General features: G+C 43.6%; 2 protein-coding genes across 4 annotated transcripts; both read right to left on the bottom strand.

Annotated features, from left to right (window-relative positions):
- Window positions 1–61118: 61118 nt before the first annotated feature.
- SNTN (sentan, cilia apical structure protein) lies at window positions 61119–92878 on the bottom strand. 2 transcript variants are annotated; one of them, XM_056528285.1, is made up of 5 exons: window positions 92761–92878; window positions 71510–71574; window positions 66099–66139; window positions 63258–63397; window positions 61119–62209 (listed from the first exon to the last, which is right to left on the bottom strand). In XM_056528285.1, the coding sequence occupies exons 2-5, from the start codon at window positions 71518–71520 to the stop codon at window positions 62051–62053; spliced, it is 351 nt and encodes a 116-aa protein (XP_056384260.1). In that variant the 5' UTR covers window positions 71521–71574; window positions 92761–92878; the 3' UTR covers window positions 61119–62050. The 2 variants fall into 2 exon arrangements, with proteins under 2 accessions (XP_056384260.1, XP_056384259.1); XM_056528284.1 differs by lacking the exon at window positions 92761–92878 and having other exon boundaries at window positions 71510–71610.
- An 11109-nt stretch (window positions 92879–103987) lies between these two features.
- Window positions 103988–426187, bottom strand: SYNPR (synaptoporin). 2 transcript variants are annotated; one of them, XM_056524521.1, is made up of 6 exons: window positions 426019–426187; window positions 425853–425918; window positions 202824–202948; window positions 176010–176208; window positions 124396–124587; window positions 103988–106382 (listed from the first exon to the last, which is right to left on the bottom strand). In XM_056524521.1, exons 1-6 carry the CDS (start codon window positions 426034–426036, stop codon window positions 106074–106076), a joined length of 909 nt encoding a protein of 302 aa, XP_056380496.1. In that variant the 5' UTR covers window positions 426037–426187; the 3' UTR covers window positions 103988–106073. The 2 variants fall into 2 exon arrangements, with proteins under 2 accessions (XP_056380496.1, XP_056380497.1); XM_056524522.1 differs by lacking the exons at window positions 425853–425918; window positions 426019–426187 and adding an exon at window positions 240143–240540.
- Window positions 426188–576716: the final 150529 nt, after the last annotated feature.

Genomic DNA, 576716 nt, shown 5'->3' with positions numbered 1-576716 from the left:
TGCTTCAAAAACTGTGAGGTAAAAATACTCATGACACCCCTGAATGAATTCCTTAGGGGGTCTAGTTTTCAAAATGGGGTCATTTTTGGGGATTTTCATCATTTTAATCATAATGAGCTTTTACAAACTTGGGTTAATGCATGATAAGATGCAATTCAAAATTGTAAACAATGTTAATAAAGTTTGAAGTCTTATAAAGTCTTCACATTTTTTTTATTTTTTTTTAAACTGATGCCAAAATAAAGTAAATAAATGGTAATATGTATCTGAAAAAAAATCCTATAGTGTATAGATACTTTCATGATATATAACAGTTGAAAGTAGCCAAAAACATAAATTTTTTCAAATTTCTCACAAATATTGAAATTTTTTCGCTAATTTATAAAAATGTTATCAATTTTTATTTTACATGTAAATAAAGTACAGTATGTCAGAAAAAAACTATTTGGGAATTGCAAACAGGCTGTTGAGCAAAGGGGTTAAAAATATATTTAACAATAAAAAACTTGATTTAAACAATAGGCATTTTCTGATGACAAGTTCCCTTGAACAACTGAAGTGGTAAAATATGTACAGTTTTAGCTTATTTCATGCTCAACTGAGTCATATTGGCTAACATTATAAAATCCTTCTACGTGGCACTCTGCTTTGCAATCTCATTACATATGTGCAGATTACCACCCTTGTCCTAGATACACAGTGTATGGTTCCGGTCATGCTTGGGGTCCTTTCTAATTAAAATCCAACCCAAAACCCAAAAGCTGTGTTTTAAAATAAGATCTCAAATATGCTGACACCATTATAAGGCAGACAAAGCCTGTCAGATTATGCCTGATATTACATAATGGTATGAATAGAGACATTATATTGTGCCTGGAGCCCAAAGTGTCAACAGAAAACCAGATTTGCATGCATTCATACAAATTTAGGATGAAAAATGAGATTTTCAGCTCTGTATACTCCACAGAGAACCATTTTGTGGCTTATAGACTACATTTTATTCTCAGTAGTGTTTTGGTATAGCAGTGTTTATATCTGTAGCCCGGCAAACATACTTACTTTCCGATTGATTCTTACCCTGGTCAGTGTTTTCACTGTTCAAGATTTCATCTTAGAGCTTGTTGTTGCTGGCCTGTTATTTCAGATATCTTCTCAGGATAAGCTGTCCTGTGTGTACATGAGTAGTAGCACTTTGTCTGGCAAATATATCACTTGTATATGGCATTTTTAAAGTGTACCTGTCGTCAACAAATACTTTTTATATAATGTAATACCATTATATAATACCATTATATGTATATTTGTAATATACATTGATTAAAAAACATGTATGTTTTTGTCCCTGCAGCTATTGTCTATGTGTTTCTATGAGGAGTCAAAATACAGGAAGCGATGGTGGACAAGTAGGGATCTGTACACTGAGGACAAGTAGGACTCTGTACACTGAGGACAAGCAGGGCTCTGTGCACTGAGGACAAGCAGGGCTCTGTACACTGAGGACAAGCAGGGATCTATACACTGAGGACAAGAAGGGTTCTGTGCACTGAGGACAAGCAGGGCTCTGTACACTGAGGACAAGCAGGGATCTGTACACTGAGGACAAGCAGGGATCTGTACACTGAGGACAAGCATGGCTCTGTGCACTGAGGACAAGCATGGCTCTGTGCAGTGAGGCTTTATGACATTCTAAGGACTCACACATCAGGATGATTGACAAGCCAGGAGCCTGCACAGAGCCCTGCTTGCCCTGCCCTCACTTCCTGTATTTGGACTCATCATAGAGACACACATGCAATAGCGGCAGGGACAGCATTTTTTTCACCAAAAAATATACACATTTTACAAATATACATATGATGTTATTATCTACATTATATAAAAAGTTTTTGTTGACGACAGGTACACTTTAACAGTTTCTCCTCTTTTGGCTCCATCTCAAATTTCCAATTGTTCCTGGGCTAGTAGGTGTAGCCTAGCCATTATGATGGCTCCCATATACTGAACACATAGAAGAGGGATCCTGCTCTTCTGTGTCTCCATACATACCTTAAGAAGAAGCAGCAGCAGCATGGAGGGCATTATAGAGCAGTAGTGAACAATCTTTAAATTATGCCCCATGGTGAAATCTATGACCTACAGTTAGTTTATGTAGCTTCTTTGCAGTCTCAACCTTGCTCTATCTCTCTGCCCCTGTTCACTGAGCTCTCTCCCTATCACAAATCACTCAGTGAGCTGCTAGTCTGTCTTGTAAACACAGAATGCTGTTAGACTGCTTTTTCAGAGAGAATTAAAGTTTAGAAGGGATGAAGGGGAATAAGAGACCCTTTTCTTTGATAAGATACACTTATTGACAAATAAAAATTATGTACCCAGATAGAAATTTTGGATTGCTGCAAAACTTTGCATACTGCAGTGTCTTAGGCAGATATGTAATTGACTACAGGTATGGTCTGATTACATACAGGGTCTTGCCACAAGATGGCGTAAATATGCTTCTACGCTATAATGTTCAATTTTGTACTTCTTGGTAATTTTCAAATGTATATTTCTTGGTGAGAGATTGTTGACTGCATGATTGGACAGAGAGCAGGATGATTATTTCAACAAATGGCATACATCTAGGCCATCCTGACCAAGCTGTTAAGAGGTGTTGAGAGTAGTGGTTATTTGAGGTAGAACACAGACACACAATGAACAGGCTCCACCAACAGGCAAGAGCATTTCACACATTACCAGGATGCATCGTCCTAAGGAAGAGTTGCTTCTAATTTTTACTGTTTGACAAGTATTTATTACAAGTAATGTTGAAATGATACAATTCAAGTTGGAGGATGCAGCCTCCAGGGAAGGGCTGTAATAGATACATTACTATATCAGCAACTTGTTTTTGTGAAGTGGAGACAGATGGAGTTCAATCATAACGTAGGTATAACATTGAAAGACAATTTCCACTAAATAAACGTTAAAAGATAAACAGATAACAAAGGGGTATATGGGGGAAGGAAACAGAAGAGAGTAGAAGACCACCTCTTTGCTGCTTACTTAATAATGATGTTAATAATATTAATAAAATAATAATAATAATAAAAATATAATCATTACAGTCATCATCATTATATTTATATAGTGCCAGCAGATTCCACATTACTTTACAATACAGAGTACACAAACAGGAACCCACCGATCCACAAGTTTTATCACAGATCCATCATACGAAGGATCTGAACAGCCCCCAACTCACCATTTTGATTTATGTATACTGGGTTCTGTCTGGGCTCTGTCTATGTGATTGCAATAGAGCTGTATAACTCACTTTTCTTCTAATGAAGTGATGAAAACCTGACTGAACCTCCAAATAGAATGACAAATGCTAATTTGAACATAGTTTTAGGGGGTATCCAAGGATTTTTTTTTTCATTGACCATGCTACAGGGGCTGTAAAGTTAGTGTAGCTTAGAATGTATATTCTGTACCTGTGTTTAATAGTGGTGTCAGCAGAGAGCACTGTGGTCAGACAGAAAAAAGCAACTCAAGTTCCTCTGTAGCATATAGCAGCTGATAAGTACTGGAAGGATACCAATTTTTTTTTAAAAAGAAGTAACTTACATATCTGTTTAACTTTCCAGAGCCAGTTGATATGAAAAAAATTGTCTTCCAATTGAGTACCCTTTTAACAGCATACAAAATTACTGTTGTCTCAGGTTTTCCCAGGTTGCAGTGCAGCCCGAGACATTACATCACTAGTCAGGTATTGAGAGGGAGCTTGTCTTTGCTTCAATGAGTGGAGCAACCACTGGGTGGGAGGGAGATCATTCTGCAGTGAATTGCAGTTTTGCAACAGCTAGAAGCACCCTGGTCAGAAAACACTGGTCTATTGCATTGAAGTGAGCACTGGTGTGTTTCAGTGGGTGGGGTGGCTGATGTGTGGGAGAGAGAAAAATGACCTCACACTTACAAACAAGGAATTATGGGACTTGCAGTTCAAAGGAGGGAACTCCAACAGGAAATAGCACAGATCCTTCCTAAGCATGTCCATTACTGTCTGGTAGTTAAGTACTAAAATCACCTTATGGTATCTGTACACATGGCTGCCATACATGGGGCTCTGCTTGCATAAGTACATTTCCTACTGGCTCTACATAGCTACAGTATAGATACCTTACAAATAAAATATTGGTAAATAAACCTTTGCCATCTAAGGTACAGTGCATGAAATCTTGCAATGTTTAATCTTACTCCATCTTTAATGTCAGTTTATGGATATTGTTGCATTAAATACAATACTTAGAAATTGTTAACTGCACACAGAAGGTGAAAGTTAGGAAATAGAGTATTTATATTCTTAGACTTTCCATGTCAGTCGTCATCTGAGTCAGGATCGTTCACAAAGGAAAACTCAACCGCCACAGCAAAGTTTCCAACAAACGACATGAACTCCTTAAAGTCGACTGTACTTTTGTCTCTGCTTTCCAAATTGCTGAGGATTTCTTTAAAGTTGGTATTACCTTCTAAACACTGCAAGAAATATAGAGTCAAATGAGATAGTGTTGAGCGACATAGGCCATATTCAAATTCGCGATATTTCGCGAATATATGGACGAATATTCGTCATATATTCGCTAAATTCGCATATTCGTAATATTCGCATTTTATTTTCGCATACGCGAAAATTTTCATATGCGAAAGTTAACATTTACAAAAATTAGCATAAGCGGAAATTTGCATATGCGAAAATTCGTACGCCAGTCTCACACAGTAGTATTAGAGCCTTCTTAACACCACACAAGCTGGAAGCAGAGAGGGGTGATCACTGTGATGTGCACTATGAAAAAAAACAACGAATATTCGTAATTACAAATATATAGTGCTATATTCGCGAGCAACACTACAGATAAAACAGTGTCTTGATAAAAGGAATTATAATATACAGTAAGTGCTATATTATCGACAATGTCAGACTAATTTATTTTGAGCCCACCAGAATAGTTCTGGAAGACCACTCTCTGCCTATACAGAATAGATTATTGTCTATTTTGTTGTTATATTTGTTGTTTCCATTGTACCCACAGGACATGTCATCAATCATCAGTAATGTTTAGGTTCCTTGTGAAAAAAAACCATAAGGTAAAGGCCCTAGTGGCAAGTGACTAATTCCAAGGTCACCTTCAAGTGAAGATGTCTTCTGGTTAAAAGACCTTTGGGGCTCATTATTGTGTTAGAGAATGGACGGACTGATACTGTAGTGGGCAATTTCAACTATGTTTAAACAATAATATATGTTATTCAACCCCCAAAAATATTAGTTTGGATTATAGATAACGCTTTGGAACCCCTCTGTATGTCATGGATGCCTTTCATAAAAGCCCCATGCTGTATAGACATGTCATGATGATAAAATGGACACAAGAAATGTGCCAGTAAGGTCAACAGCAGGAAACTAGCAGTGACTGACAGCCGAGCTCCTTCTGTAACAGAGAAGAGCAGAGAAACCTCCACTCCTGGCCTTTAAACCCCCTATATGCTGTGGACAGTAGCGGCTGCGGCATTCAAGTGGTTAGAAAGAGAGAACTAAGGGGTTAATAATCCCCAAATTTTATTGACATGTTACTAAAACTTTATGGGGAAGATAAAAAGAAATGCAAAAAGCAATTACAGAATTGCTATGGTACCAATAGAAAACCTATTTTGTCCTCAAAAAGTAGAAGCCCCTACAGTAGAAGTCTACATTGATGGAACAATAAAAAAGCTATACAACACAAAAACAAATGATTTCTTTTAGGTACTGATACTGAGCAAAAACACACACACACACACACACACACATATATACATATACATTATTGTTATAATCCTACTTGTACTGACTCATGGAACAAGGTTAACACATAATTTATGACCCCACGATGAATGCCACCAAATTTAAAACTGCTGTGTTTTTTTCATTTCCTCAGAAAGAGTTCGTAAAAGTTAAGAATTAACGTATATGTACCCCAAAATGATTAGAAAAATACAACTTAACCTGCAAAAAACAAGACCTAGTACAGTTAGGCTGATGAAAAAATAAAAAGTTATGTCTCCATGCACTGATACAATAAAAGAGCACACAGTCAGATCTTCCGGTCCAGGCTGTGCTCCTGTTCTGCCGTAGTAGGACATCATCAGAAGTTGGCAAACAGGAGTGCAGCCGGGACCAGAAGATCTGACAGCCAGAGCAGTGAGGGGACCGAGGGAGGTAAGTATTTACTCTATTATTGTTTTAATGCAGCAAACAAAGTTTTACATTTTACTGGAAAAAGTTTTAAGGCCTACATACGTCATACATCTGGTGCTTAAAGGTGATGTGCAGCATAAACATTTTTTGGCTTCCTGTGCTCGGCCTTCAAAAACAAATATAACAAACTTTAACTCACCTTCCTGCGTTTCCCCTTTGCTCTGGTATTAGGTCTCATTCCTCCGGTGCTGCCGGTCTATGGGCTTGAAACGTCACAAAGCCGTCAGCGTATTGCTGGCCGCATCAATGTCCAGCCTCAGCCGGTGATAGGCTGAGCAAACTGTCATGTAAAAGAGCTCTGGCTGGGCTCCTTTACATGACAGTTCGCTCAGCCTATCACAGGCCAAGGCAGGACATCGCTGCGGCTGGCGATATGCTGACTGCTCCGTGACATTCCAAGCCCATAGACCTGCAGCACAAGTAGAATGGGACCCGATACCAGAGCAATGGGGGAACGCAGGAAGGTGAGTTAAAGTTTGTTTGATTTGTTATTGCAGCCCGGGCACAGAGATACAAAAAATGTTTATGCTGCATCAGTGGCGTACCAAGGGGGGGGGGCGGCCCACTCACAAGGGGGGTGCCAGGGGCGGACTGACCCGCCTCCACCACTGCTGAGGTCCGGGACACTCGTCCCAGGTCCCCAGCAGACAGCGGTGCCTTCTCCTGTAAGCGCGATACATGCACATACAGGAGAAGGCGTCCCATCTGTGTGAGCCGCATCTGCAGCTTACACAGAGGAGACGTGACCTCCGCCCCCACGCAGCACGCAGTACAGGCACCGATGACGTCACCTATCGGCGCCTGTACTGTAAAGGGGAGAAGATGCGGGCCCTGCAGCTGAGGAGATGGCTGCGTGGGATATCAGGTGAGCATCCTTTTTTTTTTTTTCCCTGCCTATACCTATAGGGAAGGGGGAGGGGTGCTCTGCATATACCTATGGGAATGGGAGGGAGAGGAAGGAGTGCTCTGCACATACCTATGGGAAAGGGAGGGAGAGGGGGGGTGCTCTGCACATACCTATGGGAAAGGGAGGGAGAGGGGGTGCTCTGCACATACCTATGGGAAAGGGAGGGAGTGGGGGGGGGGTGCTCTGCACATACCTATGGGAAAGGGAGGGAGAGGGGGGGTGCTCTGCACATACCTATGGGAAAGGGAGGGAGGGTGCTCTGCATATACCTATGGGAAAGGGAGGGAGGGGGGTGCTCTGCATATACCTATGGGAAAGAGCGGGAGAGGGGGGTGCTCTTCACATACCTATGGGAAAGGGAGGGAGAGGGGGGGTTCTCTGCACATACCTATGGGAAAGGGAGGGAGAGGGGGAGTGCTCTGCACATACCTATGGGAAAGGGAGGGAGGGGGGTGCTCTGCATATACCTATGGGAAAGGGAGGGAGAGGGGGGGTGCTCTGCATATACCTATGGGAAAGGGAGGGAGGGGGGTGCTCTGCATATACCTATGGGAAATGGAGGGAGAGGGGGTGCTCTGCATATTCCTATGGGAAAGGGAGGGAGAGGGGGGAGTGCTCTGCACATACCTATGGGAAAGGGAGGGAGAGAGGGGTGCTCTGCACATACCTATGGGAAAGGGAGGGAGAGGGGGGTGCTCTGCACATACCTATGGGAAAGGGAGGGAGAGGGGGGGGGTGCTCTGCACATACCTATGGGAAAGGGAGGGGGGGTGCTCTGCATATACCTGTGGGAAAGGGAGGGAGAGGAGGGGGGGGGTGCTCTACACATTCCTATGGGAAAGAGAGGGAGAGGGGGGGTTCTCTGCACATACCTATGGGAAAGGGAGGGAAAGGGGGGGTGCTCTGCACATACCTATGGGAAAGGGAGGGAGAGGGGGTGCTCTGCATATACCTATGGGAAAGAGGGGATGTAACTCTGTATAATCTAACTATGGGAAAGAGGGGGGTGTAGCGTAGCGTAGCTCTGCATATACCTATGGGAAAGAGACGGGGGGGGGGGGGTGTAACTCTGCATATACCTATGGGAAAGAGGGGTGGTGTAACTCTGCATATACCTATGGGAAAGAGGGGTGGTGTAACTCTGCATATACCTATGGGAAAGAGGGGGTTACCTGGCTACCTACCTACCTGCCCTTTTACTGTGCAGGACACCAAGGAGGACATTATTACAGTTTGTGGGCCTATAGATGGGAAGATTGTGTAGAGGAGGGGAGGGCACTGAAAAAATGCAGAGTCTGACATGTTTTTCCTGCAGATGTTAAGAGATCCACATGGCGGTCTTATCTGGATGGAGAAGAAAAGGAAAGAGGACGCCGCTGATCAGAAAAGACGTAATTGTGACTCCCAAAATGTAACTGTTATCACTTATATGGTATACACATCCTGCGTACAGCTGATATCTACCGCCATATGGTCCTGTATATAATCACTTATATTGTATACAGATTCTTTATAGTATACTGGTCTGTATATAGTGGTTTTACTCAGTACAGTATGGCGGTATTATCCAGTTATTGTGTGGTGGTATATATTTACTCCTTGTACGCCAGTATTATTGGTCATGGAAATTTACCTACGTTAAAGTTTTTCTTACATATATAAATTTTTGTTTATTGTGTGTGGGATTTGGGTGGAATAGGAGCGTGGCAGAAGATTGACAAGCTGCAGAGCCTAGCATGGGCCCTTGCCTTTTTTTTGGTCCGGGGGCCCCGAGTGTTTTCAGTCCGCCCCTGTATCTCCTGTATCTCCTTTAAGAGGTTAAGATGGCATATATATTCAGGTAAAATAGCACATCTTTTAAAATAAATGTATAGCATATAAACTAATACAACATTATAATGTGCCATGAAAAAGTATTTAGCCACTTAAACAGCACATAAACATTTCTAGATTTTACCTGATTTAAAAAAAAAAATTATAAGCCTGTATGCTCTTAAAGTTTTAGTTTTATATTAACACAAAGAAATTGTCTTTGTAATCCAGCATATAATATCATTTAGCCTGCACTGTACAAATTAGCAATTTGATTAACCCCTTAAAGACCACGGACGTAAATGTACGTCCTGGTTTGGCGGGACTTCCTGTACCAAGACATACATTTACGTCCTGTGTATGACCGCGAGCATCGAAATGGAGCTCGCGTCATACAGAGCAGGTTCCGGCTGCTAGTAGCGCCGGGGACCAGCCGGAAATGGCCGACATTCGCTATAGCGTGGATGTCCGCCATTAACCCCTCAGATGCTGTGATCAATACAGATCACGGCATCTGCGACAGTGCGGTACTTTGAATGGATGATCGGATCACCCGCAGTGCTGCCACGGCGATCCGATCATCCAGCATGGCGGCTGGAGCTCCCCTCACCTGGCTTCGGACATCTCCCAGGGTCTTCTCTGGTCTGAGATCGAGCAGACCAGAGCAGAAAATCACCGATAATACTGATCAGTGCTGTGTCCTATACATAGCACTGAACAGTATTACCAATCAAAGGATTGCTATAGATAGTCCCCTATGGGGACATAAAAAGTGTAAAATAAAAGTTGAAAAATTGTAAAAATAAAAAGTAAAAAAAAAGTGAAAAATCCCCTCCCCCAATAAAAATAAAAATTGTCAGTTTTTCCCATTTTACCCCCAAAAAGCCAAATTTTTTAAATAAACATATTTGGTATCGCCACGTGTATAAATGTCCGTACCTGCAAAATATAATGTCAATTATCCCGTACGGTGAATGGCGTAAACGTAAAAGATTCAAAAAGTCCAAAAATTCTGCTTTTTTGTCACATTTTATTAAAAAAATGAATGAAAAATGATCAAAAAGTTTTATAGATGCAAATGTGGTATCGATAAAAAGTACAGATGACGGCACAAAAAATTAGCACTCATACCGCCCTATACATGGATAAATGAAAAAGTTATAGGTGGTCAAAATAGGGAGATTTTGTACAAAAAGTTTTAGATTTTTTTTAAGCGGTACAAAAATATAAAAGAACCTAGCCATGGGTATCATTTTAATCGTATTGACCCACAGAATAAAGAACACATGTAATTTTTACCGTAAAGTGTATAGTGTGAAAACAAAACCCTCCAAAATGCACAAAATTGTGGTTTTTATTTAAATTTCCTACCTAAAATTTTTTGGGGGGTTCGCCGTACATTTTATGGTAAAATGAGAGGTTTCATTACAAAGTACAATTGGTCACGCAAAAAACAAGCCCTTATATGGGTCTGTAGATGGAAATATAAAGGAGTTATGGATTTTAGAAGGCGAGGATGAAAAAACGAAAACCCAAAAATAAAATTGGCCTTGTCCTTAAGGTGAAAATGGGCTTGGTTCTTAAGGGGTTAATATTGTTTGCATCATTATATATTATAGAATTATAGAATTTGTCAATGATTGATTTAATTTACTCATGCCCTAGTGCCTGATTATTTGTTTTGTTTATCTAAATAAATGAGTTTGATACTAGAATAAATTCATATTGCAGCCTCTTTATAGCTGTTATGAATAATAAATAGAAATTAGGGATTAATAATACAGAAGATAAATGATTGTGCTAATTACTAGATAAATGAGAGTATATGTAAAAAAAAAAAAAGAAACGACATACTGAACATGCTGAAAACAACACAATTTCTGAAATAAAAATATGTCTCTTAAGTTAGTTCTGTCTGGTCTCCTATAGGATGGCAGCAAAAAATAGAAGGGGAGATCTTGAGCTCAGCGGTGAATACAATCATTTAACTGAGTCTGTTTTTACATGTAAAAAGCTATAAAGTAAAAACTGCTGTCAGGACTGAAGAAAGCCTTTGAGTCCTGCTTCACCGCCAAGATAGAGAAGGTCTGTGAGCCATGCTTCTCCACCCACATAGAGAAAGCCTGTGAGTCCTGCTCCCACCTCCCTACATAGAGAAAGCCTGTGAGTCCTGCTCCCCCCTCCCCACATAGAGAAAGCCTGTGAGTCCTGCTCCCACCTCCCTACATAGAGAAAGCATGTGTGTCCTGCTCCCCCCTCCCTACATAAAGAAAGCCTGTGAGTCCTGCTTCTCAGCCCACTTAGGGAATGTCTGTGAGTCCTGCACCCCCCCCCCCCCCCAACATAAAGAAGCCCTGTGAGTCATGCTTCTCCTACCAACATGAGAAATCTATGTATATTATATAAATTAACAATCTTACAGGGTGCAGAGTTGGCATCTCTTTCCTTAAAAGTTGTCTGAGCTCCTTTTTTTCCAGGCAGTATGGGTCACCACCTTTGCCGGCATATTTATAAAATACCTTTATCAAGGAAACAATTGCTTTCTCAGATCGAGTTTGAGCTCCAAACTTTGGTACTCTGCAAGACAAAAGTGAGTCCACATGAATGCCGTAGTAAAAATGTATGTCATAGCAACAGGGGTGAATGCATTTAATTTAAATACATATATATATCTTTGTGGTCAGGACTATGTGATGTGACTGTCGTATCTTAAATACCCTAGAAGAGAATAGAAGGAAATAGATGAATGAACATTAAAGAAAAAGGGAGGTGGGCGAGAATGAAGAAAAACTTGACATAGTAGCCCACCTAACAATGAAGCTTTTATCCTCAATCCGCCCCTCCCACAAATACAGGCTAACAAGTTGGCCTTAAAGGGGTACTCCGCTGCTCATAGTTTGGAACAAAATGTCCCGAATGCTTAGAACCGGAGCCAGGAACTCGTGACACCACAGCTGTCATGCCCCCTCCCATAGACTTGCATTGAGGGGGTGGGGCGGGACATCATGAGGAGGCGAGGCTATGATGTCACGAGCTCCCGGCGCCTGCTCTAAGCATTAAGAACATTTTGTTCCAAATGCTGAGCAGCGGAGTACCCCTTTAATACTTGTGGTCAGGGCTACATGATGTGACCATTGTATCTTAAATACCTACCCTACAATTAACACTATTCCTGTAAACGACCATTTTGTAGGTACCCCAACATTCCTTACGCACATCTACTGAGCATCTACCTCACGACTATAACACCTGCATCTAACATACATTATACCGTGATAGTGCACCCTGACGACCCAATTGACTGCTCTAAAAGATCAATGCAGTACCATGTGCAATGACCCCGTCTGACCATAGTGAAAGTTTGAGAGGCCAAAACCCAATTGTGCTAGTAGGTGCCAGGATGGACTCAATAGACAAAGAAACCCGTTGGCCCTAATCCAACAAACCTAGACATGTCAGTAACAATAACTGGCCTGATTGCTGTGAAACAAGCCCAAAGGTAAAAGACCAATTCAAGTGAAAAATAACTGATGTTGTTGCCAACCTGAAATATGTGCCAGGTCTAACAAAGAAGCGACATCCCCAATCATAACCATCTACCCTGACAAATATACACGAACAGCAGTGTCCTCGCCAATGTGAATAATGACCTTAATGTAGTTGTGACAGGTCTTGCCAAACCAAACTACCGATACCTTACTTATGACCCTCAGATCCAACAAGTATCCATAACTAAAAAACGTTGTTGCCAACTGGAAGCCGTGTCAAGTTGCAACCATGATTGACCTGCAGATGTGACAGGCCTAGCCCAGAACAAAGCAACATATCCAGCAATCATGATCCCCAATAAACATATAATTACTAATATCATGTTCAACCTAAAGCCTTGTCGGGTGGTAACCATGATTGACCTGTAGACGTGACCGGCCTAGCCGAGAACAAAACGACATATCCTGCAATCATGACCATGATACGCAACAAATATATAACTAATAATATCGTGGTCAACCTGAAGTCGTGACAGGTTGTAATCATGATTAACTTGTGGACGTGACATAACAGAAGTCTGAACAGAAAACCAGCTATATCCCTGATTGCACAAATAGTAGATAACGTGCTGACCCACTGAATTAGGTGCTAAAATGTATGTCCAGACTAAATACTATAGTGTGTGTCCAGAATAAAAAAAACGCCACAAACATATGCACAGAAAAACACTAACCTATTCCCCAGACAGTGATGTATGCCCGGGATAAATGTTATACGTTTGTGTGCCGATTAACAGGACACCATGAGACACATGCACAGTGTCAACAATATGAATCTACCGTATGAACACAATTATAAGGTATGTACAGAAAAACATAATGAAATGTATGTACCCTGTAAGATGAACATGTACTGCGTATGAGTGTAATAAACGTATGCACATCTAACTCTCTAACACGTATGCGGAGCATGACAATATGAACATGTGCCGAGCATAACCCCATAACCGTATACGCAAAACAAAACTCCATGACCTTATGCAGAGAACTGCTATAAGACCATATGCATAGAACACATTACATGAGCGTATGCACAAAACAAACTATGCACTGATCCAACTATACAAGTGTTTGCGGAACGTATTATATAAGCGTAAGCACAGACAACTGTATGAGCGTATACCCAAACTATGTAAACGTATGCCTGGAACAACTATATGAGTGTGCGCACGAACAAACTATGAGCATATGCCCAGAACCAACTATATGAACTTACACACTAAACAAAGTATATGAGCAAAGGCCCAGAGACAAAACTATAAGAGTGTATGCACAGAACAAACTTATATGAGAATATACAGAACGAACTATGAGCGTATACATGGACAAACAAAAGCGTATGCCTAGAGCAAACTATATGAGCACATGCAAACCAATCTATATGAGCCAATGCCCAGAACAAGCTATATGAGCATATGCAAAACAAACTACTAGTGTATGCACCAAACAAACGATATGATTGCATGCACCAAACAAACTATATAACTAGTTCATGTAAGAAGTAGCACGGCACTGCGGTATTGGTGGAAACTAACGTGTTGGATATGCCTCGGTGTAGCTAGGTGCTGCTGGTGGTGCTCTGACACAATTAGATTTTCATATGATATTTCAAGAGAAGAGAAAGAAATCGGCAACTCACCATTTCAGCTGGTATGTTCTTCTTTATTGAAGCATACTCACATAAATATAACAAAGGGAGAGGGTGGTGGGGGGATAGTGATATGCGACCGAGCTCCTGTTTCGTACACTAAGTGTGCTTCCTCCGGCCATGTCCATTCCTATCTGTGCTCCATATAAATACACAGGTGAGTGCAATGTTCATCCAATCACGTCCTCGGACTACAGTCATGTGTTCGACTGACGTGAATAGTGAGAAGGTGTGTTCTAGCTAAAAACAAGCTGATAGTTCAGTCCTATCATTTAACCCTATGTTGCTTTTGCGTGCTTCTTTAGTATCTATAGAGTTTCTGCACGCAATCGTTTTTGGTCGGTGCGCTCAAATTTACTTGATTTTATTCGCTCCAAACCCAAAAACCGCAGGACTTCTGCATTATTACCATGCGCTTCTTTTACGTGGGCTTGAAGACGTGATGTGCCTGGTCTCCCAGTACGTATTGCATATATATGTTCTCTAATACGTATCTGGAGTTGGCGTTTTGTCTGCCCTTTGTAAAAGAAGTCGCAGGGACATAGGATAGCATAAATGAAATTTTTGGTGCGACAGGTAATAAGGTCCTGTATTGTGTGTTGTACGGGTCCCAATCTTATATATTTAGTTTCATGGCTATATTTGCATTGATTGCAGTTTTTACATTTATAATTACCTTTTGGTGTGATTTCATTTAGCCATGTATTATTTTCTGATGGTTTTCTACTGTTTGTTCTGCCTTTATTAATGGTATCTCCTATGGTGATGTTTCTTTTATATGTTATACGAGGTTTATGTTTAGCTATCGCTTTCAGATCTTCATCTGCCTCGATCAGAAACCAATTTTTTCTGATTGCTCTTTCCACTGTGGAGTTCATTGGTGAGTTTTGGAATGCAAATGTGAATCTTTCCCTTGTTACTACTTCTTTGTTTTGTGTTTTTTTATCTTTTAATAACTCTGCTCTATTTAAATTATCTGCTTTCTCCCTACCTTTTTTAATGATATATTCTGGGTAGGCGCGCTGTCTGAACCTATTTTCCAATTCCTCTGCTTTCTTTTTAAAAGTGGTCTCATCACTATTATTACGTTTTAATCTGACAAATTGTCCATAGGGGATGTTGTGTTTGACGCTATGCTTATGTGAGCTGTTAAAGTGTAACAGTGTATTCTTAGCTACAGGTTTTCTATAGCTTTCTGTGACTATAGTTCCTTCCTTATTTATAAGTTTCAAATCTAGGAATTCTAAGCAATTTCCTCCATAGAGGCTGGTGAATTGCATGTTCACTGTGTTGTTATTTAAATAAGCAACAAATTGATTAAACTCTGTTTCTGTCCCTTGCCATGTAATTATGATGTCGTCCACGTATCTGTGGTATGATTTGATATGATGGAGAAACGGATTATCGTTACTGTACACATATGTGTTTTCAAAGATTCCCAGAAACAAGTTGGCATAAGTACAGGAGACCGGGGTGCCCATCGGGGTCCCGGTCTCCTGCTTATACCACTGTTCCCCTGATAGAAATGTGTTGTTATTAAGAATAAGACCCTCACCAAACTTAAATCATTCTTACACAAATATGTAAGCAAAAATGATCGGAGCACCCATTTAACTCTGGTCGGGTCATTAAAGTAAATGAAGTCACGGGCTGATCCGGCCGAGGTACGGAAGCGCCCGGTTTGCCCCTCCCCCTGCCGGATCCGGCACCCATATGTACAAAACGTGTTGTGAATGCACCCTTAGTGCCTCAGGGGACTTTTTGGAGGAATCATTAGATTCCTCATATAGATCAATAGAGTTCTATTGAACTCCATTGATCTGTGTGCTCTGCGCTCCATTGATAGAGCCTAGTCCAGCAAGGCTCTATCAATGACAGAGCCACGGACAGCAGGGAAGCAGAGGTAAGCCCTCCGGCTACCCAGCGGCACCTTAGACTCCGTTCCCTGGTAAGGTCCAAGTCATCTGCCACACAGGCCCAGCGGATCCACATCCATCGGGGTTCCTGTCTTCAGAAACTTGAGTGTTACAGTTATATTTTAATAGGTCGTACAATTAAGCACGCAGTGATACCAAATATGTAAATTTTTATTTTGTTTACATGTTTTTTTATAAAAATAGGGGCGATTGAACTTTTAATATGGAAGGGGTTAATGTGTGTCTTTTAAACTTTTATTAAAACATTGTTTTTCACTTTATTAGTGCCTTAGGAGACTTTTGGGAGGAATCATTAGATTCCTCATACAGATCAACAGAGTTCTATTGAACTCCATTGATCTGTGTTTTGCGCTCCATTGATAGAGCCTAGTCCAGTCAGGCTCTATCAATGACAGAGCCACGGACAGCAGGGAAGCAGAGGTAGGCCCTCCGGCTACCTCTATAGTGCATTCCCCCCCCCCCCCCCCCCTGTGATCACGCTGCCCGGTGCCTGGAACTGCATGTCCCGGGCATCAGGGGATAGGAATTCAACATCCCTGAAAAGATCAATTAAGAAAAAACTTTGAATTGATACAGTATCATCTAATGAAATATCACAATACTTGACTGAACACATTTTTTCTTACACCCCTAATGAAAACATGAGAGTGTAATACTAAAAAGGCAACATAACCATTCCATGTGGCCAGAACAAACTATATGAGCATATGGCCAGAACAAACTATATGAAAGTATGGCCTGAATAAACTGTATGAGCGTATGTACAGGACAAACTATATGAGTTAGAGATGAGCACATTTTTTGAAAAATTCGATTTGGACGGATTCACCGAATTTTCCGAAAAAATTTGGTTTGGTACTAATTCATTTGCGGTGAATCACTATTAAAAATGGCTATTTCTGGCCTACAGAGAGCCTCAATAAGGGTGTAGAACACTTTGCCTTTTTGTAACAAGCATAGTGTGTGTGCTGGGTTAGTGAAATAATACTGTGACATGCAGATCAGAGGCTTCACTATTCGAATCACTGTTGCACAATCTCTGTCACAATGACAGAGCCTGGAGGTGGCATCAGTATGAGGAGACCATATAGTGGCTAAATGACACAGCGAGGAGGTGGCGGCAGCATGAGGAGACCATATAGTGGCTGAATGCCACAGCATGGAGGTGGCGGCAGCATAAGGAGACATATAGAAACTGAATGACACAGCCTGGAGGAGGCGGGAGCATGAGGAGACTAAATAGTGGCTGAATGACACAGCATGGAGGTGGTGGCAGCATGTAGAGAACATATAGTGGCTGAATGACACAGCCTGGAGGTGGCGGCAGCATGAGGAAACCATATAGTGACTGAATGACACAGCGTGCCGGTGGCAGCACCATGAGGAGACCATATAGTGGCTGAATGGCCCAGCCTGGAGTTGGCTGCAGCATATAGTGGCTGAATGACCCTGCCTGGAGTTTGCAGCAGGACAAGGAGACCATATAGTGGTTGAATGACACAACCTGAGGTGGTGGAAGCATGAGGAGACCACATAGAGGCTAAATGACACAGCCAAGAGTTGGCGGCAGCATATAGTGACTGAATGACACAGCGTGGAGGTGGCAGCAGCATGAGGAGACCATATAGTGCCTGACTGACACAGCATGAAGGTGGTGGCAGCATGAGGAGACCATATGGTGGCAAATGAGACAGCCTGGAGGTGGCAGCAGCATCAGGAGTCCTGAAAGTGACCCGGTGACAGAGTAGTGCGGTGGGTGGCAATACCAGTACCCGGTGACAAAGGTGGGTGAAAAAAGGAGAACATGGCATCAGGTGTGTGGCATCAGGCGGGTGGCAGGATCAGAATAGAAGCTGAGGCAGGTAGAAGAAAACAGTCTCTTTTGTAAAAGTGCACAAGTAAGTTTTGAGGATACACATTACATAAAACTTAACTTTTAATAATATGTTTAGGAGTAAATATATGTACCCAACATTTTTTTTTAAGAAAAAAAAAAGGAAAGGTGTGCAAAAAACACACTGTGCTACCTACACAACCAAGTATTGATGTGATGTAAAGACCTCTAAAAGGGAGAAGGAAACAACATACGGTCCATGGTAACCGTTGGGGGTAAAAACTTCCCCTGTAAGGCCCTACTCTCGCATTATTAATTCCCTTCTTCGCAAGTGTTACTTCGCGGCCCCACACAGGAACCTCTCTTTATTTCCACCTACAAACACTGCCATTTCACAGGGATTTTTGGTGGAAATAGGGATTTAATACAAGTAACACTTTCCTCCAAAAAGGTGGAAGGGAACAACGTATTGTCCATTGTAGCAGGTGGGGGTAAAAACTTTCCCTGTAAGGCCTTACTCTTGCCCTATTCATTCCCTTCTTGGCAAGTGTCACTCAGCCTAAAAAGGGCAGCCCCACACAGGAAACTCTCTCTACCTAAAAACCCTGGGAAATGGCAGTGTTTGTAGGGGGAAATAGGGAGAGGTTCCTGTGTGAGGCCACCCTTTTTAGGGCGAGTAACACTTGCAAATAAGAAAATTAATAATGCGAGATTAGGGCCTTACATGGGAAGTTTTTACCCCCACCAGTTACAATGGACCATACGTTGTTCCCTTCCACCTTTTAGAAGTCTCTGCATCACATCAATACTTGGTGGTGTAGGTGGCACATGGTGTTTTTTGCGCACCATTCCTTTTGTTTGATTTAAAAAAAAAATTTATACATTGATTTTATCCTAAGAAAAGTTAAGATTTAGCTAATGCATATCCTCAATACTTACTTGTGGTCTGATGGGGAGCAATGTCTGTAACTGGGGAGCAGCAAATTAAACATGATCAACTATTTGTCGGATTTGATTCGCTCATTCCTTATGTGAGTGTATGTACAGAACAAACTAAATGAGTGTGTGCACAGAATGAACTAGAAGAACGTATGTACAGAACAAACTAAATGAGCGTATGTACAGAACAAACTATGTGAGCGTATGTAGAGAACAAACTATGTGAGCGTATGTACAGAACAATCTATATGAGTGTATGTACAGAACAAACTATGTGAGCGTATCTACAGAACAAACTATGTGAGCATATGTAAAGGACAAACTATACGAGGGTGTCCACAGAACAAACTATGTGAGCGTATGTATGGGGCAAACTATATGAGCATTTGCACAGAACAGCTATATGAGCGTATGTATGGAACAAACTATATAAGTGACTACCCAAAACAACCTGTAAATGCATATGCCCAGAACAACTAAATAAGCAAATGCATAGAACAAACTATTATGGACATTTAGCAACGGGTTTAGTCAGGTTTTCTTTACTATAATTGTCGCAAAATTGTCTCAACTGCGACTACTCGATTTTTCGTGCGACATTTTGACTGGAAAGCGAGAAAAGCAAGTTTTCCTAAAATTTACTATGTAGTAATAATTTTAAAATGGACTAAGGGTAGTCAGGTATTTATTAACTGCGACAGTCGCAACTGCGCAAAAAAAAGTCGCAACAGCGTTAAAAATTGACTAAATTTACTCCAGCTCAAACATGGAGCAGAAAAAGCTACTACCAAAGTAAAAAAGGAAAAATTGCTTACGTGAAAGAAAATTATCAACAGGCTGAAACCAGTTGATAAATACGTCGCACATAAGCAAAAAAAAAGTAAGGAAAAAATTACTAAAAAAAAGAATTCATTGATAAATGTCCCTCCTTATGAGCATATGCATGCAACAAACTACAGTATATGAGTGCATGCATACAAAAACTATGAAAGCATATGCACAGAACAAACTATATAAGCGAATGCACAAAATAAACTATATATGCAAGTGCACAGAGCAACTATATGACCGTCTGCACAGAAGTATATAACCGTATGCACAGGACAAACTTTAAGAGGGTGAGCACTGAACAAGCTATATGAGCTTGTGCACAATACAGAAAATATTATCATATGTACAGAGCAAACTATATGACCGTATGCACAATTTAAATTATAATAACTTGAACACGGGATAACCGAAATAAAAGTATGTGCAGAATGCATGACATGTGTGCCGTGTAACCGATATGAATGTATGCAAATGATATGTCAGAAAGCACGGTATGAAATATGTGAAGGAGGACTGAGCTATACTGACTGATTCCGGCTACCACTACTCAAAACCTGAACCGAACTTAACCCTTACTGGGCCGGGTCCTGTAGCCGTACTCATGCAGAAGGGCAGCAAGAATGGGCACAGCCGGAACCACCTCAGCTATGCCGCTGTGGTACAGCAACACAACACCGCTGCGAGCTGACACATGCTCCCATGCACCCCGTACCTCCATCATGCTGGTGACAACCTATTAAGGCAGACTAGAGACCCCACACTAGCAGCCTGAACAAGATAGTCCCCAACTGCCTATCACTTAACTCCTGGGTCCTGCCCCACTGCGGATAGAGCATGCACCCTTACCTGGTAGCAGACTGCCAGGCTTCTGAACTCACCGCCGCTGTGGGCAGAGGCAGTGGCACCTACCTACTCCCCTGAATACAGGAAGTCATCAGTGCCGACCGTGACAATTACAGCCTTCATACAGGCTCAACTAAGAAGCTCCGGCAGAGTGACCTACCACTGTAGTTCCGCAATTGGCATATCGGTGGAGCATCAGACTGCTATAGCCCCACCCCCCAAGCACCTCGCCAAAATACACTACGGACGCCCCCCGCACAGGCCATGACTTGGCTAGGGAAAAGGGGGGGACGCATACTCAACAGCACACATAGAACTCAGCCCATACTTACCTGTCCTCTACTTTACCTGACCCCAGCTGAAGCAGGAGCAACCATGGCCAGTACAGAACATAAACGACTGGCCCTGCGGCACAAAGTTTTCAGCACTCTCCTATAGCACGTTTGTGCTCTACACCACAGAACCTAAAACATACGTTACCCCCGTGACCGATGAGCTGCCGAGCATGCAGCGTGAGGCAGCTGGTGGGTTACATGGGATGGAGAGACCGTGCCACCTGTTCTGGTCTCCGAAGCAGCGAGGCACCTCTAGATTTAGCGGCCCGTCGGAGCTCCACAAAGTGGCAGGAAATGCAAAATGCCGCCAAAACGCATGACATGCCCTGTAATTCGATGTAGTGGCTCACCTAACAATGAGGCTTTCATACCCAATCCGTCCCTACAACAAATACAGGGCTGACATGTTAGCCTTAACTCCTTATTTACATCACGCGTCCTATGAGGTCGGTCCCGGCGGCCATCAACGGCCGGGACCCGCAGCTAATGCCGGACATCACCAATAGCGGCGATGCCCACTAATAACCCTTCAGACGCGGCGATCAAAGTTAACTGCTGCTTCTGAAGTGGAACTGAAAGCATCCCGGCAGCTCAGTCAGGCTGTTCGGGACTGCCGAGATGATAACATTGCAAAAAAAAAAAGTATTAATAAATGTGATTTAACCCCTTCCCTAATAAAAGTCAGAATCACCCCCCTTTTCCCATAAAAAAACTATGTAAATAAAAATAAATATAAACATATGTGGTATCGCCACGTGCGTAAATGTCCAAACCATAAAAATATATCGTTAATTAAACCGCACAATCAATACCGTGCACATAAATAAATTCTAAATTCAAAAATAGCGTATTTTTGGTCACTTTTTATACCATTAAAAAATTTATAAAAAGCAATTAAAAAGTCAGAGCAAAGCAAAAATGGTACTGATTAAAACCTCATATCACGGCGCAAAAGAAATGAGCCCTAATACATCCCCATATTCAGAAAAATAAAAAAGTTATAGGGGTCAGAAGAGGACATTGTTACGCCGAGCGCTCCGGGTCCCCGCTCCTCCCCGGAGCGCTCGCTTCTCTCTCGCTACCGCAGCGCTCCGGGCAGCTCCACTGACCCGGTGCGCTGCGATACCGTCTCCAGCCGGGATGCGATTCGCGATGCGGGTAGCGCCCGCTCGCGATGCGCACCCCGGCTCCCGTACCTGACTCGCTCTCCGTCTGTCCTGTCCCGGCGCGCGCGGCCCCGCTCCCTAGGGCGCGCGCGCGCCGGGTCTCTGCGATTTAAAGGGCCACTGCGCCGCTGATTGGCGCAGTGGTTCCAATTAGTGTGTTCACCTGTGCACTCCCTATTTATACTTCACTTCCCCTTCACTCCCTCGCCGGATCTTGTTGCCATTGTGCCAGTGAAAGCGTTTCCTTGTGTGTTCCTAGCCTGTGTTCCAGACCTCCTGCCGTTGCCCCCGACTACGATCCTTGCTGCCTGCCCCGACCTTCTGCTACGTCCGACCTTGCTTCTGTCTACTCCCTTGTACCGCGCCTATCTTCAGCAGTCAGAGAGGTTGAGCCGTTGCTAGTGGATACGACCTGGTCACTACCGCCGCAGCAAGACCATCCCGCTTTGCGGCGGGCTCTGGTGAAAACCAGTAGTGACTTAGAACCGATCCACTAGCACGGTCCACGCCAATCCCTCTCTGGCACAGAGGATCCACTACCTGCCAGCCGGCATCGTGACAGTAGATCCGGCCATGGATCCCGCTGAAGTTCCTCTGCCAGTTGTCGCCGACCTCACCACGGTGGTCGCCCAGCAGTCACAACAGATAGCGCAACAAGGCCAACAGCTGTCTCAACTGACCGTGATGCTACAGCAGCTACTACCACAGCTTCAGCAATCATCTCCTCCGCCAGCTCCTGCACCTCCTCCGCAGCGAGTGGCCGCTTCTGGTCTACGACTATCCTTGCCGGATAAATTTGATGGGGACTCTAAATTCTGCCGTGGCTTTCTTTCCCAATGTTCCCTGCACTTGGAGATGATGTCGGACCAGTTTCCTACTGAAAGGTCTAAGGTGGCTTTCGTAGTCAGCCTTCTGTCTGGAAAAGCTCTGTCATGGGCCACACCGCTCTGGGACCGCAATGACCCCGTCACTGCCTCTATACACTCCTTCTTCTCGGAAATTCGAAGTGTCTTTGAGGAACCTGCCCGAGCCTCTTCTGCTGAGACTGCCCTGTTGAACCTGGTCCAGGGTAATTCTTCCGTTGGCGAGTACGCCGTACAATTCCGTACTCTTGCTTCAGAATTATCCTGGAATAATGAGGCCCTCTGTGCGACCTTTAAAAAAGGCCTATCCAGCAACATTAAAGATGTTCTGGCCGCACGAGAAATCCCTGCTAACCTACATGAACTCATCCATCTTGCCACTCGCATTGACATGCGTTTTTCCGAAAGGCGTCAGGAGCTCCGCCAGGATATGGACTTTGTTCGCACAAGGCGTTTTTTCTCCCCGGCTCCTCTCTCCTCTGGTCCCCTGCAATCCGTTCCTGTGCCTCCCGCCGTGGAGGCTATGCAGGTCGACCGGTCTCGCCTGACACCTCAAGAGAGGACACGACGCCGCATGGAGAATCTCTGCCTGTACTGTGCCAGTACCGAACACTTCCTGAAGGATTGTCCTATCCGTCCTCCCCGCCTGGAAAGACGTACGCTGACTCCGCACAAAGGTGAGACAGTCCTTGATGTCTACTCTGCTTCTCCACGTCTTACTGTGCCTGTGCGGATATCTGCCTCTGCCTTATCCTTCTCTACTATGGCCTTCTTGGATTCCGGATCTGCAGGAAATTTTATTTTGGCCTCTCTCGTCAACAGGTTCAACATCCCAGTGACCAGTCTCGCCAGACCCCTCTACATCAATTGTGTAAACAATGAAAGATTGGACTGTACCATACGTTTCCGCACGGAGCCCCTTCTAATGTGCATCGGACCTCATCACGAGAAGATTGAATTTTTGGTCCTCCCCAATTGCACTTCCGAAATCCTCCTTGGACTACCCTGGCTTCAACTCCATTCCCCAACCCTGGATTGGTCCACTGGGGAGATCAAGAGTTGGGGGCCCTCTTGTTTCAAGGACTGCCTAAAGCCGGTTCCCAGTACCCCTTGCCGTGACTCTGTGGTTCCCCCTGTAACCGGTCTCCCTAAGGCCTATATGGACTTTGCGGATGTTTTTTGCAAAAAACAAGCTGAGACTCTACTTCCTCACAGGCCTTATGATTGTCCTATTGACCTCCTCCCGGGCACTACTCCACCCCGGGGCAGAATCTATCCTCTGTCCGCCCCAGAGACTCTTGCTATGTCGGAGTACATCCAGGAAAATTTAAAAAAAGGCTTTATCCGTAAATCCTCCTCTCCTGCCGGAGCCGGATTTTTCTTTGTGTCCAAAAAAGATGGCTCTCTACGTCCTTGCATTGACTACCGCGGTCTTAATAAAATCACGGTAAAGAACCGCTACCCCCTACCCCTCATCTCTGAACTCTTTGATCGCCTCCAAGGTGCCCACATCTTTACTAAACTGGACTTAAGAGGTGCTTATAATCTCATTCGCATCAGAGAGGGGGATGAATGGAAAACGGCATTTAACACTAGAGATGGACACTTTGAGTATCTGGTCATGCCCTTTGGCCTGTGCAACGCCCCTGCCGTCTTCCAAGACTTTGTTAATGAAATTTTTCGTGATCTCTTATACTCCTGTGTTGTTGTATATCTGGACGATATCCTGATTTTTTCTGCCAATCTAGAAGAACACCGCCAGCATGTCCGTATGGTTCTTCAGAGACTTCGTGACAATCAACTTTATGCCAAGATAGAGAAATGTCTGTTTGAATGCCAATCTCTTCCTTTCCTAGGATACTTGGTCTCTGGCCAGGGACTACAAATGGATCCAGACAAACTCTCTGCCGTCTTAGATTGGCCACGCCCCTCCGGACTCCGTGCTATCCAACGTTTTTTGGGGTTCGCCAATTATTACAGGCAATTTATTCCACATTTTTCTACCGTTGTGGCCCCTATCGTGGCTTTAACCAAAAAAAATGCCAATCCCAAGTCTTGGTCTCCTCAAGCGGAAGACGCCTTTAAACGGCTCAAGTCTGCCTTTTCTTCGGCTCCCGTGCTCTCCAGACCTGACCCTTCTAAACCCTTCCTATTGGAGGTTGATGCCTCCTCTGTAGGAGCTGGAGCGGTCCTTCTACAAAAAAATTCTTCCGGGCATGCTGTTACTTGTGGTTTTTTTTCTAGGACCTTCTCTCCGGCGGAGAGAAACTACTCCATCGGGGATCGAGAGCTTCTAGCCATTAAATTAGCACTTGAGGAATGGAGGCATCTGCTGGAGGGATCAAGATTTCCAGTTATTATTTACACCGATCACAAGAACCTCTCCTATCTCCAGTCTGCCCAACGGCTGAATCCTCGCCAGGCCAGGTGGTCTCTGTTCTTTGCCCGATTTAATTTTGAAATTCACTTTCGGCCTGCCGATAAGAACATTAGGGCCGATGCTCTCTCTCGTTCCTCGGATGCCTCGGAAGTTGAACTCTCTCCGCAACACATCATTCCTCCTGACTGCCTGATTTCCACTTCTCCAGCCTCCATCAGGCAAACTCCTCCAGGAAAGACCTTCGTCTCTCCATGCCAACGCCTCGGAATCCTCAAATGGGGTCACTCCTCCCATCTCGCAGGTCATGTAGGCATCAAGAAATCTGTGCAACTCATCTCTCGCTTCTATTGGTGGCCGACTCTGGAGACGGATGTCGTGGACTTTGTGCGAGCCTGCACTGTCTGTGCCCGGGATAAGACTCCTCGCCAGAAGCCCGCTGGTTTTCTTCATCCTCTGCCTGTCCCCGAACAGCCTTGGTCTCTGATTGGTATGGATTTTATTACAGACCTACCCCCATCCCGTGGCAACACTGTTGTTTGGGTGGTCGTTGATCGATTCTCCAAGATGGCACATTTCATCCCTCTTCCTGGTCTTCCTTCAGCGCCTCAGTTGGCTAAACAATTTTTTGTACACATTTTTCGTCTTCACGGGTTGCCCACACAGATAGTCTCGGATAGAGGCGTCCAATTCGTGTCAAAATTCTGGAGGGCTCTCTGTAAACAACTCAAGATTAAATTAAACTTTTCTTCTGCATATCATCCTCAATCCAATGGACAAGTGGAAAGAATTAACCAGGTCTTGGGTGATTATTTACGACATTTTGTTTCCTCCCGCCAGGATGATTGGGCAGATCTTCTACCATGGGCCGAATTCTCGTATAACTTTAGAGTCTCTGAATCTTCCTCCAAATCCCCATTTTTCGTGGTGTACGGCCGTCACCCTCTTCCCCCCCTCCCTACTCCCTTGCCCTCTGGTTTGCCCGCTGTAGATGAAGTGACTCGTGATCTTTCCATCATATGGAAAGAGACCCAAGATTCTCTTTTACAGGCTTCATCTCGCATGAAAAAGTTTGCCGATAAGAAAAGAAGAGCTCCCCCCATTTTTGCTCCCGGAGACAAGGTATGGCTCTCCGCTAAATATGTCCGCTTTCGTGTCCCCAGTTACAAACTGGGTCCACGCTATCTTGGTCCTTTCAAAGTCTTGTGCCAAATTAATCCTGTCTCTTACAAACTTCTTCTTCCTCCTTCTCTCCGTATTCCTAATGCCTTTCATGTCTCTCTTCTTAAACCACTCATCATCAACCGTTTCTCTCCCAAGTTAGTTTCTCCCACTCCTGTCTCCGGTTCTTCTGACGTCTTCTCGGTGAAAGAGATACTGGCCTCCAAGACGATCAGAGGAAAAAAGTTCTTTTTGGTGGATTGGGAGGGCTGTGGACCTGAAGAGAGATCCTGGGAACCTGAGGACAACATCCTAGACAAAAGTCTGCTCCTCAGGTTCTCAGGCTCTAAGAAGAGGGGGAGACCCAAGGGGGGGGGTACTGTTACGCCGAGCGCTCCGGGTCCCCGCTCCTCCCCGGAGCGCTCGCTTCTCTCTCGCTACCGCAGCGCTCCGGGCAGCTCCACTGACCCGGTGCGCTGCGATACCGTCTCCAGCCGGGATGCGATTCGCGATGCGGGTAGCGCCCGCTCGCGATGCGCACCCCGGCTCCCGTACCTGACTCGCTCTCCGTCTGTCCTGTCCCGGCGCGCGCGGCCCCGCTCCCTAGGGCGCGCGCGCGCCGGGTCTCTGCGATTTAAAGGGCCACTGCACCGCTGATTGGCGCAGTGGTTCCAATTAGTGTGTTCACCTGTGCACTCCCTATTTATACTTCACTTCCCCTTCACTCCCTCGCCGGATCTTGTTGCCATTGTGCCAGTGAAAGCGTTTCCTTGTGTGTTCCTAGCCTGTGTTCCAGACCTCCTGCCGTTGCCCCCGACTACGATCCTTGCTGCCTGCCCCGACCTTCTGCTACGTCCGACCTTGCTTCTGTCTACTCCCTTGTACCGCGCCTATCTTCAGCAGTCAGAGAGGTTGAGCCGTTGCTAGTGGATACGACCTGGTCACTACCGCCGCAGCAAGACCATCCCGCTTTGCGGCGGGCTCTGGTGAAAACCAGTAGTGACTTAGAACCGATCCACTAGCACGGTCCACGCCAATCCCTCTCTGGCACAGAGGATCCACTACCTGCCAGCCGGCATCGTGACAGACATTTTTAAACGTATACATTTTCCTACATGTAGTTATGATTTTTTCCAGAAGTACGACAAAATAAAACTTATATAAGTAGGGTATCATTTTAATTGTATAGATCTACAGAATAATTATAAGGGGTCGTTTTCACTGGAAAATTCACTGCGTAGAAACAGAAACCCCTCAAAAATTTACAAAATGGCATTTTTTCTTCTATTTTGACGCACAATGATTTTTTTTCCATTTCGCCGTGGATTTTTGAGTTAAATGACTAATGTCACTGCAAAGTAGAATTGGTGGCACAAAAAATAAGCCATAATATGGATTTTTAGGTGGAAAAGTGAAAGGGTTATGATTTTTAAAAGGTAAGGAGGAAAAAACAAAAATGCAAAAACTGAAAAACGGTGAGACCTTAAGGGGTTTATATATATATATATATATATATATATATATATATATATATATATATTGCTCAAATCTTGCAGCAACGTGTGGGAACTGAGTTCCTGCACTTTTTACACAGCTGGAACACTGTTCCCATTAGCAGGAGTACTGCAGGACCAATCCTTATGTGGAAGAGTTCCCACACTTTTTTTTCCAGGACTTGACCCCTGTGTGTGTGTGTATATATATATATATATATATATATATATATATATATTGTAACTTTGTATTTCTCCCTAAGGCAGGTCCTAGCTGTTTGGCTTGTGTAATAAGGCATAAATTATCTATCTATCTATCTATATCTATATATATATATATATATATATATATATATATATATATATATATATATATATATATATTTATATAGTGCCTACAGATTCCGCAGCGCTTACAATTATTGTGTGCAAACAGTACCAGACTAAAAAAAGTATCAGACATAAAATTACACAATAACTATTCAAACAAGAGGTGTGGGGATATGTTGGGGATATGTTGGGGATATGTTGGGGATATGTTGAGGATATGTTGAGGATATGTTGGGGATATGTTGAGGATATGTAGGGGATATGTTGGGGATATGTTGAGGATATGTTGGGGATATGTTGAGGCCAATTAGAGACTGTTATAGGCCTATCTGAAGAGATGTGTTTTTAGGCCACGTTTGAAACTATGGATGTTGTTGTTGAGTCTAAGGGATTGAGGGATAGTATTTCAGAGAACCGATGCAGCACGAGTGAAGTCTTGGAGACGGGAGTTAGAAGTTCGGATTATAGAAGATGTTAGTGTGAGGGCATTAGCAGATCGGAGACAGCGAGCCTGCTGCCCGGGAGTTATGGTAGTACCACATACCGAGATGGAAATGTCAGGGTTAGGTACAGTATCAGTTGATGGAGAAAAGACAAGAATTTATTTCTGTTTTAGAAAGATTTAGTTTCCGATATAAAGAGGACATGATGTCTGAGACGGCAGAGAGACAGTCACTGGTATTCTGTAGGAGTGCAGGGGTGATGTTGGCAGAGGAGGTATAAAGTTGGGTGTCATCAGTGTAGAGGTGGTACTGGAAACCAAATCTACTGATTGTTTTTCCAATGGGGGATGTGTAGAGTGAAAAGAGTAGAGGACCCAGGACCGATCCCTTGGGAACCCCGACAGCAAGGGGAAGAGGAGAAGAAGTAGAGCCAGAAAATGAGACGCTAAAGAAGCGGCCATAGAGATAGGAGGAAAACCAGGCAAGAGCAGAGTCCTTGAGACCGATGGAGCAGAGACTACTGAGGAGGAGTTGGTGATCCACAGTGTCAAAAGCCGCAGACAGGTCCAAGAGAATCAGTAAAGAGAAATTGCTATTTGATTTGGCCGTATGTAGCAAATCCAAAAGACAGCGGCACTCCAGCAAGATGAAAAAGGTGAAGTTTATTGCATACAAACGTGAGGCAACATTTCGGCTAGCTTACCCAGCCATTCTCAAGCATCAAATGACAGGCTATAGTGGGTATAATATGGTCACACAGTACCAATTAATCAATTACATGATACAGTGCATAATTAGTACGAAATATGACATTTTAAAGTGTAAATGTAAACACATATAAGGAATGCATACATATAAAAAATACCACCACAGGATGCATCATATATGCATTCAAAAGAATCATAAAAGTGCATAGTGCATAAAAGGTGTATGAACATTATGAGTGATAATTAACAATTAATGTACATCAACGGAGGGGCGGAGAAATATCAGGGCCACTCACCAGACTGTACATATGGTGTATAACCCGAGGACACCAGCATCCATTAGTTCTGGGCCGGAGCTCCCAAAATCGGAAGTGACATAACCTGTTGGCATTTATGTGGTATAGAGATGCATATTGAGCCACCACGGAATGTAAACAAAAGGTACTAACATATGGTGGCAGAATGAGACAGTCTGAAGCTGGCATCAGCATGAGGAGAACATATGGGGGCAGAATGAGACAGCCAGGAGCTGGCATCAACATGAGGAGAACATACAGTGGCAGAATGAGACAGCCTGGAGATGGCATCAGCATGAGGAGAACATATGGTGGCAGAATGAGACAGCCTGGAGGTGGAATCACCATGATAACATATGGTGGCAAAATGAGACAGCCTGCAGGTGGCATCAGCATGACGAGAACATATGGTGGCAGAATGAGACAGCCTGGAGGTGGCATCAGTATTAGAACATATGGTGGCAGAATGAGACAGCCTGGAGGTGAAATCAGCATGAGGAGAATATATGGTGGCAGAATGAGACAGCCTGGAGGTGGCATCAGCATGAGGTGAACATATAGTGGCTGATTGAGATGGCCTGGAGGTGGCATCAGCATGAGAACATATGGTGGCAGAATGAGACAGTCTGGAGGTAGCATCAGCATTAGAACATATGGTGGCAGAATGAGACAGCCTGGAGGTAGAATCAGCATGAGGAGAATATATTGTGGCAGAATGAGACAGCCTGGAGGTGGCATCAGCATGAGAAGAACATATGGTGGCAGAATAAGATAGCCTGTAGCTGGCATCATCCTGAAGAGAACATATGGTGGCAGAATGAGACAGCCTGGAGGTGGCATCAGCAGCATCAGGAGTCCTGATTACCAGTACCCGGTGACGAAGGTGGGTGAAAGAAGGAGAACTTGACATCAAGTGTGTGGCATCAGGCAGTTGGCAGGATCAGAATAGTAGCTGAGGCAGGTAGGCAGAAGAAAATGGTCTCTAAGTATTGAGGATATGCATTACATAAAACTTAACTTTTAATAATATAGGATAAAATATATGTACCCACATTTTTATTTTTTTATTTTGGGGTTGTGCGCTGCCCTGCCTTTCGGAGTTCCGCTCGCAGCGTCCGGAAGTTCATTACTCCGAACGCTGTGTGTGGGCTTCCGTGTTCGCGGCCGCCCCCTCGTGACGTCACGCCCGCCCCCTCAACCAAAGTCTATGGGAAGGGGGCGTGACAGCGCACAACCCCTTTAACAAAAGGAAATGTGTGCAAAAAACATCATTTGCCACCTACACCACCAAGTATTGATGTGATGCAAAAACCTCTAAAAGGTGGAAGGGAACAACGTATGTCCATTGTAACTGGTGGGGGTAAAAACTTTCCTTCTTGGCAAGTGTTACTCACCCTAAAATGGACGGCCCCACACAGCAACCGCTCACTATTTCCACCTACAAACACTGCCCTTTTTAAGGTGAGTAACACTTGCCAAGAAGGGAATTAATAGTGCGGGAGTAGGGCCTTACAGGAGAAGTTTTTACTCCCACCTGTTACAATGAACCATATGTTGTTCCTTTCCACCTTTTAGAGGTCTTTATATCACATCAATAACTGGTGGTGTAGGTGGCACAAGGTGTTTTTTTGCAAACCTTTTCATCTCTTAGATATAAAAAAATTTTTGGGGTCCATCTATTTTATCCTAGGAAAAGTTACGTTTTAGCTAATGCATATTCAATACTTACTTGAAGTCTGATGGGGAGGAATTTCTGTTACTGGGGAGCAGCACCTTAAATATGTTTTGCACTATCCATATTTGTGAAGTGTTGGTGTGGCACCATGGTCAATCTACTCTGATGCATCAGGCATTGGTGGGTGGAAATCCTGGCTGATCCATGCCTGATTAATCTTCACCACATTAAGTCTACCTCCATTTTTGGTGGACAGACGAGTTCTCCTTGGGGTTACTATGGCCCCTGCTGCACTAAACACCCGCTCTGATGGCACACTACTGGATGGGAAGGACAGCTTTTCCAGGGCAGACTCTGCTAGTTGCGGCCACAAATCAAGTTTGGCTGCACAGAAGTCCAGTGGATCTTCAAAGGGTCTGTGTTGGCAGGGTCATGCTGGGTCTGCTGGTTCAGGTCCTGCTCCAGGTGTACCTGCTGCTGATGAGTTGCTTCACTATGCGGGTGAAGAAAGGTACTCATCAGCGACTGTAGACTAAGGCTGCTGTTGATGGAGCTGGTACTGCTCCTGCCACCCCACCCCTCCCCAGCAGTCATGGAAGTGGAAGGTGAGCGCAGAGGCACCCCGACTAGGACCTGCGAGAGGATGAACAATGGCACAGATAGGCATTGGCCAACTGACTATGTAGGATGTCTCTGTAGTAGGTCAGTTTGTCCTCCCTCTCAGTAGCTGTATAAAAGAGGGTCCAAAAAGGTGGAGAGCCAGAAGTCATCCCGCTGCTGAATGGTGACAATTCGGCAGTCACTACGCAAGCAAGTGAGCATGCATCGTGCCATTTGTGCAAGTGACTCGGAGGGACTACCTGCCTCCATCTCCACTGCATACTGCCATGGTGTGTCTGACTCCACTGTCTCGTCTTCCTCATCACCCTGTTGTTCCTCTGGCTGCTCCTGCTCCTCCTCTCCTGTCAGATGACTATAAAAACCACCCAATTTGCTAATTCTAAACTGTGCTCCACTGTCCTCCTCCTCCTACTGCTCTTCCAGTTCAGCCCACACAGGGCTCATGTGGCCTTTAGACGTAGGCACTACGTCTCCAGTGCCCTGACTGGCCATCGTTTCCAACATGTGTTGTAGGAATTTAAGCAGTGGAATTACGTTGTTCATCCCGTAATCCTGGCGACTGACTAATAGTGTGGCTTCCTCAGGCATGGCTCAAGCTTCCTTGATGCAGCGCAGACAAGATGTTCTTCCCGTTGGCGGTCACCATGGTTCCCATTTCCAGTTTTCCTGGAGTAAGCCATGATTCAATTTCTTGATGAGTACATTTCAGCAGTTCCTCCCCTGTTTGACTCCATTAGCCAAGGCAAACCATGTGAAAAACAGCGTGACACCGCCGTGTGCTGGAGGGGCACTGAGACTTGTCCGTGCAGTGGAGGCTGAGAAGGCGGAGTCGCACACTGTCACAGGACCAACAGCTTGAGAGCGTGGTGGCAAAAGCTGCATGACCTGTCCAAGTTAGTGTTGTGGCTGTGCAGGAACCTCATTCACCCAGTGGGCCATAAAGGACAAGTATTGTTTCTGACCGTAGTAACAGCTCCACATGTCGGCGCTGCTGTGCACTTTGGTACACACCGACAGGCTCAAGGACTGGCCCACTTTCTGTTCAGCAAAATTGTTTAGGGCTGGTACTGCCTTTTTTTGCAAATAAATGACGGCTTGGGACTCTCCACCTCGGCTCGGCACAAGCAATCAGTTCTCTGAAAGGTGCAGAGTCCACCACTTGAAAAGGGAGGGACTGCAGCACCAGCAACTTATACAGGAGCACATTCAGCTTCTGCGCAGTTGGATGAGTGGGCGCATACTGTTGTCTCTTGGATATTACTTCACTGATGGATTGCTGGTGGAATTACTGACTTGAAGTAGGAGGAGCAGGAGCATCTAGAGCAACAGAAGATGGGTATGAGAGACAGCTCCCTTCGGCTGAGGTGGTGGAGCCTTGGCTGGCTGAAACAGGGAGCGGTATGCTACTGGGTGATGCAGCAGGCTGGACCACCACATCTGAGCCACGGTTCTCCCAGGCCGCTTTATAGTGACGCTGCATATGTTGACGCAGGGCTGTTGTGTCAACATTGGGACCCTGGCCACGCTTCACCTTCTGCCGACGCATTTTGTATGTGGCCAGGTTAACATCCTCCGGATGCTTGATGAAAAACTGCCACACTGCCGAGTAGCTGATTTCCCGTCCAACAGTCCACACTGATTGACTGCTACTGCCACCGACTCCAGGAACCTCTGTTGCACTACCTCCCAGGTACGGTAGGCTGCTGTGAAGCAGGTGGTCTACCCCGGGCACGTTTGGCTCCAGACTTCCCACTTCCGCCACCATGCTGACTGCCAACCATCCTACCACCTTGCTGGCTCAGTTGCTGCCTCACTGGCAACCTGCAACCCTCTTCTCCTGATGATGAAGCCCCTTCTGCACTCGGCTCCCAAGTGCGATCGGCTTCATCATCATCGAGTTGTGCACGTCACTGATGTCCTCCTCAGGTTCCTCAACAGTGTCTGCTTCAGGAGCTTTAACGCTTGCAACACCACTTCCTATGCCACTCTCCTCATCACTACTTGGCCACCTAGCGGAGGAAGAGGCGGATGTCTCCTCCACTTCTTGGCTGGGCAGTAGCTGCTGACTTTCCTCTATTAGATTATCCTCACTAAATAGTGGAGCTGAAACCACAGCATACAACACTTCTATGGGGGAAGGAACAGCATAGGACAGAGACAATGGGAGGACAGGGACTGCTCCCGGGCCATACCAACTGAGGGTTGTGTCAGAGGAACCCACAGACTGTTGACTGGGGGTGTCAGATGTCACTTATGATGAAGTGGATGACCGTGTTAACCAATGGATGACGGTAGATGGGTTGCTGTTCGAGACACGACCGCTAGCTCAGACCTCTCGCTGTGACTCCTGCTTCCACTCACTCCTAGTCTGCTGTGACCTCTGCCTGATGAATTTAGGCCTCTGCCACTCCTCTGTGCATGTCCTGGCACTTCTCTGTCTGACATACTTATACACAAGCTGAGTGCGTATATGTTACACTTATGAGAGGAGGACAATACGCTCCACTAACCTTAAAATTGTATTAGACTACAGAAACAAGTGTGTAGTTTTGGCTGGCCTTTCACAGTAACTAGGCCCAAATTAGTTTAACAGGAAAAAAATAAAGAACACCACGTAGGTGTACGTACAGTTCACACTGATGAAAAGAGGACTATGTGCTACACTACGCTTAAAACTGTATTAGTACTTCAAAGTAAAAAAAAAGAAAAAAAGAGAGACAAGATGCGCAGCTATGTTCCGTTACTCAAAAAACAATTAAATCAAGAGCAATGAATAGGGTTATGCTAACCTTTTGATGTTGTACTAAGAGCACAACATCTGATAAAGCATCTTGCTCAACTAGGTAGGCAGGAACCTTCCTCCCTCCTCCCACTATATGTGTGCTTAGGCAGACTGGAGTGAACTGGGAGCAGGCTGTGAGTCGAACATAATGCCGCTGTAATTGCCCACTGGCCCCTTGTATTACCCATACGGCACAGCTCTCCATCGAGGACCTTATGACTACGGGTGAAGCGCCTGAAGGAGTACATTTTCCTACCTACTTCCGTGGGATTATTCCAAGCACAGTAACTAGACCCAAATTAGTTTTACAGGGAAAAAAAAACGTACACCACCTATGTACGCACTGTCAAGCTGTTTTTCTGTGCAACGCACATTCTGCTCTATCTCCCCCTGCAACGAAACACTCTCTCTGAAATTAAGAGCTGCAATGCCTGGCTGCAAGATGGCTGCCGATTATATAGGGCTGTGACATCACAGGGTGGCTGGCTGCATGCTGCATGTGATTCAGGGTCATCCCACCTTGCTTCCTTCCCAGAGTTCCTTGCCCCTTGTCCTCTCTTGTGGATCCGCCATTTTAGATGCTCTGGAGCCTGGATCACACAAAATTGAGTTTAATGAAGCAATCGAATCGTGGCGATATTTGGATTTGTTGCAAAGCAAATTTTTCCTGATATTCGTAATGAATTAGGATTTGTCAGATTCGATTCACTCATCCCTAGGAACTTTGTGCAGCTTACCCTCAAAACTGTGTTTTTACTTTCCTCTGCCTCGCTCTCTGTGCTCTCAAGTGGGACTGGGTTAAAGGTGTATTCCGGGAAAAAACTTTTTTTATTTTATTTATATCAACTGGTTACAGAAAGTTGAACAGATTTGTAAATTACTTCTATTAAAAATTCTTAATCCTTCCAATTATCAGCTGCTGAAGTTGAGTTGTTCTTTTCTGTCTGGCAACAGTGCTCTCTGCTGGCATCTCTGCTTGTCTCAGGAACTGCACAGAGTAGAAGAGGTTTGCTATGGGGATTTTGCTTTTACTCTGGACAGTTCCCGAGACAGGTGTCATCAGAGAGTACTTAGACAGAAAAGAACAACTCAACTTCAGCAGCTCATAAGTACTGAAAGGATTAAGATTTTTTAATAGAAGTAATTTAACTTTCTGGAGGCAGAAACTTTATATATAAAGTTTTTTTTTCCTGGATTACCCCTTTAAGGTAATGTCCAAGACCATGTTCATAGCAGTAGCAGGTATTGCCTCAAGCTTTCCTGGATCTTTGATCACAGGGAGATAGGCTAGTACACTGCTTTCTTCTCCACACTTTACTCTAGACTACTGCTAACTTCCTGTTCCTCTCATAAGAGAGGCTGGCTCAGAGCAAGCTTATCCCTTTCCGCTGGAAGGTTGCTTTCTATATCTAGAGGTATAAAGGACACAAGGGGTATCCCAGTATGTGCCAAATGGTAAAGAAATTCATAGGTAGAAAAATATAGATATTGATAGATGTATAACATATTTATGTTATATGAATACATAACATGGTTTTTCATAAAATAAAAAGATACATTTCCCATTTTGAGAAAAAAAGGAATTTAAATTATATTACAGCATCCCACAAAGTTGGAATCCTTCCAGCAATGCAGTAGTTAATGGCATAAAATGTTGAGTAATGGATGCTTACATCTGGTGCACTTCTCCCTGTAGTGATTCCATAAAAACTCTAATTTTAAGAGCAATCTGCTGTAACCTGTAAGCACTGATCATTATAGTCCACATTAACCCCTGTGACCGCTCATTAATGCATTATTGGACATGGGGATACTCCTGAAAATATGTTGGGCTGATAGATCCATACAATACAAATAAAACTTTTTTTTGAGTGCTTTAATGTCCCTACATTTTAGCACTAGTATTATAGTTGACCTTGGTTCAAGATAGGCTAAGGGTATAATAACCAACTAAACACAAAAGAATCCTAGGGAAAAATCCTAGTCAAAAAACACTATTCAATAAAGACCCACTCTTAAAGCTTTTATTAGGAACAGTTAAACAAAAAAATATAAATGTGACCTGCAAAATTGTTTAAGAACGCAATGTACCTGTGTGTATGCACTATAGAAAGCTGCAGCCATATAATAGTGGATACGACCCCAAAAATCATGGTTACGACCCTATAATATCAATATGATAATATCAATATGTATTACAGTGTCATCAGAAGGCCATTGCCTCTATGTCCTCCTGATGACACTATTATACAGAAAATATGATGAGGGGGACATGGTGATATTTTAATAGTTTCCCTGAGTGCATCTAGCGGAGTACTGCAGACTCTGTTTATCACAAACTGAGTGTTAGAATTTGGTGGTTGTATCCCCTATTAAATAGCTACAGCTTTGTATCGTATATACACAAACAAGGACACATTTATATTTTATCTCTTTTTTTAAAGGTCCTAATAGAAGCTAAATTATAAGGCTTTTTGTGTTTAGTTGGCTCTATTTATCATTAACTACCTTTTGGTCTTAATCTGTGCACCTGGAGTCTACAGAGCCAATACTTGAGCCTCTTATTAGCCAATTGGGTTATACAACCAACAAAATGATGGCCACAATGAAATAACCACAGTTGGTTCACTTAACCAATGTTCACAATCAAAAAGAACCAATCGTGTAAAATCACAATATTTATTGAACAGATATAAAAAAGACATTAAAAATACATAAAAAATTGAATGAACGTTAAAATATGGGCACGTAGGTGACAAAAACAGAAGACTGGAGCTGGTGAAGGAGGTACAGCAATACATGGAATACGGGACAAAGGTAAATATAATGGAATTAAATTGTCTCTCTGAATAATCAAGGTATGTTGGGGTGAGCTGGTAGGTGGTATCGTGCATGGCAGGCAGTGCCTTATTCTTTAGCAGTTTTTTCTGTTTTAGTCCAGCCTTAATTGTATAGGAATTATCTTTATATGTTTTGACTATCTCTCTGTCTATGTTTGTGGATTGTACCTCTTTGTCATATACTTTACCCTGTAGTTGATTATTCAGAGAGACAATTCCATTCCCTTATATTTACCTTTGTCCCGTATTCCATGTATTGCTGTACCTCCTTCACCAGCTCCAGTCTTCTGTTTTTGTCCCCTATGTGCCCATATTTTCACGTTCTTTCTATTTTAATGTATGTCTTTTTTATATCTATTCAATAAATATTGTGGTTTTTCACAATTGTTTTCTTTTTATTGTGAGCATTAGCCAATAGGCTTCCAGCTCTCTCATTTACAGAATAACATACAGAATAATAATTTCTTTGCACTGTCTAGTAGAGGATTTAAAGGGGTACTCCGGTGAAAGCCTTTTTTCTTTTAAATCAACTGGTGGCAGAAAGTTAAACATATTTGTAAATTACTTCTATTAAAAAATCTTAATCCTTCCAGTACTTATTAGCTGCTGAATGCTACAGAGGAAATTCCTTTCTTTTTGGAACACTGATGACATCACCAGCACAGTGCTCTCTGCTGACATCTCTGTCCATTTTAGCAACCATGCATAGCAGATGTATGAGAAGGGCAGCATGGTGGCTCAGTGGTTAGCACCTCTGCCTTGCAGTGCTGGGGACTTGGGTTCAAATCCCACTAAGGACAACAATAAATAAAGTGTTATTATTATTATAATAACGTCAGCAGAGAGAACTGTGGTCGTGATGTCATCAGAGAGCATTCCAAAAAGAAAATAATTTCCTCTGTAGTATTCAGCAGCTAATAAGTACAGGAAGGATTAAGATTTTCTAATAGAAGTAATTTACAAATATGTTTAACTTTCTGCCACCAGTTGATTTAAAATAAAAAAGGTTTTCACCGGAGTACCCCTTTAACTCCTTAAGGACCAAGGGCGTACAGGTACGCCTTTGCTCCCTGGTACTTAAGGACCAAGGGCATACCTGTATGCCCATGGGAATTTCGGTCCCCACCGCGCCGGGCGGGGAGCGGGCAGGGGTGACTGCTGATATCTATCAGCAGGAACCCCGCGCAAATGCCCAGGGGGGTCATTAGACCCCCCCATGTCGGCGATCGGCGCAAATCGCAAGTGAATTCACACTTGCGATTTGCGCCGACTCCGGGTCATACGGTGACCCGGTGACCCGGAATAGAAGGGGGATCGCGGGTGTCCTAGACACCCACGATCCCCCTGTAGCGATAGGAGTGAGGTGGCAGGGTTGCCACCCCTCCTATCTCTGCTATTGGTGGTCTAGACGCGACCACCAATAGCAGATCGGGGGCGGAGGGGTTTACTTTCGGTTTCCCCGTCCTGCCCTCCCACAATAGGCGGGGCAGGACGGGGAAACCGACAGGGACCGGCGCCGAAGATCCACTTACCCATCGGCGATGGCAGCGGTCGACGATCAGCGGCGGCAGCGGGCGACGATCAGCGGAAGAAGAGGACCGCGACACAGCTCCCTGGATCCAACGGAAGCCGATGAGTTACTTAGCAACATCTGGAGGGCTACAGTCTGAGACTACTATAGTGGTCTCTAAACTGTAACCCTCCAGATGTTGCAAAACTACAACTCCCAGCATGCCCAGAGAGCTGTTTAGGCTTGCTGGGAGTTGCAGTTTTGCAACAGCTGGAGGTCTACAGTTTGAGACCACTGCAAAGTGATCTCTATACTGCGCACCTCCAGATCTTGCAAAACTACAACTCCCAGCATGCCCAGACAGCAGTTTGCTGTCTGGGCATGCTGGTAGTTGTAGTTTTGCAACATCTGGAGGTCCACAGTTTGGAGACCACTGTGCAGTGGTCTCTAAACTATAGCTCTCCAAATGTTGAAAAAATGCAACTCCCAGCAAGCCTAAACAGCAAACAGCTGTCTCTGCATGCTGGGAGTTGTAGTTGCGATCCCTCCAGCTGTTGCATAACTACATCTCCCAGCATGCCTTTCGGCGATCAGTACATGCTGGGAGTTGAAGTTTTGCAACAGCTGGAGGCACACTGGTTGGAAAATACTGAGTTAGGTAACAGAACCTAACTGAAGGTTTTCCAACCAGTGTGCCTCCAGCTGTTGCAAAAGTACAACTCCCAGCATGCACGGTCTGTCAGTACATGCTGGGAGTTGTAGTGTTGAAACAGCTGGAGGTTTGCCCCCCCATGTGAACGTACAGGGTACATTCACACTGGCGGGCTTACAGTAAGTTTTCTGCTTCAAGTATGAGCTGTGGCAAATTTTTCACCGCAGCGCAAACTCCTAGCGGTAAATTCACTGTAAACCCGCCAGTATGAATGTACCCTAAAAACACTACACTACACTACCACATAATAAAGAGTAAAACACTACATATACACCCCCTTACACTGTCCCCCTAATAAAAAATAAAAAACGTATTGTACGGCAGTGTTTCCAAAACAGAGCCTCCAGCTGTTGCAAAACAACAACTCCCAGCATTTCCGGACAGCCACTAACTGTCCAGGCATGCTGGGAGTTTAGCAACAGCTGGAGGCACCCTGTTTGGGAATCACTGGCGTAGAATACCCCTATGTCCACCCCTGTGCAATCCCTAATTTAGTCCTCAAATGCGCATGGCGCTCTCTCACTTCAGAGCCCTGTCGTATTTCAAGGAAACAGTTTAGTTCCACATATGGGGTATCTCCGTACTCAGGAGAAATTGCACTACTAATTTTGGGGTCTTTTTCTCCTTTTACCCCTTATGAAAAAGAAAAGTTGGGGTCTACACCAGCCTGTTAGTGTAAAAAAATAAATTTTTTTTTACACTAACATGCTGGTGTTATCCTTTACTTTTTATTTTCACGGGAGGTAAAAGGAAAAAAAGACCCCCAAAATTTGTAACGCAATTTCTCCTGAGTACGGAGATACCCCATATGTGGGCGTAAAATGCTCTGCGGACGCACAACAAGGCTCAGGAGTGAGAGAGCACCATGTACATTTGAGGCCTAAATTGGTGATTTGAACAGGGGTGGCTGATTTTACAGCGGTTCTGACATAAACCCCAAAAAATAAATACCCACATGTGACCCCATTTTGGAAATGACACCCCTCACGGAACGTAACAAGGGGTATAGTGAGCCTTAACACCCCACAGGTGTTTGACGAATTTTCATTAAAGTTGGATGGGAAAATGAAAAAAAAAAAAATTTTCACTAAAATGCTGGTGTCACCCTAAATTTTTCATTTTCACAAGGGAAAATAAAAAAAAGCCCTCCAAAATTTGTAACCCCATTTCTTCTGAGTAAGAGCATACCCCATATGTGGATGTAAAGTGCTCTATGGGTGCACTACAATGCTCAGAAGAGAAGGAGCGCCATTGGGATTTTGAAGAGAAAATTTGTCCGGAATTGAAGGCCACTTGTGTTTACAAAGCCCCCATGGTACCAGAACAATGGACCCCCCACATATGTGACCCCATTTTGTAAACTACACCCCTCATGTAATGTAATAAGGGGTACAGTGAGCATTTACGCCCCACAGGTGTCTGACAGATTTTTGGAACAGTGATCCGTGAAAATGAAAAATTTAATTTTCCATTTGCACAGCCCACTGTTCCAAAGATCTGTCAAACGTCAGTGGGGTGTAAATGCTCACTGCACCATTTATTAAATTCTGTGAGGGGTGTAGTTTCCAAAATGGAGTCACATGTGGGGGAGTCCACTGTTCTGGCACCACGGGGGGCTTTGTAAATGCACATGGCCCCTAACTACCATTCCAAACGAATTCTCTTTCCAAAAGCTCAATGGTGCTCCTCCTCTTCTGAGCATTGTAGTTCGCCCGTAGTGCACTTCAGGTCCACTTATGGGGTACCTCCATACTCAGAAGAGATGGGGTTACAAATTTTGGGGGGTATTTTCTGCTATTAATCCTTGCAAAAATGTGAAATTTGGGGGGAAACACACATTTTAGTGAAAAAAATATATATTTTTTTACATATGCAAAAGTCGTGAAACCCGTGTGGGGTATTAAGGCTCACTTAGTTCCTTGTTACGTTCCTCAAGGGGTCTAGTTTCCAAAATTGTATGCCATGTGGGTATTTTTTGCTGTTGTGGCACCATAGGGGCTTCCTAAATGCGACATGCCCCCCGAGCAAAATTTGCTCTCAAAAAGTCAAATATCACTCCTTCTCTTCGGAGCATTGTAGTTCGCCCGTAATGCACTTCATGACAACTTATGGGTGCCTCCATACTCAGAAGAGATGGGGTTACAAATTTTGGGGGGTATTTTCTGCTATTAACCCTTGCAAAAATGTGAAATTTGGGGGGAAACACACATTTTAGTGAAAAAAAAAATATTTTTTTTACATATGCAAAAGTCGTGAAACACCTGTGGGGTATTAAGGCTCACTTTATTCCTTGTTACGTTCCCCAAGGGGTTTAGTTAACAAAATGGTATGCCATGTGGGTTATTTTTGCTGTTCTGGCACCATAGGGGCTTCCTAAATGCAACATGCCCCCCAAAAACCATTTCTGAAAAACATACTCTCCAAAATCCCCTTGTCGCTCCTTCGCTTCTGCGCCCTCTACTGCGCCCGCCGAACACTTTACATAGACATATGAGGTATGTGCTTACTCGAGAGAAATTGGGCTACAAATATAAGTATACATTTTCTCCTTTTACCCCTTGTAAAAATTCAAAAATTGGGTTTACAAGAACATGCCAGTGTAAATAATAAAGATTGTGAATTTTCTCCTTCACTTTGCTGCTATTCCTGTGAAACACCTAAAGAGTTAAAACACTTACTGATTGTCATTTTGAATACTTTGGGGGTGTAGTTTTTATAATGGGGTAATTTGTGGGGTATTTCTAATGGGAAGACCCTTCAAATCCACTTCAAACCTGAACTGGTCTCTGAAAAAAAGCGAGGTTCAAAATTTTGTGAAAAATTGGAAAATTGCTGCTGAACTTTGAAGCCCTCTGGTGTCTTCCAAAAGTAAAAACTCATCAATTTTATGATGAAAACATAAAGTAGACATATTGGAAATGTGAATAAAAAAATATATATTTTGAATATCCATTTTCCTTACAAGCAGAAAGCTTCAAAGTTAGAAAAATGCTAAATTTTCAAATTTTTCATCAAATTTTGGGATTTTTCACCAAGAAAGGATGCAAGTTACCATAAAATTTTACCACTATGTTAAAGTAGAATATGTCACGAAAAAACAATCTCGGAATCAGATTGATAACTAAAAGCATTCCAGAGTTATTAATGTTTAAAGTGACAGTGGTCAGATGTGCAAAAAACGCTCTCGTCCTAAGGTGTAAAATGGCCTGGTCCTTAAGGGGTTAAGGGCCAATATCTGGCTAACAACCAGGACATTTGATATATGCCCTAAAAATAACACTAGAGCTACATTGTGGCTTGGAACTGCATACAATTTGCAATGCAACTTCAATTATTTATTTTCAGTATGGCCAATTACCAATAGTATGGGCAATACCAATAAGCTGCTAGCCAACAGAGTGCACTATTCTTAACCAAAGGTATGCAACCTTGTAAAAGCCTTATCTGTTTTCATATAGAGTACTCCACCCATCCTAAAAGTGAGGCATTTCTGTAAGAACCTATAGGGTTAAAAGGTTCTGACAGGTTCTTTATTGTTTTTTTGTTGCTGGGTTACACCTCGACTGTCTGACTGGTCAGCTGACCTTGATTGGAGCACCTGTTCTGGCTCCATATAAGCTGGCAGTGCTTGCTATAGAGCTCAGTTTGTACTGTTACGCCTAGCGCTCCGGGTCCCCGCTCCTCCCCGGAGCGCGTACGGCGTCTCTCTCTCCGCAGCGCCCCGGTCGGTCCCGCTGACCGGGAGCGCTGCACTGTCATGGCCGTCGGGGATGCGATTCGCACAGCGGGACGCGCCCGCTCGCGAATCGCATCCCAGGTCACTTACCCGTTCCCGTCCCCTGCTGTCATGTGCTGGCGCGCGCGGCTCCGCTCTCTAGGGCGCGCGCGCGCCAGCTCCCTGAGACTTAAAGGGCCAGTGCACCAATGATTGGTGCCTGGCCCAATTAGCTTAATTGGCTTCCATCTGCTCCCTGCCTTTATCTGACCTCCTCCCATGCACTCCCTTGCCGGATCTTGTTGCCTTGTGCCAGTGAAAGCGTTTTGTGTGTCCAATAGCCTGTGTACCAGTACTTCTGCTATCCACCCTGACTACGAACCTTGCCGCCTGCCCACGACCTTCTGCTACGTCCGACCTTGCTTCTGTCTACTCCCTTGTACCGCGCCTATCTTCAGCAGCCAGAGAGGTTGAGCCGTTGCTAGTGGATACGACCTGGTCACTACCGCCGCAGCAAGTCCATCCCGCTTTGCGGCGGGCTCTGGTGAAAACCAGTAGTGACTTAGAACCGGTCCACTAGCACGGTCCACGCCAATCCCTCTCTGGCACAGAGGATCCACCTCCTGCCAGCCGGCATTGTGACAGTAGATCCGGCCATGGATCCCGCTGAAGTTCCTCTGCCTGTTGTCGCCGACCTCCCCACACTGGTCGCCCAGCAAGCCCGACAGATTGCCCAACAAGATCACCAGCTGTCGTACTTGACCACCATGACTCAGCAACTCCAGTCGCAGCTACAGCAGATTCAGTCTCAGCTACAGCAGCAGCAACCATCTCCTCCGCCAGCTCCTGCACCTCTTCCGCAGCGAGTGGCCACTCCTAGCCTCCGCCTGTCCTTGCCGGACAAATTTAATGGGGACTCTAAGTTTTGCCGTGGCTTTCTTTCGCAATGTTCCCTGCATTTGGAGATGATGTCGGATCAGTTTCCTACTGAAAGGTCTAAGGTGGCTTTCGTAGTCAGCCTTCTGTCTGGAAAAGCCCTGTCATGGGCCACACCGCTCTGGGACCGCAATGACCCCGTCACTGCCTCTGTACACTCCTTCTTCTCGGAAATTCGAAGTGTCTTTGAGGAACCTGCCCGAGCCTCTTCTGCTGAGACTGCCCTGTTGAACCTGGTCCAGGGTAATTCTTCCGTTGGCGAGTACGCCATACAATTCCGTACTCTTGCTTCTGAACTTTCCTGGAATAATGAGGCCCTCTGCGCGACCTTTAAAAAAGGCCTATTCAGCAACATTAAAGATGTTCTGGCCGCACGAGATACTCCTACCAACCTGCATGAACTCATTCATCTAGCCACTCGCATTGACATGCGTTTTTCTGAGAGGCATCAAGAGCTCCGCCAGGAAAAAGACTTAGATCTCTGGACACCTCTCCCACAGTCTCCATTGCAATCTGCGCCTAGGCCTCCCGCCGAGGAGGCCATGCAAGTGGATCGGTCTCGCCTGACCCTGGAAGAGAGGAATCGCCGTAAGGAAGAGAATCTTTGTCTGTACTGTGCCAGTACCGAACATTTTTTGGTGGATTGCCCCATCCGTCCTCCACGTCTGGGAAACGCACGCTCGCACCCAGCTCTCGTGGGTGTGGCGTCTCTTGATGCTAAGTCGGCTTCTCCACGTCTCACGGTGCCTGTACGGATTTCTTCTTCAGCCAGCTCTTCCCTCTCAGCCGTGGCCTGCCTGGACTCTGGTGCCTCTGGGAATTTTATTCGGGAGTCCTTGGTGAATAAATTCCGCATCCCGGTGACCCGTCTTGTCAAGCCACTCCACATTTCCGCGGTCAACGGAGCCAGGTTGGATTGCACCGTGCGTTTCCGCACGAAGCCCCTCCTAATGTGCATCGGACCTCATCATGAGAAAATTGAGTTTTTGGTCCTCCCCAATTGCACTTCTGAAGTTCTCCTTGGACTACCCTGGCTTCTACACCATTCCCCAACCCTGGATTGGTCCACAGGGGAGATCAAGAGCTGGGGTACCTCTTGCTTCAAGGACTGCCTTAAACCGGTTACCAGTACTCCCTGCCGTGACCCTGTGGTTCCTCCTGTATCCGGTCTCCCTAAGGTCGTTATGGACTCTGCCCGCCTTAAGAAGTGCCTCTCCCCCCCTCCCAGTCCAGTCAGGCAAGCCTCGGTGCCTCCTCATGGCCCTCGTCCTGGTGTCACACTGCCCCGTGCCAGGCCTCGCCCTCTGCCCTCCCTCCCCATTCCCACTCCTGCTGTACTGCCTGCCGTTGAGGAATCCCTCCATCCTTTCCCGGTGTCCTCATCCCAGGGGAGGCAGTTACCGGACAAAGAGAAGGGGAGACCTAAGGGGGGGGGGGTACTGTTACGCCTAGCGCTCCGGGTCCCCGCTCCTCCCCGGAGCGCGTACGGCGTCTCTCTCTCCGCAGCGCCCCGGTCGGTCCCGCTGACCGGGAGCGCTGCACTGTCATGGCCGTCGGGGATGCGATTCGCACAGCGGGACGCGCCCGCTCGCGAATCGCATCCCAGGTCACTTACCCGTTCCCGTCCCCTGCTGTCATGTGCTGGCGCGCGCGGCTCCGCTCTCTAGGGCGCGCGCGCGCCAGCTCCCTGAGACTTAAAGGGCCAGTGCACCAATGATTGGTGCCTGGCCCAATTAGCTTAATTGGCTTCCATCTGCTCCCTGCCTTTATCTGACCTCCTCCCATGCACTCCCTTGCCGGATCTTGTTGCCTTGTGCCAGTGAAAGCGTTTTGTGTGTCCAATAGCCTGTGTACCAGTACTTCTGCTATCCACCCTGACTACGAACCTTGCCGCCTGCCCACGACCTTCTGCTACGTCCGACCTTGCTTCTGTCTACTCCCTTGTACCGCGCCTATCTTCAGCAGCCAGAGAGGTTGAGCCGTTGCTAGTGGATACGACCTGGTCACTACCGCCGCAGCAAGTCCATCCCGCTTTGCGGCGGGCTCTGGTGAAAACCAGTAGTGACTTAGAACCGGTCCACTAGCACGGTCCACGCCAATCCCTCTCTGGCACAGAGGATCCACCTCCTGCCAGCCGGCATCGTGACATGTACTCTAGCTAGCTGTGTTCTGTATTTGTAATATCTGGCTTCTTCAACTTGTGGCTCCTCTCTCTGACTATTCTCTCTGGTATTAGCGATTTTGTACTGTGACATCTCCTGGCTTCAGATGCGAATAGTTGACATTGGACTTGTTGTGTGAGTGTTTTGTCTTTCTTTGTTAGTCTGTCTTTTCCTACTGTCCCCAGACCTAAGTCTGTGTTACTGTAGTTTATTTTGACAATTACGCCCCTTAGGTATATAGGAAGGGACTGTCTTCATGGTTACGGACCTGTTGTTTAGGGCAGGGATGTAAGTAGGCAGGGACAGGGGAGCGGGCGAGAATAGAGTGCACTTCTTCCCTGCCCATACGTGACAGTTTCAGTAGATGTTCACCTGTATATTTTTCACCCATATAACCTCTGACATATAACTTTGGGCCTTGTCTGCATCCTCCTGGAAACTAGTATTTTAAAGGGATACTGCATTTATAAACAATTTTTTTCAAGTCAATGGGTGTCGAAAGTTAAACAGATTTGTCCATGTCAGGAACTGGACAGTTCCTGACATGGGCAGAGGTGTCAGCAGAGAGCACTGTGGTCAAACAGAAAAGAACTCTGGAGCATACAGGAGTTTAACTTTTTGGAGCCAGTTGATTTGAAAAAATTGTTTTCCACCAGAGTACCCCTTTAACTTGCCCTTGTATCAGTTAGTAGGGCCCTTTTTAGTCATATGTTATCAACATGGTCACCGTGTAGCCATAGCTAATAGGGTTTGGCTGTTTTAAATGCTTCCGGTAAACTGGTCAGTAGTTATTCTGTATGTCCTCTTCAGCTACCTGTATTTCTGCTTCATCACCCTTCAGGATGGTGGTATTCAGAAGTTTATTTCATGCAGTTTTTGTCCACGCCAGGAAGGGTGCCTACTTAGCCTGTTTTTTCATACTATAAAAACTGTTCTCTCAGTCTCTGCTGTGGGTGTTCTACAGGCTGTTTATGATAGTATTATATGGCTATATGTGGCAGTATAATTGATCGAAGTGCCAAGGTCAAAGTATTCCAAGGGTGAGGTGGTTGATTTCACAAGAATTTAGTTTTACTCTTGCCTCTTGGGTTCTTTTTGGAAAGTAAAAGGTGAAACAATGATGCAATATTATTATAGTTCTTAACAATTCTCTGATTAAACAGATGTCACTTACAGGTGTCTTGTCACTCACTTGAGACTAATTTAGCAATTTACAGTATTTGAAAAACACACAAAAAACAAGCAAACAAACAAACAAAAAAAAACCATTATATTCTTGCATAGCTAGACTCAAGACCTGACCAAGATCCAAGACATTTCTACAGTATGTCTGTACTTACTTGGAGAGCATTAGTGAAGAAGCTGTGCTGGACAAGAACTACACAGCCAACCCCAAAATCATAGCAATAAGCTTGGAAAAGATTACCACCTACAAGCGTTATTGAAAAAAAAAAAATCCTAATGTCCATAATAAGCTTACAATAATGTTGGGATTTTAGCTGCTATTATGGAAGGTGGTAGATAAGTCATGAAGGGAAAAACCTTTTTATTATATATATGTATATATATATATATATATATATATATATATATATATATATATATATATACATAGTAGCAAATAGGCAGCAGCAACTCCATAAAGTGCAAAAAGTGGATTTTATTCACACAACGTGAGGCAACATTTCGGTTTGCTCACCAAACCATTTTCAAGCTTGAAAATGGTTTGGTGAGCAAACCGAAACGTCGCAAAATCCACTTTTTGCACTTTATGGAGTTGCTGCTGCCTATTTGCCACTATTTTATGGATCCCTGAACCTGGGCTCTACGCTGACGGCACCCGTGCACTTTATATTGGGGATGTGCTGCTCTCCTTCTGCATATATATATATATATATATATATATATATATATATATATATATAAACTTATTATTAAAATAGATGCCATTACTCCTTATGGATAAAAACATGATGTTCTGGTTGCCTTCTTCTACCAATGGTGATTCCCATTCTATATACATCTAATAGATCCAATTGTTTTCACCAATAGTTATTCTGTGCAGCACATAGAACCAACCACAATGCAGTCAAGAAGAAGGATTGAGGTGTCCTATCATTCCATAAGATGAGAATAGACAAGACAGGGAGAAGTCTGGTCTAATGAAATGAATTATTCAGGTACATAGCATAAGGATCGGACAGATTATGTAGTAAAATTTTCTAGGCTTTTCTACCAGGCTATAAAGTTGCGACAGCTTTGGTTTTCTTGGGTGTTTATTGAAGTGAAATGCAATGCGGATCATCTCAAAGCCATTTGTAAATTGTAATATAAGGAAAGGGGATTATACTCAGTGACATGAGTGCACAGAAGCTCTGTACTTACCTGTTGTAAGCGACCTTCTCTATGTTACTGCTTTCCCTGAATTATTGATAACCTGACAGGAAACATGAAAGGCCTTGACGCTTTATACTTGTAAGCTACCTCCTGTATATCTATCTATCTAAAGAAAAAATTACAGTACTACTTAGCCAGTCCAATGCATGTGGTGCCAGCGCCAAACAACCAGATCACGGACCAAGTAGATAATAAAAAAACAATGTGCAGCACGCCAGATCCAAAATAAAGTGCAGATTTATTGGCTCATGTCACAGCAATGGCAACATTTCAGCTTCTCAATGAAGCCTTTATTAAGCATTAGTTGATAATGGCTTTATTGAGAAGCTGAAATGTTGCCATTGATGTGACATGAGCCAATAAATCTGCACTTTATTTTGGATCTGGCGTGCTGCACCATTATTTTTTCATTGGCTATCTATCTATCTATCAATATTTTTTTTAAATCTCTCTTCCACACATCAGTTGACACCTATGTGTTTCATAATTGATCACTTTACCTTTTGTATTTCACAACATTATGAATATACATGTCCTGCAGCTCAGTGGTGACATCTGTAATAAATTCAATAAATTCCAAAAAGTCAACTTCTCCATCTCCATCCAGATCCAGCATCATTAGTGCATCATCCTGAAAGAAAAAAATGCTGCAAATATATCGTAAAGTGTCACATGATAAAAAATACATGAAGATTTCCTGATCGCTGCTCACAGCAATATTACATGGTAAGCATCTCATATCTGCTTCATATAAACCATTTGGGGATAAGCCACTGTTTGTCAAGATCTGTAAAGATATGTATTGAGATTTATTGTTATCAAAGAAGCAGGTGTAGGATAGGCCAAAAAGGTCATGGAGGCCCTTCTGTTCTGGATGGTAAAATCTAGCATCATAATGGGAGTCCAGTTAAAGGGGTATTCCAGGAAAAAACTTTTTTTTTTTTTTAGATCAACTGGCTCCAGAAAGTTAAACAGATTTGTAAATTATTTCTATTAAAAAAATCTTAATCCTTCTAATGATTATTGTTACGCCGAGCGCTCCGGGTCCCCGCTCCTCCCCGGAGCGCTCGCTTCTCTCTCGCTACCGCAGCGCTCCGGGCAGCTCCACTGACCCGGTGCGCTGCGATACCGTCTCCAGCCGGGATGCGATTCGCGATGCGGGTAGCGCCCGCTCGCGATGCGCACCCCGGCTCCCGTACCTGACTCGCTCTCCGTCTGTCCTGTCCCGGCGTGCGCGGCCCCGCTCCCTAGGGCGCGCGCGCGCCGGGTCTCTGCGATTTAAAGGGCCACTGCGCCGCTGATTGTGGTTCCAATTAGTGTGTTCACCTGTGCACTCCCTATTAATACTTCACTTCCCCTTCACTCCCTCGCCGGATCTTGTTGCCATTGTGCCAGTGAAAGCGTTTCCTTGTGTGTTCCCAGCCTGTGTTCCAGACCTCCTGCCGTTGCCCCCGACTACGATCCTTGCTGCCTGCCCCGACCTTCTGCTACGTCCGACCTTGCTTCTGTCTACTCCCTTGTACCGCGCCTATCTTCAGCAGTCAGAGAGGTTGAGCCGTTGCTAGTGGATACGACCTGGTCACTACCGCCGCAGCAAGACCATCCCGCTTTGCGGCGGGCTCTGGTGAAAACCAGTAGTGACTTAGAACCGATCCACTAGCACGGTCCACGCCAATCCCTCTCTGGCACAGAGGATCCACTACCTGCCAGCCGGCATCGTGACAGTAGATCCGGCCATGGATCCCGCTGAAGTTCCTCTGCCAGTTGTCGCCGACCTCACCACGGTGGTCGCCCAGCAGTCACAACAGATAGCGCAACAAGGCCAACAGCTGTCTCAACTGACCGTGATGCTACAGCAGCTACTACCACAGCTTCAGCAATCATCTCCTCCGCCAGCTCCTGCACCTCCTCCGCAGCGAGTGGCCGCTTCTGGTCTACGACTATCCTTGCCGGATAAATTTGATGGGGACTCTAAATTCTGCCGTGGCTTTCTTTCCCAATGTTCCCTGCACTTGGAGATGATGTCGGACCAGTTTCCTACTGAAAGGTCTAAGGTGGCTTTTGTAGTCAGCCTTCTGTCTGGAAAAGCTCTGTCATGGGCCACACCGCTCTGGGACCGCAATGACCCCGTCACTGCCTCTATACACTCCTTCTTCTCGGAAATTCGAAGTGTCTTTGAGGAACCTGCCCGAGCCTCTTCTGCTGAGACTGCCCTGTTGAACCTGGTCCAGGGTAATTTTTCCGTTGGCGAGTACGCCGTACAATTCCGTACTCTTGCTTCAGAATTATCCTGGAATAATGAGGCCCTCTGCGCGACCTTTAAAAAAGGCCTATCCAGCAACATTAAAGATGTTCTGGCCGCACGAGAAATCCCTGCTAACCTACATGAACTCATCCATCTTGCCACTCGCATTGACATGCGTTTTTCCGAAAGGCGTCAGGAGCTCCGCCAGGATATGGACTTTGTTCGCACAAGGCGTTTTTTCTCCCCGGCTCCTCTCTCCTCTGGTCCCCTGCAATCCGTTCCTGTGCCTCCCGCCGTGGAGGCTATGCAGGTCGACCGGTCTCGCCTGACACCTCAAGAGAGGACACGACGCCGCATGGAGAATCTCTGCCTGTACTGTGCCAGTACCGAACACTTCCTGAAGGATTGTCCTATCCGTCCTCCCCGCCTGGAAAGACGTACGCTGACTCCGCACAAAGGTGAGACAGTCCTTGATGTCTACTCTGCTTCTCCACATCTTACTGTGCCTGTGCGGATATCTGCCTCTGCCTTATCCTTCTCTACTATGGCCTTCTTGGATTCCGGATCTGCAGGAAATTTTATTTTGGCCTCTCTCGTCAACAGGTTCAACATCCCAGTGACCAGTCTCGCCAGACCCCTCTACATCAATTGTGTAAACAATGAAAGATTGGACTGTACCATACGTTTCCGCACGGAGCCCCTTCTAATGTGCATCGGACCTCATCACGAGAAGATTGAATTTTTGGTCCTCCCCAATTGCACTTCCGAAATCCTCCTTGGACTACCCTGGCTTCAACTCCATTCCCCAACCCTGGATTGGTCCACTGGGGAGATCAAGAGTTGGGGGCCCTCTTGTTTCAAGGACTGCCTAAAGCCGGTTCCCAGTACCCCTTGCCGTGACTCTGTGGTTCCCCCTGTAACCGGTCTCCCTAAGGCCTATATGGACTTTGCGGATGTTTTTTGCAAAAAACAAGCTGAGACTCTACCTCCTCACAGGCCTTATGATTGTCCTATTGACCTCCTCCCGGGCACTACTCCACCCCGGGGCAGAATCTATCCTCTGTCCGCCCCAGAGACTCTTGCTATGTCGGAGTACATCCAGGAAAATTTAAAAAAAGGCTTTATCCGTAAATCCTCCTCTCCTGCCGGAGCCGGATTTTTCTTTGTGTCCAAAAGAGATGGCTCTCTACGTCCTTGCATTGACTACCGCGGTCTTAATAAAATCACGGTAAAGAACCGCTACCCCCTACCCCTCATCTCTGAACTCTTTGATCGCCTCCAAGGTGCCCACATCTTTACTAAACTGGACTTAAGAGGTGCTTATAATCTCATCCGCATCAGAGAGGGGGATGAATGGAAAACGGCATTTAACACTAGAGATGGACACTTTGAGTATCTGGTCATGCCCTTTGGCCTGTGCAACGCCCCTGCCGTCTTCCAAGACTTTGTTAATGAAATTTTTCGTGATCTCTTATACTCCTGTGTTGTTGTATATCTGGACGATATCCTGATTTTTTCTGCCAATCTAGAAGAACACCGCCAGCATGTCCGTATGGTTCTTCAGAGACTTCGTGACAATCAACTTTATGCCAAGATAGAGAAATGTCTGTTTGAATGCCAATCTCTTCCTTTCCTAGGATACTTGGTCTCTGGCCAGGGACTACAAATGGATCCAGACAAACTCTCTGCCGTCTTAGATTGGCCACGCCCCTCCGGACTCCGTGCTATCCAACGTTTTTTGGGGTTCGCCAATTATTACAGGCAATTTATTCCACATTTTTCTACCGTTGTGGCCCCTATCGTGGCTTTATCCAAAAAAAATGCCAATCCCAAGTCTTGGCCTCCTCAAGCGGAAGACGCCTTTAAACGGCTCAAGTCTGCCTTTTCTTCGGCTCCCGTGCTCTCCAGACCTGACCCTTCTAAACCCTTCCTATTGGAGGTTGATGCCTCCTCTGTAGGAGCTGGAGCGGTCCTTCTACAAAAAAATTCTTCCGGGCATGCTGTTACTTGTGGTTTTTTTTCTAGGACCTTCTCTCCGGCGGAGAGAAACTACTCCATCGGGGATCGAGAGCTTCTAGCCATTAAATTAGCACTTGAGGAATGGAGGCATCTGCTGGAGGGATCAAGATTTCCAGTTATTATTTACACCGATCACAAGAACCTCTCCTATCTCCAGTCTGCCCAACGGCTGAATCCTCGCCAGGCCAGGTGGTCTCTGTTCTTTGCCCGATTTAATTTTGAAATTCACTTTCGGCCTGCCGATAAGAACATTAGGGCCGATGCTCTCTCTCGTTCCTCGGATGCCTCGGAAGTTGAACTCTCTCCGCAACACATCATTCCTCCTGACTGCCTGATTTCCACTTCTCCAGCCTCCATCAGGCAAACTCCTCCAGGAAAGACCTTCGTCTCTCCACGCCAACGCCTCGGAATCCTCAAATGGGGTCACTCCTCCCATCTCGCAGGTCATGCAGGCATCAAGAAATCTGTGCAACTCATCTCTCGCTTCTATTGGTGGCCGACTCTGGAGACGGATGTCGTGGACTTTGTGCGAGCCTGCACTGTCTGTGCCCGGGATAAGACTCCTCGCCAGAAGCCCGCTGGTTTTCTTCATCCTCTGCCTGTCCCCGAACAGCCTTGGTCTCTGATTGGTATGGATTTTATTACAGACCTACCCCCATCCCGTGGCAACACTGTTGTTTGGGTGGTCGTTGATCGATTCTCCAAGATGGCACATTTCATCCCTCTTCCTGGTCTTCCTTCAGCGCCTCAGCTGGCTAAACAATTTTTTGTACACATTTTTCGTCTTCACGGGTTGCCCACACAGATAGTCTCGGATAGAGGCGTCCAATTCGTGTCAAAATTCTGGAAAGAATTAACCAGGTCTTGGGTGATTATTTACGACATTTTGTTTCCTCCCGCCAGGATGATTGGGCAGATCTTCTACCATGGGCCGAATTCTCGTATAACTTTAGAGTCTCTGAATCTTCCTCCAAATCCCCATTTTTCGTGGTGTACGGCCGTCACCCTCTTCCCCCCCTCCCTACTCCCTTGCCCTCTGGTTTGCCCGCTGTAGATGAAGTGACTCGTGATCTTTCCATCATATGGAAAGAGACCCAAGATTCTCTTTTACAGGCTTCATCTCGCATGAAAAAGTTTGCCGATAAGAAAAGAAGAGCTCCCCCCATTTTTGCTCCCGGAGACAAGGTATGGCTCTCCGCTAAATATGTCCGCTTTCGTGTCCCCAGTTACAAACTGGGTCCACGCTATCTTGGTCCTTTCAAAGTCTTGTGCCAAATTAATCCTGTCTCTTACAAACTTCTTCTTCCTCCTTCTCTCCGTATTCCTAATGCCTTTCATGTCTCTCTTCTTAAACCACTCATCATCAACCGTTTCTCTCCCAAGTTAGTTTCTCCCACTCCTGTCTCCGGTTCTTCTGACGTCTTCTCGGTGAAAGAGATACTGGCCTCCAAGACGATCAGAGGAAAAAAGTTCTTTTTGGTGGATTGGGAGGGCTGTGGACCTGAAGAGAGATCCTGGGAACCTGAGGACAACATCCTAGACAAAAGTCTGCTCCTCAGGTTCTCAGGCTCTAAGAAGAGGGGGAGACCCAAGGGGGGGGGTACTGTTACGCCGAGCGCTCCGGGTCCCCGCTCCTCCCCGCTTCTCTCTCGCTACCGCAGCGCTCCGGGCAGCTCCACTGACCCGGTGCGCTGCGATACCGTCTCCAGCCGGGATGCGATTCGCGATGCGGGTAGCGCCCGCTCGCGATGCGCACCCCGGCTCCCGTACCTGACTCGCTCTCCGTCTGTCCTGTCCCGGCGCGCGCGGCCCCGCTCCCTAGGGCGCGCGCGCGCCGGGTCTCTGCGATTTAAAGGGCCACTGCGCCGCTGATTGGCGCAGTGGTTCCAATTAGTGTGTTCACCTGTGCACTCCCTATTTATACTTCACTTCCCCTTCACTCCCTCGCCGGATCTTGTTGCCATTGTGCCAGTGAAAGCGTTTCCTTGTGTGTTCCCAGCCTGTGTTCCAGACCTCCTGCCGTTGCCCCCGACTACGATCCTTGCTGCCTGCCCCGACCTTCTGCTACGTCCGACCTTGCTTCTGTCTACTCCCTTGTACCGCGCCTATCTTCAGCAGTCAGAGAGGTTGAGCCGTTGCTAGTGGATACGACCTGGTCACTACCGCCGCAGCAAGACCATCCCGCTTTGCGGCGGGCTCTGGTGAAAACCAGTAGTGACTTAGAACCGATCCACTAGCACGGTCCACGCCAATCCCTCTCTGGCACAGAGGATCCACTACCTGCCAGCCGGCATCGTGACAATTATCAGCTGCTGAAATTGAGTTGCTCTTTTTTTGTCTGGCAACTGTGCTCTCTGCTGACATCTCTGCTTGTCTCGGGAACTGCACAGAGTAGAAGAGGTTTGCTATGGGGATTTGCTACTACTCTGGACAATTCCTGAGACAGTAGACGTAGCACGTAGACAGAAAAGAACAACTTAACTTCAACAGATCATAAGTACTGAAAGGATTAAGATTTTTAATAGAAGTAATTTACAAATCTGTTTAACTTTCTGGAGCCAGTTGATATATAAAAAAGTTTTTTTTCCTGGATAACCCCTTTAAATCTTTATATGGGATTTTCTCTATTTTTTTTTACATCAATGTACATCAAGGATAATTGTAGGATTCAACACAACTATAGCCATTGCAGCCACAACAGCAGCAATGGGGTCTGGAAGTTGTGGTGACACACTCAGGTGCAAGAACTGGAGCTAGACATCAAATTAAGTGCCGTTTACTGCATACCTTTATTTCATCAATACATCAGCCTGGGTGTTTTCTCCTCTCGCAGGATTTGAGTTTTTTTTAATGGGTTGATGAAAAAAAGGCTATGTAGTAAATTACTATTTTTTTTTGTTGGGCCATTTTTGAATTATGCTTTGGAGAGCACTAACCAGGTGCAGTAGAGTAGAACTGGGGGATAGTGCTGTTATCTGCATGGATATGTAGCTAGAACTCCTGTAGCTCAAGTAGGGTGTCTGATATATGTCTGTTTCTTCACTTGCATGTACTTAGTTGGTTGGGGCCCATCTCATCTTGCTATGTGACCCTATGAATTTTTGTTACACCCCTATTTCAGGGTCTTATGATACCAGTCGTTTTCTGCTCAACCTTACTAAGAAATGTTCATTCATCCATGACATTCTGCTGCCTTGTATTTCTTAAGAGTCACTCTATATCCAATATCACAAGTCAATGGGGTGCAGCGATTGTAGGAGACTGAGATGTCATTTGGCATTGAATATACCACACCATGTACAGCAGCCTCTATATAAGAACTTGGGTTGAAAAATTAAATTAAGTTAAGAGTTAAGGCATAATGTTACATAATAATAATAGTGATGGTGCTGGATGAACTTAGAATCCTGAAAATTGCTAGAACAATCCAAAGATTCTTTGGGCCAACTATTCCTAATATACTATTTGACAGGAATTATCTCTAACACTGGACAATACATTTAGGCACATATCAAGCTAAGCATGGTCAGGAGCATTTGGTTCTTTAGTTTCCTACTTCTGGTTTAACCCCATTGTATCTACTTCTATTGTTCATCATTATCCATAGTGCAAACCAAAGAAGTCATTGCATTTGCATCATCAAACCTTTCTTAAAATTGTATCTACTATTAGAAAAGCTTATATTAGTGAGCCATGTGTCATACCTTCTGTTAGAGCCCCTGACTCATATAATACACTATCATACAGTGTAAAGAAATTGCCATACAGTATGGGGCCACTGCCAAATAACAGGACCATATTTTGGCTAAATATGACAAAGGGTTTCCAAAATAACCATGGTATAGCAACCTAGCAATCTATTAACAATGCTATGCAATATCTAAATAATACTACAATACAAATAATAGTAAGATTTGGGATAGTCACAAATGTTACATTTAGCATGCTATGTGTAATGTCCCCATCAGTATGGGTAGCTAATACCGCATAGGTCATCCCCTATTAAGGCTGGACATAAGGGAGTCTATTTCTATTTAATACTCTGTATATTGTTACTAATACCGATGCTGCCATGAAGGGCCTGGATACAAAATGATACTCAGAGTTTTAGAAAAATTTCACATGGAAATTTGTGGACGCCAAGCATTGGAATATTGGCAATGAGAGCCCTTGAACAATAGCACAGAGTTGACCTTAAACAACTTACCCTGTAGCAGCATGGCAGTTCACTGGACAGCAATCTTGATAATTCATATCTGTTCAGTTTTAAGTTATCTCCCTCCTTAGCGGAGTATTTGTGAAAGACCCCCAGGAGGTTGTAGACTGCAGTTTCCACAATGGCCATGTTTCAATCCCTGTTCATCTCACTTTGCTCAGGAATGATCTAGTCTGATGTATGATCCGTTCTTCTACCATCACTGGCTCCTTTTGTTCTCTTGGTGTTTTGGAAGGAGGTCACTGGGTAAAACTGTTCATAATTAATGAAGACCTGACACTCCTAGTGCAAAGAGTCATGTAAAACACTTTGATGCAGGTTTCACGTTCCTCTAGTCTATGGCCTCCTACCATAATTGTTAAAGGGAACCTGCCATTTATGGGTATGAAACACTGACAGGCATCCGTATCACAGCGATCTACAATTCACTCTGGATGACTTTGTTGTTTTAGAGTTATTATAGATGTAACTTTGGCTTGGAATGAGGCACCCATTCATCAGAGTGGTCCACTGGCCCTGACTCATAGATCAGTCTCTACTTGCATATACCTAGAGATCTGTCAATCAGAGCTGGCAGACCAACATGATGACAGACCACCATTTCAATTCGAAGTTACAATTATGATTACTCTGAAACAGCACATAGTCGATTGTAAATTGTTGTAATAATGGAGCCTGTGCAGGTTCCCTGTATCCTGGCCTAATTCACCAACCTAAGTTTCTGAGAACAGCATACCATATACCATACCATATTGACAGGCAAAGTGTGTTTGTACAGTGGGGCAAACTAAATGTGTGCATTAGTAGCCTAGAGGTTAACCCTTCAGTGTGAAAAGTATGCAGGCTCTTCATGCTTGACAATTTCAACAAATGCTTACAATAATTGGCAGGACTCATTCCAAGGCAGGTTTAACATGGTCAGTTATTATTCTGAAAGGCCACCATGTAATATTCAATTTCCCTTGCAGTATCCTTTGCAGGGAAAATGTACAGCTGGCCGCATTAGGTGTTATCACTGGGTGTTTTAGAAGCTCATCTTGGAGCCAGGTTCTTTCCCAAAAGGGGTTGTCATAGTGAGACACCCTCAAGCTTTAGCTATTGCTAAGTTTGCTGGTTTCTGATCAAAATAGTATTCAGAATTTTTAGACCATAAGATATTTTACCAAAACGAAGGGCTGAACTCATGAAGAGTTGGCCGTGCATGGTATGGCTATCATATATGACCAAATTCCTACTAATTACTTTAATGATATCCTAAATGTATTGGTACACTGCAGTCATGAAGTTATTGGAGGAGATTTATCAAAACCTGTCCAGAGGAAAAGTTGCTGAGTTGCCCATAGTAACCAATCAGATCGCTTCTTTCATTTTTAACAAGGCCTCTGAAAAATGAAAGAAGTGATCTGATTGGTTGCTATGGGCAACTCTGCAACTTTTCCTCTGGACAGGTTTTGATAAATCTCCCCCATTGACTTTATACATAAATTTTTGTAGACATAATTTTTTTCAATATGGTCCTGTGCGGTTTTTCTTTTACTCTATCCTCTATTGGATTTAGTTCAAAACTAAGGAATGACATGGACTTGCTGTTAAAGTAATGTATATCTATTTTTTTGAACTCTTTACTCCTTTTTTATTTTGACTCTTTTTACTCTTTAGAGCCAGATACTGAAACGTGTTTTTTTTCTAACCTCTATTTTCTTATTATTGAACAAAACTATAATTTTCATACATTATTGTGGAAACTGCTATCTTGCCTGAACTGTTTTTGATAACATTTAGAGATATGCTCTACTACAGCCTCATGTACATGGGCCCAATATTCTGAAGCAGATCTTATTCACTAGAATGCGAGTGTCTTCTAGGCATGCTCTGTGACCTGTGCAGAGGTAATTAAACTGGGAGGAGAAGATTGAGCTCCATGAGGGACATTTATCAATGTTTGCTTATGTATTTCTTTTTTTTAGTAATTTTTTCCTTACTTTTCTTTTGCTTATGTGTGACTTATTTATCAACTGGTTTCAGCCTGTTGATAATTTTCTTTCACGTAAGCATTTTTTCCTTTTTTACTTTGGTAGTAGCTTTTTCTGCTCCATGTTTGAGCTGGAGTAAATTTAGTCAATTTTTAACGCTGTTGCGACAATTTTTTGCGCAGTTGCGACTGTCGCAGTTAATAAATACCTGACTACCCGTATTCCATTTTAAAATTATTACTACATAGTTAATTTTTGGAAAACTTGCTTTTCTCGCTTTCCAGTCAAAATGTCGCACGAAAAATCGTGTAGTCGCAGTTGCGACAATTTTGCGACCATTATAGTAAAGAAAACCTGACTAAACCCGTTGATAAATGTCCATATATGTGTTTACTATTGTGAAAATCTTGTTAAATTTATATGATAGGGTGATAATAAGGAGGACACTGTTGGAAAGCGATTAATATTAGGCCTAATAGCCAGACTGCAAGATTTCAGGATCATTTTATAATATAGAGATTACAGTTGAAATTTAGAAAAACATCACCAAAAATGTCTAATATGAAAATGTAATTTAAACAATAGGTTCCCTTTAAGTCTCTTTCAGAATTGCAAATAATACATTTTCACTATTATAGTCCTATAGTATCTGGATGCTTTTCAGAGCATTATAATATTATAAATTCATCCTGCAGTATAGTAAACGATTTACTTTTATTGGCCCCATTGTTCAATATTTTATGCCAAACCACCACCACCATCACACGGACCTCCTAAAATGAAACCTTCATATAATAAACTATTATGACAGTTATAAGTAAAGTAGTTTCATCCTTGATTTAATGTATATAGACAAAAGAAGAAGCCAAAGCATTAGACGTCACAGGGTAGCTCAGCCTAATATACAGGTAATAAAGCATATACAGATTTCCTAATTCTTCACAGAGAGTAAAACGAAAACAAAAAATAAAAACTATAGTACAATAGATATAAAAAAAACTGAATTTTTTTTTTGTCTAGTAAGGTGCTTTATTAAAGTCTATGGAAAAGTGTCAGTTTCAAAAATATTAGAATTACTGGAATGACACTTTCCCATATACTTTACTGAAACACATTATTAGACAAAAAAGTCTGCTTTTTATATCTACTGTACTGCATTTTTTTCCATTTTACACTCTGTGAACGTAGCCTTATGTTATGTTTGTATATTATTTTGGGTCAGTATTTTTGTACAGTTTTTTTTTTAGCAAAACCAAGAGTGATGCCAGCACAGGAAAAAGTGGAAGTCTTTCCTTTATAATTTTTTTCTTTGTTGGTTTCACTCTTGGTTTTGGTTCAAAATACTGAGCAAAATACTAGGACATATGAACCTAGCCTTCAATGAAAACATAAAGGGGGAGATTTATCAAAACTTGTCCAGAGGAAAAGTTGACCAGTTGCCCATAGCAACCAATCGGCTCACTTCTCTCATTTTTTTGAGGCCTCTGCAAAACGAAAGAAGCGATCTGATTGGTTGTTACGGGCAACTGGGCAACTTTTCCTTTGCACAGGTTTTGATAAATCTTCCCCAAAAACTTCAATAAAATAGGTATAAAATCTAATAATGTGTTCTACTCAACATTAAAATTACAGCAGTTTTTATGCAATGTGTACAAATGACAGACACTTTTCCATGGACTTTATTATAACACATTAGATTTAAAAATAACTGCTCCTTTTCATACCTGTCTTATACCTTTTTCATTATTATACAATGTGTGAACTTAGCCTAATACTGATGTCCTGTCTTTAGCATAAGCCCTTAAAGGGGTTATTTAGGATTCGAAAAACAGAGCTAATGTCTTCTTCTGTCCTCAGATTGTGTGTGGTATTACAGCGCAGTTCTGTTAAAGGGGTACTCTGGCAAAAACATCTTATCCCCTATTCAAAGGATATCCAAGATGTATAACTGCAGCACCCCATGGAACTTTGTCCCGTGCTGGATAACTGGCAACTACAGCCATCACGCCCCCTCCATTTATGTCTATGGAAGGAAGTGTGATAGCTACGTCCCTCCCTGTGCTGGTGGGAGGTAATTATTTGTGGTGGGAGGGGGCGTGTCCCTCCCTGGTTGTTGTGGGAGGTGATTGGTGCATCTGCTCTTGCAGCCTTATCCATGAGTCATCTCTTGTCCATGACTCATGGACAAGCCAGATGCTGCTGCAGGACTGGTTAGTGTCCCAGTAGGTATGGGCACTCCTAGTGGTGGGATTTTCAGGAGCCATTTTCTTGATTAAATTTTCAAGTTCTTTAAACAACCATATTACAAAAGGTCACAACATATAAAACGTCTTTTGGATTTGACAGTGCACATTTAAGTAAAAAACTTACATATGGAAATAGTTATGCCCGATATACCTTCATAACACTATATTTGGACATTAAGGGATGGAAAAGAATATGGGGTAGGGGACTTTGAGACTGAGGTGGTGTAGCCATGATGAGTTGTTGCCTCAAGTTTTCAGTTTTATTTGGTATGTTTTGTTTGTCGGATTTCAATAAAAAGGTCAGACATGAGAGTCACACTGAGCAGTAGAATCATGACATCTTCAAAATCCATTTGTCCTTTGCTATCTTCTTCTAAATCTTTCACAAGCTCTTTGTACTTTGGTTTTGTTTCTTGACCCTATTATAAAAACAGATATAATGAATTGCCGTTATTTTATCTAAAGTATGATGTTTATCTGAAGTAAGTTGTTTTGATAAAAATGAAAGTAATTTAAAAAAAAAAATCTAGTCAAATAATGTGAATAATGATTGCAGCAAGAGATGACTGTGTTGATCTTGTAAAAGAAAGTGACCTGCGTACTAATTGTGTTAACAAGGATCATTCCTAGGGTACAGAGTATTTATGGAAGTAAGTGTGTAAAGAAGGACACGACAGATGGGTGATATTTCTTATTACAAGAAGAATTCCCATAAGAAGATACCATTATAATAAGTAGTATGATGTAGGTGAAGGCCCCATTACATATGGGGGAGAGTTATCAAAACCTGTCCAGAAGAAAAGTTGCCCATAGCAACCTATCAGATCGCTTCTTTCATTTTTCAGAGGCCTTTTCAATAATGAAAGAAGTGATATGACTGGTTGCTATGGGCAACTCAGCAACTTTTCCTCTGGAGAGGTTTTGATAAATCTCCCCCCATGGTGTATTGTGACCCAGGAGCATTTAGGGATGATAGCAAATCCCCCAGCACTTGCTTGATTGCTGTGTTTAGTGTTTTATTCACAGGGACATTATAAGAACCTGTCACATTGAAAATGAAGTCTATTCAGGAGGTATCATTTTATTAATCAGGAGGCGCTAAGAGGATTGATATATTGTTTTTTTGTGAAATAATTCAGTACAATTTGACACTTATTCAAGTAAAACACTGCTCATTCTGTGCTAAGTGGTCAAAAGGGAGGTCCTAGTCAGTGATTGACAGCTATGTGTGTATAAGTGTGCATATAGAGGGCTGTCAATCACTGAATAGGACCACCCACATGACAACGTAGCCCACAATAAGCACAGCTTTACATGAAGAAATTACAAGTTATCTTACATCTTTCCCCATAACACTATATATCATTATGATCAGCTCCTCCTGCTCTATAACATGATGTCTGTAGATTAGACAGTATTTTCTATGTGACAGATTCCCTTTAATTACTCCAATACTCCCCTAATTACCTGTGTAAAGTTCTTGAACTGTGTAAGCAACAAATCTTTCACTTCAGCCTTGCTAATTTTCCCATCATTGTCTGCATATGAATTATACACAAGGACGGCGGTGGCAATGGCTTTCTCTAGTTCAGTGCCTTTCCCCAGAGCTAGACAGAAGATAATAGGAGACAATGTGAAACTATTTTCAGCTTCATGCCACAGAATTGTTTTTTTTTTTTACAAAATCTGTCAGTCAAGTTTTATTAATTGTACAGCAGAATTTAGTCACCATGCAAAGAACTCATGTCTCTAAACTCAATGTGCTGTGCATTAAATCATCACAATTTGTACAAGAAAATATTTTATTTGTTGAAAGGTTAAAAGGTAACTTACTTTTTTTTAACCTTTTGCACAAGGACAATAGACAAAAGGGTATTATACTTTTGCAATTGTTTATGTCTCTTACTGCTTCACTATATATAATAAAAAACATGAAGCTACTTTGTGAACAGTTATGCTTAGTCCATGTTCACACTGCATAAAATGTGTGGAATGTCCATCCGGAAAACACGGGCAGACATTCCGCACATTTGCACGATCCGGCAGGGGCTAGGACTGGTTGGAAATATGCCGTCTCATAGATGGCGATGCATTTCCGAGCAACATCTGCAAAAATAACAGGCAAGTCTATTCTTTTTGCGGATGCCGGAATCAGGATTTCTGTGGAAATTCCACCATGTGAACAGTGCAGCAGAATCCCATTGAAACCAATGTCTATGCAAAATGTTCCTGTCCACATTCTGCCATGTGAACATACCCTCAAAGAAAATCTATCACAAGTTTTGCGGTAGAAAAACTGGTGACTGCTCTAAATATCCACCGGAAAGAGGAGAGCACACATACCATTGTTCTCGATCATACAGTTTGCATGACTAAAAACGCAGTGTTTTAATGTCCAGGCTGCAATTGCTGAACAGTCAGGGAGGCGGGCTCTTCTCCAGGCTCCCTGTTACAGATACTAAGAACTACAAGCCCAACCATTTCCCGAAGGTTTCTTTATCTACTATTTATCATTTACCGGTATTTGATGACCATTTTCTATAGATCAAAGTGCCATATTCTCTAAATGGGGTACCAGGTTGGGTGTAAAGGATGTGAGAGACCAGATCCTGGATGGGTGGCAGAAAGTTGGATCTGCTCTGGTTAATGAACAGTGATGTGAAACCTATTTTATACTGATGCCAAATGGTACTTTGGCTTTAACATTGCTACTTCGGACCTCCACCCGAACAGGATCTTACATTGCCCTAAATGTAGAGTTCCTTGCACAGATTTTTGGCACAGTATCTGGGACTGCATTTCTTCTCAGTCTTTTTAGAATGACATTATCTCTTACACTTTTTTGCGACTTTATGGTTACACACAAAGTACTAAACACCCTTACCTAAGCAACTTTCAGTTTTCACTTTGTAGTGGTCACATATATATGAAGTGTGAATGTCGCACTTTTAAAAAGTCTCAAAAAAAGTTGCAACTGCAACATTTCGAAGAGGAGAGAAGCAAACATACAAAATGCTGTTCTTAAGTGATATATTGTTTTTTGTTTATGTGCGTCATATTTATCAACCCCTCCTTGATAGTATGATAAATATGTCACACATAAGCAAAACCAAAGCAAAAAAAAATAAAAAATAAATGACGTCTATACTCACTTTCCAAAGACAACAATGATAAATGTCCTCAATACTGTTTTTTTTGCATCATTTTACGGTTACTGTTCTATGGCATTCTTTAGGGGGCTTCGCCATTCGCACTGTTTGCTATGGTGCTTATTTTATGAAACATTGGAAAATGCTGTTTCAGTGTGAATCAAAAAAGTTATATAAAAAAACGAAGGTATTGTACAGTGCAATGCATATAAATTCTATATATCGTATTAGACATAGCATCTGTCACAATTCGGCTGGCTGGAGGTGGATCCTCTGTGCCAGAGAGGGATTGGCGTGGACCGTGTTGGTGGACCGGTTCTAAGTTGCTACTGGTATTCACCAGAGCCCGCCGCAAAGCGGGATGGTCTTGCAGCGGTGGTAGCAACCAGGTCGTATCCCCCAGCAACGGCTCAACCTCTCTGACTGCTGAAGATAGGCACGGTACAAGGGAGTAGACAAGAGCAAGGTCGGACGTAGCAGAAGGTCAGGGCAGGCAGCAAGGATCGTAGTCAGGGGCAACGGCCGGAGGTCTGGAACACAGGCTAGGAACACACAAGGAAACGCTTTCACTGGCACAATGGCAACAAGATCCGGCAAGGGAGTGCAGGGGGAGTGATGTATAAATAGGGAGTGCACAGGTGAACACACTAATTAAACCTACTGCGTCAATCAGTGGCGCAGTGGCCCTTTAAATTGCAGAGACCCGGCGCGCGCGCGCCGGGACAAGACCGACGGGGAGCGAGTCAGGTATGGGAGCCGGGATGCGCATCGCAAGCGGGCGCCTCCCGCATCGCGAATCGCATCCCGGCTGAGAGAGACATTGCAGCGCACCCGGTCAGCAGGTCTGACCGGGGCGCTGCAAATGCGAGGAAGTTGCGAGCGCTCCGGGGAGGAGCGGGGACCCGGAGCGCTCAGCGTAACAGCATCATGGAAACACCCAGGAATAGGTTTTGCACTGGAGCCTGAAAAACTATTTTTTTACCTCTAGAAATGTAATGTTAGCAGAATTCTGAATGCAGCTTTGGTTGTGATTGGAGAACACTTTCATACATATATCAATGGACACATGCCTCACTATCGAAGTTTGACCAACATCACTGCAGCACAGAAATTAACCTGGTTGACATTAGACATATGGCATAAAAAGTGGTAGACTTACCTTTAATAGAGGTAAGTTGCTTGGAGATTGGAATTGCATTGCTACAGTAATATACAAAAGATATTTACAAAAGTTAATAAGCGTTAAAAACCACGATGCATAGAGCTTTATGTGGGCTGGTTTAATTAAGGGAGTCCTCCAGTTTTAAAGTCTCAATACCTATAGTCCTCACATATCCCCATGGTTTAAAGAGGCACTGTCATTGTTAAAAACTTTTCATATATTGCAGGACTTATTATAATATGACATTTCACAATATACACCTGTTAAAAAAAATTTGAATTTTCACCTGAAATTCAAGCTCAAAATAGCCACCGCTAGGGGTCTTTTAGCCAGACAGACTAGTCTAGATTTTACAGCATACTGGATACCGGCCGTAAAGTATACCGGTATCCAGTATAGGAGATTTCTATTGTGTATGCAAAATTACCGATAAAGGATGTGTGGACATGCTGGGAGCTGTAGTTTTACAACAGCTGGAGGCAACACTGCTCTAACAGTTATTTACAAACATTGCAGCTTCAGTTGTCACTAAACTACATCTCCCAGCATGTTGAAATAGTCAAAGCTTTCTCGGACTCCTGAATGACAAAGAAGTTGATCAGACATTCAGGAGTCTGTGAAAGATGAATGACACACATAGTGACAGCTATGCTGATTAGCATCCAGCTTTACTAGGAAAAGATAAAACAGATAGAACATGTATTCATAAAAATGCTGTACTTTTATCTAAAAAATCCTTGCACTAATTTTATAAAGATCTATTCTTATATTTATACATTTTATCCAGTTATGAATTCACCATAATGTCTTCTGATTACTGCAGGCAACCTCCAAGGATCTTCCTCTGACACATGACACAGCATAAAACCAGAGAGGAAAGGGTTACAGAGTAGAGAGAACTGATTGGCTGACTGCACAGGCTTGCTCCTGTGAGGGAGACAGACTGACACGCCCCCTCCAGCCTGCACAATGAAAAAGTTACTCACCAGCAGATAAATGCTCATATCTCTGGATATATAGGTCCGAGACACATAAAAATTGTATGCACATGATCAGGATTGGGTCCTGAGTAACATTTCATGTTTTTTCTTTTTTTTTTTCACTATGACAGGTACGCATTAAAGTGAATATCCATGCTGCCAGAAAAGACATGACTGTATACTGTTCAACTATTAAGTTCTATGTATAAAAGTATGCAGTAAACTTCTAAGCTCCACCTAGTGGTGGCTGCAGGCAGTCAACATTTTTTCAATATATTCTGTGTCTTTGGAAATCACATTTAGACTTATTTTGTTACCCAGGTATTTTCTTAGGATCTTTGATGATGTGCATGGTAAGAGAATGTCATGTGACCTCCTGCTGAGCTTGAGCATTGTTTTGTACATGCCAATGGTTCACAATTTTATAGGGACTCTGTGACACCATATTACACCAGTTTCATTTGAACACTCTGTAGCCAAATTCATTATGAGCACTATATGGCACTATTATTATGCCCATTTGGCACCATTAGTTCTAGATTTTTTTTTTTGCACTGTTTTAAAGGCAACAATCTCAATAGTTTATATGTGTAAAAAGACAAAACAAATTGGACAAAATAGATGATGAAAGTATGCTTTCCATAGATTTTCAGCTAAATCTCTGTATTCACTTTGAAAAGAGACAAGTTATTAAGGGGCTGTACAGAAAATATGTTTGTCTTTTTCCAGGCACCACTGTACAGATGTGACACTGTTTTTGTCATGACAGACTGGGGGACAGGGAGAGTGAGCCCTAACTGACCCTAAAAAGACTCTCCCGGCCTACTTGCCCATCCTTCCTAAACGACGGATTGACAACTGGGCGCCAGTCCCTTCCTGGCTAAAGTGCAGTGGCGTAAAAACACATAATATACATAGTCGATCACAGAAACAGAAAACTACTAGAAAAAAACGATATACCAAACAGGATACAAATACTAACAGGGCAGAATATAAACAGGCAAACTGATAAGGAAACATAAGACACTGTTCAACACTGGGACACCGAACAAACAAACTGGACACCCCACTCCTCAAAAGGAGGAGCCATTAATAATAAAGCCAAATAGGCTACTGGCCAGCGGACGCACTCCACCATGTGGACAAAATGCTGACCCAGTAGGAAACGGAAATATAATACATAAAACACTAGACTAGAAACAGATGAGTCTGAATAGACTCCAGAATACCAAACAGGAATATAACATACAGAGCACAGGGTACAAGCAAGACTCAGTGTGAACACAGACAGAGCAGAAAGAACAAACATATTCCTAAAACCGAGAAATGTTACACAGACTAAAATACAAGGAGCATACTATATAACCATGGTTAAAAACCCAGATAAAATGACAAGATAAATACAAGGTAAATGCTCAAGCAGGCATAGTCATAATTTTGCACAGCCATAGTGGCATTAAACTAACAGACATTATAGTATTGCACTGAATAACCAGCAACCGAATGCAGGAGAACTCTGGTTAAATAACCCGAGTTCTCATTCATTCAGAGCATTAACTATTTCCTATCCAGGTAGAATAGCAAACTGCTCTGAACAAACTAGTGTGTGAATACACACCTAAACAGAAAAATACAAAAACAAATAAACTGACATTTTTGGAATAAATAACTAAAAACACTGATTATGTACAACCCTGAAGGGGTTATTCAGAAATAGAAAAACAGAACTAATTTCTTCCAAAAGAGCACCACACATGTCCTCAGCTTGTGTATGGTATTACAACTTGGTTCCATTCATTTTAATGGAACTGAGCTGCAATACCACACACAACCTAGAACAGGGGTACTGTTAGCAGAAGATATCCACCACTCTATTTTTCTAATCCTGGATAAACCCTTCATTATAGCATTGCTCCTAAACATTCATATAATTATTTACATACATGTCCCATAATGAAAAATCTCTTAAATTTTTCCTATTTTTCCCTTCCCACTGTACATTGTAATCCTGATCCTGACAGCCCATTTAATCCTGTTGAATACATCTTTACAATGGAAGATGTGTATTTTTAGATTCTAGTTTATGATTCCATTGCAAACATGACAGATTTTATACCAAGAAATAGTTGAAAACAGATACATAGTTTGCAATGTACTGCATTGTATTTCCTGAACATTCCAGCCAGTTAATTAGGTTGGGTTCACACTATGTTTAATGAATACTTTGTTACTTTTGAAAAGGGTAAAAACACACATGATAATGGATTCTAAATACAGATTCTGCTGTATGTGGTAAAGCAGAATCTGTTACCCCTGGAATTACACTATAAAGAAAATGCATTGCAACATGTACTTTTTTCTGGTTGTATACAATAGCATAGTGGACTCAGAGCTGGAAGAAGTCTTCATGGTGGTCTTCATCAGATAAAGAAGAAAGGAAAAATGGACAACTCTAAGAAGACATCACCTGTGAGCAACTGGATGTAACTGCACTGTAACCTCTTATATGGTCTGCAGAGCATGTGTAGATCTAGGATCACTACTATATGGGCACAGTATGGAAGGATATTAGTCTGTGTATAGTGGCACTTATTTAGTATTAATATAGTGATATTATCCAGTCACTATATGGTAGTAATGATAGTGATCAAAGTGTGGTGGAAATATTTGCCCCATATATGGTGATGTTATTGGTGATATTAGTCTCTTTAACCTCTTAAGGATGTACGCCCTTGTCCTGCTCCCCTTCTATGACGCGCGCTCAGGTCATAGCGGGGTGGTCCCAGCGGCTGCCGCCAGGAACGTTGGCTAATGCCGGACATCACCAAAGCATTAACTCCTTAGACGCCGCAATCAAGTTTGATCACAGCATCTAAAATGTTAAAAAACACTTCCTGGCTGCTCAGTGGTGCTGATCGGGACCACCAAGGTGAAACCGCGGTGTCCCAATCAGCTGAGAAGATGGTGGGAGGGCCCCCACCTGCCTCCTCGCTGTCTGATTGGTAATCCAAAGCTCTAGTCAAAAATGGCAGTCTGGAGCAATGGAGCACCGAGCACTGAATATTGCATGTAATAGTCCCCTATAAGAACTATAAAATAGTGTATAAAAAGTAAAAAAAAAAAAGTTTTCCCATAAAATTATGTAAACAAAAATAAACATAAACATATGTGGTGTCACTGCGCACATAAATGTCCGAAATATAAATACATAATGCTGCTTTAACCACAAGCTCAATGGCGTAATCGTAAAAAAATACCAAAGTCCAGAATTGCATATTTTTGGTCACTTTGTATACTCTAAAAAAAAATGTATTAAAGTCCCATCAAAACAAAAATGGTACCAATAAAAAGTACAGATCATAATAGTCAAAACTACAGATCATTCCTTATACCCCGTATACGGAAAAATAAAGTTATAGGTGTCAGAAGAGGACAATTTTAAACATGCACATTTTTGGACCAAAAGTTATCTTAATCTAATCTAATGGTCGTACAGAATAAAGATAAGCCATCATTTTTATCTAAAAGTGGACTGTGTAGAATCAGAAGCCCCCAAAATTTACAAAATTGTGTTTTTGTTAAATTTTGCCCTACAAATCGCCATACATTTTGTGGTGAAATGATTGATGTCATAACAAAGTAAAATTGATGGTGCAAAAAACAAGCCTTCATTTGGGTCTGTAGGTGCAAAATTGAAAGTGGTATGATTTTTAAAAGGGGAGGAGGAAAAACAAAATAGCAAAAACGAAAAATGGCCTGGTCCTCAAGGGGTTAAAGTGGTGTTATTGGTGATATTAGCAGGATGGTATTTAGTCTCAGCAGTAGTAATATGTCGTCCGGGGGGGGGGGGAGGTAAGACTTATTTCAGAACCAGGGCCGCCCTGATACTACCGTATTGTACCTTTTGCATCGAAAATGTACTGTGCTATACTGTACTATGTACTATATGCTTGTGTTCCTTTGCTCATATGTATTTCTAATAATGACACAAGAATAACATTCAGGATTGTAGGAAAGCTGGGTGACAACTCACATGGCTACAATTATAACTCCCTCTCAGGGAGTCCTTTTTCTGGTAGCACAGTACAACTAGCCAAATGTACCACTCTGGAATCTAGAAAGCTGAGGGACCATCCTGCCAAATCTGTGATTGTAGCTAAATTGGTTGCCACCCAGCTTTCTCAGAACCTAATAGAATTTTAAAATAGCTCAAAAATCTTTTTACCAACAAATTATAGATTTGTTTAGATAGTGGTATGGTTTCTTGTGCTCATCCCCTGGGACACATGCCCTAACTCTCTGGTTATTGGCAATTAAACAATTATAAATTAAGCAAGCCCCATCAGCTCCTGTACATAATACATACATAAGGAATTTCCACCCTATAGAGAGTTAGCGCCACACTATCAGTATTAACCCTTACATTACCTTTTTGGCATTTTCAGCGCAGGACGATGTTCTGCTCTAGGATTTGAAGCAGATTGTTCCAAACACTAATGGAAAAAAAAATTCATAAGTGATTCTTCGATGTGCAGAGTTTTGATTCTTTTTTCAATAGCATTTTGTTGACTTGGTAACTTTGCTAAGCAACTGCTGCACCAAACACCATTGACCAGGCAGAGTGTACACAGCACATTAATTCTATTTTCAATGCATGTCCAGGGTTTACTTACGGTAGTTTACTTAGCTAGGTTTATAAAGAAAAGCTAACAATATAGTTACACAATCCGTGTGCTCAGTGCTGGCCAGAGAATGTTATGCAACAAAACACATCAATACATGTATTCTGTGCACAATGTTATCTGATGGGTGAATAGAGGGGAACTCCTGTGGATTTTTTTTTTTTTAAATTAACTAGTGCCAGAAAGTTAAACCGATTTGTTAATTACTTTTATATAAAAACCTTAATCCTTCCAGTACTTATCAGCTGCTGTATGCTCCACACGAAGTTGTATTTCTTTCTGCAGTTATTTTCTGTCTGACCACAGTGCTCTCTGCTGACACCTCTGTCCATGTCAGAAACTATCCAGAGTACGAGCAAATCTCCATAGCAAACCTCCTGGACAGTTCCTTATACGGACAAAGGTGTCAGCAGAGAGCACTGTGTTCAGACAGAAAAGAACTCCAGAAATAAATACAACTTCATCTGTAGTATACAGCAGCTGATAAGTACTGGAAGGATTAAGATTTTTAAATAGAAGTAATTTAAAATCTGTTTAACTTTCTGAAATCAGTTGATTTGAAAAAAAAAAAAAAAGTGTTTTCCAATAGAGTACCCCCTTAATGTTTAGTTAATTAAGAGATAAAGACTACCACTATTCCATTAAAAGGGTACTCCGGTGGAAAACTTTATTTATTTATTTTTTAAATCAACTGGTGCCAGAAAGTTAAACAGATTTGTAATTTACTTCTATTAAAAAATCTTAATCCTTCCAGTACTTATTAGCTGCTGAATACTACAGAGGAAATTATTTTCTTTTTGGAACACAGAGCTCTCTTCTAAAATCATGAACACAGTGCTCTCTGCTGACATCTCTGTCCATTTAAAGAACTGTCCAGAGTAGGTGAAAAAAAAAGAAAATAATTACTCTGTAGCATACAGCAGCTTATAAGTACTGGAAGGTTTAAGATTTTTTAATAGAAGTAATTTGCTAATCTGTTTAACTTTCTTGAGCCAGTTGATTTAAAAAAATCAAAAATAAAAAATTTCCACCAGAGTACCCCTTTAAGCTGAAGGCATAGCTTCCAAATCGAAAGCATTGACTTAAATTGGCACTGTCAGATCCCAAAACTTTTTATATGTTGTTACTGGTGAAAATTTAAGACCTTTTGTAATATGGTTGTTGAATTTTTTTTTTAATATTTAATAAAGAAAAAAGCTCCTGAAAATCCCACCACTAGAGGTCCCCATACCTACTGGGGCACTATACTGCCAACCTAATGTGGGGGGGGGGGGGGGGAACTGCAACCTAATGTGGGGGAACTACAGCTTAATGTGGGGGAACTATAACTTAATGTGGGGGAACTATACTGCCGACCTAATGTGGGGGAATTACAGCATCAGGCTTGTCCATGAGTCATAGACAAGAGGTAACTCATAGGCAAGACTGCATGAGCATACACATCAATCACCTCCCACCAAGGGGCGGATCCAGAGTCTAGTCTCGGGAGAGGCACTATTAGAGTATCAGGCACTGGTCGACATGCCCCTCCCATAGACTTGCATTGAGGGGGTGTGGTGTGATGTCACAAGGGGCATGGCTATGATATCACAACCCCCGCAGCCTGCACCCAGGGTTTGGAACAAAATGTTCAGAACGCTGGGGCAGTGGAGCACCCCTTTAAGTATGCAGCATAGTGCCCCCACACTAGGTAGGCAGCATAGTTTCCAGTTCCCCCAAACTAGGTAGACAGCATAGTTCCCCCACATTAGGTTGGCAGTATGTTCCCCCACATTAGGTTGTAGTTCCCCCCACATTAGGTTGTAGTTCCCCCCACATTAGGTTGGCAGTATAGTCCTCCTACATTAGTTTGGCAGTATAGTTCCCCCACATTAGTTTGTAGTTCCCCCACATTAGGTTGGCAGTATAGTTCCCGCACATTAAGTTATAGTTCCCTCACATTAAGCTGTAGTTCTCCCCCATTAGGTTGGCAGTATGTTCCCACACAATTAGGTTGTAGCCCCCCCCCCACATTAGGTTGGCAGTATAGTCCTCCTACATTAGGTTGGCAGTATAGTTCCCCCACATTTAGTTTGCAGTATAGTTCCCCCACATTAGGTTGTAGTTCCCCCACATTAAATTGGCAGTATAGTTGTGAGTATAGTTGTGATGCCCGCGGTGTAGCAGGTTGCAGAAAATAATTTCCAGCGTAATAATCAAATATACCAATTGTCACAGAATGGGAAGGTGCTATAGAAGTTTTTACCATTTAAAATTACAGTTCCCAGTATGACCTAAGTAGTGGTAAGGGTATGCTGGGAGTTGTTGTTTCACCCATGAAAACTGCAAAACTTACAAGTGACTACAGCTTTGATGGGACATAGTGAGGAGAATACACAATGATATCAGTGACTACAGGTGACAGCTTCGATAGTGCATACCGCTGTGACTTTGTCAGCTAAATCTTCTCTGCAGAAAATGACACCCAGATGGCTCCTTAATTTGTCAGCGGATTCTGATCCTCTATATGAAAACAATAATTATTATAATACTGCTAAACACCGTATCCTCTGAATACCCACACTGCAGCCTCTGAATATAATACTACCACACACAGCGCTCTCTGAATATAATACTATCACACACTGTACCCTCTGAATATAATACTATCACACTCTGTACCCTCTGAATATAATACTATCACACACTGTGCCCTCTGAATATAATACTGTCACACACTGTACCCTCTGAATATAATACTATCACACAAAGCGCTCACTGAATATAATACTACCACACACAGCACTCTCTGAATATAATACTATCACACACTGTACCCTCTGAATATAATACTACCACACACTGCGCTCTCTAAATATAATACTACCACACACTGCGCTCCATGAATATAATACTACCACACACTGCGCTCTCTAAATACAATAATACCACTCACTGTGCTCTATGAGTATAAAACTACCACACACTGCGCTCTCTGAATATAATACTACCACACACAGCGCTCTCTGAATATAATACTATCACACACTGTAGCCTCTGAATATAATACTACCACGCACTGCGCTCTATTAATAGAAAACTACCACACACTGCACTCTCTGAACATAATACTACCACACACTGTACCCTCTAAATGTAATACTACCACACACTGTACCCTCTGAATATAATACTACCAAACACTGCGCCCTCTGAATATAATACTACCACACACTGTGCTCTCTGAATATAATACTACCACACACTGCGCTCTCTGAACATAATACTACCACACACTGTACCCCCTAAATGTAATACTACCACACACTGTACCCTCTGAATATAATACTACCAAACACTGCACCCTCTGAATATAATACTACCACACACTGCGGTCTCTGAATATAATACTGCCACATACTGCGTTCTCTGAATATAATACTTCCACACACTGTACCATCTGAATATAACCTTGACGTGCAGTGCACCCTCTGAATAGTGTTGAGCGGCATAGGCCATATTCGAATTTGCGAATATTCGCGAATATATGGACGAATATTCCTCATATTCGCGAATATTCGCATATTCGTAATATTCTCGTTGTATTTTCGCATATCTGAATAGTCGCCTGTGCGTAAATGCGCATATGCGAACATTCGCATATGCGAAAATTAGCATATGCAAATTTTCGTATATGCGAAAATTCACACACCGGCCTCACACAGTAGTATTAGAGCCTTCTTTACACCACACAAGCTGGAAGCAGAGAGGGATGATCACTGTGATGTGTACTGTGAAAAAATAAAAAAAAATAAAAAAACGAATATTCGTAATTACGAATATATAGCGCTATATACGCGAATATTCACGAATTCGCGAATATGCGATATTCGCGAATAAAATTCGAATTACGAATATTCACGAGCAACACTACCTCTGAATACAATACTTTAATGTATTGTGGCCCATAAAAATCGTACCAACCCGGAAATTCCTTTATAATATACACCATACTTCTAAAATGCTAAACACTCTGTGCCTTCACATATAGTAATAATGCCCTATCCTGTGCCCCCACATATAATTTTGGCCCCTCCTGCACCCCCCCCACATATTAACAATGTCCGTCCTGTTCCCCCCACATAATAAAAATGCCCTCTGTCCTGTGCCCCTCACATATAATGCCCCCTATGCTGTGCCACTCACGTATAATGCCCTCTGTCCTGTGCCCCTCACCTATAATGCCCCCTGTGCTGTGCCCCTTACATATAATGCCCCCTGTGCTTTGTCCCTTACATATAATGCCCCCGTCATGCTCCCCTAACATTTAATGCCCCCTGTGCTGTGTCCCTCATATAATGCTCTCATCATGTGCCCCTCACATATACTGCCCCCTGTCCTGTGCTCCTCACATATAATGCCCCCTGTCCTGCCCCACAGGGGGCATCATATGTGAGGGGCACAAGACAGAAGCATTATATCTGAAGGGCACATGATGATGATGATGATGGGGGCATTATATGTGAGGGGCATAGCACAGGGGGCATTATATGTGAAGAGCACAAGACAGGGGACCCCCTGTCATGTGCTTTTCACATATAATGCCCCCCTGTCATGGGCACCTCACATCAAATTTATCCTTTTAGTGCCCCCTAAGTTTTTTAATTGCCCCCTGAGCCCAGTGCCATATAGATGTGCCAAACAGTAAAAAAAAAATACATACACTTATACTACATTCCCGCGCTGAGCAGCTCTCTTCTTCTTACTTTCACAGACTGTGCAGACAGGTGAGCGGCGAGCCGCAGTGACGGGATGTTCAGGTGCTGGCACGATAGTGTGACGTCATTGCGCCGGCCTGCCGTTGATCGCCGATCACGTTCCAGCGGCGAGAAAGGTAAATTAATGAGCGAATGGTGTTAGAGTTCGGGGGGCAGAAATCTGGGGGGGGGGGGGGGGAAATTGTCCCGTGTCCCCCCCCTGGATCCGCCACTGCTCCCACCACCACAAGGAGGGACAGGCCCCCTTCCCCTGAGAGGATTTCTAACACTGAGAGCTAATAAAAAAAGGTTATTTTTTTATAATAAATGTAGGTGATAGAGGCATAAAAATTAGATGTACATGGTCAGGATTAGTAACATATGTATATATATTTTTTTTGTGGGATCTGACAGGTACGCTTTAACCCCTTAAGGACCAAGCCCATTTTCACCTTAAGGACCAGAGCATTTTTGCACATCTGACCACTGTCACTTTAAGCATTGATAACTCTGGGACGCTTTTACTTATGAATTTGATTCCGAGATTGTTTCTTCGTGATATATTCTACTTTATGTTAGTGGTAAATTTTCGTCAATACTTGCACCATTTCTTGGGGCAAAATTCCGAAACTTCATGAAATATTAAAAAATTTTGCTTTTTTTTTTTAACCTTGAAGCTCTCTGCTTGTAAGGAAAATAGACCTACCAAATAAATTATATATTGATTAACATATACAATATGTCTACTCTATGGCTGCATCATAAAGTTGACATGTCTTTACTTTTGGAAGACACCAGAGGGCTTCAAAGTTCAGCAGCAATTTTCAAGTTTTTCACAACATTTTCAAAATCAGAATTTTTCAGGGACCAGTTCAGTTTTGAAGTGGTTTTGAAGGGCCTTTATATTAGAAATACCCCATAAATTACCCCATTATAAAAACTGCACCCCTCAAAGTATTTAAAATGACGTTCAGAAATTGGATTAACCCTTTAGGTGTTTCACAGGAATATCAGTAAAGTGAAGTTGAAAATTCAAAATCTTAATTTTTCACACTCGCATGTTCTTGTAGACCCAGTTTTAGAATTTTTACAAGGTGTAAAAGGAGAGAAATCCCCCCAAAATTTAGAACCAAATTTCTCTCGAGTAAAGGGAATACCTAATATGTGGATGTTAAGTGCTCTGTGGGTGCACTAGAGAGCTCAGAAGGGAAATAGCGACAATGGGATTTTGGAGAGTGAGTTTTTCTGAAATGGTTTTTGGGGGGCATGTTACATTTGGGAAGCCCCTATGGTGCCAGTACAGCAAAAAAAAAAAAACACACATGGCATACTATTTTGGAAACTACACCCCACAAGGAACGTAACAAGGGGTACAGTGAGCCTTAACACCCCACATGTGTTTGGCGACATTTCGTTAAAGTCGGATGTGGAAATTAATTTTTTTTCCCACTAAAATGCAGGTTTTCCCCCAAATTTAAAATTTTTACAAGGGGTAATAGGAGAAAATGCCCCTCAAAATTTGTATGCCCATGGTCCTTAAGGGGTTGAGGAGGTCTTATAGTGCAGAATGTACAACCCCTAGCAAAAAAAAAAAAAAAAAAAAATTAAATAAAAATTTAGCACATTTAGAGGATGTTCTCCCAACTTTTTTACTTGGTAGCAAATACAAAAATCAGATATGACACAAAACAGTGTTTAATAGCTGAAAATCACGGCTTCATTAAACGTACCTAGCACAAATGAAAAGTGGTTATTTGGATTAATGGCATACATTTTTTCAAGTAGAGAAAACACTTTTAGGCAGATTGCAAGGATATTACCTATTTGTAGAAATGCTTATTCTTGGTCACTGGTTTGTTTGCTGACCGGAGCTTTAGGGGAGCCATTTAAATCATCATTATCAGCCTAAAGCAGTGGCTGCAGAACTTCAACTCCCAGCATGCCTGGACAGCCGTTGGCTAAGGGGATAAGATGTCTAATTGTGGGGGGTCCAGCTGTTCACCCCCCCGCGATCTCTGGGCTGGCACCCCGACATTCTGAATATTGATGTTCAGAATGCCAACATTGGGCTTTTGTGATGTCACATCATGCCCCCTCCTTTCATGTCTATGGGACGAGGTGTGATGACTGTGGAGCAGAAGTACACAGCCGTCACGCCCCCTCCCATAAACATGAATGGAGGGGGCGTGATGGCTGTGGTCACCTGTCATCCTTCTCGGAGTGGTGTTCGCGCCGTGCAGCGGATTACTGGGGTGCCGTGCCGGAGATCACAGGGGGGGGGTCCCATCGGCAGGACATCTTATTCCTATCATTTGGATTGGGGATAAGATGTCTAGGGGTGGAGTACCCCTTTAAAGACAAACATACAAAGGATAGAGGGGCAAGGAATGGAGTGTTCATCCTTTTCTTCATTGATATCCAATCTGTCTGTAAGAGTCCGCTCTGAGCATCCCCTTCCTGTTTATTACCAGGTGTTTCCACAAAGTGTCTTTAAAACACTTCAGGGACACATTCTGGGCTTTACTTAGCATTAAACCATAAAACCTCTCAAGCAGGTAACTTGTTACAATGACTCTATGCATTTTTGGACTGAGGGGGTAATGTTTCTTCTTGAGAAGAGTGCCAAATGGGTGTGTTGATTCTTATTGGCCATGCAATGCTCCATTTAGGAAAAACATATGTAAAGTGGCTCCAGAGGGAAGACAGCTTGATCTCTGGTGCCAAAATATAGGATAAAACCGGTCCATGTAAAGCCCCCTCAAAAAACAAGGATGCACTGCCTCCGTATGGAGAAAAAAGGGTTTAGTCTCCAGGGGAGACAATTCTTCTTTACCATGAGAACTGTGAATATATGGAAGAGTCTACCTCAGGAACTGGTCACAACAAAAACAGTTCAGGGATTCAAAACAGGGTTAGATACATTCCTAAAACAAAACAACATTAATGCATATGCAGAAACCTAGCATCCCCTCCCATACCCCTCCACCCCATTGGTTGAACTTGATGGACATACCATATTTATCGGGGTATACCACGCACCGGCCTATAACATGCACCCTCATTTTACCAAGGATATTTGGGTAAAAAAAGTTTTTTACCCAAATATCCTTGGTAAAATGAGGGTGTGTGTGTGTGCATGTGTATATCCCGATACACTGTCTCTGACCCCACAGAAGCCCAAAGGAAAGGCAGGGGAGAGAGTCCGATGCTGCCCGCTTCTCTCCCCCTGCCTTTTCTGGGGTCTAGAGCCCTGCTGCCGCCGCTTCTCTCCCCCTGGCTATCGGCGCCGCTGCCCCTTTGCCTCCCCCATCCCCAGTTTTATAATTACCTGTTGCCGGGGTCGGGTCCGTGTTGCTTCTGGCCTCCGGTGTGGCGTCCCCTGCGTTGCTATGCGCTGCGAGACACAATGACGAGTGACATCTTCAATGTGACGTCACTAGTCATTCCGCCGTGCCATGCAGCGCATAGCAATGACGCAGGGGACGCCACACCAGAGGCCAGAAGCAGCGCGGACCCGACCCCAGCAACAGGTAATTTAACCCCTTAAGGACCGGAGGTTTTTCCGTTTTTGCATTTTCGTTTTTTGCTCTTTGCCTTTAAAAAATCATAACTCTTTCAAATTTACACCTAAAAATCCATATGATGGCTTATTTTTTGCGCCACCAATTCTACTTTGTAATGACGTCAGTCATTTTGCCCAAAAATCTATGGTGAAGCGGGAAAAAAAATCATTGTGCGACAAAATTTAAAAAAAACCGCTGTTTTGTAACTTTTGGGGGCTTCCGTTTCTACGTAGTACATTTTTCGGTAAAAATGACACCTGATATGTATTCTGTAGGTCCATACGATTAAAATGATACCCTACTTATATAGGTTTGATTTTGTCGGACTTCTGGAAAAAATCATAACTACATGCAGGAAAATTAATACGTTTAAAATTGTCATCTTCTGACCCCTATAACTTTTTTATTTTTCAGTGTATGGGGCGGTATGAGGGCTCATTTTTTGCGCCGTGATCTGAAGTTTTTAACGGTACCATTTTTGCATTGATAGGACTTATTGATCGCTTTTTATTCATTTTTTCATGATATAAAAAGTGACCAAAAATGCACTATTTTGGACTTTGGAATTTTTTTGCGCGCACGCCATTGACCGTGCGGTTTAATTAACGATATATTTTTATAATTCGGACATTTCCGCACGCGGCGATACCATTTATGTTTATTTTTATTTTTATTTACACTGTGTTTTTTCTTTTATGGGAAAAGGGGGGTGATTCAAACTTTTAATAGGGAAGGGGTTAAATGATGTTTATTCACTTTTTTTTTGCACTTTTTTTTTGCAGTGTTAAAGGTCCCATAGGGACCTATAACACTGCACACACTGATCTTTTACATTGATCACTGGTTTCTCATAAGAAACCAGTGATCGATGATTCTGCCGCATGACTGCTCATGCCTGGATCTCAGGCACTGAGCAGTCATTCGGCGATCGGACAGCGAGGAGGCAGGTAGGGGCCCTCCCGCTGTCCTGTCAGCTGTTCGGGATGCCGCGATTTCACCGCGGCTATCCCGAACAGCCCACTGAGCTAGCCGGCATGCTTTCGGTTTCACTTTAGACGCGGCGTTCAACTTTGAACGCCGCGTCTAAAGGGTTAATAGCGCGCGGCACAGCGATCAATGCCGCGCGCTATTAGCCACGGGTCCCGGCCGTTGTTAGAGGCCGGGCCCGAACCGCTATGACGCGGGGCCACGCCGTGGCCCCGCGTTATAGATCGGGAGTGGACACATGACATTCCAGTACGTCATGTGTCCTTAAGGGGTTAAAATCGGGAATGGGGGAGGCAACGGGCCAGCGGTGCCGGCAGTCTCTGGACCCCAGGAAAGGCAGGGGCAGAGAAGCCGGCAGCGACGGCAGGTCTCTGCACCTGCTAAAGCCGCTGCATTCATTGATTTAAATCATTGAACTGCAGCGGCTTATCGGCGTATAACACGCAGATAGACTTTAGAATAAAAATTTTACTGAGGACATATACCCGCAGTGATGTCTATGTGATGTCATACAGCTCTCTTTAAAACAAAACTAGAGAAACAAAAACATAGCCGGATATCCACAATTTTTATTTTGATCAGCATAATTTCAACAGGTTGTTAGTATACATTTTGATCACAAAGTACAAACCCACTCGCCACGTCAAGGCCACCTAGTCAGAGTGGATCCCTAACCTAACACTGGCGTAGCGACGGGTGGCAACCACTGCCTCAGCGACACCAAACCCACAGGGGGAATCACCCAGGAGACTGCATATGGGTTTGTGGTAGCTTTATCTGGTAGTCACTTCGTGACGCCAGGGCACCGTTATCCTATACACGGTCCGAGGTAAAGGAACACAACGACGTCAGGTTACAGATAACTGTCTTTACTTAGCTGGGTGCAGATTGTATTAGGCCGCATTCATACCACATTTTTGCAATACAGTTCCCGTATACGTTTTTGAAATTTGAAAACCGCATGGAACTGTATTGAAAACCGTATGCATTGACTCTCCATTGAAAACCATATGCCAAACGATGAATCCTGTTGCATCCGTTTTGCATCTTGTATGGTTTTGTCAATTTTTTTTTTCGTACCCAAAACCGTAGCCTACCATGGTTTTTGGTCCAGGTGAAAAAACGTATTGAAACCGTATACGTTTTTTTTAAACATAGGAGTCAATGGAAACCGTAGAGAACTGTATGTGCGTACGGTTCTATCCAGTTTGCACCACACGGTTTTTGACTTTGCACAGTTTTTTTCTTGGAATTTCAATCAAACAAGTGAAACTTTATTCATAATAGAGTCAAAAGTAAAAAACCCATGTTTTTTTCTTAAAAAACTGATGCAACTGGACATAACTTTTCAAACCGTATACGTTTTTTAATCGTATATGGGTTGAAATTTGTACACACGTTTCGATACAGTTTAGTACGGTTTTGAGGAATCCGTTTTCCATCAAAAACCTGATACGGGAACTGTATTGCAAAAACGTGGTGTGAATGCAACTTTACACGGTAAGTCTGGTGTAGAGTGAGAGGATTCAGCGTAACCCCTTTGAAGCCCTGTTGCCTTGCTGAGACTTGCGGTGCTTTCACCTGTGGTGTCCCGGTACAGGACTTTGTCCTGTCCCTTGTGTTAAGTCCCCTCAGCTAGAGCTCCTCTATTTCCACAGGGCTCTCCTGTAGGGCTTATTCCTTGGTCGCCTCATAGAATTGTATTTACATGTCTATTATTTAATGTATAGGTAAAATAAATGCTACGTGCTTTGCTGCAGGCTGTACCTGAAAGAGTTAAGACAGAACCCGAAAAGCACGCCAAAATGTCCCGTGCTGGTCTGCGTCCTGCCCCTGGTTGTGGACATCGTGTAGCTGTTCCTATGCCAAAGTGGAACTGTTATCTTTTGCTTGTGTTTGCCAGGGGACAGGAAGTCAGAGCTGCACCAATGATGTCCTTCCGGCTGGTGGCCACCTTGTGGGAGCCCCATATAAAAGAAGCCATGCGGCCAGACCTCTACAGTCTCGAGATGGCAGCAAGGTGTACAGAGATGGCGGAGCCCACCACAACATGTGAGGAGAGCAGTAAGATGGCGCCGGAGCAGAGGAAAGTTGCGCGGCCACAGCACAACTTTTCCAAGACCTTGCCGACCACTTGCATCAGTGGTCCCTTGGGGCCGAGAAGGCCTAAAACCTACCCTCATTACCAGAGGACGATGAGTGGCCAGCTGCCTCGAAAGGGGCATCACCCGGGACATCAGGAACGGCATCACCGGTGAGACTGTCCCCTCACCACTGGACATGGGGATCCTTGGCCGAAATTCCTACTGAAGAATCAGATGTGAGTACTCCGGCTGAAGCCGCTTTTTCTTCTTCATCCAGCCCAGAGAGAGGTCCCCTTGTCCCAAGTAACGCCAGCCAGCGCACGCCCACGATCACCCCCTCTCCCGAAATGGGTGTTCGGCGATGAGCCTGCGTTGATACAGTATATGTGGGACCACGTCCTTCCCCTGCCGGGGAAGTCCCATCCACCGGTACCCACAGCTGAGGCAGAAAGGGCCAGCAGGGAGGCTGAAATCTCTGACGTTATCGAAAAATTAAAGGCCCAGAATAGGGAGAGATATGGCCCGAAACACCTCCCTTATGAAGTCCAGGCAGAGCAGCAGAGGGACACAAAAAAATTAGAAGCTCTGTATATCCGCATGCTGGACTACCGATGAGAGGGGGAGGCACCCTTGGAGCGCCAACATGCCACAGTGGTCAAGTTCGACAAGGCCAGAGGTTTTGGTACCCTCCTGGACTGCCGACACGAAGGGACCATATTGGTCAATAGAAGGGCGTTCAGCGATAGTGTTGAGCGGCATAGGCCATATTCGAATTCGCGAATATTCGCGAATATATGGACGAATATTCGTCATATATTCTCGAATATTCGCATATTCGTTATATTCTCTTTTTATTTTCGCGTATGCGAAAATACGCGCATACGAAAATTCACATATGTGAAAATTCGCATATGCGAAAATTAGCATATGCTAATTTTCGCATATGCGAATTTTCGCGCGCCAGTCTCACACTGTAGTATTACAGCCTTCTTTACACCACACAAGCTGGAAGCAGAGAGGGGTGATCACTGTGATGTGTACTGTGAAGAAAAAAAAAAACAAAAAAAAACGAATATTCGTAATTACGAATATATAGCGCTATATTCGCGAAATTCGCGAATTCGCGAATATGCGATATTCGCGAATAATATTCGAATTGCGAATATTCGCGAGCAACACTATTCAGCGAGACTACCTGCCCAAAAGTTACCACTACCTGGAGCAAGGGGAGATTGTAGAGTACAACCCAGTCAAGATTCTTTGGGGTGATTGGGCTGCAGCAGTAACAAGACCTAAAGATTCAACGTAGATACCCTTCACATACAATTGGGATGCAGATCCCCACGTAATCCGGCCGATGAGGCTGCTTAAAACAGCCTGTGAAGAGGAAACGTACCGGGCACCCATCATGGATCCTAAGTATATGCCAAGGTCTCATTCTTCAGCATCATCTGTAACAGAAAATGTGCCCAGGCCTACTCCCCCTGAGGAGGTGAGGCCTAAGCAATGGGCACCAACATATGTGCCTAGGCCTACTCCCCCTGAGGAGGTGTGGCCTAACCAACAGGCACCGACTGAAGTGCTGCGGCCTACTCCACCCAAGGAGGTGAGGCCAGACCGACCGGCACCAACTGTAGTACCAGTGGCCCTGCTGCTGCTATTAATATTGTGATGAGCGTGAACCCATCTGTGGCACAGTCCCGACTCACATATGTCTCCTGGGACACTGCCATAAATCCCATGAGGGAATCCCAACCTCGTGCTCCTCGCTACATGTCTCAGAGCCGGAAGTACGCTGATAGGCGAGGTTGGGAGTCAAGAAAATTCTCATTCTAAAGTATTTTGCTTGCCATTAACTGTGTGGTACACCAGTACCTTTACTTTGTTCCAGTTTTGTAACCAGTTCAAGATGAAGTGCCTGGCAGGACTATGCCAAGAAGTTCACCTGTTCGGCAATGTAACCACCTTCCTAAGCTTGTGCCCGGCCCCTGGCCGAGAGACTCCTTGCCTGAGGAGATCCTAGTATGTTCAAACAGCCATGTTTATTTAAGACTTTTTAACATAGGAGGACTGTAGAGCCTGACGTGACTGTTTATATAAATTATCTCATGGTAATATATATTTTTTTTGGTGCCCGAAATGTTGCACCCACACAAGCAGGCAAATGTTGCCTGAATACATCAAGTGTTGTGCTGCTATCATGTAGCCCTTGTGTTCCAATCAAATGTCCAGGTGTTATAGTGATTACTTAAAGGTGCCCTCCCAGCTCCTCTGGGAGTAACAATAAATGCCACCCTTCGCTAGCGCCTTAACAGAAAAAAATATCAATCAGATATCAAGACTGACTCCATTCATAAAACTCAGTACACATAGGACAGTACATAAGCTCCATTAGTGTACATTCATAAAGTTCAGTACACATAACTTATAAAATATGTCTCACAAACAAAAATTGAGTCTTAGGGACTGTAACAATGTTCTATATCAGTCCGTACCACTGTTATGCGCTAATGTCATGCACTAATCTGTTCTTTTGTCTTTACATGTTCAGGATGCTCTTCCAGGCCAGAAGGTATACCTTAAGCTAACTGAACAATACAGCAGTATGTAGAAACATCACCGTCATTATACATACTTCACAGTCAGAGATTATATATTCAAAAGTCTGTCAGTCAAATGTCAAAGGTCAGATAGAAATCAAATGTCAGATGTCAGCTAATTTCATGCATAGTAAGTGAATGCGTAACCCCATAAAATAAAAATAAACTAGAAATACTTATCCTGTTCATCCTGTTCTGGAAAGCAGGACTAAAGTGATCTTTGAATCAACTCCCAACAATCCAGTTCATGTATCAGTTTCAGAGCGTGTAAGGACACAACCTAAGTGCACAGAGATCTATATCTGTTCTTCATACCAGCCTGAACGTGGACATTTGTAGTAATGCTGAGGACTGTATCCGGCCCTATGGCCATTCCGTCCCTCTACCTTGGGGGACCTACGTCGAGGACGACTTATCTTAAGTAAGGGGGCTTATGGTGTCCCGGTACAGGACTTTGTCCTGTCCCTTGTGTTAAGTCCCCTCAGGTAGAGCTGCTCCATCTCCACAGGGCTCTCCTGTAGGGCTTGCCCGATTACTCACCTCAGATAAATGTATTTACATGTCTATTATTTAATGTATAGGTGAAATAAATGTATAGGACCTTCCCAGGTCATGTGTTCTACATTTGTGAATGTACATATATTTAAGGACCTTCCTGGGTCATGTGATGTACCCAGAGTTCACTGGGTTCAGGACCTACAGGTTTGCTGGCCAATGAGCTTAGTCCATCCCCCTATTATATAAAGGGCTGTAGTCTGTAAATTCTCTCTCTTGAAACCTGGACACTAAAGAAGCACATTCAGCACATCTAAATTCATCGCATCTGGGCCAAAGCCTAAAGGATCAGCAGCCACTAAAACTGTGAGTTATAAAGCTCAACCTACAAATCCTGTGTGACTACTATTCCACTCAAATTTTATAATTAGTAGCACAGTGGCCTGCATAAAGCTCATTACTACCAGTCCCAGCAAAGCCTGTGAGGAGCCTGCATCCCGGTTACCTCAGGAAAAACTGTATAATTGCAAAGACTGTTGCATAAAAGTTCGAGTAAAAGTTTCCAGTTATCTCATAAATTCTGCTGTGGACATTCCGTTTATTATCCCTGCCGTTTGTGGGCCAGTTGGCTGCAGGACCTCCCATATTAAGCAAACTTCACCCTGGCATCACGACAAGTAAGGGTTAATACCACCAGACCCTGTAATATCATTGCAACACCCCAGACACCACACACCAAATGAATTGATACTGACTTGAAAGACGGGTAGACTGATCCTGGTAGCTAGGGTTCTGTCAAGGTATTGTAGCCTCCTCCGCCAGGGCATGAACTTCCACCGTGCGGATCATCCTTGCAGAATGACCAGATTGAATACTTTTGATCTGGGCCTTCCCTTGAGGCTTCTACACACAACACACCTTAACCACACTGTAGCTCAGGCTAAACTGCACAAGGGGAAATCCTCCCCCTCTACACTATGTGGGCTAGACTTCCACTTGGCAGGCAGGGTTACATGGGGGGTTTACTACTTCTCTGCTTAAGGGTACAGTAACACACTTAACATACATCAGAATAACAATAAGATAATTACAAAAATATATTAATTTCTCAATAAAGTGCAAAATATATTTAATGCCCCAATCAGTCTCTGCCCAAAGCAGTCCGAAGCCACAGGACAGCCATTGGTGCTAGGACACCCCAGGTTTCCTCCTAGCATTCTCCCAGCCCTCTGTGGCGGCCATTGTTGCTGTGATGCTTTGTCTGTGGGGTGGTGTGGCCCAGAGCTGGGGGCTTGGTCGGGGAGCAGTGGGGCTGCCTGGCCACTGGGTCATTCCCCCTGTGGGCTTGGTGCCGCGGTGGCAGTGGTCAGCTCTATGCCAGTGGTAGTTTAAGGACCCACTCTGACTAGGTGGTCTTGACGTGGTGAGTGGGCTTGTACTTTTTGATCAAAATGTATACTAACAACCTGTTAGTTTTTGAAATTATGCTGAGAAGCAAGTAGATCAAAATTCAAATGGTGGATATGCTGCTATGTTTCTCTATTTTTGTTATACAGCTCTCTTTGTTCAGATATATTCAATGGGCAGGGTTTAGTGGTAGGGGCGTGGCCTTCCATAACATGAGACTGTAAATTACTATAAGAAACTGATGTAGTGGAAATTAATGCTCATAGCTGCCTATATTTTAGCTTAAAGGGGTACTTTGGAGGAAACTTTTTTTTTTTTTTTAAATCCACTGGTGCCAGAAAGTTAAACAGATTTCTATTACTATTACTTCTATTAAAAAATTGTTAATCCTCCCAGTACTTATTAGCTGCTGAATACTACAGAGGAAATTATTTTCTTTTTGGAACACAGAGCTCTCTGCTGAAATCATGACCACAGTGCTCTCTACTGGGATCCCTGTCCATTTTAAGAACTGTCCAGAGTAGGAGAAAATCCCCATAGCAAACATATGCGGCTCTGATCCGTTTCTAAAATGGACAGAGATGTCTGTAGTATTCAGCAGCTAATAAGTACTGGAAGGATTAAGATTTTTTAATAGAAGTCATTTACAAATCTGTTTAACTTTCTGGCACCAGTTGATTTCAAAAAAAGTTTACCACCGGAGTACCCCTTTAATGGTCTATTCACACAGATTTTATGTGCAGGATTTTCTACTGCAGATCTCAATATAAACCGAATGACTGAACACAGCTTGAAATCCTGCGCATCAAATCTGCGCAGAATACTGTATGTGTGAATAGACCCTAAAGGAGAAGTGTCATGTACAAAAACCCATCCCCTTTCTGCAGGATAGGAAATACGTTTTAGATTGTGGGGGATCTGACCAATGGGGCCCCCGCAATCTTCTGTATGGGGCCCTGGCTCTGCACGGAAACAGAGCATTTCGACCCTGCACAAAGCAGCGGTCGAGAGTCCCCATCCATATATCTCGATGGGAGAGCCGGAGAGAGCCGAACGGCTCTCCCATAGAGATATATGGAGGAGGCATGTCGGGCGCCGCTTTGTGCGAGGGTCGATACGCCCTGTTTACACTATCTATGTATTGGACTGTTTTTGATCATTTCCCTTTCTGTGTTATTCTGTTCCTCTGGACATGTATGAATAAATGAACAACTGGAGTATGGATGATTATACCCAAATACACGTGTCTATAATACCGTAGACCAAAATTGTTCCTTCACGTGTCTGACAGCAGAATGAGTATGATCCATTGTCTGTTGCCATGGTAAACCTACTGAATTTTCAACATGTTGACAAATAAAAAAAAAAAACTTTGAAAGTTACTTGACCCATCATTTAGAGCAGTGGTCTCAAACTGTGGCCCTCCAGATGTTGCAAAATTTCAACTCCCAGCATGCCTGGACAGCTGTTGTCTGTCCGGGCATACTGGGAGTTGAAGTTTTGCAACATCTGGAGGGCCACAGTTTGAGACCACTGCTTTAGACTATGAAGTAGAATAAAGCTTCACTGTCACTGAGGCCTCGGAGGGTCATGTCATACTTACATCACTGGCGGTGTGAGGATTCATTAACTTCTATGGGTCCGAATATTCTAAAATGATCTGTGTATTAGAGAACCATACTTTGTAGTCTTTCCAATTACAAATTGCCTTTCCTTCCTTTTACCAGGGAGCCCATTTGAGCTGCACACAGATGGCTGGAGGATGAAATGCGTTCCTACTGAAGCTGACTGACCCCGGTGGGTATTAATGAATTGGGAGGTTCACCTTCCCCACATTGTCTCCCTTTATTGTCAGAACATCTTTAATTTGCCATCTGACAGCGTCATTACTCAGATAATTGAGAAGTATTACATGAAGTTTAAACTGTATATTTCCCTTCTGTGCTCCAGCCAAATGCGAAATTACATAGTATCCCGGTGACAAGGCAAACCCATAAGTATTACTGGTGTCCATCAATGCGAAGACCTTAATTATTGGTGATGCAAACGATTGTTATTTTCACATAATCACTCATGTGACAGCACTACATACATTTGTTTCCACCGGTTAAAAATATTTTCTACATCTGTTCCACATTCAGCATGTAGAACGCCCAGGATGCAATTTTCTGGTGATGTGGACACCATCAATGTTAATTGGCTGGTATCACCCATGAAGGGCTATTGTAAAAGGGTTTCAGCTTATTTTTCAGATAGCTTACTGCAAGTTTTTCAAGTTCTCAAAATCTCATATAACTGCACCCGAATCTGAATATATATATTTTTTGGTTCTTTTTTGCGTGGGTGTAAGAAATGTATCCAGTCACACTCTAGTGTTGATCTTTAGGCCCAATTTTCACTTTATTCCTTTTGTTCGGATGGCACATCGGGCCTGGATGCTAGGTGGTGCATTCACCATTTACGCTACCATCTCTGACTTACGTGGGCTGTTGCCAGTGAAGTGAAAAAATTGTAACTCATAGCCAAATGTGACCTAAGCTCCTAAGAGGTGAAGTGAAAAAAACAGTAGCCGAATATGAACGGAGCTTGTGTGCTCAGCGCTTTAAACCCTTTTGAATGCTGATCGCTTGAATTAGGGTTAGGGGTTAGGATTAGGGGTTCGTATTAGGATTAGAGGTTTGGATTAGAGTTAGGGGTTAGGCTTAAGGGTTAGGATAAAGGTTAGGATTAGGTGTTTGGGTTAGGATTACAGGTTAGGATTAGGGTTGGGGGTTAGGATTAGGTTTAGGGTTAGGAGTTAGGATTAGGATTAGAGGTTTGGATTAGAGTTAGGGGTTAGGATTAAGGGTTAGGATAAAGATTAGGATTAGGTGTTTGGGTTAGGATTAGGGTTTAGGATTAAGGGTTAGGATTAGGTGTTAGGGTTAGGATTAGGGGTTAGGGTTAGGATTAGAGTTGGGGGTTAGGGTTAGGATTAAGGGTTAGGATTAGGGGTTAGGATTATGGATAGGGATTAGGGTTAGGGGTTAGGATTAGGGTTGGGGGTTAGGGAGTAAGAGGGAGCTGGCTGTAAAGCAGAAAAGTGCGGAGGGTCACATTCTGCTACAGGGAAACAGTTTTCTTCATTATACCAGCTGGGGAACAACCCCTCATTGAAGCCTTATTTGCATAACAACAAAAAGACATATATTGGAGTTGGAAAATATTGAGATAAAAAGAGATGTGCCTGGAATTCCGATGACTAGATATTGCTCAGAATCATGGGCTTATATAGACCCCTGTTTTACTGCTGACAGGTCTGCTTTACAGGTAAGAGATATTTAAGATATAGTTTGACAAAACTCTGCTTTTATACATGGATAGCAAGATGTGCCAAGCAAAAACAAGCATACATTATGTTAGACCTAAACCTATTTAAATCTGGTCAGCCATTCATAAAATGTATGATATTTTACACAGCACTTCTTTGAAAAATGTTTTCAGTTCAGCATAATAGATCTTAGCCCAATTTGCGTAATAGAAGAAGAGTTGTGTTGTAGATTCCAAAATCCCAACTTGCTTTGGACTGGCCCATTAGAATACCAGAGCATCTTCCAATTAGCTGAAGCTGATGCTATAATGGGCACAAAGGGTGAAGCAGAAGACTTTTTAACCAGTATTTGGATTAAACCACAAATAACCTATTAGACCATATTGATGTACATATGGACTTGGTACATATTTTGTATAGAAAGGAATTTCACCTCTGTTGGACCTTATGCTATGCAATAGCTCTTGTGTTTTATGAATTATGGAAGCCCCAGCTCACAGAACTTCAACATTGTTATCTTGTGGCAAGTATCTAGGTCGAGTCAGAATATAACTATATAACACTAACAGTGTTCAGTGACTTGACATCTTTCTGGCTTCACCTCCTTTAACTCTTTATTAAAATGGTCAGGACATGATTCAGTGTCTGGATCTTGATCTGTTTCAATATATGGTCAAATTGGAAGATTGAGATTTAGATCTTCACCAACTGCTAGCTTATCCATCCATCATTGATCTACCGAGGAAGCTCTAGCACTGTGTGGAAGGGCACATCAATAGCAAAAGGCTAGGACTATTAAACTGGAATGAGAAACACTATTAAGGGATGACCCCCCCCCCCATAGAAAAAAGGGTTGTCTTTCTATCTCTTTTTGTGTGAAGTAGGGGGGGGGGGGGGGGGTGTTGCAATTATATTTTTTTCTACCTTTTCTAAGATTTTTCAGTCAAATCTCCCTTCCCAAGTAGCCTGGATTACCAAACTACTCCAAAGTCAGTAGAACCATAATATTTCTTCTCATCTTCTCAATGTTTACCTGACTATACTAAAAATAGTCCGGGCATCTCTTGCAGGCCACTTACTTCTTATTTTTGCAGTACTTCATCTCTAGTTCCTCATTATTAAGTTCATGTCAAAGTAAATTAACCAATTATACTTTAAGGCTTTGAAAAGGGCTAAAGAGTTCCATGCCTGCTATCATACACCTACAGGTAGATATGGAGGTGTAAATAACAAAAACGGAATGGCTCGATTATCACTAAATGCCGCTAACTAGACTGAGCAGTCCAATCTAAAACCTATACCCGAGGTGTAAAAAAGAAGACAATATGTGACAAGTGTTTTAGCTCAAAGACTATAAATATTATGGGGGAGATTTATCAAAACCCGGCCAGAACAAAGGCTGCCCAGTGGCCCATAGCAACCAATCAGATTGCCTCTTTCATTTTTAACAAGGCCTCTGAAAAATGAAAGCAGCAATCTGATTGGTTGCTATGGGCAACTTTTCCTCTGGACAGGGTTTGATAAATCTCCCCCTATGACTCTGAAAGTGTATCAAAATATTACATTAATTATTGTTACATAGAATAATATATACACAGGTGGATCACAGAGCCCTTGTGATGCCACCTCCCAAAAAAAAAAAAAAAAAAAAATTATATATATATATATATATATATATATATATATATAAAATGAAAGACCACAATAAAAACACAATATTGCCACCAATAAATAAAATCTTATAAGATACCACTAGAAACATTGTCTTTAGGCATGCATGTTAGGCATGCAATTCCCAGTCGTAAGTCATCATACTTATGCCACTTTTTCTGGGGCTGAGGGATCCAAGCGCGCGCTTGGCATCCCACAAGGACGCCAGTCCAACGCGGTCAGTGAAGATTCAACATATCTCCTCCTAAGTTATACTGAAAGCGTGAGCCGGGCCAGTCACGCTGCAAGCACCTTATTCCATGCACTGCAAGCATTCCACTATGGGAGTCTGGATTCCCCGCTAGGTGAGAGGTGCGCTTCATCAGTCTTATTATTCCATCACAGTTACCTATGAGAGATGATCCTCTGGCGGTGAGTTGTATATACGCTATATACTGTATACAACATAAGTGACTTTACAAGCTAAACTTAGCTGTTATATCGCTCTGGATGTTATTATTTTCCTCTCTTGGGTTAACTACTGTTCTGGATTTCAGTATCTATGTCTGACTGTATCCATTGACATATATAGACATCCGTCAGGAGGTTTTAATGTGCACTTAAAGGAGTAGTCCAGTGGTGACTCAGTGGTGAACAACTTATCCCTTATCTTAAGGATAGGGGATAAGTTGCAGATCGCGGGGGGTCCGACTGCTGGGGCCCCCTGTGATCTCCTGCACGGAGCCCCGACAGCCCGCGGGAAGGGGGTGTGTTGACCTCTGCATGAAGCGGCGGCCGACACGCCCCCTTAATGCAACTCTATGGCAGAGCCGAAGCGCTGCCTTCGGTAATCTCCGGCTCTGCCATTGAGATGTATTGAGGGGGCGTGTTGGCCGCCGCTTCGTGCGGGGGTCAACACCCGCAATCTGGCCGGAGAGTCGGGGCCCTGTACAGAGAGATCGCAGGGGGAACCGCGATTTCAAACTTATCCCCTATCCTTAGGATAGGGGATACGTTTTTCACCACTGGACCACCCCCTTTAAGCTTGGAATTGCAATATTAATAGATTTCTCAGTTGTGTCTACATAAGAAGAACAACTTATTGGAATTACTATTGGATCTAATATGGAATACTATCCATTTATCAGTGGATCGCCTAACATGCATGCCTAAAGACAATATTTGTACTGGTATCTTATAAGATTTTATTTACTGGTGGCAATATTGTGTTTTTTTTGTGGTCTTTTATTTTATATATTTTTATATATATATATTTTTTTTTATTTTATTTTATGAGGTGGTATCACAATAAATTTAATATTTTGATCCACTTTCAGAGTCCCAATATTGATAGTCTTTGAGCTCCAACACTCTTTCTAGATATGGAAGTGGTAAATAATATGCAAAGAACTGGTTAACCCGGGGATCTTCCTATGCTCGATAATGCCAACTGCACTTGAGCCTCATTTACATATTAACAAAAGGCTTATAGTTTGGCACTGGAAAGGACTATAGAAATAAAAAAAGGAAACAAATTTGGGGGAGATTTATCAAAACCTGTGCAGAAGAAACGTTGACCAGTTGCCCAAAGCAACCAATCAGATTGCTTCTGTCATTTTTAAAAGGGCCTCTCAAAATGAAAGAAACAAGCTGATTGGTTTCAATGGGCAACTGGTCAACATTTACTGTACACAGACTTTGATAAATCTACCCCAAAGTTTCCACGGTAGTAAACACTCATTACTGTCTCATGCAAACCTCATAGAACAGTCCACTTACTGAGTTCTGGGGACAAGCAGTGGATCAACAATAAACTGAAGCTCATGATAACATTGAGAGGATTCGGCACATCCAGTGCGTATAACATAAGTCTTTATTAGCGATCCATGAAAACATGGCAGATATAAGGGCAGTAAAAAATGTATGAGAAATGGCAACACATTTTGGTCACTCTTGTCCTTCTTCACGGCATAAACACAGAATATATATATATATATATATATATATATATATGTGGTGTCCCGGTACCGTATTGCATACCGAACCTACTGAAGAGGCCCTCAAAGTCAGAGTAACTACGTTCAGGTAGGGTTCCTTAGGTGGGACAGCCCCTAGTCACCTCTCCTCAAGTCTAATTCTCTAATGATAATACATGCATATATTTAATAACATTTTAGGATAATGTTTAATACTCACCTTGTTTGGCGTCGCAGGACCTTCGGTCATGTGACCATGCTAATAACCTCTATGGTATGTTGGAGGACCTTTGGAGGTCCTTGGGTCATGTGTTACCCACAAGTCTTTTTGATGGTGATTGACATCAGTATGAACCAATTAGCACTAGTCCAGCCCCTGCCCATATAAGGGAGCTGCGTCCAATTATCGCTCTCTTGGGTTGCTGCTCTCGTGGAAGCCGGACTAACAGGATGGTTCTGCGCAACTTTCAAAGACATGCTAGGCCTAAAAATCCTGCCGGCCTCAGCTGAACCTAAACCGGGAGTTCAAATCTAAATCCCTGCTAATGCTAGCGTGACTACTGGACTTCAACTAAACCCCTAAATCCAGAGGAACAGCGCACAATACTAAAAGACTCTAAATACTAAAGTCCCAACCTTTGTCAATCACCAAGGAAAGCAGTTGTTATGCTTAGAGACTGTTCTGTTATTTAAGCTTGCAGAAATTCTTCAGTAAAAGTTAATCCTGTTGTGGACAATCCATTATTATATATCTCCCTATTGCTCTTGGGAAGGGTGGTGGTAGGACAAGCGTTACTGAGGAGACCTCATGCTGGCGTCACGAATTGCAAGGGTTAACAAACACCCTTTTATTACGACACAGCTACACTCCCCATACACTACATCCCCCAGGCTATCACATATACCGTATATATATATATATATATATATATATATATATATATATATGTAGAGAGAGAGAGAGAGAGAGAGAAAGATCCTATGTGTGTGCTTCTATATTGATAGAGAGATTTACCCCCCTCCCCCCACAAACAATACTGTATATTACTTATTTATTTCCGTTCCTGTATTATTTTTTCATGCATCAGTTTGCTGCCCTCATCTCCTCTATCAGCACGATTCCATTTCATTTTCTTTCTTTGGCTCTTCTTGTCTGCCATCTTTCTGTGCAACACACTTGGTTTACTATATTCAGTAGTTTGGAGTATATATATATATATATATATATATATATATATATATATATATATATATATTGTGACACTGGGGCAAGGGAGGGATGTATTTCCCTAGCTAACCCTGGAGAAATCTCCACCTGTGGCCTAATTAATGAGGTAGCAGAAAGGGGAAGTGTGTTTAACCCCTTAAGGACGCAAGGTTTTTCAGTTTTTGCACTTTCGTTTTTTCCTCCTTACCTTTTAAAAATCATAACCCTTTCAATTTTCCACCTAAAATCCATATTATGGCTTATTTCTTGCATCACCAATTCTACTTTGCAGTGATATTAGTCATTTTACCCAAAAATTCACGGTGAAACAGGAAAAAAAAAATCATTGTGCGACAAAATCAAAGAAAAAACACCATTTTGTAATTTTGGGGGCTTCCGTTTCTATGCAGTGCATATTTATGTAAAAATTACACCTTGTCATTATTCTGTAGGTCCATACGGTTACAATGATACCCTACTTATATAGGTTGGATATTGCCGTACTTCGGAAAAAAATCATAACTACATGCAGGAAAATTTATACGTTTAAAAATGTCCTGTTTTGACCCCTATAACTTTTTTATTTTTCCACGTACAGGGCGTTATGAGGACTCATTTTTTGCGCCGTTATCGGAAGTTTTTATCGGTACCATTTTTGTTTTGATCAGACTTATTGATCACTTTATATAAATTTTTTAATGGTATAAAAAGTGACCAAAAATACACTTTTTTGTACTTTGGAATTTTTTTTACGTGTACGCCATTGACCGTGCGGTTTAATTAACAATATATTTTTATAGTTCGGACATTTACGCACACGGCGATACCACATATGTTTATTTTTATTTACACTGTTTTATTAGATATGTAGATAGATAGGTAGATAGATATGAGATAGATAAATAGATATGAGATAGATAGATAGATAGGAGATAGATAGATAGGAGATAGATAGATAGCTAGATAGATATGAGATAGATAGATTGATATGAGATAGATAGATTGATATGAGATAGATAGATAATAGATAGGAGATGGATAGATATGAGATAGATAGATAGATAGCTAGATAGATATGAGATAGATTGATATGAGATAGATAGATAGATAGGAGATAGATAGATATGAGATAGATAGATAGATATGAGATAGATAGATAGATAGATATGAGATAGATAGATTGACAGTAGATAGATAGATAGGAGATAGACAGATTGATTTGAGAGAGATAGATAGGAGATAGACAGATTGATTTGAGATAGATAGATTGATATGAGATAGATAAATAGATAGATGATAGATAGATATGAGATCGATAGATAGATGATATATAGATATGAGATAGATAAATAGATATGAGAGATAGATAGGAGATAGAAAGACAGATAGATCAGTGTTCCCCAACCAGGGTGCCTCCAGCTGTTGTAAAACTACAACTCCCAGTATGCCCACAAAGCCAAATACATGCTGGGAGTTGTAGTTTTACTATATTTAGAGGCCTCTGCTGGGAAACACTGATAAGAGTTCCCCTTTACCTCTCACTGTCTCCTGACCCCCCTCCTCCTCCCCCACCCCAAAGTTACTTACCATGAAGGGCAGCATCAGGGTGGGCAGGGGGGTCTGGAGGCATTGGGTGGGTGTCCGGGCCTGTGGTGGAGGGCAGTAAGCTGATCCTGGCCTGCAGGAAATACAGAGGAGTGAGAGGGGGAGGAGCTTATCTCTTCCCAGCCCCTGCACAGTGTAATGGCTGCAGACTGAATGATGCTGAGACCGGAGCATTCTCAGCACTGACAGGCAGCCCGCGCGGCCTGCAGAGAATGGTGTCCTGCAGAGAATGGTGTCCCCGGCGGGTCAGGGGACAGTGCAGCCGGGGCTGACAGCTCCCGCTCATCCCGCTCATCACTAATATAGTATCGGGAGGGGCAGCAATCTCTGGCCCCCCCCCCCCGTTGCCCCCCCCCCCTGGATCCGCCACTGACTGTCATAGACAGAGTCCTGAGTGAAGGAGATGTGATGTCTGGACCAGACATGGACCGTTGCCAGGAAGGTCGAACCACTGGACCAGATGTTGTTGTTGCAGACCCAGGAGCTCTTGACGTTTCTGCTAGTGAGTGGAGAGATGGTGGTGAAGTGAAAGAGAAGTCTGCCGGAGAGCAGAGATACAGTCCAGAGAGACTGTCTGGGGACTACCCATAGGCCCAAGGGACCAAGATCCTTGCAAAGGGGACAACAACCCCTAAAGGAGGAGAAGAGATGGAACAAGTTGGCTTGAAGGAAGAGACAGGCCAAGGACAGGTGACTGTTAGAATCCTTGCAAAGGGGACGACAACCCCTAAAGGAGGAGAAGGGTTGGAACAAGTTGGCTTGAAAGAGCAGGAAGCAAAGCTTCAGCTGCAAAAAAATGAGTTTGCGGCTCAGCAGGATGAACTGTCCCGCTCTCAGGATCTTGTGACCAACAAGGAGAGTGAATTAGAGAGTCTGGTCAAGCAGGTCTCATTCAAGGATGAAGAAGTGAATGTTCTGTGTGAGGCATATCTGGCTCTACAAAGTGATCACAAGGCTAGGTTGGTAGCTATGGAAAAGCTGGAGAAGGAGAAAGTAGTAATGCCTCATAATGTTCAGAGCCTGGAGATGCAGAACGAAACGCACATTAAGTCTCATGCAGCTACCTTGAATTCACTGGGAATGCAGCCCTCTTAACAAGAGGCTCAGCTAAAAGTCTATGAGAAGAAATTGCCCAAGATGGCGTAGCTGAATAAGGACAATGAGCAGATGAGAGAACAACTGCTGTCCCTGGAGAATACTGTCAAAAACTTGACAGAATTGCTGGAAAGTGAGAAGGTGAACTCTGCTAAGCTCAAGAGTGAGCAGCAGAAACATTTAAAGCTACTGGAGACTGAGATGCTTTCTCTAAAAGTAACAGAGTCTGAGCAATGGACTCAAGAAATGGTAGAGTCTGAAAACCATGAGAGGAAGCCATATGAGAAGTCCTCTGAAGCTGAGACTGAAGTGAAACCCTATGAAAGGTCCTCTGAAGCTGCAGAGATATGGACATTGGATAGTGAAAATGCTGAGGCAGAGAAGTTCTCTGAGGCAGAAGCTAAACAAGAGATAACTACAGAAGTCCTTCAAATGGGTGATATAGGCTTGGTTGGCCACCAGCAAAGTTTGGGTGATGGCCGTACCGGTGAAAGAGGAAGAAAACAAAGGCCTGGAGCATCTACCTTGTCCGCACCTAGTGTCCAGAGCACTGCACAGACCAAAGTGAAGACCCTAGCGTTGCAAAGGTGTGACATGAATAGAGCCTTTTACAAGGAATCTGTCAAAGGTGACCAAAAGTCTTGTGCATGGTGGCTGATGAAAGTACGAATGAAAGGAGGGTGCACCAATGAAGTGGTGCATATAAAATCTGTCGAATAAGTAAGCCAAGGGCCTCAAAACCTGTTGGACGAAGTTGTTCAAGGAAAAGGAAAGGCAGTTGGACTCTACCTTTTGAATACAAGTGCTCCTTCCTGGTGGTCTTAGCAGGGGGGGGGGGGGGATATGTGACACTGTGGCAACCTCCACCTGTGGCCTAATTAATAAGGTAGCAGAAAGGGGAAGTGTGTTTGAACGGAAGTCAGACAGTGTAGTCTGGGCTCTCCCCAGAAGACAGCAAGGTGGCTGTAGGGAGAGGCAGGGGTCCTGGTGAGGAACACACAGCCCGAACTGTGAGTGGCCCCAACAGTGAAGTGTGGACGAGACACACCACAAGAGGTTGCAAATGCTGTGTGTGAACAGTGAGTAGAAGGTTGCAGGAGGCATAAGTTTTAAATGGCCGGGAAAAGCCCACCAGTGGATAGTCAGGGCATGCTGGATTGTTTCGTTAGTGACTAGATGGTCTAGGGTTTTGTTTCTTCCTGTCTTATTTTTTTATTTATCCTGCAACCTGTCTAATAAATCTGGTGAGGGGCTGGACTTGCATAAAGTACTATTGTTTGCCTGCTGATTGAAGTGGAAACGTGTCCTGTGGCGGTGTCAAGGACAATCCCAGAGCTATCCCCAGGGAGAAATCCTTACAATATATATATATTACAATATATATATATATATATATATATATATATACATACTGTATATTTATATTTTATGCGCCGTGAGCAAGGACAGAACTCTCCAAAACACCTTTGTGTGCATTTTTATTGCATGTTTTCAGTGTTAATAAAGAATTCATCTTAGGCTCTTTTCACACTATTAGTATTCATCCGTTATTAAACATCAGTTTTCTGTGTAAAAGCGCATGTATAATAACAGATCAAATAACGGGTGCTAGCGGCTGAATAATGTCCATCAAAATAACGGGCATATTCATCCGTTAAGAACCATTATAACATCCATCTTGTACAGCCGATTTAACACCTCTGCCTACAGACTCCCACAGATGGGACTACTACCATCATGGAATAGACTTGTTTCCATGATGGGAGTAGTAATTCCCCAGCTGCTGGAGTCTGCAGCTGGGGAGGCTACATTAGTGTTTGTACTACTACCCCCATCATGGAACAGCGTCTGTTTCATGTTGGGGGTTGCAGTACAGGGGCTGAGGGAATGATCGCACCGGGTCTCATTTCTGAGACCCCATGCGATCAGAAATTATTAAGCAGGGGAGCTGCGATGTATCGTGTGTTTTTACTTTCAATTTTAAATCCCCCGCGGGCTATATATCTTGCCCCCCCCCCCAGCGCTTTAAATATACATATGGCCACTGCTGCCACCTACAATGTTAATTTTAAAAACCCAGCGGAAAGCCCTGAATGGCTCCTCGGTACCGGCCATTCAGGGCTTTCCGCTGGGTTTTTAAAATTAACATTGTAGGTGGCAGCGGGGGCCATATGTATATTTAAAGAGCTGGGGAGGGGGGGGCAGAGATATAGCGCTGCAGGGGTGGCAGACATATAGCCTATACATCTAGCCCCCCAGCACATTTATAATATGCCCCCCGCAGGGCATTAATAAAGATATGACCCCCACTGGTGCATTTATAAATATATTCCCCCCCCCCCCGCCGGCGCATTTATAATATGCCCCGAGGCAGAATAGATTCCTATTGAAGTGGACAGTAGCAATATGTGTGCCTTATTCTGCATCAAGGTAGGCAATAGAAAATAGTCTCCAGATAGCCGGCGCAAGCCGTGTGTAGAAATAACTTGAAGGTAGATTTGCAAATGGTCCAAAGTATCTTTTATTGGCCTCGTCAGATGTGTTTCGAGGTGTATCACCTCTTTATCAATGACCACGGCATAAATACATAAAAGTATCACACACAGTATATATAGACTAAAAGATGGGTGCCAAAAATCGGCCGCCGGTGTGTATAAACCAAGTGTCATAAGCCTGCGCTATGGCAGCGCTGCTTACTGATGTGTCATTCATTCATAAAAATGCAAAACATAAAATACAATCTAATCTCTCTAAAATCCTAATTTCTGAGTTTTTTTTTGTACAAAAATGCACAGCTCCTTATTTTATGATGTTGTTGAGAGCTTTGATAAAAGAACTTTAATAAAAAAGGTAAATGCACGTGGCTTGTTTCACTTTTGTATGTATGTGTGTTTTCTGTTCATGTCGGTGATACTACAGCAAGGGTTCGTGTATCACTGATATGTGTGTCTCCCAGATTGCAGGGACAGCAGTGCTCTAAAGGTTGTATCCAGTGCTGCTGAAATGATATACCGTATATACTCGAGTATAGGCCGAGTTTTTCAGCACGATTTTTCGTGCTGAAAACACCCCCCTCGGCTTATACTCGAGTGAACTCCCCCACCCGCAGTGGTCTTCAACCTGCGGACCTCCAGAGGTTTCAAAACTACAACTCCCAGCAAGCCCGGGCAGCCATCGGCTGTCCGGGCTTGCTGGGAGTTGTAGTTTTGAAACCTCCGGAGGTCCGCAGGTTGAAGACCACTGCGGCCTTCAACATCATCCAGCCCCCTCTCACCCCCTTTAGTTCTGAGTACTCACCTCCGCTCGGCGCTGGTCCGGTCCTGCAGGACTGTCCGGTGAGGAGGTGGTCCGGTGGGATACTGGTTCCGGGCTGCTATCTTCACCGGGGAGGCCTCTTCTAAGCGCTTCGGGCCCGGCCTCAGAATAGTCACGTTGCCGTGACAACGACGCAGAGGTGCGTTCATTGCCAACGTACTTCTGCGTCATTGTCAAGGCAACGCCTCTATTCTGGGCCGGAAGCGCGGAGAAGAGGCGCCCCCGGTGAAGATAGCAGCCCGGACCACCTCCCCACCGGACCACCTCCTCTCCGGACAGCCCTGCAGGACCGGACCAGCGCCGAGCAGAGGTGAGTACTCAGAACTAAAGGGGGTGAGAGGGGGCTGGATGATGTTGAAGGCCGCAGTGGCTGCCCGGGCTTGCTGGGAGTTGTAGTTTTGAAACCTCTGGAGGTCCGCAGGTTGAAGACCACTGAGGGCGAATGATGAGAAGAGGATGATGAAGGGGGGTGGGGATGATGAAGGGGGGGGTGTGGGATGATAAGGGGATGATGAAGGGGGATGTGTGGGATGATAAGGGGATGATGAAGGGAGGATGTGCGGGATGATAAGGGGATGATGAAGGGGGGATGTGTGGGATGATGACAAGGGGATGATGAAGGGGGGATGTGTGGGATGATAAGGGGATGATGAAGGGGGGATGTGTGGGATGATGACAAGGGGATGATGAAGGGGGGATGTGTGGGATGATAAGGGGATGATGAAGGGGGGATGTGTGGGATGATAAGGGGATGATGAAGGGGGGGATGTGTGGGATGATGACAAGGGGATAATGATGAGGATGTTAATGACGGGTCTGGATGATGACAGGGGGGGATGAGGTATTTCCCACCCTAGGCTTATACTCGAGTCAATAACTTTTCCTGGGATTTTGGGTTGAAATTAGGGGTCTCGGCTTATACTCGGGTCGGCTTATACTCGAGTATATACGGTATATGCGTTTTTGTTCGTATCAGTGGTTTTATTGCATGGATTGGTTTTTGATGTGTGCATCTCCCAGAATATGGGGACTGCAGTGCTGCCAAATATTATATAGTGAGAATTTTGTCTGTATTATCGGAAGCTGCCAGAGGTTATATTATGCAGATTCCTGGTTGAGTTGTCAGAAGGGTATGTACATTGTCAGTAATGGTGTTATTAGGGGATGTGCACATAGGTGACAGGAGAATGCTATGGTCGATGGTATGATTATGCTAGCAATCTGATTCTGTACATGTTTATGGGAATGTATACTTTTAATAGTATATATTCTTTGTACAATAAGTTGCGAAAGTGTATGTATATTTCTTGTATCTTCGCAATGATACAATTATTTCTGATTTGAAGTCACATTAGGAATAATTAAAAAATAATGATAGTTTGAACAGATGAACTATTTTATATTTCATATACTGAAAAATTGATTGCTGTATGTGGCAGCATATCTGAAAAAATATCTGAAAAAAATAAACATATTTTTTATACAAAAAACTCAGAAATGAGGATTTTAGAGAGATTATATTGCATTTTATGTTTTACATTTTTATGAATGAATCACACGTCAGTAAGCAGCGCTGTCATAGCGCAGGCTTATGACACTTCGTTTATACACACATGCGGCCGATTTTTGGTGCCCATCTTTTAGTCTATATATACTGTGTGTGATACTTGTATGTACTTATGCCGTGGTCATTGATAAAGAGGTGATACACCTTGAAACGTGTCTGACGAGGCCAATAAAAGATACTTTGGAACATTTACAAATCTACCTTCAGGTTTTTTCTACACGCGGCTTGCGCCGGCTATCTGGAGACTTTTTTTCTGTTGCCTACACTGAGAATTACACAGATCGAGTGTGAAGTGCATCCACTCGAGAAAAAAACGGACGGCTGCATCGCAGTCCCCACTATGACAAGAGGCTTATAGGGTTGCTGTGTGCCAAACACAACCCAAGAAGGTGAGCAGCTACTTTATTACGCTCACCTTGCACATTGCAAGTGCTCAAAATATACTGCTCAATGGGAAGCTCTGTCTTTAGTTTTTTCCCACTCACAGTCTAATTTATTCTGCATCAAGGAATGTACAAAGGATGGTGGAGGCCCTGGGGCATGTGTCCTGTGTGTCTTTCCTATGAATGAAAACTCAATCAAATAGCAATATGAATAAACTTAAAAAAAAATTAATCATTATTTGCATTTTATGCAACAACTTTATTTGAGCCAAAATGCAATTACAATAAAGATTGTCCACTTAGATCCATACATTGTTTACATAATATGTGTATAGTAATAACTAACTATATCATTTGTGCTTGTAGTCTGCCAAGAGTACAGCCAAAAGTACAATAAATCAATGCACTAGGTAGTAGATTACAGTGACTAGTGACTCTTGGTAAATGTTAAAAACTATTTCTTTCAATCTGTCCTTATCGCCTAAAATTCATGAATATAGGTAAATGTATTAGAAAATAACAAAAACCTGATATACAGGCCATCTACAACTGGCGATCATTTAGCAATAGACAATATTAAAAATGGTATTGTTAATCAGACACATCAACATCCAATTCTGAGATTCAGCAGGAGCAATATATTGTATCAATTACAGTAAAACATACACACAAGGTTTATTCAGCATACTAATCAGTGATCAAAGGTGAAATATATTCAAGGTCCAAAGGGCGTAGTACATAACAGGGTAGTAGGACATAAAAGTGTTGGTTGAGTGCATAAAAATATGGTAGTGTGCTAGGAAGGATACAACACTATTTACTGTCATGTTATATAAATTGTTCATGCAATTTTGCTTCTTTCTAATGCTCAATTTGCTTTGTGGAGAGAGATCTGGCAAAGTGATATAGACTCATAATGGTGAAAAGGGAACTACATCAAGGAGTAAAAGACCTAGATCCCAACGCATTTCATAATATCAACCCTTCGTCAGGTGCCAAGACATTCACAGAGACTCGTACAACCCTGCAATCCTTGTGTCTATTATTGAAGTTGACATGCTGCTAGATACAGTACAAGTGCCCTTACTACCCAAGAACAAGTGAGCATTGTTGTGATGGCCTATCAGCAGTCATGTACAAAGAGAATATTGCTATTTTTGCAAGATAAGTGGCTTAAATCATTGCTAGGCTTTTTCTTCCTCTCACCAAAGTTGTGCTCTGGTCAAGGAAGTAGCTTGTTGGCATGCTACCTAGCACCAAGCTATTTATCTGTGTTTGCTTCAACCATAATATCGGTGGACATTTATTTATTAGGAAGTGGTAACCTCACTAAGGTCCTTCCTGCCATTATATTCATGGAACCTCAGATTTCTAATATGAACATTAGGTGTCTTTCATTTCAAGCTATTGCTTTAGTCTACACAATCTATGACTCCACAGTATGTACATGACAGATTCACTGAGCTAGCACAACCTATGTATATAAGTAGATTCCCTGTAGAGTGAACTATACCTTAGATTGTAAACATTTACCACAGTAATTTGGTCCTCACCTCATGCTCACACACACTAAGAAGGTCACAACTACTATATGCTCTGTGAAAGATGTCTGTTCAAGCTACTGGTATATTGGTAACAGTACAAGACGTCACTTTTTTCCCTAACATATCATATGAAGAAGACAAAAAAATATCTTATGGCAATGTTGAGATCATTATTATGGGCCTCACATGCATACACTTAGTTGGTGTTTACCGTGATCGAAAGATGTAGTCCTTTTTATGTATAGATCTCAAGATCATTGTTCTTAGAGACAATAGGTTCGTTGGGACACATTTGAAGCCTTGTATGATAATGGGACCCAAATACAACAAAGGCTTTTTTTGCACAGTTACCATAACACATGGCTACAGTACAGCATATATACCTCATGTCACTCTAAGTTATATTGCAAGAATGTGTTCAAACCATAGGATCATGCCCAAAACTATGCAGGAAACGGAAAATTTACAGCAAACGCACATCTGTCAAGAAAGATGTAGCATGCAGGATTTGGGTTGAACAATACTGTTCTTTGCACAGTGAAATTTGTAATTTTTGCCACATAATAAAACATCTAGGTTTACAAAATTTGCTTACAGATATACACACAAACACAGTAATTTTATACACCAGAGATTTTCACCAGTTCCTAAATGTATCAGAATAGCACGATCCACCATCTGCATTTGCTTCAACTCCAGTTTCTCTCTTGTATCATTCCTACTGAAAGGATATCTTCTCAAGCTGTCTGTGATCATTGGGGTGGAACATGTTTTTCTCTATTTCTATTAAATCTGATTGGCAAAAGACGTTGGGCCTGTTTGATTGAATCGAGCCTGGTTATAGTTTTGCTGGCCAAGTCCAACTGGTTGTCCGAAGTTAGGTTGTTGTCCAAATCCTGCTTGTTGTTGGTTGTATGGTGGAGTTGGTCCATAGGTATCTTGGTTATATCCACCTTGGTTTAATGATTGACTACCAGACTGTTTTTCTATTGCCTCTTGAGGATACCTTTGTCCTCCTGAAGCATGCCAGCCTGTCTCTTTGAAGACGAACCAGATATTTCCAGCCCACAGAATAAAATTTAGAAATCCGAAAACCTAGAAGCAAAATCAGAAAATGGTGTCAGTTAAAGTAATTCTAAACAATGAAAATTAATGTAAAGTAGTATTTCAGTATTTACTTTCTGAGATGTCAGAGCAGGACCCGCCTGCTCAGCCAATCACAGGCCGAGATGGCACACCGCAGTAGACAGGTCTTGCTCTGATCTTGTCTCAGTAGCAGGAAGACAAGATGAACAGCAGGGGACCAGAAGGAATCCTTTTTACTTTAGTCCCAGCAATATACATATATACATGTGGAGTGGATATAAAAAAGTCTACACACCCCTCTTAAAGTGTAAGCTTCTTGTGATGTAAAAAAATTAGACAAAGTGTTAACTTGCATTGAGAGCTTTTGTTTGGACTTGTTGCTTTGGTTACGCCTGTCTGCTGAGACTGGTCAGCTGACCTTGATTGAACACCTGGTCTGGACCTATTTAAGCTGGCAGTCTACTCCCAGTCTTTGCCTGCTAAAGAGCTCAGTTTGTATTCCTTGCTAGCTTTCTGCGGTTTCTGTATATCTGGCATTTTGACTTTTGGCTTGTCTTCTTGACTTCTCTCTGGTATTAGCAATTTTGTACTCTGACTAACTCCTGGATTTTGTTGCGGATAGGGAACATTGACTTTGTGGGATTGTGTTAGTTTTGCTTTGTTAGTCTGTGTGTACCCTACTGTTCCCTGACCTGAGTCTGTATTATTGTATTTTATTATTTTGACAGTTGACTCCCCTCACTTGTCTAGGGAGGAACTGACATTGTGGTTATGGACCCGTTGCCTAGGGCGGGTACGTAAGTAGGCAGGGATTGGGGAGTGGGCGAGAATAGTGTGCACTCCTTCCCTGCCCAGTAGTGACACAAAGATAAATTGTCTAAACATTTTTCACCTTTAATAGGACCCATTAAATGATCAATTCTATTGTACAACAGTGGGAAATTCTTTTTAGAATTAATAAATTACAGTTAGACTCATGTTAAATACAAGTCATTACCCAGCTGCCATCATTTAAAGTGCCTGGAAATAATTACAAATAAAATTCAGCTGTTTTCGTAGGATTTTCCTGACATTTTCTTAGTTATATCTCAGAGCAAAAGTATAATCCACAAAGAGCTTTCAAAGCATCAGAGAGATCCCATTGTTGGAAGATATCAGTGAGGAGAAGGGTACAAAAGAATGTCCAAAGCATCAGATGTATATGGACACAGTGAAGACAGTCATCATCAGGTGGAGAAAATATGGCACAACAGAGACATTTCCAAGAATTGGACGTCTCTCCCAATTTAATTAAAAAATGAGAATAAAGCTTGTCAGGGAGGTTTACAAGAGGCTCGCTGCAAAATTAAACAAACTGCAGGATTTCCTGGCAAGTACTGGCTGTGTGTTACACACGACAACAATCTTCCGTATTCGGCAGAGCAAGAGTCAAGCAGCAGAAGAAAAGACCTTTATAAGGTAGGAAACAATTTTTAAAAGGCAGGGAGGGGGTAAGGGATAGATTAGCAATAGGTAGGGACAGAAAAAAAAATTCAGATGGTGGGAGCTACTCTTTAAGTTCCCTAAAAGCATGTGGGAAAATTTGTTATGGTCTGATGTCTCTGGACAAGCAAGAACAGTTGTAGACAATTGTAGAAAAAGTTTGGAGAACCAAAAGATGAAAGAGTTAATTTTCTGTAGGTAGATCAGCACTTGGTATGAGCTGCTGGGTAAAGTGAGAACACAGAGCTAGTGCTGAGGGAGTCATGTTTCATGCCCTTGAAGGGGTACTCCGCCCCTAGACATCTTATCCCCTATCTAAAGGATAGAGGATAACATGTCTGATCGCGGGGGGTCCTGCCGCTGGTGAACCGCACGATATCTCCTGCTGCACCCCAGTACATCAGCATCCTGGAGCTATGTTTGCTCCGTGGCTGATGACGGGCGATAAAGGGGGCAGGACGTCATGGCCCGCCCGCTCGTGACATCACGCCCCACCTCCTCAATGCAAGTCTATGGGAGGGGACATGTTGGTTGTTACGCCCCCCTCCCATAGGCTTGCATTGATGTCACAAGGGGGTGGGGCAATGACATCACGATACCCTGTTCCCTGTATCACCCGTCTTCAGCCATGGAGCAAACATAGCTCCAGGCTGCTGATGTACCGGGGTGCAGCAGGAGATATCGCGGGTGTCCCCAGCGGCGAAACCCCCGCGATCAGACATCTTATCCCCTATCCTTTGGATAGGGGATAAGATGTCTAGGGGCGGAGTACCCCTTTAAGTCTCTTAGGAGATGGGTTATGTATTTATGCATGCTTCTCTCAGGTTACCAACTTAGAGAAGGTCTTCTTTTGGTAGTCTTCATTTGGGATTTTAATATACACATTAGAAATGTAATATTAAACTGATGTAACAGTTGAAAGTATCATAAGGAATATGGCTGGATGATATATAAGCTTGGCTGAAATGTAGTGGTTCCATACAGTGTATTCCAAAAGTTTTTAGACCTTTTTCATTTTGTCATATTTTGTTAAGTTTTAAAGGACAACTGCAGCGGAATTACACTTATCTCCTATCCACAGGATAAGGGATAAGTGTTTGATCGCGGGGGTCCGACCGCTGGGACCCCCCTCGATCTCCCTAACGGGGCGCCGGCATTAGCGCCCACGGTAACTTAGCGTTGACCTAGAGGTCGACGGTGACGCCCCGTCTCCTCCCCGTCCCCATACAGTTCTATGGGGAATGCGGGGAGGCACGAATGCTGCCTCCCCGCCTCTGCCATAGAGATGTGTGGAGGAGGCGTGGCGGCCGCAATGTCATGCTGCGGCTGGCACGTCCCCTGCACGGGAGAGCCGCGGCCCCGTACAGGAGATCGCCGGGGGTCCCAGAAAGGCGCAAAAAAGGCGCAAATAAACCCTGCTTGCGCCTTTTTTGCACCTTTTTCTAGACACAAAAAACTGTCTAAAGACAATAATTAATATCGGCCCTTGTCCGGTCTCTCCAGAGAGAGATGGCTTCAAGTCAAGGCTCTGGCATGGACATTCACATATTTGTCCATAAGTCACTCCTGTGTTGTCTTGGCTCTGTGCTTAGGGTCATTGACTTGTTGGAAGGTAATTTTTCAGCCCAGTCAGAGGTTCAGAGTGCTCTTGATCAGGTCTTTCTTGGTAACATAGTAACATAGTTCATAAGGTTGAAAAAAGACCAGAGTCCATCAAGTACAACCTACATCCCTAATGAGTCCCTACTGAGTTTAGCTGATCCAGAGGAAGGCAAAAAAAACCTCATACTAGAGGTAAAAATTCCTTCCCTACTCCAAATATGGCAGTCAGAATAAATCCCTAGATCAACGTTCTGTCCCTATAAATTTAGTATACATAACCAGCAATTACTCTCCAAAAATGCATCCAGACCCCTTTTGAACTCTTTTACAAAGTTCACCATGACCACCTCCTCTAGCAGAGAGTTCCATAGTCTCACTGCTCTTGCAGTAAAGAAGATTTATCATGGATAAAAACTTATCCCCTATCCAAAGGTCATTAGGGGAGATTTCTCAAAACCTGTCCAAGGGAAAAGTTGCTCAGTTGCCCATAGCAACCAATCAGATGGCTTCTTTAATATTTGAAAAGGACTCTGAAAAATGAAAGGAGTGATCTCTGGATGAGGTTTTAATTAAAAATATCTCTATAATTTCTTCTATTCAGCAAGGGCTAAACTGGCAATTGGGCACATCGGCATTCCGCCCTTTTCTCTAGCTGTTCCACCCCCTTCTTTGGTCACTCTCCTCTTCTCTGGACGCTCTCTGGAGCGGTCCAAGTCCAATCAGATGGGCAGGGACACTGCCACTTTAACAGCAGGCACAGTGGCTGCTGGGAGCAGACGCCCCACACAGACACGCAAGACTGCTACTACCCCCTGATGTGTTCCTGCCTGAAACTGCCGGCATGGTATGAATGGAAGTAAGTGCTGCCTCCGATTCCACTACATCGCCTACAGGCTGTGGCGCTGATCTCCATCTTCATGGCAGTCGCAGGTCAGGAGAATAATTGGACTGGGTTGAGACCGAGGATAGAGGGGGAAGGGTGTATGTATGTATGTATGATTTGTATAAGTAAGAAAGAGGTGTATGATGTGTGTGTGATAGATGTGTGAATGTATGACAGGTGCATGTATTTATGATAAATGTGTGTGTTATAGATGTGTGTATATGTATGATAGATGTGTGTATGACAGATGTATGTATGTATGATAGATATGTGTAGGATAAGTGTGTGTGTTTGATAGATCTATCTATCTATCTATCTATCTATCTATCTATCAGACATGTATCTATCATACATACACACATCTATCATACATACACACATCTACCATACACGCATCTATCATACATGGATAGGGGAGGATGTGTGTCTTTATAGATGAAAGATATGTGCATGTATGATAGATGTGTGTATGATAAGTGTGGTGTATGTATGATAGATGTGTGTATGATAAATATGTATATCTATAATAGATGTTTGTATAATACATGTGTGTATGTATGATAGATGTGTGTATGACAGATGTGTATAGGTATGATAGGTGTGTTTGATAGATGTGTGTGTATGTATGATAGATGTGTGTATGGAAGGTGTGTGTATGTGTGCTAGATGTGTTTATGTATGACAGATGTGTGTATTTATGATAGATGTGTGTGTACGTATGATAGATATGTGTATGTATGATAGATGTGTGTATTTATAACTATCATACATACATCTATCATACACGTATCTATCATACATACACACATCTATCATACACGCATCTATCATTCATACACACATTTATCATACATACACACATCTATTATACATACACCAGTCATATACACATCATACATACATACATACATTTATGACAGAGGGGTCTGGAGGAAGACAGTGATGGGGGGATTTAGCCTGATTGAGAAGTGTGTAGCAGGGGCACACTATCTGGCAGTGTTATATTAATTATTTTCTTCATACAGAGTATGAGCAACAACGTCTGAGCATCAGACTCTGCAGAGGAAGAAGTAGATGGAAGAAGTCCTGGTGCTTGGATCTACAGAGAAGATGTCACTTAGGTCACTGATATAATTGTGTATTCTGTCTGACTGCCCCATCACTGCTGTAGTATTAAATTGTGCAGTGATGATGGGTGAAACTGTGCCCCAATCTGAGGCCATCCAGCTATTACAAACTTACAACTCCCATAATGCCTGAGGCTCTCCAGGCATGACGGTAGTTGTAGCTTTATAACAACTGGAGAGCCAAATGAGTTGAGTTGATCAGTGGGGGTCCCAGCAGTCAGACCCCCACCAAAAAATGGCTGCTAATGCTAAAATGTGTGGGCCTATTTTTGGTCCCAGTCCTGCCCTGTATTCAGCTTTCTCTCAAACCTAACCAGTCCTCCTTTCCTGGCAACTGAAAAACACCCCCTCCACCACAGCAAGATGCCCCCACCATGCTTCACTGTAGGGATGGTATTGGTAAGGTGAAGGGCAAAAAGTTTGATCATAGTTTCATCAGACCAGAGAATCTTTTTTTTACAGTCAGAGAGTCCTTTACATGCTTTTAGATGGCCTTTCATGTGACTTTTGCTGAGGATAGGCTTCTTTCTGGCCACTCTGCCATAAAGTCCAGATTGTAGAGTGCTACATTGATGGCTGACCTTCACAAAGTTTCTTCCATCTCTACTCAGAATCTTTGAAGTTCAGTCACAGTGACCATTGGGTTCTTGGTTAACTTTCTTACCAAGGTAATTTTCCTCTGATTACTTAGTTTGGTGTCCCGGCCAGCTCTAGAAAAAGTCCTTGTCAGTCTAAACTTTTTGCATTTAAAGGAAAACTGTCATAAGTGTCCCCACACTAACCTGTTGGTACAGGCAGGTAGTACAGGTGACACTTATGATAATCATACGTACCTGTCCCTGATCCGTGCTCCCATTGTTCTGCCATTTTCCTCCATTTCTGCGACAGGCTTGGGTCATGGGCAAAGCTTCTTGATGTCACCACTGCTGCTTCTATGCTGAGCCCTACTGCGAGCAGGCTTTGGGAAACAGCAGCGATGACATCCGGAAGCTCTGCCCATGCCCCAATCCTTCCGCTGGAATGGAAGGAACAGAGGAAGATAACAGGAGCACGGATCGGGGACAGGTACGTATGGTTATCATCAGTGTCACCCACACTACCTGCTTGTTCCAACAGGTTAGAGTGGTGACACTAATGACAGTTTTCACTTAAGAATTTTGAAGGCTCTTGGGAACATTCAGTACAGCAGAAATGCTTTTGTAGCCTTCTCCAGATCTATGCCTCCACCCAATCCTGTCTCTGAGCTCTACAGGCCGTTTTTTCAACCTCATGGCCGGATTTTTGCTCTGATTTGCATTGTCAGCTATGAGATCTTTTATAGACAGGGCAGTGTCTTTCCTAATTATGTCTAATCATCTGAATGTTCCACAGGTGACTCCAATCAAGGTGTAGAAACATCTCAGAGATGATTAAGAGAAATGGGAGGCTTCTTTCTAGAGGAAAATTTGAAGTATCATAGCAAAGGATCTGGATACTTATGTCCATTTTAAATTTTTGTTTTCCATTTCTAATACATTTTCAAAGAATTCTAAAATTCTATTTTCCCATCGTGGGGTATTGAGTGGAGAATCATGGAGATCACAGGTCTAAAAACTTTCTAAATGCAATGTATAACTGATAAGGATAAGGCTTGTCTATGGTAACCTCAGCTGAGCTGTGATCTGAGCAGAAGGTATATGAGCCAAGTAAAATGATCATACCAATCTATCAATTACATTTAGGCTCTGTGTCATTTACTCATCCAAGCTGCCTGCATTTTCTTTCCATTTTGCTACATAAAAATAACTGGTCATTGAGTTCTAGGGCTTTTGACTTGATAAAGTATATCTAGCTAGACCCATACATAAGGAATAACATGTGATTAGTTCTTTTCCTGCCTATAGGACATGGTGAAATACAAAGTGTATGAGATAATGGCTTTCTGACTCATAATGCTTCTTCTATTATTCTTCCTCGACTTCTACAACCTGAATTGAGCTAATACAAAATGGACTGGGCCCCAGATAATAAACTAATTCTTGTTTTTCTGCAGATGGGAAAAGGTTAGAGAAAGACCATTATTTCATGATGTAATAGAATTAGGTTGGCAAAGGCATGGCACATGAAACCATAAACTATTCTATAGGGTAAGTTCTACAGTATACTATAGTGCAGTCCTATACTAATGACCCTTTAATAAAAGAACCTGCAGATGTACATTATGGATCATTACTTGGTGCTGCCATTTTTGCTCCCACTGCCCTAGACCGTTTTATCTCCGCAAGATATTGCCCCAATAAAATACAGCATTTATCAGCTTTGTGGCATCCCACGGAGACTATGTGCAGTGTCACCTTTCAAGTTAAAATTGAATTTGGTGATAAATGAAGATGTGAGTGACTTCCTCATATATTATTCATCTCCCTGGTACATCTGTCACACGTGTGGCATTTATATTCAAATTATTGAGTGTCACAAGGAAATGTAATCTTAAATGCTTTGTAGATTAAATTTCAAGACTGTGTGTGTTCTGGGGGGATTGTAATTAGGTAACCTTGACACCGTGTGATTTATTGTGCTCTCCTCTCCTTGCTGGTCAGGAGAACTTCCCTATTGTTGGTTAAAATACTGAATACAATTGACTACTGTTTTTTTTACCCCATGAAAGTTCTTAGATACAGTTACCTAGAACTAAAGTGAAACATTGCCTTCCTGGGGTTTGAGCCTCTAAAATATGACCTGTGGCTTCTTCCAAAACATTGTGTTCTAGTAATTCCTGCACTTTCCTTTTTCCTCTTTTAGCCCTCTCCCAGGTTTTTAGTAATGGGTTGTCTCCAAACTGTCGCCCACCAGACGTTGCAAATTTACAACTCCTAGCATACATTTGGGAGGTGTAGTTTTGCAACATCTGGAGGTCCACAGTTTGGAGACAACTGGTTTAATCTAATAATGGCTACTCAGTTGACTATTTACTGTTACCACCACTCAGTTCTCAATGGAAAGAGTGCTTTGGTGCACACATCTGTTGATATCAAAACAGTGGTGATCCCCTCCTTTATGGCTTATAGACATTGCTGTATTCTATGGACTGTCAAGTTAGGGCTGCCACCTGGACGGTATTTTACCGGCACAGCTGGTATTTTGACCACCCTGCCAGTATTTTTACATATAAAATACAGCCAATGCAATGGCCAGTATTTATCCAACCAATCCTCCAATGCTTGGAATGTTGCACCATATACTATACCGGTATTTCCCAACCAGAGCGCCTCCAGCTGTTGCAAAACGACAGCCCCCAGCATGCCCGGACAGCCAAAGGCTGTCCAGGCATGCTGGGAGTTGTAGTTTTGCAACAGCTAAAGGCACCCCTGGTTGGGAAACATTGACTTATACAATATATACTACTATATAGTCCAACATGCTGGGAGTTGTAGTTTTCGTGCCGGGCAGCTCTTGAGCCACAGGCTGTATCAGGGCATGCTAGGGAGTTGTAGTTAGTAACTAACTGCGACTCCCGAATTAAAAAAAATAAATAAATAGCAATCAAAAAGCCAGATCAAAACTAAAATGGTTAAAACTATTTAACCAAACTATTAAAAACTACAGATCGGGGAACAAAAAAATGAGCCCTCATACAGGCCGATATAAGGAGAAATAAAAAAGTTGTAGGGGTCAGAACAGGGCAAAACTTTCCCCCCATATGTGTATCCTGTGATGTCACGCATATATAATTAATATACATATAATTAACCTCTTAAGGACCCAGGACGTATGGGTACGTCCTGGGTCCCGATCCTGCGATATAACGCGGGGTCACACGGTGACCCCGCATCATATCGCGGCGGGCCCGGCGCCATAGTGAAGCCGGGACCCGCCTCTAATAGCGCGCGGTATTGATCGCTCAACGCTCAAAGCTGAGCCGAGCGGCTAAAAACGAAAGTAAAATGTGCCGGTTAGCTCAGGGAGCTGTTCGGGATCGCCGCGGTATAATCGCGGCATCCCGAACAGCTGTAGCACAGGAGGAGGTCTTCTTACCTTCTCCTGTGCTGTCCGATCGCCGAATGAATGCTTCAAGCCTGAGATCCAGGCTTGAGCATTCAATCGCCGAAAACACTGATTGATCCATTCCTATGGAGATGGATCAATCAGTGTAAAAGATCAGTTAATGCAATGTTATAGCCCCTTATGGGAGCTATAATATTGCATAAGAAAAGTGTAAAAAAATCATTAACCCTTTCAATTATCCCTTCCCCTAATAAAAGTTTGAATCACCCGGCATTTCCAAAAATAAAAAAAACATTATGTAAATAATAATAAAAATAAACATATGTGGTATCGCCGCATGCGGAAATGTCCGAATTATAAAAATATACGGCTTTTTAAACCGCTCGTTCAATGGCGTACGCGCAAAAAAATTCCAAAGTCCAAAATAGCGCATTTTTGATCACTTTTTATACCACAAAAAAGTGAATAAAAAGTGATCAAAAAGTCTGATCAGAACAAAATTGGTACCGCTAAAAACTTGACGGCGCAAAAAATGAGTCCTCAAAGCGCCCTGAACACAGAAAAATAAAAAAGTTATAGGGGTCAAAAGATGACCATTTTAAACGTATAAATTTTCCTGCATGTATTCATGATTTTTTTCGGAAGTGATACAAATTCAAACGTATACAAGTAGGGTATCATTTTAACCGTATGGACCTACAGAATAAAGATAAGGTATCATGTTTGACAAAAAATGTACTGCGTAAAAACAGAAGCCCCCAAAACTTACAAAATAGTGTTTTTTCATCAATTTTGTCGCACATTGATTTTTTTTCCATTTCACCGTAGATTTTTGGGTAAAATGACTAATGTCATTACAAAGTAGAATTAGTGATGCAAAAATTAAGCCATTATATATAATTTTAGGTGAAAATTTTTAAGAGTTATGATTTTTTAAAGTTAAGGAGGAAAAATTGAAAATGAAAAAACGGAAAAAGCCCGGGTCCTTAAGGGGTTAATTATGCAAATTAGCATGGCTGGTATTTTTTTTTTCAAGAGAGGGGGCAACCCTATGTCAAGTTGACAGTCATCAAAGCTCAGTTCACACTGTGAGAAAAGTGCTTAGGTGCACGCCTCTCTACTGGCAACCAACCAATGCTGACCATCCACTTGACAGCCCATAGACCATCAAGTTGGAGATCACCACAGTTTCAGATCAGTGAGTAAGCACAGAGGACACTATAGACCAATGGTAAAGCACAGAGGAAACACTAATTCAGTGATTATGAACTCTATGATCAGTGCATGTACTTACAAACTCTAAAGATCAGATCAACCAAACAGGATATAAATATAGAACACTATTTACACTGGACACAGATAACTAACAAACAGATTAGGTCCAGATCACAAGACTGGGAAACGGATGAGTCTCAGCATAGACTCCTGGAAAAAACAGAAATACAAACTCAATCCCCCCAGAAAACCTCCAGTAACACAGGAATGTCTTGATTCTAAAACTCAATCTCCCAGAGTACATCATGGAGCATGGAGATATGGATGACTTGTATAAAAACTCAGAAAACGGATACAAGAAAACACACAGTATGAACATCTACTTAGCAGAAAGGACATACTAATCCTAAAAACCGACTAATCAAACACAGATAAAAATCTACTATGAGCATGCTATATAACCATGGCTAAAAACCCAGAACATCTCAGAAATAAATACAAAGTGCATGCTAAGGCAGAAATAGTAGCATTAAGCACAAACAGACAAGGAGTGTTGCACTAACAATTTCATAGCAGCATGTCAATCACCAGCCCAGAACCTAGACTGAGCTAGAGATATCTATACACACCCGCACAGCCATTGGATGAAAGGATAAAAGCTTTAACTATTCCCTAACCAGGAAACATCAAACTGTTCAGACACAACCTAAAGCCAATGGCCGTGTCTGAACATAACCAAGGCAGACATTACAACTGATCAATGGTATGCTATGGCATAGCATTGATCAGTGTCTGCAATCAATGTACTGCATGTTATAGTCCCCTATGGGGGTTATAACGTTGCAAAAAAAAGTATTAAAAAAAGTTCATAAATGTGACTTAACCCCTTCCCTAATAAAAGTTTGGATAACCCCCCTTTTCCAATAAAAAAAATTATGTAAATAAAAATAAATATAAACATATGTGGTGTCCCCGCGTGCATAAATGTCAAAAATATAAAAATATATCAGTAATTAAACTGTACGGTGAATGGCGTACACGTAAAAAAAAAAATTAAAGTCCAAAATAGCATATTTTTGGTCACTTTTTATACCATAAAAAAAGCAATCAAAAAGTCTGATCAAAACAAAAATGGTACCAAGAAAAAAAAACTTCAGATCCCGGTGCAAAAAATGAGCCATCATACAGCCCTGTATGCGGAAAAAGAAAAAAGTTATAGGGGTCAGAAGAGGAAATTTTTAAACGTATTAATTTTCATGCATGTAGTATGATTTTTTTCAGAAGTAAAACAAAATCAAACCTGTATAAGTAGGGTATATTTTTAATCTTGAGGAATTACAGAATAAAGACAAGGTGTCATTGCTACAAAAAAAATGCACTGTGTAGAAATGGAAGCCCCAAAAGTTACAAAATGGTGTTTGTTTGTTTTTTTCAATTTTGTCCCACATATATTTGAAGCCCACATTTATCATTGTAGGTGTAAGTGAAGCATTTTTTTTACATCTTTTTTTTTGTGTGCTGGTAATGTGTAGGAGAACCAAATTTATTAAATGTTCACAGAACATTTGATACATTTTGTGCAGGTCACATTTTCTCAAATTTCTCTCTTCACATACACTAAAAAGCTACGCCAGGTCTGGGATGGTGTAGTTTTAGAGACTTTTCAGTGGCTTTGCGCCTTTTTTACGCCTTTTTACAGAGAGGCGCAGTTCATAAATCCCTTCTATACCATGTGTATTGCCAAAATCAGTGGATTGCAACTCTAAATCAGTGGATTGCAACTCAAAATCAGCAGAAATGTGTAGGTGCAAAAAAGGCGCAAATAAACCCTGCTGGCGCCTTTTTGTGCCTTTTGTCACAAAAAACTGTCTAAAGACAATGATAAATGTCGGCCAAATATATTTTTTGGTTTTGCCGTAGATTTTTGGGTAAAATGACTGATGTCATTACAAAGTATACCGTAATTGATGGCGCAAAGAACAAGCCATCATATGGGTCCGTAGGTGCAAAATTGAAAGGGTTATGATTTTTAAAAGGTAAGAAGGAAAAAACTGAAGTGCAAAACTGGAAAAACGCTCAGTCCTGAAAGGGTTAATAGGGTAAAAGTTATATATAAGAAGAAAGCTAGCAGAGTTGCTGAAGCATTGGCTAGACATGGATGCTAACAGCTAAAGGTCATGGAAGATGCCAAAGGTGCTCTCTAAAGAGGGTGTATCCCTGCACACTTTCACAGTTTAGGCACTTATTGGACATTGTTGGTGTATGTAGAAACATAGTCAAAACTGGGAACGCCCAGACCTAACATTCAGAAAGTATCTCAGTAGTATTGCACATTGATGGATTTTATAATGAATATAAAAGAACTAGAGCTAAAGAAAGGTTGTAAGGAATGAATAGAACAGATACTGATACATAAATAAAGGCAGCAAAAGGAAGACCTCAGCTTGTCTAATGCAGAGACAAGAGCCACAGCTGAACACGTTGGCCATCATATTATATATAAGACATTTTTTTTTACTAAAAGGACCAGGCTACTGCCATGTCATCCTATGGGAGAATACGTAAATGCTATTCGCTATACATATTGTATATATCAAATATAGCAAATGCATCCTTAGCGTAAATTATAACAAAATTACAGGTCACTAAGAAGGTCAAATCTTTGTATTATGATGTGCTGCAGCAGCTGTGGTGTATATGATAATGCTCTGCAGCAGTTGAGGGGTCTTATGGTGCTACAGCTTCTGAGGTGTGTATTAGGCAAAGCTTCCAAAGTTTTTGGAATGCTGCCACTGCAGTTTTTGAGCCAAAGCCAGAAGTGTATTCAGAAGGAATAGGACATATAAAGGAAGGACTTACACTTCTCCTCCCTTAGGCTGGAATTCCACTTGGTTTTTTCACCAGTGTTTTTTTCCCTGAAAACGTGCAATTTCCTGTGTTTTTTTCTGGCGTTTTTGCATTTAAGTTGAAATTGCATTTTTGGCCCCTTTGGTGTTTTTTTTCAAAATGTGTTGGGTACCAAAAAAAAAAAAAATTAAGGATACAGTAGGGATGGGCAAAAATTTATTGAAGGAAATTTTTATTTTTTATAAGGAACTTTTAAATAATTTTTAATGAAATGTGTATGTGTGTTTCGCTTTTTTTTCTCTATTTTTTCCTACATTTTTTAGGTAGTACTACTACTCCCAGCATGGAACAGACTGTTCCATGATGGGAGTAGTAGTACCTGTACTAAGAGACATATCACCCTGGGTGTCAGTTCTGACACCCGATGCAATCGTCCATTATATAGCAGAGATGCGGAGTGGCTCTATACAGCACTCGCATATCTCTTCTCTGTACTCTGGCCAGTGATGTGAATAGAAATTCACATCACTCATTCATATTTTTCGCCCAGAGTGGGGATTGGCCGGATGGTTGCAGCCAATCACAGCTCTCAGCGGGAAATATGAATGAGTGATGTTCTTTCTATTCATTTCACTGGCCGGCCGGAGTATGGTGCAGAGATGCAGAGCGCAGGAGAATACCGCTCCACATCTCTGCAATAGAAAGGACAATCATCAGGAGTGATGCCCACTGTGATCTGTCCTTAACTGCAGGTACTACTACTCCCATCATGGAGCACGCTCTGCTTCTGACACCTGTTTAGATCTGTCTATTAATGCAGGTACTACAGCGCTCAGCATTGAGCAGAGTGCGCTTCTTGTTGGGAGCAGTAGTACCTGCAGTTAAGGAAAGATCATAGCGGATGTCACTCCTGACACCTGCTGTGATACTCCTGTATAATGTATAGATGCAGCCGGCCGCTCTTCTATGGTCCCCTGCCCTGATGTATATATACACCTATTCATATTTCCCACAAAGAGTTGTGATTGGCTGGAACCATCTGGCCAATCGCAGCTCTCTGCGGGAAATATGAATAGGTGTATATATACCTCAGTGCAGGGGATCAAAGAAGAGCGTCCGACCGCATCTATACATTATACAGAAGAATTGCAACAGACCCGTGGCGATCTGTTAATTAGTACAGGTGCTACTACTCCCATCATGGAACAGTGTGTTTCATGCTGGGAATAGTAGTACCACCTAAAAAATAAAGAAAAATAATTTGAAAAACACACACACACTACATTTTTATTATTGTCGGCTATACTTTTAGTGCCCTGCCCGCCCACATAAATTGATCTTCATTTATTTATATCTTAAAAATTTATAAAAATTTGGGTATAAAAAAGAAAAATTTTGTTAAATACAATTTTTTCCATCACTACTGTATCTTTAAAAAAAATTCTTAACGGAACCCTACGAAGTTTTATTAAAAAAGGTTTTTGGGATCGCTAAAGTCCAAAAGAGAATACAAACCGCCTGAAAAAAGCCAAAGTTAAAACCCACATGGCGTTTTTTCACTCCCATAGACTTCAATGGGAGAAAAACACCAGAATTTCAGGGGAAAAAAACGCCATAGGCTCAACGTGCTGCGATTTTGCAAAACCGCCAAGGAGCTGATAAATGCTAAAAAAGAGTGAAAAAACACCAAAAGGATAAAAAAAAAAGCTGCCAAACTGAAAAACGCCAAGTGGAAAAATAATTTTGCGATTTCTCATTGATTTACAGCTAACATCTGGCTGCAGCGTTTTTTTGGCTGAAAAAACGCCATGCGGCAGAATTGGCGTTTTTCTTGCCGTTTTTTTTTCCCCAAAAAAACAAGTGGAATTCCAGCCTTATGGATCCACTTCTGACCTTGGCTCAAAAACTGAAGTGGCAGTTTTCTGAAAACTGTCAAAAAAAAAGCCAAGTGGAAACTTAGCCCTAAAGGGGTACTCTGGCCCTGAGACAAGGGGATAAGATGTCTCACCACGGGGGTCCCGCCGCTTGGGACCCCCGCAATCTTGTTTTCACCACCCACCTGTTTGAGCTGCACGCCGCGGTGCCAGCTCACAAACAGCCAGGTGGCGACCACTACTACTCCGGCCCCGTGGTCGCCACCCGGCTGTTTGTGAGCTGGCACCGCGACGTGCAGCTCAAACAGGTGGGTGGTGAAAACAAGATTGCGGGGGTCCTCAGCAGCGGGACCCCGCGGTGAGACATCTTATCCCCTATCCTTTGGATAGGGGATAAGATGTCTCAGGGCCGGAGTACCCCTTTAAGATGTTATTCGGCATCCGAGGTGTCTGTTGTGATGTTCTTAAGCAGCTAAGGTTTTACCGTTGATGATATATTATGATGGCCTGCAGCCTCTGTGGCGTGTATTATGATGTTCTATAGCCGGTGAGGTCTGTATTATGTGTATTATATTATGGTGTGTATTATGATGTTCTGCAACAGCTGAGGTGTGTATCATAATGTTCTACAGCAGCTGTGGTTTGTATTTTGAAGTTCTGCAACAGCGTAGGTGTGGACCAAGATGTTCTGCAGTATCTGATGCAGTGTTTCCCAACCAGGGAGCCTCCAGCTGTTGCAAAACTACAACTCCCAGCATGCCCGGACAGCCAAAGGCTGTCCGGGCATGCGGGGAGTTGTAGTTTTGCAACAGCTGGGGGCATCCTGGTTGGAAAATACTGATCTGATGAGTATATTATGATGTTTTGCAGCATCCGAGGTGTGTATTATTTTGTTCAGCAGCAGCTGAGATGTCTAATGATGTTCTGCAGCAGCTGAGGTGTGTATGTTCTGCATCAACAGCAGCTGATGTGTATATCATAGTGTTTTGCAATAGCCAATGTGTATATCATGATGTCCGTAGTATCTGAGGTTGGTTTTATTTTGTTAGCCAAACTAACTAAGTAATAGTACCATGGGCCACTATAACATACTCTCACCAAAAACAATGAGGCCAAATATGGAAAAAATTCATATACTTTATTGAAAGAACAATAAAAACTTATGTAAAAAAATTACATAACAATAATGGACGCGTTTTCGCTTGCCGCTTCGTCAGGGGGCGACACGCCCCCTGACGAAGCGGCAAGCGAAAACGCGTTCGGGGTAGGTGAGCTGTCCCAGGATAGGGTGCATGACCAAAATTTGTTTGCTTTTTCCATTCTTTGTTTACCCTGCCCTTCCTTTCTTTGTATTCGATTCTTGTTTCTCATAGTCTCATTTCTTATACATGTTATGTATTTGCATATTGACATATTCCATATGGTACGCCACCATTTTGAATGAGACCTTTTGTATTTTGTACATTCTGTTTAGTCGTACGGGACATTCTCATCATTCTTTTGCAGTGTGTGTTGCATGACCACCGATCCATTATTGTTATGTAATTTTTTAACATAAGTTTTTATTGTTCTTTCAATAAAGTATATGAATTTTTTCCATATTTGGCCTCATTGTTTTTGTTGGTTTTATTTTGTTATGCAGCAACTAAAGAGTCAGTCTGAGGTGTGTATTATAAGGCTCGGCAGCAGCTGGGGTACAAAACATATTATATACACTGTAAAATAAAGAGAAGGGGAACACTGAATGCCAGTAAATCAATATTTGGAACCACTGTATGACAGACCGATTCTGTAAAAATGGACAAGTAGAATATATGTAGTGCCATTTATCTCTGTATAATCACTAGGTAGTTTTAATGTTTATACCAAAATTATTACTAGACAGGTCAATGGGAAATTTCCTTTGACATGCATTGTGTGAATATTGTAACATATATTTTCTTTGTCAGTTTTGTTGGATGTGTAGTATAGTAATATATTCCTCAGTTCCGATTTTTTTTCCTGGTACCAAATTTACAAACATCTCATTATTTTATTTGACCTTAAAGGGGTATTCCAGGCTCCAGAAACTGGCTCCAGAAAGTTAAAGAGATTTGTAAATTACTTCTATTAAAAAATCTTAATCCTTTCAGTACTTATGAGCTTCTGAAGTTAAGGTTGTTTTTTTCTGTCTAAATCCGCTCTTATGACACCTGTCTTGGGAAACACCCAGTTTAGAAGCAAATCCCCATAGCAAACCTCTTCTAAACTGGGCGTTTCCCGAGACAGGTGTCATCAGAGAGGATTTAGACAGAACTCCAGAAGCTCATGAGTACTGAAAGGATTAAGATTTTTTAATAGAAGTAATTTACAAATCTGTTTAACTTTCTGGAGCCAGTTGATATATATAAAAAAGTTTTTTCCTGGAATATCCCTTTAAAATTTCTAGAATGTGTATGCACAGGTCCCAATGTCTCTCAGAGCATGTCTGCATTGTTGGGTTTTAAAGGGGTGCTCCGGTGGAAAACTTTTTTTTTTAATTAACTGGTGCCAGAAAGTTAAACAGATTTGTAAATTATTTCTATTAAAAAATATTTCAGTACTTTCAGTACTTTTTAGCAGCTGTATGCTACAGAGGAAATTCTTTATTTTTATAAAAAAAAAATTGTGTTGTCCACAGTGCTCTCTGCTGACACCTGAGGCCTGCATCAGGAACTGTCCAGAGCTGGAGAAAATCCCCATAGTAAACCTATGCTACTCTGGACAGTGGTGTCAGCAGAGAGCACTGTGGACAACACAAAAAAGAAATTCAAAAAGTAAAGGATTTCCTCTGTAGCATACAGCTGCTAAAAAGTACTAAAAGGATTAAGATTTTTTAATAGAAGTAATTTACAAATCTGTTTACCTTTCTGGTACCAGTTCATAAAAAAAAAAAAATAATAATAATAATAATTCCACCGGAGTATCCCTTTAAGAAACAAAGCCGGCAGCATCCTTCCCAGCCCTCATGTCATGTGAAACCAACTTACCACTGATGTATTCAGACTTGACATGACAGGACTGCGCAGCGCCATACACTTGTTGGAAGGCTGTTTACAAGCAGATATCAGTAACAGAACCTCATCGGGGTCTGTCGCCACCTTAACATCTGAGAGTCCTTTAGCCCAGGCAGATGAGCTGACCAGCCACATGAATGAGAACACCACAGTAACAATGAAATCCTGGGGAGAACAAAGGTAAAAAAAAAACATATTGAGGGCAAAGTATTCCATAGAATTACATGCAATCCTGTAAAGTACTACAGATAAAACATTGTCATTTTGCAATGATTTGCAGCAAGTGATAAGATCACGTACGGATGGTACATAGATGTAGCTGAGCTGGATTTGCAATTCATTTTGTGAATAGTTCTTGCACGTTGACACAAAAGCACAATAATGGAGCAGAAAAAGGATCTGTGCACATTAGTGATGAGCGGCATTGGCCATATTCGAATTCGCGATATTTCGCGAATATATAGACGAATATTCGTCCTATATTCGCGAATTTCGTGTATTCGTTATATTCGCATATGTGAATATTTGCATATTCGCGCATTCGAGGAAGAAAACAGTGAGGCGGTGGGCAACTTTACTATTGGTTGCTAGGGATGTTGTTGATAACCTCTGACAAGTGTATTTGCATCATTCTAATTGGCCCACAAGGGAAAAGAAGGAATATGCGAATATTAACATATGCAAATATTCGCATATGCGAATATTCAAATATGCAAATATGCGCATATGCGGAAAAACTAATATTCGCAATTTCGAATATATAGCGAATATATTCGCAATATTCACGAATTCGCGAATTTGCAATATTCGCGATAAAAATTTGAACTGCGAATATTCGTGCCTAACACTATGCACCATAACTTGCAGGTACCAGCTATATTATACAGCCAACACCCCAGTCCAATAGTTTGGTTAGGAGGTAACACCGATCCTTGACTTGCCAGTGACCCATCCAGTGACCGGACCGTTTCAACTCTACTTAGAAGTCTTTCCCAAGCAATCGTGGACTGTTGGTCAGGTCTTTGGGAACTTAGCACCAGTGTGCCTCCAGATGTTGCAAAACTACAACCCCGAGCATGTCAGGACAGCCTTTGACTGTCCGGGCATACTTGGAGTTGTAGTTTTGCAACATTGTTCTAAGGACTATTATACGTCCCCACACTGTGCCTCTTTTTTCCTTGTTTAGATGTCAGGGTCAATGCAGACTGTGGCATCTAAGTGATCAGACAGATGGAGGGAGCTGCCTCTCTCACCCTATTGTGCACTATCATGCCCCCAGATCTGCCTACTGTACATGCCTATAAGGTCCTGCCAGATGAATTTATATTCCCAATAAAATTGTCCAAAAAAATAATCAGGAGTGCTGTTTTTTTTTTGTTCATCCCATCTCTCAAAATCTATTGTGTGTATGTATGTATGTTCCAGCATTACTTCCAAGCAGCTAAAGATATTTCGATAAAACTTGGTACACATGTTGTTTATATGTCAACTACAAACATAGGATAGATAAATTAACGCTGACCCACCCCCATTTGCAAGGGTAGGGGTTTTTGTTTAAAGTCTACCTGTTGTGAACAAAAAGTTTTTATATAATGTAGATAATACCATTATATGTATATTTGTAATATACATTGGTTAAAAAATGTGTATATTTTTGTCCCTACAGCTATTGCATGTGTGTCTCTATGAGGAGTCCAAATACAGGAAGTAAGGGTGGACAAGCAGGGCTCTATGCACTGAGGACAAGCAGGGCTCTGTACACTGAGACTCTATGACATGTTCCCGGCTCACAGAGCAGGCTGATTGACAAGCCAGGAGCCTGCACAGAGCCATACTTGTCCTGCCCTCACTTCCTATATTTGGACTTCTCATAGAGACACACAGGCAATAGCTGCAGGGACAGCATTTTTTTACCCAAAAATATATACATTTTTAATCAATGTATATTACAAGCAGTGGCGTTGCGACCCGGGTGCGGGGGGGTGCGGCCCGCACCGGGTGACACCAACCTAATGGGGGTGACACAAGACGCTCCGCAGCACCCACACCCCCTCCCCAGCTACACTGACACCCCCCTATGTGCCCGACCGGCCTCCCATCCGTCAGCACCCCCCCCTGTGCTGTGTGTGCGGTGCGCCCCTCCGTTAGCAAGCCCCCCCCCCCCTTTCAGTGCGCCCGTCCGTCATCACGCCCCCCCCCCTCACCTTCACCAGTACTGTGCCCGGCCTCCGCTCCCACGTCTGCGCCGGCCTGACGTCACACCGCATGGCCGCGCAGGGGGACGTCAGTTACGTCACTCGCATTGCGCCCGGTGAGAAGGATCGCTGCGCTGGATGGGTGAGTGTGTGTGTCTGTCTCTATCTATGTTTGTGTGTGTGACTCTGTGTGTGTGTGTGTGACTCTGTGTATTTGTGTGACTCTGTGTGTGACTGTGTGTTTGTGTGACTCTGTGTGACTGTGTGACTCTGTGTGTCTGTCTGTGAGGGAGTGTGTGTCTCTCTGACTGTGTGTGTTTGTGTGTGTGTCTCTCTGTGTTGTATGTGTTTTTTTTGTGTGTGTGTGTGTGGGGAGACTTTGACGCATTGTGGGGAACCTGCGGCCTAATGTGGGGAGTCTATGCTACCTAATGTGGGGAGTCTATGCTACCTAATGTGCGGAGTCTATGCTACCTAATGTGGGGAGTCTATGCTAGCTAATGTGGGAAATCTGTGCTACCGAATGTGGGGAAACTGCTACCTAACGTGGGGAATCTGTGCTACCTAATGTGGGGAAATTGCTACCTAATGTGGGGTAACTGGTACCTACTTAATGTGGGGAAACTGGTACCAAATGTGGGGAATCTATGCTGCCTAATGTGGGGAAAAGATGCTACCTAATGTGGGGAAACTGCTACCTACCTAATGTGGGGGAACTGCTGCCTACCTAATGCTCCCCCCCCCCTGGCAGTAGCACCCTCATCATCCGCCAGCAACTACCCCCCCCCAGCAGCAGCACCTCCATCAGCAGATCCTGATGGTGGATGATGGCGGTGCTCCTGCCAGGAGGATGATCCTGCCGATGGATGATGGGGGTGATACTGCCAGGGGGGATGGCCAGTAGCACCCTCATCATCCTTCAGCAACACCCCCCCCCCCAGTAGTAGCACCCCGATCATCCACTAGCAACACCACCAATACCCCCCTCCCGTGGTAATAGCATCAGCTAATGGATGTTGAGGGGTGTTACTGCGGTTGTGGTATTATATTCAGAGGGTGCACTGTATGGCAACGTTATATTCAGAGGGCGCAGTTTGTGGTAGTATTATATTCAGAGGGCACAGTGGGTGGTAGTATTATATTCAGAGGGTGCAGTTTGTGGTAGTATTATTAGAGATGAGCGAACTTACAGTAAATTTGATTCGTCACGAACTTCTCGGCTCAGCAGTTGATGACTTATCCTGCGTAAATTAGTTCAGCCTTCAGGTGCTCCGGTGGGCTGGAAAAGGTGGATACATTCATAGGAAAGATTCTCCTAGGACAATATCCACCTTTTCCAGCCCACGGGAGCACCTGAAAGCTGAACTAATTTATGCAGGAAAAGCCATCAACTGCAGAGCCGAGAAGTTTGTGACGAGTTGAATTTACTGTAGTTTGCTCATCTCTAAGTATTATATTCAGAGGGCGCAGTGGGTGGTAGTAATATATTCAGAGTGTACAGTATGTGTTGGTATTTTATTCAGAGGGTACAGTATGTGATAGTATTATATTCAGGGGTACAGTATGTGGCAGATTTATATTCAGAGGGTACAGTATGTGATGGTATTATATTCAGGGGTACAGTATGCGGCAGATTTATATTCAGAGGGTACAATATGTGTTGGTATTATATTCAGAATGTACAGTGTGTGGTATTATTATATTCAGTGGGTACGGTGTATGGAAGGTTTATAATCAAAGAGTATAGTGTATAGTAGTATTATATTTAGAGGATACAGTGTCTGGCAGGTTTATAATAATAATTGTTTTCATATAGAGGATGAGAATGCGCTGACATAGTGAGGAGACGTCTGGGCGTCACATTCTACAGACAGAAGATTTAGCTGGACCAGGCGGTATGTACCATCTGAATTAGATAAGTGAAGACTATAGAGAAGACGTCACCTGTAGTCACTGATATCATTGTGTATTCTCCTCACTATAGAGAAGACGTCACCTGTAATCACTGATATCATTGTGTATTCTCCTCACTATAGAGAAGACGTCACCTGTAGTCACTGATATCATTGTGTATTCTCCTCACTATAGAGAAGACGTCACCTGTAGTCACTGATATCATTGTACATTCTCCTCACTATAGAGAAGACGTCACCTGTAGTCACTGATATCATTGTACATTCTCCTCACTATGTCCTATCAGAGCTGTAGTCGCTTGTCAGTTCTACAGTTATGGTAAGTGAAACTACAACTCCCAGCATAACCTCACCACTGCTCACAGGGGTACTCTACTGGAAAAATTTTTTTTAATCAACTGGTGCTACAAAGTTAAACAGATTTGTAAATTACTTCTATTTAAAAATCTTAATCCTTCCAGTACTTATTAGCTGCTGTATAAGCGATTCACAGGAAGTTATTTTCTTTTTTAATTTCTTTTCTGTCTGACCACAGTGCTCTGTGCTGACACCTCTGTCCATGTCAAGAACTGTCCATAGTAGGAGCAAATCCCCATAGCAAACCTATCCTGCTCTGGACAGTTCCTGACATGGACAGAGGTGTCAGCAAATAGCACTGTGGTCAGATTGGAAAGAACTACACAACTTCCTGTGGAGCATACACCAGCTTATAAGTACTGTAAGTATTAAGATTTTAAATAGAAGTAATTTAAAAATCTGTTTAACTTTCTGGCACCAGTTGATATAAAAGTAAATGTTTTCCAGTGGAGTACCCCTTTAAGTAATTGTGGGAGCTGTATATTTAAATGGTGAAAACTTCTTTAACACTTTCCCATTCTGTGGCAACTGGTATATCTGATTATTATACTGGAATTTCTCACAATGCGCTACAACAGTGGTGTCTGTCACAACAGGCTAAAAACTTATTGGGGGCAGGGGGGAGGTATGGGGGTGACACCATTTTCTACCGCACCGGGTGACACCAACCCTAGCAACGCCACTGATTACAAGTATACATATGATGGTATTATCTACATTATATCAAATGTTTTTGTTGGCGACAGGTACACTTTAACCCCTTAACGATGCAGGACGTATATTTATGTCCTGCGCCGGCTCCCGCGATATGAAGCGGGATCGCGCCGCGATCCCGCATCATATCGCGTCGGTCCCGGCGCTCATCAACGGCCGGGACCCGCGGCTAATACCACACATCGCCGATCGCGGCGATGTGCGGTATTAACCCTTTAGAAGTGGCGGTCAAAGCTGACCGCCGCTTCTAAAGTGAAAGTGAAAGTGACCCGGCTGCTCAGTCGGGCTGTTCGGGACCGCCGCGGTGAAATCCCGAACAGCTGACCGGACACCGGGAGGGCCCTTACCTGCCTCCTCGGTGTCCGATCGGCGAATGACTGCTCCGTGCCTGAGATCCAGGCAGGAGCAGTCAAGCGCCGATAACACTGATCACAGGCGTGTTAATACACGCCTGTGATCTGTGTAAAAGATCAGTGTGTGCAGTGTTATAGGTCCCTATGGGACTTGCTGTCAAACATATTCTTAAAGTGGTACTCGGGTGGAAATTTTTTTTTTAATCAACTGATACCAGAAAGTTAAACAGATTTGTAAATGACTTCTATTTAATAATCTTAATCTTTCCAGTACTTATCAGCTGCTGTATGCTCCAGAGGAAGTTCTTTTCTTTTTTAATTTTGTTTCTGTCTGACCACAGTGCTCTCTGCTAACACCTCTGTCCGTGTCAGGAACTGTCCAGAGCAGGAGCAAATCCCCATAACAAACCTCTTCTGCTCTGGACAGTTCCTGATACTGACAGAGGTGTCAGCAGAGAGCACTGTGGTCAGACAGAAAATAAGTAAAAAAATTATACAACTTCCTGTGGTGCAAACAGTACCTGATAAGTACTGGAAGGATTAAGATTTTTAAATAGAGGTCATTTACAAATCTGTTTAACTTTCTGGCACCTGTTGATTTAAAAAAATATATATAAAATAGTTTTTCCCCCGGAGTACCCCTTTAACTTATAGTAAAACAGAAAAATCCAACAGCACACCGTGGAAAACCTCATATTAGAAAAAAGGAGGTGCATATATATTTCAGTAATCCCATAAACTGGCTATCACAATATATCAAAAACAAGTCCAACAAAATCTTCTAGTGGAAAATGCATATTAGGTCTTTGTCAAGCATTTTTTATTCATATGAGCTCCTAAACCTAAGAAGCACTTCCTATTTCTAATATGAGATTCCTGTATAGTGTGTGAGACAGTAACAGGAATAGTGGCTATATTTGGCTATATTTCCCCAAGGTACCTGTCATATGTAGCTACCAGGTTTCAGGAAGTACATATCTCATCCATTAAAAGCTTGGTGAGATATGGAAAATCCAAGCTAGTGTGAAATCCCTTCAAGACCCTAACTGCAAAAAAAAATGTTTTGGGGCTGGTATTTTTGGGCCGGCTGGAATTAACCACTTAGGGAACAAAGGCGTACAGGTATGCCCGGGCTCCCTGGTACTTAAGGACCAAGGGCGTACCTGTACACCCTTGGGAATTCCGTTCCCTGCCGCTCACCGGACGGGGACTGGACAGGGATGCCTGCTGAAATCATTCAGCAGGCACTCCATGCAAACCGCTGGGGGGTCCTGAGACCCTCCCTTGTCGGCCGATCGCCGATCAATTCAGACCGGCAATCTGCGGTGATTCCGGGTCATAAGGATCTCTGGTGACCCGGAAAATAAGGAGGATCGGGGTTGTCCAAGAGACCCATGATCACCCTGAAGTGATAGGAGTGAGGTGGCAGGGGTGCCACTCCTCCTATCCCTGCTACTAGTTGGTCAGAAGCGACCGACCAATAGCAGGTCGGGGGCGTTTTTTTTTTTTTTAAAGTTCAGTTCCTGGCTCTGCCCACCCACTGTAGTCCGGGCAGAGCAGGGGAACCGTGATGTTACTGGTGCTGGAGGTCACTTACCGGCGGCGATCGACGTGAACTGGCTCCAAAAAGATTTGTAAATTACTTCTATGGAAAAAAAAAAATCTTAATTCTTCCAGTACTTATCAGTTGCTGTATACTACAGAGGAAGTTGAGTTGTTCTTTTCAGTCTGACCACAGTGCTCTCTGCTGAAACCTCTGTCCGTGTCAGGAACTGTCCAGAGTAATAGTAATTAATATCGAAATCTGTTTAACTTTCTGACACCAGTTGATCTTAAAAAAAAAAAAAAAAAAAAGTCCACTGGAGTACCTCTTTAAGGCAGCTGGTTAATGGGCTTTCAAGTAAAGTGTAACTTGAACAAACCTAAACCTCTCTGAGGTTTGAAGCCACAAAAGGGACATTTGACTTGTGTGAGTAACACATTTTGATGACTATTTTGGTGGGTGGCTGGTAGTAAAACATCTGTATAGAGACGGCAAATTTTGTACGTTAGTGCTTGGACAAGCAGGATTTACTTTATATTTTATGCCTGAAAATAAATGCTTTATTTTTGTTTGCTGAAAAATAAAAACAAGAGAAGCCCTGTTGAAACTGCCATTATTTGCCTGGCTTTATGGAGTTAATCTCCCACAAACCCTATACTTGGCTACCACCAACAAAAGCTCTGAACAGACACTGAACCAGCATAGGATATTTGGAGTTCTTTCAGCTCTGAAGACTGAAGAATTATGAATGGAGTACAGTACAAGCTTGGAGAACACTGCCATAGAGTAATAAAAGTGTAAGAAGTGCCAGCTCCATGCACCAACAAACTGTACCATCCGAACACATGATAAGCAACTTGTTGTAATGATGTTATGTGAAGCCTCTGGCACTTCACAAGCTTCAATGATGAATGGCTTCTGCTGTCCTCCTGTTGTGAGTGATATTCATATAGAAATCATTATCCATGCTCAAGGGTCTACCAGTTACCTTCTTGACACAGCTGGGGAGCAGTGGATAGACAGAGCATTGATATTCTTAGTATAATCCGAACTGATATTATTATAAGAATAAGTAAAAACACAACACCCTGCTCTGAATGCATGAAGCATATAATTACCTGGAACTGAAATAAATTGACATAAGTATTAATGTATTTCCCATTGCCTATATAACTTCAACATAATTCACAAGACTGTACAGAAATCCAAATGAGACCCTTTCTCCAATAGATAAGTCAACATATGAATTGTTATGTTTCTATATAGAATAACCTACTAATAAGTAAAATAAGGGCCCATGTATAACATATTTTTTTGGTGTATGTCACTGGTACTCGTTGGGAGAGCAGCCAAAAGGTATATCAACTTATACCGCAGCTTACCTACTGCAGTCCCATTGACTTTAATGACCCAACATAGTCTACTAGTTACAATGTTCAGTCTATTTACAGAACGTATCATTAAAGTCAATGATCGCTCAGCGAGTAGGCTGCAGTATAAGTCGGAATATCATCTTTTTACCGATATCCTGATATATACTGGTGGCATACCCCACAAACGTGATGTGAATGTACCCTAGCTTTGTCGATACCTTGTACTACTTATTTTGTACTGATCCTGAGTTACAGCATGTATTATACTACAGAGCTACATTATAATATTACAGGATTCTGAAATCTCCTAGCGTTCCTTGCCTGTTTAATGTCTACGCAGCTTGTTCTGGTGATTTCTTTATGGGGAAGCTAAGTATAACCTTTACATAAGGTACTCAAAGGTAATCTCATGTCGTAGAAATGTAATACCTCTCTGCATTAGAGTAGCTCAGATACAGTCGTGGGCAAAATTGTTGGTACCCTACCGTCACCAAAAAAAAAAAAATGCTCCCTGAAACTGAAAAAAGACATAATAAATAAAAATGTAATTCAATTTAACTGATGAAAATAAAACATTGCTTTTGAATTGTGGTTCAACAATAATGTGATAAGATGTCCTCAAAGTCCCATACAATACTATGAGAGAGGAGAGGACTTCCAGTACATCTCCTGATTGTTTTACTTTCGGGCTGCAGAGATTTCCCGGGAGTTTAACCCCTTAAGGACCAGGCCATTTTATACCTTAAGGACCGGAGCGTTTTTTGCAATTCTGACCACTGTCACTTTAAACATTAATAACTCTGGAATGCTTTTAGTTATCATTCTGATTCCGAGATTGTTTTTTCGTGACATATTCTACTTTAACTTAGTGGTAAAATTTTATGGTAACTTGCATCCTTTCTTGGTGAAAAATCCCAAAATTTGATGAAAAAAATGAAAATTTAGCATTTTTCTAACTTTGAAGCTCTCTGCTTGTAAGGAAAATGGATATTCAAAATATATATTTTTTGGGTTCACATATACAATATGTCTACTTTATGTTTGCATCATAAAATTTATGAGTTTTTACTTTTGGAAGACACCAGAGGGCTTCAAAGTTCAGTAGCAATTTTGAAATTTTTCACAAAATTTTCAAACTCACTATTTTTCAGGGACCAGTTCAGTTTTGAAGTGGATTTGAAGGGTCTTCATATTAGAAATACCCCATAAAAGACCCCATTATAAAAACTACACCCCCTAAAGTATTCAAAAAAACATTCAGTAAGTGTATTAACCCTTTAGGTGTTTCACAGGAATAGCAGCAAAGTGAAGGAGAAAATTCAAAATCTTCATTTTTTACACTCGCATGTTCTTGTAGACCCAATTTTTGAATTTTTGCAAGGGGTAAAAAGGAGAAAATTTTTACTTGTATTTGAAACCCAATTTCTCTCGAGTAAGCACATACCTCATATGTCTATGTTAATTGTTCGGCGGGCGCAGTAGAGGGCTCAGAAGGGAAGGAGCGACAAATGGTTTTTGGGGGGCATGCCGCATTTAGGAAGCCCCTACGGTGCCAGGACAGCAAAAAAAAACACATGGCATACCATTTTGGAAACTAGACCCCTCAGGGAACGTAACAAGGGGTAAAGTGAACCTTAATACCCTACAGGTGATTCACGACTTTTGCATATGTAAAAAAAATATATATTTTTTTTACCTAAAATGCTTGGTTTCCCAAAAATTTTACATTTTTTAAAAGGGTAATAGCAGAAAATACCCCCCAAAATTTGAAGCCCAATTTCTCCCGATACAGAAAACACCTCGCATGGGGGTGAAAAGTGCTCTGCTGGTGCACTACAGGTCTCAGAAGAGAAGGAGTCACATTTGGCTTTTTGAAAGCAAATTTTGCTCTGGGGGCATGCCGCATTTAGGAAGCCCCTATGGTGCCAGAACAGCAAAAAAACAAACACATGGCATACCATTTTGGAAACTAGACCCCTCGGGGAACGTAACAAGGGGTAACGTGAACCTTAATGCCCTACAGGTGTTTCACGACTTTTGCATATGTAAAAAAAAAGATTTTTTTTTTACCTAAAATGCTTGTTTTCCCAAAATGTTTACATTTTTAAAAAGGGTAATAGGGGAAAATACCCCCCAAAATTTGAAGCCCAATTTCTCCCGATTCAGAAAACACCCCATATGGGGGTGAAAAGTGCTCTGCTGGCGCACTACAGGTCTCAGAAGAGAAGGAGTAACATTTGGCTTTTTGAAAGCAAATTTTGCTCTGGGGGCATGCCGCATTTAGGAAGCCCCTATGGTGCCAGAACAGCAAAAAAAAAACACATGGCATACCATTTTGGAAACTAGACCCCTCGGGGAACGTAACAAGGGGTAATTTGAACCTTAATACATTACAGGTGTTTCACGACTTTTGCATATGTAAAAAAATATATATTTTTTTTACCTAAAATGCTTGTTTTCCCAAAAATTTTACATTTTTTAAAAGGGTAATAGCAGAAAATACCCCCCAAAATTTGAAGCCCAATTTCTCCCGAGTACGGCGATACCCCATATGTGGCCCTAAACTGTTGCCTTGAAATACGACAGGGCTCCAAAATGAGAGCGCCATGCGCATTTGAGGCCTAAATTAGGGACTTGCATAGGGGTGGACATAGGGGTATTCTACGCCAGTGATTCCCAAACAGGGTGCCTCCAGCTGTTGTAAAACTCCCAGCATGCCTGGACAGTCAACGGCTATCTGGCAATACTGGGAGTAGTTGTTTTGCAACAGCTGGAGGCTCCGTTTTGGAAACAGTGGCGTACCAGACGTTTTTCATTTTTATTGGGGAGGGGGGTTGTATAGGGGTATGTGTATATGTAGTGTTTTTTTACTTTTTATTTTATTTTGTGTTAGTGTAGTGTAGTGTTTTTAGGGTACAGTCGCACGGGCGGGGGTTCACAGTAGTTTCTCGCTGGCAATTTGAGCTGCAGCAGAAAGTTTGCGGCAGCTCAAATTTGCAGCCAGATACTTACTGTAATCCTCCGCCCATGTGAGTGTACCCTGTACATTCACATTGGGGGGGGGGGGGGGAATCCAGCTGCTGCAAAACTACAACTCCCAGCATGTACGGTCTATCAGTGCATGCTGGGAGTTGTAGTTTTGCAACCGCTGGAGGCTCCATTTTGGAAACAGTGGCGTACCAGGCGTTTTTCATTTTTATTGGGGAGGGGAGGGGGGCTGTGTAGGGGTATGTGTATATGTGGTGTTTTTTACTTTTTATTTTATTGTGTGTTAGTGTAGTGTTTTTAGGGTACAGTCACACGGGCGGGGGGGTTCACAGTAGTTTCTCGCTGGCAGTTTGAGCTGCGGCAGGAATTTTGCCGCACCTCAAACTTGCAGCCGGATACTTACTGTAATCCTCCGCCCATGTGAGTGTACCCTGTACATTCACATTGGGGGGGGGGGGGGGGGGGGAGCATCCAGCTGTTGCAAAACTACAACTCCCAGCATGTACGGTCTATCAGTGCATGCTGGGAGTTGTAGTTTTGCAACAGCTGGAGGCACACTGGTTGTGAAACACCGAGTTTGGTAACAAACTCAGTGTTTTGCAACCAGTGTGCCTTCAGCTGTTGCAAAAGCTACAACCCCCAGCATGTACGGACAGCGGAAGGGCATGCTGGGTGTTGTAGTTATGCAACAGCTGGAGGCATACTACATTGGCTGGGGATGCTGGGGATTGTAGTTATGCAACAGCTGGAGACACACTGGTTTGCTACTTAACTCAGTGTGCCTTCAGCTGTTGCAAAACTACAACTCTCAGCAGTCACCGACAGCCAACGGGCATGCTGGGAGTTGTAGTTATGCAACCACCAGATGCACCACTACAACTCCCAGCATGCACTTTAGCTGATTGTGCAAGCTGGGAGTTGTAGTTACACAACAGCTGAAGGTACACTTTTCCATAGAAAGAATGTGCCTCCAGCTGTTGCAAAACTACAAGTCCCAGCATGCCCATAAGGGCATGCTGGGAGTTGTGGTGGTCTGTCTCCTGCTGTTGCATAACTACAGCTCCCAGCATGCCCTTTTTGCATGCTGGGAGCTGTTGCTAAGCAACGGCAGGAGGCTGTCACTCACCTCCAACGATCCAGCCGCACAGGTCAGTCCCTCGTCGTCTCCGCCGCCGCCGCTGCTCCTGGGGCCCCGATCCCAACAGGGGCGCCGGGGATCGGGGTCCCCAGCACCCGGGGTCGTCTTCCCGCACCCGCTCACGTCCTCCGGAAGAGGGGCGGAGCGGGTTGTGGGAGTGACACCCGCAGCAGGCGCCCTGATTGGTCGGCCGGTAATCCGGCCGACGAATCAGGGCGATCGTGAGGTGGCACCAGTGCCACCTCACCCCTGCTGGCTCTGGCTGATCGGGGCCGTCTCTGACGGCCCCGATCAGCCAATAATTCCGGGTCATCGGGTCACTGGAGACCCGATTGACCCGGAATCCGCCGCAGATCGCTGGACTGAATTGTCCAGCGATCTGTGGCCATCGCCGACATGGGGGGTCATAATGACCCCCCTGGGCGATATGCCCCGATGCCTGCTGAACGATTTCAGCAGGCATCGGGGACCGGCTCCGCTCCAGATGGTTGCGGGGGGCCGGTAAAACACATGACGTTCTCATACGTCATGTGTCCTTAAGGACTCGGAAATGGAGACGTATGAGAACGTCATGTGTCCTTAAGGGGTTAAAACATCTTGCTGCCAGATGAACGTTATTGCACAATATGATTTAAATGGGCACTCTCATTAAAACAATTTGTTGCTATTGCACTCCTTATGGTAAATAAAAATATTTCTAATGTACTTTGTTTAAAAAAAAAATGAAGTTTTCCATTTTTTATTTATGTTTTAAAAAGCTGCCACTTGTTGTCTCCCTGCTTTTCCAGAGCACATTTCCCCCAACTCTTGCACAGACTTTGGACTCCTGCTGTCAGTCCAAAATCAGGAAATGCAGTCTGGAGTGCTGAGGGGTGGGGGTGGGGAGTGTGCAGCCTTATCCAATCATAGCTCATCTCACACACTGAACTGCTATGGGCTTTGTGTAACAGAGTGAGGGAGGAAGTTATCCCCTGTGTGGCTTCACATGATGCCACGCCTGCTGGGGAACACCCCTTCCCAGTCTGTGAATCTGACTGAGACTGAGCAGAAAATACAGAGCAATATCAAGGTAGAAAACTAACAAATAATAAAAATAAATGCAGGGGGTGGTTTCTCATGATGGTAGCAGTGAACTGGAAGGATTAAAAAAATGTAACAAGGTCATGAGAGGTACTCTTTAACTGTCTGGAAGGCAAGTGCAGAGAATAATTAGGCCAGGGGCAGGGAGAGGTTGTGAGGCAGGTGAGATAAAATTTATTGTGGGCTGAGAGAGGGAGGAGAAAAGACATCAGTGCAGGGGCAGTATGCGTGCCACCTAGCTTTCTCAGTTTTCTGAAGAGCATTGCTTTCCCTCTTCCACAAGGTTTAGGTAGGAAGACCAGGTTGCAAGGTTACCTAATATTTACAAGGTTACTCAACTTTTTCATTTAGCTTATTTATTTATTCTATATATATACTTTATTATGTTTTTGTAAAGATGATCGTATCCTTTATATTACAGTGAATTGACATTCCTAAACCCGCTAAACCATTAAAGCTATCAGATACTGAAGTTGTCTCCTCAGATTCTGTATCATTTCATCAGCCTGATAAAACCAATTAAATATTTATCCATGTAGACAGGTATTCGCTGTAGTTCACCCTGCTAACAGATTATTTAATTACTGTGCCAGGCGTTCTACAACCCACTGACATCAGACTGAAATCAGACCCTGCGGTGTGTGGCGTGAGAATGCAGGTGATAAAGTCTGCTCCACTTTAGTTTACCTCCTTTATAGACTCAACACCTTTTTCCTATATGACCTTTCCCTTAGGACCGGTCCGCAATGATAATTGTTAACCTTTAAAAACAAATAACACAACATATTTTTTATTTTGTATTTTTAATGTATTTTTTATCTTTACTAACCAGTTTATGCACAGCAAATAGTGCATTCTAAATTTGAGAAGATAATGCAAAATAAAAATGTCACTATATATACACACATTACTGTCTGAATTGTGATTTGTGATAAGTTGTTTCATGTTGTTCAATAATTTCATATGCCTGTTTCTGTGTGTCAAACAATATTTCTGCTCCTATAGATCCCACATGACCTGTCACCTAGTCTTTACAGTCTCCAGAGCTGGTTATATAGGGGTTGTCCTTGGATATACATTTTTTAACCCCTTAAAGGGGTATTCCCACCCTAGACATCCAAAGGATAGGGGATAAGATGTCTGATCGCGTGGGTTCCGCCGCTGGGGACCCCGCAATGTTGCATGCGGCACCCACCTGTTTCTTGTCCGGAAGCGCTGGAGGGTCTCGGTCGCGACCACAGGACAAGAAGTCCGTGACGTCAGGACTCTGCCCCTGTGTGACGTCACGCCCCATAACCTCAATGCAAGTCTATGGGAGGGGGCCGTCACACCCCCTCCCATAGACTTGCATTGAGGTGACGGGGCGTGCCGTCACACGGGGGCAGAGTCCTGATGTCACGTACTTCCGTCACCGTGGTCGCGACCGAGACCCTCCAGCGCTTCCGGACAAGAAACAGGTGGGTGCCGCATGCAACATTGCGGGGGTCCCCAGTGGCGGGACCCCCATGATCAGATATCTTATCCCATATCCTTTGGATAGGGGATAAGATGTCTAGGGTGGGAGTACCCCTTTAAGGACTTAGGCCTTTTGAACCTCAAGGACTTTATTTTTACGTTTTCGTTTTTTCCTCCTTGCCTTCTAAAAATCATAACTCTTTTATATTTTCATCCACAGACTAGTATGAAGGCTTGTTTTTTGCGCAACCAGTTGTCCTTTGTAATGACATCACTCACTTTACCATAAAATGTATGGCACAACCAAAAAAATACTATTTGTGTGGGGAAATTGATAAGAAAACCGCAATTTAGCAAATTTTTGGAAGTTTTTGTTTTCACACTGTACACTTTATGGTAAAATAGACCTGTTTTCTTTATTCTGTGGGTCAATACGATTAAGATAATACCCCTGATTACATACTTTTCTATTATTATACTGCTTAAAAAAAATTGCTAACTTTTTAACCAAATTAAAATCCCTTTATTTTGCTGACCTATAACTTTTTCATTTTTCCGTATAAGTGGCGGTATGAGGGCAAATTCTTTGCACCGTAATCTGTATTTTTTTTATGCAAAAAAGCAGCAATTTTGGCCTTTTTGTTTCCGCTCACACCATTCACCATACGGGATAATTAACATTATATTTTAATAGTTCGGATATTTCCACAAGCGGTGATACCAAATATATTTATTTAATAAAAAGTTAAAATTTTTTGGGGGAAAATGTGGAAAAACGGACAATTTACATTTTTATTGGGGGGAGGGGATTTTTATATTTTTTATTTTCTTTTATTTTTTACTTTTATTTTTATACTTTAATAGTCGCCATGTTGGACTATTTATAGAAATCATTCGATTTCTAATACTGTTCAGTGCAATGCATAGGACATAGCACTGATTTGTGTTATCGGTCATCTTCTGCTCTGGTCTGTTCGATCTCAGACCAGAGCAGAAGAACAATGGAAGGCAGCGGAGGCAGGTGAGGGGACCTCCATCTGCCATCCTAAATGATCGGATCACTGCAGCCATTCGGACGATCCGCTCATCCATTTTAGTGACCGCACTGCCGCAGATGCCGTGATCTGTATTGATCACGGCATCTGAGGGGTTAATGGCGGACATCCACGCGATCGCGGATGTCTGCCATTACTGGCGTGTCCCTGGCTGCTATCAGAAGCCGGGACCTGCCGTGCATGACCCGAGCATCGCTCCGATGCTTGCGGTTATGTATAGGACGTAAATGTACGTCCTGGTGTGTTAAGTAACACCTCACCAGGATATACATGTACGTCCTGGGTCATTAAGGGGTTAATGTAATGCTGAAAGTTGTGTGAGTGGGCAGTTTCTTTCGAGATGTGACATCTAAGGAACAAGAAGAAGCGGTGACGAGTGTGAATCAAAGAACATCAGACTGGGAGCTGTAGGAAATCGGTGGGAGGTGAGAAGGACTGCGTTTTTTTTTTTCACCACCCCCAGCCATTTATAAAAATGGTCTCAAGGTCAACTCCTTTAATGTAGGATTCTAGAAGTGTACCACTGCTTAACTACAATAAGGCTAAAATCACACATACCAAAGCTAGAAGTGGATCCAGAAAGGAGAGGAAGTAGAAAGGACGGAATCAGTGTTCCCCTCTTGCTGGATCATTCCCAGCTTTGGCTAACAAAAGTGTATCAAAAACTGCATATATGATTTCAGCTTGGAAAGGTTTGGTGACAACACTGTAAAAACTATAATGATCCATGACCACCACATTGGTTGTCACCCAGTTTTCCAAGTGAGAACTATTGTAACTCCATAATGAAGGGGAGCTATTGATGGCTGTATTCAATGTAAAGCAGCATCTTGAAAGTATTTCAGCATAAGCTAAAGCTAGTCAAATTCATTAGATTAATGTAGGACAAACCCACCAATTTTATCAGAATCAACCAACTATCTGGTATGCATGGGGCCTCCTGGCTCTTTTGGTGAGGGCTCACCTTTCTTTAGACTGATCACTGCAATTTAGCATGGATTCCACATCTAAGGTGTGGATATGTCTAGAAAACAAAGCACTTGATCCAGCATGATGAGTGCTAATAAATAAGACCTTTATTAAACAGAGTGCATTAAAAACAAGCCACCAATATCCCAGTAAAATCAACACGTTTCTGGTGCTATGTTGCACTCTAAGGGTGCGTTCCCACAGGGCGTATACGTAGCGTATTTGACGCTGCGCAAAATGTATGGCAGCAGCGGGAAATACGCTGCGTATCCCTTGCTCACTATACACACAGGGCTTTCCGGCGACAGCCCTATGTGTGTAGTGAGTTTTGGAGGCGGGGCCGTGTGCCGGCGTATCTGTGACGCGTGGCCCCGCCTCCAAAACTCACTACACACATAGGGCTGTCGCCGGAAAGCCCTGTGTGTATAGTGAGCAAGGGATACGCAGCGTATTTCCCGCTGCTGCCATACATTTTGCGCAGCGTCAAATACGCTGCGTATACGCCCTGTGGGAACGCACCCTAACTCTTACTCTTTTCCCTTCCCCCATTCTCAAAAATGAGGAATCAGGAGAGATAGTTGTAGTCTCAACTAATGTTCTAAAATGTCTGTCATAGCTGCCACGTGGTATTACCAGTATTGTTACCATTGTTACATAGTAAGGTTAAACAAAAACACGTCCATTAAGATCAACCAAAACAATAAAGTTCAACCTTTTATAAAGCTGAAGGATCTTTGGATCCCATCTGGAAAGCAGGACCAAAGTTGACCATACCATACAGGCAGACCATGTTGTTGCTTTGGGGCCCCTGAAAAAGACAAGGCCAAGTCTTGGTTTGTTACTGATTAGTAGGAATCTATGCAAACTCTGTGTTTCCCACATATATGCCGCTGACTGTCATAGCTTACTGCAGCAGCAATTTGTTTCAATGGAGAGATGAGGAGAGTGATTTATGATGACTGTAGATCTGTCTCCTGCACATGATAGTCCATCTGTATTACACAGTCACATCTGCAGCACGAGAAATGTGACGGCAAACAGCATCTGTCTCCCTAAATACTAGACAATAGAGAACACTCCAAACGACAGCCTCTCCATAGATTAACACTTATTGCAAGAATTATCCCTGGTAATTAAAGGCTTTGTTTCCAACTACTAAAATAGATCTTTCCTTGAACATGTAATGTATCCTTAGCGCAATGTTTGTTTTATGAAGGACATTTTACTTGCATGTTCCATGATAGTGGGGAGGGATAATTACAGTTTACAGGCCAAAGGAATATGTGCATGGATGTCATTGCTGAAGACAACTATTTCTACATTACTAGTGACCCAATGAAGCTTGAGAAATTGAACCTAACTTTACCTAATTTTATTATCCGTATCAAACCCTGATTATTAAATGATATCATAAAAATAGTGTTGTTACCCATGACAACTAGGAAAGAATGTTTAGTATCTTATTCTTGTAGGTTGGAGCGGGATTTTCTGATATACAGTACAGTGGCCCTCATTTACTATTGCAAACCCAAAATAACTGTCCAGAGCAGGAGTAAATCCCCATAGCAAACCTATCCGGCTCTGGACAATTCCTGACATTGACAGAGGTGTCAGCAGAGAGCACTGTGGTCAGACAGAAAGGAAATTCAAAAAGAAAAGAATTTCCTCTGTAGTATATAGCAACTGATAAGGGCGGGCCAATGGGTGGAATCAAGGGGTGGCAAAATTAGTTTTTGTCTAGGCGCGGCAAAAATACTTGCACAAACCCTGGGACTAGGGTAACATTCATAATCCAGGCCCCTTTGGCTTTGTTCCTGATTTAACCCCTTAATGACGCAGGACGTATATTTACGTCCTGCGCCGGCTCCCGCGATATCCTGCATCATATCGCGTCGGTCCCGGCGCTCATCAACGGCCGGGACCCGCGGCTAATACCACACATCGCAGATCGCGGCGATGTGCGGTATTAACCCTTTAGAAGCGGCGGTCAAAGCTGACCGCCGCTTCTAAAGTGAAACTGAAAGTGACCCGGCTGCTCAGTCGGGCTGTTCGGGACCGCCGCGGTGAAATCGCGGCGTCCCGAACAGCTGATCGGGCACCGGGAGGGCCCTTACCTGCCTCCTCGGTGTCCGATCGACGAATGACTGCTCCGTGCCTGAGATCCAGGCAGGAGCAGTCAAGCGCCGATAATGCTGATCACAGGCGTGTTAATACACGCCAGTGATCAGCATAGGAGATCAGTGTGCGCAGTGTTATAGGTCCCTATGGGACCTATAACACTGCAAAAAAATGTAAAAAAAAAGTGTTAATAAAGGTCATTTAACCCCTTCCCTAATAAAAGTTTGAATCACCCCCCTTTTCCCATAAAAAAAATAACAGTGTAAAAAAAAAAGAAATAAACATATGTGAAATCGCCACGTGCGTAAATGTCCGAACTATAAAAATGTATCATTAATTAAACCGCACGGTCAATGGCGTACGCGCAAAAAAATTCCAAAGTCCAAAAAAGCGTATTTTGGTCACTTTTTATACCATTAAAAAAATTAATAAAAAGTGATCAAAAAGTCCGATCAAAACAAAAATCATACCAATAAAAACTTCAGATCACGGCGCAAAAAATTAGTCCTCATACCGCCCTTTACATGGAAAAATAAAAAAGTTATAGGGGTCAGAAGATGACATTTTTAAACGTATAAATTTTCCTGCATGTAGTTATGATTTTTTCCAGAAGTGCGACAAAATCAAACCTATATAAGTAGTGATAAGGTGTAATTTTTACCGAAATATGCACTGCGTAGAAACGGAAGCCCCCAAAAGTTACAAAATGGCGTTTTTTTTCGATTTTGTCGCACAATGATTTTTTTTTCCGTTTCGCCGTGCATTTTTGGGTAAAATGACTAATGTCACTGCAAAGTAGAATTGGCGACGCAAAAAATAAGCCATAATATGGATTTTTAGGTGGAAAATTGAAAGGGTTATGATTTTTAAAAGGTAAGGAGGAAAAAACGAAAGTGCAAAAATGGAAAAACCCTGAGTACTTAAGGGGTTAAAGGGGTACAATTTTTTTAACAAATCTTTTTTTTAAAATTTTTATTGCTAATTAACTGGTGCCAGAAAGTTAAACAGATTTGTGAATTCTATAAAACAATCTTAATCCTTCCAGTACTAGCTGCTGTATGCTCCAGAGGAAGTTGCATAGTTCTTGTAGGTCTGGTCACTGTGCTCTCTGCTGACACCTCTGCCCATGTCAGAAACTGTCGAGAGCAGGAGAGGTTTGCTTTGGGGATTTACTCTGGACTGTTCCCGCACGGACAGAGGTGGCAGCAGAGAGCACTGTGGTCAGCCGGGAAATAATTATTGCTTCCTCTGGAGCATACTGCAGCTGATAAATACTGGAAGGATTAAGATTTTTTTCAAATAAAAGTAATTTACAAATCTGTTTTAACTTTTTGAAACCAGTTAATTAAAAAAAAATGTGTTTCTCACTGGAGTACCCCTAAATTTGTCCCAGGCCTTTGCGCCCGCTGCAAAGCTCTGATTACTGTGAGGACTGTGATGTAGGAATCTGATCAGGCATCTTAGTACCACCTTGTAGGGTAAGGAGGGTTAAAGGGGTTATTCCCTACATTTTTTTTATCTTTCCATTGTGCCCTGGCTGCAAAAAGAAAAATAACAAACTTTAACTCATTTTCCTTTGCTTTATGCACAGATAACGCTCTACTGTTTTTTGGCCCCGCCTTCTTCTGCATTGTTGAATCTGACTCGCCGACCGCAGAAATGTCCCATATCACATCCTGTGACACTGCCGCTTAATGTATCACCAGCAGAGTCAGGACATCAGTGCAGTGCGACGTGTTGGGCCCCAGAATGCTGAAAAAGGCTAGAGCACAGAAGACAGGAGACAGATATTGGCAAACCTGGGGAGCGGCAGAAGGGAAGTTAAAGTTTGTTATTTTCTTTTTTGCAGCCCTGACAGAATGGAAAAAATAAATAAATCAGCGAATAACCCCTTTAAGGGTCTATTCACACATACAGAATTCTGCGCAGATTTGATTCACAGGATTTTAAGTTGTGTTCAGTTTACATTGAAATCTGCAGCAGAAAATCCTGCGCATGAAATCTGCACGTCACCTCTGCACAGAATACTCTACATGTGAATAGACTATAAAGGGGTACTCCGCTGCTCAGCGTTTGGAACAAACTGTTCTGAAGGCTGGAGCCAGCGTCGGGAGCATGTGACATCATAGCCCCACCCCATCATGATGTCACACCCCGCCCCCTCAATGCAAGTCTATGGGAGGGGGCGTGACAGCCATCATGCCCCTCCCATAGACTTGCATTGAGGGGGTGGGGTGTGACGTCAGGATGGGTCTATGACGTCATGAGCTCCCGATGCCAGCTCCACCCTTCGGAACAGTTTGTTCCAAACGCTGAGCAAAGGAGTACCCCTTTAAGGGTTAAGAACGAGGAGATTCCTTAGACTCTATGTCAGTTTAGCTTATGCCAAAACTCTTGTGGGTCAGGAATCCATTTATCTGGTGAGAATGGTAACAGCCAGATTCCAGTATTCCGCTGAAGGGTCTACAGGACAGCCCTGCAAGTTATTATTTGAACACTTTTTACAGCCATTGTTATTTATTACATATATTATTGAAAAGGCAGCTTCATGCCAAACTTTTTTCTTTGCTCAAAGTTTTATATCTTCAAATGATGACTACATTTTCAATCTCTGACATGCCAGAGGAAATGTTGATGTTCACTAGACATATAAGTTGGATTCATGTCAATCAAGAAGTTAAATGTGGAAACACAAGTGTTATTCTTTAATACTTGGTGAAGATTAACTCAAAAAGTACTTTCAGGAATTTAAATGTTTAAGGGCATTATAGGAAAATAGTTATTTTTTCATTGACAAGGTTAACATTTCTACAGGGAAGAATGGAATGTATGAGTTATAACTAAAGTAGATCTGCTTATCATGACGGCTAGAGATGAACGACTTTTTGAAAAATTGGATTCGGCCGATTCGCCGTATTTTTCGAAATTATTCGGTTCGATCCAAATTTATTTGCAGCGAATCTATATTAAAAACGGCTATTTCTGGACTACAGAGAGCCTCAATAGGGGTGTAGAACACTTTGCTTTGTTCTTTTTTTTTCAAAGTAAATTTTTTTATTGAAATTTTTCCAATAATACAGGGAATAAACAGTACATTAAATGTCGGCACTGGCAAGGCAAGTAAGCCAACAAGACACTAATATGCAAGGCATCCTAGTCAATCAACAAAGATTAGGCATTACAGCATACAGAGCCTTACATCATAGGAGAACTCTAAAGGGTAAGGTCGGTAATTGTCCAACTGGGCTTGTAGCCATACAACAATTCGACAACAATAATGAAAATGCAGGTACAATTACTAGCAGTAAGGCGGTGAGCCAGGGAAGACATGAAGGGCACAAAAGGAATGACAACATACTGTATGGTGAAAGGAAAGAGAGAGGGGATGAGATGAGAGAGAGAGAAAAAGTTCGGGATGGGAGGGGGTAGAGGGGAGAAGAGAAGAGGGAAATTGCAGTAATCGTAGTATATGACCATATAGAGCCTTACCTGATCGAACGGGACCACTCCACCTGTACATATAGCGAGTCTTAATCGTTGGTGAGCTAATGTGGTTAAGCGTGTGTACTGACAGATCTAAATTGTCACTAGTGAACTCCTGGGAGGCTACGTAGGATAGCCATGGAGACCAGATAGCATAGTACTTTTCTATTTGCCTAGCAGAGTCTGCTCGGAGCTCCTCCATCCTGCAAGTATAGGTAACTTCCTTCAGCCAGGAGGAGTAGGTTGGGGGATGTGGGGATTTCCAAAGGCGAGGAATCACGGCTCTGGCTGAGATAAGTAAATGGTGAGCTAGAGCGACTGACGCTCGGGGGAATGTGCGAGGAAATATGGAGAGGAGGATAGGTTGCGGGTCTGAGTCTATGGAAAGGGACGTCAGCCTATTTATAGTGGACATCGTCCCCTTCGAGCGTCCGCACCGCCAACATGTGTCGGAAACCTGTGGATACATACGTGTCAAGAGCGACGGCACCCTGTTCCATCTGGTGAGGATTTTATAATTAGTTTCCTGTGCCTTGCATGAGACACTAGATTTATGACAATAGCGTAGGACTCGAGACCAGTCCTCGTCGGGAATAGCACACTGCAATTCCCTTTCCCATGCTGCTCGATATGGCAGGGGGGTATCAGAGTTTTCCTCTACAAGCAGTGTATAGAGAGTTCGGACCGCATGTGAGACAGGAGCGGAGGCCGAACAGAGGGTTTCGTATGGGGTCAATTGTCTATGAAAGTGTAAGGCAGTTTTGTTAGCGTTATAGAAATGTAGTAGTTGATTATATTGGAACCTGTGTAAAGCAGAAGGGAGTTTGTCGCCCAAAATTTCCGAAAGAGGCTTCAGGCCAGTGGCCTGCAGCAATGAAGCTAATGTAGTATAGTCTGACTTTTTAAGTGTCAAGAAGGTAGCGGATGTTAGTGCTGGTGGGAAGGACACGTTGTCAAAAAGGGGCATTAGTAGACCATCAGGGGAATAGCGTGGTGTATGTTTTAAGTAGGTCTGGTGTGCTCATAGTATCGAAAACGTTACCGGCGGGAGATGATCGAATGGGCGCAAGGAGAAGGCGGGTTTCTAGTCCACAGAGTCGACCTAATGTCCACAGTACTGACCATGTATTCAAAAGCTACCCACTTTTTAGTGGATTGACCGTGAAAACAGTCAAGTATTCTGGTCAGTATTACTGCTGCGTAATACGAGAGGCAATCTGACAAAGCAAGGCCACCCTCTTTCTTGCATCTATATAACACAGTCCTCGCCAGTCGGGGGCGCTTCCTGTTCAACACAAATTCTGATTGCATTGTAGAGAAGTCTTTAAAGAATGAGCGGGGGATGTGACAGGGGATACAGGCGAATAGATAAAATAAGCGGGGTAGGACGATCATCTTAAAAATATTCACCCTGCCTATCCATGAAAAGTTATTTTTGTCCCATTTAGATAAGTTGGATCTCAAAACTTGGAGTAGTGGGGGAAAATTTAGGCGGAAAGTAGTAGCTAGGTCCCTAGGGACAAGGACACCAAGATATTTAAGCGATGATTTCTGCCATTTGAAGCGGTGGATGAGATGTGGGTGACCAATTGGGGGGGCAGCGTGATATTTAGAGCTTCGCTTTTGGATTGGTTCAGCTTATAGTTGCTAAAATTCGAATATTGCCTTATCGTGGAAAGAAGAGATTTGCTTTGTTCTAATACGCATATGGAGTGTGCTGGGGTAGTGAAATAATACTGTTATTCAGAATAACATGCAGATTACCGGCATCGCTTTTAGAATCACTGCCACAGAGCGGCACAATGACAGAGCCTGGAGGTGGTATCAGTGTGAGGAGATCATACAGTGGCTGAATAACACAGCGTGGAGGTGTTGGCAGCATGAGGAGACCATTTAGTGGCTTAATGGCACAGCGTGAATGTGTTGGCAGCATCAGGAGACCATATGTAGGCTGAATGACAAAGCATGAATATTGCTGAAGCATGAGGAGACCATATAGTGGCTGAATGACACAGCATGGAGGTGTTGACAGCATGAGGAGACCATATAGTGGCTGAATGGCACAGCGTGGAGGTGTTAGCAGCATGAGAAGACCATATATTGGCTGAATGACACAGCCTGGAGTTGGCAGAAGGAAGAGACAATAGGGCCTCCCAATACCTAAGATTAAAAGATGAATTTTGAAATTTAAATTGAAGATGTATGGTAGCTAGTGCTACCATAAATCTTTTACGGTAATGTCCCAGGCCCAGCAGCATCACTAAACCATATAGTTGCTGAATGACACAGCCTGGAACTGGCAGCAGCATGAGTAGACACTAGGGCTTCACAATCCCTAAGATTAAAAGATGAATTTTGAGATTTAAATTAAAGTTTTACGGTAGCTAGTGCTACCATAATTTTTTTTAGGCCTAGGCCCAGCAGTATCAGTAAACCATTATATTGTCTGAATGACACAGCCTGGAGGTGGCTGAATCATGAGGAGACCCTATAGTGGCTGAATGGAACAGCCTGGAGTTGTCTAAATCATAAGGAGACCATATCGTGGCTGAATCGCACAGCTTGGAGTTAGCGGCAGATGAGGAGACAATAGGGCCTCACTTTCTCTAAGAATAAAATGTAGAGAAACTGCTACTACCTAATGTGGGGAACCTGCTACTACCTAATGTGGGGAACCTGCTACTACCTAATGTGGGGAACCTGCTACTACCTAATGTGGGAAATCTGCTACTACCTAATGTGGGGAACCTGCTGCTACCCAATGTGGGGAACCTGCTGCTACCTAATGTGGGGAACCAGTAAACCCTATTTTGGCTGAATGACACAGCTTGGAGGTGGCTGATTCATGAAGAGACCATATAGTGGCTGAATGGCACAACCTGGAGTTGGCTGAAGCATGAGGAGACCATGTAGTGGCTGAAGGGCACAGCCTGGAGTTTGTAACAGCATGAAGAGACCATATAGTGGCTGAATGAGACAGCATGGAGGTGGTAGCAGCAGCATCAAGAGTCCTGAAAGTGACCCGGTGAAAAAAGGTCTGATGTTGAGGAATGTTTGTAACTGGAGAGAAGCGCCATAAATCTGTTTGGTACTATCCATATTTGTGAAGTGTTGGTGTGGCACCATGGTCGATCTACTCTCATGCATCAGGCATTGTTGGTTGGAAATCCTGGCTGATCCATGCTTGATTCATCTTCGCAAAGGTCAGTCTCTCCACATTTTTCGTGGACAGACGAGTTCTCCTTGGGGTGACTATGGCCCCCACCACACTAAACACCCGCTTTTATGGCACACTACTGGCTGGGCAGGACAGCTTTTCCAGGGCAAACTCTGCTAGTTGCAGCCACAAGTCAAGTTTGGCTACCTAGAAGTCCAGCAGATCTTTAAGGTGTGTTGACAATGGCATGTCAAGGAATGCCACCCCCTGCTGGTTCAGGTCCTGCTCCAGGTGTACCTGCTGCAGATGATTTGCTTCACTATGCGGGTAAAAAAAAGCTACTCATCAGCGACTGTAGACTAAGGCTGCTGCTGATGGAGCTGGTACTGCTCCGGCCACCCGACCCCTCTCAAGCAACCATAGCAGTGGAAGGTGAGCGCAGGGGGACCCCCGATTCAGACCTGCAAGAGGATGGACGGTGGCGCCGATAGGCATCGGCCAACTGACTACATAGGATGCCTCAGTAGTAGGTAACTTTGTCCTCCCTCTCAGTGTGTGTAAAAAAGGCCCCTATTTTGTGGCGGTAGCGAGGGTCCAATAAGGTGGAGATCCAAAAGTCATCCTGCTGCCGAATAGTGACAATTCGGCTGTCACTACGCAAGCAAGTAAGCAAGCATCGTGCTATTTGTACAAGTGACTCGGAGGGACTCCCTGCCTCCATCTCCACTGCTTACTGCCACGGTGTGTCTGGGTCCTCTGTCTCATCTTCCTCATCATAACCTCCTCTGGCTGCTCCTGCTCCTCCTCTCCTTTCAGATTACTAGAAAAACCGCCCATTTGGCGAAACCTAAACTGTGCTCCACTGTGCCCCTCCCCCACCTCCTCCTCCTCCAGTTCAGCCCCCACAGGGCTCATGTTGCCGTGAGATGTAGGCACCACATCTACAGTGCCCTGACCAGCCATCGTTTCCAACACATGTTGTAAGAAATGAAGCATAGGAATGACGTTGTTCATTCCGTAATCCTGGCAACTTACTAATAATGTGGCTTCCTCAAATGGCCTGAGCAATTGGTAGGTGTCACATATGAGCTGCGACTGGTTCACATTCAAGTTACACAGGAAAGTACCCCTATCCACTTGGATCATCAAGAAATCGGTGATGGCTTTGAGTGTGGGCATACTGTTGTCTCTTAGACATGGCTTCGCTGATGTATTGTTGGCGGAATGGCTGACTAAAAGTAGGAGAAGCAGGAGCATCTGGAGCAACAGAAGGAGGGTATGACACACAGCTCCCTTCGGCTGAGGTGGTGGAGCCTTGGCTGGCTGAAAGTGGGAGCGGTGTGCCACTGAGTGATGCAGCAGGCTGGACCACAACATCGGAGCCACGGTTCTCTCAGGCTGCTTTATGGTGGCGAAGCATATGCTGATGCAAGGCAGTGGTGCCAACATTGGGACCCTGACCACACTTCACCTTCTGCCGACATATCTTGCATGTGGCTATGTGAACCTCCTCCAGATGCTTGATTAAAAACTGCCACACTGCTGAGTAGCTGATTTTCCCACCAACAGTCTTTACTAATTGACTGCTACTGCCGCCGTCTCCAGGAACCCCTGTTCCATTATCCTACGGGAAGGTAGGCTGACGCGAAGCAGGTGGTCTCCTCCAGGCATGTTTGGCTCCAGAATTTCCACTTCCACTGTCACCATGCTGACTGCCAACCAAGCTACCACCTTGTTGGCTCAGCTGCTGCCTCACGGGCAACTTGCAACTCTCTTCTCCTGATGATGATGAAGCCCCTTCTGCACCAGGCTCCCAATTGTGATCATGAAGTGTCTGCACGTCACTGATGTCCTCCTCAGGTCCCTCAACAGTGTCTGCTTAAGGACCCTGAAGCCTGGCGACACCGCCTCCCACGTCACTCTCCTCATCACTACTTGGTGGTCTAGCTGGGGAAGCGGCAGATTTCTCCTCCACTTCTTAGCTGGGCAGTAGTCCTCTATTAGATTGTCCTTACTGAATAGTGGAACGGAACCCACTTCTTTAGGGGAGGGAAGAGCATAGTACAGAGGCAATGGGAGGACAGATACTGCTCCCGGGCCATGCCAACTGAGGGTTGTGTCTGAGGAACCAACTGACTGTTGACTGGGGGTATCAGATGTCACTTGTGATGAAGTGGATGACTGTGTCAACCAATCGATGACGGCAGATGGGTTACTGGTCGAGACACGACCGCTAGCTGATACCGGGAGCTTAGGCCTCTCGCTGCGACTCCTGCTGCCACTCGCCCCTAGTCTGCTGCGACCTCTGCCTGATGAATTTAGGCCTCTGCCACTCCTCTGTCGACATCCTGGCACTTCTCTGCCTGACATACTTAGTGCGTATATATATATGGGGGAGTACAATTCGCTTCACTACGCTTAAAACAGTATTTTTCTAGAACAGCAGTAGGTGTGTACTTTTGATTGTACTTTCACGGTATCTAGGCCCTTGACATATTCACAGGTACAAAATAATACACTACTTATATGTACGTATGTGGTATGCACTTATGAGGGCAGAAGAATGCTGTACAGTGCACTTAAATAAACGTATTTTAGTTAAACACCAGCCAGTGATTTATTTTGCCTGGACTTTCACAGTATCTAGGCCTTTGACAGTTTAACAGTTTTAAAATAGTACACTACTTAGATGTAGGTATGTGGGATGCACTTATGAGGGTATAAAAATGTGCTACAGTACGCTTAATAAACGTATTGGAGTAAAACACCAGCCGGTGATTACTTTTGATTGACCTTTCTCAGTATGTAAGCCCTTGACAGGTTAACAGGTACAAAATAGCACACTACTTAGATGTAGGTATGTGGTATGCACTTATGAGGGCAGAAGAATGCGCTACAGTACACTTATAAAAGTATCTGAGTTGAACACCAGCCGGTGAGTACTTTTGCCTGGACTTTCACAGTATCTAGGCCATTGATAGATTAACAGGTTGAAAATAGTACACTACTTAGGTGTAGGTATGTGGTATGCACTTGTGAGGGCAGAAAAATGTGCTACAGTACGCTTAATAAACATATTGGAGTAAAACGCCAGCCGGTGATTACTTTTGGCTGTCCTTTCACAGTATGTAGGCCCTTGGCAGATTAACAGGTACAAAATAATACACTACTTAGATGTAGGTATGTGGTATGCACTTATGAGGGAAGAAAAATGCGCTACAGTACGCTTAATAAACGTATTGGAATAAAACACCAGCCTGTGATTCCTTTTGGCAATCCTTTCACAGTATGTAGGCCCTTGACAGATTAACAGGCCCAAAATAGTATACCACTTAGATGTAGATTTGTGGTATGCACTCATGAGGGCAGAAAAATGTGGCACAGTAAGCTTAAAAAAAACATATTTTTGCTCAAAACCAGCAGTACACAACAGTGCTGCAGCGCAAAAAAGTTGTGTACTAAACACAAAAGTGCACTCTGTCAAAGACTATTAGGAATGGACTGCTGGGTATTGTACCTTCTACAGACTAGTATAACCAGCAGATGATTTGTTGTGGAACAAAGACACAGAATTGCACTGAAAAATTATTCCTGCCTCCTCTGCTAAGGTTTATGAAGTTGAGGGAGCTTGTTGAAATGTATGAGGCAACACACAGCTATCTGCCCCTCTCTGTAATACTATGCTGAAGAAAGTGACTGGGAGGTTAATGGCTGCAGTAAAAATCCTTTTCAGTGAAAAAAAACCACTGCTTTCTGTCCACCAGAATGCTGATGTGACTACGATGTGAAACGCTACTGGAATGAGCTTTTCTGTGTAACACACACACAGTGATGTCCTTCCTATCTGTATGCAGTGTAATGAATGATATGACGAGCCACAAAATGGCTGCTGAATATATAGGGCTGTGACATCACAGGGGTGACTGGCTGCTGATAGGCTGCATCCTGCATGTGATTCAGGGCCTTCCCGCCTTCTTTCCTTCCCACCTTGCCTTCCCAGCATTCCTTGCCCCATGTATTGACATGTGGATCCGCCATTTTAGATGACCTGGAGCCTAGAACGTAGTAAATGGAGTCTAATGAAGCGATTTGCGCGATAGAATTGCGGTGATATTCGCATTCGTTGCGAATCGAACATTTCATGAAGTTTGTAACAATTTTTGGTTCATCAGCTTTGATTCGCTCATCTCTAATGACTGCAAACAGCCATATGCATCAGTGAGTGGGTGTGACATGCATGGGCAAAACATACAACCTTGTATAACATCTTCACCTTAACTGAATGTATTTGCTATTAGTGTTGAGCGGCATAGGCCATATTCGAATTCGTGATATTTCGCAAATATATAAACGAATATTCGTCATATATTCGCTAAATTCACATATTCAATATACTCGCGTTTTATTTTCGCATATGCGAAAATTCGCGTATGCGAAAATGCGATATTCGCGAATAAAATTCGCATTGCGAATATTCGCGAGCAACACTATTTGCTATCTATATCTATCAGATATGTTTGTACCGTAAATGTATGTTTGTGCCTAGACCGTTGTGTTTTTAGTGTCATCCAAGTTTGTTTAGTCTATACAGTACCTGCCTGCTGTGTCCTTGACATTTCTATCAGGATTAAAAGGAACCTGTCAATCTGCAGGTTTCATGTTATAGAGCAAAAGGAGCTGATCAGATTATGTAGTTTTGTGGGAAAAGTATCAGGATAACCTGTCATCCAAATCTTTGCTCATTCTGGGTTAAATAGTCAAGTAGGTGGTCCTACTCAGTGATTGACAGCTATGTTTATGTGTTGTAGGGATTTCACCTTGGCTTAGCTCTGGGATTGTCCTTTACACAGCCACAAGAAACGTTTCTACTTCATTCAGCAGTCAAACAACAGTTCTTTATGCAAGTTTGGCTCCTCGCCGGCATTATTAGACAGGTTGCAGGATAAATAAAAACATAACAGAGGAACAAACAAAATCCTAGGCTGTCCAGTCACTAACTACATGTGTCAGCATGCCCTGACTATCAACTGGAGGGCTTTTCCCTGCCAGTTAAAACACAAGTTTCCTGCAACCTTTTACTCACTGTACACACACAGCGTTTGCAGCTTGCTGTGTGCAGGAAGACTCATTGTCTTGTCCACATAACTGTTGGGGTCACTCACAGCGCCTGGCTGTGTGCTCCTCGCAAGGACCTCTGCATTCCCCCTTTACAGCCACCTTGCTGTCTTCTGGGGAGAGCCCAGACCATTCTGTTTCCTTACGTTATATGAAAACTTCCACAGTTCTACTGGCCTCATTAATTAGGCACCTGATGAGCATTTCTGCTAGCTCACCTAGGATAAGGGACTGGGGAAAACACCCTGTCATTGCCCTCAAACCTACCTCAATGCCAAAGTGTTGAGAAAGTTGTCAATCACAGGGCCACCCACTTGACTACTTAGCTCAGAAAGAGGAGAAATTTCAATAAATAATTTGCACATTCTACTTAATCTTTTTCTACAAAACTATAAATCAATCTGCTCAGTACCTTATGCTCTATAACTTTTTGCAAATTTTCAATGTGACAGTTTTCCTACTGTGACTGTATTTTGTGCAACAAAGTGTTGTGCACAAATTTCACATGTGCATCAATTTTGCCTACTATGACCCCGTCAGAGTAGTTAAGCACCTGAAAACATGGTTTATTGGCTGAAAGCTTGCAGAAGGAGGGGCTGCTGCTAGCATGGACTGTGATAAAAGCCCCAAATAGATATAATGTAAATGTTATAGACTCAGGTCCTGATTTACTAAGAGTGGAGTGTAGGTTTCTTTGTGGGGTTTAATTCCACTGTTCCACTTTTCAATGGTATTTACTAAGGTTTCCCTACATTTTCCACTTTCCCTACATTTTTTTTTTTTTTACACATGCTCTGATCTGTAGGGTTTTCCTCAGCTGAAATCCACCATATTATTAAAACTTAGTAAATATGTTTATGTAAATATGGTTTTTGTGAAAATGTCGGGAACACGCCCCTTTTCAGTGACCTTGCCCCTTTTTCTGGTTTTCTTAGTAAAATGGAGAGTCAGTGTTTTTTTTTTTCAATCTGGCGCACAACCTGACAAAACATGTTGGGTTTGCAATAGTAAATGAGGGCCAAAATGTTGCACTGCAATGCTACTAGGCAAAGGCAAAAGGGATCCTTAAAAAAGGAAGGTGTTTGGCACCACTAGTAAGAGAATTCAGTGAGAGGCCTGCACTAGTAGCGTGTACTGAGTAGGCCAATAATTTGACCACAAAGTAGTGTGCTGTTGGCTTGCATGAAAGAAGAGAGTGATGAAGTAAGGACTGTGCAAAGAGGTCTAGAGATAGTGGTCATGGTATTCCCCGGGAAAGCTAGAGTGTAGGACCCATGAATCAATAAGGCACTGGGATTTTTGCATTATAGTGACTCTATGTGGTCGCTGAAAGGAAGCCACCAGATTTCGAAGAGAGTCCTAGAGAGACTGGAAGAGTATTGGAGCCAAAGCTAATACAATGGAGGCCAATAAAGTGGCAGTCTAGAGAAAGGGATCAACAATTGTGCATATTTGCTGCCCTGGGTCCTTGGAAGAGAACTGCTTAGATAAAACTGAGTTGAGTGTGTGCTCACTTGAAAGAGGAGCAGAGGGATGAGTTTAAAAGATGCTTTGAAAATGTGTGTAGACCTACTTGCAAGTTGGCATGGAATGCTGTCCCATGGGGTAGTCTACTAGAGACCCCCAGCAGCACAGTAGGTATGGGAGACAGCTAAGAGCCTTTTTGAGAGAAACCTGACTTCTAAAGCATTTTTGGAGTCTGAAATGTCTTGGTAGCCTTGGTAACAGCTTAAAAATTGTTTCAGAAAATTCATATTTTGAAAACATCAAGTGTGTCATCCAGAGAGTTGGGAGTTGGACTCTCAAATGTACTGTATTATGCAACTTATTGTGAGCTATAACCATCATGTTTTGTGCAAAGTAATGCTAAGTGTTTGACCAAAAGATTCCACATCATACCTGCAGAATACTATCCCCATACATTTTTATCTGTCTACCCTCTTTATTTATATGCAGAGGGAGAAAAAGACAAGGAGACAGAGGACAGCACATCGTGTATTACCCTTAGCACCAAAAAGTCCAAGGCAGGACTATAATGATGTAGACTTTATAGGGTGGTTCGCTCACCAGAAAGTGAAGAAAACAGGCATATCAACCCCTTAGGGTTACTCAGGCGAAGGTGGTGGGTGGTAGCCAGCTGCAAGCCCAAGGTCCAGATGGGAGAGGATGAAGTCTTCTCCCATAAACATGTAGACAGGAAAATAGAAAAAAGATGGACCCTATGGAGGCGCTGCTCACGACCAAAATATACAGCACAATCTGATGATGGAGGAGATACCCTCCGAAACGTGTTATTGGAAGTTAATAAATACAGTGCCTCTTGGCATTTTTTCTTCTACACCTTTGTGCTGGATATTTTGGTCGTGAGCAGCGACTCCATAGGGTCCATCTTTTTTCTGTCTACCCTCTTTATTGTCCTATAATATGACTTTTGTACATCTGTTTGGTCTTCATGAGTAAGATTTTTTGCCTAGTCCATTTTCACGTAGTTATGCTGCATGTAAGGGTAAATGTACCACAGATGCAGACCTTGATATGGGGCCCTTGAAGAGATAAGGCCCAGCTTTAATTGTTCTATAATTTTTGCTATTGGATGGTATGACTCTGTAAAGGATTCTCCCCTAGAAGAACTACATTGTGAGTAAACAAGGTTGAGGAATTTGCCCAGTGGTTATGGAAAAGATATGGTAAAAAAAAATTCCATATCAAATTCTGGCACAGATGAAGCCAACTAGTAGATGTCTAGCCTAAATTGACACCATCTAAGGCTTCTTTCACACTACCATCAGTGTGTGTCTTTGTCAGTAGTTCTGTTTGATTTGAAGGTAAGAAAAAGAGCAGCATTCTACAATATTCTTTCTGTCAAAACTACAGACACAATAACAGAATTGGACGGATCGCATTATAAGTCAATGGGGTTTGTCAGACACAGTAGTTATTCGTGTTAAATGGGTGGCCACTGCCGTTATGGTTGGGTATTAAAAGAAGCCATGATGGTAGTAAAACAGAGCCTAAGGACTCCTTTGTACTATCTGTTTTCAAAGCCGGGTTCCGCTCTGGAATTCTGGTCAGAAAATATGTGCAGCAGCCTTCTATTGTTTTTATGGTTTTGGTTTTGAAGGTGGCAATTGTAGTGCACGTTTTGGACAATGCAGAAGAACATTTGGCTCCAGTATCAATATAAATATTGCCTCCTGGCAGTTTGCCTATAAGAATCAGCCACAGTGGGATTTTTAAGTTTAATAAGAATCAAGCATACTGTATGATAAAAGCATTGTTTTCTTCTTAAAGGCAATGTATCATCTAACAAGTAGTGTTGAGCAGCATAGGCCATATTCAAATTCGCGAATATTCGCGAATATATGGACGAATATCCGTCATATATTCGCGAATATTTGCATATTCGTAATATCCTCGTTTTATTTTCGCATGCGCAAAAAATCGCGTATGCGAAAATTTACATAAAAATACACATAAACGTAAATTCGCATATGCGAACATTAGCATATGCTAATTTTCGTATATGCGAAAATTCGCACACCAGTTTCACACAGTACTATTAGAGCCTTCTTTACACCACACAAGCTGGAAGGAGAGAGGGATGATCACTGTGATGTGTACTGTGAGAAAAAAAAAACAAAAACGAATATTCGTAATTACGAATATATAGTGCTATATTCGCGAATATTCGCGAATTTGCGAATATGCGATATTCGCGAATAAAATTTGCTTTGCGAATATTCGCGAGCAACACTACTAACAAGCACACATCAAGTCAGTACTAATGACAGGGGCCAAGTCCTGAGAAAAAGGTGTGGGAACTCACCCAAGATTTTCACTCAAAGGTTGGTCCTGCAGCTTTCTCGCTAATGGGAACAGTGTTACTGCTGTGGAAAAAGTACATGAACTCTGTTCCCATGAGTTCCTGCACTAATGACCACTATCTTCTATAGGATAATTTAGTAAGCATGCTCCGTGACTAATACAAGGAGGAGAGGAAGGGTAGGATGGTAGCAATCATCATTTTTTTATTTCTTTATAGATCCGTAGGCAAGTGAGATATAAGCATATACCCCGAAATATGTAGATCTTGACAATTGTATGAAATAATGTAAAGTATTATTGGAACAAAAATTATCAGAATAAAGGAATTATGAAGATATGATTGGTGGATGTCCATGAGTAGTGTCTTTATGGACTTTATCATATATGGTTATATCTTACTTACCTACACAACGTTACAGCCCAGGTAGACTTGAATATAAGTTTGCTTGAAAGGTTTGGATGGAACCTAGTACCTGTTTGCTATTTGTATTTATAAGCAGTAAAGACTGTGGAGCAGGGGTAACACACTGTATTATAAATCACTTGCACAAGGTCATTGTGATTCCTTTTTTACAGCGCTCTTCCAGTTTAGCCTGTGATGTTGCTGGCATGTATGAACGATCCCATAGGACCTAAGTCGTCCATGTTATATCTTTGTAATGCTTCATGATAATCAGATGACTGCCACCCAGTATATACAGCGCAAGCTAAAAGCGATGAATTGTTACCCCTAATTTAAGTTCTGTAATTGCAGTGGCCAGCGCAAAGGCTGCAATTTTTTAGGATTTGTCTTAAAGTGTAACTGTTACCTGCGTACCTTTGTTATAGCTGCCCATACTTTAAAAACAACGAAAAGCAAGTTTATTCATTGCGCCTGAACGGATGGGCGGTGCCAAAACTTGAGAAGCCGCAAGCTGGTACACCTCTCCTCTCTCCGTCCCTGCCCTGTCCTCCCTTGGCTGACAGTCCGAGCTTGGTACTGAAGGATGGGATGTTGAGGGAGAGAGGAGTGGGGTGCCAGCTTTTCATGCTTTAGCACCGCCCATCCGACTGTTCGACCCCAATGAATAAACTTGCTTTTCACCATTTTTAAAGCAGGGATAGCTAGCTATAACAAAGGTATTATTACTGTTTCCATTCAGCTCAATGTAGGTAATAGCTCAGGCAAAACAAAAATATAATAGTAACTATAGAAATATAACATTTTAATGATATACCCTAGAGCGTATCTCTGTCAGTCATTTTAGACCAATTTCTGGTAATCCTCTTGCTGTCTCTTTGGCCCCTTCCTAAAATTGACCTACATAGTTTAACATCTGTGTTCTAATGTTAGGAACAAAAGCAGAAGTTTTTAAAGGTTACATCTGATAAGGGCTTTTGTTTCTTCAAAACTTCATCAGTGGCCTGTTTCCTTGGAAACTTGCATTTTGTTTTGCCTGAGGACTCTCCCTGTCCAAATCTTTTTAATCCTGTCCATAATCCTTGTCATTGTTTTGTTCTGAGATGTGCTTGGTGCAGTGAACTTGACGGAATATGAAATACTAAGTGATCTTTGCAGAGACAAATGACATGTCTTGTCTCTGCTGGTGACTTATAAATAGTTTTCCCCAATGCAAAAGAACACAATAATATTCCTGCACCTTCTTTAGATGATTCATTCCTAAAGAAGAACTTATTCTGAATCATTGAATAAAAAAAAAAAAAACCTTTACAGAAATATAGTAACTACACTTGATAGCTCTCACAAATCCATTTGAGGGAATTTTTGTTACTGGTTATTCTCTAATATATTGTTCATATTTCTCCTTTTATGACAAGGCACTAGAAGCAGATATAATGAGTCCGGGGCTAGTCGGCACGAACCGTCTTGAAAGGAATCTTTATACATGCAGTGTGGAAATCTGTATCTTTCTTGATTAGCCAGTATACAGGTGCATTTTGATAACATATTCATATACATGCCTCCCTCGCTCCCCAGCAGCCTCCGTTTCACGAGGGCAATGTGGAAACACTGGATGTAGGAAAGGTTTTTTTATTTTTTTTATTTACTGGTATGTGGGAATTCTTCATTAAAAAATAAATAAATAAATAAAAAAGTCTTTAAGTCTTTATTTTCTGGAGAAAGATTGAAAACTTGTTCATGTTTTACAACTGTTGAGCCCCATTTGTGGGCTGGATGACAAAGATAGGGGGAACCCAAAGAGGTAAGAGTATAGCATAAACAGAGAGGGAGGATCCAAGAGAGGGAAGGCTGGAGTTTACAGAGGAAAGAGTGGTCTTATACAGGAACGGTCTTGATAAAAAAGGGGCAGGCAAATTTAGATTAGGAGGGTGCATGAGATTAGTCAAAAACCTAAATACACCTCTGTATCCTTCAGATAATATGTTCTGTTCCTTCAACAATAACAGCAATGATTACAATGTATTACAAATGGACTGCACTCACCAGGTTTCAATGGAGCTTTATTTCAACATTCCAGGTAACATGAGCAGGTGTGTGGAGGGAGGCGGGGGACATAAACCAGAACAGTCTGTTTCACGCTAGTAACAGCGCTTCTTCAAGCCGGTATACCGGCTTGAAGAAGCGCTGTTACTAGCGTGAAACAGACTGTTCTGGTTTACGTCCCCCACCTCCCTCCACACACCTACTCCTGTTACCTGGAATGTTGAAATAAAGCTCAGTTGAAAACTGGTGAGTGCAGTCCTGCTTTTCTGAACATTCACATGCATCTTTGTATTCTTGTGTTTGGACTTTGCACCACTGACATCAACGTTAACACAGTGTTGCCTATGCACTCCACCACAGCTTTTCTTTATTGATGCTGTAGCCTTAGTCCTGTAAGTGCCAGGCCATCCTTTGCTTCATTTTGACACATATTAAAAATGGACATGTACATGTTCTGTATAGATGTTCTGTACAGGCGCATTTTGAGACTATAGCGGTCTCTTTTCTATACCTATAAAGTTCTCCTTTTAGGACAAGGGACATTTACAACAGAGGTAACCCATGTAACTGCTATGGGGCCTGTGAGAAGACCGGGCTCAGTTCAGAATATCACGGTTGGGAACAGCCAAAGAGTAATGTTGCCCTCGTCTTCTGGAAGGGATAAGTAGAGGCTAACAAGCTCTATGTCCTCTTTTTTCTTCACTGTTAGATGTAATAGCATGATTCAGGGAGCCTATTTGGGGCTTTTTTGATGGGGCCCTCTCTGCTTTATTATGTTTGTTCTTGATGCATTCATCTCATACTAATGGTTGTTACGCCGAGCGCTCCGGGTCCCCGCTCCTCCCCGGAGCGCTCGCTACACTCTCCTCACTGCAGCGCTCCGGTCAGATCCACTGACCCGGGGCGCTGCGATACCGCCTCCAGCCGGGATGCGATTCGCGATGCGGGTAGCGCCCGCTCGCGATGCGCACCCCGGCTCCCGTACCTGACTCGCTCTCCGTCAGTCCTGTCCCGGCGCGCGCGGCCCCGCTCCCTAGGGCGCGCGCGCGCCGGGTCTTTGCGATTTAAAGGGCCACTGCGCCGCTGATTGGCGCAGTGGTTCCAATTAGTGTTATCACCTGTGCACTTCCCTATATCACCTCACTTCCCCTTCACTCCCTCGCCGGATCTTGTTGCCATCGTGCCAGTGAAAGCGTTTCCTTGTGAGTTCCTAGCCTGTGTTCCAGACCTCCTGCCGTTGCCCCTGACTACGATCCTTGCTGCCTGCCCCGACCTTCTGCTACGTCCGACCTTGCTTCTGTCTACTCCCTTGTACCGCGCCTATCTTCAGCAGCCAGAGAGGTTGAGCCGTTGCTAGTGGATACGACCTGGTCACTACCGCCGCAGCAAGACCATCCCGCTTTGCGGCGGGCTCTGGTGAAAACCAGTAGTGACTTAGAACCGATCCACTAGCACGGTCCACGCCAATCCCTCTCTGGCACAGAGGATCCACTACCTGCCAGCCGGCATCGTGACAGTAGATCCGGCCATGGATCCCGCTGAAGTTCCTCTGCCAGTTGTCGCTGACCTCACCACGGTGGTCGCCCAGCAGTCACAACAGATAGCGCAACAAGGCCAACAGCTGTCTCAACTGACCGTTATGCTACAGCAGTTACTACCACAGCTTCAGCAATCATCTCCTCCGCCAGCTCCTGCACCTCCTCCGCAGCGAGTGGCCGCTTCTGGACTACGACTATCCTTGCCGGATAAATTTGATGGGGACTCTAAGTTTTGCCGTGGCTTTCTTTCCCAATGTTCATTGCACTTGGAGATGATGTCGGACCAGTTCCCCACTGAAAGGTCTAAGGTGGCTTTCGTGGTCAGCCTTCTGTCTGGAAAAGCCCTGTCTTGGGCCACACCGCTCTGGGACCGCAATGACCCCGTCACTGCCTCTGTACACTCCTTCTTCTCGGAAATTCGAAGTGTCTTTGAGGAACCTGCCCGAGCCTCTTCTGCTGAGACTGCCCTGTTGAACCTGGTCCAGGGTAATTCTTCCGTTGGCGAGTATGCCGTACAATTCCGTACTCTTGCTTCAGAATTATCCTGGAATAATGAGGCACTCTGCGCGACCTTTAAAAAAGGCCTATCCAGCAACATTAAAGATGTTCTGGCCGCACGAGAAATCCCTGCTAATCTACATGAACTCATTCACCTAGCCACTCGCATTGACATGCGTTTTTCCGAAAGGCGTCAGGAGCTCCGCCAGGATATGGACTCTGTTCGCACGAGGCGTTTCTTCTCCCCGGCTCCTCTCTCCTCTGGTCCCCTGCAATCTGTTCCTGTGCCTCCCGCCGTGGAGGCTATGCAGGTCGACCGGTCTCGCCTGACACCTCAAGAGAGGACACGACGCCGCATGGAGAATCTCTGCCTGTACTGTGCTAGTACCGAACACTTCCTGAAGGATTGTCCTATCCGTCCTCCCCGCCTGGAAAGACGTACGCTGACTCCGCACAAAGGTGAGACAGTCCTTGATGTCTACTCTGCTTCTCCACGTCTTACTGTGCCTGTGCGGATGTCTGCCTCTGCCTTCTCCTTCTCTGCTGTGGCCTTCTTGGACTCCGGATCTGCAGGAAATTTTATTTTGGCCTCTCTCGTCAACAGGTTCAACATCCCGGTGACCAGTCTCGCCAGACCCCTCTACATCAATTGTGTAAACAATGAAAGATTGGACTGTACCATACGTTTCCGCACGGAGCCCCTTCTAATGTGCATCGGATCTCATCACGAGAGGATTGAACTTTTGGTCCTCCCCAATTGCACTTCTGAAATTCTCCTTGGACTTCCCTGGCTTCAACTTCATTCCCCAACCCTGGATTGGTCCACTGGGGAGATCAAGAGTTGGGGGCCCTCTTGTTCCAAGGACTGCCTAAAACCGGTTCCCAGTAACCCTTGCCGTGACTCTGTGGTTCCTCCTGTAACCGGTCTCCCTAAGGCCTATATGGACTTTGCGGACGTTTTTTGCAAAAAACAAGCTGAGACTCTACCTCCTCACAGGCCTTATGATTGCCCTATCGACCTCCTCCCGGGCACTACTCCACCCCGGGGCAGAATCTATCCTCTGTCCGTCCCAGAGACTCTTGCCATGTCTGAATACGTCCAGGAAAATTTAAAAAAGGGCTTTATCCGTAAATCCTCCTCTCCTGCCGGAGCCGGATTTTTCTTTGTGTCCAAAAAAGATGGCTCTCTACGTCCTTGCATTGACTACCGCGGTCTTAATAAAATCACGGTTAAGAACCGCTACCCCCTACCCCTCATCTCTGAACTCTTTGATCGCCTCCAAGGTGCCCACATTTTTACCAAACTGGACTTAAGAGGTGCTTATAATCTCATCCGCATCAGAGAGGGGGATGAATGGAAAACGGCATTTAACACCAGAGATGGACACTTTGAGTATCTGGTCATGCCCTTTGGCCTGTGCAACGCCCCTGCCGTCTTCCAAGACTTTGTTAATGAAATTTTTCGTGATCTCCTATACTCCTGTGTTGTTGTATATCTGGACGATATCCTGATTTTTTCTGCCAATCTAGAAGAACACCGCCAGCATGTCCGTATGGTTCTTCAGAGACTTCGTGACAATCAACTCTATGCCAAAATAGAGAAATGTCTGTTTGAATGCCAATCTCTTCCTTTCCTAGGATACTTGGTCTCTGGCCAGGGACTACAAATGGATCCAGACAAACTCTCTGCCGTCTTAGATTGGCCACGCCCCTCCGGACTCCGTGCCATCCAACGTTTTTTGGGGTTCGCCAATTATTACAGGCAATTTATTCCACATTTTTCTACCGTTGTGGCTCCTATTGTGGCTTTAACCAAAAAAAATGCCGATCCCAAGTCTTGGCCTCCTCAAGCGGAAGACGCCTTTAAACGGCTCAAGTCTGCCTTTTCTTCGGCTCCCGTGCTCTCCAGACCTGACCCATCTAAACCCTTCCTATTGGAGGTTGATGCCTCCTCAGTGGGAGCTGGAGCTGTCCTTCTACAAAAAAACTCTTCCGGGCATGCTGTTACTTGTGGTTTTTTTTCTAGGACCTTCTCTCCGGCGGAGAGGAACTACTCCATCGGGGATCGAGAGCTTCTAGCCATTAAATTAGCACTTGAGGAATGGAGGCATCTGCTGGAGGGATCAAGATTTCCAGTTATTATTTACACCGATCACAAGAACCTCTCCTACCTCCAGTCTGCCCAACGGCTGAATCCTCGCCAGGCCAGGTGGTCTCTGTTCTTTGCCCGATTTAATTTTGAAATTCACTTTCGGCCTGCCGATAAGAACATTAGGGCCGATGCTCTCTCTCGTTCCTCAGATGCTTCTGAAGTTGAACTCTCTCCTCAACACATCATTCCTCCTGACTGCCTGATTTCCACTTCTCCAGCCTCCATCAGGCAAACTCCTCCAGGAAAGACCTTTGTTTCTCCACGCCAACGCCTCGGAATCCTCAAATGGGGTCACTCCTCCCATCTCGCAGGTCATGCGGGCATCAAGAAATCTGTGCAACTCATCTCTCGCTTCTATTGGTGGCCGACTCTAGAGACTGATGTGGTGGACTTTGTGCGAGCCTGCACTATCTGTGCCCGGGATAAGACTCCTCGCCAGAAGCCCGCTGGTTTTCTTCATCCTCTGCCTGTCCCCGAACAGCCTTGGTCTCTGATTGGTATGGATTTTATTACTGACTTACCCCCATCCCATGGCAACACTGTTATTTGGGTGGTCGTTGATCGATTCTCCAAAATGGCACATTTCATCCCTCTTCCTGGTCTTCCTTCAGCGCCTCAGTTGGCTAAACAATTTCTTGTACACATTTTTCGTCTTCACGGGTTGCCTACGCAGATCGTCTCGGATAGAGGCGTCCAATTCGTGTCTAAATTCTGGAGGGCTCTCTGTAAACAACTCAAGATTAAATTAAATTTTTCTTCGGCATATCATCCTCAATCCAATGGACAAGTAGAAAGAATTAACCAGGTCTTGGGTGATTATTTACGACATTTTGTTTCCTCCCGCCAGGATGACTGGGCAGATCTTCTACCTTGGGCCGAATTCTCGTATAATTTTAGAGTCTCTGAATCTTCCTCCAAATCCCCATTTTTCGTGGTGTACGGCCGTCACCCTCTTCCCCCCCTCCCTACCCCCTTGCCCTCTGGTCTGCCCGCTGTGGATGAAATTTCTCGTGATCTTTCCATCATATGGAGAGAGACCCAAAATTCTCTCTTACAGGCTTCTTCACGCATGAAGAAATTCGCGGATAAGAAAAGAAGAGCTCCTCCTATTTTTTCCCCTGGAGACAAGGTATGGCTCTCCGCTAAATATGTCCGCTTCCGTGTCCCTAGCTATAAGTTGGGACCACGCTATCTTGGTCCTTTCAAAATTTTGTGCCAGATTAATCCTGTCTCTTACAAACTTCTTCTTCCTCCTTCTCTTCGTATTCCTAATGCCTTTCACGTTTCTCTTCTTAAACCACTTATCATTAACCGTTTCTCTCCCAAATCTGTTCCTCCCACTCCTGTCTCCGGCTCCTCGGACATCTTCTCCGTCAAAGAGATTTTAGCATCAAAAAAGGTCAGAGGGAAAACCTTCTTTTTAGTGGATTGGGAGGGTTGTGGTCCAGAAGAGAGGTCCTGGGAACCTGAGGACAATATCCTGGACAAAAGTCTGGTCCTCAGGTTCTCAGGCTCCAAGAAGAGGGGGAGACCCAAGGGGGGGGTACTGTTACGCCGAGCTCTCCGGGTCCCCGCTCCTCCCCGGAGCGCTCGCTACACTCTCCTCACTGCAGCGCTCCGGTCAGATCCACTGACCCGGGGCGCTGCGATACCGCCTCCAGCCGGGATGCGATTCGCGATGCGGGTAGCGCCCGCTCGCGATGCGCACCCCGGCTCCCGTACCTGACTCGCTCTCCGTCAGTCCTGTCCCGGCGCGCGCGGCCCCGCTCCCTAGGGCGCGCGCGCGCCGGGTCTTTGCGATTTAAAGGGCCACTGCGCCGCTGATTGGCGCAGTGGTTCCAATTAGTGTTATCAACTGTGCACTTCCCTATATCACCTCACTTCCCCTTCACTCCCTCGCCGGATCTTGTTGCCATCGTGCCAGTGAAAGCGTTTCCTTGTGAGTTCCTAGCCTGTGTTCCAGACCTCCTGCCGTTGCCCCTGACTACGATCCTTGCTGCCTGCCCCGACCTTCTGCTACGTCCGACCTTGCTTCTGTCTACTCCCTTGTACCGCGCCTATCTTCAGCAGCCAGAGAGGTTGAGCCGTTGCTAGTGGATACGACCTGGTCACTACCGCCGCAGCAAGACCATCCCGCTTTGCGGCGGGCTCTGGTGAAAACCAGTAGTGACTTAGAACCGATCCACTAGCACGGTCCACGCCAATCCCTCTCTGGCACAGAGGATCCACTACCTGCCAGCCGGCATCGTGACAATGGTTTCTTTCTGGTTTTACTGCTGCAATAAAATGGCAGGCTTACATTTTGATAACATATTCATATACATGCCTCCCTCGCTCCCCAGCAGCCTCTGTTTCACGAGGGCAATGTGGAAACACTGGATGTAGGAAAGGTTTTTTTTTATTTTTTATTTACTGGTATGTGGGCATTCTTCATTAAAAAATAAATAAATAAATAAAAAATAAAAAAAACCTCCTACTGGATAACTCTTTAAGTCTTTATTTTCTGGAGAAAGATTGAAAACTTGTTCATGTTTTACAACTGTTGAGCCCCATTTGTGGGCTGGATGACAAAGATATTGCTCCTCTCTGTCTTCCTACATATAGCACATGTACAATATGAAATAAAACTGGCTCTCCAAAATTTGACACAGGTGTTTTTCACTGGGGTGGTATTGGCCCACCAAAGTATCTAAAGAACATTCAGTCTTGATACCATTATGTTTCTCAAATTTTCCACAGGACAGTCCTTTTTGGAGATTACTTTGAAGGCCATCACTTGCCCAAGGGTATATTACTTATGTAATGATTCATAAATATATCTTACCAGCCCTGTATCTTTAACTACGCCATCAGGGCCAAGGACTAGGACAGCACTTTATCAGGGAGCAGCAGCTCAGAGCAGGATTATCTTTCTTTTTCTTTTTAAATATTTGGCAGAAAAGGAGGGGGTGGTACTAGTGACACTGTGACAACCACTATACGTTTAGGGCAGTACTTCTTTGGGAGAGGACAGCCTTACCGCAAGACATAGCCACCTCATTTGAAACCTTTGAACATTTGAAATGCTACACAACAAGAAAATATACAAATAGGCACTCCATATCCCTGTTTAATGTGCAAAGAGGAAAAGGGGGAACCCAAAGAGGTAAGAGTATAGCATAAACAGAGAGGGAGGATCCAAGAGAGGGAAGGCTGGAGTTTACAGAGGAAAGAGTGGTCTTATACAGGAACGGTCTTGATAAAAAAAGGGGCAGGCAAATTTAGATTGGGAGGGTGCATGAGATTAGTCAAAAACCTAAATACACCTCTGTATCCTTCAGATAATATGTTCTGTGCCTTCAACAATAACAGCAATGATTACAATGTATTACAAATGGACTGCACTCACCAGGTTTCAATGGAGCTTTATTTCAACATTCCAGGTAACAGGAGCAGGTGTGTGGAGGGAGGCGGGGGACATAAACCAGAACAGTCTGTTTCACGCTAGTAACAGCGCTTCTTCAAGCCGGTATACCGGCTTGAAGAAGCGCTGTTACTAGCGTGAAACAGACTGTTCTGGTTTACGTCCCCCACCTCCCTCCACACACCTACTCCTGTTACCTGGAATGTTGAAATAAAGCTCAGTTGAAAACTGGTGAGTGCAGTCCTGCTTTTCTGAACATTCACATGCATCTTTGTATTCTTGTGTTTGGACTTTGCACCACTGACATCAACGTTAACACAGTGTTGCCTATGCACTCCACCACAGCTTTTCTTTATTGATGCTGTAGCCTTAGTCCTGTAAGTGCCAGGCCATCCTTTGCTTCATTTTGACACATATTAAAAATGGACATGTACATGTTCTGTATAGATGGAGGGTAGCCATCGGGATTATTTTCTTTGGTGGCCATTGAATCTAGAATCCCTGCTTCTAACACTGTTATCAAATTAAAGGTCTATCCTGATGATAGATCACCCATATTCTATTAGCAGACAACCCCTTTAAATCTTATGGGGAAGTGGTGAATCTTTTTCTTAAAGGGGTATTCCAGGCCAAAACTTTTTTTTATATATCAACTGGCTGCGGAAAGTTTAACAGATTTGTTAATTAATAGGTGTAGAAAGAAAGACGGCACTCACCCAGGTACGTTGTGCTGACGATTATCTTTATTTCATATTATCCATAAATTCATGCAGGGAGGTGCAGTGTCAGGCAGGTATTAGCGGCTGGCAACAGCTGTGTCGTGCTTCCGCACTTCTTCAGACTATACACGCCCACAACATAGCCACCGGTAAATATCTGCGTGACCTGTGAGGGGTGGGGATATACAAAATAGTTGTGTACAAAAAATGTGATTAAAAACATTATATAAAATTTACAAAAACACGCTGTAAGACAAAAGAAATTACAGTATGACTCAAAGTTATATAAAAATGCCCAAATCTAGTTTATCATTCATGCCCAGGCAATGTACTCTCTCGATCCCAAAAAAGCGCAGTGCCGAGGGGTTGCCGTTGTGGGTTTCCCATACATGGTCTATAATTCTAGGGGAGCCTTTTTTGCTTTTGAGAGAATAAAGATGTTCCCGAAACCTGGTATGCATTGGTCTGATAGTGCTGCAACAGCAAAAATCTTGTAAATGAATATCAACTCAATCAAGATTAAACCTTTTTCCAGTGATTAGTTGTGGACACCATTTGCAATTACCACATCTGTGGTTTCCTTGCAATAGGAGCCAATTCTTTTTATCTTCAGGAGTGGAAGAAAACTTACTATAGATTAAGGAGTCCCTTAAATTTTTTTCTCTACAAAAAGCTATCATGGGTCTATTGCTGGTGATCTCAGCCAAAGCTGGATCATTCTGCAATAGACTCCAATGTTTATTTATAGCGGCGTTTATGACACTATTTAAAGGATTATATTTAAACGAGAAGGTACATTTTTCTTCTTGTTTCCCCCTCTTCCGAACATTGTGTCTCAGGAGAGATCTCCTGTCTTGTGCTAGAGCTCTATTGAATGCTTTCTCAAGAATTTCGGGGGGGGGGGGGGGGGGGGTATCCCCTATCTTCCAGCCTGTTAGAGAGTTCTTTTGCCTGTCTTAAAAAACTTTCTTCAGTATTATTGATTCTCCTAAGTCTGATAGCTGTTTTTACGTGCTCTGGGTGGTAACTGCTGTAATGCAGCAGGGAATTTCCTGATGTTGGTTTTCTATAACCAGCAGTTACCAACCCTTCATCGCAAACCGACACCAATACATCTAAGAATTCTAACTGGGACAGACTTGTATTGTATGTGAAACTCAGGTTCATGTTATTATGGGATGTGTGTGTGATGAAATCCGAGAAGTCTGCCTCCAACCCAATCCAAGTGTTGAAAATATCATCAACAAATCGGGAATACCTTTTAATAAATCTCAAAAATGGATTAGTAGAAGAAAAGATAAATTCCCTTTAAAAAAAAGCAACAAATAAATTGGCAAAAGTACAGGCCACCGGAGTGCCCATGGCCACTCCGGAGGTCTGCCTGTACCAAATATTGTCAAACAAAAATGTATTATTGGTTAAGGTCAGAGACAGAGCCTCGCAGATGAAATCCACACACATCTCACTTTTATCTGTTTGTTCCAACAATTTTCGAATACAAAATACACCAAGGTCTTGAGGGATATTTGTGTAGAGTGACTCGATATCTATCGAGGCTAGCAAGCTCCCTTCTTGCCACTCTACATCGGAAAGAACTGCCAGGAATTCAGTTGTATCCTTCACTAACGAAGGAACATTTTTTAATAAGGGTCTTAAAAGAAAATCCAAGAATTTAGAAATTCATTCGGTGATGGAGCCCACCCCTGACACAATGGGGCACCCGGGGGGGGGGGGCACCCACAATGGGGCCCCTTGTGTATTATTGGTAGAAAATACCAGGATGGAGACTTAGGATGTGGGGGGACCAGTTTTAATGCCGTTTCTGTGGAAAGGATGCCTTTTTCCACTGCACTTCTAAGTACAGTTTTACATTTTTGGGAAATTTTTTCAGTGGGGTTGGACTTTAGTTTTTCATATATGGCTGAATTATTTTTAACTGTCTCATAGCCTCGCTCACATAGTAATCCCTTGTGAGCAGGACTATGTTACCGCCCTTATCGGCTTGTTTGAAAATTACATTGTTTAATGATCTTAGCCACATCAAAGCTTTTTTCTCCTCGCTGTTTAAGATGCTGCTTTCTATAGGATATTTTAATGCCCTGACTTCTTCCATAACTTTATGGGAAAATAAATCAAGGTTTCTGCCTGGTGCAATAGGGGGGCAAAAGGTAGATTTTATACCTCAAGTAAATACTTCATAATTCTCTGATGTTTCATCAGTGGAAAAATTCCCTCCCAAAAGTTCAGTGAGGTCGACCAGGCAGGAAATCTCCGCTTCATCTGCCGCACTGAAAGGGGTGAAACCCAATACATTAATGGTTGAGGGGACTTCTGCTTCTTTTTTATCTTTAATTTCCACACCTGTTTTATTTGTAAAAAACTTACGTAGGTTTAATTTTCTAACCGATTTAAATAAATCAATTTCAAATTCTACAATGTCAAATGGCTCAGGAAAACAAAAATTTTGCCCCCGTGATAAAACAGAAATTGCAGCATCACTGAGAGAAATATCTGTAAGATTTACTATAGCCGAATTGGCGGCAGTCTCAGTTTGGTTTAGATTTCTTAAATCAGTCAATCTTGCCAAGCCACTTGTTTCTTCCTTTTGAAGTTTCTCAGGGCAATGGAATTCGCGTCCCCTCCTCCCACGGCCCCTTCTAGTCCGTCTCTTAAAGGGCCTTCCTTATGCGGTTCCTTGTTTTTTTCTTTTCTTTTTTCTTTTGTTTTTCCAGGATTTTCTTTTGCCGTTTTACTTGTGGTATTTGGACCTGCATCATCTGAACTACTTGTCTCCGACTCCGTGGTCAGAAAGTCATTTTTTTTTAACGACTTTCTTAGTTATATTTCTTTGATTTTGTCTGGACCTTGGGTATTGATTCTTTCCATTATATCGTGGTTTATTTTTATTAAAGTTGGTATATCCAGAAAAAAATTTCCCATTATCAAAATCAGTTTTGTCCCGGACAAATTTGTCCCGTTTCAGACCATGATTTAAGAAACGCACTGTCTTCCAAGAACTGTGAGGGTTCCTTAAAATTTCTAAGGCCTCGAGGGATCAGTTCCCATTCTTCATAGGACTTCAGAGATTTAATAGTCCAAAAAATCCGTATTTCTTTTTCTGCTAGATGTTGGATTTTCAGCTCTAGACTTTTTATGCTCAGGTGAAAAAGTCTAGAGCTAAAAACCTTTTAGGAGGAATTCTTTTTCAAAAGCACATCTTCTGTCTAAATGGATAATGAATGGAATAGCCCTTTAAAGAGGCTGTCACCCACGGTGGTGATGCTGGTAGACGGTGGGTTCCGGGTGGTGTTGTTACAGCGATTCTGCGGCACCACCCGGAGCCCACCGTCTACCAGCATCACCACCGTGGGAGACGGCCGAGTCTCTGGTGATGCTGTCTCATGCCAAGAGAGCTACTCAGTGTTAACACACTGCGGGATTCCATAGCGCAACAGGAGGAGATCGCAGCATCCCCGTGAAATTCAGCGCATCAGTGTCTGGGAGCGGTGAGATACAAAGTACCGTACAAATATGCATGCATACTAATAGTGACTGCACACAAGCTTTTACGTTGAATATTGTCTGCAAATAGCAAGTATATTATCTACTAAAGTGTTGAATTGCGAACTACCACGATAGCCGGACACATCTGAATGGTTGCTACGGGTGACTAACCTTATGGTTGCTATTGGTTACTAAAATACCGGAATCTGTCTATATTAGCAGGACTTTTTCAAGAGAGGAGATAATTGACTATTGTGGATGGACTAAGATTCCCCCACCCAGATTCCTCTCCCCTATATATATTTATAGTGTTCTCTATTTTTATATTAATTTTATATAAGGATTTTTATATTTTATACATTATGCTATACATATGTTATAGTTTTTAATAGTTGGTGCTGCGCCTACACAAGGGCCCTGTGAGACGCAGTTGCTGTTATTCACATTTTATCTTATATTCTATTGTCACATTGCATATTATTATTATTAAATTGAAATATTACCTGAAATATCACCTGTCCAGTTGTCTCAAACCCTGAGCCCTAATATATATTTTTCTACAGACATACAACATTTTGACACCTTGGGTATAGGTGTCTAATTAGGTAGCCCGGGTTTATTTGGTGGGTAGTCGGACAAGAGCCTCTCCAACTCCTTTATAATTTACAAATCTGTTTAACTTTCCGGAGCCAGTTGATATATATAAAAACGTTTTTGCCTGGAATACCCCTTTAAGCAATGAAATAGTTCTGCCAGAAAGCATCATGGTCTAAAGTTAAAAACCATGAAAAACCTTTTAGGAGGAATTATTTTTCAAAAGCACATCTACTGTCTAAATGGATAATGAATGGAATAGCCCTTTAAAGAGTTTTTTCTCAACTATCAACTATCCATAGGAGGTAGTAAGTGATTAGTAGTGAAGTCTAACTGTTGGGATCCCCATTGAACATGAGAACAGGGATCCTGTGTTCCTTCACATGAATGAAGCTGTATTCGTACATGATTACTACCATTTTATTTATTAGCTAGGGAACTGATGAAGGTAGTTGAGAGCCTAAAGGGGTAATCTGAGATTGTTTTTATTTGTCTTTACTACAGGGGCAGTAAAGTTAGTGTAGTTCAAAATGGTGTCTGTACCTGTGTTTGATGGCTGGTCTTGCAATCCTTATGTGATCTTTGCCCGATGTTCCTTTTTAGCAGCATACAAAATGAGTGCTGTTTCAGCTTTTTCCAAGTTGCAGTGCAGCCCTAGACATCACTAATCAGGTGTTGAAAGGGAACCTGTCAAAGCTTAAATGGGGGAGCGACTGCTGGGTGGGAGAGGGAGATCATTCTCCACAGGGCTGCAGGTAACTGTAGATTTAAGCAGAGCAGAGTGTTGGGTGGCTAATGTGTGGGAGGGAGAAAAGTGACCTCCCACTTACAAATAAGGGATCCTAGGACTGTAGTTGAAGGGAGGGAACTTCAGCAGGAAATAGCCTTTTCGCAAAAAGAAAGCAGCATTCTGGTGGACTCACAACACAGCCATTTAGTCCTAAGACAAGCAAGGATCCTTTCTAAACATGTCCATTACTGTCTGGCAGGTAAATACTATTGTCAGCTTGTGGTGAATAACCCCTTTAAGTATTTGGGCCAAAAGCATACCTTGAAGCTCTTGAGCTCCAACATTTGATCTTTAACAGGCCCCCACTTATTTGTCTCATTTATAATTGTAACAATGTTGTTTGCCAAACACCAGCGTACGATGTGCCCCGGGTCTTACCTGCACCGTGCGACATTCTGGGTGCCATGTTCCTGCTGCATTTCCTGGTCTGTCATGTGTTTTTCTGCTCTGTCCACTAAGGGCCGCGCACGAGCACTAGCTATGTTTTATGGAGCTGGTGTGCAATCCCTAGTGGTTCCCCTTCCAATCTGTGGAAGGCACTCCCTATATAAAGAGGCCATCCCTGCTGTACGGGGCATCAGAAAGTTTGTACATTCTGCTTTTATTTGTTTACATTGCTAGGTCTTGCTGTCTGCTGTACCTGGCTCCTGATCCGTGCCTGTTTATTGAACTCTGCAGTTTGTAAATAAATACCTTTATCAGCATTGCTGAGTCTGGCGCTATTTCTAAGTGACAGTTTAGCCCCATTCTGCCTGCATGGCCGGCTGCCACTTGTGGCACAGTGGGTCCACACCTGTGGGGCATGACAATAATGTTGTGTCTTTTTATGTGGCAAAGGGGTTTTGGGACTTCTCAGACATCAAAGTCTTTGTGCTCCTACTACCTATTTACCTCCTATAGCTAAGCCCCTGAGTAGGACATACCTTTTTATGTAATCTTTTCCATTTTGATACTGCTTAGACATGACTTCCCAGTTTTTGCTCATTAATCTCAGTGAGGGGGACAATAATTCTGTATGTGCATAGGAATAACAGAACTGTATTTTCTTAGATTATCACAATTAAAGTACATTGCTCACTTTGCTCAGTATTTAAAGTGACAGGTAGACTTACAATTAGGGGCCCCCTGTTGTTTTCCCGATACTTATTCTGGAAGAAGATGTAGACAACTGTGGCTGCCAGAGAGTAGAGGAAAGCGAAGACGGCAATTGTGACAAAGAATTCAGCTGAAGAAGAGAAATCTCCTATCAGCGAGAGATTTTCCTTTTTCTTCCCTTCACATGTGGGGGCATCAAAATTCACCTGATGCAACCTAAAAAACAGAGGAGAACACAATTCACAGACAAGACATAAATCTCATGGGGAGCACAGTATTATTTGATTCAATTAAATATATTGCATTATACAGTTCATACGGTGAAAGCCATAAATATTTTATAGGATACATGGTGGTTCGTATTATTGGTTAAAATATTACTTTTAGAGCAATGCAACAAGTAACAGGCTTCTGTATGATAATCACATAGAATGTATAGTGAGAACTATATGAACGGGGCATTTATCGTTAGGATCGGCCATAAATATGTTATAGATGAAGATATTATCCCTTGTACTTTTCAAAGGGCTGTGGCGATATAATGCATAGGATCTGGTTTTGACTTAAAGGAGTACTATGGCGCTTTTTTAAATTAACCCTCCGTGCCCAAGCTGCAAAATGAAACAAAACAAACTTTAACTCACCTCCCTACGTCCCCCTGTTGCTCCGATGTCTGTGTCCCATTCTCCAGTCCCTGTCTTCTACTGCTTCCTGCGTGGCGGTGAGTCACGCTGCTCTCAGCGTATCACGGGCCGCAGCAATGTCCCGCTGTGGAAGAAGACCAGGACCAGAGAACGGGACACCGACATCGGAGCAACGTGGGAACGTAGGCAGGTTAAAGTTTTTTTTGTTTCATTTTGCAGCCCGGGCATGGAGGGTTAATAAAAAAAAAAAAAGCGCAATAGTACTGGGCCTGGACCTAGAGCCAATTACATCAGGTCTCAGCATACACAACCTTCTCAGGTGCATATAAATATCTTGTTAGTCTGCTCAGTCCTTGCTTGTGTTCAGTTATTTTGCATTAGCTCTTGTATACTCCTTGCCTCCTAAACCTGTGTATTCTCACCTCAGCTTGTGACAATACTATTCTCTGTTTATTGATTTAGTACCTTTGCTGCTGTCTAGGTTTGGACCTGGCTTGTTTGACCACTTGCAATCTGTTTATGTGTTTATTTAATTTCTTGTATCTGGTTGTTTCATTTCTTGTATTTTGCATGTTTTGTATCCCGACCTGCTTCCTTGACGTCTGTACAGTGTTTTGTTTATTGTTTTGCACCTTGTTACACCACTGTGCTTACAGGGACTGTTGCCCGGTTGAGGATCCATCACTTAGGGCAGATATTCTAGTAAGCAGGGATAGTGACTGTGGGTAAGCACAGGACTGCACTTATCCATTCCCTATGTAACATGTGTAGGAATGCTGCAACCTCTTTAATATTTATTTGCATTTATGTCAGTCCATTCTACTGATCAGGGGTGGGTCTAAGCTTACCTGGTCTTCAGGAAGACCCCTGCTTTAGCCAGCTGCTACCTTAGCCAAAGTGGATGAAATTGATGCCTCCTGGTCTGGGGTGCTTTGGCTCAAAGATGGACTAGTATCATGGTAAATGATTATACCATTTTTTGTGTCATCAATACGTTAAAGACACTGAAGGATAGGGGATACGTTTTAGATAGCGGGGGGTCTGAGTGCTGGGGCACCCCCCTGCAATCTCCTGTTTAGAGAACCGGCTCTCCTTTACAGTGGCGCGTCATGACCCCCGCCTGAAGCGGGGGCCACCATGCCCCCTCCATATAGTTCTATAGGAGAGCCTTTCAGCAATCTTCGGCTCTCCCATAGAACTATATAGAGGGGGCAGGGTTGCCCCCGCTTCGGGTGGAGGTCATGACGCGCTGCTGTAAAGGAGAGCCAGGGCTCTAAACAGTATATCCTCTTTACTTTGGATAAGGGATACGTTTTTTTTACATGATACTTGTCTTTTAAGTACCCCTTAAATTAACTGTCAGAAACAACGGATATAATTTGTTACTTGGAAGGTATTGATAGAACAACTACAATGTTAAAAAATGTAAATGACTTTACATAAGATGACCAATATCTGAAACTAACTCCCTCAATACTCTTGGGAGACAATTAACAATTGCTTCCTGCTTTGATGTAGTATGCTTTAATGTACTTTAAACAGTTAGCACTGACCACATATTAATATTTCAGTTGGTAACAGTCTAAAGGCCCAGACATTCACAGGCTTGGCTAAACTAACCTCCATGTGAATTGTAAATCAGTTTCCTAAAATAAAATAAATGGTTAAACAGGCTTTTTCAACCCACAAAGTTATCAACTATCTGATCACGGGGGGTGTGTGTGTGGGGGGGGGGGGGTTCTGACTGCTGTGATCTTGGGAATGGGGCTTTGGCTCTGCTGGCTGAATGGAATGGTGGGACATGCATGGGCATCACTGCTGCATTCATTTTCTATTTGAGCCACTGAGATAGCTGAATGCAATATAAAGAATTCGGAAGTTGAGACAACCCTCACTTTTTTTTCTTATGTTCATGGTCACTCTCATTAAAACTAATTTTTTGCTATTGCACTCCTTATGATAAATAAAAAATATTTCTAATATACTCTGTTTAAAAAAAAAGGAGGTTTTCTATGTTTGGTTTGTGCTTTAAAAAGCTCAAGAGCACATTTTCCTCCATCTCATACACAGACTTTGGACCGAAGCCCAAACAAAGGAAGTGCAGCCTGGAGTGGTGAGGGGGGGGGGGGGGTGTCCAGCCTCATACAATCATAGCTCCTCTCACATTTAATTGCCATATGCTGTTGGTTTGACACACCCCCCTCAGCACTCCAGGCTGCACTTCCTGTGTTTGGGCTTCGGTCCAAAGTCTGAGTACGAGATGGGGAAAATGTGCTCTTGAGCTTTTTTAAACAAAGATAAAACATAGACAACCTCTTTTTTTTTTAAACAAAATATATTAGTAATATTTTTTATTTACCATAAGGAGTGCAATAGCAAAAATTAGTTTTAATGAGAGTGACCATTTAAGGGTATAAGTAAGATGTATATACATAGACTTTTAAATATGGGACATCATGTCAGAACCCAAAAGACCCCATTATTGCTCAGTGGGGTCTATTGGGAGCTGCTTTTGTCCATCATGTAATGGATCAATCACAGCATTGTGGCTATTTTTAAATACAAACCACATTGCACATGAACTGATCTTAAAAGCATTCTTATAATAAGCATCTGATCCTAAAAGAAGTAATGGCTTCAGACAGGTTTATACTACATTTATATATGGCCTATTCTCCAAAGAGCTTGTAAATTAAAAGGCTTGCATGGTAATTTTTCTCTTTACTGCTTGAAATATTGCATGTGCCCAACTGGTTCATATATAATGCCATCTTCACAATTAAATAAAGAATAAAAATGATGTTTCATAGCTCTGATATCATTTAATACATTAAACTAATATACTACCTCAGTCTACTGTTTAAGAGTTGTAAGATGTTGCACATTGCCATTGCAGCTTAAAGGGGCTGTCCCATTAAGACAACCCTTGCCAATGTGCCCTATTTAGGACTTGATAAAAACAGCACAAGCTCTCGAAACTCTTCGTCAACTAAATAAAACATGTTTTTATTTTCATTAAATCCATGTCTGCGATCACTCTGAGCCACCAGTACGGTTGTGCGCCCATGATAAAGACTCTTTTTCTTCTTTCTGCCCCAGGCATCCTAGTGATCAGGAAAATCCTCTATTTAGGACCACCTTCTATTAGCCCTAGTGGAGAGTCAATGCAAGTACTGCTCTGGATGACTCATTTTAATTGGATGCCATGTAATGCCATATTTATCCTGCAGGGACTGCTACAGGAGAAATTTATAGCCATCTGCAGCTTCCCCTGATCATGAGCGTCTCAGTTGCCAGGTCATGACAGGTCATGAATGTTGGTGAGGGTCCTTTTCCAGAGGCCCTTGGTGTCTTCCTAAAGAATCATGTTCTGGTAGTCTTCCATCTACTGGAACCCCTTTCACACTGCAATGCCTAAAATATTTTGAGGTCCCCTTGTGTAGCCAAAATATCTTTTACCCAACAAAGCATGGACTCCAGCACATGTCTCAGATGATTGAGATCTAGGAACTTTTTTATGTCCCTAACCTTAACTATTCCTGAACATATAGCATGGAGCCTCATAATGCTCAAAGTGTCCACTGCTTTTAGGGATTAACATAGTCATGGGGCTTTACATGGTCTGCAACAATGTTTATATAGGTTATGACCTGTTGGTTTGAAGATGTTCTGACAATGTCGTCTAGCCATTACAATTTGCCTCTTTTTGAAACCTGTTAAGATTCTGATATATGCCAATTTTTCCTGCTTCCGACAAACTTAAAGGAAAACTGTCACCCTAATCACACTAAACCCAATACATTGGGTTATAGTGTGGGTGACCAGAAAGCCAAAGAGGGATCACTTAATATAATCGGTGCTGTGGTTCCCGAAATATTGGCTGGCAAAGTTGCGGAGTTGCGTGCAGGAGACGGGGCCCCGCTGGCTTGCCGCCCCTGCTTCTTTCCATCTTCTCAATCAGCCAACCCCTTAGTTAGCATATTCATATTCTGTGACTCCACGTCCAAGTGATGTGAGTCGCATGTCACGTGAGCGCTGTGCTCTGTCGGTAGAGTGCATGCGCCTGCAGCTCTACAGCTCACACATGACTACAGCTCTCACATGTCTACAGCTCTTACATGTCTACAGCTCTCACATGACTACAGCTCTCACATGTCTACAGCTCTCACATGACTACAGCTCTCACATGACTGCTTTCAGCAGTCAGAGCTCAGGACATGAGAGCTGTATGTAAACTGCCAGCGCATACGCTCTACCGACAGAGCGCAGTACTCACTAGGATGTGGAGTTGCAGAATATGAATATGCTAACTAAGGGGATAGCTGATTGAGAAGACGGAAAGAAGCAGGGTCAGCCAGCTGGCGGGGCCCCGCCTCCTGCTCGCAACTCCCTGAATTCAGAAAGGGAATTTCACCAGACAATATTTGAAGAACCACAGCACCGATTATAGTAAGTGGCTCTTCTTTGGATTCCTGGTCACCCACACTATAACCCAGTGTATTGGGTTTAGTGTGGGTGATCAGGGTGACAGTTTTTCTTTAAATCCAGAACTGATCACTCACTTGCTGTCAAAGGGTAGGGTTAAACATGCCATATTTTGCTTCATATTTTGCTGCGTATTTGCTGCTGTGTATTTTCCTACTCATAAAAGTCAATGGGTAGCAAAATCAGCTGCAGAAAATATGCAATATACGCAGCAAAATTCAGCACATGTGAACCTTACCCAAAGGGTGCATTCACATGACAATCTTAATACTTAAAAATTGGATGGAATCAAATATCTAGATGTATTCATTGACTTCTATTGACAAAACGTGCCAATACATGCATATGTTTTGGTCTGGTTTACGCTTTTAGGCTAAGTTTCCACTTGGATTTTTTCCTGGCAGTTTTTGGAAAACTGCCACTGCAGTTTTTGTGCCAAAGCTAGAAGTGTATTCAAAAGGAATAGGACAAATAAAGGAAGAACTTACACTTCTCCTCCCTTACGGATCCACTTCTGACTTTGGCTCAAAAACTGCCAGGAAAAAAACCAAGTGGAAACTTAGCCTTATCCTATTTTTTGTTGTCTACAAAATTGTGGTTGACCACAATATTTTGTCCTGATTAAAAAATAGATTAAAATCATACACTGTATATAGATATTTGTTAACATTACTGTTTATGAAGCTCAAAATTGACTGCAATCGTATTTGTGCACAAACTGGGACAACCCCATTTAATCATATGACCGAGTGTATTCAGCTAGTGACTACATTCAAGCTATCAAACTTTTAGATGGGATGGAAATTAGTGATGGACTGTTTTTTTTCAGCCTGATCTTAAAGTCTAATACTCTCAAGAAAATTACCTGAACGCAGTCACAAGCTGACTACATTTGGGTCATAGGACTAAATAAATCAGTGCCAGTCCGTGTACGCATATTATTGCAGCTGATTTTGAGCTTCAGAAATTGCATTCTGGCCACAGAGGCACAGATCGTGATGTGAATGCACCCTTAATAAAAAATGGACAAAGATGCATGAAAATGTACTTCCATACAGATACAGTTTGTAGACACACCAAATTTTATTTTTTAGCATTTGAATTTTATGCCATCCGTTTTAATAATAAAATCGACAGGTGCAAAAATCGTGATGTGAATATTATGGCTCATTGATGTATGAAATTCACAGCTGTTTGTTGATTGGTTGTCTGTAGCACTATAGTACCAAGGGTCCCTTAGTGCTTTGCACATTATTAGGATTGCTTTAGTTTCAGACAACAGTGATATTCCCATAAAGAACCTCCAGAAATCTTAAAGATGATCTGTCAACTCTTTTGGTAAATGCCTTTATACCCACATCATTTATCTGCATCAATTATGCAGTTTTCGGTTCCTACGTTGTTCCTCCTGGAAAAGTCTGAATAAATTTACAACTGAATGTTACAATTTCTCATGGGGCATTTCCATTGCTCACAGCCATTGCTCACAATGTCATACTTTGTAGGGACACATCCTGTTGACACATTCTCCTAAAAACCTATGAAAATAGTTGTCAATTTATTCATAGGTTTCCAGGAGGCATAACAGTGTATTTCTGTATTTACTAACACAGATATACTTGGAGGCTGGAAATGCTGATAGCTATAATGATCATCGTATTGCTGTCACTCAACTTTCCCAGAGGTAATAATAATAATTTGTGGACTCTTGTATTATATAGACCAAATAAACATTGTATTATTTAGATGAAATAATGCTAACAATTTGATACAGAGGATCTGACAATGCAGGACAGTTCTTTATATCTTGAGTGATGGAACATGTCAGTAATACATCATTTTCTTTCTTCTTTAAAAGTGTCATCTCAATGGGGGCTGCATGCAGAGACCTCTGCGGGTCCTTCAGGGAACATCTGGCTATAATGGTCATGTGATGCCAAGGAGCCATTAACTACATTAAAGAAATTAATGATCCTGCACGCTCAGTCAGAGGGGACATGAATAAACATGATACATGAGACAAAAGGGGCGCAGGCGATCCCCCCTGCCAGAAGAGAGAGGGTGTATGTTCCCACTGTGTTCAAACTAGTCATATTGAAGAGGAGTGGGTTAGTATGATTCCTTTTTTGTTGTTAAATGTAGAGACATGTAATATATATATATATATATATATATATATATATATATATATATATATATATATGAATATATCCATTGTACAGCTTCTAAATCCCCTTAACCTGACATCTGATAATTCATAAAGCCTGGTAATCCAGCATAGAAATGTAATATCATGTAGAAGTTCACGAGACCAGGAATAGAAGGCTGGTAATGTTTCTTCTTGAGGAGAGCATCATATAGATGTGTGGAGACTTATAGGCCAATAATGCTCCACTGGGATTTCTGGGAATAAGTATATGTAAATCAGCTCTCAAAACTGCTGACTACAGATGGGCAATCTTTCCTTCTGAAGAGATATCTGGCTTGATATAAATCCCCAGTCATGTTCTAAAGTTCCTAAGTAAAAAACATGACTAGGGGATATTATAGCTGCTATGTCCCTCCAACCACCTAACCACCCACCTATACCATACATTACTTCACCATAAGCCCCCTTCCATAAATAAGACAAGACAAGGTGTTGGTGCCAAAAAAGGCCACAGCAGCCCATTTATTAAATAAACCAATTAAAACATTGTAACCATAGCAAAAACAAATCGTATGAACATCATACGTAAACCAGAGCCAAAACAACTTTTTAAAGTATCCCTAGTGCAGGAGAAGAACCTGAAGGCACCGTTACCGAACAAAAGGGGTGGGGTCTTCACTTGCTCCTAATCATAGCTCACCTGCCCAGGAGCACCATTTGTGAAGCCCACAAACCTTCCTGGGGCCCATGTCCACATGGAATTCACCATCGGGCTGGGAACTGCTCCCAGCCCACCTTCACACTCTATCCAATAAGACGTCCACTGGTGCTATCCAATAAGCCATCCACTGGTGCCTCCAGATCCCTCTCCTGACCCTGCCACGATGGCGACAAGTGACCCCTTACTTATCTTCGTTCCTTCACAAACGAACAGCTCGCTGCACCGCTTCCTTCAACTCCAGGATCCAGAGATCCATCCCCAGCTCATTCAGGTGTACCCCGTCAGCCACCATAAACTCAGGTGCCTCCTCCTTCAAATCCTTATGTCTCATCACCAAGCCACCATTCATTGCCACAAACTTAATCACCACCTTATTAACCTTAATCCTATCCTTCAAGGCCCCCACAGAACGAGCCACCATCTCCAACCAAACTATGATCAAACCCGGAAAAGAGGACCACAGATCATTACCCCCCCCCCCCCCCACTCAAATGAATAACGAGCACATCAGGGGACCTGTCCAACTACACAAAGAACTGGACCCTAGCTAACAGTTCTGACCACCTCATCCCACCTTTTCCCAGCCAATGCACCTGCACTTCTGAACTAGCCAAACCCAACTGTCAGCCCACCTGCTGGACATCAGCCCTCACCCCACCCCGTACGACATGAGAGTGTTCGATAATGCAGACTAATCTGGGGCTGGCACCTGAGACAACAAAGAAAAAACAGGAAACAATAAGGGCAAATACCCTCACAGAGAAATGACAAAGACCATTACATCAAATGAGGACGGACATAAACCCTGAATCTCTCAGATTCCCACCGCCCAATCCGCTTAATCCCTTCTGGCCCACCAAGACGCCTCGGTAGCCATGTCAATGCGTAAGGAATGGAAGCTGTATTCCTCCACCGCACACCCAGCCTCCCGCAGACATTTTCTAAACATCCCCAGAAACTGAAAACGGGACAAGAATCCTCCATCTGCATGAACTAAGAGGGGGGCCCACAACCCCCACCCAGACTTCCAAAAAATCTGTATAACATCCTACAGGGCACATATCCGATCCCTGCAGTGGCGCCAAGCGTCCCCCAGCCCCATTGATCCGTCTTGGATCGCCAAAGGAAACACTGCTAAACCCCATCCACCAGGCTAACCTCTGAAAAAAGTAAACCCAACCAACTCCAACTAGGGGCCACCAGACCCCCAAAAAACGGCCCCCCAAAAAACAGTGCAAACTCCAAACAAAATAAACGCAACTCATACTCAGAAAAACACACCCCTTTCAACAAAACCCCCAGATGCATCAGAAGAGAAAAAGTCACCGGCTTCCTCGTATTCCGTGAAACTGCCCCCTTCTGAAACTCTGCAGCGCCTGATGTACCAAAAACACCTTAGACACATCCGGCAACCCCCGTGCCTTGAACCAAAAGGCCAAAGCCGCCATCTGGTAACCAATGCCGGACGGAGACACCCCTTCACAAAAAGCCCTGCCCACATAAAACAAGAGAGCCGAGGCTTCCAAGTAGCCCGGCTCACCGACCGACAAACCAGACCTAGTGCCACCTCTACACCAGCCGCCACAGCCACTCCGGACATGGAATTCCATACCCCTCGGCCTCCGGCGCCTGCTTCCAAAATCGGCACCACTGCAAGCGAGAGAGCGTCAGCCACCGAGTTAGACATCCCTGGTACATGCAAAGCGACTACATGCTATTTGATCTTCAATCCCCGCAGCACCAAGTGACGAAGCAAAGTAACCACCAGCGGAGAGTTCGCCATCTGATTATTAATGGCAAAAACCACCCCCATGTTATTGCAATGGAACCTTCCGATTGTGAAACAAATCCCCCCCACAATTCCACAGCCAGCACAATCGGGAACAACTCTAACAAAAGCCAGATTACAAGTAAACCCTGCCTCCCGTCAAGCCTTACACCATTGCCCAATGCACCACCGACACTGCAAGTATGCCCCAAAGCCGCAGCCACCAGCCGAATTGGTGAACAGCTCCTACTAGAGACCAGCTCCTCCATCACCACCGCCCGCCCATTATACCGTCATAAAAAATCCTGCCAGACCCCCAGATCCGTCCGGAAGCTCGCCAACAGCCGCACATAATGATTAGGTCTGGTGACCGCTGCAGTAGCTGCAGCAAGACGATGTCATGTGCCCCTACGGTCCTATGCTATCCCCTCCAGGGCTTCCTGACTTGAAGGAAAGCTACCTCCAAAAGATGGCGCTAGAGAGCTGCTTTGCATAGCCTTCTTAATAGACTGAAAGATTTTTGCAAGATTGTTTACTTTCTATTAAAGTCCAATAATCTAGAATAATTTTATAATCTGGTACTTGTGCTTTGAGGGAACCTGCATGTCCTGTAGGAGTACAAGTTTTAGCATTTTTCTTGATTTTAATGGATCTATTAATGTCTTTACATATATCATCACTTTTAGCTTCTAGAAACTGACATAGAACTGACTTTTTATTGCTTACAGGTTTTCTACAGATTAAAACATTGATGGCCTATCTATTGGATAAGTCTTCTATATGGGAATAACGGGATTTGAACCTTGCCGGGACCCCCACCTCTACACAAAACAAAAGGAATTACCGACCTTCATTGTTTATCTGGGCACAGCAGCATGTCTGTATATGTGACTGTATGAGGTACTATGGCTCAGCCCAATCTCGATCACCACTGGTCAAACAATCATGGCCTGTGGCATACATAGAAGAAAGGACATACCCCATAGCAAATATTGCCTCCATTAATTTGCTGACAATGCAGTTCCTGGTTAGAGAAGTTCTGCACAGTTTCCTACCAATAGAAAAAATAATGGGACCAACTAGGATTGGCCCCCCTCTCTTCTAGGGTCTCTTAATAGCCGCATGGTCTGCCACTATGAAATGTTTGCCCTTGGTTGAGACTCTGTTCACATCATATCTGAAATGTTTGCAGATTTACAGTAAGAATACAGTTGCATATGTCGCTTATTGACTTCCAGGGAAAAAAAAAATAATACCATGTGGTATAGGGTTTAGCAGGATGCTTCTGCATAAAACGTACAATTGGACTACACTTTTCTATACAGCATTATAGTTATACCAATACATAATAGCCAGATGAAGACTAAAGGGGAATGAAGTCTATGGATCTATATGACATACAGTATACACTGGGAGTGTTGTCATATATGGGAAACAAAGAGCTCACATGCAGTGTGAACAGAGCCTTCCAATGTTTGTTTTCATTTTTTATTTTATTTTCATTTTTTTTACTGGAAAAACCATTAGAATAGAAAAATGTGTTAAATACAGCATATTACAGAAAAGTAAGGGAAAGACTAAACATTTTACATATGGTTAGGATAATGCTACTGTCATGTTTATTTAATGGAATTATACCAAAGAGATTAGATACTCTATTGGTTTATATAAGTGGTATGTAAATCGGGCACAGAACATGCTTAAGCATAACGTTTAAATAATAAATAAGTTTCGAGAAGTTTTCAAGAAAAAAAAAAGTGAAGAAAAATCTCAGCTTAGAAATGCTAATGTTGATGAATATATAATCTGTGCAAAAAAAGCAGCACTCCACAGCAACAGTTATTAAAGGGAAATGCACACTGCAGTATAGTATACATTCTAGAATCTGAAATATTGAATTTTTATTATAATTGTTGCTATCAAAGTAATCAGATAAGCAAATAAATACATAGTAAATCAAGCATTGGTCTATCAGGTCTTCAAGTTAGTTTTAATGTTCCCACGTTTAGTTTTTTTTTAATGAAGTTTCTGAAGCCAGAGCAATAAATAGGAATAAACAGGTATGAAGTGAGAAGTCTCAGTTTTCCCTATATACAGGTCCTCCCTTTTTTAAATAACAGGTACACTTTAATTATTTTGTAAATCGGTAAGATCTGATTTTATCTGTATCTGTATTCTCTGAATTGTAAAGTGCTGCGGAAAATGTTAGCAATATTTTAATAGTCTACATAATTATTATGTTATTCAGTTAGGCTACTACTATTGGACATCAACCATAGGTATTTTAAACTTATTTCCATGATATCCTATGTTTGTACGGTGGGTGCATTGGGTGAATATCAAAAATGTTGACAGATTTCCTTTAATCCTTTGGCAAGATACTCTTTCTCTCTCTCTCTCTCTCTCTCTCTCTCTTCTCTTCCTCTCTCTCTCTCTCTCTCTCTCTCTCTCTCTTCTCTCTCTGTCTCTCCTCTCTCTCTCTCTCTCTCTCTGTCCTCTCTCTCTCCTCTCTCTCTCTCTCTATATTATATATATATATATATATATATATATATAAAGCTGAGCTCACATCATAAACAGCAGGTGCAGACTGCTATGACCATCAATGGCCAACATCAATGATCATGCTTATGCAGTCATGTAACCCTTTACATAAAATGATCAATAGCAATCTGTAGCATTTAGGAGGTGCCCATCTTGTGAGACCTCTGATCGGCACCCCCACAACACAATTGTGGGATGCCAATTGACTATCATAGCAGCTGAAGCCTTCTGAAGTCCTTCGTGCCTGCCATGATAGAATCTGTCATTACAGCCTGACACAAGCAGGCTATTACTACTGTCACGGCGAGCGCTCGCGTCCTGTGCTCTGGACCGTGTCGCGCCCCGCCGCCTCCTTCTCCCGGCAGGACGGCGATTTGCATTGCTTGACGCACCTGCATGCGAATCGCTACCTGCTCATTACCTGCTGCTGCCCCGGCTCTCTGCTTCCCTGCACGCATGCCCCCGCCTCCCTAGAGTGCATGCGCGGCACCTTCTCTAGATTTAAAGGCCCAGTGCACCACTAATTGGTGCCTGGTCCTTCCTCTTCATTATTTAAGGAAGCTCCACTTCCCTGCCGGATCTTCAGTGCCCCTAGCCTGAGATTAAGCAACCCATATAGCCTGTTAGCCTTACTCGTGTATCCAGACCATCCGCTACGTTAATAGGCTTCACACCTTTGACCTTGACCGTCTGCTTCGTTTGACTACTGCCTTATCCTTCGTTACCTCGCCTTGCCCAGCTGCCTGTGTGGTCGAGCCGTGTCTGGGGTAGCGACCTGGGTGTCGCCTGGCCAGCAAGCCCATCCTGCCTTGCGACGGGCTCTGGTGAAGACCAGCGGCACCTTAGACTCTGCTCCCCCGATATGGTCCGAGTCATCAGCCCCACAGGTTAGAGGATCCCCATCCAGCTTTGTTACAACTAGTAGATCACCAATGTAGCAGTTTTATGCAATGGAATAGATGCTTCAAGTTTTCCTTGAAGCTTTTACTACTAAACAATATATTAATCTTATCAGTTCCTTTTTCTCTATAACCTGTTGCCCACAGACTGCACAGCTTGTTTATCATATGAGATTCTCTTTAAGGAATGTAAGGCTCTTTAAGGCTATTAAAGCAATGTTTTAATGAAAAAATTAACTTTCACTTTAAATTCTTGTAAGAAAAAACTAAATTGCATGTATCTGCTCTTCATTGCCACAGCACACAATTGTCTCACAAATGGAATAAAGACAAAAACATGATGTATAATTGTGTCTCATAAATCTAGAGCTATTTTTGCAGAGGTGCTGGCCTTGCTTTATAGCTCGAGAAGTATGATAAATAAGCCCTGCGTCGTGACAGAGCACTGGTCGCATGATCCCATTTACAAACAACAAAAACATTGTATTTGCCTTACAAATAGCGCGCTGCCATTCCGGGACTCATTTGCAGAGATTGAATTGAATAGTTTATTTCTCTTTATCGAGATTTAAGATGTATGCGGCTGTTTACTATTCAGAAAATAAGAGCCTGGAATATGGCACCTGATCATCATAAATCCTGCATGAGTTAGGGGGGCTGACAAGGAAAACAATGCACAATTTGTCTGTGCAGCTTTCTGGGAAATGACTTGTATTATGAGTAAAATGCCTGATGCTATAGGAGCATTTGTTGGTGCTATAAAATAGAAACTTGCAAGTAGAGAGCGTGATCCAATGTAAAGAGGCATCATCATAAAGGCTTATGGCTCCTTGAGCAAAAGTCAGCTTGGACCATTCCGCCCATCCGTTTAGCTGCATTGTTGGGTTATCGAAGCGACATATCATTACAGTCCTAAGGGATATAACAAGTTTTAAACCTTTAGGGACAAAAGACCCAAAACACACACACACACACACACACACACACACACACACACACACACACACACATATATATATATATATATATATATATATATATATATATATATATATGAGCAAACAAATGTATTAGACAACTTTAATTAGGACCTCCTGTCCTTACATACATCTTGCATTTCTCCATATTTCCTAATGGATGCTGTTATGGACACTGAAATTATGTGTTTTTACATCCATTGTTTCCATGCAGTATACATTTCCCTGCCCCCACGGTTTTAGCTTGGTTTAGCCACAGCCACAGTGGGCGGGGCTAAAGAACCTGTTTTTCCAGGTTATGTGAGGAGAGTAGGCCAAAGGGGTGGGGCATTAGGGGATATCACAGGAAACCACATAGCCTTTGGGCCTCTTTTGCTTGGGAATTTCGTTGAGAGAGGAGCATCCTGCTCTTTAGCCTGGGATGGATAAGTATATTGATTGTATCATTCCTACACTAAATATTCATGTATCACTTGCGTAGATTCCTGCTAGTTTGCTAAACACAGAGTATGTACTATTGTATTAATGCTTGTATGTATGTCTTATTTGGTTTAGCTAATTAATGTTTTTATTAAATGTTATTAACTTTGCTGGTTACCGAGTGATAGTTAATTTGGTGGTATACACTGCCGGTACAAGACATTTCTGCCAAAATACCTTGTACAATTATTTCATAGTTGTACAAAACTTAATCAGTGTTTCTGGGTGTTTTACAAACATATTTAGGACCTATAAATTTAGCCTGAACTTCCTGCTTCCGTTTTCATATAGTTGGTGCCATTTTGACTCCAACAAAGAGAGCACATGGTCGGGGGAGGGGCATGTTTGTTTTACTCTAATTCTAAAATAACAATTGGTGTAGCATGCAGGATTGTCCACAATAAGTGGAGCTGCAGACAGGATTATCACCTTTAGAACCACAACAAATGGCGTAGTCGGCAGGATTGTCCACAATAAGTGGAGCTGCAGACAGGATTATCACCTTTAGAACCACAACAAATGGCGTAGTCGGCAGGATTTTGCCGGAAATTGAGTATTGGCAGTTAATAACCAAGTTGACAATAATAGTTTAATTACTTTTCTAATTTGGTGTATATTTTTGATTACATTAGTATATGTTCCCAGTGTAATTGAGTGAGTCTACAAGAGACTTATTCTTAAACTGTGACCTAAGGATTATTGCCTTAGACAGGAGGAAGCCCTTACAGATTTTGTTGTATGATACAATAGGTTAATCTGTTTAGATGTGGTTATCACGTGTAGCACTGTACTAGTTATACAGGATTCTCATAGACTGTTGCTTTGTGTTCCTTATTTAAGGGTAACTTTTATTGCATACATGATAGTTATTTAGTGATTTGTCACTGGTAATTAATAGCATTGCTTTTCTAGGTAATGGATGGTTTTATGGCATACATGATAGTTATTAGACACAGACTGTAAAGCATATTGAAAGTCTCCTGTTGTACATGTGTTGTTAGATTGTGAGTGTACCTTTAGTTGTGTGAGCTGTAACTCTACAATATATATTTTCAGTGCTTCACTAGTGAGAGGGCATACACACTTGTGCGAGATACCCCCAGTGTAGCCTGTATGTGTTAGTGGTACAATAAGGCTTACTGCAAACACGTGTGATTGTCCTGCCATCTGCTGTTGTTCAGAATGAGTTTCCTTAGGAAGAAGTTTTGTGCATTGATGGAGGATAGAAGGCCCAAATTTGGGGCTGTACCACATTGGGCTACCACTATGGGAAAATGGAGTGTTGTAGCAGAAGAGCTTGTACGCTATGGTGCACCGGTTTACCCAGAGATGGGGGATGAGATAGGAGGTATGGCTCTGAAGCTTGATTTAGGGGTTTATACCAAAAATGAGAGCCGAGCTGCGGCTGAAGTGGGCTGGACTTTGTTACATGCCCTAAAATGTGAGGTGCAGAGAAATGAGGAACTTGAGAAAGAGTTGCAGACAAAAACACAGATGATTCGTGATAAAGATAAGCAGATTTGCATGTTGGAATCAGAGTTACTGGAATGGGAGAGCCAATGTATAGATACTGATGAAAAATTGTCTCAGTCTTATGCTGAAATCCAGGAGTTGAGGAATGAGATTGGTAAAAGCGAGTTCCCCAAAATGGTGTCTGGTGTGGCCTCTTCCCACAATTCACAGCCACATTTCACAGCAGATTTGCCCTCTGAAAAGGTCTGTGTTTCAAGTGCAAATAAGGGGGCGCTAGAGAGTGAGATTGTAGAAGTTCCCAGTGTTGGTTCTCAATTGTGTAATAAACAGAAATTGAATAACAATAAGGGCAAATACAAAGCAGATTGGAGAGGTTTAAGAGTTGTTAGAAGTGTGTCTCTGGCAGTGAAGCGGTATAGATCAGCTATGAAAAATGAGACCCAGATAGTAAATACGGCTAAAAGGGTAAAGTCTTGTTTTGCATGTGGTGTTTCAGGCCATATAGCTAGATATTGTAAGGCACATGGTAACAAAACTAAACACTGTTCAGCTAAATGTACTACATGTGGTCATAGTGGCCATATCTCCACAAGTTGTTATTCTACTGGAAACATGAAGCAGAGGGAACCAGGTAAATCCAAACAGACTGGGAAGGGAAATATACTTTCTTCCTCCAAACAACAGTTTCCAGAGAAATCTCTCAGCTTCCCATATAAACCTCATCTGTTTAATCCTATGAAAGATGACATTACAAAATACGTGTTCAAGGAGTTGTGTGCACAGGTAGCAATATTCTTACAGAAACCGTATATACAGGTGGAGGATCCCATGCCCCCTGTTGGTCAAACGGGGGAAGGGAGACTAAAGAGTGAACAAGGGCCACCTTCCTTTTGCATGTAAATAGTGTTCACTTGTTTTGTCTTTTGGGGAAAAATGGCGGTACATAAGATACTGACTAAACTTTCTTTCTGCCCACTAGGGCCATACCATAGGCTTACTTGTAAAAATGACAATTCATTTGTTAGTTTAGGGTTGACATTTACAGGAGCCTCCCCAAATTTGTGGGGAAAACTAATTAGGAAGAAACTAACTAACCACTTTGATTTATTTATTTATTTTTTCAAGAGGTGGGGGAGGTTTAGCAATAGCTATTCCTCCCACTAGAAGGCAATATGCCTAGAGGGACTGAGGTAACACTCACACTCAAATATTAGTTAGCAATGGTCGGAATAATGCTGGGAAAGTGAGTGTGGATATGCAGAGTGGAGTTCAACTGTGTCTGGTGTTGGGTTGTTCCAAGGTTCACTGATCAGCACAGGCCGAAGAGATTCTCTGATGGGCCTGGAAATACTAAAATTGTATTGTTGGAAAGTGACTCTAAACCTGTTTATTTTCCATTCAGCAGATTAGTGGCAGTGTAACCCCGCTCAACCCATCGACCTCCTATCAGAAGAATCCAAGCTCAACACAAAGAGATGACCAGATGACCAACGCTTCTAATGGAGTGAAGAAGGCTACCTATTCCCCAGCATCCCGTGGTTGGAAGATGACAAGGATCAAGTCGTCAAGACTGGGTTTGGATGACATCGCGAGACAGGAGAACCCAGAACCAAAGAATTCCCTCCAGCATTTTGGAAAAGGCTTTTGGACACCACAGAGGACGCTTTAAAGAAACTGTCTGAAGAGAAGCTACAAATAAGGGCTGTAGCTCTAACAATCTCCTAGCTCTAGATCCTTGCTGCAGCTACATAGTGAACAATGAGGGCGACATTAACCATCATCAATGTAGACTGACAGCGATCAAAACTCCATGGAACACCAAACACCGGATTATTTGGGTGGATGGGGAAACTGGGGGAATATAATTACTTTGTATTTCTTTGTTTTATGGAGATATACATGTTGTATGTTTGGTAAACTAGCAGACATGGAATTTAGGGAATCACCTAACATTCGTCAATTATGATGTAAAAGCAAGAGGTGGAATGTTATGGACACTGAAATTATGTGTTTTTACATCCATTGTTTCCATGCAGTATACATTTCCCTGCCCCCACGGTTTTAGCTTGGTTTAGCCACAGCCACAGTGGGCGGGGCTAAAGAACCTGTTTTTCCAGGTTATGTGAGGAGAGTAGGCCAAAGGGGTGGGGCATTAGGGGATATCACAGGAAACCACATAGCCTTTGGGCCTCTTTTGCTTGGGAATTTCGTTGAGAGAGGAGCATCCTGCTCTTTAGCCTGGGATGGATAAGTATATTGATTGTATCATTCCTACACTAAATATTCATGTATCACTTGCGTAGATTCCTGCTAGTTTGCTAAACACAGAGTATGTACTATTGTATTAATGCTTGTATGTATGTCTTATTTGGTTTAGCTAATTAATGTTTTTATTAAATGTTATTAACTTTGCTGGTTACCGAGTGATAGTTAATTTGGTGGTATACACTGCCGGTACAAGACATTTCTGCCAAAATACCTTGTACAATTATTTCATAGTTGTACAAAACTTAATCAGTGTTTCTGGGTGTTTTACAAACATATTTAGGACCTATAAATTTAGCCTGAACTTCCTGCTTCCGTTTTCATATAGTTGGTGCCATTTTGACTCCAACAAAGAGAGCACATGGTCGGGGGAGGGGCATGTTTGTTTTACTCTAATTCTAAAATAACAATTGGTGTAGCATGCAGGATTGTCCACAATAAGTGGAGCTGCAGACAGGATTATCACCTTTAGAACCGCAACAGATGCATATTGCTAAATTAATTGCACGCTAGAGAAAGAAAAAAAATTTCAAATCAACTTGGGCTCAAACGTTAAACAGATTTGTACATTACTTCTGTTTAAAAAAAAAATCGTAAGCCTTCCAGTAATTATCAGCTGATGTATTATCTAAAGGAAGTTGTGTAGTTCTTTCCAGTCTGACCACGGTGTTCTATTCTGCCACCTCTGTCTGTGTCAGGAACTGTTTAGAGCAGGAGCAAAATCCCATAGGAAACCTCTCCTTCTCTGGATTGTTCCTGACATAGACAGATGTGTCAGCAGAGAGCACTATGGTCAGACTGGAAGAACTACACAACTTCCCATGTAGCATACAGCAGCTGATAAGTAATAAGTTATCATTTTCATTCCATAAGGAATAGCTGCCAAGAAAACTTCAAAGAAGGTATGCTCAAGAATTGTTAGTTAATGGGGAAAAAAAAGTGTAGGAAAGATAGTCATGCCACATCACTTGGAAAGCTCAAGATGTTGAAATAGAAGTAATTTACAAATGTGTATAACTTTCTGGCAGCAGTTGATTTAAAAATGTTTTATTACCTTGCAGTACCCTTTTAACCTCTTAATGACACAGGGCGTACCTGTATGCCCTGCGCCCGGTCCCGGTGCTTAAACTCTTAAGGTCCCAGGACGTATGGGTACGACCTTGGTCCCAGTCCTGCGATATAACGCGGGGTCACACGTTGACCCTGCATCATATCGCGGCGGGCCCGGCGTCATAGTGAAGCCGGGACCCGCCGCTAATAGCGCGCGGCACTGAACAAAATAAAAGTAAAAGTGCCTGGCTAGCTCAGGGAGCTGTTCGGGATACCCGCGGTATAATCGCAGCATCCCGAACAGCTGTAGCACAGGAGGAGGTCTTCTTACCTTCTCCTGCGCTATCCGATCGCCGAATGAATGCTTCAAGCCTGAGATCCAGGCTTGAGCATTCAATCGCCGAAAACACTGATTGATCCATTCCTATGGAGACGCATCAATCAGTGTAAAAGATCAGTTAATGCAATGTTATAGCCCCCTATAGGAGCTATAATATTGCATAAGAAAAGTGTAAAAAAATCATTAACTCTTTCAATTATCCCTTTCCCTAATAAAAGTTTGAATCGACCGGCATTTCCAAGATTAAAAAAAAACACAGTGTAAATAAAAATAAAAATAAACATATGTGGTATTGCCGTGTGCGGAAATGTCAGAATTATAAAAATATACCACTTTTTAAACCGCACGTTCAATGGCGTACGCGCGAAAAAATTCCAAAGTCCAAAATAGCGCATTTTTGATCACTTTTTATACCACAAAAAAGTGAATGAAAAGTGATCAAAAATTCTGATCAGAACAAATATGAAACCGCTAAAAACTTCAGATCACAGTGCAAAAAATGAGCCCTCATAGCGCCCTGAACACAGAAAATTAAAAAAATTATAGGGGTCAGAAGATGACCATTTTAAACTTATAATTTTTCCCGCATGTATTCATGATTTTTTTCTGACATGATAAACAATAAAACCTATACAAGTAGGGTATCATTTTAACCATATGGACCTACAAAATAAAGATAAGGTATCATTTTTGCCGAAAAATTTACTGCGTAAAAACAGAAGCCCCCAAAACTTACAAAATAGTGTTTTTTCATCAATTTTGTCGCACATTGATTTTTTTCCCGTTTTACTGTCGATTTTTGGGTAAAATGACTAATGTCATTACAAAGTAGAATTAGTGACGCAAAAAATAAGTCATCATATAGATTTTTAGGTGAAAATTTTAAAGAGTTATGATTTTTTTAAGTTAAGGAGGAAAAATTGAAAATGAAAAAACGGAAAAAGCCCGGGTTCTTAAGGGGTTAAAACGGGGTCACACCGGGTCGGTCCCAGCTGCTATTCATAGCCGGGACCCTGGGCTAATAGTGCGCGGCACAGATCGTTGATCACCGTAAAAGCTTCCCGGCAGCTCAGTCAGACTGATTGGGACTATCTATGTCCCGATCAGCTATGTCCCGATCAGCTAGGACGCGAGCGGAGGCCCCCTTACCTTGCTCCGTCGCGTCCCATCAAGCCCCTATTACGCTGATCCATACAAAGCTATGGCTTTGCAGGGATCAGGGTAAAAGATCAGTGTGTACAGTGTTATAGCCCCCTATGGGAGCTATAACACTGTAAAAAATAAAGCGAAAAAAAAAAGTTAATAAAAGTCATTTAACCCCTTCCCTAATAAAAGTTTGAATCACCCCCTTTTCCCGTAAAAAAACTGTGTAAATAAAAATAAACATATATGGTATCACCACGTGCATAAATGTCCGAACTATAAAAATATGTCCTTAATTAAACCGCACGGTCAATGGCGTATGCGCCAAAAAATTCCAAAGTCCAAAATAGCGCATTTTGGTCATATCATAAAAAAAATGAATGAAAAGCGATCAAAAAGTCCAATAAATTCAAAAATAGTACTGATAAAAGCTTCAGAACATGGCGCAAAAAATGAGCCCTCATACCGGCCCGTACGCAGAAAAATATAAAAGTTATAGGGGTCAGAAGATGACAATTTTAAACGTATAAATTTTCCTGCATGTAGTTATGATTTTTTTCAGAAGTACGACAAAATCAAACCTCTATAAATAGGGTATCATTTTAATTGTATGGACCTACAGAATAAAGATAAGGTGTCATTTTTACAGAAAAATTTACTGTGTAGAAACAGAAGCCCCCAACATTTACAAAATGAAATTTTTTCTTAAATTTTGTCGCACAATTAATTATTTTCCATTTTGCCTTGGATTTTTTGGTAAAATTACTAATGTCACTGCAAAGTAGAATTGGGGGCGCACACAATAAGCCATCATATGGAATTTTATGTGCAAAATTTAAAGCGTTATGATTTTTAGAAGGTGATGAGGAAAAAAATGAAAATGCAAAAACAGAAAAACGCTGAGTCCTTAAGGAGTTAAAGGTAACTTGTCATCAGGTTTTACCCTATAAAACTGGGGGCAACATATTACATTATATAAGGTAAAGAAAAGTTTATTTTGCAGCCCGGACGGGATAAAATGAAAAAAGTGCGCGCCGGACTACTCCTTTAATGCCCCGGCATTTCGCTGCTTTGGGGCCTGTGTGAGATTTCAGTGATGGGAACAATGACGTTGTATGCCGCGACTACTTTTGAACTCCGCATAACCTTTATAACATGTTGCTACCATTTTTGTTATATAGGGTAAAACTTGGTGACAGGTTCCCCTAAAAAAAAATAGACAGTATTAGACTGTGTAGGGACATACCATTTAAGAGGAGAAATGGTAATGCCCAATTGTCAACTCATTTTCATTCCATAAGGAATAACTGCCAAGAAAACTTCAAAGAAGGTATGCTCAAGATTTGTTAGTTATTGGGAAAAAACATTGTAGGAAAGATAGTCATGCCACATCACTTAGTTTATAATTCAGAGGCATGAATAAATAGACAACCAAGTGTTGCAGTTCCTATTGGTATTTTTCCTGGACAGTATCAGACTGTGTTCACGTGATGGATTAAAATCTAATATGTAATTCTGCAAAAAGAAATCCGTGTCTGAGCCTGGGATTTCTGCGCACATAGGCTGCAGACTTGCTGTGAGTGTTCGGCAGATGAACAGCACAGTTATTAGTCACTCGGGATAATCCTTTGTATTTCCACTCGTTCCGAAATGATTATTTTATTAGCAAGATGCCTATTTCTGAAGTGGATACCTTGGACCATTCTTCTGTTCACATGCCCCTGGGTTGTCTCTACAAACCCCATAGCATCTACAGGTGATTCCTCGTTAACTCAGGTTATCTCCTGCTCTATGCCTATCAGAGAGGATACAGATGTCTCTCATGCTGCACTTACATTAAATGCAGCGTTGTATATAGTCATTGTCTTGGTGATACTGTGATGATGTTTATTTTAGTCAGTGGTACTTTTTTGGTGCCGACCTCACGGCATGAAACTAATAATCTGAGGTAGGTTAATCTGCATACATTCAGTTTATAATAACTCTGGAATATATCATCTTTCCAGTCGGGTACATTTATTCCCACCTAAGACTGATGCTATTATGTATCATCTGTATGTACCGGCATGTGGGAGGACATTAAATGGTCTAGCCAAACTCTAATAAATCACATCAGCTTCCCTGATCCTACCTTACAACTACATAAAACCTGAATTGATTAGTCTGGTGTATCAGGAGCTTTAACCAGGTTTCGCCTGCTAATAAAGATTTATTTCCTGATAAACAAGAGACAGAACAATACTTTTTCTTTAGTTTGCTTGTATTGTCTGCCTTCCTGTGGACCTGTAATATAATCAAAATAAGTGTTCTTCTATTAAAATAGAACAAATGTATGAAATCAGCACCAAGAAAAATTAGAGCTTAGATGGCCAGAGAAAAAAAAAAATGGTTGAGAAGGTAAGACATCAAGGTTGCCAACTGAGATGGATGGAACATATAGCAAAGTTAAAGGGACCCTATCATCACTTTCATGCTGCCCAAACAACAAATATTTGCCATTGTCCATGACAGCTTCCCCCTGCCTTACCAGTCTATGCTGCATTCACATCTCGGTTATACACTAAAGGTGCCGGATCCAGCTGGGGCAGGGGCAAACCGTGCACCCCCCCCACCCCCCTAGCCGGATCCTGTTTTAGGTCCGGTCACAAAACTGGATACGGGTCAAAAATGAGCCCACCGGAGTCACCATTTGACTCCGGATGGCTCATTAAAATGAATGGAGTACAGCGCTGGTCCGGCTGGGGTAAGGGAGCGCGCGGTTTGCCCCTCCCCCAGCCAGATCCAGCACCCGTAGTGTAAAACCAAGATGTGAATGCAGCCTTAAATTGATAGATTTGTTTCTGGGAGAAGCCATCAAGACCACCCTGATGACTTGGGGTTTGGCAGCATGAAAGTGATGACTGGTTAGAAGCCCTTCAATATGGTGGAGTGTATAATCCTCACAACCACAACCTAATTTTCTTGCTACTAAGCCAATCTTTCTCTTTTGTTGGTTCATAACTCTATGGGTGCAATAATTGTTTTCCTTCCAGAAACAGGGCTAGTCTTGTTTAATGTCCCAGTACGGGATATAGTCCCGTACAGTACTTAGGCCCTGTCAGATTGAGTCCCTCTGTATTCTAAGGGCTCTCCTGCAGTGTCTCCTCCATTGTGTTATCTGTATATTAGGTGTATTAGGTATAAAGGACCTTTTAGTTAGTCACATGATGTTGTTGTCAAATGTTTGTTACCCAGGGAGCACCAGCTAACAAGGTGACCTATGGGCTTCTTGCTCAGCCCCCCTTTATAAGAGGGGCAGCCATTGCAACCGCTCTCTTATCTCTTATGACTCCTGCTGAGATACAGTAAAGACCAGACGTCTCAGAGCCAGTGTCCAACACACCTGGGGGCCTCAAGCCTAACCAGCAGCCACATGTCAGTAAGTCAAGTTAGCTATGTCTGCTGTCACTACCTACAGTCAAGTCTATTATAGTCAGCATAGCTAAGTTGAAGTCTGTCCAAACACTGCAAGTGCCAGCAAGCTGCAAGGTCCCCTCTGTGTTACTGACCACCTCTCTGGGATCAAGGCCTAGCTGTAAAGACTATTACCATCTGTCTACCTCAGTAAAGCTACCGTTAGTCCTTACCTGGTCTTGGACTATTACTACCCTGCCTAACCTAGGGACAGCGGTGCTAATGTTCGGGTGGTTGCCGAAGACCATATCCTGGCGTCACAAACATTTAGGGGTTAATAGCATCTGCCCCTGGGCTACAACATCTGCGCCATACACCTCATGTTACCCCTGTGGCACACCCCACTTGTCTATAGGCATTGTCTGGTATTGCAGCTAATACCTATTTTATTTAATCTGGCCGAGATGCACTTTCAGACATAGCCACGAGATTAAAGTGGCGCTGTTTCAGGAACAATCCATAAGACCCTAACAATGCAGACAGTTCCATTTCTACATCATCAGTCACCTGTGTGGTTTATAGTTAACATAGATAGAAGATGAAGCCAAACTAAGGCTGTGCTCATAGATCCCGTAAGCCCTGATCATTGTCATACAAGCAACCAGTTATGGAGATATTAATTATAGGGAAGGTTTAATCACTGCTTCTAATGTGAGTCATTCATCAACCAGGGAAGGTTCACGACACTGGCTGCACCCTCAGCCTTTGTGATTAGCGAGGTTTACGAAGTATTAAAAAGCTCTTACACTTATAATCGCAAAGTACTGCACAGCATTGATTCTAATTGTGCATGTCTACAATCCAAAAGGCATGCATTACCTAAATATCAAATTATATATACAGTATTTCCCAATAATAATAATGTTGATACTTTTTCCTTATCATTATGTTATAGTAGCATAGGTCATAAAGTTGAAAAAATCATCAAGTTGAACTTACATCCCAATTCTGTCCCTACTGTGTTGATCCAGAGGAAGGCAAAAAACCCTTTTTGCCCCATACCAGGGGGAAAATTCCTTCCTGACTCCAATATGGCAATCAAAATAATTCCCTGGATTAATGATCCATCCCTATAGCTCTAGTATCCATAACCTGTAATGTTATTACTCTCCAGATATGCGTCCAGGCTCACTTTGACCTTTTTTATTGAGTTCACCATGACCCCTGATATACCTATACATAGTTATTAGGTCACCCCTAAACTAAATAACCCTAATTCTGATTATGTGAGTTGCATGTCACGTGAGCGCAGCACTCAAAGCAAGGAGCACATGCGCCGTTCTTTTACTGTCGCTCTCGCGAGATTCAGCTCTCATGTGATTAGGGAATGTGTAAAAGAATGGCACATGCGCTCCTTGCTCTGAGCACTGCGCTCATGTGACATGCGACTCACGTCACTAGGATGTTGAGTCGCTGAATATGACAATAGTGGGGCTAGTGTGAGGTGCAGAAGAGGAGGCTGAAAGAAGCGGGGGGCGGGCAGCCGGCAGGCCTCACCTTCTGCACGCAAATCACTCATTTGAGCTATGGAACTTCTCCAGGAAATATCAAAGGAACCATTAGACTGACATTTCCTTGGACTCCTGGTCACCCACACTATAACCCAGTGTATTGCAGTTTTCCTTTAAACTCTCTCTAGCTCCCTTATATCAATCTTTTACACATATATATATCCTTGGCTTAGCCAAGCATGGTTAAGAAACTTTCCGACTCCGCTGACAGTCCTCTGATGGACATGGTCAGCAACAATGCTCAGGTAGGTTGTCATATAAACGATGCTCAATTGGTACTAAAGGGCCCAAAGTGTGCCAAGAAAATGTCACCCACACTGTTACCTCTTACATTAACAAGCTATTTTTGTCCACACAACTGCTGCTCAATTGATATTTTCTCTCTTTTGGACCATTCACTGTAAACCCTAGAGATGGTTGTGCATGAAAATCCCAGTAAATCAGCAGTTTCAGAAATACTGACAACAGCCCCCTTGTGGCGTCACGCCTGGCCCCGTTATGTCACGCCCCACCCATGAAAGTCTATGGAAAGGGGGCATGACGGCCGTCATGCCCCCTTCCCATAGACTTTCATTGAGGGGACGGGGCGTGATGTAATTGGACGGGGCGTGACGTCACGAGGGGATGGGCGTGAACACAGAAGCCTGCACCCAGCATTCAGAACATTGACTTCCGGATGCTGGGGAGTGGAGTAACCCTCCAAATTCTTTTTCTTCCCCATTCTGATCCATGGTTTGAACTTCAGAAAGTTTTCTTGACCACATCTACATGCCTAAATGCATTAATTTGCTGCCATGTGTTTGGCTGATTAGCTATTTGTGTTACCTAGCAATAGAACAGGTGTATCTCATAAAGTGGCCAGTAAATGTATATACGAACAAGGTTATATCCAGGATAGGTCAGTGATTAACCCTTCATCGGAAACTTACCTGAATGGGTAAGCAATGGCAATGTCAAGGCGGAGGTTGCTCAGTGTTCTGTTGGCGCAATCCACACTGACTCTCAGTTCTCCAGAGTAGCCCCCACATGTTGCAAATGCAAAGATTGCAAAAAGCTGCAAAAACAATAAGGAAATGTAGTTAACATATTGGTGCACGGAAAGAGATAAATATCTGCAAAGTGTATACAATATAACATTCAATATGTAAACCAAATGTCATAACTTCACATTGAATGGAATAAAATTGGGTTAAACTGACCCAAAATAGAACTAATGGATGTAAGGGGATAATAGACTGTTCACATGAAGGTAGGAAAAAAAAACGGCCACTCACCATGTTCATCTTCTTGCTTTATTGCATGATAGAATACTCACATAGACACATAGGGAGAGGGAAGAAGCACTGTGTTCAGTGCAAAACTGAGCTTGTTGCCTTTGTACCCCCCCCCCGCTCTTTCCCTCTCCCTATGTGTCTATGTGAGTATTCTATCATGCAATAAAGCAAGAAGATGAACATGGTGAGTGGCCGTTTTTTTCCTACCTTCATGTGAATGTTTGCTGCACTGTCCATAATACCTTAGCACCACCTTCATCGATTTTGCAGAATCTATCCTAGTCTGTGGACCGGCTCTGTATCTGTTTATCGCAGTGCCGTAGTAGCACTCTTTCTATCCGGATAATAGACTGTATTGCAGAAATCCGGTGCAAGGATTTTTGCCACCCTAGGCGAATGCTCAATTTTACCCCACCCATTGGCTCCACCCTTTGACACGCCCTACTTAATACTGGGGACACACTGTAACAACCCTCCTCTTCATGTAATTACCAAACAGCTGGAGTGATACACTGTAACAACCCCTTCCTCATGTAATCTCCTTAATACTCGGGGAGGGGTGAATGGTGGGTGCTTCAGATGCTGACTAACTTTATTGCTGCCAGCCCTGAACAGACATTTTTAACCCCTTAACGACCACAGATGTAAATGTACATCCTGGTTTGGCGGTACTTCACGCACCAGGACGTACATTTAAAGGGGTACTCCGGTGAAAACCTTTTTTCTTTTAAATCAACTGGTGGCGGAAAGTTAAACATATTTGTCAATTACTTCTATTAAAAAATCTTAATCCTTCCTGTACTTATTAGCTGCTGAATACTACAGAGGAAATTCTTTTCTTTTTGGAATGCTCTCTGATAACATCACGAGCATAGTTCTCTCTGCTGACGCTATTATAATAATATTAACGGTTTATTTTTTGTTGTCCTTAGTGGGATTTGAACACAAGTCCCCAGCACTGCAAGGCAGCAGTGCTAACCACTGAGCCACCATGCTGCCCATAGCATACATCTGCTATGCATGGTTGCTAAAATGGACAGAGAGCACTGTGCTCGTGATGTCATCAGTGTTCCAAAAAGAAAGGAATTTCCTCTGTAGCATTCAGCAGCTATTAAGTACTGGAAGGATTAAGATTTTTTAATAGAAGTAATTTACAAATATGTTTAACTTTCTGCCACCAGTTAATTTAAAAGAAAAAAGGTTTTCACCGGAGTACCCCTTTAAGTCCTGTGTATGACCGCGAGCATCGGAACGGTGCTCGCGTCATACACGGCAGGTTCTGGCTGCTAGTGCGGATGTCCGCCATTAAAGGGGTTCTCCGGTGCTTACACATCTTTTCCCCTATCCAAAGCATAGGGGATAAGATGCCTGATCGCGGGAGTCCCGCCGCTGGGGACCCCCGGGATCATGCACGCGTCACCCCGTTTATAATTAGACCCCGGAGCGTGTTCGCTCCGGGAGTGATTACAGGCGACCACCGGGTCGGTGGCGTGTGACGTCACGCTCTGCCCCTCAATGCAAGCCAGCAGCGGGACTCCCGCGATCCGGCATCTTATCCCCTATCCTTTGGATAGGGGAAAAGATGTGTAAGCACGAACCCCTTTAACCCCTCAGATGTCGTGATCAATACAGATCACGGCATCTGCGGCAGTGCGGTACTTTAAATGGATGATCGGATTGCCCGCAGCGCTGCCGAGGCGATCCGATCATCCAGCATGGTGGCCGGTGGTCCCCTCACCTGGCTCCGGCCGTCTCCCGGGGTCTTCTGCTCTGGTCTGAGAGCATACTGATCGGTGCTATGTCCTATGCATAGCACTGAACAGTATTAGCAATCAAATGACTGCTATAGATAGTCCCCCATGGGGACATAAAAAGTAAAAAAAAAAAGTTGAAAAATGTAAAAAAAAATTGTGAAAAATCCCCTCCCCCAATAAAAATTGTCAGTTTTTCCCATTTTACCCCCCAAAAAAGCGTACATTTTTTTATAAACATATTTGGTATCACCGCGTGCATAAATGGCCAAACTATCAAAATATAAGCGTTACAAAAATATAAAAGTATCTAGCCATGGATATCATTTTAATCATATTGACCCACAGAATAAAGCACACATGTCATTTTTACCGTAAAGTGTACAGTGCGAAAACAAAACCCTCCAAAATGTGCAAAATTGTGGTTTTCATTTAAATTTCCTCCCTAAAAATTTTTTTTGGGGGTTCGCCGTCCATTTTATGGTAAAATGAGAGGTTTCATTACAAAGTACAATTGCTCACGCAAAAAAACAGCCCTTATATGGGTCTGTAGATGGAAATATAAAAGACTTATGGATTTTAGAAGGTGAGGAGGAAAAAACGAAAACACAAAAATAAAATTGACCTGGTCCTTAAGGTTAAAATGGGCTTAGTCCTTAAGGGGTTAAAGGGGCATCTACATACATCATAAAAACAAGTGTATATGCACAGTATGTAAATACATGTAAAAAAGTCAATGAAGGGATCTGTTTAAAGATCTCTATAGGAAATGCAGGTCTGTGGCAACCAAGTTATCTGCTACATCTAGAAAATAGTTTCCAAACCAGTGAGCCTCAAGGTTGTGTAAAACTACCACTCCCAGCATGCCTGCACAGCCAAAGGCTAGTTTTGCACCAGCCTGAGGCACACTGATTTGAAAACACTGCTTAAAGTATTGAAAGATCTTTTGCGTTCCATATCCTATATAGAAAGTTTTTTCTAAATGGCTCCAACATTCTAGACAAACTTTTCTTAACCCCTTAAGGACCGGGCCATTTTTCATTTTTGCACTTTTGTTTTATCCTCCTCACCTTCTAAAAATCATAACGCTTTCATTTTTTCACCTACAGACCCATATGAGGGCTTTTTTTTTTATTTTTTTTTTTTTGTGCCACCAATTTTAATTTGTAATGACATCAATGATTTCACCACAAAATCTACAGCGAATCCATATTTGTGGGGCACAATTCAATGAAAACCTGCGATTTTGTAACTTTTGGTGGCTTCTGATTCCAAATTACACCTAAACCTTCTAAAAATGATACCTTATCTTTATTTTTTAGGTCCATACAGTCGCAAGGATACCTAATTTATATAAATTTTGTTTTATTTTACTACCGTACTTAAAAGAAATTATAACTACATGCACCAAAATTAGTATGTTTAAAATTGTTATCTTCTGACCCCTATAATATTTTAATTTTTCCGCATACGAGGATGTATGAGGGCTCATTTTTTTGTAGCGTGATCTGAAGTTTTTATCAGTGCCATTTTTGTTTTGATTGGACTTTTTGATTACTTTTTGTTAGTTTTTTTTAGGGTATACAAACTGATGCAATTTTAGAATTTTTTTTTTTACGTATGCACCATTGACCATGCGGTTTAATTAATGTTATATTTTTATAGTTTGGACGTTTATGCATGCGGCGAAACCACATATGTTTATTTTTTTTATTATGTTTACATATTTTTTATATGGAATTCATGAAAAGGGGGGTGATTTACACTTTTAGTATGGAAAGGGTAAATTCTCATTTATTAACTTTTTTTTCTACCATTTTTTACATGCAATCTTCTGACTGTATACACTGTTCACTTTATGTTTACTTTCACTTTAGATGCGGCGATCAACTTTGATCGCCGCGTATAAGGGGTTGATGCCTGGCATCACCATGATCAGTGATGTCCATCATTAGACACGGGTCCTGGCGGCTGATAGCCAGTGGGACCATCCGGCTATAATGAGGGGTCAGCATGTCCCCAAGGGGTTAATATAATGCTGGTGGATATAGAGAACAATAATAAAACTGTGGTAGACATACAGTCCAATGATAACATTGTCTAATACAATAATTGTTTATACATTTAAACAAATAATAAATAATAAAACTATATTCAGTCAGCTCTCTAGCTCCCTCCAGTGGTAGCTGTAGGCAGCCTTCCATTTACTCAATGCATAGACAAAATGGGGCCTTAAAACAGTATAAAAGACATATTGAGAAATTAATCTTCATTGAATTTTGGGTGAAAGTAACAACAATGAATGCTAAAAGAGGTCCTTTGACTTTTCAATTAGAAGAAAAGATTTGCTGGAAGTCCCATAGACTTGCATTGGACTTCTGGCAGATTACTTTCCCAATCATGATAGACCTGGGTCAAGTCTCGGGTCCCAAAGTTGCTGTGAAATTTAAATAGACCATCATCCAAGGTACATTTTAAAGGGCTTTCCAGGATAAGAAATATGGTGCTTTTTTCTTCCACGAGTGAAACAGACACTGGGTGGGAAGGAGATCATTCTCCACAGGGATGCAGGGAATTGTAGTTTTAAACACAGCACACCTTACAAGGCAGCTCAGTTGTGCTGCAGTGAGTGGGGTGGCTGATATATGGAGAAAAGTAACATTACACTTACAAGTGGGGTGGCTGATATGTGAAAATAGCCATTTCACAAAAAGAAAGCAGCAGCGTTAAGGTGGACTCACAATGCAGCCATATAGCTCCAAGACAAACACAGATCCCTCCTAAGCATGTCCATTACTGTCTGGCAGGTAAGTACTAAAGTGACCTTATGGTGGATAACCCCCTTATTGCTTTTCAGACAGTCTTTCAGATGGTCACACAAGCTGCTTTCAATGACTGGTTTAATAATTTGCAATACTGGAGATATATATGAGGTTATCAACTAACCAGATGACTCAGTATTGTACTGTTCCGGCTTAGAAAATTGCAGACAGGGACAGTACATGGGGTTCTATGGGATACATAGAGCAGTGCTCACAATCCTTTATATATGCACAAGGTAACATTAGCTCTCGGAAAAGAAGAATAAACATGAGCACTGCATGAACTCTTTTATTATTGCTATCAAACAAATGAATCAACTTAATCGGAAAACTACTTTGTCACATTTGACATCATGTATAGCGACTGTTGAGAAGCAGCCTCTTCAGAGACATTTAAATGTCACCTCACATTCTGCCTCCAGTAAAATGTACTCAATGATGCAAAGAAAATAACCACTGAGGAGAAAAATGTAAACAATTAACATATTATATACGATAAATGAGATTGTACATTTATAGGACACAAGGAACCTGTCCACTGGTATCAGCGATTTAGAGTAGTTTTGCCTCAGGGACAGTCCAAGTTTAGTAAAGAATTCTAGGCAGTCAGTTTGATACAGTTTTGTACAATAAAGAACTAACCTAAACTGTACATATGTGGGGGCATGTGTGACAGAAGAATGGTGGATGCCCCAAGGTGGTGGAGGCCCCTAGGTAAATGCACCTTTTGCCCTACTCATGATAAGGCCAGTCAGTCTGAGGTTTCTTGGGCCTTCCAGAGATGCTGAGGACTCCTCCTCCTAATAAGTTATTTGTGATAGCCTGGGGGTGCAGGGTATGGGGAGTGTAGCTGTGCGGTAATCAAAGGGTGCTTGTTAACCCTTGCTATTCGTGACGCCATTAACATAACAGTCTCTTAGCATAACAACCGCTTCTTTTGGAGATTGACAATGGTTGAGACTTTAGCATTAAGAGTCTTTTAAGGTATTGCGCTGTTCCACTGGATTTAGGGGAATTAGTTGCGGTCCAGTAGTCACGCTAGCATTAGCAGGGATTAGAGTAAAACTCACAATTTTTGGTTCTGCTGAGGCCGTAGGTTTTGAGGCCTAGCATGTCTTTGAAAGTTGCGTAGCACACCGTCCTGTTAGTCTGGCATCCACGAGACCAGCAAACCAAGAGAGCGATAATTAGATGCAGCTCCCTTATATGGGCAGGGGCTGGACTAACGCTAATTGGTCCATACTGATGTCAATCACCATTACAGAGATTTGTGGGTAACACGTGACCCAAGGACTTCCTAAGGTCCTGCAACATACCACAGAAGTTACTAGCATGGTCACATGAGAGAAGGTCCTGCGACGCTGAACAAGGTAAGTACTATACATTTCTATAAAATATACATATAATCATTAATATATACACTTATTAACATTACAGTTAGACTTAAGGAGAGGCGACTAGGGGCTGTCCCACTTGAGGAACTCTACCTGAACGTAGTTACTCTGACTTTGGGGACCTCTACACTAGGTATTGGATGCAATACGGTACCGGGACACCACAAATTTGTGAAGAAAAAAGAGACAGACGGAAGTGGCAAGTGGTACCTGACAGCTGGATAGCTGTTAGGTACCAAAAGAAAACTATACTTTTCCTGGTTCTTGCCAGGAAAGAGCAAACAGGGAAGCGTGCCAGGCTAGGGTAGTTCAGCCATTGGATCCACCTCCTCATTAGGATGATTAATAGAAATAATTAGCACCTATGACATCAAAGGCATCAGGAAAAAAATAGAATTGCTCCAAAAATCTGTATGTACTTTTCTTTGTTGTATCTTGTAGTCCTTCTTGGTTGAGCAACAGCTCAGTACTACCATTCCCAGAATACATTGCTTTCTTTATCACAGATCACAGTCCTCCAATCCTGCCAATCTTCCTCCAATAGCACTCCTGCCAGTTCCCCACCCAGAGGTGTTGCTGTCGTATTTTACTATTGCACAGCTTGTTTGCACTAGCTGCTATTAATTTCCTGTCTGCTCCTCTGCCTGTTGCACAATTAACACATCATACAGTAAATACAACTTACTGTCCCTAAATGTCCCAATAAAATGTATATGTGTATATGACACAGATGGTGATGTAGCTGAAGAGGCTGGTCAGAAGTGGTGACATCACCCAGGGACTGGGTTTCAGTTTAGAGACAAGATCCAGCCAAGCCTCTTGAAACAGCAGAAGATGATGCCTTGTCTCAGACCGAGGCTGGAGCCGGGGAGCTGGAGACAAGACAACATAGAAAATGAAAGAACACCACAACTTCCTGTCAGGGGTGAATTTCGTAAAATCATGCTGAAAACAATACCCCTTTAAGTGTATGAGCATTTGTGAAGGATTTAATTGAAAACTGGTGGGTGATGATGTACATATGTATTTCATAGAGAACATCACCATTAGTAAGATGCTAAAAGCATTGTCAGAGGTTTCCTTTTAAGAATTCAATTACAAAACATCAAAATATCAATATACTGAACTACTGAAATTAAGAAAGATGTCAAACAGATGTCACCTTGCCATACCAAAACAGCAGTCATTGCCTTGTATCAGTCATCAGAAGTAATGATTTCTTACTTTAATCTAATTAACTGTAGTGTGAACCTATAAACTGGCTTATTACTGGGTAAATTCCAGAACGGATCTATATGACGGGCTTAGAATATACATTTACTTACTGCAATTAGTCTACTCATTATGTAGTCTGTCACTGGCCCTGAAGGCAATGATATATTATCTAGTGACATAATATACAGGCCAATAGAGTTTATATTTTACTGATGCTTTATTTTTATATTTTTTTATAGTTCCAATGTTTTATTAGGCTGCATTCATATCACGATTTCTCCATCCGACCTAAGTACATGATTTTTATAACTTAAAATCGTATGAAATCGTATATAAAGTCGGATCCATTGACCTCCATTAAAAAATCGAATCCATTACACACATCCGATTTGATCCGCATCCGACTTCACACGATTTTTGTTCAGGTCTGAAATCAGGGTTGACCACGTTTTCAGACCTGAACAAAAATCGTGTGAAATCGGATGGGGATCAAATCGGATGTGTGTATGGTTCCGATTTTTTAATGGAGGACAATGGATCCGATTTTATATACGATTTAATACGATTTTAAGTTATAAAAATCGTCTACTCAGGTTGGATGGAGAAATTGGAGAAATCGTGATGTGAATGCAGCCTTAGCGGAAAAAAAAGGTAGAAAAGGCAGCACATAAGTCTTCCATGGACATGCCATTTTCTGGTATCCTTAAGGGAATCTGAGCAAGCAGAGTCACTGGTGTTCACAAACCCTAAAGATTCCCAGGACACTATGTGGTGAAGAGAAAATAACTAATTGGCAATGGAGCCAATGTTTTATTAGTAATAGAACATTAGGCTTTCAGTGTTTCAGCCTAAAGTTCCTATGCTATAGATGACCCCTTTTCAGGTCCATTAGAGACAAGTTGATCAGTTGACTCTGGAGATAACTTGGGTACCAAAGGGCACTAATAATGAGGAAAAAGTCAGATACAACTGAATATATGGTGAGCACTGTTTCCAATAGTGTTGAGCGGCATAGGCCATATTCGAATTTGCAATATTTTGCGAATATATGAATGAATATTCGTCATATATTAGCTAAATTCGCATTTTAGTAATATTCACGTTTTATTTTCGCATAAGCAAAAATTAAAAGAAGCCTGGCCATTCTAGGGATAGGACTTAGGATGCAGTGCAAGAACAGTGTTCTGATAAAGGCTTTCGGATTAGCTAGAATAATTATTCTTAGGAGATGGTTCGCTCCCCAGGGCCCATGTTGGGTTGGGTGGCAGAGGGAAGTTCAACAAATGAGAAGATTTGAAGCTATTTACTATCAGGGAAAAAAGATAGGTCAAAAAGTTGAAAACGAGTGGAAGAAATGGGATGAAGCATCCTAGCTGGTAGTGGGTTGGGGGATAGGGGTGTGGGTGGGATTATTTATATTGTGTAAAGCGAATTTTGAAATGCATTATTGTAATTTTGTAATTTGAAATGAAAAAACTTTAAAAAAAATAAAAATTTAAAGAAGCGAAAATTCGCATATGCGAAAATTCGTACGCCAGTCTCACACAGTAGTATTAGAGCCTTCTTTACACCACACAAGCTGGAAGAAGAGAGGGATGCAGATGACACCAAGCTTTGTAGCACGGTACAGTCTATAGAGGATGTGCATAAGTTACAGGATGACTTGGATAGACTAAGTGTCTGGGCATCCACTTGGCAAATGAGGTTCAATGTGGATAAATGTAAAGTTATGCATCTGGGTACTAATAACATGCATGCATCGTATGTCTTAGGGGGGATTAAACTGTCAGAGTCACTGGTAGAGAAGGATCTGGGTGTACTTGTAGATCACAGACTACAGAATAGCATGCAATGTCAGGCTGCTGCTTCCAAAGCCGGCAGGATATTGTCATGTATCAAAAGAGGCATGGACTCAAGGGACAGGGACATAATACTCCCCCTTTATAAAGCATTGGTACGGCCTCACCTGGAATATGCTGTTCAGTTTTGGGCACCTGTCCATAAAAGGGACACTGCGGACTTTGAAAGGGTGCAGAGACGCGCGACTAAACTAATATGGGGCATGGAACATCTTAGCTATGAGGAGCGATTAAAGGAGTTACAATTGTTTAGTCTTGAGAAGAGACGTTTAAGGGGGGATGTGATAAACGTACATAAGTATATTAATGGCCCATACAAAAAATATGGAGAAAAACTGTTCCAGGTTAAACCAGCCCAAAGGATGAGGGGGCACTCCCTCCATCTGGAGAAGAAAAAGTTTAGTCTCAAGGGGCGACACGCCTTCTTTACCGTGAGGACTGTGAATTTATGGAATGGTCTACCTCAGGAACTGGTCACAGCAGGAACAATTAACAGCTTTAAAACAGGATTAGATACATTCCTGGAACAAAATAACATTAATGCTTATGAAGAAATATAAAATCCCATCCCTTCCCCAATATCGCGCCACACCCCTTCCCTTCAATTCCCTGGTTGAACTTGATGGACATATGTCTTTTTTCGACCGTACTAACTATGTAACTATGTAACTATGTAACTATGATCACTGTGATGTGTACTGTGAAAAAAAAAATTAATATTCGTAATTGCGAATATATAGTGCTACATTCCCGAATATTCGCGAATTCGCGAATAAAATTTGCATTGCGAATATTCGCGAGCAACACTAGTTTCCAAGAGTCCGAGGACACCACAAAAAAAGTTCCAAGACCAATACTTCTACTGGTAAGTAATCACAATGTCAATGGCCTAACATTCACTATTATCTACAGGGCACTGCTGTGTAAATGTCCATTGCTTTTAAGACTAGCACTAAGAGTCATACTTGATTCTCTTCCAGGCATTCCATATAAATGGAAGACCTCCCTTCAATAAACTTGGTGTGGTGACCCACCACAGTTGTACCAGCTGCTATGCAAAACTTAAAGGGGTATTCCAGACCAAAGGATAGGGGATAAGATGTCTGATCCCGGGGGTCCCGGCGCTGGGTCCCCCCGCGATCACTGTGCAGCACCACTATTCTGTCTCTGAAGTGTCGGGACCCCTACAATCAGACATCTTATGCCCTATCCTTTGGTGGACGATAAAATATGTGTTGTAAGTCTATATAACTGTGCTTTTTACATTGCATGTGCATATTCTTTTATATCTTTGGTAAAACCTGCAAAAACCTGTGTTTTCTGACACATGCAGAGGGTTAAAGTTTTGCAAAATCTTGCATTGCATATGAAGAACATTTTAAGAGAGCAGAATAGAGTCACATGTCCAAGCTCCTGTCCAAAAAATGCAGGAGTTGTTCCTACGTCACCTTCCGAGCCCGGGAGGAGGTGGAACCTTTTCTCTAGTTAGTTCCATCCTGGCACTCCTGTCACACACCAAAGGAGACTGCAGTAGTGAGTGGGAGTCATATAGCTGGACGTATTACATGCCCTGGACCTACTATTTGGCCAAATCATAGATAGTAGTTCCATGAACCCATCCAAATTGTATTATGAGGGGCTTCATGGTGGGTGCACAATGTTCCCATGTATTAACATTTTATGGTTTCATGATTAAAGACTCTGTCTATTTTGACGAAACACAACTCGTGCAACATACCTATATTCTCCTTTTTAACATACAGTCTGGAAACATGCAAATCTCAGATAACTGGACCTAGTGGTGAGGAAATAATTGATAGAGATTGCAAGATCCACTGGGGCAGAGGCTGATATAAATGAATGCACGCACTGTACAGCCCTGCAGAATATGTCAGTATTAGTAAGCTATGATGTTAATAATATTAATGAAGCATAGATAATTTCATTTCATTTGAGCTTTGAAGATTCTTATGGACCAGACTCCAGAGGAAATACATGGCCATGTGACCTGGTAGAAATTATGAGGCATAACTGATTAAAACAGCACATATACACTGCTCAAAAAAATAAAGGGAACACTTAAACAACACACTGTCACTCCAAGTCAATTACACTTCTGTGAAATCACACTGTCCACTCAGGAAGCAACACTGATTGACAATCAACTCCACATGCGGTTGCAAATGGAGCAGGCAACAGGTGGAAATTATAGGCAATTAGCAAGACACACCAATAAAGGAGTGGTTCTGCAGGTGGTGACCACAGACCACTTCTCAGTTCCTATGCTTCCTGGCTGATGTTTTGGTCACTTTTGAATGCTGGTGGTGCTTTCACTCTTGTGGTAGCATGAGAAGGAGTCTACAACCCACACAAGGGGCTCAGGTAGTGCAGCTCATCCAAGATGGCACATCAATGCAAGCTGTGGCAAGAAGGTTTGCTGTGTCTGTCAGGTTTGCTGTGTCCAGAGCATGGAGGCGCTACCAGAAGACAGGCCAGTACATCAGGAAACATGGAGGATGCCATAGGAGGGCAACAACCCAGCAGCATGACCACTACCTCCGCCTTTGTGCAAGGAGGAGCAGGAGGAGCACTGCCAGAGCCGTACAAAATGACCTCCACAAATGTGCATGTGTGCACTCAAACGGTTAGAAACAGACTCCATAGGGGTTGCATGGGGGCCTGAAGTCCACAGGTGGGGGTTGTGTTTACAGCCTAACACCATGCAGGACGTTTGGCATTTGCCAGAGAAGAATGGCAAATTCGCCACTGGTGCCCTGTGCTCTTCACAAATGAAAGCAGGTTCACACTGAGCACATGTGACAGGCATGACATGCCCGGTTAGGCGGTGGGTCAGTAATGGTGTGGGTTGGCATTTCTTTGGGTAGCCGCACAGCCCTCCATGTGCTTGGCAGAGGTAGCCTGACTGCCCTTAGGTACCGAGATGAGTTCCTCAGACCCCTTGTGAGACCATATGCTGGTGCAGTTGGCTCCAGGTTCCTTCTAATGCAAGACAATGCTAGACATCATGAGGCTTGAGTGTGTCAGCAGTTCCTGCAAGAGGAAGGCATTGATGCTATGGACTGGCCCGCCCGTTCCCCGGACCTGAATCTGATTGAGCACATCTGGGACATCATGTCTTGCTCCATCCACCAACGCCATGTTGCATCACAGACTGCCACCTCATCAGGAGCATACCCAGGTGTTGTAGGGAGGTCATACAGGCACGTGGAGGCCACACACACTACTGAGCCTCATTTTGACTTGTTTTAAGGACATTATATTAAAGTTGGATCAGCCTGTAATGTGGTTTTCCACTTTGATTTTGAGTGTGACTCCATATCCAGACCTCCATGGGTTGATTTCTATTGATAATTTTTGTGTGATTTTGTTGTCAGCACATTCAACTATGTAAAGACGAAAGTATTTCATACAATTAGTTAATTCATCTTAGTGCTCCCTTTATTTTTTTGAGCAGCATAGCTATTTCTAGTGACCAGTGCCGTTCTATACTGAGGTGATCATATAGTTCACTGAAATATGTAAAATGACATGGAACTCTAGCAATAACTTCTGTGTACTCCTTTATCACAGCTTTGACGCAGTTTAGATTTGTACAGAGTAATAAAACAGTGGAAATGTTACGCTATGGAGGCTTCTGTATTTGCTTAATAGGTATTTGTAGGTTTTTGTTCAGCCTGTGTACCCAGGCCAAAAAAATCATGTTGCACCCCAAGAGATCATATATTATATAAAACTTCACAAATGCCAGTCGATACATGGGCACTATGACTTCTTTACGCATTGCATCATGCTATGATTTACCTAGAGCATTTTTCAGCTAAAGACAAGCAACACTTATGACACCCTGTACTGAGCTGCTGACGAAGACCACTAATAGTTGTTGTAGAGCTGTCCACATTGTACAATTCCTTTTTGTTATAAGAGGCTTATGGAGCCTTGCCACTGAAACCCTCATGCTACTTTAATCTGGGAGCTCAATTACCTTGCAGCAACACCACAGGAGAAAGGTGGAATTACACAGTTCCTATTAAAAACAATAGGCTGCCCATTTGGCATGGCAGATACAATCTTTTGTGAATACTCTTTATTAAAAAATGACTTGATTTTCTAACCTGACAACTACTTTAAAGGGAACCTGTCACACTAAAAAGGCAGTGCAGGCATGATATCTGACAGCAAGAGAAGCTGAATAGTCAAGCAGGCAGTCCTTCTCAATGACTGACAGCACTGTATATGCACACTCAGGGTTCAAGACCTGTAGGAACGCCTGGGAACTGAGTTCCTGCTCTTTTTCCACAGCAGGAACATCGTTACTATTAGCAGGAGTTCTGCAGGATCAGCCCTTGAGTGGAAATCTTGAGTCCCTGCGCTTTTTTCCCCAGGACTTGTCCCCTGTGCACACTTATACACAGATAGCTGACCACCCACTTGAATTGGCAGAGATTCACATAAACAAATGACACGTTATCTAGAAGCTAATTGAAGCCTAGCCAATAAAATTGGGGAGCTTGAGGCCTTGATACTGGAGGAACATATTGATATAGTTGGGGTCACTGAGACATGGCTGGACTCCTCGCATGACTGGGCTGTCAATCTGCAGGGGTTTACATTGTTTCGCAAGGATAGAATGAACAGAAAAGGTGGTGGAGTCTGTCTGTATGTAAGAAGTGGTATGAAAGTCAGTGTGAACGATGCCATAGTGTGTGATGATTCTGAGGATGTGGAATCACTGTGGGTAGAATTACAAAAGGAGGGAAATACTGAAAAAATAATACTTGGTGTAATCTACAGACCCCCTAATATCACTGAAGAGATAGAAGGTTGGCTGCATAAACAAATAGAGAGGGCTGCCCTGTCCGGTACAGTGGTAATAATGGGAGATTTTAACTATCCAGATATAGATTGGAGTCCGGGGTTCGCTAAAACTAGAAAGGGGCGACAATTCCTAAATTTATTGCAGGATAATTTTATGGGGCAGTTTGTGGAGGACCCAACAAGAAGTGATGCCTTGTTGGATCTGATCATTTCCAACAACGCAGAGCTGGTTGGTAATGTAACTGTGTGGGAAAACCTTGGTAATAGCGACCACAATATAGTTACTTTTGACTTAAAATGTAGAAAACAAAGACAGACGGGGAAGGCAAAAACATATAACTTTAAAAAGGCAAATTTCCCTGGGCTGAGAGCTGCACTACAGGACATAGACTGGGGGGAGGTGTTCTCAAATACTGATACAGAAGGTAAATGGGACATCTTTAAAGCAACTCTAAATAACTATACAGCTAAATATATACCAAAGGGGAACAAATATAAACAAAAAATTCTAATCTGATTGGTCAGCTTTAACATTTAAACAGTACAAAGTGCTTAATAAAATCTGTAAAAATGTAATAAAAACAGCAAAAATTCTAAACGAGAGACAGGTGGCCACAGAAAGCAAAACTAACCCTAAATATTTTTTTAGATATATAAATACAAAAAAACCAAGGACAGAGCATGTAGGACCCCTTAATAATGATAATGGGGAGGTTGTCACAGGCGATCAAGAGAAGGCGGAGCTACTGAATGGAAAAAGGAGCTGACATTGGCCAGGTCAGTGCTGGTAACACATCATGTAATGTACTGAACTGGCTTAATGTAGAGATGGTACAAGGTAAGTTAAGTAATTTAAATGTAAGCAAATCTCCAGGGCCAGATGGACTACACCCAAGAGTTCTTACAGAGGTAAGTTCAGTAATATCTGTACCCCTGTTCATGATATTTAGAGATTCACTGGTGTCTGGTATTGTGCCAAGGGACTGGCGCAAGGCGAATGTGGTGCCAATCTTCAAAAAGGGCTCTAGGTCTTCGCCAGGCAATTATAGACCGGTAGGTTTAACGTGCATTGTGGGTAAATTGTTTGAAGGACTTATAAGGGATTACATACAGGAATACATAAGGGATAATTGTATTATAAGTGATAACCAGCATAGGTTTACTAAGGATAGAAGTTGTCAAACCAATCTAATTTGCTTTTATGAAGAGTTGAGTAGAAGCCTTGACAGAGGAATGGCTGTGGATATAGTGTTTCTGGATTTTGCTAAAGCATTTGATACTGTCCCTCATAGACATCTGACAGGTAAGTTAAGGTCTTTGGGTTTTGAAATTGTAGTTTGTAACTGGATTGAACACTGGCTCATGGATCGTACCCAGAGAGTGGTGGTCAATGATTCGTACTCTGATTGGTCCCCGGTAATTAGTGGTGTACCCCAAGGTTCTGTACTGGGACCGCTGTTGTTTAATTTATTTATCAATGATATAGAGGATGGCATTAACAGCTCTGTTTCTATTTTTGCAGATGACACCAAGCTTTGTAGCACGGTACAGTCTATAGAGGAGTTATAAGGTTATAGGTTATATAGATGTTATGTAGGTTACAAGATGACTTGGATAGACTAAGTGTCTGGGCATCCACTTGGCAAATAAGGTTCAATGTGGATAAATGTAAAGTTATGCATCTGGGTACTAATAACATGCAGGCTTCGTATGTCTTAGGGGGGATTGAACTGGCAGAGTCACTAGTAGAGAAGGATCTGGGTGTACTTGTAGATCACAGACTTCAGAATAGCATGCAATGTCAGGCTGCTGCTTCCAAGGCCGGCAGGATATTGTCATGTATAAAAAGAGGCATGGACTCGAGGGACAGGGACATAATACTCCCCCTTTATAAAGCATTGGTATAAAATGAAATATGCTGTTCAGTTTTGGGCACCAGTCCATAAAAGGGACACTGTGGAGCTGGAAAGGGTGCAGAGACGCGCGACTAAACTAATATGGGGCATGGAACATCTTAGCTATGAGGAGCGATTAAAGGAGTTACAATTGTTTAGTCTTGAGAAGAGACGTTTAAGGGGGGATATGATAAATGTATATAAGTATATTAATGGCCCATACAAAAAATATGCAGAAAAACTGTTCCAGGTTAAACCCCTCCAAAGGACGAGGGGGCACTCCCTCCGTCTGGAGAAGAAAAAGTTTAGTCTCAAGGGGCGACACGCTTTCTTTACCATGAGAACTGTGAACTTATGGAACAGTCTACCTCAGGAACTGGTCACAGCAGGAAAAATTAACTGCTTTAAAACAGGATTAGATACATTCCTGGAACAAAATAAGATTAATGCTTATGAAGAAATATAAAATCCCATCCCTTCCCCAATATCACGCCACACCCCTACCCTTCAATTCCCTGGTTGAACTTGATGGACATATGTCTTTTTTCGACTGTACTAACTATGTAATCCCAGAAATGTAGGTATCAATCTTCTCAAAAATATGCAATTCTGGAATTTTGTATCTGTTGTGCATTGACTGTGCAGTTTAGTCAACATTATATTTTACTAAATCAGTCATTAACGCGCGTGTCGATACCACAAATTTTTTGTTATTTTTTCTGTTTACTTTATTTTATAAAAAAAAAAAAAGAAAAAAGTGGTGATTTAAACTTTTATTAGGGATGGGGCTTATTCACACTGATGAACATTTTTTTTTTTACATTTACATTTACATTTTTTTACATTTACATTTTTTTCTTTATATTGCAAACACTGAACAATGGTGTTCCTTAAACCAGCATTGATCAGTGTTATTGGCACTCCATTACTACAGGCTGCCGTGGCTTCCTGCAGTAGAGGAGTGCCAATCACACAGACTTAATGAAGATAAGAGACCTTCATCCATGCCCCCAGCTCATTAAGACCCCGTTATTTCATTGCTGTTGTCCCAATTAGCCCACTGAACTAGCCAGAATTAGATTTTCCCACGGCGTCTAAAAGGTTAATGACAGATATCGGCCCGATTGGCAGTGTCCGGCATTAGCCATAGGTCCTTTCTGCAGATAGCCACCAGGACCCACTGGGTATGAAGCACTTTATAGTGTTTCCTGTATAGTGCAGGGCACTAAACAGCTGATTGTTGGGGTGCAGGGTGTTAACACCCTACCAATCAGCGACTGATGGCCTATCAGTGAAAAAGTCCCAGGCCAGACCACTCCTTTAAATAAGACACATCAAGTTTCTAGATGGTCCTTTTGTAGTTCTCCTCCATAATTTTCTATCTAAGTGAAGATTCAAACTTGTCACCCACTGCCTATAGCATTAAGAAAAGGTAATGTATACATAGTATCAATTACAATAGGAAACTAAGTTTTGCTCCAGTTTTCCTTTAAAGGAAATCTGTCATCAGAATCACCCGCACTAAACCTGTTACACAGGCTTGTAGTGCGGGTGATCCTGATTAAAACACTCCTTACCTGGTTAAAAATGGTTCAGCGCTTCTTAAGATATCTATATTTTTAGTTTCCTGTTATTCCCTGGCTTGGGACTTAGTGGGAGGTGTTATCATCTGGGACTCGGCCACACGTCATTCTAGCTGGGCGGAGCTGCCGCCCGGCTCATGAATATTCATGACCTTATCCTCCTGGTCTAATTCTTCTTTCTCGGTCTGTTTGTGAATAAATACACCCTTCGTCCCTCCCTTCCTCCCACCCCCCGCTTCTTACTTGTATAGGGCCGCAGCTTGAGTGAAACCGGGGGGAGACCGCCGCTTCCGGGTGTACGGAACGTGGCGCATGCGCGGCCCTCCACACCAGACCGAGAAAGAAGAATTAGACCAGGAGGATAAGTTCATGAATATTCATGAGCCGTGCGGCAGCTCCGCCCAGCTAGAATGACGTGTGGCCGAGTCCCAGATGATAAGACCTCCCACTGAGTCCCAAGCCAGGGAATAACAGAAAACTAAAAGTATAGATATCTTAAGAAGCGCTGAACCATTTTTAACCAGGTAAGAAGCGTTTTAATCAGGATCACCCGCACTACAAGCCTGTGTAACAGGTTTAGTGCGGGTGATTCTGATGACAGATTTCCTTTAAAGTATCACAGCCTTTATCTTAACTGTAATGTCTATACATTATGTTACTCTCTATGCAAAGTTATAAAGGTTATAGGATTATTCACAATACATAATTCCTTTTTCAGCACTTTTTTATCCTCTACTTTATAGACAACTGCATTAAGGGTAATGAACTATTGATGTGATTCAATGGCTGCATTTATTTCAACAAATTACATTATATACACAAATATAATCAAATAAAATAAATATGATCACAGTGATATGCAATAGTTTATAGAGAACAATTCCTCTAGTATCAAAGGATTCTGAGGGCCACTCCCTAGAAATGGATTCTGAGGGCCCATGGCCCACCTACACAGAACATGAAAATGTGAACTTTAAGGCTAGGTTCACACTACGGAATTTCCATTTTGAAATTGCAGGCAGAAATTCCGCTTACTAAAATGTACTGTATTATGAATGGGTTTCTGTTCAAATTCACACTTCAGAATTTGTGAAAGAAAAATCCGCTTGAAAATTTCCGCCTGAAGAATGGTGTTGCTCATTCTTCAGGCGGAATTACTCGCGGAACACATTGCAGTCTATTGGAGACTGCAGTGTCCGCGCGGTCCTAGCTCTGACTGAATTGGTCGGTGCTGGCCGCACTCAGAATCTCCGAGCAGAAATTTTCTGCCTGGAAATTCCGTAGTGTGAACCTAGCCTAAATTGAATTGTAAATAATCCTATATGGCTGGCGATACACAATAGATTGTCTGGACAGCACCTACCTTTCCTGATCCCCAGTACATGTGCACACTTGGTTTGGCTGAGCAGGTTTCAATGAGCAGAGGTGAATATGTTACTCCTAGACTTTCCTGATTCTGGTACTGAAATCAGCTGACTCATCCAACATTAATCAATAGTGTTGCTCGCGAATATTCGCAATGCAAATTTTATTTGCGAATATCGCATATTTGCTAATTTCGAATATAGCACTATATATTCGTAATTATAAATATTCGTTATTTTTTTTTTCACAGTACACTTCACAGTGATCACACCTCTCTGCTTCCAGCTTGTGTGGTGTAAAGAAGGCTCTAATACTACTGTTTGAGACTGGCGTGCAAATTTTTGCATATGTACAAATTTGCATATGCAAATTTTTGCATATGCAAATTTTCGCTTATGCTAATTTTCACATATGCAAATTTTCGCATACACGAATTTTCGCATATGCAAAAATAGAATGCAAATATGCGAATTTAGCGAATATATGACGAATATTCATCCATATATTCGTGAAATATCGCGAATTCGAATATGGCCTATGCCGCTCAACACTATTAATCAACAGGTAAGGTTGAATTCGCACCATGTTTTTGCAATATGGCAGCCAGATTCGGGGGGGGGGGGGGCAATTTAAGAATATAGTCCAGAAATTAGCTGCCCGGAGTCACCGTCTGACTCTTTCTGGCTCATTGAAGTGAATTGGGTCTGGAGGGGATACGGTCGCAGATTCTTCTACCGGATCCAGCTGCATATTGCAAAAACGTGGTGTGAATGCACTCTAATTTGCATGGCCATCTTACAGAAGCACTCCATGTTTTTCCCCCCAAATCATACACACTTACCATCGGTTGTACAGCACCAATAGTTTTTTTTTTCCAGTACAGCTGCATCCATGTTTTTAAATACTCTGTCTTGGTCATCTGACCACCAGTGTGATCCACAGAAAATTACTCAGCTAAAAGAGGTATTCTGGTGGAAATTATTATTATTATTTTTTTAATCAACCAGTGCCAGAAAGTTAAACAGATTTGTAAATTACTTCTATTTAAAAATCTTAATCCTTCCAGTACTTATCAGCTGCTGTATACTACAGAGGAAGTTGTATAGTTCTTTTCAGTCTGACCACAGTGCTCTCTGCTGACCCCTCTGTCCATGTCAGGAACTGTCCAGATTAGAAGCATATCCACATAGCATACCTCTCCTGCTCTGGACAGTTCCTGACATGGACAGAGGTGTCAGCAGAAAGCACTGTGGTGAGACAGAAAAGAAATTCAAAAAGGAAAGAACTTCCTCTGGAGCATACACCAGATGATACGTACTGGAAGGATTAGGATTTTTTTAATAGAAGTAATTTACAAATTTGTTTAACTTTTTGGCACCAGTTGATAAAAAAAAAAAAAAATCCACTTGAGTACCCCTTTAATATTTTAGAGTAAGTCAATCCTTCAGCTGACTTTCTGGGAACAACAGGATGACATAATCACTTATTAGATTTCACCTGCTAGCTCACAGACCCCTCCCCTCACAGCTCTATCTGTATGCTGCTGCTGTCTCTGTGCGTTCAGAATATAAAGTACATGTTTACACATTGCATTTCTTGCCAAGTTTTTCCTGTTTTGCCATGACTATCCCAAATGTTGGCATCAATGGGCCTTAAGTGTTGGTTTAATAGATATTCTGAATTAGGCTGTGTTTACACAATGACCCTGATTTACTATTGTAAACCCAACATGTTTTGTCGGGTTGTATGACAGATTCTGGCTCATTGTGCCAGAAATGAAAAAAAAAACAGACCAACTCTCCATTTTACTGAGAAAACATGAAAAGGGGGTGTGGTCACAGAAAAGGGGCAACATATTTACTAAGGTTGCCACAGAAAATGTGGTGGATTTCAGCTGAGGAAAACCCTACAGATCAGAGCACGTGTAAAAAAAAAAGCAAAATGTAAGGAAAAGTGCAAAATGTAGGGAAACCTTAGTTAATACCATAAATACCTTAGTAAATACCATAGAAAATTTAAACCCACAAAGAAACCTACACTCCACTCTTGGTAAATTAGGGCCAATGTATTTCACCCTTTTTTGGGCCATACATCACCGTTTTTTACAGCTGAAAAGAAAATTTAACCCCTTAAGGACGCAGGACGTAAATGTACGTCCTGGTGAGGTGGTACTTAACGCACCAGGACGTACATTTACGTCCTAAGCATAACCGCGGGCATCGGAGCGATGCCCGTGTCATGCGCGGCTGATCCCGGCTGCTGATCGCAGCCAGGGACCCGCCGGCAATGGCCGACGCCCGCGATCTCGCGGGCGTCCGCCATTAACCCCTCAGGTGCCGGGATCAATACAGATCCCGGCATCTGCGGCAGTTCGCGATTTAAATGAACGATCGGATCGCCCGCAGCGCTGCTGCGGGGATCCGATCATTCATAACGCCGCACGGAGGTCCCCTCTCCTTCCTCCGTGCGGCTCCCGGCGTCTCCTGCTCTGGTCTGTGATCGAGCAGACCAGAGCAGAAGATGACCGATAATACTGATCTGTTCTATGTCCTATACATAGAACAGATCAGTATTAGCAATCATGGTATTGCTATGAATAGTCCCCTATGGGGACTATTCAAGTGTAAAAAAAAATGTAAAAAAATGTAAAAGTAAAAGTAAAAAAAGTGAAAAATCCCCTCCCCCAATAAAAAAGTAAAACGTCCGTTTTTTCCTATTTTACCCCCAAAAAGCGTAAAAAACATTTTTTATAGACATATTTGGTATCCCCGTGTGCGTAAATGTCCGAACTATTAAAATAAAATGTTAATGATCCCGTACGGTGAACGGCGTGAACGAAAAAAAATAAAAAAAGTCCAAAATTCCTACTTTTTTAATACATTTTATAAAAAAAAATTATAAAAAATGTATTAAAAGTTTTTTATATGCAAATGTGGTATCAAAAAAAAGTACAGATCATGGCGCAAAAAATGAGCCCCCATACCGCCGCTTATACGGAAAAATAAAAAAGTTAGAGGTCATCAAAATAAAGGGATTATAAACGTACTAATTTGGTTAAAAAGTTTGTGATTTTTTTTAAGCGCAACAATAATATAAAAGTATGTAATAATGGGTATCATTTTAATCGTATTGACCCTCAGAATAAAGAACACATGTCATTTTTACCATAAATTGTACGGCGTGAAAACAAAACCTTCCAAAATTAGCAAAATTGCGTTTTTCGTTTTAATTTCCCCACAAAAATAGTGTTTTTTGGTTGCGCCATACATTTTATGATATAATGAGTGATTTCATTACAAAGGACAACTGGTCGCGCAAAAAACAATCCCTCATACTAGTCTGTGGATGAAAATACAAAAGAGTTATGATTTTTAGAAGGCGAGTAGGAAAAAATGAAAACGTAAAAATTTAATTGTCTGAGTCCTTAAGGCCAAAATGGGCTGAGTCCTTAAGGGGTTAAACATGTTAATGTGATGGATTATCAGATTTTCTGGATAATTTAATAGTTAATTAAATAACTGTATTTTGGATGGCAAAACTTTCCAAGATATAAGGTAAAAAATCCTAGCACTCCTATTAAAGGGCTATTAAAGGGGTTCTCCACCCTAGACATCTTATCCCCTATCCAAAGGATAGAGAATAAGATGTCTGATAATGGGGGTCCAGCAGCTGGGACCCCCACAATCTCTATGCAGCATCCAGCTTTCGCTTAGAATGCTGGGTACCGGCAGAGGGGTCATGACGTCACACCATGCCCCCTCAATGCAAGTCTATGGGAGGGGCCATGGCGACCACGCCCCTCCCATAGACTTGCATTGAGGGGTCATGGTGTGACGTCACGAGGGGCGCGGTTGTGACGTCAAAACCCCCGCCGCTCGCTCCAAGCGTTCCGAACAAAATGTTCCGATCGATGGGGCAGCGGAGTACCCCTTTAAATAAGTCCTTTTATATGGAACAGAAGCTCTTGAATGGACTCCTTAAGCTTCCTAGGTGCACATTTGTTTAGCCACCAGGAAACCTTTTAATCATGGGGCAAGGAAGTAAGACCTCAGTCCAAAATTTAGAAAGACAAGTAACCTCCTAAAACCCTGAAATTCACCAAGACTTGAGCACTTTAGTGTACACTGACAAGGTCTGCAGAAGGTGTTCTTGACTTAAAGGGGTACTCCGGTGCTTACACATCTTATCCCCTATCCACGCCCCCTGCCGTAGGCTTGCATTGAGGGGTGGAGCGTGATGTCACACGGGGGCGGGGGGTTGACGTCACACGCCGCCGGCCCTGCGGTCGACCGTAATCAGTCCCGGAGCGAACACGCTCCGGGGACTGATTACAAACGGGGTGCCGCGTGCATGATCACGAGCGTCCCCAGCTGCGGGACTCCCACGATCAGGCATCTTATCCCCTATCCTTTAGAGAGGGGATAAGATGTGTAAGCACCGGAGTACCCCTTTAATGAGTGATTAGGGCAGTTTTTTTTCAGAAAAAAGTCTTCATCTATAAATACTCTTTAAAACAGTGGCCACTTCTCAGATCTAGATGCGTTATACTAAAAGATAAAGCAGTTACAAATTGCTAAGGATCTTTGTGTCAGTCAGTTGTCAGAATTTGATCTCAGAAGACCTGTATTCTGCGGTAAACTTTTATCTCTATCTTAGTGAAGGTGAATTACTGTCAGCAGTAACTGACTACAGACTGGCAAAGAAAAGAGAAAAAGTGTCATTACTTATTGCTTATAGTTACTAGAAATCAAATTGTAAATTGTAATGTTCCAGTTACTGTATTTCAGCTGCCATATATATCTGACGTCATGTGTGCCTAAGAGAAACCATCTATTACCTACATAAATCTGTGGGGTACTCTGCATAAATCTGAGGGGTACTGCAATTGTCTGTATTGTGTACATTTTATTGCTTAAGTAGCGTACACCAAGGTATTCCAGGAGTAAAAGGGTTACATATCTGCATACTGCTGTTTATCAGATGAGTGATGCCTTGGTCATAGGATACTTTCTAGCTAGTTTCTATGTAGAAACTTCTAGATCGGCTGTGGGAAAAGTCCTTAATCTAATCCCTCTTTCCAGAGCACTGGACCCAAACGATTTAGTTTGGAGCTGGCTCAGGCCGGCAAAGTGTGAACTCTCTTAGCTTTGCTCCTGCTAAGCAGATAAGAATCTATTGTTACACTTAGGTTTAGTTAACTTCAGTCTAAACCTGTGCTGTATCTTGTTCAATATAATGCCTGCTACAAGCAAGTCTCTGTCCTGTTCCAGTTGCAAGATTTATCAACTGAGACAAATCCAATTCACACGTGTACAGTTACTAGGGATGAGTGAATCGAGTCTGACGAATCCGAATTTGTTATGAATTTTGCTTCATTAAACTCAATTTAGTGCGGTCCAGGCTCCAGGGCATCTAAAATGGCGGATCCACATGTGAGGACATGGGGCAAGGAATCCTGGGAAGGTGGGAACAAGGGTCAGTGGGATGACCTTGAATCACATGCAGCATGCAGCCTATCAGCAGCCAGCCACCCCTGTGATGTACCTTTATAATCAGCAGCCAGAGAGGGACAGAGAGCAGTGTGTTGCACAGAAAAGCTTTTTTTTACAGCAGCGATTCACCTCAAGCCCAAATTCAGCCTAGAAGCACTGATAGGGAAGGGAGAGAGATTGAGAGAGAAAGTGCAATTGCGGGGGTATTACAACAGCGATTTACCTCAAGCCCAAATCCAGCCTAAAAGCACTGATATGGAAGGGAGAGAGATTAAGAGAGAAAGTGCAATTGTGGGTGTATTAAAGCAGTGATTCATCTCAAGCACAAATCCAGCATAGAAGTACTGACAGGGAAGGGAGTGAGATTGAGAAAGAAAGTGCAATTTTGGATGTGTTGTATCAGTGATTCACCTCAAGCCCAAATCCAGCCTAGAAGCACTGATCGGGAAGGGAGCGAGATTGAGAGAAAAAGTGCAATTTTGGGTGTAGTACACAGCGACTGTGTGCTGCAGCACTGGTGTGTACATCAACTGAAAAGTTAATAGTAGCCAGCCAGTTGGGGTGAGCAGAGCACTAAAAGCATATTGTCCTCTATTAAGTGTAAACTGTACGTACATCTAAGTGGTGTACCATTTTGCTCCTGTTAAAGTCTCAGAGGCCTAGTTACTGTGAAAAGCCAGGCAAAAGTACACATCTACTGGTGTTGTAGACAAATACTGTTTTAAGCATACTGGAGAACATTGTACTCCCCTCATAAGTGCATACCACATACGTACATTACGTGGTTTACCATTTTGTTCCTGTTAAAGTCTTAAGGGCCTAGATACTGTGAAAGGCCAGGCAAAAGTACACATCTGCTGGTGTTGTAGACAAATACTGTTTTAATCGTACTGGAGCGCATTGCACTCTGCTCATAAGTGCATACCACATACGTACATCTACGTGGTGTGCCATTTTGTTCCTGTTAAAGTATAAGGGCCTAGTTACTATGAAAGGCCAGGCAAAAGTACACATCTACTGGTGTTGTAGACAAATACTGTTTTAAGCGTATTGGAGCGCATTGTCCTCCCCTCATAAGTGCATACCATATACGTACATCTACGTGGTGTACCATTTTGTTCCTGTTAAAAGAGATGTCCAGTGCGGACTATTCTTATTCCATCCTGCCCAGGCTGCAAAAAAAGAGAAAACAAACTTTCACTTATCTTCCTACTTTCCCCCGGAGCTCTGCAACAGCTGATCTGTCGGCCGGGCTGTCTTCTTCCTACTTCCTTTAGCCCAGGACGTCACACGGCGCTTTAGCCTATTACCAGCCACAGAGATATCCCGCCTCGGCCGGTGATAGGCTGAAGTGCCGTGTGATGTCCCGGGCTAAGGAAAGTAGGAAGTAGACAGCCCAGCTGACTGATCAGCTGTTGTGGAGCTCCGGGGTACCGTAGGAAGGTAAGTGAATGTTTGTTTTCTCTTTTTTTGCAGCCCGGGCAGGATGGAATAAGAATAGTCCACATCGGACATTGCCTTTAAAGTCTTAAGAGCCTAGTTACTGTGAAAGGCCAGGCAAAAGTACACATCTGCTGGTGTTGTAGACAAATACTGTTTTAAGTGCACTGGAGCACATTGTACTCTCCTCATGAGTGCATACCACATACGTACATCAACCTGGTGTACCATTTTGTTCCTGTTAAAGTCTCAAGGGCCTTGTTACTTTGAAAGGCCAGCCAAAAGTAAACACCTGCTGGTGTTGTAGACAAATACTGTTTTAAGCAAACTGGAGTGAATTGTACTCCCTTCATAAGTGCCTACCACATAAGTACATCTACCTGGTGTACCCTTTTGTTCCTGTTAAAATCTTAAGGACCAAGTTACTGTGAAAAGCCAGCCAAAAGCACACACCTGCTGCTGTTCTAGACAAATACTGTTTTAAGCGTATTGGAGCGTATTGTACTCCCCTCATATACGCACTGTATGTCAGGCATAGAAGTGCCAGGATGTTCATAGAGGAGTGGCAGAGGCCTAAATTCATCAGGCACAGGCAGAAGTGGCAGCAGACTAGGGGCTAGTGGCAGCAGGAGTAGCAGCAAGAGGCCTGAGCTCTTGGTATAAGCTAGAGGTCGTGTCTCGACCAGCAACCCATCTTCTGTCATTGAATGGTTAACTCGATCATCCACTTCATTACAATTGACATCTGACACCCCCAGTCAACAGTCGGTGGGTTGCTCTGACACAACCATCAGTTGGCATGGCCCGGGAGCAGTCACTGTCTTCCAATTGCCTCTGTCCTATGCTGTTCCCTCCCCCATAGAAGTATCCTATGCTGTGGGTTCAGCTCCACTTTTTAGTCAGGACGATCTACTTGAGGACAGTCAGCAGCTACTGCCCAGCCAAGAAGTGGAGGAGACATCCCCAGCTTCCTTCGCTAGGCAGGAAAATAGTGATGAGGAGAGTGGTGTGGTAGCTGGTGTTGGGAGTGTTCATGCTCTTGAAGCACACACTGTTGAGGAACCTGAGGAGGACATCAGTGACATGCTGACACAACTCGATGATGATGAAGCTGATCGCCCTTGGGAGCTGGGTGCAGAAGAGGCTTCATCGTTGTCAGGAAAAGAGGGTGGCAGGTTGCCCGTGAGGCAGCAGTGGAGCCAGCAAAGTGGTAGCATGGTTGGGAGTCAGCATGGTGGCAGCAGTGGAAAGTCTGGAGCCAAACGTGCCCGGGGTAGAACACCTGCTTTGCGGCAGCCTACGTTCCCGGAAGGTAGTGGAACAGGGGTCACTGGAGTCAGTCAGCGGCAGTAGCAGTCAATCAGTGTGGACCGTAGGGGTGAAAATCAGCTACTCTGCGGTGTAGCAGTATTTCATCAAGTATCCAGAGGATGTTAACATGGCCACATGCAATTTAAAAAAATATCTTTAATCTTTTCAATTGTGAGGCCCTTTGGTCTGGTCAGGCTGCTGCCACTCCAGGCTGTGTCATTCTGTTCCCATATGGTCTCTTCTTGCTGCTGTCACCTCCAGGCTTGGTCATTCTGCCACATTTTGGTCTCCTCATGCTGGACCACCTCCAGGCTGTGTCATTGTGTCTCCATGTGGTCTCTTCAGGCTGCTGGGACATTATCTAAAAACATTGATGGTAATCTATTTAAAATCTTCAATTTAAATTTGAAACTACATCTTTAATCTTTTCAATTGTGAGGCCCTATGGTCTCCTCATGCTTCTGGGACATTACCTAAAAAAATTTATGGTAATCTATCTAAAATCTTCAATTTAAATTTGAAAATATATCTTTAATCTTTTCAATTGTGAGGCCCTGTTGTCTCCTCTTGCTGCTGCCACCTCCAGGCTTGGTCATGCTGCCACTACATGTCTCCTTATGCTCCTGCCACCTCCAGGCTCTGTCATTGTGTCACCATGTGACTCCTTGTTATATTGGGTTTTGTGGTCACACAGTATTAGTTCAAAGTAGAGATGAGCGAATTTTTGAAAAATTTGATTTGGCCGATTCGTCAAATTTTCCCCAAATATTCATTTTAGTCTGAATTTATTCATGGCAAATAGCTACTAGAAATTGCTATTTCCTGCATACAGGGAGCCTCAATAGGGGTGTAGAACACATTGCCTTGCTGTAACACACATAGGATGTGTGCTGGGTAAGTGAAATAATACTGTTATTCAGTATGACATGCAGATCAGAGGCATCACTATTAGAATCAATGTTGCAGAGCAGCACAATGACAGAGCATGGAGGTGGCTGAATGACACAGTGTGGATATGGCGGCAGCATGAGGAGACCATATAGTGGCTGAATGACACAGCATGGAGGTGGCGGCAGCAGGAGGAGACAATATAGTGGCTAAATGACACAGCCTGGAGTTGGCGGCAGCATGAGGAGACCATATTGTGGCTGAATGACCCAGCGTGGAGGTGGCGGCAGCATAAGGAGACCATATAGTGCCTGAATGACACAGTGTGGAGGTGACGGCAGCAGGGAAGACCATATAGTGGCTGAAGGACATAGTGTGGAGGTGACTGCACCATGAGGAGAACATATAGTGGCAGAATGACACAGCCTGGAGATGGCAGCAGCATGAGGAGACATATAGTGGCTGAATGACACAGTGTGGAGGTGGCGGCAGTATGAGGAGACCACATAGTGGCTTAATGACACAGCTTGGAGCTTGCGGCAGCATGAGGAGAACATATAGCAGCTGAATGACACAGCCTGGTGGTGGAGGAAGCATGAGGAGATCATATAGTGCCTGAATGACACAGTATGGAGGTGGCGGCAGCATTGGGAGAACATATAGTGGTTGAATGACACAGTCTGAGTTGGCGGCAGCATGAGGAGACCATATAGTGGCTAAAATGACACAGCCTGGAGGTGGCAGCAGAATGAGGAGAACATATGGTGGCAGTATGAGACAGTCTGGAGCTGGCATCAGCAAGAGGAGAACATATGGTGGCAGAATGAGACAGTCTGGAGCTGGCATCAGCAAGAGGAGAACATATGGTGGCAGAATGATACAGCCTGGAGGTGGCATTAGCATGAGGAGAACATATGGTGGCAGAATGACACAGCCTGGAGGTGGCAGCCGCAGCATCAGGAGTCCTGAAAGTGACCCGGTAACAGAGTGGTGCGGTGGGTGGCAATACCAGTACCTGGTGACAAAGGTGGGTGAAAAAAGGGGAACTCGGCATCAAATGTGTGGCATCAGGCGGGTGGCAGGATCAGAATAGTAGCTGAGGCATGAAGGCAGAATAAATTGGTCTCTTTTGTAAAAGTGTTAATGTAAACAAGTAAGTATTGAGGATATGCATTATGTAAAACATAACTTTTAATAATGTGCTTAGGATAAAATATATGGACCCAATTTTTTTTTTTTAAATCGAACAAAAGAAAAGGTGTGCAAAAAACACCATGTGCCACCTACACCACCAAGAATTGATGTGATGCAAAGACCTCCCCTATTTGCATGGGGAAATAGGGAGAGGTTCCTGTGTGGGGTCGCCCTTTTTAGGGTGAGTAACACTTGCCAAGAAGGGAATTAATAATGTGAGAGTAGGGCCTTACAGGGGAAGTTTTTACCCCCTCCGGTTTCAATGGACCATACATTTGTTCCCTTCCACCTTTTAGAGGTCTTTGCATCACATCAATACTTGGTGGTGTAGGTGGCACATGGTGTTTTTGCACACCTTTCCTTTTGTTTGATTTTGCAAAAAAATTGGATACATATATTTTATTTTTATCCTAAGAATATTATTAAAAGTTAAGTTTTATGTAATGCATATCCTCAATACTTACTTGTGGTCTGATGTGGAGGAATTTCTGTAACTGGGGAGCAGCACCTTAAATGTGATTAGCACTATCCATATTTGTGAAGTGTTGGTGTGGCACCATGGTCAATCTATTCTGATGCATCAGGCATTGGTGGGTGGAAATCCTGGCTGATCCATGCCTGATTCATCTTCACAAAGGTAAGTCTCTCCACATTTTTCATGGACAGACGAGTTCTTCTTGGGGTTACTATGGTCCCCACCACACTAAACACCTGCTCTGATGGCACACTACTGGCCGGGCAGGACAGCTTTTCTAGGGCAAACTCTGCTAGTTGCCGCCACAAATCAAGTTTGGCTGCCCAGATGTCCAGCGGATCTTCAAGGTGTGTTGGCACGGTCATGTCAAGGTATGCCACCACTTGCAGGTTCAGGTCCTGCTCCAGGTCTACCTGCTGCTGATGAGTTGCTTCATTATGAGGTTGAAGAAACCTACTCATTAACAACTGTAGACTAAGGCTGCTGATGGAGCTGGTACTGCTCCTGCCACCCCACCCCTCCCAGCAGCCATGGCAGTGGAAGGTCACCGCAGAGGGACCCCGAGTCAGACCAGCAAGAGGATGGATGATGGCGCAGATAGTTCAGTTCCATTGAAGTGAGTGGAGCCAAGTTGTAATACCACACCCAAAGTGGAGACAATTAACATATAACATATCACCTACCAAATAGACTGTCTTGTATTTGCACAGCAGGTTCAGTAAAGATTCCAAGTAGTTTCCATGTTTTCCAAAACGGTCTAAAACACACAATACTGTAGATGTGTCTAAAACAAGATGCACCAAAATGCAAAATACCACCTGTTAAAGACTATAACTAAGCCCATTTCGATGGTATATAGATTCAACGATCACAATTGTGTAGGTGACATAACTTTGCATCCAGATGCTAACACCCAGTAGGCGTTGTGCTATTATAAGGAGGTCCTGTCATTTCTCCTGACACACATATTTTAGTAAATTTTTGCAACCATGCTGGAGCATGTTATCTCTAATTTGTGCCGTTTGACAGTTATTCTTGCTAGAAATGCATAAAGTAATTGACAGTAAATGACATGTCAGGAACAATGACGTGTCCTGTTCAAAGTGCTACGAGCATGCCCATTCACTGTACAGTACTCAATGTTATCACAACAGATACCCTCTATTAAAGCTGGCAATAAACATAAGATTGATGTCTGTCAGCCTGGAGGCCCTGAAAGACATTGCATAGCTGTCTCTAGCCTGGGGCCCTTATAGACACTTCATAGCCATTTGCTATCCAGAAGACCCTATAGAAGTTATATATCTATCTGCCAGCCTGAAGCTCAAATGGACACTGCATAGCTGTCTGTTGGGCTGGAGGACCCAATAGACATTAGATAGCAGTCTGCTAGTCTGAAAGCCCCCTATTGACAATAAATAGCTGTTTGCTAGCCTGGAGGCCCCTATAGACATTAGTTAGCTATTTGCTAGCCTGGGGGCCCCTATAGACATTACATACCTGCCTGGCCATGGATATAAATATCAGATCGGTGGAGGGCGAACCTTCAACAACCAATTTTCCATAATATCTTTAATATATATATAAAAAAAGCTATTAAAAAAATACAATTTACTCAAATTTATACTACTATAATCTACTGTTCATTTTGCAAAAAAAAAAAATTCCACACAGTAAACAAGCAAAAACATTATCCCTCTTGCCCCCATAAAATTTATGTTTCACTCCCCCATTACAAGTGATCCTTCAAAAACAAGCCCTCATCCACTCAATGGAAAAATAAGAGTTATGGCCCTAGAGTTACTGTGATAAAAAAAAAAAAAGATCAGTCAGACCCCTGCTGATCTCTAGATATAGCATGGTGAAGCACGTAGCAGCACCACTCGACTACTTTGCCCCCACTTCTATACCCATGTACAAACTGATTTTAGAAACAACATGATACAATATATTGCATGTCGATATTCTTCACATCTTTTTATACAGCTGTAAATCTGGCTCCAGCATCTTTTCCTAACTATCTCTCAGGGTTTTGCATAAACCATGGAGCAGACTCTGCGTGCACTCTAAGGGGGAGATTTATCAAAACCTGCCCAGAGGAAAAGTTGCTGAGTTGCCCATAGCAACCAATCAGCTCGCTTCTTTCATTTTTAACAAGGCCTCTGCAAAATGAAAGAAGCAATCTGATTGGTTGCTATGGGCAACTGGGCCACTTTCCTTTTGCACTGGTTTTGATAAATCACCCCCTAAGGTCCTACATGATTGTCTGAGTTATCTACCAATAAACCGACTACATGAGACCCTGTGTTACTGCCCCTTTGTGTCTTCTTGATAACTAGTGTTGCTCGCGAATATTCGCAATACGAATTATATTCGCGAATATCGCATATTCGCGAATTCGCGAATATTCGCGAATATAGCGCTATATATTCGTAATTACGAATATTCTTTTTTTTTTTTTTGCTTTTTTTTTCACAGCACACATCACAGTGATCACCCCTCTCTGCTTCCAGCTTGTGTGGTGTAAAGAAGGCTCAAATACTACTGTGTAAGACTAGTGCGCGAATGTTCGCATATGCGAAAATTAGTATATGCGAATTTTCGTATATGCGAAAATCAGCATATGCAAATTTATTTATGCTAATATTGTTTATGCTAATTTTCGTATATGTTAATTTTCGCATACGCGAATTTGCGCATATGCGAAAATAAATCGAGAATGTTACGAATATGCGAATATTCGCGAATATATGCGAATATTCGTCCATATATTCGCGAATATTCGCAAATTCGAATATGGCCTATGCCGCTGAACACTATTGATAACCTGCTTCCATGAGATGTATCCTAGTTTCTCTGCACAGCCTGCAGGTTTATTATTTTCTGTTTAGCTCATACCTTCCAGAGGGTTTACCCCTGAAGAAGTCGCAGCTCTTTGTGGGTTGCTAAGGTCCTGTTTATCTTGTATACTTACCTTGGCACCATATTTGTTTTCCAGCATCTGCTACATGTTGAGGTAAGAGGTAACAGATGGCAGATATCTCCGAGAATGTTTTGTGTGCTGGTATTCACCATTTATTGTGATTTATTTTAAATTAATTAAATATAAGTTACATTTTAGGTCTTTTGTTTTGGTTCTTTTCTTAGGTTCCAGATTATCTTAAATTATCTGTTTTTCTTATTACCCCTCAAATCTCCTGATTGCACCATTTTCAGTCTATGGAGCCCATCAAAACGTTTGACATTTCTTTCTGACATATGAAAAGTTTTTTATTTATTTATTTATTTTTTAATAAATAATGCTTTGAGGAGTTAACAACGGAAGTTTTGGATTTTTTTTTAATTAGTGGGGAGTAGTTCTCTTTTAGGACCCTTACTAACTAGCCAAAGTGAAGAGCAACAGCAAACAGCATCTTTCACTCTGGAGGACCTAACATGTCCAAGCATTACATGGGCAAAGGCCATCTGTGTAATACCTCATTTTTCCTGTGGCGGTGCTATAGAGAAACTAAAAACTTGCTAAATTCTCTCTTAACCAATGATCATCTTATTGTATAGAAAGCATCTTAGATTTGTTTTCACAACAAGGTATTGTCTTAGGTGTCATCCCCCCCCCCTTTCAACAATATCTTTGATCTACAAACTATGAAGGATCACATTTTAATGCTCACAATTGTAATACTGATATGTTCCATTATCTATTTTATAATCAACATCCAAATTGTGTATTTAGAGTAAGTGAACCTGTAAGAGCAAGCGGAGCATTGTCTGATCTCTCCTGTGAGCAATTACTACCAATCTGTATACAGACCGCAAACAAACATCCTTAGGGTTAATGAGCCCAGGTTACACTATCTGGGTAATTGCATGACCGGCTCGGAGTGCAAACACTGGAGACACCGCGCAGATGCTGCCGAGCCGTGCTTAGCGATACTCTCACCATTTATCTAAGAGTGATTTAACAACACTTCTGCGCATCTATCAATTATGAATGAGGTATACAGCTCCTGCCGTATAAATATTCCTTGTAACACGAGCACTTAAAACATTTTAAAATAGGCTGAAAAAAAGGAACCGACTACATTTCCATCAGTCGTAAATAATACATCAGATCAAATTCTCCTCTTTTTTTCTTTCTCACCAAAGGTTTCATGAATTTCTATCACATCTTATAAATCTACAGCTATTCCTGTCTTTTTTTCATAAAAATGTCAATATTTGTAAATAAAGTAATTTCTTATTTACAGGCAAGGGATTGCAGAAAATCAATGATATGATTAATTGTAGGTGTCAGCTTAATAGGAACGTGACTGGGTAGATCCTGTTTAGGGAGTCTGTAAAATGTTACGAGATGTGTAAGATGGAGCAGAGTTGGGTTTGTCAGAGGTTGCAGAAATATGTTTGTGATTATGGGCAGCTTAAAATGACATTAAAGCGTGGCATCTGTGGCTTTACATTGGAGGGCAAGTAAACACGCTGATTTATTTTAGGCCAGGTTCACATTGCACTTTTGCATCCTGTGAAAGGGTGTTTTTAAATTTTTTTTTATTTTGTAAGTGTGGAAAAACTTGCCTTCAAGGGTAGGGTCAGACGTAGCAGATTGGCAGCAGATTTTCCACAGCTGAAATTTTGAATGTGTAAAATCCATAAGAAGACGCTAGCTATTGAAATCAATGGTAACAACATTATCCACATGCGGATTTTCTGCTGCAGAAATTCTGCTTGCAGAATTCTGCAGTGGAGAATGTGAAAGTGAAATTTTAACTGTGGGAAACCTGATGCGGATGCGCCATGCATGACCCTACCCTAAAGAAACAGGACACAAAATGCAATTTCCCATTTTTCTATTCTGTTTCAGATGGATCCTATTTTTTGTTACACTGAAGTAAATGGCAACAGGATAGGCATCCTGGTGCATCCTGTCTGAAAGGTAAAAGATAAAGACATAAGTGGTGAGACATCACTTTTTGAACACTTTGTTTTCCTTTTTTTTTGGAGGGATGTGGCGTGTCCAAAAATTAGCAATTTTAAACGTAGGCATTTTTTTAAACTTTTACCCCATTTAGCGTACAGGATCATTAACGTTATATTTCAATATGATGATACCTTATTTATTTATTTGTAAAACGGAACTATTTATACAAATCACTAGATTGCTATTACTGGTCAGTGCTATGCATTGGCATAGCACTGATCAGTGATATCTGCGATCCACTTGTACAACCTGCCAGAAGGCAGACCACACAGATGGATTGCATCGGAACGGCATGGATTAGGTAAGGAGACCTTTGTCTGCCATCTTGACTTATCAGACACCCACAATCACTCTGAGGGTAGTTTGAGTCTCACAAAGCCCCCCCTAATGCTTTAGATGTCATGATCAGAGTGAACACAGATGGCTGCCATAAGTGCTGGGTCCCTGGCTGCTGATAGCTAAGTACTAGTGTGTACTTACTCCCTGCATCCTCTAGGTTAATAAAACTTTATTCAAAATTTGTGCAAAATCCATATCTGTACTCCACTTCTGACCAGGCATAGTGTATACACACTCAAACCAAAGATAAATGGGGGGGGGGGGGGGGTTAACACAATTTATGAAGAAGCGTGTACATTTTTTAAATAAAAATTTTGCACAATAAATAAGTGCTCAAACACTGCTTTAAAAAAATATGCAAAAAAAGAGGGAAAACGCTGCAAATGATAAATCACCCCCATATTGTGAATGGGCCTTTAAATCTTAATGTACATGCCAGAACTGTGTGCATGGAGCCTGTATGGAGGCACAAATAGTCCCCTTTGGTCCCATACGACTGAGCTATAGGAACTCTCTGTACTGCTGTACGGCACCCACAGGGACATTCTCCTCTTGAAGCTTTGTGATATGGCATCTGTGTACGGAATGTCACAGGATTGATTCCCATTAAATTATTCATATCTTTGATGATTTCTTCATCCTGACTAATCATATGTGAAAATGACAAATCCAGCTCTGCTGCACCTGCAGGTGCCCAGTAGTATAACAGTACCTGATTTTACAGGTAAAGCTTACACCAGAGCAGAGTAGGGAGAGGCAGGGCCCATATCTGGACCAGGCTGATGATTGATTTTTGTACAGATCAATAATCGCAGCCACTGACCATAATGAAGATAATGCTAGAGCGGGATGGAGTGATGAATAGGTAAGTGCCTAATTGTATTTGCTGTCAATCTAATACAGTGACAAAGCAATGCAAGCATTGCACACTTTTTAGCCACTAATTCTCACTTAATGATCTGTCTCCATTCCTTAGTTTCCTGCACAGCGAGCACATTTGGAGACAGATGTTTGGAGGGGGAAGGAATGTTTAGCCCAGTGCACTTGAAGGAAGCAGAGCGGCTGGGTGCATTTAGGCAAAATAACATTATTTAGGATTTGCCCTTTGCAGGAGAAAAAAATCCCTGAACCGTAAATCATTCCCTTGTCAGCGGAGTTATAGGAATATCTGCAGGATGTAGTGGAGGCTGATGCTGGACTGAAGACCTGATACAGTTGCTGCTGGGACTGATTTATTATAACCTATTGGAGCAAACTTTGTCCTGAGCCTACAGGTCTGTAGAGACAGATAAAGTATCCACCTTCTGACTTATACTGGGAGCAGTCAGAGCGAGGGTCATGTGTTTGTGTGTGCATGAGATGTAGCAGAGCTCAATTTTTACATAATGACATATTGCATCTGAATGAATGTTCCCTTTGCTTTTCTGAACATTGCTCCAGTTTCCCTCAACAATCTGAAAAACTTGCTTATGTTAAATAGATTCGTATGATACGTGCTAATACTGAGAAAATTAGATTGTGATCCCCTCTGGGGACAAGGATTGATGTGTATCCCCTGCACAGCTTACCAGAATATTTTTACACTATATAAATGCGTAAAACCAGAAACCATTCTTAATAAATTAAAAACACTAGAAGACAAACTCACCTCGGATACATCTGTACATAAAATGTATGCAATCGATACAAAAAAATCTAAATAAACCATTGGATTTTCCCTTATACAGATTTAGTTAAATTCATAAAAATACAATGCTAATTTTTCCCTTTGTTAAAGAGATTAAAGAATTAGAATATTTTAGACAATGCTTCAAAGGAGTCTCAGGACAAGTCACTTAGAATACAACAGACAATGATAAAGACACTGGGCTTTAGATATAATATCAAACATAACTTCTGTATTATATTATATCTATAATGGGCTCGTAACATAGAAAAAACATAAAAATACAGAAAATTATTGTCATTTCTATGAATAGTAGATACTATTTCATAATATATAGATTATTAAACATATTTTTATGATGGAACTTTAAATACGGAAATTTTTTATAGTAAAATGAAAGAAAAAATAAAATCCTTAAAGTCTTAAAATCCCAAACCCCAACCCATTATAAATCTGTAATTCTATATGACTTACCGGAGCGAATATCACCATACACATTTACAAAGGAATTGGTAATCCAACTCTGCGCTCTGGAAATGAATCAGAGGTTGTAGCATGCTAAACCGGACAAGATTCCCAAAAGCTTGTGTGGAGAGACTTCCAGCTGCCTGTCTATTGCATGAAGTACAGTAAATCACGAGGAGCAGCAAAATCGATGCAAGGAAAGTGAGATGTTAGACGGAGCAAGGAAAAAGAAGCTTCAGATTCCTCTTCTTGAGGGTTGGCAAGAATTGTCATAACATTAAAGATTACTGTAGAAAGTCCATTGTAAGGCTGGGGGATCTGTGCACTACTTTTATTAGCTGCGGAAAGCTTTCCCTGTGTTTAAAGGCTTAGCTGTACTTTATGAGCAGAGCCAGGTTCATACTAGAATACTACAGAGGGGAATACATTTCCTATGTATAGATTCAGAAATACATTCAGGGAGGAGGAGACATATGCTGGGTGGTATCTGCATATTGGTGGTATATTAAAGGTGAACTTTTTTTTCCCACGTGACCTCATGTTGGATTGTTGAATAATTATCATTTAAATGAAAAGATCCAGAATTACGATAAGAAGAGCAGTGATTCTCAACCTCTGGCTCTCCAGCTGTTATACAATTATAACTCCTAGTGTTCCTCGACAGCTACAGGGTATCAGGGCAAGCTGAGAGTTGTAGTTTTGCAACAATAAGAGAACTGTAGGTTGATGATCACTTCAAGGGGTATTTCTATAAATTAGGATTCTAAGTAGAGATGAAGGAATTGATATGATTGGTTGGGGAGGTCTTGGAACTGACAGGTAGTGCATTGCATAAAGGACAGGTAATGTAAAATCATCTATAAGATGAGCATAAATAGTTACACACATCCAGCATTAGTCGGCAGAGCTATTCACTCATGGTTCCAGGGCTGAGTAGTACTGTGGATCTAGGAATAAAGAACTATGTCCCATCTCGGGTGCTCAAATCTCAGCGCAAAATTAGCTTTTTGTTATTTAAAAGGTGCAAAAATCACCACGCATGGCAAAAGGCCGCATGGACGCTGTACAACGCGAACAGGTGTTTATCGCTTCATAGGGCTTTTCTTCAGATGATCTAAAGAAAGATCCTGTGTGGTGAGAAACGGCTGTAACCTGTATTTGGTGTGTGACATCCATTCAGCTTTTAGCCATGTGTGATAATTTTTTTTGCCCCTTAAAATAACAAAAAGCTGATTTTGCCCAGTGCCCCAGTGAGTGCCTTCTGGCCTTCTATTCATTTGGATAAAGAATTATGCACAGTATCCCTAGAGCGTACTAGTCAACAGTCCTGTGTTTCTGGCTAGTCCCATGAACTGGGCCACAAAAGTGACAAGATGTATATCAACATCCCAATAAAAAGGATGTTTCTAGACAGAACATGGTGGAGCTGTCCAAAACAGGTTGGATAAGGCAGCACCTCTCATTCATCAAGAAATACTTTTAAATTCAAAATTGTCACCCAAAAACCTGTATTCTGTTGGTAATGCTAGGACAAGAGGTGTTACATGGCATCAGGAGAGTATGTGCCATGGTTGTGTGTCATAACCGTGTGTGCCCTCACCCCTTGAGGAGACTCTGTCCATCAAAAACAGGCTCACAGAACTTGATGTTATTTATCCATAAAGCTTTATATAAGGGCAATGAAATTCGAGAATGTCATGTGACCTGGCTTGAGGAGGGGGGATATGAAAATAGTTTTGCCTCAATAAATCAGTTTATGTTCACATAAACCAGAGGTGTGTGGTGTCTTCTCTGAGGAAAGAGTACATTAGGATCACAAGATCTCTGGACAACAGGACAACACTGAGTTACTCAGATAGGGTATAAGGGCTCCGTTATAATAGGGTAATGGAAAAAAAACCTCAAGTTCTCTGTCTGTAAAGTACATTGAGGGACATGTTCAAAAACTTGCTCATTTTAATTACTGTATACTAGGCAGTCTAAGGCTGCTTTCACAATATAAAAATACTTCCATTATAAGCGCCCATTATAAAAACCCTGGAAATCGGCCGTTAAACGGCTGTTAGAAAATTCCATTATAGTCTATGGGCTTTTTCCAAAAGCTGTTTCAACTCGTTATCGCCCGTTATTAATAACGGCCATTATTTTGTGTCGGGCGATAGTGCATGCACTATTTCTTCCGTTCATTCGCCCGAACTACTATCAATAGCCTCACACCAACTGCTGCCCAGCATTTAACCCTTTAGACGCTGCGATCAATGACAATCATGGTTCTATGAGCCAAAATGTTGGAGAAGGGTCCCCATACCTGCCTCCTGCCACCTGATCGCAGTTTCAATTATGTAATCTGGCTTAGGCTTCTTTCACACTGACAAACGGACGTTAAGGGCTCTTTTTTTTTTCTTTTTCACTTTTAATGACATTAATGTCCATTATTGTAACAGTCTAATGGGAGTCATAACGGGCAAAGAGGATCCTTTTCACATGAATAGGATTCCTCTAACGTCCGTTATGACTCCCATTATTCTGCTGGAAGATAGCGGGAAAAAAGACAGCACAAGCACAAATTATTCTCCAGCTATCTTTTTATGGCCGTCACACTACCGGGCATAAACGGTAGTGTGAAAGGAGCCTTAGCCAGGCTATGTCAGTGGATCAGCGATCTAACCCTCACTTACTTGACTTTGTCCATGCCTGTGCTTCAGCTTGGACAATGCCATGATTTTATAAGCTATGATTTCTATAAAAAGGAAATACAATTTTCTTATGAAGTATAATAGAAAGGTTAATGTTTTGCAAAGATGTACAACATATAAAACGTTTTTGTATCTGACAGTGCCCATTTAAAGGGGTTCCTTCATCAGAGACAACCTATTTAGTATAGGTACCTTGGGTCCTATTTCTCAGACCCTCCTGTGAACACGTTATATTTTTCAAGGGAAATTGCTATTGGTTGATTATTGGGCCATAGACTGCAGACAATCCCTGTACAAGAACATTCCCATACTCTCCAATTAGCTTTTCACATAGAACCACATTCATGTATCTCACACAATTCACCAGTTATTGGAATTCACGCACGCAATTCATGAGCCCAGGTCCTTACATAGACAATAATAAAATGTGTCCAAAGTTGCATCCTCCCCCCACACACCTACTGGGCCCCCGTACAGCTGCATAGGTTGTATGATGTATTAGCCCCTGTTCCTACTATTGTGTATGCTCAGGCCTACTGTGTCCAACCAGAGGAACTTATTTTAGGAGCCTATTCTCCATCTGTACAGTAGTACCTTTTAAGCGTTTCTCTCTTTTTCAAAAACTGCTTCACAGGCCATGCAGATTTGATCAGTTGGGGGCTCAGTGTTGAGACTCCTACCGCTTTCTAGATATAGCCAGGGGAAGCATGTGGTAACACCCTCCATTCCCTGACTCACTAGTCATGCCAACTCACTGCGGCAGACAGCTCTATAGACTACAATGCAGTCTGTCTCCTGTCTCCTGAAAGTCAGAGCAAGTGCCGAACTTGGGACTGACCCCGATCTTTTTAAACATTTGACATGTCTGCATGACATGTCAAAATTTTTTGGTCATAACAGTTATGATTTAAAGAGTACCTGTCAGATCCCACATAAAAAAAATAAAATAAAAACTGTTATATGTTATTCAGTACCTAATCCTGATCATGTACATGTAATTTCTATGTATCTGTCACCCAAATTTCACTATAAAATTGCATATTACAGCTGCTCAATGTCTTTTCCATCTTGTCAAAGGGAGGGGGCATGTCACTTTCTTGCCTGCACTGTGATCACTTCTCTCTCTCACTCTGCTTACTCACTGCTTTTGGGAGCCTGGCAGCCTGCTTTGTGACTCTTTCCTCTCTGGTTTTATGCTGTATATACACACACACAATGATTATTGGAGATTGCCTGTACTCTACGAAAGACAATATGGTGAGTATACAACTTACATCTTCCTAAATTAGTGCAAAGGTTTAGTGCTAAAAGTTCAGTGATTTTTTTTATGCATACATTTTCTATCTGTTGCTATGCTATTCATGTGTGTTATCCTTTTCCAGTCCTGTAATGCTGGGACTTGTAATTTTGGAATAGTTGGAGGTACAGTGTTTGGATAACTTTTTTTATAGCAATGTTGCCTTCAGCTGTGAGCCTACAGCTTTTGCAAAACTACAACTCCCAGCATGCCCAGGCACCCTCAGACTGTCCAGGCATGCTTGGAGTTGTAGTTTTGCAACAGCTGGAGGCACATGTTTGGCAAAACTCTGTGTTACAGCAGTGTTTCTGCAAGCTGTGTTCCTTCTGCAGCCTTGACAATCAGCCATCTTGTGTCCATGACCCTTGGACACACTCATGTCAACAACATCTGTAAGTAAAAACAGTATATTGTGACTTCAAGGAGTTTTCATGGATTTTAATATTCATGGCCTATGATTAAGATAGGTCATCAGTATTAGATTGGTGGGGGTCTGACTCCAGTCACTCCACTGATCAGCTAACTGAGAAATCCATGGCACTAGTACATACACTGTGACCTCAACCCAATCAAGTGAATTGTAGCTCATCCCAAGTGAAAAGGATGAGCTTCACTAGGTCCACTATCCAATGAAATCTACAGAGCTGTACCTGGTTAGCTATAAATCATCCACAATTCTCCAAAACGTGCTATGTTCCCTTTAATATGCTGTTCAGTGGAGTTGTTGGACTCCCAATGATAGGATAGGCAATGTCCCTGGAAAACACTTTTAGGCCAGATTCACATTATGAAATTTCCTTGTGGAATTCCTTCGCATTTCCATTGCTGGCAATGCGATTCCACTGCCCAGTTGTCAACGTGGACTTTTGGCCTGAAAAATCTGCTCGAAAAATTCTGCCAGAACATTAAACACTAAAATAGTTCTAACAGATTTCTTCTCTGCAGACATTGCTGTTTATGGGTACGGCAATGCTGGTGCGGTCCTAGGGCCGACAGATTCAGTCGCCACTGGTCGCACTCGGAATCTCCGGCTGGATTTTGTCCGGCCAAAAATGATGAAGTGTGAACCTGGCCTTAAAGTGGTACTCCACCCTTAGACATCTTATCCCCTATTCAAAGGATAGGGGATAAGATGTCTGATCGCAGGGGTCCCGTTGTCGCTGGTCCCACCGGCTTGTCATCAGCTGCAGAAGCGAAGATCGCTCCATGCTAATGACTCACGATACAGGGGCCGGAGTATTGTGATGACACTGCCACGGCCCCTCGTGACGTCACACCATGCCTTCTCAATGCAAGCCTATGGGAGGGGGCGTGACAGAAGCCATGCCCCCTCCCATAGACTTGCATTGAAGGGTGGGGCCATTACATCATGAGGGTGAGGGGCCATGACGGCCCCTGATCTTCGCTCCTGCAGCTCATGACAAGCTGGTGTGTGGTGCGCCCCTGCGGTGAATGGCAGGACCATGGGTGTTGCGGTGAGAGTGGGGGATCAGATGTTATTAACCCCGGAGTTCGGATGGTATTAACCCCTATGTGTTTGCAACGAAAGTGTGGTTTTCGGGTTCCGGAACACCTCACGCCCGGATTCTCCGCTATCCCATGGGCTAGTAGTGAATAAAGAGTCCACAACCAGTTAGGAGTAAATGGAGGCTTTACCGAATAGAATACAGGTGTAATTATCTTCCCAGCTAAGGCCAGAATTCCCAGACAGGTGACCAGTACCCAGAGGACCTCGCAGCTTGCTGAACCAATATACTTGTAATAACCTTGACTTTGACTTTTTATTAGACTTGACTCGACTATGTGCAGGACTTGACTAGTTGTAGTGACAGCAGACATAGACTTGTAGACTTACTGGAGAGTTGTAGCTTTGTGGTACTCCAGATGCTGAACACTTGACTCTAAGGCCTCTGGTGCTTGCTGCCTCAGCAAAGACTTTGATGTTACTCTCAGAAGGGTCTGAGGAAAGAGAGCTGGTAGCTAAGAGAGCTAATTAAAGATGGCCACCCCTTTATATAGTGGGGGGCTGGACTAAAGCCCATTGGTCAAGCTGTGGGTCATAGGTTAAAGCTGGTGCTCTCTGGGAGTACATGTTACATCAAATCATATAACTGCATGACATAACATGGGATAGGCTTACTCACAAGTCCTTAAGTCCTCCAAAGGTCCTGTATACTATCTAGATATAAGGATCCTGTCTACGCTCTTAAAGGTACATACACCACATTTAACAAATTAAAAGGAGAACAAGGGGAGTCCCTGCAGGAGAGCCCCCAGGTCACTGAGGGACTCAACCTGACAGGGCCTACAGGTAGTACAGGAACGTGTACCTGTACTGGGACATCACAGGTGCTGCACGAGAGATTGTGGGAGTCCCCAGCAATGCAGCGGCAGAACCCCAGCAATGTCTAGGGGGTTGGGTACCTCTTTAAGACTTACTTTTCCGTACAATAATAGCCTAATGCAAAACCCACAGAATCCGGAAAACTTACAATACTAAATATACACAGCTTATTACAACCTTTCCTAATGCCATATTGTATGAGAAGCCTAATTATCATCAATAGTACTTAAACCTGTAAAGATAACTGGCCTTCAGAAGCTGGTGAGAAGCACCTGTAAAATGCTTCTTCTGCTCTACTCCTACATGAAAATCATTATTTTTCACACACATTATTGGTTTCTGTGCTGATCTTGTCAATCACAAAGTCTGCCATATTCCCTGCAGTAGGATAAATCATCCTACCCTAAACAGTGAACGTAACTTGGCAAAATATGTTTTTTTTACTTAACTAAATTTGTATGTTTGGCAAGACAAGGCAGGTAGCTTTGTAGGATTGGGATGAATGATCATGAACTTGTGCGTCACCAATGATATTCAAGCCTCCTGCCGACTGTTTTTAAGGTCACCACTCATTTAGTTATAAGTAAAGTTACTCATTTTATTCCAATGACCTTTAGGTTAGTTTCTTCCACCTTTGTAGAGAAGTTGTCACTGTGGAAAGGTGGCGCTGTACCATATCGGGAGAACAGTGATTACCCCAAGATGAGACAACCTATGGGAGAGCATGTCTAATATTTTATCATACTCTATAGTTTAGAATCCATGGCATGTGGTTTCTAGCTGCTCAGCAGTTTCTTTGGACTGCATGGTACAGTAGTTCTTTGGTTTTGCAGTTGTTTTTTGTTCTTATTCTATATAGCCAACCTGCCTGCAAAGGAAGCTTCTGAAACATTTTGTAAAGTCTGTCCATATGTCTGCATCCAGACAGTTCCTGTGTTTCAGTTCTATGTTTGTTGTTCTCCTAATACCAAATTCAGGTATTTTCTTGGTTGCTCCTATGCTCATCATCTCCTTTTTATGAGTTGCCTGGTTACAACCATTCTCTATTCCCGGCATCAGATTTTCTGGTTACAACCTTTCTGTTGTCCCTTGAGAAAGTCGGGTGACGAAACGTACGTTGGGACGGTGGTTACAGGCTTCCATTATGGGTAAGTGAGGTTCTTTTCACTAATCATTATTGTTATACTTTGGGCCCATTCTCTATACCAATCATGTGATATAGCAGTTAGCTTCTCATTACTACTGGGGCCCTTTCTGGACCCCCGGTTACTTCTTTTTGAATAGGAGCCATATTACATCTTTTCCTGACCTCACTATATATACATCCATTGTGATTTTTACTTCTACTGTACCTGATCCACCTACGTGTTTTCCGGTTGTATCTGAGACATCTCATTTTGTATTGCTTTATACATACACACCTGGTATTTTATCCTTATTGAAATTAGTCACATATGTGTGACACTTTTTAACATTTTGGATATAATAATAACATTTTGCATATTTATCAGTAGCAATTGCTCTTTGTTTGAGTCTTTTCTCTTTCTTTGTATAAAATAGTTTATGGAGCTATACTGATTTACGACTTATAGACCCCTTGCACCTAGTACATATCATGAAAAACAGAGTACAATATATACCTATTTGGTGCAGTTTATCCTTTTTGTGTTTAATAACCTTTCTGGCCTGTTCTGCCTAATCCTTGTCTTGTCCCACGGTTAGACTGATCCTCATGTGATTGGACAGATCGCTATGTATAGGGCAAATACGAGAAACAGGTAACCAGCTCATTAATCTGGTAGGAGGGTCGAGATCGCAAGGATATCCACAAGTGCCGTGGTGCAATCCAATAAAGAAAAGTAGTCCAGTACTAAACGGATACACCAAGTCTCAGCTATACAGAACATATAAAAGTTTAAAAGAGTACTGTAGCCAAAGACAACTTATTCGCAGTGTCTGATCGTGGGTGCTCCAACCGCTGGGGGCCCTCGCGATCTCCCATACAGGGACCCGGAACTGCCTTGGCTCTCCCCAAGCTGGAGGCATGTCGAACACGGCATGATGTTGCGGCCGACACGTTCCCTCCATTTATCTCTATGGGAGAGGCAGAGATGAAGGGACGTGTATCCCTGCCTCTCCCATATAGCTGAATGGAGGGGCCGTGTTTGTCGACCTCTTAGTGAGGTTGAGGACACAAGCATTAGCCATGCAGAGCTGTGGCAGTTTCGGTCCCTGTACGGAAATTCGCGAGGGGTTCCATCGGTCGGACTTCCCGCGATCAGACACTTGTCTTCGGCTGCCGTACTCCTTTACATATAGGGAAGCTAGCCTTCTTGGGCTTAAACTTTATGATCTTTAGTGGATTTTCACTCTCCAACATTGAATTTTTATGCGTTACTATGCATTTTTGAATAGACACTATCATTTGAACAAACTTTGCAAAGATCAATAGTACAAGGAAATATAAGAAACGTTGTAATCTATCCTTTTAGACAAAAACGCTTCATTCTTCTGTTCTGCCCCCCTAAACTTTTAACCTTTTCACCTTTCTGACCCCCCCCCCCCCATCTCTTGCTGTTAAAATCATCTTTGAAGATCAGCTAAGCTGTATCTTGCGTCAGCAAGACAAAGCAATTCAAGTCTATGGAGGGGACGGGGGAGCACTTTAGGAGAACTGCAAATTAGAGATGAAACCTGTGCAGAAAAATATGCCACATACAAATTATATATTGGCCAGAAATAGCGCTGCTCCATTTGTACACATAGGGCAGCTAAACCTGAAAAGTCACTTGAAATGACAGGTATGCTTTCAATTACTATAACATCCATTTTGGCTTGCACTGAGGTTGAAGAAAGGTTTAGAAATGTAAGATTTGCTGTAGAAAATGTTGAATCTACCATGCAGGTAATGGGAAGAGAGGGGGGTTTTCATCTCAGCATATCATTTGCGCCAGGAAGTATTATGTCCGACTTTATGTACTTAAAAAGTTACTCATTAAGTCATATAGACCCCACCATCATGGAGCTTGTGTAAAGGCCTGCATACTGCTGGCATGGGTAGTGTGGAACATATGACATTCTGTGCGTGTAACACACAGAATGAGAGATTCCCTATGTGCTCTATACAGGGCTGGCCCAAGACATTGTGCTGCCTGGGTCAGAGAATTAAATGCACTTACACATATTACCTATTACCAATTATTCACCAATATAAGGGACACGTAATACCGCCAAACAAGGACCATTGTACCATAAAGCGACAAAAAATCCACTATATACAAACCAAGATTCCCCAACTATCTCCAAATACAGTGACCATGTAGAGGTAAATACCAGCTGTATACAAGATCTGTATACCAAATAAGTGATTATATACCAGCTGTACACAGGTTCTGTATACCATGTAAGTGATGATATACAGGACAATACAGAGCAGGGGTTCTCAATCGATGGTACGCGTACCCCTAGGGGTATGCCACCATTTGTGCGGGGGTACGCAATGCGCTGACAAATACCGGCCATGCATTGGCCAATATTTGTCAGCGCATTGCGGGGAATGGCCGCAGCAGCTCTCAGTAAAGTATGTGGCTGTGGTTACTGCGTTATGGGAGCTGCGTGGTTGCTGGGGAGACGTGTGACGTCCCCTGATGTCGCGCGGAAGTGCCGCACAGCGCAGGAGGACATCATCCTTCTGTGCGGTGCCGAACAGGACTCCGGGAAACAGAACTCTGGGAGCGGTACCTGAACAAGCCGGGTAATGTAAAAAAAAAAGTAAAAATTAAGTGTATGGGAGGGATGGATAATAGCAAAAGGGGATCAGAGGGAGGGGGAATTATGGCACAGGGGAATTAAGATAGGGGGGGGGGTAATTATTATCTTTATCCCCTTGTGCCATTATTCCCTCCTCTCTCTGATCCCCTTTTGCCATTATCACTACCCCCTCTATCTTAATCCCCTTTTGCCATTATCCCCCCCCTTCATTTTTATACCCCTGTGCCATAATTCCCCCCTCCCTCAGATCCCCTTGTGCCATTATTCCCCCTTCTCTTTGATTCCCTGTTGCGATATCAGATAATAATGGCACAAGGGGATGGAGGGGGGAATAATGGCACAGGGGATTAAGATGGAGGGGAGAATAATGGCACAAGGGGATTAAGATGGAGGGGAGAATAATGGCACAAGGGGATTAAGATGGAAGGGAAAATAATGGCACAAGGGGATTAAGTATCACATTAGTATAAAGGCAAGCACACTCCTTTTGTCCGCTGGTATCCCTTCCGCACAAATTTATGAGCGAGGGGTACCCGCGGGCATACTTTCAGCCTTTGGGGGTACAGTCACCAAAAAGGATGAGAACCACTGATATAGAGGTATATACCAGCTGTATACAGATCTGTATACCATATAAGTGATTACAATTACATTAAGGGACTCACAAATAAAAAAAATTCTGATCAGCGGCGTCCTCTTTTCTTTTCTTCTTCATGCTGCTGAGACCACCATGATGTCTTCTTCTAGCCAAAACTTAATCTCTTCAGCATCTGCAAATGCATGTTAGACTCTGCATTTTTCCAGTGCTCTCCATTGCCGATCCCCCCTTTGCCAATTCCCAATCCCCCCCTTCTGTACCATTTCAATTCCCCCACTTTGATCCCTTCTGTGCTATTTTAATCCCCTTACCCTTCTGATAGGGGGAGGGGATTAGGTGTCACAGGGGATCAGAGGAGAGGGGGGAAATTAAAATGGCACAGGGGGGATAAGAGGGAGGATTGGGGATTGAGGTAGCCCTTCTGATCCTCCTGTGCCATTTTATTTATCCACTCCTCTCCTCTGGGCCATTTCATTAACCCCCCCTCCTCCCCCATGCAATTTCATAAACCCTCTACCCCCCTCGTCACCCTGTGCCATTTCCTTAACCCACTACCCCTCTCCTTCCTATTTTATTAACCCCCACCCCCTCCATCCCCCTGTGCCATTTCATTAAACCCCCCACCCCCCTCCTCCCCCTGTGCCATTTCATTAAACCCCCCCTCCTCCCCCCTGTGCCATTTCATTAACCCCCCCACCCCCTCCTTCCCCTGTTCCATTTTATTAACCCCCACCCCTCCTTCCCCCTGTGCCATTTTATTAACCCCTTACCCCCCTCCTTCCCCCTGTGCCATTTTATTAACCCCCCCCCTCCTTCCACCTGTGCCATTTTATTAACCCCCCACCCCCTCCTTCCCCCTGGCCATTTTATTAACCCCTTACCCCCTTCCTTTCCCCTGTGCCATTTTATTAACCCCCCACACCCTCCTTCCCCCTGTGCCATTTTATTAACCCCTTACCCCCCTCCTTCCCCCTGTGCCATTTTATTAACACCCTCCTTCCCCCTGTGCCATTTTATTAACCCTCACCCCCTCCTTCCCCCTGTGCCATTATATTAACCCCTTCCCCCCTCCTTCCCCCTGTGCCATTTTATTAACCCACCACCCCCTTCCTCCCTGTGCCATTTCATTAATTCCACACCCCCTCCTTCATTTCATTAACCCCCCCCCCCCTCCGCTGTCTTCTCACCTGCCCAGGCCTGGTCCCAGATTCTCAGTGCAGGCTGCTTGTCTTCTTTGTGCCAGTGGGGCGTGGGCTCTGTGATGGCCAGTGACGTTCCCCTGTAGAACGTCAGGGGCATCACTTGTCATCCAGAGCCGGCCCGACGCAGGCTCTTACTGTTCAGAAGACACTGCGGCCAATCAGAACGGTGAGGGCGGGGATAGGGGGCTGCAGGGGGCAGTAGGGGGATGCGAGGGATGGGGGGAGTTTTTGTGCTCAAGGCCGACCCGATGCATGGGTCCCGGTGGGAGTCATGGGACCCATTTTTTTCTTCGTATTATTACCACATCCTGGTTCCGGACAACGATGTGGTAATAAAAAAAAAAAATCTCGGGCAGCAAAGTGCCACCCCTGAAAAGTGCCACCTGGGACCATGGCCCCACTGGGTCCCATGGTAGGGCCGGCCCTGGCTCTATACAGCGGTGCATAGCACACGTGCCGCTCTGATTGACCCGGCTGGGTACAGTTTACAGCGGTGCAAACGGGGCTGCCATCAGAAATTTTCGGGCCCCTTACACAGCTCAAGGCCTGCCCCCCCTCCCAGGGCCTGCCCGCTATCTTCTCAATCATCATTAGAAAAAAAGATTAAACCACAGGACAAGAAAAACAAGAACCCTTTAGTTCAATGGGGAAGAAGGAAGGAGGAAATATTATCACCATACATGTTACCATCATACTGTTACTAACCAAATCCTGTATACTGAAACCAATACTACCAATAATACCAGTATACAAGGAGGAATATTATCACTATACATATTACCATCATACTGTTACTGACCAAATCCTGTATACTGAGACCAATATTACCAGTATAAAAGGAGGAAATATTCCCTCCATACAGTGACCATATAGTGGTAGATATTAACTCTACACAGGCTCTGCAGACCATATAAAGGATTACATACAGTTACATCAGGTGATGTCTTCTCTGATCAGAGTTGTTCACTTTCCTTTTTCTTCTTTAACATTCCTTTATTTATTTGAATATTTAAAAAGGCATGTTAAAAAAGCTGTGTGTGAACACATCTGCTATAAATATGTTATGTACTAATCCTGTTTTTTTTTCCATTATTATTTCAGGTACGTGTATCCTGTGGACTGCTGTAGACTGTAGCTCCCCCCCCCCCCCCATTTGTTTTTCTAATAAAATGGCTAATGAGAGTTGTGTTGGGGTGTTTTATTTGTAATAAGATTAGTGAAAAAAAAGTGTTTGTTTTTTGCTTAAATGTAATTGACAGGCTAATTAGCTGAAACCCTTTGATATATTGTTTCCATTAATAAGCAAGGGCTTAGCGATAGCTTCAAAAACTGCTACCCCCCCCCCCCCCCATTTTTTTTACCCTGGTAACCAATAGTGTTGAGCGCGAATATTCAAAATGCAAATTTTTACCACGAATATCTGCATTTCGCGATTTTGCAAATATTTAAAATAGAGTGATATATATTCGACTGATGAATGTTCGTTTTTTGGGGGGGTTTGTTTTTTGCGAATATGCAAATATGCAAATATTTGCAAATATGCGTATATGCAAATATTCTCACATTTCTGCACTTCCAGTTAGAGGACACTGATCCCGCCCTTCTTTTAAGTGAAATATATAATTGCGCATGTGCACTATGCAAATTTAATGCAAATGTTCGCATGGAAAAAAAAGGAAAATAGCAAATATGCGAATATTGCAAACATAGGACGAATATTTGTCCATATATTCGCAAAATATTGTGAATTTGAATATTCGCTCATCACTAGTAACCAACGCCACAGGAGTACCTGGAAGATTTTGTTATTGAATTTATGACTAACCTTCATTACAACTTAGTATTTTATGTAAAGCATACTTCTATCATTAAGGATTTTACATTTATTTGTCCATTTCTTCTAATAATTATATTCCCCATTAAGAAAATAATGCACTGGCCCTCAGATACTAGGAAATAGTCAAGAAGCATTACATTTATGCTCAGCATACTGACTTATGTAGAAAAAAAAATCCAAAAATATCCTACAAGCCTCAAGGTTTCTGAACAACCACTGTCTCTGTCAATGACAATCAAAACATGCAATTGTTTCTACTGTGTTATATGAAATGTCAACTCTTAAAGAGTACCTCTCACCAAAATGTTTTAAATATTTTATAGTTTAATATCTATCTATTGGGTTCTATAAAAAAAAAAGTATACTTTTATGTGGTTTTTGTGTTTAAACTTTTGTCCACTAGAGGTCTCCCTAGGAGACCTTTTTTTAGCGATTTCGGACTCACGCCGGCCTGGCGGCTGAGTCCGAAATCGCATACTCAGCGCAGCTCCCCGCCTGTCACTCAGACAGGCGGGAGCGAGCGCTGTGCGCGCATCCCTGCAGGGCTCACTCCTGACTCTGTCGGTCAGCGGCATCTTCAGGCTCCTCCCGCTTACAAGGAGAGCCGGCCCGTGCTGGCCGAGAGTCAGTTGAGCGCAGCTCTGCAAGATAGAAACAGCAGGGCCGGCAGCTCAGTCCATCACAACAAGAAGGATTTAATAACATCTGCTCCTTGGGTTATAACATCTACCCAGCACCTCGCACCCCGACGCCACACACAAACACAAAGGGAATAAATGTGTATAGTAATAGTATTTGAGGGGTGCCAACATTTATGGCCATGACTGTAGATAGATAGACAGACAGATCAAGATTTATATATCTACAACAAAACATTTGTTACCCATAGCAACCACGCACAAAGTTTATATTCACACATTCTGCTCTAGAAAAATTAAACTGGTTGCTATGGGTAACAAAGATAGTTTTTCTTTTAAACAGGCAAATCTGTCCAGTCTGTTCAATTTTTATAATACAGAAAAATAATCCACACAAGCCACCCGGAGCACCTGCTTTGAGAATCTTGTTCTGTTCTGATCAATAAACTAAATATAGAAAGGATAAAATAACACCAAAATGTGAAAAAATTATTCCTTAGTTTGGAGAATTTTTCCAATAAAATGAGAATAAATATGTGAAAGGTCATTTTAGGTGAACCACTCCCAAAGCCTACTCCCATAGCCCATTTAAGACCACTTTATTCTCTAGGGCAAACTAGACGTATACATTCTTGTGTTGGTAACACATGGTAATGTTTTATGGTAATAATAAAAATAAGTTTAGAAGGACACAAATTTGCTAAGGAGTGCTAAACATTGAAAATACACACAAAAAATCCACTTGAACCCCAATAGCCTCTTTTTCTTTGCTCATATTTTGTCTGGTGTTGAAATCAAAGTTGAAAAATATCCTAGTAGACCAGCCATTTCACTTTCAATACCCTTTTATCTTTCTGTGAGAAAACTATCTGCAGCAGGATCCTCCCCCCCTATTCTGTCTGCAAAAAAATACTCCGAAGATTCAAGGAGCTATTTGGGAGGAGAAAAAAATTACCTTTCCTCGCTCCCAGCACTTCACTTATGCCTCTTTGTCTTCTTTTAAGTTTTGTGAAGTTGTAAAGTCATACTTTCAAAATGACGGGAAGGTGGAATTGGAGCACTGGGAGTGAGGAAGCTTTTCCTCTCTCGGATAACCACCTGAAAAAATCACATAGTATAGGATGCCCTTATTACTCACCATTAGGGTACATTCACACCACGATTCTTTATTACGGTGGCTGGATCCATCTGGGAGATGTGAAAACCAGGCGCTTCCGTATCCCAGCGGGACTAGACCCACATTTCATTTATTTAAATGAGCCAACCAGAGTCAGATAGTGGCTCCACTCAGATCACTTTTGCCCTGCATCCGGTTTTGTACTGCATTGTGATAATCACAAGCAGGTTATACGATGCCCATCTGCAATGGCCAAGCCAACCATTAGTCACTGTATTTGGGCATGTTTTTGTGATGTTATATTTATGAGATGACAGGGAGGTCGAATTGGAGCACTAATAGCATGCAATGAATGCTGGACCTAAAACCAACATGGTATAAAAAAGTAGGCATTCACTTTATTGTTATATTGCAGAAGTTAAAGGAGTTGTATGAGATTCGAAAAATACAGCTACTTTCTTCCACAAACAGTGCCACTCTAGTCTGGTATTGCACAAAATACTGATTTAGGTGAATAGAATACTGCAGTAATAAAATGCAATGCTGAACATTACACAAGAGGGGTGCTGTTTCCGGAGCAGCAAAGCAGGAAAGTGTTTCTAATCTTACACCCTTAAAAACCCAGTTGAACTGTGCTAAAAAGGGTGTATGCATATATATATATATATATATATATATATATATATATATATATATATCCTCTAGGTATCATCTAGACTGTTGTGCTGTAGATGATTAGGTGTAAGGAGTCTGCAGTCCTCCATCACTATTGCACAGTATATTACAGTATATTACTATATGTAATGCACTTATGCACCACACAACATGTTTCACTGTTACACAGCATCTTCAGGAAGGTTAATGAGGCGCAGACTTTCTTAGGCCTTGGGGTTAAGTGTTGATTAAGGGATTGGACCCCTACCTATCATACTCAAGGTGGTTGGTAGAAAATTTTAGTCTCATACACAGTAAAAATTTGAAGTACATCTAAGGCCCCTTTCACACTACTGTTATGACTCGGTAGTGTGACGGCCGTCAGGACAGGAAAATTGTGCTTGCCCCGTCTTCTTCTCCTGCTATTCTCTCTGAAAATAGTGGCGCCCAATGGACCCCATTGACTATAATTAAATTATAAGTTATTGATGGTAGTGTGAATGTAGCCCAAGACCAGTCTCAGAATATGATTGGGCCCTCTGCGGCAGGTACATGGCAGCAATTTATCAAAAGGGGATATAAATGTGCATAGGCAGACGTAGGCCACATTGACTTTAATGGTCCTAACATAGTCAGATAGAGAGGAATTTATCATTGCATTTAGAGCTTTTTTGTGTATTTAGTTTTTTCTTTTGCACAAAATCTGATAGAATTCTTCATAGCCATGTCTACAGTTAAGTTTACCATGGAGCACTTTCTACTGTAGAATCGAATTTATTAACTGCGTTTTTTTTAAAGTGCAAAAAAATTCGCAAAAGCACTTTTCTTGCGCAAATATACACCACCTCGGAGAACACATACCAAAGTGTCAGAAAGCATCATAGAATGTGAAACTTGTGTTCGCCTTTGCATTTTGGAAACATGTTACCTATTTTAGGACAGTTAGGACTACTACTCCCATCATGGACAGACTCTGTCCATGATGGGAGTTATAGTCCAGGGGCTGAGGGGCAGATCGCATAAGGTCATTCTCGAGAGACCTGCTGCACTCCCGGCGAGGAATACTGTATACGCTGTCATCATTCATAATCCCTGCCACCGGGAGACGGGAGCTCTGATTGGTGAAAAGCTATTCACCAATCAGAGCTCCCCTGGCTGCGGGACTTTTAGGACTATTGCTGGTATCATGGACAGACTCCAACCATGATGAGAGTTATAGTCCAGGGGCTGAGGAGCAGATTGCTCCGGGGCATTCTCCAGAGACCCACTGCGATCCGCAATTATTAACTGTAAAAGCCGGCGGCACATGTGGCTACACTGAACTGCCCACTGACTCCTGTATACACTGTCATAATTCATAATCCCTGCCGCTGGGAGATCGGAGCTCTGATTGGTGAATAGCTTTTCACCAATCAGAGCACCCATCTCTCGGGTGGGGATTATGAAATGTGACAGCTGTATACAGGAGCTGGCGGGGAGCGCAGTGTAGTCGCATGTGCCGCCGGCTTATTAACTTAATAAATGCGGATCGCAGTGGGTCTTAACAGAATGACCTGCTGCGATCTGCCCCTCAGCCCCTGTACTAAAACTCCCATCATTTACAAAGTCTGTCCCATGATGGGAGTAGTTGTAGTACCGCAGCGCTGAGGGATGGCACTTGCACAGCTCCCGGCTGCAGGATTTTTAGGACTACTACTCCCATCATGGACAGACTACATCCATGATAGGAGTTATAGTCCAGGGGCTGAGGTGCAAATCACAGCAGGTCATTCTCCAGAGACCCACTGCAATCCTCATTTATTAACTGTAAAAGTCAGCGGCACATGTGGCTTCACTGCGCTCCCCGCCGGCTTCTGTATACACTATCATAATTCATAATTCCTGCCCGGGAGACGGGAGCTCTGATTGGTAAAAAGCTATTCACCAATCAGAGCTCCGGTCGGGGATTATGAATTATGACAGTGTATACAGTATTCCCCATCTGGAGCGAGCGGGAAGTGCAGTGGAGCCGCATGGGTAGCCGGCTTGTTAACTTAATAAATGTGGAATGCAGTTGGTCGGAGCAGAATGACCTGCTGCGATCTGCACCTCAGTCCCTGGACTATAACTCCCATCATGGATGTACAAGTGCCATCCCTCAGCGCTGCAGTACTACAACTCCTCCCATCATGGGACAAACTCTGTCCCATAATGGGAGTAGTAGTCCAAGGGCAAAGGGACAGATCAAAAGGGGGTCTCACTCCTGAGACCCCTGCAACCTTTACTACTCCACCCCTAGTGATGACATCATTAGGGGTGGAGCTACACTGTCCAGTCCTGACTCTGTTTTCATTATGTGTTCCCAAACAGAGAGACTCCAGCTGTTGCTTAACTACAGCCCCCATGTGGAAGTTGTAGTTTAGCAACAATTGGAGCCTCTCTGTTTAGGAACACGCTGCATTATGTATGCTCTTTCCAAAGGAGAGAGCAAAAAATTTACTAACCCATATTTCTTGTTGTTTTTTTCTTCTTATTTCAGATACATGAATGCGGAGGACTACGTCAGATTCGGTGGACTGCGACGATGATCAGCGTTTTTTTTTATTTCAATAAAATAGTTAAAGAGGGCTGTGGGGGAGTGTTTTTTTAAATAAATTTTTTTTTCAATGTGTCTTGTTTTTAATAAATGAATTTTCCGGCTTAGTATTGGAAGCTGTCTTATAGACGGAATCCTTTACTAACCCGGGGCTTAGCATTAGCCCCAAAATCAGCTAGCACTAACCCCCAATTATTACCCCAGTACCCACCGCCACAGGGGTGGCGGGAAGAGCCGGTACCAACAGGCCCGGAGCATCAAAAATGGTGCACCTGGGCCTAAGTGGTAACAGGCTGGCGTTATTTAGGCTGGGGAGGGCCAATAACAATGGTCTTTGCACACCCTGGTAATGTCAGGCTGTTGCTGCTTGGTGGGTATCTGGCTGATACTGAAAATAGGAGGAACCCTATGCGTTTAAAAAAAAAAAAGTGTGTGGTTCCCCCATTTTTTCAGTACCAGCCAGATACCAACCAAGCAGTAACAGCCTGACGTTACCAGGGTGGGCAAAGACCATTGTTACTGATTGTTAGTCTCCCCAGCCTAAATAATTCCAGCCTGTTACCGCCTAGGCCCAGGAGCACCATTTATGATGCTCCGGGCCTGTTGGTTCCAGCTCTTCCCAGCACCCCTGTGGCGGTGGGTACCGAGGTAATAATTGGAGGCTAGCTGATTTTGGGGCTAATGCTAAGCCCCGGCTTAGTAATGGATTCTGTCTGCAAGACGGCTTCGACTACTAAGCCTGGAAAATTCAATTATAAAAAACGCAACACATTGAAAACTATTTTTATAAAAAAAAACACTCCCCCACAGCCCTTGTTAAACCTTTTATTGGCATTTAAAAATCATCATCGCAATCCACCGAATCTTATGTAGTCCTCCGCATTCATGTATCAAAAATGAGAAGAAAAAAAAAACAATAAAACTACAACCATTTCCGTGATTTCTACACTATCAAAAAGCTGATGTGAAATTTTTTATGTAAACTGGAATCTCACCCCTTTGAAAATATCATGTAAAGCAGACAATATACATGGACATGCCCACTTTTACAAAACTGACGTGAACAGTGTAAATTGTGGCATAAAGCTCTTTGAAAATGTGGTCGATCCGTTTCGTGCCAAAATAGATTTTTTTTTTGGGGTGCAAAATTCTTTGAGAAACTCCCCCTCTGTGTACTTTATAAAGATTTATGATTTTACTATTGTGCCGAGTTTTGTTTGGCACACACTACTGCTCCAGCACTTCTAGCTATGTGAGCAGTGTACTGTGGGAAAATGCCACAGCTCTGTGAAGTGTGAGGTAGAGGAGTGCACGGTAGAGCGAGGGGGGGGGTGTTTCTATATTTGCACAAAATGTATCAAAGGAGTGCACAACTTTTGAAAAATCTTGAGCAAGAGTGTAAATTAGACAAGTTGTGTCAGGCTAAGTTTCCACTTGTTTTTTTTTCTGGCAGTTTTTGGATATCTGCCACTGCAGTTTTTAAGCCAAAATCAAAAGTGGATCGATAAGGGAGGAGAAGTGTAAGTCCTTCCTTTATATGTCCTATTCCTTTTTAATACATTTCTGGCTTTGGCTCAAAAACTGCAGTGGCAGTATTTCAAAAACTGCCAGAAAAAAGTGGAAACTTAGCCTAAAGGGGCAGATCTGTGTCTACAATAGACACCCAATGATAAATCTCCCCCATAGTGACTACTTATGGGCCATTTTGTATACATACACTTGTTTTAACTTGAACAAAAAAGCATGGTCTGTTGTGTGTGTGTGTGGGAAGGGAAGGGGGGGGGGGATGACATGGAATACACAATTGTGAACCCATCCTAAATCTTGAATGTCTTATCGAATATAACAAATGCAACACCCAACAATGAGTTAAAAAGCATCTATGCTCAGTCTAGAGACAGGTATAATTTACTATCATTATAACAACATCTCGACAGAGCTCATTTACTTAAGCCGGCACCATTGTTAGATCACGGAAATGAGTGGACTTTCACAACGTAGTGATTTGGTATCTCTCTTTGTTAAAGGAATTATTCATTTTTTCTTCTGGTGATTTCTCAGACGGACCATTCTCCTGCTTTTTAACACTATTACCATGTCACTCACCAGCTATTCCCAACCACATAATCACTATAATTACTGTTGACATCTAATTAACATTCAACTTCCTTGCTGCAGCAGCTTCAGCTGAAAATGTCCTGCATCTCGTCTCTAAGCAAATGCACTGCGTTGCTGCGGCTGTACGTCATGGTTTCTCCTCTTGTTTAATGTCCATGATATTGATAATAAATAAGGCTTCTTTGCATTCTGAAGTGATTCCTAAGGCGTCTCATTAAATGTATTCTATTATGAAATCAGCGGAGGATTTATATATTAAACCCACTTAGGGGCCTGAGCTCAGCAGCGCTGTAAGGTTTTTCATATTAAATATGCAGTGAATGACGAATTTTGAGATGAATTAATTTTACTCTTTTTTTCTATCCTTTAGATCTTGGATTTGGGATCCAGCACCTTCATTATACATTACAGGGTGCTTAATACCTTATAGAAAGAAAAGCTTCTTTCTACTTACCTTTTGCTTTATTTTGTTATAATCCAGACTTAGTTAAGGGAGCGTCACACCAATAAAAAGTTTATTTACTGTATAGAGCATTTAAAAATGTAATATGTTTGTAAAATCCGTTTGTCTGTGTTTTGCATTTTTCCGCTTTGTGTCTGAACAGTTTCTGTGTTTATTCTCCCTGGTTTGGGAAGAGTTAACCCTTCAGCACTGGGAGGATATATAAGGCCTCTTCAGGTGATACTTGGGTTGGTAATTACACCTGTTACTCTGACCATGTTTGCTTTATGTTCACTATGTCTGTCGGAGAACATGTATCCTGAGTTTTAGCCATGGTTATCTGTCCTGCCTGATATCTAGATTTTAGCCTGCTTTGTTTTAGTACCTTTGTCAGGTTTTAGTATTCTTGTATTGTTTGTTCTGCATATGCTTTGTGTTTCCTGAGTCCGTATTCACACTGAGAGTTTTGTCAGTCCTGATTTGACCCTTGTTTGATCCTGGATCTCCTAGGATAGAATCCTGTTCTGAGCCTTGTGCTAATCCATCTATCTAGGAATGAGTTAGTCTTGTGTCTGTACCCGTGTTTGCTTGTATTTAGGATTTTTGTTTTCTCCTAGGCTAGTATCTTGTTTAACTGTGGAGTGTGCCTGCTTACTAGGAGCCTATTTGGCTTTAGTATTGTTGTTCCTCCAAGTTTGGAGTGGGGTGTCCAGTTTGAACAGTGCTCTTGATTTCCTGACCCGTTTAGTGTTCTGACATCCAGTTAAGCTGTTCATCCCCTGCATCTCCTGGTTTTGTCTGCTGTATACTTATCCTCATGTCAAGTCTTGTTCATATTATCATATCTGCTGTTAATCTTGATCCTGGTTCTTGCACTGTTTATAGTATGCTATATCCTGCCTGGTATATCTGTTTGTAGCTTTGTAGTATTCCCGTTATGTTCCTGACTTGTTTCCTGACATGTACAGTTTGGCTTTTTGTTTAACTATAATGCCCATGCACTTTAGCACAGGAAGGGACCGGTGCCCAGTTGTCATTCACCTCTAGGGTGTCTAGGCAAGTAGGCAGGGAGAATGGTCTTAGGGACAACTTTAGGGCTCCCTACTCCCTGTTCCTTGCTGCCCCCAAAGCATGACAATGTTTATCATTTAAATTCTGCTGAAAGATGATTCAGAGATATTGCATTTACCTACATAGTATAGCGCCACCTGGTGTTGAAAGTGTATAGCATTGTGCACGTCCATCTCATAATCAGAGTGCTGGTGGGCACACATGCTCAGTCACTGTTTGCAACAACCAGGTTTCTTTATAGCAAACCTCTCTTCACTATAAAGTAGCCACTAGGAATAGCTTCCTACTCTATGTTTACTGTAGAGCAGCTTTTGCCTTTTCTTTTGGCTGCTTTACAGTAAAAACTAGATAGAAATGTTTTTCTATTGGCTGCTTTGCAATGAACAGGGGGTCACCATGCGGAAACTTGGCTGTGTGAAGATAATGGCCCTCATTTACCAAGAGTGGAGTGTCTGTTTGTGTTTCTTTTTGTGTTTTCAACCTTTTTTTCACTTGGTATTTACTAATGTGCCACACTTTTCCCGATATTTTTAGTCGCAGGGAAAAATTCTGTCGCACGGTAATTTCTGTTGCATGGTTCTGTCGCACAGTAATTTCTGTTGCAGGGCAATTTCTGTTGCAGGCAGGTTTATTTCTGTTGCAGGGTTTCTTCTACAGAAGTACAGATGTGGGAGGTGGAAACCCCGGCAGGGGTTTCCTTGACCTTCCAGTGAATATCCGACTTCGGCACTGGAGCGCTACACTGGCGTGGTGACACAGGAGTCGGGTATAGATTCGTAATTGCTTTTTATTGAAAATCATAAAAAGTGGCAATACATAGTAGTACTACGCATTTCTGAGGGGTTCCCTCCTTCCTCAGGTCCGAGTTACAGTGTGTGGATATAGTACTTTATGTATACATATTTCCATGAATACATTAACGCATTAAACATTTGAAGTTTGCCAGGTCTGAATGCCATTGGAGGCTGAGTATGACGTCAGCCTCCAGGGTCTATTGGTGGTGTATAGGAATGAATGGGCTAGATATATAACAATGTGATTTTTGGCCCAATGTGGTCTATGGAGATCTTGCGGCAAACGGGGTAGAAAGCTAAACAGCAGGGTCCTGGTAGTAACATGGATGGGAGACCCTGGTGTAGGTTCAATTCCTGGGTTGATATACAGTGTTTGGATTATACTTTTATTAGGATAGACATGATTTTTTTGAACAGTGGGAACTAGGTCAATTGGATACCACACATTACCTCCTATTTCAATTAACCTAGTTGCCCATTTATGGTATCCAATTGACCTAGTTCAAACACTTTCTTAACTATCACTTGACCCATATATGTCTATCCTAATTAAAGCATAATCCCAAATCTGTATATCAACCCAGGAATTGAACCCAAACCAGGGTCTCCCATCCCAGGACCCTGCTGTTTAGCTTTCTACCCCATGGCCGCAAGATATCCATAGACCACAATGGGCCCACTGATGTCAATGGGCAAAAAAACACAATGTTATAGATCTAGCCCATTCATTCCTATACACCACCAATAGACCCTGGAGGCTGACGTCATACTCAGCCTCCAATGGCATTCAGACCCAGCAAACTTCAAATGTTTAATGGGTTAATGTATTCATGGAAATATGCAGGGCTCGAGTCCTGCAGGAACGCACAGGAACAGCGTTCCTTTGCTTTTTCCACAGGAGGAACGCCGTCCCTGTTACATTAGTCCTGCAGGACCGGCTTCTGAATTACTCTTACCCTCCCTCCGTCTCCTCCCCAGCCGGGACTGCTAGATGATGGAGATGTAGGACCTGTGATGATGTCACCATCACATTTTGGGGGCAGAGCTTAGCTGTGGAGATGAGGGAAGATCGTGGCTTAAGGACCTGTGTGATGCTGTGGAGGAGGCGGGGCTGAGCTGGAGGAAAGGTCACATGTCACCCCAGTAAGGTAATTAAATTGAAGGAGATTTGTTACAGTGTGTCACCCCAGTAGTAGCTAATTACATGAGGAGGAGGTTTGTTGCAGTGTGTCACCCCAGTAGTAAGGGGATTACATGGGGAGGAGGTTTGTTACAGTGTGTCACCCCAGTAGTAAGGTGATTACATGAGGAGGAGGTTCGTTACAGTGTGTCACCCCAGTAGTGAGGTGATTACATGAGGAGGAGGTTTGTTACAGTGTGTCACACCAGTATTAAGGAGATTAAATGTGGAGTAGGTTTGCTACAGTGTGTCACCCCAGTAGTAAGGAGATTTCATGAGGAGAAGGTTTGTTACAGTGTGTCACCCCAGTAGTAAGAAGATTACATGAGGAGGAGGTTTGTTACAGTGTGTCACCCCAGTAGTAAGGAGATTAAATGAGGAAGAGGTATGTTACAGTGTGTCACCCCAGTAGTAAGGAAATGACATGAGGAGAGGGTTTGTTACAGTGTTTCACCCCAGTAGTAAGGAGATTACATGAGGAGGGGGTTTGTTACAGTGTTTCACCCCAGTAGTAAGGAGATTACATGAGGAGGAGGTTTGTTACAGTGTGTCACCCCAGTAGTAAGAAGATTACATGAGGAGGAGGTTTGTTACAGTGTGTCACCCCAGTTCTAAGAAGATTACATGAGGAGTTTTCTTACATTATGTTATCATGATGATAGGGACATAAGGAGGTTTTTGTTACAGTGTATTATCAGAATGATAACCTCTTAAGAACATTGGGGATATATATAAAGACCTGTGCAGAGGAAAAGTGGAGCAGTTGCCCATAGCAACCAATCAGATCGCTGCTTTCATTTTCAGAGGCCTTTTTAAAAAATGAAATAACTGATCTGATTGGTTGCTATGGGAGACTGGTCAACTTATCCTCTGCACAGGTTTTAATAAGTTTCCCCCATTGGATGTAAATATACATACTGGTGCCCTGGTAATTAAAGGGCTACTCCTCCCCTAGACATCTTATCCTCTATCCAAAGGAAAGGCTGCTGGGGACACCCGCGATCTCGGCTGTGGCACCCTGCTGTCATCACTGCACAGAGCAACCTCGCTCTGCGCGTATACATGGGCCGGAGTATCATGACTCCCCGGCTTCGTTTCTTGTGATGTCACGGCCCGTCCCCGGGGGCGTGAAGGCAAAACCTGATGTCGCGAGGGTGGGGGGGTCCCACACTTGGGTGAGTTCCCACACTTTTTTTTCCAGGACTTGACCCCTGGAAATATGTATATATAAAGTACTGTATTCACACACTGTAACTCGGACCTGAGGTAAGAGGGAGACACACATGTATAGATGTATTAAATGAGTATATATATATATATATAGAGAGAGAGAGAGAGAGAGAGAGAGAGAGAGAGAGAGAGAGAGAGAGAGAGAGAAGCAGGGAAGAGAAGCACCGTGTGATAGGATTCAAGATCTGTTTGGGTGCTCAGCTTCAGGAGCAGACCAACTCCCAGTGTAATATCCAAAAAATTAGGCGGCAGCGGCACACCAATCAAGAAAATGAACGTGGTTTATTCACTCATCTGTGTACAGCAACATTTCGGCTTATCAATAAAGCCTTTCTCAATATCAATAAAGCCTTATCAATAAAGCCTTTTTCAATATCAATAAAGCATTGAGAAAGGCTTTATTGATAAGCCGAAACGTCGCTGTACACAGATGAGTGAATAAACCACGTTCATTTTCTTGATTGGTGTGCCGCTTCCGCCTTATTTTTTGGAAATATATATATATATATATATATATATATATATATATATAAATGTAGAAAGGAGCAGCACACCTCAAGAGGTGGGTGCTATCGGTGGAAATCCTCGGTCACAGGATTGAGGTTAGATAAATATGCAAGAAGACCGCAGCACTCCAAGTTGTAGTGAAAAATGTGTAGAAGTGTTTATTCCACGCTTCTACACGTTTATCACTACAATTTTGAGTGCTGCGGTCTTCTTGCATATTTATATATATATATATATATATATATATATATATATATATATATATATATATATATACATATATATATATATTTTTTTTGAATCACCATCATTACTGAAACGGTAGGGGAAAAAAGTGTTGAAAAGACTCATAACAATGTGTTAATAAAGCTAAAACCTTGCTTAAAAATGTAATTGTGCAAAAAAAATTATTAAAAATTACAAGTGTTTTTTTCACTCAGATTCTGTCGGGTTTTTTTGTCGCACATTCTGTTGCACGTTCCGTGCGTCAGACTTTAGGTGCAAAACCCAACAAAAAGAGTCGTAATCATGTTAGTAAATGAGGGCCAATGACTGAACATGTGTGTCCTACAACACTCATCATTGGTGGACATGCACATTGCTATACATTTTGAACACCAGGCTGTGCTGTATTGTGTAGGTAAATGCAATAACTCTTAAAAGGGTACAGAGGTGAAAAAATATATATATTTTAAAATCAAAGTTATCAGACCAAATGTACTAGATAACAAGTTTATCTTGTGAGAGTAAAAATATACAGTGTATCCATCTCTCTTCCAGAAGCTTTACCTGCACTTCCACCAATACCTGTCTCTTACACCGTAATATATAGCTTTCAGCTCATTGGCGACCATGCATTTAACCAGCAGCTGTTACAAACAATTAGCGGTAATTACACCCGGCTTAGTTTATGGTTCTCTTAGTGCTGTGAAATTTTGATTCATAGATCAGAAGGTATTTGTCTGATTCTAATTTCCTATAAGAACCCACATTGTACAGTATATTATCATAAAAACATGGCCACCATCACTGCACTCACAGAGGATGACATTTAGCTTTTCCAAGTTTTCTCAATGCGGTGGCATTTAATTTTTTTCCTATTTCTCAGCATAATGATGCAAATATGATATTTAGCAGTTTAAGAAATGATTTAAGGGTCGTGAGAATTTATTTATCTCATATCTATCTATCAGCTATTTTAATAATGCCAATATTTTTGCCGTATAGTTTGTCAGAATGAAGATGTTATCTTAGTACTTGCAGTTAATGTCTCTATAAGGGTTAACAGCTGTGTAGACATTTTCATAGTGTGAGCCTTGTGAGCACCCTCAACACAAAAGCTTCAGCAAAGGATTCAATTAGTATTTCACTTGAAGGTTTAAATTAGAGTGTCACGTACAGAGAAGTGTGCTACGAGACAAGCATATACTTAGCTTCCATGGCTGAATGAAACAATATACTTGTTATGTAATGCTGGGGGGTATGGGGAATAAGGTCATAATATCATAGGGTAGGGCTCTCATTCACACGGCTGAAAAAAATGCTGATCTTTATTTCATGATATTTTATAGTCAGGACACTGCTTCTCATCTGCCCAATACCATCGCTACAGTGAAGCTTACTGGCTTTTACTGGCTCTGGTTTTTAGTGGCTGGGACAAGGAAACTGGTCAGGATTGAGGGAAAGCTGAATGGAGCAAAGTACAAAAATATTCTTAAAGGAGATATATCATGCATAAAAAAGTATCCCCTATCCTGCGGATAAGGGATATGTTTTAGATCACGGAGGTCCAACCTCTGGGATCCCCATGATTTCTGCACAGGCATCCGGCTCTACCAGGGTACAGAGCATCACGACTCCAAAGAAGCAGCTAACACACCCCTCCATATATCTCTATGGGAGAGCCAGAGATAGCAAATCATCTGCTTCGTACGCAGAGGTCAGCATACTCCATTATAGGGGAGAGCCGGGGGCCCATGCAGGAGATCAAAGGGGATCTAAGAGGTCGGATTCCTTGAGATCTAAAACCTATTCCCTATCCAAATAAGTTGTTATCCGTGATAAATCTCCTTTAAGAAAAACCTGATCAAGAGCACTCTGGACTTCTGACTGGGATGAAAATTGACCTTCCAACAGGACAATGACCCTAAGCACAGAGCCAAGACAACACAGTAGCGGCTTAGGGACAATTCTGTGAATGTCCTTGAGTGGCCCAGCCAGAGCCCTGACTTCAACCCAGTGGGACACTTCTAAAGAGACATAAGAATGGCTTCTACTGATGGTTTTCATCCAACCTGACAGGGCTTGAGAGGATCTGCAGAGAAGAATCGCAGAAAATGCAAAAATCCGGGTGTGTATACCTTGTGGCTTCATACCCGAGAAGACTGGGGCTGTAATCCCTGACAAAGGTGTTTCAACTAAGTACTGAGAAAAGGGTCTGAATACTAACATCAAGGCAATATTTTAGATTTTCCATTTCAATAAATTAGCAAAGATTTCTAACATTCTGTTTTCACTTTGTCATTATGGGGTATTAGGTTCAGAATGATGGGGGAAGACTTAATTTTAAACTTTAACATAAGGCCACAAAATAAGAAATTGTGACAAAACTGAGGACTTTTCTAAATACATTATAGTATTAGTATAGTTAAATACAGGAGAACAGTAAGAACGGTGAAGTGAAAAAAAGTAGCCGAATGTGACCTGAGCAGCAGCTCAGCGATGATCGCTGTGGTCACTATATGGCAGCGGACACATTCCTCTAGGGTTAAGGGGACACATTACTCTAAGGTTAGGGTTTAGGTTTAGAGTTTGGGGCTTAGAGATAGGGTTTGGGGTAAAGGTTTGGAGTCAAGGTTAGGGATGTGTGTGCGGCGTGGGTGGGAGAAACTTTGTTTCTGTCCCCCTGAGAGAGGGTAGCGGGAATGGAGTGAGAGGGCTGTAAAGCAGAAAACTGTGCCCCTGTGCGGAGAGTCATATTCTGCCACAGGAAAACAGTTTTCTTCATTACACCTGAACTAGCCTTCTCGCGGGAAATTCACCTTACACTGATTGCAGACTCGTGACAACACCTCAGTACATTTAAATCCAAAGTATAAAGAAACAGACTTACAGCCAGGTCCATAAATATTGGGACATCGACACAATTCTAACATTTTTGGCTCTATACACCACCACAATGGATTGGAAATGAAACGAACAAGATGTGCTTTAACTGCAAATTGTCAGCTTTAATTTGAGGGTATTTACATCCAAAGCAGGTGAACGGTGTAGGAATTACAACAGTTTGCATATGTGCCTCCCACTTGCTAAGGGACCAAAATTAATGGGATAATTGGCTTCTCAGCTGTTCCATGTCCAGGTGTGTTTTATTCCCTCACTATCCCAATTACAATGAGCAGATAAAAGGTCCAGGGTTCATATGTTGCTGTCAACTCTCAAGATGAGATCCAAAGAGCTGACACTATCAGTCAAGCAAGCCATTATTAGGCTGAAAAAAAAAAACAAAGCCATTAGAGAGATAGCCAAAACATAAGGCGGGGCCAAAACAACTGTTAAGAACATTCTTAAAAAGAAGGAATGCACCAGTGAGCTCAGCAACACCAAAAGACCCTGTGGAGGATGACCCATTTTTTTTTTCCTTGATAAGGAAAACCCCCTTCACAACAGTTGGCCAGAGGAAGAACACTCTCCAGGAGGTAGGCATGTGTGTGTCAAAGTCCACAATCAAGAGAAGACTTCACCAGAGTGAATACAGAGGGTTTACCACTAGATGGAAACCATTGGTGAGCCTCAAAAACAGGAAGGTCAGATTAGAGTTTGCCAAACAAAATCTAAAAAAGCCTTCAAAGTTCTGGAACAACATCCTATGGACAGATGAGACCAATATCAGCTTGTCCCAGAGTGATGGGAAGAGAAGAGTATGGAGAAGGAAAGGAACATGATCCTAAGCATACCACCTCATCAGCGAAGCATGGTGGTCGTAGTGTCATGGCATAGTGGGCTTGTATGGCTGCCAATGGAAGTGGTTTTCTTGTATTTATTGATGATGTGACTGCTGACAAAAGCAGCAGGATGAATTCTAAAGTGTTTCGGGCAATATTACCTGCTCATACTCAGCAAAAAGCTTCAGAACTCATTGGACGGTGTTTCACAGTGCAGATGGACAATGAAAGAAAGCAAACTGCAAAAGCAACCAAATAATTTTTTAAGGGAAATAAGTGGAATGTTATACAATGGCCAAGTCAATCACCGGACCTGAATCTGATTGAGCATGCATTTCACTTTCTGAAGACAAAACTGAAGGAAAAATGCCCCAAGAACAAGCAGGTACTGAAGACAGTTGCAGTAGAGGCCTGGCAGAGCATCATCAGGGATGAAACCCAGCATCTGGTGAGGTCTATGCGCTCCAGCCTTCATGCTATAATTGACTGCAAAGGATTTGCAACCAAGTATTAAAAATTGAAAGTTTGATTTATGATTATTATTCTGTCCCATTACTTTTGATCCCTTAACAAGTGGGAGGCACATACACAAAGTGTTGTAATTCCTACACTGTCCACCTGATTTGGATATAAATACCCTCAAAATAAAGCTGACAATGTGCAGTTAAAGACCATCTTGTTAGTTTCATTTCAAAACCATTGTGTTAATGTATAGAGACAAAAATGTTAGAATTGTGTCGATGTCCCAATATTTATGGACCTGACTGTATGGCACTAACCAGGAATGTGGCATTTATTCAAACCATGTGGTTTGGATGTAGACTTGGCAATGGCCATTTTGTGTACTTCCTCTGTCCTGCTATTTTGTCCAGTAAAATACCGGACACCATGATGGAAACCCAATGGACAGTCCATGAATTGACCAAAAATACAAAGCAATATGAGGTTATTTGTATAAATAGTCTCAAAATCTCCTTTATAGTTATGTAACTTCCACAAAAGGACATGAACTTTCGAGCACTGTTATACAATACTTAGAAGAAGTTGTGTTAGTGTGTGATTCGTTGGACATTACGCAGAAACCTAATGGACACAGCTAAAGTCAGTGGGGTTCATGGGCAGCGTTGGAGTCCTGTTGGCAATGGATCCAGCACTATTTTTTTGCTCCAATGAAGAAGCAGAACAATGGAAAACCCTAGTCTAACAAAGTCAAGAACCCAGTATTGGCTGCTCTCTTTACTTTTGTTGCTTGTTACCTGTAAATACAAGTAACACAATACTAGAATATAATATGCGACTTCATTACTATCTTACTGCATTTCCCATTTGATCTCAGATATATGGGTCACTCAGCCTTGCACATGACACTTCTACTGACTGGCAGTCCCTGCTCTATAGAATGTAAATTGTGTATAATCGGACTTATTTTTAGATTTCAGTTAAATCTCAACAATATCTAAGTAACGTTATAAGATCAAAGGGATTAATACACTTAAAGCTAACAAAGTCGTCTATGTGGTGACTTACCGGGTCTGATGGCGCCTGGGGATATTCTAATGTGTGCAGCCTTTTCCAGCCTGTCAGCTCCACTTAATACTGATAATTTCACTTCTACCTTTTTATCACTCAGCAATCTGCGGCTCAGAAAGGATTTCACCTGGAATTATTTCAAATATATGTAAAAGCATGAATGGATGGCGAGCAACTCCCTATGCAAAGTACATAAGGGAAGTTGTATAGATACTCCGGGGGATGTCATTGACCATCACAGACAGTGTCAGGGTTTAGAACAAGGGATAAGTAGGCGTATGTCTAATAACTCCTTCAGACGTAGTACAATACTTCAATACTTGAAATTTTATGTAAGTTTAAGGAAAAAAATTAAATGTTTGCAGTCTGCTTTGTGAATTTCATGGGCCTATGCAAAAAGCATGAACATAGAGGCACACTCATAAGCACATGGATCTCCCATGTATTTAGCTGCCACAATCCTACTTTTATTATACCAGTCGCTTACCCATAACCATTTAAACCACTTGCCTTATATAAGAGGACTAGCCAAGTGTTCCCTTAACATATTCGGCCATATGCTATCTTAGCAGTTCAGCCAGTAGTCCAGGCATAAGCCACTCCAAATGGACAATACCCTCAGCTATAAGCCTTAGGAGGGTATCTGTACATCTAAACGAAGGCCTCTCCTTTGAGGCTTCTTCTGGCACCCAGAGTGGAGAGCCACCCAAAAGAGTCATTCATAATCTGGTAGACATGGTGCAACTGTGCAAAACATGGTTGTTCATTCATTTGGGCTTTGCAGGAAAAATGTGTGGTTGCCAACAATGTTCCAGTTTATGGTATGTTGCTATAAAAGCAATTCTTCATTATAGTGTTTGTAATGTATGATTGGTGGGAACCTGCTGTGCCACCTAATTGATTTTTCTTTTTTGCTTTTTTTTTAAGTAGACCCCAGTTTTCACCCTTTAACCTCAGTCTAAGAGGATCTTTGCTGAAGAGGGCCCCAGTTTAGGTGGCAGCTAGCTCAGCGGGCAGAGGGAACAGGCAGAGGTGTGTCTGGATACTGGCTTAGGTTGGGCCTGTAAGCTTATGTACATAGCCAGGAACAGGCAAACAAATCAGGATGGGCAGCACAGGGCCAGAGACAATCAGGTATAAAGGAACTATAGTACAATGCAGCAGATGGAGAAAATCTATGAGAAGAAAGCCAGGGTCAATTTCTGAATACATAATACTAGCACAAACCACATTATCTGGAAGCTTAGTGAGTAGTTATGGGTGGTCCTGCCTGACATAACGGAAAAAGAAAGGTGATTAGAGAAGGAAGGATTTGGGAGTGTGCGCTGGCCCTAAAAGAGGCAGAGAGTTGAGCACATGTGCACCCCATGGGCAAGCAGAGGAAATACCAGAAGCAAGAAGAGAAGCTGGTGAATGGCGGCAGAAGGGGATGCAGACTGAAGCACATGGAGACACAATAACCCAGCACCTGTTGGGAAGAGCCGTATACCTGGGGGATGCACTGCTGGCGTTGCTGTGTTATAATTGTCATTGCTCATCTTGCCAGAGATTGTCTTGAAAATATATATGCATTGAAATTCCCTATAGCCTTACAATATCTCTAAAGATTCCAACTGATATTGGAAGAGATTTGGTTAATAACACGGTAATACAGAATTAATAATTACATTACATTTCCTTCAACATGGCTTGAAATGTGGAGCTTTATTTTACATACAGGCTAGATAAAGGTATCAATTTCATTAGAAGTCAGTCTATGCATACATGATGATGTGAGTGTCAGGACTGCAGAATCCCTATTGTTCAGGTTGATTTATTATGGATGTTGAACACTTTGTGTTGTGCCTCCAACAATGGCTGACCATGACTATGTACTCCTCTTATAACTGCACACGTACATGGGCTTCTTACATAATATATTACCTGTGATCTGCTTACACCTCCGACATGACACAGAGTGTAACCTACATCTATTGTGGGGATGAATGAAGCTCCTTTAATTTCAGCTCCTCATCCTTATTATATCGAAAAAGAGGTGTGTCTGGATATTGGCTTAGGTATTAACTGCTTCAGGCCCAGGGTATTTGTGACACTTAGAGCAGGACACAGTTTAACCCTTCATTTTGCATTAGTTTAAAGGGCTTATTCTAGTAATTTTTTTCTTCAGCTTTTGAGCCCATGATGCCCAATTATATTACTGTGAAATTTGCTTCTATTACCTCCGAGCTTTTTTTTATACTACAGTTGACTCAGTCACATGGTCTCAAGGGGCGTGGCTATGCTGCAGTGGTTGGGTGGATAACATAGCTTCAGTAATTACATTCTGTCCTGCTAAACACCCATCCACTACAGCATAGCCACGCCCCCTGGAGATCATGGGACTTATGACATATTATCTCTGGCTACAAGAAAGGCTGGAACAACACCAGATGGAAAACTGACCTACCTCATTCAAAGTCAAGGGAACCATCAGGACCCGTTGGTGTCTGTTGTGCGAAGGATGGTCCAGTTACTTCGTTTGTATCCAATACATATGCTGTGACGGAGCTCCCGAACGGAGTGCAAATGCAGAAGTGAGCTTAGCCTAACAGCAGCTAAATGGATGTAAAAAAACAATAGACTGGACGGGGTTGACTGACTTCTATGGGAGAGCGTACTAGACATGCTCTGTGATCTGTGCAGGGAGGGAAAGGAGGGGAGATGTGACCATCACCTACTGTACAAGGCCTTATTCTGTCTAAATATATATACACACACATATATATATAAATATAAATATATATATATATATATATATATATATATATATATAGGGATGTGGAAGCATACAGTTAAGCATTTATCCCTGCTTCAAACAAGCAGAGTCGCACTGACAACCCCCTCTTATTCTAACAACATAGGGTGGCACCCATGGTGTATGGAGCAGCCCCCAGCTGATTTCAGTTGCTGAGGGCTGCCTCTAATAGCCGGCATGTGGTGATCACAGCGGGCGGCTATTAACCCTTTAGATCACCGCTGTCAAAGCTGACAGTGGCAACTAAAGGGACTTAAGTGCGCCCCGGTGGTGCAGTGGGGGGAAAAATTGACCCTGCCTGGAGCAGGCTCATGCAAATGAGCACAGATCACACAGATCAATGGAGTTCTATGGAACTTCATTGATCTGTATAAAGAATTTAATGATTCCTTCTTATAGTGTAAAAAAAGGTTTTATACAAGTAAAAAAAAAATACACATTTACCACTTTCGTATTAAAAGTTCACATCACCCCTTTTCCCATTTAAACCACTTATAAACATAATAAACAATAATAAATAAACATATTTGGTATTGCCATGTACATAATTGTCCGAACTATTAAAATATAACATATATCCTGTACAGTCAATGGCACAAATGAAAAAAAAATCCAAACCCCAGAAAATAGAAGAAGACAGCAATCAAAATGTCTGATCAATACCAAAACGGTACCGATACAAACAACATATTACGGCGTAAACAATTTGCCCTTATACAGACCAGTATATGAAAAAATAAAAGTGTTATAAGGGTCAGAAAATGGCAATTAAAAAGAAAAAAAATCGGAAAGCTTTAGAATTGTTTCAAATTAGTAAAACATGACTTAAACTATGCAAATTTGGTATCGCTGTAATTGGGCCGACCTAAAGTATCAAAATAACATGTTAGGTTGACCACAATGTGAATGGCTGTCACGATTCGGCTGGCAGGAGGTGGATCCTCTGTGCCAGAGAGGGATTGGCGTGGACCGTGTTGGTGGACCGGTTCTAAGCTGCTACTGGTTTTCACCAGAGCCCGCCGCAAAGCGGGATGGTCTTGCAGCGGCGGTAGCAACCAGGTCGTATCCACTAGCAACGGCTCAACCTCTCTGACTGCTGAAGATAGGCGCGGTACAAGGGAGTAGACAGGAGCAAGGTCGGACGTAGCAGAAGGTCGGGGCAGGCAGCAAGGATCGTAGTCAATATGGCAATAGCAGGAGGTCAAGTACACAGTATGGACAAACACAGTAAACGCTTTCTCTAGGCACTAAGGCAACAAGATCCGGCAGGGGAGTGCAGGGGCAGTGATCAGATATAGCCAAGGAGCAGGTGGAAGCCAATTAAGCTAATTGGGCCAGGCACCAATCATTGGTGCACTGGCCCTTTAAGTCTCAGAGAGCTGGCGCGCGCGCGCCCTAGAGAGCGGAGCCGCGCGCGCCAGCACATGACAGCAGGGGACCGGGACGGGTAAGTGACTTGGGATGCGATTCGCGAGCGGGCGCGTCCCGCTGTGCGAATCGCATCCCCGACGGCCATGTCAGAGCAGCGCTCCCGGTCAGCGGAACTGACCGGGACGCTGCAGGGAGAGAGACGCCGTGAGCGCTCCGGGGAGGAGCGGGGACCCGGAGCGCTCGGCGTAACAGTACCCCCCCCCTTAGGTCTCCCCCTTTCTTTGTGCGGTAACTGCTTCCCATGGGATGAGGACACCGGGAATGATTGAAGGGTTTCCTCAAAGGCAGGCCGTACAACAGGAGTGGGAATGGGGAGGGAGGGCAGAGGGTGAAGCTTGGCACGGGGCAGGATGACACCAGGACGGGGGCCATGAGGAGGCACTGAGGCTTGCCTGACGGGACTGGGAGGGAGGGAGAGGCATTTCTTGTGGCAAGCAGGGCCCCAATTCATGATCTCCCCGGTGGTCCAGTCAAGGGTGGGAGAATGAAGCCGGAGCCATGGCAGACCGAGGAGGACCTCAGAGGTACAGTTGGGAAGGACGAAGAACTCAATGACTTCATGATGGGGTCCAATACACATCAGGAGGGGTTCTGTGCGGTAACGCACGGTGCAATCCAACCTGACTCCGTTGACCGCGGAAATGTAGAGCGGCTTGACGAGACGGGTCACCGGGATGCGGAATTTATTCACCAAAGAATCCAGAATAAAATTCCCAGAGGCACCAGAGTCCAAGCAGGCCACGGCTGAGAGGGAGGAGTTGGCTGAAGGAGAAATCCGCACGGGCACCGTGAGACGTGGAGAAGCAGACTTTGAATCAAGAGACGCCACACCCACGAGAGCTGGGTGCGTGCGTGCGTTTCCCAGACGTGGAGGACGAATAGGGCAATCCACCAAGAAATGTTCGGTACTGGCACAGTACAGACAAAGATTCTCTTCCCTACGGCGATTCCTCTCTTCCTGGGTCAGGCGAGACCGATCCACTTGCATGGCCTCCTCGGCGGGAGGCCCAGGCGTAGATTGCAACGGAGACTGTGGGAGAGGTGCCCAGAGATCTAAGTCTTTTTCCTGGCTGAGCTCTTGATGTCTCTCAGAAAAACGCATGTCAATGCGGGTGGCCAAATGGATAAGTTCTTGCAGGTTGGCAGGAATCTCTCGTGCGGCCAGCACATCCTTGATGCGACTGGATAGGCCTTTTTTAAAGGTCGCGCAGAGAGCCTCGTTATTCCATGATAATTCGGAAGCAAGAGTACGAAATTGGATGGCGTACTCGCCCACTGAAGAATTACCCTGGGCCAGGTTCAGCAGGGCAGTCTCGGCAGAAGAAGCTCGGGCAGGCTCCTCGAAGACACTACGGACCTCAGCGAAGAAGGACTGGACTGTGGCTGTGGCAGGATCATTGCGGTCCCAGAGCGGTGTGGCCCAAGACAAGGCCTTTCCTGAAAGAAGGCTCACTACGAACGCCACCTTAGACCGTTCTGTAGGAAACAAGTCCGACAACATCTCCATATGCAGGGAACATTGAGACAAAAATCCACGGCAGAGTCTAGAGTCCCCATCAAATTTGTCCGGCAGGGACAAGCGGAGGCTAGGAGCGGCCACTCGCTGCGGAGGAGGTGCAGGAGCTGGTGGAGGAGATGGTAGCTGCTGTTGCAGATGCTGTAGCTGCGACTGAAGTTGCTGCACCATGGTGGACACTTCCGACAGCTGGTGACTTAGATGGGCGATCTGTCGGGATTGCTGGGCGACCACCGTGGTGAGGTCAGAGACAGCTGGCAGGGGAACCTCAGCGGGATCCATGGCCGGATCTACTGTCACGATTCGGCTGGCAGGAGGTGGATCCTCTGTGCCAGAGAGGGATTGGCGTGGACCGTGCTAGTGGACCGGTTCTAAGCTGCTACTGGTTTTCACCAGAGCCCGCCGCAAAGCGGGATGGTCTTGCAGCGGCGGTAGCAACCAGGTCGTATCCACTAGCAACGGCTCAACCTCTCTGACTGCTGAAGATAGGCGCGGTACAAGGGAGTAGACAGGAGCAAGGTCGGACGTAGCAGAAGGTCGGGGCAGGCAGCAAGGATCGTAGTCAATATGGCAATAGCAGGAGGTCAAGTACACAGTATGGACAAACACAGTAAACGCTTTCTCTAGGCACTAAGGCAACAAGATCCGGCAGGGGAGTGCAGGGGCAGTGATCAGATATAGCCAAGGAGCAGGTGGAAGCCAATTAAGCTAATTGGGCCAGGCACCAATCATTGGTGCACTGGCCCTTTAAGTCTCAGAGAGCTGGCGCGCGCGCGCCCTAGAGAGCGGAGCCGCGCGCGCCAGCACATGACAGCAGGGGACCGGGACGGGTAAGTGACTTGGGATGCGATTCGCGAGCGGGCGCGTCCCGCTGTGCGAATCGCATCCCCGACGGCCATGTCAGAGCAGCGCTCCCGGTCAGCGGAACTGACCGGGACGCTGCAGGGAGAGAGACGCCGTGAGCGCTCCGGGGAGGAGCGGGGACCCGGAGCGCTCGGCGTAACAATGGCACTTGCATTTTTATTTATATCAACTTCACCTCACAAATAAATAAATAAATATATATATATGTATATATATATATATATATATATTTCTTTTTTTAAGAGCATGTGTTATGGTAAAATTAAAGGTATCATTACAAAGTACAATTGGTCCCGCAGAAAATAAGCCCCCATACGGTTCTGTAGAAGGGAAAATAAAAGTTATGGCTATTATAGGACGAGGAAGAAAAAACGAAAGTGCAAAAAAAAATAAAAAATTGGCCCAGTCCTTGAGGGGTTAAAGTATGTTTAAGTCTGCCTAATTTACATATTTACATACTATTTCAGTTGAAATTATTTTGTATTCTAGGACAAGTAGATTGCAATGAAGGACAAGTCAATTGTGCTCCAGTTTTAGCCATTGGACAAGTAGTTTTTTGTTAAATAAATTTCCACACCCCTGTTGTATATATACTGGTGTCTCCTTTCATTGTAATTCTATATGTGATGATAAGAGGACATTACTGAAAAGTAACCTGTACAGAACAAGTCACAGCGTAATATGAGGTCTAGGAGTCATATTTAAAATATGGATTCTTTTAAGATATAGATAGCAAAATGTAAACATGAGAAGAAAAAAATTACCAAAAAATAATTGAAAGATATGTGTAATATAACTTGGTCATTCACTGATGGCAATGGGGATTGTACAATGGGAGAACTTTGTATGCGTTTATCTAAAATGTTCGGGATCACAAGGCAAAATGTCCATGAAGACAACTGAAAATGTTGAAGATTTATTACTGAGAGTTCAGAATTTGGCAATCCGATACTAGAGAAATCTTTGCAAAAAAATGTGCATTACTGAAGAAAACTTACATCAAAGCAATATCTGTGCCTCTTGTGTGTGAGCATTCTTACATTACATTACTGCCCTCCGGTGGTAAGCTGTTGTATAGCATGTAGTGAAGACAATTAGAGACAATGTAAAAATGATTACTTACAAAGTTCAAGACTTAAAGAGTACCTCTCATGATCTTGTAACATTTTATAACCCTCCCAGTTCACTGCCCCCATCATGATAACCCACCCCCTGCCTTTATTTTTATCATTTGTTTAGTTTTCTACCTTGATATTGCTCTGTATTTTCTGCTCAGTCAGATTCACAGACTGGGAAGGGCTATGATTGGATAAGGCTGCACCCCCCCCCCCTCATCATTTCCTGCTTTTGGACTTCTGCCAGGCCAGCAGGAGTCCAAAGTCTGGGCAAGAGATAGGGGGGAAATGTGCTCTGAACAAGTAGGGAGACACCTAGTGGCAGCTTCTTTAAACACAAGTAAAACGTAGAAAACTATTTTGGTTTTTTTAACAACCAATCTAGAAAGATTTTTTAATTAACAGAAGGAGTACAATAGCAACAGTTAGTTTTAACCACTTAAGGACCTAGGGCGTATGGATACGCCTTGACGTCCTGGTACTTAAGGACCCAGGGCGTATCCATACGCCCGTGGGAATTTCGGTCCCCGCCGCGCGCCGGGCGGGGACCGGGCCGGGGTGACTGCTGATATCAATCAGCAGGCACCCCGTGCAAATGCCCAGGGGGGTCATCAGACCCCCCCACGTCGGCGATCGGCGCAAATCGCAAGTGAATTCACACTTGTGATTTGCGCCGATTCCGGGTCATACGGGTCTATTGTGACCCGGTGACCCGGAATAGAAGGGGATCGCGGTTGTCTAAGACACCCACGATCCCCCTGTAGGCATAGGAGTGAGGTGGCAGGGTTGCCACCCCTCCTATCCCTGCTATTGGTCTGCTATTGATCGTCAGAGGCGACGACCAATAGCAGACCGGGGGCGGGGGGTAAACTTTCGTTTTCCCCGTCCTGCCCACCCACAATAGGCGGGGCAGAAGGGGGAACTGAAGGGGACCGGGCGCTGACGTCCACTTACCCGTCCGGAGGCTGCGGCGACGTTGATCGGCGGGCGGCGTCACGTGCATCTGAAGAGAACGGCTGCCGGGATCCTACGAAAGCCGGTAAGTAGATCTGGAGGGCTACAGTCTGAGACCGTGGTCTCTAACTGTAGCCCTCCAGATGTTGCAAAACTACAACTCCCAGCATGCCCAGACAGCTGTTTGGGCATGCTGGAATATGTAGTTTTGCAACAGCTGGAGGGCTGCAGTTTGAGACCACTATACAGTGGTCTCTAAACTATATCCCTCCAGATGTTGCAAAACTACAACTCCTAGCATGCCCACATAGCTGTTTGTTGTCTGGACATGCTGGGAGTTGTAGTTTTGCAACATCTGGAGGTCCACAGTTTGGAGATCACTGTGCAGTGGTCTAAAAACTGTAGCTCTCCAGATTTTGCAAAACTGCAATTCCCAGCATGCCCAGAAAGCAAACAGCTGTCTCGGCATGCTGGGAGTTGTAGTTGGGTACGTCCAGCTGTTGCATAACTACATCTCCCAGCATGCCCTTCGGTGATTAGTAAATGCTGGGAGTTGTAGTTTTGCAACAGCTGGAGGCACACTGGTTGGAAAATATTGAGTTAGGTAACAGAACCTAACTGAAGGTTTTCCAACCAGTGTGCCTCCAGCTGTTGCAAAACTACAATTCCCAGCATGCATGGTCTGTCAGTACATGCTGCTGGGAGTTGTAGTTTTGAAACAGCTGGAGGTTTGCCCCCCCATGTGAACGTACAGGGTACATTCACATAGGCGGGTTTACAGTAAATTTCCTGCTTCAAATTTGGGCTGCGGCAAATTTTTTGCCACAGTGCAAACTCCTAGCGGGAAATTCACCGTAACCCGCCAGTGTGAATGTACCCTAAAAACACTACACGAACACCTAATAAAGGGTAAAACACTACATATACACCCCCTTACACTGTCCCCCCCCCCCAATAAACAATTTAAAACGTCTTGTACGGCAGGGTTTCCAAAACGGAGCCTCCAGCTGTTGCAAAACAACAACTCCCAGCATTTCTGGACAGCCACTGACTGTCCAGGCATGCTGGGAGTTTAGCAACAGCTGGAGGCACCCTGTTTGGGAATCACTGGCGTAGAATACCCCTATGTCCACCCCTATGCAATCCCTAATTTAGTCTTCAAATGCACATGGTGCTCTCTTACTTCGGAGCCCTGTCGTATTTCAAGGAAATAGTTTAGGGCCACATATTGGGTATCTCTGTACTCGGGAGAAATTACACTACAAATTTTGGGGGCTTTTTTTCCTTTTATCGCTTGTGAAAAATTTTACACTAACATGCTGGTGTTGCCCCATACTTTTTATTTCCACAAGCGGTAAAAGGAAAAAAAAGACCCCCAAAATTTGTAACGCAATTTCTCCTGAGTACGGAAATACTCCATATGTGGGCATAAAATTCTCTGCGGGCGCACAACAAGGCTCAGGAGTGAGAGCGCACCAAGTACATTTGAGGCCTAAATTGGTGATTTGCACAGGGGTGGCTGATTTTACAGCGGTTCTGACAAACGCAAAAAAAATTAAAAATACCCACATGTGACCCCATTTTGGAAACTACACCCCTCACCGAACGTGACAAGGGGTATAGTGAGCCTGAACACCCCACAGGTGTTTGACGAATTTTCATTAAAGTTGGATGGGAAAATGAAAAAAATTATATTTTTTTACTAAAATGCTGGTGTTACCCTAAATTTTTCATTTTCACATCGGGAAATAGAAAAAAAGCCCCCCAAATTTGTAAACCCATCTCTTCTGAGTAAGAACATACCCCATATGTGAATTTAAAGTGCTCTGGGGCGAACTACAATGCTCAGAAGAGAAGGAGCGCCATTGGGATTTTGTAGAGAAAATCTGTCCGGAATTGAAGGCCACATGTGTTTACAAAGCCCCCATAGTGCCAGAACAATGGACCCCCGACACATGTGACCCCATTTTGGAAACTACACCCCTCACGTAATGTAATTAGGGGTACATTGAGAATTTACGCCCCACAGGTGTCTGACAGATTTTTGGAACAGTGGTCCGTAAAAATGAAAAATAAAATTTTTCATTTGCACAGCCCACTGTTCCAAAGATCTGTGGGGTGTAAATACTCACTGCACCCCTTATTAAATTCTGTGAGGGGTGTAGTTTCCAAAATGGGGTCACATGTGGGGGGGTTCCACTGTTCTGGCACCACGGGGAGCTTTGTAAACGCACATGGCCCCTGACTACCATTCCAAACTAATTCTATTTCCAAAAGCTCAATGGCGCTCCTCCTCTTCTGAGCATTGTAGTTCGCTAGCAGAGCATTTTACGTCCTAACATGGGGTATTTCCATACTCAGAAGAAATGAGGTTACACATTTTGGGGGTCATTTTCTCCTATTACCCCTTGTAAAAATGTAAAATTTAGGGGGAAAACTGCATTTTAGTAAAAAAAAAAAAAAAATTTCATTTACACATCCAACTTTAACGAAAAGTCGTCAAACATCTGTGGGGTGTTAAGGCTCAGCGGACCCCTTGTTACGTTCCTTGAGGGGTATAGTTTCCAAAATAGTATGCCATGTGGGTATTTTTTGCCGTTCTGGCACCACAGGGGCTTCCTAAATGCGACATGCCCCCAAAAAACCATTTCAGCAAAAGTTGCTTTCAAAAAGCCAAATGTGACTCCTTCTCTTCTGAGCATTGTACTTCGCCCGCAAAGCATTTTATGTCCTAATATGTGGTATTTCCTTACTCAGAAGAGATGGGGTTCCAAATTTGGGGAGGCATTTTCTCCCATTACCCTTTGTAAAAATGGTAAATTTGGGGGAAAACTGCACTTTAGTGAAAAAATTTTTTTTTTCATTTACACATCCGACTTTAACGAAAAGTCGTCAAACACCTGTGGGGTGTTAAGGCTCACTGGACCCCTTATTACGTGCCTTGAGGGGTCTAGTTTCCAAAATGGTATGCCATGTTGGGGTTTTCTGCTGTTCTGGCACCATAGGGGCTTCCTAAATGTGACATGCCCCCCAAAAACCATTTCATCAAAATTCCCTCTCCAAAATCCTATTGTCGGTCCTTCCTTTCTGAGCTCTCTAGTGCACCCGCCGAACACTTGACATACACATATGAGGTATTTCCTTACTCGAGAGAAATTGGGTTACAAATTTTGGGGGGATTTTTCATCTATTACCCCTTGTAAAAATTCAAAAACTGGGTCTACAAGAACATGCGAGTGTAAAAAATGAAGATTTTGAATTCTCTCCTTTAATTTGCTGCTATTCCTGTGAAACACCTAAAGGGTTAACACACTTACTGAATGTCATTTTGAATACTTTGAGGGGTGCAGTTTGTATAATGGGGTCATTTGTGGGGTATTTCTAATATGAAGGCCCTTCAAATCCACTTCAAAACTGAACTGGTCCCTGAAAAATTCCGATTTTGAAAATTTTGTGAAAAATTGGAAAATTGCTGCTGAACTTTGAAGCCCTCTGGTGTCTTCCAAAAGTAAAAACACATCAATTTTATGATGCAAACATAAAGTAGACATATTGTATATGTGAATCAATGTATAATTTATTTGGAATATCCATTTTCCTTACAAGCAGTGAGCTTCAAAGTTAAAAAAATTCAAAATTTTAAATTTTTCCATTAAATTTTTGAATTTTTCACCAAGAAATGATGCAAGTATCGACAAAATTTTACCACTAACATAAAGTAGAATATGTCACGAAAAAACAATCTCGGAATCAGAATGAAAGGTAAAAGCATTCCAGAGTTATTAATGCTTGAAGTGACAGTGGTCAGATGTTCAAAAAATGGCCGGGTCCTTAAGGTATATTTGGGCTGGGTCCTTAAGGGGTTAATGACAGTGCCCATTTAAAGGGGTACTCCACAGCCAGCATTCGTAAGTAAATGTTCCAAACGCTGTTTTTGCGCTGCAGGGGTTGGCCATGCCCCTCGTGACATCACGGCCACGCCCCCTCAATGCAAGTCTATGAGAGGGGGCGTGGCGGCTGTGATGTCACAAGAGGCGTGGCCGACCACCGCAGCGCAAAAAAAGCGTTCGGAACATTTACTTCCGAACTCTGGCCAGTGGAGTACTCCTTTAAGATCACAAGGAAAACACTGACTCTGAAACTTAAATGGTTCATTTGTAAAACTTTTCATATCACAAAGATAACATAATGGGGTTTATTTACTAAGAGTGGAGTGTAGGTTTCTTTGTGGGTTTTAATTTCCCACTGGTATTTTCGCAAGGTATTTACTAAGGTTTCCCTACATTTTGCACTTTTCCCTACGTTTTTCTTTTTTTACAACTGTTCTGATCTGTCGGGTTTTTCTCAGCTCTAATACACCACTTTTTTGGTGGAAACCTTAGTAAGTATGTTGGGATTTTCCAAAACTGTCGGGGCCATGCCCCTTTTGTCGGGACCACGCCCACTTTATCCCGTGACCACGCTCCCTTTTCGGTTTGCTCTTGTAAAATGGAGGGTTTTGTTTTTTTGGGTCGCAAATTGTGTCGCAAGGGACGTGCGACACAATTTGGGCGGAAAACCCGACAAAAAAGAGTCGGGATCACGTTAGTAAATAAACCCCAATATGTATATAGTTTTTATATAGATTGGTTTAAAAAATAAAGGAATTAGGAGCCATAAATGATGAAAACCAGGATTTAAATCAGAGTTTTCCAAATAGTAGGACAGCAGCTATTGCAAAACTACAATTCTCAGCATGCCCGGACAGCCAACGGCTGTCCGGGCATGCTGAGAGTTGTAGTTTTGCAACAGCTGGAGATACACTGTTTGGAAAACACAGATTTAGGCACACAGACAGGAATAATCCTGGAGAATTTTTATTTATTTATTTATTTATTTTGTCTAAAAAATAGTGACTTATCTTTGTAAAGTTTGAGTAATTTTTTTGTTGATTCAACACAAAATGTGTATACATTTCATGGAGCTTTCACAATGTGTTATGGTAGTACTCTGTGGGTATATGTCAGAATACCATCAAAAACAGTCTACTTGTATGCAATGCATTTCTAACTCTCGAATAAAACATATACAGGAGTAAAGCAGATGAAAAATAGTTGCAAGTAGTCTGGGTCTGGTCTATTAAAGCCTATGGGCCAACTGCAGTAGGTGTCGGAATTCCTGACAACATCCTATTCCCATAATGGGATGTTACCTGCTTTGCCTTTAAAGGGGTTATCCAGGAAAAAAACTTTTTTTTTTATATATGAACTGACTCCAGAAAGTTAAACAGATTTGTAAATTACTTCTATTAAAAAATCTTAATCCTTTCAGTACTTATGAGCTTCTGAAGTTAAGGTTGTTCTTTCCTGTCTAAGTAATCTCTGATGACAGGTGTCTCGGGGACCGCCCAGTTTAGAAGAGGTTTGCTATGGGAATTTGCTTCTAAACTGGGCATTTCCCGAGACACGTGTCATCAGAGATTACTTAGACAGAAAAGAACAACCTTAACTTCAGAAGCTCATAAGTACTGAAAGGATTAAGATTTTTTAATAGAAGTATTTTACAAATCTGTTTAACTTTCTGGAACCAGTTGATGTATATAAAAAAAGTTTTTTCCTGGAATACCCCTTTAACCCCTTAAGGACGCAGGACGTAAATGTACGTCCTGGTGAGGTGGTACTTAACGCACCAGGACGTACATTTACGTCCTAAGCATAACCGCGGGCATCGGAGCGATGCCCGTGTCATGCGCGGCTGATCCCGGCTGCTGATCGCAGCCAGGGACCCGCCGGCAGTGACCGACGCCCGCGATCTCGCGGGCGTCCGCCATTAACCCCTCAGGTGCCGGGATCAATACAGATCCCGGCATCTGCGGCAGTTCGCGATTAAAATGAACGATCGGATCGCCCGCAGCGCTGCTGCGGGGATCCGATCATTCATAACGCCGCACGGAGGTCCCCTCTCCTTCCTCCGTGCGGCTCCCGGCGTCTCCTGCTCTGGTCTGTGATCGAGCAGACCAGAGCAGGAGATGACCGATAATACTGATCTGTTCTATGTCCTATACATAGAACAGATCAGTATTAGCAATCATGGTATTGCTATGAATAGTCCCCTATGGGGACTATTCAAGTGTAAAAAAAAATGTAAAAAAATGTAAAAGTAAAAGTAAAAAAAAAGTGAAAAACCCCCTCCCCCAATAAAAAAGTAAAACGTCCGTTTTTTCCTATTTTACCCCCAAAAAGCGTAAAAAACATTTTTTATAGACATATTTGGTATCGCCGCGTGCGGAAATGTCCGAACTATTAAAATAAAATGTTAATGATCCCGTACGGTGAACGGCGTGAACGAAAAAAAATTAAAAAAGTCCAAAATTCCTACTTTTTTAATACATTTTATTAAAAAAAAAATTATAAAAAATGTATTAAAAGTTTTTTATATACAAATGTGGTATAAAAAAAAAGTACAGATCATGGCGCAAAAAATGAGCCCCCATACCGCCGCTTATACGGAAAAATAAAAAAGTTATAGGTCATCAAAATAAAGGGATTATAAACGTACTAATTTGGTTAAAAAGTTTGTGATTTTTTTTAGGCGCAACAATAATATAAAAGTACATAATAATGGGTATCATTTTAATCGTATTGACCCTCAGAATAAAGAACACATGTCATTTTTACCAGAAATTGTACGGCGTGAAAACAAAACCTTCCAAAATTAGCAAAATTGCGTTTTTCGTTTTAATTTCCCCACAAAAATAGTGTTTTTTGGTTGCGCCATACATTTTATGATATAATGAGTGATGTCATTACAAAGGACAACTGGTCGCGCAAAAAACAAGCCCTCATACTAGTCTGTGGATGAAAATATAAAAGAGTTATGATTTTTAGAAGGCGAGGAGGAAAAAATGAAAACGTAAAAATTAAATTGTCTGAGTCCTTAAGGCCAAAATGGGCTGAGTCCTTAAGGGGTTAAAGGAGAACTTACTTATTCCCTATCCCCAGGATAAGTAGCCGATCGCTGGAATGGGACAGGAGTTCAGCAAGGAGCTCGTACTGCAGACGGCACGCTCTCCATTCATTTCTATGGAGGCGCCGAAAAGACACAAGTACAGCACTCGAGCATCATCAGCGCTCCCATAGAAATGAATGGAGCACGTGCCGTCTACCGGTAGACGACACGTGTTCCTCCCCGATAGAGTCAGGGTCCTGTCCAGGAGAATGTGTGTTTTCCAGTGGTCGGACCTCCCTCGATCAGCTAATTTTGTCCTATCCTGTGGATAGGGGATAAGTTAACTTTTGCTGGAGTTCTCCTTTAAGACTGTCATCTGACTGATCACAAGTGACATTGCTCATGCCAATACAGTGGCGGTGCACACTATGCTATCCGTTATTGATTTCTATCAATGTGATTGTTTGAAACGCCACACAGATTTAGTTAAACCTATGGAACAGGATTACAAGGAAAATCAGTTTTCAACCAAGATAACTCTAAAAAACGCGTGATCCTGAATATTCCCTGTGACCACTTTGGTAATAACATTATTGCTAGTTAGCAAAGTTCAAGTGTAGCGTAACATACAAAGAAATGCCAAGACTATATATATAACCGCATTGTGTAGAATGCCTGACATCTAGTGGACAAAGCTGTAACTGCAGTAACTGCACATACTAGGGACAGAAGGAGACACTGAGGGCAATTTATCATTGAATATGTGTAAATCAAGTAATTTTTCCTGTTGATTTTCTGTGCGTACATCATGTTTACTTCCCAAAATGTATCAGAAAGGTGCACATTCTTCAAATAGAACGTAGATCTAAGAAAGTTTTAAAGTGTGGCCAGAGATGGAGTAAGATGGTGCAAAAATGTGTGATTATCAATGTAACATTGAAAGCTCTTTTGACTTCAACCATATTATCTATTAAAAAGAAAAATATATGCGTGAAATTCACAACATTTTTGCACAGTTTAGCAATTGCACACAAATCTGGTACAATTTAACTAAAAAACTAAAACAGAGTAAAACCAATACTAAATCACCCCACCATTGTGAATACAGGGATTGAAGATACTGTGATAACTGCACATGCAGGGATAGAAGATACTGTGATTAATACACAAAAAATACTAAATATACTGGGGGACATTATTCAAAACTTGGAAATTTTGGAGTGAAAAGTTTCCATTAAATATGCAAAGGGTTTTACATGAAAATTCTCCGAAGTTTACATTATGCACGTCAGTTTTTCAAAAGTGGGCGGGGTAATGAAAATTTCATGTTTTACTAGTTTACTATGTTATTTTCATGTTTTACTAGTTATATTAAGTGTGAGAGTCCGTTTTACAAAAAAAATTTACAACAGCTCTTTGCTAATGTAAAAATCACATACGGTAATTGTTTTCTTTTTTTTTTCCATTTTTTTAATTGTTATTTACTAAATTATTAAAATATAAATATACATTTTTGGCAAAGGATAATAAAAAAAACAGATTTTTAAACTCCATTAAAACTACATTTTTCTTCATAGGGCTGCAACAACACATCCATATGTCATCGTGGTTGATTCAATTAAAATTGCAGGTCATGATGTACTTACTACCTGACTACAGAGTCACTGCGCACAGCGACGTACATGTACACAGCAATGGGTTTACTATCTATGAGGTGAAGATACTGCACTGGCTACACATACAGAGATGAAAGATGCTGTGAAAACTACACATAAAGCGACAGAAGATACTGCGATTATTACAAAGTCAGAGATGGAAGATACTGCAATTACTACACATACGAGAATATGAGACACTGTAATAACTACACATACAGGGAATAAAAATGCTGCAATTACTGAACATACAGGGACAACATTTTCTGCAGTTACTCACTGCACATAGAAAATGCTGTATTGCACATATAAGACAGAAGACACTGCGACTAGTACTCATACAGGTAAGAGGATGCAGCGATTAATGTGTATACAAGGAAATATTGACTGTGTCCTCTTCAGTAATAACAGCCTGTCAGGGTGATCTTTATTATTGCTTGTTTGCAAAGTTCAAGCATAGTGTAATATATGAAGAAATGCCAAGACTGTACATACACCACATTGTGAGGAATGGCTGACATCTGGTGGACAAACCTGTAACTGCATCTACCGCACATAAAAGGTTAAGACAACACTACAATTACTGCACTTAGGCCTCCTTCACCCCTGCGTTATCACCCTGTAAATGATCCCCATCATGCTCTCATAACGGCCATCAAAGGATCCCCTAAATGGGACGTATAACGGACATTGAAGTCAATGGATGACGGATGACAACTAATAGCATCGGTTAGAGTCTGTTACAGTGGTCCCTCAACATACGATGGTAATTTGTTCCAAACGACCCATCGTTTGTCGAATCCATCGTATGTTGAGGGATCCGTGCAATGTAAAGTATAGGGAGTTATACTCACCTGTCCCTGTCGCTCCGGACCGCGTCCTCACCGCTCCCGATGCTGTCCCAGGGGCTCCTGATACTGTCCCGCTGCTCCGGTGTCTTCTTCGGTATCCTCTGGCTTCTTCCGCATCTTCCGCAGGGTCCGGGCCTCGCTTTCAGGTGACGTTATTACGCTGCTGCGCCGGCACGGCGTGCGTAGTGACGTAATAACGACGTCGGAAAGCGAGGCCCGGACCCTGGAGAAGATACAGAAGATGCCGGAGGATCGCGAAGTGGACCCGGAGCAGCGGGGATAGGTGAGCGAACCTCTCCGGGATGCTTAAACTGCTATCCGACAGCAGCTTAAGCATTTTGCGCTGTCGGATAGCAGTTAATTCGACATATAAAAGCATTGTATGTCGATGCTGACATCGACATGCAATGGACTCTGAGAGGCCATCGTATGTCAATTTTATCATATGTCGGGGCCATCGCATGTCGGGGGGTTACTGTATTTGTATATTCTGTTTCGATCGGTTATTGCTACTGAGCATGCTCAGTAAAGCCTCACAACCAGAAAGTCACATTGGAAAAGAGGAGGGGTTAAAAAGGGGTTAAAATTAGTGGACAATAACGGATCATAAAGGATAAGATAAATACAAGAGCAAAGAAGATAGGGCTAACCAGGTATGCATTCCATAATCTAATATTATTCGTGGCTTGTACCAGTGGACATTTTTAATGTTCTAATGGATTATCTTTGGACATCTATTGTCAACGCCCATCCTAAGCTCTCGTCAGATCGCAGACTGCTACCAAGCTTAGGGCTCAGAAAGTACTGGCATGGGAGACTGGCTGGGAGTCCCAGGTGCCATTGACACTAAAACTGGGGGTTTGCTATAAGCCACCAAATATAATGGAAGATCCAGAAGATCAATTACTTGAGCAAATAGCAATTAACAAGGCAGCAAATCACAATGAGGTGATAATAATGGGGGACTTTAACTATCCTGACTGTAGCTAAAGACAATTATCTGTCCCAGATGGTACAGGGCCTGACCAGAGGGGGCGCCCTACTAGACTTAATATTAACCAACAGACTTGACAGGGTAACTAATGTGCAAGTAGAAGGATAGCTAGGAAATAGTGATCATAATATAATACATTATAACTTGTTCTTCAATAAGGGAATCTCTCGAGGGGCCATAAAAACAATGAACTTTAGGAAGGCAAAGTTTGATCAACTCAGAGAAGCCCATAAAGGGGTATTCCCACCATAGACATCTTATCCCCTATCCAAAGGATAGGGAATAAGATGTCTGATCTCAGGGGTCCCGCCGCTGGGGACCCCCACAGTATTGCATGCGGCACCCACCTGTTTTTTGTGCGGAAGCGCTGGAGGGTCTAAGTCGGGACTACAGGAACGGAAGTCCGTGACGTCAGGACTCCGCCCACGTGTGACGTCACCTTCGTCCCCTCAATGACGTCCCACATGGGCGGAGTCCAGACATCACGGACTTCCGTTCCTGTAGTCGCTACTCAGACCCTCTAGTGCTTCCACACAAAAAACAGGTGGGTGCCGCATGCAATACTGCGGGGGGTCCCCAGCGGCAGTGCCCCCGAGATCAGACATCTTATCCCCTATCCTTTGGATAGGAGTTAAGACGTCTAGGGTGGGAGTACCCCTTTAACAATATAAAATGGGATAATGTCCTCAAAAAACAAGAATACTGACACTAAATGGGACTGACTTTTAAAAATATTTTAAATTCTCACTGTATGAGGTATATACCTTATGGGAATAAAAGGGTCAGAAATAAAAGAAAACCAATATGGATAAATAAAAATGTTAAGGGGGCAATAAATGACAAAAAATAGAACATTTAAACTACTAAAACAGGACGGCGGTTAAGAAGCATTAAAAAGCTATAGAGAAACATTTAGAATATGTAAAAAACATAAAAGCTGAAAATTAGAGACAAAAAGACTCATTGCCAAAGAAAGTAAAACTAACCCCAAAATGTTCTTTAACTATATAAATAGCAAAAAGGTTTAAAATGAAAGTGTTGGCCCTTTAAAAAATTATGAGGAAGAAATTATAGACGGGGACCAGGAAAAAGCAGATATATTAAACACATTCTTTTCCACTGTATTCACTGAGGAAAATGAAATGCCAGGTGTAATACAGCGAGATAAGGTAAACACCCCACTACAGGTCACCTGTCTAACCCAGAAAGAATTACAGGTCATCTGTCTAACCCAGGAAGAAGTACAGTGCTGCCTACAAAAAATCAAAATAGACAAATCACCAGGTCCAGATGGCATTCAGCCCTGTGATCAAACGGAATTAAGAAATTTAATAGACAGACCCTGATTTTTTATATTCAAGGACTCTATAGTGAGTCTGTTCCCCAGGACTGGCGCATAGCAAATGTGGTGCCAATATTTAAAAAGGGGTCAAAAGGTGACCGACAGGAATTAAAGACCTGTTAGTTTAAAGGGGTTCTCCACCATAAGGGGATTTTAGTACGTACCTGGCAGACAATAATGGACATGCTTAGGAAGGATCTACACTTGTCTTAGGGATAAATGGCTGTCATGAGATTACCATAACACTGTGGCTAGCTTTTTGTGAACTTGTATTTCCTGATTGACTTTTCTTTTTTTGACTACAAATCCCATAATTCCATTTTCCTCCCTCCCACACATCAGCCACCCCACCCATTGAAACAAAAGACCTGTGGTTTTTAATCAGGGTGCCTACAGCTGTTGCATTAGTTGCAGATTAATCCCTCGACCCATTGAAGCAGACAGGCGCACTGTCATCAGCTGACTAGTGAGTCAGGTATCTGCCGCATTGCAAGCTGGGGAAAATCTGAGACAACAGTCATTTTGTGTGCTGATAAAAATAAATATTGGAGTATAAATCACAGAAGAATTGTGAGAAAACCGTCACACACAGGTACAGACACTATATTATGAACTACACTAACTTTACAGCCCCTGTAGTATAGTCATATAGAGATGCTATTTAGTGTTGAGCGGCATAGGCCATATTTTCGAATTCCCGAATATTCGCAAATATATGGATGAATATTCGTCATATTCGCGAATATTCGCATATTCGTAATATTCTCGTATTTTCTCATATGTGAATATTCGCGTGTGCGAAAATCCACACATGCGAAAAATCGCATGTGCGAAAATTACCATTTGAGAAAATTCGCATATGCGAAAATTAGCATATGCATATTTTCGCATATGCGAAAATTCGCACGTCGGTCTCACACAGTAGTTTTAGAGCCTTCTTTACACCACACAAGCTGGAAGCAGAGAGGGATGATCACTGTGATGTGTACTGTGAAAAAAATAAAAAATAAAAAAAAACGAATATTCGTAATTACGAATATATAGAGCTATATTCGCGAATATTCGCGAATTCGCGAATATGCGATATTCGCGAATAAAATTCGAATTGCGAATATTCGCGAGCAACACTAATGCTATTTTCGAGTATATTGATAAAAAATAAATGTATGACCCCATATCAGCATGGCATATGAAAATAACCTGATCATCTTTTATGAGGAGGTGAGCTCCAGACTGGACCAGGGGAAATCGCTGGATGTAGTATATTTGGATGTTTCCAAAGCATTTGATATGGTGCCACAGAAAAGGTTGGTGCACAAAATGAGAGGGATTGGGCTGGGTGAAAATGTGTGCAAGTGGGTAAGTAGCTTGCTCAATGATAGGAAACAGAGGGTGGTTATTAATGATACTTATTCTGTTACTAGTGGGGTACCACAGGGGTCAGTCTTGGGTCCTGTCCTAATTAATATATTTATTAATGACCTTGTAGAGGGGATGAATAGTAAAGTAGCAATCTTTGCATAAGATACTAACCTCTGTGAAATGGTAAACACTATAGAGGACAGAGCACTGTTACTAATGGATCTGGATAGGTTAGAGGTTTGGGCTGGGAAGTGGCAGATGAGGTTCAACACTGATAAATGTAAGGTTATGCACATGGGGAAGAAAAATCCCGGCTGGGATTATGTATTAAATGGGAGAACACTTGGGACGACTGACGTGGAAAAGGACTTAGGAGTCTTAGTTAATAGTAAATTTTGCTGTAGTGACCAGTGTCAGGCAGCTGCTGCCAAGGCTAATAAAATCATGGGGTTCATCAATAAGGGCATAAATGCCCACGACAAGGAAATAATTCTACCGCTGTACAAATCACTAGTCAGACCACACATAGAATACTGTGTACAGTACTGGGCACCTGTGTACAAGAAAGATCTAGTGGAGCTGGAGAGGGTTCAAAGACGGACAACCAGAGTAATACGGGGAATGGGAGGACTACAGTACCCAGAAAGATTATCAGAATTAGGGTTATTTAGTTTAGAGAAAAGAAGGCTTAGGGAAGACAAAATAACTATGTATAAATATATCAGGGGGCAGTACAGAGATCTCTCCCATGATCTATTTATACCCAGGACTGCATCTATAACAAGGGGGCATCCTCTACGTCTTGAGGAAAGAAGGTTTCTACACCAGCAAAGACGGGGGTTCTTTACTGTAAGAGCAGTGAGACTATGGGACTCTCTACTGGAGGAGGTGGTCATGGTGAACTCAGTAAAAGAGTTCAAAAGGGGTCTGGATGCATTTTTTGAGAATGATAACATCGCTGGTTATATATACTAGATTTACAGGGACAAAACGTTAATCCAGAGATTTATTCTGATGCCATATTTGGAGTCGGGAAGGAATTTTTACCTCTAGTATGAGGGTTTATTGCCTTCCTCTGGATCAACTCAGTAGGGACTCATTAGGGTTATAGGTTGAACTTGATGGACTCTGGTCTTTTTTCAACCTTATGAACTGTGTTACTATGTTATAACTACTATGCCGTGTTATGATCATTCTACTGTGCGATATTGGCATATAACTAGCTTGCCCCGTACTTTTATGTACATAGAGCATCTGCATATATACCTAAGTTTTGTTATGAGATCAAAATCAAGATATATGTATCAGAAAATGCATTTTCGAATTAGCAGATCATATATATATACTTATTGGATAAAATGTAATATACCTACTGTATGAATCGTGCGTCATGTAACTGTGTTACATGACCCACTGTGGGGATGCCCACTATCTTTACTGGCAGACATTTATGCTATAAGAGTGAATGGATCAGGTGACTTGGTCACATGATCGCATGTATTGATGGTCAGCTGATTTAAACATGTAACCTAGGGTTGTTACATCATTACAGGAAGTTGTATCACACGCTCTCTGAGACCTTCCCTCCCCCCATTCTCAGCTGATAAGGATGATTACAGGCACCCTCCATATTGAAGACAGCCCATATTCATGATACACCACTGCGCCCCTGAGGAAGTTGCCATGTAGGAAACTGAACGCGTGGGGACTTAGTGGACTACGCACCTCTGACTACCATCTTGATATTTGACATAATCCTCTCTTCTATTGCTGGTATCTGCTGGTTAAGGTCAACATTACTTTCTCTCACTTCATGCATATACTTATTTCCTTATTATGTCACTTTGACATGGTTTGATTTGCTTGTCACACAGTTATTTTTATATTTTTTGTATTGTTTACCATGTGTGTGTATAGACATTTTATTCATCTTAGTGGTTCCTTGTTTTGAGGGTGGGTGATCTTTTTCATTGTATACAGTATGGTAGTCCAGAAGGGGGCCATGTTGGCTTCCCCCCTGTCTTGTAGGATGGCTCTGTGTTGAGCCTTTTAAGTGTTAAATGTCTGTGTCTTTTTTGTAATTGTACTGCAATAAAAATGAATTGATTTATCTTATCTCATTTTGGGTGTGCACATTTGTATGGTATCTTCTTTGCTTTTGAATTTTCTGTAGTATGTTTTGTATACCATTGTAGCACCCCACTTTACATATTAGATTAAGCCCCCCTTTTTTTTTGTAACGGATAAAATAACGGATCATAACGGATGTCCAATGTCCGTTATTTTAACACGTCTGTTATGATCCATTGTGATCCGTTATTTTATCCTTTATTCATGAGCTATTATTGGAGAATAACGGGGCAATAAGGAGCAGGATCATGGTAGTGTGAAACAAATCTTACAGGGACAAGAGACGCTGATGTTATTGAATATACAGGGACAGAAGTTAAGATTACTGCTCTTGGAGGTTCTGGCCTTTGGGACATTTTCTTTGTGTTTGGCCCCTACATCCCTGATACAATGTGTAAACTCTAATGAACACCTTGCATTACCAATGAAATACAAATGCATACAGCTTTGTTGATTACAACTTTGGAGTCAGGAGAACAGAGATTTGGTCACTGTCTCTTTAATTTGTGCTTTTATAGCAGCTTTGCTGAATTTAGGAATCTTCCAGTTCTTTTAGCACATGTGAAATGTCTCCCGCAGATTAATGTGTGCGTACATATATTCTCTGCTTCTCAAGTTTTCAGTCTGAAATTACAGAAACTGCTTAATAAAGATGTTCACAGATTGGTGTTAGGTGCTAATGTAGACTTAATTTAACTCTTTGGTGACATAACACTTGAAAAGGGAACACTGACCCAACTGTAGGGACTAAATAGTGTAAGGCAGTGAGGCTTTTGCACAACTTCTCTCTTAATAGAGGAAATTCTCCCTCTTGGAGACTGGAAACATAAGTTTAACATTGATAACTGGGGAATGCCCCAGGGCACACATTTAGTGCAGCCCTTCCTCTTTAAATTGTGGTGACCCTGAGGGAGTTACTAAGGGCCAATATATCACTTTAGCCACTGTGAACAAGGTTCTGTACTGAGGGATAGAGTATAACCATCAGATGGCCCTGCCAACAACATCTGTTCAACCCACCAGGTCACAGGCGGAGTACGCTTTTAAGATTTCCCACTGATTAGATAATGTTTTAATTACATTTAAGCAATAACATATTAAAGGAAATCGGTTTGTTGACTTTTGTTATATACTATAAGTAGTTTTGATGTCTAGTGGGCAAGATAGGACTTGAGGCTTGTAAGGTAAGATTTCAGACTTGGGCAACAGATTTCTGTGCTGTGTGCCAGTAACATCCATATGGTAAGCGTAGAGTGCTTCTTCAAAATCATCTCCATAATAAAGCCATGTATGTCTGACAGTGACATGGAACATTTACAAATGCTCTAGACAAGACATAAAATGTCTAGATGCTTCTGGACAAGAGTAAAATAGAGAGAAAATAGAGAGAGCAATAATGTCAGGATACAAATATTAGTGCCATATTGTATAGGAATAATTCCATCATACATAGCTTGTACAATTTTGATGTCCCAGTACAGGTACACTGTCCTGTACTACCTGTAGGCCCTGTCAGGTTGAGTCCCTCAGTGACCTGGGGGTTTCCCTGCAGGGTCTCCCCTTGTTCTCCTGTTGGCTTAATAAATGTGTGTATGTTCCTTTAATGCATAGACAGGATCTCTATGTCTAGATAGTGTAGAGGACCTGTGGGAGGTCTCAAGGACCTGTGTGTAAATTGGTCACATGTTATGTTAAGTCACATAGTCTGTTGTCACATGTACTCCCAGAGAGCACCAGCTTTAACCTATGACCCTCAGCTTTACCAATGGGCTATAGTCCAGCCCCCCACTATGTAAAGGGGTGGCCATTTGCAATTCAATCTCTTAGACCATACCATCTGATCTGGGAACAAGTCTTTGCTTAAAGGGTACCTCTCATCAAATAAACTTTTGATATGTTTTAGATTAATTAATGTTGAATAACTTTCCAATAGCATGTTAATGAAAAATATGCTTCTTTTTATTGTATTTTTCCCGATCAGTCCTGTCAGCAAGCATTTCTGACTCATGCTGGAGTCCTAAACACTCAGAGCTGCCAGCCTGCTTTGTTCACAGCCAAACAGCTCAAAGCAGAACAAAGCAGACTGGCAGCTCGTAGTGTTTAGGACTCCAGTATGAGTCTGAAATGCTTGCTGCCAGGACTGGTAGGGAGACCCCTAGTGGTCATTTCTTCAAAGTGGAAAATTAAATAGAAAGAAGCATATATTTTAATAACGTGCAATTGTAAAGTTATTCTGCATACATTAATCTATAATATATCAAAAGTTTTTTTGATGAGGGGTACCCTTTAAGCAGCTACCAGAGATCTCAGGACAAGTTTTCAGCATCTGGAGTACCCCAAAAGCTACAGTATCCAGTAAGTCTACAAGTCTATGTCTGCTGTCACTGAAACTAGTCAAGTCTTGCACATAGTCAAGTCAAGTCTAATTACAAGTCAAGTTAATCAAGTATTGGTCCAGCAAGCTGCGAGGTTCTCTGGGTACTGGCCATCTCTCTGGGAAATCTGGCCTTAGCTGTGAAGATAATTACACCTGTCTTCTATTCAGTAAAGCCTCCATTTGACCATAACTGGCTGTGGACTCTTTATTCACTACTAGCGGAGAATCCGGGCGTGTGGTGTTCCGGAACCCCAAAACAACACTGGCGTTACAAACACATAGAGGTTAATACCATTCGATCCCCGGGGTTAATAACATCTGATCCCACCACTCTCACTGTAACACTCGTGGTCCCGCCATTCACAACAGTGGCACACCACAATTTTGGCGTCATGGAACAAGATACAGGTGTGTGCCTTAACCACTCAGTCACCCAGTCAAGACCGGCCACCCATTAAAAGTATAAAAGTGTGTGCCGAGGGCAAGTTGCCGCAAGTCCTTCCCCCCAAGTCTGAACTGTGTCTGATACAAAACTGCATACACTCACGGAAAAGGGCGTGCCAGCAAAGTGTACTGGACTGTGTTACACAAGCTTGTTTTACTGTGGCGTGGATATAAGTAGTGAGGAAGGTGAAGGAAAAACTGTTAAGTGTGTAAAGTCCGTACTGGAAGGGGTTAAACCAAGTCCAGTGTTTCCTACGAGCGGGAGCGGTCGCAGCTCCGCCCAGTCAGTCCTCAGCGGTGATGCCTCTTCAGTGTGCGAGCCGGAACTAGGGATCCGCCTTGTGTTGCACAGGGGAAGCATTTACCGACCGGACCAAACAGGAAGTTCCCTGGGCGCAGCCATAGTGACGATTCCAGCGGCTGCATCCGGCTCTACAGAACACCAGTAAGTGCCCGCTGCAGCACAGACTTTGCTTAACTCAACAGAAATTGCCGCAAAAAGTTTCCAGCACCAGCGGCTGTCAGCATTAACCCCTTGGTGCCCAGTCAAGTCTGCAGGTACCTTTTCCAGCACACTCAATTCCTGCAGAGACAACGCACTCAAGTCCTCTTAAAGAAACAGCGCACCCAAGTCTTCTTAAAGCGACAGCGCACTCAAACAGCTTGTCAACATGTCAGAACCCGTATTCCTGGGGAAGCCTGTCCTTCCTATCTACAGCAGAGATCCCTTTACCCTGAGGTATTTCAAGGAGAGCATCCAGAGTTTGTTTGTCTTCTATTTTCTTCCCCCTAATCAACAGGTGCTGCTGCTCACGGGACAGATACAAGGACCAGCGCTGGAGGAGGACCGCACCTGTCCCGCCTCCGAGAAGGCAACAGTGGAACAGATCTTTGAGGGGTTATACCAGGTATTTGAATCCCATCCTCCCTCAGAGGTACGCCTCTGGTTGTATGAGACACTGAAAGCATATGCAATGGCCCTACAAAATGCCCTAGAGGTGGTCCAAAAGTTAGATGGTATAACTCCCGATCAGGGTAATAAAGTCTTGATGGACAGGTTCATTGATGGGGCTCATAACAAATAGAACAAAGCTCAGTTAAGAATGTTAGCAGTGCAGAACCCCAATTTGTTCTTTTCTGCCTTTAAAAGATTGGCTATCCAAGTTATAGTGCCCGGGACAGATTCTGAAGAAAGTTATACCTCTATGTCAGAACCACTGGCTGCGGCAGCCGGCCCCATACCACCACCATCACTGGCTCAAGCCCCAGTGACCAACTCTCTACCATCCTCCACAGCCTCAGAAATTCAGAGTTTCAAACAAGACATTGAACAATTGACTCAGGCTGTGAAGGAACTTGCTAGTCAGGCCGTTCAGGCCAACAGAGAGACACCTCTACATAAGAGACATGTATCTGCTCCTACTCCTCATCAAAATAATTCCTATTGGAACCAATACAGTCTGAAGATCATCCATTAATTTGAGCTGCGAGAAGCTTAGCCACAATAGTCAACGGGAGAGTTCCAGTTCGCTTAGTCAACTTGTCCAGTGCGGCTACAGTTTTGCCAAAGTATACGCCAGTGGCCCAACTATATCTCCTGGAACCCAGTGATGTCTTGTCCGTGCGCAAAGTGGCTCGGCAGCAAGCTGCTCAAGTAACCTCGAATTCTACAGAAAGTCCCCCTGAGCCCTGGTGGACACAGCTTCAGGTGGGAGACCAAACCACCCCACAAGAACAAGTCAGCGGAGTCATCCATGTGGCAAAAAGGTATCAAGATGCATTTAGCAAACATCTAACAGACTTTGGACGTATGTCCATTATACAACATCTAATTTTAACCGGTAACAAGCCACCCATCAAGGAGAGACACCGCCTGGTCGCATGTACCAAACCGCAAAGAAAATGTTGGTCGAATTGAAAGACGCAAATGTTATTCAGGAAAGTCAGAGTCCCTGGGCTGTGCCCATGGTTCTAGTTAAGAAGAAGGACGGGACATCCGTTTCTGTGTTGATTATTGGAAACTGAATGATATTACTCACAAGGATGCTCCCACGAATCGAGGAGTCACTCACCGCCCTTGGGTCGCCACAAACTTCTCCACCTTGGATTCAACCAGCGGGCATTGGCAAGTACCCATGGCCGTGGAAGACCAAGAAAAAATGGCCTTCGTGACCCCCATGGGATTGTTTGAGTTTAAGAATATGCAGTTTCGGCTGTGCAATGCCCCTGCGACCTTCCAGAGGCTGATGGAGTGATGCTTGGGACATTTAAACTTCCAGAGTGTCCTACTGTACCTCAACGATGTAATAGTACAGTCCAAGTCCTACCAGGAGCACCTGGGTCACCTGTCAGATGACTTCCAAGTGTTGATTAAATACGGACTGAAGGTCAAGCCATCTACTGTAAGTGCCGTCACGCCGAGGGAGTTCAGCCTAATCCTGACAAGGGGGAAATCCTCAAGAACTGACTAACCCCATGCACGGTGAAGGATGTAAGGAGTTTCCTGGGATTTGCTAGCTATTACCGCCGCTTCATTCCTCCCTTCACTAAGATTGCCGAGCCCCTCACATCTCTCCTACGAGGCATAGCGAAGGAAAACTACAGTGGTAAGCTACCTGTGGAATGGACCAAGCAGCAAGAAACGGCCTTCCAAGCCCTGAAATACTTGCTGACAGAACCTCCCATCCTGATTACACTCAGCCATTCCAGTTGTGCACGGATGCCAGCTTTGAAGGGTTAGGGGCAGTCCTATCCCAAGTCCAAGGAGGACAGGAACGAGTAATAGCCTATGCCAGCCGTAATCTGCAAAGAACCGAAAAGAACAATGCCAATTACAGCTCATTCAAGTTGGAGCTCCTAGCCCCAAGCTGCCACACCGTTCACTGTCTATATGGATAATAATCGATAGCCAATTACGACTTCACCATCAAGTACAGAAGTGGCAAGTCAAATGTCAATGCAGATGTATTGTCTCGGATGACCCCTGACGTGGAACCACCTGTCGAAGACGAGTGGGAAGACGTGGAGATGCCCCCATTTTACCAGAGATACGTGGGTCAGAATGCTGCAACCATCCTCGAAGACGGCGAATCTAGGTCCAAGAGAGTCCAGGAAGACTTATACACCTGGAGGACTCTGCAAGATGAAAGTGGAGTCATGGGGGATCTGTTTGACTACCTGCTAAGGAAAAAGGTACCATCCCATCTACGCTGGGCTCAAAGCGACTATTAATTGAAGCGTCTGTGGCGACAAAGGAAACGGCTGTTCATGCACAAAGGACTGTTGTACTGAAACTCTTTGGATCCGGTGTCAGGTGAAAGACTTCATCAGATCCTGGTTCCCCGAAGGGACGCAGCAATGGTCCTCAATGCCTACCATGATCAGTCGAGACACTTTGAGGTCCACAAGTCCGAAGCCACTGTCAGACGACGATTCTACTGGGTTGGAATGCAAAGTGACATAAAAAAGTGGTGCAGCGAATATGCAGTCTGCAATGTCACCAAGGATGGCCGCAAGGATGTCAGAGCACCCCTCCATTCCATCCAGAGTGAAAGGACTAACCAGTTGGTCGCTCTAGACCATGTAAAGTTGTCTCCTACCCGGTCCGGGTATTCGTATGCTCTCACCAAGGTGGATCACTATTCCAAGTGGGTTGTAGTCGTCCCAGTCAAAGATCTTACAGCCAAAACCACAGCACAGATGTTCTACTCCCATTGGGTGCAAATCCTCAGATGTCAAGAGTCTGTCCTGACCGACCGGGGAATGGCCTTTGAGGCCCAACTCTTCCAGGAGCTATGTCAATTTCATGCCTGCAAGAATCTCAGAACAACTGCTTAGCACTCTCAAGGGAATGGTCTCTGTGAAAGAATCAACCAAGTCTTCATCCACATGCTGCGAGCAGTGTCTGTGTCCAGTGATGAAGAATGGCCTCGGCTGTTACCAGAACTGTTGGAGAACTATAACAACACTGTAAATTGCTCCACTGGATACACTCCATTATATTTGATGATGGGCCAACATGGCCAGCTACCCAAAGATAGAGCATTTGGACTCCAAGTTCCTTTCAATAATTCTCCTCAAGCCTCTATAGAATGGGTCTCCGACCACCAGAAGAGGATCCAGGAGGCAAAAGAAATTGTCAACAGAAAAAGGCTTAACAGAGGCAACAGCAAGATTATAATCGTCATGCCTCCGCCAAGTCTCTCCATATATGTGATAAGGTCTAGCTGAAGAAATTTCAGAGAACCCATAAATTGGACTCCATCTGGGAAATGAAGCCCTATACGGTGACCACCGTACCCTATCCCGACACAGATGTATATGCAATTCAGAAGTCAGGGTACGAGCCTCGAGTTGTTCACCATAACCGAATCAAGTTGTGTCACAGGGAAGATTTGCCAGTGTCACCGCAGCCTCCTTCACCTTCAGTCAAACCTGTGGGGGAGTATGTGTTCGGAGAAGGAATTTCCCCATCCATGGATGACCCCATGTTGCCTCTGGACCAAACTGCAGTCTTTGGGTTCATACCAGCCTGTGGGCCTGTACAGCCAACGATAGTAACTCCACCAGCTCAAGTTCTCCAATTTCCAGACTGTCTGCCTCACCTATGTAAGAATCCCCAATTTCAAGTGTCTGTCCTGTCAGTCAAGAGTCATCACCTGTTCCAGCTACTGAAAGAGAGGAACCTGTCGCCAGTCTAGCAGAGTCAAGAGCTCCTCAAGAGATTGCTGTTCCCGAGTCTCCGGAAATGGTGCTGCGTAGGTCCCAACGGTCCACGCTAGGGCAGATACCCACTAGACACAAGGACTAAAGTATACAAACAATTAATGTACACAATTAACCTCTTAAGGCTGCAGGCGTATGCATACGCCCTGCCTCTCGAGTCCTTAAGGACTGAGGACGTATGGATACGCCTGTGGGAATTCCGGTCCCTGCCGCTCGCCAGGCGGGGACCGGACTGGGGTGACTGCTGATGTCTATCAGCAGGCACCCCATGCAAACCCCTAGGGGGGGTCCTTAGACCCCCCATGTCGGTGATCGCCATTTGCGGCTATTCCGGGACAATCGGGTCTCTGGTGACCCGGTGACCCAAAAAAAGGGTGAATGGGGCTGCCCGAGACAGCCCCATTTACTCTTTCCCAGCAGGAGTAAGGTGGCACGGGTGCCGCCTCACGAACACGTGATTGATCGGTCGGAACAACCGACCAATTACGACCCTGCTGGGCGGCGATCGGGACGGCGATGATGGCGACGATCGGCGCAGACGGGGGTCTCCTACCTTGCCCTGGTCCGGCTGGGGTCCCCTCAGGATCCGTGGCAGCAGCAAGATAGGTGGCAGCAGCGGCGCCGGGCAGCAGGATACAGCAGGAGGTGAGGCCTGTTCACCTCCTGCTGTTGCTTAGCAACTACTTGCAGCATGCACAGCCAAAGGGCATGCTGGGAGTTGTAGTTTTGCAACAGCTGGAATTCCAACTACAACTCCCAGCATGCCCTTTGGTAGTCTGTGCATGCTGGGGGTTGTAGTCATGCAACAGCTGGAGGCACATTTTTTCTATGAAAAAGTGTGCATCCAGCTGTTGCATAACTACAACTCCCAACATGCACAGACTACCAAAGGGCATGCTGGGAGTTGTAGCAGTGTGCCTACAGCTGTTGCAAAACTACAACTCTCAGCATGCCCTTCAACTTTCAATGCATGCTGATTGCTGCAGTTTTGCAACAGCTGGAGACACATTGGTTTTGAAACTGAGTTTGTTACCTAACTCAGTGTTTTGCAACCAGTGTGCCTCCAGCTGTTTCAAAAATTCAACTCCCAGCATGCACTGAGAGACTGTACATGCTGGGAGTTCTAGTTTTGCAACAGCTGTAGGCACACTGGTTGCGAAACACTGAGTTAAGTAACAAACTCTCAGTGTTTCGCAACCAATGTGCCTCCAGCTGTTGAAAAAACTACAACTCCCAGCATGTATGGTCTGTCAGTGCATGCTGGGAGTTGTAGTTTTGCAACAGCTGGAGGTTTGCCCCCCCCCCCCATGTGAATGTACACTGCCGTAGGGTATTTTTTCCCCAATCTAGGCCTCAAATGCGCATGGCGCTCTCTCACTTCGGAGCCCTTTCGTATTTCAAGGAAACAGTTTAGGGCCACATATGGGGTATCTCCGTACTTGGGAGAAATTGCGTTACATATTTTGGGGGGCTTTTTCTCCTTTTACCCCTTATGAAAAGGTAAAGTTGGGGTCTACACCAGCATGTTAGTGTAAAAAAAATTATATTTTTACACTAACATGCTGGTGTTGCCCCATACTTTTAGTTTTTACAAGCGGTAAAAGGAAAAAAAAAGACCCCCAAATTTTGTAACATGCTCTGCTCTTCGGGCGCACAACATGGCTCAGAAGTGAGAGTGCACCATGTACATTTGAGGTCTAAATTGGTGATTTGCACAGGGGTGGTTGATTTTTCCATTTTGGAAGCTACACCCCTCACGGAATGTAGCAAGGGGTATAGTGAGCCTTAACAACCCACAGGTGTTTGACAAATTTTCATTAAAGTTGGATGTGAAAATGAAAAAAAATATATATATTTCACTAATATGCTGGTGTTACCCTACCTTTTTCATTTTCACAAGGGAGAATAGGAAAAAAGCCCCCCAACATTTGTAGCCCCATTTCTTCTGAGTTAGATCATACCCCAAATGTGGATGTAAAGTGCTCTGCGGGTGCACTACAATGCTCAGAAGAGAAGGAGCGCCATTGGGCTTCTGGAGAGAAAATGTGACCGAAATTGAAGGCCGTGTGTGTTTACAAAGCCCCCATAGTGCCAGAACAGTGGATCCCCCCACATGTGACCCCATTTTGGAAACTACACCCCTCATGTATTGTAATAAGGGTTGCAGTGAGCATTTACACCCCACAGGTGTCTGACAGATTTTTGGAACAGTGGTCTGTGAAAATGAAAAATGTAATTTTTCATTTGCACAGCCCACTGTTACAAAGATCTGTCAAACGCCAGTGGGGTGTAAATGCTCACTGCACCTCTCATTAAATTCTGTGAGGGGTGTAGTTTCCAAAGTGGGGTCACATGTGTGGGTGGTCCACTGTTCTGGCACCACGGGGGGGCTTTGTAAACGCACATGGCCTCCCACTTCTATTCCAAACATTCTCCCACCAAAAGCTCAATGGCGTTCTCTTCTGAGCATTGTAGTTCCCAGCAGAGCACTTTATATCCACATATGGGGTATTCCCATACGCAGAAGAAATAGGGTTACAAATTTTGGGAGGCTTTTTCTCCAAATACCCCTTGTAAAATTGAAAAATTTGGGGTAACACCAGCATTTTCGTGAAAAAAAATCTAATTTTTCATTTTCACGTCCAACTTTAGCGGAAACGTGTCAAGCACCTGTGGGGTGTTAAGGCTCACTGTATCCCTTGTTACGTTTCTTGCAGGGTGTAGTTTCCAAAATAGTATGCCATGTGTTTTTTTTTTTGCTGTTCTGGCACCATAGGGGCTTCCTAAATGCGACATGCCCCCCAAAAACCATTTCAGCAAAATTTGCTTTCCAAAAGCCAAATGTGACTTCTCTTCTGAGCATTGTAGTTTGCCCGCAGTGCACTTGACGTCTACACATGGGGTATTTCCATACTCAGAAGAGATGGGGTTACAAATTTGGGGGGGGGCATTGTCTCCTATAACCCCTTGTAAAAATGTAAAATTTTGGGGAAAACCAGCATTTTAGTGAAAAAAAAATATTTAATTTACACATCAGACTAATGAAAAGTCGTCAAACACCTGTGGGGACCCCTTATTACGTTCCTTGAGGGGTTTAGTTTCCAAAATAGTATGCCATGTTGTTTTTTTTGCTGTTCTGGCACCATAGGGGCTTCCTAAATGGGACATGCCCCCCAAAAGCCATTTCAGAAAAACTCACTCTCCAAAATCCCATTGTCACTCCTTCCCTTCTGAGCCCTCTACTGCGCCCGCCGAACACTTGACATACACATATGAGGTATTTCCTTACTCCAGAGAAATTGGGTTACAAATTTTGGGGGTCTTTTCTCCTTTTACCCCTTGTAAATTGCCATTTGCAATTCTCTCTTAGACCCTACCATCTGATCTGAGAACAAGTCTTTGCTGAAGCAGCTACCAAAGATCTCAGGACAAGTGTTCAGCATCTGGAGTACCCCAAAAGCTACAGTATCCAGTAAGTCTACAAGTCTATTTCTGCTGTCACTGAAGCTAGTCAAGTCCTGCACATAGTCAAGTAAAGTCTAATTACAAGTCAAGATAATCACAAGTATTGGTCCAGCAAGCTGCGAGGCCCTCTCTCTAGGAAATCTAGCCTTAGCTGTGAAGATAATTACACCTGTCTTCTATTCAGTAAAGCCTCCGTTTGACCATAACTGGTTGTAGACTCTTTATTCACTACTAGTCCGTGGGATAGCAGAGAATCCGGGCGTGTGGTGTTATGGAACCCAAAAATCACACTGGCGTCACAAACACATAGAAGTTAATACCATCCGACCCCCGGGGTTAATAACATCTGATCCCACCACTCTCACCGTAACACCCATGGTCCCGCCATTCACAACAGTGACACACCACACAATATTTGCTCCGACAGATCTATGCACACGAAATGGTCCTGATATGGTTTTAGGCAAAAGAACCTGCAGCAAATTCTGTTAGTGAGACATTTGTAGAAATATAGCATGGGTCTGGTCAAAACTGGTGATACTAAACTGGGAGCAAATAAGCAAACACTTAGATCATACAAATCTTAGTATTCCTGCATTGTTGGGCCATAGGGAGAGAGGAGACACTGCGAGGGGTAGGGGGTATCAGCTTGTAACATGTAGATAGAGTGGTTAATAGATTCCCTTTAACCCCTTAAGGACTCAGGGTTTTTCCGTTTTTGCACTTTCGTTTTTTCCTCCTTACCTTTTAAAAATCATAACCCTTTCAATTTTCCACCTAAAAATCCATACTATGGCTTATTTTTTGCGTCGCCAATTCTACTTTGCAGTGACATTAGTAATTTTACCCAAAAATGCACGGCGAAACGGAAAAAAAATCATTGTGCGACAAAATCGAAAAAAAAACGCCATTTTGTAACTTTTGGGGGCTTCCGTTTCTACTCAGTGCATAATTCGGTAAAAATTACACCTTATCATTATTCTATAGGTCCATACGGTTAAAATGATACCCTACTTATATAGGTTTGATTTTGTCGCACTTCTGGAAAAAATCATAACTACATGCAGGGCGGTATGAGGACTCATTTTTTGCGCCGTGACTCATTGTTTTGATCGGACTTTTTGATCACTTTTTATTAATTTTTTTAATGGTATAAAAAGTGACCAAAATACGCTTTTTTGGACTTTGGAATTTTTTTGCTCGTACGCCATTGACCGTGAGGTTTAATTAATGATATATTTTATAGTTCGGACATTTACGCACGCGGCGATACCACATATGTTTATTTATTTATTTTTTTACACTGTTTTATTATTTTTATGGGAAAAGGGGGGTGATTCAAACTTTTATTAGGGAAGGGGTTAAATGACCTTTATTAACACTTTTTTTTTACATTTTTTTTGCAGTGTTATAGGTCCCATAGGGACCTATAACACTGCACACACTGATCTCCTATGCTGATCACTGGTGTGCATTAACACGCCTGTGATCAGCATTATCGGCGCTTGACTGCTCCTGTCTGGATCTCAGGCACGGAGCAGTCATCCGTCGATCGGACACCGAGGAGGCAGGTAAGGGCCCTCCCGGTGTCCGATCAGCTGTTCGTGACGCCGCGATTTCACAGCGGCGGTCCCGAACAGCCGACTGAGCAGCCGGGATACTTTCAGTTTCACTTTAGAAGCGGTGGTCAGCTTTGACCGCCGCTTCTAAAGGGTTAATACCGCACATCGCCGCGATCGGCGATGTGTGGTATTAGCCGCGGGTCCCGGCCGTTGATGAGCGCCGGAACCGAAGCGATATGATGCAGGATCGCGGCGCGATCCCACTTCATATCGCGGGAGCCGGCGCAGGACGTAAATATACGTCCTCCATCGTTAAGGGGTTAAAGAGTACCTTTCATGATCTTGATACATTTTATAATCCTCCCAGTTCACTGCCCTCATCATGATCAACAACACCCTGCCTTTATTTTTATTATTTTTTAGTTTTCTACCTTGATATTGCTCTGTGTTTTCTGCTCATTCCCAGTCAGATTCACAGACCAGGAAGGGGCGTTCCCCAGCAGGCGTGACTTCATCTGAAGCCATACAGGGGAGAACTTTGCAGTGACATTAGTCATTTTACCAAAAAATCCACAGCGAAATGGAAAAAAAATTAATTGTGCGACAAAATTGAAGAAAAAATGTCATTTTGTAACTTTTGGGGGCTTCCGTTTCTACACAGTGCATTTTTCGGTAAAAAGGACACCTTACCTTTATTCTGTAGGTCCATACGGTTAAAATGATACCCTACGTATATAGGTTTGATTTTGTCGTACTTCTGAAAAAAATCCTAACTACATGCAGGAAAATGTACACGTTTAAAATTGTCATCTTCTGACCCCTATAACCTTTTTATTTTTCCGCGTACAGGATGGTATGAGGTCTCATTTTTTGCGCCGTGTTCTGAAATTTTTATCATTACCATTTTTGCATTTATCTGACTTTTTGATTGCTTTTTATTAATTTTTTTATGATCTAAAAAGTGACCAAAAATACGCAATTTTGGACTTTGGAATTTTTTGGGGAATTTGGAATTTCAGACATTTACGTACGCGTCAATACCACATATTTTTATTTTTATTTACACTGTTTTTTATGGGAAAAAGGGGGTGATTCAAACTTTTATTAGGGGAGGGGTTTAATGACCTTTATTAACTTTTTTTTTCCCCCTTTTTTGCAGTGTTATAGCAGGGGCTATAACACTGCACACACTGATCTTTTACACAGCGTGACCCCGTTTTAAACCCTGGTAGTGGGCGCAGGGCGTACAGGTACGCCCTGCGTCCTTAAGGCTGGGTTCACACTGCAGAATTTCTGGGTGTCCGTCCCCATAGACTGCAATGCATTTCTGTGTGGATATTTTGGGAGATCTGCTCAGAAATGCATTGACATCTGTGGGGACGGCAATGCAGTCCGTGCGGTCCTAGTGCCGCCGGCTTGATCTCCGGCAGAAATTCTGCCCAGAAATTCCACAGTGTGAACCTAGCTTAAGAGGTTAAATTGCATATTTCTGCATTAAATTCTGCAGAAATGAACTGCTCATTCACTTCAATGGAATTCCTGCAGTGGAAATTTTGCAGCAGAAATTCTGCTGTGTGAATGGGACAGCGGAATCCCAATGAAGTGCATTGGGTTTAAATTCATGCAGAATTCCATGCTGAAATTCTGGCATGTGAACATAGCCTAAGGCAGGATTCACACAGCAGAATTTCTGCGCTGAATTCTGCATGAAAATTTTGCATAAATATATTATAGCCAATACATACATAGTAACATATATAGTTCATAAGGTTGAAAAAAGACCAGAGTCCATCAAGTTCAACCTATAACCCTAATGAGTCCCTACTGAGTTGATCCAGAGGAAGGCAATAAACCCTCATACTAGAGGTAAATACTCCAAATATGGCAGTCAGAATAAATCCCTGGAGCAACATTCTGTCCCTATAAATCTAGTATGCATAGCCAGCAATGTTATTATTCTCCAAAAATGTATCCAGACCCTTTTAAATTATTTTACTGAGTTCACCATGACCACCTCCTCAGGCAGAGAATTCCACAGTCTCACTGCTCTTACAGTAAAGAACCCCCATCTGGCTGGTGTAGAAACCTTCTTTCCTCTAGATGTAGAGGATGCCCCATTGTTATAGATACAATCCTGGGTATAACTAGATCATGGGAAGAGATCTCTGTACGGTCCCCTGATATATTTATACATAGTTATTAGGTCTCCCCTAAGCCTTCTTTTTTCTAAACTAAATAATCCTAATTCTGATAATCTTTCTTGGTACTGTAGTCCTCCCATTCCCCGTATTATCCTGGTTGCCCATCTTTGAACCCTCTCCAGCTCCACTATATCTTTCTTGTACACTGGTGCCCAGTACTGTACACAGTATTCCATGTGTGGTCTGAATAGGGATTTGTACAGCGGTAGAATTATTTCCTTGTTGTGGGCATCCATGCCCCTATGGATGCACCCCATGATTTTATTTGCCTTGGCAGCAGCTGCCCGACACTGGTCACTACAGCAAATTTACTGTTAACTATGACTCCCAAGTCCTTTTCCACGTCAGTCGTCCCAAGTGTGCTCCCATTTAATACATAATCCCAGCCGGGATTTTTCTTCCCCATGTGCATAACCTTACATTTATCAGTGTTGAACCTCATCTGCCACTTCCCAGCCCAAACCTCCAACCTATCCAGATCCATTAGTAACAGTGCACTGTCCTCTATAGTGTTTACCGCTTTACAGAGTTTAGTATCATCTGTAAAGATTTCTACTTTATTACTCAACCCCTCTACAAGGTCATTACTGAATTTATTAAATAGGACAGGATGCAAGACAGACCCCCTGTGGTACCCCACCCCAATCTTTTATGTGGCACCGTATCAAATGCTTTGGAAAAATGCAGATATACGACATCCAGCGATTGCCCCTGGTCCATTCTGTAGCTCACCTCCTCATAAAAGCTGATCAGGTTAGTTTGATAGGACCGATCCCTCAGAAAGCCATGCTGATATGGAGTTATACATTTATTTTTATCAAGATATTCCAAAATAGCATCCCTTAGAAAACCCTAAAACAATTTACATACAACAGAGGTTAAACTAACAGGTCTATAATTTTTGTTCCAGAAGCTGATGAAAGCAGGGTGCTGCATGAAAGATTGCAGGGGTCTCCAGCGGCAGGACCCCCGCGATCAGGCATCTTATCTCCTATCATTTAGATAGGGGATAAGATGTCTTAGGGCCAAAGTACCCTATTTTGTTTTTCAGTTTAACTCATGGATGGCATTGTGTCTCAGGGCTCTTTTGATCACTGAAAACAATCTCAGACACCTGTGATAATTAGATTGCAAGGTGAGCTCAATTTATGGAAAAACTACTAAAGGTGGGTGTTCCACATTATTAAGCAGAGCACCATTTTCAAGCAATATGGGGAAGAAAAAGGATCTCTTTGCTGCCAAAAAGAGTAAAATAGTTAAATGCCTTGGACAAGGTATGAAAACATTAGATATTTCAGGAAAACTTATGTGTGATCATCGCATGTGTGATCATCAAGACATTTGTGGCTGATTCAGAGCACAGAGGAAGATTTCTGCCAGATCCATGCATCAGATCAAGAGAGCAGCTGCTAAAATACCATTACCAGCAAACAGATATTTGAAGCTGCAGGTGCCTCTGAAGTCCTACGGACTTCAAGGTGTAGAGTCCTCCAGAGTCTAGCAACTGTGCATAAACCTTCTATTTGGCAACAACTAACCAATTATCACAAGTAGAAACGGCTGCATTGGGCAGGAAAATATATGAAGACTAATTTTCAAACAGTTCTGTTCACTGATGAGTGCCGTGCAACCCTGGATTGTCCAGATGGATGGAGTAGTAGATGGTTAGTGGACGGCCACCCTGTTCCAACAAGACTGTGACATTAGTAAGGCGGTTGTGGAGTCATGTTTTGGGCCAGAATCATGGGAAGAGAGCTGGTCGGCCCCTTTAGGGTCCCCAAAGGTGTAAAGATGACCTCTAAAGAGTATGGGGAGTTTCTGACTGACCACTTTCTTCCCTGGTACAGAAGGAAGGTCTATGCTTTCCATGATAATTCATGCTACAAAGAATACCTCTGCATCAATGGTTGCTATGGGGTTAAAAGGAGAGAAAGTCATGGTGGGACCTTCATCCTATTGAGAACATTTGGAGCATCCTCAAGCAAAAGATCTATGAGGCAGTTTACATTCAAACAGCAGCTCTGGGAGGCTATTCTGACATCTTGCAAACAAATTCAAGCAGAAACTGTCCAAAAACTCACAAGTTCAATGGATGCAAGACTTGTGAAGCTGCTATCAAATAATGGGTCCTATGTTAAAATGTAACATGACTTGTTAAAATGTTTGAAAAGTTAAAATTGGTTTCAGTAAATATGCTGCAAACACAACAAATTAAAATTTTCAGTTCTTTACAACCTATAAAATGTTTTGAAACTTACTGTGCATAATAATTTGGAACAGTGTATTATACGTTTTTTAAGTTTAAAAAAATTACTGTTATCATTAGGTTTGTTTGTTTAATAAAATTTGAATTGTACTCTTGATAACAAGAGAGTTATGCTGACTGTTATTTACATCAATTATTTAGGTAAATGAGAAAAATATTATTTGCATAATAATTTGGAACAGGGTGTATATTTCCATTTCTATCTATCTATCTAAACAGCAGAAAAAATCTTGTCCACAGCACCAAATTCCATAAAAAGTGTGGGTTTTATTCCATAACAGGTGTCAATACAGCAGCGACGTTTCAGTCAGCTCAACCTGACCTTTCTCAAGCAGCATATCAATAGTGTTAACCACATTTATATAGGGGTATCAATCACACCAGATACCAAATAGTGAAAACAAACAATTAATGAATAAAGTGCATACTAGTGCATAAACATAGTGCATATACAACATCCAATCACAAAAGGATAGTGAAACAGTATATCAAAATTATATACATCATTATTAAAACACACACATTATACAGTGCAAAGATGACATTAAGATAAACGCTTTAGTGTTGCTCGCGAATATTCGCAATGCGAATTTTATTCGCGAATATCGCATATTTGCGAATTTGCGAATATTCGCGAATATAGCACTATATATTCGCAATTACGAATATTGTTTTTTTTTTTTTTTTCACAGTGCACATCACAGTGATCACCCCTCTCTGCTTCAAGCTTGTGTGGTGTAAAGAAGGCTCTAATACTACTGTGTGAGACTGGCGTACGCATTTTCGCATATGCGAAATTTGCATATGCTAATTTTTGCATATGCGAATTTCCACTTATGTTAATTTTCGCATTTGCGATTTTCCGTTAATGCTAATTGCATATGCAAAAGTAAAGCGCGAATATTCCGAATATGCGAATTTAGCGAATATATGACAAATATTTGTCCATATATTCGCGAAATATCGCGAATTCGAATATGGTCTATGCTGCTCAACACTAAAACGCTTAACAGCATTTAATTTAATCAAGTGATACACATGTGTAGATAAACAGTAAGGGTTAAAAAGGTGGGGGGAATAGACACTCACCGGATGACCTCATACTCAGCGCCATTACAGTAGCAAGCGTGGGGTAATGCAGACTGCGCCTGCGTAAGCTGTTCAATGAGTGTTTGTCCATGTCTGCGTAACTCAACCAATCTGGTACAGGCATTGCGGTTCCCACAGAGACGGACGCAGCGTCACAGCACGCATGCGCACATCCCCATGAGTTCGACAGCGCCATCTTGCAAAAAGGGAATGAAGCCTCCATAATGCACATAAACAAACTAGTAAAATAAAATACATTTATTTTCAATTTGATTTGTCCCCATTTGGGATATTCACAGTAGTGAGGATGCATCCCAGTCCCCCATTCATAGAGATCACTCACTCTTTTATAGGTTGCCAGCATAGCAAATGCATCACCGAGCCCCAGAAACCGGAGCAAAGTGTCGCATAGTGTGCACACAGTCATGCATCCCCCACACATAAGTATGAGGGAGCATGTACACAGCACCATATATTGCTGGCAGCCCAAGGACCCTCTCGGTCCATCAGTCACATTCAGAGACTCACTCCCAGGGACATAAAGGGGCCATCAACTACTGAGACTACTGTTTCAGTAGTTGATGGCCCCTTTATGTCCCTTGGAGTGAGTCTCTGAATGTGACTGATGGACCGAGAGGGTCCTTGGGCTGCCAGCAATATATGGTGCTGTGTACATGCTCCCTCATACTTATGTGTGGGGGATGCATGACTGCGTGCACACTATGCGACACTTTGCTCCGGTTTCTGGGGCTCGGTGATGCATTTGCTATGCTGGCAACCTATAAAAGAGTGAGTGATCTCTATGAATGGGGGACTGGGATGCATCCTCACTACTGTGAATATCCCAAATGGGGACAAATCAAATTGAAAATAAATGTATTTTATTTTACTAGTTTGTTTATGTGCATTATGGAGGCTTCATTCCCTTTTTCAAGATGGCGCTGTCGAACTCATGGGGATGTCGCATGCGTGCTGTGACACTGCGTCCGTCTCCGTGGGAACCGCAATGCCTGTACCAGATTGGTTGAGTTACGCAGACATGGACAAACACTCATTGAACAGGTTACGCAGGCGCAGTCTGCATTACCCCACGCTTGCTACTGTAATGGCGCTGAGTATGAGGTCATCCGGTGAGTGTCTATTCCCCCCACCTTTTTAACCCTTACTGTTTATCTACACATGTGTATCACTTGATTAAATTAAATGCTGTTAAGTGTTTATCTTAATGTCATCTTTGCACTGTATAATGTGTGTGTTTTAATAATGATGTATATAATTTTGATATACTGTTTCACTATCCTTTTGTGATTGGATGTTGTATATGCACTATGTTTATGCACTATTATGCACTTTATTCATTAATTGTTTGTTTACACTATTTGGTATCTGGTGTGATTGATACCCCTATATAAATGTGGTTAACACTATTGATATGCTGCTTGAGAAAGGTCAGGTTGAGCTGACTGAAACGTCGCTGCTGTATTGACACCTGTTATGGAATAAAACCTACACTTTTTATGGAATTTGGTGCTGTGGACAAGATTTTTTCTGCTGTTTAAATAATTTTTGATCCTCTAACCAAGGATCCAGGATCTGCGAGCACCTCCTTACGACTATATTGGACCTGGATGTGCTGTTCTTCTACTACTTTCTATCTATCTATCTGTCTATCTATAGCTATCTATCTATCTATCTATCTATAGCTATCTACCTGCCCAAAGAGTATTAGTCTTTAATAAAGTTATGTAAATGGCTGTGACAAAGGATGAGGTTGAAGGTAATAGGGCACCAATAGCACTGATGCAATTAAACCTGTCCTGACATGTGATGCCCCCCTGCTGCAAGTGCTAAACCCAAACTAATTCCCTAATCCAGAGCTGCTGCATACTTTACCTACAAGTCATTGATCTGTGTCCAAAAAAAATAAAATAAAGAATTCCTCTGGTTTTTATACCTTGTGTTATGAGATTTATGACAAAAGTCTGTATCACTGGGGGTCTGCAGACTGGGATAAAAGCTCTCTGGTGCTCCAACAAATGTCATTCTGACTATAATGCCCATGTCCTATTGCTTCCTATGGTAATCCTGCTAACATTCCACAGCACAAAAGACAGAGCCCAGAAACCCTTCATTCTAGTAGTTGGCTAGGGTCTAAAATATCACAGATTTCTATACTGAAGAGTTGTCTCTATGAACTGTCTACAGTTCTATAATACTGCAGGTGTATGTTGAGATTCGTGAGAATCCTAGAAAGATGCAACATTGTAGAAGGAATTTTCAAAGACTTGTGTTATTAGGGCTCTTTATTTTGCACCTCAAAGACTGTTAACTGCACTTCATTTTCAAAAGTGTGTTTGGGCTTTTGAAAATTTGGGGTAAATTGCACAAATAGCAAATCATTTAACATCAGGTATACTTGGTAATAGCCACAACACTACGTGCACCAGAAAGTGATGCTAAACCTTTGAAGATAGGATGCTAACAGCACAAAAAGCCTGACCACACGCTAACCATGCCCCTTTAAAATAAATTGGCTAAATCAGGTGCTAAATATCTGAATATGTGGCGCTAATAGTGTGCACCACATTTTAAGCCAATGTGGTGCAGCTAAAGCAAAAAAGGTGACCCTAAATTCTTTGAATATTCTCCCTTTATGTTTTCTACTGGAAAGTTCTATGACTTATAGGTCCATGTATATTTCTAGCCAATCGTGTCACCTAGATTTTTTTTTCCGGATAAGAGATAGATACAAAACAATATAAAATGGGATAATGTCCTCAAAAACAAGAATACTGACACTAAATGGGAAACTTTTAAAAATATCTTAAATTCTCACTGTAAGATGTATGTACCTTATGGGAATAAAAGGGTCAGAAATAAAAGAAAACCAATATGGATGAATAAGAATGTTAAGGGGGCAATAAGTGACAAAAATAAAGCATTTAAACTACTAAAACAGGACGGCAGTGAAGAAGCATTAAAAAGCTATAGAGAAAAATGTAAAATATGTAAAAAATAGATAAAAGCCACAAAAATAGAGACAGAAAGACTCATTGCCAAAGAGAGCAAAACTAACCCCAAAATGTTCTTTAACTATATAAATAGCAAAAAGGTCAAAAATGAAAGTGTAGGCCCTTTAAAAAATGATGAGGAAGAAATTATAAACGGGGATCAGGAAAAAGCAAATATATTAAATAACTGCTTCTCCACTGTATTCACCAAGGAAAATTAAATCCCAGGTGAAATACAGCAAGATAAGGTAAAATCCCCAGTATAGGTCACCTGTCTAACGCAGGAAGAAGTACAGTGCCGCCTACAAAAAATCAAATGGCATTCACCCCCGTGTTCTAAAGGAATTAAGTAATGTAATAGACAGACCCCTATTTTTAGTATTCAGGGACTCTATAGTGACAGGGACTGTTCCCCAGGATTGGCACATGGCAAATGTGGTGCCAATATTTAAAAAGGAGTCAAAAGGTGACCCCCTGGAATTATAGGCCTGTTAGTTAAACCTCCGTTGTATGTAAATTGTTTGAGGGTTTTCTAAGGGACGCTATTTTGGAGTATCTTGATAAAAATAAATGTATGACTTCATATCAGAATGGCTTTATGAGGGATCGGTCCTGTCAAACTAACCTGATCAGCTGTTATGAGGAGGTGAGCTCCAGACTGGACCAGGGGCAATCGCTGGATGTCGTATATCTGGATTTTTCCAAAGCATTTGATACAGTGCCACATAAAAGGTTGGTGCATAAAATGAGAAGGATTGGGCTGGGGGATAATGTGTGTAAGTGGGTAACTTGCTCAGTGATAGGAAACAGAGGGTGGTTATTAATGGTACTTATTCTGATTGGGTGACTGTTACTAGTGGGGTACCACAGGGGCCCGTCTTGGGTCCTGTCCTATTTAATATATTCAGTAATGACCTTGTAGAGGGGTTGAATAGTAAAGTAGCAATCTTTGCAGATGATACTAAACTCTGTAAAGCGGTAAACACAATAGAGGACAGTGAACTGTTACAAATGGATCTGGATAGGTTGGAGGTTTGGGCTGAGAAGTGGCAGATGAGGTTAAACACTGATAAACATGGGGAAGAAAAATCCGGTTTGGGATTATGTATTAAATGGGAGAACACTTGGGATGACTGACATGGAAAAGGACTTGAGAGTGTTAGTTAACAGTAAATTTAGCTGTAGTGACCAGTGTCAGCTGCTGCCAAGGCAAATAAAATCATGGGGATCATCAATAGGGGCATAGATGCCGATGACAAGGAAATAATTCTACCGCTATACAAATCACTAGTCAGTCCACATATAGAATACTGCGTACAGTACTGGGCACAAGTGTACAAGAAAGAGATAGTGGAGCTGGAGAGGGTTCAAAGATTGGCAACCAGGATAATACAGGGAATGGGAGGACTACAGTACCCAGAAAGATTATCAGAATTGGGGTTATTTAGTTTAGAAAAAAGAAGGCTTAGGGGAGACCAAATAACTATGTATACATATATCAGGGGACCGTACAGAGATCTCTCCCATGATCAATTTATACCCAGGACTGTATCTATAACAAGGGGGCATCATCTACGTTTAGAGGAAAGAAGGTTTTTACACCAGCAAAGACAGGGGTTCTTTACTGTAAGAGCAGTGAGACTGTGGAATTCTCTGTCTAAGGAGATGGTCATGGTACATGGATACATTTTTTTTGAACAATAACATCGCTGGTTATGTATATTAGATTTATAGGGACAGAACGTTGATCCAGGGATTTATTCTGACTGCTATATTTGGAGTCGGGAAGGAATTTTTACCTCTAGTATGAGGGTTTTTTGCTTTCCTCTGGATCAACTCAGTAAGGACTCATTAGGGTTATAGGTTGAACTTGATGGACTCTGGTCTTTTTTCAACCTTATGAACCATATTACTATATTTGTAGCCAATTGTGTCACCTAGATTTTCTTTTTTTTGGGATAAGAGATAGATACTGAAGTGTTCTTTTTTCCTAATCTGTTTTTATTTTTTTTATTGTTATTTGCGCATTTTTTGTGCATTGTTATAGATCTATTTTTGGTGATATGCTTTACTGCAGGACCCATGGACATAGGCAACAATAGATCCAGGAGCTGTCCTATTCAGATGAATTAGAGACACTACTGGACATTCTCTGTGACCTTTTCAGAGTTCATTCTACAGGGAGGATGGATGCTGTTCTCTGAGCAAAAGTTATTGTGTGTGCCACTATATGACTTCTTTCACAATGTTGTTGTGCTCCGTCTGAAAATGGCCAATAGGCTCTTTTTTTTGCCTTTAATGGCCATTATCAGGATAGGGCACAACAGGCAACAGTAACCCCGCGTCATATCACGGCGGGCCCGGCGTCATAGTGAAGCCGGGACCCGCCTCTAATAGCGCGCCGATCGCGGCGCCAAGCGCTATTAACCCTTTAGCCGCGCGCTCAGAGCTGAGCCGCGCGGCTAAAAGTGAAAGTGAAAGTTCCCGACTAGCTCAGTCGTGCTGTTCGGGATAGCCGCGGCTAATCGCGGCATCCCGAACAGCTGACAGGACAGCGGGAGGGCCCCTTCCTGCCTCCTCGCTGTCCGATCGCCGAATGACTGCTCAGTGCCTGAGATCCAGGCCTGAGCAGTCATGCGGCAGAATCATTGATCACTGGTTTCTTATGAGAAACCAGTGATCAGCATAGAAGATCAGTGTGTGCAGTGTTATAGGTCCCTATGGGAGCTATAACACTGCAAAAAAAAAGTGAAAAAAAAAAGTGAATAAAGATCATTTAACTCCTCCCCTATTAAAAGTTTGAATCACCCCCCTTTTCCAATAAAAAAAAAACACAGTGTAAATAAAAATAAAAATATATGGTATCACCGCGTGCGGAAATGTCCGAATTATAAAAATATATCATTAATTAAACCGCTAGGTCAATGGCGTGCGCGCAAAAAAAATTCCAAAGTCCAAAATAGTGCTCAATAAGTCCTATCAATGCAAAAATGGTACCGTTAAAAACTTCAGATCACGGCGCAAAAAATGAGCCCTCATACCGCCCCATACACGGAAAAATAAAAAAGTTATAGGGGTCAGAAGATGACAATTTTAAACGTATTAATTTTCCTGCATGTAGTTATGATTTTTTCCAGAAGTCCGACAAAATCCAACATTTATAAGTAGGGTATCATTTTAATCGTATGGACCTACAAAATACATATCAGGTGTCATTTTTACCAAAAAATGTACTACGTAGAAAAACAGCGTTTTTTTTTCAATTTTGTCGCACAATGATTTTTTTTCCCGCTTCACCATAGATTTTTGGGCAAAATGACTGACGTCATTACAAAGTAGAATTGGTGGCGCAAAAAATAAGCCATCATATGGATTTTTAGGTGTAAATTTGAAAGAGTTATGATTTTTTAAAGGCAAGGAGCAAAAAACGAAAATGCAAAAACGGAAAAACCCCCGGTCCTTAAGGGGTTAAAATCTGATTTAAACAATAGGTCATTTTCTGATTACAAATTTCTTTTAACTGCAGTACAGGTTCAAGCAGTCAGAGGGTGTTGTTATAGCACAGAAATAATGGCAGGCGTACACGGTGTAGACAAATGCAGAAAATTTAAACTTTACTTCCTCAGGACCTGAGGAAGTGCTGGGATCGGCACAAAATATCTATTGTGACCACAAGCTGGCGCCCCGCCAGAAAAGGTGTTTTACTGCACCTTGAACGAATAAAGAAGCACGCAACTGATCCATGAGACGAGAGTGCCCCCATGTCTTCTTTAATCTTTCTATTCTGAGATTGCCTTTTCTCTAAACGGCTGGAGCACCTGCGGGATCAGATTGGCAGGAGTGCAGTCCTGCTGCTGCGGCAACCATTGAATTTCCATGCATATTTAATACGGTCTTACCAGTGCCAGCATCTGTGTTTTTCTTCTTTCAACTTTTAATACTTGGTTGCAAATCCTTTGCAGTCAATTACAGCCTGAAGTCTGGAACGCATAGACATCACCAGACGCTGGGTTTCATCCCTAATGATGCTCTGCCGGCCTCTACTGCAACTGTCTTCAGTTCCTGCTTGCTCTTGGGGCATTTTCCCTTCAACTTTGTCTTCAGAAAGTGAAATGCATGCTCAATTGGATTCAGGTCAGGTGATTGACTTGGCCATTGCATAAAATTCCACTTATTTTCCTTAAAAAATTATTTGGTTGCTTTTGCAGTATGCTTTGGTTCATTGTCCATCTGCACTGTGAAGCACCGTCCAATGAGTTCTGAAGGATTTTGCTGAATATGAGCAAATAATATTCCCCGAAACACTTCAGAATTCATCCTGCTGCTTTTGTCAGCAGTCGCATCATCAATAACCAGTTCCATTGGCAGCCATACATGCCCACTATGCCATGACACTACCACCACCATGCTTCACTTGAAGAGGTGGTATGAGCAGTTCCTTTCCTTCCCTATACTCTTCTCTTCCCATCACTCTGGTACAAGTTGATATTGGTCTAATCTGTCCATAGGATGTTGTTTCAGAACTGTAAAGGCTTTTTTAGATGTTGTTTGACAAACAACTAATCTGGCCTTCCTGTTTTTGAGGTTCACCAATGGTTTCCATCTTGTGCTGAACCCTCTGTATTCACTCTGGTGACGTCTTCTCTTGATTGTTGACTTTGACACACATACACCTACCTCCTGGAGAGTGTTCTTGATCTGACCAAATGTTGTGAAGGGGGTTTTCCTCACCAGGGAAAGAATTCTTCGGTCATGCTCCACAGTTGTTTTCCTTGGTCTTCCGGGCATTTTGGTGTTGCTAAGCTCTCCGGTGCTTTCCTTCTTTTGAAGAATGCTCCAAACAGTTTGTTTTGGCCACACCTAATGTTTTGTCTATCTCTCTCTGATGGGTTTGTTTAGTTTTTCAGCCTAATGATGGCTTGCTTCACTGATAGTGACAGCTCTTTGGATCTCATCTTGAGAGTTGACAGCAACATATTCCAAATGCAAATAGCACACTTGTAATGAACTCTGGACCTTTTATCTGCTCATTGAAATTGAGATAATGAGGGAATAACACACACCTGGACATGGAACAGCTGAGAAGCTAATTGTCCCATTACTTTTGGTCCCTTAGCAAGTGGGAGGCATATATGTTGTAATTCCTACACTGTTCACCTGATTTGGATGTAAATACCCTCAAATTAAAGCTGACAGTCTGGAGATAAAGCACATCTTGTTTGTTTCATTTCAAATCCATTGTGGGGGTATATAGAGCCAAAAATGTTAGAACTGTGTCAATGTCCCAATATTTATGGACCTTACTGTATATTTGTAGAGTCTTCCCAGAGGAGGGCTCCAATACCTGTACAGTATGTTGCAATAAAACAAGATCAACCGGCCCCACATTCACCTGGGTAATACCAGAACAATCTATCTGGTATGGTAGCCACTACAAAAAAAATACCCCCAGCAAGAACCCTGATGAAAAACTCCAGCATACAGAACCCACACCCCAATTTTTCCTTTTTAGTGGACTTTTTCTTTGCAAAGCTTTGAATGTAAAACTTTCCATCAACAATGCCTTTAACATATGTCTTTGCTGAACAGATCAGGTTTGTTTGTGACACTGTGACAATTAAACTGGCAGGTACTGATTGCAGTAATCAGAAATGGGTATTGTGCACCCGAGAAGATGAGTTATTATGACAGCTGGTAAAATATGAAGATATATAGTGAGCCGCAACAACTGTAATGTCTCTCTCAGCTGTTGTCTTTCTTCCAAATCAAAGGTCTTATTATGTATATATATATATATATATATATATATATATATATATATATATATATACTGTATAGTCACTATTGATAAACTACAGTATTTAAATGTCATTGACAATACATGATGATGGAGTCATCTCATCCATACAGCCACCATGTTCATCAGCTTCTGGGGGTTTCATGAGGCCATATGTTTCCTCTGCAGTGGTCAGGAGATTGTGTAAAGCTGGGTTGCCTATGAAGGATGTCAGTGCTGCAATGCTCAAACCTTAGGAAGGCTGAAGTTAGGTCTTGTGTGGGGGCTAAGATAATCCAGGCGGGCCCGTAGAGAGCTGCAATGGGTTTTGGTTGTAGGTCTGTAGAGTAGCCTGGATAGTTAGGCCTTAAATGTGACATAGATAGTAAAACCTGTGTTGTTGACTTAATGCTGAATAGCAGTGGATTGGACCTGGTAGACAGCAGGAGGGATAGTGCAGTGGTTTTCTGATAGTGGGGTCAATAGAAAAGAAAACTTATACCCCTACAGTGCAAAGAGGTCTAGTTGTGATAGGATCAGGAGATCGACTACTGGGCAGTATTTTGGTGAGAAATTCATTGAAATTAGGACCTTTAAGGGTATGGTCTGGGTGAGAGAAAGTTGCCAGATAGGCAGTGTGAAATTTGAGTGTGGACCAATGTGAAGTAACACAGGCCTGTAAGGGGCTTTAGTGTAGTAAATAGGACCTGAAATTCCTTACCGATTAAACTTTGGTATTCTTCTGTTAAATGGGTATCTCCTATCTACAAGATACGGGATAATAAGATCATGGAGGTAAGACTGCTGGGACCTTTACCCATCATGACAGTGGAGAAATGAATGGAGAACTGGCCACACATCCCAAAATAATTGAGCACTGAGCTTCAGTCAGAAATTATAGCTGTGCCCTAAGGAAACAGAACTAATAAGCAATCAAAAAAATAAATAGCAAATGATAATAGTCATGTACGTCTAAGTCAAACTATGTACGTCTAAGTCAAACTATGCCATATCACTAATGCATGTAGCTATCACATTTTCTTAGCCGTACAAATTGTAACTGCTGAGATTGATGCTTCTTTTTTTAATTTTTTTTTTACTTTGTTATATTAATAGAAGTGACGCCATTGGGTTTATTGCTCAGCCCATATTTACAGCAGAACTCAGCTGGGGAAGATTTCAGTCCTTCATGAATACAGTAGTCCAAGAGACTGTGAACCCTTTACCTTCCTATATATGCAGCCAGAGATATAAATGCTTACTGGACTTAGTAGAGCCAAAGTATTATATCTCCACTAGAACAAATCCCCAAATGAGTCATTTAATGTATTCATATGCATATCCACTCTGTAAATGATGATAATGGTTAACTGTCTTTGTGTAATGCTACATCAGACATCTGCTTGTTCTATACAGTAAAAAAAATAAAAGTAAACAATTCACTGGTACCCTATGTTGCAATGGTCTCCAATCAGTGGCTCAGGAACCACATGTGGCCTCTGCCCCCTACTATGTGACCATAGGAGTCCTGAGTTATGACAAATGAACTGATAAATAAAATCAGTATAGACATGTCCTAACTATAAAACAGTGCCATTTTGTCTGATATAAAACTAGTATCAAATTTAGATACTGAAAACATGCAGATGTATGTATACATTGTTTATTGTTTCTCCACATGGAGGGGCAGGCTGTGCCTAACTAGCTTGCCCCCTGACTGGTGAGCGAGGGGAAGGGTTCTCCTTTATGGCAACCCCCCCCCCCTTCCTATTAGTTTTTCTGGGGAAGGGGTGGGTTACTAGTGGACCCTGTCCAATCCACTGCAGGTTTGTGGTCCCGGGCTATAAGCTTCCTCCCCTGGAACCTTAAAGCAGCCCCTGGCATGCTTTTCCCCTTAGTTCCCCTAAGTCCCAGTGGTTGTCCCACCCTCCCTCTCTCCCTGTTGTATATGTGTTGTTTCCATGTGTTTTCTTTCATTTACAGTTGTACTGTATTTATCTTAAGTCACAGAGGATGCTTAGAGAAGGCAGAGATGTGGTCAGTCCGGTGGGTGACCTGCACACTGGAGTCGGTGGGACAGTACCGCACGGAATATGATGAATATAATGTGCCCTGTGTGCTCCGGTGAGTGTCACTCATCTGTCCCCGCCGCTCCAGACCGTCCTCTTCATGCTCTGCTGCATTGCCGTCGCTCTCCTTCGTCGTCATCACGTCGCTGCGCACGCCGTCCCGTCATCCAATAGGAGTGACGTGCGCAGCGACATGATGACGGCGATGGAGAGCGACGATCCAGGGAAGCGGTGACAGCCCAGAGTGGCAGGGACACATGAGTATAACTTTGTATATTATTATTACACGAATCCCTCAACATACGATAAATTCAAGTAACGATGGTTAATTTGGAATGACTTATCATCGTATGTTAAGTGATCACTGTACCTGCATTTCTATTTCTGTGTGCTACACTACCACAACAGACACTGAGGTATCACATATGTGTAAGGAGCAAACATTTTTCATATTCTGAATCAGATGAGTAGATCATTGGTCAACATACATCCCCCATAGCTGGGCCTTTATGCAGAAGATTCTGGATGGGAGGAGTTTCTAGTCCAACCCACTCTTCTCAAAGGCCTAGACCAAAAGCCAGTTCAGACTTCCCTTCCAGCTCTGCTCCGGCTAGGTAGACTAGTCAGAGAAAAGTGTTTACACCTAGTTAAAGTGTATTTCAGTTCAGGACAATCCTGTGTTCTGTTCAAGTTAAAGATCTGGGTCTTGTGCACAGGGATCATGGCACTGTGTGGAGTTTGGAGGATTTCACCCAAACAGTTGCCTCCAGTCCATGCTGTGAGAAGGGCACTATGCTTCAAAAAAGGAGGATCTGGCAGTCCGAAGAATAGAAAAGCTGAGCAAGGACCGCTCTTGGATACACTATTTTCTTTGTAGACCTTTAGTTGGAGTTAGTGTTACATAGCTCATTAAGACAAGCTGTCCCTCAATCCTGTCCATTCTACTGACCCAGCCGCTGAAAACCACACGCGCAGATTGATGCTGCCACCACCTTGCTTTACTGGAAGGTATTGAGCAAGTAATGAGCAGTACCTGGTTTTCTGCAGACATGACATTTAGAATTGAAGTTAAAAAGTTTTACATTGGTTTCATCAGACCAGAAAGTCTTTTAGATTTTTGTAATCTCCAGACTGCTATCATATGTCTTTTACTGAGGATAGGCTTCTTTCTGGTCACTCTGCCAAAAAGCCCAGATTGTAGAGTGCTACGGTGATGGCTGACCTTCTGGAAGTTTCGGAAAGTTTCTCCTATCTGCACACAGGATCTTTGGAGCTCAGCCATAGTGACCATTGTGTTCCTGGTCATCTCTCTTACCAAGATCTTTCTCCCCTGATTACTTAATTTGGTGGGGTGGCAGCACTAGGAATAGTGCTGGTTGTTCCAAACTCTTTCCATTTAAATACTGTGGAGGCCAGTTTGCCTTTGGGAACTTTCAGTGCAGAAGGAATTTCTCTTGTACCCCTTTGCAGATCTGTCCCTCCACATATTCCTGTCTTTGAGCTCTATAGGCAGTTCTTTCCATCTCATGGCATGGATTTTGCTCTGATATGTATATTTTAAGAACTGTTTTCACATAATGCTTTAAAAGTTACATGGACACTGTCATCACAAAAAACATACAAAATGTCATACAGACATATTACAAACTTTGATGGATTGTGAGTCTGACCAATCACTAGAACGGGTCAGCAGAAGTCCCTGCCTGGCATGTTATTTCTTGGCTCTCAGTCATGTGATACAGATAGTCTTACAATTCAAGTATATAGGAATGACACAGGACAAGAAGCAAAGCATGTAACTAGGTCCTTTTCTCCACGTTCAATTTGATCAATGGGTTCTTGGTCACTTTTCTTACTGAGGGCCTTCTCCCCCAATTAGTTTGGTGGGATGGAGAGCTCTAGGAGATTCAAAAATAATTTTATTAAAGAATTATGGAGGCCACCATTCTCTTGGTGGAACGTCTTAATGAGTGTGGGCCCACAGTACCAATTACCAGGTCCACTTGAATGACTCTTTGAACAGTCTTGTCCCCTTTGAAGGCCCTAGGGGCCCTAGAGGTAGACTCAGGAGATTCCCCAGAATCAACATCCTGGTTCCCCCACCGGATAGATTTAATAGCCTCTGGACCTTATCCAGAAGGAAAAATAAGTTTTTGAATCTTCCTCCTTATCAAACCTTATGGACTTTATGCAAAATATGGAAGATTGCCTTAAATGTCATAGGAACCGACTTTGGAGGTGACTGGTGCCTGGACTTTTTGGGACCAAGAGACTCCCTAAGACCATCAACCGAAAGAGAAACATAGTTTTTAATCCAGATTATAATATTCTGGATGGCAAGCTCTTGATTCAGACAGGGGCTCTACACAAGGACAGCGTGAGAACTCGTAGGAGTCCTGAAGAGGTGTGTCACATTCCATGCAAGAGAGGTGTTTTCTCTTGGTTAAGGACTGGGGTCTCAGAGCCCGATATCTGGGAAGACAAAATATAACTTTATTAGTAAAGTTAAATACAGACATTAAAAAAACTCCTTTTTGTTGTAACAGAAAATAGCTAACCTGAAGCAAAGCAAAGGGAGCCAGAACTGGTCCAATTTAGGTAGAACCACCAGGTCTGCCTCCAGCATGCACAAAGCACTGGTAGCACAGCAGGATAGAGATGGAGGAAATCCCTGGAGCCCCCGATAGACAGCTCACAAGCCCAGCTCACAAGCCCACAATGCCATTGTCACCTGGTACAGAGGCTCTGAGCAACTTCAAACAAAAATTATATGGTAGAGTCAAAAGACTAAGTAAAACATCGCCCTAACACAAGGAGGACATGAACCCTCTGTCTTACTGTCCCATGAGGACTGGAAAGAAAACACACACATTGTGTTAAGGAGCGTTCCCCTTTATAGGGGGGTGTTTTTCGGTTTATTATTAATTGATTGAAGTTACATTTATAAAAATGTTATCTGTCTTACCAGCACCAAAGGGGCATAATACCCTATTTATTCTGCTGGTAGGATGTATGGGAACAGCTGATTAACAAAACCAGATTTCCTGCGGGTTTCCAGTGTATCAGTGCCCACAGACACAAATAAAAGAGAGTATATGTTTCTTAAGCTAGATTTCAACACAGGTTTTTTGCAGACCTTTTTTTGAAAACTGCTGTTTTTGAGCAAAAGTCAGAAGTGGATCCAGTAGGGAGGAGAAGTATAATTCCTACCTTTATATTTCCCATTCCTTTTGAATACACTTCTGGTTTGGCTCAAAAACTGCATTGGCAGTTTTTCTAAAAACACCAGAAAAAAACCTGTGTGGAAACCTAGCCTTATAATATTAGTATAAAATGTATCTAATTTCATTAAAAGAGTTGATAAAATATGTATTTATAATTTATCATAATATTATGCCAAGCCATAGACATAAATATAGTTTACAATACATTTGAAAGGCTGTAGTCTTGCTACAGTATTTGCCATAAATTTAGACTGTGTAGTAATAGTTTATGGAGCTCAGTAAATTCACGCACAACCACACCACGCATGGTTGCACAAAATCCTCTGCTATTTGAAGCTGCTAGCTGACCTACCTTGTTACATTCTTAAATGAATATACAGTATATAGAGACAGATACATAGATAGAGACAGATACATAGATCTCATCAATCTAAATGTAATGCCCCATAATGAGAATGTAAAAATAGAATTTTAGAAATTTTTGGCACAATAGTTTTTTCCAGATACAAGACAGCCTCTTTCCTACCTATAGATCGACAAAGAGCACATAAATTTTGCAAAAATTGGCACAATTTTTTTTTGCAATTTTACTGAGATATTTCAACACCTTGATTGAAGTCACCAGTGGTCAATTCAGCTGATTGGACAGGATTTGGAAAAATACAGCCCTGTCTATATAAGGTCTTGTAGCTGACAATGCATATCATGGCAAAATCCAAGCCATGAGGAGAAAAGTAATGCTTGTAGAGTTTAGAGAGAGAATTGGTTGGAGGCATAGATCTGAAAAATTGTTTAAAAAATTTCTGCTGCACTGGAAGTTCAAGAGCACAGTAGCTTTCACCTTTCACAGAGGTTATTTATAGTTGATCATGGAAAAGCAGTGCAGTTTGGACATTTGAATAAAAATTAGCCAGACCTCTTAAAGGGGCATTCTGGTTCACAGAAAAAAAAACAAAAAACATATTCCTTATTTTGTTGAAATTACAGATAACCAGATGGTCTCACTGCTCGCACCCACCACAATCTGGAGAACTTTAAATAGTGCAGACTCTTCATTTTATTTAACAACTTAGCTCTGCATTGGCTTTGGGGAATATATATATATATATATATATATATATATATATATATGTATATGTATATTAGAAAACACCTGCAAATTACTTTTTTTTTTTTTTTTATAAACTACAGCTCTTAAAGTACATAAAACAGCATTTAGGAAGTCAACTGTACAACAGTGTCACATTTAAGTATGAGACATATAGATATCTGATGGCACATATCCAATGCTACTAATGGAAAGCTTTTAAAGAGTGGTGAAGCAAGCCACAGAATCAGTTGTGTCACAGCCACCTCATAATGGTTACTAGGTTGTCAGGCAGAATCATGTCAGACAGGAACAAGGGCGATTAATGCATCTGAATGACACTCTCTCAGTAATAAGCATGTTTCACAAGGAATGACAAGCAACACATTCTGCAAAATGGCAGCAATCGAAAATGTGCAATGGTGGTTGTTCATATCCAGAGCAACACTGTGAGGTCCAAAGAAAAATGTTCTGACAGGAATGAAGGAGAAAGGGCGTGTTAAAATGTCTAATTCTATCAATGTTTTCCTTTTACCTCAGGCAATGTAAAAGCTATTACTGTAAACTGAAGCTGTGCCGAAACAGTCACCTTATTAATAAATGGCTCATCTGCCAAATCCCCAGTACATATAAAACGTGTATCGTTCTGTGTAACCATTGGATATATGTGAAAACCAGGTACATAGGTTGTCACACAAATTTGCTCAAATTCTATATATCTAGCAAGTAGCAGTCTCACCAGGGCCCTGGTGCCTGTGGAGACCAAAAAGTCCCTCGTTCATGGTGGATGGAGGGTCCTGTTGCAGATTGCGCCAGAGAGCTTCATAATGCACCTCTCTGTATAGGTTAATTTATGCATCAGGATAAAAAGGGGGGTACCAAATGCCTCTAGACTAATACCATAAAATGGTACATGATGATGAAATTACAGAAAAATAAAGTCAGACTGTGCTTCACTTTAAATGATGTACAAATTTAATATTAAATATTACAAATGAGACATAAAATAAATAATGCAAATCTAATACATAAATGCCTCCTACCACAGGGCCCTTGTGGGGAGGTATGGTATTGAAATACAAAAAATATATTAAAAAAGTGTTTAAAAAATAGCATGTAAATTGTATTCTACCGCTCTCCCAATATTGTGCAAACCGACATAATGTACTTTTGTAAGGTACACTCTGTTCTCATGTGGTTTAGAACAGTTCGCAAAATGATATAATTACCAACTCCTAAAGGTGGTTTTTGGCTGGACGTCCGAGAGATAGGTGTTGTAGAGGCTGTGTCCAGCGCTAGTATGCGCTTACGGTGACGGGCCCGGATGCCACAGGCCAAAGAGAAATCACCGGTTACGGAATAATTCCGGAGATGGATGCAGGCTCGAAGATAGATGTCGTGGAGGCTGTGTCCAGCGCTGGCATGCGCTTGCGGTGACAGGCCCGGTTGCCGCAGGCCGAGGAGAAGTCACCGGTCACGGAGTGGCTCCGGGGATGGAGGTACACTCGGAGATAGATGGATCTTACTCCGGAAACAAAGGAAGGAAAGCCTCGTGGAGGATCTCTCGGCGTCTGGTGGAATGGCGGATGGAATGCAGCCAGGTGTGGAAACAGCAGATGATAAAGTTGTATCGGAGGTAAGTGATAGCGGTTTGTGGATTGCGGTGGTCATGCGGTAAATATTTCTTTCTCTAGACGCGTTTCAGGGTACTTTATATATGACCCTTTCCTCAGTAGAGATATCTTTAACAGTGAAGCTCAAAGTCCTTTTATACATGTTACCTGTCTAATTGTAACAGGTGTGTTTCTGTTTAGATATTCCGCAAATAGCGGAATGAAACGGGAAACATAGAGTTGTTTCATCTTGATAGAGCAATGTTCACGTTTAGAATCAGTATATATGCGTTCTTATTTAACCCCTTAAGGACCAAGGGCGTACAGGTACGCCTTTGCTCCCTGGTACTTAAGGACCAAGGGCGTACCTGTACGCCCGTGGGAATTTCGGTCCCCGCTGCGCGCCGGGCGGGGATTGGGCCGGGGTGGCTGCTGATATCTATCAGCAGGCACCCCGCGCAAATGCCCAGGGGGGTCATTAGACCCCCCCATGTCGGCGATCGGCGCAAACCGCACGTGAATTCACACTTGCGATTTGCGCCGATTCCGGGTCATACGGGTCTATGGTGACCCGGGGACCCAGAATAGAAGGGGGATTGCGGGTGTCCTAGACACCCACGATCCGCCTGTAGCGATAGCAGTGAGGTGGCAGGGTTGCCACCCCTCCTATCTCTGCTATTGGTGGTCTAGACGCGACCACCAATAGCAGATCGGGGGCTGAGGGGTTTACTTTCGGTTTCCCCGTCCTGCCCACCCACAATAGGCGGGGCAGGACGGGGAAACCGACAGGGACCGGCGCCGAAGATCCACTTACCCATCGGGGACGGCAGCGGGTAAAGATCAGCGGCGGCAGCGGGCGACGATCGGCGGAAGAAGAGGACCGAGACACAGCTTCCTGGATCCAACAGAAGCCGGTGAGTTACTTAGCAAGATCTGGAGGGCTACAGTCTGAGACCACTATAGTGGTCTCTAAACTGTAACCCTCCAGATGTTGCAAAACTACAACTTCCAGCATGCCCAGAGAGCTGTTTAGGCTTGCTGGGAGTTGCAGTTTTGCAACAGCTGGAGGTCTACAGTTTGAGACCACTGCAAAGTGATCTCTATACTGTGCACCTCCAGATCTTGCAAAACTACAACTCCCAGCATGCCCAGACAGCAGTTTGCTGTCTGGGCATGCTGGGAGTTGTAGTTTTGCAACATCTGGAGGTCCACAGTTTGGAGACCACTGTGCAGTGGTCTCTAAACTATAGCTCTCCAGATGTTGCAAAACTGCAGCTCCCAGCAAGCCTAAACAGCAAACAGCTGCCTCTGCATGCTGGGAGTTGTAGTTGCGATCCCTCCAGCTGTTGCATAACTACATCTCCCAGCATGCCTTTCGGCGATCAGTACATGCTGGGAGTTGAAGTTTTGCAACAGCTGGAGGCACACTGGTTGGAAAATACTGAGTTAGGTAACAGAACCTAACTGAAGGTTTTCCAACCAGTGTGCCTCCAGCTGTTGCAAAAGTACAACTGCCAGCATGCACGGTCTGTCAGTACATACTGGGAGTTGTAGTTTTGAAACAGCTGGAGGTTTGCCCCCCCATGTGAACGTACAGGGTACATTCACACTGGTGGGTTTACAGTAAGTTTTCTGCTTCAAGTAATAGCTGTGGCAAATTTTTCACCGCAGCGCAAACTCCTAGCGGTAAATTCACTGTAAACCCGCCAGTGTGAACGTACCCTAAAAACACTACACTACACTACACTAACACATAATAAAGAGTAAAACACTACATATACACCCCCTTACACTGTCCCCCTAATAAAAAATAAAAAACGTATTGTACGGCAGAGTTTCCAAAACAGAGCCTCCAGCTGTTGCAAAACAACAACTCCCAGGATTTCCGGACAGCCACTAACTGTCCAGGCATGCTGGGAGTTTAGCAACAGCTGGAGGCACCCTGTTTGGGAATCACTGGCGTAGAATACCCCTATGTCCACTCCTGTGCAATCCCTAATTTAGTCCTCAAATGCGCATGGCGCTCTCTCACTTCAGAGCCCTGTCGTATTTCAAGGAAACAGTTTAGTGCCACATATGGGGTATCGCCGTACTCGGGAGAAATTGCACTACTAATTTTGGGGGCTTTTTTTCCTTTTACCCCTTATGAAAAAGAAAAGTTGGGATCTACACCAGCCTGTTAGTGTAAAAAAAAAAATTTTTTACACTAACATGCTGGTGTTGTCCTTTACTTTTTATTTTCACGGGAGGTAAAAGGAAAAAAAGACCCCATATGTGGGCGTAAAATGCTCTGCGGACGCACAACAAGGCTCAGGAGTGAGAGTACACTATGTACATTTGAGGCCTAAATTGGTGATTTGCACAGGGGTGGCTGATTTTACAGCGGTTCTGACATAAACCCCAAAAATTAAATACCCACATGTGACCCCATTTTGGAAACGACACCCCTCACGGAACGTAACAAGGGGTATAGTGAGCCTGAACACCCCACAGGTGTTTGACAAATTTTCATTAAAGTTGGATGGGAAAATGAAAAAAAAAAATGTTTTCACTAAAATGCTGGTGTCACCCTAAATTTTTCATTTTCACAAGGGAAAATAAAAAAAAGCCCCCCAAAATGTGTAACCCAATTTCTTCTGAGTAAGAGCATACCCCATATGTGGATGTAAAGTGCTCTATGGGTGCACTACAATGCTCAGAAGAGAAGGAGCGCTATTGGGATTTTGAAGAGAAAATTTGTCCGGAATTAAAGGCCACTTGTGTTTACAAAGCCCCCATGGTACCAGAACAATGGACCCCCCCATATGTGACTCCATTTTGGAAACGACACCCCTCATGTAATGTAATAAGGGGTACAGTGAGCATTTACGCCCCACAGGTGTCTCACAGATTTTTGGAACAGTGATCCGTGAAAATGAAAAATTTAATTTTCCATTTGCACAGCCCATCTGTCAAACGCCAGTGGGGTGTAAATGCTCACTGCACCACTTATTAAATTCTGTGAGGGGTGTAGTTTCCAAAATGGGGTCACATGTGGGGGGGGGGGGGTTCACTGTTCTGGCACCACGGGGGGCTTTGTAAATGCACATGGCCCCTGACTACCATTCCAAACAAATTCCCTTTCCAAAAGCTCAATGATGCTCCTCCTCTTCTGAACATTGTAGTTCGCCCGTAGTGCACTTCAGGTCCACTTATGGGGTACCTCCATACTCAGAAGAGATGGAGTTACAAATTTTGGGGGGTATTTTCTGCTATTAACCCTTGCAAAAATGTGAAATTTGGGGGGAAACACACATTTTAGTGAAAAAAATATATATATTTTTTTACATATGCAAAAGTCGTGAAACCCTTGTGGGGTAGTAAGGCTCACTTTATTCCTTGTTACGTTCCTCAAGGGGTCTAGTTTCCAAAATGGTATGCCATGTGTTTTTTTTTTTCGCTGTTCTGGCACCATAGGGGCTTCCTAAATGCGACATGCCCCCCGAGCAAAATTTGCTCTCAAAAAGTCAAATATCACTCCTTCTCTTCGGAGCATTGTAGTTCGCCCGTAATGCACTTCATGCCAATTAATGGGGTGCCTCCATACTCAGAAGAGATGGGGTTACAAATTTTGCGGGGTATTTTCTGCTATTAACCCTTGCAAAAATGTGAAATTTGGGGGGAAACACACATTTTAGTGAATTTTTTTTTTTTTTTTTACATATGCAAAAGTCATGAAACACCTGTGGGGTATTAAGGTTCACTTTATTCCTTGTTACGTTCCCCAAGGGGTCTAGTTTCCAAAATGGTATGCCATGTGGGTTATTTTTGCTGTTCTGGCACCATAGGGGCTTCCTAAATGCAACATGCCCCCCAAAACCATTTCTGAAAAACGTACTCTCCAAAATCCCCTTGTCGCTCCTTCGCTTCTGAGCCCTCTACTGCGCCGCCGAACACTTTACATAGACATATGAGGTATGTCCTTACTCGAGACAAATTGGGCTACAAATATAAGTATACATTTTCTCCTTTTACCCCTTGTAAAAATTGGGTTTACAAGAACATGCGAGTGTAAAAAATAAAGATTGTGAATTTCCTCCTTCACTTTGCTGCTATTCCTGTGAAACACCTAAAGGGTTAAAACACTTACTGATTGTCATTTTGAATACTTTGGGGGGTGTAGTTTATATAATGGGGTCATTTGTGGGGTATTTTTAATGGGAAGACCCTTCAAATCCACTTCATCCCTTCAAACCTGAACTGGTCTCTGAAAAAAAGCGAGGTTCAAAATTTTGTGAAAAATTGGAAAAGTGCTGCTGAACTTTGAAGCCCTCTGGTGTCTTCCAAAAGTAAAAACACGTCAATTTTATGATGCAAACATAAAGTAGACATATTGGAAATGTGAATAAAAAAATATTTTGAATATCCATTTTCCTTACAAGCAGAAAGCTTCAAAGTTAGAAAAATGCAAAATTTTCAAATTTTTCATCAAATTTGGGGATTTTTCACCAAGAAAGGATGCAAGTTACCACAAAATTTTACCACTATGTTAAAGTAGAATATGTCACAAAAAAACATTCTCTGAATCAGATTGATAACTAAAAGCATTCCAGAGTTATTAATGTTTAAAGTGACAGTGGTCAGATGTGCAAAAAACACTCTGGTCCTAAGGTGTAAAATGGCCTGGTCCTTAAGGGGTTAAGTATAGTATTATATATATTATAAACATTGAAATGGTAAATATAACACACAGTAAGATGATTAGGATGTACAGATAGAGTAAAAAGAGAATATAATAATGAGATATAGAAATAATAATAAAAATAAAAATAAATAAAAATATTAATAAAAGTAAAGAAAAATAAATGAAAATAAAATAAAATTAAAATTAAAAAGAAAAAAAACCATACCTCCCCACAAGGGCCCTGTGGTAGGAGGCATTTATGTATTAGATTTGCATTATTTATTTTATGTCTCATTTGTAATATTTTATATTAAATTTGTACATCATTTAAAGTGAAGCACAGTCCTACTTTATTTTTCTGTAATTTCATCATCATGTACCATTTTATGGTATTAGTCTAGAGGCATTTGGTACCCCCTTTTTATCCTTATATATTATTTTATACTGGTATTTTTTTGGTGTAAATACTTTCCATTTAGCCTCGACTAATCTATATTGTGAGCTGCACATATCCCAATTTCTTTCTGATTTAATCTATTACACCTTTGTGAACGTGCTCCACTATTTCATGATGAATATTTGGTCACATCTAGAGAATAAGAAAAAATCAATAGATAATTTTACATTTTCAAATATTGACAAAAATTTTACAAAACCAGATGAAGGTATAGATTTACAGACAATTCAAAATTTCAAAAGGTTGGAGAATGTCTTGTCGCGCAGATTAAGAAATCAGTGGGAAATTAAAAGTCTGTCCCACTTACTAGAGATAGACCATATCCCAAAAGGTCTATATCTAAACAAAACCCCTGCGGGGGACTTAGAAAGTGAACAGTTTAATTCCAAATGGGATAAAACTCTTAAAGAATATTCTAAGGGACTGGTCAGATTGGTCATAGAAAGAAGAAAAGAACTTATAGTCACCCAAGACAATGAAATTAATCAAATTAAAGTACTACTAGACCAATATGACCAAACCCCGGAATATCTTAAACAACAAGAATATTTATGCAAAAAATTGGATAAATTAGAAAGAAATCATCAGTAGAAAAACAAAAAAATTCTTATGGCAAACCACGATCAAACCTTCTAGATTAGCTACATCAGAGAAAGAAACCACTTATAATATCAATACTCAGAACAGATATGCCCCTCTGACAGATAAAAAAACATTTTTTTGGGGAAGAACACCCTCAGACCAATTTCAACTATGCACAAAACCCATCTCCATACACCAGAAAGAAATATCCCCCTTATGCCAATTATCACAAACCTCACTATACTCATCAAACACAACACTACACCCCCAATTTAAAAAAATACCCACAATCTCCATACAGATACAATCAGTACCAAACACATCGACCACAACCAACAGGACCAACACAGAGAACACAGACAATAACAGTAGAGATGCATCCCATACCTGGGAAAAACCATATAGAACCAATTACAACACCGAACCCCCCAAAAAAAAGAGGACACGAAGAAAATTTGGAACTAGAAAATCTATCACAACCACCTCAGAAAATAGGAAAGATACATCCACACCAATAAACAATGTTATTATTAATCTAAGCAATCATACTTTAACTTCTGCCCAGACCAAATTGTTGAATAAGGGTTTAAAATTTGCTCCATCTTATCCTTTAAAAAAATTTGACACCTATGTTGGTCTTGAAAAATTTATTAGAACTATCTGTTTAAAAAAATATTTCATTAAACACCCTTTCCAATATGAATCCAAACCTACGGAATTTGTACATACGAATCTTAAACCACAATCTTGGTTCTATCCAAAAAATATGATGGGTCCAGATATTGTTACTTTTAAAAATCTAGTAGAAAAAGATATTAGACAATTAAAATACAGTCACAAACAAAAATTCAATATCAATTTTGCAGAAAAGAAAGCAATTCAGCAACTACAGGCCAATAACGAAATCACAATATGTCCCGCCGATATGGGGGGAGGTATTGTGATTTTCAATACAAATGACTATATAAATGAATGTCAAAGACAGTTGAATGATGGTACGACATATAAAAAATTAACAAAAGATCCCACTGTAGAATTCAGTGCCCAATTATTAAATATCTGTAAAAAAGCTTTAGAGGAAGATATCCTCAATGATAACGAATATAAATTTATCTTGAGCACTCAGGAGAGACTTCCTGTCTTTTACTGTCTACCCAAGGCACATAAGAGCCTAATTAGCCCACCGGGTAGACCTATTATATCTGGGATTGGGTCTATGACTTCAAATTTGTCCCAATATGTAGACAAATTTTTACAAGATATAGTACAAAGTACCAAATCTTATATTAAAGATACCACCCAAATAGTCAAAATTATCGAATCATTCAAATGGTCTGATAATCATATTTTGGCCACTCTGGATGTATCATCTCTCTATACAAATATACGTCACAATCTAGGTCTGGCAGCAACCCATACATTTTTACTTAAACACAATCACAAACCCTCACAGATTGAATTTATTCTCACAGCTATTAACTTCATTCTCACCCACAATTATTTTTATTTCAATGGTGATTATTTTTTACAGTTAATCGGCACCGCGATGGGCACCAAATTTGCGCCAAGTTATGCTAATTTGTTTATGGCATCTTGGGAAGAGGAAACCATCACCCCCCACCTTGGCGCAAATCTGGTGCTCTGGAGGCGTTATATCGATGATATTATTTTAATTTGGGATGGGTCTATCACAGATTTAGAATCATTTATTGACAATTTAAACCCTAATAGTCACTTTCTTAACTTTACTTCACACATTAGCACACAATCTATCACTTTTCTTGACTTAGAGATTAAAGTGAGTCCGGATAAAACTAGACTAAATTGCAATACCTATAAAAAACCTACTACGAAAAACAGTTATATCGATTATACAAGTTGCCATCTATCTAGTTGGCTTACAAATATCCCTAAAGGACAGTTTCGTCATTTAAAACGTAACTGTACATCCAACAACACTTTTCTGGAAGAAGCAGAAGATATGATCTCTCTTTTCAAAGATAAAAATTATCCGGACACACTTTTAACCCAGTCCCTTAATCATGTTAAACTCCTAGATAGGACCACGTTTTTCACACCAAAAGATAATGACACTATATCCACAGAACATTCATTTAAATTAATTCTACCTTATGATCATGAATATAAAAAAATTGAACAAATCATCAATAAGCACTGGTATATGGTTAAACAAGATAAAGACATAGGAGGATTGCTGCCAGACCGAGCCCCTATTGTATATAAAAAGGCCCCCAATTTGGGGATAACGATTGCACCAAGTATAAAACCACCCATAAAAACTCATAATATGTCTGAGACGTGGCTCAACACAAAAGGTTTTTTTAGATGTGGAATATGCCCTAATTGTGTGAAGGTGAAGGGCCATAAAAAAAAGATAGAAATTTCATCATGCACCACTGACTTTAAATGGATCATTAAAGAACACATTTCGTGCCACACAAGTGGAGTACTATATTTGATACAGTGGGGATGTATGAAACAATACATTGGGAGAACAAAAAGACCATTAAAGACTAGAATTGCTGAACACTTAACAAACATAAAAAATGGAAACTTAAAACACCCTTTATCAGCTCATTTTGCAAAATTTCACAATAAAGAAACTACTACTTTCTTCTACACAGGCTTACAAACTATCAAGAAAGATTGGAGAGGAGGCAGTTTCATTGTTAAAATGTCTAAGGCCGAAAGTCAGAAGATTTATGAATTCAATTCTCTAGAGCCGAATGGCGTGAACTCGAATTTTGAACTTTTTGGATTTTTGTAGAGTGTGTCCCGCTCTCCCCATGGAGGCCCCCTTTTCTCCTTAGGGGCCCCCATTGAGGAGCTGGACCCACTCTATCGTTGCTCTGCGTGACAAACCATCCTTTAACCTTTCTGTGTACTAATTGCTTTCAGTGACTGTATTTTATTATGCATATCTATATTTGTATTATTTTATTTTATTTATTCATCTATTTTCATTTTTATATCTATTTTATATTTTTTTATTTTTTTATATTTCTTTTACTTTATTTCTATTTTTTATTTTATTTTTTACTTTTTAATTTTCATTTTATTTTATTTTCATTTATTTTTCTTTACTTTTATTAATATTTTTATTTATTTTTATTATTATTTCTATATCTCATTATTATATTCTCTTTTTACTCTATCTGTACATCCTAATCATCTTACTGTGTGTTATATTTACCATTTCAATGTTTATAACATATATAATACTATACTTAAATAAGAACGCATATATACTGATTCTAAATGTGAACATTTCTCTATCAAGATGAAACAACTCTGTTTCCCGTTCCATTCCGCTATTTGCGGAAGATCTAAACAGAAACACACCTGTTACAATTAGACAGGTAACATGTATAAAAGGACTTTGAGCTTCACTGTTAAAGATATTTCTACTGAGGAAAGGGTCATATATAAAGTACCCTGAAACGCGTCTAGAGAAAGAAATATTTACCGCATGACCACCGCAATTCACAAACCGCTATTACTTACCTCCGATACAACTTTATCATCTGCTGTTTCCACACCTGGCTGCATTCCATCCGCCATTCCACCAGACGCCGAGAGATCCTCCACGAGGCTTTCCTTCCTTTGTTTCCGGAGTAAGATCCATCTATCTCCGAGTGTACCTCCATCCCCGGAGCCACTCCGTGAACGGTGACTCTCCGGAATTATTCCATGACCGGTGATTTCTCTTTGGCCTGTGGCATCCGGGCCCGTCACCGTAAGCGCATACTAGCGCTGGACACAGCCTCTACAACACCTACCTCTCGGACGTCCAGCCAAAAACCACCTTTAGGAGTTGGTAATTATATCATTTTGCGAACTGTTCTAAACCACATGAGAACGGAGTGTACCTTACAAAAGTACATTATGTCGGTTTGCACAATATTGGGATAGCGGTAGAATACAATTTACATGCTATTTTTTAAACACTTTTTTAATATATTTTTTGTATTTCAATACCATACCTCCCCACAAGGGCCCTGTGGTAGGAGGCATTTATGTATTAGATTTGCATTATTTATTTTATGTCTCATTTGTAATATTTAATATTAAATTTGTACATCACTTAAAGTGAAGCACAGTCCGACTTTATTTTTCTGTAATTTCATCATCATGTACCATTTTATGGTATTAGTCTAGAGGCATTTGGTACCCCCCTTTTTATCCTTATATATTATTTTATACTGGTATTTTTTTGGTGTAACTACTTTCCATTTAGCCTCGACTAATCTATATTGTGAGCTGCACATATCCCAATTTCTTTCTGATTTAATTTATGCATCAGTTTTATTGTCCCATGCAGAAAATGTAAATAGCTGCCTGTCACTTTAAATGGACACTTTGCATTTTTCCCAGTCTGCCTTTGCATATATATATATATATATATATATATATATATATATATATATATATGTGTTTGTGTGTGTGTGTGTGTGTGTGTGTGCGTGCGTGCGTGAATCTGTTTGGTTTACAGACTTTCTATAGAGCCTATCTTGAACAGCATGGAGACAGTTAATTGTAAAAATCGGTGAGGGTCTCAGCACCCTGACACCCACTGTTAAAAACTTTTGATAAGTCCCTATGACAAAAGTTTTTTATTTTTTTATTTTTTATTAAATGAGAATAATGGGAAGTGTTACACAGCTGTTCAATTGTTGTGGGTGGCAATGAGAGTCTTCTGGGACCCACAGATAAAGGTGCCTGGAAGAGATGCAGGTGGAGGAAGTGTCTGGTGATGCTGATTCTCAGCACCAGTGCAGAGTGGGAGGAGCCCTGGAGAGGTGTTAAAAGACTGTGGACATTGTTAAAAGTCTTTGAATGGTGTCCATGGAAAAGGCTTTTGGCCTCTAGTGGAAGAGCAGGCTTGAGACTTCACATGGATGCAAAATTGCCCATTCATAGGAGAGTGAGAACTACTGAAGGCTGGTAAGAAACTAGTGGACTGAAAGCTGCTAGACGGGACACAGGACTGCATAAAGCTATATAAGAGGGGTATATACACAAGATAGAATCCAACCTGACACTTTGTATCACTTAGCATCATCCTTCACTGGTTGTGTCTAATATGATCCTATGTTATCTAAACCATGGGAACTCCATAAACAATGTATACACCAAAAGAACACCAAAGAGTTCATGATAAATACTTTATAAAAATTGTTATATTTTTATGAGGAAAAATCTTAAAAAACATACTCAATATATAGAACAAGGTGTGAAACAGAGATGAACTCCGGAGTGCCGCAGAGAAATTATAATGGAATAATAAATTATTAATGCACTCCTAAAATATTGCACATATGCCTACTACAAAACACACTTGTAAAATCTACGTCTGAGTAACATAGCAATATTACTCTACACCAAAAAATGGCATGCATTAAAATTTAGTGCTCAGACTAGATGTACTGGGTGCACAGCATAAGCCTTCGCATTCCCAGTACAATTTTATGACGTGCTCTAGTGAAGCATAAATGGAGATGACAAATCACTGAGTGCAATAGTGCTTACTCATAATGGTAACGATCTCTGAGCCCCAACCCCGTTTAGTTGTCCCACTTTCTCAAGGGGCCGCCGTCTACTTCCTCTCTAAATTTGATATTTATAGAGATGAGCGAATCGAAGCTGACCAACCCGAATTTGTTACGAATTTCAGGAAATATTCGATTCGCAACAAATGCGAATATCACCGCGACTCTATCACTTGAATCGCTTCATTAAACTCCATTCACTGTGGTGCAGGCTCCAGGGCATCTAAAATGGTGGATCCACATGTCAGTACATGGGGCAAGGAGCGCTGGGAAGGTGGGAAGGCAAGGCGGGAAGGGAAGTAGGTGGGATGACCCTAAATCACATGCAGGATGCAGCCTATAAGCAGCCAGTCACCCCTGTGATGTCACAGCCCTATATAATCGGCAGCCATAATTCCGACTCCTCACTTAATTACAATACACTGCAGAAGGATCATAGGACTCATAGGACGCAGAGCCTGAAAGTGTGTGTTACAGCAGAAAAAAGCGCAGTCCAGCAGTGTTTAACATCCTCCTATTCACATCAGCGTTCTCGTGGAAGGAGAGCATTGTTTTTTTTCAACTGAAAAGGATTTTTACTGCAGCTGCAGGCATTAACCTCCCAGTCACTTTCTTCGGCATAGTATTAGAGAGTGGGGCAGATAGCTGTGTGTTGCCTCATGCATTTCAACAAGCTGCCTCAACTTCATAAACCTTAGCAGAGGAGGCAGGAATAATTTTTCAGTGCAATTCAGTGTCTTTGTTCCACAAAGAATCATCTGCTGGTTATACTAGTCTGTAGATGGCATAATATCCAGCAGTCCATTTCTAATGGTCTTTGACAGAGTGCAATTTTGTGTTTAGTACACAGCTTTTTTTGGCTGCAGCACTGCTGGTGTTTTACAAAAAATTTTTTTTTTTAAGGGTGCTGTAGCGCATTTTTCTCTGTCATTGTGCCACCATATGGTTTCCTCATGTTGATGCTGCCACCTCCAGGCTCTCTAATTGTGCTGTTCTATGGTCTCCTCATGCTGATGCTGTCACCTCCAGGCTCTCTCATTGTGCTGTTCTATGGTCTCCTCATGCTGATGCTGTCACCTCCAGGATCTCTCATTGTGCTGCTCTATGGTCTCCTCATGCTGATGCTACCACCTCAACACTCTGTCATTGTGCCACCATATGGTCTCCTCATGCTGATGCTACCACCTCCAGGCTGTCTAATTGTGCTGCTCTATGTTCTCCTCATGCTGATGCTACGACCTCCAGGCTCTCTCATTGTGCTGCCATGGATACTGCAAAACATAATTAAGGTGCTAGTCCCCAGTTTCAGAAATTCCTTGCATTAGGGGAACTTTCAGGACTCCTGATGCCACCTCCAGCCACTATAAGGTATCCTAATGCTTCAGCCACCTCCAGGCTGTGTCAATCAGCCACTATATGGTCTCCACATATTGATTGTGTATTATGGGAAACATGTGGGTATCCTTGAGTTACTCTCCCAGCTTTATTGCCATGTTGATACCAGACCAGTAATAAAAGGAATATTGCCAAGGACTAGCAGAAACAGGGAACTGTGGATACTGACCACCGGCTGTTGGAATTGACTGACTATATGCAAGATTTGGATGTTTTGCTTTGGACACTGAACAAGCAAAAAGTCGCAGAAAAAATGCCTTTGCGCACGTGCAACATTTTTGCGACAGTTTAAAAAAAAAGAACTACTAAATGCTTTGATAAATGTCCCCCCATATGATCTCCTCATGCTTCAGCCAACTCCAGGCTGTGTCATTCAGGCAATATATGGTTTATTGATGCTGCTGGGCCAGGGTCTCGGAATAAAAATGTTGTTATGGTAGCAATAGCTACCCAAAATCTTAAGTTTAAAGTTCAGAATTCACATAAACACTCAGCTGAAAATTCATGTGAATGGGAAAGTCAGGAATTAATGCCCAACAAATTACAGCTATTGAAACTGTATGGCATCAAGTAGTTGTTTTTAGCAGTTTTTGGCTATTTGGGAAAATATTTGTAACTGGAGCTGACTCCCGCATTTTACATTTAAAGGTGGAAACCTGGGGGAACCTATTATCACTTCTTGTTTAAACCATTGGGGATGGGGATTGTCCCGGGTTGCTTCTCTTCACCCCACTAGGCTTGTAAGATCTCTTTGAATATTAAGAGAGATCTATCAATGAAGGCCAATACGGCAGGCAGAAACTGTAGGGAACCGTACCAATGACTGATTTGTGGTACTGAGAAGTGGGCTTCCTGTTCCTTTAATTCCAGAGAATTTGAGGGAAAAAAGTTCTCCTTTTCTAAGCAGCTACTGCATCTTATTTCAATCTGGCATAAATTGATAGTTTTATACTTTGTTTTTCAATATGAACATCTGCACATGTAACAAAAAATACACTAAATGCAATTAGAGGAATTGTTTCCCATCAGCGCTGAAAGCAGGCGAGTTGTTCTCAGACGTTCTGATCCACAGCAGAAACCAATCAGCTCTCCATGGAAAAATGTTTAGGAACATTTAGAGAAGTGCCCAGGGTTGAGCCTGATTTTTAGGGTCTCTAAAGGACCCTTGATCAGATGGATCATGTTACGTTATTCTCTCCGGCCGCACACACTGGCTGTGAGCACATGGTCCCATTTCCTGCTGCTGCCAGCAGGGCTGGGATTCGCATCGCAGGACGCGCCTGCATGCAAATCCCAGCCCGTCACTCACCTGGTGCTTTTCCTGCTCCCGTCTCTGCCTCTCTGCTCCGGCACGCATGTTCCCGTCCCCTAGGGCACGCGCGCACCAGAGCATTAAGATTTAAAGGGCCAGTGCGCCCATTAGTAAAGTAACACCTGTGGCTCATTGAAAAATTCCTCCACCTCCCACACTTCCCTGCCGAATCTTTGTTGCCCTAGTGCCTGAGAGAAAGCGTTCCTGAGTGTTGCCTTGCCGTGTATCATACCCTTTGCTCCGTGACCTGACCTTGCTCCTTTGCCGCCTGCCTACTGACCACTTTCTATGTTCCTGACTACACTACTGTGCTGCCAGCCCTGACCTTCTGCTATCTTGACTATGAGTTGCCTTATCCCACCTGTGCCTCGAATCTTCTCAGCCGCCTGTGTGGTCGAGCCGTGCCAGGGGTAGGCGAAGGGCAAGACTGTAACTTGTGGGTTCTTCTCCAAGACCTTCTCTCCTGCTGAGAGGAATTACTTAATTAAAGATTGTGAACTCCTCGCTATCGAGCTAGCCTTGGAGGAATGGCGACATTTATTGGAAGATTCTTCTCATCCGGTCAGCATCAACTCCGACCATGAGAATCTTCTATTCCTTCACTCTGCCCAGCATTTGAACCCCCGCCAGGCAAGGTTATCACTGTTCTTTTCTAGGTTCAACTTCTTCATCAACTTCCGTCCGGTAGATAAGAACATCAGGGCAGTTGGTCCCTTCCACATTAATCCTGTCTCCTACAAACTCCATCTACCTGCTACATTATGTATTTCCAATTCCTTCCACATCTCTCTCCTCAGGTAAACAATTTTTTCTGGTCGACTTGGAGGGTTATGGTCCTGAGGAGAGATCTTGGGAGCCTGAGGAGAATATCCTGGACCATGACCTTGTCAGGAGTTTTCTGAATCATAAAAAAGGGGGAGACAAAAGGGGGGGGTACTGTTACATTATGCGCTCCGGCCGCACACGCTGGCTGTGAGCACTCGGTCCCGTTACCTGCTGCTGCCGGCGGAGCTAGGATTCGCATAGCAGGATGCACCCACATGGGAATCCCAGCCTGTCACTCACCTGGTGCTTCTCCTGCCCCCGCCTCTGTCTCTCTGCTCCAGTGCGCGTGTCCCCTTGGGCACGGCGTGCCGGAGCTTTAAGATTTAAAGGGCCAGTGCGCCCATTAGTAAAATAACACCTGTGGCCCATTGATAAATTCCTCCACCTCCCACACTTGCCTGCCGGATCTTTGTTGCCCTAGTGCCGGAGAGAAAGTGTTCCTGAGAGTTGCCTTGCTGTGACCTGACCTTGCTCCTTTGCCACCTGCCTACTGACCACTTGCTATGTTCCTGACTACGCTACTGAGCAGCCAGTCCTGACCTTCTGCTATCCTGACCATGAGTTGCCTTATCCCATCTGTGCCTTGAATCTCCTTAACCGCCTGTGTGGTCGAGCCATGCCATGGGTAGAGACCTCAGTGCCACCTGTCGCAGCAAGTCCATCCCGCTTTACAGCGGGCTCTAGTGAAAACCAGCGGCACCTTAGACTCCACTCCCTGGTACAGACCGAGTCACCTACAGGTCCAGCAGATCCACTATCAGTGTTCCAGTCTACTGAAACGTGAGTTTTGCAGGTCATTTAGAGAAGTAGTTGAAAGATCCCATTTATCTCTATATGATTCACACTGATGCCAAATTGTCTCCAAGTTAGTTTTTTTTTTTAAATCATTACAGATAGATCCTAAAAGACATCTGGAAACCCACCACCCCCTACCCAGGCCCATCTTTTTTATTTCCAAAAGAAAATAATTATTCAGTTTCTATTTTGGAAGAAGAAATTACTGTCTACAGCAATGGCCCACAATGACTTACTCAGGTGTCACAAAGCCAGATCATATCTAAAGTTGTAGTAATACTCTGTAAATTGTTCATAATGTTGAACCCTGATGAAGGGCAGCACAGGAGAGGTTGATAACTGTGCTCTGTGCAGCAGCATGCATGTCATGAGCAGAGTGCAGTGCAGGCAAGGGCAGAAAGACTGGTTGGCCATAGCTTTGCAACATCTACAGTTAACAAATTTAAGGAGATTCAGTGACAACATAATACCCTAGGTCATGTGCATATGTCACCAAGTACATTCTTGGATATGCAGTGGCCTACTTTAACTATGTTTTGTGTAGGATACTGCAGGGGGCAAAGGGAAAGGAGAGTTCATTTCTAAAGAGGAGTTTACGGTAAGAACAGGATGTACTTCCGGGTGGTTGTGAGTGTGCAACAAGAGCGCAGCTCTGGAGCTGCAGCAAGACACAACAAGTGAAAAAATGGCAGGTGTAGATTAATAAACCTTTTAAGAGAACAACTTCAGATTGGCTGTCTTAGAGCAAGAGAATGCAAGGGGAAATGAAACCATATAAGATCCAGCTAAAGATTGAGAAACATGTGCCAACAAGATTAGAGCAGTAAAAGGAAGCACCTGATGTATGGACAATGCAACTAAACCAGTGTAGGGATGGCTCTGTTTATTTCAAAAATCAAGAACAACATATTTCATATGCAATATATTTATTAAAGTACAACACTGTAATCGTGTAGCGACTGGTGTGGGCCCGTATTATTTACATACACACAATTGGATAGTATACATTGGCTCGAGGATGAGTAAGGCATAACTGGTATATCCCTATCTAGCCCTGCCTGGCAGTACAGTAGGTCCCCTGTCCTAATGACCTGGGCCTACACTGGAACCTCCTGGTGACCCTAGGCTACAGAGGGGACAGTAAAACAATATTGCTGCGTCGCCAGGAAGCGGTTGAGCAAGGCTATTGGCCCAATAGATCCAATATAAAGTATAATATATTAGATATAACGCACTAAAAATGTTTTAAGGATAGACATACATGCGGTAAATACAATACAATATCAAGACCCGAGGAAGGTAGCCAGGGGTATGTAATAATATTCACGTTTCAAACCCACAGTTGTATGTGTTGCATAGATAAAGATATACATATGCATTTGACAGAGATTGCATTAATCTAACGCGTTGCGCTAATCGGTGTGGGTACAGATAGCTCCTCAGGGATTATAGCAGAGAATACTGCAGAAATAGGGTCATGGGAGACCGTACATATAGTAGCAATGCATCATCACATGTAGAATGAACAAGCGTACAGTAGATATACTTATATGATGATATAGTGAAAGTGTTTATTTCAAGCCAGAGCCTGTTGCAATAATCCAGTTAAAGACTGTAATGGATATTTTAGTTTAAGGCCCCTTTTTAATCATTATAAAGGCAGGATATGCACAGTTCCCAAGACATCATGGCTGTCATTTCACACATTCTGACAAGATCTGCATGCTGCAATAAATGTGCATGATTTTGTAGGATACCATGGGAGTCAACTAGTATGATTTGATCACCACAGAAGACATAGTGCCAGTGGACGATATAACATTTTTATTGCCTTACGCATTAAGATCTGTTCTAAGAGACTGTGCCTCCATTTTACTGAATTAATCCTTTTTGGAAGGTCCATCACATCTATCCTTGACTTTCAGTGTCTTGCCTTTATTGCATTACAACATCAACAGCACCCTAAATTCTGTAAAACAAGCATTGCCACACCAGGGTGGAAACATGTGAGTAATACTATATAAAGGACACATGTGGGTGAGCCTGTTAAAGATTTGCATAAGGAGCTTCAAGTCACACCTCTGACTGCATTTTACAATGTTAAATAATTTATACTTACCTACCCTGATGTTGCTGTTCTAATGCCTCCCAGTTTCTACTAGTCCCCACCACTTCCTTGTTCCTGTGATAAGCCATCTCAGCAGGAACTGCCTTCCTGACCAATCATTGGCTGAGGCAGAACTAGGGCAGGACTGGGGATAAAAACCAGCCCTGGAAATAATTGCATACCAGCCCCTCTGCCCTGTGTCATTGTGTCATTGTGCCTGGCCAGGCGTAGCGCTTTACATGGCTTTCTATATCAATCTATCTATATTTGATAAAAAAATATATAAACCTCACAGAAATACAGCACCACTTTGCTAAACATTTCAGCGGAATGGTTCCTGCATCCATGACCCAATCGAAGTAAAATAAGTATAATGGCAAAGCACTCCATTATAGTGAAAAATGGTGGCAATTCTTGAAAAAGGTTCTATGGAGTAAATGAAGCACTGAGTGTGGAAATCCTGCACACTGAAACCAATATTATCAATAATAATACCACTGTACAAGGAGGAATATTATCACCATACATATTGCCGTCATACTGTTACTGACCAAATCCTCTATACTGAGACCAATATTACCAATAATACCAGTATACAAGGAGGAATTTTATCACCATACATATTACCATCATACTGTTACTGACCAAATCCTCTAAACTGAGACCAATATTACCAATAATACCAGTATACAAGGAGGAATATTATCACCATATATATTACCGTCATAGTGTTACTGACCAAATCCTGTATACTGAGATCAGAATTTACCAATAAAAATAGTATACAAGGAACAAAAAATACTGCCACAGAAAGACTTATACCCCCACACTGATATTAAATAAAATCCACCATGTAAAGACCAAGATTTTTACATACAATGTGCATAGACAGGTAGACACAACCACTACACAGGCACTGCAGACTATATAAGTGCTTACAGTTACATCCTGTGAATCACAGGTGACATCATAATTGTTCAGAGTCACTCACTTTTACATTTCTTCTGAGAATCATGAAGACTTCTCCCAGCCAAGGCTTGTCGCTGCAGAATCTGCCAGACAAACATTTTTGACTCCTCACTTCAGCATCATCCTCATCTCTATAAAAACGTCCCATTAATACTGCCTCACATAATAATAGTACCGCATCCCATATATTATTAGGTCCCCTTTATGCTCCTATTTAGTAGTGATGTCCTCTCAGGCAGACCTTCCCACCCACACACACACACATACACACACACATTAGCAAGATAGATCTTCCCCCTTAGATTAGGTAGGTATGTAGGCAGACAGGCAGCAGCCCTCCCCTGCCCCCAATTAACTTTAGCTAGGTAGATCTCCCCCCCACCCTTAGATTGGGTAGGTAAGTAGGCAGGTAGACAGGCAGACCTACCAACCCACCCCACATTGTTTAGGTAGATCTCCTCCCCCCTAAGACTAGATAGGTAAAGGCACGTAGACAGGTCCCCCTTCCACACACCAACTCCACCCCCCCCCCACACACAGGTATAGGTATATTCCCCTCCCCATCCAATAGTTTAGATAGGTAAGTAGGGAGACGGATAGGCGGGCAGGACCCCCCTACCCTTACACCCCCACACAAAAACTTGGTAGATCACCTCTATATTAGAAATTTTTGTAAAAAACATAACTACAACTTACCTCACCACCATGCCCATGCTGAGCTCTTCTGCCCAGTAACCTCTGCGTCCTTGAGTAGGCAGCATGATGACGTCATATCATTGTGCCCCCCACACCAGGATACTTATAGCTTATAGCTTTGCCACTCTGCAGCCGCTGAGTGCAAGACTCTGATACAGGTGTCAGGACCTTATGTGCTTGTGTTAGTGGCAGGCTCTGTCTGCGCTTTGGGTGGCCAAGCATGGATTGGCCGTGGCCGGGCCGGGCCACAGGGTGAGTGGCCTACCTGAATTTTTCCCGGTATCCCAGTAGGCCAGTCCGGCCCTGGGCAGAACATCACTGTGGCCAGTGTTTGGTTGAGCAGGCAGTTCCACAGGAAGTGTTGGTGACAAGTAGGGACTGGGAGATGTCTTTACAGTAACTGTGAGAGATCATGGTAATTGAATATAACCTATTTTTTTTATTTTGTATCTTTAACATGCCTCCAGCAATATGGAAAAAAAATGTACCAAAGCACCCCTTTTATCCTGAGACTGAAATACAAATAATGGCAATATATTAAAATATTTGTAATATGTCAAATTTATTGCAGGCAATATCTGGAAGTGTTTCTAGTAATGAATGAATTAGATCACGTTGATTGTGTCCAAAAGCTAACATCTTGCTGGATGCTATTAGCATAATCAAATTTTTTTAATTGAAAGCCATCATGTCTCAGCAAAAAAAAAAAAAAAAAAAAAAAAAAAAAAAATATATATATATATATATATATATATATTTATATATATTTTGCTTATATATATATATATATATATATATATATATATATATATATATATATATATATATGTCAGCAACTCCAAAATAGCAATTTCTGCATCCGAGATGAGATGTGACAGGCTGTGACTCTGAGCTATGTACCATGCGAAGAAGGAGAACCTCAAAGCCTCTTAACGCCAGAGAGCAAGACTGAATTCTGCAAGGAGATTCATGAAATAGTTAATGTGTTTAGCGCCAGAGGAAATGCTTTATGAATTTGTTATCGGAATTGGAGCCTGCAGTCATCAGCCACTTCACACAACACAATTATTGCTGGTCCTCTGCCGACTGATCTCAACGTTTGTGACATAGAGACTTGAGAACTGTCAGGAGAAGACAAAGAATATTCTTTAGACCTTGAAAAAGCTATACTAATTTTTATGCAGCATTCTGTGTGAACTTAAGTTACACATACATTAGCCATTCCCTCATGGTCAATAATAATTATGCAGTAATGGCACAAATCCTTTGAAAAGCATTGACATCATTCAGGAATACACTTTACTATAACACAGACTTTGCTAGTTTCCTTTCAGTAGAGCATGACTGTGCATAGTCCGCCCCTCTCACTTGATTGACAGCCCCTGTGTTGTCTTATGTCATTCTCTCTAGAGCTGTTAAACAATTCAAAGAGGGAGCATCGGCTGTGATAGAGAATCTTATTGGGGGCACTTGCAGCAATCTGGCCCACCCAAGGGACACTTATGATTCATTAGCATACTTAAAACATTGTTTGCCTGCTTACAAACACGATAGTTCACAAAAATAACCATATGCGTAATGATGCCGTCACTGTAGTTATGTGCATAGAGTGAAGGGCTCTGATATGTCAATTCAATATTCATATTTTAACCACATCTAAAAGTCATAGAAAATTCCAAAATTCCTTTATAATCAGAAATTGTCAGAATACCACCTGACATTCAAAATAATAAAATGATAGATACCTTCTCTGAAGAAAAGGATCCTTCATTAGATGACAATATGAGTATTGTGTGTTGCAGTGACATCAGCCATCAGCTCATCGGAGGAACAGGAAAACATGATACAACTTAATTCTGCAACTGAAGGACCACAACAAAGAATGAACGACTTACCCCTTAAGGACGCAGGACGTAAATGTACGTCCTGGTGCGGTGGTACTTAACGCACCAGGACGTACATTTATGTCCTAAGCATAACCGTGGGCATCGGAGCGATGCCCGTGTCATGCGCGGCTGATCCCGGCTGCTGATCGCAGCCAGGGACCCGCCGGCAATGGCCGACGCCCGCGATCTCGCGGGCGTCCGCCATTAACCCCTTAGGTCAATAAGATCCCGGCATCTGCGGCAGTGCGCGATTTGAATGAATGATCGGATCCGATCATTCATAACGCCGCACAGAGGTCCCCTCTCCTGCCTCCGTCCGGCTCCCGGCGTCTCCTGCTCTGGTCTGTGATCGAGCAGACCAGAGCAGAAGATGACCGAAAACACTGATCTGTTCTATGTCCTATACATAGAACAGATCAGTATTAGCAATCATGGTATTGCTATGAATAGTCCCCTATGGGGACTATTCAAGTGTAAAAAAAAAATAAAAAAAATGTAAAAGTAAAAAAAAAGTGAAAAATCCCCTCCCCCAATAAAAAAGTAACACGTCCGTTTTTTCCTATTTTACCCCCAAAAAGCGTAAAACATTTTTTTTATAGACATATTTGGTATTGCCGCGTGAGTAAATATCCGAACTATTAAAATAAAATGTTAATGATCCTGTACGGTAAACGGCATGAACGAAAAAAAAAAGTCCAAAATTCCTAATTTTTTTATACATTTTATTTAAAAAAAATTATAAAAAATGTATTAAAAGTTTTTTATAGGCAAATGTGGTATAAAAAAAAAGTACAGATCATGGCGCAAAAAATGAGCCCCCATACTACCCCTTATACGGAAAAATAAAAAAGTTATAGTTCATCAAAATAAAGGGATTATAAACATACTAATTTGGTTAAAAAGTTTGTGATTTTTTTTTAAGCGCAACAATAATAGAAAAGTATGTAATTATGGGTATCATTTTAATCGTATTGACCCTCAGAATAAAGAACACATGTCATTTTTACCATAAATTGTACGGCTTGAAAAAGAAACCTTCCAAAATTAGCAAAATTGCATTTTTCGTTTTAATTTCCCCACAAAAATAGTGTTGTTTGGTTGCGCCATACATTTGATGATATAATGTGTGATGTCATTACAAAGGACAACTGGTCGCGCAAAAAACAAGCCCTCATACTAGTCTGTGGATGAAAATATAAAAGAGTTATGATTTTTAGAAGGCGAGGAGGAAAAAATGAAAACGTAAAAATTAAATTGTCTGAGTCCTTAAGGCCAAAATGGGCTGAGTCCTTAAGGGGTTAAAGGGGTTACCCAGGAAAAAACTTTTTTTTATTTTTTATTTAAATCAACTTGCTCCAGAAAGTTAAACAGATTTGTAAATTACTTCTATTAAAAAATCTTCATCCTTTCAGTACTTATGAGCTTCTGAAGTTGAGTTGTTCTTTTCTGTCTAAGTGCTCTCTGATGACACGTGTCTCGGGAACCGCCCAGTTTAGAAGCAAATCCCCATAGCAAACCTCTTCTACTCTGTGCAGAGAGCACTGTTGCCAGACAGAAAACAACATCTCAACTTCAGCACCTGATAATTATTGAAAGGATTAAGATTTTTTAATATAAGTAATTTACAAATCTGTTTAACTTTCTGGAGCCAGTTAAGATATATATATATATATATATATATATATATATATATATATATATATATATATATATATATAAAGTTTTTTCCTGGAATACCCCTTTAACCCCTTGGGGACGGAGCCCATTATGACCCTAAGGACTGGAGCATTTTTTGCAAATCTGACCACTGTCACTTTAAGCATTAATAACTCTGGGATGCTTTTACTTGTAAATTTGATTCCGAAATAGTTTTTTCGTGACATATTCTACTTTTTGGTAGTGGTAAATTTGCGTTGATACTTGCATCATTTCTTGGTGAAAAATTCAAAAATTTTATGAAAAATTTAAAAATTTTGCATTTTTCTAACTTTGAAACTCTCTGCTTGTAAGGAAAATAGATATTCCCAAAAAATTATATATTGATTCACATATACAATATGTCTACTTTATATTTGCATCATAAACTTGACATGTTTTTACTTTTTGAAGACATCAGAGGGCTTCAAAGTTCAGCATCAATTTTCCAATTTTTCACAAAAGTTCAAAATCTGAATTTTTCAGAGACCAATTCAGTTTTGAAGTGGATTTGAAGGGCCTTCATATTAGAAATACCTCATAAATGACCCAATTATAAAAACTGCACCCCTCAAAGTATCCAAAATGACATTCAGAAAGTTTAGGTGTTTCACAGGAATATCAGCAAAATGAAGGAGAAAATTTTAAATCTTCATTTTTTACACTCGCATGTCCTTGTAGACTCAGTTTTTGAATTTTTACAAGTAGTAATAGGCCGGTTGTCACGATTCGGCTTACAGGTAGTGGATCCTCTGTGTCAGCGAGGGATTGGCGTGGACCGTGCTAGTGGACCGGTTCTAAGAGGCTACTGGTATTCACCAGAGCCCGCCGCAAAGCGGGATGGTCTTGCTGCGGCAGTAGCAACCAGGTCGTATCCACTAGCAACGGCTCTACCTCGCTGACTGCTGAGAAGGCGTGGGACAGAAGGACTAGGCAGAGGCAAGGTCAGACGTAGCAGAAGGTCGGGGGCAGGCGGCAAGGTTCGTAGTCAGGATGGGTAGCAGAAGTTCAGGTACACAGGCTTTGGACACACTAAACGCTTTCACTGGCACAAGGCAACAAGATCCGGCAAGGGAGTGCATGGGAGGAGGTCAGATAAAGGCAGGGAGCAGGTGGGAGCCAATTAAGCTAATTGGGCCAGGCACCAATCATTGGTGCACTGGCCCTTTAAGTCTCAGAGAGCTGGCGCGCGCGCGCCCTAGAGAGCGGAGCCGCGCGCGCCAGCACATGACAGCAGGGGACCGGGACGGGTAAGTGACCTGGGATGCGATTCGCGAGCGGGCGCGTCCCGCTGTGCGAATCGCATCCCCAACGGCCAAGACAGTGCAGCGCTCCCGGTCAGTGGGACTGACCGGGGCGCTGCAGGGAGAAAGACGCCGTGAGCGCTCCGGGGAGGAGCGGGGACCCGGAGCGCTAGGCGTAACAGTACCCCCCCCCTTAGGTCTCCCCTTCTCTTTGTCCGGTAACTGCCTCCCCTGGGATGAGGACACCGGGAAAGAATGGAGGGTTTCCTCAACGGCAGGCAGTACAGCAGGAGTGGGAATGGGGAGGGAGGGCAGAGGGCGAGGCCTGGCACGGGGCAGTGTGACACCAGGACGGGGGCCATGGGGAGGCACAGAGGCTTGCCTGACGGGACTGGGAGGGGGGGAGAGGCACTTCCTGTGGCAGGCAGAGTCCCAGTTCCTGATCTCCCCGGTGGTCCAATCAATGGTGGGGGAATGAAGCCGGAGCCAAGGCAGACCGAGGAGGACCTCAGAGGTACAGTTGGGGAGAATGAAGAACTCAATCCTCTCAAGGTGGGGTCCAATAGACATGAGGAGGGGCTCTGTGCGGTAACGCACGGTGCAGTCCAATCTGGCTCCGTTGACCGCGGAAATGTAGAGCGGCTTGACGAGACGGGTCACCGGGATGCTGAATTTATTAACAAACGACTCCAAAATAAAATTTCCAGAGGCACCGGAGTCCAAGCAGGCCACGGCTGAGAGGGAGGAGTTGGCTGAAGAAGAAATCCGCACGGGCACCGTGAGACGTGGAGGAGCAGACTTGGAACCAAGAGACGCCACACCCACGTGAGCTGGGTGCGTGCGTGCGTTTCCCAGGCGTGGAGGACGGATAGGGCAATCCACCAAGAAATGCTCGGTACTGGCACAGTAAAGACAGAGATTTTCTTCCCTACGGCGATTCCTCTCTTCCTGGGTCAGGCGAGACTTATCCACTTGCATGGCCTCCTCGGCGGGAGGCCCAGGCGTAGATTGCAACGGATACTGTGGGAGAGGTGCCCAGAGATCTAAGTCTTTTTCCTGGCGGAGCTCTTGGTGTCGCTCAGAAAAACGCATGTCAATGCGGGTAGCTAGATGGATGAGTTCTTGCAGATTGGCAGGAATCTCTCGTGCGGCCAGCACATCCTTGATGCGACTGGATAGGCCTTTTTTAAAGGTCGCGCAGAGAGCCTCGTTATTCCATGATAACTCGGAGGCAAGAGTACGAAATTGGATGGCGTACTCGCCCACTGAAGAATTACCCTGGACCAGGTTCAACAGGGCAGTCTCGGCAGAAGAAGCTCGGGCTGGCTCCTCGAAGACACTCCGGAGTTCAGCGAAGAAGGCCTGGACTGTGGCTGTGGCAGGATCATTGCGGTCCCAGAGCGGTGTGGCCCAAGACAAGGCCTTTCCTGAAAGAAGGCTTACTACGAACGCCACCTTAGACCGTTCTGAAGGAAACAAGTCCGACAACATCTCCATATGCAGGGAACACTGAGACAAAAATCCACGGCAGAGTTTAGAGTCCCCATCAAATTTGTCCGGCAGGGACAAGCGGAGGTTAGGAGCGGCCACTCGCTGCGGAGGAGGTGCAGGAGCTGGCGGAGGAGATGGTTGCTGCTGTAGCAGAGGCAGAAGTTGCTGTAACATGGCGGTCAACTGCGACAGCTGCTGTCCTTGTTGGGCAATCTGCTGCGATTGCTGAGCGACCACCGTGGGAAGATCAGCGAGACTTTGCAGCGGCACCTCAGCGGGATCCATGGCCGGATCTACTGTCACGATTCGGCTTCCAGGTAGTGGATCCTCTGTGTCAGCGAGGGATTGGCGTGGACCGTGCTAGTGGACCGGTTCTAAGAGGCTACTGGTATTCACCAGAGCCCGCCGCAAAGCGGGATGGTCTTGCTGCGGCAGTAGCAACCAGGTCGTATCCACTAGCAACGGCTCTACCTCGCTGACTGCTGAGAAGGCGTGGGACAGAAGGACTAGGCAGAGGCAAGGTCAGACGTAGCAGAAGGTCGGGGGCAGGCGGCAAGGTTCGTAGTCAGGATGGGTAGCAGAAGTTCAGGTACACAGGCTTTGGACACACTAAACGCTTTCACTGGCACAAGGCAACAAGATCCGGCAAGGGAGTGCATGGGAGGAGGTCAGATAAAGGCAGGGAGCAGGTGGGAGCCAATTAAGCTAATTGGGCCAGGCACCAATCATTGGTGCACTGGCCCTTTAAGTCTCAGAGAGCTGGCGCGCGCGCGCCCTAGAGAGCGGAGCCGCGCGCGCCAGCACATGACAGCAGGGGACCGGGACGGGTAAGTGACCTGGGATGCGATTCGCGAGCGGGCGCGTCCCGCTGTGCGAATCGCATCCCCAACGGCCAAGACAGTGCAGCGCTCCCGGTCAGCGGGACTGACCGGGGCGCTGCAGGGAGAAAGACGCCGTGAGCGCTCCGGGGAGGAGCGGGGACCAGGAGCGCTAGGCGTAACACCGGTGTTCGGCCGGCGCAGTAGAGGGCTCAGAAGGGAAGGAGCGACAATGGGATTTTGGAAAGTGAATTTTACTGAAATGGTTTTTCGGGGGCATGTCACATTTAGAAAGCCCCTATTTTGCCAGAACAGCAGAAAACCCCACATTGCACACCATTTTGGAAACTACACCCCTAAAGGCACGTAACAAGGGGTCCAGTTAGCCTTAACACCCCACAGGTGTTTGACGACTTTTCATTAAAATCGGATTTGTAAATTCCCCAAATTTACCATTTTTACAAAGGGTAATGGGAGAAAATGACTCCCAAAATTTGTAACCCCATCTCTTCTGAGTATGGAAATACCCCATGTTAGGACGTAAAATGCTCTGCAGGTGAACTACAATGCTCAGAAGAGAAGGAGCGCCATTGAGCTTTTGGAAAGAGAATTCGTTTGGAATGGTAGTCAGGGGCAGTGTGCGTTTACAAAGCCCCCCCATGGTTCCAGAACAGTGGACCCCCCCCCACATGTGACCCCATTTTGGAAACTACAACCCTATCAGAATTTAATAAGGCGTGCAGTGAGTATTTACACCCCACTGGCGTTTGACAGATCTTTGGAATAGTGGGCTGTGCAAATGAAAAATTAAATTTTTCATTTTCACGGACCACTGTTCCAAAAATCTGACACCTGTGGGGTGTAAATGCTCACTGCACCCCTTAATACATTACGTGAGGGGTGTAGTTTCCAAAATGGGGTCACATGTGGGGGGGTCCACTGTTCTGGCACTATGGGGGCTTTGTAAACACACGTGGCCTTCAATTCCGGACAAATTTTCTCTTCAAAATCCCAATGGCGCTCCTTCTCTTCTGAGCATTGTAGTGCACCAGCAGAGCACTTTACATCCACATATGGGGTATTTTCTTACTCAGAAGAAATGGGGTTACAAATTTTGGGAGGATTTTTTCCTTTTTTCCCTTGTGAACATGAAAAATTTAGGGTAACACCAGCATTTTTGTGAAAACATTTATTTTTTCATTTTCCCATCCAATTTTAATGAAAATTCGTCCAACACCTGTGGGGTGTTAAGGCTCACTATACCCCTTGTCACGTTCCGTGAGGGGTGTAGTTTCCAAAATGGGGTCACGTGTGGGTATTTATTTTTTTGCGTTTATGTCATAACCGCTGTAAAATCAGCCATCCCTGTGCAAATCACCAATTCAGGCCTCAAATGTACATGGTGCGCTCTAAATCCTGAGCCTTGTTGTGCATCCGCAGAGCATTTTACGCCCAAATATGGGGTATTTCCATACTTAAGAAAAATTGTGTTACAAATTTTGGGGGTCTTTTTTTCCTTTTACTGCTTGTGAAAATAAAAAGTATGGGGCAACACCAGCATGTTAGTGTCATTTTTTTTTTTTTACACTAACAGGCTGGTGTAACCCCCAACTTTTCCTTTTCATAAGGGGTAAAAGGAGAAAAAGCCCCCAAAATTTGTAGTGCAATTTCTCCCGAGTACGGAAATACCCCATATGTGGCCCTAAACTGTTTCCTTGAAATACGACATGGCTCCAAAATGATAGAGCGTCATGCGCATTTGAGGACTAAATTAGGGATTGCATATGGGTGGACATAGGGGTATACTACGCCAGTGATTCCCAAACAGGGTGCCTCCAGCTGTTGCTAAACTCCCAGCATGCCTGGACAGTCAGTGGCTGTCCAGAAATGCTGGGAGTTGTTGTTTTGCAACAGCTGGAGGTTCCGTTTTGGAAACACTGCCGTACAATACGTTTTTTATTTTTATTGGGGGGGACAGTGTAAGGGGGTGTATATGTAGTGTTTTACCCTTTATTTTGTGTTAGTGTAGTGTAGTGTAGTGTGAATTCGGGTAGAAAACAGACATGGTGCACATCTACAATAATGTATACTAACAACCTGTTAGTTTTTGATATTATGCTGAGAAGCAATCAAATCATTATACAAGATTGTAGATGTGCACCATGTCTGTTTTTTACCCGAATTCACACTGTGTTTTCTATCCCCTCTTTTTTTTTTTGTTTGAACATGTGCTGCACTCTTCCCTACCCCCTCAGCCCAACCCTATATAAGTAGTAGTTAGCTACACAGGGGTCATTTCTTTCCTAGCAGCCTCCCAGTCTGACTGGGAGAGCATGGTAGGTGAGCTATTACACCTTGTTCACACTGGTGGGGTGCTGTGCGGCGTCCGTTGCTGCCGTGGCGCCGTGTCTGGGGGGAGTTGTGACCCATAGACTGGTTTGAGTGGCATTGGGGCCGCTCTGCCAGTGGGTCGTTTCCCCCCCGTGGGCACTGGTGTTGCGGCGGTGGTGGTCGCCGCCCAGTGCTACGCCATTTTATGCTAGGGACGTTAGGGACCCAGTCTAAATAGGTGGCCTTGACGTGGCGAGTGGGCTTGTACTTTTTGATCAAAAATGTATACTAACAACCTGTTAGTTTTTGATATTATGCTGATAAGCAATCAGATCATTATACAAGATTGTAGATGTGCACCATGTCTGTTTTCTACCCGAATTCACGTAGTGTAGTGTTTGTAGGGTACATTCGTACTGGCGTGTTACGGTGAGTTTCCCGCTTGGAGTTTGCGCTGCAGCGAAAAATTTGCCGCAGCCCAAACTTGAAGCAGGAAACTTACTGTAAACCTGCCTGTGTGAATGTACCCTGTACGTTCACATGGGGGGGCAAACCTCCAGCTGTTTCAAAACTACAACTCCCAGCATGTACTGATAGACCGTGCATGCTGGGAGTTGTACTTTTGCAACAGCTGGAGGTACTTAACTACAACTACCAGCATGCTGAGACAGCTGTTTGCTGTTTGGGCATGCTGGGATTTGCAGTTTGGCAACATCTGGAGGGCTACAGTTTATAGACCACTGCTCCAAACTGTGACCCTCCAGATGTTGCAAAACTACAAATCCCAGCATGCCCAGACAGCAAACAGTTGTTTGGGCATGCTAGGAGTTGTAGTTTTGCAAGATCTGGAGGGTTACACTTTTGAGACCACTGTATAATGGTCTCAAACTGTAGCCCTCCAGCTGTTGCAAAACTAAATATTCCAGCATGCCCAAACAGCTGTCTGGGCATGCTGGGAGTTGTAGTTTTGCAACATCTGGAGGGCTACAGGTTAGAGACCACTGTATAATGGTCTCAGACTGTAGCCCTCCAGATGTTGCTAGGCAACTTACCGGCTTCCGTAGGATCCAGGGAGCTGTCCTCTTCTGCCGCACGTCATCGCCTGCAGCCTCCGGATCGGTAAGTGGATCTTCGGAGCCGGTCCTCGCCGGTTTCCCCGTCCTGCCCCGCCTATTGTGGGTGGGCAGGACGGGGAAAACTAAAGTTAACCCCCCGCCCCAGATCTGCTATTGGTGGTTGCGTCTAGACCACCAATAGCAAGGATAGGAGGGGTGGCACCCGTGCCACCTCACTCCTATCCCTTCAGGGGGATCGTAGGTGTCTTACACAACCGCGATCCCCCTTATATTCCTGGTCACCGGGTCTCCGTAGACCCATAATGACCCGGAATCGGCGCCGATCGCTGACATGGGGGGGTCATTAGACATTTGCACGGGGTGCCTGCTGATTGATATCAGCAGTAACCCCGGTCCGGTCCCCGCCCGGCGCGTGGCGGGGACCGAAATTCCCATGAGCGTATGGATACGCCCTTCATCCTTAAGTACCAGGACTCAAGGGCGTATGCATACGCCCTTCGTTGCCAACAGGTTAAAGCCTACTTGAAATGAGGAACAAAATGGTAAATCTACCACCTGGGATAGTCATTCAATTCCAACAGCCGGTGGTCAGTATCCACAGTTCCCTGTTTCTGCTAGTCCTTGGCAATATTCCTTTTATTACTGGTCTGGTATCAACATGGCAATAATACTGGCAGAGTAACTCAAGGATACCCAAATGTTTCCTACAATACACAGGCAATTTATGAAGACCATATAGTGACTGAATGACACAGCCTGGAGTTGGCAGAAGCATGAGGAGACCATTAAAATGAGAGAATTTTAAATAGAAATTTAAGATTTTTAAATTGAAATTGAGGGTTTTGAAATTGGACTCTTAACTCCCAAGTTTTAGTGCCCCGGGCCCTTGCGTGTGGGTACAGAGGACCTAATCTAACAAGGAGTGACATCACACATGGCAGCACAATGACAGAGCCTATCACCTCTTCCAGCCCACGCCCCACAAAGGGCCTCAGCAAACGGCAGGTATCACGTATGAGCTGCCACTGGTTCACATTGAAGTTACACAGGGGAGTTCCCCTATCAGCTTGGATCATCAATAAATCGGTGATGTCTTTTCTCTGTTCGTACAGTCGGTCCAACATATGGAGGGTGGAATTCCAACATGTGGCAACATCACAAATCAGACTACGTTGTGGGATGCCGTTCTGACCCTGCAGCTCAAGGAGGGTGTGCTTTGCGGTGTACGAGTGGCTGAAGTGCATGCAGAGTTTCCTTTCCATTGTTTGGATGTCTTGCAAATGGGGGGAACACTTCAGGAACTGCTTCACAACCAGATTGAACATGTGTGCCGTGCATGTGACAGCCCTCCAAGTCACAGCGCATGCAAGATGTTCTTCTCGTTGTTAGTCACCGTGGTTCCCATTTCCAGTTTTCTTGGAGTAAGCCATGCTCCGATTTCTTTACGAATGACTTTTAGCAGTTCCTCCCCTGTGTGACTCTTTTCGCCAAGGCAAACCATGTGAAGAACAGGGTGACACCACCGTGCCATGCACACATGGTATGCTGAAGGGCCAGTGAGACTTGTCTGGGCAGTGGAGGCTTGTCATGATTCGGCTTACAGCAGGTAGTGGATCCTCTGTGTCAGCGAGGGATTGGCGTGGACCGTGCTGGTGGACCGGTTCTAAGAGGCTACTGGTGTTCACCAGAGCCCGCCGCAAAGCGGGATGGTCTTGCTGCGGCAGTAGCAACCAGGTCGTATCCACTAGCAACGGCTCAACCTCGCTGACTGCTGAGAAGGAGTGGGACAGAAGGACTAGGCAGAGGCAAGGTCAGACGTAGAAGAAGGTCGGGGCAGGCGGCAAGGTTCGTAGTCAAGATGGATAGCAGGAGTTCAGGTAACACAGGCTTTGGACAACACTAAACGCTTTCACTGGCACAAGGCAACAAGATCCGGCAAGGGAGTGCAGGGGCAGTGAGCAGATATAGCCAGGGAGCAGGTGGAAGCCAATTAAGCTAATTGGGCCAGGCACCAATCATTGGTGCACTGGCCCTTTAAGTCTCAGAGAGCTGGCGCGCGCGCGCCCTAGAGAGCGGAGCCGCGCGCGCCAGCACATGACAGCAGGGGACCGGGACGGGTAAGTGACTTGGGATGTGATTCGCGAGCGGGCGCGTCAGTGCAGCGCTCCCGGTCAGCGGGACCGACCGGGGCGCTGCAGGGAGAGAGACGCCGTGAGCGCTCCGGGGAGGAGCAGGGACCCGGAGCGCTCGGCGTAACTGCTTTACCTGGGACGAGGACACCGGGAAAGAATGGAGGGTTTCCTCAACGGCAGGCAGTACAGCAGGAGTGGGAATGGGGAGGGAGGGCAGAGGGTGAAGCTTGGCACGGGGCAGGGTGACACCAGGACGGGGGCCATGAGGAGGCACTGAGGCTTGCCTGACGGGACTGGGAGGGGGGGAGAGGCATTTCTTGTGGCAAGCAGAGTCCCAGTTCTTAATCTCCCCGGTGGTCCAGTCAAGGGTGGGAGAATGAAGCTGGAGCCATGGCAGACCGAGGAGGACCTCAGAGGTGCAGTTGGGAAGGACGAAAAATTCAATCCTTTCGTGGTGGGTTCCAATGCACATTAAGAGGGGTTTTGTGCGGTAACGCACGGTGCAATCCAATCTAACTCCGTTGACCGCGGAAATGTAGAGCGGCTTGACGAGACGGGTCACCGGGATGCAGAACTTATTCACCAAAGACTCCAAAATGAAATTCCCAGAGGCACCAGAGTCCAAGCAGGCCACGGCTGAGAGGGAGGAATTGGCTGAAGGAGAAATCCGCACGGGCACCGTGAGACGTGGAGAAGCAGACTTTGAACCAAGAGACGCCACACCCACGTGAGCTGGGCGCGTGCGTGCGTTTCCCAGACGTGGAGGACGAATAGGGCAATCCACCAAGAAATGCTCGGTACTGGCACAGTACAGACAAAGATTTTCTTCCCTACGGCGATTCCTCTCTTCCTGGGTCAGGCGAGACCGATCCACTTGCATGGCCTCCTCGGCGGGAGGCCCAGGCGTAGATTGCAAAGGATGCTGTGGGAGAGGTGCCCAGAGATCTAAGTCTTTTTCCTGGCGGAGCTCCTGATGTCTCTCAGAAAAACGCATGTCAATGCGGGTGGCCAAATGGATAAGTTCTTGCAGGTTGGCAGGAATCTCTCGTGCGGCCAGCACATCCTTGATGCTACTGGATAGGCCTTTTTTAAAGGTCGCGCAGAGAGCCTCGTTATTCCATGATAATTCGGAAGCAAGAGTACGAAATTGGATGGCGTACTCGCCCACTGAAGAATTACCCTGGACCAGGTTCAGCAGGGCAGTCTCGGCAGAAGAAGCTCGGGCTGGTTCCTCGAAGACACTACGGACTTCAGCGAAGAAGGACTGGACTGTGGCTGTGGCAGGATCATTGCGGTCCCAGAGCGGTGTGGCCCAAGACAAGGCCTTTCCTGAAAGAAGGCTCACTACGAACGCCACCTTAGACCGTTCTGTAGGAAACAAGTCCGACAACATCTCCATATGCAGGGAACATTGAGACAGAAATCCACGGCAGAGTCTAGAGTCCCCATCAAATTTGTCCGGCAGGGACAAGCGGAGGCTAGGAGCGGCCACTTGCTGCGGAGGAGGTGCAGGAGCTGGCGGAGGAGATGGTTGCTGCTGTAGCAGAGGCAGAAGTTGCTGTAACGTGGCGGTCAACTGCGACAGCTGCTGTCCTTGTTGGGCAATTTGCTGCGATTGCTGAGCGACCACCGTGGTAAGGTCAGCGAGACTTGGCAGCGGCACCTCAGCGGGATCCATGGCCGGATCTACTGTCACGATTCGGCTTACAGGTAGTGGATCCTCTGTGTCAGCGAGGGATTGGCGTGGACCGTGCTGGTGGACCGGTTCTAAGAGGCTACTGGTGTTCACCAGAGCCCGCCGCAAAGCGGGATGGTCTTGCTGCGGCAGTAGCAACCAGGTCGTATCCACTAGCAACGGCTCAACCTCGCTGACTGCTGAGAAGGCGTGGGACAGAAGGACTAGGCAGAGGCAAGGTCAGACGTAGCAGAAGGTCGGGGCAGGCGGCAAGGTTCGTAGTCAAGATGGATAGCAGGAGTTCAGGTAACACAGGCTTTGGACAACACTAAACGCTTTCACTGGCACAAGGCAACAAGATCCGGCAAGGGAGTGCAGGGGCAGTGAGCAGATATAGCCAGGGAGCAGGTGGAAGCCAATTAAGCTAATTGGGCCAGGCACCAATCATTGGTGCACTGGCCCTTTAAGTCTCAGAGAGCTGGCGCGCGCGCACCCTAGAGAGCGGAGCCGCGCGCGCCAGCACATGACAGCAGGGGACCGGGACGGGTAAGTGACTTGGGATGCGATTCGCGAGCGGGCGCGTCTCGCTGTGCGAATCGCATCCCCGACGGCCATGTCAGTGCAGCGCTCCCGGTCAGCGGGACCGACCGGGGCGCTGCAGGGAGAGAGACGCCGTGAGCGCTCCGGGGAGGAGCAGGGACCCGGAGCGCTCGGCGTAACAAGGCTTAGGAACACGTGGAGGATGAGGAGGCTGAGTCGCACACTGTCACAGGACCAACAGGCTGAGAGCGTGGAGGATGAAGCGGTGTGACCTGTCCAAGTTGGGGTTGTGGCTGTGCAGGAACCACATTCACCCAGTGAGCCGTAAAGGACATGTATTGTCCCTGACCGTAGTTACAGCTCCAGACGTCGGCACTGCCGCACACTTTGGTACACCGACAGGCTCAAGGACTGGCTAACCTTCTCTTCCACAAAATTGTGCAGGGTTGGTACTGCCTTCTTCACAAAGAAATGACGGCTTGGCACTCTCCACTTCGGCTCGGCACAAGCCATCAGTTCTCTGAAAGGTGCAGAGTCCACCACTTGAAAAGGGAGGGACTGCAGCACCAGAGACCTAGACAGGAGGACATTCAGCTTTTGCGCAGTTGGATGAGTGGGCGCAAACTGTTGTCTCTTGGACATGGCTTCCCCGATGGATTGTTGGCGGAATGGCTGAATAATAGTAGGAGGAGCAGGAGCATCTGGAGCAACAGTATAAGTGCTTAGGTGACTGAGTGGTGATGCATACTATAATGTATACAGTGCCACTAAGTACTGTACAGGAGCAATTATTCTCCCAAGGGCCAGTGTCTAGTTGTTGACACCATGCTGTGGCCTGAAAAAAAAAAATTATAATAATTTTGCCTTTGTCTGAATCCACAAGAGGCAGAATAGCTGGAATTTTACTGTCAGATTTGCAGGAGCAGCTGCTCATGTTGTGGATGTGTGATTTCACCACATTCTCTAAATAGGGCGGTGAGATCCATTGTTAAACTGCAACACAATTTTTGCTGCGTGTTTGTGACATGAAAAAAAATTCCAGTGCATGTGGAATCACCCTAATGTGGTGTGTTCAGTCCGAGAGCCTAGGAAAACACCAGCTGTAAATAGGGTTGCCACCCAGCCGGTAAATTACCGGCACAGCCAGTATTTCAAACCTGCTGCCAATAATTTCATATTAAAAATGCCGACCACGCAAATGGCCGGTATTGTAGATTCAGGAGCGCCCTGCGCCCGCAATAATGCAATTTCCCCCCTGCCGGCCAGCCCCCTCTACAGGGCATGAGCTGCCGTCACTGCTCACTGTGTGAGTGCCCCGCGCCAGCAATAATAAAATTTCCCCCTGCCGGCAGTCCCACTCTACAGGGCTGGAGCCGCCGCCGCCACTCACTGTGTGCGTTTAGCGTCTCTATTGTGGTGACCCAGTACAGAGTCATGTACTCCTCTGTGCTTCTGCCTATCCTGGCTGGCAGATCCTGCTCGATGTCCATCATGAATCTCCTCTTCCTAGAACTCTCCTTATTGCACTACAGAATGCACTTGGTATATAAGAGTTAATATGTTGTGTTTTATACGTACTGTTACCTTAAATCTATGTTGCTAAGGAGCCTTTATTTTCAAGGGGAGTATGCAAGGTGAACAGGTTGCTTGTCAGTGACCAATGAGATATCTCTAAACTGTCCCCCTTATACAGTAAGGTCAGGGTTCAGCTCACCTTCTTGAGCTCTAGCTCTCTTGCAGCTGAGGTACAGTGAAGACAAGTCTGAGGAGTCTGTGGAGTGTTCCTGTAGGAGGCCTGAGGCCTGGTCCAGCAACCACGCATCTACTTCAAGTTAACCCCTGCACTGTGGGTGAAAAGCCAATGGTAGGACTTAAACATAGGGGGGAATTCTGCTGGAGTCCTGTCCAGTCCAAATAGTCAAGTCAAGTCTGCAAATTACTAAATTCAAGCGTGGCTGAATCAGTCTATGCAATTGCAACTACAAATCCCAGCAAGCCGATAAGCTTCCCTAAGTTCACCCTGCATCTTTTTGCCTATGTGAGCTGTACCAGTTAACCGTAACCTTGCGATGGAGTGATTATTTGCCCAATGCCTGGCATAGGTAAAGCTGGTCTACCTCGGATGGTGTATAGGTCAACCATGCCCTGGCATCACAAAGAGGCTAATACACACATTACCCCACACTATGGTTACTGACTCTCACAGCTAAACTCTATGATACAAGATGTGTGTTACAGCTAAATCTTTCCCTGGGGTAACCACGTCACATGGTTTCGGGCAAATATGGAGCCGCTGCGGAAACTGCTGGAGAATCTGTACAGGAGAAACTGCGAGGCAAGTCCCATACTCTTCGTACCGGCTCCGTGATCATATGAAACCGCAACATAGAGGTCATTACATGCAGGGGTCCGGGGCTGCGTTATGTGGTGTTCACATGTGAGGTTTTAATCTGCGGCACGTGATAAAAGGGACTGTCATATGCTGTCTGTAGTGCGGTAGACATGCAGTATTTGTTTGCTGTCATTCATAGTGTTCCCTAACCTGTTGCAAAACTACATCTCCTAGCATGCCCTGACATCCGTTGGCTATCAGGGCATGCTGGGAGTTGTAGTTTTGCAACAGCTTAGGTAACGCTGAGTCAGGGCAGGGTGTCAGGGCCTGTGTCCCCCTGTGTAGGGCATGAGCTGCCGCCGTTCACTGTGGGGATTTTAATTGGCCCCCTCTCCCTAACCTTCTGTGCCATGGGGTCCCCATGAGTTGTCAATCCACCCCTGCCCCCACTGCGGACCTTACTGCCAGACTCCAGAGGCTGAGGGGTTATTTTGCCATTGCTGGGCTGGTATGTGATGGGACATGGGTAGAGCTTCCTGTGATGTCATGCATATATAATGAATTATGCAAATTAGCATGGCCTGTATTTTTTTGCAAGAAAGGTGGCAACCCTAGCTGTAAATATAGCCCTGTCACATATAATTATAAGCACATATAAAACTTTTATTAAGGTTAAAAACATTAATATGACTATGACTACAAGTGCTGCTACCCTACAACTATGCAGCAGCAGGTTGGCCCATTTCACAAAAAGTAATTGTTAAAGGGGTACTTCGCCCCTAGACATCTTATCCCCTATCCAAAGGATTGGGGATAAGATGTCTGATTGCAGGGTTGTCCGGCCGCTGGATCCCCCACGATCTCCTGTCTGGCACTCTGGCGTTCTGTATGTTTGGAACGCTGGCTGTGCTAGGCTTCGGGCGGCCATGGTCATCACGTCCCCTCTATTCATGTCTACGGGAGATATATGGAGGGGGTGTGATGTCTGTGGTATCTGGTATGATTACTGGGCCGGAGATCGCGGGGTGGTCCCAGCAGCTGGACTTCCAGTCCCCCCCCCCCTCTTGGATAGGGACAAGATGTCTAGGGACAGAGTACCTCTATAAACAGACTATCAATTGAAAATCTAGAAAACAAGTCTAGAATTTGAATTTGCCACTTCAGGATGGAGTATTCATCTGCCACTAATTTTACTTTAATACCCCATAAAAACTTATTATACAGTTGATCGATTATTATTGGCTGTTGATGTGGATTCTTTCATAAATACTCTTTTCAGCCCCCTGCACACTGCAGAATTTCTGTCCTGAAATTCCGGAGCACCAGCCTCCAATTATCTTCAATGGGATTCTGCTGCACTGTGCACACTGCTGAATTTGAAATTCCGGAAAAAAGAATGTACATGCTCATTCTTGGAGGAATACCACACAGAACTGTATCACCATTACTGAGGATGGCATATTCATTACGGCGGAGCCTGCTGCACACAAGTGACCTTAGGCCTTGTTTACACAACAGATTCCTGGTGGACATTATGCAAACAGCAGTAGCTGAACATGCTGGAGCTATAAAGGGTCTCTATTGACGGCGATGCATTTATAAGCAGATTCTGCTGCAGGCACGGTGGGGCAAAATTCTATTGAAAAAACGGATTACACTCTGAAATTCCACTGTGTGAACGTGGCCTAAGGGTAGGGTCACTCAGTGAATTGGCAAAATAATTCTCTGTAGGATTTTTGATTTATCTTTATATGTTTTAGGGCATATTCACACATACAGGATCTGCTGCAGATTTGAAGTTGTCTTTACCCTAAAGGTACATTCACATGCATAGGGCCTGCACCAGATTCGATGCTGCAGATTTCAATGTAAACTAAATAAACACAGCTTCAAATCTGCAGGAGATTCTATATGTTTAGATGTGCCCTAAAACATAAAAAGATAAAACAAAAATCCTTCTGAGAATTTTCGTGCCCATTCACTGCCAACACATGGATATAAAATATATCCAGAGATCAATAGTTATTTTTACCAGCAGAAGACGTAATTACTAGGCTTTGGTCCCCCTAATGGCTCAGCTGATTTGACTCTCAAGCAAGTGGCTCCATCATTGCAGGATAATTGAGTGATAATTGCACATCTCTGTGTGCTTAAAACAATGCACCTGCTGTGAAGTATAAGACGCCAAAAAGCAGGAAACTGCTGCAAATTGTCTGACTGTGTCTTTCAGGACACATTTAGCAAAATGAAAAACCAACTAATAGAACTAACGTGGATGGAAAGCTGCTTTCTGATGATTAATCCCTTATTATTAGGATTGCTATTCTAAAGTAACATCGACTCACCACAAATAGGGAAATATTTTTAGTTTCACATTATGTTTTTGTGGGTTGTGATGTCGCTCTTCTTAGGAACTATACAGTATCTAAGTGGTTTGTGAGATATAACTGCCATTATAGTCAATGCGTGGATCAAATGGGTAGCTTGAAGCTCCTGCACCAACTTGCCAAAGGTCTATCTGCTTATTCAGAAACATTTTTGTCCAAGAAGGATATCAAGGGATAGATTTTTTCTATCTCAATTACTTTCTGGCAATGATTCCAACGGAAATGTCCGGTCAACCAATCACTGACAGAGGTGGGACACTGCTATGGAAAGTGATCGGCTGAGGGGTGGCAGTTCCTGTGTGGTCCATAATCATACAAACCAGGAAGAAACCTCAACCTTGAGATGTCATAACAGCTTCAGAGGATTGGGGTAGGTAAGTATCATTACTTTTTTATTTTTTCACCATCCCTATCCATAAAAAAAAAAAATGTAATCCCTGGACACCCTCTTTAAAAACAATGTAATTATCCAATAAAATGCCTTAAAACACCAATTGGAGTTTCTATACTTGATCAGTGGGTTAAGAATTTATATATTTCTTATTGTGGTACCATTATTAAGAGAGTTGTAAACATGTTGGACACGGAGATAACACTTGGTGCTTTGGGCCTTTTTATTGCATTATTTTTGTTGTTAGATGGAATAAAACCTTTAAAGTTTTAGATTGGATTGTTTTGGACTACTCAACTATTTTTTTCCTGAATATGCAAAAAAAATCTTCCTCCAGATGGAAAACTGCAGAAGTGCAACTTCCAATAGATGGAACCAAAGAGCAAGCTCTCTTCCTTCTTTTCAGATTTTTTTTTTTTTTTTTATAATCAAAGCAATGCTTTGATAGACAAGATAAACATAGATAGACAAGCCACGGTAAGTAAGGCAATTATAGCAGTATAAAAGCGTGGAGCTCAAGTCATCACCTTCGCTCCTACAATTTGTCATCGGAATAGGGATGCCGCGGCTAGTTAGAAGAATCTGAACAGTAAGACACAACATTGCATCAATAATAAGGAAACCAGGTAATAACTGGAGGAAGAGCACGTAAGTATAAAAGTAGGGGGAGAAAAAAGTGGGGAATGCTAAGAGTAGAAATAAAAGAGAAAAGAAAAAAGAAAAGGGTCAGGATCAGTATAGCTGTGGTCGGTGTGAGGAGGATACCTCCAGACTGCAGTAGGAGCACTTACTTGAGGTTGGAGTCGCGGTCGCCGCCAGGGTCCCCAATCTCGGAATATCCTCACAGTCCTGCGACACGACAGTCAACTCCAGGGGAGAGGCCTCTCTAAGTAAGAGGGGGGGGGGGGGAGGGGGAGGGGTGTAGTCTGGTTCTCTAGGCCTCTCTATAGAGCCGGGAATTAAGGAAGTGCAACCATGGGCCCCATATCGATGTGTATCTAGCGGAGCGGTCACTCGAATCGGCCAAGAGTTCCTCCATGCGGCTCACAAATAGAATCTCTGTGTACCAGTCAGTTATCGTCGGGGGAGCACAGTTCTTCCATTTCTTGGGTATCACTGACCTGGCAGCCATGAGCATCATGTTGGCTAAGAGTCTAGCAGGCGATTTCCTAGAGGTGGGTATGATAGACAGGAGGAGTCCCTTCGGGTCGTTGGGGTATGTCACCCCTGTCACTAGGGCGATTCGGTCGATTACCGTAGACCAAAAGGTCGTGAGGGAGGGGCAGGACCACCAGATATGGGACATGGTCCCCGTCTCTGTGCCGCAGCGCCAACAAAGGTCAGACACTGTAGGGTAGAATTTGTGTAACAAGGCCGCTTTTCAGATTTTTTTTTCCCAGTGCAGCATTACATGGCTTATAAGTCTGATTCACTTGACATTAGTTGGGTAAATCTATCTAGTTATCATAGCTTTACAAGATTTCTATGCTATGATCAAACACTAGGACCCTCACAATCAGGCTGGTAGATACAGGGTGCAAAAAAGGCAGTTGTACCCAGGTTCTGATGCCTGTAAGGGGCAATGGTCCAGTGTTCGCAGAATTATGAATTACACATTGTACATAGGGGCCCTGTTACAAATTTGGTATTGAACATTTGTTATCAAGGACAAAAAAATCACCCTGATTATGTGCTGTGATGCTCAAAGGTTGAACTTCTGCAGAAGCCGATGCTAGGTTTTCCAAGAGTATTTATTATGTCTTAAACACAATGCCTCTCGGGGATGTGTCTGCCCCTTTTCAAGTAAAAAAAGACCTCTAAGTGTTGTGTTTTCACACAACCCCATAAGGTGGGTGACCACTAGGCACTAGGCTGATACTCTCTTATGAAGCACCATACTGTGTCACCCTCTGAGTTGCTCTACCTTTTTTGATCCTTTTCTTTCTCTGTTTTTTTTTCCTCATATGTTTTAAATTTGGCATTGAGGAACAGGTACTACCAGGTCAGTTATACCATGTGGTGCTAATATCCTCTTGGCTGTTACCTGTATTGCTTGTCCTCACATCTCTTGTGGGAACTTACTTCTCAGAGCTGACATCTGGCTGTTCTGTGCACTGAAGCTTTGTGGCACCCCCCCGGCTCACACAGCAGGCACCTTGAGCATGCACAGAGTCCAGCTTGCCCCCCACCCCCTTCCACTTAATCTCAGCGCACAGACACACAGGCAATAGCTGCAGGGACAAGGCAGTATTTTGGACAGTGGAGCAACCCCTAGTGGTAAGAAAAATATGCATATTTTGTAACAAATATATATTACAAATATATATATATATATATATATATATATATATATATAATGTTATTATGAAAATTATAATGACGTTTTTGCAAATGACAGTACCCATTTTAGGTGTTGCTGTTACTTACTTTGCCTGACAGACATGTCAAACATTAATATCTGTTTGGGTCTCAGTGTTAACCCCTTCTGATTGTTAGCTATAGCTACAGCTCATCTTACTCACTGGCCTGGCATTTAATCCGTCTGTTTGCATAAGACAGGCTCCATTATAGTCTATGATAGGCTGTCTCCTGTAATCAGTTGGACTGCACATCGAGATGGGGAGTGAAGCTTGCTGCCGCTCATTCCACCAGGCTGTAACTAATGATCGGAGGGATTCTTAGCACTGAGACCATACAAATCTTAACGTTTGACACGTCTATGCGACATGTGAAAATGTAATTTATGTGACATTAACTCTATAACGGTAACTGAGCTGTAGTACCTATGTGGCAAAAGCTGAGGGAGACATTGCTTCTCACTGGAACGTTTGTCTCATGAATAGTGAGGGAAGCTTTTTGCACCAGTAAGAGGTTAATACTTTCCTGAGAAACCTCCACACAAATAGCAACCTTTCCAGGCCTCTGGGGGGGACAGATATATATTCAATCTCTGCATAATCCTGAACATATTTACTGCTTAGTAAACAATTCAGCTAAAATTAAAAGTAAGTAAAAGCGTTACAGTCATGTAAAATAACTTCAGACAGACACGTCAAAAGTTATGATTACTCAGGGTCTTAGTGCTGAGACCCCCACCTGTCACCAGACAGGAGGGAGAAGTGAGTTGTGGTGTGCTTCACTCCTTGGCTGGCTGTGATCTCTGTCTAGCTGCACTGGACGGGCTTCATTATACAGTGGTCCCTCATACGATGGTAATCCGTTCCAAACAGACCATCATTTGTTGAAACCATCGTATGTTGAGGGATCCGTGCAATGTAAAGTATAGGACAGTGATCTACAACCTGCGGGCCTCCAAATGTTGCAAAACTACAACGCCCAGCATGCCCGGACAGCCAACGGCTGTCCGGCATGCTGGGAGTTGTAGTTTTGCAACATCTGGAGGTCCGCAGGTTGAAGACCACTGGTATAGGAAGTTATACTCACGTGTCCCCGCCGCTCCGGACCGTCACTGCTCATCACCGCTGCCCTGGATGTAGCTGTCTATCGCTGTCGCTGCGTCCCCGGGGTGTCCCCGACGCTCCGGCAAGGCCTCTGCTTCCCCGGCATCCTCGCTCTCCGTCGCTGCCATCACGTCATTACGCACGCCGCTCCTATTGGATGACAGGACGGCGCGCGCAGCTACGTGATGACGACGATGGAGAGCGCCGAACATGCAGGGGATCCTGACGAGGACGAGCTGGAGCCCCGAGGACAGGTAAATGATCGTCAGCGGACCACACGGGGCATCATAAACGGCTATCCGGTGGCAGCTGAAGCAGTCTGCACTGCCGGATAGCCGTTTATGCGATGGCCCCGACATACAAAAGCATCGTATGTTGATGCTGCCTTCAACATGCGATGGCCTCTGAGAGGCCATCATATGTTGAAATGATTGTATGTCGGGGCCATTGTAGGTCGGGGGGGTCATTATAAGTCTATATACAGAGATTGCTGCCAGTCAGGGAGTGAAGCACTCTACCACGTGTTTCCCCCAGCAATATCTGAAGATCAGTTGGAGTCCGAACACTCAGACCTCGATCAAAATGACATGTCTGTGTCTGATATGTCAAAAGTTTTTTTTTAACCTAAAAGACTTCATCAGAAATAATTACAATGGGAAACTCCATTTTTTCTGGGATTCCACTAACCCAGTGTTTCTCAATTCCAGTCCTCAGGGCCCCCTAAGAGGTCATGTTTTCTGGATTTCCTTGGTCTTTCACAGGTGATATAATTGTGGTGATGCCTGATTCACTGACCATAATTATGTCACCTGTGAAAGACTTAGGAAATCCTGAAAACATGACCTGTTAGGGGGCCCTGAGGACTGGAATTGAGAAACACTGCACTACCCATACAGCATATAAAAATGTCTACATCATGTGTCGTCCTCAAAAGGTTAACTGATCAGAATGACTTCAGTATAAAATTACTGTGAGAAAACTTAATTGCAATCCAGATCTGATTTCCAAGATTCCTTTGAAGTAGGCAATAAATATTTGTTATCAGATGGGGCTTATCACTCTCTTTTTATGTAGCTACATGGCTTATGCTAATTCCATTAATTATCATCTTGAGTGTGTAATTAAGTGACATGGCAAAACTTCTGCTGTCTGGAGATAAACTGCTGGAAAATGCCAGGGTTTCCTCCTATAAAAATGCTGCTGCCTCCTTACATGTTACACTATGTGAGATTGATGTAAGATGCCTCATGGAGGTACAATAAAGGTGCACATGTAGTATGTATGAGTAGGGACAATTCTATCTATTATGCTGCTTAAAGTGGTACTTGGGCGAAAAACATCTTATTCCCTATCCAAAGGATTGGGGATAAGATGTTCTTCACCCGAGTACCCCTTTAAAGGAAAAATGTCATATATTTTCTCCCGCACTATCCACAGGTACCGGTGGATAGTGCGGGAGACGCTGAACATTTTGAGTCCTACCTTGCCCGGATGCGCCGTTCACCCATTATAGCAGTTTTTCTGTATATTAAAATTAGCTGCTAACTGGCACGAGCGGGGTTTCTGCCTTCATCTGTCACTGTGACGTAACCGCCGCCCGGCCCCCAGCACCGCCCGGCTGATGAATTTTCATATAATGTCTTACACTCTCCTTCTCATCCCAGCCGATACTGCGCATGTGCGGGATTTCCTACTATACCCAAAAGCGGTCTTCAGCACTGCTTCATTAGTCCGGAGCAGCGCTGGAGTAAATCCTGCACCTGCGCAGTATTGGCCGGGATGAGGAGAGTGTAAGACATTATAGAATATTCATTAGCCGGGCGGTGCTGCGGGCCGGGCGGCGGTTACGTCACAGTGCCAGATGAAGGCAGTAACACCGCCCGTGCCAGTTAGCAGCTAATTTAAATTTACAGAAAAACTGCTATAATGGGCGAACGGCGCAGCGCATCCGGACAAGGTAGGACTCAAAATGTTCAGCATCTCCCGCACTATCCACCGGTACCTGTGGATAGTGCGGGAGAAAACATATGAAAGTTTTCCTTTAAGGCCATTTTCACACAGCAGAATTTCCAAGTGGAATTCCGCTGATATATTCCTCTCTGAAATTCCCCTGCATCAGTTCTGAAGTAGATCAGCCACAATGTTATATAAAGGGAGGACGCACAGGTGCAAAATACTGATGAACAACCACTCGCATGCCTACTGTTCATGAGGGGGTAGTTGCTTTGTATTATAGTTACACACATATAAGGAATATACAGGGTGCCAGCAACATGACAGCATGTACTGCACCATGCTGGCTTACAACCTATGTGATGCTGGGGGAGCTCAGGGTGTCATTGTGGGGTTCACATATAGGATTCTGGGATATGGGTGTCACTAATAGGTTGTATGCCAGCAAGGTGCACTACACATTATCATATTTATGGCACCCTGTGTATGCCTTATCTGTGTGCAACTATAATACTAGGCAACTACCCCCCTCATGAATAGTAGGCGTGTGAGTTGTTGTTCATCAATATTTTTCACCTGTGCGACCTCCCCGTATATAGCATTGTGGCTGATCTGCATCATAATGGGAATAGGTGCCTAACCTGCCCTTGTGTCAGTATCCAGTAAATGTGGCCTTTTTTCTTAGATTTTTTTTGGAGTGATTTATGTCCTTTTTCCTGTGTTTTTTTGCATCAGTGTTCTTTTGATTTCAGAGGGCTTCTGCTGCACTTTGCACACAGCGGAATTTCTGTGGCGGAAACATCTGTCACGGAAATTCCGATTTATGCATACGTAAAAACAATTAACATGTGCAAACAGTACAGAATAAGAGAAAGGAGGGGAGTAGTGTGAAGCAGAAGAAGCAAAACAGTATGGTTAATGTCCACAACACGGAAAATGCCACCCCTCATGGACACTGCAGTCTGCCACCTGAGGCAAGATACGCATCTTGCCTTATGGTGGATATGCTCCTGCCTAAAAGTCAGTAATGTGGACCCCCTAGTCACTCTATGTGGAGCTGTCAGTGACACCTGAACTTCAAGGCCTCATGCACAAAGCCAAATTTCAAAATAGCCTACAACTTAACAAAACGCTGCTGCACTTCACTGAACTGCGCTTACTGTGGAGGATCTGCGGGCAGGGGTACCAGTTTGTTATTTACTTTGTTCATGTGTATTGTACTTGATTTTTTGTTTTGACATATATTTTAACAGCTTATCATATCTACAGCACCCTGGAATCAAGGGTTCCCTAAGAATAAATAATAGTAACAATAATCAAAATAAAAATGATAATAATATTGGTCCTTCTGGTAAGTATGCCATGTGTGTACCAAGCATAATATTATGGGAGACTTCGAGGAGTAATATAGGACTGTATGGAGGCATAACATGCCATATGTTGGCCAGGAAGGTTTAGGAAATTTATATTTTCCGCTCTTGCACAAATATTTTTCTAAATAAGACCACCTTGTTAATAACCAAAGGTGTACATTCCATAGAGACAGCAGCTACTATGGTGTCCCAGGAGAGAGGAGACCCAACCCCGGCTAGTCTTATTCTTTTTGCTAATAGTAAAAAATAAATTTTGCAGAACTCTTCTCCCCAGGGAAAATCATTGTCAGAAATAAAGTAATGGAGATATTGATATATGTGTCATGGAAAGCAAAGGGGACCAATTAACAGACCTTAGTGCATCATAGGAGGCTCATTTTAATCTATGTGGCTTCCTTTCTTGTATTCAGCCCAGTGTTAATAATCCTTTAATCTAGTATTATGTGTTTCTCCAAGAGGTATCTAACATCTTTGCTTTTCTCTGTCTCTCCTTCCAGTCTATTGTGGCCACTTTCTACATGACCAGCCATCCAACGTCTTATAGTCCATTTACTTTTACCCCTATCAATTTACCTTTTGTTTCAGTATACCGCATATTCTGCAAGACATCTTTCAACCTGCTCCCTTCTTAGAGATCATTTTCACCTGAAACTCTGTCCAGCTAATTGGCGTGCCTGTGTCCTACAGCGGGATAAACTATAATGGGGTGCCAAATAATTCATGCACCAGACAGGAGACACGGGTCACACCCAATATGCTGCTTGTTTAGAGATAGTTGTTTGGAATATATAATATATGATGTTTACAGCAATTAGGGAATATCAGATAATAAAAACGTTTAAACACTTTACCTATCAACTTTCTGCAGTGTCCCAGTATAACAAAGTTGTCATGTGGCTGAGATAAAAGGTTTTAACACATTACATAAATGTGCATGAGGTATTGGTGACTGATTTGCAAATGTATTTGTGCGGATAGACCGAAATCTCATAGAACCAGTCTAGGCCTGGGATTGGCTGGAAAAATATCTCCTAGTCCTGCACCTGCTGGAAATTTGAATCAGGCATGATAGTGTGCATATTCCTTAGTTTCTATAATTGCTAGGCCTACCTATACCTAAGCTAAATGTATTTTACCTAGGTAAAATTCTGTCTACACTCAAGTCACTGTTCCTGATCACGTCATTAAGATATTTGGGGAGATTTATCAAAACCTTTGCAGAGAAAATTTGACCAGTTGCCCATACCAACCAATTAGATATTTTTTTAAATATCTCATTTTCATTTTTACTTTTCAGAGGCCTTTTCAAAAATGAAAGAAGCAATCTGATTGGTTGGTATAAGCAATTGGTCAGCTTTAGTTTTGATAAACTTTGCACATGTTTTGATTAACTTCTCCAATTGTGCTTTGTTATCAAGGAGTATTTCATTTTTGTCAGAGAGGAGAAGGCTGAACAAGGATCTCTCTGCAATACATATCTTTGTTGGTCTCCAGTCAGTGCTGGTGGGGTTAGTGCTGCTTGGCTACAAAGTCATGAAGATTTTCCCTGTCACATCCTTCCAGGTACCTTGTCCCTAAACCAGAGTTGTGTGTGTAAATCAAATTCTAGATATAGCATCACGTAGAGTAGAGTAGTATCAAATGGTGTTTTGAGCTTTTTTTTTTTTTTCTTGGATAATTGCATTGTTTGTAAAGGGGTTGTCCAGAGATAATATAAATATACACATATATATATATATATATATATATATATATATATATACACACACCCACATGGATAGGCCTGGTGAAAAAAAATACAAAAAAGTAGTGACTTGCCTACCTTAATTCCCTGAAACTGACATTACAATGACTTATGGTCACGGCTTCTTCCTGGTTTGTATGAATGATTGGACCACTCACGAACTACCCCCCCTCAACAAATCACTGGCCATAGCAGTGTCCCACCTCAGTCAGTGATTATCTGACCATAGAGTTCCTGTGGAATCATTGCCAGAAAGTAATGGTGATGAGTGGGGAGCAGAAGACAAAGGAACAGCAGCTATGGGGAATATTATGTAGATAATATTTATGTAGGTATGTGTCACCTCTTTTTCATTTTAATTATACTCCTGGTCATAAATTAAAAAGTATCCCTGGACAACCCCCTCAAGATGATGTAATAAAGCCTTAAAGTTTTGAATTGGATTGTGCCAGACCAATACTTATTAGGCGAGCCACTGAATCCCCAGGGCACTCTGTTGTTATAGCACCTTTCTTCAGATCTCTTTACACTAAAGTACTGGTGAGTATAACTGATTGTGTTTTTTTTTGCATACTCTTCATGAGCAGGCATGGACATAGAGCCAAATACAAATGGTCTCAGTGTCCACGCCCTTCTAAGCTGCACATAAATACCCTGTCAATTTATATTTTAAGTTGCTTGTGTTCAGTTGCCCTGCACTAGCTCATGTATATTCCTTGATTGTTTAACCACTTAGGGACTCAGCCCATTTTCACCTTAAAGGGGTACTCCGGTGGTAATTTTTTTTGACTATATGGCATCTTCTTTGTAAGTTTTGTTTTTGCAATATACATGTGCTATATGTTGGCAGCATGTATGTGTTTTTCTTACTTGTTTGTTGGGCAGGAAGTTCTGTAGTTCAGAGGGTTTTCTTTTACTGTTGTCCACAGCTCTGAGTCTGTTGTGGACAAGATGTCATAGCTTTTTTTTTCCTCTGTCTGCATGAGAGGAATAAGCCACGCCCTCTCATCTCATCCAGCTGAGTACACAGCTCCTCCCCTCCCCCCTGCTCTGTATTCTAAGGACGCAGGTCTGCACAGGAGAAGGACCTTACAGAGAAGATAAGTGTTATTTGAAGGGGAGGATGAGAAGGTGCACGGGCTGGGGATGTATGGAGTGCAGGGGAATAAATCTCATACTGGAGATGATCTCTATGGGGGAGATTTATCAAAACCTGTGCAGAAGAAAACTTGCCCAGTTACCCATAGCAACCAATCAGATTGCTTCTTTAATTTTTCATAGGCCTTCATAAAAATGAAAGGAGCAAGCTGATTGGTTGCTATGGGCAACTGGCAAGTTTTCCTCTGCACAGGTTTTGATAAATCTCCCCCTATATGTGAAGGGGGAGAGGGGGACTCCTGAATGACACATGCTGGGAGTTGTAGTCCTTGTTGTGTGTTTGTGTGTGTGCGTGTGTATGCTAGTGTTTACAAACCAGTGTGCCTCCAGCTGATGCAAAACTACAACTCCCAGCATGCCCTGATAGACTTTGGGCATGCTGGAAGTTGTAGATTTGCAACAGCTGGATGTACACTGGTTGGGAAACATTGTTCTAGCCTATTCAGCATACACATAATGTTACACCAGTGTTTCCCAACCAGTGTACCTCCAGCTGTTGCAAAACTACAACTCCTAGCATGCCCAAAGGCTGTCAGGGCATGCTGGGAGTTGTAGTTTTGCAACACCTGGTGGCACCCTGGTCGGGAAACATTGGTGTATGCCCTACAGAGGTGTGGTGAACTACAACCCCCAGGAGACTACAGAGGCAGCATGCTGGTGTTATACCACAGACTGAACACTCCTGAATGACACATGCTGGGAGTTGTAGTCCCTTTTGTGTGTGTATGACAGTGTATCCCAACCAGGGCTGATTATATTAGTGTGCTGTGTATAAGGGGGCCGACCCGGGAAAATAGTAGGATGGGTAAAGGGCGGAACAAACAAACAAAAAAAAAGGAGCCGCCCCAAACCAGCAAGGCATGTGGCATGCTGGGATTTGTAGTTTTCAGCACAGCAAGAAACAGGAAATAGAAGCAAACATAGGAAAACAAAGTGGGGGATAAAAAGACAACAAAGAACGGAAATAGAGTAGGCTAAACAACAAGAATAGAAATAAAACAAAACAAATAGGGTAAGTCAAAAACGGAAAAACACTCATACGCTCATAGTGAGCGCTAAGGCGCGTAGCGTCGACCTAGAGGTCGACGGTGACGCCCCGTCTCCTCCCAGTCCCCACACAGTTCTATGCGGGAGGCGGGGAGGCACGAACGCTGCCTCCCCGCCTCTCCCATAGAGATGTATGGAGGAGGCGTGCCGGCTGCAACGTCATGCTGCAGCTGGCACGCGCCCTGCACGGGACAGCCGCGGCTCCGTACAGAAGATCACAGGGGGTCCCAGCGGTCGGACCCCCGTGATCAAACACTTGTCCCCTATCCTGTGGATAGGGGATAAGTGTTAATCACGCTGCAGATGTCCTTTAACTCCTTGGGGACGGAGCCCATTATAACCCTAAGGACGGGAGCATTTTTTGCAATTCTGACTATTGTCACTTTAAGCATTAATAACTCTGGGATGCTTTTTCTTTTCATTCTGATTCCGAGATTGTTTTTTCTTGACATATTCTACTTTATGTTAGTGGTAAATTTTTGTCGATACTTGCATCATTTCTTGGTGAAAAATTCCAAAATTTGATGAAAAAATAGAAAATTTAGCATTTTTCTAACTTTGAAGCTCTCTGCTTGTAAGGAAAATAAACATTCTAAATAAATAATATTTTGATTCACATATACAATATGTCTACTTTATGTTTGCATCATAAAGTTGACATGTTTTTACTTTTGGAAAACATCAGAGGGCTTAAAAGTTCAGAAGCAATTTTCCAATTTTTCACAAAATTTTCAAAATCGGAATTTTTTAGGGGCCAGTTCAGTTTTGAAGTGGATTTGAAGGGCCTTCATATTAGAAATACCCCATAAATGACCCCATTATAAAAACTGCACCCCTCAAAGTATTCAAAATTACATTCAGTAAGTTTGTTAACCCTTTAGGTGTTTCACAGGAATAGCAGCAAAGTGAAGAAGAAAATTCAAAATCTAAATTTTTTACACTCGCATGTTCTTGTAGACCCAGTTTTTGAAATTTTACAAGGGGTAAAAGGAGAAAAAGCCCCCCAAAATTTGTAACCCAATTTCTCTCGAGTATGGAAATACCTCATATGTGTATGTCAAGTGTTCGGCGGGCGGAGTAGAGGGCTCAGAAGGGAAGGAGCGACAATGGGATTTTGGAGAGTGAGTTTTGCTGAAATGTTTTTTGGGGGGCATGTCACATTTAGGAAGCCCCTAGGGTGCCAGAACAGCAAAAAAAAAAAACACGTGGCATACTATTTTGGAAACTACACCCCTCAAGGCATGTAACAAGGGGTCCGGTGAGCCTTTACACCCCACAGGTGTTTGACTTTTCGTTAAATTCGGATGTGTAAATGAAAAAAATAATTTTTCACTAAAGTGCAGGTTTTTTCCCCAAATGTACCATTTCTACAAAGGGTAATGGGAGAAAAATCCCCCCAAAATTTGTAACGCAATTTCTCCCGAGTACGGAGGTACCCCATATGTGGCCCTAAACTGTTGCCTTGAAATACGACAGGGCTCTGAAGTGAGAGAGCGCCATGCGCATTTGAGGCCTGAATAAGGAATTTGCAGTAGGGGTGGACCCGATTACAAGGATGGGGCTTGTCTCCACCAAAACCCTACAGCAGTGTTTCCCAAACAGTGTGCCTCCAGCTGTTGCAAGACTCCCAGCCTGCCAAAACAGTCTATGGCTCTCCGGCAACACTGGGAGTTGTGGTTTTGCCACAGCTGGAGGTGCCATTTAGGAAACACTGCCGTATGAGACATTTTTCATTTTTATTGGGGGGGGGGGGGGGGGGGGACGTGTAAGGGGGTGTATGTGTAGTGTTTTACTTTATATTATTTGGTAGTGTAGTGTAGTGTTTTTAGGGTACATTCACCCAGGCAGGGGTTCACAGTAAGTTTCCTTGAAGGAAACCCACTGTAAACCCACTGTAAACCACTGAGTTAGAAAACAGACTCTAGCTCAGTGATTCCAACCCATGTGCCTCCAGCTTTTGCAAGACTACAACTCCCAGCATGCCCGTACAGTCAGGGATGCTGGGCCTGTAGTTCTGCAATATCTGGCCCTTCAGATGTTGCAGAACTACAACTCCCAGCATGCCTGGACAGTCTGGGCATGCTAGGAGTTGTAGTTATGCAACAACTGGGGAAGAACAGTGGCCTCCAAACTGTAGCCCTCCAGATGTTGCAAAACTACAACTCCAAGCATGCCCAGACTGCCCAGGCATGCTGGGAGTTGTAGTTCTGCAACATCTGAAGGGCCAGATATTGCAGAACTACACGCCCAGCATCCCTGACTGTCTGGGCGTGCTGGGAGTTGTAGTTTTGCAACATCTGGAGGGCTACAGTTTGGAGACCACCATATTGTGGTCTCCAAACTGTGCCACTTCAGATGTTGCAAAACTACAACTCCCAGCATGCCCAGACAGTCAGTGCATGCTGGGAGTTGTAGTTTTGCAACATCTGGAGGACCACAGTTTAGAGACCACTACACAGTGGTCTCCAAACTGTGACCCTCCAGATGTAGCAAAACTAGAACTCCCAGCATGCCCAGACAGCCTTTGGCTATGTGGGCATGCTGGGAGTTGTAGTTTTGCAGCTTTTAGAAGGCCACAGTGAAGATCACTTATTGCGATCTTCACTGCAGCCTTCTCAGCCGCACTTTCCGGCCGCTGCTCTTCCTCCTGCCGCCGCTGCTCCGGGATGCCGCCGCCTCCGCCGCCACAGGTCCGGGTAAGCCGGGCCATGTCCCCCCCCTCGCCGCCCGTGTTCCCCCCGCTCTGTACCAACTTCGATCGGTGCGCAGAGCAGGGGGAAATGAACTCTAACCCCCGGCCCCCCTCCTGCCATTGGTGGTCAGCCTGACCGACCAATGGCAGGGGATATGAGGGGGTGGCAACACTGCCACCTCGCTCCTATCCTTTAGGCTGGTCGGAGCTGTCTCTGACAGCTCCGATCAGTCTTATTTTCCGGGAGATGGGGTCACCAGTGAACCGATTTGCCCAGATCGCGGCAAATCGCAGGTCTGAATTGACCTGCGATTTGCTGCGATCGCCGATATGGGGGGTCTCAGGACCCCCCTAGGCATTGCCACGGGATGCCTGCTCATAGATATCAGCAGGCATTCCGAGCGAGCGGCAGTGATCGGAAATGCCGATGGCGTATGGATACGCCCTCCGTCCTTAAGTGACGGGACGCTAGGGCGTATGCATACGCCCTTCATCCCCAAGGAGTTAAATAACACCATTTCCCCAAAAAACTAAGAAAAAAGCTGGTGTGAAATTTTTTATGTAAACTGGACTCTAAACCCTTTCAAAATATCATGTAAAGCAGACAATATACACGCCCACTTTTGCATAACTGATGTGAACAGGGTAAACCGCAGCACAAATGTGGTCAATACTTTTTGTGCCAAAAATTTGGATACGCCCTCCATCCTTAAGTGACAGGACGCGAGGGCGTATGCATACGCCCTTCGTCCCCAAGGAGTTAAATAACACCTTTTCCCAAAAAAACTAAGAAAAAAGCTGGTGTGAAATTTTTGATGTAAACTGGACTCTAAACCCTTTCAAAATATCATGTAAAGCAGACAATATGCACGCCCACTTTTGCATAACTGATGTGAACAGTGTAAACCGCAGCACAAATGTGGTCAATACTTTTCGTGCCAAAAATTTGGCGCAAAATTTACTGTTTTGGCTCAAAATTCTTTGAGAATCTCCCCCAACATGTCTACTTTATGTTGACATCACAAAGTTGACATGTTTTTACTTTTTGAAGACATTAGAGGGCTTCAAAGTATAGCAGCAATTTTCAAAATCTGAATTTTTCAGGGACCAGTTAAGTTTAAAATGGATTTGAGGGGCCTTTCTGTGAGAAATACCCCATAAATGACCCCATTATAGAAACTAAACCCCTCAAAGTATTCAAAACGACATTCACAAAGTGTGTTAACCCTTTAAGTGTTTCACAAGAAGTGGAGGAAAAAAATCTAAATCTGCAATTTTTACACTAACATGTTCTTGTAGACCCATTTTTTTCATTTTTAAAAGTGGTCTAAGGATTTGTAGCCCAATTTCTTTTGAGTATGGAAATACCTCATATGTTGACATAAACTGTTCTGCGGGCTCACAAGATGGCTCAAGAGGGAAAGGGCAACTGTGGGATTTTTTAAAACAAATTTTGCTGTCATGGTTTTTGGGGGCCATGTTGCATTTAGGAAGCCCCCATGGTGCCAGAAAGCAAAAAAAAAAAAAAAAATACATGGCATACTATTTTGGAAACTACACCCCTCAAGGAAAGTGACAAGGGGTATAGTGAGCCTTAGTATCTCACAGGTGTTTGACGACTTTGCATTGAAGTTGGATGTGTAAATGGAAAATTAGATTTTGAATACTAAAATGATGCTGTTACCCCAATTTTTTCTTTTTCACAAGGGGTTATAGGAGAAAATGACCCCCAAAATGTAAAACCCAATTTTTCTTAGTATGGCAATACCCCATATGTGGATGTTAAGTGCTCCGCTGGCGAACTACAATGCTCAGAAAAGGAGGAGCAAAATTTGGCTTTTTGAAAGAGAATTTTGCTGAAATTGTTTTTTTTTTTTTGGGGGGGGGGCATGTTGCATTTAGCAAGTCCCTAGGGTGCCAAAACAGCAAAAAAAACTACACATGGCACACTATTTTGGAAACTACACCCCTCAAGGAACGTAACAAGGGGTATAGTGAGCCTTAAGACCTCACAGGTGTGTGATGACTTTGAGTTGAAGTTGGACGTGAAAATGGAAAATGTGATTTTTAACACAAAAATGATGGTGGTGCCCCAAATTTTTCTTTTTCATAAGTGATAATAGGAGAAAATGCCCCCCAAAATGTAAAACCCCATTTCTTCTGAGTATGGCAATACCCCATATGTGGACGTTAAGTACTCTGCTGGTGCACTACAATGCTCAGAAGAGAAGGAGCAAAATTTGGCATTTTTGAAACATAATTTAGCTGAAATGGTTTTTGGGGGGACATATTGCATTTAGCACGTCCCCAGGGTGTCAGAACAGCAAAAAAAAAAAAAAAAAAAAAAAAAACTACACTTGGCACACTATTTTGGAAACTACACCCCTCAAGGAACATAACAAGGGGTAAAGTGAGCTTTAACACCTCCCAGGTGTTTGACGGGTTGAACTTGGACGAGAAAATGAAAAATTTGATTTTTAAAACTAAAATGATACTCAAACTTTCTCATTTTCACATGGTGTAATAGGAGAAAATGGACCCCAAAATTTGAATCCCAATCTCTCCTGATTAAGAAAATGCACCATATGTGGACGTTAATTGCTCTGCTGGCGCTCTACAGGTCTCAGAACAGAAGGAGCGCTATTGGACTTTTGGAGAGAGAATTTTGCTGAAATTGAAGTCAGGGGCTATGTGCATTTACAAACCTCCCATGGAGCAAGAACAGCAGAAACCCCCACATGTGACACCATTTTGGAAGCTACACCCCTCCAGGAACATAGCAAGGGTTACAGTGAGTAATAACACCTCACATGTTTTTTGAACAGTGGGCCGTGAAAGTTAAAGATATGATTTTTTACATTGAATTGCTTATATTAAACAATTTTTTTTTTAGTTTCACAAGTAGTAAGAGAAAAAAAGCTCAACAAAATGTGTAGCTCAATTTCTCCAGAATAAGGAAATACCCCATATACTGTATGGTGGTAAAGCACTATGCAGATGCAAAACAGGGCTTAGGAGTGAGACAGCACCGATGAGATTTGAGGCCTAAAGTGATTATTTGCACTACAATGGTTGAGGTTCTGACATAAAATCTAAGAATAAAACCCCAGCCAGTGACCACAACTTTGAAACTACACCCCTCAATGAAGGTAACAAGTAGGGATGAGCGAATCAAATCTGACAAATCCGAATTTGTTACGAATTTCAGGAAAAATTCAATTCACTACGAATGCGAATATTGTTGCAATTCTATTGTGCAAATCGCTTCATTAAACTCCATTTAGTGCGGTCCAGGCTCCAGTGCGTCTAAAATGGCGGCTCCAAATGTGAGGACATGGGGCAAGGAATCCTGGGAAGGCATGAGCAAGGATAAGCGGGATGACCCTGAATCACATGCAGGATGCAGCCACATGCAGGATGCAGTATCAGAAGCCAGTAACCCTTGTGATGTCACTGCCCTTTATAATCGTCAGCTGTATTGCGGCCAGTCACCTCAGCCTTTCACTGCAGAGAGATATAGATAGGGACAGACAGCGCAGTGTGTTGCACAGAAAAGCTTTCTTGCACAGAGACAGGGACAGAAAGCAGTGTGTTTCACAGAAAAGCATTCTTACTCCAGTGATTTACCTCCCAGTTACTGTCTACAACGTTTTATTACAGAGAGCAGTGTGTTGTACAGAAGCAGTGATTTAAGGTGTAGTAGACAGCAACTATGTGCTGCAGCACTGGTGTGTACTGCTGATGTTGCTCCCAAATACATTTTTAAACATACTGTAGCGCATTTTTCTGCCCTCATAAGTGAATACCTCATACATACATCTAAATGGTGTACTATTTTATTCCTGTTAAAGTATCAAGGGCCTAGATACTATGAAAGGCCAGGCAAAAGTACTCATTGGCTGATGTTATACACAAATACTTTTTTAAGCATACTGTTGCGTGTTTTTCTGCCCTCATATGTGCATACCACACACGTACATCTAAGTGGTGTACTACTTTGTTCCCGTTAAAGTCTCAAGGGCCTAGATACTGTGAAATAGAGGTGAACAAATCCTGGCACACCAGATTATGCTGAAAAGCATTTCATGTTATTCAAGCAAAATGCGCATACATAAACGCAGTATACGTTTCGGCCAGTACAGCCTTTTTCAACTGCATGCAAAAAAGGTTGTATTGTCCGGAACGCATGCTGCATTTATGTATGCACATTTTGCTTGAATAAAATAAATACTTTTCAGCGTAATCTGGTGTGCTGGGATTTCTTCATCTCTATTGGACATACCTTGTCCCTGTCACCCACTTGGATCTACAGTGCCGACCTAACTACAACTGAAGATACTGTGAAAGGCCAGGCAAAAGTACTCACTGGCTGGTGTTCTACACAAATACTTTTTTAAGCATACTGTAGAGCATTTTTCTCCCCTCATAAGTGCATAGCGCATACATACATCTAAATGGTGTACTATTCTGTTCCTATCAAAGTCTCAAGGGCCTAGATACTGTGAAAGTCCAGGCATAAGTACTCACCGGCTGGTGTTGTACACAAATACTTTTCTAAGAATAGTGGAGCACGTTTTTCTGCCCTAATAAGAAAAAATGGTGTACTATTTTGTTCCTGTTAAAGTCTTAAGGGCCTAGATACTGTGAAAGGACAGCCAAAAGTACACACCTGCTGCTGTTCTAGACAAGTACTGTTAAGCGGAGTGGAGCGCATTCTACTGCCCTCATAACTGCATACCACATACGTACATCTAAGTGTTGTACCAGTACCTGATAAAGTCTTAAGGGCCTAGTTTCTGTAAAAGGCCAGCCAAAAGTACACACCTGCTGCTGTTCTAGATAAATAATGTTTTAAGCATAGTAAAGCGTATTGTATTTCCCTCATATACGTACTAAGTATATCAGGCAAAGAAGTGCCAGGACTTGCACAGAGGAGTGGCAGAGGCCTAAATTCATCAGGCGCAGGCAGAGGTTGCAGCAGACTAGGGGTGAGTGGCAGCAGGAGGCCTGATCTCCCGGTATCAGCTAGCAGTCATGTCTCAACTAGCAACCCATCTGCCATCGTCTATTGGTTAACACAGTCATCCACTTCATCACAAGTGGCATTTGGTACCCCTAGTCAACAGTTCCTCAGACACAACCCTCAGTTGGCATGGCCTGGGAGCAGTCCCTGTCCTCCCATTGCCTCTGTCATATGATGTTCCCTGCCCTAAAGAAGTATCTTACGCTGTGGGTTCAGCTCCCCTATTCAGTGAGGACGATCTATTAGAGGACACATCCGCCGCTTCCACGGCTAGGCGGGCAAGTAGTGATGAGGAGAGTGATGTGGGAGGTGGTGTTGCCAGCATTCAGGGTCCTGAAACAGACACTGTTGAGGGGCTTTATCATCATCAGGAGAAGAGGGTTGCAGGTTGCAGCTGAGCCAGCAAGGTGGTAGCATGGTTGACAGTCAGCATGGTGGATAAAGTGGAAATTCTGGAGCCAAACATGCCCGGGGGAGACCACCTGCTTCGCAGTAGCCTACCTTCCCGGGAGGTAGTGGAACAGGGGTTCCTGGAGATGGTGGCAGCAGCAGTCAATTAGTGCAGACTGTTGGTGGGAAAAACAGCTACTTCGCAGTGTGGCAGTTTTTCATCAAGCATCCGGAGGAGGTTAACAGCCACATGCAAGATGTGATGAAGATGCAAGATGTTGGCACCACGGTCCTGCATCAACAAATGCTGCACCACCATAAAGCGGCCTGGGAGAACCATGGCTCCGATATCTTGGTACAACCTGCTGCATCACCCAGTGACACGCCGCTCCATGCTTCAGCCAGCCAAGGCTCCCCCACCTCAGCCGAAGGGAAATGTGTGTCATACCCTCCTTCTGTCGTTTCAGATGTTCCTACTCCTCCTGCTTTGAGTCAGTCATTCTGCCAGCAGTCCTTCGGCAAAGCCATGTCCAAGAGACAACAGTATGCACCCACTCATCCAACGGCACAGAATGTGCTCCTGGGTACATTCACACGGGCAGGTTTACAGTAAGTTCCCTGCTTCAAGTTTGGGCTGCGGCTAATTTTTCGCTGCAGCGCAAACTCCTAGCGGGGAACTCACTGTAAACCTCCGCCAGTGCGAATGTACCCTAAAAACACTACACTACACTAAAAAATAATAAAGGGTAAAACGCTACATATACACCCCCTTATACTGTCGTCCCCCCCCCCCAATAAAAATGAAAAACGTATTGTACGGCAGTATTTCCAAAGCAGAGCCGCCAGCTGTTGCAAAACAACAACTCCCAGCATGTCCGGACAGCCACTGACTTTCCAGACATGCTGGAAATTTAGCAACAGCTGGAGGCACCCTGTTTGGAAATCACTGGCATAGAATACCCCTATGTCCACCCTTATGAAATCCCTAATCTAGTCCTCAAATGCGCATGGCGCTCTCTCACTTCAGAGCCCTGTCATATTTCAATGAAACAGTTTAGGGCCACATATGGGGTATTTCCTCGCTCAGGAGAAATTACACTACAAATTTTAGGGGGCTTTTTCTCCTTTTACCCCTTATGAAAAGTTGGGGTCTACACCAGCATGTTAGTGTAAAAAAAATATTTTTTTTTACACTAACATGCTGGTGTTTTCCTTTACTTTTTATTTTCACAAGAGGAAAAAGGAAAAAAAGACCCCCAAAATTTGTAACGCAATTTCTCCTCAGTACGGAAATACCCCATATGTGGGCGTAAAATGCTCTGCGGGCGCACAACAAGGCTCAGGAGTGAGAGCACGCTGTGTACATTTGAGGCCTAAATTGGTGATTTGCACAGGGGTGGCTGTTTTTACAGCGGTTCTGACATAAACGCAAAAAAAAAATACCGACATGTGACCTCATTTTAGAAACTACACCCCTCACGGAATATAAAAAGGGGTATAGTGAGCCTTAACACCCCACAGGTGTTTGACAATTTTTCGTTAAAGTTGGATGGGAAAATGAAAAAAATATTTTTTTCACTAAAATGCTGGTGTTACCCTAAATTTTTCATGTTCACAAGGGAAAATAAGAAAAAAGCCCCCCAAAATTTGTAACCCCATTTCTTCTGAGTAAGAACATACCCCATATGTGGATGTAAAGTGCTCTGCTGACGAACTACAATGATCAGAAGAGAAGGAGTGCCATTGGGATTTTGAAGAGAAAATTTTAACGGAATTGAAGGTCACGTGTGTTTACAAAGCTCCCATAGTGCAAGAACAATGGACCCCTCACATGTGACCCCATTTTGGAAACTAAACCCCTCATGTAATGTAATAAGGGGTACAGTGGGCATTTACGCACCACAGGTGTCTGACAGATTTTTGAAACAGTGGTCCGTGAAAATGAAAAATGTAAATTTTCATTTGCTCAGCCCACTGTTCCAAAGATCTGTCAAATGCCAGTGGGGTGTAAATGCTCACTGCACCCCTTATTAAATTCTGAGAGGGGTGCAGTTTCCAAAATGGGGTCACATGTGAGGGGGGGTCCACTGTTCTGGCACCACGAGGGGCTTTGTAAACGCACATGGCCCCTGACTTCCATTCCAAATTCACTCTTCAAAAGCTTAATGGCGCTCCTCCTCTTCTGAGCATTGTAGTTCGCCCGCAAAGCACTTGACGTCCACGCATGGGGTATTTCCATACTCAGAGGAAATGGGGTTACAAATTTTGGGGGTAATTTTCTCCCATTATCCATTGCTAAAATGTCAAATTTGAGGAAAAACCAGTAATTTTTTTTTCATTTACACATCCAAATTTAACAAAAAGTCGTGAAATACCTGTGAGATGTTAAGGCACACTGTATCCCTTGTTACATTCCTTGAGGGGTGTAGTTTCCAAAATATTATGCCATGTGGGTATTTTTGCTGTTCTGGCCCCATAGGGGCTTCCTAAATGCGACATTCCCCCCAAAAACCATTTCAGCTAAATTTGCTTTCCAAAAGCCAAATGTGACTCCTTCTCTTCTTAGTATTGTAGTTTGCCCGCAGAGCATTTTATGTCCTAACATGGGGTATTTTCATACTCAGAAGAGATGGGGTTACAAATTTTGGGGGGTATTTTCTCCCATTACCCTTTATAAAAATTGTAAATTTGGGAAAAATCTGCACTTTAGTGAATTTTTTTTTTCATTTACACATCTGACTTTAACAAAAAGTCGTCAAACACCTGTGGGGTATTAAGGCTCACTGGACCCCTTGTTACATGCCTTGAGGGGTGTAGTTTCCAAAATGGTATGCCATGTGTTTTTTTTTTCTGCTGTTCTGGCACCATAGGGGCTTCCTAAATGTCACTTGCCCCCCAAAAACCTTTGCAGAAAAAAAACTCACTCTACAAAATCCTATTGTCGCTCCTTCCCTTCAACTTCTCCTTTCCTCTACTGCGCCCGCCGAACACTTGACATACACATATGAGGTATTTCCTCAAATTGGGTTACAAATTTTGAGATTATTTTTCTCCTTTTACCCCTTGTAAAATTTCAATAACTGGGTCTACAAGAACATGCGAGTGTAAAAAATGAAGATTTTGAAAATTTTTGGGAAAATTGGAAAATTGCTGCTGAACTTTGAAGCCCTCTGATGTCTTCCAAAAGTAAAAACATGTCAACTTTATGATGCAAGCATTAAGTACACATATTGTATTTGTGAATCAAAACATCATTTATTTGCAATGTCTATTTTCCTTACAAGCAGAGAGCTTCAAAGTTCGAAATATGCTACATTTTCAATTTTTTCATAAAATTTTGGAATTTTTCACCAAGAAATGATGCAAGTATCGACAAAATTTTGCCACTAACATAAAGTAGTATATGTCATGAAAAAACAATCTCGGAAACAGAATGAAAGGCAAAAGCATCCCAGAGTTATTAATGCTTAAAGTGAAAGTGGTCAGATGTGCAAAAAACGCTCTGGTCCTACAGTGAAAAATGGCCTGGTCCTTAAGGGGTTAACGTGCTGCTCCCCAGTTACAGACATTAATCAACATCAGACCGCAAGTAAATATTGAGAATATGCATTAGCTAAAACTTAAGTTTTCTTAGGATAAAATATACTAAATTATTTTTTTTTTAATCAAACAAAAGGAAAGGTATGCAAAAAACACCATGTGCCACCTACACCACCAAGTATTGATGTGATGCAAATACCTCTAAAAGGTGGAAGGGAACAATGTATGGTCCATTGTAACCAGTGGGGTAAAAACTTTCCCTGTAAGGCCCTACTCTCGCATTATTAATTCCCTTCTTTGCAAGTGTTACTCGCCCTAAAATCGGCGGCCCCACACAAGAACCTCTCCTTATTTCCCCCTACAAACACTTATGGTCACCCTGCTGCCACATCCAGATGCTCTGCGGCAGTGATTCTAATAGCGATGCCTGTAATCTGCATGTCTTACTGAATAACAGTATTATTTCACTAACACAGCACACTCCCTATGCGTGTTAGGACAAGGCAAAGTGTTCTACACCCCTATTGAGGCTCTCTGTAGGCCAGAAATAGCCATTTTTAATAGCGATTCGACACAAATAAATTTGTAACAAAACAATATTGTCACGATGCCGGCTGGCAGGTAGTGGATCCTCTGTGCCAGAGAGGGATTGGCGTGGACCGTGCTAGAGGATCGGTTCTAAGTCACTACTGGTTTTCACCAGAGCCCGCCGCAAAGCGGGATGGTCTTGCTGCGGCGGTAGTGACCAGGTCGTATCCCCTAGCAACGGCTCAACCTCTCTGGCTGCTGAAGATAGGCGCGGTACAAGGGAGTAGACAGAAGCAAGGTCGGACGTAGCAGAAGGTCGGGGCAGGCAGCAAGGATCGTAGTCAGGGGCAACGGCAGGAGGTCTGGAACACAGGCTAGGAACACACAAGGAAACGCTTTCACTGGCACTAAGGCAACAAGATCCGGCGAGGGAGTGAAGGGGAAGTGAGGTGATATAGGGAAGTGCACAGGTGTAAACACTAATTGGAACCACTGCGCCAATCAGCGGCGCAGTGGCCCTTTAAATCGCAAAGACCCGGCGCGCGCGCGCCCTAGGGAGCGGGGCCGCGCGCGCCGGGACAGAACTGACGGAGAGCGAGTCAGGTACGGGAGCCGGGGTGCGCATCGCGAGCGGGCGCTACCCGCATCGCGAATCGCATCCCGGCCAGAGGCGGTATCGCAGCGCCCCGGGTCCGTGGAACCGACCGGAGCGCTGCAGTGAGAGGAGTGTAGCGAGCGCTCCGGGGAGGAGCGGGGACCCGGAGCGCTCGGCGTAACAGTACCCCCCCCCTTGGGTCTCCCCCTCTTCTTGGAGCCTGAGAACCTGAGGACCAGACTTTTGTCCAGGATATTGTCCTCAGGTTCCCAGGACCTCTCTTCTGGACCACAACCCTCCCAATCCACTAAAAAGAAGGTTTTCCCTCTGACCTTTTTAGATGCTAAAATTTCTTTGACGGCGAAGATGTCCGAGGAGCCGGAGACAGGAGTGGGGGGAACAGATTTGGGAGAGAAACGGTTAATGATAAGTGGTTTAAGAAGAGAAACATGAAAGGCATTAGGAATACGAAGAGAAGGAGGAAGAAGAAGTTTGTAAGAGACAGGATTAATCTGGCGCAAAATCTTGAAAGGACCAAGATAGCGTGGTCCCAACTTATAGCTAGGGACACGGAAGCGGACATATTTGGCGGAGAGCCATACCTTGTCTCCAGGGGAAAAAATGGGAGGAGCTCTTCTTTTCTTATCCGCGAATCTCTTCATGCGTGAAGAAGCCTGTAAGAGAGAATTTTGGGTCTCTCTCCATATGATGGAGAGATCACGAGAAATTTCATCCACAGCGGGCAGACCAGAGGGCAAGGGGGTAGGGAGGGGGGGAAGAGGGTGACGGCCGTACACCACGAAAAACGGGGATTTGGAGGAAGATTCAGAGATTCTGAAATTATACGAGAATTCGGCCCAAGGTAGAAGATCTGCCCAGTCATCCTGGCGGGAGGAAACAAAATGTCGTAAATAGTCACCCAAGATCTGGTTAATTCTTTCTACTTGTCCATTGGATTGAGGATGGTATGCAGAAGAAAAATTTAATTTAATCTTGAGTTGTTTACAGAGAGCCCTCCAGAATTTAGACACAAATTGGACGCCTCTATCCGAGACGATCTGCGTAGGCAACCCGTGAAGACGAAAAATGTGTACAAAAAATTGTTTAGCCAACTGAGGCGCTGAAGGAAGACCAGGAAGAGGGATGAAATGTGCCATTTTGGAGAATCGATCAACGACCACCCAAATAACAGTGTTGCCATGGGATGGGGGTAAGTCAGTAATAAAATCCATACCAATCAGAGACCAAGGTTGTTCGGGAACAGGCAGAGGAAGAAGAAAACCAGCGGGCTTCTGGCGAGGAGTCTTATCCCGGGCACAGATAGTGCAGGCTCGCACAAAGTCCACCACATCAGTCTCTAGAGTCGGCCACCAATAGAAGCGAGAGATGAGTTGCACAGATTTCTTGATGCCCGCATGACCTGCGAGATGGGAGGAGTGACCCCATTTGAGGATTCCGAGGCGTTGGCGTGGAGAAACAAAGGTCTTTCCTGGTGGAGTTTGCCTGATGGAGGCTGGAGAAGTGGAAATCAGGCAGTCAGGAGGAATGATGTGTTGAGGAGAGAGTTCAATTTCAGAAGCATCTGAGGAACGAGAGAGAGCATCGGCCCTAATGTTCTTATCAGCAGGCCGAAAGTGAATTTCAAAATTAAATCGGGCAAAGAACAGAGACCACCTGGCCTGACGAGGATTCAGCCGTTGGGCAGACTCGAGGTATGAGAGGTTCTTGTGATCGGTGTAAATAATAACTGGAAATCTTGATCCCTCCAGCAGATGCCTCCATTCCTCAAGTGCTAATTTAATGGCTAGAAGCTCTCGATCCCCGATGGAGTAGTTCCTCTCCGCCGGAGAGAAGGTCCTAGAAAAAAACCCACAAGTAACAGCATGCCCGGAAGAGTTTTTTTGTAGAAGGACAGCTCCAGCTCCCACTGAGGAGGCATCAACCTCCAATAGGAAGGGTTTAGATGGGTCAGGTCTGGAGAGCACGGGAGCCGAAGAGAAGGCGGACTTGAGTCGTTTAAAGGCGTCTTCCGCTTGAGGAGGCCAAGACTTGGGATCGGCATTTTTTTTGGTTAAAGCCACAATAGGAGCCACAATGGTAGAAAAATGTGGAATAAATTGCCTGTAATAATTGGCGAACCCCAAAAAACGTTGGATGGCACGGAGTCCGGAGGGGCGTGGCCAATCTAAGACGGCAGAGAGTTTATCTGGATCCATTTGTAGTCCCTGGCCAGAGACCAAGTATCCTAGAAAAGGAAGAGATTGGCATTCAAACAGACATTTCTCAATTTTAGCATAGAGTTGATTGTCACGAAGTCTCTGAAGAACCATACGGACATGCTGGCGGTGTTCTTCTAGATTGGCCGAAAAAATTAGGATATCATCAAGATATACAACAACACAGGAGTATAACAGATCACGAAAAATTTCATTAACAAAGTCTTGGAAGACAGCAGGGGCGTTGCACAGGCCAAAGGGCATGACCAGATACTCAAAGTGTCCATCTCTGGTGTTAAATGCTGTTTTCCACTCATCCCCCTCTCTGATGCGGATGAGGTTATAGGCGCCTCTTAAGTCCAATTTAGTAAAGATGTGGGCACCTTGGAGGCGATCAAAGAGTTCAGAGATGAGGGGTAAGGGGTAGCGGTTCTTAACCGTGATTTTATTAAGTCCGCGGTAGTCAATGCAAGGACGTAGAGAGCCATCTTTTTTGGACACAAAGAAAAATCCGGCTCCGGCAGGAGAGGAGGATTTACGGATAAAGCCCTTTTTTAGATTCTCCTGGACGTATTCAGACATGGCAAGAGTCTCTGGGGCAGAGAGAGGATAAATTCTGCCCCGGGGTGGAGTAGTGCCCGGGAGGAGGTCGATAGGACAATCATAAGGCCTGTGAGGAGGTAGAGTCTCCGCTTGTTTTTTGCAGAAAACATCCGCGAAGTCCATATAGGCCTTAGGGAGACCGGTTACTGGAGGAAGCACAGAGTTACGGCAAGGGTTACTGGGAACCGGTTTTAGACAGTCCTTGGAACAAGAGGGCCCCCAACTCTTGATCTCCCCAGTGGACCAATCCAGGGTTGGGGAATGAAGTTGAAGCCAGGGAAGTCCAAGGAGAATTTCCGAGGTGCAATTGGGGAGGACCAAAAGTTCAATCCTCTCGTGATGAGATCCGATGCTCATTAGAAGGGGCTCCGTGCGGAAACGTATGGAACAGTCCAATCTTTCATTGTTTATACAATTGATGTAAAGGGGTCTGGTGAGACTGGTCACTGGGATGTTGAACCTGTTGACGAGAGAGGCCAAAATAAAATTTCCTGCAGATCCAGAGTCTAAGAAGGCCACAGAAGAGAAGGAGAAGGCAGAGGCAGACATCCGCACAGGCACAGTAAGACGTGGAGAAGCAGAGTGGACATCAAGGATTGTCTCACCTTTGTGCGGAGTCAGGGCACGTCTTTCCAGGCGGGGAGGGCGGATAGGACAATCCCTCAGGAAGTGTTCGGTACTAGCACAGTACAGGCAGAGGTTCTCCATGCGGCGTCGTGTCCTCTCTTGAGATGTCAGGCGAGACCGGTCGACCTGCATAGCCTCCACGGCGGGAGGCACAGGAACAGATTGCAGGGAACCAGAGGAGAGAGGAGCCGAGGAGAAGAAACGCCTCGTGCGAACAGAGTCCATATCTTGGTGGAGCTCCTGACGCCTTTCGGAAAAACGCATGTCAATGCGAGTGGCTAGGTGAATAAGTTCATGAAGATTAGCAGGCATTTCTCGTGCGGCCAGAACATCTTTAATGTTGCTGGATAGGCCTTTTTTAAAGGTCGCGCAGAGGGCCTCATTGTTCCAGGATAATTCAGAAGCAAGAGTACGGAATTGTACGGCATACTCGCCAACGGAAGAATTACCCTGGACCAGGTTCAACAGGGCAGTCTCAGCAGAAGAGGCTCGGGCAGGTTCCTCAAAGACACTTCGAATTTCCGAGAAGAAGGAGTGTACAGAGGCAGTGACGGGGTCATTGCGGTCCCAGAGCGGTGTGGCCCAAGCCAGGGCTTTTCCAGACAGCAGGCTGACTACGAAAGCCACCTTAGACCTTTCAGTGGGGAACTGGTCCGACATCATCTCCAAGTGTAATGAACATTGGGAAAGGAAGCCACGGCAAAGCTTAGAGTCCCCATCAAATTTATCCGGCAAGGATAGTCGTAGTCCAGAAGCGGCCACTCGCTGCGGAGGAGGTACAGGAGCTGGCGGAGGAGATGGTTGCTGGAGCTGTGGTAGTAACTGTTGTAGCATAACAGTCAGTTGAGACAGCTGCTGGCCTTGTTGCGCAATCTGTTGTGACTGCTGGGCGACCACCGTGGTGAGGTCAGCGACAACTGGCAGAGGAACTTCAGCGGGATCCATGGCCGGATCTACTGTCACGATGCCGGCTGGCAGGTAGTGGATCCTCTGTGCCAGAGAGGGATTGGCGTGGACCGTGCTAGAGGATCGGTTCTAAGTCACTACTGGTTTTCACCAGAGCCCGCCGCAAAGCGGGATGGTCTTGCTGCGGCGGTAGTGACCAGGTCGTATCCCCTAGCAACGGCTCAACCTCTCTGGCTGCTGAAGATAGGCGCGGTACAAGGGAGTAGACAGAAGCAAGGTCGGACGTAGCAGAAGGTCGGGGCAGGCAGCAAGGATCGTAGTCAGGGGCAACGGCAGGAGGTCTGGAACACAGGCTAGGAACACACAAGGAAACGCTTTCACTGGCACTAAGGCAACAAGATCCGGCGAGGGAGTGAAGGGGAAGTGAGGTGATATAGGGAAGTGCACAGGTGTAAACACTAATTGGAACCACTGCGCCAATCAGCGGCGCAGTGGCCCTTTAAATCGCAAAGACCCGGCGCGCGCGCGCCCTAGGGAGCGGGGCCGCGCGCGCCGGGACAGAACTGACGGAGAGCGAGTCAGGTACGGGAGCCGGGGTGCGCATCGCGAGCGGGCGCTACCCGCATCGCGAATCGCATCCCGGCCAGAGGCGGTATCGCAGCGCCCCGGGTCCGTGGAACCGACCGGAGCGCTGCAGTGAGAGGAGTGTAGCGAGCGCTCCGGGGAGGAGCGGGGACCCGGAGCGCTCGGCGTAACAAATATTTTGGGGAAAATTTGGCAAATTAAATTTTTTACAAATTCACTAGTGTTAGTAAAAGGTAAGAAAAAGGTACAAAAAGACCCTTCAAAAACACAACCGTTACTACCATAGTTAATATTCATCCTGTTCTCCTCCCATCATTTATCCTGTTGTACCAATATTGTATGTAAGGACGTTTCTGACCAAAAACACCACATGAACTCTCAATTCTATTTCCATAGCCCTGTGAAGGATATTCGTACAAATGCCCTAGGAACTATTTTTGTTTCTGTTCCTGTTATTGCGTGGCTCCCTGAGGTCACTTTATATCATGCGCCCTCCAGGATGTTAAGCCGAGGAGGGCCTCTTTTTAGAGGGGGAGTTTATGGTGGGCCAGTACAGAATCTGTCATTCTGTACACCTGCCTGTCCTGTGTGGCGGCTTCTATTTCAGTGTCACTGGGTCCACTCTCTCTTGAGCTCTAGCTCTTAGTGCATGCTGAGGTATAGTGAAGTGAGGACCTGAGGAGTCTGTGTGATCCAGAAGGCGGCCTGAGGCCTAATCCAACCAGCACCCTTCTACTTCAAATTAACCCCTTCACTTGTAGTGAAAGTCAAAGCTGCAAGATAGGACCTACTCCAGTGGGGATTCTAGTCTAGTCCAGTCCATGCAAGTTAGTCCAAGTCAAGTCTGTTAACAAGCGTGGCTGTATCAGTCAAGTCAATAGCAACTATAAGTCCCAGCAAGCCAATAAGCTTCCTGAAGTTCACACTGCATCTCCCCAGTGCTGAACTGAGCTGTAAAGACTGTAACACCTTGCCTACCTCAGTAAAGCATACCAGTTAACTGTAACCTTGTGTCAGAGTGATTATTTGCCCCGTGCCTGGCCCAGGTGAAGCTGGTCTACCTCGGTTGGTGTATAGGATAACAACGCCCTGGCGTTGTTAATGGAGGTTAATACACACATTACCTCATTCGACACCACAATGACATGGAGTCAGTATATGTTCATTATTTATTCACTATAGTTTAGGTTGCTACCCATTGTTCCACCTTATTTTATGTCCAGGTGGGTATCCATTTAGTATTCACAAAAACATTCTTATTTAGTTCTTGAGAATGAACTCACAATGACCAGACCCCCACCATGTTTTCTCTTTAAATGGATTAGCACCACAGACAATTGCACTCTGTAGCCACCAAAATTTCATCTCCTTAAAGAGCAGCTGTCACCATTTTTGTATCCCCCAAACCTAAAACATCATAGTATTGCTGATAATAATTGCAATGTATCCATACATTTGGCTGCACATTTTCATCCTTTAGTAGCCAGAAAATCCTTTTCTTGTGCAATCAGCAACAGTCGAATAGGCATGGCCCGGGGTCTGCAATGCCCTGCGGTCACCATGCCTGTAAATGAGCACGGGGACTGTTACGTGATTAACACACAGGTGCACTCCTGATCTGCTTGACATAAGGGCTGGCGTAAATCCTAGGAGTGAGCGCTCGCTACCACACCTCCGTGCGCCTGTGCAGTGCTAGAGGCAGGGAGCAAGCAAGTAAGCCTCTAGTGACGGGAATAGCACCCATCACGTCTCCGGCTCGCTCTGAAGATATACGCTGGCACACATGTCTAGCAAATCAGGAACACATGCACAAAGGACCTGTGTGTCAATCACACAGCTTTCCTGGTGCTCACTTAAAGGGCATAGGCATGGCGGTGGTGGGGCATAGCGAACCCCTGGCCCCACCTATCCGAGTGTTGCTGACTTCACAAGAAAAGGATTTTCTGGCTAATAAAGGATGGAAGCATGAAGCCAAAGGTATGGCTACATTACTATTATTATCAGCAATACGATGATGGCAGTGTAGGTGAATGAAAGTGGGCATGGAGACGATAAATTCCTTGCTGGGGAGCACCTCCTGGGCACTTGAGCCTCATTTACCTATTAATAAAAAGGCTTATATCTTGGTGAGCAAAGGACTATGAAGATCAAAAGGTATGGCATAAATCATGATGACTAGTCCTAAATAGCCATAGGCCTTTACACCCCTGTTTTCCTTCTGAGAGGTCCACTTTTAAGTTTATGGCTGTGGTCCATAGTATAGAATTAAAATGAGGTGGCCACCTAGTTTTTACATAGATTGTATGTAAGCACCCCACACAACTTGTGGACAGACGTGGCACTGATTTTGGCAGAATGTTTTGCTGCCCTGTACAATCCATTTACATGTGACCTTACAGACACAGCATTACAGCAATGAGCTTCCCATCATTATTTTTACATCCATTTGCGCTCAAACACAGACCTCACAGAATCGAGCCCATTACTGTTTTTTCTTCTCTCTGTATAAATTGTTCCTGTCACATTTGTTTATGCTAAAATGGAAAAGCCTTTGAGAAAAAAAATGCATTAATAGGGCATTCACACAGAGAGATCTGTCATGCAGAGTACAGATGCTGGGTTTACTGTAATACCAAGCAGCATCACCTCCGTGTCTGAACTCTGACTGATCACAACACTGTCTGTTACTTAATTACTTATGTGAAGGCACGTCAGCTTATATTAGGAATGTTTATCAAATGGAACCGTGCAGGACGGCGGCTGTCTGCCTGACCTCAGCAGCTGGGCCTGGATGTCCAACACTGTGCAAAGATCTGGTTGTATGCATGATCAAATAAAGACAGCAGATACTAGACGAAGTGTTGACTGGAGCTGTGTGGGACAGTTTTTTTAGATCCTGCTCCCGCCCGCTCCTGCTGGATTTCTGACCATTACTGTCTGCTCCCGCAACATTTGTGTCCAATCCAACCTGCTCTTGCAAACATTTTGTCACAGCTTTTAGAATCAGTACCGCCCGTGCCATTTTATTACATCCTTGTGCCATTTCATCATCCCCTTGTGCTAATATATCACCACAACAATAAATCTAATCGATCCAGCGCTTCCATAAAATCCAGCTTTATTATGTATGCTTTAAAACATAAAATCCAATGCCTACCGACTCCTCCACTCACACCTTAATGCCCCATAGCGTATGCCCCAATGCATGTTCAAATACTCTGCACACAGGTGAACCATTAACCCCTGAATGGCTAAGCATATATAAAAAAAACACTCTACCAGGGTGTGAATGCTGTTCCAACAGTGCATCAGATGTATAGTGGTAAAATAGCAGCATAAATAAAAAAAAAATGCCTAATAATGAAACGCAAACTCTTGTGTTAAATTTAAACCCGCCAGGGGTCTGGTTCCAAGTGCAAACTGCCAGAAAGGTTCTCTATGAAGCAGCCTGCACTTCAGATCTCTCCCTCTAGGGTTTCTCTTGATTTTACCTATGGCATAGATTTTAAAGAATTCTACTGAGCTGTTAGGAAAATTAATAAAGTTATATATCCCCTTGTGCCATTTTATTAGCCTCTTGTGCCAATTCATCAGCTCCTTGTGTCATTTTATTAGCCCCTTGTAACATTTCAGAGGTTTATGGGACTATGCAGGATTTTGCCGGATCTGCTGTAGGTTCTGTGACCGCCCATTCCCGCCCACAACAACCTCATAACTGCCTGCGCCCACAAGTTTTTTATTGGGTCCTGTGGGATCCTAATTGCGATTTAGGGCTCTATTGTAGGCCACCAGTGATCTCCAGGCCAGCACCCCGACACTATGAACATTCATGTTCAGAACACTGGGTTCAGACGGTCGTGATGTTGACGTCACGCCATGCCTTCTTCATTAATGTCTATGAGACATCGCATTTCCGAGCGGTCCTAGAGCCCGCCAGTCAAGAGTCCACCCCTGTTTTCTTGGTGGACATTCCGCACATTTTACGCCATGTCCTAACTAGTGACTATGGCCTCTATGTTGTGCTTGTGCCTTCCAGACAAGAAGTTAAGACAATAAAACAAATATGAAGACATTTTATCTAATGGTCCTAAGCCTCATAGTCTGCAGAAACCATACGCTTTTGAAACTTTTTCAAACATTATCATTTGAGTCCGTGTTTCCCAACCAGAGTGCCTTTGGCTGTTGTGAACGAACCTACAACTCCCGGCACGCCTGGACAGCCTTAGGCTGTCTGGGTATGCTGGGAGGTGTAGCTTCGCAAACAGCCAGAGGCAACCTCATTGGGTAACACTGCTCTGAGTTATCATCACTAAACCATACTTTAAAGGACTGGAAACGAGTTGTTTCCCTGTACATATGACCACTTTTAAATACTCAATGGGCACAGAAAAATATTTTACAGATCAAGAGCAATACAGCCTGCAAGTGCCAGAGCCATATGTTTCCAAGGTGATAAGCTTTTTCATTTTTTTTTCTTACGCAAAAGACTTCTGAAATAGAGCATACATAGATTAATCCTCCCTGGAGAAGCCAGCATCTTTGAGTCATTTCTGTAGGTTTTAAATGAAATAATTAGTCTGTTGATATTTTTAAGGTTTTTATTTTTATTTTTATTCTTGCACTGCTTGGATCAAACCCAGTGAAGAACAAGAGAAATGTGAGGATTTATTGTTTAACCGTATAGGATTCATCACTGCTTAGAAACGGACAGAAAAATGGAGGAAATGTGGAGGACGGGAGCATAGAGCGAAAGATAGTGCTTCATAGAGCTCTTGTTAATGTCTTCTATCAAGGACGGTGCATTTGCATGGCACCCTAGTGCACCTTGTGTTAGTGTTATAATAGAGAGTTGTGGTAGCTACATGATATCCATAACATAACAGGTTCATTTGTAATGTCTTCAAAGTTGAAAGCTTCTTTGGTACTATAGTGTTCCATATGAATTTCCCTTCATTAGCTTGATCATTTTTTTTTATCCTCCCAGTTCACTGCCCCATCATGATAAACCACCACCTGCCTTTATTTTTAGTATTTTTTTTTGTTTTCTACCTTGGTATTGTTCTGTATCTTCTGTTTAGTCTCAGTCAGCTCCACAGACTGGGAAGGTGAGTTCCCCAGCAGGTATGGCATCATCTGAAGCCCTGTGCTCCATAGTGAAACACCACCAGTGCATAATCCCAGTATGAGAAAGTTGTGCTTACCATCGGTGGTTGTGTAACCTCACACACAACAATGATTTGAGTAAGTGAGGATGGAAGTTCCATCCACTGCCCTCTTGATGAAGCCGTGCATCCGCGGTGAAACGCGTTGCATCTGTTCATAATAAATTGTTTTTCCTTACTTACTTACTTACAGTCTTTCCAGCCAGCACCGATTCTTTATCCTGCAGCTCCCGCTAGAAGTCTCCCATTGTTTATTACACCATTCAAGTAGATGACTCCCAATTCTTTGCAGAAAGCTGTTGTCTTTTTATTGGTTACCAGAAGTGCAACATTTTGGCTATAGCTTAGCCTTTATCAAGCTTTATCAGATGCTTGATGAAGGCTAAGCTATAGCTGAAACGTTGTACTGCTGGTAGCCAATACAAAGTTACCTAATTATGAAGACTGTTATCCCCTGTTAGTGATAGTTGCTAAAGTGATTCATCATTGCCTTCCTCCTGTTCGTATATAGATATATTTTTTTCATATTGAAAATTTTATTAAGTATTAAACAAAAACAGAACAAACAAACACTGTGCCATGGATAAATAAAAAGGACACGAGTGTCATGCGGTCCCACACTAGGATGGCCATGGCAAAGAGTATAGTACCACTGTAATACAGGAGCATATCAACAGTATACAACAAATAAGCCACAATTATGAGGAGAGTGTTACTGGGGGCACTGTGAAGGAGCGATGCCTTATCTTGCGAGGCTACGCCACAGTCGGAGCAGGTGTGGGGACAGACGCTGCGTGAAGAGAGATGGTGTGGTAGGAGTTATAGAAGGAGGACAGAAGGAGGGGGTGAAGATAAAGAGAGATAGGTGGGAGAAGAACACAGGTGCAGACTTAGAACTTTAGAGGTAGGACTTACCAGGCTACCCGGACCAATCCAGGACATTCCCCAGCATCCAGCAGAGGTACATCAAACAGTGGGAGAAGAGGGGGCCCTCAGGTCAGGTGGGAGAGTGGGGTACTGTCTCTAGATCCCCCTAACTAAGGGGGTGATGTTAGTGCAGGGCTGAGGAGGGTCAGTCATCAGCGAGATGCAGTCGTCTATAAGTTGTGGATGAAGCGAAGGTCATCCAGGGCGCCCAGATGAGGTTAAACTTAGCTAAACGTGTGGGTGATTCCACCAGCAGCTCCTCCATTCTATGAAGCCGAGATACTTCCTGCAACCACGACGAGATCCTGGGAGTTGACTGGGATTTCCACAGGCTGGGGATTGTTGTCCTGGCTGCCAGAAGCATGAAGGAGACTAAATGGGCGGTGTGTCTGGGGAGCGAGCCAGGTAGTATAGAGAGCAACAGAGTTTCAGGCGTGTCCTTGAGGTGCACTCTAGTTATACATTGAATGACATCGATTACTCTATTCCAAAATGTCGACAGTGATGGGCAGGTAAACCAGATGTGTAGCATTGTACCCCTGTCGGAGGAACACCTCCAGCATACGTCCGAGGTCCTCGGGTACATGATGGCTCGGAGGGTTGGGACTCTACCATCTGGACAGTTTCTTATAATTAGTTTATTGGGCTTTGCAGGAGATAGAGGCGGTATGACATTTGGCAAGAGCAAGTGTCCAGTCTTCGTCAGCGATGAGGTGACCTATATCCTTCTCCCAGTTGGATTTGAAGGGGGTGGGACCATCTGTTTGTGTTTCTAAAATGAGTAAGTAGAGGGTGCTTATGGCATGGGGGATAGGAGCGGTCGACGCACAAAGGCGTTCAAATTTAGTAAGGGGGTGGTGGAGGTGTAGGGCGTGTTTAGCGAAGGAATAGAAGTGTTGGAGTTGAGCATATTGGTCGAGGTGGGTGGTTGAAGGATCCTATGGCCCCCTGTAGGATGTCCGAGAGGGGCTGTAGTGCGGAGTCTTTCAGGAGGGTCTGAAGTGTGGGATAGTCTTTCTTGGAGAATGTGAGGAAAGTGTTACAGGAGTGTGCTGGGAGAAATGCAGGGCTGTCAAATAAGGGCATGAGGGGGCCATTTTGGGTAAGAAGGGTCAGACGGTCCTGTTCATATTTTGTCTTAGTAGTCAAAGTATATTTTCATTGTATATAGTACTTATATTGCTCGTTTTCATTTCAAGTAAAGTGTTAAATACAAGCACTTCCGTCCTTTGTCACCTGTCTACCTGTTTTATTCATCTTATCAGTTCTGTACATCCTCACCATAACTCTTGTTTATTTTCAGCTAGTTCTAAATCCTGCAGACTTAAAAGTGTTGCACACTTAGAAATACGTTTATATTATCCAAAATTGCGTCCTGCATACAATAATATTACTTATCTTTGGGGCAGCGTGGATATGAAGAGAGAAAAGGACCGGGGAACCAGGCGCTGCTTCATCCAGAAAGTACTTCAAAATTCAAGACAGTATAATAACCAAATAACTTTTATTGTGCAAATACATACAAGATTATGACACGTTTGGGGGCTGGCTTGCCCCTTTCTCAGATAATCTAGTGGACTAAAGGAAACAGCATGCCTTATATAAGCCAAGATGAGGGATAAAGAGGTCAAGGGGCGGTAATACGTGATGTCACTTCCATTATATCACATAGTCAAAAAAAGGAGCAAAATAGACATTTAAACACAGAAGAATCCCATACAAAAGAACAACCAAATTTGTACAGAATAATAAACATTCATAGTATAAGTTAATACAGTGAAATCTGCTGCTGCATCCCGGCAGCAATAACTGAGAAAGAGGCTCTAATATGACACTGCATTTGTTTATAAACAGAAGCAGCACGTATTAGACGCCCGAGGGATCTCTGCGATCGGGATGGGGGAGTCCTTCAGGTAGACCCTGTAGGCAAGGACAATTTCATCCAAAACATACTAAGACAGATTAAAATCTTGACTGTTGTTACTGTTTCTGTAGATATTTGCAGTTTTTCCTTTTCTTTCTCCTATCTTCTTGCTCTTCCTCCTCTGCATCCTCTTTTCATCTGTCTTTTAGTTTTGTCTCTAGTGGTAGTGCTACATGTACCATTTCTACTGGCTGTGTATGTAAGGTGGGTATCATTATTGGTGGAATGTTCATGGTGGTGGGAAGGCCTAAAAATGTTGTTCTAAATCTGAGACTGACATGTCATGAATGGTTAATGCTGTAAGGGGTATTTCTGGACCAGGGGGTGTTAAAAATGATGATCGGATGCAAATGAAGCAGGAGCGGGTATGGCATTATGCACTGTAATAAGAGAGGTGTCACTGCTACCAAAATCTACCAGATGGAAGATGGTTGGTGTCATTAGGATGGTTGCCGACAAAATCCAACAAGTCCTGGGGAATGGCAATAGGGGCAGGAGAGGTGTGACTGAGAATAGCAGAAATGGTTTTAATAGGTGTGTGGTTATGAGAAGTAACTGAAGAGACAAAAAAAGAAGAGAGGAGCGCGATCCTAGTGTATTACCATAGTACAGGGTGGTCCATTTATATGGATACACCTTAATAAAATGGTAATGGTTCGTGATATCAACTTCTTGTTTGTGGCACATTAGTATATGTGAGGGGGGGGGGGACTTTTCAAGATGGGTGGTGACCATGGCGGCCATTTTGAAGTTGACCATTTTGAATCCAACTATTGTTTTTTCAATAGGAAGAGGGTCATGTGACACATCAAACTTATTGGGAATTTCACAAGAAAAACAATGATGTGCTTGGTTTTAACGTAACTGTATTCTTTCATGAGTTATTTACAAGTTTCTGACCACTTATAAAATGTGTTCAATGTGCTTCCCATTGTGTTGGATTGTCAGTGCAACCCTCTTCTCCCACTCTTCACACACTGATAGCAACACCACAGGAGAAATGCTAGCACAGGCTTCCAGTATCTGTAGTTTCAGGTGCTGCACATCTTGTATCTTCACAGCATAAACAATTGCCTTCAGATGACCCCAAAGAAGAAGTCTAAGGGGGTCAGATCGGGAGACCTTGGGGCCATACAACTGGCCCACGACGATCAATCCACTTTCCAGGAAACTGTTCATCTAGGAATGCCCGGACCTGACACCCATAATGTGGTGGTGCACCATCTTGCTGGAAAAACTCAGTGAATGGGCCAGGTCCGAGCATTCCTAAATGAACAGTTTCCTGGAAAGTGGATTGGTCGTGGTGGGCCAGTTGAATAGCCCCCAAGGTCTCCCGATCTGACCCCCTTACACTTATCTTTGGGGTCATCTAAAGGCAATTGTCTATGCAGTGAAGATACGAGATGTGCCGCACCTGAAACCACGGATACTGGAAGCCTGTGCTAGCATTTCTCCTGCGGTGTTGCTATCAGTGTGTGAAGAGTTGGGGAAGAGGTTGCATTGACAATCCAACACAATGGGTAGCACATTGAACACATTTTATAAGTGGTCAGAAACTTGTAAATAACTCATGAAAGAATAAAGTTATGTTAAAACCAAGCACATCATTGTTTTTCTTGTGAAATTCAGAATAAGTTTGATGTGTCACATAACCCTCTTCCTATTGAAAAAACAAAAGATGGATTCAAAATGGCCGACTTCAAAATGGCCACCATGGTCACTTCCCATCTTGAAAAGTTTCCTCCCTCACATATACTAATGTGCAACAAACAGGAAGTTAATGTCACCAACCATTCCCATTTTATTAAGGTGTATCCATATAAATGGCCCACCCTGTATATATGAGCAAAGGTTGTAGATAAGTTATGCTCACCGGAGTTGGTTATGCTCAGAGCATAACATCTAGAGCAGCATATTACTGAGCGAATCAGCAGCCTTGGAGCAACCGATCCTCCAAAAGGGTCAGCAAGAAGAAATATATTGTGGTAGTTTATAGAAAAAAATTCTCCAAAAGTCGTGCTTCTCCCATAAAAGATTTTCTTTATTTGAACATGAAAGGTATAACAGGATGGTGATAGCACTTTCAACGTGTTTCTAGCTCTTACCAAGCTCTTTATCAAGATGTGCATACAAATACATAGCCAGGACACATTAGATATAGGCATACAAATGAGTGGACAAGCTGTCAATTTGCTCGGGAAACTGGTACACCCAGACCTTGGCTCCACTTTAGGGAGTCCCAAGATGGCAATTCCGGGGCTTCCTGTGTTACATAACATTATAAAATTACATAAAGGGTTCCAATATGATAAAAAGTGAAAAACCCGTCATTGACATGGTTAATAATAATTTGATTAAAATTGTGACAGTTCTCAAGTGCATATAAAATCATGAAAACCAAGAGGAAAGAAATTCTACTAAAAGTTGCAGACAAAAAAAAATTATTGAGGAGTGGTGTTCCACGATCTGTGCATGTCATTCATTGATTCACTTAGAAGAAGCGCAATTCTTTGTGATGAAGTGATCCTACAGTGTCAATATGCTGCGTATATGCTGCAGTGACAGACCAAATGCCAGCTGACATTGGAAAACCTTTTTTCTCAGGTAATGATTATGCATCTTTTTATTGCATGCCACTGCCACACTCTAAAAAAGGTGGTGGCCATAGTGCTATTCACGTGTTGTTTGCGCATCCAATTTATACTGTTTTACAATCCGAAAATGATGGGAGGAATTGGTATAAAGTTATAGATTTCCCATAGGTTTATCCACCATTGGTTGAGACTAAAAAGGGAAATACATTTATCCTTTTTTTTTATATAAATAAAAATTGTGCTGTCCATATTATGTACTTTGGGAGATGTATATGCACATCTATCGTGTTCTTGCAGGGATGCACTATTTTTAAGTATGCTTGGCATTATTTGTTCATTGCATTTTTCCATTACCGTTCTGCCATTATATTGGAGCAGGTTTGTTGGTCTTGACCAAGGCAATATAGGGGACTAATTCAAAAGTGTGTGTGTGTGTGTAGTGTTTTACTTGCGAATACTCGCAATGCGAATCTTATTCGCGAATTCACGAATATTCACGAATTCACGAATATTCGTAAATATAGCCCTATATATTCGTAATTACAAATATTCGTTTTTTTTTTTCACAGTACACATCACAGTGATCATTCCTCTCTGCTTCCAGCTTGTGTGGTGTAAAGAAGGCTCTAATACTACTGTGTGAGACTGGCGTGCGAATTTTCTCTTATGCTAATTTTTGTATATGCGAATTTCCGTATACGTGAATTATCGCATATACGAAAATAAAATGTGAATATTACGAATATGCAAATGGTGTGTGTGGGGGGAGGGGTTGTTATAAATTAAAAACATTTGTTGGAACAAGTTTTCTTCTATTGAATGTGTTACGCCGAGCGCTCCGGGTCCCTGCTCCTCCCCGAAGCGCTCGCGGCGTTTCTCTCCCTGCAGCGCCCCGGTCAGACCGGCTGACTGGGAGCGCTGCACTGACATTGCGGGCGGGGATGCGATTCGCATAGCGGGATGCGCCCGCCCGCGAATCGCATCCCAAGTCACTTACCTGTCCCGGTCCCCGGCTGTCATGCTCTGGCGCGCGCGGCTCCGCTCTCTAGGGCGCGCGCGCCAGCTCTCTGAGATTTAAAGGGCCAGTGCACCAATGATGGTGCCTGGCCCAATCACCCTGATTAGCTTGCACCTGTTCCATGCCCTACTTATACCTCACTTCCCCTGCACTCCCTTGCCGGATCTTGTTGCCTTGTGCCTTGAGAAAGCTTTACTGTGTTACCCATACTGTGTTCCAGACCTCCTGCTATTCCACCATTGACTACGAACCTTGCCGCCTGTCCCGACCTTCTGCTACGTCTGACCTTGCTCTTGTCTACTCCCTTGTACCGCGCTTATCTCAGCAGTCAGAGAGGTTGAGCCGTTGCCGGTGGATACGACCTGGTTGCTACCGCCGCTGCAAGACCATCCCGCTTTGCGGCGGGCTCTGGTGAATACCAGTAGCAACTTAGAACCGGTCCACCGACACGGTCCACGCCAATCCCTCTCTGGCACAGAGGATCCACCTCCAGCCTGCCGAATCGTGACAGTAGATCCGGCCATGGATCCCGCTGAGGTTCCCCTGCCAGTTGTCGCCGACCTCACCACGGTGGTCGCCCAGCAATCCCGACAGATCGCCCTTCTAAGTCACCAGCTGTCGGAAGTGTCCACCATGGTACAGCAACTTCAGTCGCAGCTACAGCATCTGCAACAGCAGCTACCATCTCCTCCGCCAGCTCCTGCACCTCCTCCGCAGAGAGTGGCCGCTCCTACCTCCGCTTGTCCCTGCCGGACAAATTTGATGGGGACTCTAGACTCTGCCGTGGTTTTCTGTCACAATGTTCCCTACATTTGGAGATGTTGTCGGACCAATTTCCTACAGAACGGTCGAAGGTGGCTTTCGTGGTCAGTCTCCTGTCTGGGAAGGCTTTGTCTTGGGCCACACCGCTCTGGGACTGCGATGACCCTGTCACCGCCACTGTACACTCCTTCTTCTCTGAGGTTCGCAGTGTCTTCGAGGAACCAGCCCGAGCTTCTTCTGCCGAGACTGCCCTGCTGAACATGGTCCAGGGTAATTCTTCAGTAGGCGAGTACGCCATCCGATTTCGTACTCTCGCTTCCGAATTATCTTAGAACAACGAGGCTCTCTGCGCGACCTTTAAAAAAGGCCTATCCAGTAACATCAAAGATGTGCTGGCCGCATGAGAAATTCCTGCCAACCTGCATGAACTTATCCATTTGGCCACCCGCATTGACATGCGTTTTTTGGAAAGACACCAGGAACTCCGCCAGGAAAAAGACCTTAATCCCTGGGCACCTCTCTCACGGTATCCCTTGCAATCTACCCCTGTGCCTCCCGCCAAGGAGCCTATGCAAGTAGATCGGTCTCGCCTGACTCTTGAAGAGAGGTCTCGCCGTAGGGATAAAAATCTATGTCTGTACTGCACTAGTACCGAACATTTCTTGGTGGATTGCCCTATTCGTCCCCCATGTCTGGAAAATGCACGCACGCAACCTGCTCATGTGGGCCTGGCGTCTCTGGGTACGGAGTCTACTTCTCCATGTCTCACTGTGCCCGTACGGATTTCTCCTTCTGCCAACTCCTCCTTCTCTGCCGTGGCCGTCTTGGACTCTGGTTCTTCCGGAAATTTTATTCTGGCCTCTTTGCTTGATAGGCACTGCATCCCGGTGACCCGTCTCATCAAGCCGCTCTACATTTCTTCAGTCAACGGCGTCAAGTTGCACTGCACTGTGCGTTATCGCACAGTGCCCCTGCTGATGAACATTGGACCACATCTCGAGAAGATTGATTTTTGGTTTTGCCCTGCTGCACCTCTGAAGTCCTCCTCGGTCTGCCATGGCTCCAGCATCATTCTCCCACCCTTGACTGGACCACCGGGGAGATCAAGAATTGGGGTACTGTTTGCCTCAAGAAATGCCTCACTTCTGCTCCCAGCCCCGCCTGTCGAGCCTCAGTGTCTCCTCCTGTGCCTGATCTCCCAAAGGATTATAAGGACTGTGCCGTGCCTCCTTATAGCCTCCGTCCTGGTGACACTCTGCCCCGTGCCAAGCCTCACCCTCTGCCCCCCCTCCCCATTCCCACGCCTTCTGGACTGTCTGCCGTGCATGGGCATACCCAGGACTTCGCTGTCCCCCGGAGGGAGACTCTACAGTCGCTCCCGATGTCCTCGTCCTGTGTGGAGCGACATCCCGACAAAAAGAGGGGGAGACCTAAGGGGGAGGGGGTACTGTTACGCTGAGCGCTCCGGGTCCCTGCTCCTCCCCGAAGCGCTCGTGGCGTTTCTCTCCCTGCAGCGCCCCGGTCAGACCAGCTGACCGGGAGCGCTGCACTGACATTGCCGGCGGGGATGCGATTCGCATAGCGGGACGCGCCCGCCCGCGAATCGCATCCCAAGTCACTTACCTGTCCCGGTCCCCGGCTGTCATGCTCTGGAGAGCCCTAGAGAGCGGAGCCGCGCGCGCCAGCTCTCTGAGATTTAAAGGGCCAGTGCACCAATGATGGTGCCTGGCCCAATCACCCTGATTAGCTTGCACCTGTTCCATGCCCTACTTATACCTCACTTCCCCTGCACTCCCTTGCCGGATCTTGTTGCCTTGTGCCTTGAGAAAGCTTTACTGTGTTATCCATACTGTGTTCCAGACCTCCTGCTATTCCACCATTGACTACGAACCTTGCCGCCTGTCCCGACCTTCTGCTACGTCTGACCTTGCTCTTGTCTACTCCCTTGTACCGCGCTTATCTCAGCAGTCAGAGAGGTTGAGCCGTTGCCGGTGGATACGACCTGGTTGCTACCGCCGCTGCAAGACCATCCCGCTTTGCGGCGGGCTCTGGTGAATACCAGTAGCAACTTAGAACCGGTCCACCGACACGGTCCACGCCAATCCCTCTCTGGCACAGAGGATCCACCTCCAGCCTGCCGAATCGTGACAGAATTATGGTTTCCTGGATCTCGTTAAGGCCTTCTGGGGTCAGCGTTCCCATCTTATAAATCCAGAAGATCTCTCTTTTCTGTAAAATATCAAATCTGTTGGTAACTGTACTTGTATGTGGTCGATTGGAGTTACTTTGGAGGGTTGCATATTATCCACATGTTTAGTGGCACAATGCCTCGAAAACCCTTGCAGAAGGAAAGGATTTCTAATATTTTGACAATGCTTGTTGATTCTGCATCTGAGAGCCTGGACCGTTCTCACTATGTACTGTTTCCCACACATACGTCTGCAACTTTTAGTAGAATTTCTTTCCTCTTGTTTTTCATGATTTTATATGCATTTGAGAACTGTCACAATTTTTATTAAATTATTATTAACCATGTCAATGACAGGTTTTTCACTTTTTATCATATTGGAACCCTTTATGTAATTGTATAATGTTATGTAACACAGGAAGCCCCAGAATTGCCATCTTGGGACTCACTAAAGTGAAGCCAAGGTCTGGGTGTACCAGTTTCCCGGGCAAATTGACAGCTTGTCCACTCATTAGTATGCCTCTTTATAATGTGTCCTGGCTATGTATTTGTATGCACATCTTGATAAAGAGCTCGGTACGAGCTAGAAACGTGTTGAAAGTGCTATCACCATCCTGTTATACCTTTGATGTTCAAATAAAGAAAATATTTTATGGGAGAAGCGCCATGTTTTGAGAATTTTTTTCTATTAACTACCACAATGGTTATGAGAAGTATCATTGACCGTAGTTATGGTGGTAGAGTGTGGGGTAATGGTAGATATATGTATAGGTTCTGGAGCAAGCATTCCCCTTGCTTTGGATTCTGATGACGTGGATTTGGTATTCTGGCGCTCTTGTCCTCTGTGTTGAGGATTGTTATTATTTTTATGATAATTAGATGCCACAAAAGTGTATGAGTGCTGTTGCCCTCCAGGAATATTATTATTACTTTTTTTGTTGTTGTCCCCTCGGGGTATTATTTCTATGTTGATTAGAAGGTAGCCTTTTACGTGATGTAGAGTTGTTGTGCTTAGGGGGGAGGTTTGAGAGTGTCAGTGGCCCTAGATGTTGATGTTTTCTCAATTTCCTGAGCATTCTGGGGTTGATTTTCTAACCAATATCTGAAGTTATCAGACCTGTAGTCCTCCCTGTCTCTGTTGAGTTCACCCAATTTTTTGTGTAAGTGTTTGAAAAAAAACTCAGGTCGCCCCATAGTGCCGGGCATCAACTCATTAACATCCAATTTGTCCCACTACTTAGACCTTTTACTCCTAAATTATGTGTTGAGTCTAAAATCCTTTTTGAAGGGCACCGCAGAATTCATTAACAATATTGTAGATACACCATGGGACGACGAGTATCATCTGGTCACAATGGACATCTCGTCAATATATACAGTAATCAACCAAAATTTGGGTATTGATGCAGTTAACCACTATCTATTAGAAGATGCAAGCATGTCAGAGGCATAAAACACAATTACTTTGAATACCAATGACAAATTTATTCGCATTATACTGGCACTGCCATGGGCATACAAATGGCACTTAGCTTTGCTAATTTATTTGTGGGCCTATTTGAAGAGTCCTTTGTATACACACATCCGCTTTTCCAACATTGTCGTTTCTACAAGAGGTACATTGACAACATCTTCTTTATGTGGGATGGGAATATTTTTGAACTAAACAATTTTTTACTTTATCTTTCTGACAACAATGGGGGCTTACTTTTACCCAGTCCATTTTTTAATATAATGTGGAGTTCCTGGATGTAGTGGTAGTCCATGATGACTCCCAACTTTACGCACTAAGACTTTTTTAAGGCTGTGGATAGCTAAAGCAATTTGGATTTTAGCAGTGCATATTTTAAAAAATGACTCACCAATATACCTTACGGACAATTTAAAAGAATCCACTGAAACTGCACCTTACAGAGCAACTTTGAAAAACAAAGCAAGGTCGTGGAAGCCAGATTCTCAGCAAAAACAATACCCCAAGAAACTTGTCAAGGCAACTCTAAACAGAGCAAGAGATCTGAGCCAACAGGACTGTTTGGTCTCCCCCCAAAAATCGAAGAGGCCAATACACAGTGCATACAGAGATAAGATTGTTTGGGTAACTTTAATACTACTGTCACCGTTTTTTATCACGTCACTTGTTTTTACTACTCATGATGCAAACTCACTCTATCGATCTTAACCCTCCATAATATATTTATAATGTCACCAAGCAATTGCACTTACCATACCTCCAATTTGACTACGATAAATGCCAAAAGTAAATACATAACATTGTTGCCACTTATATATGTTCTCCTCTATTCTACAGATAAAGCTTTTTCACACCAATCACCGGCCACACTGTTTGCTGACGCTCCTGCTTACTGCCCCCCGACAACCAGCGATCGCAATACAGACTCCGTCCAGCAGGATCATGCCCCCCAGCGTGATTGGTTGCTACAAGTCACGTGACCATATGCATACCAATGTGTCCCTGGTTACGGGCTCTACCTGAAGGATTCAGGCACATCCAGATTGCGGAGATCTTTCAGGCGCCTGACACGTGCTGTTTATAAACAGATGCAGTGTCATATTAGAGCCAAGTTCTCAATTATTGCTGCCGGGATGAGGCAGCAGCTTGCACTGTATTAATGTATGAATGTTTATTATGCTGTACACATATGGTTGTTCTTCTGTATGGAATTCTTATGTATTTAAATGTCTATTTTGACCCTTTTTTGGCTATGTGATATAATGGAAGTGACATCACATATTACCTCCCCTTGACCTTGTCATCCCCCATCTTGGCGCCTTTAGTCCACTAGATTATCTGAGGAAGGGGAAAGCCAGCCTTGAAATGCATCATTATCTTATATGTATTTGCACAATAAAAGCTCTTTGGTTATTATACATCTTGCACTTTGAAGTACTTTCTGAAAGAAGCAGCGCCTGGTTCCCTGGTCCTCTCTATCCAAATGCCACCACATATGCTGCCTTCATAATATGTGCGTAGCCTTGTATTACCTTAACCCTTTAAGGACGCAGCCCATTTGGGCCTTAAGGACGCAGACAATTTAATTTTAACGTTTTTGTTTTTTCCTCCTCGCCTTCAAAAAATCATAACTCTTTTATATTAACATTTTATTTTAATAGTTCAGATATTTACGCACGCGGCGATACCAAATATGTATATAAAATATTTTTTAACACTTTTTGGGGTGAAATAGGGAAAATAAGACAATTTGCGTTTTTATTGGGGGAGGGGGTTTTTCAAATTTTTTTTATTTATTTTTTTACTTTTTTTTACTTTTATTTTACACTTTAATAGTCCCCATAGGGGACTATTTATAGCAATCACTCGATTGCTAATCCTGTTCAGTGCTATTTACAGGACATAGCACTGATCAGGGTTATCGGTCATCTTCTGCTCTAGTCTGTGGGAAGGCAGATCAGAGCAGAAAACTCCCGGAAGGCAGCGGAGCCAGGTGAGGGGACCTCCGTCTGCCGTGCTGGATGATCGAATCATCGTGGCAGCGCTGTGGGCGATCTGATCATCCATTTTAGTGACCGCGAGGCTGCAGATGCCGTGTTCTGTATTGATCACGGCATCTGAGGGGTCAATTGTCCTTCAATATCAGGGTCGCTGAGGGTTCCAGTGTTCCTGTGAAGAAGGAATAACTTTTTTCTTGGGGTTACCCCTTTAAAGCCATCCAAATTTTTTGGGATTGCTAATTAATAATGACAAATATATTCCCCACTCCTCTTCATTGGTGGTGCCTTCAACAACTCTCATTAGAAAAAGGGGCCAATTCCAAAAACTGGACACCGCAGACTAAATCAGTCTCTCGGTTAAATTGTGTTTCTCCTAAAAGGGTATTTGATGAAAGCTTGGTATCTCCCTGATGAATGGAGTGGTGGTCGCACATGTGCCGTGCACTGCATTCATTTTGGGGACAATTATGTCAGGATCATTGGGGGTTGCTATGGATAGCAAATAGCCAGCTGAGATGGGAATTCCCCTTTAAACAACAGTCTTCTTTTTTTCATATTTCTTCTCAAAAGTGTTTTTGATCGCACAGGATCTCAGTTCTGAAATCCACTGTGATCATGAGTTATTAGACTTGGAAGCTGCTGCCATTGCACTCCACTCCCTGGCCAGCTGGGAGATCTGTCTATTTCTCTGCATAGAAGCCTGGGGAGTGGAGGGCAATGCCGTCTGCTTCACCGTCCAATAACTTATGATTTTAGTGGGTTTTAGAAGTGAGAACTAGTGCGATCAACAAAATGAACCTTTGGAAACATTTGTCACATTTTATGCCAGGAAACTGGTGTAGATGCTTTGATAAAGCCCCCTTTGTCTTTAATGTGCACATTGAAAATTATTGTAGGTCAAATTAAATTTTTCCTTGGCCAATCATCTTCCTTCCAAAGATCAAACTGAGCAAATATATAAGATTCTGGAGAGTTTCCTTATCCTCTTTCAGCATGATAACTGTGTAAATCACACTAGGAAATTCACCTAAAATGTGTCCCTTTCTTTTGTCTATGGATGACACCCAAAGTAAAAAAAAATAAATTATGCGCCTTCTGAGGTTAAAAGAAGTAAAAAATTACAAGAAAAATTCAGGCAAGAAATCTAGGACCTCCCCTCAATTTTTGCCCAGAGACAATGTTTGGCTTTCATCATCAACACAAACATGCTCATCGAGAAAAAAATAAAATAACAGAACAGTGGGTTAAAGCTTTACATTACTGCTTACTTATAGATATCCAGGGCGATCATAATGCGGGGCAAAAGAGGCAGCTTCCCTGGGCCAGCACTGTCCAGCTCGAACTTCAGTTCTTAGCAATAAAATCCATAACATACTGTACCTGCTCCTCCCAAAACATAGATAAATCCCCAACAGAAAATGACACGCTGTGGATCTCAAAATCTGTACCCAGGTCAGATAGACTGCAAGATTTCTGGTACTTGTGGACATACCCTAATTTTCTCCATGCTTCTCTTCCCAAACCACATATTCCTAATCACTGTTCCACTTAAAGGGGTTATCCACTATAAGGGGATTTTTGTACTTACCTGCCAGACAGTAATGGACATGCTTAGAAGGATGTGTGCTTGTCTTGGGGCTAAATGGCTATGTTATGAGATAACCATAATGCTGTGGCTATCTTTTTGTGAACTGGGTATTTCCTGTTGGAGTTCGTTCTCTCAAACTACACATCCCATAGTTCATTGTTTGTAAGTGTAAGGTCACTTTCTTCCCTACCACACATCAGTCGCTCCACCCATTGAAACACAAATGAGGTGCATCCATTCAAAAGACCACTGTTTTCTAACCAGGGTGCCTACAACTGTTGCAAAATGTTCTCTCCCTTACCCAGCATTCACACCTCCCATTGAAGCAGGACAACTGACTAGTGATGTTACGTCTTTGTTACGCCTAGCGCTCCGGGTCCCCGCTCCTCCCCGGAGCGCGTACGGCGTCTCTCTCTCCGCAGCGCCCCGGTCGGTCCCGCTGACCGGGAGCGCTGCACTGTCATGGCCGTCAGGGATGCGATTCGCACAGCGGGACGCGCCCGCTCGCGAATCGCATCCCAGGTCACTTACCCGTTCCCGTCCCCTGCTGTCATGTGCTGGCGCGCGCGGCTCCGCTCTCTAGGGCGCGCGCGCGCCAGCTCCCTGAGACTTAAAGGGCCAGTGCACCAAGGATTGGTGCCTGGCCCAATTAGCTTAATTGGCTTCCATCTGCTTCCTGCCTTTATCTGACCTCCTCCCATGCACTCCCTTGCCGGATCTTGTTGCCTTGTGCCAGTGAAAGCGTTTTGTGTGTCCAAAGCCTGTGTACCTGTACTTCTGCTATCCACCCTGACTACGAACCTTGCCGCCTGCCCCCGACCTTCTGCTACGTCCGACCTTGCTTCTGTCTACTCCCTTGTACCGCGCCTATCTTCAGCAGCCAGAGAGGTTGAGCCGTTGCTAGTGGATACGACCTGGTCACTACCGCCGCAGCAAGTCCATCCCGCTTTGCGGCGGGCTCTGGTGAAAACCAGTAGTGACTTAGAACCGGTCCACTAGCACGGTCCACGCCAATCCCTCTCTGGCACAGAGGATCCACCTCCTGCCAGCCGGCATCGTGACAGTAGATCCGGCCATGGATCCCGCTGAAGTTCCTCTGCCTGTTGTCGCCGACCTCCCCACACTGGTCGCCCAGCAAGCCCGACAGATTGCCCAACAAGATCACCAGCTGTCGTACTTGACCACCATGACTCAGCAACTCCAGTCGCAGCTACAGCAGATTCAGTCTCAGCTACAGCAGCAGCAACCATCTCCTCCGCCAGCTCCTGCACCTCTTCCGCAGCGAGTGGCCACTCCTAGCCTCCGCCTGTCCTTGCCGGACAAATTTAATGGGGACTCTAAGTTTTGCCGTGGCTTTCTTTCGCAATGTTCCCTGCACTTGGAGATGATGTCGGACCAGTTTCCTACTGAAAGGTCTAAGGTGGCTTTCGTAGTCAGCCTTCTGTCTGGAAAAGCCCTGTCATGGGCCACACCGCTCTGGGACCGCAATGACCCCGTCACTGCCTCTGTACACTCCTTCTTCTCGGAAATTCGAAGTGTCTTTGAGGAACCTGCCCGAGCCTCTTCTGCTGAGACTGCCCTGTTGAACCTGGTCCAGGGTAATTCTTCCGTTGGCGAGTACGCTATACAATTCCGTACTCTTGCTTCTGAACTTTCCTGGAATAATGAGGCCCTCTGCGCGACCTTTAAAAAAGGCCTATCCAGCAACATTAAAGATGTTCTGGCCGCACGAGATACTCCTACCAACCTGCATGAACTCATTCATCTAGCCACTCGCATTGACATGCGTTTTTCTGAGAGGCATCAAGAGCTCCGCCAGGAAAAAGACTTAGATCTCTGGACACCTCTCCCACAGTCTCCATTGCAATCTGCGCCTAGGCCTCCCGCCGAGGAGGCCATGCAAGTGGATCGGTCTCGCCTGACCCTGGAAGAGAGGAATCGCCGTAAGGAAGAGAATCTTTGTCTGTACTGTGCCAGTACCGAACATTTTTTGGTGGATTGCCCCATCCGTCCTCCACGTCTGGGAAACGCACGCTCGCACCCAGCTCTCGTGGGTGTGGCGTCTCTTGATGCTAAGTCGGCTTCTCCACGTCTCACGGTGCCTGTACGGATTTCTTCTTCAGCCAGCTCTTCCCTCTCAGCCGTGGCCTGCCTGGACTCTGGTGCCTCTGGGAATTTTATTCGGGAGTCCTTGGTGAATAAATTCCGCATCCCGGTGACCCGTCTTGTCAAGCCAATCCACATTTCCGCGGTCAACGGAGCCAGGTTGGATTGCACCGTGCGTTTCCGCACGAAGCCCCTCCTAATGTGCATCGGACCTCATCATGAGAAAATTGAGTTTTTGGTCCTCCCCAATTGCACTTCTGAAGTTCTCCTTGGACTACCCTGGCTTCTACACCATTCCCCAACCCTGGATTGGTCCACAGGGGAGATCAAGAGCTGGGGTACCTCTTGCTACAAGGACTGCCTTAAACCGGTTACCAGTACTCCCTGCCGTGACCCTGTGGTTCCTCCTGTATCCGGTCTCCCTAAGGTCGTTATGGACTCTGCCCGCCTTAAGAAGTGCCTCTTCCCCCCTCCCAGTCCAGTCAGGCAAGCCTCGGTGCCTCCTCATGGCCCTCGTCCTGGTGTCACACTGCCCCGTGCCAGGCCTCGCCCTCTGCCCTCCCTCCCCATTCCCACTCCTGCTGTACTGCCTGCCGTTGAGGAATCCCTCCATCCTTTCCCGGTGTCCTCATCCCAGGGGAGGCAGTTACCGGACAAAGAGAAGGGGAGACCTAAGGGGGGGGGTACTGTTACGCCTAGCGCTCCGGGTCCCCGCTCCTCCCCGGAGCGCGTACGGCGTCTCTCTCTCCGCAGCGCCCCGGTCGGTCCCGCTGACTGGGAGCGCTGCACTGTCATGGCCGTCGGGGATGCGATTCGCACAGCGGGACGCGCCCGCTCGCGAATCGCATCCCAGGTCACTTACCCGTTCCCGTCCCCTGCTGTCATGTGCTGGCGCGCGCGGCTCCGCTCTCTAGGGCGCGCGCGCGCCAGCTCCCTGAGACTTAAAGGGCCAGTGCACCAATGATTGGTGCCTGGCCCAATTAGCTTAATTGGCTTCCATCTGCTCCCTGCCTTTATCTGACCTCCTCCCATGCACTCCCTTGCCGGATCTTGTTGCCTTGTGCCAGTGAAAGCGTTTTGTGTGTCCAAAGCCTGTGTACCTGTACTTCTGCTATCCACCCTGACTACGAACCTTGCCGCCTGCCCCCGACCTTCTGCTACGTCCGACCTTGCTTCTGTCTACTCCCTTGTACCGCGCCTATCTTCAGCAGCCAGAGAGGTTGAGCCGTTGCTAGTGGATACGACCTGGTCACTACCGCCGCAGCAAGTCCATCCTGCTTTGCGGCGGGCTCTGGTGAAAACCAGTAGTGACTTAGAACCAGTCCACTAGCACGGTCCACGCCAATCCCTCTCTGGCACAGAGGATCCACCTCCTGCCAGCCGGCATCATGACAGTCTTGACACACTGCAACCTGGGAAAACTCGAGACCTAAGTCATTTTATATGCTGTTAAAAATAAATATTGGGGTGAAAATCACAAAATAATTGAGAGACCACCGTCACACAGAGGTACAGACACTATATTATGAACTACACTAACTTTACAGCCCCTGTAGCACAGTCAAGTAAAAAAAAAATCCTGGAATACCCCTTTAATAATCCCCTGGCCCTGGTGCTGAGTATTAGATCAAACATATTCTGTACAAGAAATCCAGAGGCAAACTGTTTTGTCTCATTGACTGTACTGAGGAGAGATCTTGGGAACCAGTGAAAAACATTCATGCCCCTGCCCTTATTCATATTTTGCATCAACCACTTCTTCACAAGTCAAAGAAGGGATGGTGTTAATAGGAGGTTGCTGTCATACTGAACTTGGCATTCTCCTCTCTGGCACTCTAGCTGCTCTGTTTTGTGGTTGCATAAATGTGCTGGCTCTTGACATCTTAAAGAGACTATACGCACTAGATGTCCCTGACCTTAAACAATGCCAATTGTGTCCCAGCCTGTAAAGGAACCTTCTCACAATCAGAGCTGCCATCAGGGGGGTACAGCCAGTACCCCAGTAAGAGGCCCAGAGCCCTATTGCTGCACCCTGCTGGTAACTCCATGCAAGGAACCATGGTGGCACGTTCCCTGCAGTGGGGTAACCGGACCCTTTACCTGCGGGCCCCGCGGCACTCCCTGCGACCGGGGGCACAGGTGAAGGGGATTCCGAATCCCTGAGTGGCCGCAACTTTTAACACTGAGTGTGCCTTTAAGACGAAGTGTTGAACATGTGCCATGATGGCGGCACATGTGACAGGAAGGAGCCAGCAGCTCTGTCCTGTAACTCTAGCCTGGGCTTCCCGTGCGGCAGCGGCTCCTAATGACGCTGTCTGCACAGGAGGCAGAGACAGAAGATGAGCGACTGGAGCTGCAGGGAAACGAAGGAGAGGTTAGTGGTGTTTTTTTATTCTTTTCAATGGGGCAATATTAAGGGCCTAATAATCAATGGAGGCAATGTACGGGGGCCTAATAATTAATGGGGGCAATGTTAGGGGGCATAATCAAGGGGGGGAGCGGGCAATGTCATGGGGCCTAATATTCAATGGGGACAATGTAAGGTGCCTAATAATTAGTGGGGGCAATGTTAGTGGCATAATCAAGGGGGCAATGTAAGGGGGCCTCATATTTAACTCGGGCAATGTTAGGGGCCTAATAATTAATGGAGGCAATGTTAGGGGGCATAATCAAGGGGGGCAATGTAAGGGAGCCTAATATTCAATGGGGGCAAAGTAAGGGGGCCTAATCATTAATGAGGGCAATGTAAGGGGGCCTATTAATTCTCTATGGGGGCAATGTAAGGTGGCCTATTGATAATCTATGGGGCAATGCAAAAATGGCCTATTAGTAATCTATGGAGCAATGTAAGGGGACCTAAATGTAATCTATGGGGCAATGTAAGGGGGCCTAAAAGTAATCTATGGGGGTAATGTAAGGGGGCCTGAAAATAATCTGTGGGGCAATGTAAGGGGGCCTAGTAATAATCTATGGGGGCAATGTGAGGGAACCTACTACTCTAAGGGCAATGTGAGAGCCTTATGCTATATGGGAATGTAAGGGGACCTAATACTATATGTAGACAGAGGGGACTAATGCTGTACGGGGGCAATGTGAGGGGGCCTAGTACTATGGTGGAGACGTGTTGTGATTAGGAGACGTCTTAATGATGACACAGGACAGATGGAGACGAAAGAGAAAAGTTAACGATTCTTATAAGAAATGGCCCCCTGTGAGTATGTACCTATAATCTTTTATACGGTCTGCAGCACCTGTGTACAGCTGGTGATATTCTGTATGGCCATTCTATGGGCCATTTACAGCACATCCACAGCATATTTGATGTTGCAGATGTACTGCCGGCAGTCACAGAGCAAGCTAACTACTCCCTGTAGCTCTGAGTGTCCACCCGTAGTGGCAGATTTCATGCCTGCAGTCACGAGCTGACAGACAGAGCTACCCGACCACAGCAGGGAAAACATTCTGCACACTCTGTGACTGCCGGTAGTGCATCTGCAGAGTCAAATATGCTGCGGATGTGCTGTGTGTAACTCTACCCTTAGAGGGGTATAGGTCTTTGTATAGTGGTATTTATTCAATAACAATATAGCAGTGGTAATGGTAGTGGTCATGGTGTGGTGCAATTACTTGTCCATTGTATAGTAGTGTTATTAGTGATACTGGTCTGTGTATGGTGGTTTTATTTCCTTACAGTACGATGGTATTATTTAGTCACTGCCAGAGTGATATGTTGTCCTGCAGTGGAGGTATTATTTTATGTTTCTGAGCCTGATACTATGATAAAATCCAGTGTGTGCCATGGGGAGAGGAGGGAGGGTGGCCCAGACCTTGAGCTGTGTAAGGGGCCCCATAATTTCTGATGGCAGCCCTGCTCACAATGCTCTGGGGCAAAACATTACAAAACATTTGGTTTCCGCTGCCTCCAAAGATGCTTGCCTGTGCTTCTCTTGTACAGAACTGCCTTCTTAATTTGACCATATCTAACCCTTTGCTTCCTGTCCTGACCTCTCAATGACTGCCTTAACCCATGCAGTGGCAGTCAGACCTCTAATTTCTGCCTATGTTGTTGGCACCGAGTCTTGGTATCTACTTTCCATCTACATGCCAGCCACTGCTAATGGGGACTACCCCTGGGGAAGCGACCTGGGATTCCCTGTAGGAAAGTCCACACCTCCTTAAATTTGTGTGCAAAATCCCATAGCAACCCAGTAAGTCCACATCACCTGTTGGCCTAATTACAAAAGATATAGGCGGATACAATGTAAAGTAATTTATAATAGCAGTTATTAGCCTTTTAGAACTTTTGATATGAACCTTGATTTATTAAACAATTATTGAAATAATTCATACAATTTCCTCATAAATGCACACAAGAACACATAAAACAATATAATTCCAAAAACGCAGAATGCATAAATCCCAACACACACTAGAATTCGTAATAATTTCGCATTGGATAAAAAAAAATTCAAGAATTTGCACAATTTTATCAGGCTGCCCCCTAAATATCTAGTGCGTTCCTAGCTAAGGAAGTCTGATTAATGCCATATGACGTGCTCTGAACTTTCCGTTCAGCTGCGTTCTGTGGGACTTGAGCCCTACTGGCAATGCAAGTCATGTGACCTGCAAATATCACCACTGATAAGGATCAGAGAAATAAACAGTGACATCAGCCAGCCAATTACATCTCTTTTTCATTGTTCTGCCATAATAGACACAGCACTGAATCATAATTATAAGGGAGTCAAATCCAGCCAGGACCCAAATTCCTCAGGTCTGGTGACACTTAGATCTATAATTAGATGCTTATTGCTTGGCGAAGAAGATAACACAGGTAGAGCATTGTGCAGAATGTCTTAGATCTATCTATCCTTCTCTCCATCTATCCTTCTATCCATGTGTCTATCCATCCGTCCTGTTACACTACATGATTCTCCGGTTTTGTAGCAGAAATCATTCTGACAGGTCACACGCTGAGGGACAAATGATTTTATTGAGCTAGTTACCAAGCCATCCCTAAATAGGCACAGGTTATGTAATAAAATATTTACACCACTCGACTCCCAGGTCCAAAATAAAAGGGGGTCAAGAAAAGGAGGGGGTCTAGGCTGCTGCAGAATCTCTTAGATAATAAAGCTGTCTTACACATTCATCTATAGTAAAGACTTCAAGAAGAGGAGTGATTGACGGCAACCTAGGAGTGTTTTTCTCTAGCAGCAGCTGGGGGTTTTCCAGATATTTAACAATTTTGATGGCACGATCGTGCATTTATGTATTTGTACAGCAGAGGGGAATTTTGTATTTGACTGTTTTGTTTATGTGTGTGCACTGTTATGGCATATAGTCATATCACAAAAAGCTGTGCCAAACCTAGCACTGATCTATTGGTCGATCTATGTCAATATCGGTCTATCATATCTCTCTCTCTCTCTCTCTCTCTCTCTCTCTCTCTCTCTCTCTCGCTCTCGTTATATCTATCTTTTTACCATCTATTTTGATCTTACATGCTACAAATATAAGGAATGATATATTTTCATGTTGCCAAAAAAGCCTGAAGTATTCCAACATCCTAACCAAGAAACCTCGTAGTTACACATACATTACCGAAGCAGCCACAACAGATAGTATTTCTCAATTTCTAGACCGATATGACTTTGTTGGCACATTCTATAGATATGACTGCAAGACAGGTGTTCCAAAATATCCCTCCCCCCTCCCTATATCACACGCTAGGGTTGGGGGGGGGGGGGATCTTTAATGACAAAAGGGTGATAACTTACCCATTCCAAGATGCGAAGGAAAGCCAAGGGCTCTTTAACTATTCGAAAAGTCCCCGATGTTCCAATCTTGAAGAGAAATAAAAAATATGTTTACCATTGATTGTTGTAATACATAACACAATGGGATGAGATCAACAATCGCCCCCCGTACACAGCGTGCTCTTACCTGATTCAAAATGTCCATCCTGTCTTTTCTGTGGCCAAACAAGTTGAAATGTTTCTATAATAAAGCCTTACACTCAGTCGCTTCAACCATATACGCGGGAAGGCAGCGCTCATCGCATACTTTTATTCTAACATAGCCAGCAACACAGTGAGAGTGAGCAGGGAAAGCAAACCGTCCCTCTGGGTCCTAAAGACAGCCATGTATGAGCACATCACATCACATGAAGAACACATCACAATTCATGCTGCTTGCATACTGACCTGCTGATGTCTTTCCTATAGAAAGTGATGATTGCAGTTCACAGGCTTTGAATTACCCGATGGATGTGAATGGTGTTTTCATCATATTACATTTTTTTAACCAGCGTTTCCAAAATCTTTGACGCATTACGATGAACCACAAATTTCTATTACCTCAGTTGCATTGTTTGGGAATTGTTTGTCATAGGTCAGTAAGTTCCCTATGCCGGTTGTATGTGAGATCATCTTACAAACATATTATCCCATTATCATGATTTCCAGCTCATCTGTGCCATCTTTACTGTGAACAGCAAATAGCTAAAATATTAATTGCCTCCAATCCCTTGAATAGACACTGGCAGAATCAAAAACTTTTTAATGTTGTAGATCTTGGCAAAACCTACGTGATTGAATGAAAAGACCCAGCACTGCACAGCAGACTCAGGGAGGAATCCTGAGCAGCGGATCTGTAAGCAGTAAGAATGAGTGAGCAGAAGAACAGAAACTTTGTGAGCCAAACACAGACGATAGACACATAAAAAAGACATGTAAAACATTTGCATGACCTAGTGAGTAACATATGGAAGCATTATTTTATCTGTGATATGATAGGTACGCTTTAATAGTTCTGAACTTAAAAGTGTTGTTGGACAGTTCCCTTTGTGTAAGAAAGGTCCCATGACACTGGCATCACAACATTTAGTGGTAAGTCGGAAGTATTCAGTTTTCCTACAGCATCACCCCAAGTGAAATGCAGCATTACACCCTTCCTCTTTTAACCCTTTAAGGACACTGCGTTTTTCCGTTTTTGCATTTTCGTTTTTTCCTCCTCGCCTTTTAAAAATCATAACCCTTTCAATTTTGCACCTAAAAATCCATATGATGGCTTATTTTTTGTGCCACCAATTTTAATTTGCAGTGACATCAGTCATTTTACCCAAAAATCTACAGCGAAACTGGAAAAAAATCATTGTGCGACGAAATTGAAAAAAAAAAACACGCCATTTTGTATCTTTTGGGGACTTCCATTTCTACGTTGTACATTTTTCGGTAAAAAATTACACCTTCTCTTTATTCTGTAGGTCCATACTATTAAAATGATACTGTTACGCCTAGCGCTCCGGGTCCCCGCTCCTCCCCGGAGCGCGTACGGCGTCTCTCTCTCCGCAGCGCCCCGGTCGGTCCCGCTGACCGGGAGCGCTGCACTGTCATGGCCGTCGGGGATGCGATTCGCACAGCGGGACGCGCCCGCTCGCGAATCGCATCCCAGGTCACTTACCCGTTCCCGTCCCCTGCTGTCATGTGCTGGCGCGCGCGGCTCCGCTCTCTAGGGCGCGCGCGCGCCAGCTCCCTGAGACTTAAAGGGCCAGTGCACCAATGATTGGTGCCTGGCCCAATTAGCTTAATTGGCTTCCATCTGCTCCCTGCCTTTATCTGACCTCCTTCCATGCACTCCCTTGCCGGATCTTGTTGCCTTGTGCCAGTGAAAGCGTTTTGTGTGTCCTAAGCCTGTATACCAGTACTTCTGCTATCCACCCTGACTACGAACCTTGCCGCCTGCCCCCGACCTTCTGCTACGTCCGACCTTGCTTCTGTCTACTCCCTTGTACCGCGCCTATCTTCAGCAGCCAGAGAGGTTGAGCCGTTGCTAGTGGATACGACCTGGTCACTACCGCCGCAGCAAGTCCATCCCGCTTTGCGGCGGGCTCTGGTGAAAACCAGTAGTGACTTAGAACCGGTCCACTAGCACGGTCCACGCCAATCCCTCTCTGGAACAGAGGATCCACCTCCTGCCAGCCGGCATCGTGACAGATACCCTACTTATATAGGTTTGATTTTGTCGTACTTCTGGAAAAAATCATAACTACATGCAGAAAAATGTATACGTTTAAAATTGTCATCTTCTGACCCCTATAACTTTTTTATTTTACTGCATATGGGGTGGTATGAGGGCTCATTTTTTGTGCCGTGATCTGAAGTTTTTAGCAGTACCATTTTTGTATTGATCGGACTTTTTGATCGCTTTTTATTCATTTGTTCATGATATAAAAAGTGACTAACATTTTTTTTGCGCGTACGCCATTGACCGTGCGGTTTAATTAATGATATACTTTTATAGTTTGGACATTTACGCACGCAGCGATACCACATATGTTTATATTTATTTTTATTTACATGTTTTTTTATGGGAAAAGGTGATTCAAACTTTTATTAGGGAAAGGGTTAAATGACATTTATTAACTCTTTTTTTACACTTTTATTTGCAGTGTTATAGCTCCTATAGGGGGCTATAACATTGCACACACTGATCTTATACCCTGTTCACTGCAAAGCCATAGCTTTGCATTGATCAGTGTTATCGGCGGTCAATTGCTCAAGCCTGCATCTCAGGAGCAATCAATCGCCAAAGGGACACGCCGGAGGAAGGTAAGAGGACCTCCGCTCATGTCCCAGCTGATCGGGACACCGCATTTTCACTGCGGTAGTCCCGATCAGCCCCACTGAGCAGCCAGGCAGCTTTCACTTTTGTTTTAGACGAGGCATTCAACTTGCCATGGGGAACCACAATTGCTGTTGCGCACTATTAGCCCTGGGGCCCGGCTTCAGATACATGCCAGGACCGACCCGATATGACGCGGGGTCACCGCGTGACCCCGCGTTATATCGCGGGAGCCAACCAAGGACGTAAATATACGTTCTTGGTCGTTAAGAGGTTAAAGCAGGCCTTTTAGCTGGAAAACAGGGATGTAAATAGGTCAATGGCTACATAGGGCTACTCATCAGGATTTCAAAGATTCCTGATAGGGATGAGTGAATTGAATCTAACGAATCCAAATTTGTTACTAATTTGAGGAAAAATTTGAATCGCAATGAATGCTATTAACGTATTTTTACAGCAGCGATTCACCTCCCAGTCACTACAGTGTTCTATTACAGAAGAGGGACAGAGAGCAGTTTATTGCACAGTGTGTTGCACAGAACAGCAGCAATTCACCTCAAGCTCAAATCTTGCCTAGAAGCACTGATAGGGAAGGGAGTGACATTAAGAGAGAAAGTGCAATTTTGGGTGAAGTACACAGCGACTGTGTGCTGTAGCACTGGTGTGTAATGCTGGTGTTGTACACAAATACTGTTTTAAGTGTACTGGAGCGCATTATCCTCCCCTCATAAGTGCATACCACATACGTACATCTAAGTGGTGTACTATTTTGTTCCTGTTAAAGTCTTAAGGGCCTAGATACTGTGAAAGGCCAGCCAAAAGTACACACCGACTGGTGTTATACACAAATACCGTTTTAATCGTACTGGAACACATAGTCCTCCACTTATAAGTGAATACCACATACGTACATCTCAGTGGTATACTATTTTGTTCCTGTTAATATCTTAATAGCTTAGATACTGTGAAAGGCCAGCCAACAGTGCACACGGCTGGTGTTGTACACAAATACTGTTTTAAGCGTACTGGAGCGCATTATCCTTCCCTCATAATTTTATACCACATACGTACATTTAAGTGGTATACTATTTTGTTCCTGTTAAAGTCTCAAGAGCCTAGATACTGTGAAAGGCCAGCCATAAGTGCACACCGGCTGGTGTTGTACACAAATACTGTTTTAAGTCTACTGGAGCACATTGTCCTCCCCCCATAAGTATATACCACATACGTACATCTCAGTGGTGTACTATTTTGTTCCTGTTAATGTCTTAACCCCTTAACGACTCAGGGTTTTTCAGTTTTTGCACTTTCATTTTTTCCTCCTTCCCTTTTAAAAATCATAACCCTTTCCATTTTCTACCTAAAAATCCATATTATGGCTTATTTTTTGCATCACCTATTCTGCTTTGCAATGAAATTAGTCATTTTACCCAAAAATTCATGGCGAAACGGAAAAAAAAATCATTGTGCGACAAAATCAAAGAAAAAACGCCATTTTGTAAATTTTGGGGGCTTCCGTTTCTACGCAGTGCATATTTCGGTAATAATTACACCTTATCTTTATTCTGTAGGTCCATACGGTTAAAATGATACCCTACTTATATAGGTTTAATTTTGTCGTACTTGTGGAAAAAATCATAACTACATGCAGGAAAATTTATACGTTTAAAAATGTCATCTTCTGACCCCTATGACTTTTTAATTTTTCCACATACAGGGCGATATGAGGACACATTTTTTGCGCCGTGATCTGAAGTTTTTATCGGTATGATTTTTGTTTTGATCTGACTTTTTGATCACTTTTTATTCATTTTTAATGGTATAAAAAGTGACCAAAAATAAGCTTTTTTGGACTTTGTAATTTTTTTGCATGTACGCCATTGACCGTGAGGTTTAATAAATTATATATTTTTATAGTTTGGATATTTACGGATGCGGCGATACCACATATGTTTATTTTATTTTTTTTATTTACACTGTTTTATTTTTTTTATGGGAAAAGGGGGGTGATTCAACTTTTATTAGGGAAGGGGTTAAATGACCTTTATTAACACTTTTTTTTAACTTGTTTTTTTGCAGTGTTATAGGTCCAATAGGGACCTATAACACCGCACACACTGATCTCTCATGCTGATCACTGGCATGTATTAACACGCCTGTGATCAGTGTTATCGGCGCTTGACTGCTCCTGCCTGGATCTCAGGCACGGAGCAGTCATTCGTCGATCGGACACCGAGGAGGCAGGTAAGGGCCCTCCCGGTGTCCTGTAAGCTGTTCGGGTCTCCGGTCCCGCACAGCCCGACTGAGCAGCCGGGATACTTTCGCTTTCACTTCAGACGCGGCGGTCAGCTTTGATCGCCGCGTCTGAAGGGTTAATAAAGGGCATCACCGCGATCGGTGATGTCCTGTATTAGCCGCCGGTCCCGGCCGTTGATAGCCGCTGGGACCGACCCGATATGATGCGGGGACACCGCGTGACCCCGCGGCATATCGCGGGAGCCGGCGGAGGACGTAAATATACGTCCTGCGTCGTTAAGGAGTTAAGGGCGAAGATACTGTGAAAGGCCAGCCAAAAGTACACACCGGCTGGTGTTGTACACAATTACCGTTTTAAGCACACTGGAACGCATTGTCCTCCCCTCATAAGTGAATACCACATACGTACATCTCAGTTGTATACTATTTTGTTCCTGTTAAAATCTTAATAGCCTAGATACTGTGAAAGGCCAGCCAAAAGTGCACACGGCTGGTGTTGTACACAAATACTGTTTTAAGCGCACTGGAGCGCATTATCCTCTCCTCATAAGTGCATACCACATACATACATCTAAGTGGTATACTATTTTGTTCCTGTTAATGTCATAAAGGGGTACTCAACCTTTTTTCTTTTAAATCAACTGGTGGCAGAAAGTTAGTGGGATTTGAACCCAAGTCCCCAGCACTGCAAGGCAGCAGTGCTAACCACTGAGCCACCATGCTGCCCTTAGCATGCATCTGCTATGCATCTGCTATGCATCTGCTATGCATCTGCTATGCATGGTTGCTAAAATGGACAGAGATGTCAGCAGAGAGCACTGTGCTCGTGATGTCATCAGTGTTCCAAAAAGAAAGGAATTTCCTCTGTAGCATTCACCAGCTAATAAGTACAGGAAGGATTATGTTTAACTTTCTGCCACCAGTTGATTTAAAAGAAAAAAAGTTTTCACCTGAATACCCCTTTAAGGGCGAAGATACTGTGAAAGGCCAGCCAAAAGTACACACGGCTGGTGTTGTACACAAATACTGTTTTAAGAGTACTGTAGCGCATTGTCAGTAAGGTTTATAGAACAGACTGTTGCAGAAATTTCTACAACTTAAACTGCCCTCCTTTTAAATCTACCCTTGATGACCTTGTCACATATAATACTACCTCTTTTTGATAGCACTTTTATCACAGAGTTTGTGTTTTTTTCACTTGTATGTTCTGTAATCAGGGCTGTAGCTCTGATAAGGCGAGTGAGGTGATCACCTCAGGTGCGCTGTTGCAAGGGGCACAAATGGGGTTCAGCACACATTACACTGAGGCATTGATTCCCAACTAGGGTGCCAGGCCTGCGCACCTGACATTCCCAGGCATGCAGGCCAGGCGGGAGGGAAGTCTTTGTGCAGTGCCGGGATGGGTGATGCTGCAGCTCCAATCCTCGTGTATCCTTCCACTCCTGTGGAGCAGCTCTGCACTTTGGATTCTCCCTGGTCCCTCAGCAGAATGATGTGGATGGAGGGAAGGAGCAGGAGCAGCGCTGACAGAGGCCTACTCAGCTTCAGGTAGTGCACCCCTACCCTTCTTTCACTCCTCTACACCTCTTTGTCACCCCTCTTATTCTCTCTGTAACCCCTGGACACCCCTCTGTTATCCTGTACACCCTTCTGTCACCCCTATCCACCCTTCCGTCACTCCTCTAAATCCCTCTGTCACCACTGTATGCCCCTCTGTTACCCAAGTACACCCCTAAACACCCCTGTCTCCCATGTACACCCATCTGTCATCTGTGCGAGGTAATGCAGGAGGCATTGTATGTACTTGTGGAGAGGGGGGGGGGGCTGGAGGCATTTGAGTGAGGCTGGAAACATTGGGGGAGATTTATCAAAACCTGTGCAAAGGAAAAGTTGCCCAGTTGCCCATAGCAACCAATCAGATTTCTTATTTCATTTTGCAAAGAACTTGTTAAAAATTAAAGAAGCAAGCTGATTGGTTGCTATGGGCAACTGAGCAACTTTTCCTCTGCACAGGTTTTAATAAACCCCCCTCGTGTGTTGTGGGAAGGCTGGTGGCATTGTGTTTGGAGGAGGCTGGAGTCATTTGTAGGGGAGGATAATACTGGAAAAGTGCACAGCCTAATACTAATATGTTTGTGTTGCAGGTTCCATGATTTCCTGTGCCAGATGGGGAAAAAAAAAGAGAATTACTCTGATTATTCGTTAAGGGTGTCAAGCTAGTTTTTTTTCCAAAGGGGTGCCACAAGCCAAAATGGGGGGTGGGGGCACAATTTTCTGTTCTCGCCTCAGGAGCAAAAATAGCTAGCTACAGCTCTGTCTGTAGTGCACATCATGCAGCAATGTTTAGCACTTAGCTGATCGTTGTCATTTTCTGTTCTCACCACAGGAGCAAAAAGAGCTAGCTACCACTCTGTCTGTAATTCACATCATGTAACAATGTTTAGCACTTATCTGATCACTGTTATTTTTTGTTCTCGCCTCAGGAGCAAAAAGAGCTAGCTACAGCTCTGTCTGTAATGCACATCATGTAACAATGTTTAGCACTTAGCTGATCGCTGTTATTTTCTGCTTTTGCCTCAGGAGCAAAAAGAGCTAGCTACATCTCTGTCTGTAATGCGCATCATGTAACAATGTTTAGCCCTTAGCTGATCGCTGTTATAAGAGCCTTGTAGTTTGCAGACTTTGTTTAAAGACATTTTATATTTATGAAAAGCAACATGTAAATTTTTAAATAATATTTAATATAATTTAAATAAATAATTGCTATACATAAAAGCCAGGTAAGAAGTCCAGAATGGAAGGTAACTCTTGTCACTGTATTCTCATGGCAAGAAGGACATTTCCAAAAGAATCTGCATGACATACTGAATAACAGTATTATTTCACTAACCCAGCACACACCCTATGCGTGTTACAGCGCGGCAAAGTGTTCTACACCCCTATTGAGGCTCTCTGTAGGCCAGAAATAGACATTTTTAATAGTGATTCACCACAAATAAATTCAGACCAAAAAAATTTTATTTTTAAAGTTTGGTGAATCGGCCAAATAAATTTTTTGAAAAATTAGCTCATCTCTAATTGCTGGCATCAAGATATGTCTTTTTGTTAATATGCAAATGAGGCTCAAAAGCCCAGGGGGTGCATTCCCCAGCACAACGTCCGGACTGTCCATGATGGACTAGTCTATAAGCCATAAATCAGCCTGCAGCAGTCATGGACGGTCATATTCTCACTCTTCAAAATAAAGTGATTCCTGGCTAGCCAGATAGGGTCCTTAAAACATTTCATAAGGCTTCAGGCCTCCTGGATTGCCTCAACACCATAGGTCCCAGGGAACAGTCTGTAAAGTACCCAATGGTACGACAGTCTCCTCCTGGGCAGAGTCTCTCAGTTCCAGTTCCATGGCATCCAACAGATCCTGCATAAAGGGGCACTGCCAAAAAGTATGTAAAGATGTTTCCTCCACAAAGGGGCACTGAGGGGTCCAGCCTCTCGGACTGCCACGATCTCCGTGCAGCACACGGTGTTCTAAACATCATGTTCTGAAGGCTTGGTGCAAGAGGCCGTGGCCACGTGTAACACTCACTGTTCAGTAGATTGGAACACTTGTGGTAGTGGATCCGCTGGACCTGTATGGCAGATGACTCGGACTGTACCAGTGAGTGGAGTCTAAGGTGCAGCTGGTTTTCACCAGAGCCCTGCCGCAAAGCGGTATGAACTTGCTGCGGCAAACGGCACCCATGTCACTACCCCTGGCATGGCTCCACCACACTGGTGGCTGAGGTGATTTGAGGCACAGGTAGGATACGGCAATTTGTGGCCAGGATAGCAGAAGGTCAGGGCAGGTAACACAGGAGCCTAGTCAGGGACTTAGCAGGAGGTCAGTAGGCAGGCAGCAAAGGAACAAGATCTCTCTGGAAAGCCTTTTCTCAGGCACAAGGCAACAAATATCTGGCAGGGAAATGTGGGAGGTGCAGGGACTTATAGAACAGGCACAGGTGTTTCACATAATTATGGGTGTACTGGCCCTTTAAATGTCAGAGCTCCGGTGCATGCGCGCCCTAGGAGATGGGGACACATGTGCCGGAGCTGAGAGGCAGGAGAGGAGGCAGCAGAGGAAAGAGGCAAGTGACGGGCTGGGATTCGCATGGGGGCACGTCCCAGCCCTGCCGGCAGCTGGGGATGTGACATCATGCCATGCCCCCCTCAATTCATTTTTACAGTGAACTTCACCTGGCTATACCTAATGAATGGTGTGGGTCTCATTTCATGGAAAAATGACTGGATAAAATGTCCAAAGTTTTTTAGACGTTTTTGCATTAAAACAAATGTTTTTTAAGTTGAAAATATGGTCTATTTGGTTTATAATCCAACCTTTGTTTTGAAATGTAAACTGCCAAAGATACATCTTAAATTAAATTGAAAGATTTTTAGATTATTGCTCCTGTCAAATATTGCTGTATGAGACCCCAGAATTTCTAATGGCGGCCCTGATGACAAATTTACACTGTCTTTGGCTTTAGTGTATTAGAGTTGATCCAGTGGTGGCAGGAGAACACATATACAGCCTCAATCTTTTCTGGTTAGGAAAGATTCTGCTTTTCTGTCTAGAAATATAGAAATACATGTATGCATATATAGAACAGATACCTATTCAGAGTGGGCTGCAGACAGATCTTCGGTAAAGCATGGTTCACAGTGACTTAAGTTGGAATTAGCAACCTAAACAGCATTAGTTCTCTGGCCGAGACAGGGCTAGTTAAAGGGTACTCCAATATTAGAAAATTGTATTTAAATAGAAAATACTGTTATCACAAATTTGAATACTAATATACTGTTATCCCAAGTTGTATTGGCTTCAGGATGGTTTTGTGTGATTCACCCCTGACAGAAAGTTGTGTAGTTATTCCATTCTCAGCGTGATGTTGTCTCAGCAGCTCTCAGCTCCTCCCTCTCCCCCAAGGCAGCACATCTCTGCTGTCTCAGGAGACTTCTCTGCCTTGTGCTAAGCAATGCAACAGGCAAATAAATAGACAGGGAATAAGTAGCAGGTGCTGCATCCTCACTGATTATGCCATAGTCTCCTCTTAAATTAAATGTTCTGCCATAGCTCTGGGTAGGTAACTTGCAGAATTGCTGTGGCAAAGGAGTAGACATGATGGGAAGTCTGTGATCAAGAGCTAAGGGAAAGCTTTGCCATATAGGCATTGTAGGGCAGAGCAGCTGCTTAACACCTTGGGGACCGAGGGTTTTTCCGTTTTTACACTTTTGCTTTTTCCTTCTTACCTTTTAAAAATCATAACCCTTCCAATTTTGCACATAATAATCCATATGATGGATTATTTTTTGCGCAAGCAATTCCACTTTGTAATGACAATCATTTTACCCAGAAATCGATGGTGAAACGGAAAAAGAAATCATGTGCGACAAAATACAAGAAAAAATGCCATTTTGTAACTTTTGGGGCTTCCGTTTCTACTCTTTACTTTTTGGTAAAAAAATGACACCTTCTCTTTATTCTATAGGTCCATAAGATTAAAATCATTCCCTACTCATATACGTTTGATTTTGTCGTACTTCTGGAAAAAATCATAACTACATGCAGGAAAATTTATATGTTTAAAATTGTCATCTTCTGACCCCTATAACTTTTTTATTTTTCCGCTTATGGGGTGGTATGAGGACTCATTGTATTGATCAGACTTTATGATAGCTTTTTATTCATTTTTTCATAATATAAAAAGTGACCAAAAATACGCTATTTAGGACTTTTGAATTTTTTTGCGTGTATGCCATTGACTGTGCGGTTTAATTAATGCTATATTTTTATAAATCATTTCTGCACGCGGCGATACCACATATGTTTATTTTTTTTTACACTGTTTTAAATGATCTTTATTCACTTTTTTTTTCCACTTTTTTTTGCAGTGTTATAGCTCCCATAGGGGGCTATAACACTGCACACACTGATCTTTTACATTGATCAATGGTTTCTCATAGGAAACCATTGATCAATGATTCTGCCGCTTGACTGCTCATGCCTCGATCTCAGGCACTGAGCAGTAATTCGGTGATCGGACAGCGAGGAAGAAGGTAGGGACCCTCCTGCTGTCCTACAGCTGTTTGGGATGCCCTGATTTTGCCGCGATGATCCTGAACAGCACCACTGAGCTAACCAGCATTAATTTACTTTCACTTTATATGCGTTGTTCAACTTTGAATGCCGCATCTAAAGGGCTAATGCCGTGCGGCACTGCGATCAGTGCCGTGCGCTATTAGCCCCAGGTCCCGGCCGGTGTTAGAGGGCTGTGGCCCCCAGCGTTATAGAACGGGAGTGGTCGAAGGGCGTACAGGTACGCCCTCTCTCCCCAACAGGTTAACCAGGAAGTACAATCTGGAAGTACAGGACTAAAGACAGATAGGTAAGCTATATATTTTTCCAGCATTTTTATGTGTTTTTTACCTTATGTCAGAATACCCCTTTAGCTTCTGCACAGCAGGATTGCTGGCAGGGAGCAACTCACAAGAGCTGATTTTTTGCCTAAGCCAGGCTTGCACTAAATAGTTTAGACTAGTTCCAACCCTCTACATGTTAGTAGTGTGAAGCAATGCAATATGTGCTACTCATGCTTAAATCTTGATACCAAAATAACAATAAACTGACAGTCTACAGCCACCCTACAACCTATACGCTTCAGCAGTGTATAGATGGGTGCTGGGACACTGAAGATACAGTATATGCAAGCAAATGAAACATACCAGTGTGTTAACAGATGGGCTTCTCATGACTTATAAAATCAAATTTGACAAAGTGTACAAGAGGCTAGGCCAAGTTGATCTCTTGTTGCTCCTTGCTGTTGTGATTGATTGATTGATGTACAGGGCTCAGTCCTATAAAATGAGCTCTGTATGCAGTATTGCTTGTCTCATAGCTCCCCCTCCATGACCTGTTTTATGTACAGGCAGCCCTGTATATCAATCAAGCAATGGTGTGACGAGCCAGCAGCTTTGTCCTGCCTTCTGGACACTTGTATCTGAGTGAAAAACATGATGTTATAAGTCATCAGAAGCCTATATGCTAACACACTGGTAAGTCTCATTTGCTTGTATTATCATCAATTTGACAGTGTTTACAGCTTGTATCATTAGGATGAGCTAACATGCTATTAGGTTTTGTTTGTGTCTGATGTGTGTTGCAATAGCAATTTAATATTAGATTGATGCATTCATATAGTCTTCACTAACTGTTAGAATAGGTACATCTCCTAAGGTTTAGGCCCTCAAACTGTGACCACCCCCTGCTCATAGCAGCAATCCATTTATCTACCTCCTCACATGGTACTTCTGGTCAGCCCACACAAGGTTTCTATTCATGGACATCTACTGCCCCCCCACACTGGAAAAGCCAGAGGGCCAATGCTGCAGAGGCTAAAGATTTGTGCAGCTGCTGAAATGGAATCTGATGATGAAATTAGGAGCTTGGATCTGGGCCAAATTAGTTTAAAAGCACCAATTTGCCCAACTGAGAATTGGAGCATGTAGTGTTGTGAGGTGATGGGACCAATCATTAATTTGGGTGTCATGACAGTGGAAAATATACAGAAGTTGGGGGCCCCATAATTCCATGATATTGCTATTATGACTAGCACAGGAACTAGATAGGATAAACATCTTCTCAAAGCCCAATAGAAGCTGCATAGGTTTCCTTTATTGTACATACAATAAGTTTTCACACCCTTTTTTACAGGCCTTGTGCTAAAGTTTTCCCCATCATTCTGCACTCAATGTCCCATAATGAGAATATGAAAACAGAATTTTGCAAATGTTAGTAAGTTTAGCTTTATTTGCTATGGTGCTTGGAATGAAGCAGTGGGAGCCTTTCATTTCTCTTGATGATTTTGCACCTTGATTGGAGTCCCCTGTGGTAAATTCAGTTGATTGGACATGGACCCAGCCCTGTCTATATAAGGTCTCACAGCTGACAATGCAAATCAGACCAAAAACCAAGCCATGAGGGGGAAATAATTACATGTAGAGCTCAGAGACAGGATTATGGGGTGGCACAGATCTGGAGAAGGGTAAAAAAAAAAAAAAAAAATCAGCTGTACTGAACATACCCAAGAACAGAGTGGCCTCCATAATTCTTAAATGGAAGAAGTTTGGAACAACCAGGAATCTTCCTAGACTTAATCATCTCACCGAACTAAGTAATTAAGGTAGAAGGGCCTTGGTGAGAGATGAGACCAAGAACCAATGGTCACTCTGGCTGAGCACCAAAGATCCTGTCAGCAGATAGGAGAAACTTTCCATAGCGCAGTGGCACCTCGTGGGGGTTTTATTGGCTCCCCTCTTGGGTAGTGGTGTATAGGCAGCATTAAGAGTTTGTGGCAGGCAGCATGGGAACTTAGTGGAGTTAGGTAGGGGTCATCCCAAGGGGAGGGGAGAGTGGTTATATAAAGGGGGGCACTGGGGGAGGATAGAGCATATTGCACAAGATAATTGGTGCTGGAGTGGAGAACCCTCCAGGGACCCTTCTGGCCAAGTGGTTAAGTTTGTGAAACTTTGTTATTAATGTTTATATATGTTTATAATGTTATTTAAAATGTTATTTATTAGTGTTAAATAAACGGGCCACATGGCCCATTTTACCACATGTATGTATTTGTGTATTTATGGGAGAGGGGAGTGTAGGAGTAAATAGGTGTGGTGTTGTAGGAGGTCAGTAGGGAAGCTTATCTGAAATCCCTCCAGTCATGTAAAAGACACATGCAATCCACCTGGAGTTGGCAAAAAAAGCACCTAAAGGACTCTCACCCAGGGCTGGTTCTGCCTATAAGCAAAATAGGCAGCCACCTAGAGCACCCTCTTGATGGGGCACCGCTCTGACTGCTGCAAGAAAGTTAGTAACCAGCCAGCATCTGAAGCAACCCCCGCTCATCCAAAGAGCCCCCCCAGCCAGAACCACTTTGCGTGAGGAGGGTGTTTGTTACAGTGTGTAACCCTAGTAAGGTGATTACATGAGAAGGAGGTTTGTTACAGTGTGTCATCCCAGTAGTAAGGTGATTACATGAAGAGGAGGTTTGTTACAGTGTGTCACCCCAGTAGTAAGGAGATTACATGAGGAGGGTGTTTGTTACAGTGTGTAACCCTAGTAAGGTGATTACATGAGAAGGAGGTTTGTTACAGTGTGTCATCCCAGTAGTAAGGTGATTACATGAAGAGGAGGTTTGTTACAGTGTGTCACCCCAGTAGTAAGGAGATTACATGAGGAGGAGGTTTGTTACAGTGTGTTACCCTAGTAAGGTGATTATATGAGAAGGAGGTTTGTTACAGTGTGTCATCCTAGTAGTAAGGTGATTACATGAAGAGGAGGTTTGTTACAGTGTGTCACCCCAGTGGTAAGGAGATTACATGAGGAGTGGGTTTGTTACAGTGTGTCACCCCAATAGTAAGGTGATTACATGAGGAGGAGGTTTGCTATAGTGTGTCACCCCAATGGTAAGGAGATTACATGAGGAGGAGGTTTGTTATAGTGTGTCACCCCAGTAGTAAGGTGGGGCATGTCAAAGGGAAGATGCAATGGGCGTGGTCAAGGGGTGGCAAAATTAGCTTTCGCCTAGGGTGGCTAAAATCCTTGCACCAGCCCTGCTCTTACCAAGATTCTCTGGTCTGATAAAACCAATATTGAACTTTCTAGCCCAGTTCTAAGTGTCATATCTGGAGGAAACCAGGCACTGCTCATCATCTGACCAATACCATCTCTACAGGAAAGCTGGGACAGGGACATTGTTTATGGTTGAATGCAGCAAATTACTGAGTGCTCTGGACCTCAGACAGGACTGAAAGTTCACATTCCAACAAGAAAATGACCCTTAACACACAGCCAAGACAACACTATTGCGGCTTAGGGACAACTCAGTGAATGTCCTTGAGTAGCCCAGACAGAGTCCTGACTTGAACTCAATTATACATTCCTAAAGAGACCTGAAAATGGCTTCCACTGATGGTCCCTATTAAACCTGACTGGGCTTGAGAGGATCTGCAGAAAACGTGCAAATCTTGTGGCTTCATACCCAAGACAATTGGAGGCTTTAATCTCTGCCAAATATGCATCAACTAAATACTGAGTAAGGGTCTATTCACACGTACAGTATTCTGCGCAAATTTGATGTGCAGGATTTCAAGCTGTGTTCAGTTTACATTGAAATATGCAGCAGAAAATCCTGTGCATCAAATCTGCGCAGAATACTGTATGTGTGAATAGACCCTAAGGGTGTATTCACATGTAGAGTATTCTTACAGTGCGTCTCACAGTTATTTCTGCAGTAAACAGCATGTATTTAGTGAAGCATTAACACACGATTCTTGACTGTATTTTTTATACTTTTATTAATCCCGCAATTGTTTGGGAGGGGTCAACTTAAAAAAACCAACCAACAAAACAGGCTTTTGGCACTTTAACAAGCTAATTAAACACTAGGTCATACAAGGTAACAGAAGAAAATGCAAGTGAAAAGCATTATTAATGGAGAACAAACGCATAGAGGATTGTTCTCAGCACCTTCCCTTGTGTTGCATGGAACCCAAATGAATGAACACCTGATCCACACAGTCCCTGGAAACCAGCAAATTCAACCTCTTCAGTGCTACCATGCCGAGCATCAACAGCAAATGATATCAAGTGAAAAGAAAATAGGGGAGCACTCACCAGGTCAGTAAATGGCTTCTTCATTGATCATCTCGATCAGTCGGGGTAGATGCAGGGGAGGATGGAATGGACGCGGGGGTACAAAGAGCGGCGACGGACCGTTTACGCGCCGAGACGCTTCGTCAGGCCTGACTAAGCGCCTCGGCGTGTAAACGGTCCGTTTACTGACTTGGTGAGTGCTCCGCTATTTTATTTTCGCTTGACATTATTAATGGAGTTTCTGCACAAAAATCCCCTACTTATCTCCCCAAGTAGGTAGGTAGGCAGGCAGTTATCCCCTCCCCCCATGTAGTGGGTAGATAGGCTATTATCCCCTTCCCCAATAGGTAGGAAGGCTTTTAACCTTTTAACCCCTTCCCAGTTGGTAGGCCACTATCCCCCCCACAAGGTAGGTATACTATTACTCCCTGAGTAGGTAGGTAGGAAAGCTATTATCTCCCCACCCAGTAGATAGGTAGGTAAGATATGCCCCCAGTAGGAAGGTGGGTAAGTTGTCACTCCCCCCCCCCCCTCCTCCAGTAGGTAGGAAGGCTATTGCACCTCCCAAACCCGCACGTAGGAAGGTAAGGAGGAAGGCTATTTCCACCCCCCCAGTAGGGAGGTAGGCAGGCTGGCTATCATCTCCTCAGGTATGTAGGTAGGTAAGCTATTAATGCACCCCCCTCCTTCCTAGTACATCATTTTCTCTATTTTATACCCTCCAATAAAATAATACAAATCTGACTCACCTTTCCATTGTTTCTACCTCCTCCTTCAAGTCAGCTCGTACTGAACCTTCTCCTGCAAGCTGCACAGTAAATGATGTCATTGCAAAGCCAGGAGTGTAAGAATATGCCACTGCACAGTACTTGGGGGGTCCCTACTTCTGTGTGTACATTACATAGCCTGCTATGCTATTGGCGTGATGTACGTACAAGAGTAGGGAGTACAGCTACACTCCTCAGAGGAAAGTGAAATGATGACTGCTGTGTCCCCTGGGTATTTTTTCAGGTGGGGACATGGAGCTCCTTCAGCCCCCACCTTAATCTGCCCCAGAATGCAACTACAATGCCACTGCAACACAACTGATTGTGCTGATGGAGCTATGCATCCTGTTATCATATTCTATTATTATTATTATTATTTATTTATTTATTTATTTTTGCATAATGACAAAACATTTACCAAACTTTAGGTACCTTTTTGAATTTCTTGTGTATGGACAGGTTTTCATTCTAAGTTGGTGGGCAAGGAGACTTTGTAGACAACATAACATACTGTGGAAGCTTTTGTCCCCCTATACACATTGTAATTCTGCTAATTTAGCCTTAGGTGTCACCAGAGGAACAGCGTACATATAGAGATAACTCTTAATCCCTGCCAAAGACCACCCTCTGGACTCCAGAATTAGCAGAGGTTTAGATACATTAATAAAGTTTATATGAATAAATTACTAGATGTAATTAATGTTCTTCACACACACACACACACATTTCTAAAATATAGGGCCTTCATTTCCTTTAACTTCTGTCAGAGTCCTCTTATCATGCAGCTAGATAGCGGAGATACCACGCTGAGTAAGCAGTTATCCCATGGAATAAATACAGCTTTATCCTTAGGCAATTAGCTCATGGTAAAAAATTGGATATTCTGATGGGATATAGACTCTAAGTGAAGTGCTTACAAATGACAACACATTTCCTTCTTTGTCAACAGTGGTACGAGGGCCTTAACAGCATAAAGGAAAGACGTGAGCTCTTATAATTAAACTTTTTTGTGTGATAAGTATCCACTTTGTGCTGCCTGCAGGAATATGATAAAAGGTTGAGCATCTCTGCGATGTGGATTAGCAAAAAGCTTTATATCCTAGCACTAGAACATGGAGTACGACGATTAAAGCTTCTGAACGTATCAGTCAGATATGATCTTTTGAAGAACCGCAGAAAGGTCAAATTGTTTCCTTTATCGACTGTAATGTGTTTTTTGGCATTCATCGTCAACATAAAGCCCAATCAGAAATTCTTAGCAATGCTATTCCTTCCGCCGGGCTGCTCGTGCCTGATGCTGCAATCGTTGTCTGCAAAGAACGTGGCCCGGAGCTGTGTGGGTATCCCCCTGTGCATCCTCACATCAGGAACTTCATCTCAAGATAACATCTGAAAGTTTTTACTTCCTAAGACTTCCAAATCTCTACCAGAGACACAAAGTCATAGGGGGAGATTTATCAAAACCTGTGTAGAGGAAGAGTGGTGCAGTTTCCCATAGCAACCAATCAGATTGCTTCTTTCATTTTTGAGGTCTCTGAAAAATTTGAGAAGTGATCAGATTGGTTGTTATGGGCAACTGCATCACTCTTCTCTATACAGGTTATAATAAATCTCTTCCAAAGAGTTGTCTGGCTGCAACTCATCAGTCCTTATTTTTCCTGCTTTTTTCTTTTCTTCCAACTACGTATTATGATTTTCTGGAGGCTGAAGGTCTATATTGGCCATGTTTACAAAGGACAAATGGGACAATTATTGCACAGAGGCATTAAGGTATATACTTGGCATACTTAGTTAATTCTTCTTGCACTTCTTACATTCCAAATGCCATTTTTTGACCATGTTTTTACCATGCTTCAATTTGGTTGGCTGGCACAGACAGCAAGGGGATTTTTTTTTGGCAGAAGTTTTGGAATCTATAAAGTTGTGTGTTTACTGAATATGGCAATGACAATTATGCATTTGAATCACAGGGGGACACATTCCAGGCAAGTCCAAGAGGTGTCAGCATTTACAGTCTAGCCTGTAAATTTGAGGATAGTTACTATTTCCATTAAAGTGACTCCTGGCACTTCAAAGCGAAGTGCTTACTGGCCCCTAGCCTCTACCATATTGTTATCAGGTTGGATGTACTGTCCTGGTGGATTTACAAAGAAGTTTAAAGACAGAGCAATTTAGTCAATTAATAAATTGCACACATCACCACAATGACACTCAATTGCGACTTACTGTGCCTATCCCTCATCCCAGCCCGGGTTGAAATGATTGGTTTAAAGAGTACCTGTCACCAAATAAAACTTTTAATATTGTGTTTCTTGTGTAATTAGAAGACACTCTCCCATTCACTTGCTTTTAAAATTATCATCATAAATATGTTTAAAATGTAAGAGAGAAAAACGGCCACTTGGTGGCTCTGTTCTGTTCCCTGCCACTTTGGTCTCCCCCAGGCCTGGCAGGAGACCAAACTCAGGGAGTGCTTCTCTGTACTGAGCTTGATTGACAGCTGCACAGAGCCTCACTGAAAGCTGCAAAGAGCCTCGCTGAAACATGCATAGAGCCTCACTGAAAGATGCAAAGAGCCTCACTGAAAGATGCATAGAGCTTGCGGTCTTCTATTCATCACAGCACTGCAAGCATGTAAGGGTGGAAGTGGTCCCCCTGCAGGCTTCAGTGATGTCATGCCTGCTGGGAAACGCCCACTTTCTCCTGCTGGGAGATTGCACTATGTGAGCAAGAATAAAGGTAAGATACAGAACATTTTAAAGCTCTGAAATTTTTTTAAGGGTGGGAGGAGTGTTAAAAAAAATATCCTGAGTTAGCTTAGAAATGTTTTTTTAGTGACAGGTACTTTTTAAGGGATAGCAGGTGGTGGTAAAAAGGAGATGAAGTAATACTCAACTCCCCAATCCCCTATTTGACCTTTTAGCCAATGAACACCATCAGCAGTGATATCTTTAAGGGTAGGGTCACACGTGCCATATTTTGCTGAGTATTTGCTGTTGTGTATTTTCCTACCCATTGAAGTCAATGGGGAGCAAAATCATCTGCAGAAAATACACTGCAAAACACGCAACAAGATACAGCATGTGTGACCCTACCCTAAATGATTCAAGAATCTTGAGGGAACTCCGGTGGGGCTGGATGGTATGGGACCAGTATCTATGTGTTGCCTTCCCTACAAAATGCTGTTGGGTTTGGTTGTTGGGGGCTTGTTGGGACTCTTTCTAGAACTCTTAAAATGTCAGAACAAACTCACCTCAGTATTATGCACTGTGGGGGAGATTTATCAAAACCTATGCAGAGGAAAAGCTGACTCATTGCCCATAGCAACCAATCAGATTGCTTATTTCATTTTTAAAAAGGCCACTCAAAAAATAGAAGAAGCAATCTGGTTGCTATGGTCAATTTTTCCGATACACAGGTTTTGATAAATCTCCCCTTATGTTCTCTAAATATCTGCTGATCCATACAGATAGATCAAAGTTGCATTCAAGTTGATAACACACTAACCAGGCAGCTCGCCACTCCAGTAAAAGAAACTTCAAGATGTGTAGTTTTTCTTTAATATGAAATAAAACCAAGAAGGACTGTATGTCTCCAAACCCTCAAAGACCTTTTATGAACAACCACAGCTTGTTATTGGCTGGTTGAGCACGGCTCATGAAATTAAGGAGCATCTGCTTTCTGTCTTCAAGTTGTTAATAAGGAATTAGAGCCGTGTAACAAGATATGTGAATTAATCAGGACATGGGAAGAAGCTGCTCACCATGATAAATGTAACTGCGCGAAATGTGAATAAGGTACCTGGTTATTATCCTGCCAAAATAACTTAACAATGGGGATAGGCAATTAAAAGCAAAGTGGCTGTTACAATTACAATTTAGTATCACAACAGCATCATGCAAATAGTACACTTCATTGTGTCGCACCCAGAGAAATGCTTTTTTTTTTTTCCAGAGATGAAAGGTGTCCATTCCACCCCCATTATCTGGTTGCCACAATTTCAAAAATGATAATTCTTGTGGGGTCTGTCTATGGACCCTCCTTTGCCATGCTGCAAGTTTAGATCCTGATCTACTTTTTCAATTTCTGTTTCTGAAAGTAAATTGCCCTAAATCATAGCTTATAGGATTCAGTATGTGTTGCCACAAAAAAAATTGTGCCCAAATGCAATAGCCAATGACACCATAATTTTGTTGGTAAATCATGTGACCATTGCATGTGAGTGTGGTGTAGTCCGCAATGTTGAATTTAAAGTAGCAAAGAATATTTGTGGCACTCACCAATGGTTAAAACTCTTTTCAAACATTGTTTGCTGTTTCTATTGCCCATTGAGATTGCAATAAAATAATTTTAACTAATGGTGAGTGTCACAAATCTCTCTTCTTCTTTGCTGTTATGGATTGCTGGCTATTACAAATTGTTGAGCACCACGGAAAGAAACTGTGAATATTGCCAGTTGTGGTCATTGTGCTGTATACTCCTAAGGACAGGGAATTGGGGAGTGCAGGTTACATAGTTACATAGTTAGCATGGTTGAAAAAAGACATACATCCATCAAGTTCATCCAGGGAATTGAAGGGAAGGGTGTAAGGGGATAAGGGAAAAGGGATGTAGTTTTATAATTCTGCATAAACATTAATGTTATTTTGTTTCAGGAATGTATCTAACCCTGTTTTAAAGCTGTTAATTGTTCCTGCTGTGACCAGTTCCTGAGGTAGACCGTTCCATAAATTCACAGTCCTCACGGTAAAGAAGGCGTGTCGCCCCTTTAGACTAAACCTTTTCTTCTCCAGACGGAGGGAGTGCCCCCTCGTCCTTTGGGGGGGTTTAACCTGGAACAGTTTTTCTCCATATTTTTTGTATGGGCCATTTATATACTTATATACGTTTATCATATCCCCCCTTAAACGTCTCTTCTCAAGACTAAACAATTGTAACTCCTTTAATCGCTCCTCATAGCTAAGATGTTCCATGCCCCATATTAGTTTAGTCGTGCGTCTCTGCACCCTTTCCAACTCCGCAGTGTCCCTTTTATGAACCAAAACTGGACAGCATATTCCAGGTGAGGCCGTACCAATGCTTTATAAAGGGGGAGTATTATGTCCTTGTCCATTGAGTCCATGCCTCTTTTTATACATGACAATATCCTGCCGGCTTTGAAAGCAGCAGCCTGACATTGCTTGCTATTCTGTAGTCTGTGATCTACAAGTACACCCAGATCCTTCTCTACCAGTGACTCTGCCAGTTTAATCCCCCCTAAGACATACGATGCATGCATGTTATTAGTACCCAGATGCATAACTTTACATTTATCCACATTGAACCTCATTTGCCAAGTGGATGCCCAGACACTTAGTCTATCCATATCATCTTGTAACTTATGCACATCCTCTATAGACTGTACCGTGCTACAAAGCTTGGTGTCATCTGCAAAGATAGAAATAGAGCTGTTAGTACCATCCTCTATATCATTGATAAATAAATTAAACAACAGCGGGCCCAGTACTGAACCTTGGGGTACACCACTAATTACCGGGGACCAATCAGAGTACGAATCATTGACCACCACTCTCTGGGTACGATCCATGAGCCAGTGTTCAATCCAGTTACAAACTAAAGTTTCCAAGCCCAAAGACCTTAACTTACCTGTCAGACGTCTGTGAGGGACAGTATCAAACGCTTTGGCAAAATCCAGAAACACTATATCCACAGCCATTCCTCTGTCAAGGCTTCTACTCACCTCTTCATAAAAGCAAATTAGATTGGTTTGACAACTTCTATCATTAGTAAACCCATGCTGGCTATCACTTATAATACTCTTATCCCCTATGTATTCCTGTATGTAATCCCTTACAAGTCCTTCAAAAATTTACCCACAATGCACGTTAGACTTACCGGTCTATAATTGCCTGGCGAAGACCTAGAGCCCTTCTTGAAGATTGGTACCACATTAGCCTTGCGCCAGTCCTTTGGCACAATACCAGACACCAGAGAATCTCTAAATATCATGAACAAGGGTACAGATATTACTGACCTTACCTCTCTAAGTAATCTTGGGTGTAGTCCATCCGGTCCTGGGGATTTGCTTACATTTATATCACTTAACTTACCTTGTACCCTCTCTACATTAAGCCAGTTCAGTACATTACATGATGTGTTACCAGCACTGACCTGGCCAATGTCAGCTCCTTTTTCCATAGTGTATATAGAACTAAAGTACCCATTCGGTAGCTCCGCCTTCTCTTGATCGCCCGTGGCAACCTCCCCATTATCATTATTAAGGGGTCCTACATGCTCTGTCCTTGTTTTTTTTTGTATTTATATTTCTAAAAAAATATATAGGATTAGTTTTGCTTTCTTTGGCCACCTGTCTCTCATTTTGAATTTTTGCTGTTTATATTACATTTTTACAGATTTTATTAAGCTCTTTGTACTGTTTAAATGTTATAGCTGACCCATCAGATTAGAATTTTTTGAAGGCTATTTTTTTGTTGTTTATTGCTCTTTTAACATCATTTGTCAGCCATGTAGGATTTAGTTTTAATCGTTTATATTTGTTCCCCTTTGGTATATATTTAGCTGTATAGTTATTTAGAGTTGATTTAAAGATGTCCCATTTACCTTCTGTATCAGTATTTGAGAACACCTCCCCCCAGTCTATGTCCTGTAGTGCATCTCTCAGCCCAGGGAAATTTGCCTTTTTAAAGTTATATGTTTTTGCCTTCCCCGTCTGTCTTTGTTTTCTACATTCTGGTCTTATTTTCTACATTCTGGTTTTGTTTTCTACATTCTGGTCTTTTTTTATTTTTTTTTTGCTGGTGTACAATGTTATTGTGCCCTAAGGAGATGCAGGAGATTTCTGCAGTTAATTCACACCACAGTTCCACATAAAATTGTGAGGATTTTGGTGCAGTTTTATGCAGATATTTCTACAAGAAAAATAAAATATTTTCACCTCCCATGGCTAGGCTTCCTGATTTCCCCTGATTTCTAAACAAGTATGTCAAATTTATTTACTCATATGTCTAAAAAATTCTACATGCTTGTGTTGGACACATAGGGGTTTATTTACTAAAAGTGGAGTGGGGTTTTCTTTGTGGGTTTTGATTTCCGACAGGTATTTTACCAAGGTATTTCCTATGGTTTCCCTACATTTTGCACTTTTCCCTACGTTTTGCTTTTTTTTACAACTGTTCTGATCTGTCGGGTTTCCCTCAGCTCAAATACACCACATTTTCTGTGGAAACCTCAGTAAATATGTTGGGATTTTTCAAAACTGTCGGGGACACGCCCCTTTTGTCGGGTTTTTCTTGTAAAATGGAGGGTTTTGTTTTTTTTGGTCGCAAATTGTGTAGCATGGAACGTGCGACACAATTTGGGTGCAAAACCTGACAAAAAAGAGTAGGAAACACGTTAGTAAATAAACCCCATTATGTGTTCTGTTTCTTACTACTATTATCTATAGTATATTGTGGCCTCCAGTAATGACGTGCTGACCATATGACAGCTGGGTGTGTGATTAGCTCCAGTAGTCACCTGCTGATGTGATGTCCCAGTACAGTGTTCCAGCTACAAATATGTGAAGTTGTTGTGTGGCTGAGAAATCTCTTGCTAAGTGCCTAAATCTGTCTTTGGGGTATCGTGAGTTAACCTGTATACCTGTCTTTGTGTATATTGCATTGCCATTACCGAATACACTGAAGTATTACAGATGTGTGAAGGTTAAACATTTGTATAATGTTTGCATCAGATGAGTGGATCATTGGTCACATAACACACACACAGGCATCTTCCATCCATGCTGTGAGGGCAATTTATTTTAAAAGAGTAGATATAGATCATGGAGGGTCCCAGCGCTCAGACTCCCTGCAATCTCCTGCATGGGGCCCTGACAGTTTTCCGGAAGCTGACGTCCGAACAGCGCAGGAAGCCACGGCCGGCACACCCCCTCTATGTATCTCCCTGGATAGAGGATAAGTTATTTTTAACCAGACAATTCCTTTATGTATCCTGTTTGTAGCTTCAATAAGAAGAATATACTATTCAGAAGTAGGGAAAAAGTTGAACCGGGACCCACCTGCGAAACACAAATCTTTTGGTGGACTTCCAGCTGGAGTTAGTGCTGTGTGGCTAAACATGTCACAAAAAGTTTTTTTAGCATACATCCTGTGAATAGGGTGTTGTGTAGAAAAAACATAAGTAAAGTTTCAAGAATCTGCACTACAGTGAACCAATCGGTATAGGCCCTTCACAATAAAGTTTGAGCTAATTGGACTGTGACTTTATTTTTTTCAGTATATCTGCTTATAAAACATCTTTTTAAAGGGACAGTGACCAACTTTTCACTCATCTACTCGAAAATGTACACTTTTATTTCAAAGAGACTGTAGTCACTTGGCCTCACAGAGTACAACAGTTAGCCAGATCACCCTACCACATGGCATCCCTATCTATTGCTACCAAGGGACTACTATTCCAGGCATGACAACTATATCTATTCTCTCCCTGAGCACCACAGTGATATAACATATTAATGCTGAAGGCTAGGTATACTGGGAATAGTGGGGACCATGGGTATGCTAAGCCTTGGTAGGGTGAGTATAATTTTTTTCCCAACAGACATTTCACAGGTAATCCACTGAAAAAGCAATAACAACAGAATTTGATAACAGATTTTCACTAACCTATTGGAACAGGCTTGTAGTGTGGATGATGCTAATAAAAATTATATTTACCATTCACCAATCTGTGCTTCCATTCCGTGGATATTCTGCAAATTTTTCAATCAGTTACAATACATTTCATTGAGATATTAACTGTGGAATTGTGGTCCAGAAGTAGAATTTCCCTTTAAATAATTATAAAGCATTATTCCATACATTTTATAGGATCCTTACAGTAATTTAGAACACAAGGCTGCAATTTTTTTTTTTTGTTCATTCCCATTTAAATTCAAAATGACAAAGCCCATTATAATGTGCCATCTGTGAGGTTGAGATAGCAAAACCATCAGGCCTCTCTGGGGCAGAGTAATTAGTACACACAGATATCGGGCAGAAGGAAAAGCTAATGAAGTGCTCTCTTCCTATAGAAAGTGGAGTCCACTTAAAGCATGCTAGAGTGTTAATACATGTGCCAGTCTCCATATCTCTGTGCTAATGTCTTTGCTTATTAGAGTTTTTGCACCCAGCAGAAAAAGTCCGTAATAATATATATCAATCAAATTGCCTGTGAATACTTTGATAAACATCCCACTTTAATGTTAGAACATGACAATTATACAGAGATGAATGGCACTACATAGGCGCTGTTTATCTCTTCCAGTAGAAGCAGTCTGTTATATATCGCTTTTGCAGGAAATTCCTTCTTCCGTGTCAGCCACTGGTTAACTGACATGTTATCCTTCCTCTTTAAGAGGAGGCTGTTCAGCAGCTGGAGTGTGTATTATGGAAGTACGTGTCACTGCTGCTGTTAATCATCATAGGACACATCTCAGCTACTACAAAATATCATACACCACCAGTCTCATATCTGCCATGAGGCGAGATGAACATCTTGCCTCAGGGGCAGATTCTTGGGTTCCTGAGGGGGTGGCAACTCCTTTTCTTAATCAGCAAAAGCCTCACGCACACGTTTGTCCTGATGGGCCGGCAGTGTTGGGTGCAGCTGCATTAAGCATCATCCTCAGTCCACCCCTGCTGAAAGTTCCAGACCACCACAGGTTATGGGTAGTATTTTAAGGTATTTCTTTGCCCCCAGGGGGGTTGGTTAGTACTATTTGGGGGACTTTAGGGGGTCTTTACTAGTGTTGCTCGCGAATATTCATAATGCAAATTTTATTTGCGAATATCGCATATTCGCGAATATAGCACTATATATTTGCAATTACGAATATTATAATTTACTTATTTTTTGCTTTTATTTCACAGTACACATCACAGTGATCATCCCTCTCTGCTTCCAGCTTGTGTGGTGTAAAGAAGGCTCTAATAATACTCTGTGAGACTGGCGTGTGAATTTGCGAAAATGCGAAAATTAGCATATTCAAATTTTTGCATATGCAAATTTCTGCATATGCTAATTTGTGCATATGCACATTTTCGCATATGCTAATTTTTGCATATGCGAAAATAAAACGCGAATATTACGAATATGTGAATTTAGCGAATATATGACGAATATTCGTCCGTATATTCGCGAAATATCGCAAATTCGAATATGGCGTAAGCCGCTCAACACTAGTCTTTACTGAGGCTCTTAGGAGGTGAGTATGGTTATTGCTATTGGATGGGGGGGGTTCTCTTATGGTATTTATTTATATGTGCAATATCTACACAGCTGGTATATAGTTATGTGTGGTATATTCAGTACTGCTGATATATAGTTATGTGTGGCCTATACATTTCTGGTATACAGTTTATAAATATATAAACTGTATATACACTACTGGTATATAGTTCTGTAAATTGTATATACACTACTGGTATATAGTTATATGTACAATATATACACTGCTAGTATATAGTTATGTGAGCGGCATATCCGCTGCTGGTATATAATTAGCTATAATCGTCCATGCACACCACACCCCAGCTGCTGCAAAATCTTATAATAGAGGCTAGAAAAGCATTATAATACACACCTCAGTTGCTGCAGAACATCAAAATACACTCCTCAGTTGCTGCAGAACATCATAACACACACCTCAAGTGCTGCAGAACATCATCATATACACCTCAACTGCTGCAGAACATCATATCACATACCTCAGTTGATAAAGAACATCAAATAACTGCTGCAGAACCTTATAAAACACATCTCTGTTGCCACAGAACATAATACTTACCCCAGCTGCTGCAAACACATCATAATACTGTATTCCTATCGATCCAAAGGAAAGGCCATCACTGTAAATTCCTGGAAACCACTTTAATATTGCAGCAATTCACCTCTCTAAATAATCTTAAAGGTCTTCATGAAAGTGAATTTGGCCTCCCGTGAATGTCACATCCCAAATGATATAATTGGTGGCAGAGGTAAACAGCTACATATTTATTTATTTAATTATTTCTTCCTAATTGTACATCCATGTATTTATTTGATTAATTCCTGCATATAAATTCCTAAAGAATGGAACCGCATTCACACTGAGCACTTCTCTTCCCAAATTATCCACTGGTGCTTAATCATTCAGTTTCTGCATTTAATCAAGACAGGACTTAAAGGGGTACTCCAGCCCTAATACATCTTATCCAAAGGTTAGGGGATAAGATGTCTGATCGCGGGGGTCCCACTGCTGGGGACCCCTCACAATCTGTCATTCAGCCCTCACGCCCCCTCCCATAAACTTGCAATGGGGAGCATGACGTCACATGGAACAGAGTCATGGTACTCAAGCCCCGTGGTTGTCACGCTGTAAACACGGAGCCTCCAGCGCTGCGGAGAGCTTGCAAAGGTGAGTGCTGAATGACAGATTGTGGGGGTCCCCAGCGGCGGGACTCCACAATCAGACATCTTATTCCCTATCCTTTGGATAGGGGATAAGATGTATTAGGGCGGGAGTACCCCTTTAATGAGTATTCAAGACGTTCTAATTATGAAAGCAAAGGAATCTGCTTCAATGTGTAGGAGTCATAGAGGAGACAGGGCTCCAGCCTCATAGACAGCACTAATCAAATCATTGACATTTTAACACATAAGCTTGGAGACTAGTGCAATGCTAAATGTACATTACGATAGCAAAGAAGGAAAAGACCGATTCTGAAAATGGGTCAGCCTGGATTATATTATGCGTCCTTTCTCGCGGCAAGGTCATACAGTGTGACTGTAGAATTCTGGCATCTTGCAGAAAGCTGCAAAACTGTCTTATTCCCAGTAACAGCTCTGCCTGTAATCACTAGAGAGGTAACAAGTAGAGGAATGGAGGCATGGCTGCTGGGTGCCAGGAACATTCAAACAGACAGTTATTTAAGATAATGTAGAGTAATCTCTTTAAAGCGAAGGTATTGTGAGCAAAGGAAAAAGCCTGTAAAATATCTTTGTGGATATACATAAATTATAGGTACCCTCCAGACATTTACTACAGAAAACCCTGTTTCCCAAATTAAAACCTGGTTGTCCTGTAGGTTAAAGGGGTACTCCCGTGGAAAACGTTCTTTTTTTTTTTTTTTAAATCAACTGGTGCCAGAAAGTTAAACAGATTTGTAAATTACTTCTATTAAAAAATCTTAATCCTTCCAGTACTTTTTAGGGGCTATATACTACAGAGGAAATGCTTTACTTTTTAGATTTCTCTGATGTCATGACCACAGTGCTCTCTGCTGACCTCTGCTGTCCATTTTAGGAACTGTCCAGAGCAGGAGAAAATCCCCATAGTAAACATATGCTGCTCTGGACAGTTCCTAAAAGGGACAGCAGAGGTCAGCAGAGAGCACTGTGGTCGTGACATCAGAGAAATCTAAAAAGTAAAGCATTTCCTCTATAGTATATAGCCCCTAAAAAGTACAGGAAGGATTAAGATTTTTTAATAGAAGTAATTTACAAATCTGTGAATTCAGGTAGAAAACAGACATGGCCACAATCTTGTATAATGATCTGATTGCTTCTCAGCATAATATCAAAAACTAACAGGTAGTTAGCATACATTTTTGATCAAAAAGTACAAGCCCACTCGCCACGTCAAGGCCACCTATTCAGAGTGGGTCCCTAACGTCCCTAGCATAAAATGGCATAGCACTGGGCGGCGACCACCTCCGCCGCGACACCAGCGTCCACGGGGGGGGGGGGGCTGGGGGGGGGGGGGAACGACCCACTGGCAGAGCGGCCCCAATGCCACTCAAACCAGTCTATGGGCCGCACCCGCCCGCAGACACAGCGCCACGGCAGCAACGGACGCCGCCCAGCACCACACCAGTGTGAACAAGGTGTAATGGCTCACTTACCATGCTCTCCCAGTCAGACTGGGAGGCTACTAGGAATGAAATGGCCCTTATGTACCTAATTACTACCTATATAGGGTTGGGCTGAGGGGGTGGGGAAGAGTGAAGCACATTTAAAAAAAAAAAAAAAAGGGGTAAGAAAGAAATCACAGTGTGAATTCAGGTAGAAAACAGACATGGCGCACATCTACAATCTTGTATAATGATCTGATTGCTTCTCAGCATAATATCAAAAACTAACAGGTTGTTAGTATACATTTTTGATCAAAAAGTACAAGCCCACTCGTCACGTCAAGGCCACCTATTCAGAGTGGGTCCCTAACGTCCCTAGCATAAAATGGCGTAGCACTGGGCGGCGACCACCACCGCCGCAACACCAGCGTCCAGGGGGGGGTCGGGGGGAACGACCCACTGGCAGAGCGGCCCCAATGCCACTCAAACCAGTCTATGGGCCGCACCCGCCCGCAGACACAGTGCCACGGCAGCAACGGACGCCGCCCAGCACCACACCAGTGTGAACACGGTGTAATGGCTCACTTACCATGCTCTCCCAGTCAGACTGGGAGGCTACTAGGAATGAAATGGCCCTTATGTAGCTAATTACCACCTATATAGGTTTGGGCTGAGGGGGCGGGGAAGAGTGCAGAACATGTTCAAAAAAATAATAAATAAAAGGGGAAAAAAGAAATCACTGTGTGAATTCAGGTAGAAAACAGACATGGCGCACATCTACAATCTTGTATAATGATCTGATTGCTTCTCAGCATAATATCAAAAACTAACAGGTTGTTAGTATACATTTTTCATCAAAAAGTACAAGCCCACTCGCCACGTCAAGGCCACCTATTCAGAGTGGGTCCCTAACGTCCCTAGCATAAAATGGCGTAGCACTGGACGGCGATTTACAAATCTGTTTATCTTTCTGGCACCAGTTGATTTAAAAAAAAAAAAAGTTTTCCACGGGAGTACCCCTTTAAAGAGTACCTGTCATGAAGCAAAACTTTTCACATGTTATTCCTTATGAAAAGTTATGCCTCTTTGCCATATATCTTTATTAAAAAAAAACAATGGCCCTGATTTACTAAGAGTGGAATGTTTATTCTGAAATGATTTCAATATCACTCGTCTTTTTTTCAGCCTTATTTACTATTCTGTCGCACATGTCGGTTATTTTTCTGTCGCACGTTTTTTTGTGTCGCACTAGTCAATTGTGTCGCACAAACTCTGAGCTAAAGAAATTAGTGGTGTGAGTCAAAATGGTTTAGACTTGTTTGTTTAAAAATGTTTCCATGAATCAAAAGTATTCATGTGTTTATAATTTTTCAAACATTACAACAATTATCCTTGTTTATCAGCTTGGGTGTTAAATTGATTAAAACCTAATATTGCAAATGTGTTAAAAAGAAAACAAATATATAAACATTAACTATCACAAAAGCATTCAATATTTTATTCCTTAAAGTGTTGAACTGTACAAAATGTTTTCAGGTTATAAACCAAGTTACTTTCACACAAAACACAATGGCAAACAGTCTCTTTGTAGAAATCACTCCATTTTTGGAATTTCACTCGGCCTCTTGGCTGTCGGTTATTGAGGAAAACTCACACTTTTTCTCGAGTGATTTTGGAAGTACTCCAAGTATTTTTTGTCGGTAAAATGCCCATTTTTGCATAAAACACGCCCATTTCCGAGTGAAAAAAAAACACTCCGAGTGTTTTCTAAAGTGTTGGTTGTGCGACTAAAATTTGGTCGCATAAATAGTTGCACAGACATTGTGACTAAAATTTAGGCGCAATAACCGAGAAAAAGAGTTGGTTGGACTTTAGTAAATGAGGGCCAATATTTCTATTAGTATATGTTCCATAGTTTTCCGCAGGCCCTTCATAGCCTCCGGACTTGTACCAGACTGGCAAAAGTCCGCGCTCCGGAAGTATGGGTGGGGCGGGACATGAGCACGGCTTTACTCATCTCTCACTCCCTGCTTGTCAATCATACAGGAGGGACCCAGTGCAGCGCGCAAGAGGCTCTGTGAACACAGAGATTCCCACAACCCCCCTGCCTGGTGTCTTCCCACCCCTCACATACACTTTTCACAACGAGAAGCCCTCCCACTGCCCCAATGCCTAGTGTCCCCCTGCCCCTTACCATGGCCAGAAGTGCTCCCACCGCTGCCCTGCCTGTGTCCCCTCGCCACTCACATACACTTTTCACATTCAGAAGCGCTCCCAACTCCCCCTGCCTGGTGTCCCCGCCCTTCAAATTAGCGCTGCCTGGCCATCAGCACTGACTGCAGCTCAGTGCATACAGGTCGAAGGGCGGAAGCGAGCCCTGGCAGGCCTCAGATGATGGGCCATGCCCCCTTCCTCCCTCGCTCACAGCAGGAGCCTGAGCAGAATATGTGAATAGTGAAAAGGTATTTATTTAGGGTTTTAGAAAAAAATAAATACAGGGAAGGGATCAGTGAGTGTCAGGGACAGTTGGGGGGGGGGGGGGTTGGGGACAGTTCAGTTGATGGCAGGTACTCTTTAAGGCTTTCTATTGATGGCAGGTACTCTTTAAAGCTTTCTACCTATCTATTTACATATTACCATATACTGTACATTATAAGAATCACCAATCACTAGCTGAGGAAGGACACCACTGCGTCCAATGAATAGCTAAGCAGTGTTGTGGCTGTGGCATCCCATCTGCAGCTTTATCCGGCTCCAAGGAAACAGACTCAGCAGAGACCAGCATTCTTATACTGGAGAGGCTACGGGAGAGTGGAGGAAGGTGAGTTAAAGTTTTAATTATTATAGTAAGCAGGGCTGGGGCAGTAGTACAATAAAAAATTCACTGGACAACCCCTTTCTTCGGGCTGGGTGCATTTATACAGGTCACAAAGCTGTAAGGTTCTCTTTGGACAGGTGGGATTACGTATATCACCAAAGACACAAGACAGCAGAACTGGACTTCACCTATAGTAGTCCCCTTTTGGCTAGAGTAGGGAGGAACCAACTCACAGCTTGTCTTTGCCATTATACCTCCATGGCAGGGATCATCCTCAAACCAGTGGAAACAAGTCCAAACAATACAACACAGGTACATTCAATATCAGCCTTCTTTCCATATTGTGTTAACAGGCAAGACATATTGCATGTACAGTACAAAAAGAAAAAAAGAGAAAAAAACAGTAATTAGCTGATACGTTTCTTGTACTTGAACCTTACTCATAACAATGCACCAGAAACGTGTCAGCTAATGCTATATTTGCTGATATTTGATTGTTTTTTTTTTTACTTTATTTTTCTAACAGTGGCACCCAGAAATCAGAAACTCCCGTTACTTACAATATGGCCAAATTGTTTAGCAACTAGACATTTGCAGGAACAAATATATAAAAGCATATGCCTATGCAAGCCGGTGACAAATAACAAGAATAAGAACTCAATAGATAACCCAAACTGACTGAAGATGGTAATATATGATGGCACATATCAAGGAAGAAGATGGCAGTCACAATTGAAGCAGATTGATGATGAATAGAACCATGCTACAACAATGGACCCCAAATCTTTGGGGTCAGTTAAAGACTTAAAGGACTTTAAGACCCAGAGACACAAACCAAGGTTAAGCAGTACTGAACTGAGCATATGTAACTAAATTATAATAGGGGAAGCAACAGAAACTACAGACTAAAACTGTAGAAACTAAACAGACTGAGCATAACCAAAACTTGGCAAGAATATGGTACTGGAGAAATAAAAGGAATACTGGGTTTAAATGCACAGAGCATACTCTATAATCCGCACCATAGTGCAAAATTCAGGGATATTTAAAGGGGTACTTCGTTGGAAACATCTTATCCCCTATCCAAAGGATAGGGGATAAGACGTTAGATCGTGGGGGTCCTGTCACTGGGGACCCCCGCAATCTACGGGCCTGGAGTGGCAGCGTCCGGATCACGGAAGCTTGAAGCTTCCTCATTCGGGACATTCGTGACAAGTCCCCTCCCCTAGTAGATAGCCGTCATGCCTCCTCCCATAGAAGTGAAATGAGCGGGATCGCGGTTTGCATTGCCAGTCATCAGGCATAGAGCAAAGTTCGCTCCATGCACCGAATGACGGGGATGCCGGCCAGGAGATTGTGGGGTTCCCCAGCAGCGGGACCCCTACGATCTAACATCTTATGCCCTATCCTTTGGATAGGGGATACAATGTTTCCAATGGATATCCCTTTAAAGAAAAGCTAAGCAAACAGAGACTCCTGCTTCATAAAGCCCTGAGATGAGCAGCGTGATCAGCTGATCCAAAGACGATATAACAGGGTAATCCCTGCTATTCAAAACACAAAAGCTAATAAAGTTAAGCTAATAAAATTCAATCAATATCAAACACCAGTGTGACATATCAGGAGGTTTTCTGAAATGTTAGCTACTCCTTTTAACGTTTATTATTGTTTTCCTTTTAATTTTATGTATTTACTTATGTTTACTATAACGCATTGAAATGCCCACTGCATTGTAGTCTGTGTATGGAAAATGGAATGTAAACAGTAGGTGAAGTGTAAGTCCAGTTCAAAAATTACAAAAATTAAAAAGCGAGTTATTGATTATATCGTATTAAAGCGAAGAAAAAAAAACCCTTAGACATGTCTGTAAAAACTAAAGAAACGCCATGGCGTTTCTTTCGTTTTTACAGACATGTCTAAGGATTTTTTTTTAAATAGCGTTTATGATATAGTGAGTGAACATTGATAAAATGCGGACTGTGTTTATCTTTTAAATGCATCAACCTGTTTTGCGAACTATGGACACAAGATGGTGCTGCTGGGTTTTAATCCGCACACTATATGATGCAAAACACAGTGTTTCTCAGCTTGTACTAAGTATAGCAGATCACATACGCCATGTGTAATTATGTAAAATGATCTCAGTTTGTCCTGGTGTGAAGGCTCTTGTGTATACATCTATCATAGCATGCTCAAGCTGTGAAATGTTTCTTCTAACTACCCAGCCCCCAAAATACCTATAGTACATACAATATTTTCATCAGGTTTAACCCCTTAAGGACACATGACGTACTGGAACGTCATGTGTCCACTCCCGATCTATAACGCGGGGCCACGGCGTGGCCCCGCGTCATAGCGGTTTGGGCCCGGCCTCTAACAACGGCCGGGACCCGTGGCTAATAGCGCGCGGCATTGATCGCTGTGCCGCGCGCTATTAACCCTTTAGACGCGGCGTTCAAAGTTGCACGCCGCGTCTAAAGTGAAACCGAAAGCATGCCGGCTAGCTCAGTGGGCTGTTCGGGATAGCCGCGGTGAAATCGCGGCATCCCGAACAGCTGACAGGACAGCGGGAGGGCCCCTACCTGCCTCCTCGCTGTCCGATCGCCGAATGACTGCTCAGTGCCTGAGATCCAGGCATGAGCAGTCATGCGGCAGAATCATCGATCACTGGTTTCTTATGAGAAACCAGTGATCAATGTAAAAGATCAGTGTGTGCAGTGTTATAGGTCCCTATGGGACCTATAACACTGCAAAAAAAAAGTGCAAAAAAAAAGTGAATAAACATCATTTAACCCCTTCCCTATTAAAAGTTTGAATCACCCCCCTTTTCCCATAAAAGAAAAAACACAGTGTAAATAAAAATAAAAATAAACATAAATGGTATTGCCGCGTGCGGAAATGTCCGAATTATAAAAATATATCGTTAATTAAACCGCACGGTCAATGGCGTGCGCGCAAAAAAATTCCAAAGTCCAAAATAGTGCATTTTTGGTCACTTTCTATATCATGAAAAAATGATCAATAAGTCCTATCAATGCAAAAATGATACCGTTAAAAACTTCAGATCACGGCGCAAAAAATGAGCCCTCATACCGCCCCATACACGGAAAAATAAAAAAGTTATAGGGGTCAGAAGATGACAATTTTAAACGTATAAATTTTTCTGCATGAAGTTATGATTTTTTCCAGAAGTGCCACAAATTCAAACCTGTATAAGTAGGGTATCATTTTAATCATATGGACCTACATAATAAAGGTAAGGTGTCATTTTTACCGAAAAATGTACTACGTAGAAAGGGAAGCCCACAAAAGTTACAAAATGGCGTTTTTTTTTTCAATTTTGTCTCACAATGATTTTTTTTCCCGTTTCACCGTAGATTTTTGGGCACAATGACTGACGTCATTACAAAGTAGAATTGGTGGTGCAAAAAATAAGCCATCATATGGATTTTTAGGTGCAAAATTGAAAGAGTTATGATTTTTTAAAGGCAAGGAGCAAAAAACGAAAATGCAAAAACGGAAAAACCCCCGGTCCTTAAGGGGTTAATGTACATCAATGTTAAATGACTCCAGCATGATAAAGCACTTTACATAAACTGAGTGAAGAACAGAAAACAATATCGCTTAACAATAAATCCTTGGTAATCTAAATAAGTGCAGGAGGTCTGACCTTCAGGAAAATGCCATCTATCGGCCACTACTTATTTGACTGATTTTCCCTGCCTTATACAGCTATAGATTCTATAGCTATAGTGTCAATATAGGTACAATAACCTGTAACTTGCTCTTTTACTGGTCTAAATACAATGGGTCACATCATTTACACAAGGGGTAGACCCCAGATTTTTGGCTGTGCCTTGAATGTCATTTATTGCGTATTTATACACGTAAAAATGAAAGAGAAATGTGTAAACAGGAAATAGTATTGCTCCACATATACAGTGTATTCCAAAAACAGTCTTGTAGAACTGCAGAGAACACAGGGGTTAATTTTCTGCCGATCTGTTCCATTTTTGGATAGTGAACGGCTGAGGCAGGGTTTAGACAATAAATAGAGATTAAAACTGTATATTCTGTTTCAATCATTTTTATTATAGGTTTTCAAGTTATTTTACAACAAATATAAAAATGTACAGTGTTGCAGGAAGAAACTGGACATTCATACAAAGAGCAACAAACTCTAGTAATAAACATACATCATCAAAATAAAATAGAAGAAAGGAATGGAAGTCCAGCGTGTTATGTTCAAAGCAGATTGTGCGGTTTATTATAACAAACATGCAGTACACAGTAAATGCATAATGAGTAAGGCCTGGTGCCACCAGCCGAAACGAAACGTGTCACCATCATGCATTTACTGTGTACTGCGTGCTTGTTATAACAAACTGCATGATCTGCTTTGAACATACCGCGCTGGACTTCCATTCCTTTCTTCTATTTTGTCTCTGGTGAGGTCTGCACCTGTCTGGGTAGCAGTTGGTTGTCCCGGGTGAGCTGACTATCACTTTCTTTTTGTGCACCAACAAAATAAGAAACAACAGAAAAAAGGTGGAGTTGGTATCCGATGAGAGTACAACATTGAAGTCTAGTGTCTAATGGTCAAGAAGTTATAACTTTGTAAATATGAGACACGTATTACTAACACAATCTAAAAAAAAACAATGCAGAGTCCAATGTGGTAGAGGAGAGTAAAACAAAGTTGAAGGGTAATAATAAAAGAAATGTGGTGCACTGCTGGCTTGTTCAGTAAGCTAAACAGGCATTAGCTGTATACCAGTGGAACAATGTGTATATGGAAGCTGATATCAGTGGTGTGTTTCAGTCCAGCATAACAGGAATGCTAAAATATTGATAGAGAGAAATGACTTTGCACTCACCAGAGTCTTGCAGCTTTTGTCTGTTTATTGCGTAAGCAAAGAAGATCTCACAGCATTGATGCAGGTAAAAGTAGATGGGACAGGGCAGTGGCGTGCGGGGGAGAGTCTTTGGGGCAACGGACCGTGTTGCTCACCTGAGCTTCATCAGGCCCCTAGTGCATCCAGGTCAAAGGGAATGTTTTATAACCAAAATACCGGGATAAGAGGGGGAGGAAGTGACTGAGTGCATGAATACAAAAATAAAATACAAGTGAATACATACACAACACCGGGAGGTTAAAAACAACCTGTACATTACACTTGCGAAAAGGCGCATGAAATGCTATAACATAGATTTTTACAAAATACATTATATTCGTTTTGGTCGTTCAAACCTAACGGACCGGTAGCACCTAAAGGCAGTATCCAAAATGATTCCCTTCTTAGGAGTTCTTCATTCTTATCCTTACCTCTCCCCGGCACTAGGACTCTCTCCAAAAGCGGCAAAACGCAATCCATCAGGTTTTCCGTCATGCACATCTTAACAGAGTGCTATGAATTTGGGAGCTCCTACCCCGGGTCAAAGGGAGCGAAAATGCTCCCTTATTCTGGGAAAGAGAGGTTGGACTGTCTTGCTGACATAAAAGAAGCCACATTGGCAGATGAAAACATACACTGTGTGAGTGATGCGACAAGTGACTAACTGTTGGACATCTATCCAGTGTGGTCCAAATTTAAATGATTTCATATTAAGATTATGGCCCTCATTTACTATTGCAAACCCGACATCATTTGCCGGGTTGTGCTCCAGATTCTAGCACATTGCACCCGAAATTCTGTCTGTACCAGAATTTGCGCCAGAATTGAAAAAAAACGACTAACCATTTTGCTAAGAAAGCGCGAAAAAGGGGTCGCCATCGAGAAAAGGCGGCGTGGTCACTGAAAAGGGTTGTGTTCCCGATATTTTCACAAAAACCCAACATATTTACTAAGGTTTCCACTTCAGCTGAGGAAAACCCTACAGAACAGAGCATGTGTTAAAAAAGGAAAATGTAGGGGAAAGGGGAAAATGTAGGGAAACCTTAGTAAATACCGTGGAAAATAAATTGTTTGGAATTGAAACCCACAAAGAAACCTACACTCCACTCTTAGTAAATAAGGGCCTATATCTACAGAATGAACAGGAGCCACATGGAAAATTTCCACAGGTTTGACTCTATGATCCTTAAATGTTGTTTTCAATTTTTGCTTACGTGTTCTGATGTACTAATTTTGTTCTTCATGCAATTAATAATGGGACGATGCTACATTAACTCTTTCAAGTCTGGATTCTGTTCAAGTAAGAAAAGAAAAAACTGCTCTGTTAGTTTTTAATTTGGCTTTAGGTTTTAACAGCTGACTTCTTGGAATTGCATTCACTTTTGTTCGGGCTAAATCAATAGTCAATTGGGGGTACCTTGTTCCTTCAGATGTAGAGTCAGCTCATCAGCCTGCGCATGAAATCTGGATTCATCATTGTTAATATGCTTGAGGCGAACGAGCTGACTGTACGGGATGCTATTTTTCACTCGGGCCAGATTGCGATCACTGCAGCAGTGCGTTTTTAGCGATGAGATGAGCGAACTTTTGAAAAATGCGATTCAGCCAGTTCGCCGAATTTTCTGAAAAAAATTAGTTTTGATCCAAATTTATTTGTGGTGAATCTATATTAAAATCAGCTATTTCTGGCCCACAGAGAGCCTCATTAGGCGTGTAGAACACTATGCTTTGTTCTAACACGCATATGGAGTGTGCTGGGGTAGTGAAAAAATACTGTTATTCAGTATGACATGCAAATTGCAGGCATCGCTTTTAGAATCACTGTCGCAGAGCGGCACAATGACAGAGCCTTGAGGAGGCATCAGTATGAGGAGACCATATAGTGGCTGAATGACACAGCGTGGAAGTGTTGGCAGCATGAGGAGACCATTTAGTGGCTGAATGACATAGCGTGGAGGTGTTGACAGCATGAGGAGACCATATAGTGGCTGAATGACACAGTGTGGAGGTGTTGGCAGCATGAGGAGACCTTATAGTGGCTAAATGGCACAGCATGGAGGAGTTGGTAGCATGAGGAGACCATATAGTTGCTGAATGACACAGTCTGGAGGTGGCTGAAGCATGAGGAGACCATATAGTGGCGGAATGACACAGCCAGGGTGCTGAAGCATGAGGAGACCATATAGTGTCTGAATGGCACAGCCTGGAGTTGGCAGAAGCCTGAGGAGGCCATTGGAATTTTTGATTTTTAAATAGAAATTTTAAATTTTTAAATTGAAATTTAGGATTTTTAAATGTGGGTACAAAGGACCAAATCTAACAAGGAGTCACGTGTCACATGGCAGCACAATGACAGAGCCTGGAGGTGGCATCAGTATGAAGAGACCATATAAATGGCTGAATGACTGCCAGGAGTTTGTGGCAGCAGGGGAGACCATATAGTGTCTGAATGGCACAGCCTGGAGTAGGCTGAAGCATGAGGAGACCATATTGTGTCTGAATGGCACAGCCTGGAGTTGGCAGCAGCATGAGTAGACACTAGGGCTTCACAATCCCTAAGATGAAAAGATTAATTTAGAAATTTAAATTGAAGATTTATGGTAGCTAGTGCTACCATAAAAATTTTTTAGGCCCAGGCCCAGCAGTATCAGTAATCCATATATTGGCTGAATGACACAGCCTGGAGGTGGCTGGAGCATGAGGAGACCACATAGTGTCTGAATGGCACAGCCTGGAGTTGGTAGAAGCATGAGGAGACCATTGAAATTTAGGATTTTTAAATAGAAATGTAAAATTTTGAAATTGAAATTGAGGATTTTGAAATTGAAATTTTAGTGTCCCGGACCCAGGCGTGTGGGTACAAAGGACCAAATATAACAAGGAGTCCCATGTCACATGGCAGCACAATGACAGAGCCTAGAGGTGGCATCAGTATGAGGAGACCACATAGTGGCTGAATGATACAGCCAGGGTGCTGAAGCATGAGGAGACCATATAGTGTCTGAATGGCACAGCCTGGAGTTGGCAGAAGCCTGAGGAGACCATTGGAATTTTTGATTTTTAAATAGAAATTTTCAATTTTTAAATTGAAATTTAGGATTTTTAAATGTGGGTACAAAGGACCAAATCTAACAAGGAGTCACGTGTCACATGGCAGCACAATGACAGAGCCTGGAGGTTGCATCAGTATGAAGAGAGCATATAACGGCTGAATGACTGCCTGGAGTTTGTGGCAGCAGGGTGAGACCATATAGTGTCTGAATGGCACAGCCTGGAGATGGCTGAAGCATGAGGAGACCATATAGTGGCTGAATGACACAGCCAGGGTGCTGAAGCATGAGGAGACCATATAGTGTCTGAATGGCACAGCCTGGAGTAGGCTGAAGCATGAGGAGACCATATTGTGTCTGAATGGCACAGCCTGGAGTTGGCAGCAGCATGAGTAGACACTAGGGCTTCACAATCCCTAAGATGAAAAGATTAATTTTGAAATTTAAATTGAAGATTTATGGTAGCTAGCGCTACCATAAAACATTTTTAGGCCCAGGCCTAGCAATATCAGTAAACCTTATATTGGCTGAATGACACAGCCTGGAGGTGGCTGAAGCATGAGGACACCACATAGTGTCTGAATGGCACAGCCTGGAGTTGGCAGAAGCATGAGGAGACTGTTACGCCTAGCGCTCCGGGTCCCCGCTCCTCCCCGGAGCGCTCACGGCGTCTCTCTCCCTGCAGCGCCCCGGTCAGTCCCGCTGACCGGGAGCGCTGCACTGTCATGGCCGTCGGGGATGCGATTCGCACAGCGGGACGCGCCCGCTCGCGAATCGCATCCCAGGTCACTTACCCGTCCCGGTCCCCTGCTGTCATGTGCTGGCGCGCGCGGCTCCGCTCTCTAGGGCGCGCGCGCGCCAGCTCTCTGAGACTTAAAGGGCCAGTGCACCAATGATTGGTGCCTGGCCCAATTAGCTTAATTGGCTTCCACCTGCTCCCTGGCTATATCTGATCTCCTCCCTTGCACTCCCTTGCCGGATCTTGTTGCCTTGTGCCAGTGAAAGCGTTTAGTGTGCCCAAAGCCTGTGTTACCTGAACTTCTGCTATCCATCCTGACTACGAACCTTGCCGCCTGCCCCCGACCTTCTGCTACGTCTGACCTTGCCTCTGCCTAGTCCTTCTGTCCCACGCCTTCTCAGCAGTCAGCGAGGTTGAGCCGTTGCTAGTCGATACGACCTGGTTGCTACTGCCGCAGCAAGACCATCCCGCTTTGCGGCGGGCTCTGGTGAAAACCAGTAGCCTCTTAGAACCGGTCCACTAGCACGGTCCACTCCAATCCCTCGCTGACACAGCGGATCCACAACCCGTAAGCCGAATCGTGACAGTAGATCCGGCCATGGATCCCGCTGAGGTGCCGCTGCCAAGTCTCGCTGACCTTCCCACGGTGGTCGCTCAGCAATCGCAGCAGATTGCCCAACAAGGACAGCAGCTGTCGCAGTTGACCGCCATGTTACAGCAACTTCTGCCTCTGCTACAGCAGCAACCATCTCCTCCGCCAGCTCCTGCACCTCCTCCGCAGCGAGTGGCCGCTCCTAGCCTCCGCTTGTCCCTGCCGGACAAATTTGATGGGGACTCTAAACTCTGCCGTGGATTTTTGTCTCAGTGTTCCCTGCATATGGAGATGTTGTCGGACTTGTTTCCTACAGAACGGTCTAAGGTGACGTTCGTAGTAAGCCTACTTTCAGGAAAGGCCTTGTCTTGGGCCACACCGCTCTGGGACCGCAATGATCCTGCCACAGCCACAGTCCAGTCCTTCTTCGCTGAAGTCCGGAGTGTCTTCGAGGAGCCAGCCCGAGCTTCTTCTGCCGAGACTGCCCTGTTGAACCTGGTCCAGGGTAATTCTTCAGTGGGCGAGTACGCCATCCAATTTCGTACTCTTGCTTCCGAGTTATCATGGAATAACGAGGCTCTCTGCGCGACCTTTAAAAAAGGCCTATCCAGTCGCATCAAGGATGTGCTGGCCGCACGAGAGATTCCTGCCAACCTGCAAGAACTCATCCATTTGGCTACCCGCATTGACATGCGTTTTTCTGAGCGACACCAAGAGCTCCGCCAGGAAAAAGACTTAGATCTCTGGGCACCTCTCCCACAGCATCCTTTGCAGTCTACGCCTGGGCCTCCCGCCGAGGAGGCCATGCAAGTGGATCGGTCTCGCCTGACCCAGGAAGAGAGGAATCGCCGTAGGGAAGAAAATCTCTGTCTGTACTGTGCCAGTACCGAGCATTTCTTGGTGGATTGCCTTATCCGTCCTCCACGTATGGGAAACGCACGCACGCACCCAGCTCACGTGGGTGTGGCGTCTCTTGGTTCTAAGTCTGCTTCTCCACGTCTCACGGTACCCGTGCGGATTTCTCCTTCAGCCAACTCCTCCCTCTCAGCCTTGGCCTGCTTGGACTCTGGTGCCTCTGGGAATTTTATTTTGGAGTCGTTTGTGAATAAATTCCGCATCCCGGTGACCCGTCTCGTCAAGCCGCTCTACATTTCCGCGGTCAATGGAGTCAGACTGGATTGCACCGTGCGTTACCGCACAGAACCCCTCCTGATGTGTATTGGACCCCACCACGAAAGGATTGAGCTCTTCGTTCTCCCCAACTGTACCTCTGAGGTCCTCCTCGGTCTGCCATGGCTCCGGCTTCATTCTCCCACCCTTGATTGGACCACCGGGGAGATCAAGAACTGGGACTCTGCCTGCCATAGGAAGTGCCTCTCCCCCCCTCCCAGTCCCGTCAGGCAAGCCTCTGTGCCTCCTCATGGCTCCCTTCCTTGTGTCACCCTGCCCCGTGCCAAGCTTCACCCTCTGCCCTCCCTCCCCATTCCAACTCCTGCTGTACTGCCTGCCGTTGAGGAAACCCTCCATTCTTTCCCGGTGTCCTCATCCCAGGGGAGGCAGTTACCGGACAAAAAAAAGGGGAGACCTAAGGGGGGGGGTACTGTTACGCCTAGCGCTCCGGGTCCCCGCTCCTCCCCGGAGCGCTCACGGCGTCTCTCTCCCTGCAGCGCCCCGGTCAGTCCCGCTGACCGGGAGCGCTGCACTGTCATGGCCGTCGGGGATGCGATTCGCACAGCGGGACGCGCCCGCTCGCGAATCGCATCCCAGGTCACTTACCCGTTCCGGTCCCCTGCTGTCATGTGCTAGCGCGCGCGGCTCCGCTCTCTAGGGCGCGCGCGCGCCAGCTCTCTGAGACTTAAAGGGCCAGTGCACCAATGATTGGTGCCTGGCCCAATTAGCTTAATTGGCTTCCACCTGCTCCCTGGCTATATCTGATCTCCTCCCTTGCACTCCCTTGCCGGATCTTGTTGCCTTGTGCCAGTGAAAGCGTTTAGTGTGTCCAAAGCCTGTGTTACCTGAACTTCTGCTATCCATCCTGACTACGAACCTTGCCGCCTGCCCCCGACCTTCTGCTACGTCTGACCTTGCCTCTGCCTAGTCCTTCTGTCCCACGCCTTCTCAGCAGTCAGCGAGGTTGAGCCGTTGCTAGTGGATACGACCTGGTTGCTACTGCCGCAGCAAGACCATCCCGCTTTGCGGCGGGCTCTGGTGAAAACCAGTAGCCTCTTAGAACCGGTCCACTAGCACGGTCCACTCCAATCCCTCGCTGACACAGCGGATCCACAACCCGTAAGCCGAATCGTGACAGAGACCATTGAAATTTAGGATTTTTAAATAGAAATTTAAAATTTTTAAATTGAAATTGAGGATTTTGAAATTGAAATTTTAGTGTCCCGGACCCAGGCGTGTGGGTACAAAGGACCAAATATAACAACAAGGAGTCCCATGTCACATGGCAGCACAATGACAGAGCCTAGAGGTGGCATCAGTATGAGGAGACCATATAGTGGCTGAATGACTGCCTGTAGTTTGTGGCAGCATGCGGAGACCATATAGTGTCTGAATGGCACAGCCTGGATTTGGCTGAAGCATGAGGAGACCATATTGTGGCTGAAGGGCACAGCCTGGAGGTGGCTGAAGCATGAAGAAACTATATAGTGTCTGAATGTGGAAAAAGCTTTATGTGGCTAGACCATATAGTGTCTGGAGGTGGCTAAAGCATGAGGAGGCCATATAGTGGCTGAATGGCACTGCCTAGAGTTTGTGGCAGCATGAAGAGACCATATAGTGGCTGAATGGCAAAGCCTGGAGGTGGCTGAAGCATGAGGAGACCATATCGTTTTTGAATAGCCATGCCTGGAGGTGGCTGAAGCATGAGGAGACCATATAGTGGCTGAATGGAACAGCCTGGAATTGACTGAAGCATGAGAAGAGACCATATAGTGGCTGAATGAGACAGCCTGGAGGTGGCAGCAGCATCAGCAGTCCTGAAAGTGACCCGGTGACAGAGTGGTGCAGTGGGTGGCAATACCAGTACCCGATGACGAAGGTGGGCGAAAAAAGGTCTGATGCTGATGTTTGTAACTGGGGAGCAGCGCCTTAAATCTGTTTGGCACTATCCATATTTGTGAAGTGTTGGTGTGGCACCATGGTCAATCTTCTCATGCATCAGGCATTGGTGGTTGAAAATTCTGGCTGATCCATGCCTGATTCATCTTCACAAACGTCAGTCTCTTCACATTATTTGTGGACAGACGAGTTCTCCTTGGGGTGACTATGGTGCATGCTGCACTAAACACCCGCTCTGATGGCACACTACTGGCCAGGCAGGATTTAACTTTTCTTAGGATAAAATATATGTATTCAATTTTTTTTTTAATCAAACAAAAAGAAAGGTGCACAAAAAACACCATGTGCCACCTACACCACCAAGTATTGATGTGATGCAAAGACCTCTAAAAGGTGGAAGGGAACAATGTGTGGTCCATTGTAACCGGAGGGGGTAAAAACTTCGACTGTAAGGCCCTACTCTCGCATTATTAATTCCCTTCTTGGCAAGTGTTACTCACCCTAAAAAGGGCGACCCCACACAGGAACCTCTCCCTATTTCCCCCTACAAACACTGCCATTTCCCAAGGTTTTTAGGTGGAAATGGAGAGAGTTTCCTGTGTGGGCCCGCCCTTTTTAGGGTGAGTAAAACTTGCCAAGAAGGGAATGAATAGGGCGAGAGTAGGGGTTTACTGGGGAAGTTTTTACCCCCACCTGCAACAATGGACAATACATTGTTCTGTTCCACCTTTTCGAGGAAAGTGGTACTCATCTTAAAAAGGGCAGCCCCACACAGGAACCAATCCATATTTCCACCTAAAAACCCTGTGAAATTGCAGTGTTTGTAGGTGAAAATAGAGAGAGGTTCCTGTGTGGGGCTGCACTTTTAAGGGCGAGTAACACTTGCCAAGAAGAGAATTAATAATGCCAGACTAGGGACTTACAGGGGAAGATTTTACCCCCAGCGGTTACAATGAACCATATGTTGTTCCTTTCCACCTTTTAGAGGTCTTTGCATCACATCAATACTTGGTGGTGTAGGTGGTGCATGGTGTTTTTTGCATACCTTTCCTTTTGTTTGATTTAAAAAAAAATTTGGGTTCATATATTTTTTTATCCTAAGTATATTATTAAAAGTTACGTTTTACGTAATGCATATCCTCAATGCTTACTTGTGCACACTAACACTTTTAGAAAAGAGACCGTTTTCTTCAACCTACCTGCCTCATCTACTATTCTGATCCTGCCAACTGCCTGATGCCACACATCTGATGCCAAGTTCTCCTTTTTTTCAGGTACTGGTATTGCCACCCACTATGTCACCGGGTCACTTTCTCCTGATGCTGCCACCTCCAGGCTGTCTCATACTGCCACCATATGTTCTCCTCATGCTGATGCCAGCTCCAGGCAGTTTCATTCTGCCACCATATTTTCTCCTCATGCTGCTGCCACCTCCATGCTGTCTCATTCTGCAACTATATGGTCTCCTCATGCTTCCACCACCTCCAAGCTGTGACATTCATCCACTATATGGTCTCCTCATGCTACCGCCAACTCCAGGCTGTCAATCAGCAACTATATGGTCTCCTCACGCTGCCACCAACTCCAGACTGTGTCCTTCAGCCACTATATGGTCTCCCCATGCTGCTGCCCACTCCAGGCCATGTGGACTGCTGATGCTGCTGCCACCTCCATTAGGACTGCTGATGTTGCTGCCACCTCCAGGCTGTCTCATTCAGCCACTATATGGTTATCTCATGCTGCCGCCACCTCCAGGCCGTGTCATTCAGCCACTATAGTCTGCTCATGCTGCCACCAACTCAAGGCTGTGTCATTCAGCAACTATATGGTCTCCTAATGCTGCTGCCAACTCCTGGCTCTGTCATTCAGCCACTATATGGTCTCCTCATGCTGCCGCCAACTCCAGGCTGGGTCATTCAGCCACTATAGGGTCTCCTCATGCTGCTGCCAACTCCAGGCTGTGTCATTCAGCCACTATATGGTCTCCTCATGTTTGCGCCAACTCCAGGCTGTGTCCTTCAGGCACTATATGGTCTCCTCATGCTGCCGCCACCTCCACGCTGTGTCATTCAGCCACTATATGGTCTCCTCATAATAATGCCACCTCCAGGCTTTGTCATTGCACCGCTCTGCAATAGGGATTCTAATAGCGACGCCTCTGCATGTCATCCTGAATAACAGTATTATTTCACTAACCCAGCACATACCCTATGTTACTGCAAGGCAAAATGTTCTACACCCCTATTGAGGCTCTCTGTAGGCCAGAAATAGATGTTTTTAATGCAGATTCGCCACAAATGAATTCAGACCGAACCAAATTTTTACGGAAAATTCGGCAAATCTGCCGAATCGAATTTTTCAAAAATTCGCTCATCTCTAGTCCTGACACAATTGAACTGGCAGGTGAATTCCTAATAATGATGACCTTAGGAGGGGAACTTTCCAAAATATAATTTGGCATTGAGTTCTGTAGGCCATAAGGTTGGCCCTGAAAGATGCCATGAATCAGTGCACACAGGCAGAAACTGGAAAGTGTGAAAATGCTCCTGCATTGTGCCAACTATATGTCTAATATGACTAATACCTGTGCAGACTTTCTGTATAAAATTTCTATACTGGGATTTTATTGTAGGGTGAAGAGATCTTTTACAGAGCAATATCAAGGCTGTTATCACACTTACTAGGGTTTCTTCTGCACTAGAAATAATGAAATAATTGCTAAAATTATGAAATAGTGAGGAGGTTTAGGACTAGCAGATTTGGGCCAGCTGGCCAGGGGTTTCTATTCCTGTGCAACCTTTTGTTTGTTTTTATCTATGTCCTACATGCAAGGTGGTTAAGATCCCCAAACCCCTATATTATAATACCCCCTAAACAGATCCCTAATTAAGGGATGCTTTATTATCAAACCCGATTTGCTGAGCAGGCTATCACTCTTTTTCACCATAAGGACTCAGAAGGCCTCATAAGGGACTGAAGGACTCATAAGGGATCACATACAGGAATACTTAGGTTATAAGTGATAGCCAGCATGGGTTTACTAAGGATAGAAGTTGTCAAACCAATCTAATTATCTTTTTTAACACCTTACCAACGAAGGACGTATATTTACGTCCTCCGCTGGCTCCCGCGGCATATGCCGCAGGGTCACGCAGTCATATCGGGTCGTCCCGGCGGCCATCAACAGCCGGGACCCGCGGCTAATACAGGACATCGCCGATCGCGGTGATGCCCTTTATTTACCCTTTAGACGCGCGATCAAAGCTGACCGCCACGTCTGAACCAAAAGTGAAAGTGAAAGTAGCTGCTCAGTGGGGCTGTTCGGGACTGCCGCGGTGAAATTTCGGCGTCCCGAACAGCTTACAGGACACCGGGAGGGCCCTTACCTGCCTCCTCGGTATCTGACCAGCGAATGACTGCTCCGTGCCTGAGATCCAAGCAGGAGCAGTCAAGCGCCGATAACACTGATCACAGGCATGTTAATACTGTGATCTGTGTAAAAGATCAGCGTGTTCAGTGTTATAGGTCCCTATGGGAGCTATAACATTGCAAAAAAAAAGTTAAAAAAAAGTGTTAATAAAGATCATTTAACCCCTTCCCTAATAAAAGTTTGAATCATCCCATTTTCCCATTAAAAAAATAAAACAGTGTCAATAAAAATAAACATATGTGGTATCACCACGTGCATAAATGTCCAAACTATAAAAATATATCATTAATTAAACCGCACGGTCAATGGCGTACAAGTAAAACAATTACAAAGTCCAAAAAAGCATATTTTTGGTCACTTTTTATACCATTAAAAAATAAATAAAAAGTGATCAAAATGTCCGATCAAAACAAAAATGGTACCGATAAAAACTTCAGATCACGGCACAAAAAAATTAGCCTTCATACCGCCCTGTACGTGGAAAAATAAAAAGGTTATAGGGATCAGAAGATGACATTTTTAAATGGATAAATTTTCCTGCATGTAGCTATGATTTTTTCCAGAAGTACGACAAAATTAAACCTATATAAGGGTACCATTTTAACCATATCGACCTACAGAATAATGATAAGGTGTCATTTTTACCTAAATATGCACTGCGTAGAAACGGAAGCCCCCCAAAATTACAAAATGGCGTTTTTTTTCTTCTATTTTGTCGCACAATGATTTTTTTTTCAGTTTCGCCGTGAATTTTTGGGTAAACTGACTAATGTCACTGCAAAGTAGAATTGGTGACGCAAAAAATAAGCCATAATATGGATTTTTAGGTGAAAAATTGAAAGGGTTATGATTTTTTAAAGGTAAGGAGGGAAAAACGAAAATGCAAAAACTGAAAAACCTGCGTCCTTAAGGGGTTAAAGATGTGAGTAGAATGGCTGTGGTTATAGTGTTTTTGGATTTTGCAAAAGCATTTGATACTGTCCCTCATAGATATCTGATAGGTAAGTTAAGGTCTTTGGGTTTGTAAACTTTAGTTTGTAACTGGATTGAAAAATAGCTTAAAGGGGTAATCCGGCCCTAATACATCTTATTCATGATTGCAGGGGTCCCGCCGCTGGGGACCCCCACAATCTGTCATTCTGCACCCACCTTTGTGAGCTCTCCGCAGCGCTGGAGGCTCTGAGTGTGTCCCGTAGTCGTCACACTTCACACTCGGAGCCTCCAGCCCTGCTCTGAGTTTGAAGCATGAAGGTGGGTGCGGAATTACAGATTGCGGGAGTCCCCAGCGCCGGGACCACCGCGATCGTACATCTTATCCCCTATCCTCAGGATAGGGGATAAGATCTATTAGGCCTGAGTACCCCTTTAAAGTACCCCTTTACCGGCAATCGTGGATGTCGGCCATTACCGGCGGGTCCCCGGCTGTGTATGACGTGAGCACTGTTCAGATGCTCGCGTTCATACACAGGACGTGAATGTACGTCCTGGTGCGCGAAGTACTACCAAACCAGGACGTACATTTACGTCCGTGGTCGTTAAGGGGTTAACAGCTCTGTTTTTATCTTTGCATATGACACCAAGGTTTGTAGCATGGTACAATCTATAGATGTGCATAAGTTACAAGATTCAATGTGGATAAATGTAAAGTTATGCATCTAGGTACTAATAATCTGTGTCACGGCCCGCGCCGTGTCCCGGTGCCCTGCGCGGGGCAGTCTGCGCCTTCTCCCCCGCTCCTGTGTGCCCGTGCCCCGGCATTCTCCTCCCCGCCACTTACTTTCCTCCTCTGTCACTCCCGCTGGGCAGCCCCGCTCGCACGGGAGCCGCGTCCTTGGGCTTCTCTCGGCACGTCTCCCGTGCATCCTCCTGCAGTGCTGGTGCGCACGCGTCTCTCCCCCAGGGCGCGCGCGCGCCACTCTGTGAGATTTAAAGGGGCAGCGCCCTTTCTATTTGTCACCTAGTGGGTCCCACCTTATTTTAGCATGTCACTTCCCTTGTTCCCTGCCGGATCTTTGTGCTATTGCCCTAGAGAAAGCGTACCACTACTGTTTGACTACCTGTGCTACCTGACCTTTTAGCTACGTCCCTGACTTCGTACCTTAGCCGCCAGCCTTTGACCTTCTGCTACGTCCCTGACTACGCACCCAGTCTCCTGCCTCAGACCTTAGGTTGACCCAGCCCACGACCTACCACCAGCCCGACAGGTTGCCCGCTCCCTACCTCCCGGTGACTCCTCTCGGTGCCAAGTACCACCTCGGCTGCCCGCGTGGTCGAGTCGTACCAGCGGAAGCGACCTGGACGTCGCCTGCCGCAGCAAGTCCATCCTGCTTTGCGGCGGGCTCTGATGAAGACCAGCGGCGTCTTATATTCCGCTCCCTGGTGCGGCTCTCTACATCTGCCACGCGGTGCTCAGCGGATCCACCTCCAGTCCTCTCCGGTGAGTGTCACAATCTGCATGCATCGTATGTCTTGGGGGGGGGATTGAACTGGGAGAGTCACTGGTAGAGAAGGATCTGGGTGTACTTGTAGATCATAGATTGCAGAATATCATGCAGTGTCAGGCAGCTGATTCTAAGGCCCGTAGGATATTATCCTGTATCAAAAGAAGCATGGACTCAAGGGACAGGGACATAATACTACCCCTTTATATAGCATGGGTACGGCCTCACCTTGAATATGCTGTTCAGTTCTGGTCACCAGTTCATAGAAGGGACGTTGTGGAGCTGGAGAAGGTGCAGAGATGCGCAACTAAACTGGAACATCTTAGCTATGAGGAAAGATTAAAAGAATTACATTTGTTTAGTCTTGAGAAGAGACATTTGAGGGGGGATATGATCAACGTATATAAGTATATAAATGGCCCATACAAAAAATATGGGGAAAAACTGTTCCAGGTTAAACCCCCTTAAAGGACAAGGGGGAACTCCCTCCATCTGTAGAAGAAAAGGTTTAGTCTCAAGGGGCAACACTCCTTCTTTACTGGTGAGTTAAAGAGTTAAAGGATAACTGCAGCACAATAAACACTTATCCCCTATCTACAAGATAGGGGATAAGTGTTTGATCACGGGGGGTTCGACCACTGGGACCCCCCTCGATCTCCCTAACAGGGTGCCCCCATTAGCGCTCATGGTGACGTAGCGTCGACCTTGAGGTCGACGGTGATGCCCCGTCTCCTCCCCGTCCCCGTACAGTTCTATGGGGGAGACGGGAGGCACGAACGCTGCCTCCCCGCCTCTCCCATAGAGATGTATGGAGGAGGTGTGCCGGCTGCAACGTCATGCTGCGGCTGGCACGCCCCCTGCACGGGACAGCCACGGCCCCGTACAGGAGATCACAGGGGGTCCCAGCGGTTGGACCCCCCGCGATCAAACACTTATCCCCTATCCTGTGGATAGGGGATAAGTGTTAATCATGCTGCAGATGTCCTTTAAGAGAAAAAAACAAATAAAAAAAACTCTTCATAGCGTTTCCGTTTACAAGCTTTAAAAAATAATCTTGAAAAACCATGTGAAAAATCTCATTGAAATCTCCACCTAAAACTGCACAGCCAATTCAATGCTGATTTTGAGGTGTTTTTTTTTATTATTTTTTTACTGCTTTTTGCTGGTTATAGGCAGCCAGAATGTTATTATTTAAAGCGATATAAGGGAAATAGAAAAATAGAGTTCCACTTTTGTGATAAATCTCAGGATTTTTGACCTACAGTATTTGGATTTAAAGACAACACATGTGATATCTTTATGAGACCGCTGGCATTGTTTATGGAGGAAATGCTGGATGGTACAATTTATGTAGCCATTGGAACCCAATGAAAGAGTCAGAAAGTTACCAATGAAATCCTGAAAATGGCAAAGAACTGCTACACAAAATTCTATGTTTCTGTTGTTGTAGTTGACTGTCATTGCAGTAATATTGTGCTGACAAAATTATATAAATTTTTTCAATAAAAATGTATTGATATAAAAAAAACTTTTTTTTACATATACAATGTTGTATAAGTAAAAATGAGAAGTGAAATGAGTGGGCTTCATGTCCCATTGGCAGGGTCAGATGGGTCTTGGTGTATAGATCATCCACTACCAGATAATGCAACTGCCAAGGCACCCATGAACTGGTAGAGAGCTGTGGTAATAGTCATTGACCCGTATAATGAATTATTTAATATTTATCCTGAAAATAAATTAAAGTCATTCACAGACCTCTATGATTTCCCCTGCAGGAAAAGTACAAGGAAAGGCTGGAACCCAGCAATGATCTGAAGGAAACAATTTTCATGCTCTACTTCTCACTTGGTATCAGAAGATTTGCTGGAGATGTTTTGTGAGTCAGAGAGAAATCCAGCTGGCTTGTTACAATGTGCTCATTAATATGATCATTAATATACCGTGCACATTGCTTACTGGACAACTTTCTACATGTAAAGTGCTTCTCTAGATGGGAAATCATTTTTTAAACTTGTTTATAAAGAGGTTTAAGAAGCTTTACATTCGGGATTGTATAACTATTTACTTTAAGTAGCATAGTGTTGTAACACGGCAAAATGGTATAGTGGACCTACTGGGTCGCTATTGGATTTGGCTTTGGCTAAGAGATAATTATGTGTTCGTTAACCTTGCAGGGTTTTTCCCACAAAATAACAAATAGGTCTAAAATTAGGCATTATGTAAAAATAAACATACTTTCTGAATATGTACTGTTAAGGTTTGCTGATGTGTCAAGGGCCTATATTTCTACGTTTGCACTGTGTACCTCTATGCATACATGAGGTTTTTGCTGAGAACAATTAAAGGGGTACTCCAGCCCTAATACATCTTATCCCCTATCTAAACGATAGGCGATGTGATGTATGATCACGGGGGTCCCACCGCTGGGGACCCCCGCGATCTCACATCACATCACAATCTGTCATTTTGCACCCACCTTTGTGAGCTCTCCGCAGCGCTGGAGGCTCCAATGTGAAGCGTGATGACCACAGGGGCAGATTATCGTGACGTCGCAACTTCGCCCCCGTGTGACGTCACGCCCTGCCCCCTCAATGCAAGTTTATGGGAGGGGCGGGGCAATTTTTTTTTTTAAAGTAACAAAAGTATTTAAAAGTTAATAAAAGTGAACAAGCCCCTCCCCCAACAAAAATTTTATCACCCATTTTCCAACTTTCCAAATCAAACAATAATAAAAAAAATATGTATTTTGTATCGTCGTATGTGAAAATATCTGATCTATTAAAATGTAATGTTAAAGAAATCACATGTTGAATGGCAGATTTGTAAAAAAAAAAAAAAAAAAGGAATAAAAAGTGATCTAAAAAGTGTCCTATAAATGCTAAAGTATATGTACTGATAAAACTAGAGATCATGGCCCAAAAGAAGAACCCTCATACAGCCCTGTATACAGAATAATAAAAGTTATATGGTGTCAGAATAGGGAAATTATAAACATAATCCACCCCCACCGGCATACTGCTCTGCCCAATGGACAAAGCCGCCAAATGCTAGTCCTTATGTGAGTTTATTGCATACATGCAAATCCTATATCTTCCAATTGCCTTCAATTATCTAGTCTACCAAACTGCCACGCCTGCTCCTCCTTGCCTGAACAGTAGGTTCCCTAGCACTCCAGTGAAGTTGTTCTCTACATGTACTTTGTTTTTATGTGTGACCTCTGTGTCTCTGTGACCTTGTTTCTGCCTGCCCCCTTGCACCTCATCTGCCTCCACAGTCTTTGACTACAAACCTGTGCTGCCCACCTCAACCTGTTTGCCTTTTACCTGTTTGCACATATGCTGCCAGCCTGAAACCTTGGCAAGTGCCATTCTCTGCCTGTCCCCTTAGAATCTCACACTGGCATCTTTTAGTCCTCTGGGCCAGTTTCCATCCACATCGGGATCACTCACAGAGGTAGCAACTTTCTGGTCCCTCTTGCATTCCAAAAGTCATAATAAACCTCTTAAGGACCGGGTTTTTTTCTGTTTTTGCATTTTCGTTTTTTGCTCCTTGCTTTTAAAAAATCATAACTCTTTCAATTTTGCACCTAAAAATCCATATGATGGCTTATTTTTTGCGCCACCAATTCTACTTTGTAATGACTTCAGTCATTTTGCCCAAAAATCTACGGTGAAACGGGAAAAAAAATCATTGTGCGACAAAATTGAAAAGAAAAACGCCATTTTGTAACTTTTGGGGGCTTCCATTTCTACGTAGTACATTTTTCGGTAAAAATGACACCTGATATGTATTCTGTAGGTCCATACGATTAAAATGATCCCCTACTTATATAGGTTTGATTTTGTCGGACTTCTGGAAAAAATCATAACTACATGCAGGAAAATTAATACGTTTAAAATTGTCATCTTCTGACCCCTATAACTTTTTTATTTTTCCGTGTATGGGGCAGTATAAGGGCTAATTTTTTGCGCCGTGATCTTAAGTTTTTACCGGTACCATTTTTACATTGATATGACTTATTGATCGCTTTTATTCATTTTTAAATGATATAAAAAGTGACCAAAAATGCACTATTTTGGACTTTGGAATTTTTTGGCGCGCACGCCATTGACCGAGCGGTTTAATTAATGATATATTTTTATAATTCGGACATTTCCGCATGCGGTGATACCATACATCTTTATTTTTATTTTTATTTACACTGTGTTTTTTTTTTTTATTGGAAAAGGGGGGTGATTCAAACTTTTAATAGGGGAGGAGTTAAATGATCTTTATTCACTTTTTTTTTTCACTTTATTTTTGCAGTGTTATAGGTCCCATAGGGACCTATAACGCTGCACACACTGATCTCCTATGCTGATCACTGGTTTCTCATAAGAAACCAGTGATCAACGATTCTGCCGCATGACTGCTCATGCCTGGATCTCAGGCACTGAGCAGTCATTCGGCGATCGGACAGCGAGGAGGCAGGAAGGGGCCCTCCCGCTGTCCTGTCAGCTGTTCGGGATGCCGCGATTAGCCGCGGCTATCCCGAACAGCCCGACTGAGCTAGCCGGCCACTTTCACTTTCACTTTTAGCCGCGCGGCTCAGCTCTGAGCGCACGGCTAAAGGGTTAATAGCGCGCGGCACCGCGATCAGCGATGCGCGCTATTAGAGGCGGGTCCCGGCTTCACTATGACGCCGGGCCCGCCGTGATATGATGCGGGGTTACTGTGTAACCCCGCGTTATATCAGGAGAGCAGGACCAAGGGCGTACCTGTACGCCCTTGGTCCTTAAGGGGTTAAGTATTTTTTTTATTGTTTATTATTATTAATAATACTAATTATAAAAAACAATACAACCTAATCGCCTCCTGCTGTCCGATTGCCCAGGCTTAACCAGGCTATATCAGTGGATTACCGATCATACTGTATAATGCCATGCCATAGGCATAGCATTATACAGTAAATATAATCCAATGATTGCATATAAAAGTCTCCTATGGGGACTTAAATAGTGTAAAACAAAAAAATTTTAAAAGTTTTTAACATTATATAAATCCACCTTATTTTCCTATTTTACAAAAAAAAAAGGAAAAATTTACAAGTTGCTGCATGCATGAATGTCCAAACTTTTAAAATATAATGTTTAGGATCCCACAGGGTAAAGTGTGTAAACGTTAAAAAAAAAAAAAAAAAAATCAAACACCAAAATACTGATTTGCAACAATGCAAAAATGAAAATTGGCCCGGTCCTTAAAGGACAACTGCAGCGGTATGACACTTATCCCCTATCCACAGGATAGGGGATAAGTGTTTGATTGCGGGGGGTCCGACCGCTGGGACCCCCCGCGATCTCCCTAACGGGGCGTCACCATTAGCACATGCCCCGTCTCCTCCCCATCCCCATACAGTTCTATGGGGGAGGCACGAACTCTGCCTCCCCGCCTCTCCCATAGAGATGTTTGGAGGAGGCGTGCCGGCTGCAACGTCATGCTGCGGCCGGCACGGGACAGCCGCGGCCCTGGACAGGAGATCGCAGGGGCCCCAGCGGTCGGACCCCATGCGATCAAACACTTATCCCCTATCCTGTGGATAGGGGATAAGTGTTAATCATGCTGCAGATGTATTCCAGGCAAAAACTTTTTTTTATATATATCAACTGGCTCCGGAAAGTTAAACAGATTTGTAAATTACTTCTATTAAAATATCTTAATCCTTCCAATAGTTATTAGCTTCTGAAGTTGAGTTGCTGTTTTCTGTCTAACTGCTTTCTGATGACTCACGTCCCGGGAGCTGTCCAGCTCCTATGGGGATATTTTGCCATCATGCAAGGGATATTCTCCCATCATGCACAGCTCCCGGGACGTGACATCATCATTGAGCAGTTAGGCAGAAAACTTCAGAAGCTAATAACTATTGGAAGGATTAAGATTTTTTAATAGAAGTAATTTACAAATCTGTTTAACTTTCCGGAGCCAGTTGATATATATATATATATATATATATATATATATATATATATATATATATATAAAAGTTTTTGCCTGGAATACCCATTTAAGGCCAAAATGGGCTTGGTCCTTAAGGGGTTAAAGAGGGAGCCCCTCCTTTATAAATCAATTAGAAACTGCAAATCAATTAGAATCCCAGAATCAGACATTTCTCCAATCCTTGTCATAAGATCAGTTGTTGGGTTGTCATAAAACAGCTGAACACTTGTTACTCCTCTCTGGGCACAGGTCCCCAGGCAGGGTTTTTGCAAGAGTGCTGTAAAAATGGCATATTATTATTTCTTTAGTTTTTCCAACCAATCCAACCTAAAATAAAATAACATTTTCTTTTGTAATTGTAACTCATAGGAAGACCACAAGAGGGAGCTAAATCCCTATACAGACAGGAAAATAAACATTGACACTGGAAATGTATTTTTGTTGAGTGTCATTTTATACCCACTGCCTAACTAGTGGCCTGCACATTGCCTTTAAATTAATACTGGTTTAAATATGTAAAATGATTTTTAAAAAAAAGAAAAAAAATGATCATATTCTGCTTTATCAAAGGGTAGTATTTTTGGTCTAAACCGAATTCCTACAGATATGCTAACATTTTATCTCCTACCAATATAGTCTTCTTTTCAGCTGTAAATCAGCGGTCTTCTCACTATATTGATAGATAGAGATTACTATGTACAAGGAACCCTCATGCTGTCCTAGGCACTGAATTTACCACAATAGGGTATGTGTCACGATGCCGGCTGGCAGGTAGTGGATCCTCTGTGCCAGAGAGGGATTGGCGTGGACCGTGCTAGTGGACCGGTTCTAAGCCACTACTGGTATTCACCAGAGCCCGCCACAAAGCGGGATGGTCTTGCTGCGGCGGTAGTGACCAGGTCGTATCCACTAGCAACGGCTCACCTCTCTGGCTGCTGAAGATGGGCGCGGTACAAGGGAGTAGGCAGAAGCAAGGTCGGACGTAGCAGAAGGTCGGGGCAGGCAGCAAGGATCGTAGTCAGGGGCAACGGCAGAAGGTCTGGAAACACAGGCAAGGAACACACAAGGAACGCTTTCACTGGCACTAAGGCAACAAGATCCGGCAAGGGAGTGCAAGGGAAGTGAGGTAATATAGGGAAGTGCACAGGTGATTACCCTAATTGGAACCACTGCGCCAATCAGCGGCGCAGTGGCCCTTTAAATCGCAGAGACCCGGCGCGCGCGCGCCCTAGGGAGCGGGGCCGCGCGCGCCGGGACAGAACAGACGGGGAGCGAGTCAGGTAGGGGAGCCGGGGTGCGCATCGCGAGCGGGCGCTACCCGCATCGCGAATCGCATCCCGGCTGGCAGCGGGATCGCAGCGCCCCGGGTCAGAGGACGTGACCGGAGCGCTGCAGCGGAGAGAGTGAAGCGAGCGCTCCGGGGAGGAGCGGGGACCCGGAGCGCTCGGCGTAACAGTATGTTCACATGGGCGGATTACCTGCGGATCTTCCGCAGCATATATGCTGCGGAAAATCCGCAGCGGATTTTGCTACTATTGACTTTAATGGGTCAGATTTTCCTTCTGACCCATTGAAGTCAATGGTAAAAAAATCTGCTGCGGAAATTCCGCAGTTAATCCGCCAGTGTGAACATACCCTAAAGGTGGGATTTTTACATGCAGATATGTCACAAACAGGTGCCTAATAGTAAAAACGGCCCTGAAGGTTCCACAAACATGGAATTTGAATACTTTTTTTCTCCTCCTTAGATGAAAAATTTGAAGAAAAATGTCATTAACATTACAAATGAAATGCAACTCTGTATTTACAACTAATTAACAAACAATATGAAAAGAAAAGGATATCTTACATAATGTGCACTATTACTATATACAGGACTGTAAGGCTAAGTTTCCACATGTTTTTTTTTTCTGGCAGTTTTTGGAATACTGCCATTGCAGTTTTTGAGCCAAAACCAGAAGTGTATTCAAAAGGAATAGGACATATATAGGAAGGACTTACACTTCTCCTCCATTATGGATCCACTTCTGACTTTGGCTTAAAAACTGCAGTGGCAGTATTCCAAAAACTGCCAGAAAAAAAAAAACAAGTGGAAACTTAGCCGTACTCAGGGTTTTGGATGTAGCAGTTGCAACCAGGCCTTGGTGAATAATGGGGCCCAGGAGCTTAGAGTTATGTCTCTGAATATATATTTGAAAGGCTCCTTTCATTTGTGCTGCCTATTTAAGTTGTACAGTACTTTCTTGTGTGCATCCATCTTCTGTGTCAATATGTTGTCTTTTTCTTGTAGCTTGCTGTTTACCAGCACTGTGCAGGGTGACAAAGGCTATGGCTGACATGTGGGAGTATAGCCCTCAAACTGTCAGAGAGCATCAGCAGGGCCGGACTGGCCATCTGGCACACTGGACATTTGCCCAGTGGGCCGGGCCGTCCTCCTGCCCTCCTGCCCCTATCCTGATTCGGCAGCTCTCCCTGTCGGCTGGCAGTGCGAGAGCCTGGGGCAGCAGGCAGATACTAAAGCCGCTCGGCCTCCGGCTCCTATTTTTGTGCCCAGCTCACCTGTAGTTGCCGCTGCCCTGCCCCCAGTTAAGTGCCGTACAGCTACATGCGACAGCCTCGTATTGACGCTCGCTCACGTCATGTCAAGCTCCCAGAATTGAAGGGCCGGCGTCACTAAATACTGGCACCGGCCCTAGGTATCCTGAGAGCGTGACGTGAGCGAGAATCATTGCGTAGCTGTGCAGGCCCTTATCTGGGGGAAGGTGCTGCCCTGATTCCCCGGCAACTGCAGAGGTACGAGCTGGGGGGGTGTCTAATCTGGGGGTACTACCTGTCTACTGGGGGGTCTTATCTGGGGGTACTACCTGCCTACTGGGGGGTATAATCTGGGGGTACTACCTGCCTACTGGGGGGAGGGGGTTAATCTGGGGGTAATACCTGTCAACTGGGGGGGTCTAATCTCTGGCCATTACCTGCCTACTGGGGGGTCTAATCTGCAGGTACTACCTGCCTACAACTGCAGAGGTACCAGATGGGGGGGGGGTCTAATCTGGGGGTACTACCTGTCTACTGGGGGTTTTATCTGGGGGTACTACCTGCCTACTGGGGGGTTAATCTGGGGGTACTTACTGCCTACTGGGGGAGGGGGTTAATCTGGGGGTATTACCTGTCTACTGGGGGGATCTAATGTGGGTGTACTACCTGCCTACTGGAGGGGGGTCTAATCTGGGGGTACTACCTGCCTGCTGAGTGAGGGGTACATTTTGGGGTACTACCTGCCTACTGGGGGGGGGGGGAATTAATCTCTATGTGTACTACCCTTCTACTGGGGGGTCTAATCTGGGGGTACTACCTGCCTACTGGGGGTTAATCTGGGGGTACAACCTGCCTACTAAGGGTTAATCTGAGGGTACTATCTGTCTACGGGGGGGGGGGGGGTCTAATCTGGGGGTACTACATGTCTACTGGGAGGGTCTAATCTGGGGGTACCACCTGTCTTCTGGGGGGGGCGTTATTCTGGGGGTACTACCTGCCTACTGGGGGAGGTGTTAACATGGGGGGAGAATGTGATGGGGGGGGGTGAATGTGGCATGAAATGGGGGACATGTGACATGCAGAGAGAATGTGGCATGAAATGGGGGACATGTGATATGGGGGGAGATAAGACAGGGGGTAGGGATGGGAAGGGGAGAATGTGACAGCAGGGGGGGGGGGAGAATTTGACAGCAGGGGGGGGGGAGATTGTGGTGGTGGGAGGGGAGAGAATGTGTGGTGTCCCGGTACAGGACATGTGCTGTTCCTTTTGTCTGGAGTCCCCACAGCCAGAGTCCCTCCATGCTAATGGTCTCTCTTGAAGGGCTATCAATACCCTGGTGGGGAAGTCTAAAAAAAACAGCAATGTTACAGTTGGAGATGGACTGGTCCAGTATAGATGTAGCTCCCTGAGTTTCCAGGGTAGGAGGATGTGATCTAGAGGAGGGGAGCGAAGAATTGGAGGAGTGGTTGTGTCAGGGTGGAGGGGGGTGTATTATCGAGGAGGGTCAGTTGCGGCTATTTCCACATAGCAACTTACCTCCCCATACACCCGCTACCAGGGGACTAGGGCTATAGTCCCCAAGGAAACATCTGCCACACGTCTTTTATCAAGTACACAGTTATCACTTCCCACTGAGCCGCCCAGACTACCACGTGGCACCAGTCTCCCACCCCTGGAGCCATTAAACAGTCTTCCTCACAGTTCTGATAGATGTACCCCAATTATGGGGAGTAGCCACATCACACTCCCACCACCCAACGTGCATCCTCCACAGGAGTTATTGGATTTCATCTCCAACAATACGGCATCTCATCACAACAATCATCTTCCTTCTAGTTGTTTCTCTACATCAGGCAATGAATCCCTCCTAGAAGACTTCTTACTGACACTCCATGATAATACACCCCCCTCCACTCTAACACAACCACTCATCCACCAATTCTTTACTCCTCTTGAACCCCCCTCCTCTAGGTCACATCCTCCTACCGTAGAATATGTTTTTTAATCTGAATTCATATCTTAAAGATACTACTGATTTTATATAATCTATTTTAAATGTTTATTGGAGGAATGAGTATTTTTTTAGTAACCATGGACATTACGTCTCTATAAACTTTGATTGATCATGAACTAGGTATCCATTTTGTAGCACACTTTTTAAATAATGATCCTGATCTACCTGATGTCCAGAGTAATTTTATTCTGAAAGGTTTACGTTTCATTTTAACCCAAAATTACTTTCAATTTCAAAGTAACATGTATGCACAGCACAAGCCGCAACGGGGTCTCTAGTAGCACCAAGTTTTGCAAATTTCTACCCACATTATCTCTCTTTGGTTTTACTTGATGAATTTTTATCCTCTCTTAATAATAATACATGGGGTCTTCAGTTTACACAAAATGTTTACAAGGATAACGCTGAGTTCCTGGATGTAGTAGTCTTCCACAATGGCCTAAGCAAATTGAAAACTAAGACTAATTTTAAACAAGTCGATAGCAATAGCTATCTTGACTTTAAAAGTTCACATTACAAAAAGGGGCTGACCAATGTTCCCTATGGACAGTTCAAGCACATAAGATGAAATTGCGCCTATGACCATGACTTTAATGCCCAGAGTAATATTTTAAAAGCATGTTTTAAGGCTAAAAAATATCCTAGAACCATTGTGGAGGCCTCATTCAAGAGAGCTAGTGCCCTATCTCAGGATGAATGTTTGATTAAGAAAAACACTGACAATACTGACCAAAGGTGGACCACTAACTTTATTACCATATATACCTGTGAACATAAGCACATCAAGGATATTCTACAAAAATACTGGCCTATTCTTTTGAGTGACCCTTTTTTGCGGGAATCCCTCCCCGCTAGACCTGGAGTTACCTTTAGGAGGGCAAGAAAACTCCGCAATATCATAGCACATAGCCGACTTATAAACCAAGACTCCCTCTACTGGTACGTTCCAATCTGTTACTGGAGCATCTAAATGTGGTCATGCTCGCTGCAGAAGCTGTTCCAATAGCAATCACCGTGCCGAATCCTTCGTTTCTAGGAACACTGGAGAAAAATTTCAAATTAAGACTCTCCTTAACTGCTCTACGCAATTTGTAGTCTATCTTCTTGATTGTGCTTGTGGGATCCAATAGGCAGGTAAAACTATCAGGTGCCTTAGAGAGAGAGTCACTAAACACAGAAATAACACTGAAAATGGCTTTCTACTGCATAGTGTCTCAAGGCACCTGACCCAACACCATAATCAGGACACTGGTCCCCTCGGGTTTTAATGAACTTATTGAGCATTCTCTGTGATCTTTAAGCCCTTTTTACTATATATGCCGATTTATCATATTTTTCTATTTATTTATTATTTATTTATTTATGTATCTATTTATTAGCATGATATGAATATGGTGATGTATCTGTGAACCTTTTTTTGTTTTATCTAGTGCTTCTGCCATTACTATTATTCTCACTTCAAGAATGCATATATATACATTATAATGATGCAGTACTGATCAATTTTAATTTGTTTATATTGTACCTTAATTTAACCACACCTGATTATTAATTTCACTGTACCCTATAGCTGTACCCCTATATGATTTTTATGATTATCTTTCTTTACAGTTCCTGTAAATGCTGCTGTTTTATATATGGTATTATTGCAGCATGGTCATATATTATACCATGTATCCTGTTTGATACTGTGCTCGTTGTACATATAAATATATATATATATATATATATATATACACAATTTTGAGGTACCTGTATATTTGCATACTCCTACCCCACTACATACTGTAGATATGTTATGCACAGGTCTATGTCTTTTATTATCCTATAGTACCCATACCTGTCTGTATGCTATCCCCTGGTAGCCAACTCCCAATACTTACCACCTAACATTAATTATACCAGCCTATACACTGACTTATCTACAAAAGTGATACTGGCGCAGACATTGGTGGAACAGCATCACACAGCGCATCATATACAGCGGCTGTCATTACTGAAACTTCTTGCATAAAGCTCATTGTCTACTGGCCTACACCTACACGCAATTAACTAATCTCACAGAGCGCACTGTTTACAACGGGATAATCCAGGTCCCGTGTGATCGGCTGTCTCACGGTCACGTGACCTCCGCACGTAGCAACGCATCCTTGGCAACTAGGTGCTGGGACGCTCCTCGAGTATCCGCTACTGTATTATTCAAGGAGGCGGGCGCTTACCATCCTGCGCTCAGCTGACCACTTTTAACCTTCAATCTGATATCGTTTAAATAATGTTTTACATATTGCTTCACTGTGTATATGTTTTTCACTGATAATCTTCTATGTGTCCTATTACTTTATTGAAAAAACTGTATCTTACTGTTTGTATGTTTTTGTATACTATGATGTCATTTAGCCTCACCTACTTTTTGTATTTGGCACCCTTTTTTCCATTATTTATGTGGGTTACTGTCAACTATTATGTATTCTGATCTGAAGAAGGGAGGGCTCCTCCCGAAACGCGTCACCACCTGTGTTTTTAATTTTATCTCAATAAAATAATGTTCTCAGTTCTACTGAGAACCTTTGTACCAATACCTGGTCTACTTACATCCTCCTGGAAGTCTGCAGCACCATTCTACAGGGGTCTTTTTCAAGTATTGCCTTATCTTCGCACCAGGACAGCAGTTCGCTTGCCCCTGTGACCCAGAAGGCTTAGCAGCAACTCCGGATCTGTAGTACCCCATTATCATTGGGGAGAGAGGCTTACATTACTTTTCCTTAACCTCTTAAGGACTCAGTGTTTTTCAGTTTCAGCATTTTCGTTTTTTCCTCCTTACCTTTTAAAAATCATAACCCTTTACATTTTCCACCTAAAAATCCATATTATGGCTTATTTTTTGCACCACCAATCAACGGCTAAATGAAAAAAAAATCATTGTACCACAAAATTGAAGAGAAAACGCCATTTTGTAACTTGTGGGGGCTTATGTTTCCTTTTTCGGTAAAAATGACAGCTTATTATTCTGTAGGTCCATACGGTTAAAATGATTCTCTACTTATATAGGTTTTATATTGTCGTACTTCTGGAAAAAATCATAACTACATGCAGGAAAATTTATACTTAAAAAAAATGTCCTCTTCTGACCCCTATAACTTTTTTATTTTTCCGCATATGGGAATGTATTGGCTAATTTTTTGCGCCGTGATCTGCAGTTTTTATCAATACCACGTTTGTTTTGATTGGGCATTTTTTATTTCTTTTTAGAAATTTTTTAATGGTATAAAAAGTGTCCAAAAATACAGAATTTTCTTACGTGTATGCCATTGACCAAGTGGTTTAATTAACAATATATTTTTATAGTTTAGACATTTACGCATGTAGCAATACCACATATGTTTATATTTATTTTTATTTAAATAGTTTTTTTTTTAATTGGAAAAGGGGGGTGATGCTGACTTTTATTAGGGAAGGGGTTAAATCACATTTATTAACACTTTTTTTTTTTTTGCAATGTTATAGCCCCCATAGGGCATTGATCAGTGTTATCGCCGCTAGACTACTCCTGCCTGGATCTCAGGCATAGAGCAGTCATTCGGCAATCGGAAAAGAAGGAGGCAGGTAGGGATGCTCCTGGTGTCCTGCAAGCTGTTCAGAACGCTGCGATTTCACCGCGGCGTTCCCGAACAGCCCGACTGAGCTGCCGGGATGCTTTCGGTTTCACTTCAGATGCGGCGGTCAACTTTGATTGCAGCATCTGAAGGGTTACTACTGGGCATCGCCACGATCGGCGATGCCCTGTATTCAAGGCCAGCAGTTGCCTAGGGTCCCCATCCAAAAGGGGGGCCCCTGAAAAGCTTTAGGGCATTACTAACAATACTGCATTTTACGCAAAATTGCGGTAAAATCGGGGCGTTTTTGCAGCGATTTTACCTCGATTTCGAGCAAAATGCAGTATTCAGGGCTTATTCAGGGCTTAAGGCACTAACACTCCTCCCCTTGTCCTCAGCATTCTGGAGGAGCACTGCTTGCGCTCCACTAATCAGATGTCACCACACTCAGGCAGCGCTCCACTAGTAAACCCCCTCACATCCTCATCATATTTAGTGGAGGAATGAACGCTGCTTGTGCTCCACTGCTCGGGGCCCGGGCGATCACTGCCAGCACTTCTACTATGTGCGGCCCTGCAGGGCTGAGGAGGCCAGGGGCTGCTGGGAGCTCCTACTGACGTGACCCTGGCGCAGAAGCAAGGCAGCCTCAGCCAACCCGATCTCCAGCAATCACCTCCTGGGGGTAAGGAGAGGCTTTGGGATATGTATTGTATATGTGTGTATATGATTTTTTATGTGTACATGTATTATGTGTGCATGATAGATGTATGTGTATGTATGATGTGTGTATGTGTGTTAGATGTCTATGTATATATGTATGTATGATGTGTGTATGTATGAGGTTTGTTACAGTGTGTCACCCTAGTAGTAAGGAGATTACATGAGGAGAAGGTTTGTTACAGTGTGTCACCCCAGTAGTAAGGAGATTACATGGGGAGGGGATTTGTTACAGTGTGTCACCCCATTAGTAAGGAGATTACATGAGGAGGAGATTTGTTACAGTGTGTCACCCCAGTAGTAGGGTAATTACATGAGGCGGAGGAGGTTTGTTACAGTGTGTCACCCTAGTAGTGATGGATTAATTTCAACCATCACTATTAAGGACATCCCTGCATCACTGCATTAACTTTAAAAACACAGGGGCACACGCCGGAGATATCGCACGCTGGGACGTCACTGACATCCCATGCATGCGCCCATGGGAACGGAGGCGCAGAGCATCGAGCAGGAGGACGCCCGCTAGCCAGCGTGGTAAGTCACCAGCGGCACGTCATCTTCAGTGCTCAGACCACTGCTCCTCCGGTCCTGAAACCTACTGTTATGGCCTATAAGCCAGGAGGAGCGGTGGTCGGAGCACTGAAGCAGAGCAATACATAGACATATAGCCTCCAATCATACACTGTATATTGTTGTAGGCTGTATGTCTGTGGGGGAACATACTGCCAACCTAATGTGCGGGAACTATACTGCCAACCTAATGTGGGGGAACTATACTGCCAACCTAATGTGGGGGGACTATACTGCCAACCTAATGTGGGGGTACTATACTGCCAGCCTAATGTGGGGGAACATACTGCCAACCTAATGTGGGGGAACTATACTGCCAACCTAATGTGGGGGAACATACTGCCAACCTAATGAAAGGGAACTATACTGCCAACCTAATGTGGGGGAACTATACTGCCAGCCTAATGTGGGGGAACTATACTGCCAACCTAATGTGGGGGAACTATACTATCAGCTTAATGTGGGGGAACATACTGCTAACCTAATGGGGGGGAACTATACTGCTAACCTAATGTGGGGGAACATACTGTCAACCTAATGTGGGGGAACTATACTACCAACCTAAAGTGGGGGAACTATACTGCCAGCCTAATGTGGGGGAACTATACTGCCAACCTAATGTGGGGGAACTATACTGCCAGCCTAATGTGGGGGAACATACTGCTAACCTAATGGGGGGGGGGACTATACTGCTAACCTAATGTGGGGGAAGATACTGTCAACCTAATGTGGGGGAACTATACTGCCAACCTAATGTGGGGGGATCGATACTGCCAACCTAATGTGGGGAGAACTATACTGCCAACCTAATGTGGGGGAACTATACTGCCAACCTAATGTGGGGGAACGTACTGTCAACCTAATGTGGAGGAACATACTGTCAACCTAATGTGGGGGGAACTATACTGCCAACCTAATGTGGGGGAACTATACTGCCAACCTAATGTGGGGGAACATACTGTCAACCTAATGTGGGGGAACTATACTGCCAAACTAATGTGGGGGGAACTATAATGCCAACTTAATGTGGGGGAACTATACTGCCAAACTAATGTGGGGGGGAACTGTGCTGCCACATTAATATGAGGGGGACTATACTGCCAACCTAATGTGGGGGAACTATACTGCCAACCTAATGTGGGGGGACTATACTGCCAACCTAATGTGGGGGGTACTATACTGCCAGCCTAATGTGGGGGAACATACTGCCAACCTAATGGGGGGGAACTATACTGCCAGCCTAATGTGGGGGAACATACTGCCAACCTAATGTGGGGGAATTATACTGCCAACCTAATGTGGGGGAACATCCTGCCAACCTAATGAAAGGGAACTATACTGCCAACCTAATGTGGGGGAACTATACTGCCAGCCTAATGTGGGGGAACTATACTGCCAACCTAATGTGGGGGAACTATACTGCCAGCCTAATGTGGAGGAACATACTGCTAACCTAATGGGGGGGGGGGGAACTATACTGCTAACCTAATGTGGGGAAGATACTGTCAACCTAATGTGGGGAACTATACTGCCTAACCTAATGTGGGGGGATCGATACTGCCAACCTAATGTGGGGAGAACTATACTGCCAACCTAATGTGTGGGAACGTACTGTCAACCTAATGTGGAGGAACATACTGTCAACCTAATGTGGGGGAACTATACTGCCAACCTAATGTGGGGAACTATACTGCCAACCTAATGTGGGGGAACATACTGTCAACCTAATGTGGGGGAACTATACTGCCAAACTAATGTGGGGGGAACTATAATGCCAACTTAATGTGGGGGAACTATACTGCCAACCTAATGTGGGGGGGACTATACTGCCAACCTAATGTGGGGGTACTATACTGCCAGCCTAATGTGGGGAACATACTGCCAACCTAATGTGGGGGAACTATACTGCCAACCTAATGTGGGGGAACATACTGCCAACCTAATGTGGGGGAACTATACTGCCAACCTAATGTGGGGGAACATCCTGCCAACCTAATGAAAGGGAACTATACTGCCAACCTAATGTGGGGGAACTATACTGCCAGCCTAATGTGGGGAACTATACTGCCAACCTAATGTGGGGGAACTATACTGCCAACCTAATGTGGGGGAACTATACTGCCAACCTAATGTGGGGGAACGTACTGTCAACCTAATGTGGAGGAACATACTGTCAAACTAATGTGGGGGGAACTATAATGCCAACTTAATGTGGGGGAACTATACTGCCAAACTAATGTGGGGGGGGGAACTGTGCTGCCACATTAATATGGGGGGGGACTATACTGCCAACCTAATGTGGGGGAACTATACTGCCAACCTAATGTGGGGGGACTATACTGCCAACCTAATGTGGGGGTACTATACTGCCAGCCTAATGTGGGGGAACATACTGCCAACCTAATGTGGGGGGAACTATACTGCCAACCTAATGTGGGGGAACATATTGCCAACCTAATGAAAGGGGATCTATACTGCCAACCTAATGTGGGGGAACTATACTGCCAGCCTAACGTGGGGGAACATACTGCCAACCTAATGGGGGGGGGGACTATACTGCCAGCCTAATGTGGGGGAACATACTGCCAACCTAATGTGGGGGAACTATACTGCCAACCTAATGTGGGGGAACATCCTGCCAACCTAATGAAAGGGAACTATACTGCCAACCTAATGTGGGGGAACTATACTGCCAGCCTAATGTGGGGAACTATACTGCCAACCTAATGTGGGGGAACTATACTGCCAGCCTAATGTGGAGGAACATACTGCTAACCTAATGGGGGGGGGGAACTATACTGCTAACCTAATGTGGGGGAAGATACTGTCAACCTAATGTGGGGGAACTATACTGCTAACCTAATGTGGGGGATCGATACTGCCAACCTAATGTGGGGAGAACTATACTGCCAATCTAATGTGTGGGAACGTACTGTCAACCTAATGTGGAGGAACATACTGTCAACCTAATGTGGGGGAAACTATACTGCCAACCTAATGTGGGGGAACTATACTGCCAACCTAATGTGGGGGAACATACTGTCAACCTAATGTGGGGGAACTATACTGCCAAACTAATGTGGGGGGAACTATAATGCCAACTTAATGTGGGGGAACTATACTGCCAAACTAATGTGGGGGGGAACTGTGCTGCCACATTAATATGAGGGGGACTATACTGCCAACCTAATGTGGGGGAACTATACTGCCAACCTAATGTGGGGGGACTATACTGCCAACCTAATGTGGGGGTACTATACTGCCAGCCTAATGTGGGGGAACATACTGCCAACCTAATGGGGGGGAACTATACTGCCAGCCTAATGTGGGGGAACATACTGCCAACCTAATGTGGGGAATTATACTGCCTACCTAATGTGGGGGAACATCCTGCCAACCTAATGAAAGGGAACTATACTGCCAACCTAATGTGGGGGAACTATACTGCCAGCCTAATGTGGGGAACTATACTGCCAACCTAATGTGGGGGAACTATACTGCCAGCCTAATGTGGAGGAACATACTGCTAACCTAATGGGGGGGGGGAACTATACTGCTAACCTAATGTGGGGGAAGATACTGTCAACCTAATGTGGGGGAACTATACTGCTAACCTAATGTGGGGGGATCGATACTGCCAACCTAATGTGGGGAGAACTATACTGCTAACCTAATGTGGGGGAAGATACTGTCAACCTAATGTGGGGGAACTATACTGCTAACCTAATGTGGGGGGATCGATACTGCCAACCTAATGTGGGGAGAACTATACTGCCAATCTAATGTGTGGGAACGTACTGTCAACCTAATGTGGAGGAACATACTGTCAACCTAATGTGGGGGAAACTATACTGCCAACCTAATGTGGGGGAACTATACTGCCAACCTAATGTGGGGGAACATACTGTCAACCTAATGTGGGGGAACTATACTGCCAAACTAATGTGGGGGGAACTATAATGCCAACTTAATGTGGGGGAACTATACTGCCAAACTAATGTGGGGGGGAACTGTGCTGCCACATTAATATGAGGGGGGACTATACTGCCAACCTAATGTGGGGGGAACTATACTGCCAACCTAATGTGGGGGGACTATACTGCCAACCTAATGTGGGGGTACTATACTGCCAGCCTAATGTGGGGGAACATACTGCCAACCTAATGGGGGGGGAACTATACTGCCAGCCTAATGTGGGGGAACATACTGCCAACCTAATGTGGGGGAATTATACTGCCTACCTAATGTGGGGGAACATCCTGCCAACCTAATGAAAGGGAACTATACTGCCAACCTAATGTGGGGGAACTATACTGCCAGCCTAATGTGGGGGAACTATACTGCCAACCTAATGTGGGGGAACTATACTGCCAGCCTAATGTGGAGGAACATACTGCTAACCTAATGGGGGGGGGGGAACTATACTGCTAACCTAATGTGGGGGAAGATACTGTCAACCTAATGTGGGGGAACTATACTGCTAACCTAATGTGGGGGGATCGATACTGCCAACCTAATGTGGGGGAGAACTATACTGCCAACCTAATGTGTGGGAACGTACTGTCAACCTAATGTGGAGGAACATACTGTCAACCTAATGTGGGGGGAACTATACTGCCAACCTAATGTGGGGGAACTATACTGCCAACCTAATGTGGGGGAACATACTGTCAACCTAATGTGGGGGAACTATACTGCCAAACTAATGTGGGGGGAACTATAATGCCAACTTAATGTGGGGGAACTATACTGCCAACCTAATGTGGGGGGGACTATACTGCCAACCTAATGTGGGGGTACTATACTGCCAGCCTAATGTGGGGGAACATACTGCCAACCTAATGTGGGGGAACTATACTGCCAACCTAATGTGGGGGAACATACTGCCAACCTAATGTGGGGGAACTATACTGCCAACCTAATGTGGGGGAACATCCTGCCAACCTAATGAAAGGGAACTATACTGCCAACCTAATGTGGGGGAACTATACTGCCAGCCTAATGTGGGGGAACTATACTGCCAACCTAATGTGGGGGAACTATACTGCCAGCCTAATGTGGGGGAACTATACTGTCAACCTAATGTGGGGGAACATACTGTCAACCTAATGTGGGGGAACTATACTGCCAAACTAATGTGGGGGGGGAACTGTTCTGCCACATTAATATGGGGGGGGGGACTATACTGCCAACCTAATGTGGGGAAACTATACTGTCAACCTAATGTGGGTGGACTATACTGCCAACCTAATGTGGGGGTACTATACTGCCAGCCTAATGTGGGGGAACATACTGCCAACCTAATGTGGGGGAACTATACTGCCAACCTAATGTGGGGGAACATACTGCCAATCTAATGAAAGGGAACTATACTGCCAACCTAATGTGGGGGAACATACTGCCAGTCTAATGTGAGGGAACATACTGCCAACCTAATGGGGGGGGGGGAACTATACTGCCAACCTGCTGGTATCGGCCTTCTTTTTTATTTCTGACAGATTCCTAATTACTAATATGGTCTGCAGAGCCTGTGCAGAGCCAGGTCACCACCATATGTGTACAGTGGTATTATTCATTATAAGTATGGTAATATTATCCGGTCATTAAATGGTGATAATGGTAGTGGTCAAATCCCTTGTGTAGTGGTTGTAACACTCACGTTTCAGAAGACAGGAACACCGGTGGATGTGGATCAGCTGGACTTGTGTGGCAGATGACTCGGACTGTACCGAAAGCGGAGTCCCAGGTCGCTACCCCTGGGCAAGCAGCACAGTAGCGTAGTCAAGAAGTAGCAGGAGTTCAGTAGGCAGGCGGCAGAGGAGTAAGGTCAAAGTCACAAAGCAAGGGATCAGATACACAGCAAGGCAATACTGAGGAACGCTTTCTCTAAGGCACAAGGCAACAAAGATCCGACAGGGGATTGAGGAGGGTGGAGGAATTTATAAATGAGCCACAGGTGAATTACACTAATGAGCATACTTGCCCTTTAAATCTTAAAGCTCCGGCATGCGCACGCCCTAGGGGACAGGGACACACACGCCAGAGCAGAGAGGCAGAGGCGGAGGCAGGAGAAACACCAGTGGAGTGACGGACTGGGGCTCGTATGCGGGCGCGTCCCGTGATGCGAGTCCCAGCTCCATCGGCAGCAGCAGGTAAGGGGAACATGCGTTCACGACCAGCATGTGCGGCCGGAGTGCATAACATAACAGTGGTGTTATTGGTGAAACTAGTCTGTATAAAGTATATTAGCCAGTATCAGTATGATAATATTATCCCATCACTATATGGTGGTAATGGTAGTGGTTATGATGTGGTGCAATTATTTCTCCTTTGTATAGTGGTGATAATGTTCTCTGCTTATACTGCTATATAGTTTTTTTTATTTAATAGCAGTATGATGGTATTTGTCACTAGTGTTGCTCGTGAATATTCGCAATGCAAATTTTATTCGCGAATATCGCATATTCGCGAATTCACGAATATTCGCGAACACAGCACTATATATTCGAAATTACGAATATTTTTTTTTTCACAGTACACATCACAGTGTTTATCCCTCTCTGCTTCCAGCTTGTGTGGTGTAAAGAAGGCTCTAATACTACTGTGTGAGACTGGCGTGGGAATTTTCGCATATGCGAATTTTCGCACATACGAAAAAAAAAACGTGAATATTACAAATATGCGAATTTAGCGAATATATGACGAATATTCGTCCATATATTCGCAAAATATAGCAAATTCGAATATGGCCTATGCCGCTCAACACTATTTGTCACTGCGATAGTAATATGTATGATGTGGGAGGCATTATTTTATGTGAAAATCTGGTGTGCACCCCTGGTGAGGGGTGATGCATAACATTCTCTTACATTCACAGGCCAGTGGGGGGATGCACAATAATCTGCCCGGATGCTTCCAACCCACGAAACGTCAGTGATTCGGGGGGCACCAAAATGCACCTTTGTTTGTGTAGAAAAAAAATCCTTGCACGGCCCTGGCTGTAGCCCTGGAATAATGTAACCTGTCTAGCATGCCCCTGCACAACAGGTTAACCCCTTAGGGCGCAGTAACATGAAAGTGCAAAGACAATTTAATACAGTACATTAAATAACACATTTACACATGAGTAGTGGGTCTGGAGCAAACACGCTATGTGACATCCACCGGACGCGACAGATAGACAGGTGTGTTCCTCACTGGGACACCACACAACACAGTAAAACAGGACATGGAGTCTGTGGTAATCTTGGTACAGTGAGACCTGGTGGGAGCTCCTGCATTGTTGAAATCCCGCAATAAAGAATACCAAAGAAAGTAAAGGGCCTCAGCCTGCACAGTAACCCAATAATTTGTAAAATGAAGCTGTGAAAATCTGATTATTTTTGGAACTGTCTTTTACATATTACTAAGTGACAAGATCCTGAAGTCCAGAAATACTTTCACTGCCTTTATGCTAATAGTTGATACTTAAAACTGGGATTTATTTCAAATGTCCACCAAAATGGATACACAATATCTAAATCAATTTGCAGGATATAACTATACTTTTTGTAAGTAAATCTTTACATTTTTAAGGGTTTTTGTCTCACATATGGGCGAGGTTGGTAGAAAGAAAAAGAAAAGGCCAGGGGGCGCTCACTTGTAAGGTATATCAGCTTGGCGTGATCCCTCCACCACACATAAGTGATATACTCACCTTTCTGGTGATAGCGAACTGATCCATGTTTTTTTCCGAATAGTGGTTATCAGAATGTGGTGGGGTGCAATTTCAAAGGATTGCTGTAGAGCTGCTGCACCCCAACTGATACTGGGCTCCCATGGGGAGACCATTAAAAAATGATGCAAAAGGAAGTGGGAAAGATACTGAAGTCAACGCCGGCACTGAAAACTAACAGGATCCTAACCAGCACACTCCCACTTTACCAACAACGAAGAATGTACTATCTTATTGTACCTGAGGAAGGCATTCTGTACATACACCTCCAAAACCATATTTTTCCCACTTCCTATCTTACATATGAGCAGTTGTGAGTAGATGAACCTGTCTGCTAATCAGACATGTTTCGTCATCTTCAGTAGTGTCAGCATTTTCTATATATTTTGGTTTGAACCTGTAGATTTTTTATCAGTCAGATTAAAGAACTGAATAGTGCTTTATAAGAGTTTTAAAGTAAACTATTAGTCTCAAAAATGTGAATTTAGGACAAAAACTAAAAAAATTACTGATTATTGTCTACATAATATTTGTACATCGTCTATGTACCTACCCTAAAACAAAGAATGTACTTTTTGCATATGATTGGCTTGTATGATCAAACTTTCTTTGAATCCACAGGTTGGCAGCTAAATCCCCTCTACTAGTTGTTACTCTGTGTGTGTGTGTGTGTGTGTGTGTGTGTGTGTGTGTATGTGTGTGTGTGTGTGTGTGTGTAAGCTGCAGGATAAATGTGGTATTGCATGGTGTATATACAAATCAATTGGCAGCCATGTAAGCTCTGGTTACACAAGAGGTGTAGCCTCCATGTGTATCAGCTTTCTGCTATGGCTTAAAGGGGTACTCTGGCGCTAAGACATCTTATCCCCTATCCAAAGGATAAGGGATAAGATGTCTGATCGCGGAAGTCCCACTGCTAGAGACCCCCCACAATCTTTCATGCAGCACCCACCTGTGTGAGCTGCTCGCTAGTGCTGTAGGCTCCGAGTCTGAAGCCTCACGACTACGGGGCCGGAGTATCGTGACGTCACGACTCCGCCCCCGTGTGACATCACACCCCGCCCCCTCCCATAGACTTACATTGAGAGGGCGGGGCAGAGTATCCTTTAAAGAAGGGGTTCTGAGCAGGGTACCTATCTCTGTGATGTCCAAATTCTCTAATAGGGAATATGGACAGGGGTTAGTCCAATGGGATGCACCTTTTAAGTAATAACCTCTTTAAATAATACTTGCAATTTATTAGAAAATTTAACACAGATACTGGTATCACAAATGTTTTCCTTCGATTGTTTTAAAAAATATATAAAGACTTAACAAAGAAGCCCTTGCCTTGATGAATTATATAATAGAATAAAGTGCTGCCATTTAATGCAGTGCAGATGATTCGCTTTCTTGATGCTTTGTTTTCTGCACGGTACAATGGTGATTTATTTATATGATATATTATTCAATATATAAACCCCATCAATCATGAGAGTACAGGCAGTCTTTGCTGTTTAGGAATAAAAAAAACATTCATCACCCGAATGACTTGAGTCGTTCATTATGGTCATCTGATTTAATCTATTGCTTATCATTATACTAAGGTTGGGTTGTTTTAAGAATAGGATTGCAAGAAGCAAAGGATGTGTGTGTGATAAAAATAAGCAACTGTTAAGGTGACCCAAGAAGTGCTAATTTTCATTAAAAACGTAGGCTTCCAAGGCTTCAAAGGCTGATGTCCTCTCTGCAATTTTTGTGTTTGTATACTTTGCATTTGCCACAGCAGCATGCGCTCGTATATCATGTAGTTGTGCTGGCTATTTGTGTTTTTTGTTGTATGCTACTTTGAGGGAATGGCACCCTCTCCAGCCATGCACCCCTCCCCCTTTTCCCAGGAGGTAGTTTAAATGTTTAAATTGATGGTTGATCTAGCATGTCACCCAGTCAAGAGGCTATATGCACAGCAGAGGTGAGAGTTGTGAGTATTAGACTCATAATGTATGTTAGGGACCATCCGAAAATGGCCGCCTCCACGTGGCGGATGGGGGATACGTTTTGATCAAAAAGTGCGCTGAGAGCCTTTAAAAAAAATATAAAAATTTTGATAAAATGTGCCGCTGCTATTTTTGTGTTTGTATACTTTGCATTTGCCACAGCAGCATGCACTCATATATCATGTAGTTGTGCTGGCTATTTGTGTTTTTTGTTGTATACTGGGAGTTAAAGTTATACAACATCTGGAAGCAGGGGTGGACTGACAACTCATGTGGCCCCCATGTGTATTGGCGACAGGCAGCTCAGCATCATCAACCAATGAGGAGGTTGATGCCTGCCAATGTCCAGCATTAACTCTTCAGACCCTGTAATCAAAGCATCTAAGGTGGGAAAAACCTCATTCCTGCTAGCTTAGTGAGTTGATTGGGACCATTGCAAAGAAATTGCAGGGTCGCCCTTACCTTACATGTAAAAAAAAGAAACATGAACATATGTGGTATCACCCTTGTGTAAATGTCTGAACTATCAAAAAATAATGTTAATTAAAATGTATGGTCAATGGCATAAATGTAAAAAAATACCCAGAAATAAGTCCAGAACCAGCAAGTTATTGGCGTCAGGAGAACAATTTTAAGCATACTAATTTTCATGCAAAAAGTTATTTTTAACTGGTTAACGACCAAGGACGTGTATACACGTCCTTGCACCGTATGGCGCAGGCTCCCGACTCGAGCCTGTGCCAAACCGGCCGCCCTCCAGCTGATTTTTGTAGCTGGGGGCTGGCGTTAATAGCAGACATGCAGCGATCTCCATGGCTGGCTATTAACCCCTTAGATTGCTGCTGTCAAAGCTGACAACGGCATCTAAAGGGACAATTAAACACTGCATGGTGGTCCAGTGGGGTGGGGCTGCGATCCACTTTTGAGGTAGCCAGAGGGCTTACCTCTCCTACCATGTCTGCTGCGGCTCCCACATTGATAAAGCTCGGTTGAACCAGGCTTTAGCAATCGAGCGCAGAGCACACAGATCAATGTAGTTCTATGGAACTACATTGATCTGTAGTCCCTAAGGGGACTAATAAATGTAAAAAAAGTTTTGTGAAAGTTCTTAAAAAACACCTATTACCCCTTCCATATTAACAGTTTAACCCCCCCCCCTTCTCCCAAATTCCATATAAAAATATAAAAACATAAAAAATAAACATATTGGTATTGCCACGTGCGTAAATATCAAAACTATAAAAATATTATGTTAATTAAACCACATGATCAATGGCGTACATAAAAAAATACCAAATTCCAAAATTGCGTATTTTTGGTCACTTTGTATACCCTTAAAAAATTTATAAGAAACTATCAAAAAGCCCTAAGAAAACAGAAATTCTACCGATAAAAACTTCAGATCATGGCACAAAAAATCATTCCTGTATATGGAAAAATAAAAGTTATAGGGGTCAGAAGAGAACATTTTTAAACCTACTGTTACGCCTAGCGCTCCGGGTCCCCGCTCCTCCCCGGAGCGCTCACGGCGTCTTTCTCCCTGCAGCTCCCCGGTCAGTCCCGCTGACCGGGAGCGCTGCTCTGTCATGGCCGTTGGGGATGCGATTCGCACAGCGGGACGCGCCCGCTCGCGAATCGCATCCCAGGTCACTTACCCGTTCCCGTCCCCTGCTGTCATGTGCTGGCGCGCGCGGCTCCGCTCTCTAGGGCGCGCGCGCGCCAGCTCCCTGAGACTTAAAGGGCCAGTGCACCAATGATTGGTGCCTGGCCCAATTAGCTTAATTGGCTCCCACCTGGTCCCTGACTATATCTAACCTCCTCCCTTGCACTTCCTTGCCGGATCTTGTTGCCCTTGTGCCTAGTGAAAGCGTTTTGTGTGTTTAAAACCCTGTGTACCAGAACTTCTGCTATCTCCCCTGACTACGAACCTTGCCGCCTGCCCCCGACCTTCTGCTACGTCCGACTTTGCTTCTGCCTACTCCCTTGTACCTCGCCTATCTTCAGCAGCCAGAGAGGTGAGCCGTTGCTAGTGGATACGACCTGGTCACTACCGCCGCAGCAAGACCATCCCGCTTTGCGGCGGGCTCTGGTGAAAACCAGTAGTGTCTTAGAACCGGTCCACTAGCACGGTCCTCGCTATCCCTCTCTGGCACAGAGGATCCACCTCCTGCCAGCCGGCATCGTGACAGTAGATCCGGCCATGGATCCCGCTGAAGTTCCTCTGCCAGTTGTCGCTGACCTCCCTACGCTGGTCGCCCAGCAAGCTCGTCAGATCGCCCAGCAGTCGCAACAGATAGCGCAACAAGATCACCAGCTGTCGTACTTGACCACCATGACACAGCAACTCCAGTCACAACTACAGCAAGTACAGTCGCAGCTACAGCAGCAACAACCATCTCCTCCGCCAGCTCCAGCACCCCTTCCGCGGCGAGTGGCCGCTCCTAGCCTCCGCCTGTCCTTGCCGGACAAATTTAATGGGGACTCTAAGTTTTGCCGTGGCTTTCTTTCGCAATGTTCCTTGCACTTAGAGATGATGTCGGATCAGTTTCCTACTGAAAGGTCTAAGGTGGCTTTCGTAGTCAGCCTTCTGTCTGGAAAAGCCCTGTCATGGGCCACACCGCTCTGGGACCGCGATGACCCCGTCACTGCCTCTGTACACTCCTTCTTCTCGGAAATTCGAAGTGTCTTTGAGGAACCTGCCCGAGCCTCTTCTGCTGAGACTGCCCTGCTGAACCTGGTCCAGGGTAATTCCTCCGTTGGCGAGTACGCCATACAATTCCGTACTCTTGCTTCTGAACTATCCTGGAATAATGAGGCTCTCTGCGCGACCTTTAAAAAAGGCCTATCCAGCAACATTAAAGATGTTCTGGCCGCACGAGAGACTCCTGCTAACCTGCATGAACTCATTCATCTAGCCACTCGCATTGACATGCGTTTTTCTGAGAGGCATCAAGAGCTCCGCCAGGAAAAAGACTTAGATCTCTGGACACCTCTCCCACAGTCTCCACTGCAATCTGCGCCTAGGCCTCCCGCCGAGGAGGCCATGCAAGTGGATCGGTCTCGCCTGACCCTGGAGGAGAGGAATCGCCGTAAGGAAGAGAATCTTTGTCTGTACTGTGCCAGTACTGAACATTTTTTGGTGGATTGCCCAATCCGTCCTCCACGTCTGGGAAACGCACGCTCGCACTCAGCTCTCGTGGGTGTGGCGTCTCTTGATGCCAAGTCGGCTTCTCCACGTCTCACGGTACCTGTTCGGATTTCCACTTCAGCCAGCTCTCCCCTCTCAGCCGTGGCCTGCCTGGACTCTGGAGCTTCTGGGAATTTTATTCGGGAGTCCTTTGTGAATAAATTCCGCATTCCGGTGACCCGTCTTGTCAAGCCACTCCACATTTCCGCGGTCAACGGAGCCAGGTTGGATTGCACCGTGCGTTACCGCACGGAGCCCCTCCTAATGTGCATCGGACCTCATCACGAGGAGATTGTATTTTTTGTCCTTCCTAATTGCTCTTCTGAAGTTCTCCTTGGACTACCCTGGCTTCAACACCATTCCCCAACCCTGGATTGGTCCACTGGGGAGATCAAGAGTTGGGGTCCCTCTTGTTCCAAGGACTGCCTTCAACCGGTTCCCAGTACTCCCTGCCGTGACCCTGTGGTTCCTCCTGTATCCGGTCCCCCTAAGGTCATTAAGGACTCTGCCTGCCACAGGAAATGCCCCTCCCCCCCTCCCAGTTCCATCAGGCAAGCTTCTGTGTCCCCTCATGGCCCTCGTCCTGGTGTCACACTGCCCCGTGCCAGGTCTCGCCCTCTGCCCTCTCTCCCCATTCCTACTCCTGCGGTTCTGCCTGCCGTTGAGGAATCCCTCCATCCTTTCCCGGTGTCCTCATCCCAGGGGAGGCAGTTACCCGATAAAGAGAAGGGGAGACCTAAGGGGGGGGGTACTGTTACGCCTAGCGCTCCGGGTCCCCGCTCCTCCCCGGAGCGCTCACGGCGTCTTTCTCCCTGCAGCTCCCCGGTCAGTCCCGCTGACCGGGAGCGCTGCTCTGTCATGGCCGTTGGGGATGCGATTCGCACAGCGGGACGCGCCCGCTCGCGAATCGCATCCCAGGTCACTTACCCGTTCCCGTCCCCTGCTGTCATGTGCTGGCGCGCGCGGCTCCGCTCTCTAGGGCGCGCGCGCGCCAGCTCCCTGAGACTTAAAGGGCCAGTGCACCAATGATTGGTGCCTGGCCCAATTAGCTTAATTGGCTCCCACCTGGTCCCTGACTATATCTAACCTCCTCCCTTGCACTTCCTTGCCGGATCTTGTTGCCCTTGTGCCTAGTGAAAGCGTTTTGTGTGTTTAAAACCCTGTGTACCAGAACTTCTGCTATCTCCCCTGACTACGAACCTTGCCGCCTGCCCCCGACCTTCTGCTACGTCCGACTTTGCTTCTGCCTACTCCCTTGTACCTCGCCTATCTTCAGCAGCCAGAGAGGTGAGCCGTTGCTAGTGGATACGACCTGGTCACTACCGCCGCAGCAAGACCATCCCGCTTTGCGGCGGGCTCTGGTGAAAACCAGTAGTGTCTTAGAACCGGTCCACTAGCACGGTCCTCGCTATCCCTCTCTGGCACAGAGGATCCACCTCCTGCCAGCCGGCATCGTGACACCTACTAATTTTCGTGCATAAAGTTATATTTTTTAACAGTAGTAAAACAAAATTAAACCTATATAAATGAGGTATCCTTGTAACCGTCTGGACCTACAGAATAAAGATAAGGCGTCATTTTTACCAAAAAGTGCTCTGCGTAGAATCGCAAGCCCCCAATATTTTCAAAATGCCAGGTTTTTTTTTAACAAATATATTTTTTCTGGTTTTGCCGTAGATTTTGTGGTGAAATTATTGAGGTCATTACAAAGTAAAATTGGTGGCGCAAAAATCAAGCCCTTATATGGATCTGTAGGTGGAAAATTGGAAGTGTTATGATTTTTCGAAGGTGAGGAGGAAAAAAAGAAAGAAAAAAAGAGAAAAAAAACTGTGGTCCTTAACGGGTTAAATGTTGTAAAATAAAATAAAATCAATATATATTGGGGGTCATTGTAATCGTATGGACCTACAGCATAAAGATAAGGTAATTTTTACTGAAAAGTGCACTGCAAAATGGCGTTTTGTTTTTTAAAAGTGTTATGATTTTTTGAAAGTGAGAGGAGGAAAAAATTAAAGTGCAAAAATGAAAAAAACCTTGAGTCCTTAAAAGAGAACTGTAGTGGAATATAACTTATCCCATCTGAAGGATAGGGGATAAGTTATAGATTGCGGGGGTCCGATGATGGGACCCCCGCAATCTCCTCTACGGGGCCCCGGCAGTCTGCAGGAAGCACCGTTCCCAGCAGGAAGCCATGACAGACATGTCTCCTCCATCTATCTCTATGGGATACATGGAGGGGGTGTGTCAGCTGCCACGTTATCGGACACCTGCGATCTATAACTTATCCCCTGTCCTTTGTATATGGAATAAGTTATACACTGTACTCCTTTAAGAGGTTAAAAACACACACATGACCCCCCCCCACCCTTCCTCACATGCCTTCAGCTGTTTCAAAAATATAACTCTCAGCATGCCCAGACAGTTGTAGTTTTTTAACAGCTGAAGACACACTGGTTGTTAAACACACAAATACATTGACCCATTCCCCCTTCCTCGCATGCAGAGCTTTGAAGGCACCTACTGACAGATAACAGTCTTCAATGCCAGTTATCTAATGCCACCTCTGAGATGGCACTGTTAACACAGGAATCAGGGCACAGAAGAGCAGACATCCCCAGCATGCTGCGTCGCTAAGGAGCATTTTTTTTTCTTAAAGGAGTACTATGGCCCTTTTTTTTTAATAAAAAAAAATGAAACAAAACAAAACTTTAACTCACCTGCCTACGTTCCCCCGTTGCTCTGATGTCAGTGTCCTGTTCTCTGGTCCCTGTCTTCTTCCGCTTCCTGTGGGTCGGTGAGTCACACTTCTCTCAGCATATCACCGGCCGCAGTAATGTCTGACTACGGGGGAACGAAGGCAGGTGAGTTAAAGTTCGTTTTTTTTTTTCATTTTGCAGCCCGGGCACGGAGGGTTAATAAAAAAAAGCACCATAGTCCTATAAAGGGCCATGAACCCTTTAAAAAAGCAGGAGAAAAAAAAAAGGTGCCGGCATTCCGAGCCCTCAGGCCCCCGAGTGCCCGACCTGTCAGTCCGCCCCTGTCTGGAAGGCTACAGTTTGAGACCACTGCTCTAGAGTCCAGATCAGCCCTTCTAGTGGAAGGATGGGTTAACAGTTTCTCTGCTCTACCCCACTGGGAGAAGAAGGCCTAATAAGGCCTAAACCCAGGACCCCTTGGTGCAAGCCTGCTCCTGTGTGGTATGCTTTAAATAGGCACTGTCAGATATAAAAACTTTTGATATGTTGTAAAGCATGCCAAAACAATAGGTTTTGCAATTGCTTTCATTAAAAAATTTTCAGTATTTCATACTGAAAAAGCCAGTCAAAGAACTGCCCCCCTGCCTCCTGGAATGCATTCAGTGCTTCTGTGAACACAGCTTCGTCCTGGACTCCGGGACGTTTTGGAGGGGGGAGGGGCTATACACACTGCAGAGACTCATGTGAAGAGAAGGGGAGGGGGAGGGGCAGGAAGCCTGCTGCGGGCTCTCACACAGCAGACATCAATGAGAGAGGCAGAAACATGCATTACAGACGAAAAAGTAAGTGTCCAAGCATGTGTGTGTGTGTGTGTGTGTGTGTGGATATATGTCTATGTGTGTATATCAGTGTGTCTATCTAATGTGTATGTGTAAGAATATATGAAGCCTGTGTGTGTGTGTGTGTGTAATAAAGGGGGACTACAGTACAATCATATCCTCATGCTGTTTCAAAACTAAAACTCCCAGCATGCCTGCACAGCCAAATGATGTGTGGGCATGCTGGGAGCTGTAGTTTTGCAACAGCTGGAGGCACCCTGGTTGGGAAGCACTGGACTGAGGAGAGGGAGGAGAGGGAGTGGTTATCACAGTGAGTACCCGCCCCCCTACTTCTGGTAGAAAAAATTAAGGTATTTCAGAAATAAAGCTAATTCTGAGAGAAATGTAGGTCACAGACACATACAAAGTACATGTACATGATCAGGATGAGATACTGCGCAACATATAACAGTTTAGTTTTTTTGAGTGATCTGACTGGTACGCTTTAAGGTCTTGGAGTTTACCCTAGTCCTGATTCTGTAGGCAGTGTTAGAAAAGGAGCTACAGGCTTAGGAGAAAACTTGTACATGGACTCCATACTACCAGGCTAAGACCAGAGGGGTAACTTGTAGCTTCGGGGCCTCAATACAAAATCTGTAACAAGGCCATGTGTATTTATAATACTGGAGTTTTATTATAGGACAGAGGTACTGAACCAAAGGAGTCATAATGGTAGGACATGACCAGACCCCCTTGCTTCTGAGTTAAGCTTATTACTTTGTAAATTACTTGAAAACAGTTGACTACAAGTAACAGGTGCATGGCCACAAACACCACACTAGATGGGTAGCCTCTCAAGCTACCACTTGCTTTAATTCTTAATAGGCTGTGCTTTGATTGCACGGTGTATTTAAAGTTGTTAAATAAAAGTTGTAGCACCTGCCCTAGGACTATCCAGTGTCTGCGTTGACCTGCACCTTACAATCAAGGGCACCCCACATCTCCATCAGGCAAGACGCTAAAGAGGGTATACCCCAAGGAACACCCTATCATCATATACATGAGTGCCGACCCTCCTCACTGCACCAACTTGTAGAAGACCTTCTGACCTGATAGGAATGGTGACAAGGCTGTGGAATTACTGCTTCCACCTATCCCGCAGGTGTTCTCCTCGCCACAACATATGCGCACCCTTTGAGCCAGATGCATATCTACAGTAACTATCCATCTATGAATCACTGAATTCACAAGGAAAAAAGTGTATACAATAGAGAAAGGAAAGGTTACATTTATTCATGCATATAGGCTATTCCACGCTTTTGTGCAGACAGCGAGGCTGACATTTCTGACAATCTGTAAATGCTCTGTGCTCGAGGCTTACATCAGGTTTACATGCATGACATATGCAGAGGTTTTACAATTTTCCCCACAATTTCATTCAGTTCTTCCCTCTGTGGTGATTCTGGATAATAATATATTAATAGCAGCTATATGCTGAGGTATGAGCGAGGGAGGCTATGCGCTTACAGAAGCTATGAATTGGGGTCAGGTAGGTTGAGTAAACGTGACAATTCAGTAGTTAGTGGTATAGAAAGACGCTGGCATTTCTGCTGACATTAATAAATTATATTCACAGTAATGATGGTGGTAATGCTGGGACAGTCCCTTGTAATGATTCTCTAATGGCTGCTGTATGTGACGTACACCTGCAGTATAGTATTTTTATTTTTTTACATTCCCTCGATAAAATAAAAGTTTTTTAACTTAAAGGGGTACTCCGCTGGAAAACATTTTTTTTCTCTGGTGCCAGAGAGTTAAACAGATTTGTAAATTATCCTAAGGATAGGGGATAAGATTCAGATCGCGGGGGGTCCGACCGCTGGGCCCCCCCGCGATCTCTCTGTACAGGACCCCGGCTTGCTGGCCAGATAGCGCGTGTTGACCACCGCACGACATGCACTCCTCCTCAATACAACTCTATGGCAGAACCGGAGCGCTGCCTTCGGCAATCTCCGGCTCTGCCATAGAGTTGTAGTGATGGGGCGTGTCAACCGCCACTTCGTGCAGTGGTCAACACGCGCTATCTGGCCAGCAAGCTGGGGTCCTGTACAGAGAGATCGCGGGGGGGGGGGCCCAGCAGTTGGACCACCCCGCGATCTGAATCTTATCCCCTATCCTTAGGATAGGGGATACGTTTTTCACCACTGGACTACCCCTTTAATCCTTCCTATACTTATCAGCTGCTGATATGCTCCACAGGAAGTTCTTTTCTTTTTGAACTTCCTTTCTGTCTGACCACAGTGCTCTCTGCTGAAACCTCTGTTCATGTCAGGAACTGTCCAGAGCAGGATAGATTTGCTATGGGGATTTTCCCCTACACTGTACAGTTCCTAAAAAGGTGCCAGCAGAGAGCACTGTAGTCAGACAGAAAAGAAATTCAAAAAGAAAAGAACCTTCCTGTGGAGCACACAGGAACTAATAAGTACTGGAAGGATTAAGATTTTCAAATAGAAGTAATTTACAAATCTGTTTAACTTTCTGGCACCAGTTGATTAAAAAAAATAATAATAATAATTTCCAGTGGAGTACCCCTTTAATATTGCCATGACCACCTTCTAGTGCACTGCTTGATGTATACTGCAAACATCATACATTACAACATACTCATGACAAAATATAATCTTCATTTCACGACTAAATTCAAGACCAAAAAATGTAAATAAAAAAATTGCAGAGAAGGTAATAAAAAAATGATATTGGTAGGAGGAAGTAATCAGATAATACAGGTGTTACAGGGTTACAGGCAAATATATAATGTGAATACCGTAAGTGTAATGTAAAAACCTGAACAGTTTCATATGCAGAAGAGCTGGGTTATATAAAGTGTGATATCAATTAATAAATAAATATGTAAGATTAATTAATAAATATGCAAGATCAATTAATAAACATGTAAGATCAATTAATAAATATGTAAATATCATACACATGTTCAAAAACTCTTAAAAGATGCAGAAACATTGCCAGGCCTATTTATTTAAGGTGCAAATGTATAACAATGGCGACACTGCCCATATATATCTCTGTAGCTAGTAGTATCAGTATCAGTGGTTCCCAACCAGTGTGCCTCCAGCTGTTGCAAAACTACAACTTCCAGCATGCCTGGACAGCCAAAGGCTGTCCGGACAGGCTGGGAGTTGTAGTTTTGCAACAGCTGGAAGCACATTGGTTGGGAAACACTGATCTACATACCCAATCTCACAAACAGACAGAGGAGTGGGGAGGCTGGATGTGACCACAGGGTTATAATGTAGCATAGAAAGGACAATTAAAAAACAGTGGTCAGATTGTTACGTGAAACCTTGTAACATTCAGGCATAACCCGACGTGTGTTTCACTCTCCCTTCCTCAGGGAGTAGAGTTGTGGTTGTCCCCAGTGGTTTAAATAGTCTTGAGGGGCCAATGAGAGTACAAAATTATACATAATGAGAGGTATTTATTAAAACTTGCTTAGGGCTTTTAGCTCTCTAGTTAACCCAGTCTATGACGGCCAACTCTTCTGTCTTTTATTTGATTCTATTTGCTTTATTTGACAAGCTTTCCTACACTTAAACCAAAGCTCTTCAGACTAGCGTATGTTCCGGGATATACGCAATATTGGGAGTGCATTTTATTCAAGTAGAATATTTAGCCAAACTGTCTCTGCTTAAAGTAGCTGCTGATGAAAGGGAATAGTAATAAGTCATGCTGGAGAGGATCTTGTACACTGCGCTCTTCCGTCCACTACACGCACTTTACAGCAGTCATTTTCTGTTATACACAGCTTTTAAAGTGTTCCTGTGGGAGGATGTGGAAGCATCTGTACTCAGATTTGATAAAAAAAAATGATTTCTTCTTCAAAACAAACTATGAAAAAGCTACAAGTCTTGTCTTCCTGTAATACATAAAGGCAGAGTCCATTTCTCTGGTTCTTAAAACCCATATGAGGGAGATAGGGACAGGTTTCATATATCTATATCCCTGGGCAAAGCTGTGTCTTCCTCTTCTTGAGATATAGTTTTTCTAATAATTTTAGCTGACATAATGCTTCCATATATTATCAAGATATGATATAAATGTAATGCATAAGAATAATGTATGACCTAAAAGATTGGCGCTCCATTGCTATGGCCTGTCATAGGCAGGGTCTATTAAAGGGAAACTCTCATTAAAATTAATTTTTGCTATTACACTATTTATGGTAAATAAAATATATTTCTAATGTACTTTGTTTAAAAAAAATAAATCTAGTATTCTATGTTTTATTTGTGCTTAAAAAAGCTCAAGAGCACATTTCCCCCCATCTTATAGACAGACTTAGGACCGAGGTCCAAACACAGAAAGTGCAGCCTGGAACCTCATCCAATCATAGCTCCTCTCACACTTAACTGCCATATGCTGTTGGTTGGACCCTCCCCCCCCCCCGCCCCCCTCAGCACTCCAGGCTGCACTTGCTGTGTTTGGACTTCGATCCTAATTCTGTGTATAAGATGGGGGAAAATGTGCTCTTGAGCTTTTTTAAGCACAAATAAAACATTGAAAACTTACTTTTTTTTAAACCAAAGTAGATTAGAAATCTTTTTTATTTACCATAAGGAATGCAATAGCAAAAATTATTTTTAATGAGAATTACCATTTAAATGCTATTACAAGCCTCAGGTCGGCCTGACAACCGATCGGCACCCTGCGATTAAATTGCGGGGGGTTGATTGGACCACCAGGTATGATTGTGGCATTCAAACAATTAAATGACAACATAAGAGTATTCTCCGGTGTCCATCATTACCGGCAGGACATACTCTTACAACCTATTTATGATGTAAATGCTCATTATGGGTCAGAAAGAGGTTAAACATTGAGGGGGAGATTTATCAAAACTTGTACAGAGGAAGAATTGCCCATAGCAGCTAATCAGCTCGCTTCTTTAATTTTTCAGAGGCCTTTTTGAAACTTAAATAAGTGATCTGATAAGTTGCTATGAGCATCTACACCCTTTTTTTCCACTGCACAGGTTTTGATAAATCTCCCTCCAAGGGCACATTCACACAGACAGGATCTGCTGCATATTTTTGCTACATATTTTGTGCAGCTGATTTTGTTACCCATTGAATTCAGTGGGTAGCAAAATCAGCTGCAGTGTGTACATGTTTCACTCTCTGCATGTAAACACAAATGTTCTTAATCACTGAAAGCTAACAGATCATTAAAATAATAAGATATTAAAACATAAACTATAAATAAAAACTATAAGAAAGTTACAAAACTTTTCATTACACAATGATGGATCTTTATTTATAGCACATTTTAAACCCCCAACCAGTACTGTTGCTGAATTTTAATGCAATTGTGTCCATTCTACCTAATGGTAATTTACAATTGAAGATAAAGTAATATAATTTCAGATGTCCATAAAATTCCCTGAATCAAATTTAGTATCTCACCAGAAGCCCAGTCCTCTAAGCGACACACTATCTATAGCCCTATGACTGTGGTATTCTTCTTGTTATTTTCCATGTGCGGCTTCAATTCATTATTTACTGAGATTAACTCCAGCCATAACCTAATTAAATCCCAACTTGATACAAGATTATTCATCTGTTCACCCGTGTTCCTGTTTACTGCCGCCAAATGATTTTCGAGCTGTGTAAATTAACATTTATTAGAGATAAGGATTCTTATTTGTGTCAAGGCAAAAAAAAAGGTTACGTTCTGGGTCAAGGTTACTGAGGATGGTTGCTGAAATGCTGACAGAACGTCTCTTGAGGCTGTAATCTGTATCCCTCATCTATGTGTAGCCATAGAATAAACGCTCTGCTCTGAGCTGCATTACTCATCAAAATCAATGAATTCTATCAAAATATACAAAAACAGGTTAATCGCAATATAAAATGCTGCATTAGCCAAGAAGGACTTGTCATTCAGCTGAAGCTATCAGGCCAATTGTAGTAAGAATCAACAGTGGACGGACCTCTGAAGAACAAAAACCTTAAAGTATACCTGTTAGATCCCATAAAAAAATAAAGTATGTCACTCAGTACCTTATCCTGACCATGTACACTTATTTTTATGCCTCTATCACCTTTATTTATTATAAAAATCCTTCTTTTTATTAGCTCACAGTGTTAGAAATCCTCACAGGGGAAGGGGTGTGTCCCTCCTTGTGGTGGTGAAAAGTAATTGGTGCATTTGCTCATGCAGCCTTGTCCATGAGTCTTGTCTATAACTCATGGACAAGCCTGATGCTGCTGCAAGACTGGATAGTGTCCCAGTACGTATGGGGAACCCTAGTGTTGGGATTTTCATGGGCCGTTTTCCTTAATAAGTAAACATTAATAAGCAACATTTTTCAAACAACCATATTACAAAATGTGGTGGCCCAGTACGGGAGTTGTGTCCCTGTACCTGAGTTGTGTCCCTGTACCCTTGCTGCCCTGTCAGGCATTGTTTGCCATGTGTTATACTGCATAATGCATATACAAAGTGTCATTACTTTAAGAGAGGTTAACATGTGATCACCAGTTGTCATGTGAGTTGTCATGTGAGTGTAACCCAGGAGGTCCCTGCGTGCGCTACCTTCCAGCGGCCCCTTAGTTTTTAAAGTTAAATCGGGGCCACAGAAAGGTAACCGGGACATCCTTGTGTCCAGAAAAGATCTTTCAGGACACAGGGATATCCCGAATGTGACGGGGCCCCCTGCGGGCTGCTCAGTGGCGGCCCACAGGGGGCCCCCTGGGGGATGGGGGCCCTGGGCAATTGCCCGGTTTGCCCTGTCTTAATGCCGGCCCTGGGGCCATGTGACTTAAGGGTGACCCGAGTCTCCCCTATAAAAGCCCTGGGAAGAGTCTCTTCTCTCTCTCATTCTGTTAAGTTGCAGTGCAGTCAAGTCCTAGAATGTGTCTGGAGTCCATAGGAGGCCTCAAGTCAGTCCAGCAGCCACAATTCTACAGGTAGGCTACAACCACAGCATTGTCAGTCTCAAGTCAAGTCAGTCATCTATTGTCAAGTCAGAGTGGCCTGCAGTAGTGATGAGCAGCATTGGCCATATTCAAATTCGCGATATTTCGCAAATATATAGCCGAATATTCGTCCTATATTCCCGAATTTCGTGTATTCGTTATAGTCACATATTCGAATAGTCGCATATTCGCGTATTCGAGGAAGAAAACAGTGAGGGGGTGGGCAACTTTACTATTGGTTGCTAGGGATGTTGCTGATAACCTCGGACAAGTGTATTTGCATTATTCTTATGGGCCCACAAGTGAAAAGAAGGAATATGTGAATATTCACATATGCGAATATGCGGAAAAAAGTGAATATTCGTAATTTCGAATAATTAGCAAATACAGTAACCCCCCGACCTACAAGGGCCCCGACATATGATAAAATCGACATACGATGGCCTTTCAGAGGCCATCGCATGTCGATGTCAGCATCGACATACGATGCTTTTATATGTCGGGGCCATCGCATTAACTGCTATCCGACAGCGCAAAATGCTTAAGCTGCTGTCGGATAGCAGTTTAACCTCTTAAGGACCCAGGACGTACGGGGACGTCCCCGCACCCTGGGCCTTAAGGACCCAGGACGTCCCCGTACGTCCTGGCGTTTTCCGGTCTCTGCCGCTCGCCGGGCAGAGATCGGAACTGGATGCCTGCTGAAATCCTTCAGCAGGCATCCAGGGCAAACGCCGAGGGGGGCCATGTAGGCCCCCCATGTCGGCGATCGCCGTAAATCGAAAGGGAAATCGCCCTTGCGATCTGCGGCGATACCGGGCTGATCGGGTCTCTGGGACCCGACCGCCCGGTAATTTCGCATGATCCCGGCTGTCACAGACAGCCAGGACCATGCTAACGTATAGGAGCGAGGTGGCAAGCCTGCCACCTTCTCCGATCCCCTGCGATCTGTCGGTTAGTTAACCGACCAATTGCAGGAGGGGGGGCGGTTACTTCCTCCCGTCCTGCCCGGCCCCTGAAAGTCCGGAGAGGACGAGAGGAAGACCGGAGGACGCGGCGGGGGACGGGGGTGTGCTGGGGACCGGCCCCGATACTTACCTCGTCCCTGAAGACCCGGATCCCGGCGAGGAAGATGGCGGCGGCGGCGACAGGTGAGTGGATCTTCAGCCGTGGTCGGGCCCTTTACAGCAATGCACGTCGCCGTAAAGCGACATGCATTGCTGTAATAGGACCCTGTTAACTACAACTCCCAGCATGCCCAGACAGCCCTTGGCGTCTGGGCATGCTGGGAGGTGCAGTTTTGCAACATCTGGAGGTCCACAGTTTTTGGACCACTGTGCCCTTCCAGATGTTGCAAAACTACACATCCTCAGCATGCCCTTACTGTCCAGGCATGCTGGGAGTTGTAGTGCTGTAACATCTGGCCCTTCAGATGTTGCAGAACTACAACTCCCAGCATGCCCGGACAGTTTTGGCATACTGGGGGTTGTAGTTTTGCAACATCTGGAAGGGCACAGATTGGGAACCACTGTATTAGTGGTCTGCAAACTGTAGTCCTCCAGATGTTGCAAAACTACAACTCCAAGCATGCTGGGAGTTGTAGTTCGGCAACATCTGGCTCTAAAGATGTTGCCGAACTACTACTCCCAGCATGCCTGAGAATGTTTGGGAGTTGTGGTTTTGCAACAGCTGGAGGCACACTGGTTGGGAACATAGTTTCCTAACTCAGTGTTTCCCAACCCATGTGCCTCCAGCTGTTGCAAAACCACAACTCCCAAACATTCTCAGGCATGCTGGGAGTAGTAGTTTTGCAACAGCTGGAGGTCCCCCCCCTTGTGAATGTACAGGGTACATTCACATGGGCAGGGAGCATACAGTGAGTATCGGGCTACAAGTTTGCAATGCAGCAAATTTTGCGCGGCAGCTCAAACTCGCTGTAACCCCCCGCCCGTGTGACCCTAAAAACACTACACTACACTAACACAAAATAAAATGTAAAAAACACTACATATACACATACGCCTACACAGCCCCCTCCCTCCCCAATAAAAATGAAAAACGCCTGGTACGCCACTCTTTCCAAAATGGAGCCTCCAGCTGTTGCAAAACAACAACTCCCAGTATTGCCGGACAGCGGTTGACTGTCCAGGCATGCTGGGAGTTTTGCAACAGCTGGAGGCACCCTGTTTGGGAATCACTGGCGTAGAATACCCCTATGTCCACCCCTATGCAAATCCCTAATTCAGGCCTCAAATGCGCATGGCGCTCTCACTTTGGAGCCCTGTCGTATTTCAAGGCAACAGTTTAGGGCCACATATGGGGTATCGCCGTACTCGGGAGAAATTGACTAACAAATCTTGGGGGTCTTTTTCTCCTTTCACCCCTTATGAAAAGGTGAAGTTGGGGTCTACACCAGCATGTTACTGTAAAAAAAATAAACTTTTTACACTAACATGCTGGTGTTGCCCTATACTTTTCATTTTGACAAGAGGTAAAGGGGAAAAAAGCCCCCCCAAAATTTGTAACGCAATTTCTCCAGAGTACGGAGATACCCCATATGTGGGCGCAAACTGCTCTGGGGGCACACAACAAGGCCCAGAAGGGAGAGTGCGCCATGTACATTTGAGATGATTTGCACAGGGGTGGCTGATTGTTACAGCGGTTTTGACAAATGCAAAAAAAACAAAACCCCACATGTGACCCCATTTCGGAAACTACACCCCTCACGGAATGTAATGAGGGGTGCAGTGAGAATTTACACCCCACTGGTGTCTGACAGATCTTTGGAAGAGTGGGCTGTGCAAATTAAAAATGTTGTACAGCCCACTGTTCCAAAGATATGACAGACACCAGTGGGGGGTAAATGCTCACTTTACGGCTTCTTACGTTCCTCAAGGGGTCTAGTTTCCAAAATGGTATGCCATGTGGGGGTTATTTTGCTGTCCTGGCACCATATGGGCTTCCTAAATGCGACATGCCCCCCGAGCAAAATTTGCTCTCAAAAAGCCAAATATGACTGGTTCTCTTCTGAGCATTGTAGTTCGCCCGTAGTGCACTTCAGGTCAACTTATGGGGTACCTCCATACTCAGAAGAGATGTGGTTACAAATTTTGGGGGGTATTTTCTGCTATTAACCCTTGCAAAAATGTGAAATTTGGGGGGGAAACACATCTTTTAGTGATTTTTTGTAATTTTTTTTTTACGTATGCAAAAGTCGTGAAACCCCTGTGGGGTATTAAGGCTCACTTTATTTCTTGTTACGTTCCACAAGGGGTCTAGTTTCCAAAATGGTATGCCATGTGTTTTTTTTTGCTGTCCTGGCACCATAGGGGCTTCCTAAATGCGACATGCCCCCAGAGCAAAATTTGCTCTCAAAAAGCCAAATATGACTCCTTCTCTTCTGAGCATTGTAGTTCACCCATAGTACACCTCAGGTCAACTTATGGGGTACCTTCATACTCAGAAGAGATGGGGTTACAATGTTTGGGGGGTATTTTCTGCTATTAACCCTTGCAAAAATGTGAAATTTGGGGGGAAACACACATTTTAGTGAAATTTTATTTTTATTTTTTTACATATGCAAAAGTCGTGAAACTCCTGTGGGGTATTAAGGCTCACTTTATTCCTTGTTACGTACCTCAAGGGGTCTAGTTTCCAAAATGGTATGCCATGTGGGGGATTTTTGCTGTTCTGGCACCATAGGGGCTTCCTAAATGCAACATGCCCCCAAAAACCATTTCAGAAAAACGTACTCTCCAAAATCCCCTTGTCGCTCCTTCGTTTCTGAGCCCTCTACTGCGCCCGCCGAACACTTTACATAGACATATGAGGTATGTGCTTACTCGAGAGAAATTCGGCTACAAATATAAGTATACATTTTCTCCTTTTTCCCCTTGTAAAAATTCAAAAATTGGGTCTACAAGAACATGCGAGTGTAAAAAATGGAGATTGTGAATTTTCTCCTTCACTTTGCTGTTATTCCTGTGAAACACCTAAAGGGTTAAAACGCGGACTGAATGTCATTTTGAATACTTTGGGGGGTGCAGTTTTTATAATGGGGTCATTTGTGGGGTATTTCTAAAATGAAGACCCTTCAAATCCACTTCAAACCTGAACTGGTCCATGGAAAATTGTGAGTTTGGAAATTTTGTGAAAAATTGGAAAATTGCTGCTGAACTTTGAAGCCCTCTGGTGTCTTCCAAAAGTAAAAACACGTCAATTTTATGATGCAAACATAAAATAGACATATTGTATATGTGAATAAAAAATTTTTATTTGGAATATCCATTTTCCTTACAAGCAGAGAGCTTCAAAGTTAGAAAAATGCAAAATTTTCTAATTTTTCATAAGATTTGGGGATTTTTCACCAAGAAAGGATGCAAGATACCACAAAATTTTACCACTATGTTAAAGTAGAATATGTCACGAAAAAACAGTCTCGGAATCAGAATGATAACTAAAAGCATTCCAGAGTTAATAATGTTTAAAGTGACAGTGGTCAGATGTGCAAAAAATGGCCGGGTCCTGAGGTGTAAAATGGCTGGGTCCTTAAGGGGTTAAGCATCACTGGTAGGTTCATTTACCTATTCCCACTGCTCCAGGTCCACTTCGCGATCTTCCGGTGTCTTGCGCATCTTCTCGAGGGTCCGGGCCTCGCTTTCCGGCGTCGTTATTACGTCACTACGCACGCCGTGCCGGCGCAGCAGCGTAATAACGTCACCAGAAAGCGAGACAACCCTGGAGAAGATGCGCAAGACACCGGAGGATCGCAAAGAAGACACCGGAGCAGCGGGACAGCATCGGGGGCCCCTGGGACAGCATCGGGAGCGGTGAGGACCTGGTCCGGAGCGACGGGGACAGGTGAGTACAGCTTCCTATACTTTACATTGCATGGATCCCTCAACATACGATGGATTCGACAAACGATGGGTTGTTTGGAACGAATTACCATCGTATGTTGAGGGACCACTGTATATTCACAATAATCGCAAATTTGCGATAAAAAATGTAAATGCAAATATTCATGCCCAACACTAGCCTGCACTAAAATTGTCCAAATCTACTGCATGTCCCAGCAAGCCCTTAAGGTCTCTGAAGTCACTGGTCACTGGCCTAGCTCAACTGTATAGACTGTACCATCTGTACAGGGTCTGGTGGGTATGGTCTGGCATCCTGTACCATGTTGTTACTTTTGCATGATTTATCTATGGCAGTCTCTGGACACATCTACTAGTAATTGAGGCTCAGGCGTTTTTGCCTGATGCCCTATGTCTTTACCTTTTGTCTCTTAGCAACTGTCCATGATACCATATATGCTGTTATTTAGCCAGCCTCTATGCCCACTGTTGTTCTGCTGTATCTGGTGCCTTTTTTGCACTTTATTTCTCTATTTGCTGTCTTTTATATTCATTATTTTTTCATGAATTAAATAAAGTTTTGCATTTTTTATAATTCTTCTTGCTGTGAGAAGCCTTGTCACTGTCACCAACGGGAGAGTCCCGGTACGGTTAGTAAACCTGTCTGATTCTGCTACTGTCTTACCCAAATATACTCCGGTAGCTCAGCTGTACCTCCTAGAGTCAAAGTACATTGTGACAGAGCGTCTGGTGGCCCGACAGCATGCAGCTCAAGAGACCAAAGGATCCAGTGTGAGCCCTCCAGAGCCCTGGTGGGCGCAACTTCAGTTTGGAGATGACACTACCCTAAGGGACGAAGTCAATGGAATCTTCAATGTCGCCAAGAGGTACCATGAGTCTTTAAGCAAGCACCCCACAGACTTCGGGCAAATTTCACTGATTTAGCACCAAATCCTCACAGGTGACAGCCCATCTATCAAGGAAACACCGTCCGGTCGCGCCAGGCATGTATCAGACTGTCAAAAAGATGCTTGCCGACATGAAAGAGGCAGACATGATCCAAGAAAGTCAGAGCCTCTGGGCGGCGCCACTTGCCCTGGTCAACAAGAAAGACGGCACCATCCGCTTCTGTGTTGACTACAGGAAACTTAACAATGTTACACATAAAGATGCTTATCCTTTGCCAATGATCGAGGGGTTACTCACAGCCCTCGGGTCTGCTGCTTACTTCTCCACCCTGGACTTAACCAGCGGATACTGGCAAGTGCCCATGGCTGTAGAGGACCGGGAAACGACCACCTTCATGACACCCATGGGACTGTTCGAGTTTAAAAGTATTCTGTTTGGGCTGTACAATGCCCCTGCTACGTTCTAGCGTCTGATGGAAAGGTGCCTGGGCCATCTGAATTTTCAAAGTGTCCTATTATACCTGACGATGTCATTGTGTATTCCAAGTCCTACCAGGAACACCTCAGCCATCTGTCAGACGTCCTTTGAGTCCTAATCAAGTATGGATTGAAGATTACACAGTCCAAGTGTCATTTGCTCAAACCTCAAGTCCACTACTTGGGTCATGTTGTCAGCGCAGAGGAATCCAGCCCAATCCTGAAAAGATGGAAGTTGTCAAGAACTGGCTAACCACGGTGAAAGATGTCAGAAGCTTCCTGGGGTTTTCCGGCTACTACTGCCACTTCATCCCACACTTTGCCCAGATTGCAGAACCCCTCACAGCTCTCCTACGGGGTACGGCGAAGGAGAATTATAATGGAAGACTACCAATTCATTGGGCCGAAGATAAAGATTCAGCTTTCCAAGCTCTTAAACATTTGTTGGTAGAACCACAAATCCTGGCGTATCCAGACTACAGTCAGCCATTCCGGCTATAAACTGATGCCAGTTTTGAAGGTCTAGGAGGCGTCCTATCCCAGGTCCAGGACTGACAAGAGTGAGTAATTGCTTATGCCAGTGGTAACCTGCGTGGAGCAGAGAAGAAAAATGATAATTACAGCTCATTCAAGTTGGAACTTCTTGCCCTGGTCTGGGCCGTGACCGAAAAGTTCAAACACTATTTGACCGCGACACCATTCACTGTCTACATGGATAAAAAAATGTTAGCCTACCTGAACATTGCCAAGATTGGGCAATTACAGCTTCACTATCAAGTACAGAAGCGGCAAGTCAAACGCCAATGCCGATGTACTATCTCGAATGACCCCCGGCAAAGAAACACCTGTCAAAGACGTGTGGGAAGACATGGAGATGCCCCCATTTTATCAACAGTTTGTGAATCAGAATGTTGTGACCATCCCGGTTGGATGGTGAACCCAGGTCCGAAAAGGTTAAAGAAGACCTGTACACCTGGAAGACCCTTCAAGGTCTGGGCTGCAGCCAAGACAGCAGCCCAGATGTTCTACTCCAATTGGGTTAGACCCTTGAGTGTCCAGAGTCTGTTCTAACGGCCTTTGAGCCCCAACTCTTCCATGAGTTATGTCAATTCCGTGCTTGCAAGAAACTCCAGACTACCGCTTACCACCCCCCAGGGGAATGGGCTCTGTGAGTGCATTAATCAAGTCTTTATCCACATGTTGCAAGCAGCCTCTGTGTAAAGACAAGAAGAGTGACCCCAACTCCTTCCCGAATTACTGGAGATATATAACAGTCCATTGTTCTACGGGGTATACCCCTTTCTACTTGATGATGAGGCCACATGGGCAGCTGCCTAAAAACAGGACATTTGGGCTCCAGGCCCCGTTCAACAACTCTCCACAAGCCTCCCTGGAATGGGTCTCTGACCCTCAGTAGCTAAGGCATTGGGTAGAGAGCCTCCAGCAGCCCAATCTGCAACAAATGTGTTTAAGTATGTTTAATTGTGTTAAGAATGCAGTTACAAGGGTAATGAATCCAACATGTTTATGTCCTATTATCACAATGAGCATGTATGGACATTTTCACAAAGTGCTACATGGACTCGTCCCCAGTTATGTTTTCATATTCAGACCTGTGAAGGACATTCGACAATAATGCCCCAGGAACTGTCATCACCAGGCCCCAGTGGCCACTTCCAGTCGTCTGCCCTCCAGGACTGGGCACCGAGGATGGCTGTGTTTAAGAAGGGGAGTTTGTGGTAGCCGAGTACGGGAGTTGTGTCCCCGTACCCTTGCTGCCCTGTCAGGCAGCCTCCTTACAGTGTCCCCTGGGCCCCATTACACCTCTCCCCTTATGTATATATTGTTTGCCATGTGTTTTACTGTATAATGCATATAGAAAGTGTTATTACTTTAAGAGAGGTTAACATGTGATCACCAGTTGTCATGTGAGTTATAATGTGAGTGTAACCCAGGAGGTATCAGTGATCATGTGACTTAAGGGGGACCTATAGGACCCCACCAGAGTCTCACCTATAAAAGCCCTGGGAGGAGTCTCTTCTCTCTTTCTTTCTGCTGAGTTGCAGTGCAGTCAAGTCCTAGAGTTTTCCATACACAGATGGGGGGCTCAACCACAATATAAAAACCGGGTGCTACTTTCAGTGAAAATACTTGCAACCACATCTCAGAAAAAGCAACCACTGAATAAGAAGTGCACACCATGGTATTAACAATAATATCACAGTATTTTATTACATATAAGAAAAAAACGTACATAATGGTCACAGGTGTGAGGTTCCTGTTGCCCCGTCCCTGCTCCACCATTTGGATCGCTGGCTCCTGATTGGTTTGCTAATATTATGGGATGCTCATGTTTAATATTTTTTATTCTTGGCTAAACTGTGTACTCACTGATATTGCCTTGTATCATGACTTTGTTCATATTTTAGCCTTGAATATTATTGATATGTGGACAGAGTGCCTCATACATCAGCATACTACAGGGCATCCACAATCTTTATCCACTGTTTATGCATTGTGTTATATTCATGCTGCACATTAATTAGGAGCGTTGTATATGACCTATTATTAGATAGCAGGATGGGGACACATCTCGGGAGTGGGGGTTCATGGCCCTCCGTGTTGTGGCTCTTAGTGAGCATTTTAATTGATTTTAATTGTCTATGTGACAATGTAATAAAATACTGTGATATTATTGGTAATACAGTGGTGTGCACTTCTTATTCAGTGGTTGCTTTTTCTGAGAGTCAAGTCAGTCACAGTCATCTATAGAGATGTCGCGAATTGTTCGCCGGCAAACAGTTCCCGGCAAACTTAGTATGTTCGCGTTCCCATCGCCGGGCGAACATATGTGAAGTTCGATTCGCCCCCTATACTTTAACATTGCGGTAAACTTTGACCCTGTGAGTCAAAGTCAGCAGACACATTACAGCCAATCAGCAGCAGTCCCTCCCTTACAGACCCTCCTACCTCCTGCACGGACGCCATTTTACCTTCATTCGGCATGCTGCAGGCTTAGAAAGTGGAGGGACAGAGAAGCTGCTCCTGCTGTAATAGGGAAAGCGATAGCTAGGTTGCTGCTAGGTGGTGTATTCAGGGTCCACTTTACTCCTAAAGCACTAGTCTAACATCTGCTTTAAGGACAGCACCCAAAAAAGCCCTTTTTAGGGCTCAAATATCAGTCTGTGTGTCTTGCAACAGCTGGAGGCACCCTGGTTGGGAGGGGACCGCTGGTTAAAAGGGGTACTCCAGTGTAAAACTTAAGTTCCTTCAAGCAACTAACTACAGTATTAAAAGGGCTATAAGTTCAGTCCGTGTGTCTTGCAACAGCTGGAGGCACACTGGTTGGGAGGGAACCGCTGGTTAAAAGGGTTACTCTGGTGTAAAACTTAATTTCCTTCAAGCAACTAACTACAGTATTAAAAGGGCTATAAGTTCAGTCCGTGTGTCTTGCAACTGCTGGAGGCACCCTGGTTGGGGACCTCTGCTTAAAAGGTGAACTCCGCTGTGAACCTTTTTTGCTCATTGTCACACTAGTGCAAATCACATTTGGCGTGACAGTTGTTCAAATAGAAAAAAAAAAATACCTTTTTTGGCTGTGAAATAAAACCAGTGCTGCCTAAAGGGGGGGCTCTAACTATGTGCTGCCTAATATGGGGGAATCTATGTGCTGCCTAAAGGGGGGGTCTAAATATGTGCTGCCTAAAGGGGGCTCTATGTGGTGCCTAAAGGGAGGCTCTAACTATGTGCTGCCTAATATGGGGGAATCTATGTGCTGCCTAAAGGGGGGCTCTATGTGCTGCCTAAAGGGGGGCTCTAACTATGTGCTGCCTAACATGAGGGAATCTATGTGCTGCCTAAAAGGGGGATCTAACTATGTGCTGCCTAAAGGGGGATCAATGTGCTGCCTAAAGGGAGGCTCTACCTATGTACTGCCTAAAGGGGGGCTCTAACTATATGCTGCCTAATATGGGGGAATCTATGTGCTGCCTTAAGGGGGGATCTAACTATGTGATGCCTAAAGGGGGCTCTATGTGCTGCCTAAAGGGGGCTAAAGCATGTTATTCCAAAGAATTTAGGAATAATAGGTGATTTATGCCCTTTATGGATTAAAACCAGGCTCTGCATCAACTATGTAATTTTCCATGGGAGTTTTGCCATAGATACCCCTCCAGCACACCACAGTCCAGGTGTTAGTCCCCTTGAAACAACTTTTAAATCACTATTGTGGCCAGAAAGAGTCCCTGTGGGTTTTAAAATTCACCAGCCCATGAAGTCAATGGTGGTTGGCCCGGTTCGCGAACATTTGCGGAAGTTTGCGTTCGCGAGCCGAAAATTTTATGTTCGCGACATCCCTAGTCATCTATTGTCAAGTCAGAGTGGCCTGCACTAAAATTGTTCAAATCTACTGCAAGTTCCAGCAAGCCCTTAACCTCTTAAGGATGCAGCTCATTTTCAACTTAAGGACGGAGCCATTTTTTGCAATTCTGACCACTGTCACTTTAAGCATTAATAACTCTAAGATGCTTTCACCGATTATTCTAATTCTGAGAGTGTTTTTTCGTGACATATTCTACTTTATTTTAGTGGTAAATTTTCGTCGTTACTTGCATCCTTTCTTGGTGAAAAATCCCAAAATTTCATGAAAATGTTGAAAATTTAGCATTTTTCTAACTTTGAAACTCTCTGCTTGTAAGGAAAATGGATATTCCAAATTAATTTTATATTGATTCACAAATACAATATGTCTACTTTATGTTGGCATCATAAAATGGACATATTTTTGCTTTTTGAAAAAATTAGAGGGCTTCAAAGTATAGCAGCAATTTTTAAAATTTTCATGAAAATTGCAAAATCTGAAGGGACAGATGTTACAGAACTACAACTCCCAGCATGCCTGGGCAGTCTAGGCATGCTGAGAGTTGTATTTTTGCAACATTTGGAGGGCTACCGTTTGGGCACCACTGTAATAGTGGTCTCCAAACTGTGACCCTCCAGATGTTGCAAAACTACAACTCCCAGCATGCCCAGACAGCCTTTGGCTTTCTGGGCATGCTGGGAGTTGCAGTTTGGCTTCCACTAGGAAGGCAGCAGTAAAGATCACTTTACTGCCACCTCCCTTCATGCTCAACGCCGTCGCTTCCCTACCTGCGCCGCTGATCTCCGCTGATGTCACTGACGATCGGCGGTCCCCACGGCATCTTCTCCACAGGTACCGGCCGCCATCTTCTCCCCCCATTCTGCCCGACATCCAGGGGTGGGCAGAGCAGGGGGTTTCCATGGCAACCCCCCGTCTTCAACTGCCCTTGGTCAGCACTTGAAGTGCTGACTAATGGCAGGGGATAGGAGGAGGTAGCAGCACTGCAACCTCACTCCTATCCCTCAGGATGATCGAGGCTGTCACTGACAGCTCCGATCATCCCTATTTTCGGGGCAATTGGGTCACCAGAGACCCAATCAGCCCGGAATAGTAGAAAATCCCATGTCTGAATTGACATGTGATTTTCTCCAATCGCCGACATGGGGGGGTCTCATGACCCCCTTCGGCGATGTGCCTGGATGCCTGCTGAATGATTTCAGCAGGTATCCCGGTCCAGTCCCCAACCGGCTAGCGGCGGTGACCGGAATTCCCACGGGCGTATCCATATGCCCTACGTCCTTAAGGACTCGGGATGCAGGGCGTATGCATACACCCTGCGTCCTGAACAGTTTAAGGTCTCTGAAGTCACTGATCACCTCCGTGGGCCTGGCTGAACTGTATAGACTGTACCATCTGTCACTCAGTAAAGCTACCATTGTCCGTTGGCGTTGGAGTCATTATTGCCCTCGTGCCTAGCCAAGGATCCAGCGGTATACCTTCGGGTGGTATTAAGGATAAACCACGCCCTGGCGGCACGAATACAAGGGGTTAATGCCATCTGCCCTGCATCTCACACCCTCTACCACACAAAATGTCTTTAATTTTCATCAGCCATAACATATAAAAAGTTATGGATCTGACAGTGTACATTTATATTAGCCTTTATTACATAGTCTATTAAACATTTATACATAATCATCATGTAATGTCTGAATCCAGGGGCATAGCTACTGCAGGTGTAGAGGTAGCACCTGCGTCTTATTGTTACAGTAGGGGTCCTGGAGCCTTAAGATAAACCTCTATCTGAATCTGTAAATGAACTATGTTGGTGCTTCTACCATTTTTGTATACAGCTATTACACAGACCTATGTATCTCCATGGTTGCCGACCACTAAAATGTGTAGTCGGATCCTACAGTAATGTGTTTTTGTACTTACCTCTGACCCATTTTCTTTCTAATCTAAGGACAGTAGGGAGACATTGAGAGACATATGGAAAGGAATACAGCCCACATTATTCATGATGCCTGTGGCTTTGCAGATACAGAGGGGGTGGAGTCTCATCACTGCATTTGCTCTGAGTCTTATCTAAGAGCAACAAGTGATAGATTAGTGACATAGAAGTTCTGTCCTCTAACTCACTCTATAGAGCAGTGGTCTCCAGCCTGCGGACCTCCAGATGTTGCAAAACTACAACTCCCAGCATGCCCGGACAGCCAGGTCCGCAGGTTGGAGACCACTGCTATAGAGTATCATATGAGATGCAGCTTCATCCAGTCTCCTTTTCCATCTGTCAGTATTTACACACAGGAAAGCAGAGGTCAGTCTGCAGCTCACAGGACAAGGGTGAGAGGGCTGGGTGGGGATAAGTAAGGGTCTAAAAGTTGCCTGGAAATATTTCATAGGTGATGGCAAAAACAAGACCACAGGCAATGCACAGAACAATCTGTGATTATGGCTGCACAGCTCCAGGACGCTGCATCAGTCATTCTGGTGGACCTGTGGAAGGCACATAAAGGTGCTTAAATGCATTGTCCAGCTGTTTACCCAATAACACATAGCACAACTTCATAAGATAAAAATCTCATATTGGCGTGGTGGTGGGATGCACATCTACTGATATATTACACAATACTACACATATATTACCCCCTTCTTTTTTTCTTTTTATCCCTCCAATTAACTTCTTGATTTAACCCCTTCATGACCCAGCCCATTTTCACCTTCATGACCTGGGCATTTTTTGAAAATCTGACCACTGTCACTTTAAACATTAATAACGCTGGAATGCTTTTACTTATCATTCTGATTCCGAGATTGTTTTTTTGTGACATATTCTACTTTATGTTATTGGTAAAATTTCACTGATATTTGCATCCTTTCTTGGTAAAAAATCTAAAAATTTCATGAAAATTTTGAAAATTTAGCATTTTTCTAACTTTGAAAGTCTCTGCTTGAAAGGAAAATAGATATTCCAAATAAATTACATATTGATTCACATATACAATATGTCTACTTTATGTTTGCATAAAAAAATTGACAAGTTTTTACTTTTGGAAGACACCATAGGGCTTCAAAGTTCCGCAGCAATTTTCCAATTCTTCTCAAGATTTTCAAAATCATAATTTTTCAGGGCCCAGTTCAGGTTGGAAGTGGATTTTAAGGGTCTTCATATTAGAAATACCCCATAAATGACCCCATTATAAAAACTGCACCCCCCAAAGTATTCAAAATGACATTCAGTAAGTGTTTTAACCCTTTAAGTGTTTCACAGGAATAGCAGCAAAGTGAAGGAGAAAATTCTAAATCTTCATTTTTTACACTCGCATTTTCTTGTAGACCCAATTTTTGAATTTTTACAAGGGGTAAAAGGAGAGAAATCACCCTAAAATTTGTAACCCAATTTCTCTCGAGTAAGAAAATACCTCATATGCGTATGTAAAGTGTTCGGCGGGCGCAGTAGAGGGCTCAGAAGGGAAGGAGCGACAATGGGATTTTGGAGAGTGAGTTTTTCTGAAAGGGTTTTTGGGGGGCATGTCCCATTTAGGAAGCCCCTATGGTGCCAGTACAGTGGACTCCCCCACATGTGACCCCATTTTGGAAACTACACCCCTCATGGAATTTAATAAGGGGTGCAGTGAGCATTTACACCCCACTGGCGTTTGACAGATATTTGAAACAGTGGACTGTGCAAATCTAAAATTTTATTTTTCATTTTCACAGACCACTGTTCCAAAAATCTGTCATACACCAGTGGGGTGTAAATGCTCACTGCACCCCTTGTTACATTCCGTGAGGGGTGTAGTTTCCAAAATGGGGTCACATATGGATATTTATTGTTTTGCTTTTGTCAGAACTGCTGTAACAATCAGCCACCTCTGTGCAAATCTCCTCAAATGTACATGGTGCACTCTCCCTTCTGGGCCTTGTTGTGCGCCCCCAGAGCACTTTGCGCCCACATATGGGGTATCTCCGTAGTCGGGAGAAATTGCATTACAAATTTAGAGGGTCTTTTTTCCCTTTTACCTCTTGTGAAAACGAAAAGTATAGGGCAATACCAGCATGTCAGTGTAAAAAATTTATTTTTTTACACTAACATGCTGGTGTAGACCCCAACTTCACCTTTTCATAAGGGGTGAAAGGAGAAAAAGCCCCCAAAATTTGTAAGGCAATTTCTCCCGAGTACGGCGATACCCCATATGTGTCCCAAAACTGTTGCCCTGAAATACGACAGGGCTCCAAAGTGAGAGAGCGCCATGCGCATTTGAGGCCTGAATTAGGGATTTGCATAGGGGTGGACATAGGGGTATTCTATGCCAATGATTCCCAAACAGGGTGCCTCCAGCTGTTGCAAAACTCCCAGCATGCCTGGACAGTCAATGGCTGTCCGGCAATACTGGTAGTTATTATTTTGCAACAGCTGGAGGCTCCGTTTTGGAAACAGTAGCGTACCAGACGTTTTTCATTTTTTTGGGGAGGGGAGGGGGGCTGTGTAGGGGTATGTGTATATGTAGTGTTTTTTACTTTTTATTTTAGGTTAGTGTTAGTGTAGTGTAGTGTTTTTAGGGTACAGTCACATGGGCAGAGGTTCACAGCAAGTTTGGCGCTGGAAGTTTGAGCTGCAGCGCAAAATTTGCGCCATCTCAAACTTGCAGCACTCACTGTAAACCTCCGCCCATGTGAGTGTACCCTGTACATTCACATTGGGGGGGAGGGGGCAAACATCCAGCTGTTGCAAACTCCGAGCATGCCCTTTGGCTGTCCGTGCATGCTGGGAGTTGTAGTTTTGCAACAGCTGGAGGAACACTGGTTTGGAAACACTAAGTTAAGTAATAAACTTTCAAGTGTTTTGCAACCAAACTTAGTGTTTCCAAACCAGTGTGCCTCCAGCTGTTGCAAAACTACAACTCCCAGCATGCATGGTCTGTCAGTGCATGCTGGGAGTTATAGTTTTGCAACAATTGCAACAGCTGGAGGCAATAAGGTAGGAAACGGACAATGTTTCCCAACTAGTGTGCCTCCAGTTGTTGCAAAACTACAACTCCCAGCATGCCCAGACTGCCCAGGCATGCTGGAAGTTGTAGTTCGGCAATATCTGAAGGATCAGATGTTGCCGAACTACAACTTCCAGCATGCTTGGGCAGTCTGGGCATGCTGGGAGTTGTAGTTTTGCAACATCTGGAGGTCCACAGTTTGGAGACCACTGTATAATGGTCTCCAATCTGTGCTCTTCCAGATGTTAGAGAACTACAACTCCCAGCATGCCTGGACAGACTGAGCATGCTGAGATTTGTAGTTTTGCAACATCTGGAAGAGCACATATTGGAGACCATTATACAATGGTCTCCAAACTGAGGACCTCCAGATGTTGCAAAACTACAACTCCCAGCATGCCCAGAAAGCCAAAGGCTGTCTGGGCATTCTGGGAGTTGCAGTTTTGAAACACCCAGAGGCAGCAGTGAGATCGCTTTACGGCAATCTCACTGCTGCCAATGAAGATGCCGCACTGCTGCCGGAAACTCACCGCCGGGACGCAGCGCCGCCGGGACAACATGGAGGACGTCGCTCGCTCCGGGACCGCTCGGGACACCGCTCGGACGGGTAAGTGACGCCGGGGGACGGGTCAGGGACACTTAGCAGAGCGGTGTGTGTCCCGATCCCCGTGAACAGGACTCACACATCGCGCTGCTAAGTATTTTCATAGCGAAACGCTGCTATCAGCTAGTCAGATTTGACCAGCTGATAGCAGCGATCGCTGGGGGGGGGGGTGGGGTGGGGGATGAAACCCCCCCGTGGTCGCATGGTAAGATGGATGGCTATCAGTGATAGCCACCATCTTACCGGGCACTGCGGGATGCCGCGAGTAGCGGCAAAAATGTTCATGACGTACCTGTATGTCATGGGTCAGGAACACCTTGCCACCCATGACGTACAGGTATGTCATAGGTCGGGAAGGGGTTAAAGGGTTACACCGGTGAAAAACCTTTTTTTTTTTTTAAATCAACTGGTGCCAGAAAGTTAAACAGATTTGTAAATTACTTCTATTACAAAATCTTAATCCTTCATGTACTTATTAGCTGCTGAATACTAAAGTGGAAATTATTTTCCGTTTGAAACAGAGAGCTGTCTGCTGACATCATGAGCACAGTGCTCTCTGCTGACATCTCTGTCCATTTTAGGAAGGAGTAAAACATATGCTGTTCTGGACAATTCCTAAAATGGACAGAGATGTCAGCAGAGAGCACTGTGCTTATGATGTCTGCAGACAGCTCTGTGTTTCAAAAAGAAAATAATTTCCGCTGTAGTATTCAGCAGCTAATAAGTACAGGAAGGATTAAGATTTTTTAATAGACTTAATTTACAAATCTGTTTAACTTTCTGGCACCAGTTGATTTAAAAAAAAAAGTTTTTCACCGGAGTACCCCTTTAATCCTACGTGACACCCGCCAGCACTATACTTGTCCTGGTACTTACTGCAACTGTGCTGCAGTTGCTGCTCTGCCACCCTGCCATCTAGCCTAGGCTTCTTCCAATAGGCTTCCTCTCTAATGTATTCTCCAGCTAGGCTTCTTCCTCCAGCTGTTTTATTCCTGATCTAGTATCCTGTTCCTTTCCTGCACCTGTTCATCTGATGTTGGCTTTACTGGACCCTTGTGTGCTACACTAATCCTGCTGTGTGGGACTTGGACCATTGATGGTAAGCCGCACCAACTTGCTACAACTCATGTGTCATAACCCTGACACTGAACCCGTGACATAATGATATGTGCCAAAAATCTGGGTGTTCACTAAGCCAAATAATATGTAGTGCAGATCTAGAGTAAACAACGCAAAATGTGCAAGATTTTCAAACAGACGGGGACATTGTTAAAAATCTGGCACAATTTTAGACTGCTCTAATTTTACACTTCCTTAGTTTTTGAATATCTCCCCCAACAGGTGAAGGGATGAAGGTGAGTTTATATAAAAACTAGCTGAGTACCCAGCATTGCCTGGTTTTTCCTTCCTAATCCTTGTTGGGAAGGAAAATAAAGGAAGGAGGAAGCTTTTGACTTCATATCCCGTCCTCATATATTGTTGTCATATCCCAACCAACTATCCCGACCTCCTATCCCGACCTCCTATCCCGACCTCCTATCCTGACCTCCTATCCCAACCTCCTATCCCGTCCTCCTATCCCATCCACCTATCCCGTCCTCCTATCCCGACCTCCTATCCTGACCTCCTATCCTGACCTCCTATCCCATCCTCCTATCCCGTCCACCCATCCCGTCCTCCTATCCCGTCCTCCTATCTCGACCTCCTATCTTTTCCTCCTATCCCGCCCTATCCCATCCTCCTATCTCATCCTCCTATCTCGACCTTCTATCCCGACCTCCTATCCCGTCCTCCTATCTCGACCTTCTATCCTGATCTCCTATCCCGTCCTCCTATTTTGACCTCCTATCTCGACCTCCTATCTCGACCTCCTATCCCGTCCTCCTATCCCGTCCTCTTATCCCGACCTCCTATCCTGACCTCCTATCCCGTCCTCCTATCCCATCCTCCTATACCGTCCTCCTATCTCGACCTCCTATCCCGACCTCCTATCCCGACCTCCTATCCCGACCTCCTCTCTGTCTGATTCTAGGATGCATACAGTAAATCACTTGCATTCTGTCTTATGAAACACTAAGCTATTTGGTTATCACCTTTACTTCTATTAAATCTACTGAACAGAACCCTGAAGTCCGGACTTGTTTAGAACTAGAAGAAAAGGCCAGCTCCTTCTGAGGCCACCATCATATATATCTGGGGGTCTGGCTGGAAACTAATGATCAAACTGTTCTCCAGTTCAGTCTATATAAATAACTGGGTGCTAGACCCAGAGACAACTGATGAATGTAGCCATCGGTGGTCACCTCAGATGTGGCCAGTCACTGAGTTAGATTGCTAGATATATGGGATGGTGCCTTTAGGGGCTCCACACAGGCATATGACGGCTACATTTTTGCATTGTATACGTAACTGACAGGTGTCAGTTCAGGTTGTCAAACACATCAGGCTTGGATTTGTGGCGGTAATACGAACCCAAAACTAAGGCAGTGTGAAACCAGCCTTACGCTAGGATTCCACTTGTTTTTTTTTTCCCTGCGTTTATTTCACAGAAAAAAACCTCTGAAAAAGTGCCATTTGAGTGGAAATTGCATTTTTGGCCCCTTTGGCGTTTTTTGTTTGGTACCAAAAAAGAAAAAGGAAAAAAGAAGGATGCAGTAGGGATGGGAAAAAGTGTATTTAAAATTAAATTTCTCTATACAGCGCTTGCATCTTTGCTCTGTACTCCGCCCAGTGATGTGAATAGAAATTCACATCACTCAGTCATATTTTCTGCCCAGAGTGGTGATTGGCCGGATGGTTGCAGCAATATAGGGGGGGGGTCCACTGTTCTGGCACCATAGGGGCTTTGTAAACACACATGGCCCCGACTTCCATTCCAGACAAACTCTCACTCCAAACGCTCAATGGTGCTCCTTCACTCCTGAGAATTGTAGTGCGCCAGCAGAGAACTTGATGTCCACACATGGGGTATTTCCATACTCAGAAGAAATGGGGTTACAAATTTTTGGGGGCATTTTTCTCTATTACCCCTTGTAAAAATTTAAAATTTGGGGAAAAAATTGCATTTTTGTGAAAAAATTCAAATTTTCATTTACAAATCCAACTTTAACGAAAAGTCATCAAACACCTGTGAGATGTTAAGGCTAACTGTACCCTTTGTTATGTTCCTTGAGGGGTGTAGTTTCCAGAATAGTATGCCATGTGTTTTTTTTTTTGGCACCATAGGGGCTTCCTAAATGTGACATGCCCACCAAAAACCATTTCAGCAAATTTCTCTCTCCAAAAGCCAAATGTGACTCCTTCTCTTCTGAGCATTGTAGTATGCCAGCAAAGCACTTGACATCCACATATGGGTTGTTTCCATACTCAGAAGAAATGGGGTTACAAATTTTGGGGGGAATTTTCTCCTTTCACCTCTTGGAAAATAGTAAATTTGGGGGGGGGGGGGGGGAAACAGCATTTTATTTAAAAAAAAAATTTAATTTACACATCTGACGTTACCAAAAAAGTCATCAAACATCTGTGGGGTGTTAAAGGGGTACTCCGGCGCTTAGACATCTTACACCCCAACCAAAGGATAGGGGATACGATGCCTGATGGCGGGGGTCCTGCCGCTGGGGACCCCCGTAATCTTGCACGCCGCACCCTGTTAAAATCAGTCCCCGGAGCATGTTCGCTCTGGGACTGATTACTGTCGATCACGGGGCCGGAGCCGTGACATCACAATGCTTCGGCCCCATGATCGACTGTAATCAGACCGGGAGAAAACATGCTCCAGGGACTGATTTTACCGGGGTGCGGCGTGCAAGATCACGGGGGTCCCCAGCGGCGGGACACCCGCGATCAGGCATCTTATCCCCTATCCTTTGGATAGGGGATAAGATGTCTAAGCGCCGAAGTACCCCTTTAAGGCTCACTGGACCTCTTTTAACATGCCTTGAGGGGTGTAGTTTCCAAAATAGTATGCCATGTGTTTTTTTTTCTTTCTGAATGTCATTTTGAATACTTTTAGGGGTGCAGTTTTGATAATGGGGTAATATTTGGGGTATTTCTAATAATAAAGCCCTTCAAATCCACTTCAAATCTGAACTGGCCCCTGAAAATTTCAATTTTGAAAATTTTGTGAAAAATTGGAAAATTGCTGCTGAACTTTGAAGCCCTCTGATGTCTTCCAAAAGTAAAAACATGTCAACTTTATGATGCCAACATAAAGTAGACATATTGTATATGTGGATCAATATTTAATTTATTTGGTATGTTTATTTTCCTTACAAGCAGAGATCTTCAAAGTTAGAAAAATGCTAAATTTTCAAATTTTTCATGAAATTTTGGAATTTTTCACATAGAAATGATGCAAGTATCGATGAAAATTTACCACTATGTTAAAGTACAATATGTCACGAAAAAACAGTCTAGGAATCAAATTCATAAGTAAAAGCATCCCAAAGTTATTAATGCTTAAAGTGACAGTGGTCAGATGTGCAAAAAATGCTCGGGTCCTTAAGGTGAAAATGGGCTGGGTCCTTAAGGGGTTAATCTAGTGCACCACCTTTCTGTAACAACCCTGACAGAACACTAGACTGCAGAATTAGACTTCACATTTAGCATTCACCTTTTTTGGATCCTAACAATGACTCCCATTACTAAGATACCACCAGGACTTAAGGCAGAATAGTGGGGCCTATATAGTTATGCAAGGAATTTATGGAAGCTTATGTCAAATATCAGAAGCAAAAGAACTCACCAGTAGATGTAGTGAATGTACAGTGAATTATTTTTGAGACCATCCAAAATTGCGTTAAAAAGTGGTCTTGTAAGGGAGTGGTCTTCTCAAACAAGGTGGTCTTTTGTAGAGGTTTCATTGTAGAAGTCTTGCAGAAAATTGCAAATAAAGTTGCAAATGCAACATAGACAGAACATGGCAGCAAAGAACTAACCAAACTATTATGAGATGAGAAGCTGGGCATTACCTAAAACCAGGCACCATTTGTATTATTCTATTTAAAAAAATAAAAAAAATAAAAATCTAAATGTTGTAAAAACTGGAGGCAACATTTTCTCTTATTGGTCTTTTTCCATGTAAGAAAAGTCCAAACCAAATGCTCCAGAAAACATTCAGAGCTAATTCCATTAAACACCCAAATTCTGTGACCTAACAAACAGTTTCAGAACAGTATGACAGGTTAAGTTTTGCTTCATAATTCTCTGGGACTGCAATAAAATGTTCAATAGAATTCATAGTATTGCCGAGGTTCCTTGCGGAAGGCAGAAAACAGCCCACATCATTTTCTATGCTGACATTTTTTAATGAAAAATTCAGAAGAAAAAAAACCTTTGTAGAGAAACTATCAATCTAAAATTGCTCAGAGCACATTTGTGTTACTGTTTCATGATTGGTACAAGTCATTTTTTTGCATATATTGGAAAAGGTTATGAAAGTCTATAAATATTTTGCAAAGGCTGAACAATGAAATTTTGTACATTTATACTTGAAAAATCTGCCTTGTTGTGATCTGTCTTCTGAAGTCATACTGTACACATGGATTGGCAGAATAATAATGCAAAGATGTAGCATCAAGTACATCCTAATAACTAACATGCCACTTTGACCAGCTATACAGAACTAGTTCATGTCCATGTTTTCATAGTAAACTGTTCACAAACAGACTACATTTATAATAAGGTAATTCTTCAATTCTTTCATAAAAGTCATGGGCAGACCAAAATTGTCATAGACCTATGCTTGGACCCTTTTTAAAGACATCCCTCCATTATCTGGGCACTAGGACCCAGGCATAAAAACCAAGGCTGATCAGGGAGGGCGTGGGAGGAATTTATCAAAACCTGTGCAAAGAAAAAGTGGAGCAGTTGCCCATAGCAACTATATTGCTCCTTTAGTTTTTTTTTTTAAAGTCTCTGAAAAGAGCGATCTGATTTGTTGCTTTGGGCAACTCAGCAACTTCTCCTCTACAGAGGTTTGATAAATCTCCCCCAAGGACTGCACAAGAATAAACCAAGGACCAATTGGACTGATTAGGAACAAAACTATAGGCTAGAACAACAGATAGAGCATATACAGTCATGGACGTAAATGTTGGCACCCCTGAAATTTTTCTAGAAAATGAAGTATTTCTCACAGAAAAGGATTGCAGTAACACATGTTTTGCTATACACACGTTTATTCCCTTTGTGTGTATTGGAATTAAACCAAAAAAGGGAGGAAAAAAAGCAAATTGGACATAATGTCACAACAAAGTCCAAAAATGGGCTGGACAAAATTATTGGCACCCTTAACTTAATATTTGGTTGCACACCCTTTGAAAAAAGAACAAAAAATCAGTCACTTCCTATAACCATTAATAAGCTTCTTACACCTCTCAGCCAGAATGTTGGACCACTCTTCCTTTGCAAACTGCTCCTCGTCTCACTTATTGGAAGGCACCTTTTCCCAACTGCAATTTTAAGATCTCTCCACAGGTGTTCTATGGCATTTAGATCTGGACTCATTGCTGGCCACTTCAGAACTCTACAGCGCTTTGTTACCATCCATTTGTGGGTGCTTTTTGACATATGTTTGGGGTCATTTTCCTGCTGGAAGACCCAAGATCTCGGACACAAACCCAGCTTTCTGACACTGGGCTGTACAGTGCGACCCAAAATCCATTGGTAATCCTTAGATTTCATGATGCCTTGCACACATTCAAGGCACCCAGTGCCAGAGGCAGCAAAACAACCCCAAAACATCATTGAACCTCCACCAGATTTCACTGTAGGTACTGTGTTCTTTTATTTGTAGGCATCATTCCATTTTCGGTAAACAGTAGAATGATGTGCTTTACCAAAAAGCTCTATCTTGGTCTCATCTGTTACAAGATGTCTTCCCAGAAGGATTTGGGCGTACTCAAGTTCATTTTGGCAAAATGTAGTCTTTCTTTTTTATGTCTCTGTGTCAGCAGTGGGGTCCTCCTGGGTCTCCTGCCATAGCGTTTCATTTCATTTAAATGTTGACGGATAGTTCGCGCTTTCACTGATGCTCCCTGAGCCTGTAGGACAGCTTGCATATCTTTGGAACTTGTTTGGAGCTGCTTATCCACCATCCGGACTATCCTACATTGACACCTTTCATCAATTTTTCTCTTCCGTCCACACCCAGGAAGATTAGCTACAATGCCATGGGTTGCAAACTTCTTGATAATGTTGTGCACTGTGGACAAAGGCAAATCTAGATTTCTAGAAATGGACTTGTAACCTTGAGATTGTTGATATTTTTCCACAATTTTGGTTCCCAAGTCCTGAGGCAGTTCTTTTCTCCTCTTTCTGTTGTCCATGCCTAGTGTGGCCCACACAGACACACAATACAAAGACTAAGTGAACTTCTCTAATTTTTATCTGCTTTCAGGTGAGAGATTTTTTTATATGCCCACACCTGTTACTTGTCCCAGGTGAGTTTAAAGTATCATCACATGCTTGAAACAATCTTATTTTTCCACAATTTTAAAAAGGTGCCAATAATTTTGTCCAGCCCATTTTTGGAGTCTGGTGGGACATTATGTCCAATTTAGTATTTTTCCTCCCTTTTTTGGTTTAGTTCCAATACACCCAAAGAGAAGAAACATGTGTATAGCAAAACATGTGTTATTGCAATCCTTTTCTGTGAGAAATACTTCATTTTCTAGAAAAATTTCAGGGGTGCCAACATTTACGGCCATGACTGTACTATAATCCACACGCCACTGCAAAAGCCAGGGAGATCCAAAGCGAGGCAAACAATCAGAAACACCTACTGCAATCAAGCCTTGAGATGAGCAGCATAATCACCTGATCCACACTAATCGATAGTTGCATAGCAACTGCCCCAAACAAACTAATAGAAGCGCAGGATGATCCCTTCTATTCATAACAGCATCAAACAATTGCTAATGGTGGTGCTTGGTACTGCAACTCAGTCCCATCTATAAACTGTAGTACCAGACACATTTGCTAAAACTTTTAATATAGTGTTCCTTGTGTAAAGACACTTTCCCATTCACTTGCTTTTAAAATTATCAACATCAATATGTTTAAAATGTAATATAAAAAATGACCCTGCCACAATTAATACAGTGAGTTTGGTCTCTAACCGGCCTAGCAGGAGTCCAAACTCAGGAAGTGCTTCTCCCTGTACTGGGCTTGATTGACAACTGCACAGAAAGTGAAAGCTCCACATATTCTCACAGAAAGCTGCAGAGACTGAAACCTGCAGGAGAGCCTCACTGATAGCAACACAGACTGAAACATGCACAGAGCTTGAGGTCTTCTATTCATCACAGCGCTGCAACAATGTGAGGGTGGAAGTGGTCCCCCAGCAGGCTTCAGTGATGTCATGCCTGCTGGGAACTGCCCACTTTCTCCTGCTGGGAGAAAGGTAAGATACACAGCTTTTTAAAGCTCTGAAATTTTTTTAAGGGCTGGAGGGGTGTTAGGAGTAGCTAGGGAACATAGCCTGAGTTAGTATAGAACAGTTTATTTGGTGACAGGTACTCTTTAAACAATGAAGCCACGGCCTACCTAAGTATGCAGATGCTCTGCACAGGTTCCTGGAGCTGAAGCACCATTGATCTGACATCAATCTATAGAGGATCTCTAGAGGATCAGGCAGAGTGACCCTGGATAAGACCAACCTGAACTGGGGTTCATCTCTAGGGACCACATCATGGCCGGACTGGCTATCGGGCACACCGGTATTTTACCGGTGGACCGGGCCATCTGCAGGCCAGGCCTCTGCCTTCCCTGAGCACTCAGGAGCAGCAGCCGCCACTTTAAGAACCCTGGGGCTGCTTGTCCTATCGGCCGGCGCAGCAGTCACAAGAAGACTAGGCTAATGCCACTCTGCCTCCGGCTCTCATTCATTTAAATGTCCACTCAAGCAGGTCTGGAGCCAGAGATACCTGTGCTTGCTTGGTAGTAGCCCCTCCCCCAGATGATCAATGTGGCTGCCGTACAGTCCCAGAATCCCAGGGCCGGTGTAGTAGGACATAGTGATGCTGGCCCTGTGTACTTCATACACGGCCAAGAGGGAGGGGTCTGTTTTAGGCTGCATTCACACCACGTTTTGTACATACGGGTGCCGAATCCGGCAGGGGGAGGGGCAAACCATTTACTTAAATGACCCGACTGGAGTCAAACGGTGACTCCGGTCGGCTTAGTTTTGACCCGTATGCGGTTTCCTGACCGGACCTAAAACCTATTTTTAAACTAACATGCTGGTGTTGCCCCATACTTTTCATTTTCACAAGAGGTAAAAGGAGAAAAAGACCCCCAAAATTTGTAACGCAATTTCTCCCAAGTACGGAAATGCCCCATATGTGGACGCAAAGTACTCTGCAGGCACACAACATGGCTCAGGAGTGAGAGAGTGCCATGTACATTTGAGGTCTAAATTGGTGATTTGCACAGGGGTGGCTGCTGGTTACAGTGGTTCTGACATAAACAAAAAAGAAAAAATACCCACATGTGACCCCATTTTGGAAACTACTCCTCTCACAGAAAGTAACAAGGGGTATAGTAAGCCTTTAAAACCCCACAGGTGTTTGACAATTTTTTGTTAAATTTGGACGTGAAAATAATTTTTTTTTTTTTCCCTGAAATGCCGTTGTTACCCCAAACTTTTCATTTTCACAAGGGGTAATAGGAAAAAAGCCTCCCAAAATTTGTAACCCCATTTCTTCTGAGTATGGAAATACCCCATATGTGGATGTAAAGTGCTCTGCTGGCGCACTACAAGCCTCAGAAGAGAATGAGCGCCGTTGGGCTTTTGGAGAGAGAATTAGGATGGAATTGAAGGCCATGTGCGTTTACAAAGCCCCCATGATGCCAGAACAATGGACCCCCCCCCCACATGTAACCCCATTTTGGAAACTACACCCCTCTTGTAATGTATTAAGGGGTGCAGTGAGTATTTACACCCCACAGGTGTCTGACAGATTTTTGGAAGAGTGGCCTGTTATTTTTCATTTGCACAGCCCACTGTTCCAAAGATCTGTCAAACGCCAGTGGGGTGTAAATGCTCTCTGTACCCCTAATTACATTCTGTGAGGGGTATAGTTTCCAAAATGGGGTCACATGTGTGTGTGTGTGGGGGGGGGTCCACTGTTCTGGCAACATGGGAGCTTTGTAAAAGCGCATGGCTCCCGACTTCAATTCCAACCAAATTCTCTCTTCAAAAGCTCCTTTTCTTCTGAGCATTGTAGTGTGCCTGCAGAGCACTTTACATCCACATTTGGGGTATTTCCATACTCATAAGAAATGGGTTTACACTTTGTGAAAATGAAAAATGTGGGGTAACACCAACATTTTATAGAACAAAAAAAATGATTTTCACGTCTCATTTTAACGAAAGTTTGTCAATCACCTATGGGGTGTTAAGGTTCACTGTACCCCTTGTTTACCTTCCTTGAGGGGTGTAGTTTACAAAATAGTATGCCATGTGTTTTTTTTTTAACTGTTCTGGCATCATGGGTGCTTCCTAATTGCGACATGCCCCCCAAAAACAATTTCAGCAAAATTCATTCTCCAAAAGCCAAATGTCGCTCCTTTACTTCTGAACCCTCTAGTGCACCCACAGAGCACTTTACATCCACTTATGAAGTATTTCCTTACTCGAGAGAAATGGGGTTGCAAATTTTGTTTGTTGGGCATTTTTTCCTATCACTCCTTTTGAAAATGAAAAGTTTGGGGTAACACCAGCATTTTAGTTTAAAAAATCTAATTTTTCATTTTCACGTCTGACTTTAACGAAAGTTCGTCAATCACCTGTGGGGTATAATGACTCAATTTACCCCTTGTTACATTCCTTGAGGGGTGTAGTTTCCAAAATAGTATGCCATGTGTTTTTTTATTTTTTTCTGTTCTGACATCATGGAGGCTTCCTAAATGCGACATGCCCCCCAAATACCATTTCAGCAAAATTCGGTCTCCAAAATCCCATTGTCGCTCCTTCCCTTCTGAGCCCTCTAGTGCACCCACAGAGCACTTTACATCCACATATGAGGTATTTCCTTACTCGAGAGAAAATTAATTACAAGTTTTGGGGGCCTTTTTACCTTTTACCGCTTTCAAAAATGAAAACAATTGGGCTACAATAACATGTTAGTGTAAAAAAAGGGAGATTTGGATTTTTCTCCTCCATTTTGCTGCTATTCCTGTGAAACACCTAAAGGGTTAACAACATTTTTTAATGTAATTTTGAATACTTTGAGGGGTGCAGTTTTCATAATGTGGTCCATCATAGGGGATTTGCAACATAAAGACCCTCAAATTCCCTTTTAAACTGATCCCTGAAAAATTCTGATTTAGAAATTTTCGTGAAAAATTGCTGCTATACTTTGAAGCCCTCTGATGTCTTCAAAAAGTAAAAACATGTCAACTTTATGATGCAAACATAAAGTAGACATATTTTATATGTGAATCAATATGTAATTTATTTGACATGCCCCTTTTCCTTCCAAGCAGAGATCTTCAAATTTAGAAAAATCCAACATTTTAAATTTTTTTGTGAAAATTTGGAATTTTTCACCAAGAAATTTTTCACCATAAAGTAGAATATGTCACGAAGAAAACAATCTTGGAATCAAATTTATAAGTAAAAGCATTCCATAGTTATTAATGCATAAAATGATAGAGGTCAGATTTTTTAAAAATGCTCCCCTCCTCAGGGCTATAATAGGGGTTAAAATTTCCCCCTCTATGTTGCCACATAGTACAGACTCGCTCCTCTCTGCCTTCATATAGTATAAGCTGTCCCCCCCTTTCTGCTCCCATATAGAGCAGGATCCCCCCTCTGTGTCATTATACAGTAAAGGTTCCACCCTCTGTGATGTCATATAGTACAGAAAACCTTCTGTGCTGTCATATAATACAGGCCCCTCACTGTTCCGCCATATAGTAAAGCCCCCCTGTGCCCCCACATGCCACTACATTCATGGTTGTAAATGTTGGCACCCCTGAATTTTTTCTGGAAAATGAAGTATTTCTCACAGAAAAGGATTGCAGTATCACATGTTTTGCTATACAAATGTTTATTCCCATCTCCAGAGATCTAGATTTTCCTTCGTTCACAGTGCGCAACATTATTTTGTTTGCAAATTTGCAACCCATGGCACTGTAGCTAATCTCCGTGGGCCTGGATGTAAGAGAAACATTTTGTAAAGGTGTCAACGCAGGATAGTCTGGATGGTGAATAAGCAGTCCCAATCAAACTGTCCTGCAAGCGCAGGGAACATCAGTGTCAGTGCAAACTATCCGTCGGCATTTAAAGGAAAACTGTCAGCTTGCTCCCCCCGCACTAACCAGCGGTACTGGCTGATACGTGCGGGGGACGTCGATAAGTTTGATGATTACTGTGGCCAAATCTGGCCCAGCCGATATCTTAATTTTTCCCTATATGCTAATGAAGTGCTAACTGGCACTCTAACGCCACCGCCGCCAGCCGCAGCGTGCCCGACTTATCAATATTCCTCCCCTCCCTCTGCCTCTCCCTCTTCTCCCCGCTCTGTAATGAAGAGGGAGAGGCGGAGGGAGGGGAGGAATATTGATGAGCTGGGCGGTGCTGCGGACGGCGGCGGTGACGCCAGAGTGCCAGTTACCCTGTCTGTGCCAGTTAGCACTTAATTAGCATATAGGGAAAAATGAAAATATCGGCAGAATGGCAGGGCAGATCCGGGCATAGTAAGCATTAGTGTTGCTCGCGAATATTCGCAATACGAATTTTATTCGCGAATATCGCATATTCGCGAATTCGCGAATATTCGTGAATATTGCGCTATATATTCGTAATTACGAATATTTTTTATTTATTTTTTTCACAGTACACATCACAGTGATCATCCCTCTCTGCTTCCAGCTTGTGTGGTGTAAAGAAGGCTCTAATACTACTGTGTGAGGCTGGTGTGCTAATTTTCGCACATGCAAATTTTTGCTTATGCTAATTTTCGCATATGCTAATTTTCGCATATGTTATTTTCACATACCTGAATTTTCGCATATTTTCGCATATGCGAAAATAAAACGAGAATATTGCGAATATTCGCGAATATATATCGAATATTCGTCCATATATTCGCGAATATTCACGAACTCGAATATGGCCTATGCCGCTCAACACTAGTAAGCATCAAACTGATCAGCGTCAGCCAGTACCGCTGGTTAGTGTGGGGGGGGGGGGGCAAGCTGACAGTTTTCCTTTAAATGAAATGAAACACTATGGCAGGAGACCCAGGAGGATCCCACTGCTGACCCAGAGACATAAAAAAGCAAGACTATATTTAGCAAAAATGAACTTGAGTAAGCCAAAATACTTCTGGGAAAACGTCTTGGGGACAGATGGGACCAAGATAGAGCTTTTTGGTAAAGTACATCATTCTACTGTTTACCAAAAACTGAATGAAGCCTCCAAAAGAAAAGAACACAGTACCTACAGTGAAATATGGTGGAGCTTGAATGATGTTTTGGGGTTGTCTTGCTGCCTCTGGCACTGGGTGCCTTAAATGTGTGCAAGACATCATGAAATCTGAGGATTACCTATGGATTTTGGGCCGCACTGTACAGCCCAGTGTCAGAAAGCTGGGTTTGCCTCTGAGATCTTGGGTCTTCTGGCAGGACAATGGCCCCAAACATACGTCAAAAAACACCCAGAAATGGATGGTAACAAAGCGCTGGAGAATGTAAACCAATGAAGAGAAAAGATGAACAAAGCACTCACCAGGCAGTATCTTCACTTGAGTTCAAGTATGCTTTATTATACTGACGGGATACAATACAAATGCAGGAGAACGGAGGGCTGTGCAGGTGTGGGGGAGGAGCAGGCAATGCCCTTATTGCACACTCAGCGCTTCATCAGGCCCAAGCGCTGGAGAGTTCTGAAGTGGCCAATGAGTCCAGATCTGGGAATAAACATGTGTAATACAAAACATGAGTTACTGCAATCCTTTTCTGTGAGGAAAAACTTCATTTTGTAGGAAAATTTCAGCTGTGCAAACATTTACGGCCATGACTGTATATGGTGGCACAGAGGGGGCCTTACTACTTTGTGATGGTAATGAGGGGCCTACCTATTACATTAGAGCCTAACTTCTTTATGGAGGCACAGAGGGACATATCGCTGATGTAGAGAAAGATAGTGGGCACTATTTCTGTGTGGGGCAATACTCATTGGGAGTTTGTAAAGAGGTGGGGATGGTGCTGAAGCGAGTTTCTGCAGAGAAAAGTGAACAATTCCAATGAAAAAAGACGTTACCTTTGATCTGTGTAGTGATAGTATTTTCCACTATATGGGTTACTGTATGGTGATGGGGTGGGGATACTAGTCTTTGTTTAGTCGATTTTCTACAGTGTGGTGGTATTATCCAGTCACTATGCTGTGGTAATTGTAGTGGTTCTGGTGTGCCGGTTTTATGTGGCCCTTGTATACTGGTAATATTCGTAATATTAGTCTCAGTATGCAGGATTTGGTCTGTAGAAATATCATGGTGGAATATATATGGTGATAATATTCCTCCTTGTATGCTGGTATTATTGGTAATATTGGTCTCAGTATACAGGATTTGGTCAGTAACAGTATGATGGTAATATACAGTAGAATGTCACAATAGAGCACACTCACAAGGAATAATAAAGTGTCCGCTATTGAGAGATGTCCACAATTGGGAAAAAAGGCTCAAAAATCTTCCTGAATAACAGAATACTGTCCTATACTCACTCCAGAGTGTAATTACCTTATAAAACACAATAAAAAGCCATATTACAGTAGATTCTCCCAGTGCCATTTAATCATCCCTTATCATTTCATCTCCCTTTATACCCTGTGCCATCTTATTGCCCCATGCATTGTGCCAAATTATCCTCCCATGCCACATCATTTACCATTGATCGCAACTGTGCCATTTCATTCCCCCTTTATTACCCTCTGTGTAAATTCATCGCCCCCTCTTTTTGAAGTGGCACAGAGGGATAAAGGGGGAATGAAATGGCATTGGGGGGGAAGGGGAAATGGCACAGGAGCTGGTAATGGGGGGGTGATGAATTTACATAGAGGGCAATAAAGGGGGAATGAGATTTCACAGAGGGGGATCAAGAGGAAATTATGTGGCACAGGGGGTGATGAAGGGGTGGATTATTTGGCAGGGGGGATCAGGGAAGGAAGGAGGTGAATGATGTGGCTGGCGGATGTACAGAAGCAGGAGACTACTGTTTAAATGGCGGTCTTCTGCTTCTGTGCTGGGGCTTCTGCAGGGGGGTGTCACGGGGGCCTGGCCTCCTTACTGGGGTATTGACTGTACCCCCTGATGGCACCCCTTTGCACAAGGTAGGGCCGGCACATGAGTATGGTTGTATCCTAATGGGAGTGTTTTGTCCCCTTTTGGGTGTGTTCGCTATTGGGAATATCCCCTATTCGGAGGGTGCAGATACATTAAGTCTTATGGGACTCTGCCGGTGATTTAAAAAAATGTCCGCTGTTGGGAGGTGTCCCCTATTGGGAGGTGTCCACTAAGGGAGATTGTACTGTACATGGTGATAATATTCCTCCTTGTATACTGGTATTATTGGTAATATTAGTCTCAGTCTCAGTATACAGGATTTGGTCAGTAACAGTATGATGGTAACATTTATGGTGATAATATTTCTCCTTATATACCAGTGTTATTTGGTTAATGTATGATTTATTTAGAGGTTCATGTTGTTACTGTGATAGCTTGGGGGTGTAGGGTAGGTAGGGTGTAGCTGTGCAGTGATGAAAGGGTGTTGGATTAACCCTTAACTGTCGTGACGCCAGGGTGCGGGTTCCTCTCTGTATATGTATCCTACCACCACCCGTCCCAGGAACGATAGGGAGGAATAAAAGATTGTCCACAGCCGGCATTTTGGTAAACTGAAGATAACTTTACTGCAGATTTTATGCAGGTTAAACTTAGTAACAGTCTTTACAGAGGACCGGACTTTAGGCTCCTCACAGGTTTGGTTGGAACCTTGTAGGGAATAAGCTTGGAGGATTTGCTTTACACTGTTCCGCTGGATTTAGGGGTATTGTTTAGGTCCAGTAGTCATGCAGGATTAACAGAATTTGGATTGAGTAGACTCACGGTTTAGTAAGGCTCTGGATTGGTAGGCTTCAGGCCTAATTTGTCTTGTATGTAAGCACAGAGCTCCGCTCGCTGTCATATCCCAAGGGAAAGAGCCGGACAAGAGAGCGAGGATTGGATAACAGCGCCCTTATATCTAAAGGGGCATTCTTCAAGCTTATTGGTCCCCCAAACCTGTCAGTCCTAATACAAAGCATTGTGGTAGATCACGTGACATGAGCACATGACCTGGAAGGTCCTTAACCTTAGCAGAACAACATAATTATTAATCATGTGACCTAAGGTCCTGAAAGCAACATTTACACTATACAATATATAAAATATATACAGAAAATTAAAGAAGGAAAGGCGACTAGGGGTTATCCCGCTAAGAGCATCCTATCAGTACGGAGGAACTCTGACTTTGGGGACGTATTACACAAGGTACAGTACACACACAGTACCGGGACACCACATTATCATGGGAAATTAACCTAAGTTAACTTTTTGCTCCTCCCACTTTGATCACACCCTTTTGTGGCTCCGCCCTCACATAGCCAAACCCACAATGAAAATGGGCTGCTTAGTCTAAAATGGCCGGGCCTATTTTTGGTCCCAGTCCGGCCCTGGACCACATAGCAGGTACTGCCTCTCTGGTCCAAACACTCTTGCAATGCAAAGAAGATATGAGGAGATTATTCAGACCTGTTCAAGCTCTGCTTCTTCCTATGAGACTATCTTGCTGATATACTGTATCACCTTTCGTGATCAATGATTTGTTTTCCGGGGCCAATTGTAATGAAACAAATTCACAGCGGTAGCAAAGGGGCCTTCAATGTCAACAAATCAGCAGAATTAATTTGTTAGGAAGCAAGGCAAATAAACAATAAGAACTGGAATACTTTCCCTTGTAAGAATTATAGCATATAAATCAGAGCAAATGAAGAATGCTAACAGTTCTTATTGTGTATGTGCACAGCAACATAAATCAAGGTAATGATGAAGTCTATAGCAATGAACTGAGATCCTTGCCATTTCCATGGAGTGGATTGACGGTTCTGTAGGGTTCTGTAAGATATGTTACCTGACAGCCATGACAGCTCTGATTTGCTTTACGCAATACATTGATGGAATCACATACTCTTATGTATTGGAAATGCAAATGTTGAGAAGTTATATTGTGAATTTACACTTACAAATTATTGGGTCTTATATACTTATGCTTTAGGCCGGGGGTCTTCAATTTCTGGCTCTCCAGCTGTTACAACATTACAACTCCAAATATGCTCTAACAAAGTGGTCTCAAACTGTGGCCCTCCAGATGTTGCAAAACTTCAACTCCCAGCATGCCCGGACAGCCAACGGCTGTCCGGGCATGCTGGGAGTTGAAGTTTTGCAACATCTGGAGGGCCACAGTTTGAGACCACTGCTCTATCAGCATGCTGAGAGTTATAGTTTAGCAATAACAAGAAAGCTACCTTCATAAAAAGCTATTGAGAATGAAGGGGCCACAGCAAAAATCCCGAACAATGTGCCATTATGTGTCATTTTAACTTTAGTTTCATATAATTTTAATGGGTTGTCAATAAAAAAATATATATTTTATGGAAAGCTGTTTACAGGAATCAACATTATCAACATTTAGCTTAGAGGCTTAAAGGGGTACTCCGGTGGAAACCTTTTTTTTTTTTTTTTTTTTTTTTTTTTTAATGATCTGCTGCCAGAAAGTTAAACAGATTTGTAAATTCCTTCTATTAAAAAATCATAATCTTTTTAGTACTTTTTAGCAGCTGTATGCTACAGAGGAAAAACTTTACTTTTTGAATTTCTTTTTTGTGTTGTCCACAGTGCTCTCTGCTGACACTCTTTTTTATTATAAAAGTACAAAACTTTACAAAACATAAAACAAGTTCATTTCACTGTAACAAAATTAACAAAACTGAACATAAAAACAAACTATCCGTCTCAAAATAACAACTTAAACCTTCCTAACCGGCCAGCCCAGATAAACCAAAAATAAATGAATAAATAAATCATTACCTACTATAGTCCAACACACACACACACACACACATACCTAATGAACATAAATAAAGCTTTCCACGCTGGGATCAAAAACTAAAAATATCCAAACTAGGAAACATAACCACACTGCTCCTCCCCCCAATAACAAAACAAAAATATGGCTAGCTGCCGTAACAAAAATAATCCAACTTGGATAACAAAATATATATATATATATATATATATATATATATATATATATATATATAGATATATATATATATATACATTTTTTTTTATACATATATATATATATATATATATATATATATACATACACATACACACACACACACATATATATATATATGTATACACATACATACATACACATATACACATACATACATATATACATACACACACACATACACACACACATATATATATATATATATATATATATATACATACATATATACATACACACACACATATATATATATATATATATATATATATATATATATATACATACACATACACACACACACACACACACATATATATATATATGTATACACATACATACATACACATATACACATACATACATATATACATACACACACACATACACACACACATATATATATATATATATATATATATATATATATATATATATATATATACATATATACATACACACACACCCTTTTATTTTTATTTTTATTTATTTTTTTATGTTTTTTTTTAACCTCCCCTACCCCCACCACACACACACATACATATACCCACAAACAAAAACTAATCCACACTGGGACACAAACATAAACACAAACATAAATATAGTGTACTCTTAACACTATACTATAATAACTGAAAACTGGTCCGACTGCCTTTCTCTCCCAAATAATTATGACATTGTACAAATAAAAAATAAAAAAAAATAAAAAAAGGTGTATACATAAAACTATACAGAATATACATAACAAACAACTCAATAACACAGAAAAACAACCTATACTAAACTATCCCATCACCTACCACCCCCTCTGGACATGGGTCAGAGTCCATAGGTCACAGTTTTTGTCCACAACTGACCCATACCAGACCCCCAAAATAGTACCCACTGCAACAGTCCAGTCTTTTTTTATTTCTGGGTACAGACCACCACCACCGCCCCCCAAAAACCCCCCACCCAACCTAAAATACACCCCTACCCACCTAATGTAAACAGAACAATATATATACAAAACAATATTTACATACTCTACAACAAGCAATATTAAAAGTACAATACACCAAAACCACAAGGCTCAAGTTTGGTTGCCTGCAAGCCCTTTACAATCTTTTCCATAGAAAACAAAACAAAAGGCTAAGGTGACATGCATAGCCCCCCACCAGGAAGAAGGATGGCAATCCTGATAAAATTAAATTTAAATTCCTCTCCCTATCAACCTCTAACCCTATCACTATCCCTTCATGAAACTGACCCTATACTCACCCTAAGATATATACACTATCCCTGGCCAAAATAAGGTACTTCACCTTAAGGGCCTAGTACCTAGGGCACATCAAAAGAAAAACCTCTCCATAGGAGAGAAGCCCTACTGGTACCAAGACTGCCATACTCCAAAGACCTGATCTTCCCAAGGTCATCGGTGATATTCCTACAGACCTCCACCTCGGAGAGGATTTTCTGTTGGGTCGACACTAAACACCGTGCACTCCACGTGTAGTACCTAACCACTAAGCTAACTAAGAATAAAGTGCCCCGGTCTCGGCCACCCAGGGACCTGAATGCCCCATAAGCCCACTCCGGATAGGTAAGGCCGGCAAGTTGACTCCAGCCGATGGAAGCGCCCACCCGGTTGTAAACCCCTATATTAAAGGGACAATGAAGCAGGAAGTGGTCCATGCTTTCCAGCGTGTCCCCGCACTCTTCTCGGGGACATCCCCGGTCATCAGAATTCCTACACTTCAGGTTGTCCCTTACATATAGCTTCCCCTGAAAGCAGCGCCAGGCCAAGTCCCAAAACTTCTGGGGGATCCTTTTCATGTTCAAAAGATACAACCCCACCCTCAGATCCCGACCTGGGCAGTCCCTGAGCGCCAGAGGCTTCTGAAAGTGGGTCAACAGAACCCGTTTGTCAAGGAACTGCCTTGACTGAGTCCTGATCTCCCACACTCCCAGACCCCACCGATGTATCGCCTTCAGAGTCGGGGTAGCGTAAGCCGGAAGATATCCATGGGGCGTACGGAGGTCCTTCACTTGCCCTCCTGTCTCCCATTCTTGGAAGAAAGGCCGAAACCATTCCCTGCAGGAGAGTACCCACGGAGGAGCCCTCTCTGACCAGAGGTTTGCGATGTTGGCTTTCAAGAAGGTGTTCGTAAAGAACACCACAGGGTTTACCATAGATAAACCCCCTAGTCTCCTCGTGCGGTACGTAACCTCCCTCTTGACTAGGTTCATCCTGTTCCCCCATAACAGTTGGAAAAACAGGCTGTAGATCCTAGTATAGTAAGCCTCTGGCAAGAGACATACGCTGCCCAGATAGATAAACAAGGGGAGCAGGTACGATTTGATCAGGTGTACCCTTTCCCTGAGGGTCATAGACCAACCCTTCCACTGGTTCACCTTCTGAGTGGCATCCTGGAGCTTACCATCCCAGTTTTTGGTGGGATAATCATCCTGGCCGAATGTGATGCCTAAGACTTTTGCTGATTCTTGGGGCCCTGGAAGGGTGTCCGGGAGATCAAACGTGGGATCTCCCCCTCCCAGCCAGAGACTCTCACACTTATCCCGGTTGATCTTAGACCCGGATGCCTCCGAGTAGCGTTCCACCTCCGACATCACCACATCGACCTCCTCTCTCGAGGAGACGAAAATAGTGACATCATCAGCGTACGCCACCACTCTCTGGGTGACAGCCGGCTCCGCCAGACTCATCCCGACTCCCGCCAACGGCCCACAATCTACCCTCCGGACGAAGGGATCGATTGCGAACACGTATAAAAGCGGGCTCAAAGGACAACCCTGACGGACTCCGGACCCCACCTCAAAAGAGCGGCCAGACCACCCGTTCACAAGCGGGAAACTCTCTGCCCCTGCATACAGGATCTTAAGCCAATTAACAAAAGTAGTTGGTAAGCCATATCTCAGGAGGACGGACCAGAGGTACTCGTGGTTCACCCGATCAAATGCTTTGGCCTGATCCAAGGACAGCAAGTACCCCTTCCAGAGACCTACACTACTCCGCTCCACTGCCTCCCTGACACTAAGGACAGCACTTAAGGTGCTTCGGCTTGGAACAGAGCAGTGCTGAGCCCCCGAAAGGAGCCGGGGTGCAAACTTCACCAGCCGATTAAACAATATCTTGGCCAGAAGCTTCCTGTCCGTATTGAGAAGAGCTATGGGCCTCCAATTCTCAACACGGCTAGGATCTTTACCCTTTGACAGAAGAATCAGGGCTGACCTCCTCATTGACTTCGGCAGAGTGCCCGAGGAGAGACACTCATTAAATACCTCAGTCAAGAGGGGAGCTAAAGACTCCTTAAAGGTCCTGTACCACTCAGATGTTAAGCCATCCGGGCCTGGCGACTTCTTGGGGGCGAGCCCCTCGATCGCCAGTCTCACTTCCTCTTCCCTGATTTCTTCTGCCAAAACATCAAGAGAGGGGTCTACCCCTGGCTCAGGAATGGTTTCAGTCAGGAAAACCGACATCCTATCTCGATCTAGATCCTTCCTCCCCAAGAGGTGCGAGTAGAAGGATCTGACGACCTCCAAGATCCCTGATCTGGACCGATTCAGAGATCCTGTACTATCAATCAGTCCTGAAATGACTTTACTACTCACTGACATCTTGCAGTTCCTGTAAGGGTCGGGCGAGCGGTACTTCCCGAAATCCCTCTCAAAAATCAAAGATGCGTGCCTATCGTACTGACACCTCATCAGCAAGGATTTCACTCTGGAGATATCCTCTCGGCTACCTCCAGTCGAGACAAGAAGCTCGAGTTTCCTCCTCAGACCCTGATACAGGCGATACCTGTTCAGGGACCTGAGGCTCGAGAGCTGGCGGAAGAACCCCGCAACCCTCTTTTTGAATATCTCCCACCACTCTGACTTACTACTACATAGGTCCAGTAAAGGTACCTGACTCTGAAGAAAATCCTCAAAGGACTGTCTTACCTCCACTTCCTCCAGGAGGGACGAATTCAGCTTCCAATAACCTTTTCCCATCCGGGGAGTCTCTGAAACATTCAGGGAAAACAAAATCATACAGTGATCGGAGAATTCCACCTCAACCACGGACACTGCGGAAGAGACGGCTTCCTCCTTCAAATAAAACCTATCTATCCTAGACCTGCGACTACCTTGATGATAGGTGAAACCCGCGTGGCCCGAGGGGCTCCGGATGTGGGCGTCCTCTAAGCGAGCTTCTCTAGTTATGCTAATCAGTGCCACACTATCACAAGTCAGCGGACCATTGGAGCCTCTCCGATCTTGGGACCTCGTGACATTATTGAAGTCCCCTCCAAAGATCACTTGCCGACTCGTAAAAAGAAAGGGCTTAATCCTCATAAAGAGATCTTTACGGCCCCGCTTAGTTTGCGGGGCGTAGATGTTAATGAGCCGAAGCTCTTGTCCCTTCATGAAGACATCTAAGATCAGGCACCTCCCCATTTCTAATTCAATAACCCGTCGGCATTCAACAGGAGCAGTAAAAAGGACCGCCACCCCACTATACGGCTCAGCCGCAAGAGACCAGTGGGAGGGACCACGCCTCCACTCTCTTCTGGCTCTTACCAGAGAGGCTAGATCTGGCAACCTGGTCTCCTGTAAAAAGAAAATGTCAGCTTCAACGCGGCCGAGAAAATCAAAGGCTGCGAATCTAGCCGTATCTGACTTTATGCTGGCACAGTTAATAGATGCCAGCGTCAATGGGGTGAGTGCCGCCATACAGGGTGATTAAATTAGACGGCCACACCCTTTACTTTTTCTTTCCCTTCTTTTTAGCCCCCTCATCCCCCGAAGAAGATGAGAGGGCAGGACCACTCTTAGTTCTTTTTTTTGATTCAGTTTGGTCCATTTGATCCCCATCTACGTCCGGCCCCGGTCTAGCCCTGCCCTCCAAGGAAGGAGCCTCAATAGGACAGGGCCCAGTTCCCCCTGGAGGCTCCTTCTTCCTAGGCACCTGGCCCTCACCTTCCCCCTTCAAGGAGGGGGAGGTGATGGTATCGAGGACGAGGTACCGGTTTGACAGGTCAATCAGAGGGGGGGCAATCAGGCTTCCGTTTTGGACCTGGCCCGTAGTACAGGGAACAGAGGGCTCTGACCTCTTCTTTCTCCCTTTTCTTTTGCCCTTGTCTTTCTTTTTAGGCCTCTCTCCACTCTCCTCATCCACACTTTCATAGTGGGAGGAATCGGAAGTGTCGGCCATATTGCCCTCCTCTTTGCGCAGCCTCCTGACCTCCTCATCCAGCACGTCCTCCTCCTGAGCTTCAGCGGTTACAGGGCCAGCTTCAGGAGCAGGGGCCGGAGCTACCCCGCCACCTGGGCACTCTCCAGCTCCCTACTCCTCCTCCGATTTTCCTCCCGCCTTAGTTTGGCGGGGCCCTTTTTCCTCCTCACTAGCCCTGTTGCGCCCCCATCCCTGCCCGTGCCCTCCCCAGCCGAGGCAACTTCACAGCTCTCCTCAGCCGGAGCGGCCGCTGCACGGGCGAAGGCGCTAGGACAACGGCTGAAAGGGTGCCCGAGGACACCACACAGGTGGCACCGGATCTGCCTACAGGATGCGGCCAGATGACCCACCCCACCACACAAAGCGCAGACCTGCACAGTACAGGCTGCGCTAAAGTGGGTGGGGCTGCCACACCTGTGACAGACCTTAGGCTGCCCCTGGTGGAAGACCTGGATCCTATCACGTCCAAGGAAGGCGGCTGACGGAATGTGGGCAACTGTACTCCCTGAACGCTTGAGTTTGACGGAAAACGTCCAGGCCCCGGACCAGATCCCGTGCTCATCAAAGTTTTTCTTGGGCATGTCCGTCACATCCCCATACCGTCCGAGCCAGGTCATGATGTCATAACAAGAAAGCGACTCGTTACGGGTCAAAACGGTCACTTTCTTGACAGAGTTCTGACGGGAAATCGCCTTTACGGCGAAATCCCGCCAGCCGGGCTCGTTCTTCGCCACTTCGTAGTTCGACCAGAAGAGTTCAAGACCCTCCGGCCGAACGAAACTGACGTCAAACTCAGACGAACCATAGGGGTGAATCAGGGCAAAGATGTCGCTCGCCCTGAATTCCATCTGAAGGAGGAGCTCAACCACTTTTGCGCGAGGTGGGCACGCATCCTCGCCCCTCCAAATCAGACGGACCACATTCCTACGGTTATTGTCCTGCCCGGATGTCGGGAGGGACCAGACCACCTCCCCATTCCTCTCTCGAAAAGCCCCCAAACTGTGCCTCTCTATCCAGAAAGACAGGTCGACCTCACCCCTTCCCTCTACCTGGATCGACCTGTCACCCCTGCGTAAAGCCTCCAGGAGGCGCTGTTGCAAGAGGCCTCCAGAGCCGGACGGAGATGGGGACCCCCCTGAACCCCCGGCAGCGACATTGGCATAGCTCCTAGGAGCAGTCACTACCGGGGGGGCAGCCGGACCAGACCCAGAACCAAACCCAGAACCACTAATAACACCATTCACACCACTCCTCTCATCATCTTTCTTCCCATTCATACCACTACTACTCCCACCATCATTCACTCCACTGACTCTCCCACATACACTCCTCTCATCCACAACACTTCCACACTCAGCATTCTCACATCCAGCACTCTTATCCTGACTAACATTTTCTGGGCTGGCTGGGACTTGTAGTGTTGCAGGTTTTATTACACTCTTTTTTTCTGGCTTAGCTGCCGGGGTCGATGCTGATAGTTCCTGCTCCATAGCTGAAGTCACTTCCGGAGTCTGGGGCTGCCCCTCCGGGCGCACCCCAGCTCCTCCCACAGTGCCAGCACCTACTTTTCCCAACCACACGGGTTCTGTGGATGATGCCGGCGCCCGGACACTCCCCCCCCCCTCACAGAGGAGTGCCCCGCAGCGCCCACAGAATACACAGTACTCGGAGGACCGCCCCCCGAGCACACAGACCTACCACTCTCCTCCACCGGCACCTGGACACTCCCCCCCCTCACAGGGGAGTGCCCCGCAGTGTCGGTAATGCCCATAGCACTCGGGGAACCGCCCCCCGAGCACACGGCAGCATAGCTTGCCTCGCCACTGCCCATCATCAGCCCATCCTGCCCCTCCCTACCGGCAAGATGGGTGGGCTTCACATCTATTGCGCCCTCTGCCTTTTCTGACGCCATGCTGTACCCCCCATGCTGGCTCCGTTCCACCACAGAAACGGGGTCTGGCAGTCTGGGGGGCCCAGCAGCCTGAACCAGCTTTGCAGCTGGCCCAGACTGCTGGAAGGGAACAAACACATATTGTACTGTTTCCTGAATCTTTTGTTTCTTAGCTTTTCGCTTCACCACCACATCCTCACACTGATCTTCTCCAAAGGTAAAATTCTGGAGGTGGGCTGGGGACTCCTGCATTATGATCGCCCTCAACAATCCCCCAGCCTCACTTTCCACATCCTCCTCACTATCGCTTGATGGTAGTGCCACCTGTGCTGGCTCAATGTAGCTGTCCTGTGTTTTGGTGTCATAGGGAGTAGCCACAGGAACAGCATCCATCTCCACAACTTGTGCACTTTCTTCCACCTTCTCCTCCTCCTTTACAGCTTCACCACCATCCTCGCTATCTTCACCGCCACTACTCTCCCCAACATCCACCTCCACCTTACCTGGGGATTTCGTGGCGGCAAACCGGCTGTCGTTCTCAAGCTTTTCCTTAAAGAGACCGCTCCCCTCCAAGATCTCTGCTCTCCTCTCCTCCAGCTGCACAATCTCAGCTTTCAGTGCTGCGATCTTTTTCCTTAACTCTGGCCTGTTCTTTTTTGGTGCAGTGTTCACCAGATTCTGAGCGCCTCGCAGATCTTCTCTGGCCAACTTTAGATCCTTGCCGCACCGATCATACTCAGCAAACCTCGCGGCCAGGCGGGAGCAGTAGTTGGCACTGGACTCCTTGGGCCCTCGCTCTACCCACAACTCCACACTTCTCCTCCTCGCCTTTTGTCCACCAGATCTCTGGCTGGTACCTGTTGCCGGGGGAGCAGAGCCTGCATTGCTGCAGACTCTGCCAGATCTTCTACCCCGGGCCGGAATGGCTGTTGCTGTTTGCTCTCCACCCCCCGCCAGCCTTGAAGAACGGGAGGTGGAGGCCAGGGACGCCATGCAGGGAGGCTCTCCCGAGGAGGCTGCCACACTCCTGGGGAGGCTGATGAAACACCTGCTCTGGTCTGCTGGAAGTCTCTGGAGCACACAAAGAGACACACCCGAATGAGCTGCACACCAAACTGCTCAGGACTACAGGAAGTGCTCTCTGCTGACACCTCTGTCCGTGTCAGGAACTGTCCACAGCAGCATAGGTTTGCTATGGGGATTTTCTCCTGCTCTGGACAGTTCCTGATACGGGCATCAGGTGTCAGCAGAGAGCACTGTGGACAACACAAAAAAGAAATTTAAAAAAATAAAGATTTTCCTCAGTAGCAAACAGCTGCTAAAAAGTACTGAAAGGATTACGATTTTTGAATAGAAGTCATTTACAAATCTGTTCAACTTTCTGTCACCGGTTCAATGGAAAAAAAAAGTAAGATATTGGGTAAAGAACAAATCACCAGTGATGCCCCGTCCCCTTATACTTATTGCTTAGCCACCACATGCGGCCCCTGCTCCTGTCCCCCAGGCACAGACTTAGTGGGGGGAATTTATCAAGGGATTTACACAGGTTTTTGTGTATATGTGTCACAAAAATGTCACACGTGTGACTTTTTGTGCGACTTTTAGTGGTGCGTTAACCAGCACGGTTTCTCACTGAACAGATGTTTTATACAAGATCTGCTTTTTACTTTGCAGTAAACAGTGATTTACGACATGCAGTTTTTCTAAAAAAAAGTTGCAGATTTGTCACACAGCCTTCCATTGCACAAAAAACCTACACCAGAACAGACCTGGCTTAAAAAACTGGCTTTCAAAAAGCCGCAGGTGGAAAAAGTCACACAAAAGTCGCAGAGAAGGGGCCATACAAAGTGGTGTTCTGAAGTGAAATTTCACATAAATGTGTTCTAGCCTGTTACAAATACAGTATAGTCCTGCGTGCTAATTGGAAAGTGTTAAGATCATACGGACAAACGTCACCAGTCACTTCCAGGAATCCAAGAATATATTTAATTCACACACCAAAAGGGTTAAATACAGGCACGGAGTAAATATAATGTACAAAAGTAGAGTTCCTTACATAAAAATGATTGGAGGAAGAAAGTTCATATATGCTTGCAGGGGCGGACACAGACAACAGAGGGCCCCTGTGCAAAGAATGTGCCTGGGCCCCCCCCCCCCCCCCCCCAAAAAAAAAAGTAATATGCCATAAAATTGCACTGCAACTCACATTAATCTGCATTAGATAGGCAGCAGTTCCCCCACATTAGGTAGCATAGATTCCCCACATTAGGTAGCATATATTCCCCACATTAGGTAGCATTGCATAGTTTCCCCACATTAGGTAACATAGCATAATTTCCCCACATTAGGTAGCGTAGCATATATTCCCCACATTAGGTAGCGCAGCATATATTCCCCACATTAGGTAGCGTAGCATAGATTCCCTACATTAGGTAGCGTAGCCCCACATTAGGTAGCGTAGCATAGCATATATTCCCCACATTAGGTAGCATGGCATAGATTCCCCACATTAGGTAGCGTAGCATATATTCCCCACATTAGGTAGTGTAGCAAAGATTCCCCACATTAGGTAGCATAGCATATATTCCCCACATTAGGTAGCATAGATTCCCCACATTAGGTAGCATAGCATATATTCCCCACATTAGGTAGCATAGATTCCCCACATTAGGTAGCATAGCATATATTCCCCACATTAGGTAGCATAGATTCCCCACATAAGGTAGCGTAGCATAACCCCAACAAACAAACACACACACACACACTCTCACTCACCCACACACTCTTACCTGGCCTGCACTACTTACATTTGCCCATGGGGACTTCCTGGCAGAGGTGCGCGCTATAAGTGACATCATCGCACGCTCTGCGCTGGACGTCAGCGTCCAGGTGCTTGCGATGACGTCACTCACTGCACGCACCTCAGCCAGGAAGTCCCCATGGGCAGATGTAAGTAGCAGTTTAGTGACTGGGCAAGACTGGTTTCCCTGTCATATGTGCACTGGCAGGGCTGCCATCAGAAATTTCGGGGCCCCTTACACAACTCAAGGCCTGAGACCCCCACCGATCACCTCGGTTGAAGTGGTTCTCCAGCTGTTGGAAAGCTAAAACACCCATCATGTCTGGAGAGCATCAGGCAATGGGAGTTGTAGTTTTGTAACAGCTGAAGAGACACAGATTGGACACAGTTTTACCCATCATCACTGCAGAACTTACAAGTGACTACAGCTCTGATGGGACAGTCATAAGAACACACAATGATGTCAGTGACCTGAGTGACGTCTTCTTTTCTTCTTCATCTCGTCCAGAGACCAGGTCTTCCCCCAGCTCCATCTTCTCTGCAGAGTCTGACATGCAGACATCATTGGCTCCTCACTGTCAGCAGATCCTCATCCTCTGCATGAAGACAATAATCATTATAACCTTGCCAGAAAGTGTAACCTAAATAAAATACTGCCCCACACTGTACCCTGAATATAATACTGCTATACACTGTACCCACTAAATATAATCCTGCCACACACTGTACCCTGAATATAATCCTGCCACACACTGTACCATGAATAGCATACTGCCATACACTGTACCCACTAAATATAATACTGCTATTCACTGTACCCACTAAATATAATACTGCCCCACACAGTACCCTAAATAAAATACTGTCACACACTGTACCCTAAATAAAATACTGCCCCACACTGTACCCTAAATATAATATTGCCAGACACTGTAACCTGAATACAATACTGCTGTACACTGTACCCACTAAATATAATACTGCTATACACTGTATCCACTAAATATAATCCTGCTACACACTGTAACCTGAATATAATACTGCCACACACTGTACTCCGAATATAATACTGCCACACATTGTACCCACTAAATATAATATTGCCACACACTGTACCCTGAATATAATACTGCTATACACTGTACCCTGAATATAATAATACTATACACTGTACCCTGAATATAATACTGCTACACACTGTGCCCACTAAATATAATCCTGCCACACACCGTACCCTGAATATAATAATGCTATACACTGTAACCTGAGTATAATACTGCTATACACTGTACCCACTAAATATAATCCTGCCACACACTGTACCCTGAATATAATACTGCTATACACTGTACCCACTAAATATAATCCTGCCACACACTATACCCACTAAATATAATACCTCTTATCCTCTGTGTCCTCATCATTCCTCATCACCCCCATAACCCCTGCCAAACCTCTCCTCAACACTACTATAACCACCCCCGCACCTCTCCTCATCATTACTATAACCCCCCCACACCTCTCCTCATCACTACTATAACCCCCCCCAGGCACCTCTCATCACTACTATAACCCCCCCCCCCCCACACCTCTCCTCATCACTACTATAACCCCCGCACCTCTCCTCATCACTACTATAACCCCCCCACACACCTCTCCTCATCACTACTATAACCCCCCCCCCACACACCTCTCCTCATCACTACTATAACCCCCGCACCTCTCCTCATCACTATTATAACCCCCGCACCTCTCCTCATCACTATTATAACCCCCGCACATCTCCTCATCACTATTATAATGCCCCCTGCATATCTCACCACCCCCATAACAACCCCCTGCACCTCTCTTCACCCCCATAACACCCTCCTGCACCTCTTATCACCCCCATAACCCCCCCTGCACCTCTCATCACCCCATAACACCCCCCCCTCATCACCCCCATAACACCCCCTGCATCTCTCATCACTCCCATAACACCCCCTGCATCTCTCATCACCCCCATAACCCCCCCTGCATCTCTCATCACCCCCATAACCCCCCTGCACCTCTCATCACCCCCATAACCTCCCCATGCACCTTTCATCCCCCCATAACACCCCCTGCACCTCTCATCCCCCCCATAACACCCCCCTGCACCTCTCATTACCCCCATAACCCCCCCTGCATCTCTCATCACCCCCATAACCCCCCTGCACCTCTCATCACCCCCATAACCTCCCCATGCACCTTTCATCCCCCCATAACACCCCCTGCACCTCTCATCCCCCCCATAACACCCCCCTGCACCTCTCATTACCCCCATAACCCCCCCTGCATCTCTCATCACCCCCATAACCCCCCTGCACCTCTCATCACCCCCATAACCTCCCCATGCACCTTTCATCCCCCCCCATAACACCCCCTGCACCTCTCATCCCCCCCCATAACACCCCCCTGCACCTCTCATTACCCCCATAACACCCCCTGCACCTCTCATTACCCCCATAACCCCCTGCACCTCTCATCACCCCCATAACCTCCCCATGCACCTTTCATCCCCCCATAACACCCCCTGCACCTCTCATCCCCCCATAACACCCCCTGCACCTCTCATTACCCCCATAACCCCCCCCTCTCATCACCCCTATAACACCCCAAGCACCAGTTCCCCTGCACCTCTCATCACCATTGTAGTCTGCAAACAACATAGCCCCCATCCAACCCCCCCCCCCCCCACACACACACACACACCCCATTCACTTACTCTGCCGGGGTTCGGTGCAGCTGCTGCTCCTGTCAGAGTGTCACTGCACGGGGAGGATCCGTCGGGAGGCTGCTGGACTGGAGATCGCGCCGGGACAGGTCAGGTGACTGGAGTAGACGTGCGTGCCTGCGCGGGGCACGTCGACTCCCATCAGCCCCTGGCCTGTCCGGCCCTGCCGTACTTCTTAAGGGGCCCGCGCCCTAGAAAGAGCGGGCCTCATAGTCCTGCGGGCCCCCCAGACTATGAGGCCCGGTCATAGTTCTGACGGGTACCCAGCCAGGAGTCAGTGAGTGACAGTCGCAGTCACTCACTGACTAGCCGGAAAAAAAAAAGTACAGGGACGTCCGGGCCTCCCTGAAGCTCCGGGCCCCATACAAGTGTATGGGTTTACCCCCTGATGGCGGCCCTGTGCACTGGGTCCGATGGTAGGACCGGCCCAGCGTGTGAGGGCGGGCCGGGCCCCCTCCCACGCTGGGCCCCTGTGCAGCTGAACCGGCTGCACAGGCGATATGTCCGCCCCTGTATGCTTGTCCTTGGGCATTCTTCTGATGGGAGCGAGGTAGCTTGAAGTTGAGGCCGACGAGGGTGCATTGTTGTTTCCTCGTGTTGCTTGCCTAGCCTTGTATTACAGACAATCCTTCATATATACCCTTAACTTATACCTGATTGGATACTTCACAAGTCCTTAACCTCTTAAGGACGCAGGGCGTACCTGTACGCCCTGCGCACGATCCCGTCAAATGGGGTCGACCCCGGCGGCTAATGACAGCAGGGACCCTGTGCTAATAGAGTGCGGCACCGATCGTTGTGCGGTGCGGTATTAATCCTTTAGACGTGGCGTTCACAGCTGATCGCCATGTCTAAAATGAAAGTAAAAGCTCAGTCGGGTTGATCGGGGCCATCGTGGTGAAATTGCGATGTCCTGATCAGCTGGAACATGAGCGGAGGTCCCCTCACCTGCCTCCGTCACGTCTGATCGGCGATTTGATTGCTCCAAGCCTGAAATCCAGGCTTGAGCAATCGACCACCGATTACACTGATCTTTGCCGTGTCAATGCACGGCAATGATCTGTGTATGAGATCGGTATGTGCAGTGTGATAGCCACCAGGGGGACTATAACACTCCAAAAAAAAGTGTAAAAAAAAAAAAAAGTTAATAAAGATCATTTAACCCCTCCCCTAATAAAAGTAAGAATCACCCCCCTTTTCCCATTTAAAAAAAAAAAAACAGTGCAAATAAAAATAAACATGAACATATGTGGTATTGCCAGGTGCGTAAATGTCCGAACTATAAAAATATATTGTTAATTAAACCGCACAGTCAATGGCATATGGGCAAAAAATTCCAAAGTCCAAAATAGCGTATTTTGGGTCACTTTTTATATCATGAAAAAATGAATAAAAAGCGATCAAAAAGTCAGATAAAAACAAAAATGGTACCGATAAACATTCATACTGGCCCATAAGCGGAAAAATTAAAAAGTTATAGGGTCAGAAGATGACAATTTTAAACATATAAATTTGCCTGCATTTAGTTATAATTTGCCTGCATTTAGTTATAATCAAACCTATATACGTAGGATATCATTTTAACTGTATGGACCTACAGAATAAAGATAAGATGTCATTTTCACCAAAATATGCACTTCGTAGAAACGGAAGCCCTTAAAATTTACAAAATTGCATTTTGTCCTTAAAGGGTTAAATGTATAGATTCTATTTAGGTTTATGTTGTAATGTAGCTACAATACAGATATGGGCCGACATTTATTATTGTCTTTACACTGTTTTTTGTGTCTACAAAAGGCACAAAAAGGCGCAAGCAGGGTTTATTTGCGCCTTTTTTGCGCCTTTTTGTTTACACATTTCTGCTGATTTTGAGTTGCAATCCACTGATTTTGGCAATACACATGATATAGAAGGGATTTATGAACTGCACCTTTTTGTAAAAAGGCGCAAAAAAGGCGCAAAACCACTGAAAAGTGTCTAAAACTACACCATCCCAGACCTGGCGTAGCTTTTTGATGTATGTGAAGAGAGAGATTTCAGAAAATGTGACCTGCACAAAATTTATCAAATGCTCAGTGAACATTTAATACATTTGGTTCTCCTACACATTACCAGCACACAAAAAAAGGGTGTAAAAAAATGCTTCACTTACACCTACAATCATAAATGTGGGCCATGATCCATGTTTCTCCCAGCTCATGACTAACTATGGAATTGTCACGATTCGGCTTACAGGTTGTGGATCCGCTGTGTCAGCGAGGGATTGGCGTGGACCGTGCTAGTGGACCGGTTCTAAGAGGCTACTGGTGTTCACCAGAGCCCGCCGCAAAGCGGGATGGTCTTGCTGCGGCAGTAGCAACCAGGTCGTATCCACTAGCAACGGCTCTACCTCGCTGACTGCTGAGAAGGCGTGGGACAGAAGGACAAGGCAGAGGCAAGGTCAGACGTAGCAGAAGGTCGGGGGCAGGCGGCAAGGTTCGTAGTCAGGATGGATAGCAGAAGTTCAGATACACAGGCTTTGGACACACTAAACGCTTTCACTGGCACAAGGCAACAAGATCCGGCAAGGGAGTGCATGGGAGGAGGTCAGATATAGTCTGGAGCAGGTGGAAGCCAATTAAGCTAATTGGGCCAGGCACCAATCAATGGTGCACTGGCCCTTTAAGTCTCAGAGAGCTGGCGCGCGCGCGCCCTAGAGAGCGGAGCCGCGCGCGCCAGCACATGACAGCAGGGGACCGGGACGGGTAAGTGACCTGGGATGCGATTCGCGAGCGGGCGCGTCCCGCTGTGCGAATCGCATCCCCAACGGTCATGACAGTGCAGCGCTCCCGGTCAGCGGGACTGACCGGGGCGCTGCAGGGAGAAAGACGCCGTGAGCGCTCCGGGGAGGAGCGGGGACCCGGAGCGCTAGGCGTGACAGGAATGTAGCTTACACAACTAAGATATATATTTGGAGCACTACACGTGGTTATATGTCAGCCATCTTGACTTTTACTGACCTTCAATATACTTAACAATTTAATCTCATATCAATTATTTCATATGGTCTTGTGTTAGGGGTAAGTAAACTTGTTAAATGTGTTAATATCATTTTACATAGCCCCATATTTTTCACAGGCCCTGCACCATTTAATGAATTTGGAGCTGTGTATAAAATCAGTGCACCTACATTGACTTTGACAAATCTCCACCACTGAATACGATAGAGAAATAGGGGGAGATTTATCAAAATCTGTGCAGAGGAAAAGTTGGCCAGTTGCCCATAGCAACCAATCAGATTGATTCTTTCATTTTTAAAAAGGCCTCTGAAAGATAAAATAAGCATTCTTATTGGTTGCTATAGGCAACTGGTCAACTTTTCCTTTGTACAGGTTTTAATAACTCTCCCCCACTGTGTTTGATCGGTTTGCCCAGATATCTTTAAGAACATGGTTTTGCCTGCATGGATATTTTTCGGGTAGAGTCACACGTAGTGTATCTGCACAATATTTGACACTGCGGATGCACTACTGACCGCCCCTAGAGTGTGCCTCACGGACATTGCAATCGCTCTCCCTGGTCCCTGAGCTAGTTCAAGAGCAGCCATGATGTCTGAGTATGCTGTGCCTGTGTATGGTAACTTGCAGATCACTGTGTGTCTGCTCGTAGCGGCGGATTGCTGCTACGAGCAGACAAAGCAGACGCAAGGCAGGAGGCACATTCTAAGGGTGGTCAGTAACGCATCTACAGCATTAAATACTCTGCGGATGCACTACATGTGATCCTACCCTTAGACTAACTGTGGCCCTGGGCAAAATTAAAAGTGGGGCCCATTGGTAACACAGTTAAGAATGGCCAATATCCACTGCCTGAAATGGGCTACATATCAGCTAATCTGAATGAATGGGGTTGCATTGCAAACCACAAGTAACTGCCGCCATGACCTAACTAACATGATACATTTTTCCTGGATGGATTTATGGTCGCAATAATTTGCATTCGCAATGCAACCCCAAATAATATGTATTGTAAATATTAGTTGTGATGTAGCACGATTCTAGGAGCGCAAAAAAGTGGTCTTTGGTCATGCAACCTGTGTCACAATCACAGTCACCATATCCTGATAGTGTCACCTTTTGTACTTCATACAGTAATAGTGCCCACACACTAAAACAGTGATGTTCTTGGTGCAATCAGTAATAGCGCCCCTCTTAGGCATCACATTTTAATAGTTCTCTACGTAATAGCCCCCTTTGTGCCCTTTGTTGTGTAATATTGCTACCTCTGTGGCCTTTTGCATAATAATAGTCTCACAGGTGACCTCATCTGTGGCTCCTGACTATTCCAACCATCCTCATGGCCATGCTGCAGCTACTGCTAGTACTGTGCCTGCGACAGCTGCATATGCCCCCATTATAATGCCTACATCACTATCTAATTCCCCCAAACAGTATACTCCAGGTATAATAGAGCCTCAGGATCACAGCAGGGAGATAACTACAAACTAATAAGCCCCAGACCAAAATTGACCTTTGACATGGACCTTTGACAAAATTGACCTCTGAAATGTAGCACATGCCCTTTAGGATTTCATTTTGTACCTTGAACTGAATAAAAATGTAAGTTTTTGAGACAATTTTAGTTGATTTTTGCTATCAGTTTACTTTTTTTTTGGGGGGGGAGGATGTTGACTATACAGCATTCCTAAGACCAGCTACAATCTGGAGTTAAAGGGGTACTCCGGTGGAAAACTTATTTTTTTTTTTATAAATAAACTGGTGCCAGAAGGTTAAACGGATGTGTAAATTACTTCTGTTAAAAAATCTTAATCCTTCCAGCACTTATTAGCTGCTGAATACCACAGAGGAAATTCTGTTATTTTTGGAACACAGAGCTCTCTGCTGACATCATGAGCACAGTGCTCTCTGCTATCATCTCTGTCCATTTTAGGAACTGTCCAGAGCAGCATATGTATGCTATGGGGATTTTCTCCTACTCTTGATAGTTCTTAAAATGGACAGAGATGTCAGCAGAGAGCACTGTGCTCGTGATGTCAGCAGAGAGCACTGTGTTCCAAAAAGGACAACATTTCCTCCGTAGTATTCAGCAGCTAATAAGTACTGGAAGGATTAAGAGTTTTTTTAATAGAAGTATTTTACAAATCTGTTTAACTTTCTGGCACCAGTTGATTTAAAAAAAAAAAAAAAGTTTTCCACCGGAGTACCCCTTTAAAATCCTGTGAAGCGCTTGGCACTGCATTCAAGTTCCCAGTTGGCCAGCAATCTGACCATTTCATTTATGTAGTGAAAGGGTCGGGCTTGAGTGACAGCCAGGGAGTGAGGCACGTGCTACCATGCACTGTAACTCACAATCAAAGTGGGTCTCAGGAGTGATCACTGTAGAGTCTCTGCCTATGTTTACTACCCCTTCCACCCCCAAGGGCCCACAATTCTTAGCTGCATGGGGCCCAGAAATGTTTAATATTGTCTCTGTGCTTTCTATATGATTTATTTGCTGTATACTGCATTGTCCTGATGTACCTATGATAATTGTTTTACTAAAAAGTTACACTATGTAAACAGTCAGAGAACATATCCTGCATTTCACATATATTTATCTAAGGTCAGGTTCTCCTGCAGCAGCTGCCACAAGTTGCCAAAACCACAGTCGCATGTGGAGGTCTATGACTGCATGATTTTGTAATATATCCATTAGTCTTCAGATTTGACCATCAGGATCATGGTAAAGACATACATTCACTATTGGATAAGTAATTTATTGTTTGTACCCAGTTTTTCCTGGTCGATATACTGTTATAGAAACTGATAAACTCTTTCTTACACTTTCCTGATGATATCTCTGCCACTCTCCACGTGAGATGTATTGATGTAGAAGCCAGTCTGTGCAATCTGTTGAAGCAATGTAAAGTAATGGAGCCTGCTTCCTGTGACGGATCTCCAGCTATGCTCTATTCATGATGAAAGCAGATGACACATAGATAATTTAAACCTTCAATTTGCATGAGCAAATGGAGCAACCTGTATGCGCGTTACTGAGCCTGAGTTTGCTTGATACATTTTGCTGTATACTGTCTCTGACACTTTTGCTTTATTACGTGCTGATGCATCACTTAAGCTGCTTCCTGTTGTAATTACCCATACTTCAATGTCAGCTAGCTGTTGATATTTTTTCCTAACCGTCTGATGCTCCTATTACAACTACTGACTCCTATATCTTTTGAAAATGTCCTAAACGGGTGAGATATCATTGTCCACTTAAGTGATGTTGTCCTAGCACACTAAAAGATATAACATATTTCCCTCCCTACTGCTCATCTTCCAGGGAGCTTGCTGACAAAACAATATACCTTTTTCCCCAATTCCAGGGGACAAGTTCTGTCACCGGTGTCACCAGTCACCTAGCTTCTGTATTTGGCTCACAAATCCCTCTGTCCTGTTGCTCAATCTTTCTGACATCCACTGCTTGGAAAGGAAAGCACTGAGCCCGCCCTCACTCACTATGCATTTACCTCCTCTTTGTTTTTAGACAGGACTCTGATAGGACAGGAGTGAGCACAGAGAAGTGCTAGTCCTGTCCTCACTTTCTGGACTTTGTCCCAGCCTGTGCTTCAGCTGGGGCAAAGATAATGCTGCAGCTGGACAGGATTCTGTTCTGCATAAGACCTCTAGTGGTCTTTTTTTACAAGCCATGATTTCTATAAAAAGGAGATGACATTGTTTTATGAAGTATATTAGAAAGGTTAATGCTTTGCCAAGATGTACAACAGGCATCTCCTGTCACAAAACTCCTAAATGCCACAATTGTGGCACTTAAGAGGTTAATGACCAACATTGTGACCATTCACTGTGGGTGCCGATTGCTGATAGCAGCCATCACCCACCATCTATGAAGAGACTGTGCAGCTTCTGTAATCATGCCTCTTATGACTGTGCAAAAACACAATACAAAAATGTATGAGCATATAAAGTCAAAAAGGGAGCTTTATCATTGCATGTACAAATAAAGTTTTTTTTGTTTGTTTTTTTACCTTTGTTTGCCTGTGCATATGTCTTGTGTAATTGTGCTAAAATAATTGACAGGGTACACATTGTTCATACATAGTTAAGCTAGTTAGATTTAAATGGGCACTACAACATGTATGTACTACAACATATCTCAAATATATTTCTATTATTTATTTTGTGCTAAAATTATTATTTTTTGTACTTGAAATCAGGCCACTAGGGGTCTTCCTCCTAGTGGCCGGCTGCAGCCTGCTGTGATGTCACAGTTGCATTCGGATCGATCCCGGCCGGGCATTCAGTCCGAATTCAGCCAGCCTCAATCAGACAGGTGGGAGCGAGCACTGTGAACGCCGGGGCTGCACTCATTGGCTGCCTGGCCCCGCAGCTGCCTGTGCTTATTGGCTGCCCGGCAGACAAAAATAGATTTCTAAGGGGGTAAAAACATTTTTAAAGGTAGGGATGGGGATAGGGATAGATGGGCAATAGGCAGGGTCAGAAACTTTTTTTTACATGGTGGGAGCAACCAATGTACAAAAAAAAAAAAATTGCAACCAATGTACAAAAAATAAAAAATAAATAAAAAGCTGTGAAAATACAATGTTAAATTCCCCCTAAAGTGCCTACAATCTGCTGGATGCTAACAAGGTAAACTGTTGCTAAAAAAAAAAAAGTAAGATTATAATAATGACATTGTCATTGATTGTTTTATAAGTTGGTAATATCATGTTTGAATTATTTTAAATTTTTTTTACCTCTATAAACTAATATATCCCTCCCTTCATAAATTAGGATCCCTGTTTGCTGTCTTGTCAGAAGATAATTGATGCAACTTTTTCTAGACATTGTGTCATTCATATCCATGGGCTATGTCTGATATTGTAGCTCATTCCCAATGTAATACCAGGCAGAGTCCAATTATGAAAAAAAAAATAATAAAATAAACTAGGGACAACATGTTATTTATTTCCCATTGTGCCAACATATTCTGCAGAGATATACAGAGACTGTTGTCATTCACATCAGTACCCTCCTCTTAGTGTTCCCATCTCCGCAGGGTAGAGTAAACTGTGATAGCTTCTGCACCTACTAAAAATTGTTTTCTAGAAAAAATTTAATGAAATGGCACAGAGGGGATCAGAAAGGGGAATTGAAATGGTAACTTACCAACATAGTAACATACCGTATAAACTCGAGTATAAGCCGACCCGAGTATAAGCCGAGACCCCTAATTTCAACCCAAAATCCCAGGAAAAGTTATTGACTCGAGTATAAGCCTAGGGTGGGAAATACCTCATCCCCCCCTGTCATCATCCAGACCCGTCATTAACATCCTCATCATCATCCCCTTGTCATCATCCCACACATCCCCCCTTCATCATCCCCTTATCATCCCACACATCCCCCCTTCATCATCCCCTTGTCATCCCACACATCCCCCCTTCATCATCCCCTTATCATCCCACACATCCCCCCTTCATCATCCCCTTGTCATCATCCCACACATCCCCCCTTCATCATCCCCTTATCATCCCACACATCCCCCCTTCATCATCCCCTTGTCATCCCACACATCCCCCCTTCATCATCCCCTTGTCATCATCCCACACATCCCCCCTTCATCATCCCCTTGTCATCATCCCACACATCCCCCCTTCATCATCCCCTTATCATCCCGCACATCCCCCCTTCATCATCCCCTTATCATCCCACACATCTCCCCTTCATCATCCCCTTATCATCCCGCACATCCCCCCTTCATCATCCCCTTATCATCCCACACCCCCCCCCTTCATCATCCCCACACCCCCCCTTCATCATCCTCTTCTCATCATTCGCCCTCAGTGGTCTTCAACTTGCGGACCTCCAGAGGTTTCAAAACTACAACTCCCAGCAAGCCCGGGCAGCCATCGGCTGTCCAGGCTTGCTGGGAGTTGTAGTTTTGAAACCTCCGGAGGTCCGCAGGTTGAAGACCACTGCGGCCTTCAACATCATCCAGCCCCCTCTCACCCCCTTTAGTTCTGAGTACTCACCTCCGCTCGGCGCTGGTCCGGTCCTGCAGGGCTGTCCGGAGAGGAGGTGGTCCGGTGAGGAGGTGGTCCGGGCTGCTATCTTCACCGGGGGCGCCTCTTCTCCGCGCTTCCGGCCCGGAATAGAGGCGTTGCCTTGACAATGACGCAGAAGTACGTTGGCAATGAACGCACCTCTGCGTCGTTGTCACGGCAACGTGACTATTCTGAGGCCGGGCCCGAAGCGCTTAGAAGAGGCCTCCCCGGGGAAGATAGCAGCCCGGAACCAGTATCCCACCGGACCACCTCCTCACCGGACAGTCCTGCAGGACCGGACCAGCGCCGAGCGGAGGTGAGTACTCAGAACTAAAGGGGGTGAGAGGGGGCTGGATGATGTTGAAGGCCGCAGTGGTCTTCAACCTGCGGACCTCCGGAGGTTTCAAAACTACAACTCCCAGCAAGCCCGGACAGCCGATGGCTGCCCGGGCTTGCTGGGAGTTGTAGTTTTGAAACCTCTGGAGGTCCGCAGGTTGAAGACCACTGCGGGTGGGGGAGTTCACTCGAGTATAAGCCGAGGGGGGTGTTTTCAGCACGAAAAATCGTGCTGAAAAACTCGGCCTATACTCGAGTATATACGGTAGTTCATAAGGCTGAAAAAAAAACAGAGTCCACCAAGTTCAACCTATAACCCTAATGAGTCCCTAATGAGTTGATCCAGAGGAAGGCAAAAAACCCTGATACTAGAGGTAAAAATTCCTTCCCGACTTCAAATATGGCAGTCAGAATGAATCCTTGGATCAACGTTCCGTCCCTATAAATCTAGTATACATAACCAGCGATGTAATTACTCTCCAAAAATGCATCCAGACTTCTTTTGAACTATTTAACAGAGTTTCCCATGACCACCTCCTCGGGCAGAGAGTTCCATAGTCTCACTGCTCTTACAGTAAAGAACCCCCATCTGTGCTGGTGTAGAGGATGCCCCATTGGTATAGATACAGTCCTTGGTATGAATAGATCATGAAACAGATCTCTGTATGGTCCCTTGATATATCTATACAGTACATAGATATAAGGTCGCCCCTAAGCCTTCTTTTTTTCTAAACTAAATAACCCCAATTCTGATAATCTTTCTGGGTACTGTAGTCCTCCCATTCCCCGTATTACTCTGGTTGCCTGTCTTTGAACCCTCTCCAACTCCACTATATATTTCTTGTACACTGGTGCCCAGTACTGTACATAGTATTCTATGTGTGGTCTGACTAGTGATTTGTACAGTGGTAAAATTATTTCCTTGTCGTGGGTATCTATGCCCCTATTGATGCACCCCATGATTTTATTTGCCTTGGCAGCAGCGGCCCGACACTGGTCACTACAGGTAATTTACTTGTAACTAAGTTATTTTCCACGTCAATCGTCCAAAGTGTTCTCCCATTTAATATATAACCCTGTCTTGGATTTTTCTTCCCCATGTGCATTACCTTACATTTATCGCTGCTGAACCTCATCTGCCACTTCCCAGCCCAAACCTCCAACCTATCCAAATCCATTTGTAACAGTGCACTGTCCTCTATAGTGTTTACTGCTTTACAGAGTTTAGTATCATCTGCAAAGATTCCCCCTCTACAAGGTCATTAATAAATATACAGTATTAAATAAAACAGGACCCAAGACGGACCCCTGTGGTACCCCACTAGTAACAGTCACCCAATCAGAATAAGTACCATTAATAACAATCCTCTGTTTCCTATCAGTGAGTCAGTTTCTTACCCACTTACACACATTCTTCCCCAGCCTCATCCTTCTCATTTTATGCACCAGTACTTTTTGTGGTATTATATCAAATGCTTTGGAAAAATCCAGATATATACGACGACATCCAGCAATTCCCCCTGGTCCATTCTGGAGCTCACCTCCTCATAAAATCTGATCAGGTTAGTTTGACCAAAGGACCGATCCCTCATAAAGCAATGCTGATATGAGGTCATACATTTATTTTTATTAAAGGGGTTCTCCGGTGCTTAAACATCTTATCCCCTATCCAAACGATAGGGGATAAGATGCCTGATCACGGGAGTCCCGCCGCTGGGGACCCCCGGGATCATGCACGCGGCACCCCGTTTGTAATCAGTCCCCGGAGCGTGTTCGCTCCGGGACTGATTACCGGCGACTACAGGGCGGGCGGCGTGTGACATCACGCCTGCGCCGGTGTGTGTCGTCACGCTCCGCCCCTCAATGCAAGCCTACGGGAGGGGGCGTGATAGTGACGTCACACGCCGCCCGCCCTGTAGTCGCCCGTAATCAGACCCGGAGCAAACACGCTCTGGGGACTGACTACAAACGGGGTGCCACGTGCATGAATCCGGGGGTCCCCAGCGGCGGGACTCCCGCGATCAGGCATCTTATCCCCTATCCTTTGGATAGGGGATAAGATGTTTAAGCATCGGAGAACCCCTTTAAGATACTCCAAAATAGCATCCCTCAAACAATTTAAATACAACCAAGGTTAAACTCACAGGTCTTTAGTTTCCGGGGTCACCTTTTGACCTCTTTTTAAATATTGGTACCACTTTTCCATGCGCCAGTCCAGGGAAACAGTCCCTTTCACTATAAAGTCCCTGAATATAAAAATAAATAAATAAAAATAGGGGTCTGTCTATTACATTACTTAATTCCTTTAGAATTAGGGGGGTGAATGCCATCTGGACCTGGTGATTTGTCTATTTAGATTTTTTGTAGGTGATGCTGTACTGTGCTGTACTGTGTTAGACAGGTGACCTGTACTGGGGAGTTTACCTTATCTCGCTGTATTTCACCTGGCATTTCATTTTCCTCGGTGAATAGAGTGGAGAAGAATTTGTTTAATAAATATTTGCTTTTTCCTGATCCCCGTTTATAATTCCTTCTTTATCGGTTTTTAAAAAGCCAAAACTTTCAGTTTTAACCTTTTTGCTATTTATATAGTTAAAGAACATTCTGGGGTTAGTTTAACTCTCTTTGGCAATAAGTCTGTCTGTCTCTATTTTTGCGTCTTTTATCATTTTTTTCCATATTTAAATTTTTTCTCCATAGCTTTTTAATGTTTCTTCACTGCCATCCTGTTTAAGTAGTCTAAATGCTTTATTTTTGTCATTTATTGCCCCCATAACATTTTTATTCATCCATATTGGTTTTCTTTTATTCCTGATCCTTTTATTCCCATACTGTGAGAATTTAAGATATTTTTAAAAGTCTCCCATTTAGTGTCAGTATTCTTGTTTTTGAGGACATTGTCCCATTTTATATTGATAAGGGCTTCTCTGAGTTGGTCAAACTTTGCCTTCCTAAAGTTCATTTTTCTTTGTAGCCCCTCGCGAGATTCCCTTATTGAAGAACAAGTTATAATGTATTATATTATGATCGCTATTTCCCAGGTGTTCTTTTACCTGCGCATTAGTTACTCGGTCAGGTCTGTTGTTTAATATTAAGTCTAGTAGGGCGCCTCCTCTGGTTGGGCCCTGCACCATTTGGGACAGGTAATTGTCTTTAGCTATAGTCAGAAACCTGTTTCCTTTATGAGATTAACAGGTCTCAGTGTCCCAGTTTATATCAGCATAGTTAAAGTCCCCCATTATTATCACCTCATTCTGATTTGCTGCCTTGTTTATTTGCCTCAGTAATTGATCTTCTGTCTCTTCGATTATGTATGGTGGCTTTCAGCAAACCCCTACCATAATTTATTTTTATTTTTATCTCCATATATTTCTACCCATAATGACTCCACATTATCGTTTCCCTCCCGAATATCCTCCCGCAGTGTGGCCTTCAGACTGGATTTTACATGAAGACAAACTCCTCTCCCTTTCCTTTTTGTCCGATCCTTCCTGAATACACTATAACCCTGTATGTTGATCACCCAGTCACAGCTATCGTCCAACCGAGTCTCTGTTATACCCACTATGTCATAATTCCTCAGACATCAACCACTTCAGTTCGGCAGTTTTATTGGACAGACTTCTGGCATTAGTCAACATGCATTTGTGCATTTTTGTATGTTTTTTTCCCCTATGAAGCCAATCCCTATTAACTATTCTAACCCTTCCCTCCGCTCCACCCCCATGTACATTAATAAATCCACCCTCTCTATCTACACTATCTTCCCCCTCTGTGTTGTAGGTTCTCTCCCCCCTGTCCCTAGTTTAAATACTCCTCCACCCTTCTAGCCATCTTCTCCCCAAGCACAGCTACACCCTCCCTATTGAGGTGCAGCCTGTCCCTACGGTAGAGCCGGTATCCGACAGCGAAGTCGGACCAGTTCTCCATGAACCCAAACCCTTCCTTCCTACACCAGCTTCTGAGCCACTTGTTTACCTTCCTAATCTCCCGCTGCCTCTCTGGTGTGGCTCGTGGTACAGGTAATATTTCAGAAAATATTACCTTGGAGGTCCTTGCCTTAAGCTTGCGGCCTAAGTCCCTGAAATCATTTTTAAGGACACTCCACCTATCTCTTACTTTGTCATTGGTGCCAATATGTACCATGACTGCTGGGTCCTCTCCAGCCCCACCCAACAACCTGACATCTCGATCCGCAATTTGCTGAACTCGAGCGCCAGGAAGACAACACACTGTTCGTCGATCCCGGTCTTTTTGACAGATTGCCCTGTCTGCCCCCCTAATAATTGAGTCTCCCACTACCAGTACCTGTCTGGCCTGCCCTGCAGTCCTCCCTCCTTACTGGAGCAGACACCCCCCTGGCGGTCAGAGGCAGAGCCCTGCTGCGGTACTGCTAGCCCCTCGTTCGCAAACCGGGCAAACTTGTTGGGGTGTGCCCGTTCAGAACTAGCCTCCCTGACACTTTTCCCTCTACCATGTTTTCTGACTGTAACCCAGCTAACTGCCTGATTGTCCTGAACCTCCGCCCCACTATCCTTCCCCACCTCTACCCCAGAGAGTACTTGCTCAGTTAGCAGGAGACTCCTCTCCAAGTTGTTAATGCATCTCAATGTTGCCAGTTGCTCCTGTAGATCCAGAATCTGGGCTTCTAAATGAACAACTTGTATACATCTTGCACAACAATATGCACCCTTAAACTGCTTTTCAAGGATTGCATACATTGCGCAAGATGTACACCGGACTGCGTTTTCCAACATTGAGGACATCTAGTTATGGGGATTTCACAGATTACCAGCCAAAAACAGACAGTAACTTAGAATTGAATTCTAAGTGGACCTTTTGAGTTAAAGTCTCTACAGTGTAAGGAAAGCACACTCAGACAGAGCACACTCAGAACTGAGTCCCAAACTAAGATTTATACATCTGTGAGCAATCCACCCCTCCCCCTACAGGTAGAGTACAGAAAAAAAGAGTGATCCCTCTATGTGCAAATGTAAGTACTA

This window comes from Hyla sarda, chromosome 6, assembly GCF_029499605.1.
Source record: "Hyla sarda isolate aHylSar1 chromosome 6, aHylSar1.hap1, whole genome shotgun sequence".
NCBI lineage: Eukaryota > Metazoa > Chordata > Amphibia > Anura > Hylidae > Hyla > Hyla sarda.
Note: the sequence above shows the minus strand (reverse complement) of the source record. Positions and strands in the feature narration are given on the sequence as shown.

Coding starts and splice junctions, on each gene's coding strand:
- SYNPR (XM_056524521.1), bottom strand. Junction 176,209..202,823: donor GCCATTGCTTACCCATTCAG/GTAAGTTTCCGA, acceptor TCTGTTTTTTAG/GTTGCATCAGGTGAATTTTG. Junction 124,588..176,009: donor ACAACAGGGGGCCCCTAATT/GTAAGTCTACCT, acceptor TGTTCTCCCCAG/GATTTCATTGTTACTGTGGT.
- SNTN (XM_056528285.1), bottom strand. Junction 63,398..66,098: donor GCAACTTACCTCTATTAAAG/GTAAGTCTACCA, acceptor TCTTCTGTCTAG/CTCTGGGGAAAGGCACTGAA. Junction 62,210..63,257: donor AGTTCAAGAACTTTACACAG/GTAATTAGGGGA, acceptor TTTTTATAATAG/GGTCAAGAAACAAAACCAAA.